This window comes from Tiliqua scincoides, chromosome 1, assembly GCF_035046505.1.
Source record: "Tiliqua scincoides isolate rTilSci1 chromosome 1, rTilSci1.hap2, whole genome shotgun sequence".
Classification (NCBI taxonomy): Eukaryota; Metazoa; Chordata; class Lepidosauria; order Squamata; family Scincidae; genus Tiliqua; species Tiliqua scincoides.
Window position 1 is genome coordinate 284,338,358 of NC_089821.1, and position 576,716 is coordinate 284,915,073.

Sequence of the window (576,716 nt, forward strand, 5' to 3'; positions counted from 1 at the left end):
CCCAGTGCTAAACAGTGTGAAAGCCACTTGCTCTGCAAGTTCCAGGCTACTAACTAGCCTCAAGCCCTGAAGCACCTTGAGGATTAGCTGCCAGCCCAATCCTATGCATGTCTACTCAGAAGTAAGTCCCATTAGAGTCAATGAGGCTTACTCACAGGAAAGTGTGGATAGGACTAGGCTGTGCATAGCCACAGATTGGGGGTGTGGGGAGGGAGGGGAGAAGAAGCCAGTCCAGGAGGAAGCAGATGCTGCACCTGTTCAAAGCAGGGCAGCAGATGGGGCAGGGCTGCCAGGCGAGCTGTTTAGGGGAAGAGGAAGGGGGGAGGCAGGTGACCCTGAGGGCTTTCAACCTGAAGGGGTTTCAACTCGTCCCCCAAAGGGCCTGCAGGAGGGTGGGAGGCCCCTTTAAGGACAGCTGTGGTTGCTATGGACGCTCGAGGGGGCGGGGCCTCTTCCCGGAACTAAGCTATCCTCCTCCGGCTTGGCGGCCTTTGCAGGATGGACGACGAGCTGGAGTTGGACGAGGAGGTTTGCAGGGCGGGAGGCGCGGTAAGAGCCTGAGTGGGCCGCGTTACCATGGCGACGGAAGGGGCCACCCTGTCTCTTGGGCCTGAAGGCCCGCAGCAGCCCTTCATCTCCAAGCAGGGGGTGGGTGGCTACTGGTGTCCCAGGCGAGGAGCTGCCCTTCTCCAGCCAGGGGCATGAGCACTACCTTTACTCCAGAGCCCAGGTCAGCCAGGTGGGTAGACCTGGGCTCCAGGTTGAACTTGGTGGGTGGGTAGACCTGGGCTCCCACCCAGACTTGGAGCCCAGGTCTGCCTGCTAGGTAGACCAGGGCTCCCATTCTGCCTCTTCCAGGAAGGTAGACCTGGGCTCCTGGCTATGCGTGGACTGCTACCCATCCCAGTGGGTGCCCTTCCCCACTGGCACCACAGGTTGGGGAAGGCCATACACCCACCCCTGACTCCAGCCTCCCTCAGCTGAGGGTGTTCAGGTTCTGCCTAGTGCTGCCATTGCCGTTATCCAGGCAGCAGAAAAGGTGGGCAGAAAGTGCCTCCGGTGGTCTGACAGGGAGCAGTGTAGGAGGCATGAACTAGGACCTTTCACCCGCCTTGCCCTGTCCCCTGTGGTGGTTGACAGCTCAAGAGGGTCTCAGCACTTTTTCTAGTTGCATTGAAGGGAAAGCATGCACCTGCAGCTTCTCCCATCACCACATGCAGGGATGTGCAGTGAGGTGGGGAGGCAGGTGAGGCAGAGCCTCCCCACAGAAGTCCTTTGAAAAGCGGTGCTGTGTGTGAGGTGTGCATGTACAGTGCGTGGGTTGTGTGTGCTTGCACACCCAACACACTGTGGCACTTTTTGAAGGACTTTGGTGGGGATGCTCTGCCTCAGCTGCCTCCCCATGCGCTGCATGTCCCTGCACTACAGCACTAGCCAGGGTGGATAGAGGTGTTTGGCAATGGTAGGCACCATAGTGTTTCCGGTTAGCATGGTCAGGTAACTGCTTTCTCTGCAGACCTCCTGCTGCATGTCATAGCTGATGAGTGAAATGAGTTGTTAACATAAGTACGTAAGAAGAGCCCTGCTGGATCAGGCCAAAGGCTCCTCTGGTCCACTATCTCACAGTGGCCCACCAGATGGCTCATATAGCACTCAAGACAACAAGATACCCATATCCTGTTGCTGTTCCCTTGCACCTGGCACTTCGAGGTAGCCTACTTCTAAAACCAGGAGGTTGCATGTACGCATCGTAGTTTGTAACCTGCAGTGGACTTTTCTTCTAGAAATCTGTCCAATTCCCTAGCGTCATTGTTAGCCTGGCATCACAGCTGCTCTGCCCTTGGCAGCTGTTGCCCTGTGCAAAGTTTAGCCTTGCTAAAACCAAGTGGAGTTTGGTGCATGCTGGAAAGAGAGAGGACCTTTGTGTCTGATGATGCCTATTTCTTTCTATGTTTGAGCTGTAGTCTGGATTGGATTAGATCAGTGTTTCTCAACCAGTGGTACTTGTACCACCGGTGGTGCTTGAAGTGGTGTCTGGTGATACACACAGGGCCCGCTGCCTGGCAGCAAGACCAACAATACAGTGTGACAGGCAGCAGTAGGAGGCTCAGCTTGGCAAGCATGTGCTTTGTGCACACAGGAAAGCTGTCCCATCTGTCCTGGGCCTCTTAGTGGTGTTTGTCGCATTGCGCCTGGCCTCCAAATCAGGAAGTGAATGGTAATGACATCATCAATTACTTCTGTTGGTACTTCTAATAGTTGAACCGACAAAGTGATACAGCAGGGGACAAACACTGAGAAATGCTGAATTAGATTAAGCGCTTTTCATCCGGACCCACTGAACTCCACCCCCAGGGGACTTTAAAATAGTGTTTGGGCAAGTACAAATCCACCTATTTGTGGAGGAACAGCACCTCACCCCTGGAATTCCAGAAAACACTGTCTAACTAAGTAACTGTAACTCTTGGTGTTAGTGGAACTCTTTCTGATTTTGTACTTTCAGGGTTCATCAAGTACCATTGCATTCTACCCTGCCTAAGGTGTCCCAGAGGGATGCATGGCCCACCTTGCTTAGAAGGCTGATATGGAGGAAAACTAGGGACTGATTTTATGAAAGACTGATACATGTACTTTCTTAAATTGTGGGAGCTGCAGTGCACATGCACTGGTCTCCACATCTGTTCGATTCACTGCATCTGGACAATGCCCCATGCAGTGCCTCAGTGCTGTAAGCCTTGCTTGCAAGGTTCTGCATCAGGAAGTTGGCTCAGCAGAGAGGTCTTCTAGGCTCCTTAGGGAAAGGGTGGGTACTGCTGTCTAGTTTTGTCTTAATGTTTATTACGCTATAACTCCCAGTGGATCCTAATAAAGGTGGGGCAAAGAATGAAAGGCCAGGCACACATTGTGTACTTCAGCAAAGCAAAGCTTCACATTGGCTGAAATGCAACTTTGTGCTGAAGGCCCTGATTTATTGTCTGTGGCAGCAGCACATCAGTACTGTATTCTGCCTGGTTTTTGTTTAGTGCAGGGGTGCTCACACTTTTTTTGGCTCGAGAGCTACTTTGAAACCCAGCAAGGCCCGGAGATCTACCAGATCTAAGGAGTATGATGGCAATGTTCGCGCCATCATAACATATAACATTTATGTGTACAATGTATGTTGGTGTACCTTGCGTAACCGCATGAGCCAATATTGCACAACACAACATAATTAACTATAAACATTTTTTGTAATTACTTGAGTTTACTTTGATGACTTGCACTGAAGTGAATCAGCCAAGGATGCATAGTCCGGACAGTAGCTGCTGACAGCCAGCCTCAAGTACACTTCCAAATGTTCATCAGTCATGGTGAAACAGTACTTGGACTTAATGATCTTCATGTAGGAAAAGGCTGACTCACATAAATAAGTGGAGCCCTTCCTGCCTCAGGTGCTCTTATATCCCTGAGGGCCCTATTGCCTTCAAGTGGCTGCAGCTGTGCAGCACACTGTGCTGGATGCCCAGGCCTTACCCTTAAAGGGGCCACTGCTGACACCACATCTACCTCCTCACCAGATCTTCCTCGATTCCAATACAAGTGGGGGGGGGGCAGATCTCTATACAGACCAGTGCAAAAACAGGGGAAAGGTGTGGGGGAGGGAAGATCTCTATATAGACATCACAGCAAGACCAGTGCAAAACCCCTTGCACACAGAACCAACAGATGGAAGTTGGGGGGGGAAATCTCCATACATACCAGTGCAAAACAGGGGAAAGGTAAGTCAGCCCCAGTAGAGTCAACAGGGCTCACTCCCAGGGATGCGTGGACAGGAGCTCGCTCCCAGGGATGCGTCACTCCCAGGGATGCGTGGATGGGAGAGAAGCCTGCCAGCGGCTCCTCTCCAGGTCTACTCACGAGTCAGCCCCAGTAGAGTCAACGGAGCTCACTCCCAGGGCGGGGCTTACTCCCAGGGATGCGTGGACAGGAGCTCACTCCCAGGGAGCTCACTCCCAGGACGGGGCTCACTCCCAGGGATGCGTGGACGGGAGAGAAGCCTGCGATCAACTCATTTTGCCTCGCAATTGACCGGTAGATCGCGAACCCCTGGTATTGAGCACCCCTGGTTTAGTGGGTCTAGCCTAGGCCTGCGCAACTTGTGACCCACCAAACCAAAAACAGCTCACTACCCATATATAGTGGCTTGCTAGAAGTTTAAAAAACTTCTTAGCTTGGCTGTTTACCTATGATTGCAAAAATGGGACTGTCACACACTTGGCACACATTTGGGATATGTGGCTGGTGGGCTACCTGCATCATAGTAGTTAACAATTAGAGCAGACATTGCACAGTGGATTGTCAGAGTCTTAATAATACTTTTCAAATACTTCCTGTGTAGTCTCCTGAGTTAATCCTTAACAATGACTATTTGAAGATAGAAAATTACAGGCATCCTTCCGTATTTGCGGATTCAGTTATCCGTGGATCTGCCCCCCATAAAACCATTAACACTGCTTGAGGCTTATTGGCGAAGTGCTTCATCCTTTTACAGGTTGCTATAAGCATGCAAGCTTATAGAGTCAGCAGGTGGCCTGCATACTTTGAAAGTACAAGATCAGCTGTTCTCAAAAACCTACTTGAACTTTGGAACTGCAGTAAGTTTTTGCAGTGGCAGGGGGATGGCGGTGACATGATTTCCAGGATTGTGCCACTGCCAAAGAAAGAAGGGGGGGTTGGTTGGTACTCACCAAAGTGAGTGTCAGGGAAGCTTACCTATAAGCTAATAGGTATGGGGAGCGCTGGGGAAGACTTCCAAGTCTGATTAACTAAAGATCAGAAATGGCTTCCGGTTTCACGATTGAAAACGAAGTGATTTCTGATTGCTGTTTTTAGTTAATAGGCTTGGGGAGTCCTGCAGAGGCTTCCTTGGGACTCCCAGCACGCCCCCAAGAGGCTGGCACTCACTTTGACGAGTATAAAAACCCCTTCTTTCCCTGGCAGTGGCACAACCCTGGGGATTGTGTCGCTGCCATCCCCTGCGCCTCCCCTTAAGGGGCCAGTGCAGTTTCCCTGGCTGGTTGATCATGGTGGAAGCAGGAACTTAATGTTCAAGCTAGTCTCTTCATGCACGTTTTCCAGGGGGTAAGCCCAATTGAACACAATGGGACTTAGCTATGAAAACCTTCTTGATGGGTATTTCCATTTTTGACTCTCCAGCAGTCATACCTGTTGTTTCTCTAACAAAGCCTTTTCACTTTTTCTTCCCTATCCCTCTCGACTACACCTTTCTGTCCCGCCCTTGTAGTCCCTTGTATTTTCCATCCATGCAGCTTCTGCTTGATCTCCACCATGCACCAAGTAACCCACTGCTGCCATAATCCCAGAGAAGAGAGTGAGGCCCTCTTGGGCTCCAGGGCACATGCTTAATATTGGGTTCATCATTCATTTTCTTCAGGAGCTGTCCATGAACTGTCTTGGGAACTGGTAGATCTTTTACCATAGTTAGACCATCTTGCCATACCTCTGCCTCCACAGCTGCCCTTCTGAATAGTTGTATTCTTTCTCCTATACGTAGGTGGCAAAGATGGGTCGACGAGCTCACCACGATTCTCACCCAGAAGAAAATCATCATAGCCCTTCAGCTGGAGAGGTGGGTACAACTAGCTTGCAACCTGGGATTTAATTTTCAACTGTGAGAGGGGATACACAGCATCTTCATGCAGGATGGAAATCTAAGCCTCCGGTGACAGTGAGAAACCTGTCTGTGAGTGAATTTGTTCCTTCAGCTGCTCCTGTCCCTCTGCAACATGTCTTCTAATACCTGGCTGTGGTTCTGACATTCCTCCTGTTAGATGTGCTAACTGGAGGTTAGAGAATCCTACCACCTACGCCCCTGGTGAACACATATGGTCGCATATGATTTACTGTTGGAGGGGTGCTACCACTTGATGTTCAGCTTAATGTCCTGCTAAGTTGATCCTAGATAGCTGATCTGGTGCTGAAGTGTCATAATATTCTCTTGGCAAGAGAATCACTTGGCCCAAGACAAAGCAGATGCCTGGTCTTGCCACATGGTTACATATACTTTGCAGTAAGTTGTTGTTGGCAACCTTCAGTCTCGAAAGACTATGGTATCGTGCTCTGAATGGTGGTTCTGGAACAGCGTCTAGTGTGGCTGAAAAGGCCAATTCGGGAGTGACAATCCCTTCCACACTGCGAGCAAGTGCAGTCTGTCCCTGGTCTGTCTCCCTGGCTATGGGCCTTCCTTCTTTGCCTCTTAGCCTCAGACTGTTGGCCAAGTGTCTCTTCAAACTGGGAAAGGCCATGCTGCACAGCCTGCCTCCAAGTGGGCTGCTCAGAGGCCAGGGTTTCCCACCTGTTGAGGTCAACTCCTAAGGCCTTCAGATCCCTCTTGCAGATGTCCTTGTATCGCAGCTGTGGTCTACCTGTAGGGCGCTTTCCTTGCACGAGTTCTCCATGGAGGAGATCCTTTGGAATCCGGCCATCATCCATTCTCACGACATGACCAAGCCAACGCAGGCATCTCTGTTTCAGCAGTGCATACATGCTAGGGATTCCAGCACATTCTAGGACTGTGTTGTTTGGAACTTTGTCCTGCCAGGAGATGCCAGCAATAAGTTACTGCTTGCTAAATTATCATGTGTGCATTAATAATTATCATATTAACTCGGCTCTTTTAGAACTCATCCTTAACTTCGATATTTCTCTTCAAAGACTCCTCCCAACTGTGAAAATGGCAGATTCCATGCTAGGGTTCATTAATAAAGGGATTGAAAATAAAAGTGCCTTGTGCTTGTATTGTAATGTATTATACAAATACTGTATTGTAATACCTTTGTATTGTACATTACAATTACTTTATTGTAATATAATGTATTGTAATGTCCATATCTGTGGTGTGGCCATATTAGAATTACTGTGTATCATTCTGGCAGCTGGCCTCTCCATTTCAAAAATATCACTGAAGTAGAAGAGGGACAACCAAAAGGAAAAGGTAAAAAGTTTTTTAATTTAGGGAAAAAAGTAGCAGAAGAAAATGGTAGAGACTTACAAAAACTGTATATGGTGTGGATAGAGAAGTTTGTCTGTCCCCCCTTTTCTTATTCTAAAACATGAGGTCATCTAGTTGAATTAATTGGTAGCATGTTCAGGGAAGGCAAAAGAAAGTACTTCTTTATGCAACACATATTATAGAGGTGTTTGAAAATTGTTAGTTATTTTACTCAAAAGTAAGCCCATTGTGTACAATAAGATTACAGTCTGAATTTTATCTTACCAGAAATGAATACATCTATATATTACGTTTATGGAATTCACCCCCAAAAGATGTGGTGATGACCAGTGTCTTAGATGGATTTGAAAGGAGATTAGACAAATTCATGGGGGGGCAAGTCTATCGATGGCTATTGCTCATGACTGCCACACAGAAGTTTCAAAGGCCCTGCATACCAACTGCTGGGGAGCAACAGCAGTTCACATCATGCTTGTGGGTTTCCTGTAGAGGCATCTAGTTGGATTCTTATATCCATGGAACTTTCTTGCTGTCTGATTTTTAATTTTTTCTACCTTTTGAATCAAAGTAGCTTTTTCTTGACCTTGTTTGGCTTGTTAGCTTGGCTTTGTGTTTGCAGACACAGGGCCTGACTTTGCTGTTGTCAGACATCCTACAGGTTTATCCCTCATTTGTACGGAATCTAAAATGCTATCAATGTCACTCAACCCAATAGGACATGTATTTAACTATAGCAGTTTCTCTCCTACCAACACAACTGTCCCTAGAGTTTGTGGTTTTCTTCTTACTCTGTGCACTAGAATTTGTGGGAAAGAGATTTGGGTGTCTGCTGTCTTACTAGAGTATCTTTTTTCTAGTGATAAATTGGGAATTCCCTCTATATTGTGAAACTGGACTGCCACTAGTGCATGATATAAGTATACACGAGTGCACAAGGAGGAGGGAAACACCTACAATCTTGACAAGCCAGATGGAAAACAGGCAGATGATGGTTCAAAGCAATGGAATGTGGTTCCGTTGGCCCCTAGATGTTTTTGTACTGCAGCTATGCATGGGATTAAATAAACTTTCTATTGGCATTGTCTGATGGTAAATAATTGTGTCGGCAAACTCTTAAGGTTGAAGTAGGAAAAGAAATGCTCTTGGATTGCACTTCTATATATGCTAATGCTTTCCTGGGAGTATCCCATTGAACTAACTAAGGCTTACCTTAAGACATGCTTAGGATTGCACAGTTAGTGTTTTTCTTACTTTCCTGCATGGGCTGCTAGTATGTCTGGTATAATAATAATAATAAACAACTTTATTTATACCCCGCCCTTCTCCCCAAAGGGACCCAGGCTTTTGGTATTGCACATTCATGGTGGTGTTTTTCTCTTTTCTATCCTTCCTGCTGACCTTGTTCTAGGATGAAGAGACAGAAGAAAAGGTAGAATTTACTTCAGTAGATGGTTAGAATGTTGACTTTTGGGCGCACATCTATCAGGGCTAACTTTTTAATGAAAGTTAGATTTGCCTTTAAAGGGGGCACTTTTTACACTGACAACCTTAAAATTTATAATAGGTGCACCCTGTGGCTCCTATCACAGACATTTGTGTGGACAGTTACCATCATTTCATGGCTTTCTGCAGTGTTATGTGGCTCTATGTGAGTCAGGAAGAAGAGGTGAAAAGATTTGGGGACACCGGACTTTCATAATGAAGCCTGGAGCAGCAGTTTGGCGCTGAAATGAGAAACCAAAATTTGGCTTCTGATTGGTTTGTTTCTTAGGCAGCATTCAGTATGAAAACTAGAGTCCTGGAGGACACTCTTATGAGGAACCAGCCCATTGTCTTGCTGAGCTGTAGTTTGTTGTTGGTGTTAAATATTAGTAGCTTAGGAGTAACACTTTCATCCATTGCTTTCTCTTGAGACCAGTACCCTAGGAAAGGTGGTTGAGCTGGTGAGTCAGCAAATTAGAATTTGTGCCTTTGACATCAGCAGCTATTGGGATGAGACAGTAGCTCAGTTGCAGAAGACCTGTTTTGCAAGCAGGAGGTTCTGCATCCATCACTGGCAGATCAGGCAGTTTAGCAAGATGGAACAATAGTCTGACTCTGTTGAAGATGGCTTCCTATGCAATGTTCATCTTCTCCTGTCACCTTATTTTTGTGATAAAACCCTCAGTCTGTAGTCAGGAGCCAGGGGAGGTGGAGCTGTAAGTCCTGCAGGGCTCCAAAAATTGCTGTGTAAGTTACTCCTCCCCCTCGCTCTTGGGGCCATTCCAGGGAGTGAAAGCAACATCCTCCGTGTTGCTTTCGCTCCTGGACAAGTTCCTAGAGTGAGGAGGGGGACAGCTTACGTGGTGCATTTTGGAGCCATGTAAGTCTTTGCCCCCCTGCTGGCTCCACTACTGCCCTCATGTTAACTGTCAAGCAGCTGATGTACATTGCATAGTGCTGAATCAAGAAGTTGCTTAGCAGCTCAGTAGACCTCACACCAGACAAAGCTACCTGCATGTCCTGTGACCCTCAGAGAAACATGTGGCCAACGGCACAGCGGAGAGGTCAGAAAACAGTATTAAAAATGGTAAGTGGTTGCTAACCCACATGCTGAGGAGGTCAGGGTGAAGGATAGAGAGGAAGGAATGTGTACAGTAGATAAGAGGGAATTAGACATGGAATAATGGTCAGGAATGAAAGTTGTGAGCAGCATGCAGAGGTGAACAGCCACCAGTGCAATTATTGCGTGGGCATCCACATGAGTGACCATACCTGACCTGGAGTAGCTGGGACATGTTTGCCAGTTGGGTTGTCAAAAAATGGAACCCTTCACTACCACCACCACCCATTCTGGAGCTGTGCTTACACTGCAAGAACTTGGTTGTCCCTGGGCCACATTTGTACACTGTCCTCATGACTGATGCTTGGCAGGCTCTAATATATAAAAACCACTGCCTTATTGTCAGCTCCAAGCCAATCCAAGTACGTCCTTCAGCAATGCTTCAGTGAGTTAAGTGGTTTATGAACAGGGCAGGACTTTTCACAATTCTGTAGTGTCTGTTTACTTTCATGAGAAGTTCATTTAACTGGTAGTTAACTGTAGGTTTTTGGACCTCTCCCAGTTTAAAAGAGCTGCAGTCCTTCCTGGTGAATCTGTCACAACCTTGGAATGTCCAGTTTTGTGACTGTGAGGCTGCAATCCTAAACACACTTCCTAGAAGTAAGTTTTATAGAACTTAAAGTGACTTACTTTTAAGTAGACATGCATAGGATTGTGCTGTGAGATAAATACAGTAAGTGGAGATGATACACCTCTGAACATATATTCAAAGTTGATGTAGCCCTTCCAAGTCTGGTTTGCGCAGCTGGTTCAAAGCAGACTTATTGATTAAGTGGCTTCATAGAACTGTTGTGTCTGCCCCCAGAGTGCTTGCTGAAGAGCTTCTCCTTCAACTGCACTGTCCTGTCTCAGGTCTAATGGGAGCGACACTATCCAGTTTCTCGCCTCTTGGTACCGTATTTTTCGCTCCATAAGACGCACTTTTCCCCCCCCCAAAAAAGTGTGCGTCTTATGGAGCGAATACTGCAAAAAAAAAACAAAAAAACTCCGCCCCAGCCCTGGCCCTGGCCCTGCCCCTGCCTGCTTGCTCTGCTCCGCTTCCCAGTCAGAGGCTACTCAGAAGTAAGTCTCAGAGTCAGTGGGGCTCACTCCCAGGAAAGTGTGGGTGGGATGGCAGTCTCACTGCCCAATCCTGTGCATGCCTACTCTGAAGTAAGTCCCATTAGAGTCAGGGGGGCTTACTCCCAGGAAAGCCTTCCCCCCCCCAAGCCTGGAGCATCACAGCCTCTCTTTCCCCCCACCCCAAGCCTGGAGCATCACAACGTCTCTGCAACACAAACACTTCCCTCCCCTCACACACAGGCTGCCCCCTTCTCTTACACACACAGATGCTCTGCCCCCCCCCACACTCACTCACACAGCAGGGGAGGGGCGCTTTCACTCACCTCATCCAGCATCTGAATGAAACACCCCCCCCCCATCACAAAGAAAAAACTGTCTCCTTGGTCAGAATGCCAGTGTTTGCTTATTGCACAAGCCCCAGGTAAGGCTCGGTTCTCACCATAAATCCAGAGGTTTGTTGTGTCTTGAGAATTCAAGTTGTGGTTGGACTTTCCACTTGTTCATTTGTATTGGAATCACGGAAGAACTGGCGAGGAGTTAGATGTGGTGTCAGCAGTGGCCCCTTTAAGGGTAAGGCCTGGGCATTCAGCAGACTGTGCTGCATAGCTGCAGCCACTGGAAGGCAATAGGGCCCTCAGGGATAGAAGGAGTACCTGAGGCAGAAAGGGTTTGTGGGTTTTGAAGGAGTGCAGGTTGGAGGTAGGAGAGGAGACTGGGTTTATTGAATTTGGAATCTGACTGTGGATTGTGACTGGACTTGGATACCCTGATGGATTTGACTGACCTTGGACTGTAATTTGGCTTATTGGTTCTGGACTCTGATTTGGCAACTCTGATTGATGGGACTGATTTACTTGGCATCTGTGGACTGGAACTGGACTCACTTTTGCTTGCTGCACTGGTGAGTTGCACAAGGAGGACTGATCAGCCTTAAGCGGGCACAAGGCCCAGTGGATTGGGATTTGGCAGAACATCATTGTAGCAGAAAGATAATGTGATCCCTTATTTGTGTGCACCTGCTTTTGTGAGCTTCATAAATTCTGACTCTAGCGATGATGAGTTCTTGGGGTTTCCAGAAAACTAGAGTACTCAAACCTTTAAGTCTCTACATTTGTTAATGACAGTGATAATGGTTCTTAATGCCACTGTTGACTGCTGTTCACTTTACATGGTTCAAATGTTATTCTGTTATAGTTTATTAAATATTTTATTATATTATTTGGTTCAGAATATTTTTTTTCCTGTTTTCCTCCTCTAAAAACTAGGTGCGTCTTATGGTCAGGTGCGTCTTATGGCGTGAAAAATACGGTATATAATTAAGGTTTGGGTATAATTTTCATCTCTAATTGTAGGAAACTTGCAGTATCCCTATCCTGTCTTGGAATGGTAATTATTCTTGTGGTTCAGACACTGTAAAAAGAACCCAAGGCTCCATTTTTTCTTCCTTCCCACTCTATAGTACAGGATAACAAAAGGAAGTACTTCTTCGCCAAAGGCATAATTACATTATGGAATTTATCACCATGGTTAGATGCCTCTTAAAAAGGATTAGACAAATTCATTGGTGATAGGTATATTGGTGTCTATAAAAATGAGTCATTAAAAATAAAATGGGGCAACTATGGTTAGAGATGGCATGTTCCTGACTGCAGGACCTTAGGGACAAACAATAGTACATCGCTATTACATAATGTGCTGCTTATGAGTTCTTCAGGGGCATCTGGCTGGCCTCTGTTGAAAGTCCAGATGGACCTTTGGTGGTTGATGTTCTTACATGCTGCTTGTGCTCACCATGAAGAGACAGAGTATTTGGTTCAGTTTTTCCCCTTTGTGAGTTGTGATAGGATTGTTGCTTCAGATACGTATATTCTACCACAGATGGTTTGTAGGCAGCTCCTCAAGTGATGTCTTTTTCCTTTGGGAGATGATCTTTATTCTTATTGACTAAAGCACCCAGCACATGCTTAATACTCTTAAATGCTAAGCCTCACTGCTTTCAGAGTTCTTAATTTTGATTGGTTTGTGCTCACAGCTGGGAATTTTTTGTTGTTGTATAAAATCCTGTCTTATTCTAGCTGCGTCCTTTTGTATCAAGCAAAACTAAGGCTCTCAAGCTGTGATCCCTTGAGTCTTTCTGAAAGTGCTGTCCAATTACGTGGTACTGACTCCTTGTGACTCCCAGCTGCAAATCTCATGAAAATAAATGAGAAAAATAAAAAAAAAAACTCTTTTTGGATGTGAGCATTTGTTGCAGTAGTTGCTAGAGGGATCTTCCATGATGACAACAGGGAGGAGAAACAACCATAAGACAAGGTTTCTGTTACAATGTGAACCTCTTCTATCAAGTGTTTTTGGGAACCTTCCTCCACCCTTGCCTAGATAATGCTTTGAAAGCTTGTACACTTGCTGTTTAGCCAAGCTGGAATATTTGTTATCTTTAGTCATTTTTCTTCCTTGGCCTTTCCCAAATCCCTGGTAAGTCTTGTGCTGTTTCTCTGAACTCCTGTGGGGCCACACACTTAATTCCAAATTCTTCTGCATTTGGTATACATTTCTCTTCTGTAGAGGCAAAAGTAGTTTCTGGTTGACTGAATCCTAGTGAGCAATTGATTAGATGATATAGGTGTGACATCCTGCTCTCCAGCCATTTGCCTGCTTCAGAACGTGACCGGTGGTCTCTGGTAGTAGACTGGCTGTCACGTGACTATCAGCCCAGTCCTATGCACACTTTCCTGGGAGTAAGCCCCATTGACTCTAATGGGACTTACTTCTGAGTAGACATGCATAAGATTGGGTTGTGAGTCTCCTAAGTAGCTCTAGTATCTGCGATGAACCTTGAATGCTTTCTGAAACAGAGAAGTTGAACTGAACAAAGGGATAAAGTGGGTGCTCCTCTTTTATTTAGCAGTGGGAGATTAACTGGCCCTCCTCACCCCAGCAGTGTCTTTTCTAGTGGCTGTCTGCTGGTGTTTTGTATCTTTGAGACTGTGAGCCCTTTTGGGACAGGGAGCCATTAGTTGTTTGATTTTCTCTGTAAACCGTGTTGTGAACTTCTGTTGAAAAGCGGTATATAAATACTGTTAATAATAATGAGGGGCTGATGGGGTGAACTGGGTTTTGTGGGTGAAGAATATGAAAATAACGGCCAGCTCTGCAGAATTTGGCTGCCCATATATGTCCCATTTGGTTATTGCCCCATAAGAAGAAATTGGCCTCCTTGTCTCTATTTGTACTGAAAAGCTATGAAACCACTCAAGCTATTTGCAAGCAAAAAGTATCTTTGAAAATCCATGTCATAGACCTTATTGATGTGGCATAAGTTGTCAGAAGTTACTTGTTTGCTGTAGCATTCAAATTCTCAAATCCCTTTTAGCATGCACCTGCCTTTCCCAAACCTTCTGATATCAGGGTAGCTAAACCAGTGGCAACTAGGACATTGCAATGACATTTGCGTATGCCAGGTCCCATTGTAACATTGGAGAGGATCAGCTACTTGCTGCCAGACTGCTCCTAGCCCTTGAACTGTGAGCTTGCTAGTTGTTTAGGCTTTGAGATTAGTAGATGTGTGTCAAGCTTCTTCCAAGCCAACTTTGGTTCTTGCTCTGAGCCATAGTTCTATTTTTCCCTTGGATGATGTGATAATTGGCTAGAGCTCCATACTTCTGGTGTTTTTGCATACATTTTGGAGAGGCAAATGCAGGCTTGCTATTTAGCAAGAAGCTGATGCCAGATACAAATATGATGTATGCATATGTCTTTATTGTATTTGCACTTCACATTTTGATGTAAAAAGTGATGTAAAACACTTAAAAGTATTTTGCGTGTGTGTGTGTGTGTGTGTGTGTGTGTGTGTGTGTGTGTGTGTGTGTGTGTGTGTGTGTGTGAGAGAGAGAGAATAATTAGAGACCCTCGGCTCAGTCCCGAGCCATGGCAACTTGATGGATGAACGCTCTATAAGAAGATGGATCACATGCAAGACTAGAGAAGTCCGCTAGGGTCTTTTTCATTATTGTGATTATGTTGAGCCATTGGGTTGCTGGTCTTCCTCTTGGTCTTGTTGCTTCTGTTCTTCCAACCATGATGTCCTTCTCTATTGTTCGTTCTTTCTGAATGATGTGTCCAAAGTAGGCAAGTCGAAGCTTGGTAATTCTTGATTTGAGTGACATTTCTGGCTTAATTTGTTCCAAAATCGATTTGTTTGTTCTGGCTATCCATGGTATCGATAACATTCTTCCCCTGCACCACATTTTGAATGCATCAATTCGTCTTTTGTCCTGCTTCTTGATTGTCCAGCTTTTGCATCCATATGTGACTACCTGAAAGACCAAGCTGTGTATGAATTGGGTACAGCTATGAAAAGTCATACATGAAGCAACCCCTACTGTGTATCATACTGCTAAATGGTTGTATTCTTTGGTGTATAATGGAATAAAACAACTTTCTTGATGCCTTGAGCCTGCCATGGTGGGAATTGTCTATCCTCTGCAGTGTCACAGTCACGCTGTTTTACCTGCTTTCAGCTTGGTGTAAAACCTGCTGTACATCAAGCCTGTGGACAGCATGCCACTGGGAGCATCTCATTATGCATTTGTGGTTCATAAGACCAAAATATGGAGGCACACTACACCAATATGGCAAGCTACGTTTGCCATTTGATATTGCAACTCTCCATGCATTTAGTTCAGCCATGCAGCTGGTTCTAAAGTTTAGTTCCTTGGAGCTGTTGTCAATGCCAAATTGCCCATTCTGTCCAATTAAACCAAGGACTGAAATGGCTTCCTGTGTTTTGTTTACATAACTGACTTTTACTAGTGGGAGAAAAACCACACCTTCCATCAGAGGTAGGTTAGGTCATGGGGAGGCACTGCCTGTTTCACGCAGATCTCTGGGGAATGAATTAGTGTGTCTCTCTCAAAGCCACCCAGTTGCCTGTAGAAGTGTTGGGACTTCCAGCTGTTGCTTGGAATATGGCCAGATTCTCCAATAGGAATCTGAAAAATGTAGCTGAACTCATGTTCCCTAATTAGGCTAACGTTCCTAGAATGAGCTCTAGCCTCATTCAGCCTGGAGCTCCCCAAGGCCTTTTCCTCAGCTACTGGCACCCTGAATAGCTGCCTAGTTATTTTCAGCCTGCTGGGGTTATCGCCTGATCTTCAATAACATTTTTCGTCTTTCTCACCAAAATAACTCTCTTAAGTATCTGTATTTCCCAGCCTGTTTCAAGTTAGTTTTTACTGCTCCTTTGCATTGATGATTGCTGAGTGTTAAGCACAGACCCATGGGAAAGAGTTGCATTTAAAATTCTGTTTTCACTCATTATTTCATTCTTTGAATACTGTCTGACCTGAGCCCACCAAAGGAAAGGGGAGGAGGGCCTGAATAGGAAGACTATATTGACAGCTTCAGGACCCTGTAGCGTGACCCTAAGATAGTTTGCTAAGGCAGACAACTGGGATGTTGCATGAATCTGGAATCTTGGGTGGGCATAGGCAAGAGAACATTCCACTTTGCAGGTGAGCGGTTAAACCACCAGCAAGAAGAATAGTGGAGGCATTTTCAACATAAGCCTATCTGAGAACGTTTCATGTTGGAAAAGACTATAGTGTTGTGATTGGTATAGAAATTGTGCGTAACATCCCAACTAGTGCTTTTGCTGTTGGGGATTTATTGTGTAAATGGAAGCTTTCCTCACGAATGCAAGGACTTCTGCCATCAACAGAATGTTCCTTCCCAACAGCAGAAGCACTGGTTGGGATATCACCCCATGGTTTTTGGCCTAACAGGTTAAGTGGTACTAAGATCAGTTAATGTACACATGCAGGGTGATTATACGAGTACATGGTGAATAGCATTTTTAATCCATTCAGATGAGTAGACAGAAATGGTTCCCTTTACTAATGTAAGATGTCAAAGGTGTGTAAGCTAGATATAGTTGAGCCCTGCCTAGTTTCACTGAGGCAATCTGCTAAATTTCCCTTCACTTCTAGTTTTGCCATCTTCTCCCTTGATTCTGTTTCCTCCTGACTTCTTGCCTTCCATTTTCCCCATCATTTGTTAAATTTCTCTCATCACTTCTGGTAGGTTCTTTCTTTTCAAGGGCTCAGCTTGGCCCTACTCTTTGATTCCACTTCTCCCTTGAGCTACTGCCTCTGACTCCATCCTACCTTTCATCTCCTGACTTTTCAAACATATTGTTTGTCTTTCACTGTTATCCTCCCAACTCTGCCTCATCCTCTGTGAAAAACTTGTTTGCTCATTCAGCTTTTCTGAACTCCTTATGCCAAAATTTATCAACTTGCAGTAAAATCCTAAGTAAATATATCTTTCATTTACCCTTCTATTGTCCTCACACTTGTTTTCTTCAAATTCCTCTCATCTTTCTGCTTCTTAAGATGGTTTCTGTCCACCAGCTTACCATATATCCCTCTTCCACTCCTCCTTCTTGTCCAGTGAGAACAAAACTTACCACCCAATCAAGTATGTTGACTTGGAAGTTAGTCCCAATCAGAAAAATGGGAGTTATTTTCTACATAAGTGTGCATAGGATTTTATCGTTTGTTTCCTACAGGTCTTGATTCTGAATATCCAATTTCTCATACAGGCATACACCCGCCTTCATTCTAATGGTTTCTGTTGTCACCTTTAAGATTCACCTTTCTATCCATGTTTTCTCATAGCCTCTATAGGCTTTTAAAAGGAAACCCATACACTGGAATTTCCCCCTCAGTGCAATGGTCATGTTAGTCCTAATTCAGCATGGCATCTTGTCCCCACATAATAGGTGGGCAAAGATATTAGTGCAGGGTGGATAGATTTGCTGCGGGAGCCAGCTATGCCTTGTCCACCTGCTTAACAAGCAAAACGGAGGGACGATTTTTACACTGAAAAATTAAACTGCTTTGTAAACTTTTGTTGAAAAGCAGTATATAAATACTGTTAATAATAATTAATAATAATAAAAATTGGGATGGAGGGACACAGTGTACAAACTTGAATGAATGAAATTTTCAAATTGAAATTCTACATAGCCCTGCATGAAAGTAAATCTTTACCCACACTTGGGAAGGATTGTCTTATTTCGTTAGACCAGCGGTCTCTAAACCTTTCTGCTGAAGGGTCACATCAAATATCCAGTATATTGTCGAGGGCTAGAAAAAAAAATTAAATAAAATTTAAATAAATACATTTGAGATGGAACTTAAGTGAATGGGCTCAAATGCGCAGGACTTCTCCAAGCACCAACACAACCCAAGAAATAAAGCACACACTTAAATGGACCCCCAGTCCCCACCCCACAAGCACAACTCTGGTTGTGTTTGGTCAACTGGGTCAGAGGCTCGCAGGGTATCAAAGGCTGTCCGCAGGCCAGAGAGAGGCTGGCCACATCTGGCCCCCGGACCGGGGTTTGGAGACCCCTGTGTTAGACTGTTAACTGCTTCTGACACCTGGGCCTTGAACAAACTGAATTGTTTATCTTGTGGAGAATTGCAGGAAACGAGCAATACAGTACCTAGTTATTGGACCCACCACCCTAGAGAATAAGGATCATATCATATTTAACTTTGTCCTTTGGCCGCATTGCATCCTTGTGTCCATGCACTGAAGTGATCCAACATATGAAAGATGATAAGCTGTTTGGTGAACTGTAGGGTGTGTGTGTGTGTGTGTGTGTGTGTGTGTGTGTGTGTGTGTGTGTGTGTGTGTGTGTAGCTATGAATACAAGTCTGACTGGGGTACCACCTTTAGTATAGGGCTTTGGAAAGAGATGTTCTCGTAGCTTGGATTTGTAATCATCTCTGTTTCCTTAATTGTTGGTCCCCTTTATCTGTGACGAAAAGGCAGTGGGGTCAGACTATTTTCTGGGGATGGCATGTTGTGGTTTATGTGTACATACATGCTTATGACAATAGGTAAATGTTATTGCTAGATACGTCAGATAAAAAAAAAAGGCTGCTGACACAAGCATAACACAAATGTATGAGGCCATATGAAGTGGCAGTGCATGTTTGGGTCCAGTATGGCGTGGCAAATATGTATAGGGTCTTGTCCATATGTGGTGTGTTTTCCTGAAACATCCCAGTTCGAACTGCTCCTTTTTTGGCACTGCAGCTTCTTGGGTTTGGCATCTGAAGAATCTGGAGGAATCGTTTAAAGATCAGAAAACTTCATTCACTACAGCCCCTGAAGGCTTCACATTTTGTGACACAGTCATTCCAGTCGGCTGAGCTCTGTCGCTTGCGGATGAGCCCATATAAGGCAGCTGTTTCCTGCACTTTGGGTTCTCTGTGAGTCCCTCTGCCCTTCTGCACCCCCTTTACTGCAGAAAGCTGGTATTTTGGAACTGCATCCTTTGGCTCATTCCTTCGCCCTGTTTATTTTTGGAGAGTGACTATTTTTGCTCCTCTTAAGGAGCTATGTTGGGTCGTGCCCCCTCTTTCCAGCAGGCAGCAGCCCCCAATGAGGAGTATTGTCCATTTCCCACACTCACAAGTATTACACCAAGAAACAAATTGCTCCTTTGTCTGTAGGAGATGCGGAGCCCTTTCTTGAGAGGGTCGTCCCCAAAGTCTCTCAAAGGGACTGAAGCCCTTAGGATACATTCAATTCTTTTACAATTTTCCATTGACATCTAGAATGTTGTTTTACAATGAAAGACCTGAGGCAGTATTAAGAAGACCTCGCGTCCGTGCGCGCGTGCGTCTTTAGAACTCTTGAGAGCCAATTCAAACATGTATTAACTATCATGGAGGTATCAGTGCTGGGTGATACCACTTTTGACTGAAGGTGGGAAATTGCAGGTTAGAAATACAGAAGTGTGCTGTTGGATCAGGCCAGTGGTCCATTGTGTCTGGTATACCATAGTCTTTCAAAACTGAAGGTTGCCAACCAACCGACAACCTGTTCCCATCAGTGGCTATTCAAATGCTTCTGGGAAGCAGGGAATGTTGACCCTCTCCCCTTGCGGCTAAAAGTCAAGTCCCCTTTTATAGCCATTTGAACCAGTGGCCATTAGATGTTTTGTTGGATGACTCTCTCCCCCAAGTCTTAGCATTTATATAATTGTATAAATCTTGATTGCTTCTCCCCTCCCCCTGTTACCTATTTTTCTAAACTAAAAAAACCATACATTTAAAAACTTTTCCTTACAGGAAAATTGTTCCAACTACTTGTGCACTTTGCCCTTTTCTTTGCCAGCCCTACGATGGGACCCTCTTTAAAACGGGGAGACCAGAACTGAATTCTCTTCCAAATGCTGCTGTACCAAAACTACATAGAAACCCATGCTATGAGAATTGCTGCTTTGTTTTCAATTCCTTTCTTAATAATCCCTAACATGAAATTTGCCCAAGGTGGCTATATGGACTAGATGAGTCTTTGGCCTGATCCAGTGGGGCTCCTCTTATGTTTTTATCCATCAGGGTATATATGAAGTTGGGCAGAGTTTGTAGGTTGTTCCAGAGTATGTAGGTTGTTCCAACAAACATGCTGGAATGTTTCCCCGTTGGAACAAACTTCCAGTGCGGTAAAGTTAGTGTGCTGGGGGAGAGCAGTAGTGACAATCACAATAATTTTTGAAAAGAATTTGAAATATTTAATAGGTAATGGGTTTTTCAGTGGTTGTCACCTAAGTGAAACCTCTATGTTCAGAGGCAATATGCCCCAGAACACCTGACAATAGAAACAAAGGGGGAAGACTTTTGCTTGCATATCCTGATTGTGAATGCCCACAGTTGGAAACAAATGCTGAAGTAGATAGTTTTATCTGACTCAACAAAGCATCCCTTACGTTCTTGTGACAGCGTACTAATTGTTAAACACAGAACAGGAAGACTGAGAGCCCAATCCTATGCATGTCTATTCAGAAGTAAGTTCTCAAACTGGTGACCCACCAGTTAGTGTAATGCTTCCCCTGCCCCTTTAAGGGGCGGGGGAAGGGGAGGAAGGCAGTGATGGGATCGCATTGCTAAGGAGTGGGGAGATCCACCCCCCAGGATCGCATTGCTAAGGGGGTGGGGGTGCTTTGCTCTTACTTCAAGAAGGCAGGGCTGCAGCAGGCGGCAGGAGGTGCGGGGAGCCCTGTGCAGCCCTGCACAGTGCTCCTCGACACTTGGAATGTTTGCTAAAAGCTGGCGCAAAGCACTTTCGTTTTGTAGGAGGTGCTTTGCACCCGCTTTTAGCGAACGTTCCAAGCCTTGGGGAGTGCTGTGCAGGGCTGCACAGGGCTCCCCGCACCTCCTGCAGCCTGCTGCAGCTCTGCCTTCTTAAGTAAGTGCAAAGCACCTCCCTTAGTGACATGATCCTAGGGATTGTGTCACTGCCCTAACCCCTCCCCTGCAAGAACTTACTGAAGGAGTAAAGCTCCCTCAAAGTTTGAGAACCTCTGATGTAGTGTGATGTCATTGCATTGGGTGTCTCTGCCTGTACCCCAGATTCTCCAGTGTGGAATGGGGAGATGCATAGTGCATTGGTGTCATGTTGTGCTGTGTTTGTGTTAGATGCTACCAGCCAAAAAAAGTAAATAATGATAGAGTAATGACAGCTCTGTTCTTGTACAATGTCTAGTTTATTCTAGGTACATTTTGAAGCAACCTTAACTGTTTCTGGGACTCTGTGTACGTATATTGAAGCTTCTGTCTATGCTGAGTTTGTAAATGGAACTATATAGTGACTTGAGTTTTTTCTTCTCTCTGTCTAATTGGTTCCTGCTGGCATTCAGTGTCCTCCATCTAAACCTCCTCCCCGGCAAGGCGGATGGGCAGACCATGGCGCTGCTGCTGTTTCCAAGTGAGTACATTTTTTGTTTCCATCAGCAACAGTTTAAAGTGTGTTGTTGTGGTCACCTAGGCAGTTTACTAGACTATCAAATATCACCCTGGCTATAGCCCTGTAAGGCCTTTTCACCTATTAGATACACAGAGAGTATGAGAAAGGGATTGGTGCAAGTATGAAATTTAGATCCTATTCTCTAACTTTCAGGTCAAAATCTTTTGCACAGACCAACCTGTGCTAAATACAGTAGCACTGAATTGGTCTGCTTCATTTAGTGTGATTTAACAAAGTGTGCACTGAGTGCACTAAGAAGAATAATCCAAGATACATTTGAGCAGCAGAGTGAACAACGAAACACAGTCTGCTTTGACCATTCTTATACTTTCATCTATCCATCTCTCACATTTTGCGGCATTTATAGCATAATGCATTTAGCTTAAAAACCAGAAAATGTGTCATTTCTGCTACAAAGGCAGCAGAGGGCGCTCAAGGACCATCCTGAAAGGTGCTCGGATGCCCTTCATGACATCATTACCTTTTGATAAACAGACTTATGGTAAATGGCCCGTTATGTTAGCTCATGCATTATATTTATAAGACTCAAGGGGAAAAGAGCATGTGCTTTCTGAAGAGATCACCAGGCATCTGGCAAAGAGTGGTTATTCTCATATGTTGAGGAATTTAAATGGAATGGGGAAGGGGGGGGGGAGTGAAATTTACCAAAATCCCTTTAAAAAAGGCACACCAGTAGTTCCCACCTTTATTGGAGAGAACTCCTTTCCAGGAGACAAGTCATTTTCTCATCCTAAAAAAAAAAAAAGAAGAAAAGTTCAGTGTTGCCTTTAAATGACTTTCTGATTTGTGTTCATTTCTCTCACCATTTCCTGTCAAACACATTATCTTGTGTGTGTGTGTGTGGGGTGGGGAAGGCTGATAGTGGGGGTTCTATCAGTACTACTACTAATCAAATTTAATTTTTATCTTTACAAGAATCTTCCTAATTGACCACTGTTTGCCAATTGCAGACAGGCCACACACTGAGCCTGTTGTGGTGGTGTGATTGTAGGTATGATGGTCATCTTCTTGTAGAGGGGTGATGCACAGCCACAGTGCCTAGTGAGGGTTTCTCCCCAGAAGAGGAGTTATTCCCAGAGGAGAGGCACTCACTGCATTGGCTTTGCATATATCCCCTGTTCCTTCTTCTGTGGAGGCTCTTCACAGGGTAACAGGGCGCAAAGCTGCCAGCGCCTCCTCCATAATTAGGGCAGAGCCTGGGCACAATCATGCACCCCTGGAGAGCATCCCTCCAGCTCTGCCCTAGTTATGGTTCTGTTTCCTGGAATCCACTTCATCTGCCAAGAGCTCCTATAACCAAGGACTCTGAAAAGATTAGTTAGCATTTAATGAAGGTGTTTGTCACATAACATGTTTCATTTTGTTATGGGATGCTGTTTGAATATTTGAAAAGTGTGTGTGTGTGTGTATTTTAAGCAATAGACTACTGTATCTAAATAGTGCTGTTATGGCAGAGCGGCAAAAAGACCGATCTGGAAGTTGGGAAGTCATGGTTCAGGTGTTGCCTCTGCCACATCTTACTGCCCAACTTACTTACTAACTGCCCAATCCTATTTACACTTTCCTGGGAGTAAGCCCCATTGACTTTAATGAGACTTACTTCTGAGTAGACATGCATAGGATTGGGCTGCCAGTGGCCTTTGCCAAGTCACTCCCCCCTCTCTATTTCCCAGATGCAGTGTGGAAATAATAATACTGACCTACCTCACAGGTTACAAGGATTGCAGCATGTTAATGTATGTGAAGCACTTTAGAGGGTTTAAATAGCTAACTAAATAGCATTTTGGGGTATATATTATACTGTTGCAACATAACTTTGATTAAGCCAGAGAGGCAACATTGGATAAAAAAAAAAAGAATTGTATAATGCAAAAAAATACAATTTTGCTGTGACCTCATTGACACAGAGAACATTGGAGACAGAAGTTAGGAAGGGGGGAAAAGAGGATTGAAACCAGTATGAATGGCTAGATCAAATTCCCTCATCAGGCCATAAACGTTTTCACAGGCCTGCCTGTTCTATATTGTGAGACTACAACAATAATTGTTGTACCACATAATAAATACTTGTACTGTATTTCCCCCACCAAAAGTTCAAAATGATTTATAATAAACAAGTGAAATAACTAATAATAAAATAGTTACAAGACATAACCAATCCAATTCAATAAATTCATTATGAAATTGATTAGAACAGGAAAACCACAGTAGAGTAACCAGAAACTATAAGCAGGACATCCTGATGCAATCTGCCTGCTTTTTAGTCAAATAATTCCTTCACTATAAGAGATGGTGAGGAGTAACCCGCCTGGTGAATGCAGCAGTATGTGAATGTACCCTGCAGGAACTGCTTCTGTTATTGCAGTGCTATTTTTTTCAGGTTGCTTGAATCCTAGAAATCTCTTCTTGCATACAATCCAGTTCATGCAGAGGTTTTGCTATGTAGTCTGGGACACGGGAAGGATTGTGTGGAGCAAAGAAAAGGTCAGTGAATCTACCTGTAGTCTGAGGAAGGGCTTCCTGGTGGCACTGCTGTCATATGGATATTCAGGTGAATCCTAATGATGGCTTGTTGAATGTGTTTTGTCTTGTGCAGACACCTGTTGCTGCCCTGACTAAGGTGCAGAGGGCGCACACAGGAAGCCGAGTGAGAGAGCAGAACTTGGACAGAGGGCAAGGAAGTCTGATTAAGTTTTGTCTTGAAGTGTCTGTTTTTGGGTTTGTCCCTGCATTGATCTGCAAGGGAATGAGGCAAGTAATGGCCCCTTGGGGACCTTCAGGACTTTCTTCTCAATGTCAGCCGTCATTTTCAATCACCCTCTCCCTCCCAGCCATTAATTTTGGCCCGGGATCATGGGGACTTGTCCATCTATCACACCTAATTGACACTAAATGATCTGTCAGTTTATTGATGAACGGCAGGAGTGGAATTGTCACAATATATTTTACTTTCTAACAACTCCTCCTGACAATTTTACCTTGTCCATCTCACTCTCCTCACATAAATCTCCATTGGCCTCTCATTCCTTCTCTTGGGCTGTTCTGGTGCCAGCCGCCTCCATGCCATCAGCACGCATCAAGGACATCAAGATGGCGGTAGAGCTGCAGTATACGTGGGTTAGGATTTTTTTCTTTTTATAGACTGGATGTTCCAGGAATGCTAACAGGCTCTTGTCCTCTTCTCCTTCAGTGTCATTGCTGGGGTGTGTTCTCCTTGGTTTCTCACAGCCAGTTCTTGCGCTCAGACCTAGCAAAGAATAATAAGGCAAAAGGGACAGATGGGGAGAATTGTCTTAAGGAGCTTCTACCAATCCAATAGTGCCTGTAGAGCAAAGAGTGGCAATTTGGGGATGAGGGGTGGGAAGCGCACTTTCAGCTAGAGCAGGGGTGCCCAAACCCCGGCCCGCGGGCCACTTGCGGCCTGCTGCGGGTCCCTATCTGGCCCCCAGGGGGTCCCCCACCTCCAATGGGCACCCGGCCCTCACCCCAGCTCATGCTGGCCCGCCAAGCGAGCTCTGCATCTTGCTTTCCCTCGCTGTCACAGAGCTCGGTGGCAGCGAAGGAAAGACGAGCCCAGCGGGCGTGCAGGGCCTTTTATAGTGGGAAGGTAATGTGAGACTTGCAGGTCTTGCGTTACTTCCCATTATAAATGACCCTGCGCGCTTGCCTGCTGGTCTCTTCTTTCTTGCCCATGGGCTGGGCTTGGCTGGTATCTGCTCCCTTTGGCTCGCCTCCCCTCCTGTCCTGCAACCTGAGCCAGGGGAGAGAGAGAGAGATCACGAGGGAGGGGAGCCCAGCCCAGCTCGCAGCACGTCTCCCTCCCGAGGGAGGGAGGGAGGACTGGAACCAGCCGGCCAGGCAGGCAGCAGCACATGGGCAAGCAGGCAGGCAGCCCAAGCAAACGAAGGAGGGAGGGCGAGGGGGCAGGTGAGCAAGTGGGTATGTGAAAGTATGGAAGATCCCTCCCCCTCCATTTGTGTGTGTGTGTGTGAATGGGATCATAAACTGGCATGAAGATCCCCCCCTTCTTAGGGTGAATGTGATCACAAACTGGCATGAAGATCCCCCCCCCTTCTTAGGGTGAATGTGATCATAAACTGGATTAAATTCATTCATCCATTTTCCGTCTCTAATATATTTATATAAATTTATTCAAATTTGAAATGTAAATTAATTTGGCCCCGACACAGTGTCAGAGAGATGTTGTGGCCCTCCTGCCAAAAACTTTGAGCACCCCTGGGCTAGAGTGAAAATCACAACTTTTCTTTTCCTTTTTTTATCCGCCTGTTTGTCAAGAAGACCTGAAAAGTTAGAATTTTACAAATATTCTTAATCCCAAATGAAAAAATACAGGTCCAGCCTTGTTGTACATGGATTTTTATACACGGATTTGACTCAACATGAATGGTCACTGCAAATGAGAAGGTATGTGCTGATCCCTGGAGAAGGAGAAAAATGCATCCCTTTTAAAATCAGTTTAAAAAACTGAACAGTCCTTTAACAATAGCCTCATTATTAAGAGAGAGAGAGGGCAGCTGGCTGACAATCCATAAATCCTTCTTTCTCCAGGCTACCCCTTCCTTCCTCTTGAGCACGTGAAAGAAAGGTGATCACTTTGCATTGGTGAAGGGAGGGACTGAGTGAAGCACCTTTGTAACCGCTTGGAGGAGGACTGATTGATGGATTGTCTTCTTAACGACTCTTATCTTATATCACAAAGGTCAACAAGGCTGTTTTTAAATCACCTGAGCAAAGAAACTTTGTTTTTTTAAATTGATTTGCTATAGTGCGTTTTCTGCCATCCACGTGAGTGCTTGGAACCCACGCGAATAATGAGATTTAACCTGTAAGTTATTCTATTTTTTCATAAAAGACTTTCTGGAAATCTTGTCAAATTAAGGAAGTGTTTTCCAAACTGCATTAAATCAAGACTCATTAGCAGTTGCTAAGTGGTTTCTGTGGCCCACCCATAAGGCTAAGAAATGCCTGTTGCTCCAGCAGCAGATTGTGAGGAGGGGGGAGGGCAAGAGTAGGGCTGTCAAACAAAAGGGTCGCAGGTGGAATGTAGTCGCTGGAAGCTCTTCATCCAGTCCTCGGGCTCTCTGAGCACCACCACTCTCAGCTGCTTTGTGCTGAGATGTCACTGCTGAAAGGGTGGCCTGCATGATAATTGAGTTCTCCCGTATCTTCAAAATACGATCAAGATTTGTGTAATGACTTCACTTCCTGCTTAATGACATCTGGCCTCAACAGGCATCATGAATGCTGTTTGGCCCTCTGTGTTAAACAAGTTTGACACTCCTCAGTAAGAGAGTGGTGTATTCAGGATGCCCTTCACCCTGAGTCGGCCACCACTGTTGCTTTGCTTCAACCTGCCACAGAGGTGCGCCACATTGATTTGCTTTCCACCTGTTAAAAACAAGAGGAAAGTGGGTCATCCACCTCCTTACCTTGCACCTCCTGGATCAATTTCTTCAAATGCGGATGTGCAGGACTTTCAGTTTGATATATAGACGCTCCTTCATTCCCACGTTTCCTTGAAATCAAACTGTAAGTGCTGTACTTCTGCATGTAAAGAAATGCCAGGACCACGGATTTTTTTATGGGGAAGATTTCAACTTCATCAAAATTTATACATTTGACCTCAAAATTCAAACTGGGAAAATGGAGTGCAAATCTAATAAAAAACCTATATTACAAAAGTCCTGTGCAATTTAGGCTACTGTAGCAGGTCTTCAATATTGCACTAAAATATCTAATTTATGTATCTAGAATAATGTGTATACGTTGGGGGAAAGCATTGGTCATAAATTCAAAGTTTTTGGAAGATATGAAATCTTGTAGCTGGAAAGGAAAATCCCTGTATAGAGAAAAACAGTGACTTTTCAGTAGGAGATCAGAATGTGCTTTAAGCACAGAATCACTGCTCCTGACTGCTGGAAATCCAGTCTTGACTCTTCATAGTTTGAATCTTATCTCACCATCAGCCATGAGGTGACAAGATTCAGCTTGCATCAGTGGCAGGTGGTGAGGAGTGGTGGATTTGGGATGCCACCCTGTCCTCCAAGTCTGCCACTGCCTTCTTTCAGCCTGATGTGGATACACAAGCTGCATTGATCTTCTTCCCACCCATCTGAATGGGAAACAGATCTGCTGACTCTGTTCCATGCTGCTTGCATAGTTTTTGCATACCTGGAACACACTTCCAGGTTTATGAAAACCATGCAAGGAGCATTGTAAGGGGCTTTTCCCCCCAGCACACCACTGCTGAGGAGGTGGCTGGGTTCAAATCATGCCACTCTTGCTTTAGCTGATAGTGTCTGTAAGATAAGACTGTACCACAAGGGCTGAAAGCTGTGGCCTTGCAGACTTCTGTCTTCCTGTTTGTGTCTTAGAGATAAAAGATTGTCCTTTTCTTGTCCCTGTTACCCTGCACATGCCCGATCTCATCTGAAGCTAAGCAGGGTCAGGCCTGGTTAGTACTTTGATGGGAAACTGCTTGGGAATACCGGGTGCTGTAGTCTTATACCGTAGTCTTTCGAGACTGAAGGTTGCCAACCATTCTTGTCCCTTGAGCTAGTGGCAATTTGTGAAAGCTTTTTGTAGGTTTGCTTGGAAGCAGAGAGATTTTGAATGCTCCAAACTGAGCAAATTGCTCTTTTTCCTTTGATAATTTTCGCCTTCAAAAGTAAAATGTCTGTGAACATCAGTCCTTTCCTTCCCCTGCTTTTCCTTCTGTTCTTCCAGCAAGCAGGGCGTCTTCAAGGGACTTTTGTTTTGCGGGTCATTCATAAAAGAGAGAATGCTGCAATAGGCCATGAGATGTGTTCATTGCTGTGCTGAAACATCCCCTTCAGCAGTGGTGCTGCTTCGGCATCTAGACCTGCAGGACCTTTGATGTTCTAGTCCTTGGCTCCCTGGAGTGCTCAGTCAACCCCCCCCATCCCTCACAACTTCCACCACTGGGCTACTTCTGTACTGGCATGTCGCTCCCCAGAAGTGTAAAATTGGGCAGCTGGCTTCCTTTGTGTCCGTATTTGCCTTCTGTTTTTGGAGATTTTCAAAGGAGCACAACTCCTTTATTTCCATGAAGTGTATAGTATGAACATAGTTGGTGTGGAGTAATAGAACTTGGAATTTGGATACCTAGGTTCAATTCCCCACCAAGCCATGAAGTTCACTGGGTGACCTTGGGCCAGTTATCAGCTCTGTATAACCTACTTCTCAGGCTTGTTGTGAAGGAAAAAAGGGGTGAATAACAGATAACTGTGTATCCTAGACTCCTTGGAGGACAAAAAAAAAAATCAGTTATTACTTACAGCACCATCTGATTGGTTCAGCACAACCTATGGGATGTCTGGTATCAAGAGTTACTGCTGAAAGTCGTTTTGGGGAGTGGAGGAAATGGTGGTTTTAGTGCCAATCATTTCTTCAGTGCAGAACCTTTGCAGTATATATTAGTAGTCTCCTTTCTCATAAACTAAAGAAAGTCAAACAAGACTATAGAGGATTCTATGAACTGAAAAGAGGAAATTCTGTGGGATTAATTCAGTGAAAATTTAGAAGATGCAAGACCTGTCTATATTTATTTGTCTGAAGGAGAACAAAAGGCATGTAACATGCAATAACTGTGACCTGTTACCTTTTTTTAAAGGTTAGAAAGAGCCAGAACCACTTCAAGAACTGGGAGTTTAGAGTGGGAAGTGGTAGGGGATAGAATGAAGTATTATTCCATGTTTAGTCAGAAGGGGGCAAACTTTGCATAGAAATATGTTCAAATTCCAATACTATTCTAGCTCTTCAATTTGAATTCTGCCCCATCAAAACTCATTGAACTTCCCTTGTCTTGCTAGCGATAAATTGTGCATGAGGGGTTAAGCAAAGTGTACCGGGCTTCTGTCAGATGTTGGTGTGGCTTCCCAGCTTAAGGTACGCTGCCCTAGTGGAGAAGTGGGAAGGCAGGACTAAGTGCTGTGCAAAAGTTCAACTCAAGTCTGGCTTCTTATTGTCATTTTTGCTTTCACCAAACCTCATAGTTGCTTGTTGTTGGTTGCTCACTTGAGTTGTAACCTCATAGGTCATTCATCTGGTCTGGTCTTCCTAAAGCAAACAATGCTGCTGGCCCCTAGCTCATTTCATACAGATTCTGGTTTGTGAACATGCTCAGTCAAGAGCCACACAGTTATCTTAGTGGTGCCAAGGCAAATAAAGTTTATTTATCTTAAAATGTTTATATCCCACCTTTTTTTGCCACAGAGGCTACCCAAGGCAGCTTAAGAGCAAAGAATAAAACAGCAAAAACAGAGAACAGAAAGTGCAAAGGCTGCTATTGTAGCAAAAAACTCAAAATGAAGGTCATCGTAGTAATCCCACCTCCACTATAACCGTCTCTCCCCTCTAAAGATCCTGGACAGTAATGGGCTGTAAAGAAGCAAGTTTCAGGGTGCAGTCCTAACCAACTTTCCAACACCAAGGTAAGGGCAATGCAACTCTAAGGTAAGGGAACAAACATTTCCTTACCTTGAGGAGGCCTCCATGACTGACCCCCAACTGCAGGATGCAGCACATGCCCACTGGCACAGCTATGCCAGTGCTGGAAAGTTGGTTAGGATTGTGCCCTCAGGTAGATAAAAGTAACACCTTGAGACTTTATTGGTGGGATGTTAGAATTGTTCTGTTTCTCACGAAGAGCTCCTTTGGTACATACCCTTCCTGTACCCTCCTAGCTTCTATTTTCCTGGTTCCCACTCTCCCCTTATATGTAACATGTTCACTCTATGTTGTGTGGTCATATGTTGGGCTGATTTCCAAATGCTCCACTGTGCGTACAGTCCTACAACAAAGAAGAATGATTGTGGTCTTACATGGGCTATAGACATTAAAATATTTCAAGGGCATTTGCCCCCATTTATCCCACTTATGTCCCCTGTTAAAACAGGTTAACGGTGTCTAATTAACCACTGAACATTGTCATCCCGCATGAATATAGGCTCCTTGCTCTTCTTGGAGCCTGACTATTTTATCTCCATTTAGATCTTCACAGTATTTCATTAAATGAGAGAGAAACATTTAAACAGAGATGATGTCTACATTAGTGCTGTCTTTCACCCTTCAGCACTTAACCTCTGAGGCTGTAGCACTTACAGCGAAATGTCTCCTTACCCCAAACCTGGCTGGGGGGGGGGGAGGTGGTGATAGAGGGAGAATGGGGATATCACCATTGGTGCATACACTATATAAATGGAAAGCAACTTCTGTTTCGAGAATATTTATTAGATAAAACAGTGAGTAAAGGCCCAATCCTGACCAACTTTCCAACACTGATGCAGTCACAATGCAGCCCCAAGGCAAGGGAACAAACTTTCCTTTACCTTGAGGAGGCCTCTGTGACTATCTTTCCCCCCCTTCCCATCTTGCCTCAGGGTTGGAAAACTGGATAGGATTGGGCCCTGAGAGTTATAACCATCAACAATTTCCTTCCTTTCCTGTTCTAAAGCCTCAGAACATGTCATAGTTTGGCTATCCTCATTGCTTCCCTTTCCCATGCCTTTTGTGGCAATATTGTGAGAAAGCAAACAACAGTGGAACAGATTTGTTTCATAGATGGAGCAAGATCCTCTGCATTCTTTTCAGGCAACTTCATGGGCCTCTCTGTCTCTGGGCCATTTATGTTCTCTCTTTGGGTGATCGGTTGGGTTTTGGGAGAGGGAAGGGGAATATGTTGTCCCATTTGTTCCTGTGTCCAGCCTAAATAGGAATAATTTAGGGTCTTTAGGTGGGAGAATTTTTTCCTACTAGAATACAATGGAAGAGCTCAGTCCAGGCAAGTAGAGTGATAAGGGCTGGCGCCATTTTAATGAATGCAGACACTGGCATGTCTCCCTGGGCTGCATTTGGCCCAAATTGTTCACTTCATATTATAGATATTCTGGTGCTTGCTAAGTTGACAGTCTGTGATTGGAGGATGACTAAGGACTAAGGTTCCTTTCCTGTGCTGGAACCGGCAAGCCAAGAGGATATCCAGCACAGGATAGGGGCCCCAAGTGGTTCAGCTAGAGGTAAGGTGAAACTTACCGCCCGCCCCAAAACACCTCTCTCCTGCCTCCTCCCCACCCACTCCAGAGTCTTGTGTTGACCGAGCTCAGCTAACACAGGACTCACTCCCTCTGTTAGTACAGAGGTTTATTCCAGCCTCCACAGGCCGGTGTGCAGAGGCACGATTCCCTAGCAGGCCGATTCCCTAGGAGGCACAAACTGCTTTATGGCACGTTTGCAACCCTCCTGGGCCAGTGCAAGGGACTTGTGCAAGCCCAAAGTGCAGCTAGGATTGCGTTGTAACTTGTATTTCTCTGATATCCCTCTCTGTGTTTCCTTGCCTTCATAACATTACGGTCCTCTCTCTACCCTAAGCAGATATAAAGAAGATGTGTAGACAATATTTGGGTATACTGAAAAGTGGTATAACATTCTTCTAAATAATTAAAAGATTAGAGGTAATCTGGTAATTTACCTGGTAAAAATCAGGTAAGAGGAAGCATCTGATTCTGTCACTTTACTTTAACAAGGAGAAATGGTGATCGAGGCTTTGTGGTGACTCTGCTGGGAACGTTTACCACTTGAGGGCAGAGCTCATTTCTTTAAATCTCTCTCTCTCTCTCTCTCTCTCTCTCTCTCTCCAAATGTAGTGTTCGCCTGTCTCATGAGCTCTGAATAGGTACCTTCTCTGGATTTCCAGGTTGCAGCTCTTGCTTGGGAGCAGAGCTAGTAGTAGGCAGAGGAAAACTGTGGTGTTTCATGCCATGCTGTGCGCCCACTCTGGAGAAAGAGTAAAGGATATTTCCCAGTACACAGAGTTTAAAAACTTCATCTTGTGAAATAGTCAGAGCAATCAGCAAGTGATGGAGTATCTGCTGAAAAGAAACCTGGCATTTAATTAACTTTTCAAAGTGCTGGTTCAGCAACCTCCATGTTTTACATTTTGAATATTGAACAAGCATCCCTAATCGGATCTGAATTAGTTCTGAGCTTGCTGGGGTGGAGAGCGAGCGAGCGAGAGAGCTGCCTGCCATCTCTTCTCACCTCCCTGCTCCCGCCCCGCCTCCTTCCTCCAACATCCCATTATTATCTTGAACTAGCAACTCAGCCAGATTTCCCCCTGATCTTCAGGTCATCTGACCCAGCCTCTTTCAGTCCCTTGTGAGACATAGAGGTTAAATAGTGCATTCTGTGTTTAAGACTAAGGACAGGAAAAGTTTACTGACCTCAAGTGGTTTGTACCTATTGCTAGTTTGGTGTAGGCATTCTCCTAACCCAGAAGATTCTGTACTCTTGGTTCTGGTTAATTTGCAGGGGCTGCTTTGCAGGCAACACTGTGCCAAAAACATATTTGATGGTACTATAATGAAAGCTAATTTGCTTTGACTCTGCTCAGTGTTCTCTGTGGCTTGATTTAATCCCATTGTGCTCCGTAGCCATCAAATATTTCATTGGATTTTGATCCCACTCTGGCTGCTTACAGCAGGTACCTATATATCAGGGGTGGCCAAACTTGCTTAATGTAAGAGGCACATACGATAAACTTCAGATGTTTGAGAACTGCAAGAGAGACATTTGAAAGAAGCAATATTTAAGACTCTTTTAAATTCTTCTATATATGCAGATTGACCACTCTTGCTACACATATTTATATTTAAATAAAATACAAAATATATTAAAACATGTCATTAAAAGCTCCCCCCCTGTGATGGCCATTAATCAGCTTGTCCCCATACAGTAGTCCTACACTGCTTTTGAAAGAGAGCAGCCCCCTAAGAAAACAGCAGCAGAAACAAAAGTGCTGTGTACATCTTCTCTCTGCTTTTCTAAAATCCAGGAATGTGTGCATCTTCCCCACAGTGAGATGCACACATCCTGAATGTGTGTGAGAAGCTCATGTATCTCATTGCAGGAAAAATTGCACAGACTCACATTCTGTATGTTATGAAGGAAGTGTGAAAACGTGGATGCACAAGTCATTTGGGGCTTCTGCTGTTGCCTCTTAACGTGCAAAGTTGTCCTTGGTCTGGAGTCTTGCAAGACCTCCAAGTTGCAGGGGGGGGGGCAGGGAACGATTCTGCACTTTTTTCTCACTTTTTAAAAATGAGTCACACAGAGGGGCACAAAATGTCACATCTCACCTGACACGTTTCCATGGAATGTAGGGCCAACTCCATGTAGGCCTTTATGGGTCAAAATGAGTACCTTGAACTGTGTCTGGATGCCTTTTTAAGTGCCTGTCAATGTTGTGTTGTATACCTTCTTCCAGAGGATTATGGTCATGTGCATTTCTCCAGATTCACCTTGATATAGATGTTAGAGGCTGACTCTCTACTTCTGTTTTCACTTTTCTCATTAACACTAGCCTTTTTATGTTTTTCAGGGGAACAAAGAAAGGTTCAGAACAAGTAGAAGAGTATGTTTTGCTACTTCCAGTCTTCTCCTGTTCACTGCGCATCTACATAAAATCTGTGAAATGTGGTGCCTTGTTCCTTTTTATTTCTTCTTTGTCTGTGTTGACTTGAATATGTTTTGCTAATGCACTGACAGGGGTCAGTGAAAGGCGTTCAGATTCTGCCCTTGGTGGCACGGGGGAACCAGTGAGTGTGACTTTTGCCTGTGCTTTAAAATTAGGTTTTGGAAAGCCTTGCTCATTTCAGATGCTCAGGTCTGGATTTCACATTGGGAAAGGCTGGAATCTAGTAACATCATTCTGCACTGGTGTATTTGAGAAGAGTTTTAGAGATGATGTGCTCTCTTCCTAAATATTTCATTGGAAGTGTTGCTGGGGGGTAGGCAGAGAAATAGAACTTTTTGTTCTATTCTACTTTTCTTTGGAGGAGGTTGCAACTAACAAATATTAGTGTAAGATTGGAGATGCTGTTTCATAATTTGTCATCTAAAGTTGTCTTCTCCTTATGGATCTTCTAGCCACCGCCTGAGGCAGAAGAGCTTGGAGGCATCTGATGATGGAGGAGGTAAGACTCTTCTCTTTTAATTGAAATGAATGCCTGTGCATCCTTGCCTGCTGAGTTAATGTAACCCTGGTTTGCATATTAAATGGATTGGGTTCAAGGCATAAATGTGGAAAGGCCCCTCCCAGTCTGAAATGTGCTAGGTTTTTATTCATCCTTTCTCCCCTTTCTCTCATTCAGTTTAGACAAAATACTGTTTATCTCCGTAGTTCAGAAGTGTAATGTATATATTATATCCACTGGGAAACTATTCGTTTTCACTGTAAATTCCTGAGCGGAAGGCTGTATTGAAACATGCCCTTTGCTGAAGCCATATCTGAAAGCCAGGACATATATAAACTTTTTCCACAGAGATGATCCTTCTAAAAGCTTGAAAGTAAAACCTGGTCCACTGTTCAGATGAACAAATTACAAGTCCCTATGTGTTTAGAGACCTTCTGTACTCTCTCAGCCTACTGGATCCTCTTCTCAGAATTCTTGTCACCCGTCCTGTTCTCTCTTCATTTGTTGATCCACGAATGATCTGTAATCCTGGCTCCCCCATCAGGTCAAATTTGGCCCAAAGGATTGCATGCAACTTTACCAAGGATGACATTCCTCCATCCTAACCAGTGTTGCATCATAATTAATTTGAAAAATTTATATCCCACTTTTCCCATGCTGAAGCAAATGCCCAAGGTGGCTTACAAAGCTCCGTAGTAAAATGTGCACTGTATCATAACAATAAGTAAACATTAAAACAAAGCAAGACACATGTTGTTGAGCCATCCGGGGAAACAAATTAGTCTAGGGAAGCAGTCAAGCCACAGCACTATTACAGAGGCGCAGAAGGCCAGCACCCACCCACTAACCTAATGCTAGACATGTTTTGAGCCCTCAGGAAAAGTCATGAACAGACATGCGTGCTCATGTCTTCCTCCTCCCTGGTCATTTTCTCTAATCATGGGGAGGGGACTGTTTCTCTAAACTGTCCTGCTATACAAACTACTACTGCTACAGTTGGGCCATGGCATCCACAGATTTGACTTGCCATGCATGCCAGCAGATGCCTGGACTGAATTTAAATGACTTTAAAAACAAAACAAAACAAAAAGTCTGTCAAAATCAGGATTCCTACAGACCCCGAAATGCATGCTGGAATGAGGCTTGGGAAGAAAAAGGAACTTCAGAGCAACCTGGAAGTTTGTCTTTCAGTCCTAAAAGAGCTATAGAGGCTTGGAAAAGCAAGGTTTGGCCGTGAAATGGTAGGAACCCTGATTTGGGCACACTTTTTTTGTTTTGTTTTTGAAGCCATTTAAATTTGGACCCCAGTATTCACTGATTCCACATCCATGGGGAGTTCCAGAATGGAACTTCTCACTGATACCAGGGCCTTACTGTAAAAGTAGGTTTGGCAGTGTGTCAAGAGGGGTGTTTTAGATGAAATTCCCTACACCCTTGCCACAATTAGGAGAAGGAATGAGAGAGGGTGGGGAGGAACCAGGATGATCATGATCAGATATTTCTTCTGGAGAGGCAACCCAGTGAATTCAAGACATTTCTGTGAGAGAAAATATCATGTGGAGAAACAGCAGCAATGGCAGAAATAGCCTCTGCTGGATTTGTGATAGAAACTATAAGCATCAGATTCTGAGGGCTGGAAGGAGGAAACTGGAAATTTGAAGACATATAAAGGTGGCTAAAAAGAACCACTTGAACCTTGATCAACTTGGATCTTCCTAGCTGATTCCTACCATTCTTGTGTGTCCTTTTGGGTTCCCTTGTCTGCTTCCTGCATCCTTTGGAAAAGCACCTCTGCCACATTTGTTAGTTTCCCCTGTCCCACAGTCTCATTGTTCACAAGTCCTTCACCCCTTCCAAGAACAATACTGAGATATCTTACAACATGAAGAGTGTAGACTTCCCAACTTGGCTTTTTGCCTGCATGGGCAACGAAGGAGCATGTGCAGCCTTGAATGGCCCCTCTGCTGGCAGCTGTGGCTTTCCACAGCTTCTTGGTTGGGCTTTTGCTATGCCTGGTTTCACAGTTGCTGTGCACTTCCAGCACCTGGTTCTATCAGCCAAGAGAAACGAATTAAAAAATTCAAGGCACTTGCCTAGAGAAACATTAACTAGGCCAGCAGGAAACCTGGCAGGCAAAGACATGCCTTCTGCCAGGAGGTGCTGCACCAAACTTGAAAGGAGTTTAGGGAAGGAAAGGCCTTGCCCTTTGTGCAGAACAAACAGCTTGATGGCAAAAATGTTACTATGTTGAAGTCAAAAGGTTTGGACAAACTTACCTGCAAGAAAACGTTCGTATTCTGCAGCCTGATAAAATGATTCAAGGTTGCAGCCTGAGTTTCCCTGGTGTACTCTGAACTCTGCAGATTTTAATGAGAAGCCAGCTAGTTGGGGAAGGATAGTTACAAGTAAGAAATAGTAAGAAGATATTGGTAAAAACATGATTGGAGGCCATAGAGGAGAGAGAGAGAGAGAGAGCTGTACAGGGTACAGAAGCTCCGGCCAATGGTTATTGGAGCCTGTTGCGTTTGAAACATCAGCGGGTACCTCCCTCCCCACTGCCCTGCCTGTCTTGTACCTGTTGCCAGAATCCAGGAGCTACAAGAACATAATCGGCAGACCAGCTGAGGAAGCCCCACCCTATGAGGGAGTCTTGCATACTGATTTTTCTGTTACTGTATTTTAAACAGTAAGCTTCTTCAAAAACTATGGCTAGCAGGTTATAACATTTTAAATAAATAATTGTGTAGGTGCTATATTTGCATTTTTAATGCACCCTAGTCACGAGGACTGGAAACATGCTGCTTTTTGTTTTTAAGGTGGAGATTCTCAAAAATCTATATTCCTGTTATTGGATTTACTAGGGAAGTCTTCCAGGAAACAATGAAGATAAACAGCCCTGTTAATGCATTGCTTCTTTGAATGTGGACCTAAGTAATATGTGTTGAGTCACCAGATGATTCATCTTTGCTACTTTTGCCCTGTTTCTTTTTATGCCCTCTTGGTCAGAGACTGAAAAAGAAGGCCTGTGACTTACTGCACCTTGGGAACCCTGCTTTAATAGGATTTAATATAGTGAGAACCTTAGGAATAATAAACTCTTGCAAGCAACAAAAATTGTTTAATTCCTAAAGGACAGGTCTAGTTGAACCATTTTTGGCCAGGGGCAATCGAGGGCTTAATATTGTATATGTAGCAATCTGGGTGATCTGAGAGAGAGGCATTTAAGGGTAATTGCTCAATTTTCTATCCATGTCAACAGGGAAAATGGACAGAAGTAGTTGAGCTCAGCACAGTAATGGAACTGGATGAGATGCCAGGCTGTCAGGGGAATTGGGAAAAGTGCTATCTGTTGAGTGTCTTCTTCACAAAGTTGGGTGCTTCTTCTAAGCTCAGGCTGCTCCCTAGACCAAGAGGAAATAACTATTTAAAAATTAGCATTTTGCAAGGGGTGGTCTGTGGTCCTTCTCTTTGGATCAAACACAGTATTTGATGCTTTTTTCCTTCTTGACTGTCTAACTGCATATGAGTAAGGTCTGGGATGGGTGGGCAGTACAAGATCATCTTTGGAGATTGTGCTTCTTTCCATCAGGATTTTCCCTCTGATTTTCAGCAATCTCTTGCTCTTCCCTGTTTAGAGGCACAATTAGATCACATTCTTCATGAAACATAAAGCAAGGTAAATATCTCAGAAAAGCAGGGTGGATATACTTTGAGGTTCCAGTGGCCCCAGTAGCACAAATGTGAGCAGGCAGTTGTGGTGCCTCTCCTGAAAGGTCTCCAGTACATCCACTTTGTTTTACAGAAGGCAGCAGCAAACATTTATCTGCAGAAGACTGGTAACTCTGTGCTGGGGGACATGGTTGGGATGGGGGGGGGGATGAGGGAGCACTTGATCTAAAGTCCTGACACTGTTGATTGGCATGTCAGAGGTGTGGGATGGCTGCAGGTTTTGTCTTCATTTCAACTGTGTGTCTGATTGGCTGGAAAAGGATCAAAGCAGTGCAACACCTAAAATTTGATAAAGGTGCTGGACAGTGGTGAGTACATGTGTTTGGGCATGAGGGGTCTGGGTGTTTAGTTCTTTCCTGCCAGGATTCTGTGAAACACTCAATACACAGTAATAGGGTGGCTGTGATTGTTGAGTCCATAAGTGTAGTTGACGGACTAGGTTTACCTAAAAGACCCTTTAAGAAAAAGCTCTTGAAATATGATTACAGAATTGAGACACCATCATTTGAAAGTGCCCAAGGCAAGCTCCTTTGAAAATTGCAGCTGGGGAGGGACAGCAAGAGAACTGCATAGCCCTTGATTGTAGCACTGTTCCCTCCGGACCTACGTCCTCTCTTCCCCCACCATCACTTTTCTCATCTGATAGGAGCGAGAAAGAAAGGAGCAGTTAGGCTCCTCGTCTGTCTTATGAAAATCCGATTCCAAGTGGCTGTGATCAAACCCAGTTGGCTGTCAGTGGAGGTGGCCTTGTGTGCAGGAAGGGAGGGGCTTCTGAGGCGTTTCTGGATGTGGAAGTGACATGAGTACTTTCAATCAAAGCAGTATTTTTAATAAATTTATATAAGTTTTTTTTTTAAGCTAAGGATTTTAGTATAAAAGAAATGTAGTTTGTCTTGTTTTTCCTCTGGAGCATGAAAAGGATTAAATAGAATAAGATATATACCTGCTCCCTAGCATAATTCAATGGGAAGCTTGTGAAAAGCTTCTTTCCTGCCATCTCCCTGGCAAATATCACTCATCTGAAACAGCACAGGACGAGATTGTGAGTTTCATTTCCCTGTCTGTGTGCTCTGTACTCTCTCTGGTTCATGTACTGAAGATTGTATAGTTCTGCCCTGCATTCAGTAATGCTTATTAACTGTCACCTCTTGATTTTGTATTTTTAATAACTACTAAAGATAAAAATTATAATGCCACATTTATACATTTGAAATGCTTAAAAAGCCACTCCCCCATTTTTGCATGCAAAACGCTGGTTCAGATAGGTTAATTCTGAACATTTACCTCTTGTCGCTATTGTTTGACATGAAATGACACCAAGCTGTTCTTAGAAAAGACTCAAGAACAGCCTTCCTAGATCAGATTAATGGTCCATCTAGCCAGGTATCCTGCTTCCAGTATCTGTTAGTGTCACATCTTATGGAGGAAGTCTACAACACAAAATTGCCAGGATCACATACTTGGCAACATATTTTGTCTGAATGGCCAGGGAGCTGCTTAGAATATCAAAAGATAATAGGGGGTACAGTTTACTTGGCGCATCACTGAATTGTATACAGGCAGCTTGGGTGGAATTTAGGTCAGATCCTAACCTACCTTCCTGATCAGCCCTGCAATTTTGCTGGCACAGATCCAAATAACCCCATGGGGTGGCTGCCATGCTACACACTGTAAGGGGAAATAAATCCCCTTACTCCTTTGCAGCAACCATCTTCTACCCTACACTGGATACAGTGCAGGCCAGTGCAGGCCAGTCAGCTTGCCTGTTCCATCACAGGATAGGATTGGGCTTTTAGTCTCTCTTTGGGCCAATTCACAGGCCCAATTAGCATGTTGAGTTTGCAGTTGTTGTTGGCAAGTAGCAAGTTGTTGGCAACTTCAACAGACAAGTTCCTTGTTGAAGTTGGCAAGTAGTTAACTACATGATTGCTTGGCTACAACATGCAACTTAATCCACATTGCACAACTATAAAGCTGCTTAAAATGAGATTAATTATGTATGGGGTGGTAAACATAGGCTAAGTTGCCTGCTTGGTGTGAAGTGATGCTTACATTGGATGGATGGATCCGCACTCTCAACATTCCAATTTTGTATAGTCAGTACGTTTTCTATATGGTAGCTATTTTCATTCTTGGAATAATTGTACAGTACTATATTTTGCAGTAGCATTATGAGAAGTGTTCATAAGACTCAAGAAGTGAACATATTTCTTTCGTATTTCTTCACTGATAATACTCTGCATTTCCATTGGCTACATTATATCGAGCTGATGTTTTCAGAACGAAATTCCTGATGACTCCAATATTTTTCCCTTGCATGGTAATGCATGTTTTAGATCCCAGTATCTCAAATGTATTTTGTTGGGATTATTTTTCCAATACTTTGCTTTTAATTAAGAATAAACTCCATTACTCGTTTACTCATTCACTCTTCCAGTTCTGCGAGTTCTTTCTGCTAACTCACAATCTGTTTCAAAATTTTGAACAATTTGTATCCACTGTAAAATTTCCACTGCTCCCTTTTCCCATCCCTGCCTTGTGGTTACCTTTCCACATTGTGACAATCAACCATTTATGCCCTGTGCCCATTTCCTGTCTCTTAAGCAGTTGCTGATATGTGCAAGGGCATTCCCTTGTATGCAATGGATAATTAACTTTTGTGAGGAGTTTTTGGTGAAATTCCAAGAAGCTTTTAATGCAGTTATTCACGTCTATTGTATCACAGTAATGTTTTCTTAATTTAAATTGAAATTATTTTACTGCCATTACTTTTCTGGATACCTAAAGTTTAGAAGCCATCATTAAATGCTAATATGTACTTATAATATGGCCTGGCAAAATAAAAGGTGTGGCCTTTTGAAAATGATTTTTTAGAAAGTGGTGTGCATCAAGGATTGGAAGACCAGAGCTTTTCAATGTGTTCATAAATGACCCGGAGTTAGGGAGAAGCAGCAAAGTGGCCAAGTTTGAAGGTGACACTAAATTTTTCCCAGTAGTGAAGTCCTGAATGAAGAGCCCCAGAAGGATCTATCCAAACTTGGGGCATATGGAGCAAAATGGCTGATGTGCTTCAGTGTCAATGTAAAATGATCCACATATATGCTGGTGATACGCTTCCTGTCTCCTTCACAACTAGTATGAATGAAATTAATTCATAGCCCTTAATAAGGGGGCTCAGAAAAATAGGCAACACTTTTTTTGCTCTCCTTTGATTTCTTGGTTTTCATTGAAAATATTTGAAACGCTGCCCCTACTCCTCCCCACATGGGACCACACACAAACAGATATTGGCCAAACACTGGGAAAGGAAATGGCAGCCCTCAATCCTGTGTCCTAGTAAGGAGTCACCAGTCATTGGGAGAGGCTCATCACTTGCCTATTGCCCTCAATCCTGTTTGTGTGTGCAGCAGAAACTGCCTTCATCCCTTGTGCCTTGCTTTTTATATATATAAAAAAAAGTCTGTAGCCTGTTGCTTTCTACTTCCCTATTTTTATTCCTCCTTTTTCTGTTTAGAGGGAAAAATTATTGGATTGAGATGCACTAATTAAAGCCATTTTCTGGTATTTGGTTACTGGAGTGTTTGATGTGTCTCTGACAAGACCATGAAATGCATGGGATGTCCACAGGGACAGAATTTGCTGAACACGGTGCTTTGTAAATGTGGGGACACAGTGTCGCAGCAGCTCATGAATATGAAACGCCCATGATGTTACCTCAGTGGACTCAAGAACACAGATGAATCCTGTCATGTGCTAAATGAGACCAATTTCTTTCACTTAACTTCATCTTCAATCAGACCTTCTTCCATTTGCCTATTTAAAATTCCCTAAACGTGATGCAGAAGGTAACAGCATTCAGTAAAACAAAGTTTTGCAGCAGCAGAGAAATTTAGAATTGTGTCTGACTCGAGTTTAATGCTTTGAAAATGCAAAACTTAGTAGGCTTTCTCTCCTTTTCAAGTCCACTCACCATTGTGCTGAAACTGGGAGTGACTCCACCTATTTTGGGGCCCTTCTAAATCCCAGGTTTAAATTTAAAGTGTTTTGCTCATGTGCAGTTTTGGATATACAGTATACAGCATTAGAGGTGTGCATTTTAGCACTTTGTAGATCTGGAAAATAACTAGGTTTATACTTGGGAAAATTTCCATTCTGAATGGGTTCCTGAAAATGGCAGGATAATAATGGGAACAAATCCTGGCACAGCAGGGCAAAGGGAATTACTTCAGACCTGGGAACTCTAGAGGGAGCTGAGTGGGTTAACGGTTTTTATGCTTTTGCGCTTTAACCCCTTCTACAGTAAACTTTGGGGGGCCCTGAAGCCCTCTTGGAGGTTGTAGGCAGAAAAATGAAATGTACCTGTCAGTAAATTCAATTTAGCTTCCTGCCAACCCCTAGCCACTACCAGCCCTGTATTTCAGATGAGAACACAGTTGCAGTCCAGCTGCTGCAAATGTGGACTGGGACATTAAGCTAACACCTAAGTTAAAGGAGGAATAGAAGAGGATATCTTGGACATTCTCCTTAAAATCACATGTAGGAAAACATTACAAAGAAATGGCTCTTCTTGGTCTCCTTTACTCTCAAAGTGTGGAATGGTGGGTCAATGTGTATATACGGTAGCTTTTCCCCAAGAAAGCAGTGTGAGTTGGTGAGGTTTCTCTGCTAGAGGTCCTCAGTATCCTCTTCTTTCCCTCTCTGGAATTTTGTTTCTTGCTTGTTTTCTTCAAGTAGGTGAGAGAAGGTTTAATTTTAATACTCAGAATTTCCATCCTGCCTTCCCTAGAACTTAGCATTCCTGTTCCATGTATCCACAAGGAAGCTCAGTGTTGCAGTTTCCCATCTATAGAGACCCATTTTCTAAATCTGACATGCAGGCATCACACTTCTGTTCCTCTGCAGTTCCTTGTGAATTTTCACTTGGCAAGAATTAAACTTTGAAAGGCAGTGTATGATGAAGCTGTGGTTGATGGTCAAAAGGCTGAGATGTCACAGGCAGTCTGGTTCAGAGGAAATCTGCAAGAATTGCTTTAAAGACTAGAGAAGTAAATGCTTATTGTAGCATTAAGAAAGGAATAAAAAATGGGGGGGGCAGTGTGCTCTTTTGGATGAACATTTATAGGTGATTGTACAAGGTTCCCTTCATGAAATGTCAGGTGAGACCTGGATCATCATTGGGTTCTACAGGGATCTCTAACGCTGTGCACCTGTAATCTTACTCTGTGGATTATTAGAATATAGGAGGGTAACATATGAAGGGTTCTTCGCTCTTGAGAAAAGTCTGCAATACAAAATGCACTTCTTAGGGAATAAGCCTCATTGATCACAGTTTGTTGAATGAACATGCTTAAAATGGCATTGCTATTTTATTTCAGTAGGAATAGGATGTGTATGTAGTAATACCTCTCATGACATGAGACATATGTTAGTGGAAAGTCGAGTACTGTGTGAAACAGTGCTGTAGGTGCTGCTGCCTGCCTTATCTTTAAGGCAGGAAACTTTGCATTGTGGGCCTGATCCAGCATTCCTGGAAATCCATTCAGTTTCTCAAATCTAAATTTCTTTTGTGTAAGAATTATGTTACTGGGCCTGCTGATCCCTCATCCACAGGTTATTTCCCACCACTTTTTATTTCTTTGTCATTCTTGTGTGGCCCACTCAGCCAGAGACAGAGAGCCTCTACTGGGAAATACACCCACACCAGTCTTCCATGACATGTGATGGGTCTTTCTGTGACAAGGCACTGATGATGTGGCCACACAGTATCGCATCACCTTAGGCGCTTCTCTGTGCAAAAGATGGAGCCAGCCTCTGGGTTTCAGTTCCTTGTTATCCACTTTGCAGTGGCTGGGAAGCTGCTCTGTAGCAGGCAGCCGTTCCTTGGGTGGTTGGGGAGCTGGAAGGCACAACTCTGCTGAGATTGTCCAAGCTGTCACTGCCTCTTGCTTTGGCTTGGCACTGGCTCCAGCCTCAGTTTCATTCAGCCCCTTCACCAGGCTGCCAATTAGAGAGAAATCCCACTGTGTGGGTTGCTCCAAACAGCCCTCTTGTCAGATTCTGGGCTAACCCTTGCCCTGCTGCAGATGGGCCAGCACTACCTCCACCAGGGTCCAGGGTGCCTATAGGGAAGCAGAGTGGATGTGAAGATGGGACCTTTGCACTTGCAAGGGGTGAGAGGGCTGTAGGGAACATTTTTGTTTTTTTCTTTCCTTAAAAAAAGACCCAGTTGCGAACACCCGACTCCACCGGCAAGACACCTTTCCAGCTCCTGAATATTCATTTCATCCTGGGCTGCAGACAGGGCAAAGCTAGAAACAGCCAAATGCCTAGTTAAAAAAAGCAGACTGCTGATAGAATAGGAAGCAGGGATTGCTGATGGGTCACCTCCTTGAAGTTTCAGGCAATGGGGTGAAAGATCTCTGCTGGAGTGAGCCAGGCAGTCCCTCAACTACTTGGGAAATGGGTGACTCCAGAACAACTTTCAGATTTGAAAGAGGACAGCTATTAATCAGGGGTGGCCAGTGCCTTTGTCCTGAGAAGTTGCTCACTTGGGCACCCAGCTGGTCAAGGGCTAAGTCACTGAAAATGCTAATGCAATGTTAGAAAATACTTTGCCATGCTCATGTAGTCTAAATAGGTGGGAATGTTTGAAGTATTAAAAATGAGGAAAATACTGATATAAAATGAATGGAACAGAAACATTTAAACATTGAACATGAGGGCTCAAATGGAAAATGGGGGAGTGGAGCAGGAGTGGTGGAGCAGAAGGTCAGTGACTGTCCAGAGCTGCAGATGGGCTTAGCAGGTTGCACAAAAGCCATTTTGCAGCATGGATGCTGCAAGCTAGTTCCCCAGTTGGTCCTCAGGACTTTAAAACAATATGTGATAATTTTTTAAGGAGGGGAAAGGGAGTGAGTTGGAATAAGCCTTTAATGTAAACACCTAATTAAAGGAAAGAGATCTCATTTCTTCAGTCTTGCTGTTCTGAGAGGCAGATCTATAAACAAAGCCTTTTTTCCCCTTCCTATTTACACACTTTGTTACTGGAAATTGTGATGCCAGTCCAGAGGACTTTGCCTTTCCACACGATCAGTGTTTTGTGCAATAAATGTGCAGCTGCTTTCTCATTTATCAAGCACAGTTTACACATCATCCCTTGCTTCTATTTGCAGCCATTTCATTTTTCTAGCATGTAGCCTGCAGTATTCTGGCACTTTACACGTGTGTTCCTTTTCTTCAACCAGCATGTTTAGTTGCACGTATGGAACTGACTTATAGAAGGTCAAACTATTTGCCCATCTAGCCTAGTATTGTCTGCTCAGCTGCCAAAAATCTGAGCCTTTTTCCCGCCCCTGTTGCCTGACCCCTTAGGAAAAAAAAATTGTCAAGGATGGACATCACCATCGTCCTAATCTCTTCTTTACTAACTAAGCTCTGATCCACTCTGCCATACCATGGCAGCAGTACACTTTTGGTAGTATTGAAACAAATTGCTGCATGCCAAGTAGCAAGGCTACTTCTCCACTTACATCGTACAGCATTTTTCCATCTTCTTCTAATTTATCGGGAACTGTGTGCTCCCCCACTCCATCATTTGAGCACCAATCTATCTATTTAATTAAGAGGAAGATGCCAGCAGTCAAACTGCTATTTATCCTGCTGCGAAGGTATCTAGTGTTTTGATCGGAAGGTGTTACTTCCCCATTGAGAAAATGGGAAAGATCATAATTGTTTCTGCTTTCTTATGCCTCTCTTACCCCTTGTAGACATTCCAGTGATCCCAGACTTGGAAGAGGTACAGGAGGAAGACTTTGCCATGCAGGTGGCAGCTCCACCCAGGTAACAGCAAGAGCACTATGGCCACAGAACTTCTAGTGCCAAACTAGTCTAACGTGGATCAATTTCTGACTTGTTCAACTGGATTTTGTGCTATGTCGTGTGGTTTGCTTGGGGCATTTCTAAATAATAAACAGTGATGATAGACTGGGTTGTTTCATCTGTGCAGAGGAAATCTAGAATCCTATGTGCATGTGCAATAAATGAAGAACTTAATATTAAGACCAGGTTTGTACTTAAGGCAGCTATGGATTCTGAGTTTGGTGAGGGATGCAAAGCACTCCAAATTGATTTCTTCCCATCTCCCAATTGCAGCATCCAGGTGAACAGAGTACTGACCTACCGTGACCTGGACAACGACCTCATGAAGTATGCTGCATTTCAGACCTTGGTGAGTACATCAAGAGGAAAACGTAGACTCTCCCAAGTTCTTCCCTGAAGATAATAACCATCATTCTTACCTGTTGCCACCAGAGCTTGATCCTGTCCTTCCATTTTCCTTCTGTTGTAGGACCACAAAAGGTGTAGTCTGTTGCTTGGTGTCCTTCTGGAACACTGAATAGATGTGTCTGTTGGATATCTCTTCTCATATGCTCAGTAACTTTGCTGAGTTGGGGCATCTTTGGGTGTTCCTCTCCGATGCCTACTTTGATGGTCTTCACTAATAGTGCCTGCCCTGCAATCATAATTTGTTTAGCAAATATTTCCCCTATGGGACTATGCATACTCAGTTGTATACTTCGGAGCCAAGGCTGAGCATGCACGACTGTTGAGGACAGAAGACTGTGCTGCACTTATAACCACAGAGTGTTACCCCCAAGTTATTTCAGCCATGAATGCCATGTCTTGTCCCTGATCTATCTCCTAATATTTTCTTTGGTGAATATTCTGGTCATGTGGGCAGTGGGAGGTGGTGGTTTAAGGGTAGTAAAAAAAAAAAAAAGATATTCTTCTGGGGAGTGTGCAAAAATACATCAACATTTTCAGAGGAGTTTGTGTGCTTACGAAATAAGTGTCTTGGTTCACAAAGTCATGTTTTGATGAGTGGCGGCAATGGCAGCATGTCAAGCCTTGCTGCTCTTCACAGGAGTTGGCCACCATTATATTTCCCTGAAAACATTCTAGGGAATGAAAATACAACGGTGGCTGGCAGAGACTGGCCTCGGTGAAAAGCAACAATGCCAGGTTTTGCTATTGCCAGTCACAGAGGCACAGCTTTGTGAAGCAAGACTTTTATTTGGTAGGCACAAGGCTAGCATACCCAGAAGGTCAACTGAGGCAGTTGCCTCAGGCAGCAGATTGCTGGGGAGCACCCAACTTCATCCACACACTCCACTGCTTCTTCTCTTCCCACTGCTCTCTGGTTTGGAAAAGAAAGAGGGGAAGAGTGGAAAAAGAAGTGTGGAGGAAAGGAGAACCCACTACTCTCCTCTCCCTCACTTCCTCCTCCCCACCACACCCCTCTTCCTTTTCCATTGCAAAGGGCAGGAAAGGGAGGATGACACATCACCAGGCAAGGTGGGAGCAGCATTTGGTATGCCATTTCAGGCTCCAGGTGGTCTTCAGCTGTCACCAGGTAAAATGCTTCATTTCACCCCCACATTCCTCAAAATGTTTGAGGTACTTTCATGAGCTCCCCACAAAAGTACCTCAACCCCAATCCACTCTTTCCATTTTCACTGGTCACAAAAAGATCGATGGACAGGGAGTTTCAGGCCAATGCTATATTTCTTATCCATACCCAGGACATCTGGTAACTTTGCTCCACCACTGGCTATGTATGCTTTCCAAAAGATGGGTAGTGCTATCTCCTGTTAGTGGGAGAAATTAGTACTTCCCTTCATACTGTTGACACCGGACAGTAATTTTCATCTGCTTTCACAGGATGGAGAGATTGACCTGAAGCTCCTTAGCAAAGTTCTGGCTCCAGAGCAGGAAGTGCGAGAGGTAAGTTTGTTCAGAATCAAGGAAAGGAGGGCTAAGTTCCATCTGGTGAGTCTCTGCCCCTCAGTTAGATGGTGATTTAGAGCATGTGAGGTCAGTGGCGTAGCTAGCAGGGGGCGGTCCGCCCCGGGTACTACCCGGGGGGCTGTAACACCACAAATGCCCCAACATCGCTAACATCATGAAGGTTAGGAGTAACCCCATCATGCCATATACTGTTGGATATGGAATTTCCAGCAGAATGCAATGCAAAAAAACCAGATTGAAATACTGTATCTCCTTTCCATCAAAAGTTATGGCCAAAAAACCCGGAAACCAAAAAATGCATTGAACCCTATGGAAAATGAAACTGAGCCATAGCGCGTGTTTACTCGCGAGTAGGCAAACTTGCCATAGTTCTCAGAAAGGGCGGGCTGAGAGGAATCCAATGACACCAGAATGGTTCCTATCCAGTGAAAACACCCAAGAAGGAAGTCCCTCCCTCCAAGCAGACGAATGTATTGAGCCCTATGGAAAGCGAAAGTAAGCCACACTTATTTGCTTATTCGTTTATTCGCAAGTAAGCAAATGTGCCTTGGCTCCTGGTCAAGTCAGGCAAAGAGGAATGCAAAGCTAGCTGCATGGTCCCCATCTAATGAAAGTGGAGGTCAACAAATGCTCCCGAAGGCAGCCCCCCCCCCCAAAGAATAAACCTGAGGCTTGAGCTGGTAAGGTGGGCACTGGGGTGGGCTGAAAATCTCACTGCTTTATTTGTGCGGGGGGGGGGGGTGTTATTGCAGGCAGCAACTCCCCCCCCAAAAAGAATAAAACAGGCTTGAGCTAGTAAGGTGGGCACTGGGGAGGGCTGAAAATCTCACTTCGTGAAACAGGGCTGGCTTCCCCTTATTTATCTGTTTTTCTTTAATTATTGATAATTATTTTATTTTGCTTGATGATGTCACTTCCAACCATCACTTCCAGCGGGTCCTGGACAGATTGTCATTCTAAAAAGTGGGTCCCAATGTTAAGAGTTTGAGAACCACTGCCTTAACTCAAAACAGGCCAATGAGACATCAGGGGGTGGGAGGGTGGCACCCTAGTGACCAAAATTCTGGAAATCGTGGCTTTTAGGAATATTACCATCATGTTATATACCATTTGATGCAGAATTTCATCCATTGCTTGTGGGGAAATATTCACTTCATTTATTTTTCTGGCCATTATTATTATTCATTCCATGTCATGACTCTTACTATCTCTGTCTCACCTACCTCACAGGCTTGTTGTGAGGACAAAATAAGGGGAGGAACCATGTACACCACCCTGAGCTGCTTAGATGAAGGGTGGTATAAAAAGTGAATTAACTAATTAAGCAATATAATTAATAATTAATTAAACAATATAAGTCATATGGGGTGACAAAAATTTATGGGCCTCGGGTGTCAAATGACCTAGCTACGCCTCTGTGTGAGGTAAAGTAGTATTGAGGTGCCATACATGGATACATCATTATATGTAATCCATTTTAATATATACTGCTCTGAGCCATTGTGCCATACAGAAGCTGTCAGGGCTTTGAAAACTATCAGTTTCGAAATCAATCTTTAGATACTGTAAAATATCATCTTAATGATCATCTCAATATGTAACTCACAAAATTGGCTGAAATAGAATTTCTGTGAATTGTGAAACTCCAAGTGGAACTGCAAGGATTTTCTAAAAGCTGCAGGGGCTGAAACTTATGTCTGGGCCTGTTAGCAGAGTTTGAGCCCCTGCCCTTGGATAAGATACAGCTGCTTTTCTGCCAATTGGATCACTTAGCAATGTTTAAGAATGCTTCTTCACTCTTGTCTTTTGGCAGGATGACGTCAGCTGGGACTGGGACCATCTCTACACAGAGGTGGCCTCTGAGCTTTTGAGTGAGTGGGACTTGGGGCAGCCTGAAAAGGAGGAGGGTCTCACGTTGACCAAGATCACCTGAAGTTTGGCTAGCTGCTTGCACAGCTGCCCCAACTACACTGGCAGATTTGTAGATTATTAGTACATTAATTATTTTAATATAGGCTTTGTATTTGAAAGTGTTTTTGGTTCACTTGCTAAAGCGAAGCAGTGGCTTTCTCAAAAGTCTGGCTTAATGGATCTCTGGGCATGCTGTGCTTAATATGTTTTAATTGATTGGGTGGAGCAAAAGATTTTTGGTCAATCTGTTAAAAAGGCACTCCTGCTCAGGCAGTACAGATAATGGGCAGCTTTTGAGAAAAGGCATTCCCCATCCACATTCATGCAAGATGGAATGCATGTAGACATGCTTCACACAAAACTGAAAGAAGTATTTTAAAACAATTATTTTGTTCATATTCAGATATAATCAGTGAACTAACTCAGGTTTCTGTAATGAATGGCAGCCTTATTGATTGTTCTAAAGCAGTCTTAAACTGCATGCAATCAGTTTTCTGATGAAATGAAGCACATGCCAGGAATTTTGAACCTTAAGGCAGGACCGCACAGATGTATCCTGCTTCTTCCTGGGCTTTGGGTGTGCACTACATGAGCACAAGGTGGTATATGCTGTGTGTGTGTGTGAAAGAACTTGCTGGGCATGCATAAAATGTTCCTTCATGGAATCCCCAAAACAAACAAAAAAACCCTCCCACTAAGGATGAAACATGAACAAAGGTATCCCATAGGAATATGACATGGAAGTAGTTAAAAACTCTAGGAGGAGAGTATGTCTGCAATAGAACCTTCTTGTCCAAAGGGCAGGAGGAAGAAGAGTCTGGTAAGAGCTGCCCACCATCCAGCTCCCAGTGGTTCTGGGTGAATGGTTCTCCCTTCCCGCAGCTGCCACTTCAGGGCTGTTGAGGAGCCATCATGCCTTGGGGGAAGGTGAGAGAAAAGAGAACAGCCTGTCAGAGAGCCTGGGTGAAATGAGCAGCATGAAAAGAGCACACACTTAAGCTGTCTGCTAGGCTCTGTGACCAGCATGAAGGGAAGTTACTGCAAATTAAGTCTTTAAAAACATTGGGATTCATTGTGTGTTACCTCAGAAACTCTTTACACTGGATTGGCAATTCATAAAAACAGTAAGGGGGTGGGAAATATAAAGGCGTCAAAATCTTCTCCTCTCTGTTCAACAAGGCAAAAAAACTTTCACTGTGGGGAGGGGAAGTGCTTAGTTTGGGGGCTAAGCTGCTCAACCTACTCCCCAAACACCCCTCTGAAGTACTACAACAAGACCCTGGTTCTGGATTGATGATACAATGTGGGGAGGCAAGGTTTAAAAAAAACAACTCTGAACAAGTTAGGCCCCCCTTCTCCCCCATCACCACCACTCCCCTCCCCCCAACGCTTGCTTCTGGAAGAAAGCTGTTCCCCTGACTTGTGGCTTTATTCTCTAAGGACCTGAAGTAGAACCAAGTGTGAACCCAGAACCCTTCATGGTTTGAAATAAAAAAGTCACTCCATAAAGCTGCTGTTTATTCTGCATTCTTGAAAGAGGCAGGCCTATTCACCTGATGTAGCAGGACTTCCTGCAAGGTGCATAGTTGGAGGGAAGCAGAGGCATGTATTGAGCACTGGCTGATATATTGTGTACACTGATTGATTTGGTCAGTCGGTTGCAGCAGTAGACCTCAACTTCACTCACTTCTTGGGAAACATCCTTGCAAGAAACCAGGGTTGGGAAATGCAACCTAACAAAAAAGTTCCCTGTCAGGAACCTGACTTCCTTGATTGAAAAACAGAGGTGCAGAACAACGGGAAAAACTCCCCTGTGAAAGCTGGAGTGGGGAATCATATGCTATGGACACACCAGTTAGTTTCCTGCCCTCATAGGGGCAAAGCATGAAAGGAAAGTTTGCTACAAGGGCTCCTGGAATTCCTACAGAGTCAGGAAGTCTGCCAGAGGTTGACTAGCATGGCTTCCACTATGATGAAAGCCTTGGATTGCAGAGAGTGTTCTTTTCAGGTTTGCTTCCTTGCCCTGTACACTGGGCACACAAAGATAATACAGGTGGGCTTCCTTATCCGCTGATCAGGTATCCATGGATATCTGTGCTTCTTGTTAACATTGAGTTGAAGCCCAGTCCTGAGCTGCCTGGTGCTCAGAGGAACAACAGTGCCAAAATGGCAACCACTGCATCCTATGGGCCTCGGGCAGCCACCGGTGGCTCAGGGGATGTTCTGGATTGATGCCCAAGCCCTGCAATGGGGCTACTCGAGTTTGTGCCTGCTATTTAGTAAGTGCAGAGTTGAATGGCCCCAGGTCGGGCCAGGAGGCCTGATGTTGGGTTCTGTATCAGGTGAAGCAGAGATCCCACACTCCTCTTGCTGTCTCCCCTGCCCTGCCTTCCCCCTGCCATACCTTACTTCACCACCTGGAGCTCGATCCATGCTGTAGGTGATGGGCCTCTGGCTGGTGCTGGCTCAGCCTAGATCGGTGCTGAATCTTACAGGTGTGCCTTATGGCACACTTGCAGCACTCTGTGTCGGGGGAGGGCTGGTGGTGACTGCTCAGGATCGGACCCTCAGTTTTCTTCAGAGGCATAATGCATTGCCCCAGCACCCAGGGCAGTAACGTTATGATGTCACTTTACACTGTGTCATGTGACATCACTTCTGGGTTCTCCCCCAAGGATGGGGTGCTCAATATGGTGGCCTTGCACTCCATGTTCCTTCTTCTGTGGAGGCTCCTCTTGAAGGGGAGCCTCCACAAGAGAAGGAATGGGCTTGTAACGCCACAAGTGCCACCTCCTCTGGGGAGAACCCAGAAGTGACAACCAAGGCAGTCAATTTTGAGTTCTTCCTGGAGCAGGGGCACTCGTTTTAGCTGCTTCTCACCCACATTCCTTCATCTGTGGAGTCTCCCCTTGAAGGGGGCACAAAACCGCCAGCACTTCTTCTGGAAAGAATCCAGGAGTGACTGCTTTGTGTCACTTGCACTTTGTGTCACTTGCACTTGCACTTTGTGTCACAATCACTTCTGGGTTCTTCCTGGAGGAGGGGCATTTGCTGTGGCAGCTTCTAAGGTAATGGAATGGGCGTGGGGGCTGCTTCAGTATTTGAACTGTATCCTCCATATCCATGATTTCTGTATCCACTGTGTATGTGTGTGTGGTGTGTGTGTGTGTGTAAGGAGTTAGCTTTGCTTAGGTTACAAAATAGCCTGGCACCAGCCTTGGGTGTACCTCAGTGATGCCTGGAAGCTGGACAAATGGCAGATCTGCTCTTCTCGGAGTCTGACTTGGGGGTTGGGCACCCCCACAAGCCTTTGAAATGTTTCTAATATTAAATTTGACAATGCGGTGGGTCAGGACTTCATGGCAAATATTCTTTAGCCCAGCTCCAGGGGGTCTGGGAAGGCACCTCAGATGTCCAGCTGCACCTTTTATAAGGCACCTCAGATGTCCAGCTGCACCTTTTATTGGGGCATCAGATGCTGGAGATGGTGGGCTTCCTGACTGGCTTGGGATTTCATTGCCTGCCAGAGACGAAGTGCTGCTCAAAGAGCAGAGTGAGTCCAAGGATGTTTTGACAAATGAGTTTGGCACCTAGTGGATGTGAAGATACACCAGGCATTAGAGCTTTAACTCGCTGATGAGCAGAAATAGAGCAGAGCATTTTTCAAGAAGTTAGAAATTACATTTGTATTAGTTGGAGAGGCACCAGTGGTGATATCCGTGCTTATGGTGTATTAATAACCCCTGTGCTATGAGCTGGGTCCCAGGGTCCTGGTTGTATTGTAATAGTGCTGCACACTTGGATAGGCTTCGTTCTTAATGCTGCCGAGGTATTTGTTGCTAAAAACTGCAAGGGAGATGGCAGCGAACTTTGAAGTGTCCACCTGCGCATACAGACAGTAAGATTAAGCATGTGATTGAAAAAGACCGCAATCTTTGGCTGGGCACAGAAAGCTGCCCCATATTTGGGCCACTCGTCTCCATCTGTCCATCCCCATTCAGCTGCCTTGTCTTTTCACCAAGGCCCACACAGGCTTACATCCACACTCCGCTTGATGAAAAGCCCTTCATTAAAATTCAGAAAAACAAAGTGGCTCAGTCCCTTAGATGCACACCTGGAAACCTCGGAGATCTACAGAGAGAAAAAGTGTGTTGCAATTCTTAATTATAAGCTGTGGGACTTACTGGGGTAGGGTTGCTTTTTGTCTTTTTTTTCTCAGGTCAGACTCAGGCATGCTCTGCTCTCCTGTTTAGTTGGCATCCTGCTGTGGCTGCGCTTGCTGTTGTTTGTCACTCCCAACTCTTAGCATTTGGAAACCTGAAGGGAATCTCTACCTTGAGAATAAGGGCAGAAGGCTCCTGAAGCCTCAGGAATGGGCCAGCACAGTGGACCCCACGCTCCTCTTTACATCATCTTCCATCTGTTCTGGCTGTACCTGCCCCCGCCCCCAATTGCACACTGTGTGTTCCATTCCAGCATGAGAACAAAGAAACTCAGACAGTGGGCCACTGAAATTTGAAAGAGAAGAAGAGGTGTTAACACAAGGCACTGCTACAATAAGCTACAAGGGAGCGTTCAGTCCATGTTTTGGGGGGAGACAGACCTGGTGAAAAGCAACAAAGAGTTTCCTTTTTCCAAACCAAGCAACACAAGAATAACCCTCAACTGACCCCCCCACTATGCTGTAGAAATGTGGTTTGCTGTACTCTGCATCTTCTTTTGAACTGTACTGTCCCCTTGATTTGAACAGGAACAGTTTGTCTTCTGCCAGTTCTTGCTGAAATATTGCAAAATTCTGCAAATGGTTTGCACCCAAATACTGGCAGCTCCTCTTTTCAAAGGTTCCAGTCCCGCAAACAAATGACATTGTTTTCTGCATCCAGTAGGAGCAGGATTTCTCCTTCTCTCTCTCACAGATTGTGCATCTTTTCAGGATCCTATTTTTGGCTTCATGGCAGTCTTTGGAATGTGACTGGGAGTTTCTGCTTCCCCTTTCACATGACCTGATGCTGTCCCAGGATGAGCCGTGCATCACTGCTGTATAAGCAAATGGAAACAATGAGGCCCAAGCAAGTTCTCAAGCTGTGTGCTGGAATGCACCCAGGTGTCCTGGCTGGGACACAGTTGCGTGGTGAGCCCTGATTTCTGAAGATCTCTGGAAAATATCTGCATGTGTTGAAAACACCAGAGCAAGATGTTCCTCAGTGCAAGAGTTCCAAGTTGCACTAAAGTTTAATCTTAAGTGATGCGTTGCCTACAGGCTGATTCCCACAGTTAGCGTCTCTCTTGTCTAGCCTAATCAGTTTTCTTGCTGTTACCCCTGCTTTTCTTTTTAAAATATGAAAGTGGTTGATAGACTTAAAGTCAATACAGTAAAATTACAATAAAATGCAAACAAAATTTTAGCAGTAAAATCACAGAACAAAATAATGATTGGTACCTTCACCAAAGGCAGGCACAACTGCAGGCCTGATGGAAGCTGGGTCAGAGTCCTGATCCTTGAATTATCCAGGGCCAGCTTCAGCACAAGGATACCTTGGGTAGCTGCTAGGGCAGTGGCGTACCTAAGGGGGTCCAGGAGAACACTTGTTTCCAGGTGGCAGAGAGGTAGGGGCAGCATTTGGGGCTTCCCCTGCGGTTGGCACCTGTTTCCAAGCTGGGAGGTGCTGACCCCTCATGCCCACTGCCTCCCCCCCCCGGAGGCATTCTGAGGGTCAGAAAGGCTGCACACTTCCTTCCTGCCCCTCAGAAGGCCTTCTAAGGCCTCTGGAGGGCCTTTAAATGTCAGTAGGTGAAAACTGGACATGACCGGAAGGCCTTAGAAGGTCTTTTGAGGGCAAGGGAGGCCACACATGGGCTCTCTGGCTCTCAGAACCCCTCCGGGAGAGGCAACGGAAATGGGGGGGCGGCACTTCTAGATGAGACTGGCACCCCTGGAGTTGTGCCTCCAGGTGCCACAGTGGCTTGGACCACCCCTGGCTGAGAACTAAGTTCCCAGGGAGATGGGTTTCATTGCTGATGTCTGATGGCTAGAGGTTGGTGAAAATGTGTTGTTGTATTGTTGTTTTTTGCGGATGTCGGTGTTTTCCAAAGTTAAAAGTGCAGAAAGTGGTGTTATGTGTTTTTATTCAAAATTTATATTATACTTGTAAATTATAATCATCTTAAAAGTGTACTAGGTGGGTGATATAGGTGGTATAGTGTCAGCAGATGCAGCCAAAGTCATTGCCCATTACCCCCCATTCAATAATACACAAAAACAAAATAAAATAGGTTTTATGGCAGTTTTTTTTAAACAAAAATGAGAAGTGCAGAAAGTGATAAGTGTTTTTATTTCATTATCACTGTTTTCTCTCCCCTCTACTGATGACTGCTGGGGAGGATTAGGTTCAACCAGAAGTCCAGTAGGGTTCGGCCTCTTATTGCGGCAGTCAATCTGAACTTCTTTCATTTTTGATTGGCTAGCAGCAGCCACACAACAAACTCAGTAGCTGCTGCTTGCCATGTTCCCTAACCCCATTTTCCACATAGTGTAGTGACTCTTCTTTTGCCTCTCTGTGTTGCTGCTGTTCTTCTGGCCTCTGTAAACTTTTTCTACAGCTCCTTGTTCCTGCCAGTTGTGCTACCTGCATCTCAGTGGCGTAGCTAATGATAGAGTAGCCTACTGCTGAGCTCAAAATGTTGCCCCAGAAGTGACATCATGCCTGGTTTTTTTTAAAAAAAGTGAAAATGGGGGAAAATTCACCTCCTCCCCCCAGCAGCTCAGCACCCACTTGCTTTGCCGCCTCTCCCAAGCCAGTGGCATAGCTAAGGCATCTGTTACCAGGGGTCAAAAAAATTCTGTAGCCCCCCTCCACGACAAAATCAAATTTAATTAAGGAAATAAATGTGCCCCGTATTGGTTAGAGACACTGTGCTGGGGTGAAGGGGAACAGTTATTCTCCCCTTGCTAAATATAAGAGGAGCACCATTTGAAAAAGTGCCTCTTTACTCAGTCAGCAGGGATAACTATTATGGTGCATGGAAATGAGAGCTGAAACATATTAACACCTTATTAGTTCCCTGCTGCATCATAATAACAACGAATTGCGTATCAGAACAGTCTCATTGGTCAGTTTTCCTAACCCTAGCCCTGTGAAAGGCTCCTTTACCTCTCTGCTTGAAAGAGTAAGGCAGCCCCCTGCCCCAAGAACGTGGGACGCCTTTATCACATGGCATCCTGTGATCTCTCTATCTCCATACTACATGTCCTGGTTTCCTTAGTGAACAGGATTGGTTTCCTTAGTGAACAGGATTGTGCCAAAGGTTGTGCTCCATTAAAGAGATACAAGTCATTGCATGATTGGTTTGTACAGAAACTTTGCAGTTTTCTAATTTTTGGACATAGTCTTAGCATTAATAACACAGGCCTACAAAATTGAGGGTCAGAAATGTTTTTCACAAACTTTATGGTGGTTTGATATGAATTTGGGGTGCCAATTCCAAAAATGGCATCTGTTCTACCCTATCATGTCTAGTTTTGGAGATATAGTATAGCCTCATTAGTGAATGGTTCAAGCAGCTTCCTCATGAGGAAGCCAAGGTGTACATGGAAGCCTACACCATGGCTTCCTCATGAGGAAGCTGCTTGAACCATTCACTAAAGAGGCTATGCTGTGTCTCCAAAACTAGACATGATAGGGCGAAACGGATGCCATTTTTGGAATCGGCACCCCAAATATACCCAGGAATTGGTGTAACGTTTAAGGAAGCAAAATGTGTGTTGGCCTGTTTAATTGGAATTGTTTCAAAGTATCAGTTTAAATGGTAGGTTCGTGCTATTGCTTTGTATATCCATTCAGTGACCCATCTGGTTAACTGCTGATTTGTTTTAGTATAAGCTTAAACCTAGCTGATTCGAAGTGTTGTTATATCAGTGGTGATCACTTAATTGTTGTGTTGTTCATTCATGAAAAGGATGAGTTCATACATGTTATGAACATGTTCATTCATGAAGAGGATGAGTTTACGTGTTATGACCATTCATATAAGCGGTCTTTGAATAATTTGAAACTGCTGATGTCAATCAGTCATGATATGTTATCTAGCTGAGGTAGAGGAGTTCCCTGTTATCAACTCAGGGAGCTTCTGATTCCAAATATATTTGCAGCTTGGGAAGCACTGTATAACAACCATCTATAGTAGCTCACCATGACTGAGGCTAGCAATCTGAACATATAAACTTGCCTCCATTGTCTACTGTTAAAGCAAATAGCCCCTTCAAATAAAACATAAGTGGAAACTGGTGGAAATTTTGCAGAACATTTGAGATGTGAATGGGAGCTGTAAGCAAGAAATCTAACAATTGGAACTAAATATTGGTGTGATTCCCCCAGCAACTTTCATTGTAAAGTCTCTCTTGCTCACTCAGAGCCTCATAAAGGGCTACATCATTAAGTGAGACAAAGTGATAGGAGGTTAGGGAGGTTGCTATGTTAATAAGTTGGAAAGACTCTGCCGATTTCTCATGCTGGAGCGTCTCAGGGAAAGCAGAATTAATTCATGGCATATGCTCCCAGCATCTGCTGTGGTGGCCTGGAGTGGCGGGATCACAGGGCAATAGAGTGAGAGCCAAAACTTTGCATTCGTCCCCAACCCTTTTTCATGCTGGCATGCAGCCTTTATTTACTGACTAGGTAGAGAAGCAGGAGGTAGAGAAGCATGTCAACTGAAGTTAAATACTCCTAGAGTACAATATGTGGGCTGGGGGAAGGGGCCGGCTAGTGAACTGGGAGACTTGATGAGGGTTCCCACTGCAATGGGTATATGAATGCACCTTTAATTACCAAATTTTCATTATACCTATAAGGGGTGTTATGAATATATCAGAATCTGCCACCAGTCACAACTTCTTTGGAACACACAATTGAAGTATATGTCATTATCACAAGTGATGATCTGTGTGGAACTCTGTGTAGGAAATGGCCAAGAAGGTCAATGTTCCACATGCAGATTAGGAGAGAGTGCCTGGGAGTAAGCAGGAGTGACTATAGACATGAGAATTGAGGAGAAAATGCAGTTAACCCATTTCTGCCCAGCCCACAGGTGTACACACAGGGAGGGGTGTGAGTGTACAAAGAGAATTGGGAGATACTATCAGTTGGTCCTGGACTTATTTTATTCCTGTAAGAGTTTCAAGAAAGAGAGTGCACATGGATCTCCCCACCACTCCCCTTTTTACAATCCTCCTGTTGAGTGGCCCAGTGTCATTTAATGAGGTTCAGGGCTGGACAGTCATTTGTACCCAGGTCTTCCCAGTCCTAGTCTGGCACCCTCCCCACTATATACCACAATGGCTCTTATATTTTGTGTTTGTGGTTTGAAAAGGTGCTGAGAATATGTTACAAAATCCAGAGCTTTGGTGTGTTCTTTGTGTAATTCTATCATCCCCATCAAGCAATAAGCTGTTGGTGTGGGAGTTCTGATTTGTGCTCTGTGCCTTCATTGAATATCACATTCATTGCAATGGATGAGGGATGCATGAAAGTGGAATATTCTGTACAAAGGAACTCTATTAAGCATGACGTTTTTGAGCAGGGAGCAATGGTCTAAAGCAGGGGTATCTAAACATTTTAGCTAGAGGGTCACATCAAATATCTGGTGCAGTATTGAGGGCCAGAAAAAATTTTTATATATATAAATATATAAATAAATTAGAGATGGAACTTAGATGAGTGAATAAATGAATGAATGGGTTCATTCATTCAAACTCTCTGGCCCTTAGAATGCAACCAGATGCAACCAGAGCACAGTTCCAGTCATGTTCGGCCAAGTGAACCAGAGGCTTTCAGAGGACAAGAGGCTTGTTGCAGGCTGCATCTGGCCCCCAGGCTGGGGTTTGGAGACCCATGGTCTAAAGCAGGGGTGGGCAAACATTTTGGCAGGACAGCCATCATCTCTCTGATACTGTGTTGGGGGCCAGGAAAAAAAGAAAGAATTAAAACTCCTTTGCCCCTTTCAGCCCCTTGCCTTCCTCTCTTCTGTCACCTGCCAGTGCTCCTGTACTGCAGGCCTCTCTGGTGCAGCTCTAAATCCAGGCTACCTGTTATCAAGGCCCATCTCCTGTCACTTTCAGGACCACTTCATTATCCCTTTATTATTCCTCTTCTTCTACTTATCATTATTAATAATCACTCTGGGTTGGTCAGAGTGCTGACAGCTGCCCCTTGTCTATTCTTTCTGTCTATTTTAATCCTGCATGCTTATCTGAAATAAACCTGATCCCTTTTCTTTTAATTAAAGAAATCTGGTCAGCCCGCTCTTCCCCATGCAGAACAAAAGCTGATTGCTTCTCTGATAGATCAGGAGTTCTGCAGGCTTAGTGGGCACCTTGATGGCCACCATTAAGACCAGGCCCAGATGTCTGTGGTCAGGCTGTGCCCATGTGACAGAAACCAGGTTTATACAGTTGTAGGTACCAGTGTCTGTGCTGCATGTTATCTACAGGGATGTAGCAAGGCCTTACTGTAGTTCCCAAAGGCTGGGATGTGAACCAGCGTAGACATCTAATTCAGCAATTTTCAACTTTTTCCATCTCACAGCCCACTGACAAGGCACTAAGATGGTCAAGGCACACCACCAGTTTTTTGAAAAGGCACACCATGCTGCTAGTGGGGGGGGGGGCTCACATCCACTCATGGCCCTACTAATAAATGACCCTCCCTCAAACTCTTGCAGCACACCTGTAGACCATTTGCAGCACACTAATGTACCACAGCACACTGGTTGAAAATCAGTGATCTAGTCCATTACTGACCTCAGGTATGCACTTCTACTATCTTATCTGAATCTGATGAGGAAGAGAGGTAGAATTGGGTGTTATAACAATTTGATGGCACCAAATTTCTGGATTAGTATGTATAGCTGAAGATCTGATCTCATTTGTGGTTGGAATTGAAGCACTGTGTCATGGGAACCACCTCTTATCTCTCTTAGATAGCTCACTTGACTATTTGAATCACAAACCAGACTCAACTGACTGAGCTTTCATATCCCCTTTCTTCAAAAGCAGTGATCAACCACAGGTGATCACATGCAATTCACATAGTGAGCTACCAGGAACTGTAATGTACATGTACACTTAGTACTGTAATATACATGTATATGTGGATTGGTACTGCATTTGGATCGTTGTTCAAGGCTTGCAAGGTCTCTGTATACTAGAATGCATGAAAGTGTATACACGGGATGTTACACATCTATGTTCAGCATTAAACATATGACATCTATCCACATTGTCTTTTATCTACATGGGTTTGTCATCTATAGGACACCTTTGTTCTGTTTATATCACATCAGACAACTGATCCTTTTTCGTCTTCTGCTGATCTCTGGGCCCATCCTTATTTTCCTTCATCTGCTTCTCTGCCTCAGTTATGTGCATATGCACCAGTGCATGATGGCTGTGGTTGGAAGTATTTATGGCAATTAAAATGTTTTGCCTGGGAGCTGTTTGGGGGCTTTTTTTGAAGTGAGGATTTTTCAGACTTCAAGGTGTTAACAGCCCCTCTAAATGGTTTTGTTTTTTAATTGCAGCAAATGACTGCAGAGCCATTAAACATTCACCTCTCTCCCTCTCTCTGCAGTTGTTTCTAAGCCCTTTCAGTCCTCCTCCTATTTATTCTGTTTAATTCAGTCAGGTAGCTTCAGGGCAGTGAAGATCAATACTTTACTTTGATAGAAAAGAGTTAGGTTTGAAACACAGAGATAAAACTGACACATTTTGTATAAATTTAATTAAAAATGCACCTTTAGTGGCTTGTTGCAAGCACAAAGCAAGCCCTCCATCTCACTCTCTTTCTTTCTCTCTCTTTCTCCCTGCCTTCCTCTTTCTTTCCTTTTTTATCCTAACCAGGAATCTCAGAATCGGCCTCCCAAACAAAATGCTCCCTTAGTTTGTTGTTCTTTTTCCCTCTTCCCCCCCCCCCTTGCCTTGAAAGTTTAGCATTCAGGGAGATGGAAGGCATGTGAAATTCTAACCAGACCTTCTGCTCTCCCTCTATTCCTCTCCTTTGGAAAGACTGGGAGGGACAATTGGGGAGGGAGAGCCTCTGAGGTGGGGAGGGAAGGGGGCAGAGGAGGGTTTTGTTTAAAACCCCAACAGACCAGTCGCTCTGGGGCACTTTCCATGTGGATCTGAGTCTCCCCAACCTCTCTTTCTTCTGGTTTTGTTAGAGTTCTTGCAAGCCTGGAAGCATCATGGTCCCCACTACCAAGCGACATCTCTGTTCTCTCGTGCTTACTTACCCACCTTCCCTCTCCCTAACCCCACTGCCAGGGAGGACATTTGTCTTGTGTTTTATAATCCAACCCTTTCAACCCCTTCCCCTACATGTCTCTCTTTCTCAATCCTGTGTGGCTTGGTTCATTTTTCACATGAGTGGCTTTCCTCCCAGACTCCCCTCGGCTCCAGCCTCCTTCTGCTCAACACCAATAAAATATGTACAACATAGGTAGGACAAGGTGCCAGGGCTCAGTGTGACAAACTGCTCACACACTACTCAATGACCAGAGCTGTAAATCTCCCCATGCTCACCTTCTTGGAGCTGGGAGTCGATGGTCCTGGCAGTGCAGGAGGGGGGCTTTGCTCTTCCCCTCGATCTCTAGAGTTGGCAGAAGGGCACAACTGGTCCAGAGCCCATCCCCTGCAATGTTACAGCACCCATCATCAAGCACTGCCTTGCCACTGATTACCATCTGTCTTTGTGAATAAATGCTACCCTGGCAGGACAGGGCAATAATGAAAAATAGTTCTATGATTAGAGGAATGGAATGGGCTGCTACTCTTAGAACTGGATGACTCGATCTTAATATGAAAGCTAATTAAGTTGGGATTTTCCTACTCACTTCAGTGGGGAGACTTGAACAAAGTGGCTTTTGCATTTCAGCCAAAATTTAATGATGACTTACTTCTACAGTAGTTCTTAAAATATGGGAATGGAAGCACTTCACGGCATTTTTATGGTTCAAATTGAAGCAAGTGGATTCTGCAGTAATGGACGCCACAGGAACTCTCTTAAATACCAGCCTGTAACTAGACTGAATGAATGGGGACATCAGTGGGAGAGAGGAAACAGGCTCTTTATTCAAGTATGGATAGGAGAGGTTCCTTCCTCTGTTAGCCTGCCTGAGGGCGCAATCCTAACCCCTTATGTCAGTGCTTTCCAGCACTGACATAAGAGCAATGCAGCTCTGAGGTAAGGAAACAAACATTCCCTTACTTTGAGGCGACCTCTGTGAGTGACACCCAACTGCAGGATGCAGCACATGTCCCATTGGCACTGCTATGCCAGTGCTGGAAAGCACTGACATAAGGGGTTAGGATTTTGCCCTGAATCAATCAAAACTTGTTACAACTATCCTGTCTTTCACTGACTTAATTACTAGATCTATACAAACTGTTCTTGAATCTTTTGGCCTGGAAGTTATCAGAAGTTTGCAAGAAGTTATCAGAAGTTTGTAAGTTTCTTACAGGGATGTTTTTATTCAAGAACATTGAATGGTCCAGAATTTATCTTATTTCAAGTTCCATGGTTCTGACATTACAGTACTTAATTTCAGTGGGGTGTCATAAATCCAGTCAATGCTTATGGCCCTTCGCATGTTCACGATAGTTGATTGCTGTGTCTTCACAGACCCTAGTAAAATATTTTTACTTTCTTTTAAGATCTTGTAGGTTTAGTGCCATGACGTCCTAAGCAGTGCCACTGTGCAGGGAAGTTCCCTTACGAATTATTGTCCTAAAGAGACAAAAGAACAAGGTCCTCATGATTGGTTCACACAAGTCAATCAACATACTGAGTGTGTCAGCAGGTAATGTGATCAATGCAATGACACCAACAAAAGTAAGCAAAAAAGAGCACAAGTCTGTGCTTTATGGAGCAGGAAATGCAAGTAGAACAGGCAGAGCATGTCACTCTTGCAATATGAAACCACAAAGGATAATATAAAGGTAGCAACAAGAACTTTTAGTGTTGTTACCCTGCAGGGTGACCTGATCCTTTCCTACTTTTTTGCTGGTTAAAAGCCCTGAAATGGTTGGCTAATGATAGCTAATTTTGAGGAGAGAGTTGGAAATCTTTCTTGGGTATTGGAGCTTGTAGAAGGTGACCTGCGTCCAGCTAATGGGAAGGAGGAGATGTATGTGGAAGAAACAGAATTTTTGCAGTTTGTGACAGAAGCAGAGAGCTGTGAGGTAAGGGCCAAACTAGGAAATATGCCAGGGATATCATTGTGGGGGCAGGGGCCCTGACCCACATCAGGACAATGGTGTGGTTATGGGGACAGCAATGCTTTGTCCCCATTCTGCTCTTAACGGGGATCAAGCCCTCCTGAGAGGGTATTTGGGGGGAAGGGAGGAAATGTCCAAAAATGGCACCTGCTCAATTACACATAAGATGCAGGCAGACTTGGCATAGTTGTGTTTCTCTCCCATTTCCCCATTTCCCTCTCCTTCCTCTGTAATCTCTTGTGTCTATTTTTTTGATGGCAAGTGCCTCAGGGCAGAGATCTGCCCTCTCATCTGTTGCAAAGCACCTTCAACATAAATGGCCCTATATAAACAATCCATAATATCTATTTCCCTCAGATTTGCCAGGCAGACCTGTGTCTTGACACTTCCGCGGTTAGAGATGAACCACTGCAGGCCAGAGGGTAAAGTCAGTAGGCTGAAAAAGACCCTGAGAGTTTTCCCTCTGACAGGAAACACCATGATGTGTGCGCTCAGAACAAGAGTCTGTGTGCAAAGGAGTGGCTGAGCCAGCAGTGGCAGTTCCTCTTCGACTCACCTTAGCAGAGCTCTGAGGGGTGCCATTGTAGTGTGGGGTGCTCAGTACTGAGAACTGGTTTCTAGCGGAGGTGCACATGCCCTTGGGAGATATGCACAGCAGGACCACATCCTGCAAACGCCTCTGCTGATGCTTTTAATCATAGCGAATGCAAGTTTCCAAACAGGCAGGCGATGCCAGCCCTTTTGAGTTCTGCCACCTGAGCCGTCTCTCCTCTGTGTTTCAGTACCAGTAATTGCAGACACAAGTTGCTTTGTGCTTAAAAAAAAAATGGCAGCTATAATTGAAACAGAATTCAGAATCAGGACCCTGCAGGCAGCACTTGTTGAAAAAAGAAATAAAGATCGTTTGGGTCACCTCTTTTTGTAATTTGTGTTTAATAATCGTTCCAGGAGGTACATACAAAGGGAGAGGAGACATGAGACGCAGCCACCCAGCCAGCTTCTCCCCGCTTCCCCCTACCTCACAGCCCCTTTCAGTGGAAATTAGGAAGGCCTGAAAGAGAAATCTCTTTTCATGTGGGGGGCGGGACCACACTTGGATCTGCCAGCTCCAAAGCACAGGGGGTGAGTTCCCCTGGTGAGGGGCAAGGTAGTGCTGAGAGCTGGTGGCTGCAGAGGGGAGGGGCTCCCTGCAGCAGCCTTTTGGTGGCAGTCTGAGTCATGTTTTAGAGATGTATTGATCCCACAGGCAAGTCTCTGGCCCTGTGGGCCTGGCTCAGTACTTAGGAGCAGAGGTCATACCAGCTGATACAGATTCTGGTTTTAATTGAAATTAGCCTTGAAATGAGCTTCCTCTTCTCAGGTTTTATAGCTTCTGTTCTCCTGGAGCAGTTGCTTGGAGTTTTTGCCCTCTATGGTTTCTCTGCATAGAGGGCTGAGCAGTCACTACAAGACATATGAACTCTTTTGAGTTGGAGTTTTTATTCCTCACCACCAGGGTGGTTAATACCCTCCTTGGACAGCTAAGAAAGGCAGGACTGAATTTTCATTAGGTTGACAGAGAAGTTGTGATTAGTGGCAGAGAAGGGATGGCTCTGCCTTCCTCTGCATAGATGAACAGAATAGCCCAGGGATCAAAGCCAGAGATTGTGCTGTGGAACTGTTAGAAGTGTTGTAGAGAATTAGTAAATTCACCCCAGAAAACAAGGTTCTCTGTATTCACAATATGCACAATCCAATGGAGATGGTATTTACATTTGCAGAGATGGCATTCACCGCAGACACCCGCCTATAAGTCAACCCCACAAATAAGTTGAGGGCAAGTTTTGAGCCAACAATCGTGGAATTTTCTATGACCCTTGGATAAGTCAGGGGTTAAACTTAGGGGGGTGTTTGACTAAAGTTTTGTCTGATTTCACCTGAGGCCAGATCCTGAAAAATAACCTACCACTAATTGTTACCTAAAAACTGTAGTCTCTAATTTATTAAAAACACACTAAAAGATCATAAGATACTTTTTTATTCTTTTTTAAATTCTGGTCTTCACCACCTTTTTGTAAACACTATCAGAGTAAGTGCACTGTAAACAACATACCAGTGGTTCCCAACCTGGTATTCATGTACTCCCAGGGACACTCAACAGGACCTTTAGGGGTACTTGAAAAAGAATGGAATAATGGCAGAAAAAGTCAGGCCGCGCTCCAGAATGCACGGCCTGGAAGGGAGGTAGCTAGTTGGCTGTGAAAGCCTCACCAATAGCTAGTTTTTGGTCATCAATTCATCTATGAACCAGTGATTGAAAACCAGCACAGTGAAAAAGCTGAAACATAATATGGAAAGTGATCAATCACCCAGAATTTCTCAGCACACTTATGGTGCAAAACAGTGCAAAGGCAGAGTCTTCTGTTCTTCAAACAGATAAAAAGAGAAAATATGTGATGAATACATGAAGTCTGGGCTTTCATATGGAGGAGATGAGGGCTTGTCTTACTAATTACAAACATTTTGCTAATAGGAAGGGTACAATTTATGGAAATGGGCTGCCAAGGGATATGCCAGTGAAAAAGGTTGAACCATGAATCAAAGACACCTTTAAGGTGTCTGGTGTATTAAGCCAGAAGCTCTTCGTACAACATACAACCCATAACACATAACTGGGAGTGTGCAATTCAATTCACAGCAGAGAGATGCAGCTGCATATATTTGCAGCCCTTTTTACTCAGAAGTAGACCCACTGCTTTCCATGGGTGTTATTCTTAAGTAATGGTGCACTGAATTGTAGCCTGGGAAGGAGAGTCCCATCCTGGTGTTTCAAAAAACAGACCTGCTTTGCAAGCATTTGCCGAGCAGAACCAGAAACAGGCTGCAGCAGAAGGAAGGAGATTAAAAGGTTAACTTTGGCTGGAATTTCCCAGTTGCCATAGAAAAGATCTCTGCCCTGCCTGCCTGCTGCTTGAGAAACTTGGCACCGGAAACTTTTCAGAGTTGAAAGGCTCTGCCCTCTGATTGACCCGGAGATCAGGCTAAGTGATAATTGGAGCTTGATTACTTGGCAAAAATTTCACTTACTATAAGTGAGTATCTACAGTACATTTGCTTCCATACATAACAAAACCCATTAGGCTAAGCACTGCAGTGTGGGTAAAGGACTAAAGCCCTCCTACCACCTGCTGTGGTTTGATGCCATTTTTCATGAATGTGCATGCATGTGCACACCCCCACATGCATATTAGTTGTAAAAGATAAAATTAAAGGGTCAAACACATGTACCCACGGGCATATGCTAGAAAGCATGTTTTCTCCCAAGTCCAGAGGTTGTCATACCATACCTGGCACTTTTCCTTTGAGAAATGAATCACTAATCAGACTTGAGGACATGAGAGTTGGTTAGCAACTCTTTCTCAAAGTGTTCTCTCATTCATAGTTTGATCAGGAGTTCTACTCACAAATCTCTTCCCCATTCACTCCATTCTATTATCTAGCCGTGATTGGTATGTGCAACCTCCTGGTTTGAGAAGTCGGCTACCTCAGAATGCCAGGTGCAAGGGAGGGCACCAGGATGTAGGTCTCTTGTTGTTTTGTCTGCTCCCTGAGGTATGGGGCGGGGGGCTGTTGTGCAATACTGGAAACTGAACTAGATGGGCATTTGACCTGATCCAAAAGGGCTCTTCGTGTTCTTATTTCCTCCTTCTCGTTATTCATTTCTCCCACCATCTTTCTTTCAAAAAGGCTTGTACTATACTGACAATTCAGGATTTTCCGTGTTTGGCTGAAACGATAAGAAAGAGCAATGTGCTGTTGTTTTCTTGTGTTTTTCTCTCATAACTGAAGTAAGCTTATTGTGTTAAAGTCTGAGAGTCCCTGAACTAAACAAGACTGTGAAGACCATCTGTTTCCAGATGGTTGAAATCAGTACATCTGTTAGCCTCCAGAAAAATAGTCATGGTTCAGAATATGATGGAGCCAATGGAACTGACCAGTGGTTAGAGAAGAAGGAATGTTATCTATACAAGCTTGCAATCAAACCCTCCATGATCAACAGTCTAGTTTTGTTCAATAGCCTAATCACAGGTAAGTGATAACTTCCTATCCCTCTGATTTGAGTTTCCTGTGTTACCCCAGTTAAACTTGCATTTTCACTTCCTTTCTTCCAAGCTTGGTTTCTTAATTTCATAATTCTTGCCTGCAGTCAGAAAGAAGAACAGCATATGTTGGCTGTATATGAGCATGTTTCCCAAATTTGAGCCCAAGGGGTTCTGTTTAGAGGACCAGACTGCTGTAGCAAATGTCAAGTTTGGGACGGAGTGGAAAGGCAAATTCAGCTTTGAGTTTTCAGCATTGGCTACAGGGTAAAATCTTATTGAGTTCAGAATTTCTACATCTTGTGATTTGACATGTGAAAAATGCAGAATGACCTATAATGTACAGGAAATGCTTGTGATTCAGTAATGTACTCATGTATTCATTTGTAATTATTTTAATAGCAAACCCAGCATAGGGTCAAATATTGTGCCTTCTAGACTCTTTTGAAGGTATACTGAAATAATTACCACCTATTCTTTAACTTTCCTTTTGAACTAAATCTGAAATTTTTAAACCAGATATGGAGAACTTTTTTAACTTTTTTAAAATTTATTTTATTACATGTTTATCCTATCCATTCTCAAAGGAGCTCAGGACACATATCCAGTTCCTTGCCCTACGTTTTATTTGCACAACAACCCTGTCAGGTAGGTTAGCTTAAGAGTTGGTGAGTGGCCAAGGTCACCCAGGGAGCTGTATGGGGTTTGAATGCCTATCTTTGCACTTCATCTCTAACCCTCATCACAAGCTTTCTGGGCTGCAACATCTCCAGCACTGACAAGCTGCAGTAATGCTGACTTGGATTGTTGATAAGAGTCTCGGTGATATAAATCTGACATCACACTGATTCAAAGGAATCCTTTATTAGTAAAGGAAGAATCTCATATGACTTCTTGTTGTCAGATCTTTGACTGAACAGTTTCTGTGGACACACAATGAGCCCAATCCTGAGCTTTGCACACTGGCTCACCGCTGTTGCGCACTGTCGCAAATGTGCTGTAATGCATGTTTGCGAGCCCTAGTGCTGGTGCTCCACCTGTAGTAGCCCAGCACTGGCCTACTGCCAGGCAAGCACCGGAGCTCTGCCGCTCGGCAGTTGCATGGACCACCAAGCAGTTGTGAGGCAGGAGGAGGCAGGGAGGAGGCATTCTGGGGCAGGGGGAGGTGGAGGAAGGATGGGGAGAAGGCGTTCTGGGGGGAGGGAGCAGGGTGGGAAGGAGGTGGAACCGATGGAACTTCGCTTCACTGGATCCAGAGCCTCTGTGTCAGGCTCACCACCTAACACGGAGGCTTTAGATTTTCCGCTGACCTTTGGGTTGGCGGAGAATCGAATAGCCCCATTGCAGGGCTACTTGCTTTACTTGGGAGAAGGGGACGAAAGTCCTCTTCTCCCAAGGAGGCGGCGGTGGCTGCCTGAAGTGTGCTGGATGCGCGGCTGCCGTTTTCGGCACTGCTGCAGCCCTGCGCTCCGGGCAGCTCAGGATTGGGCTGAATGTCAATGATCTGAAACACCGGTGACTTTCTTCTCCTGGAATGAAATATGTAGATTCCTTTTGTTATTTTTAACAAATAACAGAGTAGTTACTTAGCTACTCTGCAAGGACAGTTATCTAGTCTATAGCCAAATCACAAGTAATTCCACAAGCCAAATCACAATACAAGAAATGAGTCATGCTGTCTGGAAGGAATCTTACTCTTAAGACTTATTTTAGTTTGTCTCTGGTTTATTCAGAATTTGCAACACCAACAAACCTTTGACAGATCCCCAAGCCATGTCACACCATGTGAATCTAAGTTTATCCCTGAGACCAGAGATATATAAGCATTTCAGTAGAAGGGCCACATCATATATTCTACACATTTTTGCAGCCCCCAAAATATCAGTTTTATAAATGAATGAATGAAATGTGAATAAATATGTTTTACTTGGATCTTTTTCATAATCAGCATGATATGATTCCAAACCAAAGAGAAATGTGACAATTACAAAGAAACAATGCTAAGAAACTAAGAAATGAAACATAAGGAGTAAAAATTTGCTCATTAGCAAATGCTCTGACCAAAAAATAAAAAGTTACTGTGGGCTGAATAAAATCTTGAGGTAGGCTGGATGTGGCCACCAGGCTGGATGTGGCCACCACCTCCATAGTTTGGAGACCCCTTTCCAGTGAGGAGTTAGCAATAAATGAATATAAATGAGAGGTGTGCTATATGCAAAGGTTCTTAAATATGCAATACTCCCTCCCCTTCATCCAAGACTGGCATCATTAAATTTCCTAAACACCCTCACAGAGGCACACATGTCCCAATTCACGTACAGGTAGGAGAAGGCACAGCAAAGGTATAAAGGGAGTGTGTGTACCCATAGACACCACACGCGCGCACAGCCTGGCCTGCTTTTTTCCTTTGCTCTCTTCCAGCACTCCCATCTGTTTGCTCTATAATTCCTTGCTAAAGTCATTTCCTCTCTGCAGCCCCCAGGCCTGGGTGCAGGAAATTTGCTCCCTTCTTTCCTCAGCGGTCCGGTGGGCTTGTGAACATGTGTTTCTGGGAGGCAGACACCAGCTGGCTGGGGGGATATTTGCATATTCAGCTAAAAGTGCCAGAGCTGAGCTGGGAATGCCTGGAGGAGCCTGTGGCAGGATGGCAAGAACAGGGAAGCTTTGGTCAGCTAGAGGTCAAGTGGAACAGATTTCCCAGCGAATGGCCAGATGGCATTTGGAGATGGGTGGATGGAGGGACTCAAACTTTTGCACCAGATAAATAAATTGCTAAGTGAGCAGCAGATCAATAGGTTACTGGGGAGCAAATGAATATATGAAGCCCATTATTGATGAATTCATGCACTTGGGACAGCTGGAAGCAAAAGAGAGACTGTGGAACTTTTATAGCAGGAGTGTTGAGGTGTTTGGCTTACAGGTCAGCTAGCAAAGCGCTTGTCATCATGATGGGGGTAGCAGAAGCAAGGCCTATTGCATAGGTCTGCTGCGTAAGACCTGGAAATGGGTGAGCTCAATATGCTTTCTTTGCATATTGCACACAGACATATCTTCTGAGACCCCTATTGGGGAAGCTGGACCACCTTGAGAATCATAGAGGAAGGCACACTTTTGTCTGTCATCGCTACATTGCCTAGCACAATTATTTCCATGATGGCAGCTGTTCTAGGAAGCTACATGTAACGAAGTGAAAAGGATGCACTTGGGGATCTCATCATCTGGGACAGCTTTTGCCCCCTCCCCAACTATGTCTCAGATTATAGCCTGTTTACTTGGTTCCACAGATTGTAGCATGACATCAGTTGGGGTTGATCCTCCCCTATCTGCGTAGCTTCACAATGTCATCTTCAGAAGCCTACCTTGAGTCCTGTTTCCTCATGCGCTAGAGCAGCCATTTTCAACCTTTTTCAGCTCACAACACACTGACAAGGCACTAAATTGTTAAGGCACACTAGCAGTTTTTTACTTACATTAAATTACTACATTACAGTTAATCTTGAATTAATAAAATGAATACAATTAAATCATTACATGACAAAAAAATTTGACAAGAAGCATGGAGAGGGAAGTATATGTGGTTTCTGAAAAGGAGGAAAAATCCTCTCTTCAAATTCTTATTGAAAGTACCAGAAAGTGCTGGCAAAGACAGGGCAGGTTGATCACATAGTGGGTGAGGGGCAGTGAGGAGACATGATTGAAACAAGTGCAGGATTAAACGGGGTGGGGGGGGGAGAGAGAGAGAGAATGTGAGGCAGTGATTCTGTATCTTTGGAAGGTGTGGACAAGTGAGGGGAGGGACAATAAGAGTGTTGCCAACTGTGATTGTGAGATTGGGGGGGGGAATATGCCTGGGAAAGGGGGTGCGGGAGAAGAGGAGAGAGAAGTGCCAATTGCCTGCTTGTGCATTTGAGAAAAAAGAGTGCAACCAAAAGCCTAATCCTATGCATGCCTGCTCAGAAGTAAGCCCCATTATAGTCAGTGGGCTTACTTCCAGGTGAGTGTGGATGGGATAGCACCCTCAGAGCCCAATCCTATGCATGCCTGCTCAGAAGTAAGCCCCATTATAGTCAATGGGGCTTACTCCCAGGAAAGTGTGGATAGGATTGTGGCCCAGCGCCCTTCCTCTAAAAGCCCCAAAGTGCAGAGAGGGTCGCTTTGGGGAATTGCAGGCAAACTGGCAAGGAAAAGGGACTTTCAGGAACCTTTTTCACTGCCAGCCTAAGGCAGCCTGACTGTCAGCCAGTCCTTAGGGTGGGGGTCTCAGCAGACTCGCTCACTATGTACCTGCATGCAGCTTCTGACTCCCTCTTCTTACTCACTCCGCAGCTCCCACCTCCTGGCTCCTCCGGGCCTCTCTGGTTGGGCAATCAGCAGGCAGGCAACAACCGCCTTCGTGCCCAAACCTATGCCTGTCTACTCTGGAGTAAGCCCCATAGTAGCCAATGGGGCTTACTCCCAGGAAAGTGAGGAACAGGTTGCAGCCTGAGTCATGCTCAGTAGCAGGAGCAAGCTCCAAGCGGACTCTTCAGCTGCTGCGTGGGATGCAAAGCAACCACGACCAGCCCTTTCCCTGGCTGCTTCCTTGCTTGTTCTCCCTACCACCCACACGCAGGCGCGCAGCTGCTGCCTGCCTCCTCTGATCCCGCGGCACACCTGAGACAGCCTCGCGGCACAGTGGCGATAGAAAACCGCTGTGCTAGAGTGTGACTGAGATGGAACATAGCAACTGGTCTTCATACAACTGATGGAAAATGTACCCTGCAGAGAGGTGATGCTTGGTGATCCGTTGGGTTCCTTCCAGTTCTTCCCATTGAGGCCTAAAATCATACGTCAGATTTAGTAACAATGGCAGTCTAAAGTGTAATATATTTTTCATTTTTTGCTTGCCTTTCAGCTTCTAAGAAAACCCCAAATTGTCCATCATTTTTTATTTTTTCCTCCTCATTTGCCATGATGACTCGGGATTTTTTTTACAGTGGAAAAGTGAATTGAATCAAAGGAATTAAATTTCTGTACACCTTAACTAGCTTGAGAACTGTAGTCTTAGGCAATTAAACAATGGGCCAGTTTGGATGATATCCTGAACTGAGACTTATCAACACATGGGGGAGGAACATGGGTGCATACATCTCCCCTTTACCAAGGGTACTGATGTGCTTTTCCCTAATAAGGGGGGGGGGGAGAGGATGTTTCATCCTAACTGCAATTAGCAGCCCAATTCTAACCAGCTCTGCCAATGGGCATGTGCTGTATTGTTTGATGGGGGAGGCAATCATGGAGGCTTCCTCATTGGGACTTTATTGTGGCTGCATTGCAGCTGCACTGGTGCTGGCAAGCTGGGCTGTAGGTGATGGTGCACTAGCTCACCAAGTGGAGAAAGATATATGTTCCCATGCTTCTCCCTTATGCAATTAATGGAGTCTGCACTGTCTAAACAGGCCCAAGGACACATAAAAGACTGAAAGGCTATCTGCACACAATGCCAAATGTGTGAACAGGTTCCTGTACCCGTATATATGTTTTTGTGTGAATGACTGTACATTTGTTCAATTGAAAAGTGAATATAGGGTACAGACATGCGTACTGCTGGGTTGGCCCTGGGTTGGCTTGAATAAATGAATCTGCATACAAATCAACCATTTGTGTACAGTGTAATGTTTGAACAGGAACTGAAACAAAGGCAACCTGTGTATGTGTGTCATTGATACCTCTGCAAAGAAATCTGCAGATATGGGAAGAAACTCTTCTAATGCAACTGCCCATATGCTGTAATGACATCCTACTGAGGGGTCATTGTGGAGATGGAGGGCCCAATCCTATCCAACTTTCCAGCATCAATGCAGCTGCAATGTAGCCCCAAGGCAAGGGAACAAATGTTCCCTTACTTTGTGGAAGCCCCCATAACTGCCCTCCCACCACAGGGTGCAGCACACATCCCACTGGCAGGGCTATATACCAGGGCTGGAAAGTTAGATAGGATTTGACCCTAAGGCTGCAATCCTATGCATATTTTCCTGGGAGTAAGCCCCCTTGAACACAATGAATTTACTTCTGAGTAGACCAGCCTAGGCTTACACCCTCAGAAAGTAGGAGGAAGTCTTTAGGACTACTAAGTAGGGGGCAGAATTGGAGTTAGATTGGTCCTGTGTACTTTTCTGCAGGTGTGGACCACTAATTGACATCAATTCTTCGAAGTGAGTTGTTTATCCAGGGCTGCAGGAAGCTCCTTAGGTCTCTTACTGATCATTAGGGGTGTGATGGAGGAAAGAATGAGGCATAATGGTGATGAATGAAGGTAGAACCAAAAGCTAGGAGATGGGGCTTGGACTGACTCTGGTTTTCAGGTCCTTCATTGCTGCTGCTCGAGTGGCACTGAAAAAAAATGAGGCACACAGACAAAATAGCAGCCAGGTGCCAACCCTTTCTGCATTTATTCTCGAGCATACATGGTGCTGAAACCTCTCTGCAAAGAAAGCAGAGCAAGCCTAGGCTATCTCCCCTCCACCTCCTCAGAGTGGCAGAGGCTTATACCGGTTCTAATGCACCATTGCAACCATTTGTATCAGCACTCAGTGCCAGGCAAAATTGCTTTACATTCGCCAAGTAAAGAGAATCTGTGCAAAATGCTTTCCCTTCGCCACTGACTAACAGCAACTAGCCCAGACTTCTTGATCAGAGGGACTGACTTTGTCAGGTCCTGACCCTGCCCTCACAATTGGCCACAGAGGAGACAACAGAGCAAAAAGACGATGGAGGTAAAAAGATGATATTCCCTCTCATTTTGAAAACTAAACTTTTGACCTCCTATTAATGTTTTCCTTCCCCCCACATTTCCACTGAATGTTGTGAGGAGGACAAAGCAGAACAGTGCACTGAGGCATACCCTCCCATGCCAATAAATCCACTGGTTTCATCCCCCCCCCCCCCCGTGGCTGCACCTTTGGTGCTTGTGTGAAAGAGTCCATGAAAGCATGTTCATGAAAATATGAAGGGTTCTTCTATGCCAGGGGTCTCCAAACTTTTTGGCCAGAGGGCCACATTAAATATCTGGCGTGGTGTGGAGGGCTGGAAAAAAAATTTAGATATAAAATTTAAATAAATTAATTAGAGATGAAACATAGATGAGTGAATAAATGGGCTCATTTATTCAACCTCTCTGGCCCTCAGAAGACCCTCCAGACACAATCAGAGCACAGTTCTGGTCATAGTCAGTTGAGTGGGCCAGAGGCTTTCAGGGGGCAAGGGGTTGGCCATGGGCTGGAAAGAGGCTTGCTGTGGGCTGCATCTAGCCCGCAGGCTGGGGTTTGGAGACCCCTGCTCTATGCAGTTAGGGCTCTGAGTTTCCTGATAGCATGGAGAAAGCCCTCAGCACATTCAGCAGTACATGTGTCGGCTCCTTACATGTGCATGCTGAATGAACAGATTCTAGGGAGCGTGCCAACAATGGGCATGATCTCCCTCTCCCTCTGTTCATTTAGTTTACACTTGAGGAGGGAACATAAGAATGGTGCTACAAAGTTCTGCCCCTTGTGACACCAGTAATACATGCTGACTCTCAAAAGGACCAGCAAAATGAATAGAGACAGGAGTCTGCATTTTGCAAGTGAGTCCCTTTTATTCTCTATGGCTCACCATCAGTCCATCCAATCTGAGCCATTGGCACCCCGCATTATGGGCAGCTGCCACTTGGTGACTGGATCTTACTTGTTTTATGAATCCCTGCCTTCCATGAGGGATGTTTTCAATTGAGCTAGAATGGATCTGTAACCTTGTAGGACAAGGACAGCTGCCTGGCTGCTGGTATACCTGCTTAGTTCCTCTTTCTCTCCCCCAATTACTCTTCATTCCCCTAGAACAGGGGTGTCCAAAGTTTTTGGCAGGAGGGCCACATCAGCTCTCTGACACTGTGTTGGGGGCCGGGGAAAAAAAAGAATTAATTTACATTTCAAATTTGAATAAATTTACATAAATGAATATATTAAAGATGAACTTATATGAACGAATGAAGGTCTTGCAATAGCTCAAGGCCTATAAAAGGCCTTGCACAAAGCAAGGCTGGCCTTTCCTTTGCTGCCGCTGCTGCATCACAGATGTGAAAGAGCAAGCAGTGGAGGGAGCCCTCATCCCACAGCTCACATGAGAGGTCAAACAGTCGCCATCAATCTGAGAGAAGTTGCGTTGGGCCAGTGCGAGCTTCAACAAATCTCCGGAGGGCCAGAGGCTCATTGGAGACCGGGGGCTCCCTGAGGGCCGCATTAAGAGACCTTGAGGGCCGCAAGTGGCCCCTGGGCCGGGGTTTGGGCACCCCTGCCCTAGAAAAATAAAATATTCCAGCACAATAATGGGAGCCCAAGCAGAAAGCTGGCTGTCCCTCCCCCCCCCCCCCCCCAAGCTGGGCTTCAGTGAGTTTAGACTGGTTTAGCAAGAGATGGGAAGGAGGAGGCAGAAGGTCTCTTTCCATTTGATTTATTTGCAGGGGGGGATGCCAGAAAGCAGGTTCAAAAGATAGCAGGGGCTTAGGGAGCTGCTCACAGATCAAGCAGCAGAGGACTATTTCATGTCTAACAGATTTCCTGTACAAAAGTCAATTCTATTTAGGAGACTTTGCAAACCCCACCTGGAGCTTCTCACTTCTGGTCCAGGTAGCACAGGTATATTTCACACTCTGAACAAGTCGCATTAGCCATTCTTCCTTGGTGCTGAGTGAAAAAAACAAACGCGTTCATCACAATTCATGACAATCTAAATGTAGGTTTTTTAAAAAAAATTTAAAAGACTGATCTTGTGCATATTTATGTGGAAGTAATTTTGGGTTTAACGGGACTTACTCCCAAGGGAACACAAAACACTCCAGCCTAACAGGGAGAAGAAGGGAGTATCACTTGCAAAACACACAAAAAAATGTACTGAATTTCAAGATCGGGACACATGAGCAAGGTACTGAGATTTTGTTCCCAAGTACGTAAGACAATATTAGGTCAGCCAAGCTTGCAGAGGTAATCACCAGAATGAGGTACGGCTTCAATCAACACCAGCAATCCATAGACATAATGAAAATAAAATAGATCTTGTACATACTAAGCAGGCTGCACAATCGCTATCGTTGGAGGCAATGTTGTTTTGCTTCAGACTAGATGAACTTGGGATCTCTTAGCGGCTGTCCTACTTTTCTAATTGTTTGCATCATGTCTGTCTGTCGAAGGTGTGACTGTAGATGTAAAATGAGGTCAGTGACTGCATTTCTCCTTAGGCTCCTCGATCTGAGAATTTGATGAAAGGTTCTCTGTGCTCTGTATTTAAATACCTGTGCCACCATTGTAGTTGTGATTTTTTTACACAATAATTTACACAGCCACATTATTTATTCATTATATTGCTACCCCACAGATTAGAACCATTACATCAGTACAATGTAACTAAAAATATATATTAAAAAATATTTTTTAAAAATATAACACTTCCAAAAGAGTTCACAATCTATGTAGATATCTACAGGACCTTGGGAGCCTTTTTCTGATGATACAGCCATGTGATTTTTTTTCCTGCAGTGGCTGTCTCATGTGAGTTGAGCATTCTTGGTCCAGCCAGACAACAGAGAAGGGCATGATGAATCAAAGCTGGCACAAATGTGGGAGTAAAGAGATAGAACAGCAGTCTCTGTTATGGTACCAGTGATTGACAGACCACTGAAGGATTCATGCAGCAATAGGAAATTCCACTGCCTTCCTGGATTTAGCTGGATCCCAAACCAGGGCATGCATCTGAATTTCTTCTTTTGAGCAGGCTCAAAGAAGGGAGTCTTGGGTAGCCAAATCATCACTTCATCACATGTTCTAGGGTTAGGGTCCTGACCAATAGTTGTTACTGTTCTGGGGGGGGGATAAAGGGTGATCTAGAACTGAGGCAGGAGTCTAGGTGAGGGGGTGTGCTAGATCCCACAAGATCAGCTTCCCTGGATGAAATGTCCATGCGAGAGGTGAGCTGAGATTCCTGCCTGTCTGGCTGCTCCCCTGGAGAAAATCTCACTGAATATGGGTCCAGGTATGACTGGGTGCCGACAGCCACAGATTTAAACTGGTTCAACTGTCCTTCATTCTCCTTACAGAACTCTGGAAACGGTAGTTCTTCAGTGAGGTGAGCTAATGATCTCTAATCATTTGCCCCTGAACCAAACAACAATTGCCAACCCTTCAGGATTGACCTGGAGCCTTTAGGAATCCACATCAATCTCCAGGTGACCTCTGAAAGCAATCTTGTAGATTTTAACAGGGCCCCTCCCCTGTGATGTGACATTATATTGGGAATAAAACCTCCAAAAATAGCCTCAACCAGAATTAAGAACTTAATCTGAACAGTACAAATTGGTGAGTACCAAGAGAGGTGAGAGCGGTGGCCAGGAAGAGGGCCTTCTCGGTGGTGGCCCCCGAACTCTGGAATACCCTTCCCTTAGAATTGAGAACTGCTCCCTCTTTGTTAATATTTCGGCGTGGACTGAAGACGTCATGACCAGAAGTGACGTCATCAAGCAGGAAAATTTTTAACAAGCCTAGGCTGCAATTCTACCCATACTTACCCAGGAGTAAGTCCCGTTTACTATCACTGTTAGAAGCATATACAGAGCAGCCTCTTAAAAGTACAGATCTGTAACATTTCCCCAATGCAGTCATATGCCATGGTAGCATCAAGTCTAATATATTAAAAATAAAATACTGAAATGTATGGGGACCCACCTGAAATTGGCTCATGACCCACCTAGTGACTCACCAGAAACACTGGTTTAAGGCAAACACTGCTGACTTGTGCATTGCATATTTATCCCCTTCAGACACCAAATCAGTAATTTTTAAAAGTCATTCACAAATAAAATATTACAGCAAGGATTTCCAGGTATTCTGCAGATGATGCGTGGCACACATAGTTTCACAGTTATGGACACACAGCTGCAGCACAGTTGCTGTTTTCACAACAGCAAATCTTTTTAAAGGAACTCTTTGGAACGAGAGGCAGGCTCCCTCCAGCATCACTAGAGGTCTCTCTTTACCAGTGAGTTGACTAGAGGGCAAGTGGAGAAAAATACACTTGCTCTCAATAACTTCTTCATTGGGTACTTGACATCTCGAAGCTTTCTGGAGAGCAAATCCAGCTCACCGTGTATTTCAAATCCACAGGTGTATTTCTGTGGTTCAGTGCTTCTCCAGATGCAAACTGACAGGGGATGCCCCATATCATGGTTTGCATTTTCCATGCAATTGCTACATAGCTTCCCTAGAAGCACTCACCCACAGAGGCAAGGGACTGCTTTCCTACACTGTCAGTTTAAAGTAAAAGAAATGCATATTTTGTTTGCATTTGCTGTACTCACTCCCCACCTCTTTTCTCAAGGTTGTGGAGGAACACAGCATTTTCTCCAACCCTCAAAGCACAATATTTTGTATTCAGGGGAGATGCAAACACTCTTCATTTTTGGAATGATTGCCGTGTGGCAAACACATAATTTAATATTTGAGACTCCCCTAAAGTACAATCACACCATGAGAGCATTCAACTAGATAGATAGTTAAGATAAAGAAGCTGGATCTTCTGTTTATTTCCTTTCTTATATACCCCGCCTTTCTCCCCAAAGGGAACCAAGGCAGTTTACAACAATGATTAAAACACAATTAAAAACAAGATAAAAAACATATTTCCAACAGACATCTTAAAAAACAGCAATCAGATTAAAAGTGTAAAAAGAGCAAACAGCAACAGTTTACAAAAAGATCCAAGCCTGTAACCACTATTAAAAGGTATTAAAAGATGTTTAAAAATGATGTTAAAAAGGCCAGGAACTCAGAAGACTTGTCTAAAAAGATAAGACTTCAGGCCTTACTGGAAAGTTTCAAGAGAGGGAGCAGTTCATAAATCAAGGGGGAGGGAATTCCATAGTGTTGGAATTCCAATAACTGTTCCAGTTATTAATATGTTCTACCTTAGTGAAAAAGCTCATCTAGAAAATCCTAATGATATTTTTTCTCCCCCCAGCCAGGCACTATGTCCCAGCCCCACTAGCTTGCCCTCATGATGGACCACCACCTCTACTTGCCCCTGTTCACCTGAGTGTTGAGGGGGTAGATCCCTCACGACTGTTGAATCTGGAGCAGGGTTGTTGTGGACATCGGGATTGAGTCTCAGTCTGTCAGTGGACCAGGGAAGCCAGGATCACAGTTCTGACCAAGAGGTTATTTCCTTGTAACCTCCCTCCCTAGATAAAGCACCCACCTGCTGGGGCAGTTGGGGGCTGCTCTGCCAGGTCCTCACACAGGGCCAAGAAGTTAAAGCTCCTTTTCTCCACACTGTGGTCTCAGTCTAGAAGTAGATGGTAATGGCAAGCTTAGAATAATGTTTAGTTTGTCTCATAGACACAGAAAATGAAACAAAAAAGATAGATCAAAAGATATATCAGACGTATGAACGGACATCCAAACAGACAGCACTCTGAAAATAAAGAAAAATGGGTATGTATTAAAATACAGAAAAGATAATACATAAAACTATAAACCATAAAATACACATTAAAAGTATATAAAACCAGTTATCAAAACATTAAATCAGTTTCTAAAAAGCATAAGCCCGTGCAGCCATCATACAGCCCAATCCTATCTAATTTTCCAGTGCCGGTGCAGCTGGGCATCGGCTGTGCCGATGGGGCATGCGCTGCATCTTGTGGTGGGGCAGCAGTCACAGAGGCCTCCTTAAGGTATGGGCACATTTGTTCCTTTACCTTGGGGCTGCATTGAGACTGTACTGGTGCTGGAAAATTGGATAGGATTGGGCCCATACTAGCTTATAGCGTGCCAAAGGTTTTCCTAAATAAAAAAGTCTTCAGGCCTCGCTGAAAGGTTAGTAATAGGGGGCTGTTCTCATCTCGAAGGGGAGGGAATTCTATAATACAGGCACCACTATCAAGAAGCCCTATTTCTGGCTGCCATCCCCCTGACCTCTCTTAATGGCAGCACAGCCAAAAAGGCCCTCTCAAGAAGACCCTTTCTTCTTATTTCTTCTGTAAGAAATAAGGTTATTTTGGCTAATAACCATGTTTAACAATGGTGGGTGACATGAAGGCTGAGAATAGTTATAACATGAAAGGAAGATACTTGGTCATAATGATGACTGATGGTTGGCAACCTTCAGTCTCGAAAGACTATGGTATAAGCCTACAGCACCCAGTATTCCCATGCGGTCTCCCATCCAAGTACTAACCAGGTCTGACCCTGCTTAGCTTCCGAGATCAGACAAGATCGGGCATGTGCAGGGTAAGATGGGTAGGTACATATTAAAGGATTGCTTTGAAGTGGCCTCAGGCTATAGGAACAAGGCAGTCAACTTGTCTGTCAGGGTGACCAGATACAGTGGAGGACAGGGTGCCTGTACCTTTAACCACTGTATAGAAGAGGGGATTTTGGCAGGTGCAGCTCAAAATGGAAGAGTTTAAAAAGCTGCACCTGCCAAAATTCTCACTTCTATACAGTGGTTAAAGGTACAGGCACTCTGTCCTCTATTGTATCTGGTCACTCTGGTCAGGGTATCTGATAGGAAGGAGTTGTAGCTCAGTGGAAGAACATCTGCTTTGCATATCAAAGGTCCCAGTTTCAATTCTTGGCAATTCCAGTTAGGACAGATAAAAATTCCTATTTGAGAGAAACTGCAAGTCAGTGAGCTGACAATAAAGCAGTTTGGGGGGATTGGTTATTAATTTCAGTATCCAAGTCTTGCTTGGTTTGGGGTTGCAGAATACAAAATAAACCTGATCTAAGTAATTAGAGATACAAATACAGAATAATCAAACCATTAAAACCAGTACAAATCGTTCACCAGAAGTGTGCCAAAATAGCAGTTTTATGGGCTCCAACTTCAGTGTTGTAGCACTTAACCTGAAGCACAGAAAATGTTCCAGCAAAAGTCTTTTTCCCAATTGCACTGGGGCCAGTCATGCAGGTTGCCAGTCTGCACTGGTCCCTGTCAGCTGTTTGACCTATCAAAAACCAGTATGGGTTGGTCTTATGTGCCTGCTGTGACCTGTATAAGCCTTAGCATTCTATAGAAATCAAAAGTGCTAAATTCTGTAGAGATCAAGACAGCATTTCTAGTTCTTGTAATCAGCTACAAGACTACATTTACGTGCCCCTAAGAGTGTCAGGGCCCAATCCTATCCAACTTTCCAGTGCTGGTGCAGCCACAACGCAGCCTTGAGGAAAGGGAACAAACATTCCCTTACCTGGAGGAGGCCTCCATGATTGCCCCCTCACTGCAGGATGAAGCACATGCCCCATTGGCATGGCTTCACTGGTGCTAGAAAATTGGACAGGATTTGGCCCTGAGAGGTCTTCTAATTTAGAACTGCTCTAAAGTTCTCTCCTGCCTGAAAAGCTTTGTTATATTGTCATCTTTGTGAAACTTTGTTTCCACCATCTTTGTGCCACCTACTCAGCGATTTCTTCAGTCACCATTTGAATCCTTCACAATCATCATCAATCTATCCAGCCTGCCACAAGGCTGGAGAGGATCAATCTAACAGTGAGTTGTTTGCAGATCTTTGGGGACTCTCGAGGGATCCTCACAGAGTTTGATGAGAGCGAGCCTGGCAGGAAGCTGGGGTGATAGATTGAAGAAGATGAGGCCATTGCCTGCCTGAGAGGTGATCCGCAGCAGCTGTGACAGGTGCCTCTGTCCGTCCCCTGAACCTGCAATCTCTCCTAATGGGGAAGATTGAGGAGCCCCGAATGAAACATGTCATGGCCAAGAGGGATGGGAAGAGTGGTGGAGACCCTTGAGACACCTACAACAGAATGGAGATTAAGAGAGGGAAAGAGGTAGTTATGGCCATGCATACTCTCATGAAGATGTTTTCTGCACACTTTTAAAATGAGAATGTTCTGTTGCTTATTTTAATTTACATTTTGTTCAGATGAAGAACATTGAAAAGTTAAACTGAGTAATCAGAGAAAGAAGACTGCAGGGTTTACTTGGAAATAAGTGCCATGGCAAGCAATGGGACTGTCTTCTGAAGCAATGTGTTTAGGAGCAAGGTGCAAGTTACCTTCTTTTTGAATGTCAGTGGTCCTTTCAAAAACTACACATCCCAAGGGCCATTTGGGCCTGAGGTCCTGGTGCACGGCTACACTGCAGGCTTAATTGCAAAGGAGTGCAGCATCAGACTAGTAGGAGGAGCCAGAAGAAACCTACATAATCACCAAGTTTCTATCCTGGAGTCTCTGAATATTGGGGATCTAGCTGGTAAGATTGCCTGTGTGCGGCACATGCATTTCAAGAAATAGCACAAAGACTTACAATGCACATTTGTCCAGGCTTTTGTGTGTACAGTAACATGTAATTTTTAATATTATGTGGGGCGTGTGCAAGTTATTGTTTGCTATAGAACTTGATGGCACACACACAACAGAATACTAGTACAGGTGCAACCTATTTATCCACAGATTTTTTATCTGCAGATTTGTCTCAACTAGAATGGGGTGGGGGAACTGAAAGTCACACACACCTTTGCCCTGTGATGGCCTCTGCTCCATTTCCAGGCAGCCCAAAACTTTGCAAAAAGGCTCTGCCTCGCCCAGGCAAGGAAATAGCCATGGAAGAGATTCCCCTTGCCAAGGAACAGTAACACTCTTGGAGCCCCTGAGCCAGCAAAAAGACGGAAGGGGGGGGGGGCAGAAAACCTCTGTAGCCAGAGCATGTGCAGCTCCCTCCCTCACACACACACACACACACACACACACAGGGGCAGGTGTGGTAGCAACAGAAGGGATTGCTTTAAAAAAAACCAGGGAGTGTTTGCCCAATCCCCCCCCCTTTGCAGGCTCTCCAGCCTACAGAAACAAAACAGCCCAACAAGGCTACAGTCCTCTCCACACTTTCCTGGGAGTTAGCCCCATTGACTACAATGGGGCTTGCTTCTGAGTAGAAATGCATGGGACTGAGCTCTTAAAAGCTCAGCATTCCACCTGGGAAAGAAGCAGGGACAGCTAGCAATATGGGGGGCTGAGTACTGAGGGGGAGGAGAGGGGATTGCTTTAAAAAACCCAGGGAGTGTTTGCCCAATTCCCCCCCCCCCCATGGTGCAGGCTCTCCTGCTCCAGCCAGCCGACACAAACAAAATGATCCACACTTTCCTGGGGGTAAGCCCCATTGACTACAGTGGGGCTTACTTCTGAGTAGGCAGGCATAGGACTGGACTCTTAAAAGCTCAGCATCCCACCTGTGAAAGAAGCGGGACAGCTGGCAAGCCCTCAGCGGGAGGGCTGAGGAGGAGGCAAAGGAGCAGAGGGGAGGGGATTGATAACAGCTGCCTTAGTTTCCTTCCAGCTGGAAGTGTCAAGCTGCAACTCTTGCGCAACTCTATGGAATTTAGCACAATGAATTTTTTGTTAATCGTGCAGAGTCACGGAATGGAACTAATGCGGATAAATAGGCTCCACCTGTATTAGCTCTGATACATGGAAATGAGAGCTGATTTATATCAAAACCTCATTGGTTCCCTGCTGTGTCATAATACCACCTCATTGGCTCTCAGAACAATCAGTCTCTGTGGTCAGTTTGGAGTTGTGAAAATCTACTTTTTGTTACATAAGGCAGTTGTGTTTTCCTTTTTTTAGTTATTTGTCCATAACATTTGGTAGAATACGGATATTTAAACATGGATTGTTTCATTGTATTCTGCATGACATTCTGCATCAAATGATCTATGATGGTATTATTCAAAAGTACCAAGATTTAGTACCAGAAGTACCACTTTGGCTAGTAGCGATGTCACCACCCCCCTGAGTTTGTCACCTGGTGTGCGATCCCCACCTACTCCCACACCCTCCCTAGTTATGCCACTGTTGTATGGAGGGAGCTGAATCCTGGCAGATGACAATGCTAGCAACCTACAAGAATGAAATGTTGATGCGCTGTAAGGACACAATGGGGGAAGTGAGAGGGACCAGAAAATACAGATTGCAACTGGTAAATGTGGATAATTACAGATATGGAAGCGACCTTGTGTTGAGCTCCTGATTCATTTTACATTTCCCCCCCAAATAAATGCTTTTATGCTCGCAACACAAGGTGTATAAAATACTGTCATTTTATTGACTGAACTGTCTTGTGGCTCCAAGAGGAAGAGCTGCCTATTGGTGGGGCTTGTAGGCAGAGTTTTATTGGGTTACACAAGTCTCTTGTCACTTTTGGTTATTTAATGGCCTGCTCAGCAGTGTTGAGAAACAGTGCCTTTCACAGATGATATATGCTTGTGCATACATTGCTTACCTGCGTGTCTTTCCCTTGTGTTTGCCAATCCACCTCTCTACAAGCCTATGCAAGGCGACTTGTTTATTCTGCCACTGTGGTGCGGTGCCAGGGGAAAGAGTGGGGCCGAGCTGGGCTGCTGTGTTAGACCAGTAATTATAGCAGATCAACTGCTCTGCTTGAGGAGTGCAGTCCCCAACAGGCTGCAAGGCAGGCGGCCCGGCTTGCCACCGAAGTCTATTCATTTTAATAAGAGGGACACCCTGTGTTATTAAGAAGAGTGTTTATTACTGTCGCTGTGCGCTGACAGCAACTTCCATCATCGTTAAATGGCAGATGGGGGGAGGAGGCAGGGAGCCGCACACTCATCTACACCCTCCAAGGCTGGGGCCTGGCTGGTCAGGGGATGGGGGTTGTATGAGGCCCACCACTCCAAGGGACTCCTTTATCCCTAAAGCAAAATTGGGGCACTAAGAACAGAATGAGGCTTTTTTCCCCCTGAGAGTGGCAGCTTTGTTCAATATCAGGGCTCTTTAAAAGATGGATGGAGAGGCATCTAACATTATCCACCTGCCTGCTCAATATTTCCCAGAACTGGCTGTGCAGCTCCTACTTCTTCTTGGACAGCTTTGCTTCTTTTCTTTCTGCTGGTGATGGTGAGGACATGGGGGAGAGTCAGAAGAGCCTTAAGACCTGCTACTTAATTGCAGGCACTCATAATGTGTTTTAGAGAAGTGTACCCACTCTTCAAGCACCGCAATGCGTTCAGTTCGAGAGAACTTTTTCTCTCCAAGGTCATGAATGGGGAAAAATGGTTGCAGAAGCCAGCTGAGATGTCATTAAGAAACCTTCTACTCCTCCCTACCCTGCCCCACCATCCCTGGAGCACTTGCACCTTTTTTTTTTTTTTTTAAATTGACAAAGCACAAATAAACAGTGTTTTTTGTGCACACAGTGCTTTTTGACACTTGCAGAAAGTAGCCCAAAGCATAGAAGAAGATAGAAACAACAATTAAGAAACCAGCCAAAGTTAAAACATTCGGCAGTGCAGTGAAAGACCTTCCTAAACAGGAAATGAGGTAGTAGCAGAGGTGGGCCTGGAGGAGGAGCAGCAGGCCAAAGCCCCGAGGGCCGTGCCCATGCAACATCGCAAACCGCTTGGAAAGCTTTCTGAGGCTTCTGACGTGGTCTTAAGCAGTACTTCCGGTTAAAAAGGTTTCCTGGAACTACTGTTTAAGACCACACAGGAAGCCTCAGAAGGCTTTCTGAGTCATCCCTAAAGTCGGCTTTGAGGCTTTGTTGTGCTGGGTAGATATTTGGGTGGGGGGTGCCATGATTGGGGGGGGCAGCATCATGAACCTTTACCCCGGGGCACATTGAGGGACAGGCCTGTAACTAGGAAGTAGATGGTGGGGTGCATGGTAAAAGTGCTCCGAGGAGGTTTCTTAGTGACGTTACAGAGGCTAGCCAAACTAGTAGTTTTGGCTGCCATTAGCCAAAGCGAGGGAGTCCAGACCGATGGAGGCCACCTTGGGAAAATCTCCCACCCAAGTTAGTGAATGGGTTAGTGAAGAGCCTCAAGATCTGAAGGTATCCTCAAAATCAGTAGTGGAAGGCAGACAGCCTGGTCAGGCAGGGAAAACCAGTTGCCTTCTAAGTCAACTAGACCAGGCAAGGCAAGTTAAACAATAAAGGATATTTATTAAAAGGGGTTAAAAATACACAAAAGGAGAAGAACATCTCGCGTTCATCGAGTAAGCCACAGCATGCGCAACAAAGTGAAAGGGTTTGAGCCTTTTGGTATGAAGGGCAAGCTGAAAATAAAATACCTACAAGGTATGTTGGGTACTTTCTCGACCATAAGTTCTTGTGCTCTAGTCTTGATACCCAAACCTAGCTGGGTAGCCAGATGACCTTCACTGAAGCATCCGGTGCTTGGATGAGAGATAAGGCAAATGTGCATGACTCCACTTTCTATACCCTGTGGCCATTAACCAGGATTACTTATGGAATTTGGTTACTTGGAGTTACCTGCGCCCTGGACCTTCCTGCTCTTGGGGGTCAGATGGTTTTCACAGTCCAGTGAACTGGCTCAAAGCCAAGTCCATTGCTTTTGGACAGCTTGGGAAGAAAAAGAAGAAGAGCAAACAATAAACAATGAGGAGTGGATAAATAGAACCTGGTGGCCCCTATGGGGACAAATGGGTGGGGTATAATTTTCTTAAAGTAAAATAAATTGCTACTGCATCTGAATGACTCACAGCCTTTGCAAGATACTGAGGTGTCACAGGAGCTTTGGAGTTAATTGCAGGATCCAAAGTAGGTTTAAAAAAACAGGCAAAAAATGGGGGAAACCTGGTATGTTCACTGCCAGAAGGCTTTAACCTTTCATTTAAACACAGATAAAGAAGTCAGAGGTAGTCATACCTCTGACTACTTTGGCTGAGCACAGCCTGCATCTCCATGATAGGATCAAGCTAGTTCTACCTGTCAAAACCTGTTGTCTAATTTTCAGCTGTTCCTATTAAACATTGTAAAACTGGCAAAGCATAATGGTTAGAAGTTAAGATGGAAGTCTCTGTTCAAATCTCAGCTCAGATAGGCTGTAGGCAAAGCCTCCGCTACCCTCTCCATCTGCAGTGCTGCTGCCGTATGTCTTGTAGTCCTGTTGGAACAACTGCTGTGACAATGATTGTGAAGCACTTTGAGCAATCAGGAAAAAGCTATACTGTATATTCAGAGAAAACAGCTGCATGAATGATGAAGTTCCTTCATTCAAGTGGTCCCTTTAAGTCAAATCAGAAATCCTGCACTTCAGTCTGTACCAGGAGCAAGGTTTGGGGCTTTTAGTTTGTTTGCTTTTGTTTGTTCTGTTATTGAGCAGAGGCAGCAGCAGTGAACCCAAAGTGGCATCAAATGGTATTCCAGGTTGTGCCACCCTTGCCCTGGTGGGTTCTGAATATAGAGGTTCTGAAACTTAACTCCTGATTTTACACAGACTGGCAAAATACCATCTGTTTTACTCTGAAACAGATTTACTTTCATATTAAATTTTGAAATTCTGAATGTTTGTGTACTTTGGGAGTAGGATATTGACAAAATGTGCAATATGCTTTCTGAAAAAGTCTTCAGATACTTCGGAAGTCTTCAGCCACTCACTTTTTCAAAATATTTATCAGGGCCTGCCATTGAGAGTCAGTGCAATTGGCTGATGCCTTTGACTTGTTGGCAATCATGTGATCATACCACTTATTATAGATAGAATGAATACATTTTTCCCCATCAAGAGCTGAAGGCTACACTGAACTCCAAGTACAATCCCCCCTCCCCCAAGAAACCCAGCGTCTTTACTGGGTGAGTGGCAACCAACTCACTAAGGCAAGACAAAGGCAACAGTGACGAAGTCTTCAAACAACCAGGCTGTTGTGATAATCACAACCACTACACAAATGACCACCAGTATATGAGATCAGTTCTAGGAATTAACTTTTGCACCAGCAAGCGAAAATTGTTCCGGTGTGACAGGAAACTTCCTGGAATGCATGGGGCTTTTCTATGGCCACGAAGATGTTCCTTCACATCCTTCCCTGGTGAACGTTTCCATAAAATGGAACTAGTTTCCATAAAATAACTAGTTCCAAGCATTTACACAACCCAGCGATGAGGGAATAAGCATATAATCCCATGTCCCTTCAACCACCATGTTTGCTGGGAGGAAAAAAAAAACCCAAAATATTTTCTTCCAGTCATTCCTCTGTCCAGCTACTCCTTAGAACCTCCATCCCCACCCCCAGCCAATGTGTGTTGATCCGTTAAAGCCCCCAGCAGTATGTCATAGGAGTGATAATTACATTCCATACTCCCATCATGCTGTCTGCTGCTGACCTCTCACCCCTCCTCTCTTTTAATCATTCCTTGGCATCACTCACTCTGACAGAGCAGCAGCACAGCCCATGTGACCTGTCAGGCTGGGGACATGACTTATAGGACCCAGCCAGTGGACAAAGGAAAGGGAGATAGGCAGCATAAATCTCTGGGGCAAATAAAAGAGAGTGAAAGGGTGCTGTGCTAGGGCCTGCGCTAGCAGATTCTCAGCCTCTTGTTATTCACCCTAGAGTTATGGTGATGAGGAAGTGGTCTAGAGTGACATGTGCTGGTCCCAATCAACCTTGCACATCCTACAGAGACCTAAAAAAGCCTTAATGTCATGCATGGCTGGCAAGAGTCCCAGTGAGGAGGGTAAGAGCCAGTCAAATAACCAAAGCAGTTATCAGCAAAAAGGCCAGGGGCACATGACTGTGAGATGCTTCTATCAACAGGTCCAAGCAGAAGGCCATGTTGAACATAGTATGAAGGTCAGATGCCTTGTTGCCAATGTTCAACTTTCAGCAGGTAAAAGTTTCCCCTTCCCAAGAACCTAGCTGCTCCTTCATCTAAAACTGGACAGAGGCTGCCGAGATCCTAACTAGGATGAGTACTCTCTCCCCAGGACTGCACATCTGAACCGTCATGCCAAGGAGGATTTGTATTTGTTCGCCCTCTTCCCAAGGGAAATGAAGAGCAGTGCTTGGGGTCCTGGCTGCTGAACAGATGTTTAACTCACCTTGGCACTTTGGCCCAATGAGGCACTGAATCCCAGAAGGCCACTTGCAGGACAGGCCTGTTTATACACTCTTATCAAGCTCCACTTTCTGGCCTTTCTGGTTAATTGAAAGGTGCTGGCCGTTTAAATTGAAACAGGGTGGCCTGAAGGGGGCTGGCCTGTCAATTGAAAGGGAGTGGCCTGAAGGGGGCTGGCCTGTTAAAAGAAAGGGGGAGGTTCATTAGAAAGGGCTGGCTTATTTAATTCAGAGCAGACCTGTTTTAGGCTTCAGCTGTAATTGTCTTCAGAATTAGCTCCCTGTCCAATTTCTGCCTTTTTATTTTGTTCGTACTTATTTAGATATATATATGTATTTATTTTGCCACCTATCTCCTGTGCCCTAATTACTGGACCTTCACAGTCTCCTGCTTAAATAAGTGGATTTAAGATTAGACAAATGAAAAAGTACTTACCTTCTCCTGCCTCTTTCTACCTTCTTGTACAGATGCTTAACTCGCTTACCTTGGCACTTTGTCCCAGTGAGGCACTTAGTCGCAGGAGGCCACTTGCAGCAGTAGTCACTTAGAGATGGGTGCCCCTTCTAGGACTCTTGGAAGGTTGGCAATGGATAGAGAAGTTACAAGAGGGAAGGGAGAAAGGTAACAAGGAGGGGCAGTGAATTGCACAAAGAGAAGACTGAATCCAAAGGTGAATCTCTGAGAACTTTGTGATCCTTTGTGCCAGTCCATGCCTTTTTGCTGCCTGAAGTGGAGCAGCTCTTCCTTTCTCCCATCTTCCTCTCCTTTCTCTTTTTTTCCTGTTAAAACCACACCTCCAATTTCTTTCTTCTTCCTTCCCACTTTTCCCCCTTTTCTTTTTGGATAGGAAAAGGAAAAGCATCTTGCCCTTTGTCTGCAGGCCATCCTGGTGGGAGTGCTGAGTGGGCTGCCATACTGCCCTGGGCTCTGAGAATTTGTCCACATAGCCTTATGGCAGGGCTGGTCCTGTCATTTTTGGGGGGGTTAATCTGGATTTAAATACATTCAGTGAAGAGACTATGATTGACAAGAATATTAACTGAAATAATATAGATTTAAAAGTGCAGGACATCATTAAAATAGACCCATACACTAGTCCTGGATATCCAAAAGTACATATTCAAACACATGGTCACATGTGAATGCTGTGTGTGCGCATTTTAAACTTCAACTTCTCTCAGAAATACTCGAACCACAAATAGACCTCAACCTGCTCTTTGAAAGTTGAAGAATTCCAGATCAATGATTTCAGTACAAGGCAATCACTATTCCAGAACAAATAAAAGTGAAGTCTATCCAATAACATATTTACTAAGAATTTGTGGCTTAACTCTCGAAGAGAAAAGATGGAGATAAAAACCACTGATCCAAGTCTTCCATGAAGAAATGCACTTGCGTTTCTGGGTAAGAGGGACAAACAGAGACTGGAAGAGGAGTGAGTGGTAGAGAACAAGCCCTGGAAATGAGGATCAGGGATGGGGCAGGAAAATGAGACGTGGCAATAAAAAAAGGGATTGGATAAGAAGAGGCAGGGAGAATGAGAGCAATTGACAGAAGTGGGAGCTCTGGGCGGGGGAGGGGTAAGATTGCACAGAAGGGGGGGTTTGAGGGCACGGGTGAAGGGAAGACAGTGTGACTGTGTCTGATCTACACTGACGAGTACCAATGTTAACTGTCACCTCTCATCTCTAAACTAAATCACACCTGGAATTGGAGGCAGCGAGGAACTGATAGTCAGCCTCAGCAAGACGACAAGTCAATCAGAGCGGAGATGCGTGGAGAGGCACCAGCTTTATAGGGCTCAGCGCCTTCATTCATCCTGGGATTTACACCTGTCAGCTTCCTGGGGGGGGAGGGGAGTGATGGCACTCACTTCAACACAGCTTAACATGGGACAACAGCGACATGCCTTCTTCTCTCACAAGGCATACGTGTTTTTGCATCTGTTCTCTTCCTGTCAAGTTCATACTTTGCATCACCAAATACATAAGCTGCACATGTCAGATAGCACAGGCCTGAGCACCCTATCAATGAGTTAGGCTGCAATCCTATATACAAGCTTTCCTGGGTGTAAGGCCCATTCAACCCAGTGGAACATAATTCTGAGTATGCATAGGATTGCACTTTTAGTTTATGAGTATATATATTTTTTTTACCTCCCTGGTTCCACTGGAGGCAGGGGGGAATGCCATTTGTATTTTCTGCCCAGGCACCAGATTGCCTTGAACCATCTCTTGTTTTCAGAGATGTGAAGTCTGTATCTTAACGTCTGTATGCCATCTTTCTGCCAAAAAAAGACTCACGATCAATAAAATATAGACAATCTAAAGATGCAAGAACTTCAGTCAAAGTTTTACAAATGGAAAGAACAGCCAAACTTTTTTTTTTAAAACACCACACTCTAGATAGCAACAGCAGCATCATAGAATAGAGCCATCATTACCCACTGCCATTACCATCATTACCCATTGTCAAAAAGGTATGGCAGGTTTTTGAGCATGATGCAAACTTTCAAACTCTGAGCAGAGACCATAATGGAAGAAAAAAATGAATCTGTACACTGCGAGCAGTGCCTTAAAGTCTCTGTAAAGCTATCATCTGTATACTACCTTAGGTTCCTTAGAGATAAAACCCTGCAGTGGTCTCACCTGCAGAAACTGGGGAGTATGCTCCACAGGGGAAACTCTGGAGCCTTTCCTAGAAGTCCTCTTCTCAGTTCCAGCCTTGAAGATGAGAACTGGACCATTCCAGGCTGGTATTTGAATGCCAGCAATGTAAACTGCTAATGAAAGAAGGCTACTGAGTCTGTGGAGGCCTTTGCAACACCGTCATGCAACCTCACCACTGCCAGGACTGTTGATATTTACTAGAAAAGAGAAATCAATGCCAAGTTGAAATGGAACCACCACCTTCCCAAATTCCCACAGTTACAAATCCTCTCCCCTTTTCCTCCTGATCAGGATGCTCCCTGCTGGCTAAATCCTGGGTACCAAAGCTGGTGTTACAAGCTTTGAACAGACTGATCTCTTAATCCAGCTGCGCTCATTCATTTGAAACTGAAAGCAGCTCCTTTTTATGTTGTCCGCTTCTCAGCATTAACTTCTCTTTGATGTAATTCTCGCTTCCGATGCTCTTTCCCTTCATGGGGAAGATTACTGTGAAATTGGCTTGCTTCTCCAGAGACTGTAGTGTTAAGCCTCCAATACTTGATCCTTATTGGAAATCTTTAACCAAAGTGGGCAGTTGGTGGGGGAGCCTCTTGTTTGGACTTTGCACTGCTTGGTGCAGTGTGGCCAAGAAAGCAAGGAGGACTTTTGCTGCAAAACTGACACAAAACTGCCGAGAATATTTCACAGACCTCCAGAGCAACCCAGAAGATTCAAGCCTACTGTCCAGCTCACAAACAACTTAGGGTCCAATACTATATGGCCCTAGCACCAGCACAGGGTTCCAGCGCCAATCCTGGGTGTTGCAAATGTGCCATAAAGCATGTCCACGGCTCCTGGGGAGGCCACTGGTGCTGGGCCTCCGTGCTGCGTGGACAGCCAGCCGGTACTTCTATAGCACTGGCCGGTGGTAAGTCATCTTGGGGCGGTGGAGAGATGGGGAGTGGAAAGAAGAGGGGGAGGGGAGGATGAAGGGAGGAGAGGATTGGGCCCAGGAAGTGGTTGGAGACAGCAGTAGGTTCTGCCATTGTTTCCTGCGCTCCCTCACAGCTAAGCAGCCAGACATGGGCCTCCTTGGATCTATGCCCACTCAAAAGTGAGCACAGATCTGAGAAGTCCCATTGGCACTGTGGCTGTGTTACCCAGGGTAAGGGAACTAACACTCCATTACCCCAAGGAAACTCCTGGTGCTAGCCCAGCGACCAAGGGTTAGGATTAGCTGAATGCCCCAATGACAGTCATCATCATGTCCTGCAAACAGAGCTACTGTTTTTGGCGGTCGACTCTAAACTGTGGAATTTCTTCCCCTCAAGAGTTGCAGCCCAATCCTAACTAGGACTAGGCTGCCCCTTACAACAGCAAAACACAGTTCTACTGCTGTAAATGGCTGTACAGCAGCACTCTGCTGGTGGCCATTTTGGGTCCACTACTGCAAACAGTAGCCAGCTACCTCCAACAGTGAAGGTAAGCCATTAGCATGCGTGGGGAGTGGTGGAGGTGGGTGGAATGGAACGGAGGAGGATAACTGGTTGCTTCCTGGGTGAGGAGGGGGTTAAGGAGGAGGTGGGAGGGGATGGCTCTCAGCAACACTTGCATGTGCCAGATCCTAAGCCCAATTCTTGTCCCCTTCCCAATCCCTTACCTTGGTCTTCAGCCAGCAAAATGGCTGGCACAGATCCAAGGAGACCCATTGGGGTAGTGGAGGCTTGCTGCAGAGTAAAGGAACGAAAGTTCCCTGACCTCAAAGAGGCCTCTGAACAGCCCCCCCCCCCCCCCCGGACACAGCTCACACTTAATTAGTGTGACTGCATCAGCGGAGGGGGATTTAGTGAGGATTGGGCTGTTATTTTATTATTATTATATACTGCTTTTCATCAAAACGTCTGCAGTGGTTTACATAGCAAAGGAATAAGGCAATGTTCCCTGTTCTTAAATCTTAAAAAAAAAAACACCTTAAAATCTTAAACACACACACAGTTTCTCTGGAACTGTCACCTTGTGTTTATTCACTTTTAATGGAGCATTCAGATAATGTTGTTGCTAGATTGTTTCATTTCAATGTTCTCTGTCTTGTGTTTTTTTTTTCATACCTGATTTATGGCAGCAAAAATTGGTCACAGTGCCAAACTGGCCAATAAAGTAATGCCAGACTGAGGCAGGAAAGCCCTTCTGAGGCTTTTAAAGGCTGCTGTGTTTTTAACTAAACATTTCTTGTTTGCAGGTTCAAACTATTTTATTGCATTCAGTTCAGCGCAATTGGTGGATTCTCCTCCTCCTCCTCCTCCTCCTCCTCCTCTTCTTCTTCTTCTCTCTCCCTTCCCCACTCTCTCTCTTGCTTTTCATTTTCTAAGTATGAATAATATTTTGCTGTGCAAAATCAACAAGGAAAACATCATAAGAACATAAGAACAGCCCCACTGGATCAGGCATAGGCCCATCTAGTCCAGCTTCCTGTATCTCACAGTGGCCCACCAAATGCCCCAGGGAGCACACCAGATAACAAGAAACCTCATCCTGGTGGCCTCCCTTGCATCTGGCATTCTGACATAGCCCATTTCTAAAATCAGGAGGTTGCACATACGCATCATGGCTTGTAACCCGTAATGGATTTTTCCTCCAGAAACTTGTCCAATCCCCTTTTAAAGGCTTCCAGGCCAGACGCCATCACTACATCCTGTGGCAAGGGAATCAGTAATTAAAGCCACCCTGCTATGTGGAACAAAAGATGACTAATTAAGGGGCAATTCATCACTTATCCTCTCTAACTGTGTTGAACAAAAAAGTAATACAACAGAGTGAACCTGCAAGGACAAACATTTTAATTAATATTGCAAAGGAACTTGCTTGAATGGGACTTTATTTTTGAATGCATAATCAAAAAGTCTTGGCAGTGGAGAAGGACATTTCTAGATAATTATAATGCCATGTTAAGTGGTGTAGGAAACTATGGTTTAAATTTTGCTTTCACTTGTTTGTGGAAAATACCTGTAAATACTGCAATAGCACTGAGAGGCTCATACAGTGCAATCCTATACAAGTTTACTCCGAAATAAGTCTCACCACATTTGATGGGGGTTTACACCTTTATAACTGAGTTTAGGATTACAGTTTTACGGCCCAATCCTATTGAAGGATTACGCAGGCAGAACATGTGTCCTGCAGGCGAAACCTCCTTTACGTCCGTCACAAACATGATGAGGCCAGTGCTTGTGGACTGGCTGCAGCTGCAAGCAGCCAGCTCTGCATGTCAATGGACATCTGACGTCCACTGGTGGTCGTGAGCCAGTGCAGGGGGTTGGAGGGAGCAGGGAGGGGTTTGGTAGGGAGCGGAACGGGGAGGGATGGGTAGAACGGGGCAGTGATGGGGATGGGGAGGAGGGCAGATCAGGTCTGGAAGGTTGGCAGGGTTGAGCAAGTTGGCCCTCAGGAAAGCCTGGCCCCTCAGGCTCTGCCTCACCTGGCCAATCTCTGACACCAGCACTTCTCACATTGTCCTGAGGAATCTAGATGTCCTTTCTCTTGTGCCTACTTGCTGAACATCTGTCAGCAACTGGATACAGAGCACAGTATGAACTAACACCGCTTACAACAGGACCGAGTGCCATTAATATATGTGACTATGTAGTTTCATAACTTATCAGAAATTATTTAACATCATCATCAGTACACATACATACACAAGACCTTTACTGGCATAGAAGATAAAGGAAATACAGAACAACAAACATCCAGGACACACACACACACACACAAACAAACAAACAATAAAATAAAACAATCATAATCATCCAATACCCCCTCCTCCCATTCACCATAATACAGCAGAAGACCCATCATCAGTATTTATATCCTGCTTTTCAACAAAAAGGTTTACAAAGCTATTTACAGACAAAGGGCGCAATCCTACCCTGCTCTGGAACTGGCAAGCCAAGAGGCTTGCGCTGTATCCAGTTCAGGATAGGAGCCCAAAATGGCTCAGCCAGAAGCAAGGGGAAACTTTTCGCCTTACCCCTGGGAAAGGTGCCCTTGCCCCTATGGGTCTCCTTGGACTTGTGCCATCTCTTGAGGCCCAGCTGGGCCAATGCAAGACTCACAGAGAAAGCCAGCATGGTGGCTTGTGTCAGCCTCCACAGGCCAGTGCACCTCTGAGCGCCAGCCCAGCTTCCTCCCAAGGAGGCGCAAACGTGCCTCCTGGACTGGCTCAAGGGACTTGCGCTGGCCCGTGGGTGCCTCAGGATTGCACCCAAAATCAAATAACTAAATGGCTCTCTGTCCCCAGAGGGTCACAATCTTAAAAAGTGCAGAATACCACCAGCAAAAGTCACTAGAAAAGACACTGTGCTGGGGTGAAAGGGGTCAGTCACTCTCCCTCTGCTAAATATAAGACGAGCACCACTTGAAAAGGTGCCATTTGCCTAGTTAACAGGGGAAATTTGGTTTAAAAAAACTGGGGAGGGAAGCTGTTGGAGGATAGGGGAATGCAAACTATGCACGCACCTCTTACTAGAGATGGTCCATAGTTCCAGAATGCTCCTGAAGCAATGTGACCCAATATTGCCTCAAACCGAAGTGAGTTAATTAACAGTGAAGACAGTATAATTGCGGCGGGGTTTAGTTTCTCCTAGAATGAGTGGACAAACTTCCTTTCCATTTTAGCTTTCAGGAGTTCAACTTCAGTGTAATGTAAGCTTGAAACCAATACAAAGGCATGAACTTTTGTGGCACAGTTTTGTGTTTCGAAGAGCAGGCAGCCAAGTCCTTGGTAACAATACTTCTGAAGTACACCTCTCTTGTGCGGGGTGTGTTTGATATGAATTCACTTTTGTCTAGTGCAGCTGATGTATAGTAAACAAGAGAGACTTAAACATTTGTTATTTATATCGGGTTTTGTCCATTATAAAGTGCTGCCTGTCATCAGCACGTACGATTTTAAGTTCAATGTGTAGCACTTCTCATGATGACAAATGCCCTTGAAGAAGAAAGGTGTACAAAGAGGAAGAGAAAGCATATTTACTAGGACCAGGCAGCATCTGGTGTCTTTTTCCTCTTAACTCCCCTCCCCCTTTAGCATTATTTACAGCATCTGAAAATGCACTATTTGCATTCAAAGGTTTCTTTCCCCCTCTTTTAGCCCCTCTTACATTTTTTCAACGTTATAACTCTGAACATGAATTATCTCCTAGCATCACCTCTCAGGGTCTAACAACTCAATGGCAAAAAATGGAGGTTGGTTTGAAACTGAAGCTGTTGCTTTGGGATGGAATGATTTTGCGTGGAGACATCATGACACATACACTTAACCCTTTCCCCTCCTGCTGCTCCTTCTCTCCAAATGGCCACCCTCAAGCTGCTCCCCACCCCAAGTTCCAGATGGTTTGAGGAAGTGAATTGGAAAGGAGAAGTGACTGGGAAGAAAGGGTTAAGGTCCACTCTCCCCCTTCTCAGTTGCCCCTTCTTGAATTGACCTTTCTCTTTTAATGATGACGATTGAGATCATTTCATATTTTTGCATGTAGTCTTTAGTTAGGTTAGTTAGTTAGTTAGAGATCTACAAGATCAAGTAAGGCATACTAGATGACAGACATTCTGGTCCTGACTAGGAAGCCTGTGTATGCCCTGCACAATTTTGTGCTCTCAATTTTATTACTTTCAATGCTGAGTTCTTTTTTCTTAGCTCTTTTAGCTATCAACATTCTTGGTCTCTGGTCTTCCCTGGATATCATAATTCCTTCTCATTATGAACCCAAATGGTTGAATTCCTAGCAGTTTGAAAGTGAAACAAGGCTGCCATCCCCCAAAATATTGGTTCCTACAGGGAAATTGGTCATTTGCAGATGGATATACATTTATAAGTTAAAAGGAAGATAAATTTTTAAATTCATCAAATGGCCCTGTAGGTTTCCAGGACCTTCAGAATGAGATAAGAGAGATAAGAAAGTACAACAATAACTCAGGTCCATTGTCCTTCTATACAGGAGTGCCAGGGCTGAAGCCTTTCCAGAGGCCATGCCTTTTGAGAACTGTGGCTTGCAGACATCTTGGAAAGGGGGTCATCCTTCTGTGAGTGGCTGAGGCTCAAATGACAGCAACAAAGCAGGGGAGGGCTTCTCTTCAGTGTTGCAATTGGAACTCCTTCCCTTTTGAACTGAGAACTGCCTCCTTCCTGTCAGTGTTACTGAAGACCTTTGTTGTTGTTGCTGCTGCTGATTTGAGTTTGGGTGTCTTGCTACTATTATTAGTAGCCTTGCCCAGCTTGGCTGATAAGAGCTGCCCAGGCTGGACTGGCTGAGTGGACAGGGAGGGTGGTCAACTCTTCCTTGATGGAGGGGATGTTGCCATGTGCTTTGAAACAGGCGGTGGTTCGCCCCCTCCTGAAGAAGCCCTCCCTGGATTCCACTGTGTTGGACAACTACAGGCCAGTCTCCAACATCCCGTTTCTGGGCAAGGTATTTGAGCGGGTGGTGGTGTCTCAACTCCAGAGGGTCTTGGATGAAGCGGATTATCTGGTTCCTTTTCAATCTGGTTTCAGGCCGGGCTTTGGGACGGAAACTGCCTTGGTCGCCTTGGTGGATGACCTACGCCGGGGACTGGGCAGGGGGAGTGCGTCCCTGTTGGTCCTGCTGGACCTCTTGGCGGCTTTCAATACCATCGACCATGGTATCCTTCTGGGCCGATTGGCCGAGTTGGGAGTTGGAGGCACGGTTTTGTGGTGGTTCCGCTCCTACTTGGAGGATCGGTCCCAGATGGTGGTGCTGGGGGATGCCTGTTCGACACCCTGGCCCTTGAGGTGCGGGGTGTCACAGGGTTCAATTCTGTCCCCCATGCTATTTAACATCTACATGAAACCGCTGGGAGAGGTCATCCGGGGGTTTGGAGTGGGGTGCCATCAATATGCCAATGACACCCAGCTCTATCTCTCCTTTCCTCCAGACTTGAGGGCCTGGAGTGCTGTCTGGAGGCAGTGAGGATCTGGATGGGGGCTAACAAGCTGAAATTAAATCCAGATAAGACAGAGGCTCTCCTGGTTCGGAAATCCTTGATACAGGTGCTGGACTATTGACTTGTGCTGAATGGGGTTGCACTCCCCCTGAAGGAGCAGGTCCGCAGCTTGGGGGTCCACCTAGACTCGCAGCTGCTCCTGGATTCCCAGGTGGCGGCTGTGGCTGGGGGGCCTTTGTTCAGCTTTGGCTGGTGCGCCAGCTACGGCCATACTTGGATCATGCAGACGTGGCCACGGTGATCCATGCCACGGTGACATCGAGGTTAGATTATTGTAACGCGCTCTATGTGGGGCTGCCCTTGAAGACGGTTCAGAAACTGCAACTAGTGCAGAATGCGGTGGCCCGTGTAGTTACTGGAGGTAGGTGGTTTGACTCTCTCAGTCCGCTTCTCCAGTGGCTGCATTGGCTGCCCATTCATTTCCGGGCCCAATTCAAGATGCTGGTTTTGACCTTTAAAGCCCCATACTGCTCTGGGCCAGGGTATCTTAGAGATCGCCTACTCCCGTACAATCCGGCTCGTCCGCTTAGGTCAGGGGTCGGCAACCTTAAACACTCAAAGAGCCATTTGGACCCATTTTCCGAAGGAAAAAAAAACCTCAGGAGCCACAAAACCCTTTTGACATCTAAAATGAAGATAATACTGCATATACTGTATAGTTTTTTTTTACCTTTATGCTCTTATAGGTCCCGTTTTTATAATGTAGCCCCCTCTTGTAGCTTTTAGTTAGTTTTGTCATACATTCTTGTCCTGTGTTTTCAGACGCCTGGTCCTCTACGGTGTTTTGCCTGATTCCAAGGCCATTCTCTGCCTGGAGAATTATGCCCACTTTAAGCAAATTAGCTCCCCTTCTTTCCCCCAACAAATGACCCTGGTTCTGCCCTGCAGTCCTGCTGGACCCCACCTCCAGGGTAGCTCGCCTGTTCAACCTGCAGAGGTCCTCTCTCCTGCCAGCAGCCTCCCGCCACTACAGCAGACCCTGGGTCCTCAGCAGGTCTTGGGCACAGCAGCCACACTTCAAACTCCAGTGTCTCCAGCAGTCCGTTAGTCACAAAGTCAGTCAGAGTATCCAGGGCAGAGTCCAAAGTCAATAAGCCAAGTTACAGTCCAAGGTCAGATTCCAAAGTCAGTCAGTCAGTCAAATCAGTCAGAGTATCCAAATCAATAAGGCAAGTCAGTCTCCTCTCCTACCTCCAACCTGCACTCCTTCTCCAACCCACACCGCCCCCTTCCTGCCTCAGGTGCTCCTTATATCCCTGAGGGCCCTATTGCCTTCAAGTGGCTGCAGCTGTGCAGCACACTCTGCTGGATGCCCAGGCCTTACCCTTAAAGGGGCCACTGCTGACACCACATCTACCTCCTCACCAGATCTTCCAGGATTCCAATACATATGGCGGTTATGACATCTGCTTATTTTACATGGATACTAAAGAACTCCCCCCACCTTCCAGAGGCACCCTGCTGGAAGGAAGAAAGGACACAGATTCCAGAGGTGGGGAAGAGAAGAAGCCGGGGGGGGCAGCCACAGGCCAGCTTCTGCCCTGACGCCCTGCCTGCCCTCCCTCCCTCAGGCTGCAACCCTCTCCACACTATCCTGGGAGTAAGCCCCATTGACTACAATGGGACTTCTGAGCAGACAAGTTGGTTGGAGCTATCAGGTTGCAGTCCTCTCCACACTTTCCTGGGAGGAAGCCTCACTGACTACTTGTGAGTAGACCTGCATAGGAGGGGGTGAGGCTGCAGCCCTCCACACCTTCCTGGGAGGAAGCCCCACTGACTACAGCTTACTTGTGAGTAGACCTGCACAGGAGGGGGCTGAGGCTACAGCCCTCCACACCTTCCTGGGAGTAGCCCAGGGACTACATCGGGGCTTGCTCTCGAACAGACCTGCACGGGCTCCCACTCACCCGTCCTTGCGCTTGGCCTTGAGCAGGCTCCAAGGCTGCCATCCCAGGTGCCCTTTCCTGGGAGTAAGCTTCATCCGCTGTAATGGGGCTTACAACTGAGTAGACACACAGGATGTCTCCTCTGCTGTGGAGGAAAAGCCTCTCCTTGCACTGAGTGGGGACCTGCTTAGGGAAAGGCAGGCTGCAAGGGCTCTCAATGGCTGAGAAGGAGGGAGGCTCAGGATTGGCTGGTCTGTCTGCCAGTGAAGGGCCCTGAGCCATTCCAATTGAAAAAGCCAGGAGCCTGCTGGAGAGTTGGAGAAGGAAAAACAGGGAGCTTAAGCCTGCAGAGCGGGCTTGAAAAGGGAAACCAATGTGGGGCAGGTAGGGGTGAAGGGAGAGGAGGGCAGTGAGCTCAGGGGGCAGAGGGAAGCAGCCTGCCCTCCCAACACAGGTGCCTCCTGTTACCCCCTTTGCCACTTTCACCAGGAGCAGCCTCAGCAGACAGCTGAAAGAGCTGCATGTGGCTCTAGAGCGGCAGGTTGCCGACCCCTGGCTTAGGTCATCAGAGAAGGCCTTTTTACAAGTTCCGCCGCCTAGGGAGGTACGTGGGGCGGCCGCAAGAAATAGGGCCTTTTCAGTAGTGGCACCAACACTATGGAATTCCCTTCCCCTTGACTTAAGAATGGCTCTCTCTCTCTTGAGACTTTTCGGCGAGGCCTGAAGACCCTTCTGTTTAAACAAGCCTTCTGAGTTCTCGGCCTTTTTAACATCTTTTCAACATCTTTTAGTATTTTTTACAGGCCGGATTCTTTTATGATTTGCTGCTCTATGCTCTTTTTACCTGATTACTTTTTATCTAACTACTGTTTTTATGATATGTGTTATATGCTTTTATCTGTTTTTTAAATTATGTTTTAAATCTGTTTTAACCTGTTGTAAGCCGCCTTGAGTCCCTTCAAGTTGAAAAGCCGCCTTGAGTTGAAAAGTACAGGTCTTTGGACAGATCCTTGGGGCACTCCACTTCCCACCTCTCTCCATTGTGAAAATTGCCCATTGACACCAACTCTCTGCTTCTAGATCTCTTACATCTCTTTGGCTTGTGGATCTGCTTACCATGAAGGAATGTATAGGAGCTCAGGGACACAGCTGCAAGACAGCTGCAGAAGCATGTTTTGGTCCACACAGGACACTTTCCATTCTAGTGTGAGCCTAAATACAATGATGCTAATTTTCAGCATTCTTTTCTATATTTAAAATTTTTTAGAGAGACTTAGCAGTTTGTTTGGTTTTCCATATTACTGTTGCTGATGCCACATGAGTGGGGAGACCTGGGCTCCAAAGTATTTCCCAGCTGCCTCCACCCTGTTTCGCCCCTCCCTGTCCCCATTCTCTCACCCATCACCATGCTCCTCCACTCTGTTTCACCCATCCTCTTTGCAAAGGGGCCCAAAAGAAACTTTGTACCCCCTGATAAAATTTCTCCCAGAGGCCCTGCCAGCTCCTATGCAGCCTTTGTCAATTCCCAAGAAGGGGAGGAATCTGTTTATGCCTCCTACCATCCTGAAGGTAGATGTCCTGTTGGAGGCTCCCATTCAGTGAGTTTCTTTGGTCTCTGGCCGCCATCAAGATGATCAGCTGGCCTGCAGCATTCTTAGTGTAACCCAAATTGCTACAAAAAGAATTGACCAGCCAGAACTCTGCCAGGTAACAGCAGCTGATCCAATACTGAAATTACAACTCCCCATAATCACTTCCTAATCCTGTAACACTGTCTGTGTATCTTTGTGGCAATCTGCCCCAGATCTGTTTTGCTTCAGCAAAACGGCTGAGGCCGGGGCCTTCAGATCACACCCTGCCACCTCCACGTGCAGGAGGCGGAGTCAAATTGAGCCCTGCCAGGTCCCTGCTGCTCCTGTGCCCCTTCTCAGAACTCACCTCTTGCACACCTTCCATGCCATTGTTTCAGGAAGGGCCTTGAGCAGCCTCCCTGGGCTTCGCCTCCTGCTTCCTCTCCCTTGGACACCACCCCTCCCCCTCCCAGGTTCGCAAATCACTCCTTCCCATGTCAGCCAGCAAATTGGTTTATCCTCCCCCCATCTCGGCTTTCATTACCTTGCCGAAATGAAGCGATATCTCCTCGGTGGAGGCTTCCCGTCCCCGCAGCCGGTACCCAAATCATAAGAGCTGGCATAATAAATGAAGACAAAGTGCTGGCGGCCTGGGCCATCTCTCCCACCGCACCACCAGCCACTGCCAGCTTCATTATTCGCTTAAGTTGCCGGAGAAAATTACTTAACCCTGACCCGTGTATTAGGGGCCTGTATTAATGCCGCGACAGGCGCCTCTTACAGCAAAGAACAATTTATTAGAGGCGAAACAGGCTGCTTTTCTCTGTCATTTTTCCAATCTGAGCTTTGAACACACATCATTAAACTTGTCTGACTCTCTCCCCTTCTCCATCATTCCTTTTTTATTTTTTTTTAAACAGAAAGTGCTGTAGAGAATGGAGATTGTTCTGAACCCACAAAGCAACTACCTTGGACGTGGCCCTCTCCCATTTCCCATGCTTCCTCTCCCTCCCCATATCTCCATCTCTGTCTAATTTGCCCCTGTTCCTCACTCTCTTTCCTTTGTATTTCTGGATTCCAAGGTTCTCCCTCTCCCTCTCTCTCTCTCTCTCTCTCTCTGCCTTCTACATGCCTTCTTTCTAGGGAAGCTTTCAGTGAGAGCTGAAGAATGGATCTCCTTCTAGGTGAACACCTGAGCCTGTGAGTCTTGAACAGTTACAATCCAGACTGTATTATTTATTTCATTCTTACTTTGCATTTCTTCTTCTCCTTGTCCCGTGTGGTGGCGGGGTCTGTTACTTTGCATTTAAAATAACAGTTATACTCAAAGAAGCTTAGAAAACATATCAAGCAATTAATCCATTGAAACCATTTAAAACAAAGCAAAGACATAATTAGCAATCCTACTAGAAAAACTAATCATCAGCATCAGTAAATTAAACAACCTTATAAACTTTATAAACTTAACACAGCATTAAACATGAAAAGATAATTGGAATGAGTTTTCAAAACCTGTCTAAACATGAGAAAAGAGAGAACCCAACACATCTGGAAGGGCATTCCAACGTTTTGGCATCAACACCAACAAGGCCCTGTCTCTGGTACCCACCCATTACATCTCCAGTGGTGACAGAACAGACAGCAGGGCATCTGAAGGGTTTGTTCATATAGGAGAGGCTGATTCTTGAGCTATCTTGATCCTGGACCATTTATTTATTCAGAAGAAAGTCCCACTGAGTTCACTCACAGTCGAAGTGTACACAGAGTTGCACAAGCATGGAATCTGAAGGTGTTCAGTCACATAAGAACATAAGAACATAAGAACAGCCCCACTGGATCAGGCCATAGGCCCATCTAGTCCAGCTTCCTGTATCTCACAGCGGCCCACCAAATGCCCCAGGGAGCACACCAGATAACAAGAGACCTCGTCCTGGTGCTCTCCCCTACATCTGGCATTCTGACTTAACCCATTCCTAAAATCAGGAGGTTGCGCATACACATCATGGCTTGTACCCCATAATGGATTTTTCCTCCAGAAACTCGTCCAATCCCCTTTTAAAGGCGTCTAGGCTAGACGCCAGCACCACATCCTGTGGCAAGGAGTTCCACAGACCGACCACGCGCTGAGTAAAGAAATATTTTCTTTTGTCTGTCCTAACCCGCCCAACACTCAATTTTAGTGGATGTCCCCTGGTTCTGGTATTATGTGAGAGTGTAAAGAGCATCTCCCTATCCACTCTGTCCATCCCCTGCATAATTTTGTATGTCTCAATCATGTCCCCCCTCAAGCGTCTCTTTTCTAGGCTGAAGAGGCCCAAACGCCGTAGCCTTTCCTCATAAGGAAGGTGCCCCAGCCCCGTAATCATCTTAGTCACTCTCTTTTGCACCTTTTCCATTTCCACTATGTCTTTTTTGAGATGCGGAGACCAGAACTGGACACAATATTCCAGGTGTGGCCTTACCATCGATTTGTACAACGGCATTATAATATTAGCCGTTTTGTTCTCAATACCCTTCCTAATGATCCCAAGCATAGAATTGGCCTTCTTCACTGCCGCCGCACATTGGGTCGACACTTTCATCGACCTGTCCACCACCACCCCAAGATCTCTCTCCTGATCTGTCACAGACAGCTCAGAACCCATCAGCCTATATCTAAAGTTTTGATTTTTTGCCCCAATGTGCATGACTTTACACTTACTGACATTGAAGCGCATCTGCCATTTTGCTGCCCATTCTGCCAGTCTGGAGAGATCCTTCTGGAGCTCCTCACAATCACTTCTGGTCTTTACCACTCGGAAAAGTTTGGTGTCGTCTGCAAACTTAGCCACTTCACTGCTCAACCCTGTCTCCAGGTCATTTATGAAGAGGTTGAAAAGCACCGGTCCCAGGACAGATCCTTGGGGCACACCGCTTTTCACCTCTCTCCATTGTGAAAATTGCCCATTGACACCCACTCTCTGCTTCCTGGCCTCCAACCAGTTCTCAATCCACGAGAGGACCTGTCCTCTAATTCCCTGACTGTGGAGTTTTTTCAGTAGCCTTTGGTGAGGGACCGTGTCAAATGCCTTCTGAAAGTCCAGATATATAATGTCCACGGGTTCTCCCGCATCCACATGCCTGTTGACCTTTTCAAAGAATTCTATAAGGTTCGTGAGGCAAGACTTACCCTTACAGAAGCCATGCTGACTCTCCCTCAGCAAGGCCTGTTCGTCTATGTGTTTTGAGATCCTATCTTTGATGAGGCATTCCACCATCTTACCCGGTATGGATGTTAGGCTGACCGGCCTATAGTTTCCCGGGTCCCCCCTCTTTCCCTTTTTAAAAATAGGCGTGACATTTGCTATCCTCCAATCTTCTGGTACCGTGGCCGTTTTGAGGGACAAATTGCATACCTTAGTCAAGAGATCTGCAACTTCATTCTTCAATTCCTTAATAACCCTTGGGTGGATGCCATCAGGGCCCGGTGACTTATTGATCTTTAGTTTATCAATGAGGTCTGAAACATCTTCTCTTTTAACCTCTATCTGACTTAACTCCTCGGTTAGGAGGGGCCGTTCGGGCAGCGGTATCTGCCCGAGGTCTTCTGCCGTGAAGACAGATGCAAAGAACTCATTTAATTTCTCTGCCATCTCTAAGTCTCCTTTTATCTCCCCTTTCCCTCCCTCACCATCCAGAGGGCAAGCTTGTCACACCTTTAGGGACAAGCTAAAGCTGACAGGGCCATCCACATTTGTTGTTTGTCTGCCTGCCTCTCATAGAGGGGTGTGTGTGTGTGTGTGTGTGTGTGTGTAATTTTACATCAGAAAAGGCAAGTAGATGGAGGGAGCTGAACTCTTCCTGATCTTACTTCCCTGTAGTCCATCGTCCAAACCCTTGTCTTCTGCAGCCCAGCTCTGATCCTGGGACAGGCTTGGAGAATGATACATGGGCAACTGAGCATGCAGACGAAAGACAGGAGACTGGGCAGAGTGTGGCTTAGTTTATCTTGTGTTTCAGCGTGAATCCTGGTAGAATTTGTCACTCCTCTCAGTTTACATCAGACAATGACCATACTATTGTTCATATCATGGCTCTTCAACTACATTTTAATATTTTATTTTGCCCATTTTAGACAGCACCCACTTCAATCCATTTTTAGTCTGTAAGGCAAGGTATGCTGCTAATCTTCAAGCCATTTACTCCACATAAATCCTATTGAGATCAATTAAACAACAAGTCAAACTGGACTGAGTAAGAAAGCTGTAGACTGCCACCTTGACTGATATTCTCTTTTCCTTTGTAATATTTCATCACTCTTAAGCTCGAGCTTGAGATAATGGACATAATCAAGAAAATATGAATGACTTCCAGAAGGAGACCCATGTTAGGGCCCAGTCCTATCCAATTTTCCAGTTCTGGTGCAGCCATGCCAATGGGGCTTGCATTGCATCATGTGGTGGGGAGGCAGTCACAGAAGCCTTCTTAGGGTATGGGAACATTTGTCCCATTACCTTGGGGCTGCATCGCAGCTGTACTGGTGCTGGAAATTGGATAGGATTGGGCCCTTATTCTATTGCAGCAAAATACTCTTGTGGCACCCACAAAAACTTGATGTTGCATAAGCTTTGGAGGAGACCTCATTTCATCCACAGATGATTGAAATATCATCCTCAGTTGATCTCACTTGTCCTTGGGGCCAAACTACATGTGACAATAAACCTGTCCTTAGAAGTCAAGTTTAATGCAGAAGTGGACCAGAAGCTGTTCTTTATTGCTAAAACTTCTGCACTTTCCCCATGTCATTTTTGCATAGAAAAGCTCTCTGAAGCAAATTTACCACCAGAATGATTGTTTGCTGCAAACAAATGCTTTGGGGCAAACTGCTGCTTCAGAGGAGGTTATTCTAATGTGCACCACATTCTTGGGCTGGATCTGCCTCCTCCTTGGCTTTTTAGAGCTAAAAGTCTGCATCAAGAGCTTCTGCATCAACCTTATCTTCTAAAGACAAGTTTTATGTCGCCTGTAGTTTGGCTTTCATTATTTGCAGGTATGTTTTTTGTTTTGTTTGAATTTATTGGACTTTTACCCCACATTTCTCCTGGGATGGCTCTCAAGGTGAGCCTTCTCAATTCTCTCTTACAATCATTTTAAAGCAATAAGAACAATAATTTTCTTTTTTAAAAACCTCAATGGACCAGCACCAGTTAAAACCCCATCAGATCCATGTCCAAGTGTTTTGTCCAGGAGTCAGCATTCACCACCAAAGGCTATCCTAAATAAAAATGTGTTCAGGTCCCACTAAAAGGAATCCAAAGAGGAAACAGTTCTTAATTCTGGAGGGGGGTGGGGGAGTTCCATAGATGAAGTGCCACCATTGAGAAAACCCTTTTCCTCACAGCTATCTACCTCACTTCCATCAACTGCAGCACATCTAAAAGAGCCCCCTCTGATTATCTCAGAGAATGGGATAGATGATATGGAAGGTGGTCCCTCAAATACAGAAAAAGACAGTCCCTCTGGTCCTGAGCCATAGAGGGGGTGAGGAAATCATTGTCTTGATTTAAAATCTAAACAGACAGAATGAAACTACCTCTAAAGTGTAATTTACCCTAATCACTTAACTTCCATTGAATTAAGCGCAACTTAAGCACATACTTAAGAACTTCAAACTGAAAGTCCCACTAACCTCAGGGAGATCTGCTTCTAAATAAATATGTTAAGAATTGGATTGCTTGTCCCTTGAATGTCAATGAGGGAAACAACTAAGGGCCCGATCCAGAACAGTGTGTGCCAGCTCACCATCAGTGTGCACTGTTGCAATGTGCCATAAAGCACATTTGTGGGCATTATTGCTGGCCCAGCACTGGAGCTGGCCCAGCACAAGCCCACACTGGGACAGTGCTGGTCGGAGGCTGGCAAACAACCGCTGGGTGCTTCATATGAAGTGCCTGGCGGCAGAAAGGTAAGTTGGGGTGTGGGGGGAGGCAGGGAGGAGGAGTTCTGGTGCAGACGGAGGGCGGGGGGAGGCCGGTTCCAGAGCCCCGTGTAAGGCCTCGTGGCCTGACATAAGTCTTCTTGATTCTGTGCTGGCTATGTAGCCGCCACAGAGTTGAGTAGCCCCATTGCGGGGCTAATTCCATTACATGGCAGAAGAAGACAAATGTCCCCTTCGCCTGAGGAGCTGCCAGTAACTGACAGGTGTCCACAGAATACTGCGGCAGTCATTTTTGGCACCACAGCAGCCTGCATGCTGGGCAGCTCAGGATTGGGCTGTGAATTCCTTGGGACTTTACCCAGAATCTGTATGCCATTGATAACAATAGAATCCACATGTAATGTGCTCAACTAACATGAACCTGTTCCACACATATACAATAACAAAGTCCACATAGGGTTGTAATGGATGTGATGTAGATCTATTGAAAGTTGGAGCACATGGGATCAGATAGGTTCCACAGATGCATCTAGGACCTGCTCAACAGCTGGAGTTTAACAGCAGCCACCTGCCTTAGCTGTGTTAGGTATCTTTTTTTGTGCTCCACTGGTAAAAGTAAAGTCCGAACTACACATCACATTAAATTGGTAGATGGATCCTAAGTGTGTGTTCCTTGTAAGGTAGCAGCTATGGTGATCAGAGCCATAGGGAGGGGGTATTTAACCCTTCCCCACTATGCTGTAGTCCTGATTAAAATTGTGCTACTGAAGCTGTTGTTAGCCCCAGCAGGGAAGCGACTTATGGTGCTGGGGCTAACAACAGCTTCAGTAGCACAAACTGCAGGAACTGGTTAAATACCCCATCCCCTGTGCCATGATCCTTCCCCATGGCTACTTTTCAACATACCCCCAAAATGGTGTTGGTCCAAATTGTGCATTTACTGTAAGTTGCAATTTGGGCCTGAGGAAGAGACAAGGTGGAAAGAGGATCATGGACAGCCTCCAACATGCTAACTGGGCAAAGGCAGTTTTTGAAGTGGTCCTCCTCTTATACGAGCCAGGGGAGAACAACTGACCATATTCACCCCAGCACCGCCTACTGGCTGTTTCTAGTGCCTTTTTTTCTCCCCTCTTTTTTCAGTTGTGAACCCTTTGGGGACAGGGCATCATTTATTTATTCAGCTACCTATGCATCTATGTAAACTGCTTGGGGAACTTTTTCATTGAAAAGTGGTTTATAAATATTCTTAATAATGATCCTAGTGGTCAAGAGGCTGGGAGAGAGCTAGGAAAACTGGGGCAACTCTGTAAGAGCATTTTCATCACAGGGTGCAGAGCCAGGTTTAGGATACACCTTTGGCTTTGGCAGTTATAGCCTCCTGAGCAAGGAAACTGAGTGTTATCCCCTGTTTTTGCTGAATCCTATGAAGACATTGGGAAAATACCGCTGCCCGAACGGCCCGTCCTGACCAAGGAATTAAGTCAGATAGAGGTTGAAAGAGAAGATGTTTCAGACCTCATTGATAAATTAAAGATCAATAAGTCACCGGGCCCGGATGGCATCCACCCAAGAGTTATTAAGGAATTAAAGAATGAAGTTGCTGATGTCTTGACTAAAATATGCAACTTGTCCCTCAAAACGGCCATGGTGCCAGAGGATTGGAGGATAGCAAATGTCATACCAATCTTTAAAAAGGGAAAGAGGGGGGACCCGGGAAACTATAGGCCGGTCAGCCTAACATCTATACCGGGCAAGTTGGTGGAATGCCTCATCAAAGATAGAATCTCAAAACACATAGATGAACATGTGCCTCACAAACCTTTTAGAATTCTTTGAAAAAGTCAACAGGCATGTGGATGTGGGAGAACCCGTGGACATTATATATCTGGACTTTCAGAAGGCGTTCGACACGGTCCCTCACCAAAGGCTACTGAAAAAACTCCACAGTCAGGGAATTAGAGGACAGGTCCTCTCCTGGATTGAGACCTGGTTGAAGACCAGGAAACAGAGAGTGGGTTTCAATGGGCAATTTTCACAATGGAGAGAAGTGAAAAGCGGTGTGCCCCAAGGATCTGTCCTGGGACAGGTGCTTTTTAACCTCTTCATAAATGACCTGGAGACAGGGGTGAGCAGTGAGGTGGCTAAGTTTGCAGATGACACCAAACTTTTCTGAGTGGTGAAGACCAGAAGTGATTGTGAGGAGCTCCAGAAGGATCTCTCCAGACTGGCAGAATGGGCAGCAAAATGGCAGATGCATTTCAATGTAAGTAAGTGTAAAGTCATGCACATTGGGGCAAAAAATCAACACATATAGGCTAATGGGTTCTGAGCTGTCTGTGACAGATCAGGAGAGAGATCTTGGGGTGCTGGTGGACAGCTTGATGAAAGTGTTGACCCAATGTAAAGAAGGCCAATTCTATGCTTGGGATCATTAGAAAAGGTATTGAGAACAAAACGGCTAATATTGTAATGCCCTTGTACAAATCGATGGTAAGGCCACACCTGGAGTATTGTGTCCAGTTCTGGTCGCCACATCTCAAAAAGGACATTGTGGAAATGGAAAAGGTGCAAAAGAGAGCTGTTGCAAACTTAGGGGGATTTGGGGTGCTCAGAGTTCTTGGTTCTCGAACCCTAAAGCCCTCAAGGCCCCCTGCTCATTAGTACTGTGGAACTCCTTGCCACAGGATGTGGTGCTGGCGTCTAGCCTAGACGCCTTTAAAAGGGGATTGGACGAGTTTCTGGAGGAAAAATCCATTATGGGGTACAAGCCATGATGTGTATGCGCAACCTCCTGATTTTAGGAATGGGTTAAGTCAGAATGCCAGATGTAGGGGAGGGCACCAGGATGAGGTCTCTTGTTATCTGGTGTGCTCCCTGGGGCATTTGGTGGGCCGCTGTGAGATACAGGAAGCTGGACTAGATGGGCCTATGGCCTGATCCAGTGGGGCTGTTCTTATGTTCTTATGTTCTTATGTACTGCCACCACCCTGTATGTGCCAGTGCCTCAGTCCAGGGACACTGAGACCCTCTAGGCTTAACTCTATCCCTTGCAGGCACTGAGCGCTTTCTCCAGTTAAAGCTTCAGTCCTCAAGTTACTAGACCTCAATGAGCACTTGGTAGCTTGCTGAACGGCTAGGCAGGATTCTGAAACTTTGTCCCCACCAGACAATGAACAACTTAGTAAAAGAGATTTCAGTTTATTAAATACATAAGGTTACATAAGGTTATATAAGGCAGCAAATGCTAGAGGCATAAACATCTAGGAAACATATCAGCAATAAAATAATAAAGCTAGCTGGCTATTTCTACTAATCCCTATCTCTCACCTGGGTCAGCTTCTTATAGATCTTTTTGCTCCAGGCTAACTGTGAGGCCAGATGCCCAATGGAGCTCACAGCGTGCAGGATGTTGCACCCAAAACCTCTGTCCAAGAAGGGACCGGACCCACCCTTTGGGCCTCATTATTATACTTCTTATGCTAATAGTACTGAGGTGACTTCATACTTATTTAGACTGTCCAATCAGAAACTTTTGAGGAGAGAACCTTCTCGAAGTGGGTCTGGTTGCTAGTCCTCCTAGTTCTTACCCCTCCCAACTGGAGATCCACAGCCGCATTTCATCAGCTTGATAAGGCGCCTCTCTGTCTGCAAAGGTGCTACATTCCAATGGGTTGTAATTCTTGTTGTCTGTCCTTTCTGGCCAACAGAGGAGAGACAACAATCTTTGTGTTTGTTTACTCACATTCTTGCAGCTAGGAACTGCAAGCGACTTTTCCGTTACTGACTTAGTTTGGTTCAGGCTCCACATGCTAACCAAGGCCTAACATGTACATATTCATGACAAGAGCGACTAAGATGATTACTGGGCTGGGGCACCTTCCTTATGAGGAGAGGCTATGGCGTTTGGGCCTCTTCAACCTAGAAAAGAGGCACCTGAGGGGGGACATGATTGAGACATACAAAAATATGCAAGGGAAGGATAAAGTGGATAGAGAGATGCTCTTTACACTCTCACATAACACCAGAACCAGGGGACATCCACTAAAATTGAGTGTTGGGAGGGTTAGGACAGACAAAAGAAAATATTTCTTTACTCAGCGTGTGGTCAGTCTGTGGAACTCCTTGCCGCAGGATGTGGTGACGGCATCTGGCCTGGATGCCTTTAAAAGGGGATTGGACAAGTTTCTGGAGGAAAATCCATTATGGGTTACAAGCCATGATGTATATGTGCAACCTCCTGATTTTAGAAATGGGCTATGTCAGAATGCCAGTGCAAGGGAGGGCACCAGGATGAGGTCTCTTGTATCTGGTGTGCTCCCTGGGGCATTTGGTGGGCCACTGTGAGATACAGGAAGCTGGACTAGATGGGCCTATGGCCTGATCTAGCCATATGGCCTGATGGGCCTATGGCTAGATAGGCCTATGGCCTATGGCCAGTGGGGATGTTCTTATGTTTTTATGTAATCCAATGTCCAATCCTATGCATGTCTACCCAGAAGTAAATCCCATTATAGTCAATGGGGAAGTGTGGATAGGATTGTGGCTTAGTTAAAGTGGATTTATAGGGTTGGGTTGTCCAAGCTGAAAAGTGATGCCTCTTTCCTTGCTTGGTTCGCTTGTGATGCTTCTTCATTCCTTGTTCCTATTGAACCACTCTCTCAATTTTGGAGCAATTTTCTGTATATCTATCTGTCAGACTACTTTTAAGTTGAATCTATCTTTCCTCCTCTCTCTGTCTTGCCTTAAAAAAAAAAAAATATCAGGTTTGATCCATTGCCTCCTGAATACTGAATACCTGAATTTGAGGGGCTCACCACAAAAAAACCATGTCCACCCCTTTGCCAGCCAGGTTTGTTTTGTCCTGGAAACTCTGCAATGCAGCCAGTCATGACCATGAATTAAATTTAACCATTTAAGCTGTGTCTATACTGCCTTTCAGGCGCATATCCCAAAGCAGTTTATATAAAAACATGAAAAATACACAGTCATAAAAAATACAATTAAACATAAAATAGGTAACAGAGCAAATTAAAAGCCAGATAATCCATCCATCAGAACTGAAGCTACTCTTAAAAATGTGAGGAAACAAAAAGATCTTTGCCTGTGTGTCTCAGTGGGGAGAGAATTCCAAAGATGGAATTCTACACAAAGAGATGGAATACTACTCAAAGAGATACCTAGTAGTCTGATCTTCAGAGTTCTACAGCACAATCCTATGCACATCTACTGTGAATTTCACAAATGCCTTTTTGGATGTGTGCTAGCACCACATCATCTTTTGCTGCTGGTAAAACTGCTAGAGACCAGGGAGGTGGCAGCTGTCAAGGAAAGGGCCTACCATAAATGCCTGGACTTGTGGAAAAGGTGGAGTAAAAGAATAAGACTACCAAACTTGGTAATAGTGACCAAAGAGACGTACAGCTTTTCATATAGGGTGGGGAAAAAGCCATTCCCAAACTGGGGTATGTGTAGAGCAGGGGTGTCCAAAGTTTTTGGCAGGAGGGCCACATCTTCTCTCTGACACTGTGTCGGGGGCCGGGGGAAAAAAAAGAATTAATTTACATTTAAAATTTGAATAAATTTACATAAGTTTACATAAATGAATATATTAAAGATGAACTTATATGAATGAATGAAGGTCTTGCAATAGCTCAAGGCCTATAAAGGGCCTTGCACAAAGCAAGGCTGGCCTTTCCTTTGCTGCCGCTACTGCATCACAGACGTGAAACAACAAGCAGTGGGGGGGGAGCCCCCATTCCACAGCTCATGCGAGTGGTCAGTCTCGCATGCGAGTGGTCAGTCACCCTCACGCTGAGAGCAGCTGTGTCTGGCCAGTGTAGGCTCAAACAAACCTCTGGAGGGCCAGAGGCTCATTGGAGACTGGGGGCTCCCTGAGGGCCGCATTGAGAGGCCTTGAGGGCTGCAAGTGGCCCCAGGGCTGGGGTTTGGGCACCCCTGGTGTAAAGGATTAAAAATAACTTCAAAAATGCATTTCTGTCTTTCATACATGCATACCAGTAAGCAAGAGGGAGGCTCAAAATTGGCATCTGTGAAATCTATTGTTATGTATGTAAGTTATGTTATGTATGTAACTGATTGGCCCAGACTTATGGCTGGCCAATCGGGTGATGGATCAAAATCCTAAGGACTGATTGGCCCCCTAGTTAATGTTTCAACTGCACCAAACATGGGGAGTCTGGGCGGAGCTAAAGGGTATAAAAGCCAGGGTTGTTTGCCTTGTGATTCATTGCCAGGTTCTGTTCTGAAGAGGGAATAAACGTATTGAGCTGTTATCTCTATGCCTTCCTTTATTCGCACAGACCCACTTTATAACACTGGCGACGAGGATGGGATTTGATTCCTCCATGCTTAACAATGCTAGAACCAGGAGATGATTCACTTAGAACTGATTCACCACCAGGGAATTGTTGCCCCAGACGAAGAAAGAAGGACCAGCTTCCATAAGTCTGCTGAACTGCCACCATGACCACCCACGGTCACATTGAGGATTTCAATCCTGCATAACTTACATACATAACACTATTGTAAATGAAACCCAGGGGGGGCATCCAGTTATTGCACTGGGAAGAAAAGGAGATGGGGTGGGCTTGGATTCAGGCTGCATTTCTCCAAACACAAGGCATTACCAAAGCTGAACATTCTGGCCATTTGTTGTTAGGGGAGACAGACATAGGCATGCACAGTCTTTCGGTGCACATTTGTCCCTTTGCCTCTGGGTAAGCCCCAGCAGCCACAACAGGTCAACTTGGACCTTTTGTATTGGCAACCTTCAGTCTCGAAAGACTATGGTATCGCGCTCTGAAAGGTGGTTCTGGCACAGCGTCTAGTGTGGCTGAAAAGGCCAATCCGGGAGTGACAATCCCTTCCACACCGGGAGCAAGTGCAGTCTGTCCCTGGTCTGTCATAAGAACATAAGAACAGCCCCACTGGATCAGGCCATAGGCCCATCTAGTCCAGCTTCCTGTATCTCACAGCGGCCCACCAAATGCCCCAGGGAGCACACCAGATAACAAGAGACCTCATCCTGGTGCTCTCCCCTACATCTGGCATTCTGACTTAACCCATTCCTAAAATCAGGAGGTTGCGCATACACATCATGGCTTGTACCCCATAATGGATTTTTCCTCCAGAAACTCGTCCAATCCCCTTTTAAAGGCGTCTAGGCTAGACGCCAGCACGACATCCTGTGGCAAGGAGTTCCACAGACCGACCACGCGCTGAGTAAAGAACTATTTTCTTTTGTCTGTCCTAACCCGCCCAACACTCAATTTTAGTGGATGTCCCCTGGTTCTGGTATTATGTGAGAGTGTAAAGAGCATCTCCCTATCCACTCTGTCCATCCCCTGCATAATTTTGTATGTCTCAATCGTGTCCCCCCTCAAGCGTCTCTTTTCTAGGCTGAAGAGGCCCAAACGCCGTAGCCTTTCCTCATAAGGAAGGTGCCCCAGCCCCGTAATCATCTTAGTTGCTCTCTTTTGCACCTTTTCCATTTCTACTATGTCTTTTTTGAGATGCGGCGACCAGAACTGGACACAATACTCCAGGTGTGGCCTTACCATAGATTTGTACAACGGCATTATAATACTAACCGTTTTGTTCTCAATACCCTTCCTAATGATCCCAAGCATAGAATTGGCCTTCTTCACTGCCGCCGCACATTGGGTCGACACTTTCATCGACCTGTCCACCACCACCCCAAGATCTCTCTCCTGATCTGTCACAGACAGCTCAGAACCCATCAGCCTATATCTAAAGTTTTGATTTTTTGCCCCAATGTGCATGACTTTACACTTACTGACATTGAAGTGCATCTGCCATTTTGCTGCCCATTCTGCCAGTCTGGAGAGATCCTTCTGGAGCTCCTCACAATCACTTCTGGTCTTTACCACTCGGAAAAGTTTGGTGTCGTCTGCAAACTTAGCCACTTCACTGCTCAACCCTGTCTCCAGGTCATTTATGAAGAGGTTGAAAAGCACCGGTCCCAGGACAGATCCTTGGGGCACACCGCTTTTCACCTCTCTCCATTGTGAAAATTGCCCATTGATACCCACTCTCTGCCTCCTGGCCTCCAACCAGTTCTCAATCCACGAGAGGACCTGTCCTCTAATTCCCTGACTGTGGAGTTTTTTCAGTAGCCTTTGGTGAGGGACCGTGTCAAACGCCTTCTGAAAGTCCAGATATATAATGTCCACGGGTTCTCCCGCATCCACATGCCTGTTGACCTTTTCAAAGAATTCTATAAGGTTGGTGAGGCAAGACTTACCCTTACAGAAGCCATGCTGACTCTCCCTCAGCAAGGCCTGTTCGTCTATGTGTTTTGAGATCCTATCTTTGATGAGGCATTCCACCATCTTACCCGGTATGGATGTTAGGCTGACCGGCCTATAGTTTCCCGGGTCCCCCCTCTTTCCCTTTTTAAAAATAGGCGTGACATTTGCTATCCTCCAATCTTCTGTCTCCCTGGCTATGGGCCTTCCTTCTTTGCCTCTTTGCCTCAGACTGTTGGCAAAGTGTCTCTTCAAACTGGGAAAGGCCATGCTGCACAGCCTGCCTCCAAGCGGGCCGCTCAGAGGCCAGGGTTTCCCACTTGGACCTACACCAGTGCTATTGCTGTTGCAAGTCCACATTGATCTGTATAGGTGGATCAGGCCCAGGAAGGAGGTTTGGATAAGGTGTGTGCCAGTGCTGCCAATCCCACCCCCTCCCAGGCCCAGTCCACCCATTCCCTGCCCCATTGCTGCTTCATTCTGCTCTCCCCACTTTCCCCCCTGCTGCAGCACTGGACTTACTTGCTCCAGGAGGCCTCTCGACCTTCCTGCCAGCACACCTGGGCCTTGCTTTATGGTGCTTTTGTGACAATGGGCACCGGCGGAATGTGCGTTCTGCTGGTACAGACCCTCGTGAGAATTGGGCCACTAGAGTCTTCCATTCTCACTGATTTCCCAACTGCACTTCCCCAGTGCTTCTGTGCCAACACTTTGGATAGTAAGTACAGAGGGGTCAGCTGGGCTGTGGGTAGAAGAAAGTGGAATGGCCGGTGCTGGGAGTCCCTCCTAAATTCCTCCTCGCCACTCTGCTGCTCAGCCTGATAGCTCTTCCCAAGCTCTCTAATCACCTTCGTGCTGTAATGAGTCTCTCATCTCGCTGATGGAAATCAGGGAATTTGGTTATGAAAGGGACACTGTTAATAACACGATCTCCCTCCCTCTCCGGCCCCTCCCAGCTTTCCACACAATTCTCTCAATTAACGATAGGCAGAAATTAATTTTTCCCCGGGACTGAAACAATTGCCTAGTGGAGGATTGCCAGCTCAGATCCAGATAGGAACCTTTCCCAGCAGAACCCAGAGAAAAGAGGAGAGACCGAGGCGATAAGCGGGGCCCTATCAGCAACCACAGGACGCCGTAATACAAATGTTATCCTTAGAAATGTATTTAAAGAGGATATGTTTATAATTCGAAAGAGATTGTCAAACTGCTCTCTTCCCCTCCCACGGCAGCTCCATCCTGCCGCTGCTCAGCTACTGCCTGCTCCCTGCCATAGAGCTCTCTATTGCGTACACTGGACTTGGCAGCGATAGTGGCCAATGAACATGTCCCTCCCCTTTTGACTTGCCATCCATGGGATGGATGAGCACCACAGTCACAGGCCATGAAACTGGCAAAGAGGTCTCACTGCATGAAAGGTAGTGGGAGGCACTAGCAGGACCCGTTCAAGGAAGAGCCAGGGGCAAGTTCTACAAAGATGGACCATGAATGGTTTTAAATGGAAGTAGGATCCACACCCTAAAATAAATGCAGATCGAATTTTGTAGGGTAGGGTACTCAACTAGGTGGCAAGAGTAATCCAGGTGCAGAATTATGAACTGTCTGGTCCCGGGGAGCTTTTAAATATTGCAGAGGTACCTGCTACTTCTCGGTGAAACCAGCCAGTGTGACCCTGAATATGGGGTCATGCTTGTGGCTCTTTAGCAAGAAAGGAGCTGTGAAAAAGAGCAGTGGACCTATCACTTACGCTGCCGAGTTCCATATCTTTGAATCCTGGCAGTTGGCCAGGGCAACTGCTGCTCACAAATGAAGCCGGGCATTCTCTTGAGAGTCTCTTCCTTCCCCTGCTTCAAGGGCCACCCCTTAAGTGCCACCTCTGAATCTGGCACAGGCCATCTAATCCAGAACTCAACCAAGCAGTGTGCCCAAGAGTTTCCGCCAGGCCACTCACCATTCTGTATCCAAAGACTTTAGAAACTTCTGCAGGGTGGCGAGGAGGAAGCCAGAGGCGCAATTGTTGCTTTGTCCACTCCTCACTCCTTCCCTCTCTTTCAGCTCTGTCCTTCTCAATACCCAGGAAAGATTAACTCCTCTCCATACGCCAGAGAAAGTTATTATCATTAATGAAGAATTAAAAGGGAGCGATTAATAAAAGGGCCTTATCGGGTAGCGAGGAGGAGTCTGGACAATGGGAGGAAGATGGAGAAAATGAAAAACAATAAATATGAAGTGTAAAAGGAGGCGAGTGCGGCTCGCGCTCGTTAGATCACAGCTGCATCTCCTGAGGGGGGAAGGCTCCAAATTGCTAATTACTGCCTCTGAAAAGACCTCTCTCTGATATGTTTGCTGCTGAAAGGCTCCCATTAATGAAGCAGCAATGATGCCGTTTCCCTTTGACTTGCCTTCAATTCCCTCTCTGAGCTTCCTCCCAAGCCGGGAACAATTGGCCCTAGGAGCTGGCGGCTCCCACAGGCCTCGCAGAGACTAGGCCGGGGGCAGCAGAGTGAGGGGAGCTGAGCCGGCTGTGAAATATGGAGGGGGGAGATAAGGCAAAGACAGAGGAAAGAGGCTCACTCCCAGGAGCCCAGGGAAAATTTGCAGTTATTATGAAGGAGATGAGACAGATTAAAAGCCCTTGTGTTCCACACTGCCCTTTTATTTAGTGGCTTCATCTCGGAGATGAAAGAAGTTGGAAATGACTTTCTCTGCATTTTGCTGCAAGAAGCTTCACGGCACATTTTTTGACTTTATTCCTCCCTTTGTCTCTTGTCCCTTCCATCTTTCTCTTTAACCCCTGAAAGGGTTGGCTGGGAACCATCAGGGGTCCTTGCACAGCCAGACCAACCCAGTTCGCCTTCCACCACCTGGCCTGCCAAGGAAAGTTGGGCCCTTCACAGGAAAATGACAGGACTGTGAATTGGAGCAGATGGGCTCCCCTCTTATACCCAGGCCTCTTGCTCTAGAGGACTGGTTCCTTTAAAAGGTGATAGATGGACACAGCGTAAACATATGGTATATCTTTTTTTGAAGCGTACAAGGCACCCGAAATATGGTACAGTTGTTTACAGACTTCCAGTGCCAACACTGGAATCCTATGCATGTTTGCTCACAAGTAAGTCCTGGTCAGTTCAGATTTCTGCATAAAGAGGTGTGTGTAAGATTGTAGCCTGAGGCTTTTCCAGTCACACTGAACAATTCACAAACAGGAATACAGATCTGTCAGTATCTAGCAGGGAAGCAGACACATGAAAGGCTAATTTTTGGGGCAGAAGAAAGCAGGGACAAGTTGGAACTCTAGATGTCTTTGCCTCCAAGTTTGTGCTCAGATGTCATTATTTCTCTGGTTTACAAGAGAAGGGCTTTTCAACAGAAAAGGGTAAAAATGCCACTAAGCCCTTTTCATTTCATTATGCATTTGGCCTGAACTGTATGAGTGTTGGGAGAGTTAAGACAGACAAAAGAAAATATTTCCTTACCCAGCATGTAATTAATCAGTGGAACGCCTTGCCACAGGAAGTAGTGATGACATCTTGCCTAGTCGCCTTTAAGAGGGGATTGGACAAATTTCTGGAGGAAAAGTCCATCATGAGTTACAAGTCATGATAGGTATGTGGAAGCTTCTGATTTTAGAAGTAGGCTACCTCAGAATGCCAGATGCAGGGGAAGGAACGAAGACACAGGTTGTTATCTTGTGTGCAACCTGAAGCATTTGGTGGGCCACTGTGAGATACAGGAAGCTGGGCTAGATGGGCCTTTGGCCTGATCCAGCAGGGCTCTTCTTATGTTCTTATGAAGTGAATTATCATCATCTGGTTGGTTGGTTGGTTGGTGCTGCTGGGGCCTTGATCTTGCTGCTGCTTCTGCAGCATCTTTTCTGTTATTTTTAATAATTTGCATTTTGTTTTTACTAATATGATTGATTGTTTCTATTTATCTCAAAATTGTGAGCCACTTTGAATGCTTATATGAATGGAAAAGTGACCCATTAATAGGAATATAAAATACATCAAAGAATTATATGTATACCTGAATGAGGAACAATGTTTTTCTCCAAGAAAACCTGGGAATTATAGTCCTATGAAATCAGGGAGACAGACATCTGAACAGCCACAGGTGAGGGAGAAAGGAGGCCTGTGCACCGCTTTTGCGCAATACATCAGAGCCCTCTCCTCTTGGTCGGCCCCAATGGCAGCCTGGCACACTATGCTGAGGGGAGGAACCATGCAAGGTTGCCTCCCTGCGAATGCGCAGATGGAGGACTTTTATTACCTTATGTAGACATCTGAGCAACCACAAAAAAAACCCCACTACAGTTCTCAAGAGAAACAATGACAGTGAAACTCATTTAAGCTACATAGTCAAATGAGCCTTTTTGTTCAAGCATTCCAACACATGGATTATTACTTAAGGTCAGTGATATACACTGTAATTTGATCTTTTGTATTCCTTTCCTCTGATAAATTTTCAGTCTAATGCATACTGTGTAGCACCCTGTTTTGAGGCAATTAAGAAATAGAAAATATTGTATTATAATATTGTTCCAACTATTGTTTCTTCATCATCAGGATACAGATGGTAACCATCGCCAAGATAAAGTTCAGAATCTTTCTATGGTTATTTGGGGAAAGAAAAGCAGCACAAATGTTGATATAAAAGTCTCTAAAAAGGCATGGTGCAGCACTGAAACAGGACCTTGATGCAGTTGTGATGGTGCAAGCTTGGAAACAGCACATACCACCAGTGGCAGACCTCCCATTCATTCTATGGGGCAAATGCCCTGGGCACGGAGCCTTGCTCACCTTTAGGACCCTGTGTAAGCTTCTCTGAGACTTCCAACAGGATTGGAAACTGCTTCTGGTTTTTCGGATGCACAGTTTAAAGCGTCAGAGAATCTAAGAGAGGCTTCCCCAACATGTCCTGGAGTCACATGAGGCTCCATGAGCTCCAGGAAAGTGGGGGGGGGGGGGAGAGGGTTGATTTGCACATGGGGGGTGGTGGGATCCTGCGGGGGACCACTATCGCAGACCTTTGCCCAAGGGTGTGGAGCTGGGGAGGTCCAGCACTGCATACCACCCATTCCTGAAAATAAATTTAGCAGAAGAAAATAACAAAATATTGTGACTAGCTAAGTGCACAGAATCAGACTTTTCTTTTTTTAATGAAAGAGGAGTGGGAAGAGTTCTAATGGAGCAAAGGATTTAGATCCAGTAGTCACTGAGAACATTTTGGGGCAGGAAGAACCCAAAAGAAATGTGAATAGCTGACGCCAAATATTGTGGGATAGTTTGTAGTGTGCTAAAGAGGGGAAATTGGTGAAATGATTCATGACAGGAATTATGCCTAGCAGGGCATTTAGTGACACACTGCACAAATATGATGGTGATTTATTTAATCCAAGGCTTTTCAACCGGGGGTGGGGAGGGAGCACCATCTCATACAGACCCTACTTTTCCAAGGATCTCTACTAGAGATAGTGCTGTGTACAGAAGATAGTGCTGGGCACAGAAGTGCGTGGCTTGCCTCATAGTTGTTCTTGCAGTAAGGAGAGTTTTAGTGGCTGCAGGATTATATCAAGAACCTAGTTTTGATAAGGCAGTACTAAAACTGGATTGGATCCAAGCCCTCTTTTGCAGAGAATCTGAAAGGTCGCCGTGATTCCCCAAATGGGGTCCTGACCCATGTGTTGAAGCACACTGATTTACAGCTCAATCCTGAGGTCCCCGGTGGTGGCTGGAGCAGCAGGCACTGGGAAGCAGTTGGAGGCCTCCATGGGGGAAGCCCCAAGCCCAGCCATGGGACTTCTCAAGTCTGCGCTGGCTATTTTGCCAATAAAATATACTTATCAGTGGATATCAAGTGCACAGAAAACATAGTGCAGAGGTCATATAGAAGGTGTTATTGCATAGTACAGTATTTATTTATATTTACATATATTTGTAATTGTACAATTACAAATGTACAATTTGTAATTTGTACATATATGTACAAATACATATATTTACAATATGCAATATATGCAGCTCTATTTTTTCACTTATTTCTATTCTGCCATTCCATTTGAGATGCTCAGGGCAGCGCACATGTCCTGCAGGTGGAAGTGCCGCTGTGGTGACACACATGATGAGGCTGTCGGCGCACATGGCTGGCAGCTGCATGGGTGGATTGGTGGAGAGGCCTCCCACCAACTAGCACCAAGAAGCTGGCAGTGGGGGCAGGTGGCACGGGTGCACCAGTATCGTTAACACCGTTCCCCCATTCCATCTCCCTTATTCTCCTCAGTTCTGTGCAAGCAAATTAGGTGATGCACATCCAAGGCGACCCAAAAGAATGGAAGTTCCCTTACCTTGTGGAGACCTCCGGACTGTCCCCCTGCTGGATGCAACATGCACTCCCCTGGTGCAGCCGCAGTGGCGGAAAGGGGATTTAGCTAGGATTGGGCTGTAAAACAGAAATTAAAATAATAAAAACCTGCAACAGTCGTAAATTCCACTTAGAAAACTGAGGAAAATAGCATTTTTTTAAACTTTTCCTAACGATTCAGGGTGGGGCAAACTGTGAAAGGGCATTCCAGATACACATGGCACAATCAAAAAGGCTGCAGATGAGTGATTTGCATCCGTGTTCACTTCAGAAGATGTTGGAGGAATATACACATCAAAGGCTGCAATCCTTCATGCACTTACTTGGGAATGAGTCTCACCAAACTTCAGAGTAAAAATGCACAGAATTGCAGTGTACGTCATTTTTGAGAGTGGGTGGTCTGACAGTGCATTTGAAGAGTTATGTCATGGTAGTGACAAAAGATATCGTTCTAGAATTAAGTGACAAGGAAAATTACAGTCATCACATGTTGACATGTTTTCAGGTGCTGCTACTTCTATTCTATAGATTCTATTCCACCCAGATTTGTTTATATGACCAATCACTTTATAGTCAGAAAAACAGACCACTTTAATTTTATCACAGGCTTTCCAGTGATAGGCTGTGGCAGTGTTTTTCAAACTGTGGGTCCCACTAGGTGGGTCGTGAGCAAATTTCAGGTGGGTCTCCATTCATTTCAATATTTTATTTTTAATACTGATCAATATTGACTTGATGCTACCATAGCATGTGACTGCATTTGGGGAAATGTTACAGACCTGTACTTTTAACAGACTACTATGTATATGCTTTTAACAATGATAGTAAATAGGACTTACTCCTGGGTAAGTCTGGGTAGGATTTTAGGCTAGGATTGTTAAAAAATTTCCTGCTTGATGACGTCACTTCCGGTCATGACATCACTTCCGGTGGGTCCCAACAAAATTCTTTTTCTAAAAAGTGGGTCCCGATGCTAAATGTGTGAAAACAACTAGGCTGTAGGATTTGTTTCTGAAGTTGGTATTTGAACATGAGAGCATTTTCCTAAGTGATGCTGAGAATGTCTTTTAACATCCCCTATAACACAAACTAGGGTTGTACCCTGATGGTAGCTGGGAGAACAAGATGTAGACACACTGCAGTGCAAATGTTTAAAACATAGCTGTCTCAGACAGATTTCTGTGTCACCCATGAAAAGTCACTGGAGACACCTATGTCTCCCATACACATTAGCAAGAATTATTCTTATTTGCACATGCAAAGCAGAGCCTCCTGGCATGTGTGCAGAGTCTCCCCCCCCCCCCCCAATGTATCTGGGATCAGGACTTCTGCAGTAGGAGACATAGGGCTCAATCCTATCCAATTTTCCAGTGCTGGTGCAGCTGTGCCAATGGGGCGTGCACTGCATCTTGTGGTGGGGTAGCAGTCACAGAGGCCTCCTTAAGGTATGAAAACATTTGTTCCTTTACCTTGGGGCTGCAGTGCGGCTGCTGGAAAATTGGATAGGATTAGGCCCATAGGTGGCTCCCAAGGAATTTGTCCCTGGGCATCTCTTTTAGGCTGCAATCTTATGCACACCTTCCTGGGGGTAAGTCTTACTGAACACAATGGCATTTACTTCTGAGTAGACATGCACAGAATTGTGCTGTTTGTTAATTAAGCATATAATGTATAATTGTGAAATCCTAATAATAAACATTGGCTCCTAAGTGTCTTGTCTTCAATGTTGCACTAATATTCTTGCATTATGTTCTGCTGTTGGTGTAGTCATCAGTACATTCCAGTTTGTGCATTTATTTGTTGGCATAGCAAATTACAGGACTGGGTTGTGAACAACTTTAAGCATATATGTTTTGCATATGCTTGTTTTATTAGATTTATTTGTGATTGTTAGGCTTCATTCCTATATACACTTCCCTAGGAATAAGACCCACTGAACACAGTGGAACTTAATTCTGAGTTAGGCCCCAATCCTAACTAACTTGTGCACTGGGGGAGCACACACTCTGCAGGCACACCAGGCCTTTGCGCTGTCGCAAATGTGTGACCTTGCGATAGCATGTCAGCAGTTATATCACTGGTGCAGGTCTGAGTTCACCCATTTCGGCTGCTGGCATTTACCCCAGGACAAAGGGACAAACTAGAGTGATATTGGTTTGTCACTGTCACATGGATTAAAAGCCAAAAGAAAGATCATAAGCAAAAGAAAATGTAGTTACTAAACAGTAAAGTGTTGAATTGTGGGCCATAATGCAGAGGTGGGCACAAGGCTTAGTTTTATTGGATGTCTTTGCTGATAATCTGGAGAGAATGGATCAAAGACGTTTAGAAATTAGACTGGGCTGGCTGTAAATATCAGTGAACAGAAAGGGAAAAACATGAAAGCTTCTTGGCAGGAAATATGAGCCATTCATAACAGAAAGAAACAGAACTTTGAAAACAAGCCATGGCAGTGAAACTGTAGGTGCAGTATAACTTCCTCTCCCCAGAGCAGTTCTGCACTTTTAAAAGTGTCCTATTTGTTAAAAAATTAAAGAGGGCAATGATCAGATAAATGCAGAAATCCTTATGTAATTCTTTTAAATGTTAAAAAAGGCAGAGCGCCTCTGAGACTTGAGGCCAGGCAAGAGACACCATTGAGCCAGTATTTGGGGCCAGGCAAGAGACACCATTGAGTCAGTATTTGCTTTGCTGTTACTCATGCCTGTAATTTCCATTTACTTTGCAGGTATGTCAGTTACAGGAAGTTTTCCATCCTTTCTTTATACATAGGTCTTCAAACCTGATGAGGCCCTAATCATACTTCCCCGGAAGCAAGTTCCATTGACCTCGGAAATGACTTATTTCAAAATGTATGATTGGAGTGCAAGATCAAAAAACAAAGGAACGCACAAGATAAAACCTCCAGTGTGCATTGCTTAAGTTATGACTACAGAAGCTGTAGTTTTCATGAACTGGTAATCATCTGTCAAGAAGGGAGAAACTCCATCCAAAAGATCTACCAAAGCACAAGCCTTAAGTAAATCAAGAGTGGCAGAACTTCAGTTCTGAGAAATGCTGTTTGTACCAAGGCTGGAGATCAGAAAACATTTTATTGGTATTTTCATATTATTATTATTATTATTATTATTATTATTATATCTATATACTGCTTTTCAACAACAGTTCACAAAGTGGTTTACAGAGAAAAATCAAATGGCTCCCTGTTCCAAAAGGGCTCACAATCTAAAAGGATGCAAAAGAACACTAGCAGACAGCAACTAGAAAAGACAGTGCCTGGGTGAGGAGGGCCCGTTACTCTCCCCCCGCTAAATAAAAGAAGAACACCCACTTAAAAAGTGCCTCTTACCCAGTTAGCAGGAGTATTTTCATAAACATTCATTTTCATAAACAACCTGTTGCAGGACATTGTATACACTACTACATCAAATGAGAGAACTGAAGTTTCAGAGGTTTCACAGGACACAATTTCTAGGCACAAGGGGGCTTCCAAAAGTGATAAGAGATAACACATGATAATATGCTCTATGAAAAAAATCCTGTGGGTTGGCTTTAGTTAGAGTAGCATGAGCTGCTGTTTTATACACATAAAATGTGATAAAGCCAATAGGCCTCCTAAGCTTATAGGGGCCTCTCTGGCTCCTGTAATTCCAAAGGTCAGTAGATTGGGGAGTTGACACAGTGTATAATTAGGGTGTCAGGCTACAATCACCCACCCCCTAGGAGTCTCAGACCCCTCCTTGGTGGAAAAATATCCTTAGCGTGAATGAATATGGATCCATCTCTTGAAGAAAGAGTCCTCACTTGGGATTGGTTTCCCTCTTATCCAGAATAATGTCCTCCGTTCCAGAGACTTATTTCCACAGCAACGGAAGAGTTGTCATCGTGAGGGTGGGACAATGCCTTCATGCCCATGGAAATCTCAGCTGAGATCCTCTCTGCCTTTCTCTGTTTCTCTAGGTCAGCTAACAGGGCTACAAGAAAGCAAACCTGTTTCCTCAGAACTCAGAGCTCTTTGCATTGGGCACATACCCACAACTTATACCTATGAAGCATATGACACTGTGCAATACACTGGATAACCCCCTCCCTGTTGCTGGCTTTCTTTCCTCATTCTTACCTTTCAATACAATACCAGCAGTAAAAACCTTGTATGGAAAGATGGGTGTGTCCAAGTTCTAGGTAAATACTGACAATAAAATGGGTGAGCGCCCCAGGGTGTTTGAAATACCAACGAATAACAACGAATAAAATATTTATATACTGTAGTGCTTTTAAATAAAATTCATGTTGTGGTTGAGGTGGCAAAATGAATGAATTGTTACTTAACCATTTTATTTATCCACCCTGTTTAATTAACTATTAGCATATACAGTACATTAAATTACATATTCAGATGAACACATTGTTTACATACCTATTTGCTCACACACTCCAAGTGATTAGAATGTAATATAAAGAAAAAAATTTTCCCCAACTTTCTAAGGCAAGTTTATGGAATGTTCTAATGCTATTATACCAAAATTTCAGAATTAGTTGAGGGCCGAATCCTATCCAAAATGCAGCCCCAGCATGAGGGGAAAAGCATTCCTTTACCTTGAGAAGGCCTCCATGACTACCCCCCCCCCCAACAGGATGCAATGTATGTCTTGTTGGTGCAGCTGCATTAGCACTGGAAACTTTGATAGTACTGAGTCCTTGGTATTCTTAGCATATAGTATTAAAGTGGACTACAATCACTATTCCAAACTTCACACATTGTCCTGAAAGAGTGGGAATATTTACCTTTTGTCTCTTAGGAGGGAGCAGAGCAGCTTGAAACAGAATCGGAGCAGGCTGGAACTGATCATGAAGTAGGATGCACTGAAAACCTTATTTACACCCCCACCTTAACCCAAACCCAAGTTTTATTCACCAAAGTCTTTCTCCCAAATGTGTTTCATATTTTTTGATGGTGAAGGAAACGGTGCTTCAGACTGCAGGGGTGCCATGCAGGACTTGTATTGCTTTATTAATACCCTTCCCTGCTGAATCCCATCACTGTGCCATTGGCCACTATCCAAGGTCCCTGCACATGAGTAGATTTTCACCCATGTGCACATGTTACAAGTGTTTACAAAGCACTGTCAGTACCACTGGCCTCCTTAAGCAATGGCATCTGAAGCAAGGTCTCCCTGGTCAATCTTAATGGATGGGTAGTCTCACAGAAACAGTCTTTTAAGGGTCCAAAACATAAAAGGGCTTAAAATAATAATTAGATCTTGAACTGAACCCAGAAATTAATGGGAAGTTAGTGTAACTCATGCAGGATTGGAGTAATATGCTTTTTCTCCAAGTCTCCCACCCATAATTTGGATGCAGCATTTTGTACCAGCTGCAGCCCTAAAACTTGAAGGACAGAGTGTGATACAACAGTCTAAACATGAGGTGATAAAAACATGGATACTAACGAACAAATCTGCATTCTCCATGAATGGTCACAGCTGGTGCCCCAGACCAGCTATTATATTAATAGCTGCATATTGTATATTATGGTTATATTAATCAGTTGCATTTGGTGAAATGTTACAGATCTGTGCTTTTAACAGGCTACTATGTATATGCTTTTAATAATGATAGTAAATGGGACTTACTCTGGGTAAATGTGAATTACCTTGGAAAGTTGGGGGGAAAATTTTCTTTATATTACATTCTAATCACTTGGAGTGTGTGAGCAAACAGGTACTTAAACAATATGTTCATCTGAATATATAATTTAATATACTGTATATGCTAATAGTTAATTAAACAGGGTGGATAAATTTCAGATGAAATTTGGGATGTTTGGGGAATTTTTTTTAAACAGATCAGAGTTTGGGAGGGTTAGAAGGGTTCTTCTTTATTTTAAATAAATTTTTAATTTATTTATACTTATTGTAAGCTTAATTCACTCCATGACTTAATTGATTGATTAAAATTAAATTTTAAATTTGTTCAAGTTTTTCTTGTTTGATGATGCCACGTCTGGCCACAACATCAGTTCCAGAGGGTTTCAGCAGATTGTGGGTCCTGGTGCTAAAAAGTTTGAGAACCACTAGTTCACTCCTTTGTTGTATGAGGGGCAAGTGAACATTAGAACCTAAGAAGAGACCCACCTAGTCCAGCTTCCTGTATCTCAAGGGCCCCACCAGATGCCTCAGGGAGCACGCGGGACAACAAGAGACCTGCATCCTGGCGCCCTCCCTTGCAGCTGGCATTCAGAGGAAGCCCACTTCCAAAACCAGGAGGTGGCACATCCCCAGCACCACTTGTAACCTGAGATGGACTTTTCCTCCAGAAATCAGTCCAACCCCCCTTTTAAAGGCATCCAGACCAGACGCCGTGACCGCACCCTGTGGCAAGAAGTTCCACAGGCCACTCACACGCTTGGCAGAGGAATGTCTTCTTTTGTCAGTTCTGGCTCTCAACTTCAACCCTTTAAAATACTGACAGGCGGGGCCCGACTCTTCCTAGACTCGCTCCTTCACCTGGTTAGAGGGACATGAGCTGCCCGACCATCAGAACTGGGAGCACATTTGCCCTCAGCCCCAACAGAGAAGAAGCCCGGGCCTGCGTAGGTCTCCTCAGGAGTAAGTCCTGTTGTCGTCGCTGGGGTGACTCCCAGGTGAGTGTGGAGGGCTGCAGCCAGAGCCCCTCCGAGAACGGTCCGGGCTCCCGCCCGCGCTCGACTTTCCGGGGAGGAGCGGCCCCAACTCTGCGCAAGGGACCCGACAGCGAAGCGAGGAAGTGGGGCGGGACCCGCCGCGTCGGGGACACGCCACGCCCACTCGAGCCGAACCCCAAGACCTGTTCGCGGGGAGCGGGGCTGCGGGCGTCCGTTGGAGAGGAAGTCCCGCCCTCCCTCTCCGAGGACCGGAAGTGCTCTAGGAAGGGACACTGAGCCGAGCTGGGAGGCTTCGGGGGCGGCCGCGAGGGGTGGATGAGGCCTGGGAAGCCGCCGCGGGAGCCGGGTAAGGAGCGGAGCGCCGAGGAAAGGGAGGCGGGTGGGCGGCGTGGAGGGAGAGGCCGCCGAGGGACGGGTGCGGGTGGAGGAGTGTGGCTGGGTGGCGGCGGCGGGGGCCGAGGACCGGGCTGGTCCAGGGGAGGGCCCGCGGGAGGCTACAGGGCCCGCAGCCCCGCCGAGCCCAGCCTCCTGCGTCTCCCACAGGCCCCCACACGCCTCAGGGTGCCCCAGGCGGCAAGAGACCTGCGTCCCGCTGCCCTCCCCTGCGCTGGCTTCCGAGCTGGCCTCCTTCCAGGGCCGGGGCTGCGCTTGGAGCCCGCCAGGGGCTTTTCCTCCTGAAACCTGCCCAGTCCCCTTTGAAAGGCGTCTGGGCAGGCGCCACCACCATTCTTGTGGCAGAGAGTCCCACAGATGCCGCCAGCACATCCTGTGGCAAGGAGTTCCACAGGTCATTAGATGCTGGTTGAAGAAGTATCTTCTCTTGCTGTTCTAACTCTCCCAACACTCAGCCTGAGTGGCTTTCCCCAGGCTCTGGTGTTGTGTGAGAGGGAAAAGAACGCCCTCTCCATTCTATCTATCACCATATCCGGTGGCAGGGAGTTCCACAGACAATCGGTTTGAGTGGCTGTCCCCTGGTTGTGTTGTGATGTGAGAGGGAAAAGAACACCCCCTTCCACTCTACCACCACATCCTGTGGCAAGGTGTTCCACAGACGCTCCATTTGAGTGGCTGTCCCCTGGTTGTGGTGTGAGAGGGAAAAGAACACCCCCCCCCACTCTATCCTTCCCCTGCATAATTTTGTGCATCTCAGTCATGTCCCCCTCAGGTGCCTTTTTTCTAGACTGAAGAGGCCCAAACACTGTTGCCTTTCCTGCTAAGGGAGGTACCCTAGCCCAGTCATCATTTTGGTTGCTCTCTCTCTCTCTCTATTTGGTTGTAAATAGTTTGCCCTCCTCCAAATGGTTTTATTTATTTTTTGTGCCTTTATTTATTGCTTATATATATTGTATATTTAACTTGTACAGTGTAAGCTGCCTAGGGCATCTGCTCCAACAAAAGAAAGGCAGGGTAAAAAAAAAAAATCTTTAAAATTAATTAAATATTAAATATTGGCTTTTTAAAAATTTTCCTCCAAGACGCTCTGATGCACATGGTCTCCTCTTTTATTCTCACAGCAAGCTTGTGAAATAGCTTAGGCTTGGCTAAGAGACCACTGATGTCCAGAAACTGTTTGGCAGCGAAATGGTAGGTCTCTTGTTATCTTGTGTGCTCCCTGAGGCATCTGGTATGCCAGTGTGAGATACTGTACTACATGGCCCTTTGGTCTGATCAAGCAGTGCTCTTCTTATGTTAGGGGACTTGTTAAGGAAACTGTGCACAAAGCATGGAGGATTTAGCTGTACTGTAATAGGTTTGACAATACAGGTCCAGCCTTTTTATACATGGATTTGACTCAACACGAACGGCCCCTGCAAATGAGAAGGAATGTGCTGATCCCTGGAGAAGGGGAAAAAAGCACCCCTTTAAAATCAGTTTTAAAAAAACTGAACAGTCCTTTAACAATAACCTCCTTAATGAGAGAGAGAGAGAGAGAGAGAGAGAGAGAGAGAGAGAGAGAGAGAGAGGGCAGCTGGCTGACAATCCATCAATCCTTCTCTCTCCAGTTAACCCCTCCCTTCTCCCTGAGCGCAGAAAGGTGATCACTTTGCATTGGTGAAGGGAGGGGCTGAATGTATTTCCTTTCTAAGCTCTTGGAGGACAACCGATTGATGGATTGTCTTCTTAATGACTCTTATCTTACATCACAAAGGTCAACAAGGTTGTTTTTAAATCACCTGACCAAAGAAACTTCATTTTTTAAATTGATTTACTACAGTGCAGTTTTTTGCCATCCACCTGAGTGCGTGGAATGGAACCCATGCAAATAATGAAGCTCAACCTGTAGTCTTGAAGCTATACTCCCACTTCCTGCTTACCCGAATGAGAGACTTGCTCTTCTCTTTCCCGTGGTTTCCTTATGCTCATTTTTCTGTTCTCCTAAGTGAAGTGATGGCTGGGGGGGGGGCATGTCAGGGCAACTAGTATATCTTTTGCTGGACAAATGAAAATTTCTTTTTTCTTTTTGTTTGTAAATGGAAAGCACCATTTTTGCTTTTCCAAATGACAGCTTTCTGTAGATACCTTGGATAGGCTGTGCAGTCTGCAGGTGTGACAGCTGATCTTAATTGTTCTTTTTTCTGGCAGATATTGCTCATGGATGAACCGGTACATGATCCAGCCTCAGCTCAAGAGCAGACATCTGAACAGAACAAGCTGTATGAATTGTGGGAAGAAATGACCCTGAGCCCAAGGCAGCAGCAGCGGCGACAGCTCCGCAAACGACGTGGCCGCAAAAGGCGGTCAGACCTCACACATCAAGCAGAACATGCTTGCTGTTACAGTGGTGCCTCCGAATCCAGCCTCGATGAAGCTATGGAGGACTGTCGAGAAGTGCTGACCGCCAACTTAAGTGACTCGGATGACATGGCAGATGCCAAGCGACATCCAGCACTCAGTGCAACCCTCAGGAGCAAGCAACACTCATGGCACGAGTCAGACTCATTCACTGAGAATGTGCCCTGCCGACCACTGAGGCGTCGTCGAAAAGTGAAGCGTGTGACATCAGAGGTGGCTGCCAGTCTTCAGCAAAAACTCAGAGTGTCGGAATGGAGTTATGAGAAGGGTTGCAGGTTTAAGTCTGCTAAGAAGCAGCGCCTGTCCCGTTGGAAGGAAAATACTCCCTGGACATCATCCACCCGAGGACTGTGTGAGTCAGCAGAGACCAGAACCTATCTCAGCAAAGGAGGAAGGAATGACAGGATGGAATGTGAAGCGGATGAACAGAAACAAGGTTCTGATGAAAACATGTCAGAATGGTGAGATCTCCAGGTCTTTCTTTCCTTGTCTCAGGTTCTATTTTGTATTAGGTTTTACAGTTGCTTTCAAGTGGCTGGTCTCTCATTTTGGTAGATGCGGCATCTTTTTTTGTAGTCCAGTTTTCCAACTGGTGTATCTTGTCTGTGCTTCTTAGAACAGAACTTTTTATCCATTGTCCATTCTTTATTAAAAGCTTGTTTGTGGCTGAAGGAACACAATCTTCTGTGCACGTCCAACTTGTGCATCAAGATCGTCTGTCATGTTCTTCTCTGTAGGTCTGAAATGTGGCAGCTTTAAGGTCTGCAGTTGTCTTGCTAGTGGTACGTCAGTGATGCATCTTGCTGCTCAAGGAGTTCATATGGCCTTCTTGTTGGAGTTTAGGAAGTGGGTGAAGACTGTTATTTCAGATGGTGTTTTACTAAATTTTAGTTTACATTTTAAGTTGGAGAAACGGTATTCTTAATGTCTGGCTGTATATTAAATTTTAGATTAGATATACTTTATTTTTTGGAATTTACTGTAAACTGCTAAGACTATAATAAGTGGTCTATACATTTAATACCTAGATCAGTGGTTCCCAAAGTGGTGGGTTGCAACCCACCATTGGTATACAAAACTGGGCCATTTCCCCTTAAGAATATCCTGATGGTGCCGCCGTAATGGTTGTTCTGATGGTACCGCAGCTATCGAAGCGTTGTGGGGATCCAAGTTTCCCTCTTACCCGGTGGGGGGGCCCTGCTGGCCTTGGGGAGAATCCAGGAGGCCTGCAGCCCCCCCGCTCCACGGGCCTCGACTTTGATAAAAGTTGCTTCATTGGTAGATCAGAGTGCACTTCCAGTTTTCACATGAAAACTGGAAGTGCGCTCTGATCTATCAACAGAGCGATTTTTAGCATCAAGGAGGCCCGTGGAGGGGGCTGCAGGCCTCCTGGACTCTCTCCAAGGCCAGTGGGACCCCCTAGGTAGGGGCAAATGCTTCCCTAGCTGGGGCGTTGCAACCCACCAATTTGGGAACCACTGCATTAAATGGTACCCTTGTAAGAATAGTTGGTTACTTAAAGCATAATAGAAGTAAAAACCTAAGCATAAAAAAAGTAAAAAGAAAAGTGTTTTCTAATGACAGCTGAATCCACTCCATGGTGAAAATGAAGGGATGGTTGTACAGTTGTTCATACTTTTTGGTGTCTCAAATCTCACTGCTTGTGGTACACTTTGTACAGCTGACAAAGGTACATTTGGGATATTGGTGTAAAAAAATTCCAATTTGATTCTACACAGAAATAGCATAGTAAAACAGTATTATAAAATAAATCCCATTACTGCAAGTTCAGCTCTTTTGAACTTGAGGTGGTTGCTGATCATATGTAATCTTATTTTGGTACAACAAGATTTCTTTCATAGTGCTTGATCCCTGCTAAAATACCATGCGAGAATTAAACAGTCACTGTACTTGCTTGTTGAATACAAGGCAATTGGACCACTCACTTGTTTTCCTTATCGTGGCTCACTTCCTTCCTTTTTTGGTGGGGTGTATTTGGTGATTACCTAAAGTAGCACTTGGAATCTTGGCTATGTTGATATATTAGTGCTGGGGTGTCTGGCCCTTTGGAAGGAGGGCCACATAGTCTCTCTGACAGTGTGTCAGGGGCCGGGCAAAAAAAAAAAGAAGAATTAATTTACATTTAAAATTTGAATAAATTTACGTAAGTTTACATAAATGAATATATTAAAGATGAACTTATATGAATGAATGAAGGTCTTGCAATAACTCAAGGCCTATAAAAGGCCTTACACAAAGCAAGGCTGGCCTTTCCTTTGCTGCCACTGCTGCCTCACAGACGTGAAATAGCAAGCAGTGGAGGGAGCCCTCATCCCACAGCCCATATGAGAGGTCAAACAGTCACCCTCATGCTGAGAGCAGTTTCATCGGGCCAGCATGGGCTCCAACAAATCTCCGGAGGGCCAGAGGCTCATTGGAGGCTGGGGGCTCCCTGAGGGCTGCATTGAGAGGCCTCGAGGGTCGCAGGTGGCCCCAGGGTCGGGATTTGGGCACCCCTGTAGGGTGCCCCTGGGGTCTCCAAACCCCAGCCCTGGGGCCAAATGCAGCCCATGGCAAGCCTCTTTTTTGGCCCGCGGCAAGCCTCTTGTCCCCTGAAAGCCTCTGGTCCACTTGGCCAAACATGACTGGAACTATGCTCTGGTTGTGTCTGGAGGGTGTTCTAAGGGCCAGAGAGTTTGAAGGAATGAGCCCATTAATTCATTTATTCATTCATCTAAGTTCCATCTCTATTTATTATAAATTTTATATTTAAATCTTTTTCCGACCCTCAAAACCATGTCAGATATTTGATGCGGCCCTCTGGCCAAAATGTTTGGAGACCCCTGTATTAGAGGTTGCTTCCCAGGAAATTTAAAAAAAAAAATCTCACTCCTCGAATGCAAGTGACAGAGACAGAGTGGTTTGCCTCTCCTTCCTTCTTCATCCCAGCCTGACCTTCTGCACCCCCTCTGTGCCTCTTGTTTTCTTATTTTTATAGAAAATCGATATCCTTTCTGACACAAACAATAGCTCAGGAGCAGAACTAAATGGGGGAGAGCTGAGATCTGTCTATCACCTCTCACTTTAACTCTTCCAAACTATTTAATTATAGGCATGCTCTGCTCCAGGTGTTTGCAACAGTGCAATTGCTAAATGAGGGCCATTTTAACCAAAGATTGGGTGATCAATAACACTCTATAGCAGTAGCTTGTTGGATCAATAGCATTCATTATTTTGTGGTTAAGGTAAGTAGCCTCCATTGTAAGTGGAGGTCATTAATCAGTGCTTACTGGACTGTGAGGCCTGTGTTAAAGGACAGTGTGTTTTCTTGTATGCATGCAGAGTGCAGAAACTGGGGAGTCCTTTGCATGAACCTTTGGGCTGGTACTGTAGTAAGAAGGGTGGTTGTCGTTCTGGAGACCTGTAAGAACTGAAGGGCTGTTTTGTGATTTACTTCATTCCTTCATGCTGTCTTGGGGAATTAGAGTAGGTGGTAGTATTTTTCAAAGCAAAACCTGTATGATGGTAAAAGAGCCATCCATCCGAACATCTACTTGACTGCCAGTCAAGACAAAATGTTGGAAAAATTGTTAGCATTACTGAGGTTGAATATACTTGATTTACTTTTCTTTAAACACTTCCTCTATTTCACTGATTCTCAAACTATCTGGGAGTTTGAGAACCAGGGTAAGTCTTTGTGGGGGTAGGGTGGAAAGCAGTGATGTGATCCCCACGATCGTGCTGCTGCGGGGGAAGGGGGTCTGTTTTTAACTTAACTTGCATGCTGTCAGGGTCCAGGAGTGTAGGAAGCCCCATGGAGCCCTCTGTAGGACTCCCCATGGCTTGTAGAATGAAAAAAGGTTGTGACCCGCTTCTGGTTTCGAGATCGCAACCTGGAAGTGGGTTGCAATGGTTTTTTTATCCATGGGGAGCCCTGCAGAGAGCTTTGCAGGGCTCCCCAGACCCACCTGGGCCCTGGCAGCAGGTAAGTTAAAAACAGCCCCCCCTTCTCCCACAGCAGTGTGATCCTGGAGATTGCATTGCTGCTTTCCCTCTGCCCTCACCCCTTAAAGGGAAGGGCGCGGGGGTTCTCAGGTTGGGGGGTCACAACCCACCAGTTTGAGAACCACTGCTCTATTTACTGTACTGTATCTCGTTTGTACAGTGACAAATAGTTACAGAACTGCTGCTCTGTGACAAACAAATTACATGAGGTCAAGTAAAATGCTCTGTAAATGTTTGGTCTGTACAGTATAGTATTTCTGTTTTGTTCTTTTGTTTTTTGTCTTTGAGTTATTCTGTTTCCAGTATTAAACCTCCACATGACAAATGTAATCAATTCTAAATCAATTTGATTTGCACAAGTGTTGGGAAACTGATTCTCAGCCAGGTTTCATATTTCTGTATTGTTTGGATTTGAGTTGTCGTAGTGTTCATATATTAACATTTCTGCCCAACGTTGCATATACAAAATAGGACCAAATGCGTACACTTGAGGGCTGGGCAAAAATGGCGTAACGCAGCAATGTTGAAAGCCTGTTGTGATTAGCACATATGTGCTAAAGCACTGCATGTTAAAAGTCACCTGTTCTTATTCAACCAACATATTTCTGTGAATCTCGCATTATGTGTCAAAGAACCACACAAGGCTTGTGAGCTACGGTTTGGCTGCTCCTGTTGTATAGTGTCTTCTGGTGGGTTTTGCTGGTGTTTCCTTTGTTTATGTTTTAGATCGTCCTTTGCAATAGGGAACTGTTTTCCCCTCCTGTAAACTGTTTTGGAAACCTTTCCAATGGAAATACGTAGTAGAAGCAGACTTATTATGAGTGTTAATATTTATCTGACTTGGAAGGCCATCTCAGTACTGTTTATGTTTAGCAATATACCATGTCAGGGTCAGCATGACTGTATAGATCAGGGGTGTTCAAACATTTTGGCAGGAGGGCTACATTATCTCTCAGACACTGTGTTGGGGAAAAAAAGAATTAATTTACATTTCAAATTTGAATAGATTTATATAAATTTAAATAAATGAATATGTTAGCGATGGAACTTATGTGGATAAATGAAGGTCTTGCAATAGCTCAAGGTCTATGAAAGGCCTTGCACAAAGCAAGGCCAGCCTTTCCTTCACTGCTGCTGCAGCATCACAGAAGTGAAACAGCAAGCAGTGGAGGGAGCCCTTGGCCCACAGCTCACATGAGAGGTAGGACAGTTGTACTCACGCTGAGAGCATTTGCATCGGGCCAGTGTGGGTTCCAGCAAGACTCCGGAGGGCCAGAGGCTCACTGGAGGCCGGGGGCTCCCTGCAAGTGGCCCCCGGGCCAGGGTTTGGGCACCCCTGGTATATTATGGGCTATACTGAAAATGCTTGAGAACCTACTTTTTCAAAATAGATATTGCAAATGCATGTGTGCTTAATTATCTGAATTATCTTTCCAGTGAAACCAGCAGTGTGTGTAGCAGCAGTGACACTGGCCTTTTCACCAATGATGAAGGTCGCCAAGGTAATCATAGGCTTGTATTCTGAGTCTTTCCTGTTGTGTTCCTCTTTAACGTAATTTTATGCTTTAAAAAGATTAAAATAAAAGGCAAAGGCACATACATGGAATTGGACCAGTGTGATGTGATCTATAATAACAGATTTTATAAAAGGGAAAATGGTCCTTATAGTCTTTGTACTGAAGAACTAAAATGTGTTTAAGATATGGAACTCAAGGGTGCAGTTAATGAGGGTGATGCAAATATTGTTCAGATTCAAAGGATCAAATGTTGCTATTTTATAGTGAGGGTGTTGTAGTTCTTGATGCTTATATGTTTTGTATCGCTAATTTTCCTAATTATGTTTCCTAGACAAAAACCCCCACATTCTCTGATCAGCTTTTGCAATGAAGGTTAGGGAGAATTCACTAATTTGTTCACGTGTTTCATTCTGCAATATGTTGCGATCACATTTAACTTTATGAGATGTGTAACATAGGCAGACCAAAAAAATTTCTAACCTATAATAATATAACACATTTGTGCTTACACATACAAATGTGAAGGATGAATTGAAAAGAATTATGAACAATAATGTTTAGACCTGCTGTAATGTATATGGTAGAATGTTGTCTCTACCTCTTAGATACGTGGGCAGGATGCAGACAGCTAGGAATAATTTGTTCTTAAGAGGAATGCTGCTTATTGTGTTGTCAGGGCCAAACCGCATGTGATGCAGAAAGCATTATTGCGTAATTCAGTGCTTAAGTTTATTTACAATTCATATTAGGGCCACAGTACAGAGGTAGAGGATATTTTATACCTTTGCACTGTTTTTCTGATGAATTTTCTGATGAAAATTTTCCTCCCAGAATGACTTTTAACCCCATAGATGCCATTTGGAAGTAAATATATTCTCCTTTTGTTTTGTGGTCCTGAGACAAATTATGGCCCGCCATGGCTGCTACTCATGAATATAACCAAGCCTCTAACTACACTGATTCATTTAATGTGAAATGGAGTTTGTCCCATAAATAAGGTCAAATGATACTGACATTGGAGTGTGTATGAGGAATAGCAATGGGGTATCCTGAGGTATTTGAATGGCCTTTGCTTCTGTCTTAGGAGATGATGAGCAGAGTGATTGGTTCTATGAGGGTGAATGTGTCTCGGGGTTCACAGTCCTGCACAAGTGGGGAGCTGACCATCGCTCTGACATGGAACGCATGGACTCAAGCCTGGAAAAACTCTCTGACTCAACATTCCTTCTGCCCTCTCGGCCTGCTACAAGAGGTGAGTTTTTGTAGGTGTTTTGGGGATTGTTGCTGAAAAGTCAGATTCCTTCATCAACTTCTGTGAAATTTGTTCCCAACATATATTGAGTTTGTAATCATGGGCTTAGTGAAATTTTGGACTTAACTGGATTATGGAAGCAAGGTATGTCACTGCCACTTGTTACATCTCAGAAAGAAATTGATTTTGCTATTGATAAATGTGACCTGATTTACAGGGGAATGTTCTGGCATTACTTGTTTCTGGCCTGTGTTAGCTTATGTACTATGGGCAGATTAATACCCTAGTATATCAGTTGTCTCAGCATATTGATACTATTGCATAACACAGATTTTTAAAAAAATCGCTGAAGTCTTTAATAGCCGCAAGGAAGGCTCATAGAATGTTGGAAGAGTTGTTGGAGATCATCTTGTCTACCTTCCTACTCAACTAAGAAAACTGCTACAACATTCCTGACAAGTGGTTGTCCATCTTCTCTTTGAAAACCACTAATGAGGAAGAATTCGCAGCTCCACAAGGTGGATTGTTGCAGTGCTGGGCAGCTCTTAACCTTTCTCCCTCATGTTTAGTCTAAAACCCCTATAGTTTCAAACCATTCATTTTAGTCCTGCCCTCAGAAGCTGTGTAGAGCAGTGTTTCTTAACCTTTGTTCTCTGATGTATCGCTTCTTATGGTCTATCTTAAGTACCACCAGTAACTGGTGATGTCAACTCATGACACCTGTCTCTTCTGGTCTGCCCCTTCTGATCCCATTGCGTGGAAGCTCCCAGGGAAAGCGGGAAGCTTCTCACGCTCTTATTGGCCAGGAGCTCACCAGCAAATTGTTGGCAGCACTGCTTCCAATCAGCTGGTGAGCATGAGCCAGAGGCTAATCCTCCAGTCAAAATTAACTTGGGCAGCAGAGGCGGAACTTCGCAAGGATGATCAGCTTTGCGTATCACTGGACAGCAGCTCAGGCACCACTGGTGGTATGCATACCACTGTTTAAGAAACACTGGTGTAGAGTAAGCTGTGACAGTCCTTCAGGTATTCGGAGATGGCTTTTTTATGATTAAGGACCCAATCCTATGCTTCCCTGTGGTACAACGGTGCTAAAATAGCTGCTGCTGTATCTTGCGGAGTCAGGGAAGCAGCTGGAGGTCTCCTTGAGGTAAAGGTACTTAGGTTCCCTTACCCGGTATAGAGCCCTGGTGGTCCCAATGGGTCTAGTCAGATTTGCACCAGCTTGCACAGAACTTTTACTGGTGCAAAACTGAGGAGACCCAAGTCGGGCTCTGCATCTTGTGGGGAGGTAAATTTTTAAATTTTTTTTACTGTGATACACATAATACAATGAAAACATTGTAAATCAAAAAAGAGAGGAAGAGAAAAAAAGATCGTTAAAGATACATTATAAACATGCATTTAAGAAAGGTTTTCAAATATCCAAGAAATAGTCCATACGAAGTTGTCTTTTGTAAAGAACTGACTCAATAGTAGATAGATAAGAGATCCTCAGTCCATTGATTGATGATGGGTAGGCACTTCTTCCATGTTTTCAATTTAAGTCTTATAGTCAGGGCACAGAGAATCCAACTCTGCTGACCGTCAGAAACATACAGTAGGAATGTGCTGTAGATACTTGCCTATAAAGCAAGAAATTTCTGCCAATAAATGAAGTGTAAAGCACCTCCTCGACTTATCTGTGAGGTCACTCAGGGGTCAGGGCTGTTGTTTTGCAGAGCTGACAGGGCATTCAGTCTTCATGGTGATCAGGCTGCAAGGCAGCTGCAGCCAAAGTTATCCTTTTATTCTCCTCCTGAGAAAAAAAATAAGCTAGGGCTCAAGGCTTCCATTTAACATAAGAACAGCACTGCTGGATCAGGCCATAGGCCCATCTAGTCCAGCTTCCTGTACCTCATAGCGGCCCAGCAAATGCCCTGCAAATGCCTCATAGCGGCCCAGCAAATGCACACCAGATAACAGGAGACCTGCATCCTGGTGCCCTCCCTTACATCTGGCATTGTCATAGCCCATTTCTAAAATCAGCAGGTTGCACGTACACATCATGGCTTGTACCCCATAATGGATTTTTCCTCCAGAAATTTGTCCAATCCCCTTTTAAAGGCATCTAGGCCAGATGCCATCACCACATCCTGTGGCAATGAGTTCCACAGACCAACCACACGCTAAGTAAAGAAATATTTTCTTTTGTCTGTTAAATCAAGCAAGCCACCTTCTCTTTAGCAGTCCCTTCTGCACCCTCGTTCTGTTTTTCAGATGCTTGGCAGAGGTCTGGTTTTTAAAATACCAGGATGTAATCTTCATTTCCATCTAAAACAAAATGCCAGGCTACAATTCAGTGCACCAATACTTAAGAATAATATCCATGGAAAGCAGTGGGTTTTCTTCTGAGTCAATCAGGTTGTAACTCTGTGTAGCTGCACTTGCTCAGTCATTCCTTGTTATTTGTCACACATAACTGTGCACACTTCCAGTTTTGTGTTATATGTTTTATGTTATACAGTGGTGCCTCGCGCAGCGAAAAACTCGCATAACGAAAGAGTTTTTCGATTGAGTTTGGTAACTTGCATAATGAAAATTTCTGGCGGTGCTTCGCATAACGAAAAAGTTTTAGGTCCGTGCTTCGCATAACGAAAACTTTTTAGGTCCGTGCTTCGCATAACGAATTTTTTAAAAATTAAAAATTTCGTGTATGCTTCAAATTTTAGAAATCCTCTGTACAGTATGTATGCCTTTAAAGAGCACGTAATAAACACTTTGTAAACCAAATTTGACTTCGTTTTGACCTTTTTTGCCCATAGGAACGCATTAATTAGATTTCAATGCATTCCTATGGGAAAACGTGATTCGCGCAACGAAAATTTCGCATAATGAAAGGATTCGCGGAACGGATTAATTTCGTTATGCGAGGCACCACTGTATGTAGAGTCCCTGGCTTAACACACCAGGCACCTTAAAGAAGGATTTGATTAAAGGTTCTACTGGTATGTTTACAATGCACTTAACTCTGAAAGTGTTTACAAAGAAGTTGTGAAGACCAGAATCTTAAAAGCTAATGAATAAAAATGTATCTCATGATATTTTACTATATTTTTAGAAGCTTACTGTACACTTCTACAGTACAGAAGTGTACAGTAATCAGAAGTGTACAGTAATCACGCCTTGGGTAAAGTCAGGCACAACCCCTAAGTTTAACCCCTTATCCGAGGGTCATAGAAAATTTCCTGATTTTTGGCTCTAAACCTGCCCATATATAAGAATATACTTATATAAATTAAAAAAATAATTGTTCTAAAATCCAGTTGATCAAACTGAGAATTTACATCCAAAAAATGTAATAACCATGCAAGATCAAAAGCATATGTCTTCATGTTGCCTCAGATTCACCACAACACCAACAGTCATATTTTCTAGTAAGTCTCCTAGTAAAAAATTTTTTTGGGGCCCAGTGAGTCCTAAAAAGTATTTTCTGCTGAATCAAAAGCAAGTTGCGATCTGTGGAAATTTTAATTATATTTGCCAGTACGATGTTCCATTGCTGTGGCAGAACAGGACATTCCAAATCTTGCTTCCATACGCCTCAAAGAGAAGCATGGTTGTATTTTTCTAATGACATTAAGTACTTTTGCAAGAAAATTGTGGGCTTTTTTTTTTTTTGTGGATTCCACAATCCATCAATAAATACATCTAAAACTGGAGGAGTCTGAGAGGCAGCTATTGCAGCTGGAGCAAACTTGGTGACCAGTAGATGTTGTAGTTGCAAATACTGCCGCTTGACCGAAGTAGATAGATCATAATTACTACTCAATTTGATAGATAAGCTCTTGGTCATCATCAATAATCTGGTAGAACGTACAAAGACCCCAATCTGCCCATCTCTTCCCCCCAAAGAAAGGTTTTCCTCCAATTTTTAATTCTGGATTAGCCCCAAAACTAAATCTAATAAATAGGTTAGGAGGAGGTATAGGATTCGGCAGCAATCCTCCCCCTGCTCTGCCCTCTAGCCACCCTCCCTCTGCCTAGTTTTCCCCCCTTTTCACTCTCCCCCTGCCCTGAAATGCCGGTGTCATGCAAGTGTGAAGGCCCTGCACTGATGGGCGCCGGCCTCTCTGCCAGTGCTATGTGTTTACCACCAGCAGCAAGGTGCCATATGGCACCAGCACTGGGGCTGCACTGAGGGTGCTGAGGCCTGTCAGGATTGGTCTACCCACATATTTATATTCCACTTTGCAACAAAAGTTTCCATAGTTAAACAAATAATTACATGGTTCCCTGTCCCTAGAGGGCTCACAATCTAAAAAAGACACAAGAGATGCCATGCTGGAGTGGACAGTTGCTCTCCCCTTGCTAATATGACACCACGTTAATAGGTGCCTCTTTGCCCAGTTAGCAAGGGACCTTATATAAGGGATCTTACCTTCTCCTAGTCTCCTAGCTGAATACACCAACCCCTTAATTGTTCCTCATTGAATTTGGTTTTCAGATCCCTCACCAATGCTTTGTCTATCATTGGTCCATCTAGTTTAGTGTTTATTCTAGCTGGTAGCGCTTCTCTTGGATTTCCAACAGGGGACATTCTTTTCCATATCTGGAGATGTCCAGAACTGAACTTGAGATCTTCTCTTTGCAAAGCAGGAGTTCTGCTGCTCAACTACGGCCCTATTCCATGTAACCTACAGTGACTTCTTGGCTTGTGGATGCCCAAAGTCTTTAGTCATATTTTTTGTACAGCAAAAGGCGTTCTTATGCTGAGAACTGAAATGTTCGAGCTACGTAAGATAACAAAGTGAAACTGAAAACAGAAATTCTGATTAGGGTCTTGGTTCCATATTCGAGATTACAGTAATACGGGGTGCTAAAACCCTGGCCCAGGGGCCCTTTGTGGCCCTCGGTGACCCCCCGGCTGGGTCTCCAGTGAGCCTCTAGCCCACCAGAGACTTGCTAGGGCCCACGTTGGTCCAATGAGACTGCTCTCAGCATGAGGGGCCAACTGTTCGACCTCTCATGAGAACTATGGTCTCCTTCCGCTGCTTGCTGTTTCACATCTGTGAAGCAGCAGTGGCAGCAAAGAAAAGGCCAGCCTTGCTTTTGCAAGGCCTTTTATAAGTCTTGAGCTACCATGAGACCTTCATTCATTCATATAAGTTATATATATGAATATGAATATATATGAATATATATGAATATGAACTCTAATGTATTATGTAAATTTAGTCAAATTTTAAATGTAAATTCTTTTTTTCCTGGCCCCCCGATTCAGTATCAGAGATTATGTGGCCCTCCTGCCAAAATGTTTGGACACCTTTGCTGTAATACATAGCCTTTGTTCACTGTCTCATGTCTTCAGTGCTCTTGTTCTTTTTCTTTCAGGGTTTCAAGCTCGTTTGAACCGCCTTCCCAGTGTTGCTACCCGCTGCCTCAGGAAGGGCCGAAGGAGGCTGGTTGGCAAGGTATTCCCTTTCAGAAGGTGGCTGTTCGTGGTACCTGTTACTGAAAGTGTACCAGAACCTGTTACTGAAAGTGACAATGTGGCTAACTTGGTTTAATTGTGTGAAAACTCTTTTTAAGTCTTTGTAAATAATATGGGTAAAAGCTTTTTTAAGGGTTTCAGTAGAAAAGGCAGTAAAATGATACTTAGGAAAGAAGGCTGGTCATATACAAGGATGTACCACAGTTACTTTGTTACTTTATTAACATAATGGGGAGCCGTGGTCAAATGACCAAGGGATCTGCGGGTCAGAAACATTTGGGAACCACCTTGTTAGAAGGATCACTGGAAGTATCTCCCCCACTATTGGTGCAGCATGAACTAATATGCTTTGTGTGTATAGGAGAGCAGTTTTCTTTCTTCCTTTGGTACAGGGGTCTCCAAACCCTGGCCTGGGGGACAGATGCGGCCCGTGGCAAGCCTCTGTCTGGCCCGCGGCCAACCTCTTGTCCCCTGAAAGCCTCTGGCCCACTCAACTGAACATGAGCAGAATTGTGCTCTGATTTGTTTGGAGGATGTTCTGAGGGCCAGAGAGGTTGCATGAATGAGCCTGTTCATTCATTTATTCACTCATCTAAGTTCCATCTCTAATTTATTTATTTAAATTTTATATTTAAATTTTTTTCCTGTCCTCAAAACCATGCCAGATATTTGATGCAGCCCTCTGGCCAAAAAGTTTGGAGACCGCTGCTTTGGTAGATTCTTGATGCCTCTTCTCTCCACTTATCTTGCTAAGTTAGATTGTAGAAACAGAACCTCAGTTATGAATGGACTGCACTGGCAGTGACTATCAGGCCAGTGGTAGGGACCTAGGGCTGTAAGCTTTTTTTGAGGTACCTCTGATGAACCAAAATGAGAAGGAATAATATTTACTTGCTTAATTCATCTACATCACCTTAAAGGGATCTTTGTCATTTGCAGTGGAGGTCACTGCTCCCCCTCCCCCATTTGCCTCTAAATTATAATAATAAATAATGAGTTTCATTCAAAGCCCCTCCCCGCCAGCGAGCTGCTAATTACCCAAAGTACTGCTTGTAATATACACAGTAATAAACCGTAAATTTAAGCATTACAGCACTTTAGGTTAATAATTTATTTGCTGTAACAAATAGCCTATCTTTGACCCCAGCCACTACATTCCCACGAACGTTGGAATGGTGTTGTGTTGGTGCTTGGGTATCTTAGGTATAAGCCATAAGTGTCACTGAACAGATCCCAGTCTTTTAAAAAATTGCCCCATGATAGTAAGCAACCTAAGGAATGAAAACCAAAGTGTTCATAGTAACATGCTTAACAGCACACTGAGTTTGACTCTCTAAAAAAGCTGATTTATTTTCTGGGAATATTCTATAGCTCCTTCTGTTTTTGATGCCTTAATGCAGCCATTTTCAACCACTGTGCCGTGACGCACTGGTGTGCCGTGAATGGTCCCCAGGTGTGCCGCGGGAATTTGGGAGAGGGTCATTTATCAATAGGACCATTGGGGGATGTGAGCTCCCATTGACAGCACAGTGTGCCTTGTCAATTGTCCAAAAACTGATGGTGTGCCTTGACTATTTTAGTGCCTTGCCAGTGTGCCGTAAAATGAAAAAGATTGAAAATCACTGCCTTAATGTTTAAGGCATCAAATGATGTTGGTCATTAACTTTTGGGTAATTGTTGAGTTAACAAGCTGCTTAAGGCAGTGCTTCCCAAATGTTTTAGCATTGGGACCCACTTTTTAAAACAACGATCTATTGTGACCCAATAGACAAAAAAAAAATCTAGAAAAAAATTTGTATTTATAATAAATAAATTATTAATTAATAATAATTGGGATCTTGTGCCCCCAAGGCGGCTAGAGACCTTGCATATAGTATGTGTGTATAGATATTTCTAGACTCTCCCTGGAAATGGAGTTCAAGGACTGTTCCCCAAACCTTTGCAGTCATTCCACGGTACCCAGAAGGCTGAACTGGAGAGCAAGATGTGCAGTTAGGGACTGCCAGACCAGGCAAAAGGCTGACACTGGGTTCACACGTGATCTATGCCATGACAGTTACTAGAGAATTGGAAAATGTGATATTTTAATTTGGGGGTGTAAAGATTACCTCACGGTTATCAGTCTAGCCACAAGAACGGTCTCTCCATACAGATTTTCTGATGTTGCAATTTTGCAAGGTGGGCAAGGTTGCTTGCAAAGCTTTAAAAAAATATTTCAGAAACTTTTCATGACCCACCAAAAATCAGCTCATGGCCTACTGGTGGGTCTTGACCCACAGTTTGGGAAACACTGGCCTAAGATGATGTTGGCCAATGGCTGCAAGTTAGTTGGAATGATGCATCTAGGTATGAAGGGCTGTAAATTCTTTGAGGTTATATCACAGAATTGAATCAAGGGCCTAATCTGGGTAAATTACCACACTTGGACTCGGTTGGGGGTTAATACACACAGATAAAAATAGGCTTGTCAGGCTGTACATGGTAAATCTCTTTGAGAGTAGATATTGCAACCCTGCCTCATATTTTACTGCAGTAGTTGAGGGTTCCAGGTTAACAAAGGCAGGACATGAATGGACACAAACAGCTTTTTTAAAAATCCAGAGGAGCTTCAACACCCAGCTTTCTAATGAATATGTTCTGACAGTCCAAACATTAAGACATTTCTAGGCAGGTATTTGTGGATTTTTGGGTCAGAGAGCAAAACAAATGCTTATTATATCTCAATGGGTATACAAGACTGAGGCTTAGTGATAGTCAGAGGCATCTGCAGAACAGAAAAACTTCAGATTTAGGGTAAAATAGACATAACATGTGACTTGAAGTCAGCCAAGTGCATTTCAGTTGTACATCAGTTATCATAGGTAGTTTTGATCCCAGCTTGGAACAATTAGGGAGCAGGTTGAAACTGCCATTTCCCACAGAGGCCTTAGTGAATTGAGTGTACTTCTGATCAGCAGTCTAATTGTGAAACCATTGCACACACATACAGGGCAATGATTATCTGCTCTGACACAGGAAAATGTGCTGTTGGCTACAGAAAGAACATGAGAAGGGCCCTACTGGATTGGAGCAAAAAGTTGTCAGGTCTTGCATCCTGCTTTCCACAGTGGCCAACCAGATGCCTCTGGGAAGCCCGTGAGCGGGGCATGATGAAGGCAATAGCCCTCTTCTGCTGTTGTTTCTCAGCAACTGGTATTCACTGTTGTCTTGCATCTGAACCTAGATGTTCAGCACATATAGTCATCATAGATTGACAGCCCCCTCCTCCATGAAGTTGTCTGATCCTCTTCAAAGTTACCTAAGCTTGTCACCATTCATAAATTAATTACAAACTGCTGTTCAATTTCATTGGAAAGACCCTAAGTTCTAGTATTATGAGAGAGGGAAATTATCTCAATCTACTCTCTCCACATATGCATATTTTTTATCAACTCTATCATATTCTCTCCCCCACTAGCCTTTTTTTGTAAACTAAAAAGCAACAAAACTTTTTTCTATACTTTCCCCAACTTTACAGTACAGTACTCTTTTTTTTTTTTTGATGAATGGAACCAAATGCAATATTTTAAGTGTGAGTGTACTGTAGATTGTATAATGGCACGAAGATGCAGGCAGTTTTCTCCCCAAATAATCCCTAGAATGCAGTCGTCTTTGCACCATTTCACCTTCCTGAATAATTTGGTATAGTAGGCAAGCTTGGCCACTTATGCCAATGCCTAATGGTATACTAAAACACCTGCTGGGTCACCATTTTCCTTCCTTCCACCTATGAACTTTAATTTGCCTATGAAGCAAGAGGAATATAGTCCTCCTCACTTTATTGATGATATTCTGGGGGCAAGTAATGTGAACGTTCAGGTTTTAGTCTAGTAGTAAAATTGCCTACACTTGTCTTACCCCAAGCAATATTTCAGGTGAATCATCATGAGCCTGAGGTTCTTGTTGACAGTACAAGCTAAAGAAATGATAGCTAAATGATAGCTAAAATGTGAGTAGAGAGTTCACTAAAATTTTGACTGCTCTTTGTCAAAACATTAAAAGTGTAATAGTTTTGCTTAGTGGAAATGGCATGAATTTCCATTGTTTTTTGTTTTCCTTTTTAATCTCTATGCTGATAACTTCTTGCAGGACTGTTGAGTTGAATTTCTTGGTTAATTGCCCACAGATTAATGAAGTTACTTTGGCACCCTGTAGGCATGTATGCATTACCTTATGTGTCATTTTGTTCTGTGTTATCTGGATTTTGAAGGCGGTTAACTGAGGGTCAGACTACATGCATTGGTGGCAGACCTATTTGTTTAAACCAGGATTTGCCCAAATCTCATACAAGATGGGTGTGGGTGTATGAGCCAAAGGGGTATATATCTGAAGACAGCTGAACCTTTCCCCTAGTTGCAGCTCCTTCCCCCAAGTATTCTTCTCTTAACTGGGCTTGCTTTCAGTCTTGGACCCTGACTGGGTGAATAAAGATGTTCATGCAGCAGCCTTCAGGAGGTAAGCTATGGACATGGAAGGGTTCCACTAATCTCACTGCTGTGCCCTTTTTCTTGAAACCTACCCCTGCCCTCTCCCAGATTTAAACCAATGGGTCTGCCACTGTCATATAGTTTCAGCTGTTTAATCCCCCCCCCCCCGCCATTTGTGTTTCAGGAGACAACCATGGGTACCATGGGCACAGAGAGGATTAGCCATGTCATCGGTGATCCTTGCCAAAAAGAGTAAGCATTTGAATGCTGCTGACTTTAGGTCTAGGATTCTGGGGAAGGAGAAAGCCTCATAGCATATAGCTATATACATTCCTTCTTGTCTTGTGGGACAGTTCGAATGAGCTTATTGGAGAACCACTGCCTACAGAAAGGGAGAATGTTATTATTGCCTGTCTATAGTCTCATTGAATTTCCTGTTCTTTCCCCCTATTGTCCCAGAATAAATGGCAGCGGCCTGTCCTCCAAGTTACTTGAATCCTCTTTCTTTCTTCTTTAATATTCATGTGCAAAATGCACAAGGATTCAACTAAGCCAGGGATTCCCAACATTTTTTTCTCTTGCATACTCCTTGGCAGCCCATTTCCATAAATTGTATCCCTCATATTAGAAAATATGAAAATTTTTGAAAATATGAAAGTGTTTGAAAATAATATAGTTGGTGTTATTTCAAATGTATATGCTTCAACTACTGATCTGTATCTGATACACAAATTAATGACCAGAAATGAGCAGTTGCTGGAGCTTTTGAAGCTATCAGGTTGCCTTCCTTCTTGCCTTGCCACCTCGCAAGGCATCCTAATACAGACCTGCCTTTTCCTGCCATTAGTCAATTCTTTTTCAAGTACCCCTGAAGGTCCTTGCAAGTACCCCTGGGGGTACATGTACTGCAGGTTGGGAACCACTGAGTTAAGCTTATTGAACATAAAAATGAAGGTGCTTCAGTGCCTGGAGAGCTGCTGGGCAGTGGTGGTTGGACTATTCAGGCACAGCCAGTTTGCGTTGCTGAAGAATGCTCTGCATTTCTGGACTAGATTCCCTTGGATGTAAACCCCTTTGCCACAGATGGGGTGGGTAGATGTGCCTCAAATTGCCCCTTAATATGGTGATAGGGTTTCCCTATTCTGTCAGTTGTTAATGTTAGTGTGGCTTCCTTTGATTTATGCTACAAATTACATTTCTCAGACCTTGTGGAAGCTAGATTAATTCTTCTTGTCTGAAGTCTGTATTATAAGTGGAAGTTTAATCTTCTTCCTCTCTTCCTTGTGCATCTATTCTTTTTTTCTCCATTTCTCTGATTCATTCTGGTCATGCTTCTACCATCTCTCCAGTTTCTGGTTGCCATCAGTGGGAATGAGAGGTCGCAACCAGGTAAGTTGACTCTATTTTGATTTCTTGTATTTTCTCACCTGATTTCTTTCTCTTTAGAAAGAACAAAGTGCTGACTTCCAATTTCTACCACATTGCAGCCTGTGGTCAAGAGGTAAGGCAGGCCCTATCCTTTGGTCTGGCGCTATACAATAGGAGCCCTTAGATCAGAATTGCTCCTTCTACGGAACCCTAGAGGTTGTGCGGTCTTTTAAAGAGGGCAAAATGATTGTATGTTATAGCTGTTTTGGGTCTGGTTGTCATCCATGCTAGCACCTTTTTAATCTTGTTTGTAGGGCAGAGAGCTGCTATTCCTAGTTTCTTTAGATGTTGCTATTTTGTGTGTGGTGTTTCCAGTGCTTAAAGGGAGAGCCACTGAACATTAACACTTGAGTGTATCCCAGATTGACTTTGCAACCTGAGCTAAGTTACTCCAGTGTAATGTAGCTTAGGTTCCTACTAGATGTGGTTTTTCTGTTAAATATTAGTATCCTGGGAAAATACATTGACGAGTCCCATCTCTGTGTTTCATCCCAGGTGGGATTTTCAATTACCCATTCACTATAATCTGGAAACTTGATTATGGCAAAAGCTGTGCTTGTCCATCCTCCAAAGCTGCCAGTCATCCTCTGGCAGAATTTCTGTGTCTGCATGTGTCCCAAAAGCATTTGCCTGCTGAATGGGGTGGGACCTTGCCCTTCTGAGAACAGTAACGTTCCTAGTCCTGCCCTGCAAGTGACAGTAGGAATGTACTTTGCTTACTCTGTTCGTGTGTACGTGCGTTCTGCCAGCATGCATAACCTGCTCATGTGGAAGCAAGCTGCTGGCCAGTTCTTGGGGCTTGCTTTTGAGCGAGTGGGAATAAGATGATTCCTCAAAGGGGGCATACAGGAACAATCACCCAAGCAGTTGTCCTTCACACTTATCCTTTGGAAGGCAAAGATTTCAGCTCTAAACATAAATATGTCTGTATTGCATTCCTATATATACTTTCCTGGGCACAAGCAAGTCCCATTGTGTTCATATATCTATAAGTAGAAACATGTATGTCCTGCGTACATAACAATTTCTGTGTTACACAGTGTAATTCTTAGCTTTTTCTAAAAATGTCAGGTGCTGTTTTGCTGCATTGTACAAGGAAAGAAAATTTATCTAGCCATGTTGGTACTTTTCCTAGAGTAATAAAAGTAATATATTCTGACAACAAACTTTGGGAACTGATTTAATCTTCCTGTGAACCTGATGGCTACAACTACTAACATCTCTGTTTGGAATTGTGTTTGTCTTGGAACTTATGTAAAAAAGGTCTTGTATTTATGCAAGTAATAAGGGTGTTCGTGGAAATGTCTTCTGGCAAAGGTAGACTATAGTTAGGATATGCAGGGCTAGACAAATGAGAACAGACTCCCCTGTAATCATTAGAGCTATTTGCCTGAAGGAAGTTGAAAGATCTTCACTTCTCAGCTCAGAGCTTATAAATGTGTGAGTTGGTGATTTGGAAGTCCAGGCTTGTCTCCTCCAGAGGAGAATGATCTTTGGGTCAGAGATGGGTCTTCTGTTAGATATTATATATTAAGGTACTCCAGAATTTGTTGATTTAACCAACTACATTTAGTTGATTTCACTTTTCATGCTGTTAATCAGATCCTCTCTTGCCTCTCCAGTTCAATCCTCTGTCGCCTTTGTATTCCTTGGATGTTCTTGCTGATGCCTCTCATCGGAGGTGCTCACCAGCGCACTGCACAGCCAGGTAACCATCACGTTCTGCTGCCTTGGGGGAATTAAATTATTCATTTTACTTTTAGAGTATGCGTTCAGAAAGTAGGTTACACTGATTGTTTTCTTTTGTAACTGGGTGTGCTACATGTTACTATTTAAAAGCTCTTTAGTTCTAATGTGAGCCATTGGAGATAAAGGTTATGTTTTAGGCCAGTGGTTCTCAAAACATTTAGCACTGGGACCCACTTTTTAGAATGAGAATCTGTCAGGACCCACCGGAAGTGATGTCTTGACCAGAAGTGACATCAACAAGCAGGAAAATTTTTAACAATTCTAGGCTGCAATCCTAGAATTGCAATCCACACTTACTCAGGAGTAAATCCCATTTACTATCATTGTTAAAAGCATATACATAGTAGCCTGCTAAAAGTAAGGATCTGTGACATTTCCCCAATTGTAGTCACATACCATGGTGGCATTAAGTCTAATAGATTTAAAATAGCATTTTGAAATGAATGGGGACCCATCTGAAACTGGATCATTAGTGGCCCAGTGTGAATTCACATGAAGAGGTTTGGCTATGGAGATTCAACTATATAATAATAATAATTTATAACAGATGCTCTTCACTAGCCAGTAATCATGCAAAGTTGGGTATTTCTTGGTGTCCCCAAGAGGAAATTTTCTTAGTGTGCTTATACCATGTTGTCCTTGTTTTGGCATTAGCTTCTCATGTTGGAAGAATCATCTGCTGCTAAAATTAGTAAGCATAATACTCCGAAATAACCCCTTCAAAGAAATTGTTTTGAGAGAGAAACTAACTTGTCCTGAGAGCGTTTCTAGTGGGATTTTTCCTTTTAAATTCTTTGCCACTCTTCTGTAGGTATCTGCAGCATTTGAAGCACTGCTGAAGCTACTTTTGCTAGCAGAGGGGTGACAAAAAGAGGTCTTAAAAAAGAAGAAAGCATTTTCAATGCCAGTGTCAGTTGCCCAATTGACAAATTCCACTGTGATCAGTGGTCAAAATCAGCCCTGGCATAAGCACCATATTTGATTTTCTCTGTAAACTGCTTTGTGAACTTTCTGTTGAAAAGCGGTATATAAATACTGTTAATAATAACAATGTTTATGGTTGGGCTGGAACTTGTCCTCAGATCAGATTGGTTGCTGATGGTGAAACAGTTGTGTTAGCTGCTGCTGCGATTTGTGGTTTAGCTTATGCCTAAGTCATCTGAACTGGTTACTAAACTATTTTTTAAATTATGTCGTCATCTAATTATTTTATTTATTAAGAATATTTATATACTGCTTTCCACAAAATGTTCTCAAAGTTGTTTGAATGGCAAGAGAGAAAAGATGGTCTTCTTGCCCCAAAGGGAGTCACAGAAAGAAACACTATGGAGACAGTATTGTATTGGCAACCTTCAGTCTCGAAAGACTATGGTATCGCAATCTGAAAGGTGGTTCTGGAACAGCGTCTAGTGTGGCTGAAAAGCCGATTCGGGAGTGACAATCCCTTCCACACTGGGAACAAGTGCAGTCTGTCCCTGGTCTGTCTCCCTGGCTATGGGCCTTCCTTCTTTGCCTCTTAGCCTCAGACTGTTGGCCAAGTGTCTCCTCAAACTGGGAAAGGCCATGCTGCACAGCCTGCCTCCAAGTAGGCTGCTCAGAGGCCAGGGTTTCCCACTTGTTGAGGTCCACTCCTAAGGCCTTCAGATCCCTCTTGCAGATGTATCGCAGCTGTGGTCTACCTGTAGGACGCTTTCCTTGCACGAGTTCTCCATAGAGGAGATCCTTTGGGATCCGGCCATCATCCATTCTCACGACATGACCGAGCCAACGCAGGCGTCTCTGTTTCAGCAGTGCATACGTGGTAGGGATTCCAGCACGTTCCAGGACTGTGTTGTTTGGAACTTTGTCCTGCCAGGTGATGCCGAGGCATACTAGTATACAAGTAATTACTTGTACTAGTATATGTTGCATTATAGCAGGGGTCTGTATTGCCTTTTTAGCTTCTTTTCAGTTCTCACTCCGGGATTCAAGCACAATGATGATGGCAAGCTAGAGATGAAGAGCTAAAATAAGCCTTGAGCTCAGCTTGTAAATTGTTCTCCTCCTGCTTGCTAGTGATGACTTAAGTTGCTTCTAGGTGAAGAAACAAAGCTTTTTAAAAAGTTGAGTGTTTTATTTGCTGCTTGTTAAATCCACAGTTTGTAGGCTTGTTACTTTTTTGTTTGCAAAGATGTTTTGTACTGGTACTTAACTGATAAATGTTTCAAGTCTCTGATTAGAGCTTATATGCCATAAATGAAACACAGTCATAAGCCCAGTCTTATTGAGCCTGAGGTTTTCAAGATATATTTTTGAACCTACTAGAAAAGGAAAGATGAGAGCCTTCAGAAAGTTCGGTACTTTGTGCTATAGTTACTCACCCTAGTTTTATGCAAATTATTTTCCTATTGCTCAAATTGCCCATTCCTATATATGCTCTATCTGCCTTTCGCAAATGTATCTTGCAATTGTAAGTGCTGTTATCAGGCACATCCTGTTTTTTCACTTGTCTGCCTTAACCTATGTTTTCTTTACCTCCCTGGTGGCTTTTGGTGCAATTCATTTTGGCAGCGTAGTGATTTGCTTCTAACCCAGTACTTCATTTAAACAGAGCCGCCAGCCAGATTGCTGAGTGCAGAGCCGTGAGTGTGCAAGGAGGGCCTTTTGGTGTCAAGGAGAAGGCTCTATGTAGAGGGTTCCTTGGAAGACACAGTTGAAAGGCTGTATGAATTGTAATATACTGAGATTTCCTTTCCAGCTTTCTGACTGTGATGTGGTGAGACGTTTTTCAAAGCATCAGAGCCAGCACTGGGAATTTCACACCCATCATTAGAAGGGGGGTGGGTGTGTGTATTTGGTGACTCTGTTATCATTAGTGCTATAATTTTATTTTGCAAAGTGTTCTGCCTTTTTTTTTTTAGACCTCTCTGGGGATGCTTGGTGTATTAATTTGCTGTATTGCCTCCTGGCTGTTCCCAGGCTGTTTTGATTCTTCATCATGGAATTTTAATGGCCTGCTGCCTCTCGGGAGGCATGCAATGAAGAGCATCTCAGGGATTGCTTCCCTTCTTTTCACATGCCTGTAATTGCTGCTCTTTAAGAGCACAAAGCATTTACTAATCATGCCTTGTCTGTCATGGCTTCTTCTTGACAATCTCCCTTTAAAAATAAATAATAAATAAATAAATTGGCAGCAGGCATCAATCATTCTTCCCTGTAACATTTTTGTTCCCTCAAATCCAGAAATACTACTGCAGTGGCAGCTTGAGTACCATTTGATTCCTTTTCATAGAGTGCCTTTTATGTTGACTGGCAGTGAAAAGATTCCCATTTGTAAGGGCTCCATTTTCCTTGGTTGTATTTTGAGGCATGTCATGGTCGCACTACTAGGACAATGCTTAATGGTCACTAGTTAACCATTTGGGTTGGTAAGATGCTAATTTCTCAGAACAGTTTGGGAGTTCTCCAGCAAAACTAAGTCTCTCTGTTGAGATACTTACTGCAAAGTAAAACCCAGGGCATGGTAAGAATTGGAACTCAGCATGAGATCAGCATTCAGGTTGTTCTGAGTTGTTGCATTACTAAGCTTGCAGCTTATTCGTGAAGAATGAAGCTCTAAGAAGGTTCTACAGAGGCAGAGCATATATCACAGCAGCAGCAGATGTAGCTCTGACTAGCATAGTATAACATCTACCCATGTAATGATACCCACATTCGGTGGCAAATGCTATATGCGATGCTGAATTAAGTTACTGTGTATTTTTTCTGAATTGGTGACAGCTGTTTGTCTGGAGAAACATATCCCTGATGTATTATTGTGGAAGAAGTCTAAGGAGGAGTGCCAGTTTAACCAAACAAAGCATTCCTAATGGTGGAGTAACTATATAACCAGATAAGAACATAAGAACAGCCCCACTGGATCAGGCCATAGGCCCATCTATTCCAGCTTCCTGTATCTCACAGTGGCCCCACCAAATACCCCAGGGAGCACAACAGATAACAAGAGACCTCATCCTGGTGCCCTCCCTTACATCTGGCATTGTCATAGCCCATTTCTAAAATCAGGAGGTTGCACATACACATCATGGCTTGTAACCCGTAATGGATTTTTTCTCCAGAAATTTGTCCAATCCCCTTTTAAAGGCATCCAGACCAGATGCCGTCACCACATCCTGTGGTAAGGAGTTTCACAGACCAACCACATGCTAAGTAAAGAAATATTTTCTTTTGCCTGTTCTCACTCTCCCAACACTCAATTTTAGTGGATGTCCCCTGGTTCTGGTGTTATGTGAGAGTGTAAAGAGCATCCCTCTGTGCACTTTATCCTTCCCATGCATAATTTTGTATGTCTCAATCATGTCCCCCTCAGGCATCCCTTTTCTAGGCTGAAGAGGCCCAAACGCCGTAGCCTTTCCTCATAAGGAAGTTGCCCCAGCCCAGCAATCATCTTAGTTGCTCTCTTTTGCACCTTTTCCATTTCCACTATATCCTTTTTGAGATGCAGCGACCAGAACTGGACACAATACTCCAGGTGTGACCTTACCATTGATTTGTTCAATGGCATTATAATATTAGCTGTTTTGTTCTCAATACCTTTTCTAATGACCCCAAGCATAGAATTGGTCCTCTTTAGTGCTGCTGCACATTGGGTCGACACTTTCATTGACTTGTCCACCCCCCCCCCCCAAATCTCTCTCCTGATCTGTCACAGACAGCTCAGAACCCATTAGCCTATATGTGAAGTTTTGATTTTTTTGCCCCAATGTGCATGACTTTACACTTACTTACATTGAAACACATCTGCCATTTTGCTGCCCATTCTGCCAGTCTGGAGAGATCTTTCTGGAGCTCCTCACAATCACGTCTGGTCTTCACCACTCGGAAAAGTTTGGTGTTGTCTGCAGACCTTCCCACCTCACTGCTCACCCCTGTCTCCAGGTCATTTATGAAGAGGTTGAAAAGCACCGGTCCCAGGACAGATCCTTGGGGCACACTGCTTTTCACCTCTCTCCATTGTGAAAATTGCCCATTGACACCTACTCTGTTTCCTGGTCTTCAACCAGGTCTCAATCCAGGAGAGGACCTTCCCTCTAATTCCCTGACTCTGAAGTTATTTCAGTAGCCTTTGGTGAGGGACCATGTCAAACGCCTTCTGAAAGTCCAGATATATAATGTCCATGGATTCTCCCGCATCCACATGCCTGTTGACCTTTTCAAAGAATTCTAAAAATTTGGTGAGGCAAGACTTACCCTTACAGAAGCCATGCTGATTCTCCCTCAGCAAGGCCTGTTTCTCTGTGTGTTTTGAGATTCTATCTTTGATGAGGCATTCCACCATCTTACCCGGTATAGATGTTAGGCTGACTGGCCTATAGTTTCCCAGGTCCCCCCTCTTTCCCTTTTTAAAGATCGGTGTGACACTTGCTATCCTCCAATCCTCTGGCACCGTGGCCGTTTTGAGGGACAAGTTGCATATTTTAGTCAAGAGATCAACAACTTCATTCTTCAATTCCTTAATAACTCTTGGGTGGATGCCATCAGGGCCCGGTGACTTATTGATCTTTAATTTATCAATAAGGTCTGAAATATCTTCTCTTTTAACCTCTATCTGACTTAATTCCTTGGTCAGGAGGGGCTGTTTGGGTAGCGGTATCTGCCCGATGTCGTCTGCCGTGAAGACAGATGCAAAGAACTCATTTAATTTCTCTGCCATCTCTAAGTCTCCTTTTATTTCCCCTTTCCCTCCCTCACCATCCAGAGGGTCAACCGTTTCTCTGGTGTGTTTCCTGCTTCTAACATATTTGAAGAAGCTTTTATTATTCCCCTTAATGTTGCTGGCCATGTGTTCCTCATAGGCTCTCTTGGCCTCCTGTATGACCTTCTTACATTTCTTTTGCCACAGTTTATGTTCCTTTTTATTCTCCTCATTAGGACAAGACTTCCATTTATGGAAGGAAGCTTCCTTGCCCTTCACAGCCTCTCTAACTTGGCTGGTTCGCCATGCGGACACCCTCCTGGACTTAGTCAAGCCCTTCTTCCTTTGCGGTATACACTTCTGCTGGGCCTCTATTACTGTTGATTTGAGCAACCTCCATGCTCTCTGTAGAGACTGGACTCTTTTTACCTTCCCTTTTAACCTCCTTCTAACCAGCCTTCTAACCAGCCTAACTAACAAAGTGCATTTCTGCAGGCTTTCTAACAGATAGCGAACAGGGAGCGGTGTGAAGGAGGAGTGGACTCTGAACCAGCGATATCCATGTCAGCAAGGAATTTACGACAGGTGCAGCTTTTTGGCAAGCTTTCGACAGGTGCAGCATACATGGCAAGCTTTCTCCTGGGGTCTGGGGGATAAGAATAGGCCCTCAGTTTGGTTGTACTTGCCACAAGAGGCGACGAAACAGCCACCGGGTAGATGGGACTCGTTAGCCTGGGAAGGTAGCTCATCTGAGAGAAGGAAAACTCTGATCCCAAACCTCCACTGCCTTGTGGCTGCCTCCAGTTATGGAAAAGGCTTCAGGAGTCAACCTCGAGGCAAAATCCCTAAGGCAGTTCATGGCTGAACACAGTATCGTAATGGCAACTCCTGCGATGCCGCTGGAACCAACCGCATTGGCTTCTGCCTTTCCATTGGACCATTTCAGTGACATGGAGAGGGAGGATTTGCTGCATGGGTAACAGTCTATCCCCCACATCTACTTTACCCAGGCTTCGTGCACTAGAGAGGACACTCTGTTCCAGAACCACCATTCAGAGCCCGATACCATAATCTTCTGAGACTGAAGGATGCCAACTGACTGACTAACCAGCTTCCTAATTTGAGGGAAGTCCGCTCGTTGGAAGTCAAAGGTTTTTGTGAGAGATTTGTCTGGTATTCTTCCCCCGACGTGCATGTCGAAACGAATTGCAGCATAATCACTTTTCCCCAATGGCTCAGTAACATTGACATCTCTAACCAGGTCCTGAGTACTGCACAATATTAAATCCAGAGTCACCTGTCATCTGGTGGGCTCCATGACTAGCTGCTCTAAGGCACAGTCATTTAACATGTCAAGGAATCCGGTCTCCTTTTCGTGACCAGAACACAGATTGACCCAGTCAATATGATAGTTGAAGTCCCCCATGATTACAACCCTATCCCTCCTTTTAACCTCCCTGATCTGTTTCCTCATTTTAGGAACTCCTTCCGGTTTCTGGTCTGGAGGACGATAGTACGCCCCCAGTATTACATCACTCATCAGGCCTGGTAATTTAACCCATAGAGATTCTATGGATTTGGACCCACCTTCAATCTCTACTTTGCTGGATTGTATCCCTTCCTTAACATAAATGGCCACCCCACCTCCAACACGCCCCTCCCTGTCCCTCCTGTAGAGTTTATAGCCCGGGATTGCGGTATCCCACTGGTTTTCCGCATTCTACCAGGTTTCCGTTATGCCCACTATGTCAATGTTTTCCCTTGTCACCAGACATTCCAGTTCTCCCATCTTTGCTCGGAGACTTTGGGCATTTGCATAAAAGCATTTGTACATGGAATGCCCCAGGATGGGCTGCTTATTAGCTCCTTTATCCCTGAATCCTCTCATTATGCCAAACTGTCTATCACATCCCATCATGCTACCATTCCCAATTTCTTCTCCTACTCTGCCTTTACCTTTTTGTTCTCTAACCCTCCCCCCCATCCTCGTCCCATAGGGATGAGGAGTCCCGAACCGGATGCCCCTCGGGTCCTGTTGGCCTTCCCCCAGGGATCAGTTTAAAAGCTGCTCTGCCACCTTTTTAATGTTATGCGCCAGCAGTCTGGTTCCATTCTGGTTCAAGTGAAGCCCGTCCCTCTTGTACAGGCCCCGCTTGTCCCAAAACATTCCCCAGCGCATAACAAATCTAAACCCTTCCTCCCTACACCACCTTCTCATCCACGCATTGAGACCCCTGATCTCCACCTGCCTAGCTGGCCTGGTGTGTGGTGGTGCTCGGGGAATCATTATATAGATGTCTATTTGTTGCTTACCCCCGCACTGGTGGGTGCTGCACTTGGTGCTAGTGGCCAGCACGATGACCATTCAAAAAGCCAAGTTACAGTATTTGGTGAGAGTTGCCTGTGTGAAAATGTGTGTGGCAGTAGTTCCATGGGGTGTTTGGTTATGAAAGATCTGATCAGTGACTACAATCAAGGAAAGAGGCTGGAAGACCACTCTTCCTGAGCTCTGGACAGACCAGTCTCTAGTGCAGGAGCAGGGCAGCTTTTGATTTAACCAGCTATCTTTTTAATACCAAAATGTTCCTTTTGGCCATCCTATGCTAGATAATGGGTTAATTTTTGCAGGTGTTTGTATAAGCACCACCTTCAGTGGGCTGATTGGATGAGCAACTTGTAGCAATTTCTATCTATGATGTGCAGATCAGACTTGGGTGCCCAGCTGGCTGGTGTCTTTTCAAAGGGGAGGAGGATTATTAATTTTGACCTTTGAAGCCATCGAAAATTGCCCCAGGTGATACCTCCAGGCTTAGAAAAAGCAGCTTTTATGTGGCTTGTATTTGCAGTTGATGCTGTACTTGCAGCTGCAGCAGCTGGGCTGAGTATTGTCTTAGTGTGAATACCCTTGATAGGAAGTGTGTTCTGTTGACTGTTTCCTTCAGCATGAGGGTAGTTGTAAATAGATTAATGAATCCTCTCTCTTGTGACAACTGGCAGAGTCTGTACTCTTTGCTTTCCAGAGAAGAACCTTAACTGTATATCAGCAGAGCTTGGGTTTGCAGTGTGGAACTCCTACCTCAGATACCTCTAAAGTCCTGTGTTCATGACATTCCTAGGTCTGCTATTAAAATAACAAAAGACCTTATTTCTCAGCTAAGGCCTCTTTCTGTCCAGAAGGGAATGCTTTGTATGGCTCTCACTCTGAAGGTCAATTGTAATTAAACATTACTTAAATTCTAGAGTGTGTTTCATGTTGAGAGCTTCTTTAAATGTGTAGTTGCATCTTTCTTACATCATCTGCGTTTGAATGAGATGGGTTTTTATAGTCCATCCTTGATTTCTTTTCAGGTTTTATTACAGACTTAAATAGGAAGGTGTTGGCATTGCAGCCAGTCATTTAGGTAACAAAATAAACGTTTCAGTACAGTTGGTAGTATACACCTTCATATGAACCTGTAAGGAATGCATTGGGGGCAGGGTTCCATGGTTAGGTTTTGTAGTTTGCTCTGTTGTTGCACACTAGTTCTTATGGGGAAAGTTTTTCCTGCATTTGGCCCTCCCAGAATGGTAGTAATAGCTAGATTCTGTCTACTGGCTGCAAATTGGCCATCACTATGTTACACAATGTAGGATTTCTGGGAATCATCAATAGCTTGAAAACTTCTACACAATTTTGCAGTAGTTTTAGCAGTCTGTTGTGTTTTGGTAGAAAGTCAGTTGGGAAAGAGAAGCTTTTGCTGTTAATTCTTTTGTTCTCAGTAGAGCTTCAAGAAATACAGGCAGCAGGACCACTAAAATTGAGTGTTAGGACAGACAAAAGAAAATATTTCTTTACTCAGCGTATGGGTGGTCTGTGGAACTCTTTGCCAGAGGATGTAGTGATGGCATCTGGCCTAGGTGCTGTTAAAAGGGGATTGGACAAGTTTTTGGAGTTAAAATCCGTCACGGTTTACAAGCCATGATGTGTATGTGCAACCTCCTGATTTTAGAAATGGGCTGTGTCAGAATGCCAGATGCAAAGGAGGGTACCAGGATGCAGGTCTCTTGTTGTCTTGTGTGCTCTCTGGGTCATTTGGTGGGCCACTGTGAGATATAGGAAGCCGGACTAGATGGGCCTATGGCCTGATCCAGCGGGGCTGTTCTTTTGTTCTTAGGAGCAGTTTAATTTTTTTAGAAGTTAAGTTCCATTTTAGACAACCCAGATCTGTGGCCAGGCATTTTGCAACATTCTCTTGCAGAATTAAGCAGAAAGAATGCAACTTTGGTCTTGTCTTGTTTAGTTTCATCTGCTATTTTAGTTATTAGTGATATGATAACAGGGGGGTAATGTTGATCTACTGAATGTTGATCTACTCTTTATCTTAATTGACTATGCCAGTATCATACACTTAACAGGGTAGATCTATTTTCCGCCATGTATTCCATTGGATATTTGAATTCCCCTACATAGATTTATAGGACGGGAAAGGAGACTTAACAGACACTTTGACTACCAAGCTGGTCAAAGCCAGGGAGAGATCAATAGGCTGTTGATTTATTAACCAGAGGGAAGGTAATCAATAAAGGATAAACTTGACTGAAATGTATGTTATAGGGGTTGATACTTGCAGGATAGTCACCTTTTTATTTAACTTCAGGCAAATAATTCTGAACCCTCCTTGCAGTACCACATTTGCAAATTATTTGCAAGAAAAACTATAACACTGACAGTGGATGTCCCCGAGGCCTGCCATGTAGGGTCTCCTACATTTTATAGTTCTGCTGCCCTAACTTCACTTGTCAGTGAAGTTCCTAGGTTTGCCTTTCTTTCACTGAATAGATGTAGATGACATTTTATAGAAGTAAATGTAGTTAGAAGTAAAGAAGTAAAGTAAAGAAGTGAAGAAGAAGAAGAAGTAAAGAAGTAAAGTAATAGAAGTAAAGAATATGTTAGAAGCAGGAAACCCGCCAGAGAAGCGGTTGGCTCTCTGGATGTTGAGGGAGGGAAAGGGGAGATAAAAGGAGACTTAGAGATGGCAGAGAAATTAAATGAGTTCTTTGCATCTGTCTTCACGGCAGAAGACCTCGGGCAGATACCGCTGCCCGAACGGCCCCACCTGACCGAGGAGTTAAGTCAGATAGAGGTTAAAAGAGAAGATGTTTCAGACCTCATTGATAAATTAAAGATCAATAAGTCACCGGGCCCTGATGGCATCCACCCAAGAGTTATTAAGAAATTGAAGAATGAAGTTGCAGACCTCTTGACTAAGGTATGCAACTTGTCCCTCAAAACGGCCACGGTGCCAGAAGATTGGAGGATAGCAAATGTCACGCCTATTTTTAAAAAGGGAAAGAGGGGGGACCCGGGAAACTATAGGCCAGTCAGCCTAACATCCATACCGGGTAAGATGGTGGAATGCCTCATCAAAGATAGGATCTCAAAACACATAGACGAACAGGCCTTGCTGAGGGAGAGTCAGCATGGCTTCTGTAAGGGTAAGTCTTGCCTCACGAACCTTATAGAATTCTTTGAAAAGGTCAACAGGCATGCGGATGCGGGAGAACCCGTGGACATTATATATCTGGACTTTCAGAAGGCGTTTGACACGGTCCCTCACCAAAGGCTACTGAAAAAACTCCACAGTCGGGGAATTAGAGGACAGGTCCTCTCGTGGATTGAGAACTGGTTGGAGGCCAGGAAGCAGAGAGTGGGTGTCAATGGGCAATTTTCACAATGGAGAGAGGTGAAAAGCGGTGTGCCCCAAGGATCTGTCCTGGGACCGGTGCTTTTCAACCTCTTCATAAATGACCTGGAGACAGGGTTGAGCAGTGAAGTGGCTAAGTTTGCAGACGACACCAAACTTTTCTGAGTGGTGAACACCAGAAGTGATTGTGAGGAGCTCCAGAAGGATCTCTCCAGACTGGCAGAATGGGCAGCAAAATGGCAGATGCGCTTCAATGTCAGTAAGTGTAAAGTCATGCACATTGGGGCAAAAAATCAAAACTTTAGATATAGGCTGATGGGTTCTGAGCTGTCTGTGACAGATCAGGAGAGAGATCTTGGGGTGGTGGTGGACAGGTCGATGAAAGTGTCGACCCAATGTGCGGCGGCAGTGAAGAAGGCCAATTCTATGCTTTGGATCATAAGGAAGGGTATTGAGAACAAAACGGCTAGTATTATAATGCCGTTGTACAAATCGATGGTAAGGCCACACCTGGAGTATTGTGTCCAGTTCTGGTCGCCGCATCTCAAAAAAGACATAGTGGAAATGGAAAAGGTGCAAAAGAGAGCGACTAAGCTGATTACGGGGCTGGGGCACCTTCCTTATGAGGAAAGGCTAGGGCGTTTGGGCCTCTTCAGCCTAGAAAAGAGATGCCTGAGGGGGACATGATTGAGACTTACAAAATTATGCAGGGGATGGACAGAGTGGATAGGGAGATGCTCTTTACACTCTCACATAATACCAGAACCAGGGGACATCCACTAAAATTGAGTGTTGGGCGGGTTAGGACAGACAAAAGAAAATATTTCTTTACTCAGCGTGTGGTCGGTCTGTTGAACTCCTTGCCACAGGATGTGGTGATGGCGTCTAGCCTAGACGCCTTTAAAAGTGGATTGGACAAGTTTCTGGAGGAAAAATCCATTATGGGGTACAAGCCATGATGTGTATGCGCAACCTCCTGATTTTAGAAATGGGTTATGTCAGAATGTCAGATGCAAGGGAGGGCACCAGGATGAGGTCTCTTGTTATCTGGTGTGCTCCCTGGGGCATTTGGCATGTGAGATACAGGAAGCTGGACTAGATGGGCCTATGGCCTGATCCAGTGGGGCTGTTCTTATGTTCTTATGTTCTTAAGTACTCTGGGCAAGACTACAGTGGATCCTCACTTTGCAATGATAATCTGTTTGGGAGACACCATTGTATTGTGAAAATATTGTAATGTGAATCCATAATGCATTGTTCTCTGATAAATCATTCCAAGACTTCAGAAGCTGAAGCCAGAGAACTAAGTTATTTCTCTTTCTAAGACTGATTTAAAGTTGCCCACTGTGCTCTTAAGGGCCATGGTTATCAATTTATAAAATATTGTAATTTTAAAAAATAAATTACAAGGCTGTATCCTTTCCTCAGTACGCTTCCCCACCATGTTAAAAACACTGCTACTGACTGAGATGCTACCCAGAAGATCTGTGTTTGTATCTGCATACTTAAAAGTTTGCTTCTAGGGTACCACCATATTAAGTGGTTTGGATTTTTTCTAATGAATGAACCCAGCTACTTTTAGGTATTTAAGAGCAGAGAAGCATTTCAAGAAAAGTAGCTTTTAAAAGGGAGCAGTTCCTTGAGTCTGCCTGCCTTGGATGGCGTGGGTGGGTGAAATTGCAAATCTCATCACTGGATCCTCATCCCTTCACTCACCACTCTAGAAGTTCTTGGCAGGGCGCAATCACTTTTTCTTAGCCTACCACTTGAACGCTGGTAGCTACAAAGACTGGGTAATGGGCAGGCTGGCATAGTGGGGTGTGAGTGGATTGGTGAGGGGCAGGCAGCTGTCACTCTTGCTGCTGCCACTGCTGGTGACTATTCTTTCCCAACTCGGTCACCACTTTGCTGTTTAAGAAGCTCCTCTGTGCTCTTCCCCTCTTGTTTGCTTCTCTGACTAGAGCAAACCAAAGCAGCATACTGGCCATATTCTGCTCCAGTCTCAACCTGCCAAAACACAGCCCCAGCAACACTGTGTGTGTGCAATCCACATAGGCAGAAAGAGAGAACAAACCATCAATAGAGTACTGCACAGAATCTAGGCCAAGGCACCTCCAACTCTAGCCTGCGGGCCAGAACTGGCGCGCTGGAATAATCATTCTGGGTGCTAAAGTGGCATGGCCTTACCGTTCCGCCCCACAGCCACCTTTCCTTCTGCTGAATTGTTGCAGAGCTTTGCACTGAGGAGCTGCTTCCCTGGGAATTGGGAGTGCAGAGTCTTCTGAGGTGATATGCAGTGGAAGCAGCTCTCTAGCGAGAAGAAAGGTGGCTGCAGGGTGGAATGGTAGACTTTGCCACCACACCTCACCCGGAATGATTATTTCAGCAGAACTCAGGTCGCGGTTTGGAGCCCACTGATCTAAACCAAAGAATCTAGAATCCTACTAGGTCAGTGGGAACCCAAGCTTAAAATAACTGAAGCATAATAACCTAAAAGCCAGTTAATTTGATTGTGTAAAAATCCACTTTTGAGATTTTTGTGTGTTGTGTATTACTATATTGGTGTGGAATTTACCTTTGAAGTAACTCTGTGAAATTCCTGAATGCTAGCCAATTTGGCCATATGCCTTTTCTGCTGCTGCATGTGTGTGTTTTGTCTGAGGGCTGTTTAACATAATGCTGCCAATTATTTAACTGCAGTTAATTGGGAGTGCATTAAACATGGTTAAGTATTATTAACCCCATTTAAGGCTAACTGGGATTTCCATTTAGCCAGAATTTGAGCTTGTGTTTTGATTTTGGTAATTGCATGAAAGCTTGCATTTTTTAATGTTGTTGGCATCCTTCAGTCTCGGAAGACTATGGTATTAGACTCTGAATGGTGGTTCTGGAACAGAGTGTCCTCTTCAGTGCACGAAGCCTGGGTAAAGTAGATGTGGGGGATAGTCTGTTACCCATGCAGCAAATCCCCCCTCTCCACGTCGCTGAAATGGTCCAATGGAAAGGCAGAAGCCAATACGGTTGGTTCCAGGGGCGTCGCAGGAGTTGCCAGAACGTGACTGTGTTCAGCCATGAACTGCCTTAGGGACTCTGGCTCCAGATTTAGCCTCGAGGTTGACTCCTGAAGCCTTTTGCATAACTGGATGTAGCCACAAGGCAGTGGAGGTTTGGGATCAGAGTTTTCCTTCTCTCAGATGAGCTGCCTTCCCAGGCTAACAAGTCCCATCTACCCGGTGGCTGTTTCGTTGCCTCTTATGACAAGTACAGCCAAACTGAGGGCCTATTCTTACCCCCCAGCCCCCAGTTTGCGTGATTATCCATGAGTTTTTTTTAAAGCCCATGATGAAGAACATTACTTAAGCCCACTACTGGTGTTCTGTTTTGCCCATGCAGGTGGTAGGGGTTGGTTTGGTGAAGTATTTCAATTGCACAGCATTACCGCTCTTTGGAGGATTTCTCATTAAGGGAATCTCATGTACATGTATGTGACCTTGTTTTGCGATATTTTTTTTTTGAGGAAGCTATGAATGAATGTTAAATTGCAGTTAGCCTTGATATTTGCTAATATCTCTGTCCTCTTCATGGAAGTTAACAGTGGGACAGTGAAAATGAACTTCCAGTACCCTTACTGTAGCTGAGACTTAACATTAAAACATTGGAAGTATAAATGCCCTCCTTCTACTCAGTGAACTTTTGGCTTTATCAACATTCGAACAAATGGCTTATAGATGACAATTTCAAATGGACATGGTTTGCGATATTTAGAAGCCTTTCTTAGATTTGTATGCCTAGTGTATTCATTGTCTGTGGATGATGGTTCATAGTATGGATTGCTGAATATAATTTGTATTTTATGTATCTTATAACATCTTTTTTCTCACTGTATTTGTTTATGTTAATATATTCTATTTTTTTGTTCTCTAATAAAGGGATTAAAAATTAAGGGAAGTAAAATGTTAAACTGAATTCAGCTAAAGATAATTACAAATCTTTGCCTTCTTTGAAAAAGGCTCATGTGTTTTACCTTCATTTTTTAGTCAATAGAGTTTATTTTTCTCCTCTATAGACAGACTAATATACATCTGGGACCTCCCTGCTCAAGGGACATCAAGAGGAAACGAAAACCAGTTATGGCAACAGCCTCCTTTTCTAGCCCAGCTGCAGGTAAACCACAGCATGTACTCATGTATAAGTCGATCACACAGATAAATGGGAGAGGGGCCTAGTCTGGAGCAAAAAATCCAGACATTTCCCATGACCCTTGGATAAGTTTGGGGGAGGTTATTTCCCCTGGAGTCAATTCCAACCAGGCTACTTGATACTGCTGCAGTGGAATGGACCATTCCATACAGATTTTGCTTATTCCCTCCCTTCAGCCTACCCAGACTGGTGTTGCTGCAATAAAAAATGATGCTGCTACATCATTAATGATTTGGGGTGCTCCAGCTCTGAAGCAGTAACTATTTAAGATGCACATGAAGGTCTGGATTTTATAAAAGAGATCTGGATTTCAACTCTTCACTTTGAAGATGCCTAAAAGGAGTCACCTAAGGGTATGTTGTGTGTAGCAAATGTCAAACTTGGTATTGTGCACACAACTTGACATCCCGAGAATCTCATTTTTGTGGGTTATTTTTTAATGTCAAGTTTCTAGCTCTTATGATTGTTACACTAGGTTAGAAAGTGTGTTGGCGCCTGGAGGCCGCTACCAGGGCTTCTGATGGCCAGTGGCAGGGTTTTGATTCTCTTCCTAAGATCTTTCCCCTTCCATGGCTGGTAGGAGCAGAACTTATTATGCAAAATAAATATGTGCAAATGTGGGTTACTTTACATAATGTGTGCAGTTGTAAGATTTGGCCTTCTGGGTACAGAATTTGGTTCACCCTACTTAATACATCATTTTTGTTTGTGCATGCATGCATGAACCTGGTAAAGCACAGCATTTTTTCAGTTTCAGCAACCAGCTGTGAGCTCACCAGGCAGTTTTTTATAATGGGAGGGAGGAATTGGATGTTGGCTTCCTTCTTGTGTCCATTTCTGGATAATTTGCCTAAAGCCCACCTCTCTTACTGAGGGGAAATTATGTTGTCTCTTAAAGGCACAGCCTCTGTGCCAGTTTATCTGGAATATTTTTTAACTGAAAAAATGATCCTTTCTTAGATGGCAGAGGAGTGTGGCTTTATTCTGCTAACCCCTGCTAACTGGGTAAGAGGCACTTTTTAAGTGGGTGCTCTTTTATTTAGCGGGAGAGGGGGGAGAGTAACTGGCCCTTCTCACCCCAGCACTGTCTTTTCTAGTGGCTGTCTCCTGGTGTTCTTTTTCATCCTTTTAGATTGTGAGCCCTTTTGGGACAGGGAGCCATTAGTTGTTTGTTTGATTCTCTCTGTAAACTGCTTTGTGAACTTTCCGTTGAAAAGCAGTATATAAATACTGTTAATATTATCTAAGACCATCTGCTCTGTGGAGTTGGAAGATACTTGTTAAAAGAATACAGTGATCTAGTGGAAAAACATTTTCTTAACAAGTAAATATGAACTGCCACTAGTTAACCAATGTTGTGAACAAAGGCATCAGTTAATTGCTGTAAAGAACACAGCACCAAAATTAAAAAGTTCCATCCTCTTTTGAGTGTGCCTGAATCAATGCTTCTTCATTGCTAGTCTTAACGTTTCATTTATAGCTGTGCCATCCCTGCAAGCACCAAGAGCCTTGGTTGGATATGTGTTTAAAAAACCAATTATGTATGTGGTATTTTTCACCTAGCATAAGCAAGGTGTTCATGAAGCTTGATGCCTATGTGGATACACACACAAGTTTTCAAAGGTGGAGAAGGTAGCAGCTAAGCAGAATGAAATGAGAAGCATATTGCAAAACCTTTATCCAAACTGCCTTTTGAGAGGATATAGGAAGATGCTTTGGAGTACTGTCTTGCACAGAGAAGCCTGGAGTTAATTGGGACACGTGATTTGGTACAGATTGCCAAACTATTTGCAGTATGTCCTGGTACAAGTTGTGCAAAAATCAGCTGGTGAATAGAGGTGAACTCTGCTCTGTTTTACCTTTGTAAGTTTAGATGCTTTTCTTCCTACCCATAGTTTAAATTCCAGAAGTGAGTTGAATTGGGAAGGAATGTGCCTGAAATAAGGTGTGGGGAAGTAAGATAGGGAAGAAGCTCCCCTCACCCCTGTACCCTTTTGATGTCAAAATGGGGTCCCCACTCTCCTGCTATTTTATATGTGAATGGGACAGACATGTGAACAATGAGCATGGCTGCTCCATTGCATTTGACCCTAAAAGAACATGTCTTGAAGCAAAAGACTCAACCAAGCAACTCTGGCTCAATACTAGATCTCTGCCAAGAGTGTCAGTTATCAGGACATAAATTGTGAGGTCTGCAATTCAGGTCTACACAGAGCACAAACACTCTGCTTGCAGAAGAACCTGTAACTGTGTTATCCACAATCATGAAAGCTAAAAACAGACTTGAAAAGCAAAAATGAAGGAAAAGAGAGGGCTGGTATTCCAAAGCAGCAAAATTCCTTTTGATGAATTAGACACACACATTCCTGAATTAGAGTCTTTCCCTCTTTCCTCTACCCTGCATGCTTTCCATCACTAACTTAGGTATTTCCTCTCTAACTAGCTTGTGGGCCTCAGTTTTCTTTTACTGTAGATGGAGCCATGAGACCAGTTTTTGTATGTTCAGTGATGGATTGGAAATGAATCGACATTCCAGCCAAAGTGTGTGATTAGGGAGTTTGTATAAGAAAGGATGCCCCTTCTGGGCAAGGCAGTTTTCCCAGCATAGACCCTGTGCCTGAGCACAAACTGCTCTCATCTCACTTGTTGACCAGGTCCTGCTTCCATGAACTCTTTTTTGCAACCCAAGTGCCCCACAGAGGTGAAGGACACAGCCTGAGCTGACTCCATCAGTCAGCAGAACAAATGGGCTTGCTCTGCCTAACATCGGGCCATCTCGCATTCCACCTCTTTTATAGAGATGAGTGATGAAGAGAGGCTCGTTCCGCTTTGCCGCTGTATTAATACACATCAGGGGCCAGCTCCTAGCACTAAATCATGCTACTGCATACATCTGTTATCGGACTCTTCACCAACGTGATGAACAAGACTGCAGATAGAGGCTTCCTCGTGTCATTCTTTATAGGATTTTCCTAAAAGAATAAATAGCTCAAATCTCTGCCAACACTCTCCCCTGTCATTGTGATGAATTTAGCTTCTTTCTTAAACATGCAGCAACAAATCTTCCCCTGTCGTAGACCCCTCCCCATCCCCACCTACAGAAAGTTTTGTTGAATTTGACTGAATTCAGATGATGGTAGTCAGGCCATTGAAGATGCATATTAGGTGGCAGAAATTGAAGCACCAGTTGGGGGCGGGGTGGGTGCGTTGTTAACCACTCAGATACTTAATGGTGTGCCTACAAGTTCATGCCCCCTTTCTCTACATTCAGGTAGGAAAAATATTCCTTGTCTCCTTATCTGAAGTCTCTGAAATGTGAAATTCCCCCAAGATGGTGGCCTCCATGTTACCATCCAGAATAGTGTCCAGGATTATGACCAGGTCTACATGGAATCATTTTGTGAAATAGCACTTCTAGAGCAGGCAGCATAACAGAAATTGTGGTCACTAAATATAACCACTGCATTATAACCACTAAATATAATATTGCCACTGCAATGGCAGCACCATGAAATGAAATGAATGAAAGCCTTAGGAATGAACCTCAACAGATGGAAAACCTTGACCTCTGAGCGGCCCGCTTGGAGGCAGGCTGTGCAGCATGGCCTTTCCCAGTTTGAAGAGACACTTTGCCAACAGACTGAGGCAAAGAGGTAAAGAAGGAAGGCCCATAGCCAGGGAGTCAGACCAGGGACACACTACACTTTCTCCCAGTGTGGAAGGGATTGTCACTCCCGAATTGGCCTTTTCAGCCATACTAGACGCTGTTCCAGAACCACCATTCAGAGCATTATACCATAGTCTTTCGAGACTGAAGGTTGCCAACAGGGCTGCCACTGGGGCTCACCTGTAGGCCCCCATAGTTCTGAGGCAGTTGGATGAGAGCTTTGTCCCATAACAAGGCTTAGAATTTCATTCTTTAATCCTACATTGAACAAGTCCCATTTTGCTGAACAGTGGTCCAGAAGTGCGTCCTGGCCAAGAGACAAACCTTCATTTTTCGTTCTGAACTGGACTAGTAGGCACTAGCCAGTCTTCCTAAATACCAGTTACCATGTTTCCTTTGTTGGTTTTTGGACCCTGTTGGAGTTGAGATTACTTGTGCTTGTCATCCAGATGTAGGTGGAGTAGGGAAGAGGAGGAGCTGGTTTCACAAAGGGCAGCATATTCTGGGCCCTGCTCAGTGTCTGTTTCTTTTAGCCAATCCTTTAGTGAACCAAAGCTAACATGATCCTTGCTTTTCCCACATTAAGGGGTGTTTAGGCTGCCTCACTGACAACCTGGTTGATTTTTCTCACTCTTTTCATTATATACTAATTGTCCTTTTGGCAGAAATGCTACTTGGCCTTTTCTCCAAGAAAAACTTGGTGCTTAGACTGGATCTTGTATTTGTCCCTGAAGTGTATTCACGTTTTCGCATGGAATGTAAGCTATCCCTTCCCACAGAATTTTAGTTATGCTTGTTTAGAATTCAGATTCTCCAGAAAATGGTGACCAGGTACACAGGAAACAGAAAGTAGACTTGGCCTATGAAGGCTTCTGTCGTGGTTGCCATACTGTAGAGAGTCGCAGAGATCCTTTAGCTTTCTGGCTGTTAAAGGACTAGGTACGGTTTGGAGAACTTTGGGCAAAAAAACCCTTGAAAAATTCAAAACCAGTCTAAGGAGTCATGGGAGCTCCTCCCGCTCAGGAAGACTGTGCAGCTGATTTGCCTGCCTGAGAGGAGGAGCTTCCCATTTGTAAGACTGACCCTGGCATGGCACCACTGAGAAGGGTTGTCCACAGGTAGGCTCAAACCCACCCATTTTTATTGGGTGCAAGATAAACACAATCCTGCATGTATTGGCACTTAAAGCAGAAACTAGATCTTGATCTCCTAGTGTTAGATTTATGCGGCCACATCACTTTCACAATATAGACAGAATATTACCGTCCTCTATTGCTTAAGGTGCTGATGTCACAAATATTTTAGACTTAGGACTTTGAATCAGTGATATTCATTAAATGAGTATTGCTTTTTTTTCTCCCCTGCAGTCAAGGTAAAGGGGCTTCATTAATTATGTTCATGTGTGTTCCATTGTGACTGACTGGATAGAACCTCTTTCCTTCCCTTTAGGGCTCAAGGCTAGAAAGCAGGGCATTTATTAGCAGCGGGTATGATTTTCAGGATGGCAAACAAATGAAGCATTGGCATGCAAGAGTCTTACTATTCTAGCCTTTTCAAGCCCCGTTTGCCTGGTTGAAAGTACAGTGGGCCCTTGGTATCCGCAAAAGATCAGTATACTGGACCGCCCGCAGATAACCATGGGGCCCTCACGATGGCAACCCAAGTGCCTCTCTAAAGTGCCTGGGCGACCTCCTGAGGTGTGAGAAGGGAGCATGTGAACTCCCTGTGTCTTGTAACACCTGGATGCAACCAGAAGGCTCTTCATGCCCTCCAATCATGGGCTTGGCACCCGTCTTGTGAAATCTATAGGTGCCAAACCTGCGGATAAGGAGGGCCCACTGTAAAGGGATGGGACAGGCAGCAAATGCAACTGAGGTTTTGAGCTGGCTTGGCCAGTAAAATTAGGTATGTAGAATTGTAACTATGTTCCTTGCTTTGAAATGATTATTAATTGTTTTTTCTCTCCCTCTTCCTTATTGTGATGTTCCAGCAGCTTTGTCCATTCACATAGATACAGCAGACCCGGGCCCACCAGTGGCACACTCCCAGAGGCACCAGAACTGATTGGACAGACAGAATCTATTCATCAGACAGAAGCACCATCACTATCCCAGGCAGCTTTTTTAAAAAGAGAAGATGCTACAGGAGGTGGTCATTGACTGAACCTTGATGGGGCAGTTTTTCCTTTAAGAAGCAGATGGGCTTTCTTTATGTTGGACTTCAGCGTGATAGAGAATCCACATCAGATACCTTGATTGGCAGTAACCATCTCTTCAGTGTTAGCATGTGACATGCACCTTTTCCAGAATGATTTGTTTGCCCCATACATCCTGCAAATCATATTTGTGAATCTTTGTAAAATACATAATTGATGTTGGGGTTTTTACACTTCTAATGTCCCTGCTGTTGCTGGGCAAGTATTAATCTCATACTCATCTCTAACTGAAGCAACTGTCAGCAGCTGCTGTGGGCATGTACCAAATGCTTCTGGAGATTGTACAGCTTTGTTGCAAAGCTCTTCTTTCCTTGGATGTGGTTGTAGCAAACTCCTATGTTCAACAGGAGGAATTCTAATTGCATTGCTTTGCAGAGACAGAGCCTATATCTCTGGCAAGCATAAAAGTTGAAGACAAGCTAGCAGGGATCCTTGATCAGAGTGGAAGTTAAGAGGGGGAAAAACATTTTAATCTGGATTAGGTGACTTGAATTTTATATTGGGAACATTTCCAAAGACTACTTGTTGTTGATCAACAACATTTTAAGCAAACATGGGTTTGTCCCTTTCAGAAGAATCTATTAGCTTACTTTGTATAGTATTCTCCTTCCAGGTTTTTTCTTAGTGTATCATGGAGTGTCCTTGTATCGGTTTTAAATTTAACCCATACTTTCTCTGTTGGCTTCACTTTCCTGTGTCTTCAGATGTTGGCAGAAACATAAATGTACAGACTAGATACTCATGCAAGGAAATGTTGCAATGTATAACCCTTAAAGCGAATGACAATGAAAGGGACTATCAACTGTAGTTCCATTTTTTTAAGCTACTGCAAAAATCAGCTGAGACATTAATGTGAAGCCCATTTGTTGCTGTTCGAATAGCCTGTTGGATATCATGTGATTTCAAAGTAGCCTTTATCCAAGTATGACCACTTAACCCTGTCGCCTTCAAACTGGGATATTTCCTGCAGTATGAAAAGGAATCTTCCTTCTTGGCAGTATATACTAGGCAGGATATACTGCCTTTTATCCTACATCTCTGATTGCAATTTATTCATTATGGTGTGTCTGTGCGTTTGTGTATATATTGTATATCAATATATAGGGAGTGTGCCTTCTCCCTACAACTTCCTTCTCATTACTGTTCATTCTTCAGTATATGTAAGCAGGGTTGCAAAATAGTTGAAATTCCAAGGTACCTGCATCAAGTATTAGATGCCCTGGTGGTCATGTTCCTGAGATTTTTTTAATGCTTGTTTGCAGTAGGATGTGTCTCTATGCTTTTTATGTTTCTTTCTTGAATGACCAGCCTGAAACCTCCCACGAGGTTTCATTTCCACAAGGTATGCCTGGGTGTTGTGTGCAAAGCCAATAATATCTTTGCTTGGATCCCATTGGCTGTGTGGTATTTGAGGTACTAGGCAAACAGAGCCATAGCCCTTGCTTCTGTGCATACGGAAATCCCATCATGGGAAGCAAATTGGTGCTGCTTAGATGTGAAGGGTTAGCATTGTTTCATTTGCTCGTATAAGACTCTTGACCTGTAGTTCTCATAAAATGGAGCATGATACCTGGCTTAAGAACATGTAGTTATACACAAACAAGTTAAAATGGCAACCCTGGAGAGTTCACCATCAATTGTGATGATGGATTTTGTCACCTGTGGTATAGGTTTATCCAATAATGTAGAGTAGCTCACATATGCCTTACTAGTGTAGTTATGATAACAATGCCTTGCCTGTGCCTGATCCATGAACGGCGGTCATGCATCCCAGACAGATGTTCAAATCTTCAGTTGTAGTGCTCCTACCCCTTGAAACTGGTGCAACAAGAAAAATGGGTTTAATTCTATATGAAGGGTGCAGAAGCCAGCAATTTATCTGCATTCTCTAAAGTCCTGTGAGGGAACCTGAGGAGAGCCACCACCATCTTCATTGCTTTCAGAAGCATTAATGGGTTGTCTCCTGTACAAACTCCTCTGAGATGAAGGGAAGCTACCTTTTGGTATGTTATGCAACATCAAACACATCTCTACTGCATGATGGGCAATAGCTTGTGCTCTGATGATCCTGTAAAACCCACTCTTGATTTACTTCCTGTGTGCAGAATCAGTAATTATAGTAGGAGCGCCAACAAGTACAGTTGCAGCTTCACTAGTTTTCTTATTTTGTTGCTCTCTTATCTTTATTTTTCATCTTGTTTCCCCATATAACAGTGTCAAAATATAAAACAAAAATCTGTACCCAGTAGCTTTTAGGAATTTTGAATCAGACTCAGACTTGCTTGATTGTGACTTATTGCTGAGATTCAAAAAAAATCAAAGAAGTTTGAGTTTCTTTCTTTCTTTAAAACATATTTATGTGATAACATAAAAGACTGTATTGATCTGCATGGCCACTAGCGTCTTTAATGGGTCAGAATCCTAACGAAAATTGGGATAATAGCTTAGTATGTAAACCAAGAGGGTCCTGTGAATGCAGGTAATGGAAATGGTCTAAATTAACTTAATCCTGATTGGAATGTGGATTACATTTATTTTGTATGGTGGTAGAAACAAAATGGTGGCAGAGAGGAGGGCTCTCAATGGTAGGGCCCTGCCTTGCATTCTGAAGGTCCCAGGTTCATCCCTGGCATTTTCAGGTAGAACAGAGATATAATCACATTTGAAACCTTGCAGAATTGCTGCCAGTCAGTGTTGACAATACTAGATGGCCCAAAGGTCTGACTCTATATTAAAGGTGGCCTCCTGTGCTTCTGTGGAAGCAGTTACAGTGGCAGATATATGAACAGGACATGAATGGCAGCTGCAACCCATTTATATTTTAAAAATATTGCTGATCATATAATTGAGTCTGCAGGACTCGTAAGAAATGACAAACTTGGGCATAATTTAAGTTTTCTGTGTTGCTTCAAGTGTTTCTTTTTTATTTTAATGCTTGTACCAAGTTTTGTGCTGGAAAAAAAAAATCCTGTAATGAGCTGAGCATATTTACTTAAACAGCATTTGAAATGTTTTTCTCTGGTAGAGGAAGGGTGGCATTCTTGACTTTTTTCTCATGACCATCACATTGGCTATGCACTTGTTGAAATTGGGAGCCCTGTCGGCCAACCCCAAGTTGTGCCTTCTTCATAAGGATAAGGTGGTGTTGGGGCCTGATCCTATCTTCATGCTGAAGGTAAATTTAGTGTTCTGTCATGTGCAGGAGCTGGCTATGCCCTAGTTTTGTCCCATCCTCTGAATCCCAAAGCAAAAACCTTGCATACGCTACATGTACAGAGAATCTTGCTGTTTTATCCCAAAAGGACTCACAGCTCAGAAGAAGAGACATCATGTTTGTAGCCTTTCAAGGGTCTGCTGGGGACAAAAGTGTGACCGAGCACCCTGTCAGTGGCTATGAGCATGCGTTGAGTTAGCTTATCATGCAGTTGGGAAGGATTCACCTGGGATCATGCAGTTGGGAAGGATCATGACACATTATCTGGGGGAGGCATGCAACTTCAACTGCCTTTGACGGATATTCACTATTGGAGATCTGTAGGGCAGCTACCCACTCTCTGTCTATATCTTTTCAGAACATTATTAGGTTGATGTGGCAGCCTTGGTAGACAGCTTTTGGCAGGAAAGTTCTGCAGAAGGTGGTGAGGACCTGAGCAGTTCCCACTTCTCCTGACTGTCCTAGTATGTCAGCTGCTCAGGTAGATCCTGAAGAGTCAGAAATGCCCCTCTTTACCTGAGAAATTGAGAATTTCTTACCTGAGAAATCCTGTTCATGTCAGAGGGAGGGTGTTTGACCCACCTCTTCTACCAGGCTTTGCATCTCACTCTGTGAGGCAATGGGCAACATGTGTGGTAGTAACTAGGGCTCTTTGGGGACTACCGTGATCTGCCACAGCATCCTTAGCAGGGTGCTTCCCTGTACTTTTTATATAGTTATGTTTGTTGTTTCTATTTAACTGTTTTTCTGAGAAGTTCACTTTCAGCATTATGGGTTATCTTAGTGTGGGACAGAGGGATGTTTTGGTTTTCAAGGACCGTCTGGGGGTGGGATCACCTCAACAAGAGGAGGAGACATAAAGATTGACTTCTATGCCTCTTGGTCGTGGGAGGGCATTCCTTACCCTCTCCCCATAACAGGCATTCTCAGGCAAGAAATTCGCCCTTTAAAGCTTTATTTTGGAGACATTTCACTTGGGGCATATCAGTTGTTTTAATTTATACTCTAGGATTCCATTCCCGTTTTAACTGTGGAAAGCTAGTAGCATATAAGACCTTGAGGCTTCCATTCACATCAAAAGATGCATCCAGTCTATTCAATATTGCCTGGATAATGGGGAATGCATGTCTTCATTGGTTACAGATCTGGAAGGCTGTGGCTATGTGTGGATTTATTTCCCTAGACTGGACCACAGAATTTTTATATGAGATAACTATCTCTTTTGGTTTGCTGCTTCCCATCTGATGCAGTCCATCCAGTGACAGAGCTGACCTCTAATTTTATCCCTAGGCAGGACCCTGTAGCCTCAAACAACCCCTTTCTCTTCTTGCCAAATCACCAAGCGGAGAAATCTGAAGAGGCCTGAGGGCCACAAGTAATGTTTGCCAGTGGCGTGGAGGCAGAACCAGTATTCTGCTTGTCTGATGGCTCAATCACTATGTGGATATAGTTTGGAGTAGTTCACGCCTGGTAGTGAGTAGGAAACTGCCCTTAGCACCTGCCGCCAAAGAGTGTAGCCCGACATGCAGATATGGGAGTCAGTTACCCATGTGTTGCTTCCAGCTGCAGCTGTCAATACAGGCGTGCGTTGTTTAACAACCATACACTTAATGACGGAACACATATGCGACAGTGATCAAAGCATGATGAAGAGGCTCTTAATGAGGCAGTCAGTTCTCCGATAGCCTGCAGCAGTTTGTCTGTTTACACAACAACGAGGCTTTTAATGCAAAGAACAGGCAATCTATCTCCAGTAGCCTGTGCAGCCAGCAGTGTCCGGCAGGGAGTGTCTTTTTAAACAACAAAGACACTAGATTGGGTTGAATGTTCGCTTAATGACCTAATTGCATAATAACAAGGATAGGAAAACATATCCCCGCCATTAAGTGACACATACCTGTATAGCAGTGTTATATGGGAGATTTCTACACTTAAGGGTTAAACCGGAAATGCAGGAAATTGAATAAGCAGACATTTTTGTGTCATGTAGTAGTACTAGGAATCTTGCCATGCATACTGTCCTGCTGATAGTATGTTGATACTGCAGTTCCGCCTGTGTATTGTGAGTGAACAAGAAACCAGTCCACGTTTGTGCATGTAGAGCATGAGGATTGGATGCTCTCGATTCCTGTGTAAAGCTATTCAGCAAAAGGGCCCACGTCCTATCCTAGTCCCACCTCTCTGCATGTGTCGTGCGTTTCTCTTCTCCACTGTTGTCTGGAAGAGACAAATAACTGCATTTGATTTTCGAAAAGGATAACAAACTTTAGGCTCTCAAGCAGAAAAATCAGGAAATGCTGCATTTTGTTCCATCAGTAAATATGCTGCATTTTTATTTTTAAGAAATAAAAGCAGTGACCAGCTAAGCTTACTTACTACTCACCTGGCTTTTGTCATCTGATTCCTTCAGCGGTATTTGAATATTTTCACCTTCTTTGCTTAGACAACTAGATTCATGGTGCCAAAATACTCTTCTTCAGTATTCCATGGGAATTCTGTTTTGCAGATACAGCGGTGGAGCTTTGTGATGTTTGTGTCTGCAATATCTTTTTCACCAATGTTTACATTAATCTATATGTAGTATTGCAATAGTCATATCATGACCAGAGATCCAGGCTATGCATTGATTCAGAGAGCAGCTCTGTCCATGTTCTCCTTGAGGTGATAATCCTGTTTCTGCACGTACTCCGTTCCTTTCTGACGGGAATCTTTCTTTTACGGAGGAGCATTCAGTCATGAGCTCCCATGTACAGTCTGAAGTGGTGCAAGCTAGTCAAGGTTTACCACCTTAGGGAGAGCTAGGCTTCTGTGCGAGGGCTTATTTCAAGCTCATCCCCTCTGAAATCCACAGAGCTGCTCTCATGAGTAACTTATGTGAAACCTTACTGTGAGTGGCAGCTAATCTGAGTAGAGGCAATTTCTGAGCTTGGATGACTGGGCACCCTGTGCCATTTCAATAATCATAGTAGGCACTTCCCTTCTATGGGCGTTTTACTCACTGTAATTACCGCAGTTTCTCCTGTCGGTACACAGAAAGTCGTTTGCAGATGAATCAGACGTTGAGTTAGCCTTGGACTCTCAAGGGCTTTGCAAGCTCGATCAGGGCAAGTGATACAGTATATGCTATGTTGTGACTCTGGAATTTATTTTTAAAAAATATATCTTTTAGATAGCTTGCTTAAAATGTTAAATAAAGGTTTTCTGCGAACTGTGGCATGTATTTGTTTTGTTTCTTTCCTAGCCTCACATTCACATCGCAGCTTTCTCCATGACACTAGTGTTAACACCTGAGTTGGGGCAAAGTTGCCTTAGCCAAAGAGGCATCTGCTAGCATAAGTGCTGGGCAATACAGTAGCCAATTTGGGGGACAGTCCTAGTACTCACTTCCCTGGGAGTAGGCCCTGTTAAATGCAATGGGACTTCTACTCAGAAGTGAGTAGAACTATCTGTAGCATTGAACTATCTGTGATCAGCAAAGGAAACACCCTATAAATCCGGAATTTCCTGGCACATGATTTAATGGCATGCCTGACGTTCAAAACTCCATTTAGATAAGAAGTAGTCATTTGTAGGGTGTGTTTGTGTAAATTTGCATGATTTTGTTCCACGAAAATAGCATTCATTGAGAACATTTTGTGTGCTCCTAGCACTTTATGTGCATTGTCTCAGTCATCGTTATGACAAACTTGTAAGTTCAGGAGCATTGCCCACTGATACAGTGGGGAAGTTTGAGTGACAAATGATTTGCCCTACAGCCACAGCAAGCTCATGGCTGATAGAAATCAGAAATGAATTTTTGGTTCATGTTCTCACCCCACCTAGGTAGAGAACTATAATATTCAGTATCTATGCCAGTATGTATATTAATCTGTACATGTGTATACAGTTATGTATTAATAATATGTTGATGCTTGCAACACTTTTCATTGCTCGCTAACTCTGGGAGGCAGGATCATTCATTTTTACTTGTGAAACCGAGGTTGAGAGAGTGTGGATAGAGTCTTCCAGTGCTGCTAGAGTTTTTGTCAGGTTCTATACACTGCTGCAAGACAGAATTATGTGGTGCACAGGTTAAAAAGAAGTACAAATGGGATGCAGTATGACTGAAACACACTTTGCGTCATCTGACAAGCTTGGAATGCTGAACATTGGCATGTTTCCCAGAATGGTGTGCAGCAAGCAGCTGAGCGCCTTACGTGACCTGGCATAGACATAGGAGGTTTCTATAGGTTCTGCCTCTTGGCATAGTGATGTGCTGCAGATAATTGAAAACTGGATCATTGTGTTCTCCTTGGAATTTTTTTTTTTTTGTCAGGGGTGGTATGTCATCAAGCTAGAAAGGTGTATGTATAGTTCAGAGGGTGATATTGTAATATGTCATTGTTGACAGGCATCATAGACATAAAGTAGGCATTCACAACTTGACTCCAGGACAGGACTTTGTGCCACAATAGTTGCATATATGACAAGCATTACAAAACTGACTCATTTAAATAGTTTTTAATATTCAAGCTTCTGGGGGGGGGGGAAGCAAGGTCGAGAGAGCTCAGAAGTCAAAGGTAGCATGCCCTGGAATATTGGAATAAGAGCGGCTATTTTAATATGAATATACATAACAATTGGTGCAATCCTGACATTATTACCCTGTGACTGCCATTCTGTGGGTCAAGCCCCACCGAATTTGGTGGGGGCAATGCAACAGCAGTGTCTGGTGGTTTATGCACAAAATATACTTACAGGTGTCAGCTTAGTAGAAAAGTCTGCCAGTGACTTACCAGTAATGGTTATATTGGTGATGGCCTGTCTGTGGTTAACCAATCAGTGTTGATGGTTTCCAGGGGGAGAATACAGTGTTCAGGTATTGAATGTCTGCAGTTGACCACTGCCAAGAGGCAGAACTTATAGAAACCTTCCTATCTGTCAGGTCTTCTGTGAGTGTGCACACATGTGCTAGTGTTTTGACAGGTTTTAGCCCCCTCTGCTGGCTACCTAGATGTTAAATCTCTGGGGAACACATTCAGCTTTGACTGTACTGCCCAGGCAGACAGAAGCATGCACACAGTACCTGTTTGCTGCTTGCTTTTTTCTCCGTAGTGGGCTATTCAGTTAGTAAATGTTGCTGCAGGTCTTTGAGTTGTGTTGATTCTCTACTAAGTACAATTAGAACAGTTGTGAGATTAAATACTACATTAAAAATCTTTAAATCAAAACCACAAAGGAAACCATTTGGGGCAGTGCATTCACACACCACCTCCTGCACTGGGCAGTGTAATGCAAGCTCTTGCTGGCTATACATAAACAGTCCATAGACATTAGAAACAGTGACTCAGAGAGCCACCTTTGGTGTGGGTTGTGTGTTTGTTCAGCTGTAATGTTGGAAAGATGCAGTTTATCAGTGACAACCCGCTCATTTATAAAAAAAAAAACACAACAAGGCAGGACTAAGGTGATGTCATACTCATCAAGGTCTCCAACATTCTCAGAGACTGATCAGTTTCAGCATAGGAGACCCTAGGAGGGTGATAAAGCAATATAGTGGCTATGTGGGATTTGTCTCTTTGGCTGTGCAGCTCATTCAAAGTGAGCTGCAGTGTCCCATGTCTCATTTCAGCTTTGCCATAAGTGGGAAGGGAGAATGAGTACAGCCACTGCAGGGGATGTAGTTGATTAATATTGGGCACAGATGGGAGTGTCTGAATGTTATGCCTACCCCCTTATGGGCAGAAGGTCTGGTCTAGAGGGTAGAGCCTCTGTTTGCCTGAAGATAACATCCGAAGGTCGCCAGTTCGAGGCCACCGGCACCGTGAATGGTGAGACCTTGAAGCAGCTGACAAGCCAAGTCGAGTTATTCCACCTGCTCTTTGGCTGCCCTTCAAGTGAGATATGAAGGATTGTCAGCCTGTGTGGGAGGAAAATGGAGGCCAGAATGTGATACCAGATCATAAAAGATCCATCTGAAATGTTGTGGTTCTTGAAAGACAGAACCTTCTTCAACTGTAAAAGTCCCTATTGGGATTTAGTATTGCCTGCCTATGTAAACCGCCTTGAATTAAAGTCTGAGGAGAAATCTGACGACCAAAAAAGGCGGTATATAAATAATATAAATACCATTATTAGTATTAGTATTAGTATTATTAAGTCAGTCAATAGATTTAATAGAGGGGAATGCTTCATTGCGGTGGCTTTTGATAGTTGGGGATGTCCCACCTACATTTGGAATAAGTGTTGGCACAAGATGCTGTTTTGTGTAATGAACCAAATTACAGGGAAGCAAACTCTTGACAGGCCTGAAGAATCCAAGCATTTTTAGTGTTCCTGAAATTCAAGTTGGATGCAAAGGATACCAACAGTTACTATAGTCACAGTCCAGTCCTATCCATCCTCCCTGCCAATGCAGTAGCACAAAAATGGCTACTGCTGCATCCAGGTGGGGCAATTGCTGTGTAAGGGAACAATCTTCCCTTACCTCAGGGATAAGCCTCTGTGGCTTGCGGGGAGAGAGTCTACTCAGACCTGCGCTAACTAAATAGCTGGCACAGGTCCACATGGACCTGTGTCATGGGATCAGGTCTGAGAAGGGGGTTAGGATTTGGTGGCTGCCAAACCCAACCCTTTCCCAGAGCCATTTCGCCCCCACCGCATTCCACCCTCCTCCACCCCTTCCACTTATGCTGACTTACCTGCTCCTGGCAGTGCACTTCGTAGCATGATGTCAGAGCACTTTTTACGACTGGTGTTGACTGCTTTGTGGCAGCGCCAGCAGTCGACCACTCATATAGTATTTGCATGGTAAGTATAGAATTGGGCTCTTGATAGTTAATTGATAAAAATGCTCCAGGTCAGATTTTGACAGACGCCTGAAGGGAAGGAAGAAGAGCCACCTCTTGCAACATGGCTCCCAGGAATGCTGATGGTTGATGTATACCATTTATGGCACTTTCTGTCATCAGGTATGGAGGTGGCTGCTGGTTAAAAGGAGATTGGAGATATTCATGGAGGGCATGTCGGTCTACAGCAACTGACCTTGAAAGCTAAATAGACTCTTTGATTCAGAGGCAACTTACCTCTGGACATGTTGCTGGTGGAGGTGGGTGGTAAACAGCAGGGGAGGCTGTGGCCTGCTGGTGAGTTTCTCAGAGGCATCTGGCTTGGCACTATGGGCTAGATGGGCCTGTGATCTAATTCAGCAGGGTGGTTCTCATGTTCAAATACTGTTACAAAGGAGACAGCACTTCAGGAGACAGCACTGCAACTGCTGAGGTAGCCAGAACTTCCTCACTACAGAGTTCCTCTTCTTCCATCCAAATCTCCCTTGGACTTCATAACTTCTGTCCATGCTGGCTTTTGCCCTACGCTATTTCAATGACCGTCTGCAGTCTGAGAGAGGGGCAGACGCTCCACCTTGGGCACTTCACCATCACCTCCTTCCACTTGTGAGTGCTGGTGTACATGTGACACCTTCCATAGGAAGGCCACTGAAAAGTCTTCCCCAGTGACAAGTGCTGCATGTGGTGTCTGCAACAGCTAGCTACATAGATTGCTGGCATCACCTGGAGAGTCTCCAGTCCTCTCCACCTATTCCTGCCCATGTTTATAGCCATAGGGCAGATCACTGACTTTTTTGCAGCTTCCCTGTTGCAAGTAGGACATGCATGCCACCCCAAGTTGCTGCAATAAAGGGTGCTCAGGATCTGCTTCTCCTTCAGCAGTTTCTCCACCATCCAATCTGTGCAGACGATCCAGGTAATGACTGAAGTGCCTTGCAAATGGTGGTCTTTAATTTTGAGATGGCGGCTGCCTGCTTGGTTAGACCTCTGGCAGAAAACGAGCACAAACAAGCACAAATCTGTTTTGCTTGCACCCATGGGAAGGGCTTGCCCTGAGCAGAGAGGTAAAAATTAAACAAATGGATTGGCACCGGATACCACCTCTTTTTTTCCTTTCCTCCTTGCCCTGTTTATAGATGGGGAAAGCATTAACTTGGAATAATCAATGTAACTTCCTAGAGAGCCCTTTGAGTAAAAGGCTTGTCATGTTTCTTCATTTAGTGGAACAGATGGGGCCTTGGTGTCGAGAGGCCAGGGCTGTTCCCCCTACAGATGGATGCTCCAGCTTACAAAATGTGTTCCATAGGTTGGTTGGTGACAGACTCTGCACACAAATCTTTCTTTTTCATGGAAAGTTCTGGGACTCTGGGATCAAACCTCTGAGAGTAATTAGTGCTGCTGAGAATGCCCAAATCCTCAGGCAGAGTTTCTTGAATGTTCCCCAATCATGAGAAAATGTGCTAGTTTTCCCTAAATGTTTTGTTGGCATGTAACTTTACTAAGGTCCTTTAACCACCTCTTTAATATAACTATGTGTGCCAAATTGGTAACATATCTTGGAATCCGTATGTATCATCCCTATCAGTTTTGAGACCACTACTCACTGGCAGGTGTTTGGTCAGCACCACTGGTGTAGCTATCTCCTCTGGCACCTGGGACCATGACTGAAGATGTCACCCCCCCCCCCCCCCGGAAGTAACTGCAGTGACATGACATCAGTGCCAATTACTGGGCATGCTTAGAGCAGTTCACTCTGAGCAGCTGACCACTATTTTCCTGCTTGGGATGCACAACCACTTTGAGTGGCTGAGATGTGGGGTGTGTGGGAGAAAGTACTGTGGTGGTGAGGAGGTAGTTGCTCTGAGTGGACATCCATTTCTTTCTCTTTCCCCCCTGCATCACTAAGCAATGGTATCATAAGACCAATAGCAGGTGATGTGGATAACATGATGAGACTCTGCATCAGTGGGGCTAATATAGATAGGTATTACTGGAAATGGTCACCATGGCTTAGATGCGTAATGGAGGGGGGCATGGAGGAGAACTGCAGCTGAAGGGAGCTTTAGCACTTTTTACTCCTCTGCAGTTCTGCTTCTGATCAGGCCCTCCCCCTGCCGCATCCTATTTGAAAGAGGAAAAGAAGCCTCAAGTTTGACCATAAGAGCAACTAGTATGCAAGAGCGTTATGTGGAAAATACAATTTTATGAGCGGGAGGAAACCTGTAAAAGAAAGGGTGAACCCATCACAAAAAGAGATTTGTCTGTACTTTGAGTTTTATGTATATTTAAAAGATTTATATAACATAAGAACAGCCCCACTGGATCAGGCCATAGGCCCATCTAGTCCAGCTTCCTGTATCTCACAGCGGCCCACCAAATGCCCCAGGGAGCACAACAGATAACCTCATTCTGGTGCCCTGCCTTGCATCTGGCATTCTGACAAAGCCCATTTCTAATATCAGGAGGTTCCGCATGCACATCATGGCTTGTAACCCGTAATGGATTTTTCCTCCAGAAGCTTGTCCAATCCCCTTTTAAAGGCATCCAGGCCAGATGCTGTCACCACATCCTGTGGCAAGGAGTTCCACAGACCAACCACACGCTGAGTAAAGAAATATTTTCTTTTATCTGTTCTCACTCTCCCAACACTCAATTTTAGTGGATGTCCCCTGGTTCTGGTGTTATGTGAGAGTGTAAAGAGCATCTCTCTATCCACTCTGTCCATTCCCTGCATAATTTTGTATATCTCAACCATGTCCCCCCTGAGGCGCCTCTTTTCTAGGCTGAAGAGGCCCAAACGCCGTAGCCTTTCCTCATAAGGAAGGTGCCCCAGCCCAGTAATCATCCTAGTCGCTCTTTTTTGCACCTTTTCCATTTCCACTATGTCCTTTTTGAGATGTGGTGACCAGAACTGAACACAATACTCCAGGTGTGGCCTTTTCAGAGCGCGATACCATAGTCTTTCGAGACTGAAGGTTGCCAACATGAGGTGTGGCCTTACCATCGATTTGTACAATGGCATTATAATATTAGCCGTTTTGTTCTCAATACCTTTTCTAATGATCCCAAGCATAGAATTTGCCTTCTTCACTGCCGCTGCACACTGGGTCGACACTTTCATCGACCTGTCCACCACCACCCCAAGATTTCTCTCCTGATCTGTCACAGACAGCACAGAACCCATCAGCCTATATGTGAAGTTTTGATTTTTTGCCCCAATGTGCATGACTTTACACTTACTGACATTGAAGCGCATCTGCCATTTTGCTGCCCATTCTGCCAGTCTGGAGAGATCCTTCTGGAGCTCCTCACAATCACTTCTGGTCTTCACCACTCGGAAAAGTTTGGTGTCGTCTGCAAACTTTGCCACCTCACTGCTCACCCCTGTCATTTATGAAGAGGTTGAAAAGCACTGGTCCCAGGACAGATCCTTGGGACACACCGCTTTTCACTTCTCTCCATTGTGAAAATTGCCCTTTTCCTAAAGCTCAAAGATTTATAATTGAGCACTGTTAATTGGGTGAAGATGCACCTTTCAAAGTGGTGGCTCTCTTATATTTAATAGGGGAGAGCAACTGTCCTGATTCATCCCAGCAGAGCATCTTTGCCAGTGGCTTTTTGCTGGAGTTTCCCTTGTGTCTTTCTTGGGGGGGGGGGGGGAATTGGGACACAGTGCAATTTTTACATTTATTTTGATATTGTAACCACTTCGTAAAATTATAAGAAGCATTTTTCAACCAAGAAATGCCCCATGTGTGCATTTTGAATAAGAGACACTAACTTTCAAAATATTAAAAACCCCAAACATAATGTGTGGACAGGCCCTGTTAAACCAGAAGACTCTTATCAATTCCACTCAGAAGTATAGAGAGAAAGAAGAGGAGCTGGCATTCTGCCTGCAGACCAATAGAGCCACATAAAATGGCTGTCTGGTCTGGGACATAGCTCAGTCTGAATCCAAAACACATTATTCTCAGCTGACTAATCTCTCCAAGTTCCCCAGGATTGTGTGCAGCCAGTCTCTTGTGACTCTTCTTCCTTGCAAACTTCTTTAGAAACTGCTTGTGCTTAGATTTTACAGGTTGTGCTTACAGATTTCACATAAGGAACCAAGAAATAGACAAATTCCTAGGTCATAATTGTAACCGATAAGTACTTTTACTCCCTTATTGTCTCCTCTAGCGAATACTGGTGGTTGTTGTAGATATTTTGACCCATCAATGTGGATAGTTTTCTCTTCTTTCCTTGGCACCATCCTGTCATATCATGTGCCACTTGCATGTTTGCGCGACTGCTTGATTTTTAGGTTGAACTGAATGGGATGCCTCTCTTTCTTGAATAAATGGTGCCCCTACTTGCCTGAATCATTGGCTGTAGAGAGGAAGTGATCTTTCCCTGCATCTATTTAAATACCAGGATGGAGCAAGCAAACTTGCTCGAGTGCATCAGACTTTGAAAGGAAATCCACAACTGATTAGTGAGCTAAATCCTGCCTCCCTGACAAATGCCCTGTTCCCGCTTCTATTCGGAAAGCTCAGGAAGGATCGAGTGTCTTCTTTCACCAGTTTGGCTGTTCTTTTTGTCATCCTTCCTGTCTGTGTTTCCAGTCCTTTTCCCTTGCTCGGGCTCTTTAAAGGCAATCATTGTCAGCATTTGTCATTAACCTTTTTCATTTTTATTTATATTTTGAAAAAAGAGAATGGCAGAGAAAGCAGGAAGCAATGGTAACAGCAGGGCAATTGCAGATGAATAATGAAAGGATTCATCACAGCCATACCAGGATATATATATTTTTTGCAGCCAAGCGAGACGGATTCCCATCACAGCTCGGGGACTTGTTCCACACAGCCACTCATCTTTCATGCTGAAGGGGAAGGGAAAGGTGGAGACAGTATCATTATGGATATAACTGGGCTCGGAAGTGACTGGTCAAGGTTGCTGCTTCACTCAAGACAAAGCTGCTTATAGGACTGGAATTCTATATGTATACCATACTATTCTCTCATAGAGTGGCTGTCCTTTCTGCGTGAAATGCTTAGAGTTTGTTTGCAGACAATAGTCATTGAATCTGGAAACCTTTTCTCTGAAGTAGTATAGAAAATTTTGATCCAATCTCAAATGCCTGGCATGTTATGATACACTGACCGCTTTGGCTTGAGCTCCACAAATTCATGTTCCTTTCATGTCTTCTCCCACATTTATCCATCAAGCGTGCAGATGTATGTCTGCCATTTGCTCATTTTACAATACCTTTGCTGATCAATGATCTCTTGCAGGTTTTCAGTTTCTTTTTCTAGGTCTTTGGTTCTTCAGTTTCTCTTGGAAGCTATTTTAAAATATTTATACCTTGATCTCGGGTGGAGATCAGTGCTCAAGGTGACATACAATCACAGTTTTTAAAAAAAAAAGATAGAATAATAAAAATAATTAAACAAAACAATCACAACAGCAAAACTACAGACCACATTTTGTGAGCCCCCAAGCTTTCTTAAAAGCCATCTCGGCAACCCTGGGGAGGGGTGGCATTCTGCAACTAGGTGCTGCATGCAGTTGACAAGGGCCTCTTGTTATATCTCAGACAGTAGGGGTGCGATCAACAAAACCTCTTTTGAACAGAGGGCACAAACAACTCTCCGTACGTCTTTGAAACGGTGCAGATTTGAACTAGAAGAGAGTATGTTCTTCCCTGTTTTGGATAATCCATACAGGGGTCATTTTAGATTCCTTCTTATTTTCAATTCAGCCTTGGCTGAATTTAAGTTTTCTTTGTTAGGTTGAAGATATACTTGTCTATCTGTGTTAGACCTGTTTTATTTAAGCAACTTGATTGTATCTTTGTCCAATGTTTTCCACCCAAGATAATATATTTTTGTAACTCCTTCTGTTTCAGTTCTTGGGAGGCAGTATGATGTGTCACGTGGTGGTTTAGCTTTTTTCCACCCTTCCTGTCCTCCAAACTCTTCTCGATTTATTCTCTTTTACAATATGGTCTGGTCACAGAGAATTAGAAATAATTGTTAGTATACACAATTCAGTTCCATTATATAGAATTTCTGTCCGTAGCATTTCAGGAATTCCTTTCCTGAGTGAGTGTTGAGTGGTTGGATCCTGCATGCAACAAATCTTGTTAGAATCTTTTTTTTTTAATTGTCCTTGCTTTGCTTCAATCTCTGATAATTATTTATCTAAGCCGTATTTTGGTTTCTGAGAAAACTGAAACCAGTGAGTTAAATGGGCAGTGTAAAATTATCCATGTATCTAATTACATATAGGCCTACAGACACTGGAGGATGTAATGGCCAGGTGATTAAAGAGGTTTTCTGCAGTTGCGTGTGTTAGGTTTGAATCTTGGTCTTGTGCTGGCTGGCTGCCTTCAATTTGTTCAGTGAAAATGTGAACCTGTCATGGCACAATCCTATCCCCCTTCTGTGCTGGCAAAGGACTCATTCTACTGGGGCCGACTGTAGCAAACATGCCATAAAGCACATGGTGACAGCACAGGTTCCAGGCCCTCCAGCAGGAAGACCTGTGCCATCCTGCCCATACCAATGCAGGGAGCAGCATGTGCTGGAGTAGATAAATCCCTGCTGGGCAGTGCAGGACAGGGCCTCTGAGAGGAATTTTATCTGGGATACAAAGTTTCTTTTGAGCCTCTTTGCAAAGGGGGAGGGGTGAAACAGAGCTGGGGAGGGTGGTGATGGTTGCATAGAATAGGGGCAGGGAGGGGCAAAGCAGGGTGAGGGGAGGGTAGAGACAGCTGGAAAAGACTTTGGAGCCCAGCTCTACCCACTCATGTGGCATCAGTAGTGTCCTCAGCATCCCATGCGGGCAACAGGTCTGAGTAGATAGGAAAATGTCAGATCCCAGGACATTTCTGGGCCCCCTCCTTTGGCTCCTGGGCCCCCCTTTTCACCCTGGGCCCAGGTACTCCCTTTACCCCCCTCTCCTAGGCCCTGGTGCATGGGCATGGGAATAGCAGAGAGAGGGGAAGAATGGGGCTGGGAGAGTGGTGGCAAGGGTCAGATTGGACCCAGAAGGGGAGTGGGATCAGCAGTGCCGGTGCACGCCATATCCTATCCCACTTCCCAGGCCTGATCTGTTGAGATGGATCAACTTGGCCTTGCGCCAGCAATTTTTCTGGCACAGGTCCAGGTAGACTGGCTGGGGCAAGAGGATGATTGACCTCTTATGTTGAAGAGACCTCCAGCATATAAAGTTCCCCTGTGGGATGCAGCACAAACCACGCTGACCCCGTACATCGGCACAGGGGAATTTTCTCTGGATTGGGCTTTTTCTGGTTCAAACTATGTCCCTCTTTATAGAGCACAAGGCTTACAACTCAGGAGGGATGGGCAGTCACTTGGGGAGGCAAAACCTCCACCATGATGATTTCTCATGGGCCCTTATCTTCACTGAATCTTTATTCAATGCGATAAAGAATATAGTTAGTATCATCAGTGCCAGTTGCTTTCCCCTACAGTTCAGAAAAGGAAGAGCAGAGAAAAGCAGTTGCTGCAAGACAGAGCAAGAGAGGCAAACAGCCAGAAGTGACTTCATCATTTCCTCTGTTAAGAAAGAACGAGACTGCTGCAGCAATGATGACAGAGCAGCAAAACTATTGATTGCCCCTTCCTTACATGGGATGCAGGAATGATGTCTGGAAGGCAGGATTCCAGCAGCATCTGCCTGAAATGGCTGTCAAACGAGGCCCCTCTAGGCACTCTTTTGGTGCCTCTTTAAGAGGCTAACATGGGAACTGGCTCCAAGTTTCATGTCGGTGCTTAATCCAGCCATTTTCAACCACTGTGCCGTGGCACACTGGTATGCAGCGCATGGTCCCCAGGTGTGCCACGGGAATTTGGGAGAGGGTCATTTATCAATAGAACCATTTGGGGGATGTGAGCCACCCACTGACCACACAGTATGCCTTGTCAATTGCCAAAAAACCGATGGTGTGTCTTGCCAGTGTGCCATGAGACGAAAAAGGTTGAAAATCACTGGCTTAAACACCGTAAATACTGAACACCGTATTCGGTTCTGATTCTTTCATGAATATATTGCTGATCTCAGTGTTCCTAGAAGGGCCCTGAATGGAGAAAACTTTGCTGGTGCAGATTTGCAGAACCTGTTTTGAAAGACTTTAGTCCTTGGTGCACATATGCAAGCGGAATCAGTGAACGATCAATTTGCTAGAACATTTATCATTCTTCTTTCTGGTATCCAAGCATCATTAGTACCATAGACAAAGCAAACTGGTGTACAGAGAAGCTAGGAGAAACTGAGGAGCAGCGTGGCCCAGTAGGTAGAGGGTTGGTCTTGGACTAGGTTTCAAGGATAGCTTTGGTTTGAATGGGTGACGGATTCTATCAGATTCTTGTTATCTGCAGTGGGAATATTGATGACCAAGTTCATTGAATGAAGTAAGGGTTATAAAGCTCTTAGGTACGGTTAAAGATAGATATGTAATAGTGATAGAGAGGAAGATGCTTCTGTTTGAAAAAGGCAAGGGGCACTTGCAGACTGATCTCTGACACTCATCTTTTGGATATGGTTCTACTATTAAGTGCTGTACAAAGAGCTAGAAATGGGCAGGTCCCTGATGAAATAGTTTTATTCTACAATGAATGTTAGTTTTTAAGGCACCACAAGAATATTTGTTGTTGCAACAGGCTAATGTGGCTGCTCGCCTGGAAGTGATAGTCTGGTAGGGCTTGAAGATTCCCATAGTAAGCTGGTTCGGTGTGGTGGCTAAAAGTGGAAAGCTGGCAAGTGAAAGCCCTGATGTTGCCATTAAATTTCCAGATCAAATGTCAACTGTGAACACATAGTGGCTGTCTGCTGGCATCTTTTCCTTGGCATCTTTTTAGATTGTGAGCCCTTTTGGGACAGGGAGCCATTTAGTTATTTGATTTTTCTCTGTAAACCGCTTTGTGAACTTTTAGTTGAAAAGCGGTATATAAATACTGTTAATAATAATAATAATAATTAGGTGGACCTCTTGGTTTTGTCAAACAGCTCAGTCTCAGCTTTAGGCCCCCACCATAGCTCTGTTTTGCCAGATTCCCAGTCCAAACTTCACCTAGAGAATTATGCCCACTTTTTAGCTCCCCTTCTTTCCCCAACAATGACCCTAGTTCTCCACTGCAGCACTGCTTTACCCCACTATCAGGGTAGCTCGCCTGTTCAAACTGCAGAGGTCCTCCTTCCTCCCCTCTCCTGCCAGCAGCTTCTCCAGCCACTACAGCAGCACGTTGGTCCTCCGCAAGTCTTGGGCATAGCAGCCACACACCAATCTCAGTGTCTCCAGCAGTCCATTCATCCATCTGTCCATTAGTCAGCTAGTCCATTTGTCAGTCAACAGGTCCAGTAATCCATCAGCAAATCCATTAGTTCCACAGTCCATTATCCATCAGTTCCTTCCTCCAAGCTTTCCTCCTTCTACTACCCACCAAACTCTCCCTTCATCAGGTGCTGCTTTTATCCCTTAATAACCTGGTTGCCTCTAGTGGCTGCAGCTGTGCAGCAGACCCACTACTAGTTAGAGCCCTGGGATTAAGCCTGCCAGAGCAAGGGGCCATTGTTGACACCACACCCTATCTCCTCGAGGGATCTTGCGCATTTCCATTACAAGCTCCCTGTTTGAAATCGAGGGGATAAAAGTTGCTGGACAGAGTGGTTGAAAGGATTACTGAGGCAACGCATGTAAAATTTGAAGCATCCTTATAGTACAGCAATGCCTAAGCAATGTCAACATCTGTTTTTCATGTTTTAAGCATGATCAAGAAATAAAGTTCAACATGGAGTCAGCAACAGAGAAGAATGCTGGATTCTCAGTTGCTGGGGTCAACGGGGGTTGAGAACAAGTTTAGCTTCCCCCACCACCATCACCAAAACACTCCTTACTTATGGGGAAAAGTAAAGTGCTGCATTTGTGAACCACATTTTAAAAAAAATGTGTTAAGAAGCAAAAACTGCCCGTAAGTTGGTACTGGAAAGACCAGTCAGCAGTGTGTATTGCAGGAGTGGGTTTGAACAATGTCAAGCAGCTCCAAGATTGTGGTGTTGGGCAACATGGTTCAAAAACTGTCAACACCTCAAAAACCCTCTTGAACCTGATGTCAGGGACTTGGGGGGAAGCTTTTAGAAACATTTTACATCTCTCCAAAACCCTGCAGGGACAGAAGTAGCTTCTGGCTTGAGGAAGGAAGTGTTCTTTCCACTTCCTCAAGATCAGGAGGCCATTTTTTAAATGTTCAGGCTATCAGGAAGAAGGGCCTCAATGATGGGCAAGGGAGGTGTAAAAGACGTCTTTCAACTTCTCCTTGCCATGCCATCGTTGAGGTGGTGGCGGATGTTGCAATGGACAGCATTAGGCCATCTTCCCCAGTTGGTACATGAGAGAGGTGAGTGGCAGTGTGGGACGGTAGTGAGTTGTTTGGGGAAAGAACTGGAACTTTCTATTCCTTCCTGTCTTTTGAACTTCATATGTCTTTAGCTAGTTGTTTTTAAGAGGTTACAGTATAGAAATTGGTTGCAGGGAAGAACTTGCCTACTTAACCATGCTTCAGACTCCTTTTTGCAGGTATTGGGATGTACAAGGATGCAAAAATCAAGATACAAGTTGAAGGAGTCAGAGTGGGATGTGGAATGACAGAGGAAAAACCTGGATTGTTTGTGGATACAGTATTGTAAAGAACTTTATTAACTGGAGTAAATTTGTCTAATTGTAATGCCAACTTTAAAGGCTAGAGCAGGGGTCTCCAGATGCGGCCCGTGGCGAGCTTCTATTCGGCCTGCAGCCAGCCTCTTGTCCCCTGAAAGTCTCTGGCCCACTTGGCCAAACATGACTGGAACTATGCTCAGGTTGAGTCTGGAGGGTGTTCTAAGGGCCAGAGAGGTTGAATGAATGAGCCCATTCATTCATTTATTCACTCATCTAAGTTCCATCTCTAATTTATTTATATAAATTTTATATTTTTTCTGGCCCCCAACGCAATGCAAGATATATGATGCGGCCCTCTGGCCAAAAAGTCCCCTGGGCTAGAGGACTGGTGTTACCTTAGTACATGATCCAGGGACACCAAATTGTTGGGGACACCAGACTGTTGGAGAGGTCATGGTATGTGTTCCAGCAAAGTGGCTCCCTGGTGGGTAGGTGTTCATTGTGAGACATTTCTGACTGATGCTTAGTTTCAAACAAAACAGGGTGACCTGAAGTAGTGGAGGAGAAGGCCCTATAGGAGAGAAGAACCACAGTTTATAGCTGAGTGTAGAAGGGGGCATTTTGACTGCTACCTCAGTCAGTTGTGATATCCTGGTACTTCAAGGATGAGTCTGTGCCTGTCAGCCTTTCAGCTTCTACAGAGTTTGTGAAGGTACAAGAGCCTATCCTCTCTCTCACATTTGGTCATGATTATTGTCCTTGTTTGCTGTCACGTCCATAGCCACAGTTCCACCATTAGAAGCCCCATTTTATGTGCTTTTGGTGCCAGTCGTGAGCATGGGGGCTGGTGCTCCAGATTCCCACCTTTCCTCTGCAGGACTTGCATCCTTGCAGGAGGGAGAGCATCTCGGCAGCTGATTTGACCTTGTGCTTTGTTTTTGTTTGATTCTCTTTGCACATGTCTCTAATTGATCTTGAAAAGAAGGGACAGTTAAAGAAGACGTTAAGGTGAAATGAAGCCATAACTGTGACTGGAGACTTTTATTAAGTGTGGCAAAGTTCCCTGGGCTGCGTTGAAATTGTTTATTGATTTTGGTATGGCTGGATGCTTCGGAGTAATCGCCCACAGAACCACTGGAGGGGAGGAGGGGGGAGAGAGAGTGCAGAGGGAAAGCAGAGGTGCTCTGCTGTGATTGGTCTCGACTGCCTCTTGCACACAGCCACTCTCCTGCCTTCATAGTTTTCAGGTTTTCTCCCTAACCTGTAAATAGTCATCCAGGGCTGTTACTGGTTAACTCTTGCAGTGCCTGACTTCTAGGAGTCAGGAACCTGCTGCTACCTCACTGTTTTCCGTCAGGCAATTCTATGAGGTCAGGCCAGGGCTCGCTTGGAAGAATTTTCATCTGAAAAGATTGTTTCAGTGTCTCTGCTTACCACCCAGACTGGTGACCTGATGGCTGTATGAGGGTATTTTGGCAGGTAGTCTTGTCAGTGCCACAGAAAGGAGAGAGACTTCATTCCCCAGAATTGTTTCTGCATACCTATTCAAGACCTCTGTGCAAGTGTGTACTTATACGTACCTATTCGAGAGCTCTGACTTTTGAAAGCTGACAAAGCTAAGCAGGTCTGTGGCCTTGTGAACTGCTTGGGTGGAAGAGCCAGTATTTAATCTCCTGATGTGCTTCTCTTCTTCCAAAATAAGAAGGTTTTGTGGCACCTTAAATACTAATACTTAAATAATAAATACTATATTCAGAGTAAGCTTTTGTGGACCACAGGCCATCAGATCCATGAAGTGAAATTCTCAGTAGGCAGATACATATCAGTGAGTATAAAGGGGGGGGGGAGAATGAAAGCAACAGAGTGAGTTTGCAAGGAGAAATGTAATAAGCTTGAAACCAAGCATTTACTCACAATTAGAGTTACTAAGAGGTTATCACTAATTATGTCGTCACGTTGTCACCATTCAGATACCTTTCGGTGGCGATGTTAAGTTTTGTTATAAATTATATATAAGTTCTCATTTTTTTCTCAATCTTACCTCTCATAGATGTTTCTCTGTTGGAGGATTATCACCTTTAAGTTCTGCACCAGAATGGCCACAGAGACTGAAATGCTTACCCCATGGTTTCTAGATATTGCCATTCATAATGTCAAATTTCTGTCCGCTTTTGCATAGAAGTTGACCTTCTTGTCCTATGTAGACAGCAGAAGGGAACGGTTGGCAGATAATAGCACATATCACATTGGAGGGTGAGCAAGTGTATGAGGTTTTAAAAAAATGTTTTCCCTTGAGATGATTCCTCAGTGTATACTCTCTCTCTTAAGAACATAAGAACATAAGAACATAAGAACAGCCCCACTGGATCAGGCCATAGGCCCATCTAGTCCAGCTTCCTGTATCTCACAGCGGCCCACCAAATGCCCCAGGGAGCACACCAGATAACAAGAGACCTCATCCTGGTGCTCTCCCCTACATCTGGCATTCTGACTTAACCCATTCCTAAAATCAGGAGGTTGCGCATACACATCATGGCTTGTACCCCATAATGGATTTTTCCTCCAGAAACTCGTCCAGTCCCCTTTTAAAGGCGTCTAGGCTAGACGCCAGCACCACATCCTGTGGCAAGGAGTTCCACAGACCGACCACGCGCTGAGTAAAGAAATATTTTCTTTTGTCTGTCCTAACCCGCCCAACACTCAATTTTAGTGGATGTCCCCTGGTTCTGGTATTATGTGAGAGTGTAAAGAGCATCTCCCTATCCACTCTGTCCATCCCCTGCATAATTTTGTATGTCTCAATCATGTCCCCCCTCAGGCGTCTCTTTTCTAGGCTGAAGAGGCCCAAACGCCGTAGCCTTTCCTCATAAGGAAGGTGCCCCAGCCCCGTAATCATCTTAGTCGCTCTCTTTTGCACCTTTTCCATTTCCACTATGTCTTTTTTGAGATGCGGCGACCAGAACTGGACTCTCTCTCTCTCTCCAGTCTCCCTGCCCCTCCACCATCATGGATGAGGAAACTTACAAGTTTTTTGAAACCTACAGCTGTTTTGATAGTTTTGCTATGTGTTGTTCTGTGTCTTTTATCTTTATTGTTGGTGCTTTTGTGTGTTTATGGTTTTAAACTGATAGCTCCTTTATAATCCTTCAGTAAGGGGAGGATATAAATAGAAAAATAAATACAAGGTTACAATTATGTGGACAGGGAGCAACAGGGAGGTTGCAGAACGACTTCTGATTTTCCTAAAACCTCTACATCGAACTTCAATTTCTGTGAATTGCACTGTAGTAATGACAACATTATGAAAGAAGCTGGAGATTCCAGTCGGTGCACAACAATCTGTGCTTGTAATAATTCTCAACACGTGGCTTGTGTGTGGTGTTAATTTATACAAACCCTCGACACAGTGCAGTTCTGTAGCCTCCATTATTGAGAAGAGTAGGTCGTTTTAAAAATTCCTCTATCCCAACTCCTCAGATTGAGAGACTTATTTTTAACCCATCTTGACCCCTGCTTGAGCAAGAATAAAATAGGGATTGGGTGGAATATGACACAAATCAATAGGTTATCCCAACAGATGTGATCTTTGGGGCCTGCTTTTCCCTGGGACACTTGCTACAGTAACAAAGATAAATGGTGATTTGTTAACACTGCGATCCAGAGACTGGGTGGCTCAGTGGATCAGGTGGTGATCTTTAACCCCTAGTCTTGGTTGGGGGGGAGGAGAGAGAGCGAGAGCACAATGTCATTGTAATCAGATAGCAGAAACAGACAGCTTGAGGTGGTGTTCTTTGCCATACTGTGTTGGATAAAGCAAAAGTATCACCTGTAAATTGGTAGTAGTAGGGTAGTAGGAATAAAACACCTAGTAGGGTGTTTTATTCCCAAACTCTTTCAAAAAGAAGGAAGCCACATAAGATCTTGTCTTCATTTATAGCCCTTCCCTGCAGATGGTACTGCAGGAAAGGAAACAGAAACTGCAGTTATGTAGAGAGGAGATACAGTACAAATCCTCCAGTAGCAGTCTGATGTTTGCTACGAGTCATTAAGAAATGTTTTCATGACACAATTCCACCTGAGCTTGTTGGTTATCACGTTGTCTTAATTCATGTTGCCTTAACAGTTCATCCTCCAAATTTTTGCAAGCTGGAAGCTTCTTCTTCCCACGTCTTGGTCCCCCTTTCAAACATTTCATAACCTTGCTTTGTCCGTTCTGTCGCAAGGTAACTAAATTTTACAGCATTCATATATGAATTGCTTAGTTTTCTTTATGTCTGTAGAATCATAGCAAGTTAGCACTCAAAGGGGACCCTGGAGGTAATCTAGTCCAACCCCCTATTTGCACAAGCGAATTTACGAATAGTCTATATCTGCAGGCTAATGGGGAAGGGCGGAAATTCACATCTTGTTTGAAAAGTAATGTTGAGGGTGACTTTAATATTATTCAACATGCAGATAATATTAAGTTAGGAGACTTCTACTCCAGTCAGTGCTTCGTTCAAATCAGTTAGATAGAGCTGGGAATTAACACAGGCATCTAGTGAGGTTGGGTTCAGACTGGGTTCAATTTGAGAGTTATCCCCTATCTTTTCCCCCCCTATCTTTTCCCCTTCCCCCTACTCTATAAGTAGAGTTATATTGATGACTCTACTTCAACTGAGAATTCTTCTCACTATTATTATTATTTTTAAAATTCTGCTCATTTTCTGTTTATAAGAAAGAAACCCATAATACCAAATTGGTCAAATTCTTTGGATGGTCTAATTGCAATTTTTGTTACATATTTGCAGAGCTTGGTGACAAAAAAATCTGAGTAAGCTTTGCAAAGAACAACCTCATGCATGAAATGGAAGAATGCCTTGATTTTTGTGGCCCTGATTTTTGCTTAAGGGGTGTGTGCATGTGATTCCCCCCCCCCCTGTTTGCTTTAATGGTATGCAGTTTGGTCATTTATTGGCTTAAAACAATTTCATCCTTTATATACTGTGCCTTTGCACTGCAGGTTGTCCATTTGCTGTGAGGGATATGACCTTTCTCCTGGGCATCTGTCCCTTGTCTCATCTCCGTTTCCTCCTCTAGTAAGGAAGCTGAGCTTTCCTCCAACCTTTGGAATTTTGTGGCTTTCAAGTGCCTCCATTACCCATCTCCCAAAATGAGATAAACTTGAACTGAGACAATCAAATCTCTCTCTCTTTCTGTTGGCCCTAGTGGGGCCTTGGCTTAGAGAATCTTGGAGCATCTGCCCCATTCTTCTGGAGCTGTACCTGTCAGCACTGTGATTAATGACCAACAGGGTGCTTAAGCGGAACAATCGTAACCAAAGCTGCCGAGTTCCTCTGGACGTTGAGAGCTCTCTGCAGGCACTTCCTTCTTGTAAGAAGCTTGGAGAGATAATTCCATCGTCAGCCCTGATAAGGGTGAGACGGAGAGAAAAAAAGGGAGGACCGAGGTGGCCAATGGGGGAGCCTCATTTGTTCTGAGGCTGGCTCGAGGGCAAGTGAGGCAGGTTTCATGCGGGTGTCAGATGTTGCTTTGTTTTGTCAGTTTGCTTGTCAGCACCCAAGTGCTGCTGCTTTGCCTGAAAGTAACATTCTTGTGTGTTCTCTTTTTTCAGCCACAGATGAGGAAAGGGGGAGTCTCGCATTGCATGTGCCCCTGAGCTATAGTCAAGAGGAATTTCTGAATGGAAACATTCACTAGTTAGAGCAAATGTGTTCTGTGTGCATGCCGGTCAGTGGTGTCACTAGGATTCAGGTCACCCGGTGCGGGAGGCCTGTGCATCACCCCATGTAGTGGGTGGGGCAATGCCCCAGGTGGGCGTGGTGATGTACCATCGCCCTGCCTCCACTGGTTTTTTGGCTGTACCTTTTGTTAGAACACAGATATTTCAATGTGGTTTGTTTCATTGCATCCTGCATGAAATTACGCATTGATTGATATATAACATGATGGTCTTATTCCTCCAAATTCTGGTTTTAGTGATTTTGAAAACTTGTAGGGTCTCTCTCTCTCACACACACACCTGTGCCAACTTACTAACACCTTATTGCAGCAGTTCTCAAACTTTTAGCAATGGGACCGACTTTTTAGAATGACGATCTGTCCAGGACCCATTGGAAGTGATGTCATGGCCAGAAGTGACATCATCAAGCAAATTAAAATAAATAATTCTAAATAATTAAATTAAAATAAAAGAAATAATTAAATAAGGGGGAGCCAGTCCTGTTCCACCAAGTGAATCTACTCTGAAGTAAGTCCTATTGTGGTCAATGGGGCTTACTCTTAGGAAAGTGTGGGTAGGATTGCAGCCTGTGAGCCCAATCCTATGCATGTCTACTCTGAAGTAAGTCCCATAGCTGTCAATAGAGCTTACTCTGTAGTCTGCCTGCAATAACAACCCCCCCAAAAGGATCAGTGAGCTCTTCAGCCCTCCCAGCGCCCAGTTTAAAGTTCTTCTCTTTCAGGCACATCAGAATAAAGACCCACCTGGCTTCACAAATGCAAAATAGAAAACTTTCCCCTTACCATTCAAGCCTCTTTTTTGTTCTTTTTTTTTGGGGGGGGGGATGAGGCTGCCTTCTGGAGCAGCTCCATCGGATCAAGACCCTTCTGGTGTCCTCACATTCCCCTTTGCCTGGCCTGACCACCAGCCAAGGCACGCCTGCCTACTTCTGAGTAAACGCGACTGTGAGGCTGCTTTGCTTTCCATAGAGCTCCATAGACTGGGAGGGACGCAGCTGGGAGGGAGGAACCTCCTTCTGTGGTGTTTTTGGAGGCTGCACTCATTGGATGAGGACCATTCTGACATCCCTGGAGCCTCTTAGCCTGTCTCAACTAAGGCAAGTCTGCTTACTTGCAAGTAAATGCGGCCACGTGGCTTCGTTTTGGGCTCAGACTTGCAGCTGGGAGGGGGGAGCTTCTCGGGTGTTTTTTTTTTGGTTGCATTCATTGAATCAGGACCATTCTTGTGTCATTGGATTCCTCTCAGCCTGCCCTTTCCAATGGACTATGGCAAGTACGCCTACTCGCGAGTAAACGCGCGATACGGCTCACTTTCACTTTCCATAGGGCTCCATGCATTTTTTCCTTCCTTTTTTTGGCCATAACTTTTGAATGAAAGAAGCGATTTCAATTCTGTTTTTTGCACTGCGCTTTGCTGGCCATTATGCATTCAACGGTGTATGGCCCAACGGGGTAACTCCTAACCCCATGATGTTAGCGTGTCACCCCCCAGCGCGCGTCACCCTCCAGCACGTCACCTGGTGTGGCCTGCACCCCCCGCACCCCACTAGCGACGCCAGTGATGCCGGTGGTACACAAGAATGTCCATTGTCTCTGTGTTACTCATAGATACATCCTGGGATGTTGTGAACATTTGAGGAGTGGTACTCAGAAAAAGGAACATCCTTATTCAGGGCTGGCCCATCCATTAGGCCAACTGAAGTGGTTGCCTCAGGCAGCAGATTAATGGAGGGGCACTCATCTCTGTTCACCTTCTTGCCTCCACTGCTCCTTTTCATTCCACTCCCTGGATTGGAAAAGGAAAAGGGAGAAGAAATTTGGAGGGGAGGAGACTGCTGAGCTAAAACACTGGGGAATGGGAGGAGCAGTGGGCTGGCACATCATCCGGTAAGGGGGGCTTAATTTGGCATGCTGCCTCAGGCGTTGGGAAGTCTTTGGCTGGCCCTGCTCAAACCAAATGCATTTGGGATTGGGGCAAACACAGGTGCTTCAGGTCCTGGTAAGTGAGGTGTCATGCACAAAATCCAATAACTTGGAGTTGCCCCTGTCTATCAAAGGACCCTGTTGGCCACCATCAAGTTATACAAAATCCAGGAGAGCATTTTGAGTAAAATTCCATACCATTGCCTGTTAATTAATGCAAATATATTTGACAGTCATGATAGCATGCTCTTTGTTCCCTTTGATCTTGAACTGATGGGATTTGACATGATATTCACCCTTCCATGTGCCATATTTCATGAGCTGTGGATTTAGGAAATGGTGCCATATGATTTCGCAGTGAGGCTTTTTGGAGAAGTCTAATAAGTGAGGACAACTTACCTGCCCAAGATTATCAATTGATGGAAATTTTCACATGAAATCACTGTGGAATTCCCTATTAGTTGGATCAGGACTGTTCCCTTCTTGTTGGGGTTTAGGAAAGATATAAACACGTCTTTGTCTTCTCAAAGCCTTACATTGATTTTCGGTTGTTTCCGTTTGGGATGTTGGCTGTTGATTGTCATTTTTGCAGCACTGACTTTCTTGTTTTGTTTGTTTGGTAATTTGATTTAGATCTTATTCATGCTCAACTGGCAGTAAACCCCATGGACTATAATGGACTTCCTTCTGAGTAGACATGCATAGGATTAGGCTATTTTAATTTTATAGTGTTTCATTTTGTATTATTATGTTTTGAAAATTCGGCCTTTGTATATTTTCAGAAAAGGCAGGATAAAGTCTTTTGAAAGAAAAAAAAAAAATACTTGCCTGACTGGCCACTTATGAGAACCTAGATGGAAAGATGAGCTGGAAATGTATTGGACCAATGCCTGAATAAAACTGGTCAGTTCTCAATTAGATTGCTACACATGAACTTCTGTAACTGTTTTAGAGACATATAAGCTGGATATAAATTAAACATTCTAAAACTGGACATTCTTTTAAGCTCAGTAGCATTTTTACTTTTGGAAAATAAATGTAAACTGTAAGCTGTGTGAGTCTTTCTGTCCTAGTATAGTTGCTCCTCATCTAATGTGACGGTTATGTACCAGAGTTGGCACTTAAAGCTTAAATTGCATATATAGGCCGTCCATGGGGATTCTATTCTGGAACCCCCTGCAGATAGCTGAATCTGCAGATAGGAGGGAACACCCCCCCCCATACACCTTCCAGAGGGTCTTCTGAGCCTGACAGAGGCCGTGCATGTCCATGCCCATGGCCTTTGCCGGGTTCAGAAAGACTTTTAGAATTTAAAAAATGGTGACTTGATTTTTTTTGAAAAACCAAAAGTGACATTCTTAATGCCTTGTAAGGCATTAGGAAGCCCAAGGAGCCACAGAGGCATTAAAAAGTCACTTCTGGTTTTCTGAAAAAACAGAGAGTCACTTTTCAAACTTTAAACGTCATTCTGCGCCCAGCTGAGGCGGTAGGCAGATGTGTGTGGCATTCATTCACTGTTCCCCAACGGCTCGGTAACATTGACATCTGTAACCAGGTCCTGTGTACCGCACAATATTAAATCCAGAGTCACCTGTCCTCTGGTGGGCTCCATGACTAGCTGCTCTAAGGCGCAGTCATTTAGCATGTCAAGGAATCCGGTCTCCTGTTCATGACCAGAACACAAATTGACCCAGTCAATATGAGGATAATTGAAGTCCCCCATGATTACAACCCTGTGCCTCCTTGTCACCTCCCTGATCTGTTTCCTCATTTCAAGGTCCCCTTCTGGGTCTGGAGGACGATAGCATGCCCCAGTATTACATGACTGCACAAGCCTGGTAATTTAACCCACAGGGATTCTATGGTGGAGTCTGACCCGCCTTCAATCTCTACTTTGCTGGATTCTATCCCTTCCTTAACATAAACAGCCACCCCACCTCCAACACACCTCTCCCTGTCCCTCCTGTAGACTTTATAGCCTCTTTTTCCTAGATTAATTCTTAGATTCCTAGATTCCTTAGATTCCTAGATTAATTTCTTAGATTCCTAGATTCCAGCACAGTCCTGGATCGTGCTGGAATCCCTAGCATGTATGCACTGCTGAAACAGAGACGCCTGTGTTGGCTCGGTCATGTCGTGAGAATGGATGATGGCCGGATCCCAAAGGATCTCCTCTATGGAGAACTCGTGCAAGGAAAGCGCCCTACAGTTAGACCACAGCTGCGATACAAGGACATCTGCAAGAGGGATCTGAAGGCCTTAGGAATGGACCTCAACAAGTGGGAAACCCTGGCCTCTGAGCGGCCCGCTTGGAGGCAGGCTGTGCAGCATGGCCTTTCCCAGTTTGAAGAGACACTTGGCCAACAGTCTGAGGTAAAGAGGCAAAGAAGGAAGGCCCATAGCCAGGGAGACAGACCAGGGACAGACTGCACTTGCTCCTGGTGTGGAAGGGATTGTCACTCCCGGATTGGCCTTTTCAGCCACACTAGACGCTGTGCCAGAACCACCTTTCAGAGCGCGATACCATAGTCTTTCGAGACTGAAGGTTGCCAATATTTCCTAGATTAAATTAAGGAATAGATATTTTGTAGAACAATGTTCTAAGTTGATTTCAGTGTTTGACACAATATCCGCATTGGACATTTATGTACCCATCAAATTACAATTTCATAGAAGTCTAAAATGTAAATTTTAATGTATATCAATTGTTTAAAATTTGCTGTCATACCTGTTGGAAGTCATATCTGGTTTGCTCTCGTACCTGGTGAAAGATATCAGTGTACAAACTGGATTATAATTCTTGTCATTTATGTAGCACTTTAATGTTTTCATTTGCTTCATGTACAGTTTGTTAAGCTGAAGTTAAAAGTTGGGATGAGCAGAGCCATAGTACCTCCAGTGCTTATTGCTTATTGAGCATCATGTAACATTTCTACATTATGCAAATATGCATAGTTTCAAAAGTGTGTCTTCCCAGCAACCTGCATCTTCCTTCTACTGTGGTTTTGTATAAATGTATTTTGCTTTTGCAAAAATCTGGCTGCCTTATTCCCTTCGGTTGACTATAAGGCAAGATCCCATACACCAGTGTTTCTCAAACGGTGATGGCAAACAGGATGTGGTGATGGCATCTGGCCTAGATGCCTTTAAAAGGGGATTGTACAAATTTCTGGAGGAAAAATCCATGATGGGCTACAAGACATGATGTGTATGTGCAACCTCCTGATTTTAGAAATGGGCTATGTCAGATGCAAGGGAGGGCACCAGGATGAGGTCTCATGTTCTCAGGTGTGCTCCCTGGGGCATTTGGTGGGCCACTGTGAGATACAGGAAGCTGGACTAGATGGGCCTATGTCCTGATTCAGTGGGGCTGTTCTTATGGTGGGTCAGGGCCCACTAGGTGGGTTGCGAGCCAATTTCAGGCAGGTCCCCATTCATTTCAATATTTTATTTTTAATATTTTAGACTTGACGCTTCCATGGTATTTGACTGCATTTGGGGAAAAATTGCAGATCTGTACTTTTAACAAGCTACTATCTATATGCTTTGAACAATGATAGTAAATGGGGCTTTCTCCTGGGTAAGTGTGGGTAGGATTCCAGTCTAGGATTGTTAAAAATCTTCCTGCTTGATGATGTAACTTCTGGTGCGTCCTGACAGATTCTCATTCTAAAAAGTGGGTCCCAGTTCTAAAAGCTTGAGAACCTCTGCTATACACCTTTTCATTTCTTAAAACAGACGTCATCTAGCTGGCAGGATGGTTAGATTGCAATGTTGCATTTCAAAACAGGGAAGGAGTGTCTAAGCAAACTCAGTACTTTTGAAGAAGGACCTGGACTATGCAGTAACCTTGCTACAGTTTCATAAGGAGCAAACCAAGCTAGACTCTCTTTTTGGCATTAATTAGCAGGAGAGGAGAGCCTCCTATAACTGCATTTCTGTGATATATTTGATAGCGTCTCCTAAAGCCCCCCTTTTTATAATTCATTAAGATTAGGATGGATCTTGGACACAGTATGGTTATGAGGACAGAGAACCCGCCAAGGTAGCAATGATCCTAAAAGAATCATAGGAATGAGAAGTGGAAGGTCTTTGGGGGGTTATTCCTGCCATCTCCTGTGTTGTTAGACTGTAATAGGAATTTACCGAGATGCAGGGAGGATGGTCCAGTGAGGTAGGGAAGGCTTCCATGCTAGGTCTGGTGTGATTAATCCTCTTCATTAGTGCTCTGGAAGAGGAGGCAAACAGTTCATTAATTAAATCTGCAGACGATACTTAATTGGGAGTGTTCCAAACACAAGTGAGGAAACAGCAATAATGCAGAGGGCCTTGAACAGATTAAAAAATGAGCAAGAAAGAAAGCTGCTCTCCAGATCAGCCACCGGTTTTTAGAAGGAAAAAAAAATCATTGTGGAACCCAGACATTTTATAGAGGGAAGAAGTAGGAAGTGGAAGGGAACTAAGCCTTAAAAACAAAAGCAAATTTGTCGACAAGCTTTAGAAACAGGTATTCAGAACAGCCCCTCAGAAGAATAGGAATAAGTCCGCTGTAGACATACCCCTCCATCAGAGGAGTATGTGCTCTGTGCCCAAATACGCAACTTATATTGTCTGACAAAAGTGTGTGAGGGGTGAGCATGTGAAAAGCGCCGTCCCTTGAAGTAACTGTGGGGTCCACAAATGGGTGGGAGGGTTAGGGCTAACTATGGGGAACACTTGCCTCACTGATCTCTACTTGAAAACTATTAGAGAAATTAAGTAGTAGAGAAATTAATTAATTAACCACCAACCAGACAACAGTGGCTCAAAGAATCAAAAGTTTGCATATATGTTGGGTAGCAGCCACTTCCCCATTCAAGAATACTGTGTATAATGTGAAGGACCCCAAATTTTTGACTCAGGAAATCTTAATCAGGGCTGGCCCATCCATAAAGCCAACTGAAGTGGTTGCCTCAGGCAGCAGATTGGTGGGAAAATCTCTGTTCTACTTGCCTCTTCTTCCCACTCACTGGACTGGAACAGGAAGAGGGACAGAGCGAGGAAGAGGCTGTGGAGGGGAGGAGAGTGCTGAGCTTAAAAAACCTTGGAAAGTGGGAGGAGCGCCATGCTGTCTAAAACCACCTTTCCCCCCCCCCCCACGGTTCCAACTCCTGCAATTAGGATGCCAGGCAGTTTCTTTAGGAGTGTCCCGAAGTCTTATAAGGTGTCTAGAAATGTCAAAGCATCAGGGAAAATAGGCAAAATCCAGGGCGTTCTTCACAGGCTGGGCATGCTAATAAGCAACCTCTCTTTGGGTCTTGTGCCCTGCAGCGGTTTCCTACCCTGATCTCTATCGGCTGGGTCCACACGAGCAGCTTTACTAATGGCCCGGATAACAAGACGCACATAACTTGCTGTGTGTGTTCATCTCATCAGCCCACATGTTCCTCTTTATTCACGGGAACGGAGCTGGCGTTCAGAAGCAACACCCCTCAAGAGAGAGAGAGAGGGTCCGTCAAAAGGCTATCTGCTTCATATCCTGCAGCTGCAAACATGTGGAAAACAAAACCCAAGAGCTGACACCTGTTTAGGGGGAAAAGTCCGACCAATAGCACACAACTCGGAGAGAGACTTCCCAGGGAAGAGGGGGGGCTGTGATGAGCTATTATTTCAAAATCTGAAGGTTTTCAGACATCTATGCAGTTTTTATTATGTTGCGCTTGTCCGCTTTCATGAGGAGGTCTTCACACTTGCAGCAACCCCTCTCCTGCATTCTGGTTACAGATGTGGGATGCAGGGCCTAGGAGAGGGGGGTAAAGGGGATAATTTATACCCGCGCCCAGGGTCAGAAAGGGGGCCCAGGAACCAAAGGAGGGGGCCCAGAAAGTTCCTGGGATCTGACATTTTCCTATCTCACCTGAACTCGCTGTCTGAGCATGATGCCGGGGGCCCAACCACATGCATGTAGTGCTAACTGCTGCTGCAAACCATGTGCACCAGGCCCAAGAATGTATCCATGACCCTTCTTAACACAGTGTCAAAACTGGGAGGAAACTGGCCTGCCACTGTAGCTCTTTGGCTTGTGGATCCCATAACTATGAAGGAGTGTATAGCAGCTCAAGGACCTAGCTGTGTGGCTACAGATGCTGCAGAAGTTCATTTTGGTCCATTCTAGTGTGAGCCTTAAGTATGATGATGCTAATTTTCTGCAAAGGATTTTCTATATTTCAAAGATTTTAGAGAGACTTAGGAGTGTGTTTGGTTTTCAGTACTATTTTATCTAGCTGCTAATGCCACATGGTCAGGTAGACCTGGGCTCTGCATCAAGAAGCCTAGTAGACCTGAGCTCCAAAGACTATTGTGGCTGTCAGCACCCTCCCCCTGCCCTCATTGTCCCCCCCTCCCCCTTTGGGAAGGGGCCCAGAAGAGACTTTGTACCCCCTGATAAAATTCCTCTCATAGGCCCTGGTGGGATGGATAGCACCAGTAAAAAAGGTCATCTCTCTCCCCCCGCCCAGATATTTATATTTGCTGTCTGTATAGGAGCTTTCTACAAGTGCAGTTATAGTAGCGGCAAAGAGAGATGAAAGAGGAAGCCCTAGGTTTGGATCACAGCGTGGCTCTTGATAGGTGGCCTTAGACAAGTCAGCCTTGGTCCCAAACCCCACACCTGCAGCATGTGGATAATACTGGCCTATTTTACACAGCTGTTAGGACTACAAAGACAACCTATATCTGCAGTGTGCTGCACTTAATCCAGTACTGTAATTTGAACACTCTGAAGGTCATATAAATGCTAGGTATTACTTTTATTCTAAGGTAGTGGTTCCCAAACTTTGTAGCACTGGGACCCACTTTATAAAATAATACTCTACTGGGACCCACCTAGGTTTATCGGACTTTAAAAAAGGAGATATGGAGAGAAATATTTATTTATTTATAAGTAATAATAACAAAAAAAGACCCTCAAAGATTTATCCTCCTGTATTTACACATGCTTGCAAACTTCACAAGCTCAGCTCCTTGCAGGGCAATTAGCAACTATTTTGCAAACTGCAGGAGATGAGCTAGGGAAATTAGCAGCTACAGTATCTGATTTTTGAATAGCCTTGGGGCTTGTGGCAATTGGTTATCTGATCTTTCTGTCACACTTTGGCGACCCACAAAAATCAAGTTGCGACCCATCAATGGGTCCTGACCCACAGTTCGGAAACCACTGTTCTAAGGCCAAATGACTGCAGTCAATTTAAAATTTTCAGCACAATTTGCTCTTGCTCCTGTTCTGCAGCCTGCTATAATCTGGGTGATCATGTAGTTTATTTTTATATGGAACTAATGTTTAGAGACTTATCAGCATAAGTTTGATGTGGGTTTGGGAACATCTCTGGTTGAGTTCTTGCAGTCTTTGTTAAGCAGTTACCCAGGTATTTCTCCCCTCCTTCCTGCCCTGGTTTTTCTCTTTTTACTTCCTGGTACATGAAACTTGGCAGGATTCCAGGACTCTGTAATAAATATATATAGTGCTCTGCATTTATCAGCACTTGTTCTGGTGCACAGTTGGTCTGGGGAAAGAGTCTCGTGCAACATCTAGCTTTACAATACTACTGCTATTCTCTGCTGTTTGGCACATGCTCTCCAGGTGTTTATACCTACAGAGTTTAGCCTTGGAGGCCAACCCCTCAATGACAGCTCCCTGGCTTCCCATCAAAGGCTCCATTTAGAGCTGGCTGGAGAGCAGACAGAAAGCTGCAGTGTTAGACCCTGAAATCTGACACAGGGCAGCCTAGTAATTTTTCAGAGGGGTCCTTGACAGCCCTTCAGCTCATGTCTGTCAGCCTCCATGCCAGGCACACAAGTTCACTTCCATCTTGGTATAAAGGGAGAAAGAAATGACATTTCACCGGGTGGTGGGCATCCTGGGAGACTGGGTGAGATAACGTAGAGGTACAATGACAGCTGAAATCCCCCGGCGGATATTGCATTGCATACTGGATTGATAAGTTAGAAGTACACCTGGGACAGGTATTCTTCCTTCCCAAGGGTTTGCAGTTAGAATACTGCTAGATCTAAAATGCAAAAACTTGCTTTGGCTTCAGCTATGTTGGGAATAGCTTGGAGGTTGACTGTCCCTTGGCGTTCGCCAGTGAATCTGTCTGCCCCACACCAAAAAATCCTGGCAAGCAAATGCGCTGATGAATTAGAAGAAGCGAAACAGCTGGGAACAAACAATTACCATTTTTCAAATCTGTTTAGGAAGGAAAGCTATTGGGTACAGGTCTTTTGTACAATGTGATGTTCACTCCCAGCCAAAACCTGTCAAGGTGCTCTCAGAAGACTGTAACGCCTCTTAAGCGAATGGCTGACAAATAACGCCTTGCAGTACCTACTCCATTCCTCCCAAAGCATTTTAGATGCGGAAACAGATCTTTAAGCTATAGGGAATGCGTCGGCTTTTGTTGATATGCAGCCCCTCTGATGTGACAAACTGACAGATTTTTAGCACCCACAGAGAAGTTAATAGGACAGACTCTACAAAATGCCACACTGATCATGAGTTATTTGGAATCTGGGATCTGCATCTTACCCAAAATCTGATCACCTGCTCTCAAACGGGAGTAATCTGCTGTCCGTGTGGCAAAGCCCACTAGTTCTCAAGGGGAAGGCACCCTCCAAAGGATTGTTACTTTGAATAAGATTCTATGCCCATTCTCACCAGAAGCCTATCTTTCTCAACCTCTTTGAACCTGGGTTTGTGTTATGATACAAATACGTTTGCCGCACGCCTGGCCTTCAAAGCATGGTTCAGGTACTTATTTGCTAGTGCTACAGAATTCCTTGGCAAAGGTTGAAGGAATGATCTCAGGCATCTGAGAGATTGTAATGGTTACATCACTGTTAGTATTTATTGGATGCAGTTGTGCACTAGACAATGTGATGTAATGTATTATTTCAGGAGCTGAGCGATCAGACAAATAGCACAGACAGAAGCTTCGTCTTCAGGCTGGACTCTTGTGATATTGAGGGGATCTGCCAGAGGGGAGTCCTCAGTGCTCAGCTTCCTGTTTTTTCTCTTCTTCCAGCTACAAATCTTACAGCGCAATTCTGTGCACTTCTACTCAGAAGAAAGTCCTGTTTAGTTCAGTGGGACTTACTCCTAGCTAGTGTGTACAGGATTGCAACCTTATTTTTCTCTCACTTTTGCAGCGAGTTGTACAGTATGGTAAATATAAGTTAGTAGTTCCAGGTAGGAACGTGTTTGTGGCCAACTTGGCTTCCATATGGAAAACAGGCAGAGGTGGTCAAATTCAAGTTGCTTATACATTTACACTTTATATTGAAGACTGAGAGTCCAATCCTATCCTTCCTCCCTCCCCTCCCGAAAGATGCAACCATGCTAGAACAAGCATGCTGTATCAAATGGGGGAGAGGGATTAGCGACTTCTGAGGCCAAAAGGGATTAAAATCCTCTTACACTTCTGTAAGCCTTCCAACTTGTAATGGGTCTCCCTGGACCTGCCCCAGCAAAATCGCTGGTAAAAGTCCAAGGGAGAAGAAGGGGGCGGGGAGGTTGTTGTAAAGGGGGACAGGATCTGGCATGCGCCATCACCAGCAGAACCCTCCCACAGCCTCCCTACCCCTATCTCGCCCCTCCTGCCCCTGTTTTGTCCCTCCCCATCCCCACTGCTGCCTTACTTGCTCTGGTGGGCGGCTGATGCTCTGCTGGTGGGCTGGGAATGCTGCTGCCTTTTGTGGCAGCACTCTCCAAAAGGCCACCAATGGCATGCTCTGTGTGCTGTTGACAGGCACGTTACAATCACAGAAGTACCTTCCACTGTAGTAAAGGGCTCTGCGTGCCAGCCTGATCTTCTTGAGGAGGAAATAGATCCTATAGGGTGTTACCCTCTTTTGGTGTGCCTGCCTTCACTGTGCATGCCTTCTTCAGGGTCAGTCCTAAACAATTTTGTCTCTGTGGCACCCATGCCTGCTTTGCACTTTGAACTTTGCACTGTGTTGATAGGCAGGGGTCTCCAAATTTTTTGGCCAGAGGGCTGCATCAAATATCTGACGTGGTGTTGAGGGCCGGAAAAAAAAATGTAAATATAAAATTTATATAAATAAATCAGAGATAAAACTTAGATGAGTGAATAAGGGCGCAGTCCTAACCCCTTATGTCAGTACTTTCCAGCACTGGCATAGCAGTGCCAATGGGACATGTGCTGCATCCTGCAGTTGGGTGTCACTCACAGAGGCCTCCTCAAAGTAAGAGAATGTTTGTTCCCTTACCTCAAATCTTTATTGCTCTTATGTCAGTGCTGGAAAGCGCAGACATAAGGGGTTAGGATTGCACCCTAAATGAATGAATGGGCTCATTCATTCAACCACTCCGGCCCTTAGAACACCCTCCAGATGCAACCAGAGCACAGCTCCAGTCAAGTTCAGCCAAGAGGGACAGAGGCTTTCGGGGGCAAGCAGCTGGCCGTGGGCTTGATAGAGGCTCGCCTCAGGCTGCATCTGGCCCCCAGGCCGGAGTTTGGAGACCCCTGATATAGAGAACACAAGAAAAGGAGAAGTCCTGCTGATTCAGACCAAAAGTTAGACTAGCTCAGTACGTGGCTCCTGTCGCCAAGCAGAAAGCGACGGCGCCAAGCAGGGCAGTGCCATGTGGTTACTGTGGCAGTGGGACCAAGTACCACCTGCAACACAGTCTAGTATTGCTGGTTAAAAGGCACTGTGCATGCAGCCATCAGGTTACTAGAAGCTGAAGGCAGGAGAATGGCACCTCCTTCAGGAACCAACAGCCTGAAGCCATTATTTCATTTTTTTTCTCTCTTAGGCTAACTGTACCCTTCTTCTGTGTTTCGCTGCTGCCTGCCCAATTATTGCTCTCTTTTCCCCAAAGAACTCCTTGTCCGGATGCAGAGGCACCTGTACACAAATGAGCTTTTCATTGTATCTGCTTGTAATTGTTTCTTACCCTGCTCTTTTCCCGCTTGTGGCAGCTGTGGTACTGCCATGCACTAGCTTATTCCTCTGTTCTGGCGGTAGCACTGCCTGTTTCTATTCCAATAGGAAGGTTAATAAAGACCTACAGCCTTGGCTACCTCAGACTTTTCTAAAATAAAAAATACAAATAGCATGTAAGCAACATTCATTACTGAGCACTAGGCCCTCTTGCTGTTGGTTGGATATACATCCCCCTCCTCCTCCTGGCATCTCTCTCTTTTTAATATGTTTTTTTTAATTTGTTTTGATGAATGAGTGACAACTCTGACACCCGATTCGCTGAGATTAATAGAAACGACACAATATTTACGTCGCGCCGACGAGCAATTATCCTGCCATCTATCTTTGAGATTATCTTTCTGATTGAAAACTACTCATCCGTGTAATCGGAATTATTTGGAATTAGAAGAGAATTTATGGCCCCTCGCTCTCCCCTTCCTATACCTACTGCTCTGTCTCCATCTTTCTCTCTTACCTTCCTCTAAATTCTCCCTTAATTTCTTTCCTTGGCCTTTTCTCCATTCATCGTGGACAGAGCCTTATGTGGTGGATGAAAGACTTCATCATGTGATAAATACATTGTGTATTGAGATAAGGTACGGGGGTAAGGGAGGGGAAAAGACTGGGAGGCACAGTCAGTGGGGAAAGTGAGAGGACAAGAAGGTGGTAAGACTGAAGACTGAAGGCAGAGTAAGACTGAAGTTGAAGCCCTGGAAGAAAAGAGCCACGTTATATCTAGTCCCCTTCCATGCAGATGCCTGATCTTGTCTCATCTCAGAAGCTAAGCAGGGTCAGGCCTAGTTAATACTTGGATGGGAGACTGCCTGGGAATACCGGGTGCTGTAGGCTTGTACCATAGTCTTTCGAGACTGAAAGTTGCCAACCAATGGATGGGAGATACAACAGACAGGAGGCGGTGAAGGTGAGCAAACTATTTGATGACAAAATGATGTAAAACACACTAATTCAAAAATGTTTAAGGAAAACATTTACACTTGATGTTGGAAATTAGATTGCAAAATGCACAAATATACCACATCAGTCCGGCACCTTGTATTGTCGTCCCCCAACTATAACAGTAGTAAGAGGTTGGCCAGAAAGGACACTATTGGTTGATCGCGTCATTCAGGCAGCTTCTCCTCAGCACGGAGTGTCTTTGGTTGTCTAGTTCTGAGGTGTGTTGGGACAGCTGACTCTCTAAAAGTGCCCTTTTAAAATTCTCTCGTCATTAACACTATGTGCAAATTCCCCCATACGTACGTTCATGTATGTATCCACATCCAACACGCAGATGCATGCTTGCTTGCCAACAAATGGCTGACTGTAGTGTAATGTTTTGGTGTAATTGTCAGACAAATGGATGCTGTGTTTGCTGCCCTTTATAACACTGTCCCTTCTGTTGCGAGTGTTCCTGCTGGAGTCATTGACCTAGAATTGCTTAAACTGCAGACAGAGTGCCAGTTACTTCCGGTGGTACTTTGAATAGGTGAACCATGTGAGCTGGTACGGTGGAGGACAAACATTGACAAACATTGCTCTAGCCTCTTGTCCCCAGATCCTCAAACAGGTTTAAGCTGATATAAACTGATCCAAAATGGGATAGGGAGACATATTAGACCAACCTGTGTTGTCTCCCACAAACGGCAGAGGGAGTGAAATTTGAAAAGTGTGAGAAGTTCCAGATTTGGCAATGTGCAGATCTGGATTAGAAGTCTTTTATGGAACTGTGTGAAGAGACCAGTGCCAGATTTAGACTTGGTGAGGCCCTATGCTATGTAAAGTTTGGAGTCCCCTTGTTGAAAAATGATGCCAAAATTTGCTGCACAAGCTGTTTAAAAAAGTGTCATGATGAAACTATCTTGGAAACCATGTGTCAGGCTTGGCAGTCTAGAGGCAAAGCAAGCAGTACCTACATTGGCAGCAAAGCAGGATGTCAGTCAGGCTGGTAATCAGGGATGGGGCAACTTGAGATCAGCTCAGTTTTGACCCAAGGAACAAGTTGCTCAGATCTTGAGGGGTCAGACAAAAATCAGAGGTTTATGGAATTAGATGGAACTCTACTGATAACTTGTGTTACTTGAGACCTAATGTGTTGATAGCTGCGATACTGCTATCTGGTATCTATCACCATCTGCCCTGGTGGCCCTAAAGTGCAACTGACTAACAGCTCTTCCTAACAAGCCATCATAGTGGCTCTTATAACAAGGTACTGGTTCTGACTGACATAAGAGTCCTGCATTTGAGACACCCCTCATTTCCTAGGCTTTCCTACACTGTGTACTTTTCCAGTTCCTGTGTACATGTTTCTATGTGCATGCTTCCACAGCACTATTTCTAGAGCCAGATCCGGCCCATTCATGAGGCCAATTGAGGCAGCAGATTGGCAGGGGGTGCTCAGCTCTGTCCACCACTGCTGTCCCTCTTTCTCCCAGTCTATGGATTGGAAAAGGAAGAGGGAGGTAGAGCAGACAAGGAGGAGGTGGTGAGTTGGAGCACTGCTGTACTTTCTCCTCTGCCCCCACCTCCTTTCCAATCCAGAGAATGGATAGAACAGAGGCTGGCACATCACCAGGTAAGGGGTGGCAGCATTAGGGGTGATGCTTCAGGCACCTGGAGATCTTGGGCTGGCCCTGTCTAGAGCAAGGCTATGAAGTCTAGAGCATGGCTATATTGTACTGAGATGCCTTGAGATACACGGTCGTTCTTGCACATGAAGAACGCATCTTGTTATCTTGTTATTCAGGGCAAGAAATGCTCCCTGGATCAAGGCAGCTTTTGCAGCAAAATATCCTTTATTCAGCTTTTCTCTCTGAGTGCACACTCTATGGGATGCTTCTGTGGGCCAGCTGACCTGGTCACGGGAAGCTCCTGTAGGCCATTTAACCACCTGATGGACAGCTCAGTCATATCCCCCACCAGGCACCAATGGAGTGCGTGCTGCATGCTAAGGTGTGTGTGTGCGGGGGGTGTGTGTGACCAAATGGCCCAGGAGGGGTCAGTAAAAATCTTTTTTACTTAGCTCCCCATAGGCTGCTTGGCTCCAATGGGTCTTGTCGGACCTGTACAAGCAATTTAGTTGGCATAGGTTTGAGAAGCCTCAGGGGTGTGTTGCACTGGGAAAAGGAGGTAGGATCTTGGTGTGCACCCATGCTGCCAATCCTTCCACCATTGATTTGATCTGGTTCCCTTCCTAGTCCTCCCCCAAACTGCCTCCACTGCCACTTGCTCCGGCAAAGTGTCTGGAGGCCACTCCACTGGCATGTGAGCAGAGCCTCCAGCCATTTGCCAGTGGCTCTGAAGCACATGATGGCAGCATGGCTTTCACACTCTGAAACATGGGTTATGCTGACGTATCTCGTAATCTTTCAGCATAAACCCAGCATTGGATTAGGCTGTAAGTCACATAATGCCCTGATAGGTCAGCTGATCACCTGATTGCATCGCAATAGAAATAGTATAAATAATAAATAGGAATAGGAATTCTCCTTCTCCATGATAGCCCCCAATGGAGTGTGGAAGGACTCCTCTCTGCTTTTAAAAGGTGCTCAACATACCCCTGATCTACAAACCTCTTTGCCTTGAGAACTGTTTTTATATTTTCTTTTCATCTCTTTCTCTTACTGTTTTAAATAGTTGAAATGGATTAATTAAAAAATCGTTTTATATTCTTGTTAACTGCCTTGAAACTATTTAGCAAAAGGCAGGATAGAAATGGGAAAAAAAATTAAATTATATCTATATAGACGCAAACTGAGCCTGTACTTAGAAAGTGGTGTGGCTCTTCCTGATGGGCTAAATTAACATCCTGGCCCTCTATGCTTTGTGAAGATTTTGCTCTACATTTATGTATCATGATCTCTGGTAACAGTCTTGTTATTTCTTTCCAGGGAATTTGCTTTGAAAATGTTCAGGGGAACTATCCATGGCTGATCAGCTTTTCCCCTACTTGCACTAGCATCAAAGTTCATTTAACTTTTAAATCTCTTTATCTTTGTATTTTTCTCCTCCTATCAGAGTTTGCAGGTGCCTTATTTCAATACTGTATTTGCTTTAAAGGGGGGGGGGGAGGAAACTTCCCCAAGCCACATACTATTTCTCTTCCCCACATCTCCAAGGTTATTGGGAACATGAAACTAGATCCCTTTTCGGAGTTTGACCTTAAACATATCTCAGACATAGTTGTAGGAAATTAACTCCTCTACACCTGCCTCGGCCTGCATTGGTGTCCAGTCGTGATTTGATGTAAGTGAAATAGAAAGAAGGATGGTGAATATTCTTAAGCTGGGCACATTCAAATGCAACAGTGCTCAGCCATGCAAGAGGGAGGCAGTGAAGATACCTGTGGCTTCATAAGATGTTGCAGTTACTCATTTCAGGCAGTTGTCTGCCTGGGTAGGAGTGTGGGCAGTGGCAATTTTTTTCCTCCAAAACTACAGTGTTAATGTGTACATCTTGGAAAGTGATGGCAAAGCTGGAGAAGGTAGCATTAAAAATGAATCCCAGTGAGATATGGGCCAGAAGGAACCAGATCTTATATCTATATGGTCAAAGAGGTGGGGAGAGGGCCTCCCCACTAAATGGAGAGGTCTGCCTCATTGTAGGTTTCCTTTCTGTTCCTAGCCTGAAGTCTTATATCACGCCCCTTGTGCAGTTGGCCTTTTTATTTGGTCAGGAGCCAGGAAAAGTTTGCTGCCAGACAAGCCATCTGGTCTTATCCAGGCAGGAGACAGGAAAATTCCTGTGTTACTTAAAGTTCCTGTTAAAGATCCACCATGCCCCCTGGTTTGTCACTAACACCTCAGACCCCATTAGTGTAGATGTGAAGTTGGAACTTTTTTGCCCCACTGTGGACCATTTGACATTATTGACACTGAAGTGCATTAATCTGCTTCTGTTTTTACCACTTGGTGACCTCGGCAAGCTTGACCCTTGCCTCTAGCTTCAGATGAAAAACGTGGTCACTTCTTTGTGTCGGGTAGTATTCTGTGAATCAGCCTACTGAATTCAGCCCAATAAAAAGCAGGGATGTGCTGGAGCCACCCTTCCTGGACTCGAGGCAAGTCCCTGCCCCCCAACTTGAACTGCAAACAAGTCATAATGGGCAGCCTTCACGACATGTCCTGTGCCGTTTCTAGAGTCACTATGACTCGAGTGATAGTCTTTTTCAAATAGCGAGTGAAGCTGCGAGTCAGGTTTGGCTCCATGGGAAAAAATGAAGGTGTTGGTGGGGGTGATGTGCATGTTGGATTAGTTATTCACACTGACCATATGTTCCCATCCCATCTTCCATTAGTGATGTGCTGAAGTCCATCACTTCAACCAACCTTCTTTCATTTCATTTATGTAAACTAAAGTTTGATTGAGTGCAGCGCTGCTGAAAGCAACTTGTTTCATTATGAACCCCCGGTGATGACCTGCCCACATCTGATTCTGCCCTCAGAAGCGCCAAGCACTGATGAACCCACAGGAAGGCAACTGCGCTCAGCAAGGTAGGAGGTGACGGACAGCATGAGGGAACAGAAGTAGCAGACAGGAGGGAGGGAGGGTTGTCTTTAGCAGCCGGAAGGCTTACAACTCATTATGAGGGCCAGATAGGAATTTTTTTCTGTCATCCAAATTGGCCATGGATAGCAATTTTTTCACCTACCCCAGACTGGTGAGGAAGGGAAGGTGTGTTCAGTAGGCTTTGTGCATTAAAAATGGGTCATTGTGTTTAATAAATAGCACAAGTTAAACCCAATTGCAATCTGGTGTATTTGCTGGGGTGTGTGAGTGTAATAGAATGCTAGATGCAGGGAGGGGACAGTGAGATGCAAGTATCTTGTGGTCTTGTGTGTGCTCCCTGAAACATCTGGTGGGCCACTGTGAGATACAGGAAGCTGGACTAGATGGGCCCTGGGCCTGATCCACCAGGGCTTTTCCTATGTTCTATATGTTCTTAAGAAAAAAATCTGGCCATCCTATTCAGCCATCATTCGCTCAGTCCTTCTGAGATGGACAAGAGAGCCCACTCCCCCATGTCCTGGCTGTTCACGCCTTCCTCTGGTCATTCCCCCCAATCTTGTGCCAACTTCCTCCCTCCTCCCCACCTCACAGCCCCCCACCTCCTGGAGCCAACCCACCCTCCTTTCACCAAGCCTGTTGCTCGCACCACTTTGAATGTGGCTTCCGATTGTCCACAAGGTCTTTCTAGTGAAAAAAAGTAACCAAGCAGACAGGGCTGGTGGGCAATTAGATTTGAGTGAAGAAACTTGAGTGAACAAGTCTCGACTCATTCCTGAGAAAAGACACGAGTTGAGTCACTTCCAGTTTAAAAAATACGTGTAACTTGAGTGTGTACGAGTCGTGAAAAATGTGTGTTTTTCATGACTTGAGCCTGAGTCACTGGAGTCTCAGCCCATCCCTGAGAAAAAGGAGTGATTGGGTAAGAAGGTTGAGAAGCAACAGCTAAGGCTATTTATGGAGAAGGTCCAAAGAAAATCTGTGAGATTGGAGGTGAAGATCTCTCACAAAGAGATAGAAAGACACAAATTCCAAATTCTAGAGAGACTTGTAGCATCAGCCCATCTGATGTGCAGAGAAGGTTTTACTTTGAAATGTGACAATTTGAAGGGATCATCTTTGAGAATATAAGAGGCCCATCCAGTCCAATATCTTTTTTCCTACAGTGGACAACTAGACAGTTCTAGGAAGCCTGTGAGAAAGACAAGAAGAAGACGCTAGCATTTGCAGTCGTCTTCCAGCAGCTGGTATTCAGAGGCATTCTGTTGCTGAACCCAGAGGGTAGCGCATAGTCACTGATCAATCCGTACTCCATCTATTTGCCCAATTCCCTTTTAAAGCCATCTGAGATGGGGGCCATCACTACATCTTGTGGCAATAGATTCTGCAGGCTAAGTATGCACTGTTTGAAGAAGTAACTCCTTTAGTCCATCCTAAATCTCCTGTTGATCACATTGGATGACCCCTAGCTTTAGTGTTGTTAAAAAGAGAAAAACTCTCTTCTCCATGTCATGTATAATGTTATGAGTTTCAGTCATACCCTCCTTAATTGCCCTTTCTTCCGATCTAAAAAAATTCCCCAAATTGTAGCCTTTCCTTATAAGGTAAGTGCTCCAGCCCTTTCATCATTTTGACTTTTTATGTTCCTCATCAGTTCACTGCCTCTTCCAGCTCATTGCTTAAAGCCACTACCTTAGACTGCCTTTTGGCTGGGATGGCCTTGACTCTTCAAATACAGCTGTGCTATAGGGGCATTAGAATATTAGTCTTCTTCTCTAACAGTTTCCTAATGACCCCAGCATGGAATTTGCTTGCTTCACTGCTGCTGTCCTTTGGGTTGACATTTTCATTCCACAATCTACTGAGGGCTTGCAAGCTCTTTGCAGTATCTCAGTGTTTCTCAGAGTTTGTCCTCTGCCGTACCACTTCACATGGTCCACCTATTCAAAATACCACCGGAAGTAACTGGTGATGACATCATTGCCATTACTTTTGGTTTGGGAGACCAAATGTGATGTGACAAAAACCAGTAAGAGGCTCAAGGTGGATGGGAGGGCTTTTTCTGAGTGTGGAAAAACATGCTTTGAAGCTCTACCCACCGAGCGAGCCTCCTACATTTGTTGCATCACATTCCTAGTCTCACTTCCGGGCAGCAGGTGTCCAGGGGTCCCATGACTACCATCAGACACCAACTCAAATACTGCTGGTGGTACCAATACCACTGGTTGAGAGACACTGCAGTTTCTGATTTATTTACAAATGTACAGATTGAATGTTGAATGGAAGGAGATCATGGAGCACTCCTGCAAGCAAAATCACCTTACCTCCCTAGCTGACAGCTTTGGGACCATAGGCTTGCCTCTCCCCAGTGTCTTCATTTGAGTCTGTCCTGTCTCTCACAAAATGAAACGTGTATCTGTCTTGATCAAAACAAACTATCTTTGAGAAGCTGCCAGCTGTCCCTGCTTTTCTTTGGTCTCTTTTCTGCTCACCTAAGGGGAAAGGAATGAGTGACCTCATACACGCTCACTTTGTCCTTCCCTTTACAGTAGGTACCGATGAGACTTTTACAAGCTTTCCAGTAGAGGCCTCCTATTCATCTAGAGAAGCTTGTCATTCAGAAAGTATGCCAGATTATTAAGGGTCACTGACAACTCTTTAGGGAGCCCTTCGTGATTTTCTGACCTATCTGGCTCCATAACACTTCAAATTCCATTTTTGCAGGAATGCAGTGGTAAGAGATTTGGTAAGAGATTATTGTGCACCGTGTTGAGAATCATGCTGAAGCACTGTTAAATAGCAAGGAGGTTGAAAACCTGGAATTTCCTCCTGACTATAAAAGGACATCAGTGACATGTCTGTATGCAATAAGCAGTTTTACCATTTTGACCTGTGTATCTTTGTGGTGGAGACTTAGAATATTAAACCATCGAATGCTTCCAACTTGATTTCCCTTAGCTCAGTGTAAAGGAAAACTTCATCTTTTCCTTCTGGACATACTTTTAAGCTTCATCTCTGTGTTCTGTCTCTTTCTACTTGGGGCTACATGGGAAAATGTGGTGTTTTTCATTCTTCTCTATTATAGAAACTGTGGCAGACATTTTACTAAAAATTCATTGCTCATGTAGACACACATCTGCATTTACAAACTCCTTCCCCTTGCAAAAGAGTGAACTGTTCACCTGTGACCTGGATTAGGTGGTAGAAGTTTTAGCTCCTTGGTTGACAGTTTGGAGAAAGTAACAGCGAAAGAGGCTCACAATGAAAAATAACTCTGTTTATGGCTGCTGAGCATCCCCTCACAAATGGCAGATCTTTTTAAAAGTTAGAGAAAAAAACCAATAGCAGAGAAATTGGACTACTGCACACTACAACACTGGGTATTCAAAGGAAAATATATTAGAACTTTCAAATCTACAGGTGGCTTCTTTTGAGTTTTATTAATAACTCTGTTTTGTAGTGGTTTTTATCTTCGATCCTCTTTTCTGTGATTTATCAGTCTTGCAGCCTTTCCATCTATCTTTCTGTCCCTTTCATCCTGTTTCCCTGATGTCAGGTGATTTCCTCTTGGAATGAAAAGGCACTTCTTCATCATGAGGTATTAAAATGGGATCCTGAGTCTGTGAAGACAATGATCCGTCACAGGTTAAAGACAAACATCTTTTTTTCTCAGCATTCTTTCCAGGTTTCTTTCTTAGAGAATGTATGCAGAGTTTTTGTTTATATGGCCCCATCAATGTAGGCAATGCTGTATAGAGTACCATGAGCTAAAGGACAGATCCCTGTCCCAAGGAAATTACAATGTAAATTTTGACAACAAAGAGTCTTGTAGTATCTTGCAATCTAATGCAATTATTATAGCATAAGCTTTCATGTGCTAGGGCCCACTTCACTGGATGCATGAAGTGTTTTCATCAATTGGTAGGTGTCATGAATATGTACTGTTTAGGCCTAGTACCATGTAAAGCCTGAACCAAGCTAAAACAGTAACACAGAAGTGGCTTGCAGTCCTAGCTGCTAAGAATTTACAACTCAATGGAAGGTGATTATGTAGCACCTAGGCAGCCAGAAAGACGCCCATCAAGGATGGAATGCAGCTGCAGATCTCCAGGGGGGAGGGAAGAGCTGAGAGGGCGAGCTTCCAGCCCCACTTCCGGAGGACAGGGTCTTTTGGTCTTGGTCTCTTGGTGAGATAGATGGTGGGTGCACAGCCTGCCCCGCCAGGACCATGTGGCCTTAGGTAACTGACCTGAGGATCTACAAAAGAAGCTGATCCAGGTGAGATTTAGAGAATAATAGAGTTAGCCAGTTCTTTGTTTTTTTATGCTGATATGTTTCCTAGAAGTTTTTATGCCTCTAACATTTGCTGCCTTTTGTAACTTTTTGTAACCCTATGTACTTAATAAAGTAAAAACCCTTTTACCATGTTGGTTCATTGTCTGTTGGGGACAAAGGTTCAGAATCCTGCCTAGCCGTTCAGCAAGCTACCAAAAATCCTCATTGTGGACTAGTAACTTGAGGGCTGAGACTATAAGTAAAGCAAGTGCTCAGTGCCTACAAGGGATATAGTTAAGCCTAGAGGGTCTCGGTTTCCCTGGACTGAGACACTGGCTCTTACAGGGTGGGGGCAGTACTACCGAACAGGGATCTTTGAGGGCTCTAGGGTTCAGAACCAACAACTCTGAGCACCCCAAAACCCTGGGAGTGAGACCAAGTATACAACAGTAGATATATATGTGTAGGGATGGAAGAAGGAGAAAAAATATAAAAGGTGTTGTTAAGGGAGAATGACAGTTGGACCCCAAGCTACAGCCCACAGGCTGCATCAAGCCCACCAACACATTTTGACTACCCATTGAGCCCAGTGGCATTATAATGACATGCACTCTTCTCCCAGACCTTCCTCTTCTCCTCACACCCTGCCTGTTAGCTACCATACATCTTCTTTTGCTGGATGCAATGCAGCAACTGCTGGGCTATTCAGGGCCAATGGGATGGAAGCGGTACAGTCTGTGAGCATCAGACCAAGCATTTTTAACCACTGTGCCGTGGCACACTGGTGTGCCATGGATGGTCTGCAGGTGTGCCATGGGAGTTTGGGGGATGGTCATTTGTTAACAGGGCCACTGGGAGATGCAAGCCCCTGCTGTCAGTGTGGTGTGCCTTGTCAATTGTCCAAAAACTGATGGTGTGCCTTGACAATTTTAGTGCCTTGTCAGTGTGCCATGGGATGAAAAAGGTTGAAAATCACTGCATTAGACTGTTCGGTGATGATTCTAAATAGCAATAATAGCAATTCCTGTAACTGTTCTTGTCGCAGCACTGTACAAATATACTGTATGTACCTTTTATAAGAGCAAAAACAAAAAAGTGTTCGTCCTGAAAACCAGCATTCCAAAATTTTCTACAAAAGTTCTACAGTTCCTTAGCAAATGTATCTATTGATGTCCCTCCTTTCACTTTCCCTTACTAAGTGAATTTAATCAAGGGGCTGACCCAGTCAAATATCAACATCCTAAATATATGAATATATAAACAAATTTCTCATATTCTGATGTAATCTTTGGAGGACTCAGATGAACTGATCTGAAAACTAACTGTTCAGTTATATTTATCCATTGTGAAAATGCATCATTAATTCAATATTCTGTTATGTAACACAGAATGGAGTCTTTGTATTTCATTTGCAGCCTGCAACTTAAAAGGCTGTCTTTATAACAGTGTGTGTTTAACCATTTCAAGTAATAATACTTAATATCTGTATATTGACTTCTGAGTGTCCAAAGCACTTCGCATGAGTTATCTTTTAAACCTTACAATGTTCCTGGATAAGTATTATCCCCATGTTGCAAGTGGAGGACTGAGAGGAGGTAGCTTGCCTACGGCCACCTAGTGAATTTGTGGCAGAGGTACAAATTGAACTGGGCAAGTCCTGGCGCACAGCTCAGTCTCCAGCAGCACATCCCTTTACAGTACTTACAAGTGCCATTAAGTTCAGTGGGAATTACTCCCAGGAAACTGAGTACAGGTCCATCCTCCTTATCCACAGGTCCTGATCCACATCAGGAGGATTTACCTGTAGGTGCTCTGAAGCGTGGAGAGGCCATACTTGGTCTCTCTGAGCATTGGAAGGCCCTCAGAAGGCCTTAAAGATGCACTTCTGGTCTTTGCAAAAACTGGAAGTTCATTTCTGAGGCTTTCTAGGGGCCTGATGTCTTCTGAGAAGGACTCCTTGGGCCTCAGACTACCTCCCTGACAGCCTAAACTGTGGATTCCTTTATCCACAGATTTTAGCTTCTATGGGGGTTCTGAGAACATACTGGTACTTACTTCTGAGCAAACATGTATAGGATTGAGCTGCAAGTCACTACACTACACAAGCCATCCTCTTTTGGATAGTATTTCATGTGTTTAGCAAAAATGGATCTAGCTGTCACCAGAAATTCAGATCAAGTCTGTGATATTCTTCCTGTATTTAATATTTTATAAAATGTCAAAGAAATGCTCATGGATTTCAAAGATTTTACTGTATATTTAATATTTCATTCATGGTTACAGAAATCACACGCTAATATTTTTGAGCTCTTACATATCTCCATCACATATAAACAAAATCTCCTTTATCTGCATAATGAAACCAACGTATTCCAGCTACTGAAATAGGGTACTGTATATGGAAATATAGAGACTATTATTTTATTTTACCCATTTACATCCTGCCTTTAAAAATAGAATTTTCTCAAGACGCCTTTCAAGGTGAAAGTATGCTATATTCCACAATAAAATGATTCAAATAAGCAAAAATATTATCATATAAAGACATATAAACATACAAAGATAAAGACATATAAATGATTAATATATAAATAACATATGAATGACATTTAAAGGTCAACACAAATAACATTAAGCATAAAGGTTGCAAACCGATAAACATTTTCCTGGGAGTAAGCCCTATTGAATACAATGGAACTTGCTTCTGAGTAAACATGCATAGAAATGTCCTGAAATGTCTTGCAGAATTAAAAGGTTTCAAAGCCTATTTAAATATAGGAACATCCCCAGGGAGAAAGTTTATTAGGCAGAAAAAATGATGGCTGAAAATATATTTTATGAATTTGCCATGGAGCCAAATACTATTGCATGATTATTTAAAAACAATTATCTCCCCTATCTAAACAAATAGAAAATTGCAAACCTTTACTAAAAGCAAATTTGCAGATTTCATCCGTCAGTGAACATGGTTGTTTCTGTGTGTGTGTTTCTGTGTCTGTATTTTAAATATATATATAGCACCATTTAGGCACATGGTGCTTTACAAATGATGAGAGAACAGCTCTCTGCCCCAAGGGGCTTACAATCTAGTATACTGGATACTCAAGGGAGTCAACAGAGGAATGGGAGGGAAATGGAAGTGGAGTTAAAGAGGGAAGAATATGCAATTATTGTAAATCTCTTGAATAAGCTATTAAAATGGTCACCCGCTAATTAATCACCTAAAGCTTGCAGCCCTCATTTCCAGTCATTTTCAGGAGTAGTTAACACTCATTAGTTAGCTGAAGGAAACCCTGAAACGGGTTTTTAATTTTGTTTAATATTGTTAGTGCCGTGGGCAACTGGTAGAAGCAGAAATTTAGGATACAAATCATCTTAGAAACTGAATAAATAAATAAAATGTGCCATCATTCGAGACATGAAATTTTTAACATTTTGAAAGTCACAGGAACAACCCTACCTTTTCAAATTCAGTATCTTCAGTAAATTAATTAATCAAACCTTTCAAACCCACCCCACCCAATGGCTGCTACTCTAAACACAACTCCCCTTGATATAAATTATGTTTAAATAGCCTGTGTGATCAGGATCAAAATCTTTCTTAACTTCTTTAGGAATTTTAGGAATTTAGGAATTTTGCCCTTTGGGCAAAAAGGCGGGGTATAAATTAATAAAATAAATAATAAATACATAAATTTTAAATGTTTTTTTTATAACTTGGTTAGTGGGCGGTATCCAAAACAGTGTACCTGGGGGGCCCTGCCTTTCCAAAGGGATTCTAAGCACTTCTTTGCCATGGAAAGCTTCACCCCCCCCCAACCCCTGTTCCCCAGGGTGGTATGTATGTGTATGTCTTCCACAAGGCATAAGGGGCTGCCGCTGGAAGGATATTTTGCCCCTCATTCCTGGGTGTGCGTGAAAATGTTTTGTTCCATGTACAAAAGTTTGGATTGTGTTCTACTTCATATGCAGTATTAATACTGTTATTTTACATTAAAATGATGGTGCAAATACCAACTGCTCGTCTTTATTTAGAACTGTATGTCTTCTGAATGCAGTCCTTAACTACTCATAGTTTAAACCAGGGGTGTCAAACTCTGTTCATACAGCAAGCCAAATAGCATTCCCAGGACCTGCTGAGGGACAGAAGTGATGTCATTGAGTAGGAACTGATGTAATTAAGCAGGTGATAACCAGAAATAAGCACTTTTTTCTCACTTAAGAACTCATTAGGCACACAGCTGCAGAAGACAGAAGAAAAAGTGTGTAAACCTGGATAATGTTTTCAAGATTTGGGAGAGCCCAGTTATCATGTCCTTTCAGTAGTACTGCTTGTGCTGAGACATCAGTTCAAAGCTCAGTAGCCAAGAGGTGTTCTGTAAAGTGACACCTTGGCAGAAGTGGCACTGCTGAAAGGGTAGCCTGCATGATGATTGAGCTCCTCAGCACATCAATGGTTTCTCTGTCCTCTCTCATCCCTCTCGGTCTGCCTCTTCTCCCTTAATGTTCCTCATCTCCTGTGACTGCCTTCCATCCACCCCTCCCAGTGCCTCAGCAGAAGCAGCTCTGTGGGCAGCTCTTTGAGCAGTGACACATCAATAGAAGCAGTGCTGCTGAAAGGGCGAACACATAATGATTGGGCTAGTGCTGCCCTTTCAGTAGCACAGCTTTTGCTCTTGAGACACTTTGAAGCTCAGCAAATGAGCAGCTGATGGCGGTGTTAGGAGAGCCCAATTATCATGGGGACCGGAGAAAGAGCTTCTGCAGGCTGTATCTGGCCCACAGGCCTTATGTTTGACACCCTTGTTTTACGCAAACATAATGATGTCAGGTCTATGTTCTGGATAAGGCAGAAACACAGCCAACAAGGTGGTTCAGGAACAGGTGCAGATTGCTGGAGTCAGCAGGATCAGCAAACACCTGTGACTGCCTCACCCTGGGTGTGGCTTAGCCTACACTGATTGGCCACTCCAACTACTTAATGTTTGGTCTGTTGAGCTTCCAGTGCAGCAGTAGGAGTGTAGTAGGAGACTACTGAACTGCTGCCAGTAACTTGGGAGGCTGGATGTGAGTATATACATGTTGTTACTGACCATGGAATGAACTTTGACTGTGTATCTTGGAAAACTGATTTGGATTTGTTGTTTATGGACTGACTGCTCATTGTGCTGATGAGGACTGTTTACTGATTACTCTACCTGTGATAACCCTTGCTTTGAAATATAACCACTGCATTCAAAGAACTCTGCTGGTGTATGCTGTTTTGTGTGCCTGCTCATCCAAGGTTCCATACAACTCTTTACCAGATAAAGGGTTGCAACTCTGACAAAGGTTATGGGCCCAGCAACTGCTGAATTGGTGGGCTGGTGAACTACAAGAGCTGCTGTTGCTGTTGCTGTTGCTGTTAAAGCTACAGGAGGCTACAACTCAAGAGAGCATGGAGATGAGTGCAGTCACAGCCTCTGGGTTCCTGATAACCCGGTTAAATGGACATAACTATGCCACTTGGTCTTGCAAGGTTACATTGCTACTGAAGCGTGAGGCCCTGTGGAATGTTGTAGTTGCTCCACCAGATTTGGGAGCCCTTGATGAGGAAGATGATGCAGAACTTATAGAGGTCTACCACAGGGACAATGAAAAGGCTCTGTGTATTAGTGGCCTGACTTTGGAGGATCAGCAGCTGGTCCATATAGATGGACTAACCTCAGCAAAGGACTGCTGGGATGCCCTTCGAGCTATTTATGTAAGGGACAGTGTCGGTGCACAGATACACCTAATGCAAAAATTGCTCCAGGCTCGCCTCCAAACAGGAGGAAACATGCTTAATCACCTGGAGTTTATGAAACGAACTCTAAGGGAACTCCAAGAACACGAGCTAATATTTACTGACCTTCAGCAAGTGTACATCATTCTGTGCTCACTAGATGAAAGCTATGACCAATTTGTAGCAAACTTGGAAGTGATACCAGGAGCGGAATTGACAATACCCAGCCTCACCAGTCGACTCCTTGATGAGGAATGGAGGAGACAAGATGCTTCGCGATAACAAGCAGCATTCCTCAGCTCAGCACAAAGTGAAAGCAGCTGTGGAATGTGACCTTGACCCTGTTGAGTCTGCAAAGGCTTATGCTGTGAAAAGATGTTTTCGATGCCAAAGCACTTCTCGCCTAATTAAGGACTGTCTTTCTAAGAAAGGCAAGAAACCCCTGCGTTCTGGCAAAGGAGGAGGGGTGAATTTGACAGTCACCAAAGAAACAAAGGACTGTTGATTGCTTTGTAATTGATAGTGGGGCCATTTAAACAGCAAGGGACTGTTTAAGGCAGCAAGGGAACAGCAAGGGAACGTTTGAGGCAGTGAACAACCAGTGTGTCACGCTTGCTGATGGAGTCACTGCCAATGTATGTGGGAAAGGAAAGGTCTTTCTACCTATACTGAACAGAACCCTTGAAATGGTTTATGTGCCTAATCTCACTTATAAACTCCTGTCTGTTGCTGCATTGACAAGGCAATTGACTCTGACATTCACTGAGAAGGAGTGTGTGATAAAGAAGGATGCTAGGCATGTGGCCACTGCTGAACTGCGTGGTGAGTTGAATCTGTTACGCTCCACTTCAAAGGCAACTGTGTGGTCTGTGTTTACTCATGAGCCAGCGCATAAAGACTGTATTCACAAGTTACATCATCAACTTGGTCATGTGTGTTTCCCAGCCCTCAGAAAGACTGTTGAACATTCTGAAGGGATAAAATTAAAACCCTGTGGATTATACCTGGACTGTGAGGTGTGCAAGGCTGTTAAGTCCAAGGCTGCACCCACCAGGAAGCCTGGTAATTATGAAACTAAAGAGGTCCTGGACCTAATCTTCATGGACTTGAGTGGGCCATTCTCTCCTAGCATGGGGGGGAGCAAAATTTGTATTGTCCATTGAGGATCATTTTTCTCGTTATGCTTTCTGTTATCTGATGCAAACAAAGGCAGAGACAAGCCAGACTGTAGAGTACTGGCTTAAGTTTGTGAAAAGAAAGACAGGCAAGCTGCCAAAAACCATCATTACTGATCGGGGAGGAGAATTTGTTAATCTGAAGTTTGAAAGGTTACTAAAAGACAATTGAGTATCACATGTCAGCCCCATATCGGCCTCAGCACAATGCACACTGTGAGAGGCGGGGCCAGACATTACAAAATATGGCTTTCTGTATGATAAAGGACAGTGGGTTACCCTTTAAGTATTGGGGCAAAGCAATGATGTGCGCTTCGCATACTTTAAACACAATCTGGCATTCTGGTACTGGACAGATACCGTACAAGCTCTGGCACGGGAGGACACTCTCTCTGGACTATTTACATGTGTTTGGTGTCCCCGCATATGTCCATATCCCTAAGGCACTGAGACACAAAGGGCAACAAAAGAGCAGGAAAATGTATTTCCTTGGTTACGATGCAAACCATAAGGCTTAAAGGTTTGGGTATTTGCACTCTAAAGCCATTGTGATCAGTGCGAGTGCAAAGTTCTTGGAAGATACTGCGGGGTGGGAATGTTTAGGCCCCTGTGTCACCACCTCCTACCCGATAGGGGACCATAATGGAGCGCAACCACAGAAAACTGTCCCTGTTAAAGGGAAATCACCTAAAAGGCAACTTCCAACGCTGAAGGAGGAGCCTATGGAAAGCAAGACATCTTTTGATATGGATGTAAGTAGACCCCAACCTGAGCTTGAGCCTGAAACACCAGCTACACAACCTGAGGAGGAGGAAATCACTATACCTCCTAGATCAACTAGGGAAAGGAAAGAACCTGACCAGTTTAAACCAGGGACTGTTTGTCAGGCATTCATTGAACCTTCCTCCTACGACTCCATAAAGGACATGCCCATAGAGGAACAAGCAGCCTGGAAAGATGCCATGAACTCTGAATTAAAATCCATGTCTGAATTGGATGTATATAAAGAGACTGATCTCCCACTTGGGGAAAAGGCAATTGGGTGTAAATGGGTTTTCAAAGTAAAAAGGGATGCAAATGGTCATACCAAGTGCAAGGCTAGGTTAGTTGCGCAAGGGTTTGGGCAAGATGCAACTGACTATGACGAACTGTTTGCACCTACCCTTCGAAACAGTTCACTGTATAGTGCTCTGGTAATAGCGGCAAAAGAGGATTATGTGATCAGACATCTTGATATAAAAACTGCTTATTTGCATGCACCTCTAAGACATACCATTTACATGCGAAAACCTACAGGAACTCCTGAAAATGATGATAAATTCTGGTTACTTAAGAAGAGTCTATATGGGCTCAAGCAATCAGGGTTTGAATGGAACCAATGCCTTTCTAAGACACTGAAAGACAAAGGTTTCCACCAAGGTATAGCTGACCCGTGTGTGTTTACCAGGGGTAAAGGCTAGCGAAAATGCATAGTGCTATGTTTCGTGGATGATTTAGCTATACTGTGCAAAACAACAGAACAAGCAAATGAACTAGTTGAGGTATTGAAAAAAAGGTTTACGTTAAGAGACATGGGTAAGATACGCAAATATGTTGGGGTGGAAATTACGGAGGTGTCTAATGGCTATAAGATCTCTCAAAGAGAAAAAATAGCCCTATTGCTAAAGAAATTCAACATGGAGCAATGTAATGGGGTGAAGACTCCTATGGTGACTGATTTTGATAAAGATAATACACCCAGTCCCATGTTCGATACCACAATGTACAAGTCATTACTGGGGAGTCTGATGTACCTTAGCCAATGGACGAGGCCAGACACTGCTATGGCATGCAATTTGTTAGCCAGAGCATCGAACCAACCCATGCAGAGACATTGGCTAGCAGCAAAGCATATATTAAGGTACCTGAAACAGACAATAGACATGTCCTTGTACCTAGAACCTAAGGGTGATCTGAGACTCACCGCATATGTAGATGCAAGCTTTGCCACAGACACTGAAACTAGGAAATCTACCTCGGGAATGGCACTGTTTCTAGCTGGAGCCTTAATCGGGTGGAAAACTGTGAAACAAAGACATGTGTCTTTGGCAACATGTGAATCGGAACTTGCTGCACTGAGTCTAATGTGCACCGAGCTTATTTGGCACAACCAACTGCTAATGGATCTTGGCATACAAGTGCCAAAACCCATTAACGTGATGGAAGACAATCAGGCGGCCATACAGATGGCTACGACACCTGGCGTAAGGGGAGATCAAAACACACTGATGTGCGCTTCCATAATGTAAAGCAATGTGTTTCTGATGGTCTTATCTCCCTAACCTACTGCGAGTCTAGCCAAAATGTGGCGGACGCACTAACAAAAGTGCAATGCACAATTAAGCATCAAGAAAACTGTGTGATGCTGGGGCTAAGGGTCTGAGCAGGATAAACTGTCCTGAACCAAGGAGGAGGATGTCAGGTCTATGTTCTGGATAAGGCAGAAACACAGACAACAAGGTGGTTCAGGAACAGGTGCAGATTGCTGGAGTCAGCAGGATCAGCAAACACCTGTGACTGCCTCACCCTGGGTATGGCTTAGCTTACACTGATTGGCCACTCCAACTACTTAATGTTTGGTCTGTTGAGCTTCCAGTGCAGCAGTAGGAGTGTAGTAGGAGACTACTGAACTGCTGCCAGTAACTTGGGAGGCTGGATGTGAGTATATACATGTTACTGACCATGGAATGAACTTTGACTGTGTATCTTGGAAAACTGATTTGGATTTGTTGTTTATGGACTGACTGCTCATCGTGCTGACTAGGACTGTTTACTGATTATTCTACCTGTGATAACCCTTGCTCTGAAATATAACCACTGCATTCAAAGAACTCTGCTGGTGTATGCTGTTTTGTGTGCCTGCTCATCCAAGGTTCCATACAACTCTTTACCAGACAAAGGGTTGCAACTCTAACAATGCAAATGCCTACAGATGAATTACTGAAAATGCCAGCACCAGACTAGTTGCCGAGTTTCTTTCCCTCAGAGAAAACAAAGATGAGTTTTCTTTGACCACTGGAGACTTATCGTGCCTTTGAAATATAGGTTGAGTCTCATTTTTCACAAGGGTTCCCAGAACGCATGTGGATGGCAAAAATCGCATTAAAGCAAATCTATTTAAAAAACAATGTCCCTTTGCTAGGCCATTTAAAAACAGCCTTGCTGACTTTTGTGATGTAAGACAAAGTCATTAGGCAGACAATCCATCCATCAATCTCTCTCCAGGCACTGAGAAAGGCTTCACTCTAAGCCAGTGACCCCACCTTTCACCAATGCAAAGTGATTATCTTTCTTTCACCTGCCCAAGGGGAAGGGAGGGGTTGCTTGCCTTGGAGTGAAGCTGTTCTAAGTGCCTGGAGTGAAATTGATTGATGGATTGTCAGCTGGCTGCCCTCTTTCACATTAATGAGGCAATTGCTAAATGACTTTTTCCCTTTAAAGGGCCCTTCTCATCGCATTGAGAGAAAACGCATGGTGAAAAATCCATGGATAATTAGGTTATGCTTGTAATTTGTTAATTCACAAACTTACAGACTGAATAAATATTATGGTGGCACAGAAGCGAGCCCACAAGCGAGCCCCTTTTTTAGAAATCTTGCAGAGCTACTGCCAGTTGGTGTAGACTAATGACAGTGAACCTTTTGGGCTCAGTGTGCCAAAAAAAGACAATCCAATAATGTGTGGTGCTATGTATTATATAAAGAAACAATTACAAAAATGAAATATGAGTAAAACAAACTCAGTTGTTAGTGAAAGCTACTGTGTCACCTTTGACATATGTGTCATAGGTTCACCATCACTGGTGTATATTGGCTAGATCAGGGGTGCCCAAACCCCGGCCCTGGGGCCACTTGTGGCCCCCATGGCCTCCCAATGTGGCCCTCAGGGAGCCCCCAGTCTCCAATGAACCTCTGGCCCTCCAGAGATTTGTTGGAGCCCACATTGGCCCAACACAACTGCTCTCAGCTTGAGGGTGACTGTTTTGACCTCTCACGTGAGCTGTGGGATGAGGGTTCCCTCCACTGCTTGCTGTTTTACATCTGTGATGCAGTAGCAGCAGCAAAGGAAAGGCCAGCCTTGCTTTGTGCAAAGCCTTTTATAGGCCTTGAGCTATTGCAAGGCCTTCATTCATTCATATCTTTAATATATTCATTTATGTAAACTTATATAAATTTATTCAAATTTTAGATGTAAATTAATTCTTTTCCCCCCCCACCCCCCGACACAGTGTCAGAGAGACGATGTGGCCCTCCTGCCAAAAATTTTGGACACCCCTGGGCTAGATTGATGGAACCAGTGTTCTGAGTCAGTTTAAGGCAGCTCCATGTGTCCCTAACACAAAACACACACTTGCCCTCAAATTTTCTTGCCTAAACTAATTTTCTAGCCAAGTGCCAAATTGGTTTCTTTCAATACCCCTTGCCTACACATTCCCCAGCCCTGTCAGAAAAAAAGCAATAATAAAATTAGTTTAGGGCCCAATCCTATCCTATTTTCCAGTGCCAGTGCAGCTATGCCAGTGAGGTGTGCACTGCATCCTGTGGTGGGGAGGCAGTCACAGAGGCCTCCTCAAGGTAAGGGAACATTTGGTCCCTTACCTTGGGGCTGCATTGTGGCTGCACTGGTGCTAGAAAGTTGGATAGGATTGGCCCCTTAGTTTCCTCCCTCGCTGCTGGGGGGCATGATTCAATATGGCTTTGGTCAGAGAGCTTCCTAATGCTTCATTTAATTCTTGTACAGCATATGACTGCTGTTCACCATGGACATTGCATTGCCCAGCGAAATCTGGAATAACTGAAAACGATTGTCAGGTTTTTGGCATCCCAGGCTTGAGATTGTTATTAGCCAGGATGTGGCAGGAGGTCCTGATATCTGGGCCTGGTGTGAAGCAATCAGCAAGGCAGCACAGCTGATGCAATCAACTGTGCCTGCTGCAGGTGGGAGTCACGTGACTTGGGGAGAGATGAGTACTGAGTCATGCAGGCTATGGAGGAATGGTGCAGTCTGGACAGCCAATCGGAGTGGGTCACAAGACAGTCTTGTGACTATGAGGTCGCCCTACTCTGATTGGCTGGCCCCAGTATATATGGGGCAAGCACAGACTCCTGGGTGTGGGTTGTTGTGTTGGAGTTTCTGTGTGCTGTTGGTTTGTGTACTGATTTTGGACTGCCTTCTCGTGACTGTGACCTGCTGTATCCCTGACTTCTGGGCCATTTGACTGACTACTCTTCTGCCTGCTCCTTTTACAAATACCTGCTTCTGCAGCAAACAAGCCTGTGTTTGCTTCTTTGGCTCTGTTTGGGATTGTCTGCTTCTTTTGCTATCTCCCTACTCTCCCATGCCATTCTACTATTGGGAAAGCAAGGGCTATCCTCCCCTGCTGACCTGACAATATTGTCTTTTCTACTCTGATGTTCCCATTAGTAGAAATGTGCTTGTTTGCAAAATTGCCACAATATGTCTACCAATAACACCATCATAAGAAGAGACCTGCTGGATCAGGGCAAAAGCTCATCTAGTCCAGCTTCCTGTATCGCATAGTGACCTACCAGATGCCTCAGGGAGCACATGAGACAACAAGATACCTGCATCTTGTTGCCACTCCCTTGCATCTGACATTCAGAGATAGCCTATCTCTAAGACCAGGAGGTTGCATATGCCCATCATGGTTTGTAGCCTGTGATGGACTTTTCCTCCATAAGTCTGTCCAATTCCCTTCTAAAGGCATCTAGACCAGACACCATCACCACATCCTGTGGCAAGGAGTTCCACAGATACACTGGGTAAATAAATATTTTCTTTTGTTTGTTTTAACTCTCCTGATCTCTCCTGGATGTCCCCTGGGTCTGGTGTTATGTGAGAGGAAAAAGAAGATCCCACTATTCACTCTATCCATCCCATGCATAATTTTATGTGTCATAATTTTATACATCTTATACGATCACCCACAAGGAGTTCTTTCTCCTCATGCCCTCCCTGTACTACAGATATTGAGTTATCTCATTCTTTTGAGCAGGGCTGTGCTGAGAGTCTATGCCTACCTGAGGGCCTGCAGCTTGGAGGGTGAGAAGCTGCCATCGCCAGGGCCTTCACAGCAGCTTCAGTGTTGACTTCTTCCCCTCCCCTGGGAAGAAAGGAGCAGCCCACCACTATTGCCAATGGTTCCAGCAGCAATGTCTCTCTCTTATGGTGGCCAATGGTAAGTCTCTATGATGACGCGTAGAGGGTCAGCTCCTCCATCTCCTGTGCTCTCACTGACTAGTGTAGAGTCTCTGGAGGATGCATTTGTAGATGAGGGATGCCTGGTGGTGAAGACAATGGTGATGTGAGTCTGTTGCCTGACTTGTGCCAGCACAATGAGGATTGGCAAGTCCTGTGTGGGTGGATGTGACCATTGGGTTTATACCTGACCTGGCCTACCCACAACCCCAGCCCTGCTCTGTTCTTGAAACTGAGGAGAAACTGAAAATTGGCTGATTTTATGATAGCTTTACTCAGGGAATTAAGGTTTTGTAAATGAGCTAGAAGAGCTGTCTAACCAAACTATGCCCAGTGTTGCAAAACTTCAATTTCTTTGTTTCGTGAGGGAAACCATGGCAGCTAAAGAAATTGAAAACTAAGTTGGCCACATGTCCATGACATGGTTTCTAAGTTTCTGAAAGCCTGAACAGCTCTGAAAAATCAGAATTACTGCTTTCTTCAAGAAACAGTTTTTCAACCCCTAATCTTGTATGACCAATTTGAATACAATCACAGAAAAAATAGGGGTGGAAACAGTCAATACAGTCTACTCGTGTCTATCTTCAGAGTTATCAGGAGGCACCAGGATGGATTCATTTCTTTCTACAGCTCATCCTTGAGGGTTGTCAAGTCATTCAGTTGCATTGATTCCTTCGTTTGGTTCCTCCCATTGCAAAGCCTTCTTCATCTTGGGGTTACGAGGCTTTCCTGGCATTAAAGGGCATGTTTAAGTTTAAATATGAAACCTGTACAAGCTTCCCAAATGTGACAGATGTGGAACTGATGCTAGCTGTTGAAGAATGCCATGACAGGGGAAGTGCTTTATTAGGAAGAAATTTGAGCGATACCCTAATGGGCTGGCAAGGAGTCTTCAGATCAACTGTTGCTTTGAAAAGAGCAAGCTCTCTTCTTGGTCTCGCCCATTTCCAAAAAAGCCTGGCTTGTCCTGACAGGGCTAACCCAGTTGTCAGTCTCTAGTCAGCTGTGGGAAGAGGAACTTTTAAAAGCGAGGGCCCAGAATCCATATAGAGAACGGAAATGCCTTCTTTAACTATATCTGAGAGCTTGGCAGCATCATTTATTAAGGCACATTGAAGTCCTCTGCTAGCTGGCACTTTGAGCCTTTTGTGCAGTGGATTTTGTTCATTTGGCTTTCCTTGCCTCAAGTTGCTGTACATGCTGCTGGGGAAGTAATTGCTTCACACTTTTCCTTTGCTGTGCCCACGGGTGACTATGGGGGGCTCCTCCCTGGATGCAGCTTGGAGTCGAAAGCCCAGCTTTTGCTGCTTTGCCTAAGACCTGCTTATTTTTTTTTCTTTAGCTGCCTGTTATATCAATCACGGAGCTGGGATCTATTTATAGGTTGGGACTCAGAGTACTGTGTCCTTAGTCACAAAGAGAGACAGAGACGCAGAGGGGACTCTTGACTGGTGCAGGCGGAACAGAAAGATATTTAATCAGCAATTAGAAACACCTGACGGGCAACGGAAATTTTATCCTTGTCCCGAGGTGCATCTCTCAATCTGAATCATGTAAGTACCTAATTTCTCTCCTCTTATTTTGGGATCCAGCTTCTCCTACCCCTTGCATCAGTCCTTTTATCTGGGCTTGAAATTATGGGAGCACACACCTTAATGAGGCTAATGGGGGGGGGGAGTCTGTTTTCATCTTTTCTAAGGAAGGTCAAAGTGACTCACAGACAAGCAAGTTGATTTCAGAACATGACACAAATCGGCCAGTTTTTGTTTTTCAAACTGTAAGGTGTTTTTCATCTTGAAGTGAACAAATTAAAGTTTTTTTTTGCGCTGGATAGTTTGTTAGGGGAATGCAAATAGTTCAGATTGCTAGCATTCCAGAAGGTCAGCATACAATGTAACTTAGGTTAAGGGCTTGTCAAGGACAGGTAATATTTTTCTAGTGCTAAAATAAAATAAAACTGCTAAAATGTTGGTGACTCCTACATTCTTTTCAAAGAAACCGAAACCTCAGAGCTGGTCACATAAAACTTGCGCACGCATGTCCTCTAAAACACACATGTACAAAACAGAACGTTGGCAAATACATTTGACTTTGAGTCACTTAAAAAAACAAACAACTTAGTGTTGGAAGTCTCTACAATGACAAAAGGAAACATACACATGAGTTTGGGAAGACAGTGACATCTGAGTCACTGCAGTGAGTGTACTGTGTCTCTGATTAGGAGCTAGTTAAATGTATGCAGCATGCAAAAATGACCTTTTTAACGTGTCTTGTGCAAAAGCAAAAATGTAGAGAAAACCTCATAGTATAAAAATGTAAAGAAGAGCAATAACTAGCATTTATTCATTATAACGTTTGTGGTTTTATTTTGGCAAACCACTGAAAATGTATAGAAATTTGTATTCTTTCATAGTTCCAGCTCAGAATTGTGTCATTTTCTTACTGAACTTATTACTTAAACTACATTTTATTGAAAGGAAAGTTATTTTTTAAATAATGAATGTGCATATACTGTACTTTCCAGTTGTTCCTTTAACACCTTCTTCCTTCTCATACAGATTGCAATGTTTAGCCACCCCCCTTTGATTTGTTTGGCTTTAAAATAATTGCAAAAACATGTTTGATCCATCAGCTTTCTGGTGGAAGAACTGTTTTAAGGTGTTGAATTTGGTTAAACAAAATGAACCTCATTTTGATTTAAGTTGAATGTAAATTATTTTCATTGAATTAAGAGCAAAGCTGTTTTGGATGAAATAACTAGTACTAGGTATAATGGGAGTAATTGAGGAAATATGTTAATAAATCATCCTAATATTGTATGAATATGCATAAAAATTTGTATTTTTGATGAACTGGAACTTTACCAGTAGCAATGTTTGCAACTTATACAATTTCACAGTTTGTTATTAGTCTTTTTATTACACCAATCTTATTCTTACAAAATTTGTGACAACTGCCATAAAACCCTTTATGGGTTATTACAATACAAACAGGAAAACATAAGTTCGGACTTAACATATGTTCAGAAAGTTTCAGATGATTGTCAAAACTCAAGATATATTTGGGGGAAAAAAATGCCTAAATAATCCAGCAAAAAAACTAACAATCACAAATTTTACTTTCATTTGTTGCTTTTCAGCTGAAAAGCAAAATTATTTTTCTTTAGCTAACCCTAATTAATATTGACTTTCCACAATGCACATGTGCTCTTTTCCTGTTTGTTTCCTTTAATTCCCCATTTGCGTGAACAGAGTTACCGTGAAACCCAATGCATTTACAAATTAGTTAGCTGATTTTTACTAAAGATTCAGACCACAGTCCAGCACGCTATGCACATTTAGTTTTCATGACATTCAATATTCTTACTGTATACAGTACAGTATATTTGACAGGATTGCAAATATATTTGACAGTATATTTGACAGGATTAACCCCTGCTAATTGGGTAAGAGGCACTTTTTCAAGTGGGTGCTCCTCTTTTTAGCAGGGGGAGAGTAACTGGCCCACCTCACCCCAGCACTGTCTGTTCTAGTGGCTGTCTGCTGGTATTCATTTGCATCTTTTTAGATTGTGAACCCTTTTGGGACAGGGAGCCATTTAGTTATTTGATTTTTCTCTGTAAACCGCTTTGTGAACTTTTAGTTGAAAAGCGGTATATAAATACTGTTGTTGATTGTTGTTGTTGATTGCAACCCCTGTCTCTTTTCCACAATTCATTTGCAAACTTGTAAGGGGCCCCTATTTACATGCCTGTAAATATTCACGATCAATACACACATCTGCAGAACTCCAGTTAGTTGAAGAAATACTCTCCAAATTCCTTTGCTCATATCACTTTGGCAATTATTGGCATATTTGGTGGATGTCTTTGCAAAGCAACTGGATTTCATCTTTTTGCACTATGTGTTTTACTTTATGTGTCCCCCTTTAGCCAGCTATTTTGACTTTTCTTTGAAAACAGTTACCAATCATCATGCCTGGGACTTTCATAGATTTTGGGGTGCCCTTTTCAGTTTTTGTGTGGTTAGATAAACGACAGGTGAAGGTACGGTGCTATTGTGTGGAAGGCATGGTAGTGCTATTTAGAGCCCGATTCATTAGCAATTAATTTAATATGCAGTTAGGTATACATCAGTGCCATCACATAAGAACTGGCTTTTAAAATGGGGCTGTTTGCGATTTCAAGGAATGGAAAACCTTGCTCTTTCTCTCCTCATTTGTTAACGATTATAAAGTTACCTGTGTAGTTTTGCCACTTGACCCAGTTTCACTAACCCCTCTTGCATTTATCATGACAATTAAAAATACGTTTATCATAAAAATTCAGCAAGCCATACATGCCAGGCGGATTGCGCAGGTGTGTGAAATATACCTCCCAGGTTTATGCCTGTGGGCCTGAGATGATTACATAAACATCTGGAAGGTGGGAAAGATCAACTAGTATTAATTTAAACAAATTATGAACCATGAAGTTTTGACCTAATTTTTCAAAAAGCACTTACCAGCCACATTTTTTTTAAAGTTTATGCACCTGTCTATTGCGCCTTCTCCTGTTATCTCTTCACTAGTACATCAGTCTGTCTCTTTATCATCTCTCAATTTTTGCATTTCATTATGACCAGGCTTGCTGTCTTTCTCTACACCAAACTCTTCCCCTTCTCTCTCTCTCTCTCCCCCCCCCCCCAGAAAACACATTTCTTTCTGGTACAGAAAATAAACTCAGATTGCTGGTAGTTATGTTAATCTAATTCAATCCTCTGTGGGTTAGAAGTGAAATTCTAATAGTGGAGCTGTTGAGGGCTTTTTTGTTAATGGCTTGGGGATTACATTGAGTTAAAGGCTCATTTCCTAATCAAACAGAGAGGGAGAGAGTGACTCCGAATATTTATGAGTCTCCCAGCGCGAGTTAAACATTGAACTCCAAAAGCAGGATCTCAGCGCAGTGGAAAGAGTTAAACCCCCTCAGGGCTACTGTGGGAAAAAAAAATGAAACCAGTTAAGCCATCAGCATTTTCAACTGCTGTACAACTTCAGTTCTGTAAGGGGGGCTGGTGTGAGAGTGAGAGAATAATCATCTCACAATGTTAAAATGGATTCTGCAGTGAGATATTTAAAACAAAGTCAAATGATACTTCAGAACAGCTCTCCTGTAGGTAGGCACATATGCATGGCGTGCATGTATCGAGGCCTGATGGAAATGAATTCTCACTGAAATGGTTGGCTTTATGAATGCATGAGATGGGGAGCTGCTCTTCTGCTAGCTTTGAAAATATTTTTCATTTAGTTTTCAGTTGACTTGTTGTTTTTCTTTGACTCTTGGCCAACCCCTTTTCTTAAACAATTGAAAGAGCAGGAGCAAATTGTTCTATCATCACAAGATGGGTGGATGTGTTACTGGTGGCCATTCTCACATCTCAGCATGTGCTGGCTTCATAGGTTGAAGTGATCATGGGAATTATGCTTTTGGGCAGAGCAGTGTAGTCTTATGACTGGCCTTCTGCATGTGGTGACCATTGCTCACCCCCTTTTCATCTATGCCACCTATGTTTGTCTCTGGAACATGGATTCCCCTGTGCTATCCCCAAACATGGAACGTGGATTCCCCTGTGCTATCCCTGTGCGTTATTCTGGAAGTGCCAGTGTAGCCAGAATGCCAGCAGACACTAATATTTGAGAACATCTGAAATTTGAGTAGCTGTGTTTTTCAATAAGGAAGTCTGAAGTAAAATTCAAATTCACACATTAAATGTGAACATTTTAAACTTAAAATTCCGTTGCACGTACCTTGTTGGCGTCTCTTGATTGTGTCAATTTTGGCAGGCTTCAATATGAAATTTCATCAGTGGGCAACGTTATTGACATAGCATGCTATCTACAAAATGCATTGGATATTATCACCATTGCATGTCGGTTCTCAAATATGATCAGATGAAAAAATACCACTACGCATCAGCTAACAAATCATGTCAAATATGGTACACCTGTAATTTTCAAACTAGTTTCCAGAGAACCCTTGGTTATTTAGAAGCTTAGCAGGGATTCCTCAGTGAGGAATATTGACCCATGTGAACTTGGGTGTACATCAGAGAACATTTATTCATTTTGCAATTTCACCCTGCCCTGTAGGGAACGCTCAAGGCTTGCACTGACTTCCAGTTTGTTTCTATATGTAGTTCAAAATGCTGATCATAACCATGAGCTTGAAACATTAGGGTTTTAAAGGTATCTTAAAGGCAGCATACCCCCATATGAATCTCCCTGCTCATAACATTTTTGGGAGAGGTTTTTCTCTATGTGCCAATATCTGTAGAGGTCTGGCACTTGTGCATGTGGGACAGTACCCTCCTACTAGTGCTCAGGCTCAGGAAAGGAACACCTTTCCTCTGTAGGTCTGCAGTGCCCTATCCAAACTAATGTAATTGAAGGCCTGCCTTTTCCTTCAGGCTTTAGGGATTGAGAGTTCTTAGACTGCTTTCTTTGTGATTTTCTATACTGCTATTTAATTGTTTTTGATCTCTTTATATTGTAATCTCTTTTATTATATTTAAAATGTTTTCTATCTGTTGAATGTCACTTTAAGTAAGTTTAGTGAAAAGTGACTAGTTTACTTAACAAATACACAAAGGAATAAATGTACAAACCAGTTTGATCTGCCATTGATTAGTCAATCCACAATAGATCACAAAAAATAATTCTGCTTACATGTACATTAGTGCAGTCAACTAGCCACCGCTGTGTGCTCAGTGATTGCCATGATATGCTGTAAAGTTTGTGGAGTCCTGAGCTATTCTCTGTCTTTTATGGCAGTTGACATTTAGTAGCATATCACCTTGACTATCAGAATCTGGGCCTGACTTGTACTCAGTTGCCTAAGTACCAAGATTTGATTCCTTTTGAAGACACAGTGAATGAATTCTGATTGATATCCATGGAAGCATATTTGTGCAGAGGAATACAACTGCATTAGAGGTGCCATTGCTCAGTGGTAGAGCACAAGCTTTGCATATAAAAGGTCCCAGGTTCAATTCCTGATGTAGGTATGGCTGTGAAAAATCCCTGTCAGAAACCCTGGAGAACTGCTGTCAGTCAGTGTAGACAGTTCTGACCTAGATGGATCAAGGGTCTGACTCAGGATATAAGGAAATTGCATTTGAGCTATACTTAGCCAGGATCAGCCAATAGAAAAGGTGTTTCTGTTTAAGGAATCACATCTCCTGAAACAAGGAAGGAGAGTGTGGTCCATTATATCACAGTTCTTCTTCCTGACATCAAATCCTTTTAAGTATGTGATCTGTGGCAGTGGGATAGCAAGAAGGGGTGCAAGCACTAAGTTTTGCATGGTGCCTCACCGCTGTGGGAGCAAAACGGAGATGTTCATCTCTGTCTTACTCCAACCACCTTGAATGGCTCCAAAGGGAGGGGGTGGGGCCACTTGCTTGCTGCGGTGAGGCACCCTACAAACCTTAGTGCTTTGCACCCCTCCTAGCTATGCCACTGCTCTGTAGTAGCCTGTAAATATGAACTGGTATCCTCTTCCTTTCCTCTTCTCTTGCCATCTGCAGGGGCAGAAGCTCACATCGAACTTTTTGGGGCCTCCTAATAACAGAGCTCATGGAGAAAACTGAACCACACCCCCTCTACCACTTATGCTGCTACTTCTTCCTGGCTTTTCTTAAATGCAGGGAATTATTTTGGGGGTTCACTGTAAAATTGTTCCACTTTTTCTGCTACAGTTGATGCTGTTTTCCACCCTGTGGCATTGCACATGCCCGTATTGAGAGATATATTTTGAAAAAGAAGATTCAGATAAGGGTGGCGCAAAGTTGGGGAAAGGATGGCATTTGTCTTGAGAAACACTTAGCTTAGAAAACCTGAAAATTCTCTGCTGTGTTAAAAGTCAGATATTACCTTTGAGAGGAGAAGAAAATATTTCCCATTTAGAAATCTCCCTGTTCAAAAAGCATCATGCTGTTGTTTACTGAAAGATCGTCCCAGAAAGCAGGGGGGGGGGAGGGGAGAAGGTTGGGATGGGGAAAGATGTGAATAACCAGCTCAGGAGCTCTGCAGGTGGCTTTTATCCATTTTGTATCTATCCCACCACATGGGCCCCTAGTCGCAAATCTAACACTAGTGTGAATTTCTATCACTGACAGCCCAATCCTGTTCATGTCTATTCAGAGGTAAGTTCCTTTAAGTTCAATGGAAAGGGCAGCCCAGTCCTATCCCTGGTGGCATCACCAGGCACAGTGGTGCCAAAATGGCTACCAGTGTAACCAGCGGCACCAATGAGGCTGCCAGAGGTCTCCTCTGGGGAAGTGGACTTTTGTCCCTTTCCTCTAAGCCAGGGGTGCCCAAACCCCGGCCCTGGGGCCACATGCAGCCCTCAAGGCCTCTCAATGCAGCCCTCAGGGATACCCCAGTCTCCAATGAGCCTCTGGCCCTCCGGAGATTTGTTGGGAGCCCACACTGGCCCGACGCAACTGCTGTCAGCGTGAGGGCGACTGTTTGACCTCTCACGTAAGCTGTGGGATGAGGGCTTCCTCCACTGCTTGCTGTTTCACGTCTGTGATGCAGTAGCAGCAGCAAAGAAAAGGCCAGCCGTGCTTTGTGCAAGGCCTTTTATGGGCCTTGAGCTATTGCAAGACCTTCATTCTTTCATATAAGTTCATCTTTAATATATTCAATTATGTAAACTTATGTAAATGTATTCAAATTTTAAATGTAAATTAATTCTTCCCCCCCCCGCCCCGACACAGTGTCAGAGAGATGATGTGGCCCTCCTGCCAAAAACTTTGGACACCCCTGCTCTAAGCCCAGGCCCTGCAATGGGCCTTCTTATGTCTGTGCTGGTTATTTTGCTGGAGCTTTGCAGCTCAACCAGGAGGAAAGGATACGGTGCAGCAGGGCCTTTGGCTGTCAGCAAAAGAAATGGAATGAGGCAAGGGAAACTTCTTGTGGGCTAACATCACATCCCATGATTTACCTCACTAAATGTTAGCTCTGGTTGCTGCTTCTGACCTTAATTTTGAAGTTATATCAGTTTTCTTTCTCTATGCCTCCAACTCATCTGCTATCACTTCTATGTGTCTCCTCCAACTTCTGTCTGCTGGCTGTTCTGTATGTCTCTGTCAGAGCTCATTTAGATTAACACTCTTTTTCATATGGTGATGTTTTGCAGCTATCATGTTTAGAAATGAGACCTCCTTCACAAAAGGAGCAAAACGCAAGATGAGTTTTACAGTCAGTGCTCTGCAGACAAGCTTGTCCAGTGATCATTGATTGCATAGTCCATCGAGTCTAATTCCTGACACTTCCAATTAAAAGAATCAGGTAGCAGGTAATGGGGAGGACTCTGCCCGAGACCCTGAAGAGTCATACAGTATTGAGCCATATGGATCAATGAAGCAGCTTCATATGTCCCGAAACATTCACTAGTTTGTTGTGGCATCTGATTGTAGGAGGAGCAGAAAATTCCCTGACCCACATTTCTGTGAGTGGTAAGATCTCCCATGAACAAACTAGTGTGCAGACTGCAGCCAGCAACCCCTATCTTGTTCAGTTCATAACCCACATTTTGATGGGCAGTGTCTGAGCACTCACAGAATCACTTCTGGTTGTGCCAAGGGATTGTCATCATTTGATGTCCTTGATATTCTGATGTGGTTATAGATACAAAAGTGCTTTCCATGGTAATTGGAGTTGGGAAGAGAAAGTGAAATATGGGCCAAGCCATTTAGTGCTTTATAGAGGAAATTTAGCCTCCAACTGTAGCTAGAAAGTCAGAGAGCCAGTAGAACCCTTAGATCAGTCAGTGACACACACATGTCGAGAGCTAGGCACCTTTGTGTGCCAACTGGAGCTTCCAAATGGTCTTCAGTTCTTTGTCAAATGCAACACAATTGTTTAGCTTTGTTGCTAGGAAGAAACAAACCAGTTACTAGATCTGGATTCTTTAAAATTGGGTATGTACTCAGTGAAAAGTTATTATGACTTCCACTCTCAGAACTTAGATTTTCAGGTGTCTCCTGGGAGTCCAAACACAACCGATGGTGGGTGTATCTGTTTCCCACTGTTGACAAGGCCTTCTTGAAATAATTTCAATCCTGTTTTAGATTTTGCTTCAACGTACAACATTAAAAAACTGTTTTCCCCCATTATATGCAGTACATGAAGGGACCACTGTGCATTCTTAATTTGTGGTGTAATATAGTCTTCTTTCAAAGCTGGTCTGCAATTCTAAAAGCAACCCTCTGCTCAAATTCTACACTTTTGCATATACCTGCAACAATATAGCCCTGATGGCTGTGTTCAGGGCCAGCCTATACATTAGGACAACTGGTTGCCTAAGGCAGCAGACTGGTGATGGCTACCCATCTCTGCCCGCCTACTTACCTCCACTGCTCCTCCCTCTTTTTCCAATGCCTGATTTGGAAAAGGGGAACAGAGAGGAAGAGAAAATGTAGAGGTGAGAAGAGTGCCAAGCTAGAAAACTGGAGAGTTGAGGAACAGAGGCTGGCATAGGATTGGGTAAGGGGGGCAGCATCTGGCATGCAGCCCCAGGCATCAGAAAATCTTGGGCCGGCCCTGCTGATGTTACTGACATTTATAGTAACAATCTGGAGATTAGAAATTGTCCTCACACAGTATGTGCTTTTGGGCTTTTCTGTGGGTTGCTAATTTCTTGCTTTCCGCTGTCCAACTGTGTAGGTTTCTCATTAAAGTCAATTGGGCTTTAAGAAGAAACTAAGCCTGAGAGATTCATAAGAACATAAGAAGTGCCCTGCTGGATCAGGCCCAGGGCCCATCTAGTCCAGCTTCCTGTATCTCGCAACGGCCCACCAAATGCCTCAGGGAGCACACAAGACAACAAGATACTTGCATCTCGCTGCCACTCTCTTGCATCTGGTATTCTATTTACCTTCACGCCCACCAAAGAAGATAAAAGCCTGCGCTTGGGTTCAACTTGGGCTACTTTATTAAACACAAGTGACCAATTTTTAAAGCGTGAAACCTACTGAACATGCTTTCCCTTCCTCACCAGTATGTGGTAGGTGGAAAAAACAACAACTGCCAGCCACAACCAATTTGGATGACAGAAAAAAAAAAATTTCTACCTCATTCTCATGAGCAACCAGCTAATCTCAGCCTGTACATACCCAGACTGACTGACTGCTCATTGATTCAGTTCAGTGATCCTATTCAATGAGCAGTAAGGTATGCTAAACCATTATTATTGTGAAAGTAAGTGCTCAAAACAATTCAGACATACAATGAAACCATGGTTGGTTTAGTTTAACCACAGTTTTGCATTACATCTGAAACCATGCCTGCCTGCCAACTTGGGCAGAATCTGAAACCACAATACATCTGAATTCACATACCATTGATAAACTGCAGTTAGGGCCACTGGTCTGCCTCAAAAGGCTGCTGAGTTATTGTGATGGGAGGGTACTTTTTCAGAGTCATAGCTCAATGGAAGAACATAGTATATAGATGGTCCTGAGTTCAATTTTTGGCTTCTCCAGATGGGGATGAGAAAGAATCCTGTCTGAGACCCTGGAGAGCCATTACAAGACAGTCAGTACTGGGTTAGAGAGATGAATGGGCTTCCTCAGAATAAAGCAGCTTCATATGTTAAATTTATGAAGCTGAATCCTGAGAGATGCAAAACACAAGTTGAAAAGCAACTCTAAACCATGATTTTGCCTATTTTATATCTGGAAGCTGAAGTCATGGTGTGGGTTCTTAATTATGGTTAGCACAAACCATAATTTTGTCTGAACCCAGTCAGTTCTCAATAATCTTTATACCATCCCTGTGAGTAAAAATATTTGATTTAAACATCAAGACTTGTAGTTGCAACAAAACAAGTCTCCACAGGAGGGGGGGGGGGACTGGTTGCAACAAAACCAGTCCCTACCAGGAGTTGCCCAGGAGGGTCAGATAAAGCCAGGATGGAATGTGGTGGCTCAGGGACATAACTTGTGGTGTAGTTTAGCTCTATAGAACGGGGAGCCTGTTAAACTGGTCATGAAACCTCCTTTACACTGGAAAGGAGATCTGGACTGCTCAGTTCTGAATGTGCTAATGGCCTGAACCTTACTTTAAAGCTAAAGAACTGTAGTGTTTTCAGAACTCAAATTGTGGAGATGAGGTTTAAGATAAATTATAAGAGGGGTCCTCCTGGTATTGTCCAGTTTTGCTCCCTGCCCAGGGACAAACCTATAAAATGAAGGGTCAACCTTCTACTGTGTTTCCCCGATAATAAGACACTGTCTTATTATTTTTTTTGGACAGAAAAACACCAGAAGGCTTATTTTCAGGGGAGGGCTTATTTTAATGAACATTGACAGCAATTTTAATAAACAGGTAAATGTGAACAAATCATGCCCCCTGAGTTCTTCTTTTATCCTCCATCATGCCCCCTGAGTTCTTCTTTTATCCTCCATCATGCCCCCTGAGTGCTTATTTTATCCTCCATCATGCCTCCTGAGTTCTTCTTTTATCCTCCATCATGCCCCCTCACTCCCGCTTACATACCGGGTTTTTATGTTGTCCTGCCTCAGCTCTCCTCCGCGGCACTGCTCTCAATGGCACCAGCAAGCAAATCACTGGGGAAGAACAGGATGACGCGCTCACTGCTGCAGCTCTGATTGGATGCAGCTCAGAGCGCGGCGTGCGTTTCACCCGGGGGAGGGACGGTGCATACAGAGGGTACCGTAATGTAGCGTGTAGCGCAGGGGATCACCTTCACTACAGTAGCAATCTCAATAGGGCTTATTTTCGGGGGAGGGCTTATTTTAGAGGAATCTTACACAGTAAGGGGAGGGCTTATTTTCGGGATAGGTCTTATTATCGGGGAAACACGGTATGAGCTGTTCTTACACAACCATCTTTTGCATCAGACACACACCCACTGGTTTCACTCTTCCATCATGCAGTTTTCCTGCCTTCCTCCAGGTTACTTTGGTTTGGTTTTATTAAAAATATTTAGTATCCTACCTTGTAGGGAATATAATTTCCAGGGGGCTAACAGTAGAAGAATTTTTAAAAAATTAAAGCAATTGTAACATGACCAAAAAGGGCTGTGTAAGGAGACCAGCACCCATTCTTAGATCTAAAAACAGCAGATTAAAAAAAATCTGTGTGAATAAAAGGATTTCTGCCTGGTACAGGAGACCTGACTCCAGGCCAGCCTTTCTGAGAAGAGAGTTTCACATCAAGGAGGTTCCACTGAAAAGGCTGTTTCTCTGGTCACTGCCCACATTCACTTTTGAAGGTGGGAAAAGGGCCTCAGCAGATGACATTAACATCCAGGCAGGTTCATATGGAAGAAGTTTTGCATCCCTTGCAGGGATATCACATTTTATTGGCACTCAAATGGCCGCATTTTGTCACTGAGAAAACATTCCCCCCCCAATAGTAGCCCTTGCTTATTCATGCGGCTGTGAGAAAAGTAGGAGCACAAGTGTCTGGGCCAGCCTAGCCATGAGGCCAACGCTTTAGGCAGAGGATTGGTGGAGAGTGGCCACCTTCATCAATCCTCTTCCTCTTAATATGCCCACTCCCTGGATTGTAAAAGGAAGAGGAGGTCAGAGTGAAAGAGGAAGTGTGGAGGGGAAGGCATTGATGGGCTAGAGCACCTGGCCTACCACTCTCTTCTCTATACTTCCTCTTTTGCTCAGTTCCCTCTCCTTTTTCAAGCCAGGGAGTGGGAGGCTGACTTGCCCATCAGGTAAGGGGGAGCAGCATTTCATATGCTGCCTCAGGCACAAAGAGGTCTTGGGCAGGTCTTGGCATGTGTCACAGGCAGTTATTGAATAGCGCTTATGGTAGCAGCAGAGTGAAACAATTCCCTTCCCCCCCATATCAGCACCATTTTGTGTCCTTCATTGTGTGAATTTGCATTATTTGCTGATATTCTAGCCTTATTTAAAGCAACAAACAAAAATAGCAAACAGCAATAGTTTGGTTTGCTCCAAATTACAAGTTATGTTAAATGTGTCTAGTTAGGGAGCTTCTTTTATTGTAAAGTAGCCACTGCCGCTCTGGTGGGGGAAGGACCAATTTGGAGGCAGGGGGCAACTTTCCTTCCACCGTTTTCCTGCTGAAAATCTGCTCCCCAAACTGCTATGGGTCTCTGATAAGAGGGTGTTTTTGTGTTGTTTTTTTTGCAATGGAAGCTAGGATCCATACAAGAAAAAACAGACATCTCAACTTGTATCTTTTTGCCCCATGTCCCTCTATCCCTTTGGTTCAGCTCTGTAACACTGGAGTGCATAGCTAGAATCCCCCCCCCCCTTTTAAAGAAGAGAGACTCATGGCAGCCACATGGCAGCATGATCCTCTCCTCTGCAGCAAGGCACTTTTCCTGTTTGATGTCCCAGTGCGGACCAGATTAAGCGCTACTGTCATTTTTGAGAGACATGAGGTGAGTTTGTGCAAAAGGAAAAGCAGTGGGACATGTTGTGTGGGTCCCTGTACATCAAGGGCCCTAGGAGTCCTTCGTTTTAAAAACAAAATTGAAAATGCTATCTGGGAGAAGGATGGGCAGATAGGGACTGTGTGGGCATACATTTTAAGGGAACGTTTCTCAAGTTGACTGTGTGTGCCTGCGTACATGCGTGTGCATTATGCACAGCCGCACTAGGCACTGACCTATGCAAACACATAGCAAATGATAGCTTCCCCATAAACAAATTAGCCTGCTTTAAAAGGTGAAAAGCTCTATAAAATTGTCTTCCCTATTGTTTATGGTGTGTGTGTGGGGACGCACTACATTACAGGAGGCATGCAAATTCCTTGAGCCCCCCTCTTCTGAAATGGACGTGTGCTCTGTCCATTTTGCCATTGTTCCTGCCAGCCTGGTCCCAGCAGGGGTTCCCTAATTAGCAATCTCTTCATTTCCAATCAAAGCACAAAGCAGCCCCAAAAGCCTCTCTTTATGAGGGAGCTGAGCAGTGGCTGGGGACACAGAGTGGGATAATTGCCTTCGCCACTGGCAGCGGTAAGCAGCCTGGCTAATTCATTATTGTAATAACTTTGCTTGTCCTTGGGGGGGGGGGGAGGACCAGACTGGAAGAACTGAGCCAACCAGTGCTAGCTGAGGACACAGAGAAGTGGGAGCCAGCCAGGGTTCAAGTAGGATGGGAATAATTAGCTAGGAACGAGAGGCCATTCCACGTGAGTTTTTCTCCTTCTGTTGCAAAAATCCAGTAGCACCGACAATGACCAACACCACCTAGAGATTTAACATTAATAGGTTCCCATCCGGACTCATTATTGAGTCTCATCCCGACTTGTCAATAAAACAGTTCTCTCAGCAGGAGCAGGATGATAGAGTTGAGATTTTGGTGAGAGAACAGGAAAATATACTTGGGCTGTGATCAAATGCTCAGATATTTAATCATCTTCAGAACAGTGGCTCTGCTGCCCTACCTGTTTCTATCAGGCATTAGCCCAACATCAAGGAGAAGTTTCATTTCACCTCAGGAAATGGTATGCCTTGTTTCTTAGTACTGGTGGGATCTGTAAGGGTCAGATATGAAGGTGGCGTTTTGCTACGTTCAAACATGGAACTGTCTTATGACTCAGTCCTATCCAACTTGCCGCACAGAGATGCAGCAGCATCACTGCCACAGCTTCCTCTGCATTTCACGGGACAGTTTTGGCTGCTGGAGATCTCCTCGGAGCAACGTTTGTCCCCTTGCCACAGTGTAAGCCCCAGCAGCCGCTTTGAGTCAACTCAGATCTGCGCCAACTCAGTCACTGGTGCAAGTCCATGGTGACCTAGAAAAGAAAATCAAGCCTGGGAAGGGGGTTCGGATTCAGTGGGCTCTGCCGCCGCTAATCCTAGACTTCTCCTGGACCTGATCTGCCCACTTCCCTTCCCCATACCAGCCCGTTCTGCCCACCTCACTCAGTTCAACCCATCTTTGCCTCCATCCAACCCCCTGTGTGGGCTTACTTGCTCTGGTGGGTCTCTGTAGATCTGCCAACATGTACGGGAAGGCTCTGGCCGCCTTGGTGGTGCTCATGGCAATTTAGCAGTGTAACAGGCAAATACAATTAGGCTGTTCAGTAGGAATACAGAGGATGGGGTGCTGTGTTAACGACGTGAGGGATGCTGAATCCTCCCCCCACCCATGGCTTGCCTTCCCTCAGCATCTCTCTCCAAGGGGTTTTTCACCAGCCAAGGTTGGTGCCAATATTGGGGCTCACCCCTCTGCCTCTTTTGCTGTTAAAATCAGACCCCAACCTTTGGTGCTTTATTCATGACTATTAAAATACATGGAAAGGCCATCATTGTATCTGCTTTGGCCCTGAGTCACTCATTGGTGTAGCTTTACTAATTTTACACTGGCCAAGTCTTCTAAACTGGATCTAAATTGACATAGCTCTTTAGATGCTGATTTAATAATTTGAAGTTTTATTGGAATTGGACTCAGTGTGCAGAAAAGATATGGAGAAGACATAAGGTGGGATGTTGACATGAAGTACAGAACTGAGTGATTCAGAGAATGCATGGCTGCACTTAAAACAGTAGCCCCAAACATCTTCCTTCCCTTTCTCCTGGTAAAATCCAGTAAATCGCAATGCACTGACATCTTGTTCCCCACCCAACAGGTTGCAGCAAATGACATGAAGTATTGTATATTGGCAACCTTCAGTCTTGGAAGACTATGGTATCGCGCTCTGAAAGGTGGTTCTGGCACAGCGTCTAGTGTGGCTGAAAAGGCCAATCCGGGAGTGACAATCCCTTCCACACCGGGAGCAAGTGCAGTCTGTCCCTGGTCTGTCTCCCTGGCTATGGGCCTTCCTTCTTTGCCTCTTTGCCTCAGACTGCTGGCAAAGTGTCTCTTCAAACTGGGAAAGGCCGTGCTGCACAGCCTGCCTCCAAGCGAATCGCTCAGAGGCCAGGGTTTCCCACTTGTTGAGGTCCATCCCTAAGGCCTTCAGATCCCTCTTGCAGATGTCCTTGTATCACAGCTGTGGTCTACCTGTAGGGCGCTTTCCTTGCACGAGTTCTCCATAGAGGAGATCCTTTGGGATCCAGCCATCATCCATTCTCATGACATGACCGAGCCAACGCAGGAGTCTCTATTTCAGCAGTGCATACATGCTAGGGATTCCAGCATGTTCCAGGACTGTGTTGTTTGGAACTTTGTCCTGCCAGGTGATGCCGAGAATGCGTCGGAGGCAGCACGTGTGGAAAGCGTTCAGTTTCCTCTCCTGTTGTGAGCGGAGAGTCCATGACTCGCTGCAGTACAGAAGTGTACTCAGGACGCAAGCTCTGTAGACCTGGATCTTGGTATGTTCCGTCAGCTTCTTGTTGGACCAGACTCTCTTTGTGAGTCTGGAAAACGTGGTAGCTGCTTTACCGATGCGTTTGTTTAGCTCAGTATCGAGAGAAAGAGTGTCGGAGATCGTTGAGCCAAGGTACACAAAGTCATGGACAACCTCCAGTTCATGCGCAGAGATTGTAATGCAGAGATGACATGAAGTAGGGACAGGGAAACTCAATGCAATGATGACATGCCACACACTGAAATGTGAAACTAGACTCTATTGGAAGAGGGGAGGTGGAGGAGATGCAGAACTTCTGCTTTCAGCAACTTCCATTCATTCCCATGTTGTCTAGTTCTGCCCTAATCTCATTGTAGTTGTGAACAGTGATGAAAAAAGATGGTGGTCTAATAATGGAACTGTCTGCTGTTTGAAATTAGCTCTCCCTTATACAAAGTTAGTAATCTACAGAAATGAGTCTCTCAATGTTTGTGGTCCACCCCGTCCCAAGACATGTAATAGTGGCAGGTGCTAGAAAATGATTTGGGAATGTTTTAAGGATTCTGTAGGTTAAAACATCATAGAGTAGAAATGAAGGTCTTCCTTATTGGTTTAGGAACCAAAGCTTTGGTTTACTGTCTTTTCTAGCAAAAGCTTGAATCTTAAACACAGAAGCATGGGCAATAGTGTTGAGCAGCCTGTCTAAAGAGATTGAGGCCTGTGGCTCCTTTGTGTGTTTTTCAATATACAAGATGAAAAAAAAAAATGCCAGGACAGGGATTGGTGTTTTTGCCTGGCAAATATGTCAGATGCTGGCAGACCTGACTGGTAACTGATGAAAGGGATTATGGGTGGACAGCTAGGATTGGAAGCCTCCTTTCCTTCCTTCCATCTCAGAGCATAAACTGTTGCACCACTAGCAATTGCTTGTGAAAAGGAAAAAAATCGCAGCAATGGACAGGAGAGGGAATATTAATGATTCAATTTCCAGCCGGGTTCCACTCCAAGGCCTCGCTGGAAGACGAGCATTTTTAATCATAACAAACCAGAATGAGGAGTCATTTACGAGGAAGCAGTCCTGTGTGTAGAGCCGTTGAGTGTGACGCATCTCGCACCTCTGTTTGCTACTGAGGGGAAACTGTGTTCTCAGGTGCTTACTGCATAGAATCTAGAATTCACCATGTTCTAAGAAAGTTCTAGCAACCAGTTGGAACTGCAGCTGAACAGCAAGTACAAATCAACCTGGTGTATAATCACAACCAAGGATATATATAGGCATGATAACTCTCCTCCCACCATGTGTTGGTCTCATGTCATGAGGAATCCTGCTTGAATTGGGCTTTGTGAGGGGTCCTAGTTCATGTTCAGATTGACATAAAAACATTATTGGATTAAAATGGTGGTGGGAATCCATCCTGTGACTGGGAATGGAATTGAAATAGATTCTGAGAAGCAATTCTTTAGGGTTCTAAAGAAAACTGGGGGCAGAAGTGGGGAAAGGAGCACTGAATTGGATATCTTTTTCAGTTGTGCTGCACCATGAATTGGGTTATACTTCTTTTCCTTGCCCCTCCAACATGCGCATGTGTGTGTCGGTACCCTTACATAAAAGTGCAGGCACACGAATGCGAAGGATCTATGTACTGTGCACAGCCTGCCATTTTACATGGTTCAGTTGGTGCAGTTATTTTCAGACTGTTGATAACATAGAAGACGATCGTTTTTTCTAGTATATCTTTAACCAAAATGGCAAACACCCTTTTTGCTTTAGAACCAGTGCAGGACCTCTGCAAGGTCAATGAATATACCACATGGCAGATGGAGAAGAGCCTCCAGCTATGTATAATAGTAGAGCTGACGGAGAGTCTGAACTGAGAATCAGGACTTCCGTGGTCCAAATCTCATCTCTGCCATGAACTCATTTGGGAGCTTTAGGCTGGCCCTTCCCCCTCAGCTCTGCAGCTGCAATATGGGGATAATAATACTTAACATAATAATAAACATTTATACAGAGCTTACCTTACTTACAGGGTTGTTGTAAGGATAGCAACAAGATGATTCATGTGAAGGGCTTTGGACATGCCAATGTGCTGGACAAATGCAAAGTATTACTGGTGGAGTGTGTGTTCTAGCAATGATCCTTGGTGTCAGTATAGAGCTGTTACAACTGCACACAAGTTTTCACTTACTGTTGGTAGGTATGGGAAAGCTCTACCTTTTGTCACAAACAAGACATACACAAAAGCTGTGGTGTTGTGTGTGCCAGTGTGGAGCACCTGTGTGTAATGTGAGACCAACTCGCAATTTCCTTAGCAAACATTCTCTAGGAGGACCCTTCTCAGACTTGCAGAACTTGGATCAGGTATAAACAAACCTTAGAATGACTCCCTGCCATCAGTGCCTTCCACGTTGGAACACACAGTTGTGCAGGCCCAGAATGACTCCTCAAACAGGAGGCTTGCCAAAGACATACTGTCTGCTTTGACTGCACTAGGCACATGGCCATAAATCTCAGTGGGAGCTACTTAGCATTTTTCCTAAGCAGCTGCCCAGGACAAGAGAGGTGGCTTTCCAGTCACCTGATAGCCAATTCTTTTATAGTTGGCTGAACAGTCAGGTCTGTGGCCCTGTGGTTACTGAAGGGTGTACTGACAGCATGGCCTTCTGTTCTGTCATGTTGAAAGAAGGAAGGATCATAAATCTGCTGTCTAATGGCTTTCTGCTTTCCCTCTGTGAGTAAAGGCTCATCCATCCCCCTGGTGCTTCAGGTTTAGTAGCCTTACTGTTCCTCAAAGCTAAGGAGCACCTGTTTGTTCTCCTCTTGTTAGCTAACCACATTAACAACACTTTTTAGTGCCAAAATTGGGGGGGGGGGGTGTTACTGAGCTCTCCCTGGGTAAGGGAATAATTGTTTTGTTACCCAGGAGTAAGCACACGGGGGGGGGGGGATACTTGCAATTGTGCCAGCTCAAAAACTGGCACAGGTCCACGTGGGCCCACACCATGGGATCAGTTCTGAGATGGGGACAAGGATTTGGCAGCTGCTGCTGCCGCCAAACCCCGTTCCTCAACGCATACTGCAAGCTTTGTAATGCATTAATTGAACCCAAATTTTCTTCAAAGAGCCATCTTTTAGGATAAGTACAACTGGGCACAGATCGAAGGCTTGCTCTGAAAAGAAAAAAATGAGATGTAGGTCTGAAACCTGATTCATACTATATGAATTGGGTTAGAATCGCCTTCATATGAAGAGAACATGGCATGGCTTTGAACATGTACTGCAAGTTAAGAACATAACAGCAAAACCCTAGGCGTGTCTACTCAGAAGTAAGTCCCATAGGGTTCAGAGGGACTACCTCCCAGGTAAGACTGCATAGGATTGCAGCTGTATAGGACAACCCTGCTGGATCAGGCTAAATCCAGCATTCTGTTTCCCACAGTGACAGCCAGCTGTCTCTGGGAAGCCTGCACCCAGGAGAGGAAGGTATAGTTCCCTCCCACCATTGTGCCGCTACAGCTGGTTTACAGAGGCACACTTCTGCTGAACCTAGAGGTAGTGTGTGGGCATCATGACTAGTAGCCATTGACAGACCAGTCCTGTGTGTCCTCCATGAATCCAAGTTACTGGCCATCACTACAACTGTTGGCAATGAATTCCACCTGGTGATGATGTGCTGTTTGAAGAAGTTCGCCCTAAATCCCCCTCTGGTCAGTTTCATTGGACAACCCCTGGTTCTAGTATGATGTGAGAAAGAATCTGTCTGTCTATGCCAGGGGTGCCCAAACTCCGGCCCTGGGGCTACTTGCGGCCCCCGAGGCCTCTCAATGTGGCCCTCAGGGAGCCTCCAGTCTCCAATGAGAGATTTGTTGGAGCCCACACTGGCCCAACATAACTGCTCTCAGCTTGAGGGTGACCGTTTGACCTCTCACGTGAGCTGTGGGATGAGGGCTCCCTCCACTGCTTACTGTTTTACATCTGTAAAACAGATGCAGTAGCGGCAGCAAAGGGAAGGCCAGCCTTGCTTTGTGCAAGGCCTTTTATAGGCCTTGAGCTATTGCAAGACCTTTATTCATTCATATAAGTTCATCTTTAATATATTCATTTATGTAAACTTATGTAAATTTATTCAACTTTTAGATGTAAATTAATTCTTTTTTTCCCCTGGCCCCCGACACAGTGTCAGAGAGACGATGTGGCCCTCCTGCCAAAAACTTTGGACACCCCTGGTCTATACTCTTGCACGGTGCATAATTTTACATGTTTCAGTTCTGTTGTCTCCCTACCCTGAAACTACAACTACTGGTAGAAGAAGAAGTCCAGATGTTCTGCCTAATTATGAAGGCCTGGAAACAAAACAAAATGGAGGGGGGAGGGAGGAGGATACATAAGAACATAAGAACAGCCCCACTGGATCAGGCCATAGGCCCATCTAGTCCAGTTTCCTGTATCTCACAGCAGCCCACCAAATGCCCCAATATTTTTGCCAAGCCATTTTTTTCCCAACTTTTTCAGTGAAAAATTGGGACATTTGGGAAAAATGAAAAACAACAAAAATATAACCCTTATATGAATGATTTTCTCTTCTAGAATAAGGAATGAATGCTTTTTTGTGGCAGGCTCTCACAGTCACTGTATAATGTAAACCTATCATACTCAAATTCAATGCACATTTTTTTTTTGCTCCCAGAAGAGGAGTATACATGTTGGCTCCTTTTCTCTGCTGATTTTTCATCCTGCAATTTGGGGGAGAAGTTACTAGATGTAATTGCCCTGAATTGGATATCTGTCCTCCTGATTTCATCCTGGAAATCTCCTCTCCCTCAAAGGCCTGAGTCAATATTGCCCTGCCTACTTTTGTGGAATGTACAACCAAAAAAATTCAAAAGTCACAGAAACGTCAGAAGGCCTGCTGTGGGTAGGAAAGCCCCACAAGAGAACCCTGGCACTAGAGACAAACCCCATTCATTCCTCTTTTTGTCTTTTTTTTTTTTGAAAGAGAGTGAGCTAAGAAGTTTGAAAGATGGATTGTTGTTTATGGAATGTATTGGCATCCCACCATCACTTGAAGGTATTGCAGATTCATTTTTTGTTGCTTGTTTTGTTTTGGAATAATGCTGCCTAGAGAAGAGGCTGTTTCTGAGCCCAAATACAAATTTCTTTTGCAGATACAGCACAGTGTTGGTGGTTTCTGTTTTAAACATGGTTTTTTTCTCCTGTTTTTCTTATCTGGAAAAAAGCAAAGTATGCTTAGGGGACAGCAGTTTGTAACTCCATCTGGAACCCTTGGTTTATTGTTTGAATGATATTAAGAATACTTACCTACCGCTTTTCAACAAAAAAGTTGACAACGTTGTTAATGAGAAAATCAAATAACCAAAGTACAAAATTGCTCCCTGCCCCAAAAGGGCTCACAATCTTAAAAAAAATGCAGAACACCAACAAACAACCACGAGCAAAGACCACTGTGCTGGGGTGAAGAGGGACAGTTCCTCTCCCCCTGCTAAATATAAGAGGAGTACCAATTGAAAAAGTGCCTCTTTGCCTAGTTAGCAGGAATATTTTACTGGTAATTGTTCATTAATATTAAGGTCATTAATAAAGGCCTTTTATACTTTTACATTTCATGCGTATAGAAAACAATGCAATTTTAAACTCCACTGGCGGAATGAGTGGTTGGCCAGCGCCAACTGTCTGATGGTAGCTATACAGCATTCTTCCAGTGCGCAGAAGAGCACAATGGCAGTGGGAAGGCCAGGGCCTTCCTGCATGCACTGACAGATCCTGATAGGCCTGCCGAGACAGGCAAGGTGCTGAGGGAAGCAGGACAGGATGGAGGGAGGGCAGAGTGCGGGTGGGTGGACCAGGGATGGATGGAGGATGGGTGGATTGTGTCTGGGAAGTTGGCAGCAACAGTGGCCACCAAGTCCTAGCCCCCTTCCTGGACTCTAACCCCCAGCACAGGTCCACGCAGACCTGCACCAGGAAATTTGCTAGCACAGGTTCAAGTAGACCCCTCCAGGCTGCAAGAGGCTTATCCTCAGGAAAGGGAACAAATGTTCCCTTACCCAGAGGAGACCTTGACTGGTCTCCTATTGACTCGTATTGACTGGGTCAATTTGTGTTCTGGTCACGATAAGGAAACCGGATTTCTTGACGTGCTAAATGACTGTGGCTTAGATCAGCTAGTCACGGAGCCCACCAGAGGACAGGTGACTCTGGATTTAATTTTGTGCGGTACGCAGGACCTGGTTAGAGATGTAAACGTTACTGAGCCATTGGGGAACAGTGATCATGCTGCGATCCGTTTTGACGTGCACGTTGGGGGAAGAATACCAGGCAAATCTCTAACAAAAACCCTTGACTTCCGACGGGCGGACTTCCCTCAAATGAGGAGGCTGGTTAGGAGGAGGTTGAAAGGGAGGGTAAAAAGAGTCCAGTCTCTCCAAAGTGCATGGAGGCTGCTTAAAACAACAGTAATAGAGGCCCAGCAGAGGTGTATACCGCAAAGAAAGAAGGGTTCCACTAAATCCAGGAGAGTGCCCGCATGGCTAACCAGCCAAGTTAGAGAGGCTGTGAAGGGTAAGGAAGCTTCCTTCCGTAAATGGAAGTCTTGCCCTAATGAAGAGAATAAAAAGGAACATAAACTGTGGCAAAAGAAATGTAAGAAGGTGATAGGGGAGGCCAAGCGAGACTATGAGGAACGCATGGCCAGCAACATTAAGGGGAATAATAAAAGCTTCTTCAAATATGTTAGAAGCAGGAAACCCGCCAGAGAAGCGGTTGGCCCTCTGGATGGTGAGGGAGGGAAAGGGGAGATAAAAGGAGACTTAGAGATGGCAGAGAAATTAAATGAGTTCTTTGCATCTGTCTTCACGGCAGAAGACCTCGGGCAGATACCGCTGCCCGAACGGCCCCTCCTAACCGAGGAGTTAAGTCAGATAGAGGTTAAAAGAGAAGATGTTTCAGACCTCATTGATAAATTAAAGATCAATAAGTCACCGGGCCCTGATGGCATCCACCCAAGGGTTATTAAGGAATTGAAGAATGAAGTTGCAGATCTCTTGACTAAGGTATGCAACTTGTCCCTCAAAACGGCCACGGTACCAGAAGATTGGCGGATAGCAAATGTCACGCCTATTTTTAAAAAGGGAAAGAGGGGGGACCCGGGAAACTATAGGCCGGTCAGCCTAACATCTATACCGGGTAAGATGGTGGAATGCCTCATCAAAGATAGGATCTCAAAACACATAGACGAACAGGCCTTGCTGAGGGAGAGTCAGCATGGCTTCTGTAAGGGTAAGTCTTGCCTCACGAACCTTATAGAATTCTTTGAAAAGGTCAACAGGCATGTGGATGCGGGAGAACCCGTGGACATTATATATCTGGACTTTCAGAAGGCGTTTGACACGGTCCCTCACCAAAGGCTACTGAAAAAACTCCACAGTCAGGGAATTAGAGGACAGGTCCTCTCCTGGATTGAGAACTGGTTGGAGGCCAGGAAGCAGAGAGTGGGTGTCAATGGGCAATTTTCACAATGGAGAGAGGTGAAAAGCGGTGTGCCCCAAGGATCTGTCCTGGGACCGGTGCTTTTCAACCTCTTCATAAATGACCTGGAGACAGGGTTGAGCAGTGAAGTGGCTAAGTTTGCAGATGACACCAAACTTTTCCGAGTGGTAAAGACCAGAAGTGATTGTGAGGAGCTCCAGAAGGATCTCTCCAGACTGGCAGAATGGGCAGCAAAATGGCAGATGCGCTTCAATGTCAGTAAGTGTAAAGTCATGCACATTGGGGCAAAAAATCAAAACTTTAGATATAGGCTGATGGGTTCTGAGCTGTCTGTGACAGATCAGGAGAGAGATCTTGGGGTGGTGGTGGACAGGTCGATGAAAGTGTCGACCCAATGTGCGGCGGCAGTGAAGAAGGCCAATTCTATGCTTGGGATCATTAGGAAGGGTATTGAGAACAAAACGGTTAGTATTATAATGCCGTTGTACAAATCGATGGTAAGGCCACACCTGGAGTATTGTGTCCAGTTCTGGTCGCCGCATCTCAAAAAAGACATAGTGGAAATGGAAAAGGTGCAAAAGAGAGCGACTAAGATGATTAGGGGGCTGGGGCACCTTCCTTATGAGGAAAGGCTACGGCGTTTGGGCCTCTTCAGCCTAGAAAAGAGACGCTTGAGGGGGGACATGATTGAGACATAGAAAATTATGCAGGGGATGGACAGAGTGGATAGGGAGATGCTCTTTACACTCTCACATAATACCAGAACCAGGGGACATCCACTAAAATTGAGTGTTGGGCGGGTTAGGACAGACAAAAGAAAATATTTCTTTACTCAGCGCGTGGTCGGTCTGTGGAACTCCTTGCCACAGGATGTGGTGCTGGCGTCTAGCCTAGACGCCTTTAAAAGGGGATTGGACGAGTTTCTGGAGGAAAAATCCATTATGGGGTACAAGCCATGATGTGTATGCGCAACCTCCTGATTTTAGGAATGGGTTAAGTCAGAATGCCAGATGTAGGGGAGAGCACCAGGATGAGGTCTCTTGTTATCTGGTGTGCTCCCTGGGGCATTTGGTGGGCCGCTGTGAGATACAGGAAGCTGGACTAGATGGGCCTATGGCCTGATCCAGTGGGGCTGTTCTTATGTTCTTGTGTTCTTATGTTCTCTGCAAGTGCCAATCCTGCAGGATGCTGAGGTAGCCTTTTTGACATTGCTGCACTGGTCAGGCAGGAGAATAGAATTGGGCTGTAATTTGTGCTTAGTACATTTGATGTTCTAAAAGTAGTAAAGGAATTTTGTAATTGATAAGGAAATAAGTATTGTATATGTTTTAAATTTCCTTTTGTTTTTCTTACAAACCCTAAAAAACACTCTGAAAAACCCAGACTTTTTCTTAGTATCTACATTTCCAGAAATTTCCCATCTCTAGTTACACTCAAATGTGGAATAGCAGACCTCCATATTAGATCAGAACAGCATTTCTCAAAAGTATGCTCCTAGTAGCCCAGGGGCTCCATGAGCACACCACAGTGGCTGTCATCTGCTTCTGCCCAGTCTGCTTATCTGTCCCTCCTGCCTCACCTGTTTGTGGCTGTCCTTCCTCCTTCTCCTTCTGTTCTGGCTCTTCATCAGTATTCGGTGTTGGGCTGTTGTGCCACTTAGCGAATGTGCCTCTTCTTGGGGCTCCCTGAGACTTTACACATGCACCAGCAGGGCTCCCTGATACTCCTTTAGGAGTGTAAAGGGCTTCGGAGACCAAAAGGTTTGAGAACCACTGGATTAGAGCACCCAAAACTCTATGATTTTGGCTCTCATTGGGTATCACATTGAGATCCAAAACTATCTATTTCTGCAATCCAAGCTTCCAGACAAGACTGAAAATGGATTGCAGCCTTCTTAAATTTGGATCCATAGACCCACAGTTGTTAAGATTGCCCATTATCTGTCATTATATGATCTGTGTGTTTATTTTTGGCTGAACAATAGGGAGGACTTTGGTTTCATGTCACAAGATGCCAAATAGTCATCTTGGTTTTTTTTAGGTTGTTTGTTGTCTAGTAACTCTTTTGAACATTGATATGGGAATGAAATTGGGTGTATACATTCAGGACAACAATCTGTGTTTTAACTGTGGACCCCAGCTCCATCCTTCTGCTTTTCCAGGAGGCCAAAACTACTTGCAACATAATATAATGTGATCTCTTTTCTTAAGTATCACTAGAGGTGTTCTTATACATTTTTATTTTTCATAGATTTTGTTTTTTTTCCCCAAGGAGGAAAAGTTTAGAAGGTGGTGTTATGTGTTTTTATTCCAAGGGTGCATTTTTAAAATTATAATTATAAATTATAATCGCTTTAAAAGTGTGCTAGGTTGGTGATATAGGTGGTATAGTGTCAGCAGAAGCAGCCGCAGTCATTACCCATGCATCCCTCTAGTCCATTTATTTATTTATTTATACAGATTTCTCAGTTTATTTTTTCACAGATTTTGTTTTTTACAAAAATGAGAAGTGCAGAAAGCAGTGTTAAGAGTTTTTATTTTGTTATCACTGAAAAAACACACCTCTAGACATCACTATTAGTGTGGGCATGCCTATTCTGGACAACATATTATGTTTCAAGTTTGAAGACTGGCTCAACCCCTACACCCATTTTCAAGGAGTGGCAAATGCAAAACAGATTATAATGGTCTGGAATAAACCTTCTTGAAAACTATGCTTTACTAATCTGTTGAGTGGATATTTTTTAGGATCATTATTCCTTGAATCAAATCAGGTCTGCTTCTCCGTATGTATTTTGATTTGGAATTTCAAGGTTTGTGTGTAAGGAAAAGGGCCTGAGAAATAAGGTTTCTGGAATGTCTCTCTCAGCTGTGAATTGCCTCACAGTTGTAGGATGGACACAAGGGCACGCCAAGTGCAGAATGTTGAACTGCATACTGTGACAAAGCTATTTTAAAATTTCGTTCAAAAGGCGCTCGCATTATTTTGGCAACTGATGCCCTGTCATAGGGATTCATTGTTCTCCAAACTCATAGAGGGTGGCAAAAATTATGGTTGTCTGCAGAAAAAGCTTGCAACATTGCAATCTGAGTATGCATACCTGGATTTCAGATTGAGGGACCAGGAGAGGGGCTGGAGCTCAGTGGCATCATGCAGTATGTCCCAGGACAGGGAAAGACCACCATTTGAAACTTGACTGCCACTGATGTAGGCAACACTGAGCTAGACAGACCAACTCAGTGTAAAGCAGCCTTTTTTGTCACTTTGTATTAATCCTCCAAGTGGAAGCTGGGATCTGAGGTTGCTGGCTCTAGGTCGATTCAGCCTTCTATCCTCCTGAGGTCGTTAAAATGAGTACCCAGCTTGCTGGGGAAAAGGTAACATGACTGGGCTCACTTATAGAGTGGCGTCACCCCAAGGGTCAGTAATGACTTGGTGCTTGCACAGGACACCTTTCTTTTCACTAATCCCCTTAATTCACCTCAGTCTAACTGCTGTGTTGGAGCAAATCTGTTTTAACCTTATCTATGTTCAACTGCAATCCTAAACACACTTTCCTGAGAGTAAGCCCCACTGAAGACAATGGGACTTACTTTTGAGTAGACAAGCCTAGGATTGTGCTTTTACAGTATTTTATTTCTTGGACTGTCTTTTCCTCATTCGGCCAGCTAAACTTCTTGTTACTTAAATCATTTGCAAGAAAGTGCTGATTTAATGCTCAAATTAACACCCCCCAAGTCCTTCCCTGAAACTCAACAAAGACCATGATTTGGAAGGATCCCTGTATTTAAAAGCAGAGGGAGTCCGTTTGTATTTGTGTGGAAAAGTGGCTGAAGGAAGAGATGATGCATATGGAAGAATGATGCAATTAGGACATGGGAGGGAGTTACCAGGCTGCTATAGTCTGGTAGTCCATTTTGGTCCAGATGCACTAGAGTTGGGAAGGGCCCTCGTTGGAAGCTTTGGGACAATTGCTGCCAGTCATTGTAATCAGCGCTGAGCTACTGGACCAATGGTCTGACATAAGGTCTTTTCTCCTGAGTGTTGATGCTGCTGTTTCTCAGCGGTTCAGATGTGCGGTAGAATGAGTAAGGTAGAGGGGCTGGTGGAGAGCCAGCCAGCAGAAGCTGCAAGACCTCATGAAAAGCTTCATGTGGTATTTTCCAAGGTGCTAATGTGCCCAACAGGGAGTGCAAAGAGCAGCTGGCTGGACAGGCCCCTTAGTGGTGAAACTTTCAGCAGTGAGAGCTGACATCAGACTCTTAAGGAGGTTTTTGCATGCCATTGATGGACTGAGTCAACTTGTAAAAGGGGACTTGCTCTCCCCCCCTCTAGGATGAGTCAAAGGCATCATGTGCCAAATAGTTTATCTTGGGGTGTCTGACATTTTAATCAATGTGCTGTGCGTGTGTTTCTGTTTCTTTGTATAATTTAGGGAAGTGCTATGAAATGAAAAGCTAAAAGGAGACTAAAAGGGTGTTCAGTGAGCCAGAAGTGTCCCTTCAGCCGTGCGAGCCCACTGGATGCCTTTATGCAAACCTTTCAGTCTCAGCCTCCTCCCCCCACAGCCTTTATTTGGGTCTATAATACCGATTTACAATAAAGGTTTTGTTTTTTTTAGGAATAAATATTTCACTATTAGATGTGAGCACTTTGAACTGTTTAAGTGTGCTGTATAAATGCTAAGTGTTTTATTACTGTTATTTATTAATAGTAGCGTCAAAGAATGTGGGAGTTTGGAACTGAACTTTTGCAGCCATGAAATGTTTCCAGTTAAATGTTAATGTTGTTGCCACTTTTCAATTGACATCAGTACAGATTGAAGAGCAAATTGCTGTTAACTGGGTGAGTACTAAGTGCCTCTTGTTTCACTGTCACCTCTTTTGTCCAGAGTCACGTGGGGTCTCTATGGGTGCATGTATGTGAGGCTTGCATTTGCCTTGATATGTTGTGGAGAGCTTTGCTTCTGTTTCTGTGCTCTGGCAGCCTGCCTCTGATTTAAGGGCAGGTTTTATTCCCCAGCCGCCTCAGGGCTCCTCTTTTCTGATTGCATTAAAGTCTCTGTAATTCTCCCCTCATTAATGATTGGCATATTTTTACCTCTCACTAAAGGAGCTTGGAGGCAACTCCCCGGGGGGGGAAGGGGGGGCTGCTTTCCAAATGAAACAATTTCATCTTGCTCCAGAAATGCATTAAAATGGGTTTGTCAGGATCTTATCGCTAGTTAGGGGAAGCTAATCAAATTACTTCTATTTATTAGCTGCCACAGCCATGTGTCATTCCATCAAATACAAGTACCAGGGTAGGGCTGACAGCTCTGCTCAGTCAACATTCCAGTTTTGTCTCTTCAGTGCCTCCTGCTGGGGTAGGGGAAACGGTAGCCTGGAAGCTGAGAGCTGACCACAATCTCCTCTCTCTTTTCCCCTCTCACCCCCACTCTCCTTTCCCTGCAGCAAAGTTGTCTTGCTCAGCCTGCCTTGTTCTGGTTAAGCTCAGCTGGAACTTGTATTTGACTGTTGAATTCACATCATAGCAGACACTTGCTGATTGTAACTACCATGTAAGAAACAGGATGTTTTTCCTGCCCTGTTAAACTCCTGTGTTCAAGCCACAATTTCTAAGATGTACCCACAGAGGGAAAAATCTAGATTCTTGAACATCGTTACATTTATTAACTGAAATTTTTAATTACATATATGGTAATTGTTCCCAAATGTTTTTGATTGGCAGCTCCCTTGATTTACTGGGTGGCTAACATTGGCTGTGGCTCCCCATTAGGGCTACAATTCTATACATTGTGTAGGGCAGCGAGTTTTTTTGGCTCCCCTAGTTTGTTTCTGCAGCTTTCTGGGAAGCCACGGCTCACAGTTTGGGAACCACTTGTGTATGGGATTGCAGCTTCAGGGGAGAACAAATCTATTGCGAATCGAGGCCATGGGCAATGCTGCAGGTCAGGCCTGCAGTGCTGGCTGTTGAACCCAGTGGGAAGAAGTCAGGCTGTAACCAGAGGCAGGGGGATGAAACAGCCTGTCTATCTTATATTTGGATCTTGAACTTGGATCTTCCTCCTAGGAACTCAAGAGTGGCATATTTAGAACTGCCATATTGTGTCTTCACAACAGTCCAGCGAGGCAACAAAATTATGACTTGCTCAGCTTGGCAGAGCGCATACTTGGCAGAGCGACACCAAACTTTTCCGAGTGGTAAAGACCAGAAGTGATTGTGAGGAGCTCCAGAAGGATCTCTCCAGACTGGCAGAATGGGCAGCAAAATGGCAGATGCGCTTCAATGTCAGTAAGTGTAAAGTCATGCACATTGGGGCAAAAAATCAAAACTTCACATATAGGCTGATGGGTTCTGAGCTGTCTGTGACAGATCAGGAGAGAGATCTTGGGGTGGTGGTGGACAGGTCGATGAAAGTGTCGACCCAATGTGCGGCGGCAGTGAAGAAGGCCAATTCTATGCTTGGGATCATTAGGAAGGGTATTGAGAACAAAACGGCTAATATTATAATGCCGTTGTACAAATCGATGGTAAGGCCACACCTGGAGTATTGTGTCCAGTTCTGGTCGCCGCATCTCAAAAAAGACATAGTGGAAATGGAAAAGGTGCAAAAGAGAGTGACTAAGCTGATTACGGGGCTGGGGCACCTTCCTTATGAGGAAAGGCTACGGCGTTTGGGCCTCTTCAGCCTAGAAAAGAGACGCTTGAGGGGGGACATGATTGAGACATACAAAATTATGCAGGGGATGGACAGAGTGGATAGGGAGATGCTCTTTACACTCTCACATAATACCAGAACCAGGGGACATCCACTAAAATTGAGTGTTGGGCGGGTTAGGACAGACAAAAGAAAATATTTCTTTACTCAGCGCGTGGTCGGTCTGTGGAACTCCTTGCCACAGGATGTGGTGCTGGCGTCTAGCCTAGACGCCTTTAAAAGGGGATTGGACAAGTTTCTGGAGGAAAAATCCATTATGGGGTACAAGCCATGATGTGTATGCGCAACCTCCTGATTTTAGGAATGGGTTAAGTCAGAATGCCAGATGCAAGGGAGCGCACCAGGATGAGGTCTCTTGTTATCAGGTGTGCTCCCTGGGCATTTGGTGGGCCGCTGTGAGATACAGGAAGCTGGACTAGATGGGCCTATGGCCTGATCCAGTGGGGCTGTTCTTATGTTCTTATGTTCATAGAGGCAGAACAGAGGCTGAAGAATTAAGAACGATGTGTTTCAGAAATTCATATGATACTTTTCAGTAATGCCACTCCCTCATATTTATACAAAATCGTGTATGTATATTTGTTCACTAGAGATCCATTGTACTTTTCTGACAGTGGAGAGCATCGAATCAACCATGATTAGATGTCACAGTGGTTGAACAATGGCAAGTCAAGCCATGAGGGATATGGCTTGAGCACACACAGAGCAAAAAAATGAGCATCCACAAGTGAGCAGCTACGTGTACGTTGATAGGTATAGCAAAATTGGTAGCAAGGGGTCATAGTTAACAGCAGTATGGGTTCAGGGACAGATGATGCAGGGCAGTTAACTAGAGTCACTAAGTCCAGTGAGAAATGTGGAAGCCATTTATACAGACTAAAGAACAGCTAGGATGATATTTACATTGGGAACCAGATTTGCTCTCTGTCATGTCACCCAGGATTGGTTTGACTCAACAGTCGAGTATAAATTCCATTTGTTACTTCTTTGGGAGTCTTTTCTGTCCCATTTCCACCTCTGGTTTAATTGTGGGCCACTGGTGAAATTCCCTGGGTTGGATCTGAAAGGCCAGGCACTGAGGGCTATATTTGCTATGGGTCTTCTCTCCACCATTTGACAGCAACTTTTCTTGGAAGCTGGTGAAGTTTTGGATCATATTACAATTTACATGAAGAGCTGCTGTCAAAGTAAAAAATGAAATGGAAAAAATAGTAAAAGTAAAAAATAAAAAAAGGAAAGAAAGAAAAGCAAGAGACTGAAGTGCCTAAAGGGGTCCTTTTGACCTTATGAGCCATAGTTCAACCTAGCGCAGCCCAACATCCTAATTCTGAGACTTCTCTGTCTTTTGTAATACATATTCATGCCTCTAAACCACTTGAAGAGTTTGGTGGTTGTTGAAAAGCAGTATAAAAACATTTTAAATAATTATAATAATAATATAATTTGGCAGGTGCATAGGAGCTGTTTGAATAACTCAGAAAGGGGTGACTTGGGCTGAAGAACCCACAGCGCATCAGGATCCTGGGCACAGCTGCATATCTTGGCCTGGACAGACATGGAAATTACTGGGGGGGGGGGGGATAGCTGGCATGCATCAGGATGTATTTACTCAATCTGCAGCAGTTGGAGCTGACTCTAAAGTGCCACTCTGATGTTCTGTCCAGAGCTGGAGTTCCTTTGACTCAGCAATAGTTTGACATGATTGCTGGGACTCCTGGCCCATCAGCCCCTTGCTGGGGGACCCTTGTTATCCCAGGAGGTTAAAAGGCAGCCCAGAATGGTCTGTCACATTCCACAAAAGGCCATATCGATTGGTCTGTCAAAGTGTTTCCTGGGGTCCTTTATATCTCTCTGCCTTGTCATTGGTAATGAAGAGGCCGAGTGTGGGGAAAGTCGGCAGATGCCCGGCTGCTGGGATTTCTTCATCTTCTCATCAGGATTTTAATTAGACACGTCCGAGAGGGCACACTGTGTGAGGGCGGGCGGGAGCTTTATCAAACAGGACACATCTTTAATTACTGTTTACTGACAGATAACAAGTAGTGGGGTTGGGGGGGGGAGATCTGAGAGAAAGGACAGCAGCACCCAGAATATCCTGGCACTGCAAGAACGAGCGCCAGTCCCCAAGCTCCACAGAAAATTCAGCTGACTTTGCCAATGTTGTATCCTTACCAGCTGGAAGGACGAAAGAAGGAACCAATTGCCTCTGTTTTAATGGCAATTAATTGAAGGGCAGGAATGGAGGGAGAATTACCCAGCAGGTGTTTGATGTGCAGGATTTATTTAAGAAAAGAGAATTGGCAAACAGGACACCTGGTATAAAGTGTCCTATGATCTATTTACAAGCCCCCCTCTCCGTTTTTGTCTTTTTTGCTGTTGGAAAAACCCATCTGTCCTGGTCAATAAGTCTGGGTGGTGGTTTTTCTTGGAGCAGTCTGGCCAGAATTGTCTTGGATTTGATTGTCTTGGATTTCTCCAAACTGAGAAACCTCAAGCAGAGAAGGATTGTATACCTGTTTGCCAGAGCTGGATCAGGTCTTTTCCCTGCCTGATGTGGAAATGCCAGCTATTGGCTTACTTGCTGTTACCTCCTCAGGGTGAACAAGGAGTTAGGACAGACAAAAGAAAATATTTCTTTACTCAACGTGTAGTTGGTCTGTGGAACTCCTTGCCACAGCATGTGATGGTGGTATCTGGCCTAGATGCCTTTAAAAGGGGATTGGACAAGTTTCTGGAGGAAAAATCCATTATGGGTTACAAGTCATAATGTGTATGTGCAACCTGCTGATTTTAGAAATGGGCTATGACAATGCCAGATGTAAGGGAGGGCACCAGGATGCAGGTCTCCTGTTATCTGGTGTGCTCCCTTGGGCATTTGCTGGGCCGCTATGAGGTACAGGAAGCTGGACTAGATGGGCCTATGGCCTGATCCAGTGGGGCTGTTCTTATGTTCTTAATAAATGAAAGCAATTCTCTCCCTTTGAACAGTGCACCTGGGAAGGGAAAAGTGGAGTTTCCAAGCAGACTGTCATCCAAGCATTGACCTCCAGACCCAGTTAGACTTCGCTTTAGCATCATGTACCACTATTTCCCCTTCTATGTACTGTACTCTTAGATAGAAAAGTATGTGAACCTGGCCTACAGACACAGCTGGCCCAAGACCTCCTGGTGCCTCAGGTGGTGTGCCAAATGTTGCCCCCTTACTTGGTGATATGCCAGCCTCTCTCTCTCTCTCTCTCTGGATTGGAAAATGGAGAGAGTACGGAGTGGAAGAGGAGGTGTGGAGAAGAGTGGTGAGCTAGAGCATTTCTAACCCACCATTCTCCTTTCCTCCGCACCTTCTCTTCTGCTTCTTTCCCCTCTCATCCAAACTCGGAAGTGTTACAAAAGAGGGAGCAGCATGGAGGCAAACGCATAGACAGAGGTGGACACCCCCAGCCACTTGCTGCTTGAGCTGGTCACTTCAGTTGACTTGATGGACAGACTGGCCCTGCCTATAGGTTTCTGGTATTCTGCCTATAGGTTTCTGGTATTCAAAACTAATTCTCTGACCAAGGACCAAGGGTCACTGCTCACCCTTGGCCCTCTTTAAGGTTTTTCCCCCACCATATTTTTTTTTCCTGTGTCCTTCCTTTCTTCAGCTTCTTGCTAGAGTGGTCCTCAGACCACTCTACAACTCTACCACTTTACCATTGGTAAAGCAGCTACCACGTTTTCCAGACTCACAAAGAGAGTCTGGTCCAACAAGAAGCTGACAGAACATACCAAGATCCAGGTCTACAGAGCTTGTGTCCTGAGTACACTTCTGTACTGCAGTGAGTCATGGACTCTCCGCTCACAACAGGAGAGGAAACTGAACGCTTTCCACATGCGCTGCCTCCGACGCATTCTCGGCATTACCTGGCAGGACAAAGTTCCAAACAACACAGTCCTGGAACGTGCTGGAATCCCTACCACGTATGCACTGCTGAAACAGAGACACTTGCGTTGGCTCGGTCATGTCGTGAGAATGGATGATGGCCGGATCCCAAAGGATCTCCTCTATGGAGAACTCGTGCAAGGAAAGCGCCCTACAGGTGGACCACAGCTGCGATACAAGGACATCTGCAAGAGGGATCTGAAGGCCTTAGGAGTGGACCTCAACAAGTGGGAAACCCTGGCCTCTGAGCGGCCCACTTGGAGGCAGGCTGTGCAGCATGGCCTTTCCCAGTTTGAAGAGACACTTTGCCAGCAGTCTGAGGCAAAGAGGCAAAGAAGGAAGGCCCATAGCCAGGAAGACAGACCAGGGACAGACTGCACTTGCTCCCGGTGTGGAAGGGACTGTCACTCTCGAATTGGCCTTTTCAGCCACACTAGACGCTGTGCCAGAACCACCATTCAGAGCGCAATACCACAGTCTTTCGAGACTGAAGGTTGCCAACAACAAAGGTCCTCAGACACAGAAGAAGACAAGGCCCCTGCATCTTTAACTGGTGTGTAGAAGAGAGAACTCTGGAAGGCTTAAGTTGTCATGCAGGGCTTAGAAAGTTTGAAAACACCTGAAATGACTCTCTGTACAACTATTAAAGCTACACAAGCTGGGTCTTCCCTTCATCTGGCCACCTGATCTTTTGCCCACCCTCCAATGCCACTTTGAGACACTGATTTCCAGCATAGAGCATATTCTGCTGTGCGTCCTGACTGTCAAGGCTTTCTCCAACACAGTGGCGTCACTAGGGGGGTGCAGAGGTGTGTGTGTGTGGGTTGCACTGTGTGATGGGGGGGTGACACGCTAACATCGCAGCTTTAGGAGCTACCGTGTCATGCCATACACCGTTGGATGTGGAATTCCCAGCGGAATGCAATGCAACAAACAGAATTAAAATCGCTCCTTTCCTTCAAAAGTTATGGCCAAAAAAGCAGAAAGAAAAAATGCATGGAGCCCTATGGAATGTGAGCCGTATCACGCGTGTATTTGCGAGTAGGCGTACTTGCCATAGTCCATCCGAAAGGGCAGCCTGAGAGGAATCCAAGGACACCAGAATGGTCCAGATCCAATGAATGCACCCCCCAAAAACACCGGAGAAGTTCCCTCCCTCCTTCCCAGCTGCAAGTCTGAGCCCAAAACGAAGCCACCTGGCTGCATTTACTCGCAAGTAGGCGAACTTACATCAGTCCATGGGAAAGGGCAGGCAGAGAGAACTCCAAGGACGTCAGAATGGTCCTCATCCAATGAATGCAGCCCCCAAAACACCTGAGAAGGAGGTCCCTCCCTCTCCTGCAGTCTATTGAGCTCTATGGAAAGCAAACTCAGCCACATGGTTGCGTTTGCTCACAAGTAGGCAGACGCGCCTTGCCTTTTGGTCAGCCCAGGCAAAGGGGAATGTGAGGCCACCAGAAGGGTCCCGATCCGATGGAACTGGAGCACAACAAATGCTCCAGAAGGCAGTCTCCCCCCCCCCCCCCCATTAAGAAGGACAAAGAAAAGAGGCTTGAACTGGGAAGGGGAATGTTTTCTATTTTGCACTTGCAAAGCCAGGTGGGTCCTTATCTTGATATGCCTGAAATAGAAGAACTTTAAACTGGGCACTGGGAGGGCTGGAAATCTCACTGATTCTTTTTGGGGGGTTGTTATTGCAGGCAGACTACAGAGTAAGCTCCATTGACCACTATGGGACTTACTTCTGAGTAGTCATGCACAGGCTTGAGCTCACAGGCTGCAATCCTACCCACACTTTCCTGAGAGTAAGCCCCATTGACCACTATGGAATTTACTTCAGAGTAGACATGCATAGGCTTGAGCTCACAGGCTGCAATTCTACCCACACTTTCCTGAGAGTAAGCTGCATTGACCACACTAGGACTTACTTCAGAGTAGATTCACTTGGTGGAACAGGACTGGCTCTCCCTTATTTAATTATTTCTTTTATTTTAATTTAATTATTTATAATTATTTATTTTAATTTGCTTGATGATGTCACTTCTGGCCATGACATCACTTCCAATGGGTCCTGAACAGACTGTCATTCTAAAAAGTGGGTCCCAGTGCTAAGAACATAAGAACAGCCCCACTGGATCAGGCCATAGGCCCATCTAGTCCAGCTTCCTGTATCTCACAGCGGCCCACCAAATGCCCCAGGGAGCACACCAGATAACAAGAGACCTCCCTTGCATCTGGCATTCTGACATAAACCATTTCTAAAATCAGGAGGTTGCGCATACACATCATGGTTTGTACCCCATAATGGATTTTTCCTCCAGAAACTTGTCCAATCCCCTTTTAAAGGCATCTAGGCTAGACGCCAGCACCACATCCTGCGGCAAGGAGTTCCACAGACCGACCACATGCCGAGTAAAGAAATATTTTCTTTTGTCTGTTCTCACTCTCCCAACATTCAATTTTAGTGGATGTCCCCTGGTTCTGGTATTATGTGAGAGTGTAAAGAGCATCTCCCTATCCACTCTGTCCATCCCCTGCATAATTTTCTATGTCTCAATCATGTTCCCCCTCAGGCGTCTCTTTTCTAGGCTGAAGAGGCCCAAACGCCGTAGCCTTTCCTCATAAGGAAGGTGCCCCAGCCCCGTAATCATCTTAGTCGCTCTCTTTTGCACCTTTTCCATTTCCACTATGTCTTTTTTGAGATGCGGCGACCAGAACTGGACACAATACTCCAGGTTTGGCCTTACAATCGATTTGTACAATGGCATTATAATATTAGCTGTTTTGTTCTCAATACCTTTCCTAATGATCCCAAGCATAGAATTGGCCTTCTTCACTGCCACCGCACATTGGGTCGACACTTTCATCGACCTGTCCACCACCACCCCAAGATCTCTCTCCTGATCTGTCACAGACAGCTCAGAACCCATTAGCCTATATGTGAAGTTTTGATTTTTTGCCCCAATGTGCATGACTTTACACTTACTGACATTGAAGTGCATCTGCCATTTTGCTGCCCATTCTGCCAGTCTGGAGAGATCCTTCTGGAGCTCCTCACAATCACTTCTGGTCTTCACCACTTGGAAAAGTTTGGTGTCGTCTGCAAACTTAGCCACTTCACTGCTCACCCCTGTCTCCAGGTCATTTATGAAGAGGTTGAAAAGCACCGGTCCCAGGACAGATCCTTGGGGCACACCGCTTTTCACCTCTCTCTATTGTGAAAATTGCCCACTGACACCCACTCTCTGTTTCCTGGCCTGCTGCAATAAGGTGTTAGTAAGTTGACCTGGGTGTGTGTGTGTGTGTGTGTGTGTGTGTGTGACTCTACAAGTTTTCAAAATCACTAAAATCAGAGTTTGGAGGAATAATACCATCATGTTATACATCAATCAATGTGCAATTTCATGCAGAATGCAATGAAGCAAACCACATTGAAATATCTGTGTTCTAACAAAAGGTACAGCCAAAAAACCAGTGGGGGCAGGGCGATGGTACATCACCATGCCCACCACCTGGGGCGTTGTCCCGCCCACTGCATGGGGTGACACGCAGGCCTCCTGCACCGGGTGACACGAATCCTAGTGACACCACTGCTCCAATAGTATGTTATGTACATGTGTTTGGAAAAGTCCAGTGTGAGATATATACATATTAATAATATACTGTATGTACACAATCATCACTTTAAAAAAAAATTCTCAAGTGGGGTCTGATTTTTGGCTTCCTTAGATATATTTTAAAGGGGAACATGGCTACTTAAACATATTTCCTTTATTTCTGATAGGTATCCAGTTTCTGCTCTGATACTGGCATCAAAGGAGAACCATTCAGAAAGGATGTTATACTTTTGGATTGTGTACAGATTTGCATAATTGAGGTGGTGAACCTGTTCTGGAAGAGACTTGCTATACAGGCACACCATTTTCTCTCCTGGATTCAATGCCAAGGAAACAGACTATTTCTGTAGCAGAAATCTGGTGGATTGGTTAGAACTGGTGACATCACAGAGCCTCCCTCCACAGAGAAGTTTCGCAATTATTTTAAATTGTTTGTGCCTTTTTCAAAATAACACCAGACAATGCACAATCTGCCTCTGAAATGAAGCTAATCTTTAATAATTTCGATGTGCTGAATGCAAAAATGATAAAGCAATCTGTTGATGGGCTCCAGTTTAGGAGAAACAAAATGCATTGCATGTATAAGTAGTGGGAAAGAAGTGGACATTTACTAGTACATGTCTATGGGACTGTCTTTGGTGGATCTCTCACAAACAGTAGCCAGTTTTGCATTTTTGTTGTCAATTTCATGTTCAATACCTCCAAATCTATGACTGATTTAATCTTGGGGGCACATGACCTTTGTAAAAATTTGTTGTCCAGTGTAACTGAATGAATAAGTGGGTTAAACATAACATGTAAAGCTTTTTTTTTTTTTAAGGTAGGCAACCCACCTGAACTGTGGCAGCAGGGGCAAAGCAATTGAATGAATCAGTGTTTGATGTGCTGATTAGTTAAACCTCTCATTTGCATTCTGCGCACAGGAGGATCCTGGGCTCACTTGCTGGGGAAGACTGTGCTGCATCTCTTGGTTTTTTTGTGCACCTTACAAGCTTTCTTAACCTGCCCCCTTTTGCTTGTTGTGCTTTGTCCTGTTTTAACAAATACTACGTTCTCCCTTTGTTATAACTTTGCTGTTCTTTGTTGGGAACATTTGGAACAGTCAGGGTTTGCTTGTTTTTCTCCCCAACCGCCCATGATTTGTACACTCAGCTAGTTCTCACTTACTGTGATTTTTTAAAATCACTTACTGTGATTTTTTAAAATCACAGTTAATGCTTAATGCTTGCCACCACCTCAAATAGGTTTTCTTTTAATCGTGTGAGGACACCCTAATTCAGGGGTGTCACACTTGTTTCATATAGTGGGCCAAATAGCATTCATGACGTCTGCTGAGGGCCAGAAGAGACATCATTAAGCAGGAAGTGACATCGTTTAAGTGGATGACGGCCAGAAATAAGCACTGTTCTCTCATGTAAACTTATTAGCTGCAAATGACAGAAGAGAAAATTGTAAATCATAATTTCAAGATATGAGAGAACCCACTTATCATTCTGAGGGCGCCCAATTGAAACGGGGCCAGAGAAATTGCTTCTGGGGGTGCAGCCAGCCCAAAGGCCTTATGTTTGGTAATGATAATGAAATAAAAACACATAGCATCACTTTCTGCACTTCTCATTTTTGTACACACACACACACACACACACACACACACACACACACACACACACACTATACATATTGGTCACTGTAGCTGGTTGGGCTGGACTGGTGCATGGCTTCATTGCTGTTGGTTCCAGCTTAGAACTGTGATTTGAGCATGTGGGCAGACTCTTCCTTTGCTGTTTGAGTCCAGCTGATCTGTGTAGAAGAGAAGCTGAAGGATGTGTCCAAGAATGGCAAGGATTCAGTAACCGGATTGTTCTTCCATTTCACTACACAGTAGCAAGCAGATTATAGAGCACACCTGCTATAGATTTTCTGTCAACCATCATGAATCAAATTCTGCTCTCTTATTTACTGTTGGCCACTGCCTGTGAATAACGTCACCTGGGGGATACCCTCTCACATACTTGTGCACACACAGGACAAAGTGGGCCCATGCTGGTCCTTTCCTCTCTACCTTCTTCCTCTTTACTTCATCCTTTTAGCAAGGCTTCCTGAAAAGAAAAGCCCTTGTTGATCACCTGGGCATTTCACAGCAGCCTGTGAGCAGTGCAGGTGCACAATTGGCACATTTTGACTGCCTTTTAGAAGAGAGACGTTGCCCAAAGCCCCAAGTACAGCTGTTGAGGTAGGGAGTTTTCCCATCCCTGTTTCTAACCTAGGTCTGAGCCAGCTATTATTTCATAAACAGGAGGCTCAGAGGCCTCTGAAGATTGTATCATTATGCAGTTTAAAAAAGGCATTATTGTCCAGCTATTACTTTTGCCCCTGTTGCAGATGTTTCCCCTTTAGTTAGCACATCTGTTGTGGTGGAACTGCACTGTCCAAATGCTCAAACAGCAATCACATGTCATTGGGAAAATGCCTCTTGTGAGTGTGGGCATGGTGCAAAACATGAGCGCATCCCTGGGCTATGAACCACTTGCTTCTCCCTTCCATGTTGAAGAAATTTTTTTTAAATGATACTCTAGTTCTAATTTATTTTTCTGCCTGTTTTGGAGGCAGGGCACTTCCCTCTGAACCTCTCCAGTGGGAACACTCATGTCGCCTTTTAAAACAAGAACAAAAGGGCCTATGAATACTAGCAAGGCTTCCCTGCAGCAATTTCCACCATTTCATGGACTGTTTTATTTTCTTGCTCTCTCTTTTTCCTTTTAATTCTAGCTTGTGCACTCACCCTGACCGGTGCTGGTATGCATATCTACCCTGTTTAAATTAATGGGGGAAAAGAAGAAAGGAAAATGCAAACAGGCCATCCTTTTTGCAGCACAGCTGTCCCTTCAGTAACAAGGCTGCATCCCATCTGCTGAAGAGGAACAGGGAACTGCAGCACTAGTGTTGGATACAGTGGAGGGTTGGTTTTTTTTTTTACAAAATCACATTTCTTTACCAATGAATTTCATTCATTGGCGCCACCAGCCCAGTACTGTCTACAGTGGCATCACTAGGGGGATACAGGGGGGTGCAACCCGCACCAGGAGATATGCACAGGGGGATGATGCACACTGGGGAGTCATGTGCCAAAATCGCAGTTTGTAGGAATAATACCATCGTTGGCTCGGTCATGTCATGAGAATGGATGATGGCCGGATCCCAAAGGATCTCCTCTATGGAGAACTCGTGCAAGGAAAGCGCCCTACTGGTAGACCACAGCTGCGATACAAGGACATCTGCAAGAGGGATCTGAAGGTCTTAGGAGTGGACCTCAACAAGTGGGAAACCCTGGCCTCTGAGCGGCCCGCTTGGAGGCAGGCTGTGCAGCATGGCCTTTCCCAGTTTGAAGAGACACTTGGCCAACAGTCTGAGGCAAAGAGGCAAAGAAGGAAGGCCCATAGCCAGGGAGACAGACCAGGGACAGACTGCACTTGCTCCCGGTGTGGAAGGGATTGTCACTCCCGAATTGGCCTTTTCAGTCACACTAGACGCTGTTCCAGAGCCACCTTTCAGAGCGCGATACCATAGTCTTTCGAGACTGAAGGTTGCCAACTCATATACCATTCAATGCGTAATTTACAGCAGAATGCAATGAAAAAACTGCTTTGAAATATCTCTATTAATAATAATAATAATATACAGTATTTATATACCGCCTTTCTTGGTCTTTATTCAAGACTTTATTCAAGGCGGTTTACACAGGCAGGCTTATTAAATCCACGCAGGGATTTTTACAAATTGAAAGAAGGTTCTCTCTTTCAAGAACCACCACATTCAAGATGTTACACTCCGATCTGGTTTAACATTCTGGCCTCCATCCTCCCATGCTCCGAGCAGATGGAACAGCTCAGCTGCAGCTTGCCAGCTGCTTCAAGGTCGCACGGTGCCGGTGGCCTCGAACTGGCGACCTTGTGGATGTTAATCTTCAGGCAAAAGGTATCTTTCAAAGTATCAAGGTATTCTATCAAAAGGTATGGCCAAAAAACCCAGTATGGGCAGGACGTCACCACGCCCACCATCCGGGATTTTGCCCTGCCCACTGCATGGGAGGAGCAGAGGGTGACATGGGGGTCATGGGGGTGATGTGGTAGCCTCCCTCACTGGGTGATGCAAACTGTAGTGGCACCACTAACTGTCTATTCTGAATGACAGAGGCTCTACAGGGTCTGAGGGAGAGGTTTTTCCCAACCCTCCTACCTTACACCCATTCGATAGAGATGCCAAGAATTGAATCTGGAACCATATACATGCAAAGCCTGTTCTGTACTGCTAAACTGTGGCCTTGCCTCACTGTGTGGAATGGCTCATGGAATCATCAAACTGGAAGGGTTCCAGGAGAGGAGCATTATCAGCTCTGGGTCCCCAGTCTCATACTTTATTTTATTTCTTTATTGGGATCATGACATGAAAAAGGTTGAAGACCACTGAATTAACCTAAAACTACCTGTGGCAGCATCATACCTGTTTAAACCTGGGTCTGCCCCAAACACTTAACAGTGAGTGAGGGAAGGAGAAAGAGAAAGAGAGAGGGGGTCTAGTTTTTAGACTAAACGGGATGTAAAGTGTGTATGTTAAACCCTCCCTCTGCCCACACCAGTTTATCTCCCCACTGCCTGTCTGTAATGGTCACTTGTGATTCTGAAAGAAAAGTGCCTGGAGGGAGAAGTATTGAGTAAAGAACATAAGAGTTGCCCAAGTTCACATTGTGAGTGACATTGCTGTATATTTGTTTAGCCCATAGGGCAATGTTTCTCAACCAGTGGTACTCGTACCACTGTTGGTACTTGAGGTGGTGTCCAGTGGTACACACGGGGCCCTCAGACCTCCACCACCTGGCAGCGAGACCAGCAATGCAAGGTGACAAGCAGCAGTAGGAGGCTCGGCTCAGCAGGCAGAGCTCCAGTGTGCACTTTTCACGTGCTCAGAAAATCCCTCCCATCTTCTCTGAGCCTCTTACTGGTGTTGTTGTGTTGTGTCTGGCCTCCCAATCCAGAAGTAACTGGTGGTGACAACATCGCCAGTTACTTCTGGTACTTCCAATAGATGTACCATGCAATGTGGTACAGTGAGGGACAAACAGTGAGAAACACTGCTGTAGGGTATAACCAAAAGACACAAAAACAAAACATCCGTATTACTTGAGCATAATGCCATATACTATAAAAGAACATACTTCTTTTATACTATACTATAAAAGAACATACTCATGGAAGTATGTTCCATGAGCAGGCTGTTCCATATCTTGCTAAAAAGGTTGGTGTTCAAGTTGCTAATCCACATGTCTAGCTGTAATCATGGTGGATTCAGAATCTCCCACTACCTGAGGTGGCATGCCAAATGTTCCCATACCTGACGATTTGCCAGCCTCAGCTTCTTCTACTCCCTGGATTGGAAAAGTAGAAGAGAGGGAGCAAAAGAAGAAGTATGGAGAGGGGAGTGGTGGGCTAGAGCATACCCCCCCCCACTATGCTCTTTTTCTTCCACTCGGTCCCTCTCTATCCTTTTCAGCCCAGAGAGTGGCAGGAGGAGCAGTGCGCAGATGAACATCCTCTGCCAGTCTGCTGCTTGGCAACTACCTCAGTTGGTATAATGGTTGCACCAGCCCTGACTGTAATCTCATTGTTTATATAACTATCCCTGTAGTCCAGTTTATCCCCCACTGTCTCTTTCCTACATATAAGGTCTCATACTATTGGGGCTTTTCCTGTATTGACCATCAGTTGCCACAAGTGAAAACGAAGAAGAGTCCATGCTCTCCTAAGAGAGTATTTGGTAAGAACTGACAAATTGTTTCTATACTCGTGAAAAATCTTACATGTATAATATCATGGAACTCTCTCAGATCAGTTAGTGCCAAAAAAAACCCCCTCCTTGTTGTATTTACTGTCACATGAGATCGCTTACACAACCCCATTTGCCCAAATACTGTACATAATTCACTCAGCAGGTTCCCAGTCAGCTAACATTTGACCTGGGTACTTACTTCCTCATAGCTCACTCTCTTTGTCACTGCACTACTACAGCTGATTATGCTGTACTAGATACCAGCAATTTTCAACCTTTTTCATCTCACACTACACTGACAAGGCACTAACATTGTCAAGGCACACAATCGGTTTTTTGACAATTGACAAGGCACACTGCACTGCTGGTGGGCGGAGGCTCACATCCTCAAATGGCGCTACTGAATGACTCACCCCAAATTCCTGTGGCACACCTGCAGACTGTTTGTGGCACACCAATGTGCCGTGGCACAGTGGTTGAAAATCACTGCTGTATACTGTACATTTTACTTCTTTGGTAGCAGAGATTTTCACAATAAAATATGCACTGTCTGGGGAGGCCATTCTTTTTAAGGTCTCTTGTTCCAGACTAGAGCCTGGAGGGGCATTCTGTTCAAACATGGCAAGACTACAGATCAGCACCACAGAGATAACCAGACACCAATAAGTTGGATACTTAGTTTACCAACAAGTTGGGTACTAGGAGTGTGCTACCAGTTGATAGTCTAAGTAGTCACGCAGAGAGAGGTGTCTGTGAAGCAGTTCACAAAGGGAGTTTGCTTAGGAGTGAAAGGGGCCATGCTCTAGCCTAGTCTATCCAAATGACCAAGATGCCTTCTGCAGCTCTCAGTTTGCTGGAGTGGTTAATCCTCCTGAGTTTCAGGTTGATCTGGGGGTAAAGATCAGGGTTACCTTCTCAGGAATAAGGGAATGGAAGTCTGTTTGTTCCCTGGGGCAACTCTTTCTCTTCCACAAGAGTCACTAACAGGGATTCAGGGGTCCGGTTATTTTTGTTCTCTGAATCTTTGGAATCCTACTGACGGGGGTGGTGGTGTTGGTTGAGTCTATATGGCTTCTGTCTTGTAGTCTAATTATGTAAGTGGTTTCTAGAATTTAGGTTATGTGGAAGGTCAGCAGCTGTTTTTCCTATGGTTTTTTCTCCTTTTTCCTAGCCAGTACATAACGTTATATGATTCAACTACATCCCCTCTCACTCAGTGGTATTTATTTTTTTGAAGAGTTGTACCACAGATAATACTTGTTGCTCTGGTTCTTCAACATTATTTTTGTGATTGTGGTCTTGAGAATATACAGTTCCATTGGTTATAACCTGCATCTGGGTTGTCACAAGCTGTGACTTTCTAACAGCACAATCCTATACAGATTTAGTCAGAAGTAATTTCCAGTGCATTCAGTGGGAATTAATCTCAGGTGTGTGCAGGATTACAGCCTAAGTGGCAGATTTACTTAGAGATCACCATTTGGCTTGGTGAATCATAACTGGCAAGGGTCTGTAAATCTAAACTGAGGCTGCAATCCTATCCACGCTTTCTTAAGAGTAAGCCCCATTGAACACAATAGGACTTACTTCTGAGTAGACGTGCATAGGCTTGTGCTCTCTGTACATGTCAAGAGTGTAAAATACTGCATGGAAAATGCATGTACGGCATCATGTTCTCTTGGAGAGCTCTTGACCTAACAGTGAACATAATTCCTATAATGGGATCACAACATAACAAAAGTAACACAACTCTGCTAATATTCTGAACTGCACCTTCCACTGCACTGTCTATCATTTTATATCTCCAAAGATGCACTTAACGAAATATACTTGCTTCTGATACATCCTGTCTTCCACACAGGCGCATATCAATTAATTGCTTAATCTGCTCATGTGTCTAACAACCACTGGGTCCCCAGCCCAGTCCCACAGAGATGCATATCAACTAATTGCATAGGGCTACATCCTGGTACCTTTAACTTGCTTTGTATTGGCAACCTTCAGTCTCGAAAGACTATGGTATCGCGCTCTGAAAGGTGGTTCTGGCACAGCGTCTAGTGTGGCTGAAAAGGCCAATCCGGGAGTGACAATCCCTTCCACACCGGGAGCAAGTGCAGTCTGTCCCTGGTCTGTCTCCCTGGCTATGGGCCTTCCTTCTTTGCCTCTTAGCCTCAGACTGTTGGCAAAGTGTCTCTTCAAACTGGGAGAGGCCATGCTGCACAGCCTGCCTCCAAGCGGGCCGCTCAGAGGCCAGGGTTTCCCACTTGTTGAGGTCCATCCCTAAGGCCTTCAGATCCCTCTTGCAGATGTCCTTGTATCGCAGCTGTGGTCTACCTGTAGGGCGCTTTCCTTGCACGAGTTCTCCATAGAGGAGATCCTTTGGGATCCGGCCATCATCCATTCTCACGACATGACCAAGCCAACGCAGGCGTCTCTGTTTCAGCAGTGAATACATGCTAGGGATTCCAGCACGTTCCAGGACTGTGTTGTTTGGAACTTTGTCCTGCCAGGTGATGCCGAGGATGCGTCGGAGGCAGCGCATGTGGAAAGCACTCAGTTTCCTCTCCTGTTGTGGGCGAAGAGTCCATGACTCGCTGCAGTACAGAAGTGTACTCAGGACGCAAGCTCTGTAGACCTGGATCTTGGTATGTTCCGTCAGCTTCTTGTTGGACCAGACTCTCTTTGTGAGTCTGGAAAACGTGGTAGCTGCTTTACCGATGCGCCTGTTTAGCTCGGCATCGAGAGAATGAGTGTCGGAGATCGTTGAGCCAAGGTACACAAAGTCATGGACAACCTCCAGTTCATGCGAAGAGATTGTAATGCAGGGAGGTGAGTCCACATCCTGAACCATGACCTGTGTTTTCTTCAGGCTGATTGTCAGTCCAAAATCTTGGCAGGCCTTGCTAAAACGATCCATGAGCTGCTGGAGATCTTTGGCAGAGTGGGTAGTGACAGCTGCATCGTCGGCAAAGAGGAAGTCACGCAGACATTTCAGCTGGACTTTGGATTTTGCTCTCAGTCTGGAGAGGTTGAAGAGCTTTCCGTCTGATCTGGTCCGGAGATAGATGCCTTCTGTTGCAGTTCCAAAGGCCTGCTTCAGCAGGACAGCGAAGAAAATCCCAAACAGGGTTGGTGCAAGAACACAGCCCTGCTTCACTCCGCTTCGGATGTCAAAAGGGTCTGATGTGGAGCCATCGAAGACAACAGTGCCCTTCATGTCCTTGTGGAAGGATCTGATGATGCTGAGGAGCCTGGGTGGACATCCAATCTTGGGGAGAATCTTGAAGAGACCGTCTCTGCTGACCAGGTCGAAAGCCTTTGTGAGATCTATGAAGGCTATAAAGAGTGGCTGTCGTTGTTCCCTGCATTTCTCCTGCAGTTGTCTAAGGGAGAATACCATATCAGTGGTGGACCTGTTGGCTCGGAATCCACACTGCGATTCTGGATAGACGCTCTCTGCAAGTACCTGGAGCCTCTTTAGTACAACTCGGGCAAACAGCTTTCCTACAACGCTAAGGAGAGAGATGCCGCGGTAGTTGTTGCAGTCACCCCTGTCACCTTTGTTCTTGTACAGCGTGATGATGTTTGCATCCCTCATGTCTTGAGGTACTCCACCTTCTCTCCAGCAGAGACAGAAGATTTCATGCAGCTCAGTGACGATGATCTCTTTGCAGCATTTTAGGACTTCAGCAGGGATGCTGTCTTTTCCAGGTGCCTTGCCAAAGGCAAGGGAGTCCAGGGCCACGTGAAGTTCTTCTAGGGTTGGTTCACTGTCAAGCTCTTCCAGCACAGGCAGGCACTCAATGTTGTTCAGTGCTTCTTCAGTGACTACATTTTCTCTGGAATATAGCTCAGAGTAGTGCTGCACCCAGCGTTCCATCTGCTGCGCCCGATCCTGGATGACCTCGCCTGTGGCAGACTTCAGAGGGGCAATTTTCTTCTGTGTTGGACCTAGGGCCTGCTTGATACCATCATACATCCCCTTGATGTTGCCCGTGTCAGCTGCTATCTGTATCTCGGAACAGAGCTGGAGCCAGTAGTCGTTAGCACATCTCCTGGCAGTCTGTTGGACTTTGCTGCGAGCAATTCGGAGGACCTGCAGGTTGCGCTCACTGGGACAGACCTTGTATGCTGCTTGAGCTCTCCTCTTTTCCTCAATGACTGGTGTCAACTCCTCAGAGTGGGCTTCAAACCAGTCTGCCGCCTTGTTGGTCTTCTTGCCGAATATGGACAAGGCGGTGTTGTAAACGGTATTCTTTGTATAGAACTTGCTTTGTATAGAACCTTAATTAGTCAGCCAATATATGCAAGCTAAAGTGGGAACTAAAGACAACAGATCTTTGCCTTAGTAATTGGTTTGGACAATGAACTTCTGGATAATTCACAGTTTATTCAGTAACATATTTTTTTTGTAAAGAAGTGAGTCCTTCTCATGTTGGCAAAGTGCAAGAATCAGGGCCAAACTAGTTGTGACATAAATTAGGTTGTTTGGCCTGTGCATTTGTTTTTTAAAATGTAAATAGCCAGATAAGATGCTGACCTGGGTCAGAATCAGAGCTTGGGGAGAGAAGCTTTGCCTCCACCATGGTCCCAATCCAAATAACTCCCTTGCAGCTTTTTGCCCCAGGAGGGAAGCTACCATTGGTGCCCATGTCATGTCTAGTTCTGCACTCAAGAATGCAATGTGCATGGAACACATGGAGGTTAAACTATCAACAGAATTAACTGTGTTAAAGGGGGAAAGTCAGTACAATGAAATATAAGTTTCTTAGAGATAATGCAGCTGTCTAGCTTTCCAGACTTGTATCTGAGTATTTTTGTATATCTGCTTATGGGATGTTTAAAGGGCTGTCATGTCATGTTCACAAGATGTGTTTTCTACCTTTTTGAGTGAATGTTTGCCAGTGTTGCGAATTTGTAAATAAAAAGATATTATAAACAGTACTACAAGTCTACACTACTTCCTTCTCATAAGGAACTGGCTCTTTAAAATGTTTCTCCTCCAAAATATCTTACTGCTTGATCCTGTCTCTTGGCTGAGGTTGGTGAGAAAAGCCCTTCTGTGTGTCTCACTGCTGTCAGAATGATGACAAGGGAAGTGGTCTTCTCTGATGGGTGTGGAACTCCCTGCCCTGGAAAAGTCATTGCACCCCCTTGCTAATTCAGTTTGTGGCTGGTTCTTTTGCTGTGTTTTGACAAGGTTCTGTTGTTGTAATGGTCTTCAAATTTGTGCAGTTAGCTGCCTTGAGTGCTTTGCTTTGGAGTGGAAAAGTGGGACAAATGAATCTCAAAGCAAACCTCCGAAGGGGTGTCTCGGTTTGACAGTGGGAATTCCCAGTTCAATGGGAGTCTCTTTCTGAGGTTTGTCAAGCAGAAAATGTTTGGTCACTACTTTGGATTCTAGATCAAGGTGGAAAGAATACAAGTGATTTGGAAATCACCTGACAGGGCAGCCAGGCAGGCAGGCAGCAGAGGACAAATGGGACACAAAGAAGTGTGTGGGGTGCAGCTGGGGATGGGGAAACATAGATGACTGGATTTATTTATTATTCATATTCTAATTTTTCTCTGCTCGTATTTCTCCAACTGCTGGAAATAAGGATTTTCTTAACTGTCTCAGTTATTTCGTGACTTGGGAGCTCTCTCTGTGACATTGACTCTGTCTTTGAGATGGGGAGCACCCTCTAGTGGCCAAGGACATAACCACACCTCTCCACAGCTGGCAGGCGCATCTCCAGCACTGCAGGGTTTTCAACCAGCTTTTAATGTGCAAATACCACAGTACCTAGGAGGGCTCCAGGTGGAGAGGATGCAGTGGGATCTGGAGGGTGAGAACCTGCAAAACAAAGTTTGTAGTGTATCTGTTCCTAATCTTCTTTTGAAAAAATAGTACATACTGGACCTTGATGTTTAAGGCACCCCCTTACCAAACTTCGTATTTGCTTTCAGAAATGTACATTAGGTGTGCGATATTGTCAGTACTATGCAGTTTGAGGGCAGCTCATCTCCAGCCAGGGCCTCTAAGAGGAATTTTATCGGGGCATACAAAGTTTCTTTTGGGCCCCTTTGCAAAGGGGAAGGGGTGAAACAGAGCGGGGGAGAGTGGTGATGGGCAAGCAGAGTAGGGGCAGGGAGGGGCAAAACAGGGAGGGAGGAGGGTAGAGAAGTCTTTGGAGCCCAGGTCTACCAACCCATGTGGCATCAGTAGTGTCCTCAGCATCCCTAGTTGTGGTAGTGTTGCCAGCATCCCGTGCGGGCAGCAAGTCTGAGTAGATAGGAAATTGTAAGATCCCAGGAAATTTCTGGGCCTCCTTCTTTGTCTCCTGGGCCCCCCTTTTGACCATGAGCCCAGGTACAAATTATCCCCTTTACCCCCCCCCCAGGCCCTGTCTCCAGCAGTCATTTCAGGGATCACACAAATTCTTGGGTTGTCCTTCATCTGAGGGCCACTTCACACAGAATGTAATTTGCATAAGGAAATTGGCATGAGTCCTGAGTGTAAGTCATCACTTGAGATAATCATCTACACGTGCAATCCAGTATACACGTGCAATCCCCCCCATGATGATCTAAATGTAGAATTCACACATTCTCACAAAAATCCAATTTGTGTTTTCTAAGACTTTCCACTTTTTAGAAAACACAGGAAGTTCCACTGGTCTCATTTGTTTTCCATATGCACTTCGACAAATTCTATCTCCTCACACACATGTGATTTTAATTCTTTTCACACATGTAGAATACGGCTTAGTCCACTACTGAATGTGTAGGAACTCAGCTCAGGTTTCTTTTCTGCTTCCCTTAAGTGGATTAAACAAACTAAGGCGATAGTCTTTGCCTGCCTGTCACAATCTACATCAGTTAACATGTTTCTCCCGCTACAGTCACATCCTGGACTGGGGGAACAACGACTACTCCATTTTATTGGAACAGATTGTATCATCCAATTCATGTACTGGCAAAAAGCATAGGTAGTCTTATGATTCCATTTGAGTAGTCACGGCACTTTTGGATGATAGCCGGATCCCAAAGGATCTCCTCTATGGAGAACTCGTGCAAGGAAAGCGCCCTACAGGTAAACCACAGCTGCGATACAAGGACATCTGCAAGAGGGATCTGAAGGCCTTAGGAATGGACCTCAACAAGTGGGAAACCCTGGCCTCTGAGCGGCCCGCTTGGAGGCAGGCTGTGCAGTATGGCCTTTCCCAGTTTGAGGAGACACTTGGCCAACAGTCTGAGGCTAAGAGGTAAAGAAGGAAGGCCCATAGCCAGGGAGACAGACCAGGGACAGACTGCACTTGCTCCCAGTGTGGAAGGGATTGTCACTCCCGAATCGGCTTTTCAGCCACACTAGATGCTGTTCCAGAGCCACCTTTCAGAGCGCGATACCACAGTCTTTCGAGACTGAAGGTTGCCAATGAAAGTCACGGCACTTTTACAGTGCTCTGTAACTGATGATGATGACTGGTCAACTGGAGTTGAATTCAGATAAGATGTAAGCATTGATTGATAATGCCTCCATCAGATGGGAGAAGATGGAAGCACTTGCCACTGAAGGCTTAACCATTAAGCCACTAAGCCTTCTTGAGTTGTTGCTATGCACAGTGGCATAGCTACACCATCTGGTACCTGGGGAAAAAGTTTTTTGACACACCCCCTCAGAAGCACTTCTGGATTTAGTGAAAACCAGAAGTGCATTTCTACAGCCTCTGGCAGGCCTTGTAAGGCCTTCTGATGCTTGAGGAGGGCATGCATGGCGTCCCTGTGCCTCAGAAATGCCTGTCCCAGGTATGGTGCCCAGGGCAATTGCCCTCCAGTCCCCTCTTAGCTACGCCACTGGCTGTGCCTGAATAATCAAGACAGGGTTGCAGTGAAAGATTATTTTCTGCCATTCCAGCTGGGGAGAGTTGTTTCTTCTGAACTTGGCACTAGCAAATGCCACTTCTGTTTCTTGTAGCCTAAAGTCTTGATAGTTGTAATGTGCTCTGTTCAAAGCTGCCCTTGACAGTCATCCAGAGGCTGCAGCTGCTGAATTGTGCCAAAACACCAACAAGCACAGGCACCTTTTCCCCACATCACAGTCACAATGGAAGTGGGAAGCCAAACGTGCAAACTGAGCAGATCACATTGCTCCTAAGATGGTCCCTGAGAGCTCTATAAGTGAGGGCATGCAGCCAGGATAAACAGAAGATCAGATGCATGAAAACAGCGTATCCAGCCATAGCCCATTTCTCTAAGCCCAGCACCAACTTGTAACATGGGCCCTCTCTGGGCTTGTCTGTTTTTAGGATTGGTGTCTTAACTTCTCCAGGTTCCTTTGCCTACATTCCTTTGTTTCTGACTGCCTGGATTGTATTTATAGCCAGGTATGACAGTACAACATCTGTGTTTATTAATTACATGCAAGTGACAAATGCCCTTCAGGCACAGCTCCCTTTCTTTCACCTCTAGTGTCAGTTCTTGTATGTGTACCAGAGTGGAGACCTAAGGGCCCAATCCTACTCAGTGCCCGCTGGCTCACCACTGGGGCGCACTGTTGCAAATGTGCCATAAGGCACATTTGTGGGCCCTAGTGCTGGTGCTCCGCTGGTGCTAGCCCAGTCCTTGCTGGTGCTGGCCTAATGCCGGTGGAGCACTGGAGCTTCACCACTCAGTGGTCACGTGGACACTGAGCAGCAGAGAGGTAGGTGCGGGCATATGGGGGGAGGCAAGGGGAGAGGCATTCTAGGGCTGGGGGAGGCAGAGGGAAGGCGAGGGGTGGGTGGGGCAGAGGCGTGCCAGGGGAGGGAGCGGGGTGGGAGGGAAGCGGGCTGGTGGAGCTTTGCTCCACTGGATCCAGAGCCTCCGTGTTGGGCTGACCACTTGACACATTGGCTCTTCATTCTACGCTGACCTTTGGGTCTTCATAGAATCGGGTAGCCCCATTGTGGGGCTACTCAGTTTAATAATAATAAATAATAATCAACTTTATTTGTATCCCGCCCTTCTCCCTGAAAGGGACCCAGGGCAGCTTACAACATGTAAAAACAATTTTTAAAAGCATGATTTAAGACAGATAAAAACATAATAAAAAACACATTAACAGAGGCCATAAAAACAGTAGTCAGAATAAAATCAGAATAAAAAGAGCATAAAACAGCAAATCATAGAGGAATCCAGCCTGTCAAAAAGAAACTAAAAGATGTATAAAAGTGTTTAAAAAGGCCATGGAATCAGAAGGCTTGTTTAAAGAGCAGGGTCTTCAGGCCTTGCCAAAAAAACTCAAGAGAGGGAGCCATTCTCAAGGGAAGGGAGTTCCACAACGTTGGTGCCACTACTGAGAAGGCCCTATTTCTTGCCGCCGCCCCACGAACCTCCTTGGGCGGTGGCACTTGTAAAAAGGCCTTCTCTGATGACCTGAGAGGACGAGCCGGATTGTACGGGAGTAGGCGGTCTCTAAGATAGCCTGGCCCAGAACAGTATAGGGCTTTAAAGGGCAAAACCAGCACCTTGAATTGGCCCTGGAAACGAATGGGCAGCCAATGTAGTCCCCGGAGAAGCGGACTGACCGAGTCAAACCGCCTAGCTCCAGTGACCACACGGGCCGCCGCATTCTGCACTAATTGCAGTTTCCGAACTGTCTTCAGGGGCAGTCCCACATAAAGCGCGTTACAATAATCTAACCTCGATGTCACCGTAGCATGGATCACCGTGGCCAGGTCTGCACGATCCAAGTACGGCCGCAGCTGGCGCACCAGCCGAAGCTGAGCGAAGGCCCCCCTAGCCACAGCTGCCACCTGGGAATCCAGGAGCAGCTGCGAGTCCAAGTTGACCCCCAAGCTGCAGACCTGCTCCTTCAGAGGGAGTGCAACCCCATTCAGAGCAAGCTGATAATCCAGCACCTGTATCGAGGATTTCCGAACCAGGAGAGCCTCTGTCTTATCCGGATTTAATTTCAGCTTGTTAGCCCCCATCCAGATCCAGTTTACCCAGGGCAAGGGGACAAAAGTCCCCTTCTCCCAAGGAGGAGGAGGCGGCGGCTGCCTGGGGTGCACAGGATGCACTCCATTTTTGGCATTGCTGCAGCCCCGCACACCAGGCAGCTCAGGATTGTGCTGTAAGTCATTTGTTCATGCATATTCTAAAGTTTTCAAATCCTATTGACTGCACAGGTTCCCACTATACCTGGAATGTCAATGTCCCTGTTTATTACGGTGCTTGTCTCTCCTGCTGGTACACCATATGGGTTTCTCCTGGAATGGCCAGTGGGAATTAAGGAACTCTGGAACTTGTAGTTCTTGAAAGTTGCATAGGATGGCACATTCCTCAGTCTCTCAAGCTTGTGTGAGTTCCCAATCCAGGCTCTCTCTCTCTCTCTCTCTCTCTCTCTCTACCCTTCCTGCAAGAAGCTCAGTGGCATACAAGGTTCTCTCCATGCCGTACTATCTTCATATCAACACTGTGAAGTATATTGGGCAGAGAGAGAGAGAGAGAGAGAGAGAGAGAGAGAGAGAGAGAGAGAGAGAGAGAGTTAAGTGGCCTAAGGTTATCTAGAGAGCTTCATGGCTGGGTGAGAAATTTGGACTAGGAGGGGGAAGACCCAGGCTGCACTCTAACCATTACACCACACTGGATCTCTAGTAGATCACTTGATCTGGCAGCTCACTCACACTGTTCTATATTCTGTTCTCACACTGCTTCTGACTGATTCCAGTAAATCTTGCAAGATCTTACAAGAACTGGACAGTTCATATAGATATGAGTAGACAAGCTTGCATTAACAAACTCAAGCATGATTTATAAATTAGGTTCACCCTTTCCCCCTCATGATAATAGACTTGAAGCCCAGGCCAAGCCCCCCCCCCCTTCTAGGTCTGGCTTAAAGGGTGGGGGTGCCATAGCTATGGAACTCCTTCCCTTATGGGTTAAGAACAGCTCCCTCATTAGAAGTATTGTGGCAAGGACCAAAGACATTTTCATTTCAGCTAGCATTTTAGGATGGTTGGGGGTGAACTACTTTTATTCTCAATGCTGGAGGCTTTATGATTTTAATGTTGCTTTGGCTGTCTTGTTTTGGAGACTTGCTTTTAGTGGTTTATATTAATTTACATTCTGTTCTAAGCTGCTGTGGTGATTTATGGAATATGCACTGATGCTTTGGAATTCTATTGATTATTTGTTGTGTTTTATTATAAATTTGATGGTGTTTTATGATTGTTTTAATGAATGTGAATGTGTTAGCTGCCTTGAGCTCTGGGAAAGCGGAATATAAATCTTGAAATAAGTAAATAAAAGTATGCTCAAGTCCTGCTTACAGTCCTTAACCTTTCACATTGCATAAGATGATGACAATACAGTCCTTATTACAGGCTCACCAATAAGCTGCCAAATATTGTCTACAAGCTGTTAAACAGCATTGTTGTGTCATTAGAGGCTTTCTGGCAGGGCTTAAAGACATTTCTTTTTACACACGACTTCTGAGTTTCGGCTTCTTCATATGGATATTTAAAGTTTCTATGCATTTGTTTTATGGGTTTGCATTCTTTTTAGTCTTTGCTGCTGGTTTTCTGTTGTTTTGCTCCTGACTTTGAATGAGATTTTTTAGATTTTGTACTGTTTTTAGGGAATCTTAATGTTTGCATTTTTTAAATTATATTTTATAATGTTTATATTGACTTTTTGTAAACCACTTGGAATGCCCACTAGGGAGATAAAGCGGAATATAAGTTTGCAAAATAAAATAAAATAAAATAAAATAAAATAAAAGGCTGCTGCTGCAAGACTCGTAATTCTTATGAGTTAAGCAACACGGTTTGAATTCAAAGATTAGGTTAAAAGTTATGTTGCTACCAGCAAAGTATTTGGCTACAACCAGCTCCAGAAACCTGGAGGATTTGTGGTGAGTAGGGCTTACCTTTGAGCGATGGACCACCCATTTACCAGTTCTATTTCTGTTCATAGCTCTTTATCTGTCTTTGGTATTAGGCCCTTTAAAAACATTTTAATCCGATTGAGAGAGAGCCAAGGGATTCTCTTAAGAGAGGCAGTGTGGTGTAGTGGATAGAGTTTTGTTATCAAATCATGAAGACTTGCATTCAAATTCCCATTTTACCATGGGAAACCATGGGGCAGTCACTGTCTCTTACCATAATTTACCTTGCAGAGTTGCTGTGATGCTAATGGGTGGGTAGGAATGTATGCTGTCCTGTGCGCCTTGGAGGAAGGACTGGAGAGACATGCAACAAATAAATGCATTAAATAGATGGCTCAAGATGTCCTGCAGGGTTCTGTGTTTCAGGGCAAGACACATTAAACTTAACATAACAGTTGAACCCTTAACATAGCCACCTTAAATGCCCATACCAGGAGAAAGGAGGGCATAAATTCATTCAATAAATACATTTATTGCTTGTTTTCTTATAAAGCTACAGCTCAGAAAATAAAACACAAACATTAGTAATAGCTACACATTTTTAGCACTGCATCTGCCCTGATGTTTGGCAGACCTGGGCGTCTTTATTTGCACTGTAAGTCCCCAAATCTTCTCAAAGATCCATTTACAGAACACTGTCCTTTTCTAGCTCTACAGGAGACAAGCAGGCAAGACACAATTGAAGCCGGGACTGTGAGCTTTAAGGGACGCAAGGAGGCTCATCTATTATTAATCACAGACATTATTAATCACATTTGTGTCCCTCCCCTCCTCCGATGAGTGCAGGCTGATATTCAGGGCTGGAGGCAATCACAATGAGCAGTCCAGTCCTAAGCCGCGCTTGCACAGCAGGCCACATGGCCTGCACTGCATCCAGTGCAGCTTAGGAGCAAGCTGGAGGTCTCCTGGGGGATATATTTCCCCTTACCCCAAGTAAAGCCCCGGCCATCCCTATGAGGCTTCTTGGATCCATGCTAGTTATAAAGCTGGCATAAATCAGAGAAGCACTGTGTAGGGCTGTCCAGTCAAAGAAGGGAGTTTGCATATGGTGTGTGCCCCTGCCATCAATCCCACTCTCTCTGGGGTCTGATCCTCACCATGTTCCGCCCTCCTCCTACCCAAAAACGCCCCCTCCCTGCCCCCAGAATGCCTTCCTGGCTCCCTCTCCCACCCATCTCCCACTGTCCAGCACAAACTTACCAATGCTGGCTGGCACAGGGTCTGGGTATGGCTCTGCCAAGCCAGCATAAGCCATTGCACTGACCCAGCCAACTTTTGAGTAGTCACAAATGTGTCTTATGGGCACATGGACGACCACATGGACTCAGCTCAGGGTTTGGATTGTGCTGTTAGCCTCACAACTACCCATGAGATGGATTAGACAGAAAGAGAATGACTGTCCCTTTCCTTCACAGTATGCGTGTGTGTGTGTGTAATTTTGTCTCTGCCATGAATTCACTTGGCGGTCTTGCACAAATCTTTGTCTCGGCTCCACAGCTGTAATGTGGGGATCATAATACTTTCAGGGTTGTTGTAAGGATAACAAAAAGACAACATATGTGAAGTGATTTGGACACTCCAAAGCAGGATACAAATGATAACTATCATTATACCTGAACATCGTAAGTTGGATGTATTCATATTTCAAATGGAAGGATTAAAAAAATGTCAAAATCACTAAGGGCACAATCTCAAAGGCGTCCTCGGCTGGCGCACGTCCCTTGTGCCAGCCGACGAGTGTGGCAAAAGGCACTTCTACATCAACCCAGGAGGATGGAGGCTGGCTCAAGCCCCGTGGGCCAGTGCAAAAAGTGAGCTCACGCCAGTCAAGCCAGGATTTTTTTAAAGCTAAATCACACAAGCGGAAAAGCCCTTCTCCCTGAGGAGAACTCAGTGAAACGTATTCAGCTACTTCCCAGTGTAATTGGTATGTTGTGGTTCCCCAGGAGGCCAGCTTGATGCTCTCAATAGCCTTTTCTGCTCCTGAGACCCCATACATTCTGTATATGGCATTATGAACATTGTGAGCATGAGCTGCCCTCACCTCCAGGAGACCCTGGCTGAGGAAATGGAGAGGGTTTCAAGTACCACCTGCCACCTACTCCCCCACCCCTCCAAAACCTTTCCAAGCAGAATGGGCTTCCCCTGGAGGGGAAAAAGTACTCCATAAATAAAATAAATAATCTCTTCTGTCTCTCTCAATCAGCCCAAGGAGTAGTGAGTGGTCCTGAGTGACCAACTTACCTTAAAAATGGCTTTTAAACTGAGGTTGCCTGTATCATGATCACCCAACTCTCCCTCAGTGAGCAATCTTTGGGGGGGGGGGGGAGAGAGAGAGAGACAGAGTTTGAAAACATGCATATCTTGCACATGTTTGAATGTGCATATCTTGCACATCTCTATGAATGTTTGTTTCTCTACCTTTAAAAAATATTGTGTTACTTGTTTTGGCCAGGCTGGAGATTTCTTGGGGCAAAGAGGAAACTTGCTCCAGTGGGGCAAATGGGTTATAGTATTCCACTGGGACCAGAGAGTAGGGTTGCAAAGCCTCCAGGACTGTCCTAGGGTCTCCAGGAATCAAGTTCTCCAAGTGATTGTTGAAAGCAATCCTGGTGATATTAACAGGTTCTCCTTTGCTTAATAACATTAAGTCATGTTTGAGGGTGGGGGCGGGGAAGTCTTAATGAATAGCGTCAGTCAGAGTTGGCAACCCTACCTGGGAGACTTGGGTTCAAATTCCCACTCAGCCTGAGGCCAACATTGGGATGGGCAGTCTCTTTCTCAGCCTAAGCTGCTTTACGGGTGAAAATAAAATGGACGGAGGAAGAATCTTTTATGCTGTTGCCCTGACCTGATACAGTAGCAATATGTAATATATAAATAAAATAATCATGTCAGATCAGTGGGATTTGGCTAGTCAAAGATCCCTTGCTGTCCAGTGCAGCTGTGCTGGGCATTCCAAGACAGGCACTCCCAGAATCCTTTGCAAAATAGATGGCAAGTCTCAGATTGTGTGTGTCTGTGCATGATCCGAGAATTGCACCTCTCTATCTTTTGAAAGACGGCAAAGAATCCTGGCCATACATCTTGGTTGCACTCTGCTTTACAGGCTCTCTTAAAATTTTTTACCTGACAAGAGATTATTTAAGTTGTTTATGTACAGGGTGGCTACAAAGTCCCTATGCATTTGGGATTGAAGCCATTTAAAGCTGCATAGGAATTTTGTGGTCCCCCTGAACTCAGAGAAACTCTACTGTTAGATCTTGGCCTTAAATGTCCAATCCTATCCACCTTTCCAGCACTGATCAAGCTGTGCCAATGGGGCATGTTCTGTATGGGGGGGGGGGGAGGACAGTCAAGGAGCCCTTTTCAAGGTAAGGGGCGGATTCAGTGTTTGTTCTGGGGGTGGGTGGGTGGACTACCTTAATGTTGTAGCCCAGGTCAACCAGACCTGGACTTCTGCCTGAAGCCCAGATTTACCTGCTGGGTAGACCTGGTTTCCTGGTCCCTGCAGGTGCCCTTTCTGCTGGTGCGACAGTTTTGGGGGGGGCATGCACCCACGACCCATCTGCTCCTGCCTTGAGGCTGCATTGTGGGTGCATTGACACTGGAAAGTTAGATAGGATTGGGCCCATTAGTCACTTTGCACACTTAGTCAAAGTGTGGACTAAGAAGGGGAGCTGGGCCTGTAAGTATTCATACTGCTTGGTCTTGATGTGGTGTGCATTGTGGAAGGGTTTTCACACTCCTTTCACCCTGTTCTCTCTCTGTGTGTGTGTGTGTGTGTGTGTGTGTCTCTCTCTCTCTCTGCCTGCCAGCCCTTAAACATTGCTGCTGCTGTTCTTTGTTCTCTGGCTCCCTCTTCCCTTCCAGTGCTCTCCTGGTGGTCTTGTTCTTTTGGTGACCCTGTGGGGCTTTATTGAGGCGGGTATCTCCGCAGCCTGCGGAGCCACTACAGAAAGAAGCTGTTCAGTTCAGCTGTTCAGAGGCTCTGGCTTAACCCAACGGCATCCAGGGAATGTAGAACAGCACGCTTACACCGTGCGTATTTCTCTCCCCTGGGTATTGCAGCATGTAACATACATCATCACCCGTCATTCAGAGACAGCTTTACTCACTGTACAAGTATTAATTAATTAACCCTCACCATGTGCTGTGAGGGCAGCATTAAAACGCTCATTTCCCTATGAAGGCACTGAGAGGTTAAGTGACTTGTCCTAAACTGCTTATTCAGTAAATGATAGAAGATCTCAGAATAGAGTGAAGTGTTCGGAGCCTCTTCGTGCTCCTTCTGGTGTTCTTATTTAGCTGTGTAGCCCGCCTTACCCCTAAGCCTTATGGCAAGTAACATTTATTTATTTATACTGCATACACTATATCACTTATATATTTTAAACCAAAACTTCCTAAAGCAGTTATGCAGCCAAGGGATAATAAGATGGTTCTCTGTCCCAAAGGGCTAACAAATCTAAAAAGAGACAAAAGGGAAGCAACAGAAGAAGGAGTGGGGGAAAGTGGAGGCAGGGGAAGAATAGGAGATGATTTGATGAACACTTAGGCTTTGTAACAGTATCGTATGCAGTAGTGTAGCTACAGGGGATGGCACAGTATTGTGTTGCCATCACTGCTCAGAATGGCTCGGACAGCAAGTGGGGCACTTGCACAGGGCACTGCGCACCTGCAATACTTACTGTGCCGCCCCCAGTAGCTAAGGCCCAAATCCTAACCAACTTTCCAGCACTGTGCCAATGGGCATGTGCTGCATCCTGCAGTTGGGTAGCAGTCATGGAGGCCTCCACAAGGTAAGGGAATGTTTGTTCCCTTACCTCGGAGCTGCATTGCCCTTACCTCGCTGCTGGAAAGTTGGTTAGGCTTGTGCCCTGAGCTACTGATCATACTGCCCTTGCCACACCAGTGGAGGGGAAGGGGTCTTGCAGTCCTGCCTCTGTCTGCAACAGCCTGGCAGAAGTGGCTGCAAGATAGCTTCTTGGATGGAAGGAGCCAAATGGCACTTGGTTCTTGCCAGGCCAACGAAGAGAGTCATGCCACCCTGCCTCTCCTCCTGCATCCAGATATTACCCTTATCCCATTCATGCACATAGCAGCCACCCTGCAGCCTGCCTGCTATTTTGCTGATGCAAAACTTTGCTGATGCACAACTGAAGTGGTCAAGAGAGTCCACACTTGTGCTGTGATTTGAATCCATGTGTCACAGTTTCAGCACTGCACAGGAGAGACCTCATTGACTTGAAGCAGTCCACTTGAAAGCCCTTGAGATCTGATCTGAAGGTTTCTCAACTTATTGCATAGTGAGAACAACAGAAGCCATCTGAGACACCTCAGTGTTTAAATAGGAGCTACTTCTTTGTTTCAAAACTGCCAGGAGATTCAAGGGCAAAAACTTAAACTGGCATCATCATAAATAACCAAAGTCTTAGCTTTGCCTTTCAGCCTTGCTCACTCTTTGTGTCCTTGAGATGGTGACTGTGACAGCTCTTTTTACTGAATCAACGTGCTGCCAGACTGCTTGAACTCAGTACTCAGTAGTGCCTGCTTGAAGTGATTTTCCACTATTCCAATAGTGGAAATAGAAGCACTATTAGAATAGAATAGAATAGAATAGAATAGAATAGAAGCACTATTGCTGCTGACAAACGCAGTATTAGAATAGAACTATTCTATTCTATTCTAGAACTATTCTAGAACTATAATATAAACTATAATATAGAACTATAATATAAAACTATTCTAGAACTATAATAGAACTATTAGAATAGAATAGCAATAGAAGCACTATTGCTGCTGACAAATGCAGTAAGTTGCATTGCACTGAAACCCCACAAAACCAGCAAAGGGGCAAAAGAGGCACCCAGCAACAATAACAGTAGGCTGATCCTGTATGAACAGGGACTATTGATTAGTCAAGCTTTTAATTTATTTCTGTTAAATGATGAGATGTGATAACATTTTATCTTATAGAATATCTAGCAATAGTCTACATAGTTCATCCAGAGGCAAGCCCCATTGAAATGAATGGCTGTTGCTGTTCTCTCACACAGCACCCATTCATTTCAAGGAAGTGGCACAGGAGAAGGTCCCTGTAGATTATGCTCAAGGTTATTTAAACTCTGGAAGCAATTCAAGATGACTTAAGCACACTGGTTAAACCTTCATTCTGCAGACCCAGTCTGGAGCTGCAGCTGTTCTCTTAAGGAAAAAATGGAAAACACAAGGACAGGCCACGCACTTCATATAACATGTAATTTGACTGAGTTAGCCCTTAATTGGCATTTGTGGTTGCTAACCTTTATATAATATTAGCCTGACCTTCTGCCATCTCTTGCCATTCTCACGCCTGTCTCTGTCCATTTTACCTGGCGCAAAATAAAGGTGATCAGATATTTTCCAATTAGTTTACTGCCTGTGTTTTTGGTTCATTAAGGGCACAATCCTAACCAACTTTCCAGCACTGACATAGCTGTGCCAATGTGGCGTGCACTGCATTCTGCAGTGGGGAGGTAGTCAAGGGGGCCTCCTAAAGGTAAGGGCATGTTTTTTATCTTACCTTGGGGCTGCATTGCGGCTAGGTCAGTGCTGGAAAGTTGGTTAGGATTGCGCCCTAAGTTGTTTTGCAGGATTGTGTTATGAGAACATTTTAAAATCTATTTATCTTGGAATTTACATTCCACTTTTCAGTTACCCCAATGTGTCCTGAAGTTGGCTGTTTGTAGGATAATAATGTATTTGGTAGGGTTTTGCAGGATCTTAATGGGGGACTCTAAACCAAAATCAAGACATTTTCAGTCCACTGTTGTTCCCTTTGTTCTTGTGCAGGATTGTGTTATCAAACAGTGCAATCAGGCCTGCCTGGCAGGTATTCCAAGTTCTCATGTATATTATACCAAATGAAATTTCTGCCAGTCATTCTGTCAACTCACTGGGAAGTTGGCCATTATTTGATGATAAAAGTTAAAAAGTAAAACATTAATCAATCACAAAATTGCTTAGTCATTATAGGGGGGGAAAGTGTAAAGTCAATTTCTCAGTCCATCATCTCTGAAAATAGCACAAAAAGGAGTTGGAGAGAAAGGTGCAGTGGTAAAAATGAACTATTTTATTCTGGAGGGGACAAAACCTGACAAATTTTGGTCCTGTTCACTTGGATCCTGCAATGAGGAACTTCTTGCTAATATGCTTATGATTGGGTGAATGGGGTCCCAATGTCAGTGCAGTGCTGCAGCTTTTTGTATTATACTGGGATCCTAATTTTCCCATAGCAGTAGCATGGTTATTGATGGAGTATGGATAGTTGCTTCCCACCAATACCGGTGCAAATGGGAGCTTTTTTAGCTCCAGAGCAAATACAAATAGCCACCAATGGGGACGGGGCAGGGGGAGACCTTCCATGCAGTGACCCCAATCCAAGAGGGTCAACCTGGCTGATAATTACTGGGTGTGACAATGGCAGAAGTGCCACTGTGCAAAAAACACAGCAGTAAAAACCAAACTTCATGCAGTTGAACATGACTTCGGAGAGGAATTGTAAAGTTTTGGATCCTACCAACAAAGTTCCATATAGTTGCATTTAAATTGGATGCTGTTGCTCAGATCCCTATTTCCCCAGAGCAAGGCACTATAAACAATTAAAAATCAGCTAAAATGGTGACCATCCCACATAAAAATAAATTGCTTATTCAGGACCGAGTATATCATTTAAGGAGAAATGCATCACTTGCATTTGGTAGAAATAAGCAAGCTGGTTGAAGTTTGCCTCTGAATGAGTCAAAAACAATCTGATTCTCTCTCCAAAAAGTTTAAAATGGTGCAGCACAGGACTTTCCTTTTTTTTCTCCAGACAGTAAAAGAAAAAAAAGTCTCTGCAAAAGAAAAAGACTCCCTGCGAAAGAGAGTCATGGGGTTGTAGGCTTTGTGAGGGCTGGTGTCATGGAAGTAGCCCATGCAATGATTACAATTCTCATAAGACTCTTTCTCTTTTTTCTTCCTTTCTCTTTGGAGAAAAAAAGAAAGAAAAAGCCCCATACAGCAATTTAAACTTGTTGCTGCCTCTGGCGATGTAGGGGGGCGAAAGGGGCCCCCACTGTTGATGGAGGAGGGGTTGAAGACTGTTGTGGGGACTGATGGGGCATTACCAATATTCTTCAGAATTTGCTTTTGATACTGAGCTTTAGGAGTTCACTGTTTTATGTACTGTTGGGGGAGGGGGGATTTTGAGCTCCCAAAATTTTCAAACCCAGATCCAAAGAACATCACTAACACCTCTAGCATTAGGTATGGAAACTAGGCATCAGTTATGTGCCAGAGTGCTTGTGAAAAAGTATTACGAGCCGAATTATGGTCTTTCGACAGAAGACCATGAACTTGAGTTTCAGTGTATTGTAGTGGTTAGAGTAACAGGCGAGGATTGTGGAGACCCAAGTTGAATTCCCCACTCAACCATGAAGCCTGCTGGGTGACCTTGGGTCAGTCTCTATCTCAATTGTTGAGTGGGGGAAAAAAGAGGGGAAGAACCATGTATGTCACTTGTTGCTCCTTGGAAGATGTGCAGGTTAAAATAAAATTTGAAAAATTGCTGAGGAGTGATCTCAGGAACTCACTGTGCAGTGTTGGGATGTATGCAATCATCTGGGCTACTTGCTAGGTGAACACAGAATCCTGATAAATTAGCTGATCTTTCCCATTTTTATTGCTGGAGAAAAGCACTATTTGTCCTGACAAACTTAATGTAGAGGTATTAGGGATGTGAGCTATTCCAGCCATATGAAGAACTGGAGAGCCAAAGGAGAGTGTGAACTCTCTAATCATTGTGGAGATACATTATGTATATATTTGCATCCAAAAGACCACAACAGGGCTATCAAAAGAGAACATTTCAAACTGCCAACCGGAGAAGCAAAAAGTCATGGACCAATTGGCCAATATTTCAGCAAGTTGGATGCTTCCCCAGGGTTTTGGCAGCTAAATCTAACAGAAGAAAGCTCTAAATTATGTATATTTAACACGGTGTTTGGAAGGTGCTGATTTCCGCAGCTGCCTTTTGGCATAGCTTCAGCTTCTGAACTGTATCACAAATCTGAATGCATGATCTATGAGTATATTTGATGGTGTGGACACATGTATGGATAATATTATCTGAAGGTCCATCAAAGAAGAGCATGATTGTAGACCTCAGAACATATTGAAGTCAATCACAGCTGTAAGCTGCCCTGCCAACTGAACATACACTGAAGGCTGACCTGCAAGCAGAGCCTGAGAGGAGTTTCTCAGTATCTGGGCAGGCTTAAATGGGCATTGTATAAAAGTATTATTGATCTGGTGAAGTCTATTCTTGTAGTGTGCTTTTTCCCCCCACTACAGGTGTGACTGGGACAAAAGAGATGCACATTTGTACCAACTTGGTATATGACACTGGACCAATCTAAGAGTGCAATCCTGACCAACTTTCTGGCACTGACCTAGGCTGCAATCCTAACCACACTTTCCTAAGAGTAAGCCCTATTGAACAAAATAGAACTTACTTCTGAGCAGACGTGGTTAGGATTGTGCTCCTAGCTGCAATGCAGCCCCATGGTAAGGTAACAAACATGCACTTACCTTCAGGTCACCTTGACTGCCGCCCCACCGAAGGATGCAGTGCATGCCACACTGGCACAGCTATATCAGTGCTGGAAAGTTGGTTAGGATTGTGCCCTAAGTCACAGTTTTGGATTCAGGCCGCATGTTGCCTTAGCATTCATGCACATGTGATCGCATGCATATGCACTAGAGGCAAGATGTGTGCCTTTCCCACTCTGAGATTTAATTTCTAGAGATTCTGGGGAAGAAGCTATCCTTGAACAACGACAGCTATAGCAACTCATGCCATAATATTGAACAAGGTATTCAAAGGAACAGAGCATAAAATAGGGATTATCACTAGTAAATCGGAATGGCTGGAGCATATATTGTTGGTTCTTCTTTAAATTCATAATCATGACAAATATTATGCTTGTGTTGACTTATATCCATTTTCAAAACATTTCAGACCATGTCTCAGGCAACTTAAGCATCAGCCAGCAGAGTGCTGAGGCCTTAAAAAAAAGAATTATTTTCTCTTTCTTTGTGTCTTCATAGGGAATCACACACATGATATTTGTGTGTGTGAGTAAGAACATAAGAACAGCCCCACTGGATCAGGCCATTTGCCCATCTAGTCCAACTTCCTGTATCTCACAGCAGCCCACCAAAAGCCCCAGGGAGCACATAAGACAACAAGGGACCTGCATCCTGGTGCCCTCCCTTGCATCTGACATAGCCCATTTCTGAAATCAGGAGGTTGCACATACACATCATGGCTTGTAACCCGTAATGGATTTTTCCTCCAGAAACTTGTCTAATTCCCTTTTAAAGGCATCTAGGCCAGATGCCGCCACCATATTCTGCGGCAAGGAGTTCCACAGACCAACCACACACTGAGTAAAGAAATATTTTCTTTTGTCTGTCCTAACTCTCCAACACTCAGTTTTAATTTAGTCCACTTTTGTTCTCTGAGTAGTCCACTTGCTCCTCATTGGTTGCAATGGGAGAACCATCTCTGCTTCTCCTACTTACAACATCACAGTTTTCCAGCCAGCAGGCACTTTCTGAACTAATAATTGGTTTGGGAGTGATTTTCAGGGGGAAAAAATGTTAAGTGGTCTTTGCAGCCGGTGGGGTACTCTTGGCTCTACTCTTTGTTCCCAGAAAGCTGTGGGAAAGAACCACAAGTAATTCCCCACCATCATCTGTTATCACACATGTAGGGAGGAGGGGGCTGCAGTTGACTCACAGGGCTTCTGTTGTTTAGGCCTCTCCTAAGCAATAGTTGACATCCCTGGTGATGAGAAGCATCTTTACTGACTCCATCGGTCCCCAAGGTTTACATGAGCTGTTGCAAGACTAATGTGCACGTGGCTGCCCATTTTGATGGATGGAGCTTCTTCAAAAAAGTCCAGTGCTGCTTGGCCGCTCTTCCTAAGAGGATTCAGGCAGTTGTGGGGAGAGGAAGAAGCTCTTGGCTTCCCAGTTTTATATACGTTTTTTTATTGGGGCAGGCAGAGTAGATAGCATGCTCTTCTATTTGTTGGTTGTTATGTTTGATTGAAATGCAAGCTGATGGGACACCTGCCCATTTCAAGATGCCTCTGTGTCTGGGGGTCATTCTCTTATGGATCTTGCAATATGAGGTGGTTTCCCTCTCTGTTCTGTGTAGTCTCCGTCCGTTTGTCACCAGACACAGGATGAGAGTGAGTGCTATTGACTGAGCTGTCCAACTCTGCTGGGCTTTTGCACAGCTCAGTTAGTTTTCTGTGTTGACATATGAATGTTTTGCTCGGGTGAAATCCAAAAACCTAAAGCTTTTGTCTTCTAATATGTCTACATTAGGGCTGAAAGCATTTGTTGATTAAATTGTATGATCAGTTAATTGAAATAGTGAATTAATTTGCCCAGTTAACTTTCTGGAGTTCCTCAGTGCCAGCAATAGTACTTGACTTGACTCTGTGCTTGCTGCTTCTTCTTGTGGTCCTTCCATTTTCAGAATTTGTTCAAAAAGTGAGTGACATGGGCTGGCAGTTCAGGCTGAGGGCAGGCCAGTAAATGGCGAATATTTTACTTTCTGCTGGGTCTTTTTGAATGGTGGGGAAGATAGGAGTGATGAAGTTGTTGCTGGGTGGGACATGTGTCTTGGTGAATGGAAGGAGAGAGGGACTCATTGGTGCTTACCCTGGGCAGATTAGAATTTGATTTCCACATGCATCTCCATGACTTGATATCTATAATTTGGTAACTTGCAGCTGAATGTGTGAGCTTCCAGCCTCTTTTTAACAAGTACAGTATTTTTTAGATGATGCAGTAGGAAAGCTCTGAGGTGTTTAATCTGCATTAACTGTTTCACTTGTGCAAGTCATCACTTGATGTTGCAGCCACTGAATGATGAATATGTGATGTTTTTCACAAATTAATTCCTTCAATCCAGGCCAGAATTTCAGAAGGCCCTGGATTAATCAGAGAATTGTCTGCACCAGAACTTATACTGGGTTGAAAGTCCAAGGAGTATTCTAGAAGAAAGGTCTCTTCTGCATCCTGATTCTCATTCCTAAGAGTCCCTGACTATCTGAACACATGAGTGCCTGGGCTCAGCCCCAGGTAGACTTATCCTATTCTGACTAGTGCCAGCAGAACAGGCCTGTGTGCTTTCGCAAAAAAATGCTGTAAAACACATTTTAGCAGCATGGAAGCCATTGGCAGCAAGGCCAATGTTGACCTGCTGCCACCATTCAGAAGTTTGCACCAGCCAGAGCAGGTAGACTCTCTGCTGGGCAGTGGGGGCAGGGGGAGAGGAGAATGAGGCGGGCGTTACATGGCAGGTAGGGGGCAGTTCAGGTCCGGGAGGCGGGTGAGGATGGTGGCCACAGCTTCTGCCACATCCTATTCCCCCTCCTGAGCCTGAAAACTCATTATGAGGTGGCCTGGATTTCCACCAGCAATATCACTGTTGCAGATCCACGTAGCCCCTTAGAAGCTACGGAAAGTGGGTTTTCCCTCATTTTAAAAACATGTCATTTGTTTCCACAGACCTGGTCTATCTGATGCTGTTTTGAAAGTCAAATGATGAATTTAAGGGGGGATGGGTATGTGTGTTTTGTTTTTTCTTTTTTCCTTTTTCCTTGCAGGGGTCAGATGTACATACTCAGATCTTCCCATTGCCGAAAACCCCTAAGGCCCTGAGGTGAGCCCAGTCTGGTCCCCCACCTGCCTGCATGGCAGAAGCAGATGTAAAACATTTTGAAGGATATTCTCACAAACTTTTGGCACTTAAGTACCAAACCAGGAAGATGTAAACTTCTCATGGCCCCCAGCTCCAAAGTGCGCTGCTTGGACCCCTGCTTCTGACTCCCCAGGTATTCAGGATGATAAATGTAGGAGAGCCCATATTAGTGGCCTTTTCACTTTCTGAAAGATGGAAATGGCTACTCTAGAAAAATGAAAAGTTCCATTTGTCCTTTTACACTGACTATAAAGTAATATTAATTTTTCTATCAATAATGGTTCTGTCGAGTCTCTTCAGAAATCCTCCTCTCTTTTTGCATGGGCATTTCTCTGTCAGCAGGAGTCCATTATCTGAGCACAAACCTTCATTGTATTACCGTTATCAGTTAATTAGACCACATGAAGTCTGTGCCAGCCAATCAGGTGGCTCCCTGGCTCACTCTACTTAGCCTTGATAAAAGTTAAAACCCTCCAAATTAAAAAACTTCTGCTATTGGAAACCGGCACCTGCCTGAAAATTCAGTATCTCTTTTTGGAGGTTCACCAAAGTGGCCCAAGAGTCATGTGAACAGCAGGGTATCATCGCACATCTGGGTTCCCCTCCCCTCCCTTTTTGCAGCCAGGTGAGTCCTGTTACAGATTGCCATGCAGATATATTGTGGGATGGTATTTTCCAAGGGAACCGAAATCCAAAAATTATGGAATGGAACATGGCAGAAAGCATTTCACTACCAGAAGAAAATGTCAGTCCTTACAGGTGTGACATGACTGAGATGAGACTTTCCAGCCTGCAAGGGAAGCAATGTGTACCTTACTCATATGCCCTTAGATTCACCCTACATGTTACATTAAGCCTGTCATTAAGAGATGAGCTTAATTCAGGTGTGGCTTGGTCAGGTCCCCTTCTTTTATCAAAAAGCAGTCATCAAATTGTTGTGGGTCAGCAATGCCCAAGGAGAGGGGTCACATTTGTCCACTGTACTGTTTTCTGCTTAAAAAGGCAGTCTAGGGGTCACTTTACAGTAGGATGCTGGTGTCGGGGAAGTGTTACTCCTCCCTCCTTGCACTTCAATCCTCAACTGTATCACCCCCCCCCCACTATTTTCTGTTTTAAATGAATCATTTTCTAAGTGACGGGTTAACATAAAAAAGTAGTTTGGTCCTGAAAGGTTGTGTATCATGGCGCATCATGCTCTTCTCTGGCTCTGTTCAGATAGTTTCAGATTACTTTTCATAGTGTGATGTGCAATTGCCACAGCCAGCTACTTGTTCTGCTCTTTAGCACCCACACTTGGTTCAGTTTTTTCTGAATCCATACAAGGTGGAATACATGAATCCATTCCTAGAGGGTCCTCCAGCCCTCAGGTCAGTGATTTGAGCCTGAAACTGGAGAAGTTGGAACCTGAAGTGCAGCACACAAGAGGTCCTCCTCTGCTGCCTGAGCAAAAGCAGAAGGGCAGGCTCCTGGCGTTTGTGTCATGCCAGGGACATGATATTGCCTGTCAGTCACAAGGACTGATGTTGCAAGCCTGATGGCCTCCTGTACCTGAAGAGGGTTCTTCTCTGAGCACATGCAGTCTGTGATGACTCACTCAGTTATGGCTCAGACCTAGATTCTTCACCTCCTTGGAGTTTGGCTAGACTTGCTCATCCATCCCTCAAAATGAAGTCTGATTAATTCTTCCAAGCCATGGCTTAAAATACATATATGGCAGAGTGAGCAGAAGTGTTATGAAATATCATAGTGGGTAAGAAGATATTGTGCTCTTTTCTTTCGGAGAGGCCTATCAGCATGAAAAATGTGAAGGGTGGTATGAGAGGATTGCAAAGAGGCTGAGAGTGGAGTATTGCCAATGACAAAATGACAAAGATACCCAGGCTGAGTCTTCAAGTCTGTAGCAATCCTGTTAGCTTTAGTATTGTGTACAATTGCTGTCAAATTACTGCTAGGTCTGCATCTGAAAACTAGTTTGTCCCATCAGTCATTTGGGCTAATATATTGGTCCCCAATTGTGTTTAGTTTCAGACTGGGTATATAGATAATTTCTGTGTTAAGGGGTTGTTTTCAAGTATCTGCACATTCTTCAGTATAGTAGCATACATAGCCCAATAGAATCACTAGCACGCACTCATGTATAAATCCTTGCAGCTTGCAGTGAGAAGCTGATTCAGAATACATAAGAACCGTGGTGTTCTCTTCCGGTCAATCCCAATTGGCTAACCATTGCTCTCAAAAATCCTGAGGACCCAAGGGATATCACTTTGACCCTGCTGTGTGGGACAGGCTTTGTCACTGACTGATTCTGTTCTTCAAAGGGGCAAGCTATATATATATATATATATATATATATATATATATATATATATATATATATATATATATATATATATATATATGTAAAAAAAATCCTTCATCGTTAAAATATGAAAATCAGCCTCAGCATTCTTACAATTTTGAGCAGGTGACCAGTGGGACTGCACGCTTAACCCTGTCTTTGATGCCTTTCCTCTGCTCCATATCAGCACTGGTTACTTTTGCCTCTGCAGAGGGTTCTATATGTCTGTTTACACTCAGAAGCAGTGATGTAGCTAGAAGGGGTGCAAAGTGCTAAGTTTTGCAGGGAGCCTCACTGCAGCATGCAAGCAGCCTCTCCTTCTGCCCTTCAGAGTCATTCTGGGCACTGGGAGCAAAACAGGGAGGTATTTGCCCAAAATGGCTCCGGAGGGGCTGCTTGCACGCAATGGTGAGGCTCCCTGCAAAACTTAGTGTTTTGCACCTCCTCTAGCTATGCCACTGCTCAGAAGCCTGGAATCCTAGAAAAGCAGCAGGAGTGGGTGATTTAGAGGAAACATAGGGGAAAAGTGTTAACTACTTCTCCCTGGCTGCTCTTCAGGATTGCAGGCTCAAAAGGCAACTTTTTTTTTTTTTTTTTTAAATGAAGGTTGGAGCTTTGTTATGTGAATCTGCTTGTCATGTGTAGTCTACCGTCAGCAGTGAGAGGCAAACTCAGCTGCTGGAGAGACTAGAGCATCACACCCAGCAGCAATAAAAGTCTGAGCCGAAACTTTGGCTCTAGTGGATTGGTGTTTGAAAAATGTCAGGCTAATAGGCCTACGTTTGTAGAATAAAATCTTTCTTGCACTAGCCAGGCCCTTGAGGTTGGCCATGATATATATTAAGCTTTACCTATTCATTTATGGAACACTAATCCTCAGCTTGTACATACTCTTATTTTTTTCCCCAGAGCCATGTCGTGAACATCAAAGACATAACAAAACGACCTATTTAATTAAGTTTCTGGTATTTGGCAGTGTTGATCCAGTGTAATGCCAAAAAGAGGTGTAAAGTCTTCCATGATACTCTTGCTAATCCTGCAGAATATATGGGGAAGCAGGACAGTCAGGCATCCAAATCAGACTATCCTTTGGTTTGCCTGGGCTCTGGGGTAGCAAATGCTCATGGACCATTTTGTTTAATTATGGGTATAAAAATCTCAACTGTCTTTTGCTGGGTGGGTGCTTAAAGTATTCATCTGATGCAGCTATCTTGACCTGCTTAATGTATCAGTGAATAACTTCAGAACTGTCCGTGATTTAAAAGAATATTATTATATTTCTATGTGTATATAACTAAGGGCGCAATCCTTGGGCTGGTGCAAGTCGCTTGTGCCCTTGTCGCAGGGAGGCTGAATCCAGCTTCTGCACCAACTCTGCTGGGGAGTCTTGCATTGGCTGAGCTTGGCTGATGCAAGGCTCTGGGGTGGGTGGGAAGGAGGCGTTCTGGGGCGGGGGGAGGGTGGTCTCAGGGGCAGGTGGGGAGCAGGAGGAGGAGCTGGGACCCGGTTCTAATGCCAGATCCCAACCTCCATTCCTGAGCAGTGCAGAGTGGCTTCAAGCCACTTCACTCTTCTTGGACTTATGCCAGGAGGTGGCGCTAATCCGAGGAGACCCATTGGGGCTGCAGTGGCTTACCCAGGGGTAAGGGGAAGAGTTTCCTCTTACCTCTGGCTGAGCCATTTCAGGGCCCTGTCTTGTGTATTTTCTCTTCTGTCATCTGCAGCTAATGTCATTTGTTCTCCTACATGAGAACAGAGTGCTTATTTCTGGTTTTGTTTAATGACATTGCTTCCTGCCTAATGACATCATTTCCGGCCCTCAGCAGGCATCATGAATGCTATCTGGCCCGCTGTATGAAATGAGTCTGACACCCCTGCTTTAAAATAAAATAAACTCCTATGGCAGCAAGTTCCACCATTCAGCAGTGCATTGTAGTATGCGCAGTATGTTCTTATATATTTGGATGTACATAGTTTCTAGTTTTCCATCATGCAAAGTCAGCAAAGGAGAAAATTATTGAGTTATATAGAATAGTGATTGATAGTTTTGCTTCTTTAATAGTCCATATTATGTATCAGGCCCTCCCCCCTGCCCTGGTATCATTTACAAATAAATTTACTGATTTCTTTGAGAGCAGCAGCTTTTTACATAAAGTCAGTCTTTATGAAGTGAAATTGATTTTTTTTCCTCTTCAGTCTGGATATTGTCAATGAGTTTTTCACCAGCATTTGATACATTTGCATAGTCAGGACACTGCCATGCTCTTAAATTTCATGTTTGCAGTCTCATATCATACAGCTAAGAACATAAGAAGAGCCCCACTGGATCAGGCCAAAGACCCATTTAGCCCAGCTTCCTGTATCTCACAGTGGCCCACCAAATGCTTCAGGAAGCACACAAGACAACAGACACAACCTGCGTCTTAGTGCCCTCCCCTGCATCTGGCATTCTGAGGTAACCCACTTCTAAAATCAGGCGGTTGCACATACACATCATGGCTTGTAACCCGTGATGGACTTTTCCTCCAGAAATTTGTCTAATCCCCTCTTAAAGGCATCTAGGCAAGATGCCATCCAGTGGTGTAGCTAATGATCATGTAGCCTGGTACCAAGCTCAAAATGATGCCCCGGAAGTAATGTCGCAACCAGAAGTGATGTCCCACCTGACTATTTAAAAAGTGAAAATGGGGGGGGGGGGAACTTGCCATCTTCCCTCCAGCAGATTGCCACCCACTTGCTCTGCCACTTCCCTCCAGCCAGTGGCATCTATCTGCTACTTAGGGTCAAAGAAGATTTTTAGCCCCCCTCTAAGACAAAATCAAATTTAATTAAGTAAATTAAGTAAATCAAAAGCGTGTCCCTGATTGGTGTAGGACACAAGAACAGCCCCACAGGATCAGGCCATAGGCCCATCTAGTCCAGCTTCCTGTATCTCACAGCGGCCCAGCAAATGCCCCAGGGAGCACATCAGATAACAAGAGACCTCATCCTGGTGCCCTCCCTTGCATCTGGCATTCTGACATAACCCATTTCTAAAATCAGGAGGTTGCGCATACACATCATGGCTTGTAACACGTAATGAATTTTTCCTCCAGAAACATGTCCAATCCCCTTTTAAAGGCATCCAGGCCAGATGCCGTCACCACATCCTGCGGCAAGGAGTTCCACAGACTGACCACATGCTGAGTAAAGAAATATTTTCTTTTGTCTGTCCTAACCCTCCCAACACTTAATTTTAGTGGATATCCCCTGGTTCTGGTATTATGTGAGAGTGTAAAGAGCATCTCTCTATCCACTTTATCCTTCCCATGCATAATTTTGTATGTCTCAATCATGTCCCCCCCTCAGGCGCCTCTTTTCTAGGCTGAAGAGGCCCAAACGCCGTAGCCTTTCCTCATAAGGAAGGTGCCCCAGCCCCGTAATCATCTTAGTCGCTCTCTTTTGCACCTTTTCCATTTCCACTATGTCCTTTTTGAGATGCGGCGACCAGAACTGGACACAATACTCCAGTTGTGGCCTTACCATCGATTTGTACAGCGGCATTATAATATTAGCCGTTTTGTTCTCAATACCTTTTCTAATGAACCCAAACATAGAATTGGCCTTCTTCACTGCCGCCGCACATTGGATCGACACTTTCATTGACCTGTCCACCACCACCCCAAGATCTCTCTCCTGATCTGTCACAGACAGCTCAGAACCCATCAGCCTATATCTAAAGTTTTGATTTTTTGCCCCAATGTGCATGACTTTACACTTACTGACATTGAAGCGCATCTGCCATTTTGCTGCCCATTCTGCCAGTTTGGAGAGATCCTTCTGGAGCTCCTCACAGTCACGTTTGGTCTTCACCACTCGGAAAAGTTTGGTGTTGTCTGCAAACTTAGCCACTTCACTGCTCACCCCTGTCTCCAGGTCATTTATGAAGAGGTTGAAAAGCACCGGTCCCAGGACAGATCCTTGGGGCACACCACTTTTCACCTCTCTCCATTGTGAAAATTGCCCATTGACACCCACTCTTTGTTTCCTGTTCTTCAACCAGGTCTCAGTCCAGGAGAGGACTTGCCCTCTAATTCCCTGACTGTGAAGTTTTTCAGTAGCCTTTGGTGAGGGACCGTGTCGAACGCCTTCTGAAAGTCCAGATATATAATGTCCACGGGTTCTCCCGCATCCACATGCCTGTTGACCTTTTCAAAGAATTCTAAAAAGTTTGTGAGGCAAGACTTACCCTTACATAAGCCATGCTGATTCTCCCTCAGCAAGGCTTGTTTGTCTATGTGTTTTGAGATTCTATCTTTCATGAGGCATTCCACCATCTTACCTGGTATAGATGTTAGGCTGAATGGCCTATAGTTCCCCGGGTCCCCCCTCTTTCCCTTTGTAAAGATCGGCATGACATTTGCTATCCTCCAATTCTCTGGCACCATGGCAGTTTTGAGGGACAAGTTGCATATTTTAGTCAAAGAGATCAGCAACTTCATTCTTTAATTCCTTAACTCTTGGGTGGATGCCATCAGGGCCCGGTGACTTATTGATCTTTAATTTATCAATGAGGTCTGAAACATCTTATCTTTCAACCTCTATCTGACTTGGTCAGGAGGGGCCATTCGGGCAGTATTTGCCCAAGGTCTTCTGCCATGAAGAAGATGCAAAGAACTCATTTAGTTTTTCTGCCATCTCTAAGTCTCCTTTTATTTCCCCTTTCCCTCCCTCACCATCCAGAGGGCCAACTACTTCTCTGGTGGGTTTCCTACTTCTAACATATTTGAAGAAGCTTTTATTATTCCCCTTATTGTTGCCGGCCATGCGTTCCTCATAGTCTCGCTTGGCCTCCCGTATCACCATCTTACATTTCTCTTGCCAAAGTTTATGTTCCTTTTTATTCTCCTCATTAGGACAAGACTTCCATTTACAGAAGGAAGCTTCCTTGCCCTTTACGGCCTCTCTAACTTGGCTAGTTAGCCATGCGGGCACCCTCCTGGACTTAGTGGAACCCTTCTTCCTTTGCAGTATACACTTCCGCTGGGCCTCTGTTACTGTTGTTTTAAGAAGCCTCCATGCACTCTGTAGAGATTGGACTCTTTTTACCTTCCCTTTCAACCTCCTTCTAACCAGCCTCCTCATTTGATGGAAGTCCACTCGTCGGAAGTCAAGGGTTTTTGTTAGAGATTTGCCTGGTATTCTTCCCCCAACGTGCATGTCAAAACGGATCACAGCATGATCACTGTTCCCCAACAGTTCCATAACACTGACATCTCTAACCAGTTCCTGAGTACCACACAATATTAAATCCAGAGTCACCTGTCCTCTGGTGGGTTCCATGACTAGCTGGTCTAAGGCACAGTCATTAGCGTGTCAAGGAATCCGGTCTCCTTTTCGTGACAGAACACAAATTGACCCAGTCTATATGAGGATAATTGAAGTCCCCCATGATTAGAACCCTGTCCCTCTTTGTCACCTCCCTGATCTGTTTCCTCATTTCAAGGTCCCCTCCCGGTTTCTTGTCTGGAGGACGATAGTACGCCCCCAGTATTACATCGCTCCTGAGGCCTGGTAATTTAACCCACAGAGATTCTATGGTGGAGTCGGACCCGCCTTCAATCTCTACTTTGCTGGATTCTATTCCTTCCTTAACGTAAACAGCCACCCCACCTCCAACACGCCCCTCCCTGTCCCTCCTGTAGAGTTTATAGCCTGGGATTGCGGTATCCCACTGATTTTCCGCATTCCACCAGGTTTCCGTTATGCCCACTATGTCAATGTTTTCCCTAGTCACCAGACATTCCAGTTCTCCCATCTTTGCTCGGAGACTTCAGGCATTTGCACAAAAGCATTTGTACATGGAATACCCCGGATGGGCTGCTTATTAGCTCCTTTGTCCCTGCATCCTCTCACTGTGCCAAACCATCTATCACATCCCATCATGCTACCATTCTCAATTTCTTCTCCTACTCTGCCTTCACCTTGTTGTTCTCTAACCTCCCCATCCCTGTCCCATAAGGATGAGGCGTTCTGAACCGGATGCCCCGGGCTCCTGTCGGCTTTCCCCCAGCTTTCCTGTCAGCTTTCCTGTCCAGTACAGGACACTGTACTGGGGTGAAGAGGGGCGGTTATTCTCCCCCTGCTAAATATAAGGGGAGCACCACTTGAAAATGTGCCTTTTTACCCAGTTATTATTTTATTAATTAACAGTATTTATATACCGCTTTTCAACAAAAAATTCACAAAGTGGTTTACAGAAAAAAAAATCAAATATCTAATGGCTCCCTGCCCCAAAAGGGCTCACAATCTAAAAAGATGCAACACCAGCAGACAGCAACTAGAAAAGGCACTGCTGGGGTGAGGTGGGCCAGTTACTCTCCCCCTGCTAAATAAAAGAGGAGCACCCACTTGAAAAAGTGCCTCTTAACCAGTTAGCAGGGGTAACTGTATTATGACATATGGAAATGAGAGATGACTTATATTACCACCTTATTGGTTTCATGCTATATCATAATAACATCTCATTGGCTCTCAGAACAATCAGTCTCACCGGTCAGATTTGAGTTAAAAATCCACTTTTTGTTCCATAAGGCAGTTGTATTTTCATTTTCTGGTTAATTGGCCATAAAGTTTGATAGAATAAAGATATTTCAATGCAGTTTGTTTCATTGCATTCTACATTAAATTACCTTTCTAATGATATATAACAAGATGGTATTATTCATACATACCAAGATTTTCACAATTTTGGTCACTAGTGTCAAGCTCAGCTTCTTGCCCCTGTAAAGCCTGATGCTTGGTGCAACTGCTACCTCCTGCACCCCCTTAGCTACACCACTGATGCCATCACAATGTCCTGTGGCAAGGAGTTCCACAGACCAATTACACTCTGGGTAAAAAAATTACTTTCTTTGGTCTGTCCTAACTCTTCAAACACTCAATTTTAGTGGATGTCCCCTGGTTCTGGTGTTATGTTCGAGGGAAAACAGCATCTCTCTATCCACTCTGTCCATCCCCTGCATAATTTTGTATGTCCCAATCATGTCCCCTTTCAGGTGCCTCTTTTCTAGACTGAAGAGCTCCAAACTCTGTAGCCTTTCCTCGTAAGGTAATCCTGGTAATCCAGCCTGGTAATCATTTTAGTCGCTCTCTTTTGCACCTTTTCCATTTCCACTATGTCCTCTTTGAGATGTGTCAATCAGAACTGGATGCAATACTCCAGTTGTAGCCTTACCATCGATTTGTACAATGGCACTATAATATTAGCCATTTTATTCTCAATACCTTTTCATAGCATGAAATTAGCCTTCTTCACTGCTGCTGAACATTGGGTTGATACTTTCATTGAGCTGTACACCAGTACCCCAAGTTCTCTCTCCTGATCTGTAAGACAGCTCAGAACCTGATTAGCCTATATGTGAAGTTTTGATTCTTTGCCTCAATGTGCATGACTTTACATTTACTTACATGGAAATGCACCTGCCCATTCTCCCAGTGATTCTTCTGGAGCTCCTCACAATCTTTTCTGGTCTTCACCACTCAGAAAAGTTTGGTGTCATCTGCAAGCTTGGCCACCTCACTTCTCAACCCTGTCCCTAGGTCATTTATGAACAGGTTGAAAAGCACTGGTCCCAGGATAGATCCTTGGGGCACACCACTTTTCACCTCTCTCCATTTTGAAAATTGCCCATTGACACCCACTCTGTGCTTAGTGTGCTATACTCTCTACTATAGTGTGCTGTATTCTTCTTGTCTTCTGCTGGTGACAGGCAGTGGACTTCAACTTTTTGGACCGAGGATCTATCACACCAGTCTTCAACATGGGACATGCTTTCAATCTTCAGCCATTTCCCCCCCCTGCTTACTCTCCCTCTCCCTTTGACTCCATGTTGCATCCCTCCTTGTGCAGCCTAGTTTGAACTTTCAAGCCAGCAATTTTTTTTCAGAAACCTAGAAATCTTACCTTTAAAATAAGCTCCTCCAATTCTGCATGGCTTTTTCCTTTGCATTCCTGCTTCTTTCTTGACAGTCAGCAGCCAAGGGAGGGAAAAGTGAGAAAATGGTGGTACTGTAATACCACTGGTGCATCTTGCTTTAGATCAAGTCATGAACCATGCGAGTCAGCAGCCAAAGTTTGATAGTCTTCAAATGAGGCCCTTTGTATTGGATTTGTTCCATAGCATGCTAGATCCTTAGTCCGTATAAAACAAAATAAAGCCATTGACTTTCAATGGAGCTGAAATTATTCACATCAGCCGATCTGCTGGTCCATTGTTTTGCCTTATTTTTAGCCTTAATGAATGAAATGAAACAAGTAGTGTTATAGGAATTTGCCTCCAGTTTTCTTGGCCTAACACAGAAGGATGAGGTTTGAACTATACAGTTAGGAGCAGAAATAAATCATGTTAACTGTGACTGGACTAAAGGATTGTCAGTGCTCCTCTGTAGCATAAAGCATTACTTTGACAACTCAAATTAACCATTTCCCAAGTAACCATTTTAAACTCACTTGTCTAAAATTGTGTTTGGGAAGTGGTGAGTATGGGGAACCAGAGGACGACTTCTGACATCATGTTTTTCAGCTATGACATGGTTTTTGGAAAATTTCCAAATGCATGTAAACACTGGGTCACTGCAGTAGGACATCTGCACAACTTCCTCAGGCTTGCAACAAACACACAAAACACTCTTCATTCATGGGATTGTCACTGAGTGGTTATGAAGCTCACCTGTTCTGATGAAACTTTTTCATATGTGTATTGCTGCCAAATCCATAGATGTCAGTGTGTATGTTTTACCCACTCTTAGCACAGGTGTATCGCTATACGTGCACTGGGTATACCATATCCGATGTAATAACTTTGCAACAGTAGGTGTGATCCTGACAAAGTTAAGCACGTTTTTATGTCTTAACTGATTTCTGCATCTGTGTGAGAGAGTTAATTGTGTGCTTCACTTTCCTATTGAAATAAACAGGAGTTAGACATGCTTAACTGACTGGAGTGTGTGCTTTATGCTCACAGAGGCATGTTCACATACTGAACGTTTGTATAGTTGTGTGTGTGCATGATGCATGTATCCATTACCACTGCAGGTCAGGGCAGGTGCGCAGCAGATGTTTCTGTCTTTCCTTGAGGTTGCACATTTATGTTGACACTGAAGTACACTTTCAGTGTATATGTGGCAAGATACAATCTCCACCAGTGACAGTGTTCCCTTTAGGATCAGTGTTCCAAGAATGTCAACTTTGTCACTGCTCTTTGCAGAAGGCAGCAGGGATATGCAGAGAGAAGGGAGGCAGGGCCTCCCTGCTGGTGAGTGGGGAGGCAGGTGAGGCAGAGCCTCCCCACCAGAGTCCTTCAAAAAGTGCGGTGGGTTGTGAGTGCTTGTGCGCCTCACATGGTGGCTTCAGAGCTTTTTGAATGACTGGTGAGGAGGCTCTGCTTCACCTGCCTCCTCACCCACCAGTGGGGAGGCTCTGCCTCACCTGCCTCTGTACCCCCCCCCCCCGCTTTCCTGGAAGGCAGTGTATTGCACGCAATGGGAAGAACTGAGTCTTTTCATGAGTGCTTATTTATTAGTGGAGTACTTTTCTAGACTGGCAGCCCAATCCTATGCATGTCTACTCAGAGGTAAGTGCCATGACAGTCAATGGGGCTTACCCCTAGATAAGTGTGGATAGGATTGCAGCCTGAGAGCCCGATCCCAGGCATGTCTACTCAGAAGTAAGTGCCGTTCGAGTCCATGGCGCTTACTCCCTGGATCGCAGCCTGAATCGGGTGCTTAACGCTGCCTGTTGCGGCGGTCAGGCACCAGGCTGGACCGAGGCAGTTCCCAAGGGGGAGAGCTGAGCAAGCCTTTCCGCCACGGGCGCGGGGAGCGGGGCGCAGCAGGCGAGCGGGGCAGAAGAGAGGAGCGCGGGAGGGGGGGCAGAGAGCCGGAGCGCTTCAGCTCCTCGTCAGCGGTGGGAAAGTGGCTTCGCACACAGCGCGCTCCTGGAGCGGCGACTTGCTCTTGGCGCTCCCGGAGCAGCAGCAGCAGCGGGGATGCCCCAGGCTGTGGCTGGCTTGGAGGGCCGGCTCGGCCCCTCGGCGGAGAGCGCCCACACGCAGGCGCGCGCCCGAACACCCCCCGCCCAGGGGACGCGCCTGGCTCCCTCGCCAGCAGGAGGCACTTTCTTTGGCGCGCGCCGCTGCCAGGCACCCCGCGCCCGGCTCCCCTTCAGGCGCCTCCTGCGAAGCTCCCTCTCCCGGCGCGCCCCTGCTGGGCTGTTCGGGCCACGTGTGGGGACGCGCGCCTCGCCCTCGCGCTGCCCGGGCGCCCTCCCCCTCTGCTCTGTCACTTCAAGTCCAGCCCCTGAGAGGCAGCCAATCGCGGCGGTGCCATGTTCAGGCGCCTGGCAGCCTTAAAGCGGCAGCGGGGCTTCCACCTCTCTCTCCTCCGCCTCAGTGTGATTGGACGAGTGGCGGCGTGTGGATGTGCCGGGGTCCCTCTCCTCTCCTCTCCGTCCCTGTCCTGCGCTCTCTCCCTCTCCCCTCTGCCTCCCCTCCCCGGTGCCTGGGCCGCCGCGCTCCCTCAGGGCGATCTAGTCTCTTTTCTCGGCCAACTGGGGATGCTAAAACCGAACTGATGGACATTTCCGAACTTTGCATCTCAGACCCTCTCAGCTACCACAACCAGTAGGTGCCCTCGTTGCTCGCTCGCTTGTGCCTGGGACAGGCTTAGCATGGCTTGGGAGACCCCGATCGCGCGGGCTGGGACTTCCCGGGTGAACTTCGCCGCTCCCCCTTTAGGCGAAGACCCGGTCCAGCCGCAGCTGCCCCGCCGTGACACATGCAGCACAGTGAAAAGCTGCGGGGGGGGGGGAGAGGGGGAGTGCCCTGTGCATCGAGGTCTTGCTTCTTGAAAGCAAGCAGGGTGCAGATCTCCACTTAGAACAGCCTGGAGAGCTGTGCGGGGGGGGGGGCAAACTCAGGGCACACTCCTAACCAGGTCTACTCAGAAGTAAGTCCTATTTTGTCAGTGGGGCTTACTCTCAGGAAAGCGTGGTTAGGATTGCGGCCGAAAACTCCTAGTTTGGGCTGCCTTCAGAGTGCATCACTTAGTTCCTGCTCTCATGTGCAGGTGGATTCAGCTGGGAAGCCCACCCATCCTGCTTTCCAAAGCGTGGCTTTTTGTTTTAAGATCAGAAATGTCTTCTTGGATGTCCTACTGCAGAGACAGAAGTATACCAAGGTGTGCAGCGCTCACTCACAATCATATTCGTTTTTTTTAAAAAAAAAGTATTTTATATTATTGGGCTGGTTTTAAGAGGAAGATATGCCCTCTTTGACGTCTTCTGGAGAAGCCAGTGCTTGGGGCAGCCAGTGTAGGGATGCTGAGAGAAACAGTGGAGCAAGTATCCCAAGCTGGGACTGATGACAGAATGGCATCTGCTTGCGTTCTGTTTCTTTTCAGGTGTTCTCGGGAGCGCCCGAGGATGATGGTTTGTGTGAAATTGTTCTAGTAGGGAAAGGTTGAGCCTCGGATGGAATTTTGGAAAGTGGATGGAATTCTCCTGTCATTTGTGTCTGCTCCACTCCTTCATTCGTTCTTAAGTCTGCTGCTCTTTTGAGAAGCCACTCTCTTAGCCAAGTCCCCTATTCTTGTTTTGTCCCGATGAAGCTTCCAAAGGCTCTAGAGGGTGTCAACAGATTCCAGTGCTAGCTGTGTTGTCACTCTGGATGGACAGGGCATTGTTTCAATAGCTACACCTGAGTAAGAGTTAAATAATAAATACATTTTCAGTGGAGACAATGACAGTTTCCCCCTCATTTCCTTTTGACATCTCACTTTCCACTCTCATTCATTTTCTGAGTAGCTGTCATTTTTCCCTGTCGTTCCTCGTCCCATCTTATTTTAGCCTCGGATCTCTTTAATGCCAATAAAAGACATTAAGAATCTAATCTTTGTTGGCTTTTGTTTTCATGGGCACTCTGGCAATCTCCCCTTTTTGGATTAAAAGTATCATTTTCAGTGTCTTTCTTTTTTCTGTTTTCGTCTAACAATGAATTAAAAATGATATACCATTTGATCTTTTGTGAGAAACTTGGACTTTACAAGTGAAGCACTTGCTCAATTGAAAAGAAAATATTTATTCCTTTGCAGCCATTGGCACTGTATTTTTCCAGTTAACCCCCCCTCCCATTCACACAACTTACTTGTAGCATGATGATGGAGATGAATGCCAAGCCACAAAATAACCAAAATGGAGCACTTATCTGATTCTTTTTAATGGCTTGTATAATTTGATAGTGTTAATAGACAGTTGCCAACAGCACTGTGCCCAAAGCAATTTTCCTGCTTCCCTGTTAACTTGCTTTCCAATTAAAGAAGCAAAAATGGATCAGGAGGCTACGCCATTGTACCCCCTGGCACAGAATGGGTGGGTGAAGGTACAGAATTATTTCGGTTACTAAATTTGCTTCTACCAAAATATGCTTTGGGTAAAGGGTGTATTTTATTTGAGTTGGCATGAGTTTACTACTAGGTTCAAAAGCTTTTAGAAGACAATCTTCAAAATAGTTTTGAATGGTCATAAGCTAGTTGATGGAGAAAGCATGAAGCAAAAGGGGTATTGAATTCTGAAAAAAAAAATTATCAAATTGTTTTCCGTTTCTGTTTTCATTTATACTCTTGTTGCATAGTAGAACAAAGGTATAAGTCAAGGCCAACCATACCTATGCGGTAACTCATCTGGTGCATGTAGATTTCTGTATATACCTACTGTATAGGAGTATTTTTGTTATCTGTCTGCTCCTGTGTATAATCTGGGTTCACAGTTGGAATCCAGAGGCCAGTCAGACATTGTTCACAATAATTTAAATGCTTCTCTTTTAATTGTCTGCAACAATTATTTTGATAAGCAAAAAGTTTTAGGAGAATTTGTAACTTTTAAAAGAATCCCCTTTTTATTCCTTTGCAGAACTTTCATTGTTAAAAGTGTGTGGCTCCTGTGAATGATTGGTGCTTATTAGGCTTTCCAAGCACTTTCCTGGAGCTTGTAATAGCTTAATATTGAGAGTGAATGGCAGTAAGAAGAAATCCATGTAGGTTTTCCAACTGGAAGGGAAACTGTGCACCTTGCTGATTTCAAATCCCTTAAAATGAATCCAACCAGGGCCTGGTGAGCTGAGGAATGTGCTTCTTCTCAAATTTTGGATATGGCATTCTGAGTTTTACCTTTCTGGACTAGGAAAAGTTGTCCATCCCCACTAGGTTGGTTGGGATGTGCCTTGATATAAGCACTTTATTAAGGATTGCACAGGGATCTACTGATCATTGCCTTGTGTTGCTTCCTAAAGCATGGGATCTTGCTTGTAAGTGATTTGACCCTGAATATTTATATATTCTTTTATTAATGTGACCTTTGTAGATGCATTTTGGAGTCATTCCTCATAACTGCTAAATGCACTGGGGAAAGTTTATCTGTCTGCAGCCTAAAGAATGGAATCAGGCAGAAACCATTTGAAAGAGTAGGTTTAGCAAGGAAATATATAAAAGGAATGAAACGGCAATTTAACTTGCAGGTCAAAACAGATGAAGGCTGAAATTCTATATGCACTTGCATGGGAGTAATGTGAGTCCCATTGAACTCAGTGGGGCTTACTGCTGAGTAGACATGCATAGCTTTGCATTGTGTATACGTTGAAATTAGTCAAACTGTACAATGGCTGTCTACACTACAATGACTGTGGAATATGGATCTCTATGTGTACGTAAATATGTATGCTGTCCAGATGTATCTATGCATATATCTGTGCATGCTTATCATACCCTTATTTGAATTTGTAAATGCAGCACAATAGTATATTCCTCAAAGTGAAATTCAGCACTTTCTCCTCTGTGTCATTAGTGTCACAATCCCAGATGATAAGTACTTTTCCCCCCTTGTTTCCTTTTTAACTTCAGTTTCAGATGTTGCTGGGTCTGTAGGAAGATGCTTTTTGACATTCCTAACCAATAGCTTTGATATTCCTAACCAATAACTTGTGGTTTTTACCTGATGAAGAAAAAATAATGCCACATTGGCATAACAAAGACATTCAATGGATTATGTCTATTAAAAATGCTTTCTGTTTGGTGGGAAAAAGAAGATGCACGCAGTGTTTTGCACTATAAGTATGAAAATCACGTGCAAAAAAGTGAAAAACAGTAACTACAATTGTAAACACAGAAACCCAGATTCAGAGAGGTCCAGCGTGTTCCCACTTGTTATTCAATTCAGGAGTAAACTCAGGAGATGGAAAATTAATTTCTTTTGACATTGTTTTTGTTGATCCTTTCTTTCAGACCAAAGCAAAAAACTTGCAGACCAATGTAGGAATGTGACTTGCTTTCTGAAGGATAACTGGAGCACTTTGCTTCTATGAATGAGGAGGAATCATTGTCAGAAAGGTTGAAAGAACAAAGCTACTTGAGTTCTAAGCACTCCTGGAAATCTAGAATGAGAAGTGGTTGCTCTTTTTCTTCAGTTCTGTGACTGGGAAGAAATTCTAAACAGACTGGATGAAGCTGTAGGTGCTCTGAGCACTCTTGGAAATTTACAAAAGGGGCTTGTAGGTGTGCGTGTGTGTTTTTGTCTTGGCAAAATAATTCAAGATGAGGCTATAATGGAAAGGAAAGTACTTAGCTGACTTTCTTGAACAGCTAAGTATTTTCCTTTCCATTGAATAGTTTGACTTTCGTGAACAGGTTTCCTGTTGTGTGGCTGTTAGGGTTCCTTACCAAGAGCCTGGCTAACCTTGAATGTCAAAGGGAAAATTTAACCTTTCTTCTGCTTGTCATTCAGATTCTGGTTTTTTAATATCAATTATTGAAAGTTACAGAAAGATCAATTTATTATTATTATTTTAGGGGGAAAAAACAACTGGACAGGGATCTTTTCATTGTATTGATTGGAGGTAATCAATAGATATTGCATTTAGCCCGAGAGGGAAAAGACTTTGGAGGGATTGCATCAGAGAAAGTTGCTGTGACACAGAAATTTCACTGCATAGTCTTGTTGCTTGTTGTCTAGGAGAAAATATTGCTTGTAATACTCTGACCCCAATTTTCTGACCTCATCCCACCTTCTTCCCTATTCTGTCATGGGTCATAATTTCAGTAACATGGCGTTATACAAATCAGCGCTCGTATACTCCCTCGAATAAGACATTTCATGTGTGGCACATCCCCAAAGAACTGAAGCATTTCTGTTCTAGGTGCAATTACTTCTAGTAAATGAGAGGGGAAAAGAGATTTGATCTGGTGTGGAACTAAGGCTCAGTGATGATCTCTTTCTTGTAAATGCTTTTAAGTGTTTAGGAAAAATAACTAACAGAAGCAGGACAAGCCATACCTGCTCATGGATTTCCTCTGTTCTGTATCAGTCCCTTTAGGGGTAGAGAAGTGCTGATAGCTACTGTATTGAGGGGAAAACTTTAAGAAAAATAACCAGTTGACACTTTGATATTCTTACAGTTTAACCAAGTTTTTTGAATTTGTTTGACAACTGCAAAATGAAGAGAGAGTTGACTACAGCTTTCTTATACACATGTGCGTAGCATCGATAAGGTGTCAAACACGCAGTTCAGGATCCCATCCTACCTCCTTAACAAGCAGGAGGATAACAATTCTGCCACTGTATATTGATAGATTTGATAAGTTTGCTAGGTGTAACTAACTCTAGCAACTAGCCAGAAAAAAAAACCAACAACTTATTCCACTTTCTAAAGTGAGTAGGTATGGTTGGAATCGCTTTGTAAGATAGGAAAGCACTTTACATGGTCAAGGTGATTTATTGTAATTTCTAAGTGTTAATGGAAGCTTGGAGAAAACCTCTTCATTTATGGAGAATTATTTTTCAGGAGCCCTTGCATGTTATTGTTTGTGCCTTCTCTGTACCAGTGTGGCCTCTTGTCTTTAAAGCTCTTTGCTGCCTCTTTTCAGCACTAGGGCTGTCCATGAAGTGGCCCTTGTGGCTGAAGGACAGTTATTTTGTCTGTCAAGAAGCACTTGTGAGCTGAACTGCTGAAGGCGACTGCCTGTTAGGAAAAGTATGTCTGCTTGAAGTGGAATCTGCTGCAGAATGATGTGTCTTTGCTGTGTTTGTAATTGCAAATGTAATTAGCAAACAAGCTCTGGGGGATTAAGAACCTGAAACTTTCACTGCACATGATTTGACCCTATGTTAGCCAAACGGGACTAGTACAGGGCCGTATTATTCACAAGGCTGACTAGACTTAAGCTTAGGGGCCTCGCAGGGACTAGGGGCCTATCATTTTTTATTTTTATTTTTGCTGAGGCTCAGTTTTTAGTAAATATATATTTAAAATTGCGAATAGATTAATCAGGAGACCTTGAAAATGGATAAAGGGCTGTGTGCTGTGATTTAGCACCTACCGTACCAGGATCAGGCAGTAAGCTGTAGTGGGGTGAAAGATTGATGTGCCAGAGGGGCCCAAAATATCTGAAAGCCTAGGGGCCCGGCCAAGGGTTAATTATGGCTCTGGACCAGTAGGCTCTTTTTATTCCATGCTGTTCCTGCATTTTTGTCTGGGATGAAAGCTGCTTCTAAATTTCTGCTGTGTAGTGGACCTCATTTTTTCCTTTAGACTATTCCTTGGGCTTTGGATTCTCTTCAGAAAGAATTCCATGTTGCCCTTTGTGAGAAAAGAATGCGCTAATAGATATTAGCTTTCTGAGCAATTTCAGCGCTGATGGGTGTCTTGGACGGTACTGCCATCAATTTGTCCTGTTGTGTTTTACACAGCCAAATTGCAAAAAGCAGGTGGCAGGTTGCTGTTTTCATATAACTTGTGCTGCTTTGTGATCCTGCTGAGCGGATCGCTTCCCCCTTCCGCTCTTTACTTCACTGCTTTTACTGTGCTCCAATCAAGTTTTCTTTTTTCCAAAGGGAGAAATATCCACATTTAGCTTCCCCTCTCCTAAATTTCCAAACTTCATGGTAATTTAGTCATCCTGTTAAGAACATTCTTGACCCATGAGTATCTGCCAACAACAGACACAGCATCTCTTCATAAGAAAGTCACAGACTGGGAATGTGTGATGTACAGGAGGTGTTTGCTTTCTCATGCAAATTCCGTCATGCTAGAGGTTCTTTTCTGCCCCTTTTGTGCGTGCTGTATTTAAGTTGCAGTAACATGCAATGACAAAGCTGTTTTTGTTTTGTTTTTTAGTGTGAAAGGGAATGGATTGAGAATAGAGAGAGGCGGCCTGTCTTGTCCAATTCTGCACTGCCGGTGAGGCGTTGATTTCTAGGGTATCTCCATAATTATTACATCCTGTTTGTGGGGTGGTGGGGAGGAATGGGAAGCCCCTTTTTTTGTTAGAAACATAGGCAAGCTACCAATATTTGGATGGAACCTTGTCCTCTCATGTTCTTTTTTTATACAGCAAATATTATTCTTTTATGCATTCATATACATTTTAAATATATCAAACAACAACTGGACAGTGTTCAGGACCTCCAGCTGCAGCATCTTCTATGATGCCAAAAGAGACACCCTTACCTGTCTTCTGAATTGGCTGTATATACTTTAACTGAAGATTTTATGTTTGTTTTTCATTTTTCTACTGTACCAAGACTTTTACTCCTGTGAATATTTTTTTGTTTTCTATTCAATTTTTAGTCCCCCCTTACACTTTAAAGTGAACTTCTATAAAACTGGAACTATCTTTTGAACAGATCTGAAGAACATATTGTCCAGCTGACCCCTAAGGCCACAAGAATGGCTTCACAAATGTTTTGTTCCCAGTCTTATTTTGCACAGGGTAGCTCTTGTTGGAAAATGATTGTTTCTTCCCTGTAAAAATACATAGAGCAGTTTAGGAGAGAAATATAATTTTCCATCAGCTTCTTAAAATGTCTTCAAAAAATTTTAATCCCACTTTTCATAGCAGTTGCAAAGCAGCTGACAAGATACGATAAAACAACATTAAAACATAAAAAGTACAACCAAAAAAGCAAGGATAATACTACCCTCCCCCAGTTCTCAACACATAGACCTAAAACAAATGTAGTAATAGTTTTGATGACAGCAGTTTTAACAATAACAGCAGGAAATGACTCTTCCAGAGGGCCTTTGGACTTGTCTACATCTAATTCTACCTCTGCTACCTGAAGGAGAACAGGATGTATTGGTAAAATAGATGAGATAACATATTTTAAGTGTGTTCCAAAGACCAAGTATATAGTGTTTTTCTCTCTCCAGTACACATATAATTGAATAAGTTTGGAAAAGAATTGTGTTTTCTAGAGATACATTCAGCAAATAGTTAAAATGGACTTTGCGCAAATAGAGTTTTCTTTATTAAATGCAACCAAACATTCAACAATAATGCCTAGGGCTCTTAAGAACCTAGATACTCCTGAAACAGATGGCTCATTTAAAGAAGATTCTTCTCCTTGGTAGATGATGGCAATTCGATTAATATTGGAACTTTTCCTTGGGTAAAGTTTCAGATTTTTTCTTTTAAACATGAAAACACATACTCAGACATGAATTACAGTATCTTTGATTTCTGTGTCTGCAATGTGCACTTAATTCCTTTAATGTGAGCTAATAATAATGGCAATGACAAACAGTTTAGCAGAATAGTCATTCAAAATCTTGCATGTAATCTGTCCTCACCCATATTTTACAGTTTGGGCCATTTCTGCCTTATCTCCTTCCCTCTTCTCTTACCATTTCATTCAACATCTCAAATGCTTCTATTTTTATGTTGTTTGCTTTTTTGGTAGCTCAGGGAAGTGTTGTTTGGGGAAGCAGAGGTATTTGTGCTTCAGGAAAGATGCTGAGCATCAGTTCCTGTGAAACTTAAAACCTTAATGCCCATTGCCTGCCATGCTTTACTAGTCAATTTGGCATAGAGGTCTTTTCCATGAAGGAAAGGGAGCCCATAGTACAACTAGCTGGCCTATTATGCAGTGATTTGCAGGCAATTAAGTGCAGTCTGCAATGCAGTCAAACTTTGGACCAAAGAAAGGGAGTGAAAACACCACTTGCTTTCAAAAACCGACTTTCAGGCATAAAAGTAATCCCTGGATGAGCTCTCTGCCTGAGCCGATGTCCTAGAGCACAATCCTATGCATCTTTGCTCAGAAGCGAGTCCCATTTTGTTAAATGGGGCTTACTCCTAGGAGAGTTGTATATAGGATTGCAGCCTTAATAGCTGTTAGAAAAGAGTTTACCTGGACACTTTATGAATGCATTTTGCATTAAAAGGTTGTAGAAATAAATCCATTTACACATGACAGAAATTGGTCACATGTATCACACACAAATTTTGATTAAGCATAGTCGATTCAGCTTTAGAATAAATTTATATATGGTTGTAACTTCCTTCTCATATGGGCAGTGCATAAATGATGTGAGTGATAGAAAAGAATTAGTTTTAAGCACACTCATGACTGTAGTGTGTGTTCACATATACATGCAAATACTCTGCATGTGTGTATGCATGTGTATGTATGCATGTATGCAAATATTTGTGTAGCCTGTGAGGTTTATCTTGTTTCTGTACACCCACATATACTGTATGTGAGAATCAATATAAATACGAATTGGTATAGTGTAGTCTGTACACAGCATATGTTTTTATTATATACACAAGTATGCCTACGCAAGGTATATGTTTGTTCATCTAGTATGAATATATCTCAATCTAGCATAGCATCTTTTCCAATGAGTGTTTGCTACTGTCTCCCTTGTGTCTTTTTTAGACTGTGAACCCCGTGTGACAAGGAACCAGTTATTTTTTTCTTCATTTCTTTTTCTTTGTAAACCACTTTGTCAACTTTTTTGTTGTCAGACAGTAGAATATAAATATTCTAAGTAATTATAATAACTAATAAATCTGTATCAGTACAGTCTACAGGTCTCTGTATCACCAAGTATATCAGTCTGTTCAAATAAAATAAACACTCTTATCTTCTGTAAAAGGAAGCTCTGAATCAATGCTTGTGGAACATAAAAGATCTTTGCGTGAAAGATTTAAAAAATGTAAAGTAGTCTTCTCTGTAAATATAGTACATATATTGCATGTTTATCTTTCTGATTGGTGCAGTTTGATATGGAGAAAAATATGACAGAAAAGCTTTATTGTTTTGTCTGTTAAAATACAAGAAGAAAATAAGCCTGATGCATATAGAACATGAGCAAATTGCTGTTTTATTTTGCTGAGACTCAAGCATGTGGACTGAGATTTATAAATCCAGTAATTCTGCTGCTTTGCTATTTCATTGGGAATAAAACTGAACCTAGGAACTTGTGGGTAAGGAACTGAATTGGATATTCAGTGTTTATTCCAATGTGCAAAATAGAAAATGCGTCTCACCTGGAGTCTGTCACATTGGAAAAAAAAAAACATTTTCAAAGACTGCTTTTGAACACACTTTATCTCATCAAACAATATTTCTGTTTTAATGCATAAAAAGTCACCTTTAGTTAAAAGCAACGAATAATTCACTTTGGTGTTTGTAATCCTGGTTCTGAGATAATATTGCAGAAAGAACTATATATACCTGTACCCACAAAACAACATTTGTGCCATTTGTGCCAATGTCATTATAGTCTTCCTGATCACTTCTCAGAGCTCCCATCCCTTCAGAATACTTTCTTTATTGACAGACATTGGGTTCCTGAGCCATACATTGCACAGTTTTATATATATAAAACATATATATATATATATATATGCATGAACAATGCTATACTAAATGTGCACTTAATTTTTCTTTTCTTTTCAATGTTCACTATGGAATTTAGGGGGAAAAAAATACACCAAATGCTCTTTCATCATTGACTGAAGAATAAAAGAATCAGATTTGGGCTGTTTTTTCTCTGTCAGCATGAGGGTTCTTTCCCTCAATCTGTGCAAAATGCTATAGATTCAATTCCCCTGTTGGCTCAAGAGTTAAAAATTAATTCATGAATAATAAAAACCAATCAGTCTTGTTGAGTTTACGAGGGATTAGAAGAGGGTTTTTTTTTTTTGTGCAGAAGCAGTTATATATCTTGGTGCTGATGTTGTTGGACTATTAGAGCTTGCATTGGGTCTCCCTGGTTGATCTGATAACACTACCTGATTTGCAAATACAGTTGTTATCCTGATGACTAACGAGCCTAATATTGGATGGATTAGCAGGGGTCACACAGCTAGTACCTGTTACAAGTTCTCAGCCCTTTCAGAGATAATTCACCTTATCTGAAAGCATTTCTGAAGGTAAAACTGTTGCAGTGAAAAGTATTTGTGTATGAATCATTCTTGCCTCTGTTGCGTATTAGACAGCTAGTGTTTTCAAAGGGATTTTGATTTTTAATTCCTGGTGAAATCCATTTGGGGTCTTGGATGATCATGCATCCCTACTGCTTTCAGAGCCATACATTGCACAGTTTTATTCACAGTTGCTCATGCCCTGGAGAGGTTATGATAGTGCATCAGTATTAAAAAGCAGAATACTGAAAAGTCTTCAATGACTGTGTTTTTAAGTTGCTGTCCCAGCCTTTAGAATATGTCTCATTTTCTCCTGTAGAAGGAATGTTTTTTATAGCAAAGGAGCCCTGATCTTTATATTATTTCTGAACCTCACCTGCACCAATTCAGGCCTTAGGCAAGAATTTCTCCTCTTTGTGACACCTCGAACTGGCCACAGCACCATGTGACGTCTTCTACCTGCCTACTTGATCTGTTTCCCTGTTTTTCAGTGGTTAATATGCTTTCCCTTTTTGTTTGCTCATAATTAGACTTGTGTTGTCACAACGTGGTTAAGCATGGAAATTCTTCATAACCCTCATCATTGTTCACTCACCTTTATTCAGGGAGAACATGTGTGCAAGGTGCTGTAGAACTATCCTTGGGTTTTGTACCTTGCTTAACTAGAGCATTAGTCAGCTTTGCTAAATTGTGCTAGGAGTACCCTGCATGTGAAGTTGTCCCCCTCTCTTCCCAGTCCCAATCAAGTTTGATGAAACTGCTTTTTTAAGTGTTTCAGACTTCGACCAGATTTGAATCAAAGTATGAATCAGCTGAACTTTTGTGGTACTTTTTCTCACATACTCATATTAATCACAGTTTTCATAATAAACAAAGAAAAGCAACATACTGGGTATAGAAGGCCAGTGAAATACAGTATTCACATTGTATATTTTAGCATAACTAATATACACTGGAGCGAAAAATCAAAGTGTAATATTTTCTACGACTGATAGTTTCTGATTTGGGCTTTATTTTTCTTTTTGTGTTTGCTGTTCTTTATACTTAGGGCTGTCATCTGATTAAAGGGATCTAATTAGCTTTAATCAATTGATTAGATCTGCATAAATTTGCATATGAATAAAACAAATAATTGAAAAAAAATTCTTTTTCAAAATGTGAACATGCAAACCATATCAGGCATCATTTTAGAAGAAATACTCTATCATGCTGTACTTGGAAAAATTATGAACATTAAAGCAATATTTGTAATTACAGTATTAAAAATGAAAATCTTCCTCAATAGAAAATTAAATTCTATGAAGTTGTAATTCATTAATTTTTCTAATTATTTAAGTAAACAATTGCAGCCAATTGCAATATTATATAGTCACTCAGCAGTGTGCATCCTACAGCTTCTCACTGACAAAAGTTGCAAATTACAAGAGGGCTACAAAAGGTTGAGAGCCCAATTCTATGCCTGTCTACTCAGAAGTAAATCCCATTATAGTCAATGGACTTACTCCTAGGAAAGTGCGTATAGGATTGTAGCCTGAGTCTGCAACAGCAATGGCAATCAGGCAGTGGAGATGACTGATAGCCCAGTCCTATCTTCCCTGGCACCAACCGGTACAGTGGCTCCAAAATGGCTATCTTTGTGTCCAGCAGAGTCAGGGAGGCCACTGGAGGTGACTGGAGGCCACTTTTGTCCCCTTCCCCTGGTGAAAGCCCCAGGCTCTGCAATGGGCCTACTCGAGTCTGTGCCAGTTATTTTTGCTGGCACAGACTTGAGAGGCCCTGTTTCTGGCTTTGAAGCACAATGCGGGGCATAGGATCCAGCAGAGGAACCTCTGCAAGTCCCATCCCCTTTGGGACCAGTCCCTCCCCCTGTTCCACTCTCTACTACTAGGAATGATTAGTACAACAACAGGCACCATCTCAACCATTAGGAGATGTCCCAAGGACCCCCCCCCCACTCCACAAGGATACCACAGCATCCCTAGCATGTACAAGAGCTGCAATGGCTTCAGCAGCAAAGGGACAAAAGCAAATAACCACTAGGACCCCTGTACCAGGATTCAAGCCCACCCATATAAACATATACATCTTAGGCAGTGATTCCCAAACTTTTTCAACTGGTGGCTCCCTTGACCTACTGTGTAATTGGCCATGATTCCCCATTAGGGCTACAATCCTATACACTGTATAGAGTGGCAGATTTTTCACAAGGATTCTGTGACTCCCCTGGCTGGTTTCCACGGCTCCTCAGGGAGCCATGGCTCACGGTTGGGAACTACTGATATAAGGAATACTTTCATTCAATTTTTATTTAATTGTATCATTGGGAGAGCAGCATCTGAAAGAGAAGCACACAGGTGGGATTGTGAATCATCTCCTAGCAGGGCTGTTGTTCCATTGCTATAAAAAAGGCAGCCAGGTAGCAGAGGTTTGGCTGCACAAGTTAATTCGTTGCCTACTATTAAGCTTGCAAATGGTAGGGGTCTAACTGGAACAGGTAGGTGTCAGCAATCTCACTGAGCAGCAGCTGAGCTCATACCAATCATTTCAGGCAAGCTATAGTCTTCCCTTGGAGCTTCCCTTGGGATCTATGTAGTCACCCAGGGCCTAGGAGAGGGGGTAAAGGGGCTAATTTGTAGCCAGGCCAGGGTCTAAAAGGAGACTCAGGAGCCAAAGGATGGGACCCAGAAACTTCCTGGGATCTTACATTTTCCTATCTACTCAGACTTGTCGCCTGCACAGGATGCTGAGGACACTACCACAAGTGTGCGGCTGCAGCTGCTGCAGCTACTGACAAGCCATATATCCTGGGCCAAGGAATGCAGACATGACACTCCTTAACACAGTATCAAATCTGGGAGGGAACTGGTGTGCTACAGTAGCTCTTTGGCTTGTGGATCTGCATACCATGAAGAAGTGTATAGGAGCTCAGGAACACAGTTGCAAGGCTACAGCTGCTGCAGAAGCAAGTTTTGGTACACAGGAAACTTTCCACTCTAGTGTGAGGCTAAATATGATGATGCTCATTTTCTGCATAATTTTCTATATTTAAAAGATTTTAGAGAGACTTAGGAGTGTGTTTGGTTTTCTGAATTACTGTATCTCTAGCTGCCAATGCCACATGGTTGGGTAGACCTGGACTCCAAAGACTTTGCCAACTGTCTCCACCTTCCCCCCACCCTGTTTCATCCCTCCCTGTCCCCATTCTGCTTGCCCGTCACCACCCTCCCCTGCTGTTTGACCCCTCCCCCTTTGCAAAGGGGTCCAAAAGAAACTTTGTACTCCCTGATAAAATTCCTCTCAGAGGCCCTGACTTCACCTGTGGTACAGTTGCCTGTATGGAGCAAGGTGAAGCAGAGAGAGAGAGAGAGAGAGTAACAGGGACTTGGCCACAGGATCTGTCACACTTGTTCTCTGGCTTGAGATGCATACAGTGTTTGTGAAAGAGAGTGGTACCACCTGAATGCGCATGGAGTGGTGCCCTTTAAGGGGCAATACTATAATGGCTTGAGCTGTAGAGCCTTTTTCTCTTTGGGGTGGTGTGTGTGCGGGCAGTGAAACTTTGCAGAGGACCAATGTTCTGTAATGCGTGCCAGTGGGGCAGTCCTGAAAACCAAAGGGATTCTGATGAGTGTTTGGCCAGCAATAGCAAACACTCCCAGCTCTTAGCTGTTGCAAAATGAAGGGATGTTTAGGTAACACAGTTGATAGCAGAGACACATGTGATATTCCTGAGGGGTCAGGAGGTGGGGGGGCAGAGACATGAGACAGAGATGCAGCATGAATACATTGAAGGATGGAATTCCCTCCTGCCTTTACTTACCTGTGTAGGTTGCACTGTGCTTGCTTCACATGTTGGGGTGGTGGGGGAGAAGTTCCACTTGGGCGCCTGTTAGTGGAGTCCTCCTGGGGCAGAGTACCTATAGTGAGAATTATCTTGCCTTACATGTTGTGAGGGACAAGAGGTTGTTTGTGCAAAGTGTCCCCTTTTTTGTGCCAAGTGCCTTTTCACCATGGTTCCCTTCATCAAAGTTTCCCTTTGAAGGACCAGAGAAGTATATCCTCATACTGGACATATTATCACCTGTCCTTAGTTTTAGGGTGGCTGTGATGGGATTGGCTCAATCCTATGCTCTGTGATAGGAAAGTGGGTGGTGCAGGGGGTGTGGCAAGAATTTTCTGCTGTTTTTCTCTTCCCCATTTTTTCTGATGAGATTACTCCTACCTACTCCAGCTCTGTGTAGCTCTACTTAGCTTTTCCCCCAGCACTGGGAACATGCCTGTTGTCCGAAGGGGCTTGGGATACAATGTATGTCAACTCCTTTGTCCCTCCTGTGCCTCTCCCACATCACACCCCCAGTCTCTCTGCCAGTAGAGTTGTGCGGGCGTCTGAATATCATCTGAGATACAATGGTGCAGCATTTTTCCAGTTGCACAAGTGTCTGTGGTGTGTCCATCGGTGGGTGGGTTTCTGTACTGGCAGGGCTGTCATTGCACCTGTGTACGTGGAGATACACTGGTGTATCCTGAGGACAAGATGTCAAGTAAATATGACCTAACTAGTGAACGCTTTTGGAGTGAGTCATAATCACTGCCCCTTTAGGAAAAATGCAAACCTACAGAACTACCCTTGTCATTGCAAAGAATCATGCAAATGTGGGCTCCAAGATGCTATAAAGGAAGACATACCAATGCATAGTATACGAGATGAATGGGAGTGCCTGTTCTGTGTGAATGTTTTATACAGGAGATGGGACACAGTCCTTTGCTGGAACAGATGCCAACCAGTCCTTGCTTCACATCTTTACAAACCACCTCCGAATAACTTGGGCTGTCATGCCTTTTCTGGTCCATGTGCTGTAATAGCCTCAGAATGTGACTGTAGAAGGGCTCTGCAGCCCCCTACAGGACTCGGCTGACATTCAGCAACACATAGTTTTCTGCCAAGCCAAGGAAACATTGGTTGCTGCTGCTGAAATGAAGTGGAGGGTCAGGCATAGGATTCTTTTTGCAGATGTAATCCAGGGAGGTAATGAAATTACACTGTGGTTTGAACAGTAAAATACAAACTTCCTCTGCCATACTTTGATGATTGTTTAATCCCTATCTCAGGCACAGAATCATAATGCTTGAGATGGGGTTTACCGATTAGATTGTCTTCACTGACTTCCCTTGGCCGTTTTAGGATTCCGCCTTGCAGCGCATGTCCTTTTAATTGGTACAATCTCATTTTGTCTGGTATGGACACTGGGCAGTTATAAGCTGTTGCCTTGGTTATTAGCATTTTTACCAGTTTTTGTCTTGTGTGAACAGCTGTCCTGAGTAAACGTTTGTATACAGAGTAAACAGAGTATGTTGTAGTATTTTAACATTATTGATTGGGCATGCTCCCCCCTTTCCCCCAGATTAAGTATTTCTGAGCTCAAGTGATCCCATTTTCCAGAGGCTTTTTTTCTCCTATTATTTGGTCTGCATAATTTCTGTCACACTTGTTATTTTCACTTGTTTATATTCATGCTAAAGAACTTCTTCTGCCTTTGTTCCTTATATTCTTCATTTAATTCCTATATTATAACCGAGTTCAGCTTTAATCTTGCTTTATGGGCTAGGGTAAACTGCCTGAAGTTCCAGTTTATAACAGCACGGTGTTCTAGCTCCTTACGGAGAACTCTTCTGTTTTCACTGAATGACAAGATTGCTCTCATGGTGACTTATAGACAGTAGACCTATACACACTTACTGGGGAGTGAGTCCCATTGAACTTGTAGGATTGTGCTAAAGGAAGTTTATTCAGAGATAAGTACCACAGTCCTCAGTGGGACTCAGTCCCTAGTAAGTGTGCTTAGGACTACATCTCCAGGTGTAATTTTTAATTTTTTAGCAGTGAGATCCATGTTAAAAGGGCATTAGCTTGTGCTCTTACATGAATGTTCTGTTTCTGGCAATTATAATTCATTCAATTATTTCCATTTTTGCTCTCCTTGTATATTCCTTGAACCAGGAACATATTTTGCATTTCGTTTACTAATCTTTCGTATCATCTCATAGAGCTAAATACCACTTAATTTAATTAATTTTTAACCATGCCCAGGCCCTTTTGTCTAGATTTCAGTCTCTTTTTCAATGGCTGTATATTTTTAAGAACATGTGACTTGCTATCCAGTGATGTTCTGAATTTTGGCTGTTTTATATAGACAGTCATTTTCTAAATTTGAAAGACTGTGGTCTCAGGATAAACATTTAGGGCATGATCCTGCCAAAGTTAATAACTTCTGAAATCCCACTGATCGCAATAACAGACTTGGCACATGTTTAAATCTCTTCCACTGAAAGCACTGTGACTTTAAAAGTACTTAATTTTTTCTTGGATCAAGCCCTTGTTATTTTCCTGCATTAATTACTGTGCAGAGCTTTAATTTTAAAACACATAGGGCCCTGATCCTATGATTTTCACAAAAAAGTGATTACTGTGGACAGAATAAAAGCAGGAAATGCTGACATAATATCAGAAACGTGAGGTTACCCTAGTATTTCAGGCAGTTGTTTGAGTTTGGTAGAAAAATCATGAACTATCGAGGCTGTACTCTTGCACTTTTAGAAATCTGTCAATGGTATAGCAAGAATAATTTTAGTAATATCATGGAATCTATGGTTGATACTAATTCTTAACCATATATTTGAATTTTATTCCACTGCTGTCTAGTTCTGAAAGGTTATTTACATGCAGGTTTTTATCTTCCCTGTTAAAAGAAATAGTTTAGGAAGCTATTGAATGACTCCCATAATTTCTATAATGTTGGTCATATAATCAGAATTGATAGAGGAATTTTCATTACAAATCTCTTCTCATCAGGGACGTGCGGTGCAGGGGTGGCAGGTGAGGTGGAAGTGCCCCATCGTAGTCCATGGCAAAGCACCGCGGCTACCCTGCCTACTTACACCCAAGGAGGCTTTCTTTACACCTGAGAAAGCGGGTGTAAGGAAAGCTCCTCAAGTGTAAGCAGGTGGGGCAGGTGCAGTACTTTTCCATGGACTACAATGGGGCAGTTCTGCCTCACCTTCCACCCCTGCACCACACATCCCTGCTTCTCATGAAATGTTCTCTAAAAACATGAAGAAAATAGAAAAAAACTTTTTCCTTATCAGAGTGAAACATTTTATTATACAATTTGAACATGGTTTGAAATGGTAGTTTTTTTTTTTAATTATTGCTTTCGAGGATATTACAAGATACTTCTAGGATCTGCCCGAAGCTAAGTGCACCGAAGTCCGATTGATAGGCACTTTAAAGCCACATTGATTTCAAGTGGAAAGAATTAAGTATCTACAAACATACTAAGGCTTTTGTGGCTAAATGAGTTAAAAATTTAACATGTTGCTCAAGCCTTTAAGGGCACAATCCTAACCATGTCTACTCAGAAGTAAGTCCTATTTTGTTCGCGCTTACTCTCAGGAAAGTGTGGTTAGGATTGCAGCCTATGCCACATTATAAGAGCCATGGATTAAAACACATTATAGAATCTAGTTCCAACGTTTCACTTCCAGCTGTGGAAAGCATCTTCAGGGGTTGTAAAGACTTTGTATCCTCTCATCATACTGGCAGTAACCAACTGAACTAGAATTATAGGAACTAAATCCTATAATAAATAATAATAATAATAAAACTTTATTTTTATCCCGCCCTTCTCCCAAAAAGGGACCCAGGGCGGCTAACAACATATAAAACAAATCAAAACATAATTTCACAGATAAAAACATATTAAAAAACACATTAGCAGAACCCATAAAAACAGTAGTCAGAAGAGTCAGAATAAAAGAGCATAAAACAGCAGTTCTTAGAGGAATCGGGCCTGTAAAAAAGCAACTAAAAGATATATAAAAGATGTTAAAAAGGCCAGAACGTCAGAAGGCTTGGTTAAACAACAAGTTTATGTGTTTTAATCTGTGGTTTAAAGACTCGAGCAACATGTTAAATGATATTTTTCATTAAGTATGTTAACTCTAAAATGTGTTCTTTTCTTTTATAATTGCTTTTTTTTAATAGTGTAAAGCAGGGGTGCTCACACTTTTTTGGCTCGAGAGCTACTTTGAAACCCAGCAAGGCCCGGAGATCTACCAGGGGGGAAGGAAGCGTCTGACAGACACCCCCTTTAATGTATGGAGCCCCTGCTGGAGTCTAGTCAGTTTCGTCAGTTTTGTTGCTGCATGCCTGAAGAGCAGCTAAAGTGTCAGTTTCAGTTTAGTGTCAGCTATATATGTCAGTTTCGTCTAGTCACTAGACGAAACTGACATATTAACAGTTTGGAGAGACAGGGCTCCGCGATCTACTCATTTTGCCTCGTGATCTACCGGTAGATCGCAATCCACCTATTGAGCACCCCTGGTGTAAAGTGTAAATTGGAATTGGAATTTTGTATGTTTTTGTCAGAAGAAATGAAACTGGGATGGAATCAGTGGGATTTTAGAGGACAAGAAATGTTTAGAATCAGAATAAAGAAAAAAACAGACAGGTGGTCTGTGCTGTGTTGCATGAAGATGCTTCAGTCTTTGGTACATGGACACAGACTCCCTGATTCCTGAACCTCAACAAAAATAGCTCACTTATTTTCAAGGGAGAGCAGGTATTGGTCACAGCCAGAGGGACTAGTAACTTGCTGTTTTTGAAGCGCCAACTGGCATTCACAGGGCTCCCTTGAGAATCTGTTGTAGGAAGCAAGTTATGCTATTCAATCTTCATCATGTAGATTTCCTCACCTGGCCATGCATCTCATTCAACATTATAGAGCATTAGAGCTTAGAGCATTATAAGAGCTTAGAGCATTATAAGAGCTCTAAGCACAGTGTTGAATCTGAACACTTTTCACAATGAGAAATCTACAATGGTTATTTTAAGAAAACTTCAAAATAGACCCTCTCATGCTTTCTGATACTGAAGTTGGCTGACTGAAATACTTTTCAAAGATTCATTAAATGCTCTTTACCCATCTAGGAAAAGGTCTGTTCCATCTTGTGCAATTTGGTGAAGGACTCCAGTTAATGCAAATGAAATTTGCTTTGCAACTTGTTATCACTGCATCTGAAAATACGTAAGATCCATAAGATTCTTTCTGGGTGAATGGGGCAAAGTGGACAACAATTTGAATAGAATGCTACATAGCTAATAATCTTCAGATGAGTACTCTCACCCCCCCCCCCCCCAGTCCTTTGACTCCTGCTCTGCAAATCTGTTCAAAGTTTCTTTGGTTTTAAGCACAATCCGGACTTCTTCCAAGGTTATCATTCTTTACACTCGGTTGGCAACCTTCAGTCTAGAAAGACTATGGTATAAACCTACAGCACCCGGTATTCCCAGGCGGACTCCCATCCAAGTACTAACCAGGCCTGACCCTGCTTAGCTTCCGAGATCAGACGAGATTGGGCATGTGCAGGGTGACAGTTGCTGCCATTTTGAAGGCATAAGGACAGGAGCGACCAAAGAAAGCCTGTTCACACAATCTTTGTGGTATCCGGAGGGTCAGATGAAATAATGCTTAAGTGTCACACTCGCTGATATTGTGAAGATGCCATTGCGGCTTACTTTTGATAGAGTCTACTAAGAATTCTAGCTTTTTAGCTCTCATTATCAAAAATGTGTGGACAAGTGATGATAGGATTGGGATCAAGGAAGCAATTAAAAGGAAAATCATTGTTTTCTACCTTTGTTTCAGTCTATATTGCAAATTTATTTTAGGGCACAACTTAAGGGCTCAAATTATTTAAATTATTTTAAATTAAGCGCACCCAATTTTCAGGGAAAAAGGGGGTGGACAAGGCTTCAGATTCCTGCCCACAGAGTTTGCTGGCAAGTTGCTACTTGCTATCTCTCTCACCTCTGGTTGGCAATGGTGGGAAGGAGGGCAGGTGGCATCTCCCAGTGGCCAAATTTGGCCCAGGAGCCACAATTTGGTGACCCTTTACATCAGTGGAGGGAAACCCAAGAGAATCGCAGCACAGAGCTCAACCAGATGCATTTATAGGCTCAGATCACCAGCTGCTTCTTTCCGAGTTCAGGTTTCATGCTTTCAGTGCATGAAACGATTCATTTAGTCCTTTGGGAGTAATTTGGAGTGTGTTGAAGGAAGCTCCAGAGTAGTAACTGGGGAGTAGTTCGCAGTGCTAAGATGCTCAGAGGACAAAAATGCCAAATGAGGTGTGAGAAGAGATGGAGTGTGAAGTCGCTGAAGTTGCAAAGAATATTATTGGGATTTTTAAAAACAAAAACAGCACAATTCAGATAAGTAAAGGAGGACTGGGGTATGGAATCACATATTAGGCAAAGAAACAGGACAGAAAGGAAACCTAAAGCAGAGGGCAAGTTCCTGCGAGTGCTCAGGAGATGAAATTATGTTATCCCTGTATATGAAACTTAGGGCACAATCATGACCAGATCTACTCAAAAGTAAGTCCTATTTTGTTCAATGGGGCTTACTCTCAGGAAAGTGTGGTTAGGATTGCAGTCTTAGGCTGTGCGACCTACATGAGCAACCTTCACTTTAGCTGCGACCAAACAGTCGCCGCTAAAGTGAGTAGCCCCATTGCGGGACTGCTTCCCTTACCTGGGGGAAGGGGATGAACGTCCCCTTCTTCCGAGGAGCCACCCGCATGAGGCTCTGGATCTGGAGGGAGCCCTTTGTGGAGCCGCTGGGTCCCGCAGCTCCTGGCAGCTCAGGATTGGGCTGCCTGTAAGTGAAATATATAATGGGGATTTAAAGAAAACTTCAAATTTAGGCTTCAAATGCATAACACTGTATGTAGTGTCAGCCTCATGTGAAATGGATAGAAGTCGTAAAGGTGCTGAAGAAACAGATTACTTGCCACTTTAATTTTGAATTAATACCTCCGCAACAGAAACCCTAGGCTGGCTCTTCAGCAATTAATATAGACAATATATGAGCAAGATTCATGAAGTAACATTTGGAAGAAGTGAAGGCTGTAGAATACCTTGTGCAAGATTTCTGAGGCTACAAGAGGAGACAGGCATTGGTAAAATGATTGATGGAAGCTGATAATTGCTCCTGCCATGAATCTGAAGGCAAATGGGAATTAAAAGGTGGTTGGCATTATGCATTCCTCATTGAAGCAATATACCTTTAATTGCTTAATTGAGCACTCCTCATTTAAGCAATAGACCATGTTCACAACTGAAGTGTTTGAAGGAAGGTATTCAACTGAAGGCCAAATCAAGATCTGATACAGAGAGAATTGTTGAAAATCTAATGCTTGCTGTTTTATATGTTATATTATAAGATACATTCCAAAACCATGTACAGCTATATAGTTCGTCCTAATCCTCAGCCAGATTTGGCTGCCATTTTCACCAGTTGCAAAGAAAACACATTGTGTTCCCCAAGACCTGATGGAAACCCCTTTGTCAGTTTTAAACAACACCTGCCCCATTCATTGACGCACATCACTAACAGCCCAGTCCTGAGCTGCCTGAGGCACAGGGCTGCAGCAACGTCAAAAATGGCTGCTGCCGCATCCTGCACGCTCCGGGAAGCCGCTGCCGGCTGCTTGGGAGAAGGGAATTTTTGTCCCCTTCGCCCGAGTAAAGCGAGTAGCCCCACAATGGGGCTACTCAATTCACCCCCAACCCAAAGGTTGGTGCTGAATCAAGAGCCTCCGTGTAGGGCAGCAAGCCCAACATGGAGGCCTTGGATCCAGTGGACCTATACTGACACTGTTTGCCACCTCTACTGTTCTTTCAGAGGGAAATATGAATGCTCTTCCACTGATGTCTTATCATTGGTGAAAGAAGCTTCTTCAGCCAAAACAGTGTGCTGTATCTAGCAAAGGGGGGGGGGTGCTTTGGAAAGGAAAGGGGATTTCAATCCCCATATACCTACATAAGACTCCCACACTGCAATGGGTCTCCTCAGACCTGCACCAGCTATTTGAAGAGAGAAAGTGTTGGGGAGACTGATACTGAAAGGGATAGGATTCGGCCTGTGTCATCCCCTGCCCCCATTCTGTCCCCTTTCTGCCCAGTTTTGCCCCCTCCCTGCCCGTGAACTGCCCTCCCCTCTCCCACCTCAAGGGATCTTACCTGCTCTGGTGGGTGGCCAGCAGTCCTCCAACATATACGGGAAGGCTCTGACCTTCCTGCTGGCTCTCAGGCAGTGCACTACTCTGTATGCTATTGGAGCGCCCTTTACAGCTGTCTTGCAGCAGTCACCGCTGGCAGTCACTGCTAGTGTTCGGCTGGTGGCTGGGCCCAACTGAGTTGTAAGAAATCCATTTCTTGAACTGGTGCTCCAGAGATGGAGAAAGATGATCAAAACAGTGATATTTAAATATGGTCTGGAAGTATAGATAATAGCTGGCACTTATGCACAGTAATAATTGGCAACTCAGTGCACTCATGCAGATTTATGGAGGCTACCATGTTTGTGAGCTAGGCAGCCTCAAGCCATGGTGGTCTTAGGGCTTTTTCATATGATCAGTTTTCTAGTTATAGCAACCCCCAAATTCACATGAAACTTGGACGGGTCTCTTGTCAGTGGGAGAATCTGAGGCTGAAGCAAGTTGAAAGAGTTGTCAATCCTTGATAAGATCAAGGGATCTTAATTTGACTGTCTTTCATCACAGGGTCAGTGATAACACAAACAATAGTAGGATTGTTATCTCTGGTAGGTGGAGTTCTGGAGGTGCCCCTACAGAAACACAGTGACATCTGAATGAACTAAGCAAGGGTATGTTGCTGATCCTATAAGGAATTCTTTGTTCATGTGGACCAGGTGCATTATTTTGGAATAACAACCCACATGTAAACATCTTTGTATCTTGATTTTGCCAAGAAGCAAACTTCTTGGCAAAAGTATTTGTCATAATTCCCAAAGGGTGCTACAGGCAATGGCTAGGGAAGGATCAACCTTTGATATCTCTCAGTAGAGTTCCAGTTCAATCTTTGGTGTTTATCCATGGAATAAAGAAGTGGACGACAACTGTATGATTACTCCCTAGCATCTTAGAGCTTATTCCTTGGTAGCAAAACCAAATTCACGAAAAGCACGCAGTAGAATCTAGAACTGAGCTGAAACTGTGTTTGTGTTCTTTGCATAAACATCACACTGTGCAGAACTTTCCTCCTTTCATAAATTTTTTGGGTGCCCTTGGTTAGCTCGACAGTAGGGCAATACATATCACTGAATGAACAGTGGCAGGAGGGGGACTTGCACCAATGTGCTCTGACATTGGTGCAAGTGCAACTACTGACACTGCCCCTAACATCCAATGGCCTACATGTGCACAACTTCATATGATTAGGACCCTGGTAGATGGTGAGATTTCTCACTCGTGGAAGTTGCTCAAACACTGAATGATAAGTCACTGGGGTGGGACCAGCAGGTGTAAGCCTATCCTCCCACTGCACATCTACTATCATTTAAGAATACAGGTGGGAGATCCCATATTGAATACTACCCCCTTTCAAAAGTTTGCAACATGTAGAAAGCAGCGACAAGTGCAGGAAAGTGTCTAGCCTAGCTTTTGCTTGCTCCAGTGTGCTAGCTTTTCACATGCACTGTGTTTTTGACATGGGTGAAGATCCAAATATGGAATCCTTGTATCTGCATCATGAAGTGGTACCACGCTCCTTTTTCTGAATGTTTGAATCAGCTTTCAGTCAATGGGATGGGACATCTCAGGGCCCAATCCTATCCAATTTTCCAGCACTGGTGCAGCTGCAATGCAGCCCCAAGTTAAGGGAACAAATGTTCCCATACCTTAAGGTGGCCTCTGTGACTGCTGCCCTACCACAAGATGCACTGCATGCCCCATTGGCACAGCTGCACCGGCACTCAGTAAGGTATTTTGGCAAGGTATTTTTGATGGCAGTGTCCATTAGAAGATTGGAGGCATGTGTATAGGAAAGCAAGGGGCTTGCTTGCTATGAATCATCGCTGTTTCCTATTGTATGTTGTTCATTTCAGGGCTAAAAGACAGTGAAGGGACTTACCTTTGCAAAAATAAATGGACATGGGAGTTAAATAGATTGTGAAAGGGTGAAATCTGATTGTGAAGACTGGCAGGAGTTGGAGGGTTAACTCTGAACAAGCGTCCCAAGATATGCTTTTTCAGTTTTGTTCAAACTTATGCTTGTGTATTTATTCAGCAAGGAAGGATAGGATATTTGTTTCCAGCAACACAGCCCCAGAATGAACTTAATATCATTGAGTTACCAAAAGGGTTTGTTGGTTTCCAGGAGGCAGCAAACAGCAGCACTCAGTAAAATTAATAACAATGAAAGTACATCTTATAATTCATCAATCTTTTGTTTCCGGCATTGGAGCAGTGTGGTGTGGGCTACTCAGGTTACATAAGGACCAGCACTTTCATTATAGCCTTCCCTTCCCCCAGCTCTCATTTCTCAGGAATGGTATGGAGCATAGCCTTCTTATGGTAGAGGCAAAAGGGATTTTGGAAAACCTGCATATTCCAGATGAGAAATGGGCAAGGTGTAACAACCTCCCTTCCCTGCCCTAACAAATGGACAAAGCTTTTCAAAGCTTCGGTGGCATCAATACAAGCCAGGTCTGGCTTTAAGAATGAAACATGGAAACAGATTAATCTACATCATTGTTTAATGGCCTGTAGTGGGTTAAAATTGTGTGTGTGTGTGTGTGTGTGTGAGAGAGAGAGAGAGAGAGAGAGAGAGAGAGAGAGAATGCAGTGCTCTCATGATTGTGGGTCTCTGACATCGCTAGCTAATAGCAGGTGTGTGGTGACAGAGCTGTTTCCTCTTGAAGTTGGTTGGTATTCTTATTCTCGGTGTACAACAGCTTCTGCTGTGAATGAACCCCCATTATCTAAATGCTGAGTATCAAATCTCATGGCTCTTGGACTCTTTCTGCATGTTTTTTTTTTTTTTTCCCGGTAGGTAACTAGTGCACAGTGTCTCAGTAAGTGAATAACTTCTGATTATCTGAACATCTCCTTATTGACTGTTGAGGGGAAAAAAATGAGACTGTTTTCTATACTTATGTCTAAGCCATTGACCACACTTCTATCAGTGTGTCAGTATCCTAATTCTACACATGCACATCACTTACAGAAGAGTCTTTAATTCTGCCTCAAGGCTGTTAATGATTCTTTATTTGCTGGTTTGGTTGGTTTTGCTTAGTCTTTAGACCTGTTCTGCTCTAAGGCATAATAAAATATCTGATTAAAAATCAATTTGAGTAAAAGAAACTAAAAATATCATTTGCTAGAAAAACCATCCTAAAAATAGTCAGGTCTTATAAGAAGACCACCTGGAAGTGATGCTGAACAATAGGGGCAGATACCGTGTTTCCCCGAAAATAAGACCTAGGGTGTTTTTTGGAAATTACTGAAATATAAGACCTACCCCACAAGACCTAGTTGTGATCAGGGCCGGGGGGGGCGGGAGGGGTCCTTGGGCAGGGTGGGTGGACAACATGACCGGGAACGCTGCACTCCCGTGCACCACCTAGAAAGCGCCTGCTGTGCTGCCTTGGGCAGAGGACTCTGAGGAGGAGCTGAGGCGGGAAGCAGCAAGCGAGGCAACCCTGGGCTCTGAGGCTCTCTACACCTTCCAGGGAGTAAGTCCCATTAACTATAAAGGGACTGACTTCTGAGTAGACAGGCAGGCAAGCATCCTCCTGGGTGCTGAGGGGATATTTTTGTAAGGTATATTTTTGTACATGAATGACTGTGGATTGTTGTACATTTAAAAAAAAAAAAGACCTACTCCGAAAATAAGACCTAGTGTGTTTTTTTGAGCCAAAAAAATATATAAGACAGTGTCTTATTTTCGGGGAAATACAGTCTGTTCAACGTACTATTGCAATTATAATGGGTTTGTATTAATAAGAACATCAGAACAGCCCCACTGGATCAGGCCATAGGCCCATCTAGTCCAGCTTCCTGTATCTCACAGCGGCCCACCAAATGCCCCAGGGAGCACACCAGATAACAAGAGACCTGCATCCTGGTACCCTCTTAAATTAGCTACCCCACCCACCCTTGGGAAACCCCGAGAAGGTCAATGAACCTACCTGTACTTTATATTGTTAGAAATTGAAAGAAATATCCTCTGCTCCAAAGATGAAATAGTCTGAAAAGAAAAGAAGAAGAAGCCAAATGAACACGAAGCAGAAATATGGGGAAGGAACTTGACTTTGTGGCTCAGGCTGTGGATTGCATTTGAAAATGTCATCCCTTGTGTTTTACTTTGATCACCCAAAAGAACAAATATTATTTAGACATCATTGTAGTAAAACTAAAGTACCTTTCTTGCCACTTCCTTTTTGATGGAGTAAAACAAGGTGCTTATTTTCTTTAAGGGCTCAGACAGGTGTGTGCAACACCTTAGGGGTGAAATTTTCCTTTCAGTTCCTTGTTCTGGTCCCATAGCAGTGGATTTCTGCAGCTAATCCATCTGCCTCTTTGAGTTTGGGCCAGTTCTGTTTGGGCTGCTATTCCTTCAGTGCCATCAATTGTTCACTTCAGTTAAAAGTTCTGAATATTTTTCCATATGCATATTTTGCTTGCAGTTGCATTCATCACAGGTAGCCTTTAGGGTGTATAAACAGCATGCACTTGCCAGAGTAAAGTTGACTGGGCATGAAAGAGTAAAAACGTATTGCAAAAAGTTGAGATGTTGTACATGTTGAGATAATATGGAACTAGATAATGCTTGCTCATATAAGTGTGACTATAAGCAGGTTTGTGAAAAGCATGGCATATTTGGAATGGGCAGAAGAATTTGCAGAACCACTTTGAGACATGATGGAAATGCAGTATTGGAACGGAATCCCTTTAAAAAACATTCAGCGACAAGTCTAGTTTCACACTTTAATAGTCCCCAGACTGGCAGCTACTCAGAGCAAAAGGGGTTTCCTTTGCATATTGTATGTTACCAATGATGTCTTACATTTTGTGCAAATCTGTTCTGCGTCTACTGACAGAGTGGCCACCTCAATCTAATATGCAGGCCTGAGATAAAATATGCTACACTGAATATTTAATGCTGGCAGATAGAATTTACTGGGCAACTATTTCAGTTGTGATTCATTGTGTAGGGGTTTGAGGCGGGCGTGCCCCAGCGAGAGGCATTTGAAAAGTTATAACATTATTTAAAAGTAATAACATTTGAAAAGGCATTTGAAAAGTTGCCTCTACTCATTGTTTTTTATGGTGTTGGTTATTTAGTTATACATATACAGACCACATCAAAAGCACCATAAGGGAGAAACAAACTTCAGTTCAACAAGAGCAGGAGACGAATTAATTCAAATAGTATAAATACTTTAGTACTAACTAATCCAGGTAGTGTAAATTCAGATGAGTTGTATTTTAGGATTGTGTGGAGAGAGTGTAGGGGTACCACGTGTCTTCCATTTGCGAAAAAGCTAGCAGTGCTGAAGCAATGCTTTGAGTGATCTTAGGATACAATCCAATGAGTTCCGAGCAGTTAGCTTGTCATCGTAGGACTGTTTAAAAAAAATGGAAAAGGAATAATTTGCATTGCATTCAGTTTCTTACAGCACAATCTTATGCATTTCTACTCAGAAGCAAAGCACATTCAGTGGGACGGGCCCAGTCCTATTCAGGCCTTGTGCTGCAGGAACTCCTATCCCTGAAGCTAAAGGTCCTTTACAGTGATGCAGAAACTAGTTTCATGAACTGTTTCATGCTTCCTGTCTGCTTCCGCATTAAACAGGTCATAACCGAAAATAAGCACTTTTTCTCATTTAGGAGCTCATTCACTACAAATGACAGAAGAGAAAATACACAAATCTTGATCATATTTCAAGATATGAGAGAGCCCAATTTTCATGTGGGCTGCCCTTTTAGCAGTAGCTCCTCAGCATTGCTCAGCAGCTGAGAGCCTGAGGGCCGGATAAAAAGCTTCCGTGGGCCGCATCCGGCCCCTGGGCCTTATGTTTGACATCCCTGATCTAATAAGAGAATGGGAAAAAACTAGACTATGGAATAAAGGTTCAGGTTGCACACTGGCCCTGGATACAGTGCTGGAAATCCTTGGGGATCCTATGAAAGCTAGGGAGACAGAGAATTCCCAGGCAGAAAAAGGATTCGTTTTTCTTCTCAGATTTTTCTTTGTAAGAAAATCCTCTCCAGTCTTTCTGTATTGTCTCTGTTGCTGAGGCCGCCTCAAATGTTACATTTCTTATCTGCACAAGCTGTCCTGGCCATTGCCAGGTATGCAGATGAACTGGCCACAGTCCAAGACAATGGGCTAAGTGCACTTAACTCTAGATTGGATTGTGGCCACTGAGTGTATCATAATGATTGACCAGCAACAGCCTTCACAACTGAAGGACAGTTTTTCTAGCTACGACAACATTGTTTGTCCAATTGCCTATTTCATGAACTACATTTGTATATATGAACATGATTCCAGGGTTACCTGGAATGGCTGTGTATACAAGATAATGTCCGGACTGATCTTATGAGCAGATGAAACTGGCTTTTACTAAATTCAGATCATTGATCCATCTAGGCCTGAGTATTGTCTAGTCTAGGGTTTCTCAAACTCTCCCCCCTCCGCAACCCACCTGTTCTGTGGCAGAGGACGCCGTGACCCACCTTCTTCCTTGGCGCCTGGCCTCAGCAGGCCTCTGGAAGCAACTGGAAGCCACTCTCACGAACCTGGTTCTGTAGGTCTGTGGTGGCCCACTGCAGCCTCCAATTGCATCCAGAGGGCTCCAGTTTGGAACCAACTAGATGCAAGGGTGTATGGGAGGACCCAGTGATGAACCCACCAGACAATGGGTCATGGCTCACCAAGTGGGTTGTGCCCCACAGTTTGAGAAACCCTGATCTGGTCCAACTGGCAGTAGCTCTCCAAAGGTTCAGACAGAGCTCTATCCCATTCCTGCTATCAGATATCCTTTATCCCTGGGGATATAAGGGATTGAACCAAGAACCTTCTGTGATCTGGACTACCGCTCTCTCCTGGTGCCTAGAAATCAGACACAACATTAAATAAGTTTAACATGTTGGTCTCAAATTAATAACATTCTACTCATGAGTTTCTTGGGTTCTCTCTGATGGAAGGTTCTTTTTCATTTGATATGTAATTCTATTTGGAAAATGTCCAGTGTATTATTTTGGGATTTCTCTATAGGGAAAGTCAGTAACAAGTAATGCTCACATTTGGTTTCTGATGAACTCGGCCAAAATGACTGTCAATGTTTTGGATTTGTATAGGGTGAACATACCCAGTTTTCAATCGCCTTTACCAACTCCCTCTTCAAAAACATCTGTTAATTTCAAGAGTTCTGAATGGTCCCCAAGCAGAAAGGAATGACCTAAAGAAGCATTGCAGCCTCAGCAGAAAGAATGGTGTGGTTTCTATCCCATTCCTAACGGTATATGACTGGAAGAGAGCGGTGCAGCCTTTAAGTGAACTGCAAAATGGGACACTCCTTACTGAGAAAGTGGTGCAGTTTATCGACAAGGGCTAAGGCAGCTCCAGGAAGCTCCCCAGCCCAGCTGGCTCACTTGGTCTCTCCATATCAACCAGGGATTTTCAGACTGGGGGGTCGCGACCACCCTCATGGCTGAGGGTGAGGCCAGGGTAGAGGAGAGAATTGACTCTTGCCAGTCAGAGATTGCTTATACAGGATATCTATACAAGGTAACAGTGGATGTCATTCCTGGAAACCTTTGCCTGTGTCACAAAAGATCAGTGGGCTTTGACTCAAGCCACCTCTCCCCACTTGGATCAATGCAAACCTTGGAGTAAGAAGCAGGGGTTGGCAGTGCCTGCTCCTTTCAGGTCTGGCATTGATTAGGAGGAGGCTGCAAATAAAATGAGACTGTATGGCCCTGATAACCCATTCTCAGGAACCTGTTAGACTAGGGCCAAAAGGCTCCTCATCTCCATCGCGGCCAATGAAGCCGTTTCATTATACTGAAAAGGTTAATTGCACTGCAAGCTGGCATCAACTTCAGTACTTGCTGAAACTACTCAGCAGCAGGAGGGCCAAAAATTGCCTGGAGAGGAAGGAACTTGACTATTCAGACCAGAAGCAAAGGTCACTCCCTTCAACTTGGCTTTTGCAAAAGAATAGATAGACCACCAGTAGTTAGTGGGACCAGAAAGAAAGCCATACCAAATCACCCCTTTCTCTTGAACAGTTCTCAAAGAAAGGGCAACTAACTAACTAACTAACTAACTAACTAACTAACTAACTAACTAACTAACTAACTAACTAACTAACTAACTAACTAACTAACTAACTAACTAACTAACTAACTAACGGCGCAATCCTAACCCCTTATGTCAGTGCTTTCCAGCACTGACATACGGGCAATGCAGCTCTGAGGTAAGGGAGCAAACATTCCCTTACTTTGAGGAGGCCTCTGTGAGTGACACCCAACTGCAGGATGCAACACGCATCCCATTGGCACCGCTATGCCAGTGCTGGAAAGTACTGACATAAGGGGTTAGGATTGTGCCCTAACTAACTAAGGGCCCAATCCTATCCAATTTTTCAGCGCAGATGCAGCCACAATGCAGCCCTCCATGAAGTCTCCATGCAGAGGCCTCCATGACTGCACCCCCACCACAGGGTGCAGTACACATCCTGTTGACATGGCTACATTTTTTAGATTTTGATGCATCTTTTTAGATTGTGAGCCCTTTTGGGACAGGGAGCCATTTAGTTATTTGATTTTTCTCTGTAAACCACTTTGTGAACTTTTAGTTGGAAAGCGGTATATAAATACTGTTAATAATAATAATAACACATTGGTGCCAGAAAGTTGGATAGGATTGGGCCCTAACTAACTAACTAAAAAAGAGTGCAAACAGTCTGTCTGTTTCAGACCCTTTTCCTCAGCCCAGTGGAATGGAAGGCTATAAGAGAAGTAAAGTAGACTGGCGGGGGGGGGAGGGGGAGTTGCTTTTCATTTCTGAATCTGGGTATTCCTCTGTGAAGGAGAAGAAGTGGACACTGTTTATTTATTTATTTATTTACTTATAGCTGTTTAACAAAAAGTAGTTCACAAAGTGGTTTGCAGAACTAACTAAATGGAACAGTGGGGCCCCAGTATCTGCGGGGGTTCTGTTCTTGAAGCCCCCCTCTTGTGGATACCAGAAACCACAAATATACAGGACACTTACCCCCCCCCCCCAATTCCTCCATTACTTCAGAGGTTCTCAAACTGTGCATCGTGACACCTTTGGGCGTTGCGAGACCCAGTTTGGGATGGTGCAGGTTCCCCAAACCCATGGGGCCAGCTAACCTGGATCCTCTGGAGGTGAGGGGGACTGTGCTCCCCCCCACCTCTGGAGGCTCTTTTGGGCCCCCCAGAATGCCATGTGCATCTGCTCATGGCCTTTGCAGAGCTCAGAATGACTGTTAGAAGCAAAAAAACCATAACTTCTGGTTTTTCGGAAGAACCAGACCTGACATTTTAATGCCTTTAAAAGGCAGAATGAAGGCCAATCAGCCCTCTCACCATTGGATGCGTCACTATGGCTGCATCAGTGCCAATAGTGGGGGATAGCCTTGGTTAGACTACCCTTTCTTCCACTGTTGAAACCAACTTGATTTTAAGGACTCTGAATCTCTTCTTTGGACTATATAGTGGGAAAATAGAGACCTAGAGATCTGTTTGAAGGACAAAAGAGTGTGTGTTTGTGTGTGTGTGTGCTTGCATATGTGGGAGGGGAAAGAGGCTGGTCAGACTGGTGTCAAGGAGGGCAGGTTGGTGTTTTGAAACATTTTTCCCATGTGTATTAGGATCCTGGCAGGAAGGGCGCAGCAAAGAGCTCTTTCTTTATTACAATGTATGTTTTATCTCTGCAGTCTTCGTGCAGACTTAGTTTAAAGATCTCAGCTCAATACCATTAGTGTATCTCTGCTGATGGCCCTTTATAAAATTGATTAGAAACTGGGCTTTTGCATGTGTGTGTGTGGGCTCTAATCTGATTTGAGTCCGAGATGGTATCTTTAATTCAGTGCATTGTGGCAACTAACTCACAAACTTCAGCGAGAGTCAGGGCCCCTAATTTGGTTTGAGAATACATTAGCAAAACAAGCTCAGAAGGCCCCTTTTGGGAGGGGGGCCTGGTTGGGGGGGGGAGGTTGACTGGGGAAAGACTGCTTGATAGAGAATGGCAGATTTAAACCAAGATTCTGGGTATGAAATTCCTGCAATGGTTGGGGACGATGACACACGAAATAAAAGCAGAAGCTTGATTAATTGCCGACCAGTCTTGCACAAATAGTGGCCAGCAAAGTGAACCTCAAAGTTGGATTAACTCTTAGCATCCCAGGCAAAGGCGGGTGGTCAGTCAGCTATGTGTTGAACATTTTCATATCTGTTTCTTGTCCATTCTCTTTACACACACGCATGCTTGTGTCTATACAGCATTCTTTAAGTGAAATGTTAATTTTAAATGCTATTACCACTGCACCACCACCACAAACTTTTGGGGAACTGCTTTGGTTTTTAAAATATCTTCTTAAGTCACTGATGCCTATTGTTATTATTAATGGATTAATTTGATCATGTACTATGATTATATTTACATACCGCTTTTCAGCAAAAACAGTTCAGAAAGCCGCTTACATAGTAAAATAAGCAGTTATGTGTCCCAAAAGGGCACACAATCAGAAAAGATGTAGAAGAAATACAGTACAGGTTGAGCCTACTTATTTGCGGGTTTTCTATCTGGATCTGGCTCAACCTGAACACTTCAAAGGGCTTCCCTGGCCTTCCTAATGCCTTTTAAAGGCATAAAAATGTAATTTCCAGTTTTCCTCTGAAAATCAGAAATAGCTTTTTTTTTTTTTTTTGCCTCTAGGAGGCATTCTGAAGCCCGCAGAAGCTTCAGGCAGACACACAGGGCCTCTGCAGGCTTCACAAAGCCCTTTGGAAGCAATCAGAGCACAGCTCCAGTTGCTTTTGCAGGGCTTAAGGGGCCAAAAACAGCGGATTTGTTCATCCTTGGTTTTTGGTATCCGCAGGGATCTGAGAATGGATCCCCTGCAGATACTGAGGCCCCACCTGTACCAGCCTCTAGAAAAGACACTCTGTTGGAATGAAGAGGGATAGTTGCGTTCCCCCTACCTCGTAAATATAAGAGGAGCACTGGTTAAAAAAAAGTGCCTCTTAGTCACTGATGCTGATGCTGAACCTGAAGTTATCCCATACCCAATGTTGACCACTGGCAAGCAGCTTCTTCCACCTACCCTTTTACAGGTTAATTGCTCAATCCAGTTGATTGTTCTCGTTGTTAAGCAAACTCGGGACACCCTTTGCATAATAATATCCAGATCAAATTTTAAAAATACTGTTTGCTTTTAAAACTGTCATAGTACTCTGATGGCAAAGTCTAATCCCTGAAGAAAAGCCAGTGGCCCTTCTAGATGGGGTATTTAGTATGGAAGAACAAGCAGCATTTGCTCACACTGTTTTTTGCAGGTTGTTCAGGACATTGACATCCATCCATCATCTTCCTGCTGTTCAGCTGTACTTTTACCATTCCTCAGTCATCACATTTGCTAATAGGGAAAATACATTACAGTACTAAATTTTGGAGTGGTCTAGCTTCACACTAACCACAGAATGCAGATGCTTAAAAGTGCTTGTGAAGTAGTTTTTCCCTCCAGAGTTTGTAGTAGGGAGAGCTGTGATGTACTCATTGACATTGTGGTTCTGAATCCCACTGGCTGTACTTCCAAACTTCCGCAAAGCATATCAACACTTTTACCTGTCTATTGCTCTTTCAATTCAATTCCAGTTTGTTACCTGCCATTTGCGGCAGTGGGTGGGTGGGCAGTTTTCTGTTTTCTAAGTGACATGATGTTATATTGATTTGGCACCTTTATTTTATTAGTGCAAATGAAGTATTAGTGCTGCAAATTGCATTATCCCTTTCATCTCTGAAAATGACTGGAAAGAACAACTGTAGGGGGATAAATGGGTAAAGGAGGAGGCTCTGCCTAGTGATGCAGGGAAGGGAGCTCATTTCACCGAGCTGTCCAGCAACAGAGCCAGGCACTAGCAGCTCACGCTGTTGTGGATGGATGGAAAGTAGAATTAGAAAGCAGACAAACAGTGGCAAATGCAGAAGTAGTGCTGCATGTAACTTATTGCACACATGGCCATGGCTACATGTGCTGCAGTGAAGTTAATGGCAGTCAGGCTAAAGGTGTCAGTGGGGTTTATGAACTGTTCCTGTTGAAATGTTCCTGGTGGAAGAGTGGCAGTAGACTTTGGGCCCAATCCTGTCCAACTTTCCTGTGCCAAAGCAGCTGCTACGTAGCCCTGAGGTAAGGAAGTAAACCTTGAGGAAGCCTCTGTGACTGTCCGACACCACCACAGGATGCAGCGCATGCCCTGTTGGCACTGCTGCATCAGTGCTGGAAGGCTGGGTAGGAGTGGACCCTTCTTGTCATACTTCTTAGTCTCTGCACTTATCCAGATGATTAAATAACAAATTGCAAACTTTCTTGCTCCCTTTTGTCAGCCTCTGATGGGCAGCCATGGCATGATGTCTGTGTATCTGCAGAATATGCACTGCACTACTTCAGAGAACAGAACTTGTGCACAGAATGGAACTTAGGAGCTCCCCTGGGATAGAGAATTTAGATAGAGATAGAGATAGACATCAATTTAAAAATACAAAAGGAAAAAAGTTTATGAAAATGATAGGGCATTAGAGAAGGGGTAGCTTTCATTTGCTCTTCATTCCTTTTTAAATGGGCTAAGTGATCACTTTGGGGTTTTGAGACCAACAGTGGAAGAATGGGTAGTCTAACAGTGCAATCCTATGCATATTTACCCAGAAGTAAATTCCACTGTATTCTGTGAAGATTACTCTCTGGTAAGTGTACTTACATGGATATGATTGCACTGTAAGAGCGTCTCCAGACCAGAGGTCCTCTACAACAAGAGTACGTCGTGTAGGTAGAAATGGTAGCCCTCTCCAGTGACTTCCCAGGTGAGAAAATCTACTTTTTAAAAAACTATGAGGCTGCTATAAAGATAATCTGAAGATCTCAAATAAGTTCACTCTCCTAAATACCCCTTGTTTTTTTAATCCTTTTCTCCTCATGTTTTTAAAAAGAATTATTTCATAACATATCTGAAGTAAAATAAACCTCCTTTTTTGTATAAAGATTTAATTAAGCACAATTAGCATTATTCTAGTTTAAGTTAATTCTAAAAATAAAACCTCTTAAGCAATAACTGAGAGCCAATGCAGAAATGTAGAATAAATCCCATATGCATCTTTTATCTTTTTAAAAGTTAATTCAGACATCTTTAATTACAAAGCTGACAGTATATGAATTCAGTTTAGGGCTGAAGTTTTAGATATCTTGGATACCTGAAAGCTGCATTTCACTTCTTTTGATAACTAAACTTGCCCCATAGCTTGTGATTTGATTTACTGTATCTAAACTAGCAAACATGAACTAGATGCAGCACAAACGTAAGTCATTAACTGGATTCAAAAAGTTTACGTATATTGTTTTCAGATGCATGGGAGGGTTGGATGCATGGGATGCAGGTCTCTTGTTGTATTGTGTGCTCCTTGAGGCATCTGGTGGGCCACCCTGAGATATAGGAAGCTGGACTAGATGGACTCTTGGCCTGATCCAGCAGGGCTTTTCTTATGTTCTTACGTCCTTGGAACTATTTTGGACTTTTAAAATATAGTCATCATTTATACATGACAATCTCATAATACGTAGTTCATTGCCTTTCCAGTGAGCAAGCTTAGGAGCTCATCTATAGATGCACAGATATTGTACCTGCAAAGTATTTAGTGAGAAACACACATAACTCCATGTCTGGTATAGCACTTTACACTGTGCTTAGTGGATTTCCTTCTTTCCACCTTCCTCAACAAACTGCAGCAGTCAGCTCTTTTACTTCTGTGAATTGCTCCATGAACTTTAGTTCTGTACCTACGTCCCTATGCAGTCAGCACCGCACTGCAGAGAAATAATCCAATTTTCCTTGATTATTAATAATTACTCCTTGCTGCTATTTTTTGAGTCGATTGATTAAAATAAACTGTGATCTGACAGAATACTCTACACCTCATAACCTCACACCTTCCTTCCTTCTCCATTACTTCTATCTGCTTTGATTTTCAAGGGGAGGGGAGACCCCACAATCCAGAGGGAGGGAAAATGGATAGTTGAAAAGATAAGTCATTATTTTGAAGGACATGTACTATATATAGAGTCCAAACTGGTGCAGAATTTCCTTGACCACTGAGTAACTACAGTCTATGCTGCTGATCAAGGATGTGGGAATCAGGTGATGATCCAAGTTCCTAATAGAATCCTGACATCTTCTATATGAGAACATAGGAAGAGGCTTGCTGGATCAGGCCAAGAGCCCATGTAGTCAGGTTTCCTGTGTCTCACAGTGGCCTCTGGGAGCACAAAAGGTACCTGTATCCAGTTGCCACTCCTGCCATTCAGAGATAGACTACTTGTAAATCCCAGAGGCTGCACATAGTCTTTAGACATGAATCTTCAAATGAGACTACTGTGATGGACTGCCTCTGATCTAAAGTTGAGCAAATGTGGCAATTTTGAATGTTACCTTCTTATTTATAAAAGCATTTTATGTCCTCCTAGTAACAACTCTCCCAAGGTCACGACATCCATAGTTTAAAACACAGTTATGAAAGTTGAAACAAAACCAACTGAAAAGCAGAACAGAACCAGATTAAAAGCAAATAGGGTCAGTGAATTGAAATTTCCAAAAGCAAGGGAGAAATCTCATTTATTTCAGTGGCATTTGCATCTGTGGAATACTTTGTTGGAGTTTCTTCCACAATCATACTACTTGTACTTGTACCATCCTGGAATAGCCTTCGTTCTGTGAGCTATCCAGAAAAAAAATCCTTTTCTTGCAAAATAACTGGAGAGTTTGCTGTAGCACTTAAGTTCCCAGTTTGCTTTTAATATTTACACAGGGAGATGGCCTGCTTAGATTGCAGGCATTGCCCTGAAATCCAGTCCCCTCTTCTGTGGCTCTAAGGGGGCAGGGAACTTTAATGTGTTTGCAGATTTTACAGAAACATAAACAACAATGCAAAATTATGAACGCACGTAAAAGAAAATTAGCATTAGCAGAATGCTAATGCTTTTATGGGATTAATGCTGGTTTAGAAGCATCAGCTGCTGTCAAACCTGCCTCGTAATAATTCCTTTTATTGTTGACCTATTTTGGCCCTCTTCAGTCATTGCAAGTGTCAGTCAGAGATTTGTTTTGCATAACCTTGAGGCTAATAGCCCAATCCTATCCCCCCCCCTTTGTCAAACCAAAAATGTATCCAGAAGGGGAGAGGGCAGCTGGGAAAGGGAATTTAAATTCTCTTACCCCTGTTTAAGTCTCCTGCTCTGCAATGAGTCTCCTTGGATGATTTCACTAGCAGAAGTTCGAGTAGAGAAAGGGGACAGGAAGACTACTGCCGGAGGGGATAGGATCCAGTGTGTGCCATTGCCACTGGATCCACCCCTATCCGCAGCTTCCCCACCCCATTACACCCCCTAGCCACCTGGTTTTGCTCCTTCTCTGCCCTTGTTCCACCTGCCCCCACCTCTGCTGCCATCTTACCTGCCTCAGTGGGTCCTTTTAGATCTGTGGCCATAGGTAGGAAGGTAGGAAGGCTTGAACTCTGGGAGCAGAGCTTGAACTCTGGGAGAGTCTCTCTTGAACTCTGGGCAAACTGGAAGGCTACACATGCCTTACTGCTGTTTAGTGGCAACTGCCATCTGTGGGCCTTTAGTTATTGTGATGTACAACTTTTCAGGTGGGCTTCTGAAAGGTTCAGCGGGAGCAAAAAACAGTGGCCCAACATGTGAAGTTCCAGTGTCGTCACTGGCTCCCTGTTGAATTAGATATGCTAGGTTTTATTTATGTCCCAAAATGGCATGAGCCTTTATGTTGAGAGATCACCTTTTCTCACTGTGTTCCACTGCAGTCTTTAAGAGTACTCTCTTGACTATAATGTCTGTCCGGTGTCTTGATTATCTGTGTCAGCTGTGAAACTCCCTTCCTCGCTAGAGACTCATCAAAGCCTGAGTCGGGACGCTTTCTTGAAGTGCTGTTAGATGTTCTAACTTGGAATGTCTAACCCAGCGATTTTCAACCACTGTGCCAAACACACTGGTGTGCTGCAGATGGTCCACAGGTGTTCCGCGGGATTTTAGGAAGGGTCATTTGTTAGTAGGGCAACTGGAGGATTTGAGCCCCCTACCAGCAGCATGGTACGCCTTGTCAATGGTAAAAAAACTGATGGTGTACCTTGACAATTTTAGCACCTTTTCAATGTGCTGTGATGGTTGAAAATCACTGGTCTAACAAATAGGGTTATGATTAATTCTGAGATCATACTTTACTGAGCTTGTAGGTATTTTTTTGTGAGAAGTTGTGTTTTATCAAATGTTTAGCTTAGTGTTGGCAAATACATACACCCCACGTCAGTCTAGAAATCTATTTAATTAATTGCTTTTCATCTTCTCAGGGACAATCAATGCAAGTATTTATATTAATGAATGCAAATGCTCTCACCCTCTTTTCTCACCTCCTCTGCCATTAACTTTCTGATGGATTTTTAGTGAAGAAAGATACTAAATCAACACACTAAAAGTGCTATATCAAGTATGATGATATCAATAGTAAAATTTTTAGGCTTCCAAATACACGGAGTGTAAAATTCACTGTTCTATGATTTGTGTTGGAGATAATATAGATAGTGCTGTCCCTTCACAGTGTTCACAATCTTGCATTAGTGAGGATAAAATATCCAGGCCGCTGTTTGAGTCAATATGAAGCCAGTAGAAAACTAGCTTAAAACTTCCAGTGGCCCTACATGGAAAATTCAACAATTTATCCAATTGTAGTCTGCTTTCAAAATAGCATTTTAGAGTTGTTGTAGTTTTACTTTAGACTCCCTTCAGCAAAATGCCCATCATTGTTGTGAACAATGGGTTTGTGTGCACATGTGTGTATAGGAATGGTTTGTGTTGTGCAAGAAACCTGAAGGAGATGTAGCATCTCAGAATTCGCATAGTGGTGGTAGGAGATCTGTGATCGGATTCTCTTGTCCAAAGGCTTTTAAAAGGCTGAATGCTGCCTCTGGAACCTTTATTCATACCAGAGCTGTGGCATGGGGTGAGAGGTGGAGTTTAACCTCTCCTGCCCCATGCTGTTTTCTGAATCATGTCCTTTTCCAATTCTTTGCCCCACACTAACTCATCTGTATGTGATCCAGATTGAGAGAAGGGCCAATGGAAAAGGATTAACTCCTTCTTACCTGCCCCATGACCCAATCTGAGATGGGACCACTGGTTGTATTTTGCTTTTTAAGCACCTGATTGAAGCAATCTCATCATCTTGTCTAGTTTGACTCTCTGTGTTGGGTGGAAGCAGAGATGGTTTCAGAGGTCAGCCAGGTTGGGCACTTACCCATACCCATCAGAGGGCCTACCTAGCCAGGCCAGTTTCTGAATCCTCAGTAGTAGTGCCAAGCACATCAGGGGAATCCCATGAGGGGACCTAGTACAGAATTTTGCCCCATGACCCCCAGCACCCTGGAACCTGCACAGGGAGGAAGGCAAGTTTTGCCCTTACCGCAACTATGTCCGCAAATGGAACACTTCGCTTTGCATTTGTATAGCATTTCTGAGTGTTTGGAGCACTTCACATGAATTGGTTGGCAACCTTCAGTCTCGAAAGACTATGGTATAAGCCTACAGCACCCAGAATTCCCAGGTGGTCTCCCATCCAGGTACTAACCAGGCCTGACCCTGCTTAGCTTCCAAAATCAGATAAGATCAGGCATGTGCAGGGTAACAGTTGCTGTCCACTAAGATAATTCACATGAATTATCTTGTTTTGATCCTTGCAACAACCCAGTGGCAACTCTGGCTTTTTGGGGAGCCACAGACAAAATCCCTGCAGGGGCTACCAATGGCATACTCGTCCCATGCTTTGGAAAGTACATGTGTCAGCTGACCCTGCCATGCCCAGGAATCAGACAGCAGACAACTACATGTCCCCCCTTTATGCCACCACCTGCAGCTACGGCAGCTGTGATGAAAGAGGACTCTTGCCTGTTCCATTCTTGGCTTCTGGTTAGCTTTCCCAGCTGGGCACCAGTTACGCTCACATTATGTAGTATACCCTTGAATTCTTAAGATTGGTACAATTGGCACATATAATACAGTGTCTAGTTTTAAGGTAATTTAGGCCCAAATCCTAACCAACTTTCCAGCACTAGCATAGCTGTACGAATGGGACATGTGCCGCATCCTACAGTCAGCTGGCACTTATAGAGGCCTCTTCAAAGTAAGGGAATGTTTGGTCCCTTACCTCGGAGCTGCATTGCCCTTATGTTGGTGCTGGAAAGTGGGTTAGAATTGCGCCCTTGGATGCAGTTTGAATTATGTGTGTCTGCTTCTGTCTTTCTTACCCATCTGAAACTGGGACTAGAAGAAGTTTCCAAATTATTTGTATGTAATACAAATATAGAGGTGGAAACCCCAAGTCCTGAAACAATCACACAGCAGATGAGATCAGAACAGCACTGAGCTCAAATGCAAAACTCAGCTAAAGAAGATGAGGCTGGAGCGTAATAGCAGAAGGCATAGGAAGCTGGGGTCAGAACAGTCTTGTGAGATGTGTAATGGACACATGGAAATAGGAATAAGGTAAAGATAATAGAAGAAAAATAAGATTGATCTGTAAGGTCCTTTCCATTTGTGTGATTCCACGATACCTGTATATGCGCTACTATATCAAACTCCTATCCAAATTATTGGCATGATTTAAATTCCAACCTTTTGCCCCAAACTCAATGTCCATTCGTTTCCAGGGAAATGGGCTTAGGTGGATACTTAGCTAAGTACCGTAGATACTCGCCTATAAGTCGATCCCACAGTTAAGCCTTAAGCCAACAGTCATGGAATTTTCTATGACCCTCGGATAAGTCGGGGGTTAAACTTAGGGGGGTGTCTGACGATAGTTTTGTCTGATTTTGCTCAAGGCCAGATCCTGAAAAATAGCCCACCACTAATTGTTACCTAAGAACTGTAGTCTCTAATTTATTAAAAACATAGTAAAAGATCTTAAGATACATTTTTATTCTTTTTAAATTCTAGTCTTCATCACCTTTTTGTAAGCACTATCAGAGTAAGTGCACTGTAAACAACATACCACTAAAACAGTGGTTCCCAATCTGGTATTCATGTCGCCGCATCTCAAAAAAGACATAGTGGAAATGGAAAAGGTGCAAAAGAGAGCGACTAAGATGATTACGGGGTTGGGGCACCTTCCTTATGAGGAAAGGCTACGGCGTTTGGGCCTCTTCAGCCTAGAAAAGAGACGCTTGAGGGGGGACATGATTGAGACATACAAAATTATGCAGGGGATGGACAGAGTGGATAGGGAGATGCTCTTTACACTCTCACATAATACCAGAACAAGGGGACATCCACTCAAATTGAGTGTTGGGCGGGTTAGGACAGACAAAAGAAAATATTTCTTTACTCAGCACGTGGTCGGTCTGTGGAACTCCTTGCCACAGGATGTGGTGCTGGCGTCTAGCCTAGACGCCTTTAAAAGGGGATTGGACGAGTTTCTGGAGGAAAAATCCATTATGGGGTACAAGCCATGATGTGTATGCGCAACCTCCTGATTTTAGGAATGGGTTAAGTCAGAATGCCAGATGTAGGGGAGAGCACCAGGATGAGGTCTCTTGTTATCTGGTGTGCTCCCTGGGGCATTTGGTGGGCCGCTGTGAGATACAGGAAGCTGGACTAGATGGGCCTATGGCCTGATCCAGTGGGGCTGTTCTTATGTTCTTATGTACTCCCAGGGACATGCAACAGGACCTTTAGGGGTACTTGAAAAAGAATGGAATGATGGCAGAAAAAGGCAGGTCATGCTCCAGAATGCCTTGCAAGGCAGGAATGCCTTGCAGGGAGCTGCAAGGCAGAAAGGGAGGTAGCTAGTTGGCTGTGAAAGCCCCACCAATAGCTAGTTTTTGGTCATCAATTCATCTATGAAACAGTGACTGAAAACCAGCACAGTAAAAAAGCTGAAACATAATATGGAAAGTGATCAATCACCCAGAATTTCTTAGCACACTTCTGGTGCAAAACAGTGCAAAGGCAGAGTCTTCTGTCTTCTGTTCTTCAAACAGATAAAAAGAGAAAACACTGTGATAAATACATGAAGTCTGGGATTTCATATAGATGAGATGAGGGCTTGTATTATAATTACAAACATTTTGCTAATATGAAGGGTACAATTTATGGAAATGGGCTGCCAAGGGATATGCAAGTGAAAAAGATTGGGAACCACTGCAGGAGAACCAGGAATCAAATCCACCTTTAAGGTGTCTGGTGTGTTAAGCCAGAAGCTCTACGTACAACATAGAACCCATAACACATAACTGGGAGTGTGCAATTTAATTCACAGCAGAGAGATGCAGCTGCATATATTTGCAACCCTTACACATAAGACCTTTATTGGCATAGATAATGGAAATACGAAACAAGAACCAAACATTAAACATTCAGAACACACAATAAAATAAAGCACTCGTAATCATCCAATACCCCCTCCCCCCATTCACCATAATATAGCGGAAGACCCAGAATTCCGTCCTGCCAGAATCCCAGAAACAAAGTTGGCAACTTTGTCAAGAGAGTCAGTTTCCTCTGTGGAAAGAAGAGTTTGTAATTTAAATGAATCCTCCCAGCCCTGCATTTTGTTCAGCAGTGGAGCCAGATAGATCTTACGAAGGGTATCATGGAGTGGGCAGTAAAAAAATATATGATGTAATGTCTCCACCCAATTTCTGTCACAGGTGCAACCCTTTTTACTCAGAATTAGACCCATTGCTTTCCATGGGTGTTATTCTTAAGTAATGGTGCACCGAATTGTAGCCTGGGAAGGAGGATTCCCATCCTGGTGTTTCAAAAAACAGACCTGTTTTGCAAGCATTTGCAAAGCAGAACCAGGCTATAGCAGAAGGAAGGAGAATAAAAGGTTAACCAATTGCTTCTAAGGAGCTGTGCCTGGCTGCTGCTTGAGAAACTTGGCGCCTGCCTGTGGAAAGGAAACTTTTCAGAGTGGAAAGGCTCTGCCCTCTGACTGACCCGGAGATCAGGGGAAGTGATAATTGGAACTTGATTACTTGGCAAAAATTTCAGGTACTATAGGCGAGTATCTACAGTAATTGTTTTATTGCCCAGGTTACACGCGCTTGTTAGCGCAGTAAGATCTAGCTTTCCCTGCTTTTAAACCACAACTCTTTATTGCTGGAAAACTGTGTCTCCCCACTGCCCTATACGCCCCAGCTAGTGTTTCTGTTGGTGTACCATGTGGAATGTTGAGGCACATGTGTCTTTTCAGATGACTGTTAACTGGAGACCAGCACGCTCTTCCATCCTATCCCATGCCTGATCTATTTTGAGATCCCTTTTTACATTCCCCTCCCCGCACATTTCACCACTCCAAAATGCTCTGCTGTAAATAGTGTCATTTCTAAACCAGTGTTGGAACTTCACTAATGTTCTGGGAATTAACATCTGCTTGCTTCCTGAGCAGAGGACATGGACTCCATATCACCTAAGGCTGAATACCGCCCCCACCCAGGCCATCACACTTTGCAACAAAGTGGCCATCTGCCATAGTGCTGCTGCTAGCAGAGAAGGAATAGTTTTCATTTAGGTGCCTCCTGGACAGAAATACATTAGAAGATACATTATCATCTCTATGATTTGGTCTGAGTTCTTTTGAGTGCCTTGAGCACAAGATAATGTGAAAGAATTGCAGCTGTGAGCCTATAGAGCAGCCATTTTCAGGCTTTTTCAGCTCACGGCACACTGACAACTTAGGGCACAATCCTAACCAGGTCTACTCAGAAGTAAGTCCTATTTTGTTCAATGGGGCTTACTCTCAGGAAAGTGTGGTTAGGATTGCAGCCTTAGATCATTACATGACTTTGACAGAAATTCCCAAGAGGCTTGGATAGGGAGGTGTATGTGGTTTCTGGGAAGGCTTTGAAGCAGGTCTGTTCAAACTGTTACCAGTTGATATGCTCTGATATGCCAGGAGGTGTTGGCAAAGAGAGATGGACTGAGCATACTGGAGGGACAGTGAGGAGATGTGGCTGAAACAAGTGCAGGATTCACAGGGGTGGGGGAGGGGGAGGGAGAGGGGGAGAGAGAGAGAATGAATGGAAAGCAAGTGGTTTTGAACTTTGGAAGATGGGGAAGAGGGAGGGGTGGGGAGGGGCAATCAGAGGGGTTAACTGCAATTGCTCCTGGTGTGGAAGGGATTGTCACTCCCGGATTGGCCTTTTCAGCCACACTAGACGCTGTGCCAGAACCACCTTTCAGAGCGCGATACCAGAGTCTTTCGAGACTGAAGGTTGCCAATACAACTGCAATTATGATGGGGGATGTGTGTGCAGGAGGGGAGGAGGTGGGGGGGAAGAAAAGCATCACTTGCCTGCTCATGTATTCAAGAAAGAGTGCAACCAACCAAGCCTCTGTACGTCTACTCAGAAGTAAACCCCATAATAGTCAATGGGGCTTACTCCTAAGTAAGTGTGGATAGGATTGTGGCCCAGCGCCCTTCCTGCCAAAGCCTTGCCAGGGGAGGCAACACAGGGAGAGTCACTTTGGGGCATTGCAGGCAAGGAAAAGGGTCTCTCTAGGATCCTTGCCAGCCAGCTGCTTCTGGCTCCTACCTGCTTCCACCATCAGGCTCACTCTCACTCCCTCCTCGCTCTCGACACTCGCCCTCACTCCCTCCATGTTCCCACCCGCCGGGAGCTTTTCCAGGCTTCTCTAGCTGCCTAGCTGGCTGCCCAATCAGCGCACGGGGCAGGCACCAGCAACCGCAGGAGTGTCCAAGCCCCTGCGCGGCTGCCCCTGTTTCTCCTGCTGCTGCACAAAGCTTCCAGCAGTTGCTTCTCCTGCGCGAGCAGCAGCTACTGCTGCTGCTGCTGCCTGACTCCTTGGCCCCGCACATCTGAGGCAGCCTCGCTGCACACTAGTGTGCCGCGGCACAGCGGTTGAAAACCGCTGCTATAGAGAGATATAAATCAAATTCATAAAGTGGTGTTATGATCAGATGAATATTACATTTTTATAACGCTTTCCTCCTGAGGTGCACTTGGGCAGCCCAATTCTAACTGAATTCCCATGCAGCAATGCAGTGGCCTGGGCTGAGGCTACACTGCATCAGCAAGGAAATTTGGGCTGCTAAAGGTTTCCAGCTTGTCCCCTACCATTACTACAAATGGTTTGTCCCCTACCATGGTTTGTAGATTGATCTGTTGAAATATGCTTTAAGATTCCATTTGTGGGATTGAGGAAAACAGATTCTTAATGTGCTGATGCCTTTGGGTTTTCTTGATATAGATACATTTAATGATTACAGTTTTAGGTTCAAGAAGGTGTGCTGAAGGTACAGATCACATTGGAAGCAGTTACAAGTGGGATCTATGCGGTAGCTGAGGTCGATGGGTGTGGGTTTATAGATTCTCTGTCTTCACACATCATATTGATCTTGCTCAGTTCAGTATATTACACTGAGCATTTCATTTTTATAATGTGACAATTTCCTGTGGCTTTGTTTATTTTTAACCCTTAGGTTGTCAGCAGTTTCCCATCTTTTGTCGCTCAGGAAGAGACTTACAGTACAGTCTTATGCATGTCTACTCAGAACCAAGTCCCCTTAAGTTCAGTGGGACTAAATGTGCATAGTCTTAAGTTGCAGTGGAGAAAAGAAGCAGTTATAAGATCTTTTTGAATAATCAGAAAAAGAAAAAAAGGGTCTTTTCAGATGGTCTCAGACGCAATTCTTCTCGGCTTCTTCTGTGGCATTAGTGGCAAAGCTAGAGGGGCTGCAAAGCACTAAGTTTTGCAGGGAGCCTCACTGCAGTGTGCAAGCAGCTCCTCCCCCTCCCCTTCAGAGCCATTCCAGGTGGTGGGAGCAAAAGGGAGGCTAATGCCTGTCTCCAAAGGGGAGGAGGAGGGGCCCCTTGCACTCTATGGTGAGGCTCCCTGCAAAACTTAGTGCTTTGCACCCTCTCTAGCTATGCCACTGTGTGGCATCATGCCACACAAGCAGAGTGCTCCAAGTTCGTATAAAGTGAGAGTCAATAATAGCAATCCTCATGCGTTCCCCAGAAAAAATGCTTGGAGATTTTAGGACAGTTAGCAAAATCAGTTCATTGTAATGTTAAGGTTACATAACAAAGTAAAGATGTCTACCTGGAGAGAAAGGACTATTTTATAGCGCAGTCACACTCTTTGACTTTTGTGCATGCTTCCGAGCTTAAGGTTAGACGTTAAAATGGTCCTTTTCAAGGTCCTCTGCTTTTAGGTAGACTGTTAGACTAATAACACTGCAAGGGGACTTTCTTGCAACAGATGGAGATTTAGTAGGGTCAGGAGCCAATTCTGTTGCTCAAGTAATTTTGAATTTTGTAATCCATTATAAATGGAAATAGGCTTGCCAGTCACATTTTTACTGCATGGCTGCTTGGTCACAGTAAAGGTGTACCTCTTGCAACCTCAAGGAGCTATTGGAGTCCTGGAATGAGGATTCCTGGTCTGGATCCTGGACAGTCAGCCACACAAAATTAAAGTGACATGACCTGAACCTCTATTTGCCGTCCCTTCAACTACTGCAATGCACGGGCATCCCCATGGATTTTAGGTGACAATAGCCTAAATGGTCCTTGCTTCTGTCCAGGGGATTATCTACCTGGCCTTCCTTCAAGGCAGATGCTCACAGATAGCTTCATTCGTATGTTTTATGAGTCAGTTATTGTGTGCAACTGATGCTATATTTATAGAAATTGGAATTAGGGAAAAAAAGGGATGTAAACCTCAGTGGCTTCTGATATCAGGCCATGTTTCAGGAGTTTGAAACTTCTATATTCCTGTCTCTACATTATTCGCCTGAGACCATAGTCTAAAGATAGCAATCAAATAGCACTCCCCTTTGATGCACCCTAATTACACTATCCCCCAGTCTGTCCTTGGGTAAGCATAGGAATCTCCCCCGTGACTTCAAGGTTGCAGTTATTTAACAAGCTTCTCCACCCACAAATTCAAGTGACATTTATTTTTCCTAGTTTCTGAAAGAGAGAGGGGCCTGATCCCATAAGCGGACACAGGAAATTTGGAAAGGAGGGCAGCATTTATAGGATGAGGACAATAGAAATGTGAGATGTCAGCTTCCAAGCCCTCTGGCAAGACCACAGTCCTTGATGAAGGGTTCTAGATGGGACAGGTAATATATACTTCCCAGCACTGTCCCCTCGGATGTTTTGCCCTGCTCACTTGCAGGCTTTTTCTTTTTGTTTGTTTGCTTTGCAGGGTTTTTTAAGCACTGCGACTGGCATTGTGTTGGTTGTCTACATTTATATCTTTTTTGTGGCAATGGCATGATTTTTAATTGTTGTAAGACACATGTGGTGTGATAAAATAACAGATTTTTAAAAAAAATAATAGATGAGACTAAAGTTGAGACTAAAGTAGACCCTAGCTGATCAGAGTGCAGTAAGTGAAGAGTTCATGAGTATCCTTCCTGGGGGTAGATCTCCTCAGCTGTTAAAGACAAAATGATCATAAAGTCAGTGGAGTGCAACAATGAAGAGAGATTTCAGAGGAATGACTCTAATGTTTGGCAGTGGCTTTTTCAAGGAATTTTGATGTGGGGGCAACATTCTAGGGTTTGTTTGACACAGGGGTTTAAGGTGCATAATTTTGTACGTTTCAATCATGCCCCCCTCAGGCACCTCTTTTCTAGACTAAAGAGCCCCAAATGTTGTAGGCTTTCCTCGTAAGGGGGGTCTGCCAGCCCACTATGTCTTTTTTGAGATGTGGCGACCAGAGCTATATGCATTTATTTGTTTGTTTGTAGAATTTTATCCCACCTTTCTATCCCAATAAAGGGTACACAAGGCAGCTCACAGATAACACCATACTAAAAACATTGAAATTATATATATTATTATATTGAAATTATAATATATATAATATATATATATAAATTATAATATAATATAATATAATATAATATAATATAATATAATATAATATAATATAATATAATATAATACATATGACATTTAAAAACAATAAAACAATAAAACTTGGACCCTGAATTACCACATCCCCTTGTGTCAGCATAAAAGGGCTTCACTGAATAAAAAGGTTTTAAGACCCTGCTGAAAGGACTCTAAAGAGGGAGCTGTTCTCAGTTCCAGGGGAGGGAGTTCCACAGATGGGGAGCCTCCACTGAGAAGGTCGTCTTTCTAGCCACCATCCCCCTCAACTCCACTGGTGGTGGCATAGTTAGAAGGACTCCCTCTGATGACCTGAGAGGATGGGTTGGATTGTATGGAAGAAGGTGGTCCCTCAAATACCCTGGACCTGAGTCATGTAGGGCTTAATCAATAAGCCCTCAGTCAATAAGTCAATACTAGCACTTTGAATTCAGCCTGGAAACAAACTGGCAGCCAGTGTAACCACTGAAGCAGTGGCCTGATTGAGTCAAACCAATGAGCCCCAGCAACCACACAGGCAGCCACGTTCTGCAGTAATTGCAGTTTCCGGACCGTCTTCAGAGGCAGCCCCATGTAGAGCACCTTGCAGTAATCTAGTCTGGATGTCACCACGGCCAGGTCATTGCCTCATCTTATGCATTTCCCTCAGGTCCCACTGAGTTCAATGGGCTTACTCTGAAGCAAGTACACCTAAGATGGTAACCAAGTTTTTGTTTTTTGTTCAAATGCGTCAGGAAGGAGAGAGGAATGGCTACTGGGCTGTGGCATGGAACAGGCAAGGGGAGGAGAGACTGGCATGAAAAGTCCCAAGTGACTCAGGATAGGCTAGCACAGAAGTGGGCACTGAAGGTTACAGCAACTGCCTCCTTTGACTGACACACACACACACACACTTACTTTCTCACAGGTTTCCCCATAATCCCAACCTGACACAGTCTCTTGCTGTCCTCCTCTTATTGCCTTGCAGCTGCTGGGCTGCTCATTGGCTGCATACTCCCAGTTTTAAGCTGGAAAGGGGCAAGGTGAGCAGTTTAGTGAAAGAAAAGCAGAATCCCTGGAGAAGCAAGTGAGCTTGTTTTTCCCATCACATGTGGGCCCTCTTTAGTTGCAGCTCAGCTCCCTCAGAGCTACTCTAGAGCCCACCAGCTTCATTCAGGCAGAAGGGAAGCTGCTATCTATGCACACAGCTCAGACATCTGGTGTACATGAATAAACATAGTACAGTAGATTGAAATAGAACATTGTTTACTTCATTTTTAATGTTTTTTAAGTTGTTGGGGAGTCACTAAAGCTTTCTCAGGGGAAGCTGTAGGTTGCGACTAGGGCCAATGGTCCCCTATTAATTGTTTAAAACAGGGGTGCCCAAACCCCAGCTCTGGGGCCACATGCAGCCCTTAAGGCTTCTCAGTGTGGCCCTCAGGGAGCCCCAAGTTTCCAATGAGCCTTTGGCCTTCTGGAGATTTCTTGGAGCCCACACTGGCCCAACGCAACTGCACTCAGCGTGAGGGCGACTGTTTGACCTCTCGCGTGAGCTGTGGGATGAGGGCTCCCTCCACTGGTTGCTGTTTCATTTCTGTGATGCAGCAGAGGCAGCAAAGGAAAGGCCAGCCTTGCTTTGTGCAAGGCCTTTTATAGGTCTTGAGTTATTGCAAGGCCTTCATTCATTCATATAAGTTCATCTTTAATATATTAATTTATGTAAACTTATGCAAATTTATTCAAATTTTAAATGTAAATTCATTCTCCCCCCCCCCCCCGGCCCTTGACACAGTGTCAGAGAGATGATGTGGCCCTCCAGCCAAAAATTTTGGACACCCTTGGTTTAAAAGGCACTGATGTTTGGTGCAATGTGACCTAATTGCAGCCAATGTGTCTTAAAACCAGATATGGAGACTATGGAGATTTTCAGGGGCCTGGATTTTTTTATGGGAGAGTTATCACTAAGAACCTGTTCTGTGGTTTCTAACTAGTCACCTTGTCTTCCCAGATTTACTTAACTTATGTCTCTTTTGTAGTATGATTCTTCAAGGTCACTCACACAGAGTCAATAACCAGGAGCTTGCGACATAGCACAACAAACCTCTCCATGCTGCAGTCACCCTAAAGAAGCTGTGGCATTTAACCAAGCAATAGCAGGATCTGTTTCCTTCTTCAGACACTGCCAGTGGTAGGAGAGGCAAATAAGGAAACTTTTTTTTTTTTTAAAAGCGCAAACTTGAGTGTGCTTCTGTATCCAAAATAGCAAGGAAAAATGAAGCGGAAGACACAGAAACTATCACCTCTGCCATAGTATTTACATTGCTGGTCCATAACAACAAATTGATTTCCAGTCCTTATATCATTGAATTATTGGATGTCGTAACCAGCTGGGCTCAATCCAACTTCAGGACTGCCCATCAGAGATCTGAAGATAAACTCTCTAGTTAGCTAAGTGCCAGGCAAAACCTTGCCAGGGGTGTATGTGTCCTCTTACAGAAAGCTCAGACACGGTTTCCTTTCTGTCCACATCTGTCCATCGCAGGATTTCTGTACATCAAATGGAGGGGGGTAATCCTGTTAGGTGCTTGCAGCAGGAACTGCCGTTGAGTTTGCTCACAATGCCTGTGCCAGGTCGAGTGTCATTGCCAGCAGCGCTCTTGGCGGGATGAAGGTTGCATTAGTGAATAGTAATTGAAATGCAAAATAACATTTTGATCGAGCGAGCAGGCTGTTTATTTATCAGATCAATAGCCAAAATGCCCCATCTGGAGAAGTCAGTGTGATAATAAGTGATAGCATTCCAAGGGCAAGCGGAACACGCACAGAGGAGAGGACATGCGATGTGAGGTGGGGATGTGCTGTGTGGTGTGGGTGTCTCCAAAACATGCTCCCCCTTCTCCTTTCCTTGCAGGAGGCAGTCGCCTTCCTAATAGCTCTCACCAAGGGCAGCCTGTTCGTTTCCACATTTAGCAACAGGAAAGCAAACATCCCTTAAATAGCCTGTCCAATCCAATTCTAGATGTGTGTGTAAAATCATATGAAGGAATTGTTACCCCTTATGCGTCCCCAGGAGAGGCAGAGCTCAAGTTTGGGGTGCCATTTGACAAGGATATCTGTCAAGGATTTTCTTTGCTTGTTATAAAACGGTTTCTGCCGGTGGAATGCTTTGTAAAGAATTTGATCGTGAAGGTTGATAACAGACAATAACACACGCTCATTATAGAGCAGGCATTTTGTGAAAATGGATTCTTCTTTGTGTTAACTTTGGTTTTCTCATAGAGTTTAAGGGCCCAATCCTATACATTTTCCAGCATCAGTACAGCCTTGCACTACGGGGTGTGTGCCGCACCCTCCAGTGGCAGGGCAGTCATGGAGGTCTCCTCAAGGTAACGGAAAGCTTATTTCCTTACCTTGGGGCTGCATTGTGGCTGCATCGGCACTGGAAAGTTGAATAGGATTGAGTCCTCAGTGTCTGGATTATTCGAATTTTTGATTTTGAATTTGTACAATCAGACTTGCCAGAAATGGAAAATCTATGCAGTACATTTTGACTGCAGTCCTGTACACACTTTCGTGGGAGTAAGTCCCATTGAACTTCCCAGAGCTTACTTCTGAGTGGACATGTCTAGAATTGCACTGTAAATCATCCCAATCTAAGGTTTGGTCTCTGGTACACTTTCTTTCCCCCCTCACTATACAAATATATCATGCCGTTTACCTTTAATTACCCTGTTATGCTGGTGATATCCGGGCTCATTTTGGTCATATCTGCTCTTAACCTGGTTGTCCAATTCTATACCACTAATTCACTTTATGAAATCTCAGTTCAGCAGTTATATCATCAGCTGAAAACTGAACACATCAATCACAATTTTTATTATTTTTCTCCTTAAGTCTTCTTCCATCTTCATTAACAACTCATCCAGTGGCCTTGGCATGTTTAGGGCTTCAGCTGTCTCATTCATATCTTAAATTCTGTCTGCAATGTGTTGCCAAAAGGGAAAAAAAAATCAGTTCATTGCAAAACTTGGATAATGTATTGTTTTTAATGTTTAATTTTTTCATAATGTATATTCTACCTGTATTTTTTGATTCTTTATTAAAATAATGCAAAAGAAATATCTCGTTGCCTTATTTTTTTCACTCTTTGTGCCTTGGGCCACAATCCAGGAAGTCACTTTAGCCATAGGCAGCAACTTTTGTGACCCATTGAGACCTTTGTCTCCTCTATATGCCACAACATATGACAGAGAGCTGTTATGCCAGATCCCAACCTCTGCTCCTGAGCAGTGCAGAGTAGCTTCAAGCCCCTCTGCTCTCCTTCGACTTGTGCCACTTCAGGAGATGGTGCAACTCCGAGGAAACCCATAGGGTACCCATAGTACTTGCAGTGGCTTACCCAGGGGAGAAGAGTTTCCCCTTAGCTTTGACTGAGCCACTGTGGAGCCCTGTCTCGCACTGGATACGGTGCAAGCCTCCTGGCTTGCCTGTTCCAGCGCAAGATAGGATTGCGCCCTGAGTTGGTGAACAGTGAAAATCTTGCTGGACTCCTGAGCGATCCACATACTGCTCTGAATCAACCTCTTCCTGATCTTTTCTTCTCTTGAGTATTCTAATCTTCTTTTCACTGACCTTCCTCATTCCTACCTTGACCCTCTTATCTCTGTTTAGAAAGCCGTTGCCAGAATAATTTACTTTTCTAGTCATTTTAACCACATCCATTTTACATCACCCTGCACATGCCTGATCTCATCTGATCTTGGAAGCTAAGCAGGGTTAGGCCTGGTTAGTATTTGTATGGGAGACCACATGGGAATACCAGGTGCTGTAGGCTTATACCATAGTCTTTCGAGACTGAAGGTTGCCAACCATTTTACATCTGGCATGAACTCCTTGCCCTTTGCTTAAGGTTCTTCTCTGCTTTGCTCTTCCTTTCTTCTCTTCCATTCTTTTCTGCAACCAATCATCCTTTCCCATAATTTTTCCTGTGCCTCTCATCTCAGGCTGAAAATTGATCTGGCGGTGAGACAGAGCAATCAGAAAGCTGCTAGTTTTTAGCTGTATTGGTTGGTCCTAATTTATTATTTACAGAGAATGGTGCAAGGAGAAACTTTGTGCCTCAAAGGGAGAAAACTTAAAATTCCCCTCCTGATTTATATAGTTTCTTCATTCTCTGCCTGTTTTTTTATTTTCCTGTTGTGTTTTTTTTTTCTTGGTATACAGTCATTTGCTGGCTTTGTTTTACTGTTTTGTGTCGCTGACTGTTTCTTTTAATGCCAATAAAGGTTTCAGACTTGAATTGGACTAAATAAAAAACAGACCTAGGGCCAATTGAGCTGTTTCAGTAACAGGGTTACACGTTCCTGGTACTAGCACTGGTCAGCAGTTCAGTCATAGCTGTCCAGGTCTGCTGAAGTTTCCAAGTTACAGTAAAGGACATACTGCAACAAAATGAAATCCCCTTCACCATGTTTGTTTCAGGTGACTTTATGACTTGATGTTTAACTTAGAAACAGCGGAAAGATAATCTGCTACAACATTAGTGATAGCCACAGAACTATCACTTAATAGGACAAATAGAGGATCAGCAGAAGGACCAGAAAAAGAAGATAAAATAGGGATCAGGAGTGTGTCTTGAAGGGAATAGTGAGCTGGACAGTGAAACAGTATGTGGTCCACTGTGTCCGGTTCTAGAGAGCAAAAAGGGCATAGTCTGCAATCATATGGGATCTTGGAGAATCTGCCAGAGTGAACGGCTAATTTAATCCAATTCACAATGTTAGTTTTGACATTTAAAGCCTTAAACGGCTTGGGAACAGATACCTGAAAGACAGCCTTCTCTCTTCTCTATATGTTAACATCTGCTGGGGCGGCCATTCTCGGCATCTCACCTATATCTGAGGCACATTGGTTGGAATATAGGAAAGGGCCTTTGCTGTGATCTGGAATTCCCACCTTAGGGAAGCACATTTTGCCTCTTGATTATCTATGGCTGTGTCAAGATATTCCTGTTTTGACATAATTTTAACCTACCTAGTACTTGAGTTTTTGAATCTTCGCTGTTTTAAGCTTTTAAACACACATAGTATTAGCTGCTGTTTTTATTGCATTATAATTTTATTATGTTTGTAGGTTATCTTGAGCATTATTTTTATAACAGAAAGATGGTGTATACTTATACCTGATTGATGATATGATTTGACCCTGAGTTGTCTGTGCTGGGGTATAATCAAGAGAGAGTGGTAGCAGAGCTCTGGGTTTTTTCCTACCGCATGGTGTATGATGTCATCAGCAGGAATGTTTAGGTACTGACTTTGCAAATTGTTCCAAAAAGACCTTAGCCAAAAATGCCATGCCTAAGGGGGATTCATAACAAGCTCATGTCCTTTAAAATGTGCACAAAGTCTGCAACCTCCTTGCTGGTTCCACTCTGGAGGTCTGTCCAGCAATTGGAACATATGCATCTCAAAACAGCTGGCTCTTGGCAGCCCAGTGCTGTGGTGCCTGCATAGAAGCACCACAAAATATGTACTATGTGCCGGAACTGCAAGGAGGATGAATATAATTCTTGGACCCAGAATGTAAGCTGTTGCTAGCAATATAAGGTCTACATTGGTACTAGAGGTGTGCCAGAAAACTCTCATAAGAGATGTCACTCGTTTTTCTTAAAATTCTCCTCAGTTCCAATCAGTGGTATACCAAGGGGCTATGACATCTGGGGCAGCAATGTTGTGATATCATGCAACATCATGTGATATCACTTCTGGGTTCTCCCAGAGGAGGTGGCCACTTCCTTTTCATGTTCAGTCATGAAGTGGCTGGAGTTCGTGGGCACTCATGGCAGTGGCTGGGGCTATTTTGCTGGTGTCCCACTGTGTACAGCTGGTTTATAAAGCCTTGAAACGGTGCAATGATTGCATAGCATCTGGGCCATTTAAGGCCACTGTCTCAAGGGGGTCGCTCATGTGTCTGTTTTTCACCACATAAAATCCAGGCTGAGCAAAAAAAGAAGAAAAAATAGAAAAATGAATCTACGCCCTTCAAATTTTTGTGTGAATCAGCCCATACTGATAAGGTAGTTTTCAACAGATGATTGAAAACTAAGTTACAAAATATAAGTATTGTATTTCCCTGTACTGTAAATGAAAGTAAGCCATTATGTTGAAGGAAAATAGCTCTGCAAACACCTGCTTAAGATGGAAACTTAAAGCAGTGCTTCAGGACAGTTTCTGGTGCACACAATTAATTGTTTTATGAGTGTTTGTATGGTAGATGAGTTGCTGCATATCAGTCTTAAGCCCCAACTTTCAGTGGGCTCTGACAAACCTCTGACCTTTGATTTTATTTTCCAACTGTTGTGATCTACTATTCCATTCTTTCATTTGCATCCAACTGTGATGATGTCCTGGAATTTGTTTTGAGTCTGGCTCAGATACATTCAGCCCTTCTGTGTACGCTGTCAAGCCCTCAGCCTAAATCTGCACACTACTCAATATTAATGCCTCAAAAAAAATAAATCATGAATTACAAGGTCTAATTGAAAAGATTGAATTGCCTACTGTTATTTTCCATGCTGCAATATGCATGGAATGAATTTAAAATTTGACATCCAGGGCCTCACTACTTTTCATTGCTATCTTGCAGATACTGAAATTGTTCAGTTTAGGGGCTGTATGAAATGTTCACCTGTTTTGATTTGGGGGACTAAAAGTACCCCTTATAGGGTGGAAGGAATAATTCCTGAAAAAAAAACCCTGTTGTTTCCCCTTACTGGTGCTACTGCTGTTTTTTGTTTGTTTCTGATTAATACATTTTCTACCCTGGTTAATCACATGGGCAGTTCCAAGCTAATGGGTCACGTAGTGAATGAGATGGTATCATAAACAGTCAGATTTAGCAGCAAAATGTTTCTGGCTGACATTGAATTAGGAAATGAAGCTAATTGAGAATGAGAAAAATGTTTACAAATCAGCATTGCTCTTGCTGTCAATGGGCAAACACTTTTGATGCCTTTCAGAGAAATCCCAAAAATCCTTGAAAGAAAAGCTGTTCTGTTGTATTCTAGTTTTCTCAGAATTCCTGAATGTAATCAAGGTTGCCAGTGCTAATGGGTTCATTTCCTCTCTTGGGAAATGTTGCAATGGCATGTTGACTAATTGTTGTGATCCAGGTGGAGGTGATCAGGGTGATTTCAAAGACCATAATCAAACCAAATGTGAGTGCTTGGCAAATGGCAGGAAACACCAGCTAAGTGTCTAAGAGGCAAAGGTTAGTGGGAAACCAAACTGTTACAGCTTATACTGGTGCCTCTCTATTGCATAAGTGAATTATCTGTTCATTATATGTTTACAAGTGAGTGCATCTTCTTAAAAATAAAGAAAAACTTTGATTTGATGAAGTGGGACGATAAGAAAGCAGAAAATCCAGATTTACTCAAGAGGGCTTCCTGATTTATTTTTTTTAAGTGACATTCAGAAAGCTTTTCAGTGCTGTCTGACCTGATCTACAGATCTGTAGCTGTGATCTGTTTACAGCAGGATAGATCAAAGGAACAAAGTGTCTTTCAGTTTTAATCTACTGAATATAGTTTTGCTCAGAAGCCAGGACCTAAGTCCCTGCTACCCCTCCGCTGCCTCAAAGGAGAGCCTGGAATTGAGCCTGCCCACCTCCTCCATGGGGAAAAAAAATCAATGTCTTCGATCCATTTGGAAGAACTGGGTCTCAGCCAACTTCCACATCAATAGACCTAATATAACCCAGTGCTCCTCAGGCTGCCAGCAAGACTGCCCCCTGGAGCCCTGTGTCGAGACATCCTTCTCAGGCCAGAAAACAATTGGGTTGACGGGGCACTTCAGTTGTTTACAGTTCAAATCCACCTCCTTCTTTTTCTTAAATCATAAACTTTCTATTCCCCATAGTAACTCAAAATGTTAAATGCCCACAGTGCAGGGGGGAAAAGACAGAGATATGTAATGGATGGGACAGGAGGTAGATTCAGGGAAACATGAAAGAAGATGTATGACTTCAAATAAATATCAGTAGCAACAATGGCTTAAAATACCAGTATCATTAGTGTTTTTTAACAATCCAAACCTCAGTCTACTTGCTTATGAATTAGAATGGCAGAAGGATATCTCAGCAGCTTTTATGACCCGGAGACATCACAGAAGCCTCTGGGGAGTTAAAGTGTGTAAAATTAGTGAAAAATAGGCAAAAATATGAGGGAAATTTGGGGTTTTTTTTAACCACAGACATGTTGACAGAGATGAACAATGGAGTCATCCTGGTCCAGCTAACCCTGGACTGTTTATTTCAGCCAGCACCCACCCTGGTGGCTGAGATCCTTTTGAGACAGAGATGCCAGATACTGCCACTGGGAATTGCTACATCTAAAGCATGTGTTCTCCCAATGAACTATGGCCTGCCCCTAATATCATTGTCAGTTTAAATAAATCATATGAACCCACATCTAAAACTGTTCTCATCTTTGAACTGGAGTGGCTTCCTTATTTGCCTGTGAGAAGAGGTGTAAAAGGTAGAGGAGATAAGGAAATAACTCATGAAACATGGAGGCTAAAAGTATGGATTGTACACTTGGGCAGACTGCTCTTGCAGATTCAGTACCACCCATCTGCAATAGGGAATGATCCAGCTAGGCTACCTTAGAGGGCTGTTTTAAAGATTATCAGGATAATGCATGTGATATGTTTTGTACACAGGCAGCCCAATCCTACACTGCCCTAGCGCCAGTACTGCAGCTGCAGTGTTGGGTGCTGCAAACATGCTGTAAGGCTTGTTTGTACCACCCAGGGAGCAAACAGCACCAGTGGGGAGGCCTGTGCAACTCTGTTGACACTGCAGTTGGAGCCCCGGCTGCTGGCAGCCCAGGTAAGCACTGAGCAGTGTGGAGGCATGAGGAGGGAGGCAGGAGGGCTGGGAGGGAGATTCTTCTGAGTGGGGGAGAGCAGAACAAGGGTGGGACAGGCCTTGGAGACAGGGCAGGACTGGTATAGGCCTCCTCTGCCAAATTTGATCTCCCTTTCAGGGCTTGGAAGTCCGACATGGTGCTTCTAGAGTCTGTGCCTGCTAAATAGGTCCAAGAGCCCCATTGAGTAAGCTGGGGCTTTACTTGGGGTAAGGGGACAAATGTCCCCTTTCTCCAGGAAGACCTCCAGCCTGCTCAATTCCAGCATAGGATGCAGTGATTGGCATTTGGTGCCATTGTTCCTGTGCTGGATAGGTTTGGACCTTAAAAATACTATATAATGTTGCAGCTGCTGCTGTGGATGATTACAAAAAAAGATCTAAGTTGTCCAAGGGGATTAGTATTATATAGACTAGGCCCAACAAACAAGCAAAAGCTTGCATGATATTGTCTTGCACAAATAAAAGTTCTAATATTCCCCCCTATTTGATGAGCTAGAAATGTGAGAGTTTAATGTGGTGGTCCTCATGTCATTTAGCACATAATGAAATATTCCTGTGAAATAGCACCCATTCATAAAGTGACTCCATAAAAGAAAATGATATCCAGGGCATAGATCAAATTTGTGATTGTGTTCTTCAAAAAACAGCTTGCCACCTTCCCCAGATTTACTACAGTAAGGATAGGTAGTGTGTTGTCCGTTGGAATTTTGACCCCTGGACTTGGGTTTGTGGCTCTTTTTGGATGGATAAACAGGGTTCCTAAATATGTACCAAAGGTGGGCTGTCGACTTCCTGTCCTACTGAGAATCTCTAAGCTTCTGAAAGGCATTTGCTGCCCATTGTTGGAAATAGGCTGCTGGAACCGATGGATCAATGCAGCCAGGCTTTGTTCTTTTGTGAAATGAGCAATTCAGTAAGGCAAATAATAAAATCATCCAAAGAATCAGGCACTTGTTTTTCTCCAACTGCAGGTCCTGTGCCATTAGTAGAATGATTTTGATAAAAAGTGGTCTCAGAAGCAGTACATGAGTTGACATGTGGATTGGTGAGTGGATGAAGACAGTTTCTTTTAAAAAAGGTCAAAATTTCACTAGGCTTGCACAGGACCTTGAGTTAACCTAAAGTAATTCTTTAATCAGTAAATTAATCTGTTTAAAATATCCCTTAAACAGCATAAATATTCTGCCTCATCCCTAATTATATCATTTTGCATCTGAAAAGATTTTAACTCAGGATCAATTTTTTTTATGGCCAATCACATGCTGGTGGTATAGGAGATATAAACATTCTTCTTGAAACATTATCCTTTGGTTCTTCTTTTTTTTCTTATAAATTCTGCCAGTAGGGCACATTTTCAAAAAATATTCATTTTAACAATCCTGACTTTTAACAAGTCTTGCTAATTGATCTGCAGCAGGACAAGGTTGCTACAAAGCAATTAAGCAATTGCCCATATCACTAATAATGCATAATCAATTGAATTAATTGATTCTGAGGCAAACAGAAGTGTCCACAAAAAGTGCTGCAAAGATTGGTTGACGCTTCGAGTTCCCATTATACCATTTAATGGATTGCAGTGAAGAGTGTGAACTCTTGGAGCTGTCCAAGGTGCTGTTCTACCAAGTAGGATGTACCTGTATATACATTTTCCAGTTTCCTTCATATCTCTAGGTCAGCCATTTTCAACCACTGGGCCATGGCACACTGGTGTGCCACGAATGGTCTGCAGGTGTGCCGCATGAATTTGGGGGAGGGTCATTTGTTAATAGGGCCAATGGGGATGTGAGCTCCCCACCAACAGTACGGTGTGCCTTGTCAATTGTCCAAAAACTGATGGTGTGCCTTGACAATTTTAATACCTTGTCAGTGTGCCTTGAGACGAAAAAGGTTGAAAATCACTGCTCTAGGTGCTACAGACATATAAGTCGCGACCACTAAATATTACTTACCTTCCTTGTAATTAACATGCATTGCAACCCCAGTTTCTGTTTTGCTGACCACTCTCCTTTATTGCTCTTTCCCCCAAATTTTACTATGCTTAACCACAGTTTATGGGTTGAACTTTCTCAACTTCACTTTTGTTTATCATTCAAGGTTCTTTTGGACTATTTCTCTAGCCTTATAGCAACTATGGTTTCTTCCAGACTACATAATCTATATCTTTCTTAAGTGTTTAAAATGTCAGTTTTCCCCCCGACATGTCTTTATCCTGAACTGAAATCCTGATGTTAAACAAATATTTATTTCAATCTTCTGGAGCTCAAAGAGGTTGAGAAGGATTTTACTTGCCATTTCAGTGCAAATCTGTTTTCAGATGACATTTTTGTGACTGGTGTGTCAATCTGCATGGTCGTCAAAACCAAAGACGTTATCACCTTGGCCAGCAGCAGAGCCTCTCAGCACCATAAACCTGCCAAAAGAGAACTTCATGCATGACAGTTTTCCTGTGCAGAGACAGTATTTGCAAATGGTGTGGGTGTTTGTTTTGCCATGAGAGGGTACATCTCTCCCCCCTCCCCTGAAATTATCTCCATGTTTGGAAAATGCCACATGTGAAATGCCCCTTAAGGGAGATAGCCAATGAAATTAATTCCACCCATACACACTGCAGTGTACTCTGCACATGCACTTCAGGTATTTCTGTCTTCTTTTCTGTCTAGTTAGCTGGTATTTAATGCTCTGTTACATGTCTTAATGTATACTTCATTGGGTTTCGTGGATTTTATGGTGTATGTTTGAAGACAGAAGCTGCCCTAAGTTCCAGGAAAATAGGTGGGATGTAAACCCATTAAATAATGATTCCAAAGAAATATTTCAAATTCAGTAGATTTCCTTACATGTTCATCTGGGGACATGGTCTCTGATTTTAAATCTCAAGTGACCTCTGGTTTCAGCACTGCCTTTTGAACCACTATATTTTCTTTTTATTGTGTGAGTTGTTATCAGTTCTCCAACAATAAAGTCTAATAGCTTTCCATACCTTCTTGATTGTTTATGTTCAAGACAAAAATGCTGCTATATATTTTGTTTAAATATCATTTGTACTTACAGAGTATCTGATCAAGTTCTTACTTTCAGTTTTAGTGACCTTCATTCTATTTTTCCAGTTCATTTCATCACAAGTTACATACTGTTTTGAGATAAGAACACAGTTAGCACTCTAGAGGAAATTCCTTTGTTTATTCCATTTAACAATGGTTGGATTCCTTCAGTTTCATTTTATATAATCTATGCAGGGCAACATATATTCTGTATAAAAGCACTGAGGATTAACAAATTGCTGTGTGTGTGTGTGTGTGTGTGTGTGTGTGTGTGTGAGAGAGAGAGAGAGAGAGAGAGAGATTCCACAACAAATGTCTGTAGAAAAGAAACCCAGTCTGCATAAAATAAACTTTCTGAATAAAATATGCCTTGTGATGGAACTTAACTTTAAGGAGACAATATACTAAGGTTTTGTACTAAAGTTTTAAGTCAAAGTGGATAGGAGGGTAGTGGATTCCTAGATCAGAATTGACTGGTGACTTTTTAAAAGCAAGAATGGGCAATTATCTGGCTCAGTGTTAGCATGACATTGCTGAGGTGCTTCTGTACAGCTTGTGAGATCCTGGTAACATTTTGAGAATTCTAGAAAAAGATAGTAAAAATGGGTTTCTAGCCCCCATGGTTGATGAGATGCATAAGAAAATCTTCCAAAGGGGTAGGTATGTTACAGCCCAATCCTGAGCTTCCCAGTGCCTGCAGGAGCAGCAGTGCCAAACAGCTACAGCTGTATCCACTCGCAATGGGGCTTTTTGAGTCTGCGCTGGCTATTTTGCTGGCGCAGACTTGAGAGACTCTGTCTCAGGTCATCCAGTCTGACACAGAGTTCAGGATCCAGTGGAGCTGAGCTCTGCTGGTCTCACCACCCTCCTGCCCTAGTTCCCCCTGTCCTCGTTCTGCCTTCCCCCACCCCCAGAGGCCACACTGCCACCTGGCTGTCTCACTTACCCCCAGCGATGGCACATCCTCCTCTTGCCAATGCTGGGCCAGGTGCCTAACAGGCACTGGGCCCAGTGCCAAGCTCCCTACTCACTGGGTGCCATAAATATGCTTTATGGCATGCAGTACCGGTGCTAGGGTTCAACACCGGTGCTGAGTTTAGGATTGGGCCCTTAATCTGTTGCAACAGAAACAACAATCTGAATGTACTGTGTGACAAATGAATGGGTAAATATAACACTCTTAGAAAGTTGTTTGATCAAGGCACAATTTCTGCACTACAGAGCCCACACAGGCTGCAAACAGAATAATGAAACAGAAAAAAGAACATCAATAAAGGAAATTTAAATTTGCTTTCTGATGTCTTGATTTCTGAGTTATATCAACAGAAGAACTGGACCCAATTTTTCATACAGAAACAATTTCTAAATAAGAATATCAAACTTACCTACCAGGTGCATTTTGACATTTGCTATGTTCATCAGAATGAGATGCAAATTAAGTTCAGTTACGTGTACTGTAAGTACATTTGCAGATAAGATGCAATTCCCTTTGCCTAACAAATTACTCAGCTGTTTTAAGGGATCAGAACCTAAGGTCCTCAGTTCAGATTGTTCTAAGGCAAGATCAGTGGGAGTTTTTGAGGGCACATCCTGGATTGGACACACTGACACTTAGAACATCATGAAGAATTAAAATCAATGAGTTCACAAAAAAAGAGCGCATAGCAGACAATAGCTTTTCATGATGCAATTAGATAATTAGTGGTCAAAGGGAACACAGTGAATAGACTGAATCTCAGACCTTACTCACACATTCAACACAGAGCTATGCAAATCTTGTTAGGAAAATGAGATTGGCTGGATTTTGAGGCAAATTCTTTGACATGGTTCATCAGTGGTTGGCTCACAGAGAAGAGAAAGAGGTGACTGGTGGATCTGTAGCAATGCAGTGTAACCTGGACCTCTAGGAACTGGTGTTCAAGCCTTTTAACTTTGCAAACAGTTTGCAAAGCCTTTTAACTGGCAGACAGAATGCAAAATGTGTTTTTAAATGTCCTCCTAGATCTCTGCCTGCATTGTCTTTTTTGGTACTAAAGACTGACCTGATCAGATATTAGAGTGGGTCAGGTCAAGTAGAGATGTGTGAGGTCAACTGACTGTCATTTGTTCCTATACCCTGCTGTAGCTAAGACTAAGTACATGCATATGAAGTGATTTCATAGTGTCTCCCTGTTTATGCTGCCTCTTTTCCACTTCCTTCCTCTCTCCTTTGTGTTTATTTCTAGACTGTGAGTCCCTTGGGGCAGGGATCTATCCCCTCATCGGTAGTGAAGTGTCACATGCATAAATGGCACTATATACATCATAATAAATAATAATTGTCTGAGCTGCTCTCTATCATATCAGAGTAAAGCAGCCAATGACATTGAGAGACTGGATCTGTGAACAACTGTTACAAAATTAAACCCTATATTTATTGCCATCACTTTATATTTTAAAGTCACATCTTGTTAGTAGTACAAATTGGTTGAGGAGTTCTAGGCTCTTTTAATAAACAGTCAGTCAGACAGACAGCATTTACTGCTTATTAGGTAGGTCCTCCAGGGAAAGAGGAAAACATTAGACAGAGACAATGCATAATGCAGGAGAGACAACACAAAGAGGAATTTTAAAATGTGGGCTGAGTTCTTTAGACTGCAATCCTATACACACTTAGGCAGTGCCACTGTAAATCAATGAGGCTTACTGCTGAATTGACATGCATAGGATTGCATGGTAAGAGTCCGATATCTTTGCAGTTTGCACTGGGATTTGCCTGATGTTCTGTTCTGATGGTGGTTTCCCGTACTCCATTGGGAGTCTTTCTGGAAGGTTCTCTAAGCTGGGAACCAGCTTATGTTGGTTGCATTGTAGAATGGCAGGTTCAGAAGCATTGCACATCAGCTGCTGTGGATACCCAGATGCTCTGATGCTGTCCTGCAGACTATACATACCCAAGAATCTGAAAGTAGCAGTGCAAAACCAAGTATGCAGTATAGCTGTAAAGTGGCTAATATTGTATGCTGAGAAGTATCTGAGGGGAAGAACAGCTAGCCGGTGGTGCTAATCTGCAACATAACACCTGGCTTATAGAGGAAATGGCATGTTTGGCAGTACAGCTAACCATTCAGGCTTCATGTTCAGGAAGTTGTCTCTTACTGCTCTGGCTCAACTGTTAGTTTCTGATTTCTGAGTACCTCGCTACAGGAAACACACAGACAATTTGGAGATAATCCAGAGAAGGGCAGTGAGGATGCTAAATCAGGAATGACCTATGATGGAAAAAGATGAAAGGAAAGCAATATTTAGAACCTCTAAGCCTATTATGTGGGGCCAAAAATAGCAACAGTGCTTCTCTTGCCAGTTCACAGGAGAATTGGATCAGCCCTTTCTCCATTCATATCTGAATGAAGTAACCGGAGCCAAGCAAAACGTCTTCACTTTGTGGATGTATCGTAGGCAGACAGAAGCACATTGCCCTTATTGCACATAGCATAGGATTTTGCTGTATTGTGTTGAATTTCATGCAATGTACGTTTTATAAATTTGTACTCATTTTGGATTGGGCTATCCAAACAATGAATGTGTTTTTGGGCTATCCAAGCAATGAATGTGCCATTTTTTTCAAGGTGGCGCTTTGATTGGAATGAGGATAGTGGCCTCAACATGGCAGTGAATTCTTTAATATTTGCATGTGTTTGGTGAAGTCCTTTCTCTTTTTCTATCCTGAATCTATTGCCCATCAATTTCATTGGTTCAACCAGTTCCATTGGTTCTCGTGTAGTGAGAAAAGGTGACAAATTTCTGTTCACTTTTAGTACATCATACATAATTGCATAACCCTCAGGATGTTTTCCATTAGTCATTTTTTCTTTAATAAAAGCCCCAAATCCTGTTTCTTTTCCTGACCCATTATTGTTCTAATGCTCCCTATGCTCAAAAAATAATAAGTCCTTAAAAAGATTAAAAGGTTACACCAAAGGCTGCTGCTGCCCAGAATTCTTTCATTTCATTTCTCTCTAATCCACATCCAAGAAATGCTGTTTGCCCAATCTTCCATCCTGGTTTTAACCTAATGGTAGCCAACAATTTTGCAGATCTAAACTACAGTGGGCCCTCAGTATTACTTGGTATGAATCCATTCCAAGACCCACTACAGACCCACAGCAGATAGTGAAATCTATGGGGAGGCGTGGCCTGTGCAGTGGTGCAATTACTTATGTGAGGGCCATGCATGGCCTCCTGACCTCCTCAGAAGCCTCCTGGACATGACTGGACATGACTGGAAGGCACTTCAGGTTCATGTTGGCAAACCGGAAGCGCCTTCCAGTCACATTTGGGAGGCCTTCTGAGGAGTGTGAAGGCTGCGGAGATCCATTATCTCATGTAAAACTAGTATGGTTCTTTCTCATCTCACTCAAGAGGCTTAACACTCCCACAAAATGGGGTTTTCCCACCCCTTCTTCCATGCTGCTGATTCCAGAACGCCAATCCTGAGAACTAGGGGATTCTCAGGAATAGTGTGTGATGTGATGTGGGTGTGTTACTGACAGAGGTAAGGGAGCCAGTGGACATCACTCCCTCTTGTGTGAGCAGAAGAGCCATTCTACTTGTGCAAACCCTTCTCTGGATTCATCCCCAAAACTCTAGGGTTTGAATTTGAGATACATTGTAGTGGTGAAGGATGTACATGAATGAATGAATGGATGATGATTATTATTTAGCCCTCAGTTCATGATTTGGTCTAATAGGTCTAATTCCAGTGATGTATGGTCCTTCTGTCTCCTCATGTGATTTCCTGTGATTTTTTGCCCACAGGCTGTTAGGAAGGATGTCCACAGATGAGCGGCACCTCACCTCTAGTTGTGGATCCTTCATCAAGACTGAGCCATCCAGCCCATCCTCTGGCATTGACGCCATCAGCCACCACAGTCCAAGTGGTTCTTCTGATGCTAGCGGTGGTTATGGCATAACCATAGGAGGCCACCCCAATGGCCTGGACTCACCACCCATGTTCAGCAGTGGAGGGATTGGTGGCGGGCCTTGTCGCAAGCGGTACGACGACTGTGCCAGTGCCATCATGGAAGACTCGCCTACCAAATGCGAGTATATGCTCAACGCCATCCCCAAGAGGCTATGTCTAGTGTGTGGGGACATTGCATCTGGATACCACTATGGAGTGGCCTCCTGTGAAGCATGCAAAGCCTTCTTCAAAAGAACAATTCAAGGTATGACGTGAGGGTGGGAGTGATGTAGGTGAGGTGGCAGTCATGGCAGACTGCTGGTCTCCTTGATCTTCGGGCAGAGGCTACTGTGTGCTTATGTAAGCAGGGTTCTGAATCACTAACCCCAGAGTTGACATTTTTGAGAATTCAAGACTTTTGGAATTTGTCTGGGGCAATTAGGGTGTGTGTGTGTGTGCTGACACAAATTTTGGTGATAAGAACTGAATCTTATCACAGAGACTTGATTATTGCCAGGTACAGAATCCTTACACTGCCCGTGTAAGGATTCTGTACACTAAACCTCAGCTGCCCGTGAAAGATTAAACCTTCAGATTCAACTGTTCTCATTAGACACAGGCATTTAAGGCTGTAGTTCCCATTTTAAAATTTTTCATTGAAATCTTATCATTCTCATTCATTCTGCCAATTTTTACCAGTCAGTAACTTCCAAAGCATGTGCACAACACATGCACAGACATAACCGCCTAGATCTTAGTTTCATGTGCATATCGGTAGGTGAACACACAACACTCCTCTACGCACCATTCCACAAATGGGAAAGACCAGGAATATTAACCAGAAAGGTCAAGTGTACTGCATTTACTTCAAAAGCCCCCTTGATTCTTATGAAGTGAATGAAGTAGACATGTGGGATGGAGGCTCATTTTATGTTATCTCAGACTGGTTCACTTAGTCCTGATTATTCCTTGCAGTTGTGGATGTTAAAATCTGAACAAGCATTGCAGAGGGAAATCCTACATGAGCCTCTGTAGGGTAGATTATTATGCTATTTAATTCCATTGATTGTATTCATCCTTCTTTATGGTATGCAAATTAGCATCCTCCATACTCCAGCCCTCCTCATGCCCCAGTTAAATGAAGCTCTAAAGCTCTTCCTTTCTCATTATATTCAATTGGAAACACAGAACACAGTATTTCCAAGGCTTATCAGAGGGCAGAACGACACTTTATTCCATGATTCTGCTTTCTCTTTCTCAGAAAAAGTTCCTGTAGGTGGCTTTGATGATACAGAGGATTGGGGTATACTGTGGATAGAAGAGCTATTTAACTCTTTTGTCCTCTCAAAATCATCCCTGAACTGCTTTACTCCTCCTGAGATAAAAGATACTAGACTATAGTATAAACCTGTGCACATCTACTCAGAAGTGTGTCCCACAGAATCCAATGGGACTTGGGTAATTGTGTGTAGGATTGCATCCTTAGTCTTACCTTATGCTAAAAATAAGACATGTGGCTAGCATTTGAAAATTCTGTGCTAATTTTGCTTGATAAGCACTTGATGATTTGCTGACTTCACCATAAATCTGTTTTTGACAAGTGAAGCTTGTGCCATGATTTCTGCATTGGTGAGAGAAGCTGCACTTGCCAAATTTTTCCCTTCTTCACAACTATAAATGGTACAGCTGCCTTGTTCTATACACAATCAATAGCCCTTGATGTGGCCTCCAGATAGCTCTTGTTACATGTGCGTGTCCTGACCTGCTCAACCCTGGCTCTTGATCCGAAGTGCTGACTCAGAGACTGGAGGGAGCAACACCTTCAAGTGGGCTTCTTCTAGAATTCTCTCCATCTCCATTAGCCTGCTGTTCAAAATACCTGTGCTTGTGTGATGCTTTAAACATTTTCCTGCATTTTTAGAAATGCTCCCTTCTCCATCTGGATGCTTCAAAGTCGCCTCCTCCCTATGGCAGCAGCAGTGATTGCAGTGGATTAGTGCGCATCTTAAACACTGCACCTGTTCACAGAGAAGGCAAATGTGCAACCACCATATCATTTGAATTAAACAGCCACATTTGCAGGGACTATTATTCAAGTTAAAACAGCTGTTGCCCCCATTACATGGTGCATTAAGTACAAGTTCAAAAAGCCTGCCTTGGAGACACAAAGATGTTCTTAAGCTCTGTCTGTACCAGCAGGTTTTCATGCCTCACCCTACTGGATTTGCACAAGGAGGGGCACAGTCCACACCATGTTTCATACACTTGTAAGAGCTGCACTTCCTGGTCTTCACATGCAGAAAAATGCAGCTTGTCAAAGAGGAAAAAATATTTCATATGATTGGTGCAGCACTGTGCCTTTTAGTGGCCCTTCTCCTGTCCTTTCTCTTCAGCACTGAAGGCTGGTCTCTTTTAAACAATTTCTGCCCAACGTTGCATATATGCAACAGGGATCAAATGTTTACACCTGTGGGCTGGTCGGAAATGGGTTAAAGTGGTCCTGACTTTGCACACTTACAACCTGCACTTGTGAATCTAGTCCCATTGCCAAGTTTACCTGCTTGTAAAAGCTAGCACCCATGCAGACTGCAATAACATAGTTGAACCATGGCAAAAGCCCATTGGTCCATCTAGTTCAGTTCTGTCTGCACTGGTTGACAACCTCTCTCCAGGGTTTCAGGCAAGGGTCTCTCCCAGCCCTACCTGGAGATGCCAGACATTGAATCGGGGACCCTCTGCATGCCAGACATGTACTCTACCACTAAACTACAACCCTACCTCTAGGATCAATGGTCAGTGGACACTCTGAAAGTTTCCGTTTAAACTCTGGCCTTACTACATCATATGCTTCTTAGCAATGATTTCCATTTCAAAACTAGAAACTGGGTGATTGAAGATATAGAAAGCAGAGTTTTAATAGTGCTCCTCAAGCTATGATACAGAGCTAGGACTTTCCTCTCAACTAGGGCCAGTAAATTCATAAGGCTGACTGAAGCAATAGCTTAGTGGCAATAGCATCACTGTCTGTCTACTTGCCTCCACTGCTTCCCCTTATTCTTCCTCTCCCTGGAATGAAAAAGAAAGAGGGGGGCAGAGAGGAAGAGGAAATGTGGAGGGAAGGAGTGTGCTAAGGTAGGACGTTGGAGGGTAGGAGGAGCAGAGGCTGGCAAATCACTAGAAAAATGAGGGCAGCATTTGGTATGCTGCCTCAGGTATCAGGAAGTAGCCACCCTGCACCCCACAGTAGCCAACATCCATCATTTCACTGTCGTAGGTGTTGTCTGCAGTCAAATGCTGCTGAGTCCTGCCAAAGAGGGAGTGTTTGAACAAAAATGGATCAAAGTGCTATTTTGGGGGTCCCTTTCAGAATGAAGCTGGGAATGTGGGTGGCCATACCTGGGCTCAGGCCTGGTGTACGTGTTCTCTGTCACAGGGCACCTGCAGTCTCGTGCTGGAGATGGAATAGGATATTCCTGTTGGAATGGAATAGAATAGGAGATTCTGCTCTGCTGATCAGGCAAAGGCAGAAAGGGAGGCTCTTAGTATCTATCTCTATCAATGCAGATTCATGACCTAGGTAGCTTTCTAGATTAGACTCCAGCCTTATATCAAGAAGCTCTAAATCAGGGGTGCCCAAACCCCGGCCCTGGGGCCACTTGCGGCCCTCAAGGCCTCTCAATGCGTCCCGCAGGGAGCCCCCAGTCTCCAATGAGCCACTGGCCCTCCAGAGAGTTGTTTGAGCCCGCACTAGCTCAGTGCAACTGCTGTCAGCGTGAGGGCGACTGTTTGACCTCTCGTGTGAGCTGTGGGATGAGGGCTCCCTCCACTGCTTGTTGTTTCACATCTGTGATGCAGCAGTGGCAGCAAAGGAAAGGCTGGCCTTGCTTTGTGCAAGGCCTTTTATAGGCCTTGAGCTGTTGCAAGACTTTCATTCATTTATATAAGTTCATCTTTAATATATTCATTTATGTAAACTTATGTAAATTTATTCAAATTTTAAATGTAAATTAATTATTTTTTTCCCTGGCCCCCAACACAGTGTCAGAGAGCTGATGTGGCCCTCCTGCCAAAAACTTTGGACATCCCCGCTCTAAATCATTGAGCTGGTTCTTGGAAAAGTTTTGTTTCTTAGTTATATGTAGTGGGATACAGTGATTTCACCTGCTCAGACACAGGTTTGAATATGCCCACATGCATACAACCTAAGCTGCTCATTGGCATGCACAGCTTCCTCCTCTGGCTGTTGAAGACACCCTTGAGCTCTTTCAGTTGTTGCTCCCTGCCTGCTTGCCTGATTGCCCCTGGTCCGTGGTGACTGAAGTGGCAGCCTGACTGCCAGCCGGTGGAAGGCTGCTGGAATCCAGATGAGTTAATCTCATCACTTTATCACAGGGCACTTACAGAAATTGCAAGGCAGTGTGAGTGACTCTGTTCTGCTGGCAGCCAGCCTCAGGACCCATAAAAGAAATTGAGAGATCCGGCAGGCGGAAAAAACAAAACTAGCAGGGCAGAGAACTTTGCTAACATTTTGAAGGCAGTATCTTATCTTGCATGGGTGTTGCTTCAAGTAAGGTTGATTGTGTCATTATCTCCCTAGGAGGTCCTTGCAGCTGAAGGCTATCAGCCCTTGTGGCAGCATGTTGCCCTTTCTGAATTCAAGCCCAATTTAAGGTGCCATGTAGTCCGATGGCCTTCGGATTTTTGAGGGTCCGTTTGTACCTTCCTTCCAGACAACAAGGTCTCTGAAACCGGTGGCATTATAATGCCACTGCAGTGGTTTTTGCTTTAATCAGCACATGATGATCTTGAATTAGAGTCTGATGAGCAAATGTGTCTTTGATGCAGAGTTTGATGCATGGATGTGCAGGTCACACTGCAGCATTGCTGGTTGATCTTTTATGCTAGAGGTGGGCAAACTTTCAACCTTAGGGATGCGAGACCTTTAACAATTGTAAAGAAGTGGGTGTTTCGACAGGTGCAGCTTGTCATCTTCCAGTTTGACAATTGTTAAACGTCAAGGACCCCTAAAGTTGAAAGTTTGCCCGCCCCATTTTATGCTTTTAAAAAAAATAAAATTCTTATCTGAAGTGGTGTAAGTCTAAACTTTGCAGGAATGGTGGCTTTGCACTTGAGAATTAGACTGGAAGATAAAAAGGCAAGAATACAGGAAGGAGAGCCCAATCCTGAGCTTGACGCACTGGCTTATTGCCAGCACACACTGTCGCTAACGTGCCATAAGGTACGTTTGCAAGTCCTAATGCCGGGTGAGTGCCCATGCTAGCTCGGTGCTGGATGGCGCTGGAATAGCGCCCGGCCTCTACTGCTTGGCAGTGGGGGAGGAGGTGGAGAAGAGGAGTTCTGGGAAGGGGGGAGGTGGGCAGAGGGCGGGGACAGGGCAAGGGGAGGCGTGATGGGGAGGCGGAGACAGGGCAGGGGGAGGTGTGCCAGAGGAGGGAGTGGAGAGGTGGGGAGGCGGGACCAGTGGAGCAGTGCTGCATGGATCCAGAGCCTTCATGTCAGGCTCAGCACCTGACAGGAAGGCTCTTACCTCACCGCCAACCTTTTGGTCAGTGGTGAATCAAGTAGCCCCATTGTGGGGCTACTCCCTTTACCCAGGGGAAGGGGATGAAAGTCGAGGTGCCACCCGCGGCTGCCGTGGGTGCACAGGATGTGGCAGCAGCCGTTTTCGGTGCCACCGCAGCCGTGCGCCACAGGAGCTCAGGATTGGTCTCTGAGTCATCTACTCTCTTTTTAAAATAGGTTTTTCTGTTCCCTTATGTGTGGGACGCTGCAGGCGGACAGGGAATTTTGTTTTTGTAAATCTGTGACTGGATGGAAGTACATGCCTTGCAAGTGCAGTTTGTTTATTAACTAGAGATCAAGCTTGAATTTCAATTTCCAGCTTTTAGAGATACTTGATACTTCTCTGCCATTGAAATTCAGGTGCTGTGCAGTGCCTGTGCCAACACTGAATAGAAGCAGCTGGTTCGAACCTACACAATGTCTGTGTCTTGAATCTAACCATGCGATTGCAGGGCTGGGTGCCTGTGGAAAGGCAGTGGAGAAAGGTGACCATCATGTCAGTGATGACTGTCAGGATATGGGACTTAAGAGATAAGAATCTGAAGGAGAAACCATTTCCCAGAGGGCATGCAGACTCCGAGTCAGAATGTCTTGGATTTACAGGGTTCCTAAATATACTTCTATGTTTTACTCATTCTTCTGGCCACTTTGGCATTGTGATCATTGTGTTTTTGGTCTTTTAAAGAATTCCAGGAGCTGTTTCAGTTGCTTTATAATCCTTCTCTCATACCGGAATTAGAAGCAAAGCCTATTGTGGCACTGCTGCTACAAATGGCAGCTGGTGGTGGGTTTTCAACTTTCTTCCTTGTGTGTAAAAGAATGTGTGGCATGACGTTATCATGCTATGTATTGCTTCTTTTCTCTGGAAGCATCCAGAACGTGGTGTGGAAGCAGGGAAGTAAAGCTAGGTAATGACTTCACCTTGCATGTTACAAGTTTCAGGGAATGGAGAGGGAACAGAAAAGGGTTGCCGTTTTTGATAGTTACGCTTGTGATCAGTGTCGCATCCTGTTTCAGCATCATGCATCCACCCAAAGATCATGCAAAGTAGATTGCCAGTGACTGAAGAGGTGTTCTGCTGAGGTTGAGAGACAGTTTTGTACAAATTATACTAACTAGTTGACTGTGTATAAATAAACTAGGTTCAAGACCATATACACTAGACTGCACTGAATAAGTTCTTCATATACAGGTTGAGCTTCCCTTATCCGGAATTCCGATATCCAAAGTATTTCAAAAACCATAATTTTTTTTTTTAGTGCTGGCATGACACCACAAATTCCCCACCTGACTTCATGTGATTGGTCACACAAAAATATTAAAAATATTGTGTAAAATTACCTTCAGGCTATGTGCATAAAGTGTACATGAAGCATAAATGAATTTTGTGTTTAGACTTGGGTCCCATTCTCAAAGTATCTCATTAGGTATATGCAAGTATTCCAAAATACTGAAAAATCCACTATCCAAAACATATCTGGTTCTAAGCTGTTCAGATAAGGAATGTCCAACCTGTAATACTTTTGAAAGACATGACTATCTTTTTGAGACTGGAAGCAGGGCTAGCCCATCCACATGGCCAACTGGTGGTTGTTTCAAGCAGCAGATTGGATGGGGGATGTGCCCTTCTCTGCCTGCTTACCTCTGCTGTTCCTCTTTCTTCTCTCATTCCCTGGATTGGAAAAGAGAGAGAGAGAGAGAGAGAGAGAGAGAGAGAGAGAGAGAGAGAATGTGAAGGGGGGAGCTCTGAGAGTGAAAGCACTTTGGAGAGTGAAAGGATCAGGAGGCTGGGACATCATCGAGTACAGCAAGACAGCAGTTGGCATGTCTCCTCAGGTGCAAGGAGGTCTTCTGTAACAAATCCTAGCCTTCACTGTCAATGCTCCTCTTCTCCCACCTTGCTCCCATCAACTTAGCCCTGCTGTTCATCGATTCCTGACCACTCCATCTCCCCCACCTTGTTCGTCTAATGTAGTTTGTAACCTCAGGGCAGGCACCTTGCCATTTTTATGGTATCTCAGAAGATGGTACCGTCAACATGCCTCAGGGCATCTTACACACAAAGCTTGAACTGCCCGTGAGCCTCTTGCACTAGTTATGTGAGTGTGATCACTGTTAATTTGTCAGGAATGCATTTTTACCTGTGAGTTCCTGTACTTTTTCCTCCATTGGTGGGAAGCAGCTGATGGCAAAAGCAACCTAGAGTGAATTACTTCCTACTCTAGTAGTGCACTTTGGCCCATTCATATATGATGCTGCCACGCTTGTAGTGCACCTGCTTCAGCCAATATCGGCTGGCATGTTGTGATAAATACATGAAAGGGCCATTGCATGCTGTAAGTGACTCAAAGATGGTTCCAGCAGATAGACCCTGGTTCCATTTTGTTCACAGGGCACAGCTTCTTCAGGCATCCTTGCACAGCAGCTGTTCTCATTTGTCTTTGAAGCAGACCTTAGTGATCACCTCTCTTGTGTTTGCAGGGAACATTGAATACAGCTGTCCTGCTACCAATGAGTGTGAAATCACAAAACGGAGGCGCAAGTCCTGCCAGGCATGTCGCTTTATGAAGTGCCTCAAAGTGGGGATGCTGAAGGAAGGTAAGGAGAAGTAGTCATTGCCTTCGGACAACTGCCAGCTCCTGAAAAATACCTCTCAACAAGGCCAGATGTTGTGTTGAGATAGAGAAAGGGGCTCAGAGGGATTAGGATTTGGGGTTACCTCGGGTGGCATGTTGACCAACCACTTTGTTCTAGTGGAATCAGTGATGTTGTCAGTCAGACCAGGGCCCAGGGTGGAGTGACATGATGATGCCGTCACATCACCTCCCCCCCCCCCCCGGTTTCCTCACATCACCTTCCTATCTCTGAAATGGCTTTGATTTGGAGCCAGGTGGAGGCGTGGGCATATAGGAGGGCTCCACAACACTCTGCTCACCGCTCTGAACACTTGAGCGGCAATCACTGAGCTGCTTCCCCCTCCCCCAGTGGAGAGCCCAGGTAACTTCCAGATTGCTGGGGGGGGGGGGATGCCCCAGCCACGCTATACCACTGAGTGGAATTCAGCTTCAAACCTGAATGAAAATGTTAAGTAAGACTAAACTAACCCTGATCATCCTTGCTTTTCCCACCTTTCCTCTCTAGAACTGTGCTGTCCTTAATAGACATGTTCAAATTGAACCCTGGGATACCTTGGTCAGGTATACCAGTAGCCAGTTATGCAACACTCCTGACTTCTGGTATAGGGATGGTCTGTATTGCAGAGGCAGAGCACCTGCTTTGCATGCAGAAGGTCTCAGGTTCAATCCCTGGCATATCTCCAGGTAAGCTGAAAAGACCCTGTCTGAAACTTTGAAGAGTGTAGAAAATACTGAACTAGATGGACAAATGTTCTGGTTCAGTACAAGGCAGCTTGATATGTTCATCTTCCATGAATCTGATACCAATACCAGGTTGCTGGGGGGCTTGGCACAAAGTGCTGCACTGGGGCCTCCCTGGTGCCCTCCACCTGCCTCCTGATAGTGCATTGGGTGCTTGCACAAGCACCATATTGAGGGTACAGGAGTCTGCCTTACTCAGTGGGCTGTTTGATGGATATGGGCCACCAGCTAATGTCTGCCCTTGGCTTATCAGGCCACCCCTCAAACTACTAACATGTGAATAGATGAAAAAAGCATGAAAATCATTCCTGTTTGTTGCAAGTCAGTGTAGACAATAATGAGCTTGATGGACCAAGAATCTGACTCAACAGAAGGCATAATTGGTGAGGGAATCGCTTTGAATGTATTGGCCATCAGTCAAATCTTGCTTTATTGTGGCTCTGGCTATAACCTGGAACATGGCCGTCACTGAATCCACTAGGGAGGACACATTTGCAATCCAAACAGCATTGTCTCTTTGCTAAATGGAGGGATTTGTTCCCTCAATCATATCTGCACATCTGACCAATTTTCTAGGCAGGTCACCATTCACTTTGCCTGCTTCTGAACCCTTTTGTGTTCAGTACATGATAAACGATTGCAGAAGGATATGATGCTGATGCTCAGTAATTTTTGTCAAACCAGGGATCAACACGGAAGGCAAACAGTAACAATTGTGTGCATGACCATAAAGTGATGGCTGTCTATGGCTGCTAGCTATGAGCCCATTGGCTAGAACCAGACTGCTGGCGCATAACATTAAAAAGGTGGCAGAGCAGCTTTTAAACTGATCCCTGGGGGAAGGCCGACAGGAGCCGAGGGGCATCCGGTTCGGGACTCCTCATCCCTATGGGATGAGGATGGGGAGGTTAGAGAACAACAAGACAAAGGCAGGGTAGGAGAAGAAATTGGGAAAGGTAGGGTGATGGGATGTGATAGACGGTTTGGCACAATGAGAGGATGCGGGGACAAAGGAGCGAATAAGCAGCCCATCCTGGGGCATTCCGTGTATAAATGCTTTTATGCAAATGCCCGAAGTCTACGAGCAAAGGTGGGAGAACTGGAATGTCTGGTGACAAGGGAAAATATTGACATAGTGGGCATAACGGAAACCTGGTGGAATGCGGAGAATCAGTGGGATACCGCAATCCCGGGCTATAAACTCTACAGGAGGGACAGGCAGGGGCGTGTTGGAGGTGGGGTGGCCCTTTATGTTAAGGAAGGGATAGAATCCAGCAAAGTAGAGATTGAAGGTGGGTCCGACTCCACCGTAGAACCTCTGTGGGTTAAATTACCAGGCTTGTGCAGCAATGTAATACTGGGGGCGTGCTATCGTCCTCCAGACCAGAAATCTGATGGGGACCTTGAAATGAGGAAACAGATCAGGGAGGTGACAAGGAAGGGCAGGGTTGTAATCATGGGGGACTTCAATTATCCTCATATTGACTGGGTCAATTTGTGTTCTGGTCACGATAAGGAAACCAGATTTCTTGACGTGCTAAATGACTGTGGCTTAGATCAGCTAGTCAAGGAGCCCACCAGAGGACAGGTGACTCTGGATTTAATTTTGTGCGGTACGCAGGACCTGGTTAGAGATGTAAACGTTACTGAGCCATTGGGGAACAGTGATCATGCTGCGATCCGTTTTGACGTGCACGTTGGGGGAAGAATACCAGGCAAATCTCTAACAAAAACCCTTGACTTCCGACGGGCGGACTTCCCTCAAATGAGGAGGCTGGTTAGGAGGAGGTTGAAAGGGAGGGTAAAAAGAGTCCAGTCTCTCCAGAGTGCATGGAGTCTGCTTAAAACAACAGTAATAGAGGCCCAGCAGAGGTGTATACCACAAAGAAAGAAGGGTTCCACTAAATCCAGGAGAGTGCCCGCATGGCTAACCAGCCAAGTTAGAGAGGCTGTGAAGGGCAAGGAAGCTTCCTTCCGTAAATGGAAGTCTTGCCCTGATGAAGAGAATAAAAAGGAACATAAACTGTGGCAAAAGAAATGTAAGAAGGTGATAGGGGAGGCCAAGCGAGACTATGAGGAACGCATGGCCAGCAACATTAAGGGGAATAATAAAAGCTTCTTCAAATATGTTAGAAGCAGGAAACCCGCCAGAGAAGCGGTTGGCCCTCTGGATGGTGAGGGAGGGAAAGGGGAGATAAAAGGAGACTTAGAGATGGCAGAGAAATTAAATGAGTTCTTTGCATCTGTCTTCACGGCAGAAGACCTCGGGCAGATACCGCTGCCCGAACGGCCCCTCCTAACCGAGGAGTTAAGTCAGATAGAGGTTAAAAGAGAAGATGTTTCAGACCTCATTGATAAATTAAAGATCAATAAGTCACCGGGCCCTGATGGCATACACCCAAGGGTTATTAAGGAATTGAAGAATGAAGTTGCAGATCTCTTGACTAAGGTATGCAACTTGTCCCTCAAAACAGCCACGGTACCAGAAGATTGGAGGATAGCAAATGTCACGCCTATTTTTAAAAAGGGAAAGAGGGGGGACCCGGGAAACTATAGGCCGGTCAGCCTAACATCCATACCGGGTAAGATGGTGGAATGCCTCATCAAAGATAGGATCTCAAAACACATAGACGAACAGGCCTTGCTGAGGGAGAGTCAGCATGGCTTCTGTAAGGGTAAGTCTTGCCTCACGAACCTTATAGAATTCTTTGAAAAGGTCAACAGGCATGTGGATGCGGGAGAACCCGTGGACATTATATATCTGGACTTTCAGAAGGCATTTGACACGGTCCCTCACCAAAGGCTACTGAAAAAACTCCACAGTCAGGGAATTAGAGGACAGGTCCTCTCGTGGATTGATAACTGGTTGGAGGCCAGGAAGCAGAGAGTGGGTGTCAATGGGCAATTTTCACAATGGAGAGAGGTGAAAAGCGGTGTGCCCCAAGGATCTGTCCTGGGACCGGTGCTTTTCAACCTCTTCATAAATGACCTGGAGACAGGGTTGAGCAGTGAAGTGGCTAAGTTTGCAGACGACACCAAACTTTTCCGAGTGGTAAAGACCAGAAGTGATTGTGAGGAGCTCCAGAAGGATCTCTCCAGACTGGCAGAATGGGCAGCAAAATGGCAGATGCGCTTCAATGTCAGTAAGTGTAAAGTCATGCACATTGGGGCAAAAAATCAAAACTTTAGATATAGGCTGATGGGTTCTGAGCTGTCTGTGACAGATCAGGAGAGAGATCTTGGGGTGGTGGTGGACAGGTCGATGAAAGTGTCGACCCAATGTGCGGCGGCAGTGAAGAAGGCCAATTCTATGCTTGGGATCATTAGGAAGGGTATTGAGAACAAAACGGCTAATATTATAATGCCGTTGTACAAATTGATGGTAAGGCCACACCTGGAGTATTGTGTCCAGTTCTGGTCGCCGCATCTCAAAAAAGACATAGTGGAAATGGAAAAGGTGCAAAAGAGAGCGACTAAGCTGATTACGGGGCTGGGGCACCTTCCTTATGAGGAAAGGCTACGGCGTTTGGGCCTCTTCAGCCTAGAAAAGAGACGCTTGAGGGGGGACATGATTGAGACATACAAAATTATGCAGGGGATGGACAGAGTGGATAGGGAGATGCTCTTTACACTCTCACATAATACCAGAACCAGGGGACATCCACTAAAATTGAGTGTTGGGCGGGTTAGGACAGACAAAAGAAAATATTTCTTTACTCAGCGCGTGGTCAGTCTGTGGAACTCCTTGCCACAGGATGTGGTGCTGGCGTCTAGCCTAGACGCCTTTAAAAGGGGATTGGACGAGTTTCTGGAGGAAAAATCCATTATGGGGTACAAGCCATGATGTGTATGCGCAACCTCCTGATTTTAGGAATGGGTTAAGTCAGAATGCCAGATGTAGGGGAGAGCACCAGGACGAGGTCTCTTGTTATCTGGTGTGCTCCCTGGGGCATTTGGTGGGCCGCTGTGAGATACAGGAAGCTGGACTAGATGGGCCTATGGCCTGATCCAGTGGGGCTGTTCTTATGTTCTTATGTTCTTAACAAGGAAGGAGAAAAGGCTCAATCCAGTTCCTTGCTTAGGACTTAGTGCCCTGCTCTTAGAACTGTCTCAGGACACTTTATGAACATAGGAAGCTGCCTTCTACAGAGTCAGACATTGGTCCACCAAGTATTGTGCTGCTGGGGTTTCAGACTGGGGGTCTTTCTCCAGGCCACCTCGATTGAACACATGCCATTCCTACACGTAGATCCACTCTACACAGGAAACAATGCCATGTGTGAAGTCAGGGCCTTTGAGATGAATTTTATCAGTGAGAATGATGTTTCATTTGGGCCCTTTCGGGAGGTACAAAGTTTCTTTTGGGCCCCTTCCGTTCTCCATTGGATCATAATTTCACACGATCATTGGATCATAATTTCTGTTAATTATTTATAAAACTATGTGGGCTTACACAAAATGTGAATGCTAGTCTTCACACAATATAAGCAAACATTTTCTGAGTTCCCAGGTACGATGTACCCCCTGTACCCCCCTTCTTGGGTCATGGTAAGATAGGAAAATGTAAGATCCAAGGAAATTTTTGTGTCCCACCTGGGCCCCCTTTTTGACCCTGGGGCCCAGGTGCAGTTTTCCCCTGCACCTCCCTCATGGGCCCTGTGTGAGGTGGCCTTCCCTTCCTGTTCTTTACAGATGATTGATAACAAAAAAGATAGAATGAGGAAGCTCACATTCTTCTTTCAGCATTTATTTTATAAAACCTCACAGAAAGGGTTCTGTGTTGCACGTTCCTTTATGTATCAAGCAGAACTGTTTATTGAATGCTTGAAGTGTTTACAGTAAACACCCTCCAGTAATGGGATCCCCTCAGTCCTCTCACAAGTACAAAGAAAGTTTGATCATAGTCCATTTGTTCTGAGAGGAGATCAGCATCTCTGGGTGTCGAGAGACCTTTGTCCCTGAGCAGGTGGTCTCCTTTGCCCTGTATGCTCAGCCTACTGTCTCACTCAGCCTATTGATCTGCTGGATGTTGTCTGAACAGTGCTTGGCTCATCCCCCTCTGCTCCTTCTCCCCCCTTCCCCTCATCCATTCAAGGTGTGCCATGGGGAATTCAGTGGCAATTAAACACATTCTTATGGATTGGCTTCAAAGCTTTGTTTCCTCAGGTTCCCCTTGGAATGGAAGGATGGGGTCAGGGAGGAAAGGTAGCATTTGTAACTCTCTGCATCAGTGTACTTGGGAAAGCGCAGCTGCTTGAGACTAACCCACTGAAACACTATCAGCTGTAGAGTGCTTCGGGCCAGCACATTTCAGCCAAAGCAGGCAGACTGCCATTGTCAGAGCCAGAAATGAATTGGAAGCTGCAGTGTTTTCCTCTGAGATGTTGCAAGAGTGATAAAAGCTAGTGCTGGTAGTAATGTAGATTTTAAACCGTTTTGCCCTTTGATTGCCAGATTCTATCTGTGGTTAAATCTTTCTCTCTCAACCACAGCTCTCCTGACATTGGTGAGGTCAGACCCATGACCCTCCATGACCTTGCTTTAGATTAGGAAGATGATGGATTCAGGGAGAGAGATTAGCCTGCTTTGAAGGTGGATGAATTGCTTACTGATGTGTTGTCCTCTGGAAATACCAATGGCAGAAAGGATGCATCTGTCCTGGTCCCTTGGATATTTTTGTAGTTCTTTCCCTCTGTTGCTCTTTTCCTTTTAACACTAGATAACATTTATTCTGGTATGTTTTCATTAAGTCTAGTTAGGACACAGGTTTTTTTTTCCTCCCATATGTAATTGGTTGTTTTGCTGTTGAACTTCAAAATAGTCAACCCTAGAGTTGTGCTTTTTCAAATGTGGATTGTGTAAATTGCACATATAGTAGCATTATTTGTCTAACTGTAAAAGATGTGTTTGAGGATAATTGCATGGTCTGATGCAATTGGCCAGGACTCCAGATTGCTGCTTCCAGTTTAGAGAAGAGTGACATCTAGTCAGCCCCCTACACCATCTCTCTGTGTCCACACCTGTAGCATTGATATCATACTGATTATGGTAGACCACAGCTGCGATACAAGGACATCTGCAAGAGGGATCTGAAGGCCTTAGGAGTGGACCTCAACAGGTGGGAAACCCTGGCCTCTGAGCAGCCTGCTTGGAGGCAGGCTGTGCAGCATGGTCTTTCCCAGTTTGAAGAGACACTTGGCCAACAGTCTGAGGCAAAGAGGCAAAGAAGGAAGGCCCACAGCCAGGGAGACAGACCAGGGACAGACTGCACTTGCTCCAGGTGTGGAAGGGATTGTCACTCCCGAATCGGCCTTTTCAGCCACACTAGATGCTGTTCCAGAACCACCATTCAAAGCGCGATACCATAGTCTTTCGAGACTGAAGGTTGCCAACATACTGATTAGTCAGACAATTACTGGGCATTGTGGCAAATGCCTGCCTGCCCTGTGTCTCTTCCTGCAGTGCTCCCCCAGTAACATCTAGTCATGCAGTTTATGATGTGAGTTTCTCCACCCCAAAAGTAGCAGCCAGTGAAGTGGAGCAGGAAAATTATCTGGGCAATGATATCACATTTCATGTAACATATTACCAGACTGAAAAGAGAGAGATGGAGGAGGAGACTTGGGACTGCTGCTTTTAGGGGCACTGATGAGTGTGTCATTAACATCTACTTCCAGTCAATAATAACCTACATAGGTATCTGCAAAGCTGTGAACTATAGTTACTGTTTTAACACTAATGAGATATTCAGTGATCATGAGAGTACTGACAGTAATATTTTGAAAATAATAATAAATGTTAGGTTGTAAGCACTTTGGGGACAGAGAACCTTTTTCATTTTTTTCCTATGTACTTCGTGAACTTTGTTGAAAAGCGTTATTTAATTATTCCTAATAATAAATACTGTGAATTCAGTCAATGCAATTGTATAAACATTGAAATCAATTCAGCAATGGGAAGAAAAACGGTTTTTTAGTATTTGGTCTCCAAGGAATCAGTAGTTTTCTGGGTAGAGCAAATCCATAATTGTTTGACTTTCTGCACAGATTTGCAGAATTGGCCGGGGATTTTAGCTTATAAAGAGTTTGCTGGGTTTTTTTCCCCCTTCCTCTGGTTCCTATGATTCCATTAGATCATCCACTCCATCTCCCGGTCAATGCAGGATTGTTCCCATTTGCACATTTGATGGTCTTGTTTTCAGGTCAGCTTTAGAACTTCCCAGTAAAGGGACTTCCCTTGTGAGGTATCTCTTGTGTTTTCACTGCTCAGAAGTGATAGTCAAGCAAATATTCAGATTTTGTTTTCATTCCAGAATCTCTTCCACCATATTCCACCCCTATAGCCATCTTCTCTGATTGTACAAAATTATCCTGCTTATATTCAAAAATGTTGGAAGTACCCACGCCATTTACAAAATCTAAGGAGTTTGGCAGTCAAATCCTACGCTTGCTCAGGGCTATAGCAGTGCTGAAATGGTGACAGTTAGATCCTACGGGTGCCAGGCTAGTGCCAGAAGTATACCTGGGATTTTCTCCCTTACCCCGGGTAACAACACCGCGGTGCCAGTGGGTCTCCTCAGATCTATGCCTGCTTGTTAGGCTGCCTGGACCGGGAGGGAGCATAGATATGGTGGCACAGCCTGCTGCTGTCTCCACCTGGCTCCCAGACCCAATCCTCCCCTCCCCATGCCCAGTTCTGCCCTCCCCCTGCCTTCTCCTGAAAAGCCACACCAGCGGCTGGCTTACAGCCAGTGACTACATGGAATCCTCTTCCTGCAGCTGAGACCTAGAGCTGGCACTCCTCTCTCTCCAGGTGCCACAAATGTGCTTTACGGCACATTTGTGACACCCAGTGCCAGCAGTACTCTCATACTGCCAGTGCTGTGGAGCTCAGGATCGGGCTCTGAGTGACAGTAGAATCATTAGAGTTATCTTTGTCATTTTTAATAGTACTTTGGATTCTGTTTTTTTAGTTTTTATCCTGATTCTGTCTTGTAACGAACTAAAATCAATCATATAAAATAATGTTTTGTCAAAACAATTTTGTTGAAAATACTAAGGAAACTACTGATCTTATCAAAACATTGTGAAGATCCAGTGCTTAACGCAATTTAAAATTCAACTAAATTATCTGAGATCTTTGACCAATAACTGCATATGGATCTCATTTAATTAAGAACATGAGAAGAGCCCTGCTGGACAGTGGCGTCACTAGGGTTCACGTCACCTGGTGTGGGAGACCAGCACGTCACCCCCATGCAGTGGGCGGGGCAACACTCCAGGTGGTGGGCGTGGTGATCTACCATCGCCACACCCCACCCCCACTGGTTTTTTGGCTGTACCTTTTGACAGAATAAAGATATTTCAACGCAGTTTTTTTCATTGCATTCTGCATGAAATTACACATTGATTGACATATAACATGATGGTATTATTTTTACAAACTGTGATTTTAGTGATTTTGGTCACTAGTGGTGTCACCTCCCCCCAGAGTGTCAACTTACGAACACCTTATTGGAGCAGTTCTCAAACTTTTAGCTCTGGGACCCTCTTTTTAGAATGACAGGACCCATCATATAGCAAATTAAAATAAATAATTATAAATAATTAAAGTAAAACAAATAATTAAATAAGGGGAAGCCAGCTCTGTTCCATCAAGTGAATTTTCTCTGTAGCCTGCCTGCAGTAACACTCCCCCCCCCCCAAAAAAAAAGAATCAGTAAGATTTTCATCCCTACCCAGTACCCAGTTCAATTTAAGTTCTTATATTTCAAGCATATCACTATCAGGACCCACCTAGCTTTACAAGTCTGAGAGCCCAATCCTATGCCTGTCTACTCAGAGTAAGTAAGTCCCATTATAGTCAGTGGGGCTTACTCTGAGGAATGTGTTGATAGGATTGCAACTTAAAACAGAAAAAAAATTCACCTTACCCTGTTTCATTCTTTTTACCGGGGGGTCTGCCTTCTGGAGCATTTGTTGAGCTCTAGTTGCATCAAATCATCAAACCATTCTGGTGGCCTAACATTTCCCTTTGCCTGACCTGCCCAGGAGCCAAGGCATGTTTGCTTACTCGGGAGTAAATGCGACCATGTAGCTTAGTTTCGCTTTCCATAGGGCTCAATACATTCGCCAGCTTGGAGGGAGGGAGCTCCTTCTCAGGTGTTTTTGGGGGGCTGCATTCATTGGATCAGGACCATTCTGGTGTCATTGGATTCCTCTCAGCCTGCCCTTTCAGATGAACGTACTAAGGCAAGTTCACCTACTCATGAGTAAATGTGCGATATGGTTCGGTTTCACTTTCCATTGGGCTCTATGCATTTTTTGTTTTCCGGTTTTTTTCCAGTAACGTTTGATAGAAAGGAGATATTTCACTCTGGTTTTTTGCATTGCATTCTGCTGGAAATTCCACATCCAACGGTATATAACATGATGTGGTTACTCCTAACCAGTGCAATTTTAGCGCGTCACCCCCCTAGTGCGTGTCACCCCCCTCTTGCATGTCACCCGGTGCGGCCCGCACCCCCTGCACCTTCCTAGCGACGCCACTGCCGCTGGATCAGGCCAAAGGCCCATCTAGTCCAGCTTCCTGTATCTCACAATGGCCCACCAAATCCTTCAGGGAACACAGAAGACAACAGACACAACCTGCATCCTGGTGCACTCCCCTGCATCTGGCAATCTGAGGCAGCCTACCTCTAAAACCAGGAGCTTGCACAAACCTATCATGGCTTGTAACCCATGATGAACTTTTCCTCCAGAAATCTGTCCAATCCCCTCTTAAAGGTATCTAGGCAAGATGCCATCACTACGTCCTGTGGCATGGAGTTCCACAGACTAATTACATGCTGGGTAAAGAAATATTTTCTTTTGTCTGTCCTAACTCTCCCAACACTCAACTTCAGTGGATGTCCTCTGGTTCTGGTGTTATGTGAGAGGGAAAAGAGCGTCTCTCTGTCCACTCTATACATCCCCTGCACAATTTACACAATTATACAATAACACAATAATAACACAGTTATTGGATTGTGATCATAACTTGGGACGTGTATATAGTCTAACAGCCCAATCCTATCCTTCCCCCCCCCCCCCACTGGTGGAGCTATGCAAAAAATGGATGCACTGTCTCCAGTGGAGGAGGGTGGTTTAGGAAGTTTTGGAGGGGAAAGGGGATTTAAATCCCCAACACCTCCATAAGCTTCCTGCTCCGGAATGGGTCTCCTCAAACCTGTGCCAACGATTTCACTGGAGCAAGTTCAAGGGGAGAAAAGGGGTTAGGAGGTTGCTCACAGAGGAGATGGGACCTGGCACACACCATCACTGCCAGATCCACTCCCTCCCCACCTATTTTCGCCCCTCCCCACCCCATTCCACCCTCCCCCTTCTGTCTCCCCTGCTGGCTTACCAGCTGTGGCAGGTGGCCAGTGATTCCCTAAAGCATGTTGAAAGGCTCCAGTCTTCCCGCCAGCACTCAGGCAGCACACTAGTGTGTGCACTGCCAGAGCGTGCTTTACGTGTGCTTTGCAGCAGTCACTGCCAGTGGAATAGTCGTTCCATTGATGCCCGGGGAACCAACAAGATTGGGCTGTACGTCAGCTTGGAGTAAGGTCAGAAGTGTCATCCTGAGCATCATTGCATGCCAGATGGGTCCAATAAAGGTCTTTTAAGCTGCTTTAAGGTTAATATTTCTTTGTACCTTGCAATTTATGTAGAGTTCACTGGTATTGGAATCATGGCTCAATATGAATCCAGTAAGCCCCAAAACCAGGTTGCTTAATTGCAGCATTGGATACTGCAAATTCAGGGAATAACTGTGTCCACCTCAAAATGACTCACTGAGTGCTGCCGGTTATAAGTTTAGGGGCCATTACTAGCTCTGGAACAGAGGCGACACCTGTACCCAAACTAGGTTGAGGGGTTTGAAGGGAGAGCGAGCAGCAGGATACCCAAACAACCTCAGGCCTCTCAACCTCCTCCATTCCCAGCAGATTGTGGCTAGTGCTCACACACTAATAAAATGTTCTTGGTATCCCAAAAGGGAAAGAAGAAAAATAATATACATTTTTCACATTTATATGCTGTATATTGTTATTCAGTGATTTTCAACTTTTTTCATCTCAGGGCACACTGGCAAGGCACTAAAATGGTCAAGGCATACCATCAGTTTTTGACAATTGACAAGGTCAATGGGGGTTCACATCCCCCAATGGCCCTACTAATAAATGACCCTCTCCCAAATTCCCACGGAATACCTTGGGACCATTCATGGCACACCAATGTGCCATGGCACAGAGATTGAAAGTGGCTGTTTTTATCCCTTCATTGAGATATACATAGCTACTCTCTGGCCTTTTATCTTTATAACAACCCTGTGAGGTAGGTTGGACTGAGAGATGGTGATGGGCCCAAGGTAACCCAGTAAGCTTCATAGCTGAGTGAGAATTTGAATGCAGGTCTTCCTGGTTCAAGTCCCATATTTTAACCACAGCACCATACTGGCTCTCATGAGATAAGCACCGGCAAATAGGGGCTGTCCTTGGTAAACAGGGACAACTGGAGCTTGCGCTTCTGGTGAACTGAAGGGAAAAAAAGTTAGGCTCTAAAGGGACACTTTAAGCCTATGAAAGCTTATCCCTGTGATGCACACAGCACTGGGGGTTTGTTATGGCAATGCAGAAAGTGAATGAGAAACAGAGGCAGGAAGGGAGCAGAGCGAGCGATCAATATGTTTCTCAGATATCCTGGCCACTTTGCTTAAGAGAGCCCTAATCGATGTAGTGCAGCCAAGGGAATGAATGTGCACTGGGCCATCTCAGTTTCTTCCATCATGACACTGCAAAGTGGAAACTCACTGAGATAACTACAACATGTGGATAAAACACTATGGAAAACTACCCATGTAAAACCTGATATACGAGGTTATCGTATAAGCCAAGAGCGCATGTATTCAACGCGTTAGCCTTTTAACTTGTAGTTTTCATCCTTTTCCCAACACATCACAGTTATATCAATTTGGCATCCTTGTTCATTGTCCCAGGAGGAAAGCTGTAGAGGGAGAGGATTCAGATCTTGCAAGTTCTACTCACTCCTGTCGCACTGAGCATCTTAAGTTGCACCATACATATACTGGGTGCCACCTTCATCATATAGCAATAACTCTGTGGACCAAAACACATGGCACCCAGATTAGCCTTTATGACATGAATATATGTTTGTTTAGAAAGGATATGGTACCCAATAGTGTTAATATTTGGAAGAAGAAATTCTACAGGAGTTGTTGCAGAAGTGCTTTCCAATGTATAATGTGAGGGCTACCTGGAATGATTTTGAACTAAGAACTGATGTATACATCCATTGAAACCATGGGATAGAATATGTTTCAGATTGCAGGAGAGGGATTCTGTTTTTGAATGTGTTAAAACCTCTGTGCCCATAAAAAGCTAGTGCATCCAGGAGAGGACGGACAGCCCAATCCTATGCTTTCCCAGCACCTAGGGCTGCAGCAGCACCAAAATGGTGACGGCTGCATCCAGTGGTTCAGCGAAGCAGCGCCATGTCTATTCAGGGTAAGGGAGCAAACATTCTCTTACTCTGTGTAGTGGCCAGGCAGCCTCAATGAGTCTTCTTGGATCTGTGCCCACGATTGAGCGGGTGTAGACTCGAGACCTGTGTTGGGTTTCCCAGCCCAGGAGGGAGGTCAGGATATGGTGGCAGAGCCTGCTGCTGTCTCCACCCCCTCCTGGACCCACTGCTCCCCTCTCCCACCCAATTCTGCTCCCTTCCCTGCCCTCCCCTCACCCAAAAAAGGCCTGCCACTGGCAGGCAATAGAACTAACTGCCAGGAGCCCTCGCTGTCTTCTGGCACCACAGCCCCACACCAACTGCTGCTGGGCCCGATGCCAGTGGTGTTCCAGTACCTCTGGCACAAAAGCGCCTTACAGCACTTTTGCAACACTTGGGCCAGCTGCACTGGCACCACAGTCCATAGGATTGGGCCCTAAGTGGGAACCTGTATTTTTAATTGCTGTATTTCTAGTTCCTTGCAAACAGCAGGATTTTTGGTGGGGAAATTGACATGGAAATAAATGGTTATACCTCCATGCCAGAGTCATGATCTGGATGGGGGTTGCAAGCTGCTGCTGCTTTAAAATGAAAGTAAGTCTCGAGACTATAATGCATTTGATTTTACATCTGGTTTGGCCTTAAAAATTCTGAACCAGAATGCTAAATTCACCCTGAAGGAAAGAATTGGTTCCATATTTTGGCCAGGAGACCCTGACCTTCAAGAAGGTTGTAATTGGTATATTTGCATTTTGGAAGACAGTTGTTCACATCCTTCATAGCCTACTAGTACTTTATCTGTCAGGGAATTTCAGAAGAGAGGCTAACTGGGAACTGCAGTAAATGAGATCACACCTCAGGTGTCTTTGGATATGGTCTCTTTAAAGCCCATTTTCTGCATATTTCTTACAGTGCATCGAGGTCATAACTCTTATTATTATTACCTCAAAGGGCATTGATGCAGAAAAATGCTGTTTTCTCCATTTCTGTGCATTAGCCAACATTACTGAAAGCTGCTACTGAAGGCTTTTGTAATATTTTTACAAAATATTTTTCCCCTTTCCCCATATTTCTTCTTTTTTTCTCTTTTCTCTCCTCCAACATTTTTTAGGGTTTAAACTGAAATGCCAGTGCTGCTGCTGTCCCACCCCTGCAAGAAATAAGCTATTCTACCCCCCCCCCCAATTTTTCCTTTATCTTTTCCCCTTCTCCCTTCCACCTCAAGCTGTGCTGAGTGAGGTAAGATGGAAGAGATAGGGAAAAGGAGAGGACTGGGCTGCTCTCCCTTTCAGTGTCCTAACCGGTCCCTTGGAGATTTCTTCGAAATTAAACTGCCCCTTTCCCTTCTCCCTCCCTTTTCATTAACTGAATATTTTTAATGATTTCGTGTCTTGAATAGAGGCTGTGATTCTGTATGTAACTTCCTGAGAGTAAATCCCACTGAACTCAATGAGACTTCCTTCTGAGTAGATCATCTATTGTGTTTTTAGCACCCATCTCTTTTGACTGATGGACTCTCTTTGAATCAGGGGAGACTGCAATTCTGTACAGCAGTGTTTCCCAAACTGTGGGTAAGGGACCTGATTGTCGGTGGGTTGTGAAACTGGCAAGATGATAACTGACAAGGAAAATCTATTGAGCCCTATGGAAAGTGAGACTGAGGCACGTGTGCTTGAGTAGGTGACTGTGCCTTGGTCCACTTCAAAGGGCAGGGCAAGAGGAGCACGTGGCCCCAGAATGGTCTGACAAGGAAAATGTATTGAGCTCTGTGAAAAGTGAAATTGAACCGCACGTGCATGTTTACTTATGAGTAGGAAACCATGGTTGGCAAACTTCAGTCTCGAAAGACTATGGTATAAGCCTACAGCACCTGGTATTCCCAGGCGGTCTCCCATCCAAGTACTAACCAGGCCTGACCCTGCTTAGCTTCCAAGATCAGATGAGATTGGGCATGTGTAGGAAACCATGCCTCTGCTCTTATTGAAGGTAATTTGAAGGAAAACAAGTCCACCAGAATGATCCCAATCCGATGAACATGGAACACAAGAAACACTCCAGAAGGTGCCCCCCCCCCCCATAGTAGGATAAAAACAGAGGCCTGAGTGCCTGGTAAAGTGAAACTTCTTATTTTAGTCACGTCGAGCTAAGTGGGTCCCAATAGGTGGGTACTGATTTTCAATCTTTTTCATCTCACAGCACACTGAGAAGGCATTAAAATGGTCAAGGCACACCATCAGTTTTCGGTCAACTGACAAGGGACATTGCACTGCTGGTGGAGTGTTAATATCCCCCTATGACCCTACTAATAAACGATCCTCCCCCAAACTCCTAAACCACACCTGCGGGTCATTTGTAGCACACCAATGTACTGTGGCATACCGGTTGAAAATCTCTGCAATAAGAGTATCGTTTTAAAAAACAGGTTCCTGTGCTAAACACTATAAACCAGTGTTTATCAAACTGTGGGTTGGGACTCACTAGGTGGGTCACAAGCCAATTTCAGGAGGGTCCCCATTTATTTCAATATTTTATTTTTAATATATTAGATTTGATGCTACCATAGTATGTGACTGCATTTGGGGAAATGTTACACATGAATCTGTACTTTTGACAGACTACTACTTAGTTGTAGTTGGCAACTTTCAGTCTCGAAAGACTATGGTATTGCGTCCTGGGTAAGAGTGGGTAGGATTGCAGTCTAGGATTGTTAAAAAATTTTCCTGCTTGATGATGTCACTTCCAGTGGGTCCTGACAGACTCCCATTCTAAAAAGTTGGTCTCAATGCTAAAAGTTTGAGAACCACTGCTGTAAACAGTTTCAGAACGACTGCTATACAGTACAGGTGGGACCTTGGTATCCACTGATTTGGTATCCACTGATTTGACTCACCACTGATACCGAGGTCTACCTTTAAATGCCTTGTAACAAGGAAAAAAAGCACCAAAATCCAACTTGCTACTTTTGTGCAGTTAAAATAATTATAACTTCATTCCATTAGATTCTATTATTCACCCCATCTAGTGGCTAAATGCGGTATAGTGTCTATACCAATGCATTCTGAAGCAACAAAAGAGGAGCAAGAAACCTGGAAGTGGGTCCTTAAAGCTATTTTTTCACTAATTTGGTATCCACTGATTTTTTTTTTTTAAATCCACTGGAGGTTCCAGAAATGTATACAGTTTCCTGCAGGTAAGCTCCATTGAATTCAATGGACCCAAACAGCTGTCTTGTACTGAATCAGACCCATCCAGCTCAGCATTGCCTACACTGACTGGCAGTGGCTCTCCAGGGTTTGGGGCAGGGGTCCAACTGCCTAGACCTGTAGGCAGTTGCTGCTAGGACTGGACTTGAGATACCTTCTGCAAGCAGAGCAAAGGACACAGGAAAGGAAAATGGAACAAAGGAACTGAGCCAGGCATCACACGCAGTTTTGTCTCCACTGACTGGCAGTGTCTACCCTCAGTTAGGCAAAACTCAGTGTCCAGGTCTGTCCCACAACACCACATGTAACCTTGGTATGATCTGGTGTGCAGGAGATAATTCTATCAAGTTGGGTCTTTCAGATTTTCCTACCAAATACGGGAAAGTACGTATGTATTTAGAGTCCATTTTTCAAATACCCAGACGGACGGGGGAAAAAGTGGAAAGGTAGTCACCGCACTTCCTAGTCCTGCTGCGCTTTTGTTCATGGAGTGTGGGAAAACCTCAAAGTATCTCTGTGTAGCTTTGTAATGGCCCCAAAGCCTGATCATAGGGGAGGGGCTTCTAAAGGAAGCCTTGCCATGGAGGTTGCCTTCTCAGAAAGGCTCATGATGCATCCTGGGCAGAAGAGCACAAACCTCTGCTCTCCTCCTTTCCATCACTTCTCTTGTCTTGTTCAGCTGCACTGAAGGAATCTTTTCTCCTTTCTCATTATTGAAAGGTGCTCAGAAGGAAAACCAGTAGTTTTTGCTTGCAGAATAAGGCATCAACTGCCCTAATCCAGCAGGCAGGAATCAGATATGCTCCCGTCCTTGACAGTTCACATAGATGATCCTGCCTTCTGTCTACAAGACTTGGGAAGGCCAAGGAGAAGCAGTTGAAATACAAGCGTGCTGCACTTGTTTGTATATTAATAATAAAATAGGAATGTTTTATATTGTTTTCTTTAAATTTTTTTTTGCAGTTCTTGCTTTGTGAATCGCCTTGTGGTTAAATACATACCGATAGGGCAAGACCCACATCATTATTAATGCATTTCAGGACTGGGGAAGCTGTCCACTCTCCTGGAAACAGAAGAATTGCTGGTGGGTGGGGAGTGACTCATGGCTGCCAAGAGACGGAAGGTGGTACCTTGCTTAAGAAGAAAGCTTTGGCAAGATCCAAGTCTTTAAATAGTTGACTTCAGAGCAATTTCATGGAAAAGAAAATCTTCAAGAGGTATAAAGCATACACTTCAGAAACAGAGGAGGAATTTTAATAAAAAAGACTCACCCTGGTGACATCCATGGCTTTCTAAGAACAGACCAAGAGATTTCATAACCTACCCAAGTTCCTTTCTACAGTTATGTTGGAGGTGCCAACATTGTTGGAGGTGCCAACATCTTCAAATATGTTAGAAGCAGGAAACCCGCCAGAGAAGCGGTTGGCCCTCTGGATGGTGAGGGAGGGAAAGGGGAGATAAAAGGAGACTTAGAGATGGCAGAGAAATTAAATGAGTTCTTTGCATCTGTCTTCACGGCAGAAGACCTCGGGCAGATACAGCTGCCCGAACGGCCCCTCCTAACCAAGGAGTTAAGTCAGATAGAGGTTAAAAGAGAAGATGTTTCAGACCTCATTGATAAATTAAAGATCAATAAGTCACCGGGCCCTGATGGCATCCACCCAAGGGTTATTAAGGAATTGAAGAATGAAGTTGCAGATCTCTTGACTAAGGTATGCAACTTGTCCCTCAAAACGGCCACGGTGCCAGTAGATTGGAGGATAGCAAATGTCACGCCTATTTTTAAAAAGGGAAAGAGGGGGGACCCGGGAAACTATAGGCCGGTCAGCCTAACATCCATACCGGGTAAGATGGTGGAATGCCTCATCAAAGATAGGATCTCAAAACACATAGACGAACAGGCCTTGCTGAGGGAGAGTCAGCATGGCTTCTGTAAGGGTAAGTCTTGCCTCACGAACCTTATAGAATTCTTTGAAAAGGTCAACAGGCATGTGGATGCGGGAGAACCCGTGGACATTATATATCTGGACTTTCAGAAGGCGTTTGACACGGTCCCTCACCAAAGGCTACTGAAAAAACTCCACAGTCAGGGAATTAGAGGACAGGTCCTCTCGTGGATTGAGAACTGGTTGGAGGCCAGGAAGCAGAGAGTGGGTGTCAATGGGCAATTTTCACAATGGAGAGAGGTGAAAAGCGGTGTGCCCCAAGGATCTGTCCTGGGACCAGTGCTTTTCAACCTCTTCATAAATGACCTGGAGACAGGGTTGAGCAGTGAAGTGGCTAAGTTTGCAAACGACACCAAACTTTTCCGAGTGGTAAAGACCAGAAGTGATTGTGAGGAGCTCCAGAAGGATCTCTCCAGACTGGCAGAATGGGCAGCAAAATGGCAGATGCGCTTCAATGTCAGTAAGTGTAAAGTCATGCACATTGGGGCAAAAAATCAAAACTTTAGATATAGGCTGATGGGTTCTGAGCTGTCTGTGACAGATCAGGAGAGAGATCTTGGGGTGGTGGTGGACAGGTCGATGAAAGTGTCGACCCAATGTGCGGTGGCAGTGAAGAAGGCCAATTCTATGCTTGGGATCATTAGGAAGGGTATTGAGAACAAAACGGCTAGTATTATAATGCCGTTGTACAAATCTATGGTAAGGCCACACCTGGAGTATTGTGTCCAGTTCTGGTCGCCGCATCTCAAAAAAGACATAGTGGAAATGGAAAAGGTGCAAAAGAGAGCGACTAAGATGATTACGGGGCTGGGGCACCTTCCTTATGAGGAAAGGCTATGTCGTTTGGGCCTCTTCAGCCTAGAAAAGAGACGCCTGAGGGGGGACATGATTGAGACATACAAAATTATGCAGGGGATGGACAGAATGGATAGGGAGATGCTCTTTACACTCTCACATAATACCAGAACCAGGGGACATCCACTAAAATTGAGTGTTGGGCGGGTTAGGACAGACAAAAGAAAATATTTCTTTACTCAGCGCATGGTCGGTCTGTGGAACTCCTTGCCACAGGATGTGGTGCTGGCGTCTAGCCTAGACGCCTTTAAAAGGGGATTGGACGAGTTTCTGGAGGAAAAATCCATTATGGGGTACAAGCCATGATGTGTATGCGCAACCTCCTGATTTTAGGAATGGGTTAAGTCAGAATGCCAGATGTAGGGGAGAGCACCAGGATGAGGTCTCTTGTTATCTGGTGTGCTCCCTGGGGCATTTGGTGGGCCGCTGTGAGATACAGGAAGCTGGACTAGATGGGCCTATGGCCTGATCCAGTGGGGCTGTTCTTATGTTCTTATGTTCTTATGTGCCATGCATTAGGAATACAAGTACATATTTATCACAAAGCTTAATTTCCCTGTATTCTTGGATTCCTCCCTGTCTAATGTGATCCATTTTAGTGATATTCATTAGCAGAATATCAGAATGCTATCCATTAAGGTCAGGGAGGGGCATGAGAGAAACTAGGGAGAAGAAGTAAATAATGTCTCAAATTCCTTTGACTGCTTTTTTTTTTTTTCCTTATGGGCTTTCCCTTGTTGTCACTGCTACTAACTATGACTGTGTTTTCTTAATTCCAGTGAACATCACACCTTTGGGCTAGCTAGATCTATGTTTTGTACAGAGTGAACTAAATAAAAAGAAATTTACAAAGTGTGTAACAAACTGGACATTAGAAGACATGAATGAATGAATTGCAAGGGAGATTAATCATCTCTCAATTACTGCATGCAGTTTGAATTTTCTAAGTGATGAACTTCCTGTCAGTGCTTATCAGTGACAATTTAGTTATAGCTTACCATCTTCATGCCCATGGCTGGCCAAGACCTCCTGATGCCCAAGATGGAATGCCAAATGCTGCCCCCATTAACCTGATATTATGCCATCTTCTACTTCTCCCACTCTCCACTGTTCTTGCTCAGTACTCCCCCTCCCCATTTCACATTTCTTTTTTCTCTTTGTCCCCCCTTCTTCCTTTTCCAATCCAGGGAACAGAAGGAGAGGGAGGAGCAGTGCAAGCAAGTAGGTAGGCAGATATGGGTGCCCCCACCAATTTGCTGTCTGAAGCAACGGCTTCAGTCGGCCTTATGGATGGACTGGCCCTGCTCATATAGCTCTGACTCACTCACCATGTCGGCAGCAGTGATAACACATCAACCCAAAGTTCTTAAAGTTAAGCTTTTGTGGAGACAAGTGCAGTCTCATTCTTTTTTTAAAACTCGCAATCAGCAAATGCTTTATAATGGGAAGGGGATGTTCCTGTTAAGATTGCCACCATCTTTTCCCCCCAGACTTCTTGCTTTATACACATAATTTCAGCAGGTGAGATGTTTTCCTTGACTACTTCTCTCCATGTCAGAAAAAAGTTTCAGCTGTTGAATCTCTTGTGTTTCTGACATGCAGTGTTTAAAAGCAGAGGAGCACTGTCAGAAAAAAAGGTGGCAGTCTGCTCTAGTTCTTATCCTGCTCCTGCAAACATCAGTGGTCTAGATCCAGCTCTCTTTGACAGTAATTCCAATTTAGCCATCACTGTAATGCAAGCCACTATGCTAAAACAGCAAAGGATTCATTTGAATAGCAAAAATTGCCCTTTTCATTTTCTCTTGACGTATCTTTCATTGGCGCACAACCGTTCTAGTACTCCCCTTGCCTCCCAAGTGTTCCCCCTTCCCCCCCCACCCCCAGCATCCATTCCATGTGTTTTTCTGAAGGATATTTGATTTCAGTGAAAGCTCTGCTGACATCCATGCAATATGCTTGCACTTTCTCTTTGTGCTTCCTGGGAAGGATGAGGACTCCTCCGGGGATTCTGGGTAATTGGGTTAGTGGCCGGCTCATGTCAGGAAATTAAAAGGCAGCCCTGATCAGGTTGCTGCTGCCTGGGGTATAATGGCTTTGTATTTATAGTTTTCTGCCTCTAGCCTGTGCCAGAAATATCATTTTTCCAAGCATTCAAATGAACAAATGGGGGAAAGTTCCATCATGAAAAAGCATGTGTGTTTTGAAGCCCAAATGCAGCGCAAAATATTATATGTTCCAAGCACAAATTTTACCACCAGAAACCCACTGCCAGTGTCCCCGGTGCTTAGCATGGGTGGTGTACTGCACAGTGTCTTCCTCCTTATATCTCTATCTCGATCGTAGAGCCTTTCCAGATAGTAGATTTTTCAAATCCTGGAAATGGTATGATCCTTTGAATGGAATAGATATCCCATATCTACATTCTCTCTTTGCACTGTTATGATGAAAAGCCATCAATGCATAAGAGGTGTGCCATAACACTGATATGGTGGGTATAGCAGGGCTGGCCCTCCTACTGGACATGTGTGGTTCATAATCTTCTGCGTTGCACTGTCTCCCATGAGACAGTGCAACGCAGAAGATTATGGACCACACATGTTCAGTTATAATTTTTAACCTTGTCTACATGTCCATACATAGGCACAAGGACATGCATTCGGAAGAAGAACCAAAGATGACAATAAAGCAGGAATTTTTTCTAGTCACTTGCCTTAGTAAGCAACCACACTTTATACCTGCAAGGCTACCAGACATATCCTTCTAGTAAAAGGAAAAATGACCCACCAGAACCTTATCACAAGGGTGTAGATGAGGCAATGTAGTAGACAACAGCTTGTGAACTGTAGCACTGCTCTAGCAGGTTGGGAAAAAGCAGGAAGGGGATTTCTTAAACCGATGATGCAGAAAAACTCTTCAACGCATATGGACACACAATGTGCACGTTCACAAATGCATACATGCAAGCCATACAGTGCCCCAGGGATCATAAATAGAATAGATTGGTCAGGTTCCTACCCTGTCATTGGAACTTACCAGAGAGGAATGCACGTCTAGCAAATTCAATATGACAGCTAATATTGGGCCTAGGATGTGCTTCCCACTGTCCAGGGCTTTGCTCTATGGAGCTTTTAAAGGTATTTTTAGTCTCCAGAAAAGAAAAGAAAAAGAAACTAAACTTGATTGCTTGAGCTGCCTCCTTTGCACAATTGGCTATTTTTACTTCTGACAGACTGGGACAGCATCCAGCATTTTTTAAAAAAATGCTCGAATTATTTGATTTCCATTAAGAAAAAACCTCCCCAAGCCTGATGTTATCAAGTCAGTGAGGGGACATCTGATCTCAGACTTGTTGGACAGATGTCTCTTGGCAGGGCCACACTGGAGAAATGCAGAGAGCTTGAATAGATCAGCAGAACAGACGCTCTAATACTGCAGAGGGCTGGTCCTGGCACAGACCAGTTTGAAGGACTTCTGGAACATGAGTGGCACCAACAGGATGGTTAGAATACTGACAGCCTTATTCGAGGCATGAGGTAATGGCAAGTTGGGGATGATCCTAACTTTTCCTTTCCATCTGGAGCTGTGCATCATGGTGATTTTACCAGAGTAGAAAATAAGCAGAAAGGAATCAGAAGGTGAATGCATTATGAAAAAACGGGAATCCCTTGTCTATTTCCAATAGGGGCAGCAAGCAGGGTGGGAAGTTGCACATTCTACAATGTTTTGCAGATGAAATTAGGGATACATTTGTGACACCCCAATTCTCAAGCCAAAGATCACCATCAAGCTCTTCTTCCCCTCTCATTGCACATTGTGAAAGACTCTGCTCCACCCTTCCGCCATCATTTACACAGTAATTGAGTAAATGTGAATATTTCAATCTGCTGTAACATTATAAAAACGGTATTGGCAAACTGCAAGAACCGTATGCTGTGTTGAAAAGAGTATTTGTGGGAATGCTCAGTAGGGTTCTGCACATAATCTATTTGAAACAATATATATTTTAATTAGATACAGGAGAGTGGCATGCACTAAGACATGGCATTTAAAAGGGATCGCTGTAAATAATTTGTGATTTGACGGATCTGTTGCAATATGGTTTATTTGAGTTGGCATCCTTCAGTCTCAGAAGACTATGGTGTCACGCTCTGAATGGTGGTTCTGGAACAGAATGTCCTCTCCAGTGCGCGAAGCCTGGGTAAAGTAGGTATGGAGGATAGGCTGTTACCCATGCAGCAAATCCCCCCTCTCCACGTCGCTGAAATGGTCCAATGGAAAGGCAGAGGCCAATACGGTTGGTTCCAGCGGCGTCGCAGGAGTTGCCAGAATGTGACTGTGTTCAGCCATGAACTGCCTCAGGGACTCCGGCTCCAGATTTTGCCTCGAGGTTGACTCCTGAAGCCTTTTCCATAACTGGATGTAGCCACAAGGCAGTGGAGGTTTGGGATTAGAGTTTTCCTTCTCTCAGATGAGCTGCCTTATCAGGCTGACGAGCCCCACATACAGTTTTAGCATAAACAGTGACTGTCACAGGATATAGTGCAGGTGGTGCCCTCATTGCATGATTTTCTCTTGTTGATCATGCATCCCATTCATTCTGGGCACTTGCTATTGCTCTGCGAAACACACACTGTTACTATTATTCTCAAAGCCATTCATTACTTGCACACGTTAATTCATCTAAAATCATGCAGATTGAATGTTTCACATAAACTACCATTTAGCATGAGTTTTGTTTTGCTTTTTTAATCAGGCAAATAAACTAATTAGGCCAGTTGAAAAGAGCTTGGTGTTAGATTACCCCGCCCTACATGCAAGGGTCCTAAATCAAAATCAGAAACTGCTTCAGGATAGGAATTTGTTCTGTTGTCTCTCAGTTTTGGGAAGCAATAAACTGGGGGGGGGGTTATTACAGGATGACAGATTGCGCTACAGACCCTTTCATTTCTGTTAGCAACACCCACTGTTTTCATAGAGCGAGTACCATTCTGCAGTTGCAAAGGCATCGAGTCATACCATGTTATGGAACTTGAATTAGACTGAATTGGACAGTGTGACTCTCCTGTATGTGTTTGCCTAGTTGCCTTTGTCTGTTTCCCACAGGGCATTTTCATTTACTGGTGTCTGTACACTGCTACTAAATTTCAGACTCAAAGCAACCAGCATGAAATGTAGAATAATTACTACAATGTGATTTTGAATTGACATCCTTATGTATGTAATAAAGCCCAGCACATCCATCCTACTTCTGCACTGGTTTCTGTTCAAGCTTCACAAATGATTTCTGTTTCTGTCATCTGCCCTCTTTTCCCCCCCTCCCTCTGTGGCCACTCCTCTCCCTGATTTGGAATCTCTTAATCTACCTTACATGCTTCTTCCTACTGCATTTTCACAGGAACTAAGCTTTGTGTAAGTGTTGTATGGATCTGCCTTGCTGCTTTGGGTAGGGGAGCATTGCTTACTCTGCTCTAATTGTACAACTTGGAGTGAGTCATTCTGGCAAGTTTCAGGTGTAACACATTCAGTGAGCCTGTGGCCCACATGTGGCACAGAACCCAGACACACCTACTCTGTTCACCAGCTTTTCCAGTAGCAGCCACAGAAAAAAGGCAATGCCAGTGCTACTAACCCTGTGGCACATTTTATTCACATCAAACACCAAAATCCATTTGTCCATGTAGTGGCATAATATCATGTACACTACGTGATCACTGGTTGGCTGGGCTCACAAAGCAGAAAGAAACCAGCAGGCTGTTGAGACTGTGAACACAGAAGGAGAGGGAGGCTTTTTGCATCCCTTGAAAGCCCATTTTCCCCCTCAAAAATATTCAAGTGTGAACATTTAGTCCATTTCCAGTTCAGAGGTGCAGCAGACATCCACTGCTGAACCAGCCCTGTGGAGTGCCTTCCTGACTGAGGTTTGGTTGGCGCCTTCATACACTTCTTCAGGAGATTGATTAAAACATGGCTTTTTCATTCAGGTTTTGGTGAGTGATGAGGTTGTAATGTTGATGGGACTACAAAAATTTTTTTTATTCTAATACTTCATTCTTTAAAAATACTTCATCCTTTAAAAAGAAATACAATTAGTTGCTGTTTTATTCTGTTTTGTATGCAGCTATGGGTTGCCTTGTGGTAAGAAAGGTGGGATAGAAATGTTTTACAATAAAGAAATAATAAAATAAAATCCCCACATGAGGTCAAATGTACCACATGTGTTTTTCCTCTTCCCTTCTACCAGCCCAATTGTATTGAAGGCCTACAGCAGCAGATTTCATGATTTGCTATTGTAAGTCCTGGGCTGATGTTGTAAAAGCCGTGCTGATGTCATGCATTGCAGGACCGTCAGAGCAAATGGCTGGAGGCCCCATGTGTCTGCCAGTGACTCGTTCAGCCAGCACTGAAACAGGTAAAGTGGTGGTGAGGGCAGTTTGGGGGAGGATTGTGGTGGGAAATGGGCCGAACTGGGGGCAGAAGTGAGTCTTAATAGTAGTAGCACATGCCAAGATCCTGTCCCCCTTTCCTGGCCCAACACATTCCCTGAGGCAGACTTATGCCAGCTAAAGAGCTGGTCTAGGTGCGAGAAGACCCACTGGTGGCCAGGAGGCTTATGGGAAGGTAAGTAGAAAAGATTTTTACTTACCTCTCCTAGGCCGTCAAGTTGCTCATGATACGGTGCACCATATCATCTAGCACATGGTCATTCAGCACCACTGCATTTTCTGGGCTGGTGGGGTTTAAGATTGGACTGAAAGATGTATTAACAAAACAGGTTTCTGCTGTTCGGTATTCTGGCACCTTGAGAATCTGTACAAATTTCAGTTGGGTGCCACTGTTCGGCCACTTGGTGGTAAAGAAAAGGAGACAACATGGAACCTCTTTCCATTTGTGCTTTCACTGTAAACTTTGGGAGGGGGCAGGGATCATGCCTTCGTGTGCTTCTTGAGCCACTTGGTTCAATGTGTAACTAATAAATGATCAGATGCACTACAGTGGCAATTCTTCAGCATAGTGACTGGGTGAGATGTTGGTCGCACAGCTTAGTGCGCACGCGGTCTCTTTAACGCTGGCAGTGATGATGACTGTAGGGATGAAACAACAACTGTGACCTTATTTAAAGTGCTCACCTCAAGGAGTGTCAAACAGGATGCAGGGACGGGAGGATAACAGAGTCTCATTTGAAATTAACGAGCTAAAGTCCTTGGATGAGCAGACACGTCCACTCGGTGAAGAAAAGAGAGGTGGATGGTAAATCTCCTTGCATCTCTCTCTCTCTCTCTCTCTTCTCATCTCTTTTAATGCACTTAAGTCCTTTGTGCCTCTCTAATCTGATTGAGGATGCCTAATACCCCTGCAACCTGTGCAGCCATCTTCCCAGCCAAGCACGGAGGACAACTTGCTTATATGTGCCTGAATCTCCTTGGGAAGAATAAGTTTTCCCTTACTGGATTTTTTTGTTTTTGTTTTCCCTTTTGCTACATTAAAATGTAATCTTAGAATTTTGAGCAGGAGTTAACTTCATTGTCTTTGTAAGTGGTCATGGCACTTGACTCTGACCTTGACCACTGTGGATAGGAGAGCTTTACATGGCCTGCTACCAATTAGTTCATGCTGGATGCAAATGAGTACCTAATTCATAGGATGGGAAAATCACAGATATTTGGTATCAACATAAAGTTAGCCTAAAAAAAGAAGGAAGAAGGAAAAGAACTGATTCTTTGTATCCATATTAGCGCAATTGGTCATAGTTGAGATCTTATGCAAACTGTTTGAAAGGCAATTCTGTTCAGATCAATGGCATTTATTTCCAAGAATCTGGAAACCTGGTGGTTCAATATTAGGCATTTTGATATTTTCTCCCAGTCAGGACTGGTTCAGATTTATGTTATGCATAGTTACACAAAATATTATTATTATTAATTATTAACAGTATTTTTTTTTTGTTGTTGTTGGCAACCTTCAGTCTCAAGAGACTATGGTATCGCGCTCTGAAAGGTGGTTTTGGAACATCGTCTAGTGTGGCTGAAAAGGCCAATTCGGGAGTGACAATCCCTTCCACACCGGGAGCAAGTGCAGTCTGTCCCTGGTCTGTCTCCCTGGCTATGGGCCTTCCTTCTTTGCCTCTTAGCCTCAGACTGTTGGCCAAGTGTCTCTTCAAACTGGGAAAGGCCATGCTGCACAGGCTGCCTCCAAGCGGGTCACTCAGAGGCCAGGGTTTCCCACCTGTTGAGGTCCACTCCTAAGGCCTTCAGATCCCTCTTGCAGATGTCCTTGTATCGCAGCTGTGGTCTACCTGTAGGGCGCTTTCCTTGCACGAGTTCTCCATAGAGGAGATCCTTTGGGATCCGGCCATCATCCATTCTCACAACATGACCGAGCCAACGCAGGCGTCTCTGTTTCAGCAGTGCATACATGCTAGGGATTCCAGCACGTTCCAGGACTGTGTTGTTTGGAACTTTGTCCTGCCAGGTGATGCCGAGAATGTGTCGGAGTATTTATATACTGCTTTTCAACTAGAAGTTCACAAAGCGGTTTACAGAGAAAAATAAAATAACTAAATAAATAACTAAATAACAAATAACAAAATATTGGCTGGATGCATGGGTGTGACTTCTCCACTTATTCTTGGAGCTGGTTTTGGCTGTGCGCTGTGTACACTTTAATACACAGTCCTATCCTCATGGTATGCCATCACAGCAGCCTCTCCACCAGTCTGCGGAGTGCTGCTGCAAGTGCAAAAGCCACACGTTGCCATTTGTCTCCCCGAAGGTTTGTCAACAATGTAATTTTGCTGGTGGGGGTGGGGGTGTAGATCAAGTCAGGGTAGGCCCAGATCATGGGTGGGATGGAACAGATCTTGGCAGCACTGGCAGCCCCTGAATCCTATACTCCTGTCCTGAGCCTGACACACCCCCTGTGTCAGTACAGATTTATGCCAGTAAAAGAACTACGTATTGTTACAACACTTTGTACTTGTATTTGCATAGCTATACTACCAAGAATAGGAATGCTTACATTTCCTTTTCTTCTCATGCAATACCAATGTTTCAATCTACCCCTTTAAGCAGTGCTATCAGATCTTTTGAAACCATGCTTTTGTATATGACAACCGCTGCAAGAATATTGTATGCTAACTACTGGAAGGTTCCTGAGATACCTTTAGTGACAGAATGGTGGTTAAAGATATTGGACCTTGCAGAAATGGACAAACCTACAATTCTTCTTAAAGACAAGTCAGTAAAAACTTTTGTGGACAATTGGAAACCATTCATGGACTTCCTGCAGGCAAAGAGGAAAATGGGTCAAAAGAACTATGGATTTGATGAGTAGACAGTGGATACATAATTTTCATTCTTTTTTCATTATTGAAAATGTACTTTAGAATAAATATCAGACCATTTAAGATGTTATACAATTTGGAAGAAGAACAAAAAAAAAAAACGTAGTTTGAGAACTCTGCACCTGCCACACAACTTTCAATATCTTTTTTTTAATTTTAATTTTCATTTATTTCTATTTTGTATTTCTGTATTACTGAGTTGCATGTTTTAATCTCTGATTTTTTAAAATAAAACTATAATTTTAAAAGGGAGAAAAAGAAGTGTTATCAGATTCTTATGGTTTCTTGCCTTTTTTGCCTACAGGGGTGCGTTTGGATCGAGTTCGAGGAGGCCGCCAGAAATACAAAAGAAGACTGGACTCAGAGAGCAGTGCCTATCTGAGCTTACAAATCCCTCCTCCAGCCAAAAAACCATGTAGGTTCCACAACTGTTTGAGTCAAGCTCTCTGTTCCCTGTTCAGCATATAGCAGTGGTTCCCAAACTGTGCCCTGTGGTGCCTCAGACCCCATAGCTAACTCACAGGGGTACTGTTGGATGTCCCTAATACCCTCCTCTTAGCAGCTCTCCCAGGCACTGCTATCTTGGCCAGGACATGTTGTCGCATGATTCTTACAAGATCTTGCATGATTCTGATGTGACAGTGCCACAACAGGACACTGTGGAGCTAGGGCTCAATGATTACAGTAAATTTGGGAACCACTGCCATATAGCATTATGGGATTATAGTCTCCCTTAGTATTCCTGGCAGGAAGTACTATCAACAGTTTTTCTATATTATATGAGTTATGTCCTACCCTCTGAGACTATAACTTTTGTCTCTGTGTCATCAAAAGCTACCATTTTCCAGAAGCGAGGGATAGCTTCAAATTATACAGGTCAAGCCTCTTTATTCGCGGGGGTTTCATTCCCAAAACTCCCAGTGATAAAAAAATTCATGTGAAGACAAACCGGAAATGATATTTTTTTCATTAGTGACAGAAATCTGATGTAAAAATGTCCATATAACTTTTTAAAACAAGAAATACGTGTGTGTGTGTGTGTGTGTGTGTGTGTGTGTGTGTGTGTGTGTGTGTGAGGGGGAGCTTCCCTTACCTCACGCGGCAACCTGGCGGGCATTCTCCAGCTCAAGAAAGCTGTTTCCAAATAGTTTAAACCCCCGCCCCATTGTGGAAACTACCCCATGGAAGGGGCAGCCAGGCACCTCACAGCACGGCCACCCTGGTTCCTGCTGGTCTCTCTCTCTCTCTCTCTCTCTCTCACACACACACACACACACACACACACACACACACACGGCTGTGCTTTCCTAAGACCTCCAGTCTCCTCAGCTCGATCCTGTCCCTTAAGAACACTGAAGTGAGGGGGAAAAGTTTGAGCTTCTGCCTCCTCACGTGTTGGGGGTCAAGCGAAGCTTTGAGGCTGGCTGGCTGGTCCTTTGTCTTGTGGGTGAAGAGGAACCAGAGCTGGGCGAAGCCTCCTCGCTTCAGTGTTCTTAAGGGACAGGAACAAGCCCCAAAGCAGGCAGGCGGCCAAGGAGACTGGAGGGCACAGAGCGTTAGGGTTAGGGTTAGCAGGAGCAGCATCAGGAGTGAGAGGGAAAGGGACCACGGGGCTTTAGGAATGCACAGCCTTGTGTGTGTGTGTGTGTGAAAGAGAGAGAGACAGAGCAAGAGGCCAGCAAGAACCACAAGGTATGGCAGCTCCTTCCGTGGGGTAGCTTCCACAATGGAGGGGGACATGATCTGGAAATGGCTTCCCCAAGTGCCTGGAGACTGCCCACCAGCTTACCACATGGGTAACAGAAGCCACACACACTCTTATTTCTTGTTGAAAAACAGTTAAAAGGACTTTTTTAAAGCAGCTCCACATGTTGAGTCAAATCTGCAAAATGCAAAATCCGCTGATAGTAATTAGGCTCAACCTGTATATGGTTTTAAGGATCATTTAGTCCTTCCCAGTTATTTCTCAAACTTTTCACAACCCTGCTGTGAAAAGGGTTGATGTGATTACATGTCATCTTCATCTTATATAATAGTAATAATATACCTCTTTTCAATTAAAAAAAATCATAAACTTCCCCACCCCCTGTATTTTCCCAACATCCCTGTGTGTGAGACTAGGCTGAAAGAGAGAGAGAGAGGGAGAGAGAGAGAGAGACTGTCCCAAAATCACCCAGGGAGCTTTGGAAGGATCTGAACCCAGGTTTTGAGACCAGTACCTGAGCCACAATACCACATTGGCTGTCAGTACCTGAGAAATTGGTATAATAATATGTTGCATCCAGAGTCTGCTGTAGAGCCAATTTACACAGTGAAAGGGCGCAATCCTAAAAAGGAGATGGGCCGATGCAAGTCCCTTGCGCAGGCCCACTGGTGTCGTGAAAGTGCCATAAAGCACTTTCACGCCACACGGAGAGGAGGGAGGCTGGCACAAGAACATGCACCCGCCTTCCCACGCCAACGTGGGCCTTGGTTTGCGTCGGCTGAGCTCGGCTGGCACAGGGGCCTGGGTGTGTGTGAAGAGGGCAGAGAGGAGGCAGGAGGGAGGCCTTTCGGGGCAAGGGGAGGGCAGGTGGTGGGTGTTCCTGGGGTTTGGCAGGTAGGCAGGAAGTGGGAGGCGGGGCCAGGACCTGGCAGTTATGCTGGATTCTGACCCATTCTCAGGCGGCCCAGGGCAGTCCCAGGCTGCATGGATTTGTACCACCTCTGGAGGTGGCGCAGATCTGAGTAGCCCCATTGGAACTGCAGTGGCTCTCCCTGGGGTAAGGGGAAATGTTTTGGCTGGGTAAGGGAAAAAATTGGCTGCCTGAAACTTGTGCTGGATACAGTGCAGGCACACTGGACTGCCTACTCAGTGCAAGTTAGGACTGGGCTGTAAATTGACCAGCTGTATCCTCAGTAGGGACCTGCAGCCAATTATGGCTCCCTGTACGGGTATGACACACATTCTTGTTTCACTGACACTTAAACTATCTTCGCTATCCTCCTAAAAATGTAATGCATGAAATGGCCTTTACTCAGTTCTCTGTAAGAACTTCCTGCAGTACTTGTGAATCCTAATTCTAGTATTCCCTTGGTAGCTTTTTGGACTCTAGTTTGGCAACCATGGGCACAGAAGATATCATGGAAGAGATAAGCATCTTTTCCACCAAGCTGTTCTTTTTTTTTTTTTTTAGAAGGAAACCGGACAGCATAATCAATGCTGAGCTCGCAGTCAGCTGTATGGGGTCAGCTGTATGAACAGGCAGAGAAGACTCAGAACAAACTGAGGCACCTTCCATGTATCTTAACATGTCTCACCCAAGACCTGCTGGCACCACACAAAAGCCACCACTGCTCTTCCTCTTCTTCCTTCTCCCTCAGTTCAAAAAGGAAGAGGGGAAGGATGACAGTCTCCTCCACACACTCCCTTCATTTTCCACAGGGCCCACCCTTTTCCACAGGGCCTGGTTGGCAACTTTCAGTCTCAAAAGACTATGGTATAAGCCTACAGCACCCAGTATTCCCAGGCGGTCTCCCATCCAAGTACTAACCAGACCTGACCCTGCTTAGCTTCCAAGATTGGGCACGTGCAGGGTAACCCTCCACAGGGCCTATCTCCTGGCAATCTCTTTCCAATCTGGGGAGCAAGAGGAAAAGGAAGAACTGCAGAGAAAGGGAGAGTAGGCATTGGGCCTATCCTCAGCCTGAGGTGACTGTCTTTGATAAAGAAATGAGACCCATCACTGTTAATCTTCATGTCTACATAGGCGGAGGCTTAAATTTTTTGCCAGATGCCCCATCTGCCCAGTTCCCCTTATCCAATGCCAAGAGAGTTCTCATTTATTTTATCCAGATATGATCTCCCTATCAACAAGTAGTAATTAACATGTTTAAACAATTTTCAATTACAATATGCAGAATTTTCAGTTAAGGAATTTATAACTTCACACAGTATACTTGGGTACATCCGTAATGAACAGACATAAATATTATGATAGGACTCACCAGCAAAGTGAAGAAGAAAAATAGTCTGAAAATTGACATCACAGCAAAGTTTTAACTAACTTTTAATACAAACATAAAGTGCATGGATTCATCAAGGGGACATACCATACTAATTTCTGCTTTGGAATTTGCAGTGACTAAGATTGTCTCCCACTTGCTGGTGGCAGAGCCAGAGAAGATTTATGCAATGCCTGATCCCACCATGCCAGAGAGTGACATAAAAGCCCTGACCACACTGTGTGATTTGGCAGATCGAGAGCTGGTTGTGATCATTGGCTGGGCAAAGCACATCCCAGGTAAGAAGGGAAGCTAAGGAATGGCAAATGGTGAATGTAGTTGCTGCCAAAGGCCATTGGTTTCTTTTTGGCAGACGCTGCCTGCTAAAAAGCTTGGAATCTCCATGCTAAGGAATCCCAGATTTTACTGCTCAAATCCCCACACTTTGCAACTGCAATAAAATGAGGGATTGTTTGCCCAGAGATCAACCTGAGAGGGATAGTGTGGGACACTCCTTGCGCTAAACATTATAAGGAACAATGAAAAGAGAAAAGGCAAGAGCACTGTCATTGCCACTTGTTGTTGCAAGAGCATGTAATGAGGACGTGTGCATTACCCCCAAGGAAAGGTTATTAGCAACATACTTGGCCACCCTTTTCTTCAGGAAGCTCCTAACAATACATTTTCTTTCTCTGTGCAACAACCCTATGAAGATGGTTAAACTCAGAGACAGTACATAATTGGCACTAGATCACCCACAAACAGCCCAAGCCTAACCTGCGCTGGAACAGGCAGGCTGACTAGCATGCACTGTATCCCGTGCATGTTGGGAGGTGGCTGGAGGCCGCCTTGGGGTAAGGAGATATTTTTCCCCCCTTATCCTGTGTCGAACCCCAGCCACCCCATGGGGCTATCTGGATCTGCGCCAGTGAATTCAGCAGTGCAAATTCGAGCAGGATGTAAGGCTGCCATGCCTGGGAGTGGGGGGGTTAGAATTTGGTGTGGGCTGCTATGGCTGGTCCCGCCCCCCTCCTGGGCCCAATCTGCCTCCTGGTCCACCTCCCCCCCACCCAAGACGCCCCTCCCCACTTCTGTTCTGCCCTCCCACCATCCTCTCCCACCCCTTGCACTGGCCTGTCTTGTCCAGGGCTGGATCCAGCCTCCTTGAGTTGGTGAGGGCCTCTGTGCCAGCCCAGCCAATTCCTGAGTTGGTGCCAGACATGCTATATGGCACATTTGTGACACTCAGGAGCTGGTGAAGGGGGCCTACACCAGCTCAACTCTCAGTTTGAATTGCTCTCCAAGTGTCATGGCTGAGGGAAGACTTGAACCCAGGTCTCCCGTCCCTAGACCACAAGTTCCCAAACTGGGGCGTCATGATGCCCCAGCCAGGGAGGCTCTGCAGTTGCCTCCTTAAAGTGTGGGGCCTCAGCAATGGCAGCAACTCTCAGGGAGAGTTCAAGAGCCTGTCTTTGCATGGGCAAGGGGAAGGCAGCAATGCAATCAGAACGGTCACGCTGCTGCTGGGGAGAGAAAGGGTTTTTCCAGCTTACCTAGGGTCACTATCTCTCTTTTATGGGTCTGGGGAGCTTGTGATCTTCTCTGCAGCCCTCCCAGCAGCTCCAAACTGCTGGGAAAAAGGAAAAAAAAACTTCCTGTTTTTATCATGAAACCGGAAGTGGGTTTTTCCCCCTTATTACAGGATTTTGAAGCTGCCAGGAGGGCTGCAGAAGGGGTCATAGGCTCCTTAGACCCCCCAGGAGAACCATAGTGACCCCCCAGGTAAAGTAAACAAAACCCATCCCCAGCAGAAGCATGATTGTCCTGATCCCATCACTGCCTTCACCTTGCCCATGCAAAGACAGATGCTTGAACTCTCTCTGAGAGTTTGGGAAACTCTGCAAGACTTACAAGGTAATCATTATACAGTACTACACTGGCCGCTTGTGTAGAATCCTTTTTCCAGCAGCAGGAAAGAGAAGTTGCTTGCACATTTGCCTTTTTGCCACACCTTTAAACCTGCAAAGTGGCCCCAAGGAGAACCAGATTTCAAGAGAAAACAAAGGTTACAAGCAGACTGCCACTAGTTTCCAACAGACTCCTTGCTTTTGTTCTGAATGCCAATGGAGCTATTGATTTATTTGTGTAAATGAATATACCCTTAGATGGCTGTGATTATGTTGTAGCTTTAGCTTTGACCTGAAAATACCAAGCAAATAGCCACTTGGAAGGAGGTCAGACTCTGGATAGTGCTTCTCAGCAAATCTTAATCCTGGTGGTGCCCTTCTTGAAGGAGGCCTGTCATATCAGGGATTACCCCACTCACTAGCGGTACAATCCACCTGGGCCTGATTCAGCACAAACAGTGTTATGCTGCTGATTAAGGGAACTCAGTCTGGACTGTTCCACTAGCCCAGCAGCTGAGGAGAATTAACAGGAAGGATAATAACAAACAACAGTAGACAATGGCTTTTTAATGCTCTGATCACCATGTCCATATTGATGAGATCCTTTCTGCATTATCTGATTTATCGACTGATACTTTGGTCCCACCACTTAGCCCAAGTCTGGCGTGGTGGCTAATGGCATTTTCAGACAATAAACAAACTAAAATCATAAAAATTAAAACAAAAGATTGCAATAACTTCCTAACAGAGGCACATTTTTCCAATTAAAATTTTTACAAACAGCCATCAATAAAACAGCAGCAAATCAAATGTGATTAAAAACCAGAGAGAATAAAGATATCTGTACCAGTTGAATGGTCAGATGGCATCCAATTTCTGATGTCTCTAGACGTTCAACTCTTGCAAAACGGGGGGAAAAAAATCTAGTACTATATTTGAACCCAGTGGGAAAGGAGATAAGCCCAGCAGCAGCCCCCAAATGACCTCATGACCACTGGAGTCACCAGGGTAAATTTTGGCAAATTGGCAACATTCTGTACAATGGGATGCCCCACTGCCAGGGGTGAGAAGCTCCAGAGGCCATGACAGAAAAACCCCTGTGATCAGGACCCCTCTGATTACCTCTCTGTGGTGCCACCCACCCACCATACCTTGAGCAGGGCCTTACAACAAAATCCTATTCGAATTTCCAATGCTGATGCAGCTATGCCAGCAGGGTGTGTGGGAGGACAGTCATTGAGACCTCCTCAAGGCAAGGGGACATTTGTTCCTTTGCCTCAGGGCTGCATTATGGAAATTGCATCAGCACCTTGGGTAGGTTTGGCTGTTAGATCTTAATGTTGGAGCAGGTTTTTATGGGAGCAGGCAGTCCTCCAAGTACCCTGGGCCCAGGTTCACAGGCTAAGACCTGCACATAATTCTGCCCAGAAACAAATGTTGTGAGGTCAGTGTGTGTATTTGATTCCCACACCCCGGGAATCAGATAAAATGATCAGATAAAATGGAGGACAGAGTGCCTTCACCTTTAACCATTGTACAGAAGAGGGAATTTTGGCAGGTGCAGCTCAACATGGAAGGGTTCCTGATTTCGTTATGCTGAATGAAATTTGGACCACCTCTTTATATAGAACAGTATCTTCAATAGTGACTTTCAAGTGCTCCCTTTTTCATATAAAGCAAATAGCTAGAATGAGCTGACAGCATGATGGAAAGGAAACACTCAGCTAAGATTATTACCATATTTAGACCAGCAATTTTCAACCTTTTTCATCATGTGGCACACTAAATAAGCGCTGAAATTGTCAAGGCACACTTCCTTTTTTGACAAGTGACAAGGCCACCGCACTGCCAGCAGAGGGCTCACATCCTCAAAGACCCTACTAATAAGTGAACCTCCCTGAAACTCCTGTGGCACACCTTCGGACCATTCATGGCATGCCAATGTGCTGTGGCACACTGGTTGAGAATTGCTGATTTAGACCCTCAGTCTCCTTTCTGAAGATTGTGAATACACTGAGATACACCGAGTTGATATTGGTGAAATTACTGAATACCCAGATATTGTTTTTGGTCTCAGTACATTTATATTTTAAGCATGGAAAAATTTGTACACACACATACAAAAACCGCAGCTTTCAGGTTTGCATTAATCTTGAAATTGACAAGTCAATGCTTCTGTAAGCCCTTTGTTCAAGTACAAATTCCATATTAGCAAATGAAGCTGATCATTAAGCTTCAAGCCACTCTCCTGCAATTGGGCATAGAAAAACATGTTTGAATAGTGTTCTGCAAATATTATTACCCCAGTATCCTCCTCTGCAAGACTGCAGTCCTTTGCTGCTAGAAAGGACTCGCTTTCCTTTATGCTTTGCACCCACCCCCTACATTAATCACAAGTTCATGGTGCCCACCTTCACAGTACTTCTCTACAGGAAGAGGAGATTTCTGTTGCGGGGTGATGACAGGGTAGAGTTTTGCTGCTCTTCTTGCTGAGAGGACGAAAGCCCAGCACTTTCGAAAGGGATGAAATATGGCCAGCGGAGTGACAGCAGCTGTGTCTAGAGTGGCCTCAGATCCTATAATTACATCTCTCTTTATTACAGCCGCTAATGGCGCTCCAGGATGACAGAAATGATAATAAATTAACAGATTATGAACTCCACTTGCCACAAGTTATGTGTTTTCTTACTCTCACTCTCTCTCTTTTTAATCTGGAAACTACTGCAGAAAAATAATAAGGTGTAACTGCATCCTTGGGTTCAAACACCACAGATTTCAGAGGAGCTCAGCTAGGATACTGCCAGAGAGACTCCCAGATGCTTCTGGGAGGGTCACACTGCATTTGGAACACCCTTGCTTCACATTCTGGCAAAAGTACATTAACAGAAAGCAGGACTGTTAGATGTTCTGTTCGTCTCCCTCTAGCCTGCAGGCTGGTTGCCTGCATGTCGCGTTCTTTAGTTGCTTGTTTAAGCAGTTCTTCTATTGCTTGGTTCTTGCTTGGTTAAGAAACACCAGTGCTTCAAGCACTACTAAACAAAACAAAGGTACTGTAATGGGCACCAGGAGAGCGTGGGGGCCTCCGGATCCGTGGATACTGGATCGCTGGGGATGTCTGTAATTTTTTTAAGCCACCGAATTGTCATTTCTCCCCCCCCACACACACACACACTAAGGCTGCAATCCTAACCACACTTTCCTGCGAAAAAGCCCCATTGAGCAAAATTGGACTTACTTCTGAGTAGACCTGGTTAGGATCGTGCCCTAATTCCTACTAATCCTGAAGACTGAATTTGCTGAGTGATTGTTCTACTGTGAACCAAAGTTCTTTCCCTGGGTGGTTTTTCATCCACTTCTAGAGATCTTTTTGCTCTTCATAGTCTGCTTGGAATTTAACCATCCTGAATAATTTGATGAGAGCCACAAACTCGGTGCACCTCGTTGTTGGTAAGGGTGTCAACTCTGACTGAAGCTATTCCTGGAGGTATTCCTCCCCCCCCCCCCAGCATTATGTGATACTGGAAATTCTTGGAGGTTCTGTTAAAATCTCCAGGATTGCTTTCAGTAGTCATCTGGAGATTCATCATAATTCCTGGAGGCTCCAGGTCAATCTAGCAGGGTTGGCCAGATTTCTGTGTGACTTCAGTAATTTATTACTAAGTTAAATAGCTCTCATTTCAATTAGTGCTGTGAGAAATTGTCACCCCATTACTGTGTAGCCCTTTCTTTGGACTGCACACAGCCCTCCCCTTCAGTGGTGCTTTAGGATAGGGCCTGCGCATAGGGGTAAAATTTCCCCACAATTAGAGGAAAAGAAGCTTGGTGCCTCTCCTGTTTAGGCAATTAGGCAACACTCTGCTCAAGCTACAGTGCAAGGGCAAGCAATGGAGCCATCACACTGGACTTGCTGGGCAGTAGTGGCTTCTTGAGAGTTCTAATTGTGGCCAATGAAAGCTACTTCCTTTGCAAGAGTAGAGCAAACAAACCCACCTTGAGTGGCTGAAATGGTTGAACTACACATTTTCTGGTAGAACTGAACCTTTGGGAGTATAATTTTGTAACTAAATAAATGTGCAGCAGCAACAGAGGGGTACCATTGTCTTTTTAAAAAACCACAGGTCATTCTTCTTTACCCATATACAAGGTAAAATGGTGGGTTGTATAATAGCACACTAGAACCTAGTCTAGTCCCTCTTCATCTGCAGACTTGACCGACAAGGGTCAGATTTGTAGCTCATCTCTCTGGTGGCCTAGACTCCTCTTCAGCTGTCCTCTTATTTCTTCTGGCACTCCTCCCCAGTGCTTTATCGATCCCTCCCTCTACCCATCAGACCTCACACACGCACACACAACACGTGACAGCTGATTGGTATCTGTTAATTAATGTGGCCTGCGGCCTCTTTTCTATTCAGTGGCCTGATAAGGGAAATTGGATGTCCAAGGACTGCTGTGCCATTATCACCCTTTACCTCCTCTGGCAACACAAACACAAAACATGGTGTAGTGATAAATAAATACCACTAACCCATCCCTCTGCCCTCACTTCCTTGGACTGAGATAGCTGAGATAGAAAAATAGAACTCCGGACCAGTCAATACAGCAATCACCAGTTCTTTTGTTAATTGCCAAGTTGATAACAAGAGAAATCAAATGATCCTCGAAGTGACTCGCTCCCTTGGCCCAGATGTAGGCACAAGTACACAACCAGAGAGGACTCTGGGAATAAAGGCAGCCTGCTGAGCATAAATCACAGCTAGTGGGACTGGAGCATCTACAAGTCAAAGGTTAATGAGCTTAGAGAGAGAGCTGTGGGGCAGCAATGAAGTCGTTGCACAAAAAGAAAAAACAGAGAGAGATGGGAATGATCTTTCTGACATGTTGCAAGATATTTTAGGTCACCCTGTTTGCATTTACAAGTGTACCTCCTTGCAACTGTGGTGTGACAATGAACCAGCCCCTCTAGAAGGCCTAGGCATACTTTGGCTAATCTAATAGCTCAATCCATGTTGCTTGTCCCTTAGTTCTTCAATGGGAAAGCCAGAGTGTTTGCAGACTCTTCTAGTACTTCTCAGTCTAGCTTAGGTTCTGGTTCTGATTTATGCAGTTTCTTTTTGTGAAGCCCTTTCAGAACTTCAGTGTTTGGTCTGGCTCCCAAACTGGTGTTCATGCTGAAGTGAGAACCATTTGTTCTGCTGCTCCTTAGGCTGTACTGATGGTGTTCTAGTTGCTGAGATTAATATATAAAATTTGATTGTCTTTCATTGTGATTTAATTTTTGATTTCCTGAAGTGAAATATTGCAGGTTTGATTGAGGTGACTTTTTAAACATGATTTAGAGGAACAAGGCTTTGTTAATGCTGAGATAAAGTAAATGGACTGTTCTGATTAAATGCTACGCAGCTAGATGGTGTGAAATATATGTGAGCTTCGCATTAATGGCCAGGCACAGGACTTTAATCCTTTCCTATGGCAGCAGGTGTGAAAACTCATTCACAACTCCACAAAAGGATAACAATGACTTGTTTTGGGTGTGCATGGCTTATTGGACACTTGTTCTACCTAAATGTTGTAGATCAGCCATTTAAGTAAGACACCTGAGGCCCTGTTGTTGCCTTTAATCAGCCATGTCTGTGGCTCTGAAACACAAGTGCATGGCAGCAGCGATTTGCGGTGTGTCATTTGTGCAAGTGTTTCCACATGGGGCTGGGTGATTTTTAAATACCCCATTCACAGGGCTTTTTCTCTTTCCCTTTTGCAGTTTGTTGGTACAGTTTAATTCACCCAACTTCATGGAAAGCTGCTCACACAACACAAGTGTCTTAGCATATGGAGCTGCTTTTCAAATGGCCAGCCTTGTGACTACTTGGATAGCATACATCCAAGGGCTAAAGAGGACAAAGTTATACAAATGTGGCTGGCTCTTCAGGTTTGTTCATGCCTGGGACAGTTGCACGTTGCATTTCCGTGTTTTTATCCATTTGTCTGAGGGGGACTTTCACTTTGAGTCTGAGGCTAAAGTGTTATACCAAAGTGTTCCTAAATTACTGGTGGTTGCTTCCATAACTGGGCAGTCTCCATTTTTTAGGTACTTCTGCACAGACCTTGATCTGTTCCTCTCTTATCCCGACAGGTTTTTCTAATCTTTCCCTGGGGGACCAAATGAGCCTTTTGCAGAGTGCCTGGATGGAGATCCTCATCCTGGGTATTGTATATCGCTCTTTACCCTATGAAGATAAATTGGTCTATGCTGAAGATTACATCATGGATGAGGAACACTCTCGCTTGACAGGGCTTCTGGAGCTTTACCTGGCCATCCTGCAGCTGGTGCGCAGGTATAAGAAGATGAAGGTGGAGAAGGAAGAGTTTGTCACGCTCAAGGCCCTGGCCCTCGCTAATTCAGGTAACCTGGTGGTCTAGAATGGTCATGGAAGCCAGGTCACTCAGAACCACAAACATCATTCATAGAAAGGGCTAGTTGAGAGATAAGGGGTTTGGCATCAAATTAAGAAATGTTACATGCCCAAATTAGAACTTTCTGGGCCTTGAAGTTCATGATGGTAGGAAGATGACAAACCCATTCCTCAGACTTCACTGTGGGCTGAGAAGCATCAAGGCAAAAAAGGGTGTCCTCAGCAGTATTCTTAGTTTTAATATTAAATATTTCCTAGAGATGGTTGTGTGAATCAAATGAAGAAGGCAAAGTTGAAATCAGTGTCACTCCTGCCACTGATTTTGTTGGCTCTGACACTTTGCTTTCTAGCAAGACTATTCTTTTATAGATGAAAAACTGAAGCTAAGAGGATATGATTTGACAATTCTTATTTACTTAACTCTTATTATTTATTTATTTATTATTAACAGTATTTATATACCGCTTTTCAACTAAAAGTTCACAAAGCGGTTTACAGAGAAAAATCAAATAACTAAATGGCTCCCTGTCCCAAAAGGGCTCACAATCTAAAAAGATGCAAATGAATACCAGCAGACAGCCACTAAAACAGACAGTGCTGGGGTGAGGTGGGCCAATTACTCTCCCCCTGCTAAAAAAAGGAGCACCCACTTGAAAAAGTGCCTCTTACACAATTAGCAGGGGTTTATTTATGTACTCAATATCCAGAGCTTCATCTCATGGTTGTTTTCCTGAGATAATTTCCTGCTCCCCTCCACACAAAGAAGGAACCCTTTTATTAAGTACCTAAGATCAGCGGCAGGCCTGAATTTTAAGAGAAGTGGAGACATGGAATATTAGAATGTTTGCTGAAAAGAAACAGAAAAATGGAGGGTGGGGAGAGAGTAAATTGACCTGGTTGTTCTTCTAACTCTTGATAGTAATCAACCTAGCAGAGGTCAGATAAAGGCTGTGGGATGTGCTGTGAGGTTAAAGAACTTCTGTCATTACACTACCCAGGGACATTTTTGGAGGAAGGAAAGGATAAAAGGGCACTTTTGTCCTTTCTCTGTTCCTGCTCCCCACCCAGACAAATTATCCCTCATTATATAGCTATAAAATGCCAGCCCCAGATCTGACACTCCTGCATTATACGGCAGAGGAAGAGAAGGGAAAGAAAAAAGGTGTCTGTGGGTATCCTGTGCCCTCTGCCTCCCCCCAAGAGGGAAGGTTCACATTGCATAGCCTTGGGAATGACAATTCAGGGAAGGGGCTCTACTCACAACTCCACACTGGGCTGCTCTGCTCATTTGTTGTTTGTTTGAGAGGATGAGGGTACATCAAAGGAGGATGGTGACCAGATACAAAGGAGGACAGAGTGCCTATACCTTTAGCCATTGTATAGAAGAGGGAACTTTGGCAGGTGCAGCATTTTAAACCCTTCCATGTTGAGCTGCACCTGCCAAAATTCCCTCTTCTATGCAATGATTAAAGGTATAGGCACTCTGTCCCCCTTTGTATCTGGTAACCCTAGGAATGCATGTGTCTGGCTCCTGCTCCAGGCTGCATACTGTGGGTCAGAGAGAAGCTCACTTCCCCCATTTACCCCCAAAGAATACACTGCACCTTTTTGTTACACATCCCATTTGTATCAATGCTATATGCATATCCTGCCATGAATGAAAAATGGGTCAGGGGTTAATGACTCTGTCTAAGCTAACTTCCGCCTCTGCTTCACTCCTTGGATGCTTAAACAAATCAGTGATAAAGCAAGTTCAGGACATTGTTATCCCAGGATAATGTAAATACGCTATAAGATGATTCTATAACTTCATAGCTGAGTGAGGATTAAAATTAGTCCTTTGCTATTCAATGCATTGGATTACATTGCTATGTAATCATCATCGAGTTTAAGGAATATTTTGTATTTAATGTATTTGTTTTGCATTTTGCATTTCGTGTATTTGCATCCTGTGGGTTCAGTGACAGGAAAGTTATTACAGTGGTGTTATATTTGATTTGTCAGGCTTTGCAGGGGCCACATTTCTAAAGGTATAGTAGTTAACTAGACACAAACCACCAACCTGTGTGATTCTGAAGCACATTAAGAACATAAGAACAGCCCCACTGAATCAGGCCATAGGCTCATCTAGTCCAGCTTCCTGTATCTCGCAGCTGCCCACCAAATGCTCCAGGGACCACACCAGATAACAAGAGACCTGCATCCTGGTGCCCTCCCTTGCATCTGGCATTTTGACATAGCCCATTTCTAAAATAAGGAGGTTGCACATACACATCATGGCTTGTAACCCATAATGGATTTTTCCTCCAGAAACTTGTCCAATCCCCTTTTAAAGGCATCCAGGCCAGATGCCATCACCATATCCTGTGGCAAGGAGTTCCACAGACCAACCACACGATGAGTAAAGAAATATTTTCTTTTGTCTGTTCTGACTCTCCCAACACTCAATTTTAGTGGCTGTCCCCTGAATCTGGTTATGTGAGAGTGTAAAAAGCATCTCTCTATCCACTTTGTCCATCCCCTGCATAATTTTGTATGTCTCAATCATGTCCCCCCTCAAGCGTCTCTTTTCTAGGCTGAAGAGGCCCAAACGCCGTAGCCTTTCCTCATAAGGAAGGTGCCTCAGCCCAGTAATCATCTTAGTCTCTCTCTTTTGCACCTTTTCCATTTCCACTATGTCTTTTTTGAGATGTGGCGACCAGAACTGGACACAATACTCTAGGTGTGGCCTTACCATCGATTTGTACAATGGCATTATAATATTAGCCGTTTTGTTCTCAATACCTTTTCTAATGATCCCAAACATAGAATTGGCCTTCTTTACTGCCGCAGCACACTGGGTCGACACTTTCATTGACCTGTCCACCCCCCCTCCCCAAAGATCTCTCTCCTGATCTGTCACAGACAGCTCAGAACCCATCAGAACTCATTGTTGACCACCACTTTGTTCTGATTACTATTTAATTTGCTCTGGCAACTGAGGGCCCAATCCTATCCAACTTTTCAGCACCAGTGCAGACACAATGCAGCCCCAAGGTAAAGAAACTTACATTCCCTTATCTTGAGGAGGCCACTGTGACTGCCTCCCCACCAGAGGATGCAGCACACGTTCCATTGGCTCTGCTGCACTGGCACTGGAAAATTGGATAGGATTGGGCCCTAAGGCAGTAACCTGCTTTTCATATCTACATAGAGTTGGAAGACACCCAGAGACCATGGAATCCAACATACTGCTTTGTGGCAGAAAAACTTATTCACCACCTTCCCACCCCCTCCTATACCTCTTCTGATCCAGACAACCGAGCCCTACTTTTCTTATGCTCTTATGTTCACAAATTCTTTTCGGTACACAAGGCAGAAGCCTTGGTTGTAGGTGCATTATTGAAAAAGAGAGTGACTTGAAATCCTTAACTAGAGATTTATTGGCACTCTGACCCTGTAGCTCTTGGGCAGGGCAGTTTAGAAGCAAATCCTTCCATTTCTTTTCACTCACTGCTTCCAGAACTCACCTAAACCAAGCTTTGATGCCTTCCCACACTTCAGTGCATCCTGGCAGCTGTAAACATTCATAGACATTGATTTTGTAATTAACGGTTTATCAGTGCCATTGACACCAGCTCAGTGATGGATTACAGGAAAATTAATCCCCACAATGTTGGTTTATTTTGTATAGTCAGCTGCCAGATTTAGGTCCCTCTGCGCACTTGAGAGAATAAGGGGCTGAGACCTTGATGAGAGAATAAGGGAAAGGAAGCTGCCTCTGTGAATCCCTTTTATTTATTTATTTATTTATTTACTTTACTTTACTTTACTTTACTTTACTTACTTACTTGCAGACCAATCCTATACTTATCTACTCAGAAGTAAATCCCATTACAGTCAATGGGACTTACTCCCAAGAAAGTGTGGATAGCATTGGGCTGTTACTTATTTTTTGATTTGATTTGATTTGTAACCCACCTTTCTCCCCGGAGGGCATCCAAAGCAGCTAACAACAATTAAGATACAGTGGTGCCTTGCATAACGAAATTAATTCGTTCCGCGAGTCCTTTCGTTATGCGAGTTTTTCGTTTTGCGAAGCGCGTTTTCCCATAGGAATGCATTGAAATTTAATTAATGTGTTCCTATGGGCAAAAAAAGTCAGAACAAAGTCAAATTTGGTTTACAAAGTGTTTATTAAGTGCTCTTTAAAGACATACCGTATTTTTCGCTCCATGTAAAGTGAACAGCAGTCAACAGCGGCGTTAAGAACCATTATCACTGTCATTAACAAATGGAGAGACTTAAAGGTTTGAGTACTCTAGTTTTCTGGAAACCCCAAGAACTCATCATCGCTAGAGTCAGAATTTATGAAGCTCATTTGCTCACAATCACTGACATCACTTTCTTCGCTGTCTTCCTCCCCCTTCCTTAGGGTGAATGTGAGCATAAACTGGCATGAAGATCCACCCCTTACTAGTGTGAATGCGATCATAAACTGGCATGAAAATCCCCCGCTCCCTAGGGTGAATGGGATCATAAACTGGCATGAATATCCCCCGCTCCCTAGGGTGGACAGGATCATAAACTGACATGAAGATCCTCCCCTTACTAGGGTGAATGTGAGCATAAACCGGCATGAAGATCCCCCCCTTAAAACAAACCAAAACAAACCAAAACAAACAAACAAAAAATTCGTCTTGCGAAGCACGGGTCATAAAAATTCGTTGTGCGAGTTACCAAACTTCGCAAAACGCTTTCGTTATGCAAGTTTTTCACTGTGTGGGGCATTCGTTATGCGAGGTACCACTGTACATAAAATATAGGCATTAAAAACTATGAAATACAGATAAAAACTATAAAATAGAGAATAAAAGTGAAACAGCAGCAGTGATAAAAAACCATCAGTTAAAAAATAATTAATTACTAAAAAGCAGCCATCATACCCTCTATGTGGCATCAAAGGCTTCCCAAAATAAAAAAAGTCTTCAGGCCTCACCTGAAGATTAAGAGTGAAGGAACTGTTCTCAACTCAAACAGGAGGGAATTCCACAGTACAAGCCCCACCACAGAGAAGGCCCTGTTTCTGGCTTCCATCCACCTAAGCTCTCTTGATGGGGGTACAACCAGCAGGGCCTTCTCCAATGACTGAAGAGAACGGACCATACGGTATGGAAGAAGGCAGTCTCTCAAGGACGCTGGTCCCAAGCCATAGTGGTCTTTAAAGGTCAAAACCAGCACCTTAAATTGGGCCTGGAAAAGAACTGGCAGCCAGTGCAGTTGCTGAAGCAGCAGTCCGACAGAGTCAAACTGCCAAGCTCTAGCAACCACATGAGCCTCTGCATTCTGCACTAGCTGCAACTTCTGGACTGTCTTCAAGGGCAGGACAGTTATTGCAATGGTGTCATGTTTGACTTGGCAGGCGTTGCACAGGCCACATTTCTAGAGGAATGATATTTAACAGACAACCTGTGTGATTCTGAAGCAGACTGTGGACCAGCACATTGTTCTGATTGTGATTCTGATTTGCTCTGGCAGCTGACACAGTAACCTGCTTATCATACCACCATAGAGATGAAGACACCCAGAAGCCATGGCATCCTTTTGGTCGAAGCACTTGATTGTGTATTTCCACTGTGAAGGAATAACACAATTATGCAGGAAATGTGATATAGAATGTTCTTTATGAATCCTGTTCCAGTGCCTCCCTTGGCATTCATGCACATATACTGTATGTGCAAAGACACTCAAAGCGTATCATGCAAAATGGCCAATCCCCTGAGCACAAATGCAGAAATATAGTCTAAAATGATTTGAGATAATTGTTTTTTCCCCCCATCTCTCAATACAGGTGATACAGACACAGTAACTATTTGGTGGGCCACTGTGAGATACAGGAAGCTGGACTAGATGGGCCTATGGCCTGATCCAGTAGGGCTGTTCTTGTGTAACAATTTCAGATTATGCAGTAGGAGTATGGCATGTTCACTGGGTCAATGAGCTAGACACCTCTGGTTCACAACATATGCCTGATATATCCCTTTAATCCAGCAGCAGAATAACGTGTGAATGAGGCATCTCAGAAGTTGTACTTTAGTGATACTGGCCACATACCACAACACACAAACATATTTGCTTTGTGGATATGTATATTTTGCTGACAGGCTTGTGTTCATCAGGCTGAGTGCAAAGCTGCTGCTAGTGCTGGAATGGCCCTTCTCCACAGTTCAGGGAACTTAGCATGCAGCATTGTCATTGCTGCCGTTTCTCTCTTTGCAGATTCAATGCACATAGAAGACATGGAGGCTGTGCAGAAACTGCAGGACCTTCTCCATGAAGCTCTTCAGGACTACGAGCTCAGCCAACGTCACGAGGAGCCGCGGCGTGCAGGCAAGCTGCTGCTGACCCTGCCGCTCCTTCGGCAAACAGCCGCCAAGGCTGTGCAGCACTTCTACAGCATCAAACTGCAGGGCAAGGTCCCCATGCACAAACTCTTCCTAGAAATGCTGGAGGCCAAGGTCTGACAGGCCCAGCCCCACCCACAGTGCCCAGGAAGCAAACTGGAAACAGAGACACAGCTGTGGAGCAAACCAAACAGAGGTGGCAGCTGGCTTTTATCTCCAATCATTTATCATGGAAAAAATATTTAATGCCCATCTGGCGGCCCCGCCAGCCTGTACACCCATCCGAAGATTACCGTGTACAGATGAAGGAACTCTTTTAAACGACATCATTCTTTATTTCTTTGTGGAAAATTCTGGAGCAAGCTCTTGCACTTGCAGAGGGTGTCAGAGGAAGTGTGGAGCCCCTGAGCAGCACTGCTCTTTGCACTATCAGGGCAGCCAATTCCTGTTTCCATCTTCTAGAGAAGGGATGCTGAGACTGAAGCAAGGTGTGATGAACAAAAAAAATGAGAGTTTGTAATATTCATAGCATGATGGTGTGAGAGGAGATAAAATATGTGGGCATCAGTGGATCAGCAGCTTGATACCTTTCTTCAAAGCACAGGCCCATGAGACAGTTGCTTGTTTGGAGAGGAGCACCATGGAACCTCTCGAGTCCAAAATGGCTGCCTCTTATGCTCAAGCTACTTATAAAATATGTACATAGAGACCCTACTTCTTGTTGGGAAAGACAGGCCTGACCATATAAGATATTCTGTGATCTTGTACAGCATTTTTGCATCTGGCTTCCCCCACCCCACCCATGTGCAATCACAACATTCCCAATGGCTACTAGAAAAGCTGGAGATGCATCCTTGAGAGGAGTGTCTGATTCTCTGAGAGCATGCAAAAGGAAGGAACCTGACATGGTTGTTCCAGGGTTGTATTCACTTGATAATCTTTTGTCCTCCTGTACGTGGTGCTATTTAAAAACCCTCTACCTCCATTCTTCCTTTCCCACTTGGCATAGTTCCAAGGCTACAGGAATCTGTCTGCTGTGATTGGGGCCCAAATACAAAATGATCCCAAACTAAGGCATTTCCTCTGGATGTTGAGCTATAGATCCAGATGTTGGATATATTCAGTGAAGCAGGGGAGAAAACAATCACCTCAGAAAGCTTTTGGGCTCAGGCCATTTCAAAAGAACAAAGCCAAACTCCTCCAGGGGGGATGCTCAATTCTTGCTTTTTAAATACCTCCTCTTTCCTCCCCTGATTTGGCAACTCTTGTCTAGGCCATTTGCTTGAATCCAACCCATGCCAGTGGTTTATGGGTGGGGCAGCAGGGCTAAATCTGAGAGGGGGTTGTGTCTGTTTTGTATGCCAGACTTCAGTCCCAAAGCACATGAAGCAATAAGTAGGACAGGGTCTCATTTCTCTAACCACAGTCAGACACCTGGGATCAGCGGGTTGGACCTCCCAAGAACAACATAAAGTGGCTTCCAGGTTGGCTGGGCCCTGACAATCCTCTTTTGAGAAATCAACTGCTGAGGAGCAGGCTGGCTTCTCTCCTCAAGTCAATCCCTAGGAACCATAAGCATATTTGACACTGGCTGTTCTCATATGTGGCATTGCACCCAGAAGGGAGACTTGCAACAGCCCTTTTGGGATTCACTTGCAAGTTAAAGAGCAATTGAGTAGTAGTGCAGGCTCTGAAAAAAAAACTGAACTATGAATCAGGATTTCCCTGGTTTAAATTGTACCTCTGCCCTGAACTATCATTAGGTGGTCTTAGGCAAGCCACCCCCTCACCACCTCAGCTCCCCACCTGCAATGGGGGATAATAATAGTAATTTGCTTTGCAAGGCTTCTGATCTAAGGACTACACCAAGACAATATATTTGAAGTGATTTGCACACACGAAAAGCTCCAGCTACACAAATACTACATATTATTATTTCCACTCAAGTAGAGGCAACCTTAGCCAACGTGACCAAACAAATGAATATCACTTGTCAACTTATAACTTCCTGTGCTACTTCTCACAGGTTCCAGTCCAAACATCTCTTCAAAGTGAGAGAAAGAGAAAAATGGATTGCTACCTGACTATATAAAATGGTCTTTCGTTGCTATGAAGGAGGGACGAAAGTACGCAATGTCACTGTATAGCCATCTTTGGATGTGTGCTGTACCATTGGCAGCTGTTTTGGGGTGGCAAGCAACATTTACATGACAGAGGCACGGTGTTAACAACCTCCTGAAGTTTTTTTCGTTTTGGATGACAAGCCGTTGTGAGAGGCTGCAAGTTTGTCTGGATAAAGCATTGGGGAAGGGGCTGCTGACCTTTTCCTCACCACCCATTTTTCTGCTTGAAATTATCCCCCAGTTGCTTTCCTACCAAGAATGGAAAAGATTTGGGTTCCCTGCCCCATCCCTGTGGTGGACTTGCTTTTTTTGTCAGAGTATCCCTTAGGTGACTCTTCTTCTCCATGCTACAAACAGGCATTTTCTTCTGAGACAGAATTCAGACCTCTCCACTCTGAGAGCAGTTGTGGCATTTCACTGCCCAGTGACCTGAGAAACAGCTTCTGCTTTCTGACACTTGGCTGCAATCCTATACCTGGGAGGAAGTCCCATTGAATTTACTTCTGAGTAGACATGCATAGGATTGTGCTGTAAAGGCCTGTTGGGAGGACATGTACAGAAAGGAATATTTCTCTTTTGCAGGGCTGGCTGATCCATGCAGCCAACTCAGATTGGTGTGGTGGGTGCCCACTCCTATTTCCACTGCACAATCTCCTCTCACCACTCTCCTCTCCACACCCCCTCCCAGTCTGTCCCTCTCTTCCTTTTCCAATCCAGGGTGAGGGAGGTGCAGAGGTCAGCACATTACCACTTAAGGGGGAGGGGATGTCAGCATTTGGCATGCTGTCTCAGGTACTGAGAAGTCTTGGATCAGCCCTACTTCCTTGTGATCTTGGGGCAGTAAGTAAGGGGGAGTCATGCCAAACAGGAGGGAAGGAGATCAGCACAGGAACAAATATGTTTCATTCCCAGCCTAGCAAGGCTACTAGTTTGTTCCTCTTTGCAAATCACCAGTCGTGATTTTTATGCTAGCAGCTTCTAAGAACAGAAATTTACCTTGCTGGATTAGACCAATTGCCTATTAAGTTAAGCTATCTGCTTCCAGTATTGGCCAGTTCAAGTGCCTCTGGAACCTCACAAGCAAGACCCAATGACACTAGCCTTCTCCGGGTAATTGCCCTCATCATTGGTAATGAAGGGCATATGGTACAGGCACTGATGCTTTCTGAAGTGATCAACTTTTCTTGCCCACTTGTATCGTTATTCAATCATGGGGGCATGCCAGGCCTGTTTCTCCATTGTGCCCTTTCAGGATCACTCAGTCCTACAGCTGCATCACTTGAAACTAAATGAATGGGCAATAGGCTGCTTAACCCTCAATGAATCTGAATATGACCGGAGAAATGCACTGTATTACTGAATTGTTCTTTTTTCATATATAACAGATATGTAACAGGCTTTGGCAGCATGTTCAGAAGTAACTTAATAAAATGTGCACCTAAGAAAGGATATAATATTCTGTCACAGTAGCAACTTGACAGTAACTCAGGCGCCTATAGGGAGAGGAGATGCCACTGATCAGGAAAAGATTTTAGTCAGGTGTGGGCGGCTCTAGTTCTGTACATTCAGAACTAAAAAGCATGCTGATGCAGATACATACTTTCTTCTTCACACTAGTAATACAGTCTTGGGCTTATGAGGACCAAAGTCTTTGGAAGGCACAAACTCCTGGAACAAGAATGATTTTGGCAACCACAAACCTTTGTACAAGTTTAGCTTCCATCGCATAGGCAATATTGAAAGCAAGTCTCTAAGTGCTAATTCCAGGATTAGATTAGAACAAGGCATGCAAGTAAGCGCCTTTGTTAGCATATAAGCATGAAATGTCAACTTACCCCTTTCAAAGGAGCCGTGGCATCCTTGGTCCATACTACCTATAACCTACAATGTACTCCCTCCCTTCCAAGGCTTTGCATATACTGAGAACCTACACAGGTAACTGACTGCTGCTTGCCAACACACCCATGTGATTCAGAGGCAGTTCAGACGTGGTTCATATTTACATTCCTCTTTAGGAACAGAGAACAGAGGTCTCTGGCCTTTAGGGCACCCCCCACCCCATGCTGAAAGGAATATTTTCAGATCTATGGCAGAATATCCCACTCCACTTGTATCTGAGTAAACTCGGGCATTACTTGGACATGAAATTGTGACAAAACTGTGAAACCACCACCAAACAGTATTGTTCATGCCAAACAGGAGGGCTTTATTTTCTCTTTATAAACAGACTGACTTGTGCGTTTGGAACTGTTAGAACACATTTTTTTTTTATTTTGTTATAAATCATGCTAACTAAAGCAACTGTCAAAAGGTTAAGCTGTGGAGAAGGACCGAAGAATGTAAGTGGTGGAGCTTTCTGCCAGCTACAGTCGAGAGTAAGAGATTGAGAAGTTCCACCTTGTAGCAGCAGGCTACAAAGAAATAATGGGGGGGCGGAGGCATACCACCCCCAGACCTGCTCCTGTGGCTTGATGGTTATGAGATGCCAAAAAGAGATGGAAACACCTGTGTGAACTATGCAGGTTGTCATAGTCCAAGAGTGAAATAAACAGTATCTACTGAACTATTATCTGCTCCTGAAAAAACAAAAAACTGTTAAATAACTAAATAAATAAATAAATAAATTGTATTCTTGTGGTACAGGTCATTTCGAACAAACTGAGAAATAAAACAAATGTACAAACAAATCTCACTGAGCAGACATTTATTGGGTATTCTGAGACACCTCATCACACATTGCATTGACAAGTTGGACACATACGGTTTTCCCGTCCATTGTATTATACCCTATTAATAGCAACGCTGATGGGTTAGCCTGATTAATGTGCCTCGTGGAAGTAGAAGCGAGGCAGAAGCAGATGGATACCTTACCCAGCTGTATATCCTGGCCAAGCCTGAGCTTTCCTAAAACACGGCAATGTTGGGGTCCTCTCCTGGAAACAAAGAGCTTTGACTTTATTACTGAAACCCAAGTTCAACTTTTGTAGGGTGCAACAGACGGGACAGCAAGCAGTTGGAAAGAAAATGCTCAGACAGTTGCCTGATTAAAGTAATCTTAGTTAATTAATCATATGACTTTTAGTTAGTGGTTGACCACACTTGGATGTGGGTCAAAACAGTAGGTAAGAAGCTTAGGCTGCAATCCTGTCAACACTTTCCTGGGACTAAGCCCTATTGAACACAATAGGACTTACTTTTGAGTAGACTTGGATAGGATTGTGCCCTTAGGCTGCAATCCTATTCATACCTCAGAGGAAGTCGCATTGAACTCAGTGGAACTTATTTCTGAGTAGACCTGCCTAGGATTGTGCTGACACATTATTTGTTGTTTTGAGTACGCATGTCTGTATTCACTCTCAAGAGACTTGAAATAGACTTGAAGGCAAATCAAGGGGGAGAAAAAACATCCATTTAAACAAGTGTACTGTGATAGATAGATTAGATCAAGTCATGACACTGAACACATTGAACCCTCTCAAAGACAGTTTCCCCTGAGTTCCACAAAGGTGACATGTTTCTTACGTGGCTGATGTATTCTAGAGACTCAAACGTCTTTTCCATACAGGCCTATTTCAGTCCGTTAGCCTACGCAAGACGAAGACACTGTCGACATGGTCCCTTGTGTTCCTTGAGGGAATGACACTGTGACACATGGCACACAGGGAAGCCACAACAAGCCATGGTTGGATAGTGCTTCTGCATATTTGAGTTCTTTGCATCTGTCTTCACGGCAGAAGACCTTGGGCAGATACCGCTGCCCAAATGGCCCCTCCTGATCAAGGAATTAACTCAGATAGAGGTTAAAAAAGATGTTTCAGACCTCATTGATAAATTAAAGATCAATAAGTCACCGGCCCTGATGGCATCCACCCAAGAGTTATTAAGGAATTGAAGAATGAAGTTGCAGATCTCTTGACTAAGATATGCAACTTGTCCCTCAAAACGGCCATGGTGCCAGAGGATTGGAGGATAGCAAGTGTCACGCCTATCTTTAAAAAGGGAAAGAGGGGGGACCCGGGAAACTATAGGCCGGTCAGCCTAACATCTATACTGGGTAAGATGGTGGAATGCCTCATCAAAGATAGAATCTCAAAACACATAGACGAACAGGCCTTGCTGAGGGAGAGTCAGCATGGCTTCTGTAAGGGTAAGTCTTGCCTCACAAACCTTATAGAATTCTTTGAAAAGGTCAACAGGCATGTGGATGCAGAAGAACCCGTGGACATTATATATCTGAACTTTCAGAAGGCATTCGACATGGTCCCTCACCAAAGGCTCAGTAGCTCAAAACTCCACAGTCAGGGAATCAGAGGACGGGTCCTCTCATGGATTGAGAACTGGTTGAAGACCAGGAAACAGAGAGTGGGTGTCAATGGACAATTTTCACAATGGAGAGAAGTGAAAAGCGGTGTGCCCCAAGGATCTGTCCTGGGACCGGTGCTTTTCAACCTCTTCATAAATGACCTGGAGACAGGGGTGAGCAGTGAGGTGGCAAAGTTTGTAGACTACACGAAACTTTTCCAAGTAGTGAAGACCAGAAGTGATTGTGAGGAGCTCCAGAAGGATCAATCCAGACTGGCAGAATGGGCAGCAAAATGGCAGATGTGCTTCAATGTCAGTAAGTGTAAGGTCATGCACATTGGGGGAAAAAAGTCAAAACTTTACATATAGGCTGATGGGTTCTGAGCTGTCTATGACAGATCAGGAGAGAGATCTGGGGGGGGGTGGACAGGTCGATGAAAGTGTGGACTCAATGTGCGGCGGCAGTAAAGAAGGCCAATTGTATGCTTGGGATCATTAGAAATGGTATTGAGAACAAAATGGCTAATATTATAATGCTGTTGTACAAGTCAATTGTAAGGGCACACCTGGAGTATTGTTTCTAGTTCTGGTCGCCGCCTCTCAAAAGAGAGCGACTAAGATGATTACTGGGCTGGGGCGCCTTCCTTATGAGGAAAGGCTATGGCCTCTTGGGCCTCTTCAGCCTAGAAAAGAGACGCCTGAGGGGGGACATGATTGAGACATACAAAATTATGCAGGGGGTGGACAGAGTGGATAGGGAGATGCTCTTTACACTCTCACACAACACCAGAACCGGGACATCCACTAAAATTGAGTGTTGGGAGAGTTAGAACAGACAAAAAAAATTTCTTTACTCTGCGTGTGGTTGGTCTGTGGAACTCCTTGCCACAGGATGTGGTGATGGCATCTGGCCTGGACACCTTTAAAAGGGGATTGGACAAGTTTCTGGAGGAAAAATCCATTACGGGTTGCAAGCCATGTGGAACCTCCTGATTTTAGAAATGGTTTATGTCAGAATGCCAGATGCAAGGGAGGGCACCAGGATGAGGTATCTTGCTATCTGGTGTGCTCCCTGGGGCATTTGGTGGGCCGCTGTGAGATACAGGAAGCTGGACTAGATGGGCCTGTGGCCTGATCCAGTGGGGCTGTTCTTATGTTCTTATTCCCTGTTTCACAAGATGTATAAATATATTGTAGATGTTTCATGAAATACCTCTTTAATGTTCTGGAAATATCACGTGTAAATCTAAAATATTCTGGTGGCGTCTGTTTCTTTAATCAAGCTTACTTTTTGGAAACATCCATCCATCTACTGATTCTAGAAGTAATACATTTTTAAAACCTTTTCCTTTTTAAAGTGAATTACAGCACAATCCTAACTTGTGCTGGAACAGGCAGGCTGGCAGGCCTGCATTTGGGGCTGTCTGAGGCTCAGCCCAAGGTAAAGGGAAACTTTTCCCCTTACCCCGGGGAGAGCCGCAGCAGCCCCAATGGGTCTACTCGAGTTCTGTACCATCTAAAGAGGCGGCACAAATCCGAGCATCCTAGGACTGCTCTGAGCCAATTGGAAACAGAGCTAGGATCCAGCATGACTGCGGATCCTGGTCCAACCTCCCGCTCCCTGCCTGCCCTCCCGCTCCCTGCCTGCCCTCCCGCTCCCTCCTGTCTCTTCCCTTCCCTCCCCATACCCCAGACCTCTGCACTGGCTGAGCTCAGCTGGCATCAACTCACTTCTTCCCAGGGCCCACTTTGGAGTGGGGAGGCCAGCGCATGTCTGTGCACCAGCCTATCTTCCTTCAGAGTGGTGCAAAAGTGCTTTACATAACTTTTACGGCACTCTTTGACCGGTGCAAGGGACTTGTGCTGGCTAACTGGGGGCTGGATTGCGCTCTTACTTACTTCTGCACAAAATTCCTCTGTGGCAAACACAGGGATTTATTTGCAGCACTGATTTCCGCAAGCAGCAATTGCATTTTCAACAGCTTTATCATAACACCCAAATGTGTCTCCAATACAGGGCAATAAAGACTGAACAATGATCAGATAAGGTGGAGTAAAGGTTGCCAAAAACCACTTTCGCTAAACTGGCAGAGACTGATATCAAATAAAGGCAGTATTTAACAGCTGAATTAAAAACCAAATCACATAAATGCTTTTTTCATGTGGAGATGAGGGGGGGTAATTTACACAGGCTGTCAATTAAATCGAGTGCAATACACAGGTTATGAATAATCCTATTGAGGTGAAGAATGTTATTTTTGGACAGAAAATGATCTAAAGCCAGATTATATCACCTCCAACAATTCCATTTTCAGAGCTGTAAATTCACTTCAATTTTAATATTGAAGTCCGTCAATCTTGCAAATAATGTTTATTACCATTTACATTATTAAAAAAAACAACCCACATACATTAACTCAAATATAATAACATGCAGGAAAACCACTTACATGCAAGGTATTCTATGGAGGGGCTACCCATTTTAACCCAACAGCAGCAAAAGTCCATTGTGAACTGATTCCCAGGAAATGAACATGAAATTACAAGTTCAGCTGCATGTTTCCTGTTTTGGAAGGGTGGGATGGGGGCGGGAAGCAGAGCACTTCCTGCACACTATATAGTGAACAAGTTGGCTGGGAACAAGTAACCATGGCTAAACACTGACAAACGGGAAAACCACACAAGTTATTTCCTTGACTTCTTCAAAACTCCTCAGTCCTATATCAAAGAGTTTTTGGAAATAACCAAACCACCCACACCATTGATATAAAAATTTCTTTGGAAGGATTCTTCATGCAGACATTATTTGCAAATGCACCCCACTTCTCTATCTCATAGCACCCTTGCCTATTTCAACCTAGATTCAACAGAGTCAACAAACTCTATTTCCACCTAGATTCAACAACAGCAAAGGAAAGGCACTGAGAAGAAGACAGCTAATATTGTAATGCTGTTGTACAAATCTATGGTAAGGCCACACCCGGAGTATTGTGTACAGTTCTGGTCGCCGCATCTCAAAAAAGACATAGTGGAAATGGAAAAGGTGCAAAAGAGAGCAACCAAAATGATTACTGGGCTGGGGCACCTTCCCTATGAGGAAAGGCTACAGTGTTCGGGCCTCTTCAGTCTAGAAAAGATGCACCTGAGGGGGGACATGATTGAGACATACAAATCATGCAGGGGATGGATAGAGGGATGCTCTTTTCCTTCTCACATAACACCAGAACCAGGGGACATCCGTGAAAGTTGACTGTTGGGAGAGTTAGGACAGACAGAAGAAAATATTTCTTTACCCAGTGTGTCATTAGTTTGTGGAAGTAGTGATGGAATCTTGCCTGGATGCCTTTAAGAGGGGATTGGAAAAATTTCTGGAGGAAAAGTTCATTAAGGGTTACAAGTCATAGTAGGTATGTGCAAGTTCTTGGTTTTAGAGGCAGGCTGCCTCTGATTGCCAGATGCAGGGGAGGGCATCAGGACGCAGGTTGTGTCTGCTGTCTTGTGTGCTCCCTGGGGCATTTGGTGGGCCAGTGTGAGACACAGGAAGCTGGACTAGATGGGCCTTTGGCCTGATCCAGTGGGGCTGTTCTTATGTTCTTATCCCAGATGCTTCCCCAGAAGCATTGAGAGCTGACTGCCTGCTATGGTGGCAGGAGATGGAATTGCTGTGTGTAATGTATGCTGTCAGAACTGTCTCATAGTGGCAGGGAAAATGTATGAGCACAATGAAAAATATGCTAGGTTTTATATATGGCTGATCACATTTTCATCATTTTCTTCTTAGCTTCAGAAAAGCACTGGACCACCCACTGTGGAATGTGGCACACAAGAAAAGGTACTTCGGAAGATATCTAACACACACACACTCTCTCTCTCTCTCTCTCTTACAGATGGGGAGAGAGAGAGCGCTGCTACTTCTGAAAGTATATAAACCAGCTATGACCCTTGAGTTCTAGACAGAAAATCACCTAGTAATTGAAGACTGTTTCAAGGGCTTATCCTCTGCTTGATGACACATAAGCAAATGATTTGGAACAAGCTATAACCATCTACATGAACATGATAAAAGCATCCCCAGGAATATGGGACAAGATAGAAAAAGAAACACTCGTCTGCATTAATTCACATGATAAGTAATGGATTGAGAAATCAATAGTTTCCGCCTGCATATTCCCAGTATAAGCATCCCCATTTGGTTATTTTGCGAGTGATCATGCAAGACAAAAAAAAGCAGCATTTCTCACTGTGATGAGCAGAACATTGGAATGAAGGGCACCTTGGCAAGGCCAAGGGAAAAAAAGACTGGGAGCCCAATCCTATCCTTCCCCCCTGTTGCTGCAGCCACGCCAAAAAGGCATATCCATGGGTGTGTGTGTGTGTGTGTGTGTGTGTGGATCAGGAGGCTTGGGAGGGGGAAAGGAAATTTTTTCCCCACTGTAAGCCTCCCACTCACCAATGGGCCTCTTTGGACCTGTGCCAGCTCTTTAGCTGTTGTATACTACTCTTTAGCTGGAGCACATCTGAGGAGATGAAAGAAGCAGGGAACCTGGAGGTAATAGGATCTGGCATGTACCATTGCCACCAGATCCACCCCTCTGGCTGTATCCCTGCCCCGTTCCTTCCCCCTGCTACTTTTGTTGCCTCTCTGCCCACCCCTGCTCCCACTGCTTTCTTACCTGTTCTGGTGGGTACAGCAGCACCACCTCTAACAGCAGTGCTAATAAAAAAAACTTTTATGCTGCTTTAACATTATTTTACATGCTGATCTACCCGGTGAGATCAGGGTAGATCATTGAGTGCCTGCCTGTGCTGGAAGAGCTTGACAGTGAACCAACCCTAGAAGAACTTCACGTGGCCCTGGACTCCCTTGCCTTTGGCAAGGCACCTGGAAAAGACAGCATCCCTGCTGAAGTCCTAAAATGCTGCAAAGAGATCATCGTCACTGAGCTGCATGAAATCCTCTGTCTCTGCTGGAGAGAAGGTGGAGTACCTCAAGACATGAGGGATGCAAACATCATCACGCTGTACAAGAACAAAGGTGACAGGGGTGACTGCAACAACTACCGTGGCATCTCTCTCCTTAGCGTTGTAGGAAAGCTGTTTGCCCGAGTTGTACTAAAGAGGCTCCAGGTACTTGCAGAGAGCGTCTATCCAGAATCGCAGTGTGGATTCCGAGCCAACAGGTCCACCACTGATATGGTATTCTCCCTTAGACAACTGCAGGAGAAATGCAGGGAACAACAACAGCCACTCTTTATAGCCTTCATAGATCTCACAAAGGCTTTCGACCTGGTCAGCAGAGACGGCCTCTTCAAGATTCTCCCCAAGATTGGATGTCCACCCAGGCTCCTCAGCATCATCAGATCTTTCCACAAGGACATGAAGGGCACTGTTGTCTTCGATGGCTCCACATCAGACCCTTTTGACATCCGAAGCGGAGTGAAGCAGGGCTGTGTTCTTGCACCAACCTTGTTTGGGATTTTCTTCGCTGTCCTGCTGAAGCAGGCCTTTGGAACTGCAACAGAAGGCATCTATCTCCGGACCAGATCAGACAGAAAGCTCTTCAACCTCTCCAGACTGAGAGCAAAATCCAAAGTCCAGCTGAAATGTCTGCGTGACTTCCTCTTTGCCGACGATGCAGCTGTCACTACCCACTCTGCCAAAGATCTCCAGCAGCTCATGGATCATTTTAGCAAGGCCTGCCATGATTTTGGACTGACAATCAGCCTGAAGAAAACACAGGTCATGGTTCAGGATGTGGACTCACCTCCCTGCATTACAATCTCTGAGCATGAACTGGAGGTTGTCCATGACTTTGTGTACCTTGGCTCAACGATCTCCGACACTCTTTCTCTCGATACCGAGCTAAACAAGCGCATCGGTAAAGCAGCTACCACGTTTTCCAGACTCACAAAGAGAGTCTGGTCCAACAAGAAGCTGACGGAACATACCAAGATCCAGGTCTACAGAGCTTGCGTCCTGAGTACACTTCTGTACTGCAGCGAGTCATGGACTCTTTGCTCACAACAGGAGAGGAAACTGAGCGCTTTCCACATGCGCTGCCTCCGACGCATCCTTGGCATCACCTGGCAGGACAAAGTTCCAAACAACACAGTCCTGGAACATGCTGGAATCCCTAGCATGTATTCACTGCTGAAACAGAGACGCCTGCGTTGGCTTGGTCATGTCGTGAGAATGGATGATGGCCGGATCCCAAAGGATCTCCTCTATGGAGAACTCGTGCAAGGAAAGCGCCCTACAGGTAGACCACAGCTGCGATACAAGGACATCTGCAAGAGGGATCTGAAGGCCTTAGGGATGGACCTCAACAAGTGGGAAACCCTGGCCTCTGAGCGGCCTGCTTGGAGGCAGACTGTGCAGCATGGCCTTTCCCAGTTTGAAGAGACACTTGGCCAACAGTCTGAGGCTAAGAGGCAAAGAAGGAAGGCCCATAGCCAGGGAGACAGACCAGGGACAGACTGCACTTGCTCCCGGTGTGGAAGGGATTGTCACTCCCGGATTGGCCTTTTCAGCCACACTAGACGCTGTGCCAGAACCACCTTTCAGAGTGCGATACCATAGTCTTTCGAGACTGAAGGTTGCCAATATAACATGCTGATCTACTCTTTTATTGCTGTTGTAAAAATTGTTTTAACTGTTTTTATTTTAATGTTTTATTCTCATGCTTTTTTTTGTTATGCGCTTATGTTCTGTTGTGTGCCGCTTTGGGTTTTTGGTAGGTCTTTTTTATAAATAAACAAAATGGCCACCAACAGAGTGCTGTGCGCTCCAGTGGCAGCCATTTTACAAGAGCCGAACTCTGTTCCACTGTTAATCCTTTTGCATTACAGCCTATATCCTGAGTAGGATTGGGCTGTGAGAGGCACACTTCTTAGCACTGATGCTGATTAAACAGCAAAGTGGCATGGATCCTGCGAGAAGCAAGGTGGTGCACAGGGCTGCTCCTATCATGATCCGGAATGGAGCGCTTCTCTCTTTCTGGGCACGTCCAACCACATATGGAGACGACTGATAGCAAACCTTTGGGGCAAAGCACATTTTAAAGAGGGCACAACCAAATGGAAAATGCATATTGCAAGGCATGATAATCACAAAAATTTTTCCCCCAGGTATCCAAGTGGAGATTGGACACATCTTCAGGTACACAGTGTTGCAAGGCTGAAGAAAGCAACTCAGAACGACTCGGTACACAGGGATGAAGGCTCACAGACTTTTATTTGAATTGTATACAATTGGCCCATGGGACTCATGTCATAAAGCATGGAGCCCCGTCTGAATGCTGGTCCTTAACCTTTATACCTCTCACAGCCCTTTGTCCTCAATTCTAGACTTCTCATTCGCTGAAGATTTGACATCATAGATGGGGCTAACTCTTATGAGGTGTCTCTAAGGTTATCTCTAACCTATTAGGTGAGTTTCAAGTTACAGGTTTCCAAAAAAGGTGAAATTAAACAATTAAACATATTGAATTACAAAGTTTTCAAGAACCAACAGGGGATGCTACAATATCATTTTATCCAGTACTGACCCTTACTCACATCCATCAATCCAATTAGGGACCTCCTTGACAGGTCTCCGTACCATCCTCATTAAGAGATGACACAATGTATTCTGACTGGTACCTTTATCTTTCCTCTGCATGCCTTTCTCCTATGCTAATGTCAACATAGAAACACCTGTGAAGCCTTCCTGCAGTGTTAAAGCTTTTGTCTATTCTTAAGACTTTTCTAAAGTCAAGCAGCAAAGGTTGCTTAAAACTTACTTCTAATGACTACTATGTCCCCATATATGATGGTTACACTTTAGAGCAAAGACTATTTTACCTATGTGTGTCTTTTCCTTTGAAAACATGGAAGAATAACAATTTAAAACTATAAACGAACACAGGCAGACTGTCCTTGCTAAGACTGCCAAGTTGGGGCCTATCTGCTCCTTACCTAGCAATTTTATCTATTTGCATTCCAAGATGTTTACGCCTAAGCAGCTCTGTGAGAATACAATTTTGTCTTTAAATGAAGTCAAACAGCCTCTTCTATTCTGTGTTTTTCTATACTTTTGCAGTGTGGCTTTTGCTTTTACTCAAATGCTATGTCACACTGGTCATCCTGCCTGCCACCTTTCATCACACAGTAGTATGTATACCTGTTGCATGCAATCAGGGCTTCTGAGAAGAATTTTATCAGGGGGTACAAAGTTTATTTTGGGCCCCTTTGTAAAGGGGGAGGGGTGAAACAGAGTAGGGGAGGGTGGTGACGGGCAAGCAGAATAGGACCGGGGAGGGACGAACCTGGGTGAGGGGAGGGTAGAGACAGCTGGAAAAGTCTTAGGAGCCCAGGTCTACCCATGCATGTGGCATCAGTAGTGTCCTCAGCATCCTTTACGGGCAACAAGTCTGAGTAGATAGGAAAATGTCAGATCCCAGGAAATTTCTGGGCCCCCTCCTTTGGCTTCTGGGCACCCCTTTAGACCTTGAGCCAGGGTACAAATTACCCCCTTTACCCCTTCCCGCCCAGGCCCTGCATGCAATGATATGTCATTCAGGGAAAGAATCTTCAGCAGAAAACTCTCATTTTCAATGTCGTATTTCTAAACATGCTTTGCTACTTTACAGAAGATCCCAAAGATTTTTGTTACTTTCAAGCACACTGAATGCAGAATATAGAATAAAAGTTAAGTGCGTGTGTGTTGATCATCTTGTTGAGAATTTGGAAAAACTTTTCATGGCAGATGGATTGCCTCCAAACTTTTGAATTTCACATTACAAACGTTTTCCTAAAGCCTCAGGCTGGTGTGCTGCATCAGGTACACGTGTCTTGTCTTCCTGGCCACTCTCCTGGGCCATTCATCAGGGGGGCTTTTTCCCTCACAGCAGCCATGGTGTCCTTGGTGGCAAAAGATTATCAGGCAGATTTTGAATATTCTTTCCAAAAGCAAAAAGTAAATGGAAGAGCAACAGTCTCACATATTTGTATGGATCAGAGAGATGCTGACAAGATACGGTCTGGGCTGGGCAAGACAGGCCCACTTTTGGAAGCAGCGACACAGGATGAACAGACCTGTCTGGGTGCCCTTCAGGAAGGAGTTCTGCTTACCTCCCAGAGGCGATTGAGAAATGAGATACTTCCTTGTCACCACCAGCTGATTACAGGTAACAGCGTCTTAAAGAAAAGCAAGAGAAAAAAAATAGCACCTAGTGATACTAAGGGGTGGCAGAAAGGAGCAGAGAAGGAGACTTCAGCACTTTCTCAGATTTTCAGGATCAAACACCTGCTGCAAAGTAGCAAAGTAACAGCCGCAGGAAGGTGTCTGCAAAACCACTCATGTCAGTGTTTAACTATCCCCATTCATAGATCAGACATCAGACAGCAAGGGTTACATAGGTAAACAGTGTCTTTCCAATATCCAGCCCTTAGTCTTTGCATCATTTTCCATTTTGCATCTTGTTGCAAGAGATTAAAGAGTATTGACTTGTTCTCTGGCATCTCCCCTTGTTTCATTGGTACTTATGGAAGGGAGTCAAGGGGAAGCAAGAGGGAGCAGAGCTCTGGATCTTATTCTTAACCTTATCTGAGAAGAGGCATCAGGCTCAGCAGGATGCAAACTGAGAAATTTGCCTAAGGGCATAAGACAGTATCTAAGCCTCCTGTATCAGACCTGTTTTGAAGAACTGCTGAGTGGCTGAGGAAGTAAGGAGGCACCAATCATAATGGCTCTCCTTTCAAGAGAGCCATTATGATCAGGCTCAGCATGACCTCCTTCTGCCCTGCCACTCTGATTTTTCAGCAGTGGTGCTGGATAAGGTGGTAAGCCACTGCCCCCAAGCTTTTCTCATTCACTTTCCAAGTGCAGCAAGTGAGAAGAGGAAGGGACAGTGGTCAAGAGTAGTGGTCAGACAGGTAGTGGGCCAAGGCAAGTGGCCGACAGGTGCAGGACACCCCTGCCAGCTTTCCACCTCCCCCAGACAGCTGTCTTAGCCCACTTCATAGGTGGACCAGCCCTTGACAGCAGGACACTGAATACTCCATTGGTAGCACTGAAACTGAAAAGAGAGATAGGCAGTAGAAGATAGGAGGAAGGGTGGGAAGAGAGAAGGAGAGAACCTTCTCAGAGCCTTCCCCAGTTGAAGCTCCAGTGAATTTCATTTGGGGAAATTAAAACTCCAGCTTCATGGCAAAGAATCATATGTGAGGAGAATGCCCGTCAGGGACAAATGATGGATGCCACATGCAGTGACACATTCTTTATTGGAGCTTTGTCACTGTGCTGCTTTGTGGATAATGCCATACAAATTACTATTACCATTATTTAGCCCTGTCAGGACTCACCATTCTTTAAAGCCAGAGGCCTCCCTACACACCTCATCTGTGTCCCACAGAATTTGACCAACAGCTCCAAACAAACTCCCTCCCTGCCTGGCTTTTGGCCAAAAACAGTCTCTTTGCACCTGGGACAGAATTTTCTTTGGATTAAGCTTCTGAAATCTTTAGAAAGAATAAGGGGGTTGGAAAAAATTTTTCATAGACACCCTTCAACTGTACTTCCAGTCATATGAGGGCTACCCTTCCATGACTGAGGGCCAAACTGTATCCAATTTCCCCTTGCTGGTGCAGTTGTGCCAATGGGGCGTGCACTGCATCCTGTGGTGGTGGGGCAGTCACAGAGGCCTCCTCAAGGTATGGGAACATTTGTTCCCGTATCTCAGGACTGTATTGCAGCTGCACCAGTGCTGGAAAGATGGATAGGATTGGGCCCTCAGGCTGCAATCCTATACACACTTTCCTGGGGGGTACGCTCCAATGAGCACAATGGGAATTACTTTTGAGTAGACATGCATAGGACTGGGCTGTCAGTGGCTGGGGACTGCATCTGGATGCCTCAGTCATGTACATGAGACCAATCATATGGGCCTTTCTCAAGACTAATTAGGTTTGACCCACACAATCCATCCCATTATGTGGTTGTATCATGAAGGTACAACACAGATTTACCTGGGATTGACTATGGAAGAGTAGCTCTCACATGGCTGGAGACACATCTAAGGACCCCTCTTGAGCATTCTCTTCTCAGCTGTATTTTTCTTCCAATTATTATTAACAGTATTTAATCATTTTAAATAAACAGTATTCCAATCATTTCACATGTTGATAAATATCTCAAGGTGGAATTTTTGCTGGGAGGTCCTGAATTACTGAATTCAAGGGTTTTGCAAACCTGCCCCTTCCAGACATTTCACCTCACTTACAGAAATCTGTTGGGTTTTCATTGAACATCCTCATGTTTTACCTTGGGATGAACCCAGAAATTCACTTTGGATTTCACTTGCCTAAAACTTTGATGCAACCCCTAGAACCACCAGTCCTTCACCTCCACAAAATCAAAATGTCTCTGCCATCTGGAAAGGAACATCCAAAGGAACCTCAGACAACTGAGAAATATATTTTGTACAAACAAGCAGGCAAACTTTCCTAAGTTGCTGTCTGGTTGTAATAGGCTTTGGTGGCTGTAACAGAACCTTTCACTTAACATCTTGGTTAGGCTATGTGCCTTGTTTCCTGCCTGCTCTTGTTTCCAGTTTTGCTGATAAACTCAAGGCACACACGATCCGCATATGGTTTTGAGAAACATTTTTCCAAAAAGGAAGATTATTAAACCTAGTGATGAAAATGCCCAATTAATTGCAATCGTGCTATTACAACACATATATCTCCAACCCTCCCCATGCTTTGGAGAACCAGCTCTACGGCAAACTTGCTAGAACAATGGACAAAGCTGATTTGACACGTCATTATTATAGCTGTTGCCATACTATCAATCCAGTTCCCCTTTGGATAGGAGGGAAGATTCCTTTGGAAAGGAAGGCAGGTGTGAACCAAAGTCTGTTCCCCTGATTGACAGGGAGCAGTTCTGCTGCAAAAGCTTTGTTTAAAAGGCAAAATGCAGACATGTTTAGAGGACATGTCAGAATCAATCATTATATGCAAATGCCTATGGTAGGGAAGAGCATTTCTTGTAAGTCACTTCTTGCTGTCCTAATCAAGTTAATTCCAGCAACTGAGGACAACCTTAACACTGATAAGCTGGTGATTGCCCCAGGGAAAGATTCACAAAAGGTAGTAGGAAGCAAGCAGATCTAGGTGGCTCTCTATCTGGGTGTGTGCTGGGTGCACATTGTCTGGGTGTGTGCTGGGTGCACACATTGTCTGCTCAGTAGCAATCATGTCTCTCAATTCCAGCAGCCAGTTCTGCAGATGGAAAGGAACTGTAGCAAGTCTTTAGTCACAGACTCCACGTCGGAAGAATAATGGAAATGGTCTGAGAAGTGATGGAATGAAGTGAATGCAGAGAAGGGTTTTCAAAAAGCCAAATGGCACTGCACTCCCGCTGTTTTGCAAGAGAAGTGATGCCCTAATTACCCCTTTTGCTTTGGAAAAATCTATTTTAAATGTTGCCAGATTCCCCTTCATCTAAGGAAATTTCCTTAGTGGAAGGGGCTGTCTTATTTCAAGACAACTCAGCCCTACAAAGTACATTGGCAGCCCTCTTTCAAATGCACCTGTCCCTTATTACCCAACATTTGATCTAACAACCCTAACTTTCAATCCCGCTCTCGCTATGCATGTTTCTGAACACCAATTCAGTTCAATTCAGCCAACTTAGAGATACGCTGCATTTTTATTTATTGCTTTAAAAGCAGTTTAGCACCACTATTATTAACAGAAGTGAGATCTATCTGAATGACCAACAAATGTGCACTAATCATATGTGATAGTTATTGTAGTACTACAAGACCCACTCCTGCAGCAGTAACAGCACAGAGTCTCATTCCCAGGTTAACAAGAGGGATAGGGCAGAGAAAATGGATGGAGAAGTCTCTCTCTGTCTCTCTTGTAATACATTCATCCCTCATTATTCATACCTAATTCACTCCTGAAAACTTCCCTTATAGCAAAAATTCAGATAACAAGTATAATTAGTACATTAATTTCAAGTGGAAAAATTCTAGCTTGTTCCAAAACCAGTCCAAGTTCACTCAAAAATCACCCTTAATACCATAAGGGAAAAGTTGTTTGGTACAATAGAAGAGGACAAACAACAACATCGCTATACAGAAGTGGTTCCCAAACTGTGTGCCGTGGACCCTCAGGACAGGGCCTAGGAGAGGGGGGCAAGGGGGGTAATTTGTACCCGGGCCCAGGGTCAGAAAGGGAACCTAGGAACCAAAGGAGGGGACCCAGAAATTTCCTGGGATCTTACATTTTCCAATCCCACTCAGACTCACTGCCCACAAAGGATGCACATGGCACCAACTACTAGCAGAAGCCACATGCACCAGGCCCAGGAATGCATACATTCCTTGTCATATCTGGGAGGAAGCTGGCTTGCTCCAGGAGCTCTTTGGCTTGTGGATCTGCTTACAATGAAGGAATGGATGGGAGCTCAAGGAGCTGCAGGGCTACATCTGCTGCAGAAGTGGTGCCCACCTCCATTGCCCCCCGCCCGGTTCCCTCTTTGGGAAAGGGACCTTAAGAAACTTTGTACCCCCTGATAGAATTCCTCTTGGAGGCCCTGCCTCAGGAGGCCACGGTGAATTCACCGTGCTATGAGATGTCCTCAGTAGCCTTTTCTTACCAGTTCTTCCAGGTGCTACCATATTGGCTAGGCTGCAATCTTATATGCCGCAACAGGACACTGTGGAGGAATGGTACCCTGACTGTGGTGAGTTTGGGAATCACTACTATATGTCCCATCCAAATATTCCAACTCCCTTCTAATGCCCGCTTTTTTGGATAATTAACACTGTCCTTTTCTCTAGAAACAACAGCTATGGTGTGCAAAGAAACCAACACAACTCATCTACAGCAATTAACCAAATGTCTTGCTACAAACACTGACACTCCCTGCAAGTCCTCTTGTCCAGAGGCTTTCCCTCCCCAAAACTCCACTTAACTCAGTGGGTAAAGGTCTGAAGCCTCCAGTCCAAGTCCACAGTCTAACCTCCCAAGCACAGTCCAGTCCAGTCTTCCCAGTTCAGTCTTCTCCAGCAGAGTGTCTCCTCCAGCGGGGTCCCGGCAGTCCTCTCTTCTGTGTCCTCCAGCATAGTCCTGGCAGTCCCCTTCTCCCGTGTGTCTGTCCTGTAGGTCTGGGGTCAGGTAGCCTCTTGGTCAAGTTCCCTCTGGGTCAGGTAGCTTTGTTCTTTCTGAAGCTGCCTTTTATCATTGTATGTCCCATTAAGTCCAAATTAGGCTCAGGCGAGCCATCTCTTCAGTCCATGTCCATTCAAAGTCCCATCAAGGTCAAATGAAGCTCAGGTGTCCATCCAGGTCTCCATTGGCCTTGACTGATTACAGCTGTGGAGCCAGCCCTGCCCTTCCCAGAGCTGTCAAACAGCTGTCAGAACATGGGATCGCTGTCAACACCACATCATACACCTGGTGATTTTCTGATCTTCCATTACACTGTACAGCATCAATAAAGGGTTAGTCCATGATGAAAATATTTCAGAAGTTCTAGCAACAAATAATGAGGTAGCATCTCAAACTTTAGTTGCAAACTGTAAACAAACCTCTTATGTGTCAGCTGTTTTTCTACCTTTCCTATGAGGGTTTTTATAATCTTCTTCTGTTCTTTAGGACCCTGTAATGTTCATGGCGGGAGGAAGCCCCTTCCCTGGGGTTGTTACCAAGCACAAGGGGCTTACCCAGTCAATGAGCAGTGGTCGGCAGTGAATTAAAGGACGGGAAGCAGGTATGGTAGCTCTACACAGGCAATTTAATTGCATCAACCATTTTACATTCATGTGGACCGTTACTGCACAGCCCACCACACTCTATGCTGACTTGTGCCATCATCGTCGTCTGATCGCTCAGGACCCGGCCCTTCCGGCTCCTTGGCGTTTCCAGCCCAAGCTTCCTGGCTGGATCTCTTGGACCAGAGCCCAGGTTCTGGAGGGCCACAACCCTGCTGGCCGGGGTCAGGCTGGCTGGCCTTGGGAGGGCCCACGGTACCTCTGTGCTGGATCCTCGGTCAGTTAGCCACCACAGGGTATAGTAGGCGGCAAGCGCCCGGCTCAAAAACCCAGTCTCTTCAGGGTACGCCCTCTGGGTCCGGGCAGGTCCTGGGTTAGGGAGGTCCCTGCCCCAGCCTCCTCTCTCCAGAGCAGACTGCAGCCCCTTCCCTCTGGAGGCCTCTCTTTCCCCTCAGGCAGGGAAGACCTTTCCCCTCTGGCTTCACTCTGGCCTCCCACCCCTCTGGAGAGGAGCAACCTCCCTCTTTCCTCTCCAGGCTCCTTATGAGGCCAACCTCAGGTCGGTCCAGCCCCACCCCTCCTGACCACTGTCTGCCTGTTCCCAGCTGTTCCTTGTCCCTACTCCCAGGCAGGTGTTCTGCAAGGGCCCCCAGTCCTGATGACACTTGGGGCTTACTCCCAAGTAGGCCTCGACTCTAGAGGAGATCCCTGCTCCCAGGGAAGTCCTGGCCGCCCGGGCTGGGCCCAGGTGACAGACCCATATTCACAGTAATTTGCAGAAACACAGCAGAAAAGCAACTACCCTGTAAAAGGTAATGTGTTACACACATGCCTTGGAGGTGTTGGGTTCCCCATCCATAACGCAATGTGTCTTACACAAAGGAGGGCAGGTCTCCCCAAGCTGCACTGTATCTTCTAAGAGCACAATCCTATGCTTATCTACTAAGAAGTAAGCTCCACTGTCTTCAGTTGGTTTTACTCTCAATAAAGTGGGTGTAGGATTGCATCTCAAGGGTCCTGAAGAGTGCTTCCTCTAAAGTCCACTTTAGCACACCCAAGAAAGGGGGCAGTTCTGGGCCTCTGTCCTACCAGGGGGAGAAATCAAAAATTTGGTCTGACTTCCTGAACACTTTCCTGGGCATGCAAGGCAAATTTGCCCCCTTCTGTCACCAGAGTTCAAAGCAGAGGGAAGGTCTACCCATTGGGTAAAATGTTAGTTAGACCTTGCCTCATGAAGGATTTGGTCCTTCCCCCCTCCCCCAAACAATCATTCCTTATACATAAAATTTTCGTATAGATAACAAGGGATGGTCTTAATATGTGTAGTATGGATAAGTGAAAATATGATAGAGAACGTAGTGATAAACAGGGAAAGGTGCACTAGAACTTGGGGTCACCCAATGAAACTGATGGCAGTAGATTGAAAACAGATAATTGTAGACACTTTCTCCCACAGTGCATCACTAAGTTATAGAATTCACAGCCACAAGACATGGTCATCATCACTGGCTTAGATAGCTTTGAGAGGATTAGGCAAGTTCATGGAGGAGAGGTCTATTAGCCATGATGGCTCTATGCAACTGAATGCAATTATAGGAGGACAGCAAGAGGAAAAGGCTATCATCCTCATCTACTGCTTGTAGGCTTCTGACAAGCAGCTGGTTGGCCAATGGGAAACTGGACATTGGGTGAGATGGACTTGTCTGAACTGGCCGGTCAGGGCTCTTCCTGCAGTCACAAGGGGGAAACAGCACTCATGCAGCTGTTTGTAACTTTGAAAAAATTAAAATTGAATAAGCAGGCATTGAATAGTAAAAGTAACACTTAGGGCACAATCCTGAATGGCAGATGGGCTGGCGCAAGTCTTTTGCACTGGCTCATCATGGTTGCAAAAGTGCTGTAAAGTGCTTGGACATGCACTGGCCTCCCCATGCCAACATGTTCCCCTGGCAGGGTGAGTTTGTGTGGGCCAAGCTCGGCCGGCGCAGAGGTCTGGGGGACATGGGAAGGGTGAGAATGGGGTGGGAGGAGTGCGAGCAGGACTTTGGGTGGGCAGGTGGGGAGCTGGGGGTGGGGCCAGGATCCGGAGTAGTCCTGGGCTGCTTGGATTTGCGCCACCTCAACAGGTGGCGCAGATCCGAGTAGCCCCATTGGGGCTGCTGTGGCTCTCCTTGGAATAAGGGGAAAAATTTCCCCTTACCTCAGGCCAACCCACAAACTGCCCAAAACATGCGCTAGATACAGCACAGGCCTGCTAGCCTGCCTGTTCCAGTGTAAGATAGAATTGGGTTGCTGAGGTGGAAGTGGAGGCAAAGTTGATCCTGTTTCTGATCACTTTGCAGCTAATAGGAAGAGAACTGCTGCCTCGCTCCCCCTCCCTCCCCTGTGCCTTCACTGATTGGGCAGGGAGGGTTTGGAAGTGGAACTCCTAAGGTCCGCCCTGTCCAGACCGTTTTATAGATGTGACAGGCAGTGGAGAAGGAGGCACAGTTGGCTTTGTGTGAATCAGGAAAGCAAAAAGTACATGGGGTGGAATTTGGGCTCTGATTTGGGTACCACTTTGGTTTGGGCCAGGTCTGGCAAAGCATGTACTGTACCACTGAGCTGCAGCCCCCCCCCCATGTAATATGTGACGGTTCACCCAGTCATGTAGAAAGGTTTCCAGGATCATACACTTTAAAATGTGGTTTGACCCTGAGTATGATATGTCAGCCATCTGGATCGTGGCACCATTCATCATCACCATTTGGTATCTGCTCTGGTTCCAGTCCGGATTAAGGGTCCCACCTGTGCTGTTTACTTTGGGGGGAAAGGCTGATGCTAATGGAAGATTTTTCTCCTGAAGTCATCCTGGGAGGGGAAACATACAGGTGAGGACCATGATGGGGGCAAAGTGTTACTTGACTATTTGTATCAGGTAACTGGCAGTAGATCCTGTTTCTAAAACATGGGCATGACATTTATTCTGGCTGAGAGTCCAACTACACGTTTCTTAGGGAATGGTTTGACCCCACATGTGTCAGGTGTCTTGAGTAAATAGCTGGTATGTAATGGGAATAATCTGGACTGTGATCACAGCAAGGGGCTTTACACTTTGCCTCCTTAATGAAGGGGACTCCAGCACTAGTGTAGATAATGAAAGTATAGTCTGGTGCTGAGTGCAAAAAGATGCCCTGAAAGTGACATCACTTCTGGAAGTGACATCATGCCCAAACGTTTAAAAAAGTGAATAATGGGGCAGTGGCATACTGCTTAGTGGCATACTAAGGCAACTGCTAGCTGGCGTCAAAGAAGATATTGTAGCCCCCTCTCAATGATGAAATTAAATTAAATTAATTAAGTAGGTAAATAAAGTTTTCTGGTTAATTGCCATAACTTTTGATAGAATACAGATATTTCAGTGCAGTTTGTTTCATTGCGTTCAGCATTAAATTACCTTTCCAAAGATATATAATACGATGGTATTATTTGTAGATACCAAAGTTTTCACAATGAAAATGTTTTCTGGTTAATTGGGCATAGCTTTTGATAGAATATAGATATTCCAACGTGGTTTGTTTCATTGCATTCAGCCTTAAATTACATTTTCAATGATATATAACATGATGCTGTTAGTCATACGTAACAAGGTTTTCACAATTTTGGCCATTAGTGTCAAGTTCAGCTTGTTGCCCCCCTAAAGTATGTTGCCCGGTGCAATTGCCACCCTCTGCACTCCCTTAGCCATGCCACTGGACTCCAGGCATCAATTTACCTTGGGAAATCTTCCTCTGGGGTGGAAATGAAACAGCCCACATTCAATACAGACCAAACAAGTCTTCCTTATTGCTCCTTCATCACCTCTTTACACTTCATACATTTTTGGCTTGCATCACCCCTTTATTGGGATTAACCCCAATTTTCATTAGTCCAGTGGATTTTCTTCTTCCCCATTTCTGTTTTGGTACAAAACACTTGGGTGCAAAAGGTTTTGTTCAATGTATTCCTCATCAACTCTGTCAGTTTGAATTATTGTCCTGCATCATTCTTGTCTATGCAAGTTACACTGTCTTTTCCTCTGGGAGCAGGAATTTTGTCTTTCATGTCTCTGTAAAATGCTTGGAATGTTTACAGCATCCTATAAAGAAGAATAATAAGAAGCTATTACCAGCAGCCCTAGAAGCAAAGCTGGTGTCTGGTTCAGAAGACAAAAGATGCATTCAGAAGTCACTTTTTCAAGTGCAATGGACACTTGCAATGGATATAGGCTAATTCTGGCCAGCAGCATGCCTTCAACATCCCTCTCTTCTTGTTACCAGGAAAATGTACTCTGTGACAGTGTTTCTCAAACTGTGGGTCAAGACCCAAAGGGTGAGATGGAAGCCAATTTCAGGTGGGTCCCCAATCATTTCAATATTTTATTTTTACTGTATTAGGCTTGGTATGTGACTGCATTTGGGGAAATGTTACACATCTGTACTTTGAGCAGGCTACTATGTGTATGTTTTTAACAATGATAGTCAATGGGGCTTACTCCTGGGTAAGTGTGGGTAGGATTGCAGCCTAGGATTGTTAAAAATTTTCCTGCTTGATTATGTCACTTCTGGCCATGCCATCACTTCCAGTGGGTCCTGACAGATTGTCATTCTAAAAAGTGGGCCCCACTGCCACAAAGTCTGAGAACCATTGCTCTATTAAAACCAACCACAGATATTCCTTGAGTTCCTTGGGACTTGCTGCCTTGAGCTGATGGAGAAGTAGGATAAAACTGTCAGAAAATTTTCAAGCAGCCAACTGTGGTAGCAAATTCATTTTATAACATTGCTGAACCACGAGAACTGGGGGTGATTTACGGACGCAGGAATAACATACCTTTGAGTCCCAGCTTGGTTGGTGCTATTCCATGTAAAGTCCTCTAGACCTTACGAGCTCAGCACATGGTTGTGCCCAACCATAAGATGCTGCTAACTTAAATATTAAAATTAAAATATTAAAACTTAAAATAGAAACAGGGTTTTATGGTTTCTTTTGGAAGGCATTTTAGAGAAGTGGTAATCAACTAGTATCAGCAGGAAACAGCAGCATGTGAAGGTTATTTATGCAGATATGTCATTCCAAGAAAATACATGTGAAGCTGATGAGTATTGTCCAGTGTGGGGCAGTATTTTTTGTATTGGCAACCTTCAGTCTCGAAAGACTGTGGTATCGCGCTCTGAAAGGTGGTTCTGGCACAGCGTCTAGTGTGGCTGAAAAGGCCAATCCGGGAGTGACAATCCCTTCCACACCGGGAGCAAGTGCAGTCTGTCCCTGGTCTGTCTCCCTGGCTATGGGCCTTCCTTCTTTGCCTCTTAGCCTCAGACTGTTGGCCAAGTGTCTCTTCAAACTGGGAAAGGCCATGCTGCACAGCCTGCCTCCAAGCGGGCCGCTCAGAGGCCAGGGTTTCCCACTTGTTGAGGTCCATCCCTAAGGCCTTCAGATCCCTCTTGCAGATGTCCTTGTATTGCAGCTGTGGTCTACCTGTAGGGCGCTTTCCTTGCACGAGTTCTCCATAGAGGAGATCCTTTGGGATCCGGCCATCATCCATTCTCACGACATGACCAAGCCAACGCAGGCGTCTCTGTTTCAGCAGTGAATACATGCTAGGGATTCCAGCACGTTCCAGGACTGTGTTGTTTGGAACTTTGTCCTGCCAGGTGATGCCGAGGATGCGTCGGAGGCAGCGCATGTGGAAAGCGCTCAGTTTCCTCTCCTGTTGTGAGCGAAGAGTCCATGACTCGCTGCAGTACAGAAGTGTACTCAGGACGCAAGCTCTGTAGACCTGGATCTTGGTATGTTCCGTCAGCTTCTTGTTGGACCAGACTCTCTTTGTGAGTCTGGAAAACGTGGTAGCTGCTTTACCGATGCGCTTGTTTAGCTCGGTATCGAGAGAATGAGTGTCGGAGATCGTTGAGCCAAGGTACACAAAGTCATGGACAACCTCCAGTTCATGCTCAGAGATTGTAATGCAGGGAGGTGAGTCCACATCCTGAACCATGACCTGTGTTTTCTTCAGGCTGATTGTCAGTCCAAAATCTTGGCAGGCCTTGCTAAAACGATCCATGAGCTGCTGGAGATCTTTGGCAGAGTGGGTAGTGACAGCTGCATCGTCGGCAAAGAGGAAGTCACGCAGACATTTCAGCTGGACTTTGGATTTTGCTCTCAGTCTGGAGAGGTTGAAGAGCTTTCCGTCTGATCTGGTCCGGAGATAGATGCCTTCTGTTGCAGTTCCAAAGGCCTGCTTCAGCAGGACAGCGAAGAAAATCCCAAACAAGGTTGGTGCAAGAACACAGCCCTGCTTCACTCCGCTTCGGATGTCAAAAGGGTCTGATGTGAAGCCATCGAAGACAACAGTGCCCTTCATGTCCTTGTGGAAAGATCTGATGATGCTGAGGAGCCTGGGTGGACATCCAATCTTGGGGAGAATCTTGAAGAGGCCGTCTCTGCTGACCAGGTCGAAAGCCTTTGTGAGATCTATGAAGGCTATAAAGAGTGGCTGTCGTTGTTCCCTGCATTTCTCCTGCAGTTGTCTAAGGGAGAATACCATATCAGTGGTGGACCTGTTGGCTCGGAATCCACACTGCAATTCTGGATAGACGCTCTCTGCAAGTACCTGGAGCCTCTTTAGTACAACTCGGGCAAACAGCTTTCCTACAACGCTAAGGAGAGAGATGCCGCGGTAGTTGTTGCAGTCACCCCTGTCACCTTTGTTCTTGTACAGCGTGATGATGTTTGCATCCCTCATGTCTTGAGGTACTCCACCTTCTCTCCAGCAGAGACAGAGGATTTCATGCAGCTCAGTGACGATGATCTCTTTGCAGCATTTTAGGACTTCAGCAGAGATGCTGTCTTTTCCAGGTGCCTTGCCAAAGGCAAGGGAGTCCAGGGCCACGTGAAGTTCTTCTAGGGTTGGTTCACTGTCAAGCTCTCCCAGCACAGGCAGGCACTCAATGTTGTTCAGTGCTTCTTCGGTGACTACATTTTCTCTGGAATATAGCTCAGAGTAGTGCTGCACCCAGCGTTCCATCTGCTGCGCCCGATCCTGGATGACCTCGCCTGTGGCAGACTTCAGAGGGGCAATTTTCTTCTGTGTTGGACCTAGGGCCTGCTTGATACCATCATACATCCCCTTGATGTTGCCCGTGTCAGCTGCTATCTGTATCTCGGAACAGAGCTGGAGCCAGTAGTCGTTAGCACATCTCCTGGCAGTCTGTTGGACTTTGCTGCGAGCAGTTCGGAGGACCTGCAGGTTGCGCTCACTGGGACAGGTCTTGTATGCTGCTTGAGCTCTCCTCTTTTCCTCAATGACTGGTGTCAACTCCTCAGAGTGGGCTTCAAACCAGTCTGCCGCCTTGTTGGTCTTCTTGCCGAATATGGACAAGGCGGTGTTGTAAACGGTATTCTTGAAATGTTCCCATCTGTTGGATGCGTTTGCGTCGGCCGGGCCTGGAAGAGATTCCTCAAGCGCTTGTGCAAATTCCTCCACTTTTCTCTGATCCCGGGTCTTGCTGGTATCAATGCGAGGTCTTCCTTCCTTTTTCGTGTGATACAGTCGCTTTGTTTGCAGTTTCACTCTGCTGCACACCAGGGAGTGGTCAGTGTCGCAGGCAGCACCATGATAACTGCGTGTGATCTTGATGCTGGGAAGGCTGGAGCGTCTGGTGAGGATCAGGTCGAGCTGGTGCCAGTGCTTTGATCTTGGATGTCTCCAAGAGACTTTATGTTGGGGCTTTGTGTTGAAGAACGTGTTGCTGACACAGAGACCGTGATGACAGCAAAACTCTAGCAGGCATTGGCCATTTTCGTTCATCCTCCCAGTGCCAAACTGACCTAAGCAAGTGGGCCATGAACTGTTATCAGCACCAACTCTAGCATTGAAATCGCCGAGGATGAACAATAGCTCTTTTACAGGGATTTTCTTGACAGTGGTGGCCAGGTCATCATAGAATTTGTCTTTGGCTTCTGCTGGAGACGACAGAGTCGGTGCATAAGCACTGATGAGAGTGATAGGTCCTGCTGATGACTGGAGCTGCAGGGACAAAATTCTTTCACTTCCCACAGTAGGTGGGATGATGGATTTCAGCAGGGTATTTCTGACCGCAAAGCCAACGCCATGTTCCCTGGTTTCGTTTGGTGGTTTTCCCTGCCAGAAAAATGAGAAATTTCTCTCCTTGACAGATCCGGAATCTGGCAGCCTAGTCTCTTGAAGGGCGACGATGTCCATCTGCAGTCTGCTCAGCTCCATGTCGATGACAGCTGTTTTGCGTGCGTCGTCTATTTCTTGCAGGTCATCAGAGAAGCCAGGTGTCATTGTCCTAACGTTCCAGGTGCCCAGCTTTAGGGCAGTAGTTTTCTGTTTTCTGTTGCATGGTGCAGAGTTGTCGATCCGCTTGTCGGTTTTCACCCTAAACCCCACGCACCCCATGAGGTTAACGGACCGTGGCGAGGCAACACCTTACTGGCTGGGGACTGCCCAGCTTAAGGCGGGCGGTAGCTGCCCAATGAGATGCAATGATCTCTCCCACCGTCGGAAGCAGCCCCTGGCGTCATGCTCTACGCCAATCGAGCAAAGACTTATAACCGGTAAACTGCTGCTTCCCGTGTTGTGCCGACGCCGTATGGCGAAGTTGGAGTGTCCTCTCCAGTGCGCGAAGCCTGGGTAAAGAAGGTATGGAGGATAGGCTGTTACCCATGCAGCAAATCCCCCCTCTCCACATCGCTGGAATGGTCCAATGGAAAGGCAGAAGCCAATACGGTTGGTTCCAGCGGCATCGCAGGAGTTGCCAGAACGTGACTGTGTTCAGCCATGAACTGCCTAAGGGACTCCGGCTCCTGATTTTGCCTCGAGGTTGACTCCTGAAGCCTTTTCCAGAACTGGATGTAGCCACAAGGCAGTGGAGGTTTGAGGTCAGAGTTTCCTTCTCTTAGATGAGCTGCCTTCCTAGGCTGACGAGTCCCATCTACCCGGTGGCTGTTTAGTCGCCTCTTACGACAAGTACAGCCAAACTGAGGGCCTATTCTTAGCCCCCAGCCCCCAGGGGTAAACTGCCCCAGGGGCAGTATAGCATCCCTCTTTCAAACAAGAACATACTATATGAGCATCCTTAAATGAAAATATGATCCTGATCAGATTTATCTGGAGGTGTTCCATTAAAACCAATGGATCTCATGTCCAAGTAAATCTCCTTAGGATTGGTTCCTTTTTGGCTGGTGGTGCTTGCTTTTTTCCCCTGGATGTTGAGACTATTCCAGCTTGGAGAAGAGACCTATTGCATAAGATTCTACAAGGAAGCGTACCAAGGAGGACAAAGAGTGGTGGCAGATAGATGAAAGGGGAGGCTCTTTCCCACACTGAATTATAATGAATGGAACAGGAAGCAGCTGAGCAAGTGATGAGGGTGTTCTTGTTGAAGGAAGACAGATATTCCAACTACTCTCTCCCATAGCATGGTACTTCCAGGCTTGTATAGTGGGCATCTCTACATGACAGCACTTTTCAGCCTGATTGCTGAAGATGATTTCTTAATGAAAACATGCTGACAGAGGGAAAGCATCAGAGAGAATGAGTGTAGGGGGAACATGGGCAGCCATTAGTGAAGGTAGGCTTGTTTTATCGTGGTCGGTCAAAAGTTTACTGGTCAGGGCATCTTCCCGATTCAGAATTCTTGTTTTGCTGCTAATGGGAAATACACAGCAAAATGGACATTGCTACAGTTCAAAATAGCTTTGTTCATATTGGTTGGCAAGGTGTGTTTGCTTTCTGGATATAAAACACCTCAGTGGCAACGTGAGAGGTGGGGAGCATTAAACCGGTGGGGAGCAGGCAGAAGGGTTTAGCTTTACAAGAGGATGATGAATGGCAACAGCAGTAGGAACAAAACCAAGCATCCTTCATGCTGTCAGAGCAATGAAGCTGGCATATAACAAGATGTAGGTCTAGGACAGGGCTGTGTGTTCAGAAGAGTACAAATATCAAGTCACTTTTGCTCAGAGTCTACAGTCCTTATTCATCTCTCTTGGTTTTCCCCAAAGCAGGGCCTGGTGTGGATATGAGGACCACATACTAGGGCAAAGCCACTTGTGAACTCACCGCAGGACACAGACAACCATATGGCATGTAGCCACTTGGGGCAATGTGCTTCCCACATCTGATAAATCAGCCTGAAGTCAAGTGGATATGGTAAATATTTGCGACAAAATCTGTCTGAGTATAACACATGCCTGGCTCCACAAGAGGTTGCATGTGCTCCATAGTGAGTTTACCAGCAGCCACCACATGACCAACAATTGACTTTATCCACTTCAAAAAGGTGGTGCCCAGGGAATTAACTGAGGGCATTGGCAGTATGTTGCATGTTGTGACTTCTTAATATGGCAGGGTGACCAGATACAATGGAGGACAGCATGCCTTTAACCAGTGTATAGAAGAGGGGATTTTGGCAGGTGTAGCTTTTTAAACCCTTCCATGCTGAGCTGCACCTGCCCAAATCCCCTCATCTAAACAGTGGTTAAAGGTATAGACACACTGTCCTTGACTGTGTCTCTGTCACCCTGTAATAGGGTCAGGTTGAGTTCTGGGACTGCAGGAGAGGTGTACAACATAAAGCCCAAGCCTATGCATGTCTACTCAGAAGTAAGTCTCACTGTGATCAGTGGACTTACTCTCAGGAAAATGTGTTTAGGATTGCCTTAGGCTGCACTTTCCTAGGAGTAAGCCCCATTGAACACAATGGTACTAAGACATGCATTGGCATGTGCTGTTTTTCATCCATAGAACCTTGGTTTAATGCATCTATCTCCATTTTCCCCTGAAATCACATCACAACAAATGTTTTTAGAATTTCTGTAAACAAACAATGGCAATCATCCAAAGCAAGTCAGAGAGTGGCAGAGAAAGAATTAGAAACAAAAAAAAGTATTTTTTGTTTTCACTGTTGTATCATTTCTTGTGCTGACAAGCTAGCCTAGAGGAGCGGGTCTGAAACTTTTATACCCTTAACGGAGTCTCAGGGAGCCCTGCTAGTGAATGTGCAGAGTCTTAGGGAGCCCTTGAGTGCCAGTTCACGCGCAGAGTGGCGTAGCACCAAACAGATGGCGGTCACTTATGTGTGCTCATGGAAACCCTGAAGGGCTCCTAGGACCACACTTTGAGAAATGCTGACCTAGAGCAAGAAAACTTAATTGACAATGTGACTGACTTAAGAATCAAGGGAAAGGATCTAGATTAGGCAAGACTCGTAAGTCCTTGTTAGGCTGCTCTGAATAGCTACCCAGTCAGGAGATGAAGAGATGAACCAGCCAGCAGAGGGCAGCACCAGAGTCAGCTAGCTAGACTGTTGGTGCAGGGTGATGTGTATCCTTAACTACCGTAACTCTTTTTAAAGTACTGTCATTGCAAAATGTATTTTGCGAGTGGGTGTATATACCACCATTCCCCCAAGGAGCTTAGGTGCCCATGGCTCCTCCCCTTCCTTTTATCCTCACAGCAACCCTATGAAGTAGGTTAGGCTGTGAGGTAATTATTGGCCCAAAGTCATGCAGTAAATTTCGTGGTAGGGGGTGGATTTGAACCCAGATCATCTTGGGTTAAGAAGAAGTCCAACACTCCAACCACTATTTCTCAACACACTTATGCTGACAATACACAACTTGTGGAATTCCCATGTACAGAATTGACGAGCAGAGAAAGTTCAAGAAGTCTGAAACTGAAATCTTATAGCTAAAAGGGTGGAATGATTCTAGCTGTGGGGATCTCCTGTACTAAAGCTATCAAGCAAATTGTCTGCCTTCTTCCCTAGTGCTGTAAGGGGTTTGTAGGCACATGGTGAGACAAAAAGAAGATAGAATATCAAGGCTAAAAGCTTGCCCTGCTCACATGAAATGGGAGAGCTCATTAATATTAAATGAAAATAGGCTTGAGACGCTGCAAAAATCCGTATTGTTAAATGACAAAAGAAAAAAAAAACACAAAGGGCCATTAAAGTGAAAAGGAACCTTCTTCTAGACAAGTGAAAGCCAAAGGTATATAGATCATGGCAAAACCTATGACTGACACTATGACTACAGAAGACAAATTAGTCAAAGTTATAAATAAATATGCATGTCTAGTGACACAGAAAGCCTACAAGATCTCGGTTAGACTCTTGATCTTATTTATGAGTCCCATATGGCTTGGTGTTTGCACATTCAGTGTAAGTACTCACAGGATTTGAACCCTGAATCTTTAGGATTCAGGATTTGAGCCCAGGAGGAAACTCAGTCATTGGTGGAAGGATAGCACTACCCAATGCCATCTCTGCTATGTGCCCCCTGTGCCTTCTGTGTGGAAGGCAGTGAGCCTGCCTCTTATCATTCTCCTTCTTTGTGTTGTCCCTGTAAACAAAATAGGAAGTGAGAATGCACTGGGAACATGTTCCTGCACTTTACAGGGACACCTGAAGGGTAAGGGGGTAGAAGGAAGGCTTGCTGCCTCCCAATTTGCTTCTTATTCACTTTAGCGAGAGGAAGTGTATTGGAACAGCTGTCTCTGCAGTACCCCCTGTCTTCTTGCCACTCATTGCCACTCTGCACAGCTGGTTTTGGGCTGCTCTGATTGGTGGGGATTGTGCTTGAGCACAGTAGCCCAAGACCTCCCAGGGCCTGAGACAGCATAACCAGCAAGTTCTTCCTTGTGCTGCAGGACTTCTCCATCTGGCCTCTCAGAAGAGTGAGGAGCACACAGTTACTTACTGTGGTGAAATTGTGAAGCGCTTTGCAATAAAATCTGCAGAACAGCCATGAAGGCAAGTGGGTGGATGAAATTGGGTGCCTTCTGCCAATTTGCTGCCTGAGGCACCTACCTCAGTTGGTCTCATGGATGGGCCAGACCTGCTTATGTGTGTGCCGGATGCAGGGGAGGGCACCAGGACACAGGCTGTGTCCTGTTGTCTTGTGTGCTCCCTGAAACATTTGGTGGGCCACTGTGAGATACAGGAAGCTGGACTAGATGGGCCTTTGGCCTGATCCTGCAGGGCTCTTCTTATGTTAAAGCAAATGTATGTGGAAGGGCAGAGCCTGCTACACAGTGCTGCCAGCCTGCCTATGCACATTTGTTCTATGCATGTTTAGGTTTGAAAAGGGCTCAAGGAGAAGACTAAATAAAGAGAAAACAACATTTCCAAGAAACAGAATCCAAAAACAATAATCAGTTTTATATCTTTTCCTAAACAATTTTGTGCTTATTTCTCCAACTGCAGTGTCTTATGATTGTATTTTGTATTTCATTTGCATTGTGTGTTAATGGCAAACATCAGATCAAGAGTATTCTAATTTGCAGGCCAAATTTTAAATTTCATTTACAAGAAAATGGGGTGCAATCTGAGAATATCCAAAGATGATATTTTCAGACTAAATTAACTCAGACACAGGGAATGAAGCGGCTGCTGTGGTGTGCCTTATTATTTCCACTGCCACAAATGGAAGGCATGTGCCCTTGGAAATCCCTTTTCATGCAGCTCCATCAACATCAGAACACCATCAGAAGAGCTCTGCTGGATCAGGACAAAGACCCATCTAGTCCAGCTTCCTGTATCTCACAGTGGCCCACTAGATATCTCAGGGAGCACACAAGACAACAAGATACATTCATCCTGGTGCCACTCCCATGCATTTGGCATTCTGAGGTAGTCCACTTCTAGGGACTGGAGTTTGCATGTATCCATTATGACTTGAAACCTGCAATAGATTTTTCTTCCAGAAATCTGTTCAATCCTCTTTTCAAGGCATCTAGGCCAGACAGCATCACCACATCCTGTAAACAGGTTGAAAATTGGGAGTGTGCAGAGGAGCCTCCCTGTGGACTTCCAACATACATTCTCTACTGTAGTAATGAATGCAATGCAGTCTTTCTTGCATTCTGGGAGACCACTTTTTATGCAAATTAAATAGCTGTGCATTTTGTCTTAATCGGACATATAGAAGTGAGCAACACTTAACATTATTCTTCATTAAGCGTAATTAGAACTCTGAAAAAGCTTGTATTATTCCTATATTTCCAATAATGATTCAGAGGAATGGGTATCCTTACTGGCTTTGGCTTTTTGCTCTTTCCACTTCCACTGTTGCAGCAGCTGAACTTCCCTGATGCAGAGTGATCTCAAGCCAGACCTACTACACCTGATGGCTCACAGATTTCTTCAAAGAAAGCCCAACAGCTTGCAATGCTCTGTTTCCGGCATCTCATTACTGGGCTTAGAGCTGTAAGGGGACACATTTACAGTCCAGGTTTCGCCAGTGCCACATCATATTTACAGATGCACAAACATCTCTTGGTTCAGCCTGAAGGGGATCAAGACTTTGGTGGCGTTCCCAGTGAACATGTGCCAAGTGCCTCCATTGCCACCTCCCTTCCCAAGGATGGGCAATAACAGGAGGCAGGGTGGGAGACGGCAGTAGAAGCAGCAAGGCTTGGACACTCCAAGCCACCTCTATCACCGCCACCTCGTCTTCTCAGAGCTCCAAGGACCCTGTTAATGTTTTCCCTCATAGAAGAAGGCAAGCGGCATGGATCACTCCAAGCCCTGACAGACTCGCTTTTCGTCAAGGGGGCTGCATTTGGGCACGTCTTCAGCCCCTAAAGGGAAACAATGCTTTGTATGCCTTTCCTGGCTGGAAAAGGACCCCCATTTCTTTAACAGCTGTGTAGCTACCTGACAGGCTGCAACTCCAAAATACCCTTATCTACACACCGCTTCAGGGCACTAGAGCTCTGCATTCTTCTGCATTTGGTTGCTCTTGTGTATTAATCTTCAGAGCCTCTTGTGTTCTTTCCTTGACTCCTACAGTATCTCCAACTTCCTATCCTGTTTCAGGCTGGAGTTGATGAGGGGGCAGGATTTGGAAAAACTTTGCAGGCTCCAGGCAGAGGAACAGGACCACCCAAAGCTCACTGTGGAACTGAGTGGCTTCAGCTGGATACAAGACACCTCAGAGCAGAAAGCTAGGGTGTGGCTCCAGCAAGGATCTGAACCCAGTTGAAGGTTTAAATGGTAACACTATCAGATTGATGTTTCTCACCTCACTCCCCCTGAAGGACCTGTTGGTGTTTTAAAGGGCTGACCAGGTCTTGCAGGGTTTCCTGAATTCCCACTAGTTGTGAGGAGAAGTCAGGGTGGGACTGCTTCCTCAGGCCATGCAGGTGAAAGCATCATCAGAGGCTCCCTTTCTGCAATGGTGTCTTTTAAGGCCAATTCCTGAACACAGACCCCTCCATCTAATAGTAGGGCAGTCCAAAGTCTCAGCCATGACCTCAGCAATTGTGTGACTCCCTACCCTGGTACAATATCTTCACTCATTCAAGAAGCACAAGGAGAAATTAAGCCTCCACAGATACATGGGATTTCTGCATCCCACAACACTGGAACTAATGTCTGCTGAAGTAATACCCAGTACACCTGCATGTCTTTTTTATGCCAAGGAACCAATATGGAAACTGCAACTGAAGCCAACTGATAGGACAAGGAACAACACTGGGCTGCTGTGCTCGTAGGCATAGCCCCACACTTGCCCAAATCTGCTGAAAAGCCATTGACACTGATTGAGCCCACAGAAGGTGCACACTTTCCTTCCTCACAAACACACACAGGGTTAACTTCTTTGAATTCCTGCCTTGAGACAAATGGATTGTGTTTAGGTACTGCTGCTAGAAGGGAAAGGGGGGGGAGTTCCCCTTTTTATTATTCCGAGGTGCATTTTAATTTGCACATGCGACACTGTGTCTGTGATGGATTGTGTGGAGGGAAACATTACAGCCCAGCAAGCCTGGCAAGGGGGAAAAATAAGGGAGATATGGGGAGGATTAAAAACAGCCTCTTGCAATGCGGAATTCTGATAAGAGAGGTGTTTTCAGAATGGGAGCAGGTACAATTCCAAGTGGAAGAAATGGGGGAGATGGTCAGGGCTCAGGAACAACGGAACACAATCCCCAGTTTCCTCTCCTCGCAAAGCCTTCTGTTGCTTTCGCTTCTGTTGCCTGGGCTAAACCTTTGTTTCCCGCAGCATTGAATAATCTTTCATGAAAGATCTTGGAGGGTAGGCAGTATGAACTAGCTATCCCAACCAAACTGAAATAGCTTGATCAGTAACTGGTGGAACATTTATGGCTCAATCCTATGGGCTGCTTACCACAGCGGACCCCTAGATCCGCTGCTGTAAGCCACCTTGTGACCATGCAAACATCGTGCCACAGTTGCACATGGCTGGACTCTGTGCACAATTGTGTGTCCAGGGTGGGCCCAAGACTATGCAAGAAGAAGTGGGCAGAAATGATGGGAAAAGCAGAAGTCCTCTCACTTTTACAATCATTCCACCCAACCATCCCTCCCCCAAGTCAATCATCTTGGTTGGTTCCTCACAGAGGTTCTCTAAGAGATACCCAACAGGAAAACATGAACTATTGGCCTTTTTAATGACATCTCACTTTTTCAGGTTTGGTCCTTCTTTTATAAGGTGGTGGCTGCTGCTCTTATGTTTTATTGTAAGAATGTTTTATTGTTTTTAAGATTGTCTTAATTACTTGATGGGTAATTTATTAATTTATTTTACTGCATAATTTGCTTGTAATTTAATGTGGGATTTATTAGTTAAGTTCACTGTGTAATTTGCTTTTTTAAATTGTGACTTTATGTTTGCATCTTTTTAAAAAAAAATTTTTTAAGTCACTTTGGGTCCCTTCAGGGAGAAAGGCAGGATAAAAATACTGAAATAAATAAATAAACAAACAAACAAACAGGGACAGCTTTCATCTGCAGATGCCTGATCTAGTCTGATCTTGGAAGCTAAGTAGGGTCAGGCCTGGTTAGTACTTGGATGGGAGGCCGCCTGGGAATACTGGGTACTGTAGGCTTATACCATAATCTTTCGAGATTGAAGTTTGTCAACCATGATGCAACCATGGGCAGGAGGTCTGGTCTAGAGGGTAGAGCCTCCGTCTGCCTGAAGATAACATCCACAAGGTCGCCAGTTCGAGGCCACCGGCACCGTGCGACCTTGAAGCAGCTGACAAGCTGAAGCCGAGCCATTCCATCTGCTCTGATCGTGGGAGGATGGAGGCCAGAATGTGAAGCCAGATCGGAATGAAACACCTGAATGTAGTGGTTCTTGAAAGAAAGAACCTTCTTTCAAATTGTAAAAATCCCTATTTAATAAGGGATTTAAATAAAAGCCTGCCTATGTAAACCACCTTGAATAAAGTCTTGAATAAAGACCAAGAAAGGCGGTATATAAATACCTATTATTATTATTATTATTATTATTATTATTATTATTATTATTATTATTATGCTGGGATGCTACACCTATTAATTTTTGCCTATCACCCATTTGCTAAAGGAACATATTATGTGAAAGAAAGATATATAGGCCTAAGGGCACACTTGCATCTAGAGGCAAGTTGCTCAGTTTTCCACAGGGGAGTGGTTCCCAAACTGGTGAGTTAGGACCCACCAGCCAGAAAAAGCCCTGTTGCTGACCCCTTAAGGGGTGGGAAGGGGGAAAGGCAGCAACATGATCACCAGGATTGCTCCACTGCCGGGGGCGAAAGGGGTTTTTGAAACTTATTTTATGCAGTGCCAGCCTCGCAATCTGGTTTCACGATCACAAACCAGAAGTGGGTCACAATCTCTATTTTTAGGCATTCAGAGGTTCGGGGAGTCATGCACAGGAATCTGCGGGTTCCTCCCATCCCCTGGGAGGCTGGTGCTGCATAAAGTAAGTTTCATTTTAAAAAAAACAAAAAACCCTTTCGCTCCCAGCAGCAGTGCAATCCTGGTGATTGTGTCACAGTCTTTGCCCCTCCCCCACAACACCTTACATGGTTCTCTGTTTCCCCGTTGAAGTTTGGGAACTACTGAACTAGGGGGAACATTCACCATGGTACTAATTCCCAGCCCTGCTATAAGTATATGCTTTCCGTTTGAGCTATGGCTGAATCTATAAAAGGAAGTCTCATAATCCCAAAAAAGCATGTGTAAAATCACAAAGGAAAGGCATTTTTCTGATACACAGGTAGTGCTTCAATTCAGAACTAACCTGAACTAAGTTTTGAGAGTTTAAGTTTACAGCACAAATTGGTTTGCGCTTGAACATTTACAGCAGCTTAAAAAAACTGATTACTATGTATTCTCCAAGCTGGTGGGAAAAAGAAAAAACCAGATATAAATATAGGACATAAATTTAATTTGTTTTATTTGTGGGTGAGCTAGCCCAACAAATAATTTGTCCTGTGAAAAGTACAGCATGTCAGAAATAAAGATTTATGTTTTAATTTACACAATGCATCTCATTATAAAAACTTACAGCATGTGTACATATTTCCAGTTTTAAAAAACTCTTGAAATGTCTACTGTTAATAACCGAAGGCGTGAATAAAAAGGACAGCCTCCCTCTTCCATAAAGACACACAGTATGTGTCTGATCCCAGCAAGTGCTCCTGGCCTTCCCAGATACAGTATACACTCACATGGGCAAACATAATGCACCATCTTGGGTGATCACAGATATGACCTGTAACAGATTCAGTTATTGCTGGGTCATTTTTTTCCCCTTTTGCCAAAAGTATGGAGGTTCTGCCTACCAAATCTATGGCTGCCCAAATCGCATATTACATGTCTCCATTCAGGCAGGTAACCAAAATAGGCGCAAATTGTTCACTTGAATAGGAAATGTATTATATGAACTGGTCTTAAGTGTGCACCCTGAACAGGACTAATCGCTTTCTCTTTTGTATAGTAACTGTGGGATAAACCAGCTGGAAGTGGTTGATCATTCCAGAGCCCGGTGCTCCCCTCTCTCCCTGCAGGAAGAAGGCACAACCAGGTCCTATGGAGGGATTCGAACTTTTAAACGGAAGGAGGTTTTAGGGCAGGAGGTCTGGTCTAGAGGGTTGAGCCTCCATTTGCCTGAAGATAACATCCGAAGGTCGCCAGTTCGAGGCCACTGGCACCATGAATGGCGAGACCTTGAAGCAGCTGACAAGCTGAGCTGAGCTATTCCATCTGCTCTGAGTGTGGGAGGATGGAGGCCAGAATGTGCGACCAGATCAAGAAAGAAACATCTGAATGTTGTGGTTTCTTTCAAATTGTAAAAATCCCTATGGGGATTTAAATTTGCCTGCCTATGTAAACCGCCTTGAATAAAGTCTAAGGAGAAATCTGAGGACCAAGAAAGGCGGTATAGAAATACCTGTATTATTATTATTATTATTATTATTATAAGGAGAAAGAAGGGAGGAGATAAAGGTGGGACAAATCTGCAGGCTTTGCAACTAAACCAAGATATATGCAGTGTGCCAAGTGCTGGTTTCTCATAGAATCCACAACAATAATGCAAACAGCACAACAGATGTGTGGCATTATTGACATGACTGCCATCTCGATGTTTCAGGAGTGGTGTCAGTGACACTGCCACATCCCATACATTCCTGTTTAAACCAGTACACTCATCCTCTTGCATCCACACATCCACAACACTCTGTTTAAATATTGGGTGGAAAATACACAGAAGAAATAGGTTCTTTCCAAAGCCTTTAAGATTTTTTTTTTTTGTGTGAAAACTGGACTCTCTTGCCCCAGTCAAAGATAAGCATGTTTTACCCCCAAAACTTTACCCACTGACTTGAGACATTCAAGGACAGTATATAATGATCTTTCTCCTCAAAAGCAATGGGACATTTAAAAAAAAAAGTGCCACACTTTGGCTGGAAAAGCTAGTGCAGTCACTGACAAATTCCTACTAGTTTGACCATCTTCTACTTTGTATTGGGCTTGCACCAAATTTCACCTGTGTGCAGGCAAGAGACGCATTCCTTCCCCTTTCAAATGAACTCTGTATTAGACCCCATGTAGCTGACTCTTCTCCCCTTCTTCCCTTTCCAAACAAGGCTCAGGCAGCCTAATTGGTTTCTTGCTGTGATGGACACGCAAGGGGATTGGTTAAAGAGCCTCCGAGATAACCTTCCCTACAGAGATTTGTTTTCAAGACACAGAATGAATGTGGCAGGAAACAAAACAGCAGCCTGGAGATCTCATGATATGAAAAGGGCTCTTCTCAAACAGTGATGATATTGCCAACACTGGGTCACCTCAACAGGGCCTAACCAATTCCTCTTCTTTGCTCACTTACATCTTTTAATTTGGTTTATTCCAGTGATTAGTGCGAAATAAAGCTGGGAGAACCAGAGAATTACCTTTGTGAGCAGGAAACTGAAAGGGAGAAGTGACGGGGGGGGGGGGGGAGAATCAAGTTTGGGACAAACGCCCAACAATGACTGGGACATTTTATGAAGAGTGTTACACATGAAACATCAAATTAGTGAGTGGAGTGATACCACTGATCATTATATCACTCAGCGCACAATCAGCTGAAGTGGAAATTATAGGTAATGCATTGGTTGCAATCCAGAATTGTACATCCACCAGAATTGCACATCCATTGCAAATATTTTTTGCCATCTTTCTTCATTGTTGAGTAATTCACTCTTCTTTTCATCCTCCAAACCTCTGTGTTTAGAAAGCATTCCAGGTTCAATATAGGAACTACTGAAAAATGTTAAAAAAAATTTCAGAGGAGTGTCTGTGTGCATTTTTACTAGCTGAATGCACTGTAAAATGCAAGGAGAAATTATACACAACTGTCTCACGTGCCTCTCTTATCCATGCTTGCTTGTATCATCCAACTTTTCTCCTCCAGGAATAGAGGTGCCTGCTGTCCCTACATAATGTGCTTGCATATCTCGAGAGACCAAAATGATTACTGGGTTGGGGTACCTCCCTTATGAGGAAAGGCTGCAGCATGTGGGGCTCTTCAGTCTAGAAAAAAGGCACCAGAGGGGAAACATGATTCAGACATACAAAATTATGCAGGAGATGGATAAAGTGGATAGGGGAATGTTCTTTTCCCTCTCACACAACACCAGAACCAGGGGACAGTCACTAAAATTGAGTGTTGGGAGAGTTAGAACAGACAAAAGGAATTATTTCCTTGCCCAACGTGTAATTAGTCTGTGGAACTCCTTGCCACAGGATGTGGTGATGGCATCAGGCCTGGATGCCTTTAAAAGGGAGATTGGACAAATTTCTGGAGGAAAGTTCCATCACAGGTTACAAGCCGTGATGGGGATGTGCAACCTCCTGATTTTAGAGGTAGGCTACCTCAGAATGCAAATGCAAGAGGGCACCAGGATGCAGGTCTCTTGTGATCTTGTGCCCTCCCTGAGGCATCTGGTGCGCCACCGTGAGCTACAAGAAGCTTAACTAGGTGGGCTTTTGGCCTGATCCAGTGGGGTTCTTCTTATGTTCTTATGGGTTGCAAAAATTCTGCTTTGGACAATACAGAGAAAAAGAAATCTAAGAGATTAGGAATGGACCATTGAGCTGTCAACACATAACTTGCTCATTCAGTCCATTACAAAAACTCAGCCCCCTTGAACTTGCAATATCAGACCTCAGTAAAATCCTAAGGACACTGCTTGGTCCATCATAGACCACAGCTTTGGGGGACTGTATAGCTGGCTGATTGGTCCAATGTTGCATTTAGACAGGAAGGACAAAAGGAGGGAAGGAACTATGTACACCACCCTGAGTATAGAAATGTGAAAAATAAATAAATAAGGCTGCAGTCCTAAACACACTTTCCTGGGAGTAAGTCCCATTGATTATAATGGGACTTACTTCTGAGTAGACATGCATAGGATTGGGCTTTAAGGCTGTTAGAGAGCTAGTGCATGCATTTTGCTCAGCTCTGCTGTGCTCAGTAGGAGTTACTCTAAGCAGTCTTACCTTAGAATGCCAGATGCAAGGGAGAGCAAGAGGATGCAGGTCTCTTGTTGTCTTGTGTGCTCCCTGGGGCATCTGGTGGGCCACTGTGAGATGCAGGAAGCTGGACTAGATGGGTCTATAGCCTGATCCATTGGGGCTCTTCTTAAGTCTTCCCTCACAGCTACCTCAGCCACTGTGTGAATGTCTTCCATGGCTGCGTGACTCCAAATGTAATTGGTGAACATCTAGGAAAGACTGGCTCCAAGCTTTAAGGAGCTCAGTTTCAAGCTGTGTGGTTATGTGGCTGCACAGCTCAGAGAACACACAGACTCCAGGGTAAGTTTAAGATTGGAGCATTAATGTAACATGAATGTTATGCTGCTCTCAGATGGTCTTTGGGAAATACAGTGGCCTAGAGATTTTTAACAAATATCCCTAGGCTAATTTTTCAGTTTGCCTCCTGCTGTGCCAGATGCTTCTCAGCTGAGGTCCTTGGAAAAAAGTTTCATGGGAAACATCTCAGTACTCCTGCTGATGACCTCACAGTCATCTTACATCCTACTGTAAGAGAAATCCTGGAGCTCCACTTCCCCTTATATCTCTACTCTTGCACTCATGTCTTGACAGAGAAGAGAGGGCATTGGGTTATTTGAGGGCTTTGGATCTGAAGGACCCATTTCTCCCATGCAATTTTCCTCATCTCCTGAGTCAACTGAAGGGGAGGCTTTGCTTTGAGTTTGTCCTTTTCCAGGTTGAACCAGAGGGGTTTTAATGGGCCTAAACCTCATGGAACTGCCTAGCAAGGCCTACCCAGGTACAGATTTGTATTTTTTCTCCTGCCAAAGAAAAATGTGACTGCCTGTGAGGGGCTTTTCCTGGGATGTCTGAGGCTGGTTAGCTAGAGTGGGAGTAGTGGTGTCATTCAAGATCACCCTGTTTGTAACAATATGACGTGTGCTTCCTTCCAACTTCCTCTCACAACCCTTACCAAACAAAAAAACCGAGCAGATCTTGATATACTATAGCTGGGAGCCCCTACTGAGAAAAATAACTGATCTTCAGTTTATGGGGGGTATATGTGGAAATTGCCCTTTACTTCTCCCCCCTCCCCCCAAAAAAGACAAGAGAAGGAGGGGGCTGAGACTGGAAGGCAAGGAGGAAACTGGGGGAGGGGGAGAAGAAAGCATTTGTAAAATTAAAAAGCAGGGCCCCATCAGATTGTGTTGGGCAGGGGAAAGCGTGTCGTAGGCAGGAGTAATTGGTAATCGGAGCAGAAGTGAAGAAGGCGATGATTTATGGGCACATGGAGACAGGGGTGGAATAATTTTTGGAGCAGAACGGGGAACTTACTGAACGCCTGAAACTCAGCTACTTATCCACTCGTTCTTGTGATAAATTAGCTCTTGTTTAAAGTAACCGGAGCTCCATTTTTCATTCTGATTACTACACTTGATATCTCTCTCTCTCCCTCTGTTTCTCTCTGACCACTGCCCCTTAGCAGGCTCCCTGAGCTGAGGCAATGGCTTTATGGAAACTCCTCAACTTCCATCGCAGAGCCTTCCCTGTTTCTCCCAATCCCCCCTTACAATTACAGTGAGGTTAACTCTTTTGGAATCTCAGCAAGATGCCACAGAAATTCAAGGAAGTCTTCACAGCTCTCCCTTTCTTTCGGCATTTGTGCTGCAACAAATGTATTCCATGTATTCATCTTAATATCCAGAATGCGTGTTGACTCATGTTGACATGAATCATATTGTTGTCACGCTAAGATGAAGCCACACAAACTGGGGTATATCAGTTCATAAGTAAGAAGTCAGAACATGTTAGGAGTTTGGAAGGGAACCTACTGGAGTCTACTCACTTAACTTTGTACCCCATCTATACTCACAGGCAACCCTCCCTACTTTATTCCTGTCTGGAGTTCCTATATGGAGTATGTCTGCATGGAGTAAGTCTGCATACATAACTTTGTATACTCTTTCCTGTAAATCCTACAAAGGGTTCTGCCACCTAAGTTCTGCTGTTCTTTGTTTCCGAATGATCCCATTCCCTCTTTGTGCCCAAGATGCATCTAAACATTTTCTTGCCAAGAACACCTGAGTCAAAACATCATGACAAACTGAATTGGCTAACTAAATTCAAACATGTAATTTCCCTGGGACCCAGGAAGGTCCTAAGGGGCACATGATAATGAAATACATGCAGGATTCATGCAATTTGATTGCCTACACTGAACTGATTTCCATGTAGGACAATTTGTCTTGCCTGAATCATCCCCTCCTGTATTAGCTCCATGTAAATTACCCATTGCCTGACAATAGATGGGGACATCAGGAATCAAGGTATCACTCCACCTGAAAAGGAATTTCTCCCTTGAGAAGGAGTCATGTGTGACTAGACAAAAATTGTAGGGGGAGGAACCCCCTAAAAGGAACAGTAGCATAAAATACTGGTTTTGTTAGGACAAACTGAAAAGTCACAAAACATCCTGTGAGTAGAATTCATCCTGACCAACTGGAAACATTGGATCTATTACAAGGTAGTGAATGAAAGGCTGGACAATCACAGTGAGCCACCTGAAGACACACCTGCCTTTCCTGTATCTGCGATACACTATTGTGACTGTGACTTGGAGAAGAACCAACCCCCACCCCACACCAATCCAAGGTGACCATTTCTGCTGGACATGTTAGCAAGTTGCTCCTGGCTGAGTGAGGATACCAAGGAATGGGGAGAAAAGAAGACAAGGGTCCAAAAAAAATGAAGGTGGGGCAAAGTCATCTAGGAGGGGAAACTGAAGCTGCTCATTCTGCTGCAGCCAACCTTGATTATCTTATTATCTCATATGAGAGAGAGAGAGAGAGAGAGAGAGAGAGAGATTTAAGTATATCAGGTTTACATAGGATACAGCCTTATTTATTTTTCTTATACCCCCCTTCCTTTCTTCCACTATTTGCAGATGAGACAAAGCTGAGGGAGGATTATAGCTATTACCCATCACACCGAATTAGGATTTCATAATGTGCTGGACAGACTCCATCAGTGGGTAAGCCCATAGATGCTTCCCTGTGCTAAGCATGAGATTGGACTAGAAGACTCTCAAGGCAGTATACCTGGGCTGCTTAGGCAGTCTCCCATATAGCTACAGCAAGGTTGCTACGTCATGTACTTTCAAATCATGCTCTGGGATGTGGGCTATATAAGCTCAGTATGACTGCACTTGAGCTGTGTAGCTTGGACCTGACACTATTCTTCAGCAGCAGCCAATACGGAGATGGGCTTTTCCTCTCTGCTCAGCAAGTGAAGGGGCAGCTATTAGGATGACAGCAAGAGAAGAGGCAAGCTACAAAAGCCACTGCTGACTGCAGCACAGACTGTATTCAGAGTAGTGTACTTGTGGACAGATAAGCCCAGTAATGTTGTGACAGTGTGGAAAAAACTAGTGCTTTGAGGATTCAGTACTTCTAAAGGAAGTGTTTGCACCCATTCTTAGCTACGTACTATGGGTGCCCAATCTTTCACTTGGAAGTATGGGCAATTGGAAGTACTATGGGTGCCCAAATCTTTCACCCAAGAGTTATTAAGGAATTGAAGAATGAAGTTGCAGATCTCTTGACTAAGGTATGCAACTTGTCCCTCAAAATGGCCACAGTACCAGAAGATTGGAGGATAGCAAATGTCACGTCTATTTTTAAAAAGGGAAAGAGGGGGGACCCGGGAAACTATAGGCCGATCAGCCTAACATCTATACCGGGTAAGATGGTGGAATGCCTCATCAAAGATAGGATCTCAAAACACATAGATGAACAGGCCTTGCTGAGGGAGAGTCAGCATGGCTTCTGTAAGGGTAAGTCTTGCCTCACGAACCTTATAGAATTCTTTAAAAAGGTCAACAGGCATGTGGATGTGGGAGAACCCGTGGACATTATATATCTGGACTTTCAGAAGGCGTTTGACACGGTCCCTCACCAAAGGCTACTGAAAAAACTCCACAGTCAGGGAATCAGAGGACGGGTCCTCTCATGGATTGAGAACTGGTTGGAGGCCAGGAAGCAGAGAGTGGGTGTCAATGGGCAATTTTCACAATGGAAAGAGGTGAAAAGCGGTGTGCCCCAAGGATCTGTCCTGGGACTGGTGCTTTTCAACCTCTTCATAAATGACCTGGAGACAGGGTTGAGCAGTGAAGTGGCTAAGTTTGCAGACGACACCAAACTTTTCCGAGTGGTGAAGACCAGAAGTGATTGTGAGGAGCTCCAGAAGGATCTCTCCAGACTGGCAGATTGGGCAGCAAAATGGCAGATGCGCTTCAATGTCAGTAAGTGTAAAGTCATGCACATTGGGGCAAAAAATCAAAACTTTAGATATAGGCTGATGGGTTCTGAGCTGTCTGTGACAGATCAGGAGAGAGATCTTGGAGTGGTGGTGGACAGGTCGTTGAAAGTGTCGACCCAATGTGCGGCGGCAGTGAAGAAGGCCAATTGTATGCTTGGGATCATTAGGAAGGGTATTGAGAACAAAACGGCTAGTATTATAATGCCGTTGTACAAATCTATGGTAAGGCCACACCTAGAGTATTGTGTCCAGTTCTGGTCGCCGCATCTCAAAAAAGACATAGTGGAAATGGAAAAGGTGCAAAAGAGAGCGACTAAGATGATTACGGGGCTGGGGCACCTTCCTTATGAGGAAAGGCTACAGCGTTTGGGCCTCTTCAGCCTAGAAAAGAGTCGCCTGAGGGGGGACATGATTGAGACATACAAAATTATGCAGGGGATGGACAGAGTGGATACGGAGATGCTCTTTACACTCTCACATAATACCAGAACCAGGGGACATCCACTAAAATTGAGTGTTGGGCGGGTTAGGACAGACAAAAGAAAATATTTCTTTACTCAGCGTGTGGTTGGTCTGTGGAACTCCTTGCCACAGGATGTGGTGACGGCATCTGCCCTGGATGCCTTTAAAAGGGGATTGGACAAGTTTCTGGAGGAAAAATCCATTATGGGTTACAAGCCATGATGTGCATGTACAACCTCCTGATTTTAGAAATGGGCTATGTCAGAATGCCAGATGCAAGGGAGGGCACCAGGATGAGGTCTCTTGTTATCTGGTGTGCTCCCTGGGGCATTTGGTGGGCCGCTGTGAGATACAGGAAGCTGGACTAGATGGTCCTATGGCCTGATCCAGTGGGGCTGTTCTTATGCTCTTATGTTCTTAAGTAGATTTCTTCACATAGGGCGCAATCCAAAAGCACCCTTGGGCTGATGCAAGTCCCTTGCGCAGGCCCAGAAGGGTTGCAAATGCACCTCCTTGAGAAGAAACCAGGCCGGCGCTCTGAGAAGTGCCAGCCTGCGGAGGCTGACGGAAGCCTCTGTGCCAGCTTCCTCCTTGAGTCTTGCGTTGGCCAGGCTGGGCCAAAGCAAGGAGAAAAGTTAGGCGGGGGGAGGCGTTCCTGGGTGGCGCGAGGGTGGGTGGTGGGCGGCCCCAGGGGCAGGCGGGGGGAGCAGGAGGCAGGGCTGTGATCTGGCAATTATGTTGGATCCTAACCCCCGTTCCCAGGGAGAATGGAGTGGCTTCAAGCCACTCCGCTCTCCTCAGACTTGTGCCACCTCAAGAGGTGGCGCAAGTCCAAGGAGACCCATAGGGGCCAAAGTTTCCTGTTGCCTGTGGCTGAGCTGCTTATGGCCACTATCCGGTGCTGGATACAGCGCAAGCCTCCTGGCTTGCCTGTTGCAGTGCAATATAGGATTCCACCAATAATCAGCAATGTGTTCCCTAACCAATAATGTGGATGGAATGAGGGGAGAGACATTTTGAATGGCATGTACCTATTGCATTAACTGTTACCCTACCCATCAACTGGGCCAGGGCACATAAACCATATACAAAGTAGCTGTAATCTACTTTGCTTTGAGGGCCCAGATCCAAGGAATCATGTATAATGCTGGGCAGGATTAGAGGAAGGAAATGATGTGTGTACACACACAATTGATTTGAAAGCACCCTCAATGCTCTTCTCTATGCCCCCCTCCCTTGACAAAGGTGAACTGCATATCTTTAGTTAATAATTAAGTTGTCATGAACTCCATCAATATCCCATCATCTGCCTGACAGAGAGAAGGGAGGTGATGGGGGAGGGGCCCGGCCCGTTGTGCCAGCTCTGCCCACAGCCGTGATCTCCTCTCGGCCATAATAAATAGCATGAAATGCGCTCCTGATAAATGCCCATGTCATGGAGAGATTTTACCTTCACTCAGAAACAATGTAATATCTCAGCTATTACCCAAAATAATTTATCAATGTGTAATAGCTTTGTGCAGAGCTCAGATAGGAGGGGAGCCGCGGTGCTCGAGATGGATGGATCCTACCTTCTGCTTTTAATTTTTAATGTTCGTAGGCAGCTTCACATTAAAGGCCAGGTGTCATACATAGACTTAATGTAGGAACGGAGTTCATGAATTCTAATCAGGGGAGAATCTCTCTGCTTTAACCACTTTTTTTATTTATCCATTTTCTTCTCTCCTGCACACCCCTTTTTGGGAGGCTGCTTTTCTCTTTCTTTTACTTTTTCTGCGGTTTGTAGTTCTCACTCCCAGAAGACTATTAAAATTAGTTCTATGATGTTGAAGAGCTAAGATAAATATTATAATACTAATTTAAATGGCAGGGAAGGTACAATGCACCTGACCTCTTCCCCCCTTCTACCTTGCCACATTATTTACACCTGAGAAAAGAGAGCACAGAGTGGAACCCAAATAAAGGGTGCATCACACACAGTTTCCTGCATTTCACATCATCTCAGGTAAACCAAGTGCAGAAGCATCTCATGAGTTCAGCGTACACATGTCTCTCTTGCTGCACCCACGCCCCACCCCTGAAGACATCCCTGTACCCATCACACCTGTAGCTCATAGAATTGATAAATGTAGCAACTTTTTCCATGTCACGCAGATGAAACAGTGGCAGTATATGTACACATCTTAGGGTTACTCCAGACAGCACAAATCACTTGTATGGGTAGTAATTTCTTCATGGAAGACCTCACGTAGTGCTGAGAAGGCATGTCATATTTACGAGTGTTTCAGATATGGAGAAAATAGGTCAATGGGGGATGAATTGGCCAGGTAAGGTTAGATAACTTTCAGCTATCCTTCCTTCCTTCCTGCCAAGGCTTTACCTTGTCACCAGTTCCTCCATTTAATGCGTTGCTGCTGAATGCCAGATTAGTCAATGGGAAACACTGGGGGGTGCTGTACATGTTTTGCAGGTCGTACCCATAATTTTGTCTTTCTTGTTCTGGGCAGGAAAAACATGATCTGTAGGGAGGGGGTTATGGTAAAATCCCTAAACCTACATCATGAGGTTTAGACTTATGATGATGGCCTCAGAACTCCATACAGGTGGGAGACCTATTAGAATGACCTTCGCTATGAGTTTCATGGATCCAGATGGTTTTCTCACTTTTCTGGGGAAGTTTCCTGCAGATATGCCAGGTTCATTGATGCCCTGGCTGGAATTAGGAAATGACCTATGTGGTAGACAGCACTGTAGCTTGTTTCAAGCAAGTTGTGGGTATTCAACCAAGCACCAAGGCAGCGGCACTAGCCTAGATAGGTTGTCTAGATCTGGGACAACTCTGAGGAATTTGGGCAGGCACAGGTCCAGAGAGGTGGTCAGCTCATCAGAGAATTCCAAGGGGACACAAAGAAGGCTAGGCTTAGCAAGCTCAGATGTTTCAGCAAAGTTCTGAAACACACCATGAATGTCTGCAGTACTTACTGTAGTTAGTTTAGGACAGCTGGCACTGCCCCTTCCCTTGGGAAGCCTTCTGTGATTTAAAAGGTCCTTGCCTGATACTGCATGTACTGGCTCTGATGAAGTGGGGGGGGGGGGTCAATTCAGCTCCCTTGCTAAGGCCTCAAGGAAGTCTTTGGAGAGAGGGGATTGGCTGTGGCTTGGGGGGGGGGTAATGGGGCCAGGGGAATTCCTCTCCCTCAATCTGTTTCATCCTCAGAATTGTCTGCCTCATTAGCACATTGAGCCGGATCTGTTCCCATGGACTTGACCCATTGCTTCTATGCACACTCTCAAAAGCACATAGTAAATGCCCTGCTGGACCAGACCAATCTCTCTCTCTCTCTCTCTCTCTCTCTCTCAATAGAGCTCAGCCCACTCAGTTACATAGTTTACTTTTACCCCAGAGCTAGAAGTGATGAAACAACTAGGATAATGACTAGTGTTACTGTAGAGAAAAACCTCATGTTGAACTTAACATGGGTTTGTGCCAGGTTTAGAATCAGTTCCATGGCAGAAATGGCAGCAATACCACCATTGCCTTTGCACAGTACAATACTGTCTAGCAGAGCATTTTGGGGTGGTGAGAGGGATCTTTTATAGTTTGACCCCAAGGGGAGTTGGAGGAACCCTAGCTGTTTCACTTGTGATGGAAGTGAAGAAATTGAGGGTTCTCAGCTTCCCTGTTCCTCTTCTTCCTGGCTGGCTCACACAGCTGAAGCTTTGTCAGGCTCCGAACCCCCCACCGCTTGCTCTCCTCCTTGGCCTTCTGCACCCAACCCATTAAATAAAGCATGGCAAACCATGCATATGTATAAGACAGTCTTCCATTTCTAGAAGTACTCCACCACTTGCATTGGACAAAAGGGCATCATCAAAGGGGCAGGACAGCCCCTCCATTGCTCCAGTAAGTGGTGGCTGCTCTGTTGTGCTCCCCAACCAAGCGCAGTTGCCTCTGGGTATTCCACATCATCTCACTTGCTTGCTGGTCATGGCCCTGCTACAGAAGACACTGTTGTGAGACTCCAGCAAGGGAGCTGTATGACACTGTATACAGTGTATCTTGTATCTTTATGATTTGAATTCTACTTGTACAGAGCTAGTTCTGCATGTATCTTCTTAACACAGATGCTTTTTATTTGGTGCATGTGAACAGGATTCTTGGGAAAGTGGGATCTATAGACTCAACCCATATCTTTCTGGCAAATTAGAATAGCCAGAGAGAGGTTTACCCACTGAGTGGCAGCAGTTAACATATTGAAATAGGGCATGGTTCCAAGACTACTAAAGGAGATCACAATTGCTTGGCTTTGTGTCTCTAAACACACATGAACTCTGACCCTGGGAAATTGCTCAGAATGACACCAAGTTCAGCAATTGTGAGTAAGTTGGATCATTGGTCAGGCACAGAGGATGAGATACTGTAAGGTGTCCCCCAAAGACCTCACATAGACAAGTACTTTTCCGAAGACAGTTTGTTTATAAGGAGAGCACATAAGCTTTGCATTGTTTCAGTTACATCCAAATCTTAACAGGAAGGCCCAATATATGTGTGTGTGTGTGTGTGTGTGTGTGTGTGTGTGTGTGTGTGTGTGTGTGTGTGTGTGTGAGAGAGAGAGAGAGAGAGACATGGATAAGGGGAGCCAAGTGGCTTACGGCTATATGTTCTTGGTGTGGGATTACTGACTCCACAGGGGAAAGTCAGCATGACCTAATCCTTAATGGTCTAGGCAGGGGAAGAGTAGGGAAAAGTAGGTCTGGGACCCTGGTAGCAGGATCTGAAGAAAGGTGTCTGAGACTCAGCCACTGTGGATTCAGCTCTTAGAGGGGGGATGATCTCTTCAAGAACCAATGATTTCAGCTCAAGGTTTTAGTTTTTTCAGCTCAAAGTTGGTTCCATGGTTTCATCTCTGAAATAGCTCACAGGGGTTCAGTTCAGGGTTCAAAGTGCAGTCATGCCAGTGGCGTCACTAGGATTCACGTCACCCAGTGCGGGAGGCCTGCGCGTCACCCCATGCAGTGGGCAGGGCAACGCCCCAGGTGGTGGTCGTGGTGCTGAACCATTGTCCCGCCCCCACTGGTTTTATGGCTGTACCTTTTGTTAGAACACAGATATTTCAACGTGGTTTGTTTAATTGCATTCTGCATGAAATTGCGCATTGATTGATATATAACATGATGGTATTATTCCTCCAAACTCTGATTTTAGTGATTTTGAAAACTTGTAGAGTCACACACACACCTGGGTCAACTTACTAACACCTTATTGCAAGTAAATCTACTCTGAAGTAAGTCCTATTGTGGTCAATGGGGCTTACTCTCAGGGAAGTGTGGGTAGGATTGCAGCCTGTGAGCCCAATCCTATGTATGTCTACTCTGAAGTAATTCCCATAGTGGTCAATGGGACTTACTCTCAGGAATGTGTGGGTAGAATTGCAGCCTGTGAGCTCAAGTCTATGCATGTCTACTCAAAAGTATGTCCCACAGTGGTCAATGGAGCTTACTCTGTAGTCTGCCTGCAATAACAACCCCCCAAAAAGAATCAGTGAGATTTCCAGCCCTCTCCAGTGCCCAGTTTAAAGTTCTTCTATTTCAGGCATATCAATACAAAGACCCACCTGGCTTTGCAAGTGCAAAATAGAAAACGTTCCCCTTACCAGTTAAAGCCTCTTTTTTTGTCTTTTTTAGTGGGAGGGGGGAGGCTGCCTTCTGAAGCATTTGTTGCGCTCCAGCTCCATCAGATCAGGACCATTCTGTTGTCCTCACATTCCCCTTTGCCTGGCCTGACCACCAGCCAAGGCATGTCTGCATACTCACGAGTAAATGCAACCGTGAGGCTGCTTCGCTTTCCATAGAGCTCAATAGACTTGCAGCTGGGAGGGAGGGACCTCCTTCTCGGGTGTTTTTGGGGGCTGTATTCTTTGGATCAGGACCATTCTGACGTCCTTGGAGTCCTCTCAGCCTGCCCTTTCTGACGTACTAAGGCACGTTCGCCTACTCGAGAGTAAACGCAGCCATGTGGCTTCGTTTCGGGTTCAATACACTTGCAGCTGGGAGGGAAGTACCTCCTTCTCAGGTGTTTTTTGGGGAGCTGCATTCATTGGATCAGGACCATTCTGGTGTCGTTGGATTCCTCTCAGCCTGCCCTTTCTGGCAGACTATGGCAAGTATGCATACATGCTAGTAAATGTGCGATACGGCTCACTTTCACTTTCTATAGGGATCCATTCATTTTTTCTTTCTGGTTTTTTGGCCATAACCTTTGAAGGAAAGGAGCTATTTCAATTCGGTTTTTTGCATTGCATTCCACTGGGAATTCCACATCCAACAGTGTATGGCATGACAGGGTAGCTCCTCATTTTAGCGTGTCACCCCAGGGAGCGTCACCCCCCTGGTGCGTCACCCGGTGCGACCTGCACCCCCGCACCCCCTAGCGATGCCATTGAGTCATGCTGTACAAACAGATGACACAGGCATAGGATCAGCAGTGTACCACACCACCCAGGCAAAGTGCTGGGCTGGATTCAAAAGCCACAATCAGGCCCATGATGAGAGAGGATGGGTGGAGGGCTAGAAGAGGACCTGAGTCTTGGCAGAGGCAGGGAATCCCAACACCTGGGGAAGGGTATTCCAAAAGGTGGTGAAGAAAGCAGAGTAATGCAACTCTTTCCCAACCTTGAACTCTGAGGCCAAAGGGGCTTGTCTGGAGCAAGACAGCGAGGAGACAAAGATAACCAATGGTGGGCGCAGTCCTAACCCCTTATGTCAGTACTTTCCAGCACTGACATAAGGGCAATGAAGTTCTGAGGTAAGGAAAAAAAAACATTCCCTTACTTTGAGGAGGCCTCCGTGAGTAACACCCAACTGCAGGATGCAGCACACGTCCCATTGGCACCGCTATGCCAGTGCTGGAAAGTACTGACATAAGGGGGTAGGATTGTGCCTGGTGGGACTTAAGGACTAGCCTAACCCCAATGGGCTCTCCTCAAGGAGGCCAGTGGGGCCCCTGAGAAGGAGGTGGCTTACAGAGATGGTTGAAAATTGCTGCTTCCAAGTAGTGTTAAAGACAGGGCAGATGGGTCTAGTTATTAGCTCCATAAAGTTAGATATCCTAAGGTGTGTTTAACCCTATCTATCCAGTGAGTGTTTTCCAAAATGTTATGCATATCATGATCTTGCCACTGCATCCCTCGTCTGCAGAAACAACAGAGCTGCTCTCAGCACTGCACTCACAATAAGGAGAAGAGCTTTTGTTTGAAGACCAAGAAGAGAAAGACAGCACTACCAGCCCTGGTGACTTTGGCCTGATTCCAGGTCAGCTCAAGTACAGATTGCTCTTGTCTGAGTCAGATGAAAGTCTGCTGGATAGCCTTAGGCAGGCTGAAATTCCAAGAACAACTCTAAAAGCCCCAAGCAGCTCCTTTCTACTGTGAGACCAGTCCTAGTGGGATGAGGAGAGCGGGGGTGGGGGGAAGGCCATCCCCCCCAGGTAACAGTCCCTTGCATCACACAAGCTGAGCCTAATCAAGGTCTACTGCTGTCTCATTCTGTCGCTAGCACTGTGGCTCTAACTGCCTTGTACTACAAATTAATTCATTCCTTCAGGCCTTGCTGTTTAGTAACTGGCTGTCACAGCCATCTCCCGAGGAGCTAATTGAGAGTTGTGATCCATGCAGTATTTCCATTAGCATTATAATGACAGGCAGTCTCTCTCTCTCACACACACACAGTCACACACACATGGCACAGGTTCCTCCATCCTGACAAAGAGAAGCGGATGACGGCCAAACAGTGTCAACAGTATTCTATGCCCATCAGGAAATAGGGAAAGCTGTGGAGGCAGGTTCAGTATCTTCACAGTTCAGGGTTCTGTAAACTTTGTTCAACTGAGGACTAAATTAGCATCTTGCTGGGCCACTGATGGTAGGGCTCAAAATCATTTCCTTGCGTAACAGCCCAGTCCTACTGAAATCCCTACGCGGTAATGCAGTGACACTGATGTGGCTTCTGCAGAATCCCATGGGTGATTTTTGGCTGCTGGAGGTCTCCTCCGGGTAAGGGGACATTTATCTCCTTGCCCAAGGATAAGCCCCAACAACTCGGACCTGAGCAAGCTCAATCACTGTGCAAGTTTGTATTGCTTGCAGACAGATCAGGCCTAGGAAGGGGCTTGGGATTCAGTATGCACTGTGACACCAACTCCACCCCCCTCCAGGACCTTATCCGCCCTCTTCCCCGCCCTATACTGCCCACGTCTCTCCTTCTGCCCACCCTGACACCGTCAACCAATTCCCTGCCTGCCTCCAACCCTCTGGCAGGTTGGGGGCAGCGGTGGGGGGCGAGGAAGGTGATGCCGACCCTGGAGGCGTTATGCCCTGGGGCATTTGCCCCCCTTGCTCCCCTGGAACGCCACTGTGATGAGAACATCATAAGTGACCACCATATGCCCCATACCTGATTTGCTTGTCCATTCATCCTGCCACCCCTCTTTGTGGCTGTGCATTCCCTTCCTGATCCAACTTTTTGCTGGTATTTAGCACTGGGCATGTGCTGGAGCTCTGGGGCTCCCTGAGACGCTGCGCATGTGCCAATGGGGTTCTGCAAGCTCCTTTTAGGAGTGTAAAGGGTAGGTGGGGGGAACGGGGCAGTAGGTGGCGGAGATGGCAACCTGCCCTGCACAGTTCTCGCTCCTGGTAAAATGCAGTTTAGACAATTGGTGCAGACAGATGCAGCACATGCATATGTAAAACAGAACTGGTAAAGGGGCATCACTGCGGGTTTTTCTAATTTTCTGGCATAAGCATTCAGTTAATACCTGCCCCTCTTTTTAATTGCACAACATACATGAGTAAAAACATAGATTAGAGACCCAGACAGAAATAATATTTGCATATACACACATGCACCATGTTCAGAACTAGAAATTACAGCCTATATCCAGGATTCAACATGCTCAATGGAAACAAATTGATCCGGCCCATTAAGCTGGAGATATTAATATTCATAATAAACGCAATATTATTTTGCACTTCCATAACATGCAGCGTTTTCAAAGCTTTGCGTAATCGTTTGCTGGTCCGAGAGTGACACAATTAGTTGTATTAACTAATTAATCAATTTATCAAAAGCTGATGGAGAAGATATTGATTGCTACTGGAAATAACACTAATTATAATGTTTAGGCACCAAGCTACGGTAAGAATTCTAGAACTGAGAGTTCAGGGGCATAAGTGTCAATGGAGTAAGGTTTTGCCAAAGTGTTAATGTAATAATAAATATTAGCAGTATTTGCATTGGAAGTCTTTCTAATCTTCAAAGTTTTTTTTTTTTTCCTGGTATCATAATAACTATGTTGTAAAGCCCCCATTTTCAACCACTGGTGTGCCGTGAATGGTCCCCAGGCGTGCCGTGGGAATTTGGGAGAGGGTCATTTATTAATAGGGCCATTGGGGATGTGAGCCCCCCCATTGACAGCACAGTGTGCCTTGTCAATGTTAAAAAAAACTGATGGTGTGCCTTGACCATTTCATTGCCTTGCCAGTGTGCCGTGAGATGAAAAAGGTTGAAAATCGCTGTTGTAAAGGAACACATTCATTCCTTTCACTTGGTATTTGTGTTGTATTGTAAAATGGTTATTACCTGCCCCTGGGGGGGGGGGGGATGCTCTGTCAGTTTCAGTTTAGTGTTTGGCAAAGAGGCTGAAAAGTTGGCCCAGGAAATGGAAATGAAGACCAAGCGGCAATTTTACCAACAAGTATAGTGTTAATTCTGTATGTTTTGAAATTTAAGCTTCACTCAGAATATTTTGCTTTCTTTAAAAGGGTGGCATTTGCTGCATTCAAGTGCCTGTACCAAGCCCCAGAATGCTATCAGTGTAAGTGTTCCAGCTGGAGACGTTTCCAAAATTCTCATCACCTGAATTTCTCCCCCAAATGCTGGAGCTCTGATTTCTCATCCTCATTTTGGAACCACCACATTAGGAGTTTTTCTATTCTCCTGTTATTGTTTTATATCTGAATTTTGTGCAAAGCAGTGTATAAAAAGTACAATACTTGGTTGCAGTGTTCAATTCCTTCTATTTATTTGTGTCTTCTCTTCATATTATGAATGCACACATATGCACTGACCTGGTTTTTGGTTGGTCACAAGCTTATCATGACCAGGAAGCTGCAGGGCTGCCAGGAGCACAGCGCAGCCAGTGAAGCAGGTCATGCGCTGTTGGTTGGCAACCTTCAGTCTCAAAAGACTATGGTATAAGCCTACAGCACCTGGTATTCCCAGGCAGTCTCCCATCCAAGTACTAACCAGGCCTGACCCTGCTTAGCTTCCGAGATCAGATGAGATCAGGCATGTGCAGGGTAACAGTTACTGCTGTGTGACCTTAGAATTCCTGTTCTGGGGAGAGAAAGGGGGGGCATTCACACCACCTCTTATACCAAGCTCAAGGTCTCACTCTTCTGGGCAATGGGCTACATGTGGGGTGGTTGCTTGGGTTCCCAGGGGATTTTAGCCTATGATGGTGGTGGCACCCCTACTTGGGTGCCTTCCCTCTTTTTCTTTATATATTGTTCCTCTCAATATGCACATGGTTGTTACCCTTGTATGTCCTATTTTCTGTCTTCCGAGCATTTTTGATTCTGGTATCCTAGTTGTTGCTGGGGGTTAGAGGGATGTTACAGTTCTTCAGGACAGCCTGGAAGCAGGGTGCTCTCTACAGCCGGAGGAGACAATGCTTCAGATTGGCCCTGCCTCCTCGTGATGGGAGGGGGCAATGGTGTAGCTAGAGGGGGGTCAAAGCACTAAGTTTTCCAGGGAGCCTCTGTTTTGTTGCCTGGAATGGCTCTGAAGGGCAGGGGCCACTTGCATGCCATGGTGAGGCTCCCTGCAAAACTTAGTGCTTGGCACCCCCTCTAGCTATGCCACTGGGAGGGGCATTTCCTGATGCCCCCTTTCCTCTACCAGAGAATCTTGAATTACTGTGTGCACGAATATATGAATAAAGGGCCCAGGTGATTATGAAATACACAGGTCGCAAATGCCTTGACCTGAAGCAAGCGATGTAGCTCCTGTTCTAGAGAGATGATAAAGAAGTTGACTCAAAGATGTATCCCATTCCCAGCTGTTTTTGCTGTGTGAGCCCCATCGAGTCCACTGTGGATCAGAGACGGAAAGTAAAGCAGATCTTTTATGCATTTAGGTTTCCCTGAGAGGTTAATTAATAGACTACTGAGTATATACTACTTATTCTGTGACTAAGCTACAACCCCTGAAGGGCATTTTAAGTGCCTGGCCTCTATCCCAGCCTTCAAAGGAGGAAAGACCAAAGGCTGCTCCCGGTTGGCAAGTAATAGAGCAAATTACGGGCGACCTCATCTTTTCACACAGCAGTGTAGACGAGGGAGTTGACAGGTCACAGTGTGCTATATTCCATCTTAATCTAAAGCAAGTGCACCAGCTCTCTGTCTAGGCATTGAGATGCCACTCTCTCCACCCACAGTCTAAGGTCCACTTTACACATTGCTTTGTAGAGCAGGCATGCCCCATCTCTGCTGCTGCTGCTCCCCCAACACTGCTTCAGTAGCATGTGTATCTGTCCACCCATTGTGGGGTGTTTGTCTTAAACATGCAGAAGTAACGTATAAAGCAGGCCCGTCATCGTATCAAATGGGGAGAATTACAGCATGCCACAAACTTCTCCAACATGCAATCCCTTCTTTGATCAACAAAGGAATATGACACTGTCTCAATTTTGAACTCCAGCTGGGATTGTATGGGTTATCTTTTAATTGGATTCCATTTTTACTTGTTCACTTTATAATGGCAGATCCCCCCTCTTATATTTTATTAATTTTCAATCTCCCTTCCATAGCTGTGAACAAACAGAACATAGAGTCAAATAGGGGACTGAAAGGGAAGAGCACAGGCAGTATTATTTTCCATCTCTCCCCTACTGAAGCACCAGGGTGGATCCAAATGATGACATTATTCACATGATGATCATAATGACCCCAGTGATGTCCTAGTCCCTTTGAAGCTTTTACCACATTTGCTAGCAATGAGAGAAAAGCTTGCATGTGATGAGATCGTCACTGCCACACATCTGTCTACAGAATTAGTTAGTAAAAGAAATTAGAATTTGAGGTTACTAGAGGCAGAGCCAGAAAGTAATGGTGCTACTTAAAAGCCACAGAGGTTCCGCGTCAGATTTGAATGCCTGGTTGAGTGGACCCCTTTTTATAAGTGTGTGTGTTGAGTATTTTTCCAATTCCCTAAAAAGCCTCTTCCAAGTGTGGATTGATCCATCTTATATTGCATGAGGTCACATGTCAGACTTCCCAGACTCTCTGTGCCCTGTCCAATTAGCATCATTAGCAGGACAGAGAAGCCTCAGTGTCTGTTTCAGCTGCCAGGAAATACTGGTTGCTTGCCATGGCCCCAACTAGCCCCACAACTGTGACGTGCAGTGAGGTCCAGGCCCAGGCCCAGGGAGGCAATGCACACTCACTCTCCCTCCCCAGGCTCAGTCTCTGAAACACACACTCTCTCTCTCTCTCTCTCTCTCCACCTCTCCAGAAATAAATATATATCAGTCTCTGGAACAACCCCCCCCCCCGAAATAAATTTTAAAAAATATTTAATGTAAGCCCTACTCAGAGCTAGGGAGAACTCAACACAGGCTCCCTGAAGCAACCAAAAACCTGTCTCTCCTGGTGCTTAAGAAAGCGGTTGTTTGCACAGGCTCCCTGTTTTTTTCATTAAAAAAAGAAGAGAAGCAGCTCTTCCCGCTGCCTCCCCAGAGCTTGCTGATGCAGGAGTCCTGCTATGTTTTGATTGGAAACCAATTGCCTTGCTTTTTTTTTTTTTTTAATTAGAAGACACCCATTACTACAGCTTAACCTGAAGGAGGCAACTGTTCCTGATGCCTCCCCAGAGACTGATGACACAGCACTGTCTTTTTTTTTTTTTTTTAGTATTGGGTGAATGGAGGTAGCTCTCTCTGGTGGCTTTTGTCCCTGCCTGTTTTGCCCCTTTGTCTCTATGGCAAGCCACCATAGCGACAGAGCTGATTGGCAGCTCTCTTTATTCCCTCCATATTTGTTTGTGTGTTGCTCTAAATTAAAACAAACTAACCTGGAACTGGAGCAGAAAGGAGCAGCTTGGGAAAAGCTAAAGGTATTTTTAAAAAAACGAAACTTGTTGGGTCCTTTACTTTTTTTTTTTACTTGCTGGGTTAGGTGAGGCTCCGCCAACACCAGGTGATGTTTTGCTTTGGGTAGGGTAATCTTATCTTGAAGCTGAGAGTTGGACCAGATGATCCTTTCCACCCCCACAGTCATATGGAAAAAGAAAGCCCCCTCTCTGCAAATATAAGGAGGATATATATCAGGTGTCGGCAACCTATGGCCCATGGATCAGATCCAGCCCAATTTGCTGCACACTGGACAGGGCATGGCAGAGCTACCTGCCCAAGTTTGTGGAGTCCCTATGCCACTTTGCCTCCCAAGCTGAGTGCTGTGCAACCGCTTCCGGAAGCTCAGCAACCAGGAAGTTTGGTGAAAGGTTGCTGACCTCTGATATGTAATCCCTGAAAGACTGATGGCTGATACATATGATTTTAAAAAGAAAAGACTTGATGAATACAGTATGTGGAATCTCCTATGTGAAAGATCAGCCTTCTATCTCCAAACTGGAAGTTATCTTTCTTCCATAGTATACTCCTGGCATTGACTTTGCACTTGGGAAAGTCCATAAGGCACATAATGCTGACCCTAAATTCTGCATTTTTATGGGCTGGCCATTAACCACAATGCTTAGAATGATCTGCAGGCTCTTTTATTTTAGCTGGATGATGTTGTGATCTGATGATTGATTGGAGCTGGTGTGCAATCATGAGCCTTGGCCTATTGCTGCTAGCTTGATAGAGTGTGTATCTCTATTTCATATTAAATAATGATGAATGGTCATGACTTGCATTTATATAGCGCCTTTCATCCAGAAAGATCCCAAAGCGCTTTACAAATTGATTTACTGTGGAAACTGTGGAGTTTATTCTCCGCTCCATAAGCTTATATAAATCCCATTGAGTTACTTGCACTTCATCACCTCACTTGGTATAGCCCAAACAAAGCACAGGAGCTCTTTATAATAATACACTTAGAAGGCAGCCAGGGGAGCCATTATAAAATTGAGCCAGTGTCCATGGCCTCTGTTTTATGGTGCATCCACAAAGCTGAGCATCTCTAGTCGCTCTGTATTCCCAATGATTACTGAGGAAATGACCCTAATGAACTACCAGTAGCCGTCATTCTGACAGCAGCCAATGACTGGAGTTCCCAAATCAAAGGGCACTTTCACTTGTCTGTCATTAAAATGTTGTAACCAGGCTCAGTAAAATGCGCATTACAAGCTGACGCCTTGGCCAGTGTCAGCCATTGGGAGCCATTTACACAGGGCAGGGGTGAACCACTGTTGGTCCCTGGGCCAGATCTAGTCCCAAAGCAAATTTACTTGGCCCCCAGTTTATTTTCTTTTTGTATTTTTATACTGCCCTTCACTGCCAATTATCAGAGCAGTTAAAAACAAACCAACAAGAGAAATAATAAAATATATAAAACCATCAATACAAATGCACATTAAATCAGAAAAAGAAAAGCAACAAAAAAGATATTGAACATCATCAGGTGTTTAAAATGCCACGTATAGTAAAAACCTGGGAAACATGACAAGATATCTGTCAGAAACTTAGAAACCATGAGCATGGCACCAGGCAAGTCTCTGAAGAGTGACTGTTCAATAGATGAGGCACTATAATGAAGAACTGCCTGTTTGGAGCTCGCCAAATCTTTTTCTTTTTCAAGAAAACTCTGGGTGTGTGATTCGGATCGGGGTGAACCACAGGGGAAGAGAGGGTTTGCCTCCATTCTGATTTTCCACTGCAAATCATTACACACACACCCCAAAAAGCTGCTATAGGCACCCATTAATTAGGCCTGCAAGTTTCTTATAATAACTTTTAGGGGACAATTTGCACTGGGAAAGTGGTGCACGGTCAAACAGTTAACTCCCCACCACTTATGCTTGTACCATAGCTCAATGTTTCCTCCAAATGTATCCTCACTCGGAGGTGACCTCCAGGACTGCCCCCACCACCACAAGATGCAGCACGTGCTCCGGGGGCATGACTACATCAGTGGGATGGTGGTGATATGATTGGGTTGTTAAAGTACTGTAAAATGTATGGAGAACCTGGGCTGAAGAGTCACAGGTACAAAAGCCCTGTCTTCTATGCCTCTGATTTTCCATAGCCAGCAATTTAACATGTGGTGTGTTCCTTAGCATGATAAAGATGCAGGTAAATCTTTACCTGTTAAATTTCTGTCTGCCACAGAAGAGAAAGCCTCTAACAGGAACCAACGGCAACCCTTTACTTTCCCCATCTTGGTGGGGATGGGCAGGGGGATGTGTAATGAAGCCTTGCCAGGAATCATTTCTAAAACTGTAAAACCTTTTAAAACCACTATGGTAACTGACCCTAAATATCCAGACTCCATTGGGCTTCTTCCTTCCTCTCTTTGCTGCAATCATTTTCCTGTAACCAAGACTGTAGGCATGGGCCCATGAAGGAAGGCGAAAGGCCCCACTCTTGCCACTGTCATCATTACTACCCAATCCTATCTCCTGCCACATTATAACATGCAGTCCTATCCCCCAGCATGCACCATTACTCTCCCCCTGCTCATGGCCTACACTTGCTGCCAACTTACCAGTGCCTGTGGAACTTCCTGGAGCCGCTGCCGCACACACTGCACTCTCACCCTTTATGAAAAGGTTTTGAGCCACTTTTTGCAGCCTGGCTCTTGCACTGCTGTAGAGAATCTTGAGCTGGAATGCTAGTTCCGGAGCACAAGGCCCCAGTAGGATTGGGGATTCCTGCTTGCTCCACTTTCTAAAAGGAGAGCAAGCAAAAACAGGATCATAATAGTAGTTGTGTTGTGGGATCAAGACAGCATACCCTGATTTCACATGAGATATTCTGCCAGCTGGCCTGGCCAGCCAGGATGGGTTGCCAGCCGAGAGGCAGGTCAGCAGAAGTGACAAGCAGGCTTGGAGAGCACAAGGGGAATCTTCTCCCCAAAGCAGTCACATTACCCAGCCTCATGAATGGGCCAGACCTGTATTTAATTCAATAGAGAAATGGATGGATCTATCTATTTCTGTTCTACCTAAACTTCATGCAGATTCTTTTGATTCTGCTATCTTCTGCTAAATATTCCCAGATTTTGAAATATGTATTTTTCCAAGTATTTTCCTGTATTCCAAACAGCTGGTGCAATATGTAAAATATGCGTTTAATAGAGTTTTCGGCAAATATGCAGAATGCATTGAATCTGTAGAGCATTTGACTTTTATAAAATCCAGTATAACGGGGAGCAGAAAGAATCTGGAACCCATTGTGACACAAATGTTGGCAAAAGAGGCATTCAGTAAAATCCCCATCCTCTACTGTGGCTGATGATGACTACACCATCTCAGGCAAGGTCACAGCACTGCCACCTGCAGACTGAATTTGGGACCTTCAGCATTCAGACTACGGTACCCCACCACTGTCCCATGACCCTTCAACATGTCATATAAAGCATTGTTTCTCAAACTGTGGGTCGGGACCCACTAAGTGGGTCGCGAGCCAATTTCAGGTATTTCAGTATTCATTTCAGTATTTTATTTTTAATATATTAGACTTGAAGCTGTCATGGTATGTGAGTGCATTTGGGGAAGCGTTACAGACCTTTGCTTTTAACAAGCTACTATGTATATTCATTTAATGATAGTAAATGGGACTTACTCCTGGGTAAGTGTGGGTAAAATTTCAGCCTAGGATTGTTAAAAATTTTCCTGCTTGATGATGTCACTTCTGGTCATGAGATCACTTCCGGTGAATCCTGACAGATTCTCATTCTAGAAAGTGGGTCCTAGTGCTAAATATGTGAGAACCACTGATCTAAAGAATGCTCTTCAAGAATAAGCAAGATGAGAAAAGAATAAACACAAGCATCCACTCTAATCATGATTCCCACAGATGTGGGGTGATCCTAGCTCCCAGTTCTTGGGAGGTTTCATAGGTCAAATACGAGGAGAGAGGGGTCCATGGTGTTTTTCAACATTCTACTGGAGCTGTTGCAAGGAACCAGAGACCAAATTCACCAACAAAAATCCAAGAAATCACTTTAGGGACAGGCCATGAAATTAGTTAATTAAGCTCAGGGGTCTCAGTCTAGTGCCTTGCAGGACAGCTGTGCATTTGAAATAAAACCAACCAGCATTAATTGTTCCTCTTGATGACATTCTCACTTGAGGAGCTGCGGGCTGGGGACCAAACTAGATGTGATGGCGGCAGCCACATTTGTTGTTCACATATCTGCCTTATTCACATAGCAAGGGGGGGGTGGCTATTTCTTACATCAGAAGGAGGAATGTAGGGAAGAGAAGCTGAGCTTCCCCCTTCCTTCCCTGTGTCCAGGAGTAGACAGGCCCAGTGAGGAGGGGCCACCAGATCCTGAAGCGAGGTTGTGAGGAGAGGCTGTGCAGGTAGCTGTCTTTCAGGCAGAACCTCAAAGAGCTTAACCTCAAAGAGAAGAACCTCAAAGAGCTGTCTTTCAGGCAGAACCTCAAAGGCCGTAAAGGGCAAGGAAGCTTCCTTCCATAAATGGAAGTCTTGCCCTAATGAGGAGAATAAAAAGGAACATAAACTGTGGCATAAGAAATGTAAAAAGGTGATGCAGGAGGCCAAGAGAGACTATGAGGAACACATGGCCAGCAGCATTAAGGGGAATAATAAAAGCTTCTTCAAATATGTTAGAAGCAGGAAAACCGACAGAGAAGCAGTTGGCCCTCTGGATGGTGAGGGAGGGAAAGAGGAAATAAAAGGAGACTTCGAAATGGCAGAGAAATTAAATGAGTTCTTTGCATCTGTCTTCATGGCAGAAGACCTCGGGCAGATACCGCTGCCCGAACGGCCCCTCCTGACCGAAGAGTTAAGTCAGGTAGAGGTTAAAAGAGAAGATGTTTCAGACCTAATTGACAAATTAAAGATTAATAAGTCACCGGCCCTGATGGCATCCACCCAAGAGTTATTAAGGAATTGAAGAATGAAGTTGCTGATCTCTTGACTAAAATATGCAACTTGTCTCTCAAAACGGCCACAGTGCCCGAGGATTGGAGGATAGCAAATGTCACGCCGATCTTTAAAAAGGGAAAGAGAGGGGACCCGGGAAACTATAGGCCAGTCAGCCTAACATCTATATCAGGTAAGATGGTGGAATGCCTCATCAAAGATAGAATCTCAAAACACATAGACGAACAAGCCTTGCTGAGGGAGAATCAGCATGGCTTCTGTAAGGGTTTGCCCCACAAACCTTTTAGAATTCTTTGAAAAGGTCAACAGGCATGTGGATGCGGGAGAACCCGTAGACATTATATATCTGGACTTTCAGAAGGCATTTGACACGGTCCCTCACCAAAGGCTACTGAAGAAACTCCACAGTCAGGGAATTAAAGGGCAGGTCCTCTCCTGGATTGAAACCTGGTTGAAGACCAGGAAACAGAGAGTGGGTGTCAATGGGCAATTTTCACATTGGAGAGAAGTGAAAAGCGGTGTGCCCCAAGGATCTGTCTTGGGACCAGTGCTCTTCAACCTCTTCATAAATGACCTGGAGCAGTGAGGTGGCTAAGTTTGCAGACGACACCAAACTTTTCCGAGTGGTGAAGACCAGAAGTGATTGTGAGGAGCTCCAGAAGGATTACTCCAAACTGGCAGAATGGGCAGCAAAATGGCAGATGTGTTTGAATGTAAGTAAGTGTAAAGTCATGCACATTGGGGCAAAAAATCAACACTTCACGTATAGGCTAATGGGTTCTGAGCTGTCTGTGACAGATCAGGAGAGAGATCCTGGGGTGGTGGTGGACAAGTCAATAAAAGTGTCGACCCAATGTGCGGCGGCAGTAAAGAAGGCCACTTCTATGCTTGGGATCATTAGAAAAGGTATTGCGAATGAAACAGCTAATATTATAATGCTGTACAAATCGATGGTAAGGCCACAGCTGGAATATTGTGTCCAGTTCTGGTCGCCGCATCTCAGAAAAGACATACTGGAAATGGAAAAGGTGCAAAAGAGAGCGACTAAGATGACTACTGGACTGGGGCACCTTCCTCTTCCGCCTAGAAAAGAGACGCCTGAGAAGGGACATGAGTGAGACATACAAAATTATGTATGGGAAGGATAAAGTGGATAGAGAGATGTTCTTTACACTCTCACATAACACCAGAACCAGGGGACATCCACTAAAATTGAGTGTTGGGAGGGTTAGGACAGACAAAAGAAAATATTTCTTTACTCAGCATGTGGTCGGTCTGTGGAACTCACTGCCACAGGATGTGGTGACGGCATCTGGCCTAGATGCCTTTAAAAGGGGATTGGACAAGTTTTTGGAGGAAAAATCCATTACGGGGTACAAACCATGATGTGTATGCGCAACCTCCTGATTTTAGAAATGGTCTATGTCAGATGCAAGGGAGGGCACCAGGATGAGGTCTCTTGTTATCTGGTGTGCTCCCTAGGGCATTAGGTGGGCCGCTGTGAGATACAGGAAGCTGGACTAGATGGACCTATGGCCTGATCCAGTGAGGCTGTTCTTATGTTCTTATGTTTATAAAGTATAGCGCAATGCCTTCCAGATGCCTGGTGTGAAGAAGCATGTTCAAACTGCCCCCTCCCGCCTTTCTCTCCTGCTTGCCTGCTGTAGATATACAAGGCTAAGTTGATGAGCTGTTCAGCTTAGTGTGAAATGTGTTACATTTTCCCCCCAGCTGCTTCCTGATTGCAGTATTTACTTTTAATCTCCTCTGCCTCAATGCCCGATAAAAACTTTGTCACATTAGATGGTGACAGATGGGAAAGAGAAGGGGGGGATCACTGCAAGGGAACGTCCTGGCTTCCCAATAATTTTTCACAACGCCAATTATGTCCTTCAGTGCTTCCCGGCATGTGCACCCATGTCAGCAGAGAAGGAAATAGAAAGGCATAAATAAAGACAAAACCAGGCACTGCGTGGCTTTAATCTGCAGAATAACATTTCTCATTTGGGTGAAATATCGTTGGATTCTCTCCCTGGACTCGAGAGGCACATGCACAGTCCAACCTGCTTGCCCTCGGCCTGGAAAACACTCAGTTGGGTGAACAGCTTTTGGCAGTGTGAGTTGTTGAATATCCATGCAACTTATATTGGAGTTCTGATTTCCCTGTACGAATTGTCAGCCACCACTCCTCCCAGAGCAGAAAACCACCCACTGGCCAAGTCATGTGCCTTTAGGCAAATTGAATATTGGCCCATTGGCTACTGTTTCCATTTGAATGAAGACAATTAAACAAACAGAAAAAGCCACACAAGTGACAAAGTCAGGGTGAGCAGACATCCTCTTTTTCCAGGACGTGTCCTCTTTTTTAGCCTCCTGTCCTGGAAAAGAACTTAAACGTCCTCCTTTCCCCTGTGAGCAGGCCCCTGCAGGCAGCACATAAATATAGTTATAGATATTAGCACTATCTAATATAGTTTTATATTTAATAATAAGTAATATAGTGTTTAAACTAACCACATGAAATCAAAAGAGTTTTAGCTTTTATTTTGTCATGACCTTCATTTTTCTTGGATGTCCTACATTTTGGGGGGCCTTGTTCTCTTTTGTAGTTATGACATCTTGTCACCCTGGCCAAAATAACAATCCTATTTTCATGGGAAGCAGATACTTTTTATTTATTTAAAGAATTTTTAGCACACCTTTCTCCTCCAATCAGGTGGTGTCCAAGCAAAGTGCATGACATTCTGTCACCTTGGTCTTAACAGGTTTACTCAGATAGGAGGCACACTGTTTTCAATGGGACACTTCACAGTAAGGATGCTGAGACTGCAGTTTTTAATCTTTTCTAGACATGGCAGAAAAAGAGTTGGGGTTGGTATGGGGTGGGGAAGCCAGGCTAGGGATGTCAGTTGTGATATAGAACAATTAAGAACATAAGAACAGCCCCACTGGATCAGGCCATAGGCCCATCTAGTCCAGCTTCCTGTATCTCATAGCGGCCCACCAAATGCCCCAGGGAGCACACCAGGTAACAAGAGACCTCATCCTGGTGCCCTCCCTTGCATCTGGCATTCAGACATAACCCATTTCTAAAATCAGGAGGTTGCGCAAACACATCATGGCTTGTACCCCGTAATGGATTTTTCCTCCAGAAACTTGTCCAATCCCCTTTTAAAGGTGTCGAGGCCAGACGCCAGCACCACATCCTGTGGCAAGGAGTTCCACAGACCAACCACACGCTGAGTAAAGAAATATTTTCTTTTGTCTGTCCTAACCCGCCCAACACTCAATTTTAGTGGATGTCCCCTGGTTCTGGTATTATGTGAGAGTGTAAAGAGCATCTCCCTATCCATTCTGTCCATCCCCTGCATAATTTTGTATGTCTCAATCATGTCCCCCCTCAGGCGTCTCTTTTCTAGGCTGAAGAGGCCCAAACGCCGTAGCCTTTCCTCATAAGGAAGGTGCCCCAGCCCCATAATCATCTTAGTCGCTCTCTTTTGCACCTTTTCCATTCCCACTATGTCTTTTTTGAGATGTGGCGACCAGAACTGGACACAATACTCCAGGTGTGGCCTTACCATCGATTTGTACAACGGCATTATAATATTAGCCGTTTTGTTCTCAATACCCTTCCTAATGATCCCAAGAATAGAATTGGCCTTCTTCACTGCCGCCGCACATTGGGTCGACACTTTCATCGACCTGTCCACCACCACCCCAAGATCTCTCTCCTGATCTGTCACAGACAGATCAGAATCCATCAGCCTATATCTAAAGTTTTGATTTTTTGCCCCAATGTGCATGACTTTACACTTACTGACATTGAAGCGCATCTGCCATTTTGCTGCCCATTCTGCCAGTCTGGAGAGATCCTTCTGGAGCTCCTCACAATCACTTCTGGTCTTTACCACTCGGAAAAGTTTGGTGTCGTCTGCAAACTTAGCCACTTCACTGCTCAACCCTGTCTCCAGGTCATTTATGAAGAGGTTGAAAAGCACCGGTCCCAGGACAGATCCTTGGGGCACACCGCTTTTCACCTCTCTCCATTGTGAAAATTGCCCATTGACACCCACTCTCTGCTTCCTGGCCTCCAACCAGTTCTCAATCCACGAGAGGACCTGTCCTCTAATTCCCTGACTGTGGAGTTTTTCAGTAGCCTTTGGTGAGGGACCGTGTCAAACGCCTTCTGAAACTCCAGATATATAATGTCCACGGGTTCTCCCGCATCCACATGCCTGTTGACCTTTTCAAAGAATTCTATAAGATTCGTGAGGCAAGACTTACCCTTACAGAAGCCATGCTGACTCTCCCTCAGCAAGGCCTGTTCATCTATGTGTTTTGAGATCCTATCTTTGATGAGGCATTCCACCATCTTACCCGGTATGGATGTTAGGCTGACCGGCCTATAGTTTCCCGGGTCCCCCCTCTTTCCCTTTTTAAAAATAGGCGTGACATTTGCTATCCTCCAATCTTCTGGCACCTTGGCCATTTTGAGGGACAAGTTGCATACCTTAGTCAAGAGATCTGCAACTTCATTCTTCAATTCCTTAATAACTCTTGGGTGGATGCCATCAGGGCCCGGTGACTTATTGATCTTTAATTTATCAATGAGGTCTGAAACATCTCTTTTAACCTCTACCTGACTTAACTCTTCGGTCAGGAGGGGCCGTTCGGGCAGCGGTATCTGCCCGAGGTCTTCTGCCGTGAAGACAGATACAAAGAACTCATTTAATTTCTCTGCCATCTCTAAGTCTCCTTTTATCTCCCCTTTCCCTCCCTCACCATCCAGAGGGCCAACCGCTTCTCTGGCGGGTTTCCTGCTTCTAATATATTTGAAGAAGCTTTTATTATTCCCCTTAATGTTGCTGGCCATGCGTTCCTCATAGTCTCGCTTGGCCTCCCGTATCACCTTCTTACATTTCTTTTGCCAAAGTTTATGTTCCTTTTTATTCTCCTCATTAGGGCAAGACTTCCATTTACGGAAGGAAGCTTCCTTGCCCTTCACAGCCTCTCTAACTTGGCTGGTTAGCCATGCGGGCACCCTCCTGGATTTAGTGGAACCCTTCTTTCTTTGCGGTATACACCTCTGCTGGGCCTCTATTACTGTTGTTTTAAGCAGCCTCCATGCACTCTGGAGAGATTGGACTCTTTTTACCCTCCCTTTCAACCTCCTTCTAACCAGCCTCCTCATTTGAGGGAAGTCCGCCCGTCGGAAGTCAAGGGTTTTTGTTAGAGATTTGCCTGGTATTCTTCCCCCAACGTGCACGTCAAAACGGATCGCAGCATGATCACTGTTCCCCAATGGCTCAGTAACGTTTACATCTCTAACCAGGTCCTGCGTACCGCACAAAATTAAATCCAGAGTCACCTGTGCTCTGGTGGGCTCCGTGACTAGCTGATCTAAGCCACAGTCATTTAGCACGTCAAGAAATCCGGTTTCCTTATCGTGACCAGAACACAAATTGACCCAGTCAATATGAGGATAATTGAAGTCCCCCATGATTAGAACCCTGTCCCTCCTTGTCACCTCCCTGATCTGTTTCCTCATTTCAAGGTCCCCATCCAATTTCTGGTCTGGAGGACGATAGCACGCCCCCAGTATTACATCGCTGCACAAGCCTGGTAATTTAACCCACAGAGATTCTACGGTGGAGTCGGACCCACCTTCAATCTCTACTTTGCTGGATTCTATCCCTTCCTTAACATAAACGGCCACCCCACCTCCAGCACGCCCCTGCCTGTCCCTCCTGTAGAGTTTATAGCCCGGGATTGCGGTATCCCACTGATTCTCCGCATTCCACCAGGTTTCCGTTATGCCCACTATGTCAATGTTTTCCCTTGTCACCAGACATTGCAGTTCTCCTACCTTTGCTCGTAGACTTCGGGCATTCGCATAAAAGCATTTGTACACGGAATGCCCTAGGATGGGCTGCTTATTCGCTCCTTTGTCCCCGCATCCTCTCATTGTGCCAAACCGTCTATCACATCCCATCACGCTACCTTTCCCAATTTCTTCTCCTACTCTGCCTTTGTCTTGTTGTTCTCTAACCTCCCCATCCCGAACTGGATGCCCCTCGGCTCCTGTCGGCCTTCCCCCAGGGATCAGTTTAAAAGCTGCTCTGCCACCTTTTTAATGTTATGCGCCAGCAGTCTGGTTCCATTCTGGTTCAAGTGGAGCCCGTCCCTCTTGTACAGGCCCCGCTTGTCCCAAAACGTTCCCCAGTGCCTAACGAATCTAAACCCCTCCTCCCTACACCACCATCTCATCCATGCATTGAGACCCCTGATCTCCGCCTGCCTAACTGGCCCTGCGCGTGGAGGGTTTTTACGTACATATAGTAATTACTAGAGGGTAATTACGTGGAGGGTAATTACGTACATATAGACTAGGGCAGTCCAACAATGGGCAATGGGGGGGGCACATGACGTTTGTGTGACCCCAACCTGGAAGTAATTGGTGATAACATGATGATAATAATAATAACAGTATTTATATACTGCTTTTCAACTAAAAGTTCACAAAGCGTGATGACCAGCCAGGCTTACAGGGGCCACCAAGAAGAGCCTCAAGGGTTGCATGCAACCCGCAGGCCGCATGTTGGACTACCATAGTATATAGACAAATAATCAGGCCTGAGAGACAGGCTTAGTAGCTCTAGGTAAGCAGTCAATGGTGGGAGCCCGATGGTTTATCTCCTCCCCTGGTCACCTCTGAGGCTGCTTGTGCTCCTCTTTGTATTCCTGAGCATGGCCCTCAGTCTTCATCCTGGATGCCTCTCCCTCGCTGACAGCCGTGCCCTTGACTGAGCAGCTAGCAATGACAGCCCTGGCTGCTCAGACCGTACAAGTTTAAATCCGTGTTTCTCAACCAGCGGTACTTGTAGCACTGGTAATACTTGAAGTGGTGTCTTGTGATATGCATGGGGCTCCAGACCCCCACTGCCTTGCAGCAAGACCAGCAATGCAACATGACAAACAGCAATAGGAGGCTCAGCTTGGTGGACAGACCTCTAGCATACCCCTTTTGCACATTTGAAAAAGGCCTCCAAGAGCCCTGAGCATCTTACTAGTGTTTGTACATTGCGTCTGGCCTCCCAACATCATTGAAACATCATTGCCAGTTTCTTCTAGCGGTACATCCAATAAGTGGACCTTTTGAAGTGGTACAGCGGGGACAAATGTTGAGTAACGCTGGTTTAAATCAACACAGTACATTCCATTCCAGTTCATTTTTTCTGAATTATCCATTCCTTCTCATCCAATTTCCTTGTTTCATATGCATGTGATTCTGTTTTTCTTAGAACCCAATTATGTGCATATCTGCTCAGAAGTAAGTACCATTGTAGTCAATGGTGTCTACTCCTGGGTAACTTAATCACCTCAGACCATTCCTCATCTTGGTGTCTGTGATAGTTTTGCTTTGACTCACTACTTAAAACTCCAGTACAAAGAGGTATTCCTTGGTACCATTCAATATGGATTTCTTTGGGGACTCCTATGCTTCTTTTTCTAAAGTTTTGCAGGGAACTTTCCATCATCATTTCTGCTGACTTGGGTGCAAACTGAGTAGAAAACAAAATAATAGCCTCGACCCTGTAATACTATTTTTATGGATAACTCCTGAACCGCTGCACCTATTTTTCTAAAACTTTTCAATGATACAGTGTGGGGGCACCTCTACATTTCTTATGAATTTCACACAAATTGGCCACAAAAATACATGGCAGAGCCACGAGCAAGATTTTAAAATTTTTACACTATAATGCTATCCCTCCCCAAAGCAAAAACCCCAGCACCTATTTGGATTACATCAATGGGATAAAATAAGTGGGAAACCATTCAAAAATGAACCAAAATTGAAATGAAGCAACTTCTGGAATTGGGAACAAAACAAAGAAAATTCTTGAAATGAGTCAACACAATGACCACCAAAATGAAGCAAAGGAAAAAAATCTATTTCTGGACATGTCCCTACTTATAGTTCTCTGTCTAGAAATGGGAGGGAAGAAGGGCACCCTCAAGTGGTTAAAATACTTTCAATTCATCCATAAGATTGTCATTTGGTACACTTGAAACTTTGGAATACTGTTAAGTCTGAACACTGGACAGTCATAATTTTGGATATGAAATTTACCTCAGAGGTTCCAGCACAGAACAAACCAATCGGTACATGGGGAGAAGATGTTGGGTGATAGCCCTTCCACTGACCCTTTATGCCTGGATTTTGGAGTGGAAACACTTTTAGCTAAAACAAGACATAAAGATCCATTCTTGAAAAACAATTTTTTTTCCCTGTTAAGTTTGTCGGTTCCTTGACAATTTTAAATTAAAAACAGCCATTCTCTTGATGCTTTAAAAAGAAAACCACTGTAAATACTGGAAGAGATTTACTTGCTTCCTGTCTTCCCCCACTTTGTTAATATATCTGTACCTTTAAATTAGGTATATTGTGCCACCTTGTTACTTAAGGGACTTTCCTACAGTTCCAGAAAATAGGAGAGAAGGGAGTGTGTTATTCATTCCAGTCACAGCTTCTCCTTTGACATTGATCTACCTAAGTATAACTCACCTAAAATGAACAGAAGGTCAACCCACATATAAAAGGAATATATGCCTTGTGAATGCCCCATGTTCACACATCCATGAATGAGAGCATATGTTCTTATATTTGTCTATGTATGTGAGGAGGCTTTGTGAAACAGTATACATAATGTGTGTCCCAGTAATCCATAAAACCCTCATGTCTCCCAGATTTTTTTAAAACTCTGCTAAAAAATTTCATAGTGCAAAATGTCTTCCTAAGTCACCACAGAGATGATAAAGGTAGTTACTATAAAGCCATGTGGAGCAAGAAAAATAGATAGTAACACCCAGGTGTAACTGATTTCCTAGGAATAGAAATGTGTGATATAGTGTCGGGTTCAGACACTACTGTTCAAACAGCCTTCTCCTGTGCAATTAAGGATGTGCTATTTTACTTTCTGCCTGTGCTTACTAATGCTCTTTATTAATGCTGCTGACTGATCTGCACTGATATTACAGTGATCCTGTATTAGCAAAAGCTTATAGCTCTCATCTCCATTGGTTTAGCTGCTTTGATATCACCGAGTTGCTGGTCATTGTTGACCCAAGCAACCAAGTATTTGGGAAGTCAATGGAGACTTTAACATCATATTCCCAAGAACTACGAACAGCTTATGTGGAAAGTGACCTCTCATCTTTGGCAGTACATCATGGACTTTAAATGACTCCTTGTTTCATGCAGGCTAATTAGAGGTCTTGGAGTATTCTACCATTAGGCAATGAACAGCATAATTCTTTTATTTGTTATATATGTCATAAGGAGATATTATCTACATGACACCCCAATATTTATCCTTTTTTCCAGAGTGCCTTAATGAAGTTCCCAACTAAGCAGGCAAAAGAACTGACCGGGTCATTGCTCTTGTACTTTTAACAGCAGTATTGCCAGCAGAAATTAGCAGGTGAAGCTCCTTATACCATAAATGTTATCACCTACTAATGTTTGTACCTCAAGCTGCAGTTAAAGGAACAGCTGAATGGGCTGGTTCAGGAGTTGGCAGTGCTAAAGCTTTAATATAAATGGATAACGGATGTACAATTTAGGGGAAAATAACACCACCCAGGGACTGACACGAGGTGAGAGCTGTTTAGAAGGCAATGATCCAAAGAAGGGCCTTTGGGTCAAAGCAGATGCTAAATTAAACAGGAGTGTGTGGCATGCTATCATTAAAATAAAATGCTGACTTACATCTTTTTGTATTTGATGTTTCCTTGGAGAAATCATGTGTGAGAGGTAGTTTGGTTTTGTGGCTAGAGTGGTGGATGATGGAGATCTTGATTAAAATGACTACACAGCCACGTTGCTCATAGGAAGACTGGTTCAATCATATAATCAACCTCATAGGGTTGTTGTGAAGACAGAAGGCAACCATGGTACTCCATACTCACGAGCTCCTTAGAAGTGAGTGATTAAAATACCATGAATTAGGATTACAGTGTTACCCTGCACATGCCTGATCTTGTCTGATTTTGGAAGCTAACCAGGGTCAGGCCTGGTTAGTACTTGGATGGGAGACCTCTTGGGAATACCAGGTGCTGTAGGCTTACACAATAGGCTTGTGTAGGCTTACACAATAGTCTAATAGTCAGTCTAAAAAGAGACTGAAGGTTGCCAACCAATATTAACAAATCAAAGAGAGGTCATTACGAAGCTTTAGGGAAAGTAATGTATAAAAGGGAGTATATTGGTTCTGGTCCTCTTAACTATAGTGAGTATGTATGAAAAAAAAAAACCTGGCATACATATCCAAAGACAAATACTGAAAACATTGGCAAGGAGCTAAATGCTTTGCTTCCATCTTATTCAAAATGGAGCAAACCCCCCATCTCTGTCCCCAGAAACAGAGCCCAGGAGTATCTGTGAGCATGGCCTACTCAGTAATATTTGGGTCCCTTCCCTGAACAGTTCATTTTTGTTTTTAAAGATGTCACTTCCACCTTTTTCATACAAAGCAGGAAAACTGGACAGTTAATATTGTACCCAATGGCTCTGATATATTAAACACCTTTAATTCACATTGTAGAGGGGTAGCCATACCATTATGTTGCAGCAAAAACAATGAATCACAGTCTCTTTCAATTCTGATTTCTAGGATTCTAACTGCCCAATCCTAACCTGCCGTGGCGCAGGCAGGCCAGGAGGCCTGCCCCACATCCAGAGCAGGGTTGGGGCCAGTTGTGGCTCAGCCTAGGGCAAACAGAATTCCTTCCCCTTATCCCAGATAATACTGCAGCTGACCCAATGGGGCTACTTGGATCTGCGCCATCTCAAGGGGTGACACAAATCCTAGCAGCCTGGAATTGCTCCAGGCTGCCTGGAACCAGTGATAAGATCTGGCATAAGTGCCGGATCCTGGCCCCACCCCCTGCTCACCAGCCACCCACTCTCGCCTGCCCCGAAAAGCTCCTTCCCACCCTCTGCCCGCCTCCCCCTAACCCCTGCCCCAGCCTGACTTGGCCAGCACGGCTTACTAAATGGAGCTTGCGTCAGAGCCTCTGGAGGATGGCACATGTCTGTGCACCAGACTCCCTCCTCCAGCGTCAGTGTGAAAGTGCTTTATGGCACTTTGCGGCACTCTTCAGCTGGCACAAGGAATTTGCACCAGCCGAAGTCGTCCTCAGGATTGCGCCCTAAGTTGGCTAAGGATGCATTCCTAACCCACTTTCCAGCACTGACATAGGGGCAATGCAGCTCCGAGGTACATTCCCTCGGAATAAACATTCCCTTACTTTGAGGAGGCCTCTGTGAGTAACACCCAACTGCAGGATGCAGCACATGCCCCATTGGCACCACTATGCCAGTGCTGGAAAGCACTGACATAAGGGGTTAGGATTGCGCCCAAAGTTGTTTAACATTGTTTTTTATTGGTTACATTGATCAGTTGTGAGCTGCCTCAAGTGTCTCACGCAGGGCCAGCTCCAGGTTTCAAGGCTCTCAGCAAACTGTCCTGCATGAGAACCTTCTTAACAGGGTGGGCTCTCAGAATCACTCTGTCACCACTGCACAAAGACTGTGGGCACAGAGGTAGTCTTGGGAACCAGTCTTTCTGAGGGCATGAGGTCTTCAGCAGCTGCTGACCCCTGCTAGTGGCCATGACAGAAGAGTGGGATATAAAGGCATTTCATTCAAATAAAATAAAATAATTTTATTTGGGCACAAAGGTAGAGAATAATCATAGAAACAAGGAGTGCATATGGGATGCAGACATTTACCCACTGAATGCTAGAAAAACTGATCAGGTGTAACTCTATGGTGTGTAGTCGTTCAAAAGTTGAACTTAGACCTGGAAGATCCAGGCTTAAATCCCTACTCAGTCATGCAGCTTCCTGGGTGACCTTCAGCCAGTCACTATCTCTTGGCCTCAGCTACTTCATAGAATTGATGTGAGGACAAAAGGAAGGGAGGAACTATGTATGCCATAAGAGGAGTCCTGCTGGATGAGGCATAAGAACATAAGAACAGCCCCACTGGATCAGGCCATAGGCCCATCTAGTCCAGCTTCCTGTATCTCACAGCGGCCCACCAACTGCCCCAGGGAGCACACCAGATAACAAGAGACCTCATCCTGGTGCTCTCCCCTACATCTGGCATTCTGACTTAACCCATTCCTAAAATCCATTTAGAATTCATTTAGAGGCCATTTAGTTCAGCTTCCCGTATCTCACAGTGGCCCACCAGATACCTCAGGGAGCACACAAGACAACAAAATACCTGCATCCTGTTGCCACTCCCTTGCATCAGGGATTTGGATGTAGCCTACTTTTAAAATCAGGAGCTTGCACATACCTATCATGGCTTGTAACCTGTGATGGACTTTTCCTCCATACATCTTTCCAATCCTGTTTCAAAGGCATCTAGGCCAGATGCCATCACTATGTCATGTGGCAAGGAGTTACACAGATTAATTACACGCTAGGTATATAAATATTTCCTTTTGTTTATTCTAACTCTTCCAACACTCCATTTTAGTGGAAAATTGAAAATTTTCAATTTTTTTATTTTAAAAAAGAAAGAGAAAGAAAAGTTTAAGTCAAATTTTCCCTGTCAGAAGTTAGACACTGTGTTTTTATGCTATGTACATGTGCAGACATGCTGAAAACTTAGAATAGCAGTTTTAGATTATGCATCTGTCTTGATTACCGTATATGCACTATGGGCTTAAAGAGGTGTTGCATAAAGTCTGGAGCCTCTTCCTTCTAAATGCCCGGTAAAGATCATAAAAATCTCACAAGTCTACTACTAATCAGCTTTTTGAGTGTTGAACACATATGGACATATGCCATCTCAGTAACCTTTACAAGACCATGTGATGTAGGTCAGTATGATTATCCCCATATTACAGATAGAAAGGCTTGAGGCTGAGTGAAAGAGGTTTGCTTTACCTGCAGCTACTCATCTTGATGATGGGAGTTTCCCGCCTGCAGAGACTGCACATAGGAAAGGCCCAAGTCCAAAACGTAAAGCTTCCATTTAGATGGAACCGTGACCAGGACAAGTCTGTTGCAACGTGGCTGCTTGTAAAGAAAGTGTTATTCCTGCACTGATTTGTTTGAAACTGCACGAGTGAGGCCTGAGTATATGATGACGGTGGTGGGGGAAGGCGCAGTGCAAAAAGGGCTTTGGTTTACAAAGGGGGAGAAAGGGGTTCCAGCAAGATTATCTCACAGTTAGAACTCGTTAATGAAAGAAATAAATTAGCCAAGCTCATTTTTCAGGGAATTCTTGTGTAAACTGGAAATTTTCCAGTCTATGAGCCCAGAGCTGGGCTGCCCCATAAATCACAGCAAGCAGGTTGTCCGGATAGCGAGAGCAGCCTCGATTGGAGATGGGGAGGGAAAGAACCCAGCATATGTTCACGGAGAAAAGAATTACAGAAGCAAAATGGAGAACCATTCACCCACTGCTAGAAAAGGGAACGGATTGGCCCCGGGCATTACAACATACGCTGTTTCCAAAGAGTCCCTCCCCCCAAACGTGGGGAAACCACCTGAAATGGGTCAGCTTTTAATTGAATACAATATTAATTACAGCATGCACTATTAACGGTTTGTGGGATTTGACTAATTAATGTAATAGTTTCTGAGTCACGCTCATTAAATATGAAAATTACGCTGGCGAAAGGTATCGGTTTCATTATCAATCTTGCATGGACAGGGAGGGGGAGGGGAGGAAGGGTTGAAGGGAGAGGTACCCACCTTGACTCATTGCACTGTTAGCTGCCTTCTCTGAGAGTGCAACTGCATAGAAAGGGAGCAAAGCTAAACTCAAGAGGAAAGTCTTGATGAAGGAACTGGCCAGGCCAATGGGGAGGAGAGAATGGTGGACTGCATAGTATGGCCTAAGAGGCAGAGCTGTGGATTCTCTGAGCTTTGTGAGGAAGACAGGAAAGCAGCTTCACGTTGTGGCTTTGGGAGTAAACATGACTAAGTTCTGCTCCCATCTCTGGGACAGGTAATACAAATATGCATTAACTGCACATCACTCAGGGCCCCAGCACCTGATGACATTGGTGGCACTCATTGGCTTGTAGCTCAATGAGCGACTTGCTGCCATGGAAGAGCTTTGCCACTTTAATGCTCTTTGGTTCAGTACAATAGACCCCTCTGGCTAGGTGTCTGGATAGCCTGGCACTATGTGGTGGACAAAGTGGGAGTGACTCATGGTCTTTGATTGCTAGTGGGTACTGAAAAGGTTTGCATCTACCTGACTGGCCAGCTTGGAAGCTGGGAAAAAAAATTGTGTCATCAGGTGATGGGGCACTGAGTGATGTACAGTTAATGCATATTTGTATTACCTGTCCCAGAGATGGGAGCAGAACTTAGTCATGTTTACTCCCAAAGCCACAACGTGAAGCTGCTTTCCTGTCTTCCTCAGAAAGACACCTCGGAATTGCTTGACTAAGCAAAATGGCTCCTGGAATGAAGAGATGCTGTCCTGACGTTGTTTGGGATCTAGTGCTGCTTCCATGCATCCTTGGTTCCATCTGCTCAGTCTGGACATTCATAGACAAGCAGATGATTACAGACTTAAATATTGAGCACAATCTAAGACAACTGACTGAAAATGGTGCCCTGGAATTTGCTATCACCTGGGGAAAGGGGAAACATGGAACAATCTTATGTTTGAGGCAAAGTGAGATGAAAAGAAATCACTGTCCAAGTTGTGTGGTGACCATTTCACACATTCAAGTAAACATTCAGGAAAGTCGCTGAATGGGAAGTTTTTTGTGTAGAAGTCAGATTGATTATTCAAGGTGTCTTTCCAAAGTCTGCCTGTCTCAGTTTTTGCAATCTTAAAAGAGAACTCGTAGCTCCAGTGGCATAGCTAAGGGGGTAGCAAATATACCAGGCAACACGCTTTAGGGGGGCAACAACCAGAGCCTGACACTAGTGCAAAAACTGTGAAAACCTTGGTATTATCGAATAATGCCGTTATGTTATACACCATTTGATGTGGAATTTAATGCAAAATGCAATGAAATAAATGACATCAAAATATTTCTATTCTATCAAAAGTTATAGCCAAGTAACCAGAAAATAAAAACACAACTGCATTATGTGACAAAAACGGGATTTTCTTAACTCAAAACTGAGCAATGAGACTGATTGTTCTGAGAGCCAATTAGGTATTGTTATGATACAGCAAGGAACCAATAAGGCAGTGGTTTTCAAACTCTCATGGAAACTTTGAGCCACTGTAAGTGCTTTTGGGAGCGGGTGGAAGGCAGCAGTGCGATCCCCTGGATCGGACCACTCAGGGGGCTGCAGGGGCTTGGTGCACTTGCCTAAGCATCCTTCAGCCTCCCCAGGGTGCGGGGAGCCCAGTGAGAAGCTTTGGCAGGGCTCCCCACAGCAGTGAAAGTAAAGTGGAAGTAAAGCGGAAGTGGAGCGTGATTGCTCCGCTTTCACTTTCACCGCTGTGGGGAGCCCTGCCAAATGTTCACACCGGGCTCCCCGCAAACCAGGGATGCTGCAGGAGGCTTGGGTAAGTGCACCAAAGCCCCTGCAGCCCCCTGAGCGTCGCGATCCCGGGAATTGCGCTGCTGCCTCCTCCCTGCCTCCAGGCTGCCCTGCCCCTTAAGGGGGAAGAGGCCAGGGCCCACAGGCCGGGGCGTCGCAATGCCCCAGTTTGAAAAGCCCTGCAATAAGGTGTTAATATGGAGGAAGCCTGGGGGGAGGGGGCAGAGCAAGTGGGCGGCAAGCTGCTGGGTGGTGGATTTCCCCCCATTTTCACTTTTTTGAAAGTCCAGGCGTGACATAATTTCTGGGGCATCATTTTGAGTTTGACAATGGGCTACACTATCATTTGTTATGCTACTGCATAGTTGTTTGCAGGCATTCGGTGTGTTCAATGAATGGCAGGGGGTAGGCTCCACTCAACACTCCTGCACAGCTGTATGAGCATTCCTTATAATCACAGAATCATAGAGTTGGAAGGGGGTCTTCAAGGACATCTAGTCCAACCCCTCTGCTTCAAGCAGGAATAGAATATAATTATATTAGAACAGAATAATATTAGAAGTTAGATGTTCTATGAACACATGTAAGTTGGAAGTGTAGCCTGCCACCACAGTGCTACTTCCTTATGTGCATTGATTGTACACCCTTTGAAGAAATAAAGTGCATCTGTGTTACTGATTTATTACAAAACTCACTGTATTCTTATCCAAGCAGAGCAGGGCTGAATAGAAGATATTTCCTCATCATTCTTCAGTGACTTCCTTCAGCCAGTCAAAACAGAGCCTTGGTGTTCCTCAGAGAGACACATGCCCAGTCCTGTATTGCAAGAACTGCTGACTTAGGTGATAGGCACTGGGCAAGAATCTGTGAAACTCCAGGATCCCCCTTTCCTCCAGAAGGCAAAATAAAAGGCAAGCTTTTAGGCTGCTCACAGAGATTAACAATGAAACTCATGACAGAAGGAGCTGATGGCTCACGAGTGAGATAAAAGCCTAACATCATAGAGAGGGAACATTTTCCAAGCACTGCAGTGGGACCAGGAGGCCCCATCCCTGTTAACAACAATGAATAAATGGTGATCAGGGAGCCCTGGCAAAGCCGGAGGAGGAGGAGACGGTGCCAGCTCTATTATTTTTATTGCTGTCCTTTTGGCTGATTCCCGATGCACTTGGTGTGTTCTGCAGGGAGGGGGTGGCCTTGTGCCAGAGCTGCAGGCCCGGGGACTTTCACTGTAGGTGCTCTGCAGTGAGAACGTAATGATGAATGCACAAAAAAGGGCAAAAGAGGCCAAAGAAAAGTGAAGGAGGGGGCTAAGAATGATATGATCAGCTTTTAAAGAGACAAAGAGAGATGATTCACAAAGAACTTAATACCCCAAAGCCTTGGAGGAATACCAGCAATAGGGCTGTCTAGTAAAGGACAGGAAGAAAATACAAAGAGATTGTGGTGGGCTGAAGTTGGGGACAATAGGTATCTGCTTGCAGTCACATTTTAGGGGCTTATCCAGATCAGTAGTATAGCTAGAGGGGGTTCCCTTCCATTTTGCTCTCATTGCTGAGAGTGGCTCCAACAGGGAGGGGGAGGACCCCCTTGCACAGGAAATTCAGGAACCTGCAAAACTCAGTGCTTTGCACCCCCTCTAGCTATGCCACTAGTCCAGATGACTGTATTCAAAGAATACTGACGTTCGGAAAGGGTACAAAGGGCTATCAATGGGTCCTTCATTTACCCGCAGCTCCTGACACCTATTGAGCATAATGGTGATAATGCAGGAAATGAGGTAAAATAGGAAAGTTTTGCCAGTCTGCCCTCTTTGCATACGTTACAGAAATCAGCTGTTTTTGGTGTGCAACGGATTGCCTGGGTGCAGAATTATATTATTACTTAAGCAGAAAGGACTAGGTGCAACTGCAACATAGACTTCTGTAGGGAAATAGTTTTGCATCAGTTAGTTGAGGGAAGCAACTCAGAACTGTATACCTTTCCCTATGATTGTAAAAATGACATTTTTTGTATCGAACTAGGAAGAGAGGGAGCCAAACACATGCACTGGTCAAAATGTACCATAAGCTGGTCAGTACATACTATGGAAAGAGAGATTTCAAACCCAAGCCTATGCATGTCTACTCAGAAGTTCCATTATAGTCAATAGGGCTTACTCCCAGGTAAGTATGAGTAGGAGTGCAGCTTTCATCTGTACAGGTGAACTGATGTAAAAAACCATTAGGAAACCTAATGCTGACATCATCTACCTCTCATACCGGTGAAAATGAGATTGTACTAATGGGCTGCTCAGAAGACTAATGCATGGAAATAAGGCCAACCAAGGCAAGTGTGCCTAATAAACAAACAATAATACAGGCAATATGTTTACTACAGTTCTTCCCTGTGCATTTGGCAGCTTTCCTGCTCATTCAGCAGCTCCACTCTCGCAGGAGAGCATTAAGCAGATTGGTATCATTTTCAATGGCTTTCCCAGTCATTGATGTGAAAGTGTCAGGTGCTGAGTTCATTGAGGAAACCTTTGCTATTCTATCTGTGCCTGAAGGAAAGCCAAAATGGGACAGAAACAGGTTATAAAGCTGGTGATAGCACATTAAATGGAATGACAACTCCAGATTTCTTTCGCATTTCTTTTCAACACCCTGAAAGAAATGTTCATTGCATCTCTATTGCCTGAATATTCCGAAGGCCCCAATCACACTCCTTGAATTCTGTCCTTGAGGTATACCTAGGTTTACTATATTTAAAACCATTACTGTTGCTCACTTTGTGTTCTTTGTCTTTTTAAAAAATAATAATCCGAAAGCTACAATCTAATAAAGCAATTAGGGCCAAACAAAAAGACAAAATCTTAAGCAAGATGTTTTTGTTCCTGCCCTTCCTCTGAATGTTTGTTAATCATTAAGCAAAACAAAAAAAAAATGGGGAGTGGGTGAGGGGAAGGAGATGGCTGGGCATGGGGTAGTCACCCTTAAACTAGATTGTGGTTTAGATTTTTTTTTACCTATTGGACCAACAAAGCTACCCACAATTTTGGGCACTCTTGAAATAATATAATATAAATGCTATGTAAGTGATACTCTTATGTTCAATCAGCCTCACTTGTTTCACTTAAGCAGGGAATCCCAAGATGTTTTTCATCTTGGTTGATTGAGGGCTGAGGGGAAGGGATTGAGAACAGCTGCCTTAGTTTCATTCCATCCGGAAGTGTCACGCTGCAGCCTAATTGTGTAACTCTATGGCATTTAGCACAACACATTTTTTGTTAATCGCGTCGAGTCACGAAACGGAACTAACGCAGATAAATAGGCTCCACCTGTATTCTTTGCTGCTTTTTAGATATTCCAAGTCTGAGCAGCCAACACTATTCACCACAACATTTCTAAGTATTTTCTGATGTTCCAGAATATGGCCCAGGTCAGTCTACACTATATTACACTAGCAATATACAAATGTATGTGTATGACTGAATGAGAGGAAGCAAAATTTAAAGAATACCTGCCAAGTTTCCTGCTGCCTTGCCAATGATAAACTGTACTCAGACAAGTCATTGAAACTTCTGTTTCAGCGCCCATTCAGAACAGACCTTGAAAATCCCTCTGGCTCTCAAAATATGCCAACAATACAGACCCCCCCCCCCATTAAGTACTTTACAGCTTTTATACAGCAGTTTAGCTTCTCTCTTACTCTCATTGGCCTCAGGGAGTTATAAACCTGTAATTTTATGGACAAAGCAAAGTTTCGTACATGAAGGTTGCTTGTAGACTGACTGACACAGCCCTTTCCGAAGGAGACCCTGGGGAACTGACGTTTCTATGCCAACACAGGATTGGCTCAGCATGGACTGTGGTGGCTTATTGGAGAAGATACACACAATTATAGAAAATGTTGTCAACATTTTGAAGGACGAATCCAGCAAATTCCTTTGCCACACTCATGCTTAAAAAAAAATCTTGCATTCATAAGAGGAACACTGCAGCCCAAATTCCTGCTCTAACATTCCCCTACAGCTGCCTTGACAGGAGCATCTTCTGGGGTAGAAAAGTTTGCAGCCAGCCTAGCCATAGCTGAATCCTGGCATCTTCACTGAATATCCCCCCATTTGTCAATTTTAAGTGATAATTTCTATTCAATCAGATACATACTATAAGAATATAAACAAATGCCTCTCGCTGTATCAGCACCGGGATCACTTTTCTTTATAGCCATCATTTGTTACACATGGACAGAAGACCGTTCTGTGGAATTCCAAGGAGGCTATCACCTGCATGATCACCAGGAAGCGGGCATACATTTGCTGGCTAACTGCAGAGGCAGGAGAATGAAACCTCAGATTTATTCCAAAAATTCAGCATGCTCCAAATTTTTCTGAATGATCCATTCGTCCATTCATGCAAATGCTAGACACCGAATTAGAGAAATTTCACAATGATTTGGATTGTTAAAGGCAATGGGGAAAAAGAAAGTTGTCCATTTTCTCTCTTTTTTCTTATTTGTCCTATTTTGTAGGGAACTTCTTTGATGACAATTGCATGTGCATTGCTGAGCATAAAGGCAAATCTAAAGGCAAATGGTACAATAACAAACCATGGTGAAGCTAGGCAGTGGCATCACAAGGGTTTGTCTCACCCTGTTCAGGAGACCAGCACATCACCCCATGATGGACCTCCTCCCATGCAGTTGGCATGGTGATGTATCATCACCCTGTGCCTGTTGGTGTTTTGCTTATAACTTTTGATAGAATAGAGATATTTTGATGTGGTTTCTTTCATTGCATTCTGCATGAAGTTACACATTGATATGGTGGGCCTCTGTGAGATACAGGAAACCGAACTAGATTTGGCCTAATCCAGCAGGGCTCTTCTTATTTCTTATTGTTCTCACTCCATACAGAGGGACACCTTGTATCCTAGGTTGAATACCATACTTTGAGGCTTTGGCCAATATTTAAATGATGAAAGGGTCTATAATGCACTGGTTGTGACCTCCTTTCTAGTACAGGATTGCAGCAGAGATGAGGCCATCTCTCTTGCCTCCATCCCAGCCTGCCTTCAGATACTGCAACAAAACAGCAGTGGGCAACCTCTTGTCTTTGGGGAATGGGGTGACCACAGGGAATATCCAGGTGTAATTAACCTAACTACTGGGAGGAACCTGACTGTAATTAGCCTAATTAGTCCTGCTAATTGACTAACAGTAGCAGCATTACTGGGTGGTGATGCAGAGAATCCACACACACTCTGTTCATATCCTTGAGTGGTGGAGGTTTTGCTCTTTTGATTTACTCTTTGTGTATATGTTTTCTCTGATGCTGAAAAACACAAGTGTGATGTTAAAATCACAAAGTGTCCTCTTCATGCATTTGCTTCTCTGCATTATAGTCGAAACTGAGGAAAAAATAGGGAACATTTACCTGGAAGAAGCTGTCCCTTCTCTGGTTACCCTAAGATTCTCTCCTCTCAATCTGGACCATGAATCAGGGCTTTAGATAATTAAGGGCCTTATGGTGGTCTACTCAGAAGTAAGTCCCATTGTAGCTTTGTCAATGTAGCTTACTCCCAGGTAAGTGTGGATAGGATTAATAAATAATATTAGCCTAGGTACTTGAAATGTACCTGGGTATCAACTTCCATTACAGACTCACTTGGGCTTTTCATCGCAAGGCAGTGCAGAACGCATCCAAACTAGCTTCCTCAGCCATTTCCCGTTTCTTTTTCACCTGCGGAAATGGTTATGTTCCGGCTGCTCTGGAGGCGTTTAAGGGAAAGGTTCTTTCCCAGGTTCTTTATGGTTCTCCTGTCTGGTATAAGGTTATTAACCAACCACTAGAACTCGTCCAAGCCTCCTTTTTACGGAAGATTTTGGGCTTACCCAGGTGCGTTCCCTACTCGGTCCTGTGTCTCGAGGTGGGGTTAATTCGACTAAGGACTACTGTATGGTTAAGACTTCTGAAATTTTGGTTTAGGATTTTATTTAACCCCACCTCTTCTGATCTGATGCAACAATTATTATCGGATCCAGTCCTGCCTATTGAGATCACTGATCTTCTAACTAAAATTAAGTCAATAGGTCTGGACACTGAAGAGTTAGGTATGATTGATTGTGATGCAGCTTACAGAATTGTCAAAGGAAGAATTCTAGATATTGAACAACAAGAGCTGTTTAGTGCCACCAGAACCACATGTTCTCCACTCCATCTTCATATTCCAGTCAGTTTTGGGAAACCGGCCTCCTTCTTTTACCACCTGGTGTGCCCACAGGCCCGGAGAGCTTTCACACTGGCAAGGTGTAACGCTCTTCCATCAGCCTTGTTAACGGGCAGGTTCAGCGGTATCCCCTACTTAGAGAGGAAATGCAAGTGTGGTAGGGATTGCGTTGAGACTTTAATGCATACCTTTTTTTACTGCCCGCTACATGTTGTGTCACGCAAGAAATTTCTAGGTCCATTGCTAGCTAGGATGCAGGGCTGGGAGGATTCAACCATGCTTCAGTCTCTCCTTTCCACTCCTGATCCTGAGACTCTGGATAATGTTGCTTCCTTTTTATCTGGGGTAATAGCCAGGCAGAGCCCTGGGACTCTGGGCAGTGACTGATGTTTATGCTTATGTTGTGTTGTCTTTGGACATTCCTGTCTTGTTCTGTTCTTTCTCTGTATTTTATGCCAATAAAGGTCTTACTGAACTGAATATTAGCCTAATAAATATGTCCCCAACTACATTTTAACCTTTGTCCAGCAGTCCATTGGAAGCCTCACTTCAAGGACGATAGTCCATAAGTACTGAAGAAGGGAACAGCAGTACTGAAGGGATATCCTTATTGTTGTCCATAAGGGATATCCTTATTGTCCCCCATCTTCCTCTGGTGGCTGGGGATAAGAATAGGCCCTCAGTTTGGCTATACTTGTCGTAAGAGGCGACTAAACAGCCACCGGGTAGATGGGACTCGTCAGCCTGGAAAGGCAGCTCATCTAAGAGAAGGAAAACTCTGATCCCAAACCTCCACTGCCTTGTGGCTACATCCAGTTATGGAAAAGGCTTCAGGAGTCAACCTCGAGGCAAAATCTGGAGCTGGAGTCCCTGAGGCAGTTCATGGCTGAACACAGTCATATTCTGGCAACTCCTGTGACGCCGCTGGAACCAACCGTATTGGCCTCTGCCTTTCCATTGGACCATTTCAGCGACGTGGAGAGGGGGGATTTGCTGCATGGGTAACAGCCTATCCTCCATACCTACTTTACCCAGGCTTCGCGCATTGGAGAGGACACTTTGTTCCAGAACCACCATTCAGAGTGTGACACCATAGTCTTCCGAGACTGAAGGATGCCAACAACTGTCCATCTTGGAAAAAAATTGGAAAGATTGTGCTCTGGTGCTGCAGGAAAGGAACATACAGCCAACAGAGAATTAGATTAACATTCCCATGTTGGAGCAGTTTTGTGGCAGATTAATTGTAGCATTTTGGTGCTACTTGAGGAGCAGCCTGAGATGCTGCGTTGGTGTGGCAGAAAAGCCATGGCAAGAATTAGACAACAGACACAGGTTTCAGAGAGGTTGAAAGTGCTGGAAGCAGGAGCAAGAAAGAAATCAAGGGAGAAGTGAAGTGAAGTCTCCCGGCTCCTGACCCAGCCTTTTATTAAGTCTCGAAACACATGATATAAGGTTACGTAGTTGGGGAATTTCCACAAGGATGCTACTTTTCATACCGGCTAGTTCTAGCTTAACCACAAACACATTCCTAGATAAGATTCTCCTTAACATCCTGTGTTTACAGGCTCTGGGCGAAGACCCTCAGCGTATCATCAAGCCCAAGAGTGTGCTCTTGTTCAGACGCTGGTGTGCCTGCGTCATTATTGCCAAATACTGCTAAGACATCTTAAAGCCCAGCGCCTGTATATTCTATATCTACTACAATTAATGGTGCCTCTAAAGTGTTAAAGAGCAACAAAATGACATAGACATGTATACGAGAGTGTATTCACATCACAAACATAGCCAATATGTCTGTGGTACTCAAACTTTTCCAGCCAGTGGCTCCCTTGATACCTGTGGCTGTTGGCCATGACTCCCCATAGTGTTCCTGAGGGGTGGAAGTGACATCATTAAACAGGAAGTGGCCAGAAATATTAACTATATTAATATTAATTATATTAATTATATCATTAATTAAATGCAGATCTTAAAAATATATTATTAATGCACAGCAATATACATGCTTTATAAATGATCAGCTGCTGATCACTGTTGGAGACAGGATACTGGAGTAGGTAGATTTTGTCTGGTCCAGGAAGACTCATTTTCTTTAACTTTGTAAGCATACCAATAGAATTGTTTTATCAAATGAACTTTGTGAACAACCAGTCTGACCAACATTACACACATACCCGCTGTGGACCCCAATCCAACTAGTCATTTCTCCCATTCTCCTTAATAATAATAATAATAATAATAATAATAATAATAATAATAATAATAATAATAATAATAATACAGGTATTTATATACCGCCTTTCTTGGTCTTTATTCAAGACTTTATTCTCCTTAGATAGGATTGAACCCTTTATTAATTTAATTTAATTTAATTTTTCCAGCAGCTGGTGGGGAAAATAAAAATAGACCATGAAAATATATCAGAGCTAATAAGGGTTTGGTTAGGAGGCTGATTTGTCTCTTATACTAGGAGATGTACAGCTCAAGCCTATGCATGTCCATTCAGAAGTAAGTCCCATTAGAGTCAATGGGGCTTACTCTCAGGAAAGTGTGGACAGGATTGGGCTGGCAATCACTTCATCAAGGGCTGATAAGTATTCCCTTCAAATAGCAAGATTCATCACTTTAAAAATACAGCCTTTCCTCTTCAGTCAAACAACAAGATTAATAAATCACTTTAAAAACAGTACCCTTTTTCTGCTCCTGGCCAAGTAAAGTGTGTGCTTGTCTCTCCCCTCCCCCTTTGCCAACTGCATGGAAGCAACTTTAAGGGGAGGGGGAAGAAGATTTGGAGATCAAAAGGGGGGATTGGAAGAGGGAGGGGGTTGAAAGAGATTTCACTTTGATGAGAAGCAATCCCAGGCTGGGAACTAGGAACCAACCAGACAAGGATCAAGGAGGATTTCTTTCTGGAAACAAGGACAAGGACTGCAAAATGAGCATGCTTGGTACTTGCCAGATGGGGGCTGGAGTGGAAGAGCTTTGCAAACAACATGCAGCAAACACAGAAGGCGGCAGCCTCGGAGTGGAGGGAGGGTGGGGTGGCAGCAGACACTCTCGCTGCTAAGCAGCTGAGCAACTCCTGTTTCTTCTGCTTTAAAAAAAAGCGCAGAGATGGGCAGAAGACTGCTCGGGGTGTGACTGTATCACTGCAAGAGGTCATCCCGCGCCTCCCCTTTCAGTTCCTGGCGCCTCCCTAATGAGCCTCACAGTTTGAATCACTCTGCAATAGGTGCTTAGTGTAGACGCGTGGTGCAAGTGCAATGGTATAGGTGTGCAATAGGTACTAAGCTGGAATATAATCCCCAGAATTCTTCAGTTCTAATGTTTTCAATGCCAGCACTACGAAACCTGCATACAAAGAATCTACATCATACCTTTCAAGCATTTCTCTGCGCAGCCAGACCATGATCTTTTTGGCCTTGCTACTGCATAATGCAACACTTCACAAGTCAAGAGCCTGTGTGAATTCTCTCCATGTTAACCTGTTTTGAGTTTATTCAACTTCCTTTACCCTGCTTGTTGCCGGATAAGCATGAAGGAAAGGGTTAACGGGGAGGTTCAGGAGCTTTCCCCTGAAAATGTAGTTGTGTGACTCAAAGCAGACATGAGATGTGCACGTGGAATACAACTGCAAAGCAAAAAACTCCCATTAGTGTATTCTGAAAAGTAAAAGAAATTATCAGATGCCATAGATCAGGGGTGGCCGCAATGTGGCGCATGTGGCTCTTTGACAGATAATGTGTGCAGCTTATGAAATACGTTGACTGAGCTCCTTTTTGCAAGGCAATTAATATAAAAGGTAAATAAAAAATGTTCAAGCTTTATAATTATTTGCAGTTATTTAAATATTTATATTATTTAAATGCTTCTTGAATATTGCAGCTCTCAAGCATCTCTCCTGCGGTTCTCAAACATTTGAAGTTTATGTGGCTGTTAGATTAAACAAGACTGGCCATGCTGGCATAGATGTTGTGGACAGGAAGCACCGTTTCCATGCCTCTGATCTCCACAGTTCAAGTCTGTGGAATGCCTGTGGCATGTAAGCTTGTGGGGGAAAGGGACTGGATTTCCTGTGCTCAGTTTGTGTCTACCAGTACCCAAAACTAGGAATGGGGAAAATTGCCATTTGAATATATCAGAAGGACCAAAAGAGCTATTGCTGTGAAAGTAAAGCAGAAGCCACGTGCCAATGTAAATGCAAGATCATAATGATCATAATCTAGGCATAAGCTGCCTCTCTTCTTTTTCTCCTCCAAAATCCATTTTGGAGGAAAATATGCATGAGGGAGATGGGGGAAGGATGGAGCCTGTGCATCACATATGCCTATGTGTAATTTTAAATGGACGGAGACGTAAATGCAACATGATTCACTTTGAACAGGGCACCTCGAAGAGAAGGAAGTTAATTAAAACAATCCCTCATTTCTCACAGAGCTTAAAACTTCTGAAGACTGGCTGGAGGAGGGGTAAGAGAGGGTTTTTTTTTTTTTTATTACTTCCTAGATGGTATTCAGAAGGCCCATAAATACATCTCGTATACCTGTGATCCCATTCATCTTGCTGCCTCTCCTACTCCTCTTTGCCAACAATCAGATCCCAGTAAACAACCTCAAGTGAAATTTGCAACTGTCAGATAAACATTAAAAATGCTTCCCTTGTCCTTTGCCACTGATAGTTCCATTAATATTGTAATGGAAGAAAAAGTTATGAAAATGAATGCATACTGGTTTTCGAAGTGAATGATGTGGACTGCTGCTGTGAAATGTGTACGTATTTCTCAGCAGCAGTCCACATATTCATACATACATATACATATGTACATGCACACATACGTACTCACATATAAATATATATTACACATGATATATGTAAGAATGTAAGAAGATCCCAGCTGTTGTATCAGACACAGACCAGCATCCTCTTTCCATCAGTGGCCAACCAGTCTCAAGCATCTGGTGTCCAGAGGTATAGTGCCCTGAACATGGAGGTTCTATTTAACCGCCATGCCTAACAGTTGCTGATTAACCTGTCCAAGAGACTTTAGAAACGCTTTCTAAAGTCTCTAGAGCTTGTGGTTGGCAATCATCACACCCCACAGCAGTGGATTTCATAGGTGGAATGTGGTTCCTTTCACACTAACACCTTGTAGTGCTGCTGATGGTGGAGCCCACCAGAGGGCAGGTGACTCTGGATTTAATATTGTGCGGTATGCAGGACCTGGTTAGAGATGTAAATGTTACTGAGCCATTGGGGAACAGTGATCATGCTGCGATCCGTTTTGACGTGCACGTTGGGGGAAGAATACCAGGCAAATCTCTAACAAAAACCCTTGACTTCCGACGGGCGGACTTCCCCCAAATGAGGAGGCTGGTTAGAAGGAGGTTGAAAGGGAGGGTAAAAAGAGTTCAATCTCTCCAGAGTGCATGGAGGCTGCTTAAAACAACAGTAATAGAGGCCCAGCAGAGGTGTATACCGCAAAGAAAGAAGGGTTCCACTAAATCCAGGAGGGTGCCCGCATGGCTAACCAGCCTAGTTAGAGAGGCTGTGAAGAGCAAGGAAGCTTCCTTCCGTAAATGGAAGTCTTGCCCTAATGAGGAGAATAAAAAGGAACATAAACTTTGGCAAAAGAAATGTAAGAAGGTGATACGGGAGGCCAAGCGAGACTATGAGGAACGCATGGCCAGCAACATTAAGGGGAATAATAAAAGCTTCTTCAAATATGTTAGAAGCAGGAAACCCGCCAGAGAAGCGGTTGGCCCTCTGGATGGTAAGGGAGGGATAGGGGAGATAAAAGGAGACTTAGAGATGGCAGAGAAATTAAATGAGTTCTTTGCATCTGTCTTCACGGCAGAAGACCTCGGGCAGATACCGCTGCCCGAACGGCCCCTCCTGACCGAGGAGTTAAGTCAGATAGAGATTAAAAGAGAAGATGTTTCAGACCTCATTGATAAATTAAAGATCAATAAGTCACCGGCCCTGATGGCATCCACCCAAGAGTTATTAAGGAATTGAAGAATGAAGTTGCAGATCTCTTGACTAAGGTATGCAACTTGTCCCTCAAAACGGCCACGGTGCCAGAAGATTGGAGGATAGCAAATGTCACGCCTATTTTTAAAAAGGGAAAGAGGGGGGACCCGGGAAACTATAGGCCGGTCAGCCTAACATCCATACTGGGTAAGATGGTGGAATGCCTCATCAAAGATAGGATCTCAAAACACATAGATGAACAGGCCTTGCTGAGGGAGAGTCAGCATGGCTTCTGTAAGTCTTGCCTCACAAACCTTTTAGAATTCTTTGAAAAGGTCAACAGGCATGTGGATGTGGGAGAACCCGTGGACATTATATATCTGGACTTTCAGAAGGCGTTTGACACGGTCCCTCACCAAAGGCTACTGAAAAAACTCCACAGTCAGGGAATTAGAGGAGAGGTCCTCTCCTGGATTGAGAACTGGTTGGAGGCCAGGAAGCAGAGAGTGGGTGTCAATGGGCAATTTTCACAATGGAAAGAGGTGAAAAGCGGTGTGCCCCAAGGATCTGTCCTGGGACCGGTGCTTTTCAACCTCTTCATAAATGACCTGGAGACAGGGTTGAGCAGTGAGGTGGCTAAGTTTGCAGACGACACCAAACTTTTCTGAGTGGTGAAGACCAGAAGTGATTGTGAGGAGCTCCAGAAAGATCTCTCCAGACTGGCAGAATGGGCAGCAAAATGGCAGATGCGCTTCAATGTCAGTAAGTGTAAAGTCATGCACATTGGGGCAAAAAATCAAAACTTTAGATATAGGCTGATGGGTTCTGAGCTGTCTGTGACAGATCAGGAGAGAGATCTTGGGGTGGTGGTGGACAGGTCGATGAAAGTGTCGACCCAATGTGCGGCGGCAGTGAAGAAGGCCAATTCTATGCTTGGGATCATTAGGAAGGGTATTGAGAACAAAACGGCTAATATTATAATGCCATTGTACAAATCTATGGTAAGGCCACACCTGGAGTATTGTGTCCAGTTCTGGTCGCCACATCTCAAAAAAGACATAGTGGAAATGGAAAAGGTGCAAAAGAGAGCGAATAAGATGATTACGGGGCTGGGGCACCTTCCTTATGAGGAAAGGCTACGGCGTTTGGCCTCTTCAGCCTAGAAAAGAGACGCCTGAGGCGGGACATGATTGAGACATACAAAATTATGCAGGGGATGGACAGAGTGGATAGGGAGATGCTCTTTACAATCTCACATAACACCAGAACCAGGGGACATCCACTAAAATTGAGTGTTGGGCGGGTTAGGACAGATAGAAGAAAATATTTCTTTACTCAGCATGTGGTTGGTCTGTGGAACTCCTTGCCACAGGATGTGGTGCTGGCATCTAGCCTAGACGCCTTTAAAAGGGGATTGGACAAGTTTCTGGAGGAAAAATCCATTATGGGGTACTAGCCATGATGTGTATGTGCAACCTCCTGATTTTAGAAATGGGTTATGTCAGAATGCCAGATGCAAGGGAGGGCACCAGGATGAGGTCTCTTGTTATCTGGTGTGCTCCCTGGGGCATTTGGTGGGCCGCTATGAGATACAGGAAGCTGGACTAGATGGGCCTATGGCCTGATCCAGTGGGGCTGTTCTTATGTTCTTATGATATCTCTTTCTCACTCACCTGAAAGTGGAATTAAAATGTAGTATATAATTGAAGCTCATAACTTCCTAGCAGCATCCATTCCTACAGTCAATGTTTACCCAGAAACCCAGTTCAGCAAAGAGCTCATTTTTTCTACTTACTGGAGTTTAGTCTACTTACTTGAATCCTGCCTTTCTGTATATGGTACACTGAAGGCAGTATATGGTACTCATGTCTTCATTTGTGGTTTTAAAACATCTTCCTCTTCTCCTTCTTCCTGGCCCTCTAACTCATCATTTTCTGGTACTTTCCAACTACAATCAACTCTAGTTGTTTGTTTCCTGTTTGCAGCTCAAGAAATCCCACTATCCACATTATTATTATTATTATTATTATTATTATTATTATTATTATTATTATTACAGTATTTTATTATCGCAATTGTTTGTGTGTTCTCTTACAGCGCATGCACCTTTGGAAAATATGTATGAGTTTTTAGAGTTACTATTTGTCATGATACTACTTGTACTGCTGGCTTTAAGGCTTTAAGCAATGTTCTAGATTTTATCTGTTTTATCATTTTATGCTGTATTTTATATATTATGTTTTGTAAGCCGCCTTGAGCTTTGGAGCTGGACTCATAATTGCAGTAAATGCCCTTAGGCCCAGATCCTAACTAACTTTCCAGCACTGACATAGGTGTAAGAACGGGACGTGTGCTGCATACTGCAGTTGGGTGGTAGTCACAGAGGCCTCCTCAAGGGAAGGGAATGAAAATGCATTATATATATTGTTGCCCCAATTACCTGCCTCTTACCATGTGGTGCCATTGCTGTTTTATCCTTAGGGCAGGTTATCCCAGGGGAAAATTTTATACATATATATATATATATATATATATATATATATATATATATATATATATATATATATATATATAGGCAACAGCAACTCTGCTATGCAGGGAATCATCACTTTTCTGCAGATCTTCCAACAATGATTCAGTCAAAATCCCTGGAGATAAATCAGGAATAAACAAACCTTTGGGCTGGTGGATCCTTGCTTAACTCTCTTTAGTCTGAGGTCCTGTATCACCAACCAGGAGGATGTTATACTCCTGTGATCAGTGTCTGTTCATTTGGCAGCAGAAAGGAGAGCAAGCAGAAGCCTTAACAGGGTGAAATGTCAACTAACATTTTTTTTTTTTTTTAAAAAGGAAGAAAAAGAAAAGAAAATGGATATTTTAACTTCTATCTCCGAGTTAGTTAATTTTCACACTTAACTGCTGAACTGGCTAAATTCTTTTCTTTTCTTAAAGACCTTTATAAATTTCATCATTAATAAAATCAGACATTCAATTAGCAGAGAATTTCTGATTGCTTACCATGATTTTCACCCACACTTTTTCATTTTTCCCCCCATTCTTTCTTTTTATTTCTCTCCCCCTACACTTGTCTCTATTCTTGCACCCCATGCCCGAAAAATCAGGGGAAAGTGAAAATTGATCCCATTAACCTCTGTCATTTCCTAAATCCATCTCTTAATTAGCATGAGTTAATATGATTAATCAAAATAATGAGACAAACCTATTAAATTAGGGTGTTTAAATTACAAATGGAAGTGGTTAAGGCAAAGGGGCTGATAACGAATAGCTGCCATTGGAGATGGGGGTAGTTTTTCAAATGCCATGTGACAATCCATCCAATGGAAGCCATGCTGGCCTGCTGGAAGGAAACATCCGACACAGAGAGATTGAAGGCGTAATCGTAACCCATTTTCCAGCACAAAGGTAAGGGCAAGGAAGCTCCAAGGTAAAGGAACAAACATTCCCTTACCTTGAGGAGGCCTCTGTGACTGCCCCCACCACAGGATTCAGCACATGCCCCATTGGGACAGCTATGTCAGTGCAGGAAAGTTGGTTAGGATTTGGGCCTGAGTTGATTAGTCTTCGCCTGCTAAATAAGTTAGCGTTGCACATGCATACGCAGGAATTGTAATTCTTCTTGTCTCTGTACTGCCCGTCAAGTGTTCCAAGCATTCATTCTGTTACTTTTAATTATTTATTCAATGTCTAACCTGGCTTTCTCTGATAATTTTGCCTACCTGGGGAGGCTTCATATCCTACCACTAGCCTGGGAGGATAATTTTGCCTGGTGGGAGGCTTTATATCCTACTACAACTTCTTACAACAGCTCTGCAAGGTAGACCATCTTGCCGATGGAGCAGGAGGACTGAGGCAATAGTGGCATTCTTTAGCCCACAGGCAGCCCAATCCTATACCCGGCGGCTGAACCAAGTGCGACAGCGTCAAAATGGCTATCACTGCATCCAACGGCACCCCTGGGTCTTCTAGAGGTCTCTTCGGGGAAAGAGGGCTTTTGTCCTCTTTGTTCCCTTCCATCAGGGAAAGCCCCAGGCCCCACAATGGGGCTTCTCAAGTCTGCGCCAACTACTTTGCCAGCGCAGCCTTGAGAGCCTCTGTGTCAGACTTAGCAGACCAATATGGACGATAGGATATCATGTAGCAGAACTCCGCCAGTCCCACCCCTCTCCCGGGCCGGTTCCTCCCCTGCCCCACCCTCCCCCACCCTGTTCTGCCCACTCCCCACCTGTTGTAGGAGGGCTGGATGGGCCTTCACGTGGCGATGAGGCTCAGCGCTGACTGGCAGTGGCCCAGTGCAGCAGCTCCCATTGATGCAGACATACCTTATGGCACGTTTGTGACACCCAGCCCCAGTGTTGAGGGTCAATAGGATTGGGCCATTAGTGAGGCTAGGACCAGCTCAGATTCTTAGGCATGGACCACACCTGCAATGGAATGAAGTGGTGGAATGCAGAGGTGGGAGCATGGGCTGGCTCCACTGCAAGACGGTGATCACATTGCTCATGCCTCTTCTATGTTAATCACTCCTTGCAGGGAGAAACCAGTATAGCAGGCAAAAGTCTGATGTAGAAGAATTCTTTTCTGTTATGTGGAAGAATTTTACCTGCTAGGAGCATTCAGCAATGGTATCCCCCACTTATAGTCAATTCACTGGTAGACAAGGCCACATTCAACCCCCTCCCCCCAAAAAACACCCACATTCTCAATGCACTTCACATAGCAAAAGAAAGAAATGCAATGAGAAAAGGGTTTGGTATCCCAAAGGCACTCACATTTGAAAAATAAACACAAGGGAGGCACCAGCCACAGCTACTTGGATGGACACAATGCTGAGATGAATAGCCATTGTTCTCCTCCCCCTGCTAAATATGGGATAGCCACCAGCATAAAATGTGCGCCTTTACCTTATTAGCAGCAGCACAGGAATGGTGGGTTCAGTGTCGGCCAGTAGGTAGTATCACGAACCCCAAATAGCATTTATAAGATGCTGATCAAACACTGGCTGGAATCCTATACATACTTTCCTGGGAGTAACCCCATTGAACACAATGAGATTTACTGAGTAGACATGCATAAGCGTGTGCTGATTGTCTCTCTTCTGCATATCCCTGCATGTACCTCCAGATGTCACCTTCTAGGCTTTCACCCCCACTTTCAGATTTCTGGCTTTCCCTTCTTGCTGTCCTTCCACATGAGTCCTTTGCTCTTGTCACTTTACCCATCACAAGGTCACCAAATGCCCTCACGCAAATACACAGCACCGCACCACAGGGAAGTCGCTCCTACAATGCTTTGCACTATCTCCTTCTTTAGTTTAAAACCTTCACTTTGGCTCCTTCTCATCCATGTGTTCAGAATGTGAATTTTATTCCACCAAACCTATCGCTCAGTTTTCTCACTGGGCTGGATCCATGGAAACCCTGGAACAAGCACATTACTTTTCTGATTGTATAAGATGGGAAGTGCTTGAATTATGGAAGAAAACGTAGAGGGGCCTTGAGGCAAAATCCACACATCCCACCCAGAGACTCCATCTAGCCAAAACGCCTCTCCCTTGTAGCTGGGGAGACTAGCTACAGATAGGTAAGGAGCCTGGTGGCCACGTAATTCAAGCATTCATTGATGAGATCTCTGCAGACTCTTCCCCCCCAAACTCAGTTGCAGCCCTCTATCCCACATATATGCCATTTCATAAAGTCCCCCCCCCCCCAATCAGGAACAGTTTGAAGGGTTTAAGTAGCTGCAGTGGGAAGGAGGAGAGAGGCAGGCACCCTTACGTGAGTGGCCCTCCACTTATGGCTTTGTAACCCTCCTATGGTTGTAACCTGCTCTTTCTCCTTGTTCTTCCTCCTTCATTTTCATTCAGTGTGTAAGTTTCTCACAGAAGGAAATTGTTATTGTTATTGATAAGAACACTTATATACCTTTTCAACAAAAAAGTAGTTCACAAAGTGGTTTCCACAGCAAAATAGATCAATAAATTTTTCCTTTAACTAAACCATAATTTTCCACTTCCCAAATTCACCCCCATTTCCAATGGTATTCTTCAAATCTGAAGGACAAAATTTCAAATCTGAAATATGAAGCGTAACGTTTTGCCTCACCTGCCCTTGTTGGTTGTTGTGAGGGTAAAATGGGGTTATCACTTATACAATGACCTGAGCTTCTTGGAGGTAGGCTGGGATCCTAATGTGGAAAATTCAAAACATGTTCAAGAAAAGCGATTAACTCTGATAAAACTTCTCCCAAGTTCTGCTCTTCATCTCTGACACTGCAAGTATTTGTGGACTTGGGCAAGTCTCTCATCCTCCTTCTCCCTCACATTCATAAATTGAAACCCAAATAGCTCATGCAACACAACAAAATTTAATTCTCCCTGACCAACAATCTCAAAATGTGATATCCTCATTCATTATAAGAGGGCAGGGGGTAATATTCCAAAGCTGACCCTTGCACTTTTCATCAGAGGTCAGCTAAAGGTTAGACTTACTTATTGGATTTCAATCATTCAAATGGCCTTTTGAGCTACAGTCATGAAATTTGGTTCATTCATTTGTTATGGGCCACTGATTAAAAGGAAAAGTGGAAAACAAATTTGACATTTCTGGCATAGGTCACCAAAGGGCCATTAGTTTAACAATTAACAAAAGCTACATTAATTTGTTTCAGGGGATGACTATGGTGGAAGTGAGGTATACAGTATGGTCACAAAATGTTCACTTGAGGTTATTTTCTCTGTTTCAGTGCAAAATGAAGCCATGCTGAATTTGAGAAACACAAAACTGACCCAACATACGCACATATACTGTACATCAGGGATAGGCACACGAGTCGGATTAACTCGACTCAAGTTGTGCTAAGCGACTGTTTTTGATGACTCGGGTTGACTCGAGTCGTAGATGTCCCTGACCCTGACTCAACTCATGACTCGTGGCCAGTGACTTGAAAAAAGTCTGGACTCGAAATGACTTGATTCCCTATAACTTTAGTGTATGTATTCTTGCTTACTTACATACCCCAACACCACCTTCCCTTTTGTGTGTGCATTTTTTTCTGTGCATTTCATGACTCAAAATGACTCACACTCACTACTCAATGGACTTGAAATTTTTTTGTTATGGGCATGTGCGATGGGTGCGTGCTATGACTTGCAAGTCGAGTCGCAGAGTCAATGACTCACAACTAGACTTGCAACTTGATCTTAATGACTTGGGGACATCCCTGCTGTACATACATCATAACTTTTCAGTGATTGCTAGGGACTCTAGAAGATGAACAGAAACTATTTGTTTCTCTAAGAATACAGAATAATTTTTAGCAGACTCTGCTGATACGAAAAACCTTACGTTCTCTTTTAGTTTCAAATTCCTTCTTGCATTGGCCATATAAGTATTCTGATTCCTCCTTCCTGAGCTCAATTCTGACTCACATTTCACTAGGACAGGTCCAAGTAGACCCCCTTGCATGTGAAAGCCTAAACATTAAGTAAGAAGGCTACACAATACTGTTGAGTCATCAGTACACCAGAAGAAAGTAGCAATGCTAAAAGATAGTTGAAGACTTTCACAGAGCAATTTCTGAGTATATTACACAAAGAATAAGAATTCACAAAGCAATGTATTCCATTCATTCTTCATGTCCTTCCTAAGCTTCTTGTACTGGACAAAAACTTGGCAACTTTTGCTTGTAGAAGGAAATTACCACAGATGCTTCCCCTGTCCATCACTTACATCTTATAAAACAAATCTTCACCCAAATCTTCCACACAAGAAGAGTTCATTGTAAAGCTCCAGTCTGATTTCTTCTCCTCAAGGGAGCATCATTAAAATATGACTTCATTACGAGCTGCATTTGTGCACAACACTTTTGCAAGCCGTATCAAAAGAAGAGCTTCAGGGTGCGATATTATTACCTTGTGCATAAAAATTCGATTCAGCAGCTGAAAATATACCATTTGACCAGTTGCAGAGAGAGGAGCAGGATGGTGATCATAAATAATCTAAGCTATTCAGATAATAATGAATCCTTATTACTGTTCCCAGGTCAGGAATGATATCTTTTTTCATGAACTCTCTGCCACCATCACTGCACTGATCTCCAATTCTCAAATGTGTGTCTTTAATGCTCTCCATCTCACATAGTAATCGGAGAACAAAAACAAGAGAAAAACATTCAAAGGTGTAGTCAAAGACGGCATCCTCAAAAGTGGTCCACATATTCCAAGTTTGACAGCTTATTTTTCAAAGGAATTTTTTGTTTTTCAACACACTTTCTGTCTCTCTGCTCGTAGAGGGACAGAAAATGAGTGGGGAAAATAAGAAAAGAAAAACTACTCCTTCAAACATTTGAAAAAGGAAATCAATTCAAAAAATTCACAAAAATACGTATATCAAGATGCTTGGGGGAAAGTATGTGCGCTGTACACACAGAGACACACACCATCAAAGTGCCCCTCTGTGATATACTTCCAAACTGCTTTGCATGTGTGTATATTATATTTTATTGGCAATCCTAAATATTTCTTCTTTAAATGGAAGAGACTTCTGTTCATACAAAGGGGACACATTTTTCCCCATTCTTTTTACTTAGCTCTGCACATCCCACAAATCTGCCCTGGTGGACACTCCAGAGCAGGATGGTATGTGACCTGGGCTGCTGCAAAAGGAAGAGGAATTGGCAAAAAGCACCACCACCCCTTGTCCAACAGAAGTGCTTTCTGATTGTGAAAGACATACAACAGTTCTCTTTATATGTGAATTCGCTATGTGAGAATTTGCTTATCTGAGAATTCACATAGAAATATATTGCTACCTTCTCTCGTTAGCCACATCTCTGTTCTCATTATCCACCATACAGAGATCTTCTGGAGGCTGCAGGTTCCTTCAGAATGGCACCCTAGACCAGTGCAGACCCCTTTAAAATGACCAGTAGAATCTACCACCAGTCATTTTGAAGGGGTATGTGCTGGTTGCAGGTGCCATTCTGAAGGTCCATTCAGCCACTAGAAGTTCTTTGCAGCATTTAGAGATATTTTGGCACTTCCTACTGCACTCTGCTGGTGTCCTGAGGGTCTCTGCTGGAGTCTTCTGATGGTATCCCCCCCCCAGGGTACCCCTTGTCCCTAACCCAAAGGACTGATGTTCATTATCTGCAAATTTGCTATCCACTAGGTTTTCCAGGAACCTAACCCTAGCAGATAACCAAAAGTGACTGTACTTACGTTCCAGCCCTGTGTGTTCACATAGAACATTCTTCTTCTTCTTCTTCTTCTTCTTCTTCTTCTTCTTCTATACTATATAAACAGTATTTATATACCGCTTTTCAACAGAAAGTTCACAAAGTGGTTTACAGAGAAAATCAAATAACTAAATGGTTCCCTGTCCCAAAAGGGCTCAAAATCTAAAAGGATGCAAAAGAACACCAGCAGGCAGCCACTAGAAAAGACACTGCTGGGGTGAGGAGGGCCAGTTACTCTCCCCCCGCTAAATAAAAGAAGAGCACCCACTTAAAAAGTGCCTCTTACCCACTTAGCAGGGGTTTATAAAAATGTAATGCACAAAACAGCCTTGGATAAGGAACATGGTTGGAACCGACTGATTACATGCAAAGGCAATTTTTATCAAGCATTTAATTCTCTCCCTCTGAAACATTCCCTTGATTTTTCTTAAAAAACATTTTAAAGCCTTACTGGATTATAGCAGGGTAGATGAAGCAGGACGTGTGAGTTTAGCATAGTGATGGCTTGGGATATGCAGGATGGGCTGCCTTTAGATGTGCATAGACCACACATAGCACAAGTTCTTTCGGGGTGAGACTTGGAGCATTGGTAATACTTTTCTTGGACTGTGCTAGCTCAGGTTACATGTGAGGTTTGGGGATGGGTTGGGGGAGCATTCAAAGATGCAACCCCTTTCTGCAACCTGAAGTGGTACAGTCCAGGAAGAGCTTGGCCATGGGAATCTACTGAACGTTTAATTACTCTGCCTTTGATGCATAAGAGAGATACGGCCTTTGTTGTGCTTACTCATTTCTTTGAGGGTCTGGCTGAAGTCATGCATCAGTGGTGAAATGTGTCAGATTGTTCTGTCTCTTGCGATTATGGGGATGGCAAAAGATAAGGTTGTTGCCTGTTGGGGTTGGCCTTGCCCAGCAGAGGGCCCACCTGGCCAAGCCTGAAACCTCAGCACTGATGAGGTTGCACTGATGCCCTACATTACAGGTGAGAGAGGATGCATATGACAGAAACATGGATGCAGTGAGCAACTGCTTTAGCAACACTTTTAAAGGGCAATATCCGGAGTGTAGCTTGCAAAGTGGCAACCCTTCCATTAGATTTACTAGTCATCAACGATGAGCCGATTAGGAGATTTGTGGATAAAGGAGACCTAGAGATATCTAGATTTCAAGATATTCATAATACAACAATGCTCTCTCTCTCTCTCTCTCTCTCTCTCTCTCTCTCTCTCTCTCTCTCTCTCTCTCTCTCTCTCTTCATGTGAGAAAGAATGGAGTTATACTTTTAGATCCAAAATTACTCTGTGATTCGTGCATGCAGGGTGCACTTTATAACCACTCCTCCTGCTCATTCTATGCATATCCTGATCACGTACTGGGGAGACACTCCCTACCTCCAGTTGCAAAGATTTAGAAGGCTGGGATGGATTAAAATAAGCTTAGAAACAGAAGTCATTCAATCAGGTCTAGTCTGATTAAAGAAGGAAGGCCAAAGGGCATGGCTGAAGTCACAAGGTCAGTGACCCAAGCCAATGGCTGGTCACTTTGTTATAGGAAGAAAAGGCGGCTGCTGAGAAGGCATTGCTGGAAGCCTAATAAGAGAGAACTGTGGTCTAGCCTGACCTATTGTAGCACCATGAGCAAAATGCCCTGTCTACGTCACCCCACCTGAACAATCACAAATCACATGCTCTCCTCCTGTTGTTGCTCTTTGGGTATATTTATCTGCACCTTGTCTGCCTGGCATACAGAGAGAGGGACAGAAAATTTGAAGTGAGAGAGCTTCAGAACATCCTATCTCAAACAGGCATGAGACTGCTTGGTAGATCCTGGTCAGAGAGAACTACCTTACTTGGGGTCTTTCGAAGTCAGGGGAGCAACCCTATCCCACCTCTCTTTGACCTGTCCTTACTTTCTGTTGTTTGTTTGTTTGTTTATAACTCTTCTATGCTACCTTTCCCTCACTGATATGGGTGCCAAGGTAAAATTCATGTAGTAAGACAATAAAATAGAACAATAATACTACATGCAGAATAATCAATCAGGAGCAGCAGACTATATTAAAGCAATAACTAGATACAAAAACAAAAAAAGAAAATGGTATCAATAAAAAAAGAACAGCAATTAAGACCTCCCATACACATATGACTTTGCCATTAAAACGTATCCAGAATCTGACAAGAAATATCACTAGGAGGGCAGAAAGAACCCTGGGAGAAGTATCCACAGGAAGGCTCAGATAGTCAACAATAAAGAGCTACTGTTGCAGCACAAGAATCTGGTATGAGTGATTACTCCTACAGCTTTGGGTAATCTCAACCTAGCCCATGAGCACCTCACATCCTTCTGATGTAGAGCTCTCCCCATGGGACAACCCCTGGGGACCCCAAGACTATGGACCTACACTATAATTCCAAGGGCCATTTGGAAAAAGTGCTCTGTTACTATACTGTTCCAGGGTGTCCATCACTATCATGCCCTGCTTTTGAACTTCCAGGGGCTTTTGGCTGCTTACCAGTAGAAACAGGCTGCTGGGGTAGATGGGCCTGTTACAGGTAGATTAATCCTTGGCCAGACATGTGAAATCAGACTATTCCAAGATCCAGACATTCTTGTCCAAGACTTTTTTCAAAACTTTCTGTAGTGCAAACACTAGAAGGTCTTGTGCTCATTCCCATGTACCGTGCAGGTACAGGCTATAAGTTCTGTTCTCTCTTCTGTGGTGTATCCCTGCACAGTTGTTGTTGAAAAATGTCAAAGAGGCCAGCAGACACCTGTATGGGTAACAGTGAAAAGAGCAAGAGGAGGCATTTCTCATTATATTTATGCAATTATTCTGAAATCCAGGCAAATCCAAAATCCAGATACCTTCCTGTCCCAAGCAGTTCAGAAAAGGGATACTCAACCTGTATCTTGTCCAGCAAAGCAATTCTCATGCTGTAAGGTTTTGTCTGTTTGCGGACATCTTCCCTTCCACGAACTGAAAAAAAATGAGCCTGCTAATGGATTGTAAGAATAAATACGGAAGAGTTTACTTCTCTAAAGAGGTTTGCCTCCATTTTTGCCTAGCTTCCATCTCCATTGTGCCAACTGATTAGAACTAGCTAATTACCAGTGTCTTCTCTGTTAATGACAGAGAGAAGAGAAACATAGCTACATACATCCTAAGAAACTAAGAAGAAACTTATTCTTCTATGTAGAATAAGAAATGTGATGACTCCTGATGAATATGGGGATTGTGTATTCCCAGGGATCAATGGTTTGCCCCTCATTTATCTCTAGATTCAGGATCTCCTAACAAAGATTTGTTACCTGTTACAACTGTTAATCGCAGATTGTACACACACACTCAGGATGAGCAAAGAGAAGATGCTTCTATCATTTAAATACAGGCTTATGGGGAGTCCAACCCACGTTAACAATTGTGAGCATGGACTAAAGTGATAGCTGTAATTCAGGATTAAGTACTGTGGACTAATTGGGGCAAAGATTTGCAGAAAAATCTGTTTTTAAAAAGTCTGAAGTAACTGAAAAAGTAAGTATTTGGTGCCCCCATGTGGCCAAGGGGTGCTAGAGCAGCAAATGTTGTTATCTCAGGTCTCACAGTTATCCCACAAAGCTGTAGTAGACTTTGGACTGGTATGCTGAGCAAATTGATGGATTGCTTATTGGTCTACTACCTAATTCAGAACTGTCTGCTCCGGCTGGTAGCATCTCTCCAACGTCTTCAGAGACAACTCTTTCTCAACCTTGATGCCTGAGATCCGTTTAAGAGCTGCCTGTAAGGCAATAGCTAGGAGATGAGAAAATCAGGTCTTACTGGTTGAAATATCACCTCTACCACAAACTCCGTAAGTGGCCAGTGGCAAGCTACACCCTCTCAGCTTCAGCTTCTCAGCTGAAATATGGGGATACTCACACTTATCTAACCGGATTGGTATAAGCATTGCATCACAATGATTCAAGTGAAATGCTTTACACACTCAGAAAGTGGCATACGTGTGTGCAGAGTGTAATTGGAGATGCTGGGGCTTGAGCATATAACCTTCTACATCCAAGGCATGTGCTTTGCCACTGACCTGTAGACCCTCTCCAAATGATCAACACAGGCTCTGTTTCATTTTTGAAACCATAGCCCAAGCTGTAGCTTAGGAGTTAGATGACAAACAACCCAATCCTGAGCTGGCCGGCACATGGGGCTGCAGTGGCGCCAAAAATGGCTGCTGCTGCATCCACCATGCCCCAGGCAGCTGCCGCTGCCTCCTCAGGAGAAGGGGACTTTCATCCCCTTCCTTCAGATAAAGTGAGTAGCCCCACACTGGAGCTACTCAATTCTATGACAATCCAATGGCCAGCATAGAATTCAGAGCCTCCGTGTCAGGTGGACAGCCCAACAAAAAAAAATGGTTGGCAACCTTCAGTCTCGAAAGACTATGGTATAAGCCTACAGCACCCGGTATTCCCAGGTGGTCTCCCATCCAAGTACTAACCAGGCCTGACTCTGCTTAGCTTCCGAGATCAGACAAGATTGGGAGATAGTGTTCAGTGTAGGGAGATGGTTGGCAAACTTCAGTCTCGAAAGACTATGGTATAAGCCTACAGCACCCGGTATTCCCAGGCGGTCTCCCATCCAAGTACTAACCAGGCCTGACCCTGCTTAGCTTCCGAGATCAGACAAGATTGGGAGATAGTGTTCAGTGTAGGGAGATGTTTGGCAACCTTCAGTCTCGAAAGACTATGGTATAAGCCTACAGCACCCAGTATTCCCAGGTGGTCTCCCATCCAAGTACTAACCAGGCCTGACTCTGCTTAGCTTCCGAGATCAGACAAGATTGGGAGATAGTGTTCAGTGTAGGGAGATGGTTGGCAACCTTCAGTCTCGAAAGACTATGGTATAAGCCTACAGCACCTGGTATTCCCAGGCGGTCTCCCATCCAAGTACTAACCAGGCCTGACCCTGCTTAGCTTCTGAGATCAGACAAGATCGGGCATGTGCAGGGCAACAGTTGAAATGCCCAACAAGGAGGCTCAGGATCCAGTGGAGCAAAACTCCACCAGTCCCACCTCCCTCCCGCGCCGCTCCTTCTCCCTTGCACGCCTCCTCCCCGCCCTCTCCCTGTCTTCCCTCCACCTCCCCCCACCCTGGAATGCTTCCTCCCTGCCTCCCCCCCCCATGCCCCCACCTACATCTCCACTCCCCGGCGGTTCACATGACTGCCAAGAAGCAGAGGTCCGGTGCTCCCCCAGCGCTAGGGCCCACAAATGTGCCTTATGGCACGTTTGTGACAGTACGCGCCAGCAATGAGCCGGTGTGCACTGAATAGGATTGGGCCCAAAGCCACTTACAGACACTTGAGATGATTGGCGATTCAGTTCTCTAAGTCAATCCATGACAGAGACCTGTGTTCAGAATACGGAGTGAGGCTTCACGCTCCTAACAGGTAAGTTCAGGATTCTGCAGCAAGACCAAGCAAGGGACTAAAAAGACACACAGAATGGATAGGAATATATGAGAGGCCTCTCAGGATCACCAGTGCTCATGGTAATGCACTTAAAGTATCATGCCCTCAACATGTAGGTGTACACGGCATGGTACCATTTGCATGTGTGCTTCTGAGTGCAGTCCCGTGAGTGCCAAAGCTGGTGGGCTTCTGGGGTGGGGATTTGCAAATCCAAAGCTGATACTCTACTTACAAGAAGGTAAGGGAATGTCTGGGTTTGAACACAACTTCTGGGTTGGGGTGAGGGGGAATACATTCTTTACTACCTTCTTGGGGAGAGAGATGAGCAACATCAGGTGTGAAAGAGAGGCCTAACCCTATTACTCCTTGCACCTTCTGTGATGGTCTCCATAGTCAAACCAGCTCCAGAGCATCTCAAGTTACAATGTTATAATGATAGTCTTAGTTTGGCCCAGGGGTTGGGTTCATTTATTTGTTCATTCATTCTTTCTTTGGGCACAAAACTAACCAACTTTCCAGTAACAAGGTAAGAGCAATGCAGCTCCAAAGCAAGGGAACAAATGTTCCCTTATCTTGAGGAGGTCTCCTTCACTGCCCCCAACTGCAGGATGCAGCACATGCCCCATTGGCACAGCTGTGTCAGAGCTAGAAAGTTGGTTAGGATTTGGGCCTTTCTTTCTTTTCTTTCTTTCTTTCTTTTCTTTCTTTTCTTTCTTTCTTTCTTTCTTTCTTTCTTTCTTTCTTTCTTTCTTTCTGCAGTTCTAATCCCAATCATGCCCCCACCACCCCGTGCTATTTTAATTGCCACAAACAGCTTCCATTTGCTTTTGCTAAAGCCTTTTTTAAGAATGAAAGTGGCAGGTTGGAAGAGGGTGTACATGATTGGAATTGAAATCATGGGGAGGGATAAAGTGCTAAAGATCAGCTACCTCCACCATAATTTTGCCTTGTTGCTGGTGCCCCCATCCAGTGCTACTTTTAAAATGAATAAATCCGGGCCAAAGTCACATGATCATTGCAATATGTACTTTGGCCCTCAACACCAGAATCAGCACAGCTTCCAGAACCTGCTATTATCAGACCTAATTTAGTTTTTTTGCCTGATCTGGGCACAAGGGTGACACGGTTTACAATAGTCTCTGCAGTCAGGACCCAACTGTATTGTGAAGAGTGGTTGGGATGTTGGGTTTCTCAGGTCATTTTGTTTTGGAGTTTCTTTCAATCCCTTGATCTAACACACAACCCAGATCATTTTGTTTGTTTTATTTTTCCAGAAATGTATAGCCCATAACTTTCCCTTGGTGATTTCATGATGGATACATCTCCATCAGTGTGCAGGTTGGTGCTCAGTTGAACTGGAAGTCGGAGATGATGTAATGACATCATTGCCAAATGCTGGAAAGATGCCACCATGCCACTGTGCAGCCATGGGGAGGGGGGGGGGGCTTTGTGCTGTGGCACAGATTCTTAGGGGAAACATTGCTCTTCCTGTGTTTGTTCCCTTCATATTCACTGAATGCAAGAAAATGGGAACATGCCAGCTAACCATGCCCCATTCCCCCCATTCTCTCTGTGCGCAGTCCTTGTCTGCAGGGGGCAAGCACTGTGGGGGTGAGTTTCCTGCCTGACAACACTAGAACTTGAACCTGGGACCTTCAGTATGCAACGCAGGTAATCTGCCACTGAGCTACAGCCTCTCCTCAAGGGATCGGCTTCCCTTGTGATCATAGCTCAATCCCATGCTTCTGGACACTTAACTGGCTGCATGGATGACTACATTACAAATCCATTTAAAATGATGTATTTGCCACTGGGTTTTAGCCTCTGATCTCTCTGGCAGCTGGATTAATCCATTATGCCATCTGAAAAGCTAGGATCCTAGTCTTTCAGGTGGTATAAAAATAATTTCTCTCACTTTGATTACTGATCACTTGGCATCATGTCGTAAATCACAGAGGGAACAGATGACAGCAGTCCAAAGGCATTTAAATTTGTTCAGATAAGATACAGTATTTTGCAAACCACCACATGAAGGCAAAAATTGTGAGGTGATATAGTAATATATAACACATTCACAGTAGGGGCTCTTTAAGGGAACTTCAAGTGGACTTTAGGGACAGGAGTCCCTTTGGGAGATACACACGAAAGGGGTCATGTGGCCTCAGGTTTGCATTTACGATGGATCTGCACAGCCATGCCAAGTGGGTTCAGCTCAAAGCACGATGGGAATTCTTGTTTCTCTTGGAACATTTTACAGCAGTTCAAAATCCTCCCATCTCTTTGAGGTTTCCCCTTTCCCTCCCATGGTCCTCTCTCCATGCTCCCCCTCCCCACCCTGTTCCTCTCTCTTCCTGCCCTCCCCACACCGGCTTACCTGCACTCCTGTTGGTAGCTGGCTGTGGCTGCTGACACCATCATCTGCAGCGGTGGTTCCAAAATGGCTACTGACGGCCCACTGCATGTGCTACCATATAATCCTTTATGACAGCGGAACCTCTGCTCCACTGTCATGAAACCTAGTTAGGATTGAGCCATAGAGTGGTAACCTAGGCATGTTTACTCAGAAAATAGTCCCACTGTGTTCAATAGGACTTACTCCCAAATAAATCAGCCTTAATGTAACGTGAAGTACCTTCTGTCTCTCAGGTAGTCTAAGAAAGACAATGGCCAAGATGTTACCATATGCTTGTAATTTCTCTATGCCGCCTGATGATTTCAGCTTAGGGCTTTTGAAAACTGTTTCAAAGCTAGCATCTGAGAGCTCCTGGAGACATTCTGTCTGCCCCTGAAGCCCCCCAATTATAGCCCTGCCAGCATTTCCAGCTAAGGCTGGAAAAGACCCCTCCCTGAAAACTTTGGAGAGCCACAGACAGTCAGCGAGGTGACCAATGGTTTGACTCTAAGGAAAGTAGCTTCGTATATCTGCATGTTCTGAAATATTTTAAATAAATACAGACATAAGAAAAGTAAACTATTGCACTTGAGGACCCCACTGTGATGGGGCAAAGCCTCCCTCAAGCCTCTCCACTGGCCTCCAAGGATACTGTTGTGTGTGTGTGTGGGGGGGGGTCCTCCAAGATAATTTCAAGATTTGGGCCACCCCTTTGCAACCATGGTATGCATCATAATGATTGGTGTTAAATACAGACCACCACATTTTCCCCCTCGTGATTGATGAGAATTTCCTGTTCCCACTCAGTGCTGGCATTTTTTAGACCCTCTTGGATGTGTCCTATTTTGTACTCCTTTCAGCCACCACACTGAAGATTCTCCCTGGGGCACCTGCATTACTTGTGCAGACCAAGCAGGCAAGGCATTTTCCTTATCCCTTATTACAATGCGTGGAGAAGGGAAAGCAAAATTAATCACTCTAAAAATTCTACCTGGAACACAGACTCCATCTAGATGTTGATAGTGATGGCATCCCCCATTGGGAGGGCTGGGAAGGTGTATCCAGCCACACTACCTTGCTGGTCATTCTTTACATGTTCCTGAAAACACAATCAATTATTTCAGATTAATCAATTGCATTTGCAAGCTCCCTTGTCTTGAATTTGGCATGGGATCTGCCGGTTGGTACTCCTACCAAATAGCATCCCATGGAGAAAAGAAAAAAAAAAGTGGCAGCAACTTTCGTGACCTTTGGCTGAAGGTATTGCTTATTTGCATGTTGTGCTCTTAAGTTTCATTGGTAGCCAAATTAATTTTTTAATGATCTTTTGTAAGAGGTGTTATGGGCTGAAAGTTGGCTTCTGATAGTCACCCCTGGGGGCATTGAACCGCCATATTATTAATTTGTCAGTGATCACTTTCAGACTTAATATTTATTAACCAGAACTTTGAATAACTGCAACCTGTATTTTTCATTGCAGTCCTCTTCCTTTACAGATGAATCCATACAGTACATGTAGCAGAATGGGGTGGTTGAAAGCCCTGAAGTGGTAGAGTGGACTGCTTGACTTCAGGCTGAAGGTGGAGGATCATATATTTGAATGATTCCTGCAAGCAGAAGCATATCTTGGAAGCATATATTGGATGGGACCTAAGTGCCCTCGGTGCTAGTTGTGGCGGGGCATGGACTTACAGGTGAAGAGCTGCAACTTGAATGATAGCAAGAGCAAGTTCAGCCCTCCCAAACTCCCTTGTGTCCAAATGGAGCTATTCCGGTTGCTGGGGGGGGGGGTGGAATGCAAGGGGCAGTGTAGTGACACAGGGGGCAACGTCATTGTGTAGCCCCACCCAGGGAGCCATTAGACCCCATTATGCCACTGCCTGCAAGCAAAAGCTAGAACTTCAGGAGAAAGATTCTAGCTCAGCCTGTTCCCTGGTGTGCTGCTTTTCTATAGGCAGGGAGTTGTTTATTTTGGGAACCATCACGGGCTCTACAGTCTGAAGTGGTACGCTCCATCTTACTGCCTCAAAACTCGTTATGCCGCATGGTTGCAAAAATATCATTATCTCTTAAATATGAAAGCATTTTTAAATAGAGTTGAACCTTAACCAGAGAGAGAGAGAGAGAGAGAGAGAGAGAGAGAGAGAGAGAGAGAGAGAGAGCTTGCCACAGATGGGGCATCAAGGTCAGACTGAGAACAGGTTATCATCTCAGGTCTTTGCTGTTCCTCCTGTTGCCAACAGAGTCAGGAGCAGAGGTTGTGTGAGCCCAGTGATGGAGTGAAAAGAAGCCCTGCTCCCTGCCCTGCTGCTTGGGAACTACAGCAACTGGTTTCCAGAGGCTGCTATTCTCATTGGGCTCAACCCCACCACCGATAAGTCACCACCGAAGGGAACAATCGTTTTGGATTGCCACATCAGGGACCCCAACACAGACAAAGACAATATGCTTTGTGGAGGTTTTGTTCCCCATTATCGTACCCCGCCATGACATGGATTGCAGGTTCTTTCCTTCATTAGTCAGAGCTCATGCTCTGCCACAGAGCCACAGCCCTTCTCAAAGTCACTCACCATTAAAACTGCCAGTCATACAGTATAACTGGCAGGAGGTCTGGTCTAGAGGGTAGAGCCTCCATTAGCCCGAAGATAACATCAGAACGTCGCCAGTTCAAGGACACCAGCAGCTCCCTGAACGGCTGAGAATGGTGAGACCTTGAAGCAGCTGACAAGCCCAGCTGAGTGATTCCACCTGCTCTTGGTGTGAGCAAGAAGCGTCTTGGCTGCCCTCCATGTGAGAGATGGAGCTGCTTGTCAGCCTGCCTGGGAGAACTGGAGGCCAGAAGTCAGACCAAACCAGGAAGACCCATTCTGAAATGTTGTTGGTTCTTGAAAGAGAGAACCTCTATGATTGTAAAAATCCTCTTGAGGGATTTAGAAATGCCTGCCTATGTAAACCGCCTTGAATAAAGTCAGAGGAGTAATCCGATGACCAGAAAGGCGGTATATAAATAGTTGTTGTTGTTGTTGTTGAATTATTGAGTTGAATAGTTGAGGAGTTGTTGTTGTTGAATTATTATTATTATTATTATTATTATTATTATTATTATTATTATTATTATTATTATTATTATTATTATTATTATTATAGGCAAAGATCTTGCCCCCAAGAGGACAGAATCCATAACCAATATCTCAGCACTGGAAAAGACACTTTCTGACTATTGTCACCCTGAAGGAATCACTTTAGTGACAGATTTCTCCAATGCCTGCAGCAGGGTGTTCTGAGGTGGCCATCAAGGAGCCAGCTGGCTCTGTCAATTTATCTGAGAAATGATCAGTGCCAAGCTGTGGCCAGCCGTGTGCTTACCTGCAGCCATAGCTTAAGACCAGGCTGAGCACTATGCATTAGAGCACTATGTATGTATTATGTATTTGTCATGTGCCAAATGTTTATGGATAGAAATGGGGCACTGCAGGTAGCTTCCTTTGCTACAGTTCCATATCTTGTTTTCCTTGATACTTGAGGAGTTTATTAGTACCTCTGTTCTAATCCAACTAATAGTATCCACCTATTCATGCTGGAACATTGCTCTTCCATTAGATTTACTCAAAATGTGTGCAGAAAGAGCAACAGGTTCAGGTCATCGTGGTGGGATACTGGAGCATGTCACCAGGAATTAAATATATAGAATACCAGAGCTGTCACAAGTTTTACCATTCCTATGCACGGCATAGTGTCATTGCCTTCGCACTATCTGTGGCAGCCAGTCACCTTCCTGTTATCAGTTCCTACTAATTAAAAGATCAGGAGATCTGGAAGGTCACCCTGATGGACAGGATGTTACCAGCAAGTACAATGCTTGGCAAAAGTGCTAAATATTCCGGACCCTCCTCTTTGGTCACGCAAACCTCAGAACTTCATCTGGAATTCAAAGATATTGTATGTGAGATATCACAAGGGTGGCATTGACCTGTGCAAAGGCAGAGTGCCAGGGTCTCCTCGGAAGGAAGCAGGTGTATGTGTCTTAAATCTGTAACTATGACCTTCTTTGTGTTCAGACCTACACTCCCCACATAGGCAGTCATGGTGTAGGGGCATTTTGTGACATATGGCATACTTAGGCAGTACATGCATAGGAACAAATACTTTAACTCTGCTCCCATCAGCCAAGTGGCAATGCTCCATGCTCTGAAAAGATTGCATTCACTCACATTGCATGTATATACACACACAATGCAGCCTTCCTGAGTAACCTTATTCACAGCTCCAGGTACTATAATTGTGCTACCTGGATCTTTATAATTCATGTCCCAATCCTGTCGTCCTGTCCCTGCCCCCCACTGCAGCGATGCAGCTGTGCCAAAAAGGCACGGCCCAAGGGCAAACATGAGCTAAGTGTAAAACATATATGCTTACCTCCAAGTAAACCCTGGGACTGCCTGTGAGTCTCCTCAGACATATGCCACCACTTCTGGCGGTGTATGTCTGAGGAGAGAAAAGGGTTGGGGAAGCAATGAAACCAGGGATAGATAGGATCTGGTGTGCACCATTGCCACTGGATCCACCCCCTCCATATACCTGGTTCCTCCCCCTCCCTGCCCAGTTACTTCCCAGTCCTCCCACCCCACCTTCAACTTACCAAATGGCCACCGACAGAGCAATGAGCATGCCACTGATGGCCATTTTATGACCATAGCAGTCATTTCCACTGTCATAACCTGCTCTGTGCAGCAGAGGCATCACCAGGGTCTGTGTCACCTGGTATGAGAGCTCAATGTGTAACCCCCATGATGGACCTCCTTCCATACCAGACCATACAGAATAAATTGCAGCATCATACGCTTAATGCACTGGCATCAGTAGGGTTGGTGTAACCCTCCTTACTTATTTTAATATATAACAGTATGGGTCTCCCAACAACGAACAAAAAACCAGTGGCCAACTTGACGACACTCACACAACTGAAGAAGAGTTCTAGTACAGAGGAGCACCCCCGTGTCTGTGGATCCCGTATCCATGGTTTCAATTATCCACGGATGTGCCTCCCTGCCCCAGTCCCCACCATAAAAATGTCACTTCTGGTTTTGGTAAAAAAAACAGAAGTAATATTTTTCTGCCTAAATGGCCGTTCAGAGCCCTGCAAAAGCTGTGGGCAGATGTGCATGGCCTCTGTGGGGCTCAGAAGAGCCTCCAGAGGTGAAGGAAGCACAGTTCCTCTCACCTCTAGAGGGTCCAGGTAGGCTAAAGTGCCATTTCCTGACTATCACTATTAGTGTACAGAAGCTCCTTCTGTCCAGTGGAACTGTACCGAGCCTATATCCACAGATTCACCTCTGCACAAGGCTTCTGTACAGGGCAGCCTAAAAGGAAAGCCAGGCTGCCTTCAAGGATAGGCTTCCAAACACAACATGAACAAATGACATCCTTGGGGGGCTCTTGTTCTCCCCACTCCCTTCCCAGCTTGTGCAAAACAAGAGCTTGTTATCTAACAGGGAGAGGGGATGAATTAACATAACCACTTCTCCACACAGCAATTAGCAAATGAAATCAAAACAAGGGAAATGTCCTCCATTTATCTCTTCCTGCCAACCAGCACCTGACTGCCATATAATCCACAGCAATTAGCCAAATAATAGGACAGTGGGAGATTTATCATGATGCAGGAATTAGGGAGGGCACGATTAATGTACGGTACATGAGCCTACATTGCAGAGCGGGGGGGGGAGGGGGGTTAGGAAAACTTAAGACTGTGGTATTGAATGCCTTTGTCTAACTAAGCAGTCCTTTGAATGGAGGAGAGTTTGCCTGGAGGATCAGGCTCATGTATCCATCCTAACATGAGTGTGAGGATTGTGAAGGGAGAGTCTGCATGAGAGAACAGCTGATCAGGAAGCAGTGCTTAAACCTTCCCTCTCCTGCTTTATTTATCATAGATATAGGCAGGCTGACCATATTCCCCAATTTTTCAAATGGGTTTTCTTTACAAGTATTAGTCTATGAAATAATTCGTAGAATCCTCCAGGTGTTTCCTTTCATAGTGCAATCATTGTCCTGGCTCTCTACAGGCAGGGCCAGCCTTAGGACAATTTGATCAATTAGGCCAAATTGGGCCCCTTGCCTGAAGGGACCCCACACTGGGGTAGCAAGCAGAGTTCCTGCAGCCAGAACCTCACTCTGCAACAGACACTTTGACATGGAATCTCCCGTGATGAGGCGTCGCAAGGAGAGCACGGTGAGCGGAGCATTGCTGCTGGACAGCCTTCCTGCTTGTCCGCCTCTGGGTCCAACTGGCTTTGAATTAGCCCCCCAGGAAGTAGTTGGCAGTGATGCCCCTGCCAGGTGCCTCACCACTGCTGCATCTGGTGAGCAGGAGACCACGGGGTGGGACTCCGCAAAAATGTTTGCATTGGGCCCCGCAGCTCCCAAGGCAAGCCCTGTGTGCAGGCAACTACAAATCATGTCCCAGTCTGGTTCTCAAGATGTTATCCATTCTTACCAGCTGACTCTTCCACATTTCACAATCCTTCACATTCCTCTGCACTTCTGGTCACTCATCCAAGGCAAGACCCAAGCTGATCCTGTAGAAGGTGACAGCTCAACCTCCAGACCACACCTCCTGCCCACGCAGACCACCATCTGGAAATGCCCACCTGTTTGTTTAAAAAACTTTCTCTCTTCTCACTGTGCTTTAAAATTAGCTGGGGGGGGCAGGGGGAGAGGAGTATTTTTAGAGGAACCTCAGTGGAACTGATGTGCTTTCTTATAGCTTAAATGACTTGCAAATAACTGAGTAAATAAATGGAACTTTCCTTCTGGGACAAACAGAAGGCACAGGAAGGAATCTGGATCTGGTTTGAGAGAGGGGTAATGGGTTCAAGCCCTCTCCTTCATGCTATGGCATCCCTAGGTAGAGATGTCTGGTCCTCATGCTGCCCCCTTCAGCAGGGCAATGGAAAAAACCCTCTGTTTAGGGAAGCTTTCTAGTCTTAAAAGTGACATCTCTAGAATTTGTGTTTAGTCTGCTATATGTGTGTATGTAAGAACATAAGAATAGCCCTGCTGGATCAGGCCAAAGGCCCATCTAGTCCAGCTTCCTGAATCTCACAGTGGCCCACCAAATGCCCAGGGAGCACACAAGACAACAGACACAATCTGCATCCTGGTGCCCTCCCCTGCATCTGGCAACCAGAGGCAGCCTGCCTCTAAAACCAAGAGCTTGCACATACCTACTATGCCTTGTAACCCATAATGTGTGTTTATGCAGTAAGGCACAACTGAGCAAAACCAATTCATTTTTTCAAATAGTGACATTTGATGTTTTAAAGGAATTTTTTTTAATTTTAGATATATGTCCTCTAGGCTCAACACACAAAATGAGAGGCTGCCCCTGAATATTCCAGTATTGAATGCCTGGCACTTGCAAAAGCCACTTCTCATTCAGCTAGTAGCCTAGCAAGTACTTCTGAATGGTGAATTGTAAGTGCTTTGGGGTCCAATCCTATTGGGGCACTGCGCCACCAGAACTCATGTTCCAGTGGTGCAACATGCTTTATGACTGTTGCAAAAGATGACATGCCATAGAGTATGGCAGGGCTGCCGCCACAAGCAACAAACAGCTATGGCCATGCACCAGTATCCTGCCAAGGAGTCCTGGAGCCTATAAGTCAACATGGGGGGGGGGGCAGATGGGAGTAGGCAGAACAGGGCAGAGGGGGCAGAATGTGGGCAGGAAGGGGGCAATGTTGCTGGCACAAGTCTAAGAAGACCCATTTGGGCATTAGAGGTTCACCCCTGAACAAATATTCACTTGCGTGGTGGAGACCCTCCAGGACCACTCCTCCCCTGCATTAGCGGAGGAATTTAGTTAGGATTGGGCTGCCCATTAATTTTCCGTGATTTTAGATGTATAATAAAGGAAGATTAAATCATTGTTATTATAACTCTATCATATCACTCTTACCACCTTGTTTCCACAAACTGAAATGCTCTTTTTTCCTTTATTAACTAGTCAACACAGCACCTAAATAAAGAAGCATCCCTTGTGCAGACGGTCACAAGTTCAATCCCAGGCATCTCCTGTAGGACTGGAAAAGACTCCTGTCTAAAACCCTGCAGAGGCTCTGCCCGCCAATGCAGACACTTCTGAACTTGACAGACTAATTGTCAGATTGGTAGGAAGCAGATTTCCATGGTCACGTGAATCTTCGACATATAGACTGGAAAAAGAATGAGATTTAGCAGAGAAGAAATGTCTTATGTCTTGGAAAATTTACAAAATTAGTCCTAGGGCTGTGAATGAATGATAAATACACAATGGAAGACAAGACAAAAGTGCTCGTGCCTAGAATGGATTGTTGAATCCACTTGAAATTTCTCAGCCATTCTGAAGCTTGCAATAACAGAATGGTAGCAATGGCCCTGCCAAGCAGATCCATTTGATTCCAGTGATCGCCATTTATATGGTCAGGCCACACTGGAGTATTTGAAGGATTGTGAATGGCTGATTTCCCCCTTTTTAATCTCAAAGGTAGTCATGGCAACTACTGTGAGATACAGGAAGCTGGACTAGATGGGCCTTTGGCCTGATCCAGTGGAGATCTTCTTATGTTCTTAGGTTAAGATCTACTGGGAATAATGTAATTCATTGTAATGTCATTTGATACCACTGCTCTATTTTCTAGGAGTGAGGGGATTATTGTTTTGTATCAGCATAACTGAAAGTTTCCAAAATATGTTTGGCAACCTGCTATGCTTCAGTATTTGCTAACTGCCAAATAAAGGCAGCAAATTCTCAAGAGAACTGCGGAGGGCTGACGTTTTGCCTCCTAGAATGTTATGTTGAGTCTAAGAAAGTCTAAGGGACTGGGGGGGTGAGGGAGATGTTTCAAGAGTCATCCCAGAGATGGATGAATTTCTCAAGCAACCTAGACAAGAACAGGTGATCTCCATGCAGACACCAAGAAATAGACAGTGGTGTGGAAAAAGCTAACCAAGAGCAGCCCTGCTGGGCACGGGGTGGAAAGCTGAACTTAACAGCTATGAGGAGACTGACTTTAAGGCGACCTTCAGTGGAACTCCTTAGCAGTGTATGCCAGGCAATCGCTGGTAAATCTTTATTAATTTTAATTGGCGGCACCCATTTATAAGAACCATTAAAAAGGATAAATTGAGCCCATCCGGCGTAATGTCTTTTGTTAATTAGTTTGTCAGCACTGTTTTAATATCCCCTAATGACTTCATATTTCAGGCCTGACATTAAAGGAGACGGTGTGAGAAAGGAAATGGTCTTATCACTGTGTACCTTTTCTCTTTTTTTGAACAAAAAGTGTCCTTCCTGGACTGACCAAGGTTAGGTGTCATTAATGCAGAAGCAGGTACTATGGGAATTGAAGGGACACTCCTCGGGGAGCCAGATTTCTCCTGCCATTCAAGGGCTGGGATGTTAGATATATCTCCCTGTGAAGCTCTATCTCAGACTGCCTGGAGATTAGAGGTGCTAGCCTAGAGAGGATCCCTTTGCCCCACTGGAAGCCTTTCTTTGTCATAGGTGGAGGTGGGAGAAAATGGTTCTATTTTTTCACAGATTTTGGTGTTTTAGAAGTGCAGAAAGCAATGTTACTTTTTTTTTTATTCAAAACTGACATTATAATTATAATCACTTTTAAAGTGTACTAGGTACATGATATAGGTGGTATAGTGTCAGCAGATGCAGCCACACTTATTACCCATGCGATGCCCATTAAAAAAATAAATAAATAACCAAATAAAATGGTTTTATTTTTTCACAGATTTTTTTTTTTACAAGCATGAGAAGTGCAGAAAACAGTGTTATGTGTTTTTATTTCATTATCACAGTTTTCTCCCACCTCAAGTCATAGCATCCTGACCTTCCATCAGTACTGTGCTCTATACCCACCCCTTTGGATTTAACTTTCCTTCAGAAAAGCCTCCACATGACATATTTGTCTTCAGGGAAAATACTGTAGAATATGATTCTGATCCACAGTATAGCCAACGGAAACTATTGCAAACTTATTCCTTTTGAAAACCAAGAACAGAACACTACACCCTACTCTTAAAGAAAGTAGCAGAACACATTTTCTACCTTGGCAGAGAGAAAAGGTACCATAGTTCTCATCTCCAGTGGTGTAGCTAGAGGGGCTGCAAAGCACTAAGGCTGCAATCCTAATCACACTTTCCCGAGAGTAAGTCCCATTGAACAAAATAGGACTTACTTCTCAGTAGACCTGGTTTGCATTGTGCCCTAAGTTTTGCAGAGAGTTTCAGTGTGGTGTGCAAGTGGTCCCTCCCCCTCCCCTTTAGAGCCATTCCAGTCGTGGGAGCAAAATGGAGGTGAATACATGGAATGGCTCTGAAGGGGAGGGGATGCTTGCATGCCACAGAGAGGCTCCCTGCAAAACTTAGTGCTTTGCTCATCTCTTCAGATATTCACTGTGATTTTTGCTGCAGATCAGATGATAGCGAATTAACGAACGTATGACAAATGCATAAAAGGAAAGCATGAGAAACATAATCTTCTTGCAATGGAATATATGCTGTTCATCACTAAACATGCCATATACACTCCATAATGGCTGTAGAAGAGGGAGAGTCACAGCCCCTTTTCATCTGCCTGGAGGGACCAACTGCTATTTGGCTCCTCCCCTCCCAGAACTCTCCTGCAATGACCACAGGTTGACAGCCAGTTGAGACAATAAAGAGATCGCAGAAGCCCAAACAATATATATTAGCAACCTTCAGTCTCAAAAGACTATGGTATCGCGCTCTGAAAGGTGGTTCTGGCACAGCGTCTAGTGTGGCTGAAAAGGCCAATCCGGGAGTGAAACAATAGACCTGCTAATATGTCATCAGAAAGTTTCATCACCGATCAGGTGTTAAGCAGTGACTTGGACATCTGAGGCCCAATCCTCTTCCCCACAAGTGTATGCGATGCAGTGGTGCCAATGGAGCATGCACTACATCCTATAGTGGAGGGGCCTTGGATTGCCCCATTGGCACTAGATGGCCTGGGAGAGGTAAGTATAAATATTTTTTATTTACCTTCCAATAGGTTGCCTGGTCATTAATGGGTCTCCTTCTACTTATGCCAGCTACTTAGCTGGCATAAGTCCGAGGAGCCTCAGGGAGCAGGTCTGGTCCAAGAAGGAAGATAGGATTCCAGCATGTGTTGACAATGCCAAGATCCACCCCAAGCTGCCCTTGAACCACTCCCTGCCCAGCCTCCTCCCTGCCCCAGACTTCCCCTGAACTGCCCACAACCCACCTCCACTGCTACCTTACCTGTTCAAGCACAGCCTAGGTGGGCCATTGGCATGCATGCAAGGCCTCCAGCAATTTGCACCAGCAATCTGGTAGTGCACAACAGCAGTGTGCCATCTACAGCCCTGCATAAGCACTTACAGTAGTGGAAGACACAATACTGGGGGTGCTAGATAATTATGCTGGTAGCTAAGCAGAGGGAGTGCATCTCCACTGGTTCTGCTGGACCTCTCAGTGGCTTTCAATACCATCAGCCATGGAACTCTTCTGGACCTCCTGGCCATGATGGGGCTGTGAGGCACTATGTTATAGTGGTGATTGTATTTCATGAAGGGTGGCTTCCAGAACATGGTACTAGGGCACTCCTGAGCTCTGCCATGCCATTGGCTTCTGATGCTCACCTGTTGCTCACCTACAGGTTTTATCCTCTTCCCCCTATTCCGGGGGGGGGGGGGAATCCACAGGTAAGGCATTAGGTGTCAACCGTATGTGGATGACACTCAAAGCTCAATCCTATGCATGTCTACTCAGAAGTAAGTCTCATTAAAGTCAATGGTGCTTACTCCCAGGAAAATGTGGATAGGATTGGGCTGTCAGTTGTGTATATCTTTGTCTTGCCCTGCTGAAGAGGTTGAGGAGGTTTTGAACCAGTAGCTAGAGTCAGTGAAGGCCTGTATTTGGGTAGAAAAACGTGAAATGTTCTCTCACTGTATGTTGTCCTGGGTGATCTTATCAAACCCTTTGGTGGCCACAGTGAGATCCAGTGACAGAAGAGGAAGTGTTGCCGCCTCTTGCAGCATCACTCCCAAATGGCCATCCATGGAGACTCTGTGCTCCTTTCTCTGTTGGCAGCCATTTTACAACAGAAGCCTGCCTTCATAAATCTCTCCCCTTGATAGCTGGAATAGGATTGGGCTGTTTATCAAAAGAGCTCTGCAAAAAGTTTTGACTGGCTCTAAAGGTTTCATGCCTGGGGGGGGGGGGGTGCAATAGGCAATTTTCTTTTAGATCAGGAGATTCCCTCTTCCTGTTTCGCTCCTCTTGCTTCAGCCTAAAGGATTGTTCTGCTAGCACCATTCTCTGATTCAGAAACAGCAGGTGGGGAGGGAAATTCCTAGATTAAACAGTATACGACATCACACATACTAAATGCAGTCTATAATCACTGATTCAATACAATCTGGGGAAAAAAATACCGATGCTATTTACACAGTTCTAGTTGCCAATGCAATCTGCCTTTTTCCTGATTGCATTCTGTTTGCATGCATTGATGGCACTCTATAACCATGACCAGGAACACTGAAGGTGCAATCATCATCGTCTATGTTTATAGATTGCAAATGGTATTTGTTGCCAGATTTATTAGAACAAACATTCTATGCATGTTGTCACTTTGAGTGATCCCTGTGGTTACTTGTACTGTTCTCAGAGGCATCTGCTGTCTGACTGAGGCAGGCTGTTGTTTTGAACAGTGCAGAAGGCAGCCAGGTTGGTGGCCACCTTTTCCTGTCTGCTTTCACTACAAGCTTCTTTCCATGATGATCTTGCTCTTCCTGTCTCTCTTTGTTTCCTCTTCATGTGTCTTCACAGACTTTATATTCTCTTCATTGCTTAATCTAATCTAATTTAGGCCTCCTGTTTCTCCTTTGCAGTGGCCCAGGAGGGTCACAAATGTGCCATAAGGCACGTTTGCACCTCCTCATGAGTTGGCTAGGCCAGCCTGCAGAGGCTGATATGCCTCCGCGCCGACTGAGTCACTGAGCCTTGAGATGGCCATGCTGGGCCGATGCAAAGCTCTGGAGTGGGCAGGGAGGAGGCAGGAGGGAGGTGTTCCAGGGAGCGGGGGCGGGGGGCAGCCCAGGGGCAAGCGGGTAGGGAGCAGGAGGCAGGACTGGGACCCAGCCATTATGCCGGATCCCAACCCCCGTTCCTGAGGAGCGTGGCATGGCTTCAAGCTGCTCTGCTCTCCTCAGACTTGTGCCACCTCAGGAGACCCACTGGGCCCAGGGTGGCTTATCCAGAGGTAAGAGAAAGAGTTTCCCCTTACCCCTGGCTGAGTCGCTTTGTGCACCTATCCTGTATTGAATACAGTACAGGCCTCTTGGCTTGCCTGTTCCAGTTCAAGATCGGATTGAGCCCTTCAGCTCTGATCATTCTTGGTTTAGTACCCATTGTTCTGTATTTCCTCTTCCTACTCACCATGACCCATTCAATTACTTATCTTCCTATTGTGCCTATTTCGTTTAAATTGTGAGTTCAGAGTCATCTCTAATTTGCTGTACTGTGCCAAGTAATTTTTAGGGACTCCACAAATTAAACTACAGTTATGTGCATAGGGGGGGAGCGGGAGGCAGGAGAGAGTCGTTCTGGGGAGGATGGGTGGGGGGGCAGCCCAGGGGTAAGCTAATAGGCGATTCCCTCTTACTTCGTGCAAAATAGCACCAGGAAATAGGGACCCCATAGGAGGAGCTACCATTTCCCCATAAAGCTCAGGAAGGATACAGAAAAATGTAGACCTCTTTCCATCAGGAATGGAAGGAGATTGATCTCCAGTGTACATTAGATAAAATGCTTGACAATGGAAAATCACTTCCAATAGCAACCACAATATAATTTCCACACCTAGTGCTAGCTGAACACTATTGAAATCATTTCCATCGGTCAACATAGATAAAGGTGCTATTTTTCTTTCCCATAATTGCTGCAGGCAATGCTTGGCAAAAGTGCTAAGTGCTTTCTTTAGATCAGTGGTTACATAAGAACATAAGAACAGCCCCACTGGATCAGGCCATAGGCCCATCTAGTCCAGCTTCCTGTATCTCACAGCGGCCACCAAATGCCCCAGGGAGCACACCATCACATATTCAGCACCAGGACCCACTTTTTAGAATGTGAATCTGTCAGGACCCACCAGAAGTGATGTCATGACCAGAAGTGACATCATCAAAGCAGGAAAATTTTTAACAATTCTAGGCTGCAATCCTACCCACACTTACTTAGGAGTAAGTCCCATTTACTATCAATGTTAAAAGCATATACATAGTAGCCTGTTAAAAGTACAGGTCTGTCACATTTCTCCAGATGCAGTCTCATACCATGGTAGCATCAAGTCTAAAATGTTAAAAATAAGATATTGAAATGAATGGGGACCCACCTGAAATGGGCTCACGACCCACCTAGTAGGTTTCGACCCACACACTGTTCTAGAAGGTAATTTGAAAATGTAACAAAGGATCCTGGAAAAAGGATCCTGTTGTACTGTAAATACTGATTAAAAGCCAAAAAGCTCTTTTCAAGCAACAAATAGAACAAATACTGATTCTGAAGGTGTGTTAAATACTTCTGTAAAATCAACGAATTTCAGTGGGTTGTTTTTCCTTCATCTATTTTTGTTACAAACAAAAACAAAGCCTACCACTAATCGATTGTTCACAGGGGGTGTGTATAATTAGGCTACGGAGTTCATTGCTGCAGTGTGCTATTGCAATTAATCTAGAAGCAAAGTGTTTTGGGGGTGTTTTTAAAGGCTGGATAAATGGAAGGATAAAAGCATTGGAGCTAGGATGGTGCAATTGCTAAGTCTGTAGACAAAAGCTCTGCAGAGGGACCACTAGTTCAGTGGCACACAGTGCACATTTTGCACGCAGGCATTCCAGGTTCAATTCCTGGCATTTAAAAGAATCTCCAGTTGCAGGGCTGACAGACTTATATCTGAGACCCCGCAGAGCCATTTCCAGTAAATCCCACATCAGCCACAGGGTCTTGAGCAAGTCACTCTTCTCCCAGGTGTAGGCAGCCCTTCACTTACATGGGATAAAACAGGCCTCCTTCACACTGCAATAGTAAAGGTTACTGACGTGATTGATGCAGAGCACTTTGAACATTCAAATTGCACTACAACGTGCCACGGTAGGAAGAAGCCTTGCTGAAGAGACCCAAATCACATGTGCGTTTTGGAGTGCTTTAATAATCACTTAGGCACCTTTCTTCAAGACAATGAAGATTACTGCAATTCAATATCCAAAGTAGAGCAATACCAGCTCGTGTCACATTCCCCACCTGCATGCTTTGATGCTGGTCTGATGCTAATCTGTTACTAGGCCCAGAAGGTGCCCCACAGGAATCCTTCTGGTCTGCTCCACTGCCTTTTCTTTCATCAACCCCTCCACTCATCTCCCATGAAAGAGACAAAGTCAAGGGGATGCCTTGTCAATTTCTCTTTCCTTTAGAGCAGGGGTGCCCAAACCCCGGCCCTGGGGCCACATGCGGCCCTCGAGGCCTCTGAATGTGGCCCTCAGGGAGCCCCCAGTCTCCAATGAGCCTCTGGACCTCCAGATATTTGTTGGAGCCCGCACTGGCCTGACGCAACTGCTCTCAGCATGAGGGCAACTGTTTGACCTCTAGCCAGTGACATCACTAGGGTTCGGGATGCCAGCGTGTCAACCCCCCCCCATGCAGTGAGCAGGGCAATACCCCAGGAGGTGGGTGTGGTGATGTACCATCACTCTGCCCCCACTGGTTTCTTGGCTGTACCTTTTGATAGAACAAAGATAAAACACATTCTGCATGAAATTACACACTGATATATATAACATGATGGTAGTATTCTTCCAAATTATTATTTTGGTCACTAGTGGTGTAACACACACCCCTCCAAGGGTGTCAACTTACTAACACCTTATTGCAGCAGTTCTCAAACTTTTAGCACTTGGACCCACTTTTTAGAATGACAATCTGTCCAAGACCCACCAGAAGTGATGAAATGGTGGAAGTGACATCATCAGGCAAATTAAAATAAATAAGTATAAATAATTAAAGTAAAACAAATAAATAAGCAGAAGCCAGCCCTGGTCCACCAAGTGAATTTCCTCCATAGCCCGCCTGCAATAACACCCCCCTCCTCCAAAACCAGTAAGGTTTTCAGCCCTATCCAGTGCCCAGTTCAATTTAAGAACTTCTGTTTAAACCACATCACTGTCATTGGCTTTGCAGGTCTCAGAAAAGTTTACCTTATCAGCTGAAGCCTCTGCTTTGATCCTTTTTAATTGGGGGGTAGGCTGCCCTCTGGAGCACTTGTTTAGCTCCAGGTGCATAGGATCAGGACCATTCTGGTAGCCTTGTACTCTCCTTCACCTGATCTTCCACACCAGCCAAGGCACATTTGCTTACTCACAAGTAAACATGACCGTGAGGCTTAGTTTCGCTTTCCATAGGGCTCAATACATTCATCTGCTTGGAGGGAGGGACTTCCTTCTTAGGTGTTTTTGGGGGCTGCATTCATTGGATCAGGACCATTCTGGTGTTGTTGGATTCCTCTCAGCCAGCCCTTTCCGTTGGACTAAGGCAAGTTCACTTACTCACAAGTAAACATGCAATACGGCTCACTTTCACTTTCCATAGGGATCTATGCATTTTTTGTTCTCCAGTTTTTTGGCCATAACTTTTGATAGAAAGGAGATATTTCATTCAGGGTTTTTGCATTGCATTCTGCTCAAAGTTCCACATCCAACGGTATATAATATGATGGGGTTACTCCTAACCACCGTGATTTTAGTGTGCCCCCTGTGCGCGTCACCCCCCCGTGCGCATCACCCGGTGTGGACCGCACCCCCCGCACCTCCTAGCGACACCACCGCCTCTAGCGTGAGCTGTGGGATGAGGGCTCCCTCCACTGCTTGCTGTTTCATGCCTGTGATGCAGTAGCGGCAGCAAAGGAAAGGCCGGCCTTGCTTTGTGCAAGGCCTTTTATAGGACTTGAGCTATTGCAAGACCTTCATTCATTCATATAAGTTCATCTTTAATATATTCATTTATGTAAACATATAAATTTATTCAAATTTTAAATGTGAACTTAAAATTTTTTTAATTTTTTTTTAAATGTAAATTTAGAACTTTAAATTTAAAACCTGACAGTATCAGAGAGATGATGTGGCCCTCCTGCCAAAAACTTTGGACACCCCTGCTTCAGAGCAGTGATTCTCAGATGTTTAGCACTGGAACCCACTTTTTTAGAATGAGAATGTCAGGACCCACTGGAAGTGTTCTCATGACCAGAAGTGACATCATCCAGCAGGAAAATTTTTAACAATTCTAGGCTGCAATCCTACCCACACTTACTTAGGAGTGTATTTACTAGTCCCATTTACTATCAATGTTAAAAGCATATACATAGTAGCCTGTTAAAAGGACAGGTCTGTAACATTTCCCCAGATGCAGTCTCATACCATGGTAGCATCAAGTCTAATACATTAAAGATAAAATATTGACATGAATGGGGACCCACCTGAATTTGGCTCACAACCCATCTGGTTGGTCCCGACCCACTGTTTGAGAAACACTGCTTTAGAGTATTACTGTGTGTACTCCAGTTGATGCACACACTTGTGCACTGAAAACTCCACATCTCTCGTTCACACAGGGACATTAATAGCAGGGGAGAGGCTGAGGATGAGATCTGTCAGAGAATCCAAAACATCCAGTCTAGGCAAAGAGATATGTATGACTTGCCACAAGGTGGCAGAGGAAAACCCGATTGCTCTTGCAGAAATAGGATGCGATGCCATATCCTCAATGGAAACTGAAGATTTTCAGTTGAAAATGAAGATGTCCTTCAGATTCTTATTTATAAGTAAGCAGGAAAATGAGGGTGTACTGTGTCCAAGCTTTTATTGATATTTTTGGAATAAAGGAGTTTGGGCAGGGCTATGTTCTTTTTCAAATGTTGTTTTGCACTTAGCATATTTCAGCCTCTGCGTAAATAATAAATAGCATTTTGTTTTTGCTCCTTATTCATTCGCCATTAATCATTTGGAGTTTGTCAGTCACATGGGCTTCCTACTCCTGGAATTGCAAGCTTGGGTTTTGAACCACCTCCACTTTGCTGCCCTAGCTGGCTGGAAAATATATCTGACCATCATTGGCATCCTTCAGTCTTGAGAGACTATGGTATTGTGCCCTGAAAAGTGGTTCTGGAACAGCGTCTAGTGTGGCTGAAGAGGCCGATTCGGGAGTGACAATCTCTTCCACACTGGGAGCAAGTGCAGTCTGTCCCTGGTCTGTCTCCCTGGCTGTGGGCCTTCCTCCTTTGCCTCTTTGCCTCAGTCTGTTGGCCAAGTGTCTCTTCAAACTGGGAAAGGCCATGCTGCACAGCCTGCCTCCAAGCAGGCCGCTCAGAGGCCAGGGTTTCCCACCTGTTGAGGTCCACTCCTAAGGCCTTCAGATCCCTCTTGCGGATGTCCTTGTATCGCAACTGTGGTCTACCTGTAGGGCGCTTTCCTTGCACGAGTTCTCCATAGAGGAGATCCTTTGGGATCCGGCCATCATCCATTCTCACGACATGACTGAGCCAACGAAGGCGTCTCTGTATCAGCAGTGCATACATGCTAGGGATTCCAGCTCGTTCCAGGACTGTGTTGTTTGGAACTTTGTCCTGCCAGGTGATGCCGAGGATGCGTCGGAGACAGCGCATGTGGAAAGCATTCAGTTTCCTCTCCTGTTGTGAGCAAAGAGTCCATGACTCGCTGCAGTACAGAAGTGTACTCAGGACGCAAGCTCTGTAGACCTGGATCTTGGTATGTTCCGTCAGCTTCTTGTTGGACCAGACTCTCTTTGTGAGTCTGGAAAACGTGGTAGCTACTTTACCAATGCGTTTGTGTAGCTCGGTATTGAGAGAATGAGTGTCGGAGATCGTTGAGCCAAGGTACACAAAGTCATGGACAACCTCCAGTTCATGCACAGAGATTGTATTGCAGGGAGGTGAGTCCTCATCCTGAACCATGACCTGTGTTTTCTTCAGGCTGATTGTCAGTCCAAAATCTTGGCAGGCCTTGCTAAAACGATCCATGAGCTGCTGGAGATCTTTGGCAGAGTGGGTGGTGACAGCTGCATTGTTGGCAAAGAGGAAGTCACGAAGACATTTCAACTGGACTTTGGACTTTGCTCTCAGTCTGGAGAGGTTGAAGAGCTTTCCGTCTGATCTGGTCTGGAGATAGATGCCTTCTGTTGCAGTTCCAAAGGCATGCTTCAGCAGAACAGCGAAGAGAATCCCAAACAAGGTTGGTGCAAGTACACAGCCCTGCTTCACGCCGCTTCGGATGTCAAAGGGGTCTGATGTGGAGTCATCAGTGCCCTTCATGTCCTCGTGGAAAGACCTGATTATGCTGAGGAGCCTGGGTGGACAACCAATCTTGGGGAGAATCTTGAAGAGGCCGTCGACCTGGTATCTGACCAGAGAGAGAGAAGTGCTGCTAAAACATCTAGCAGCCCAATTCTAACTAACTGGCAATCTGGCAATGCAGCAGCACTGATATGGTGTCCACTTCATTGGGGGGGGGGGGTGTTTCAGCCTTGGAGGCCTCCTCAGGGTAAGAGAACATGCCCTGGGATAAGCCTATACCTGGCTGCTGGGTCTACTTGGAGCTGCACCAGCGATAATGCTGTCACAGTCTATGCGGACCAGTGAAGGTGGATTGAGCCAAGGAGGGGTTTAGGATTCGACAGGCAATGCTGCCACAGAATCTGCTCCCTTCCTGGGCCTGATCCAGCTTTCTCCTCATACTGGTTGCCTCCCCATCCATCTTCCCCGATCTCATTCAGCTCCCTGCCCACCTCCCTCCCACCCTCTGCACAGACTTACCTCAGGCATTGGGCACCCCCAGTCTGTCACCATGCATACCCAGCTGCTTGTCACTTTTGAGACCACACTCTCCAGCATTTCCACATTTGTGGCAGCCGGAAAATGCATTACACCACTGGAACACATGTTCCGGCAGTGTAATGGCCCAATAGGATTGGGCCATGAGGCTTTGATACATTTACGTAGTGCTTGATGAGTGTGCAAAGCGCATTGCCTTGTTATCTTGATGTCATCTTTTGTCAGCAAAATAACAGTTGGGGATCTGGAGCGGGAGCCAGCCTAAGACCGCCTCACTGAATGAATTTAGGGCAGATGTGAGGTTCAGACCAAGGGAAGCCCAAATCCGAGCTTAGCCTCTTAGCTGTTGGCTGCGGTGAACATATTTGCACCTGAAGCCAAAGAAGACATTGACTAATACGATTCCAGTCGGCTACTAGAACTGTCCAAACACAGTGAAATAAGATTTATTAAATAATTTATGGGAACCACATCCACTCACATTCATTAAAAGGAATGCTTGGCGAATATTATTCAATCTGTTCTAATCAAGGACAAAAACACACTCTGCAAAAGTGAGCTGTAGCACTGCTACCCACAGCTACACAGACCCAGCAAAGCAAAAAACAGTAAACTGTTTGGTAAATTGAAACCCCATCTAATTAAATGGAAGCACATTATTTATCGATCTGCTTGAAAGCAAAAGCGATCAAGTCTCATGCTTACCTTTTGATAGTAAATGGTGTTCTAGATGACTGAACTGCCCTCAATTTTACTGTTTTCACAGCACGGGGACAGACAGGAGGGGGATCAGAAACTGAGGACATATTCAGCATATGCTATTTTACCCACAGTTAAACTAATTAAAATTCTAGAAAGACATCTTTGTCATAAATATCAGGACACTAAAAAAAACCCCACACATTTTATGCCTTAAAGCAGTGTTCCTCAAACTGTGGGTCGGAACCCACTAGGTGGGTCGTGAGCCAATTTCAGGTGGGTCCCCATTCATTTCAGTGTGTACTTTATTTTTAATAGACTTGATGCTTCCATGGTATGTGACTGCATTTGGGGAAGTATTATTGATCTGTACTTTTAGCAGGCTATAATGTATATTTTTTAACAATGATAGTTAATGGGGCTTATTTCAGGTAAGTGTAGTTTCAGTCTTTGAGATGTTTGGGAAATATTTTTAAACAGCTCAGCAACTGCTTGGGATGGTTAGAAGGGTTCTTTATTTTAAATAAATGTTTAAACTTATACTTCGTGTAAATGTTTAATTTACATACTTAATTGATTTGATTTTATCATATGGGGAGTATTAAAAATTTTCCTACTTGATGATGTCACTTTCAGCCATGACATCATTTGCAGGTTAACGACATCACTTCCGGTGGGTCCCAACAGATTGTCATTCTAAAAAAGTAGGTCCCAGAGTAAAACGTTGGAGAACCACTGCCTTAAAAACATAATTTCTATAAGTATCCAGCTTTATTCTCAAGGATTCGCCTGCTCCAGAAGAGAATCCTGCAGGTAAGAAGATCAGGTAGGCATAAGAGTTATGGCATCATTAAGAAGCTGGTGGAATAAAAGCCCCAAAGAGCAGAGAGGCTAATGGGGAGATCTGGTGGGGCAATGAGCTCCTCAGCTGGATCTGGAATGGAAAGAGTTGTGTTACTTGAGAAGAGGGTGTACAGACCAAGTCTGGCATCCATGCCAGGGCCTCTGAGAGGAATTTTATCAGGGGGTACAAAGTTTCTTTGGGCCCCTTTGTGAAAGGGGAGGGGTGAAAGAGCAGGGGATGGTGGTGATGGGTGAGCAGAATAGGGGTAGGGAGGGATGAAACAGTGGGGGGGGGGAGAGTAGAGACAGGTGGAAAAGTCTTTGGAGCCCAGGTCTACCAACTCATGTGGCATCAGTAGTGTCCCCAGCATCCCCAGTCATGATAGTGTCCCTAGCATCCCATGTGGGCCACAAGTCTGAGTAGATAGGAAAATGTAAGATCTCTGGAAATTTCTGGGCCCCCTCCTTTGGTTCCTGGGCCCCCCTTTTGGCCCTGGGCCCAGGTACAAATTACCCCCTTTACCCCCCCTCCTAGGCCCTGATCCATGCAGATTCCAACAGAAACTCTCATTCTGAAGCAAAAAGGGCCAGGTGACCATAATGAAGCCAGGGTGACCCATCCATAAGGCTGAACAGAATGGTTGCTCTGAATGGCAGGTTTGGGGAGGTGGCAGAGTGTGCCCCACAAACCTATATCTGCCCTCCTGCACCTCCCTGCATCCAGTGTCTGCCCAGCAGCTGTATCAGCCACTGCATCATCCTTTTCATGGGCTGTCCAGGTGCAACAGAAAGGAAGGTTTCTTACCTCCTCTTCCATCTCTGCCACTGCTGTGATTCTTTTCCTGGGTGTGAAAAAGGGGGTCCAGAAATGAGCTGCACTTCAGGATCTGGCATGCCCTGGTACTATCTCTGCAGGGACGGACCCCTCTGGAGAACTCCTGCCAGTCAGCAGAGGCAAACCTGACCTAGGTGAACAAAGGTTCTGACTCAGGTGGGGGGGCGGGGCCAGAGGCAACTGAATGGTTGTGCTTTTCTGAGCTCTTGTAAGCTTTTGGAAAGCATGCTATTTCCTCCCAAAAAACCGTGGGTCTGAGGAGATCCTAGAATCTGTGATCAGGAGAGATTTGACCCTAAAGATGATGTACGGTTTCGGAGAGGAAGGGTCCAGTCAGGGGCTGTTTTTTCTCCAAAGGAACCCAGCCACCAATGTCGGTGTTGGTGAGGATTCATGTTGAAACTAAGCTGAAGGCCCCAAGCAGGGAAGTACGCTGGAAGAACTAAGTGAGTATTGTTCTGCTGTGTTTGCCTGGCATTGATTGATTAATTGACTGCCTGATTGAGCTTTTGCAGGAGGGAAGAAAAAAGAGGGGCAGGTTTTCCCCCTCTGGGAAGAGGGGGAAGACTTTCTCCGCTCATTTGTTTACTTGTGTGAGAAGAAGCTTTGGAGGAGACCTGCCGAGCTTGTTATGGAAATATGAGAGCATAACTCTAACTTTACAAATCTAAACTGGTTGGATTACAAATTAATCATTTTGGAATGTAAACTTTGCTTTGAAACGCTCAGTTTCGTTTTCCTGTGGAGATCTTGGAGTGCCTGTGGAGAGGGCTGGAGATCTGCTTTTTTTTGTTTTGCAAAAGTGGTTTTATTGTTTTGAATTCCTCCACTATCTCCTGGAATGGAATGCGGTTGATATAGTGACAAACAACCAATAGAATAAGCAATAGAATCAAGATAACAGAATAAGAAGAATAGAACATTGGGGACATCTAGTGGACTTAAAAAGACATTGCAAGGATAAGAACAGAACTTGACAAGTGAAGTAAGGAGGACAGTATGCTGAGGACATCTAGTGGCATAAAAAATATTGCAAGGCAAAGGTTTATTTGACTTAAATTTCCCTATGTTGGTTTTTATTTATTTATTTATTTATTTATTTACACACACAAACATACAAACATATAACATACATTTAGGAGTGCATTACTAATTAATCATACTATATCTCCTAATCTACTTACTCATCTATTTGTACCTCTTATTGATTTATCCATTTATTCATGTAATATACAATAAATTTTCCCTAATGCCCTATGCTATATTTTCTAAATATTCACTTTCTACCAAGCGTAAACTAACTTCAATTGGTCATTAATATTAAAACAAAATAATCTAATTACCAACATTATCACCTCAGCTATTTCAACTCCAATCTAATTCTCCAATCTAATTACACTTGTTTCTTTGACATAATAACCACATATAAAACAATTCTTCCACACATTTACATTTCCAGCTATATTTTTTAATACATTCTAATTCTTATTTATCAATTTCATACATATTCTTTTTTTTTTCCTTCAAATAAATTTGGACCATTGTTATTAGCTGAATAAATCCTCCAATTTTCTTTAACCCTCAGATTACCCCTCAGGGTTCTTTTTCTTTCTTACTTTCCATTTTTTCTCCTGTAATATCTTTAATAATTTATCTCTATAACAGAATCTGATAAATCCACACTTTCTTATATAGGGTTTGTTCATTCTTCCAGTTAACTGGGATATATTTTCTCCTTCTTGTTCCAACAAATTTTGTGATTTGTGCACTCCTGTTACTCTGTCCATCTTATCTTTCTTAATCTCCATCAGTGCCTCTTCTTCATCCTGTTGATTTTCCTCCTTGTCCGCTTTTTCACTCCCTTCTGCTTGTTTCTTCACATCTTCCAATTGTTCCTTACAGACATCTATCTGTTGGGAAAGAGTCTTCAGACTGGCTTG

General features: G+C 44.5%; 4 protein-coding genes and 4 pseudogenes across 9 annotated transcripts; 4 read left to right on the forward strand and 4 right to left on the reverse strand.

Moving 5' to 3' along the window:
* The first annotated feature begins 466 nt into the window (after positions 1 to 466).
* On the forward strand, positions 467 to 51,851 carry IFT43 (intraflagellar transport 43). The gene is made up of 9 exons (XM_066612092.1): positions 467 to 549; positions 5,555 to 5,629; positions 21,394 to 21,461; positions 33,940 to 33,972; positions 34,488 to 34,534; positions 46,030 to 46,102; positions 46,415 to 46,490; positions 47,984 to 48,046; positions 49,884 to 51,851. Exons 1-9 carry the CDS (start codon positions 499 to 501, stop codon positions 50,001 to 50,003), a joined length of 606 nt encoding a protein of 201 aa, XP_066468189.1. The 5' UTR covers positions 467 to 498; the 3' UTR covers positions 50,004 to 51,851.
* A 29,668-nt stretch (positions 51,852 to 81,519) lies between these two features.
* On the reverse strand, positions 81,520 to 81,636 carry LOC136637212 (5S ribosomal RNA; annotated as a pseudogene).
* A 32,454-nt stretch (positions 81,637 to 114,090) lies between these two features.
* On the forward strand, positions 114,091 to 446,529 carry ESRRB (estrogen related receptor beta). Of its 3 annotated transcripts, XM_066627522.1 has the most exons (8): positions 238,448 to 238,561; positions 326,137 to 326,199; positions 386,027 to 386,436; positions 394,236 to 394,352; positions 423,340 to 423,450; positions 427,157 to 427,318; positions 435,057 to 435,326; positions 441,595 to 446,529. In XM_066627522.1, exons 3-8 carry the CDS (start codon positions 386,040 to 386,042, stop codon positions 441,837 to 441,839), a joined length of 1,302 nt encoding a protein of 433 aa, XP_066483619.1. In that variant the 5' UTR covers positions 238,448 to 238,561; positions 326,137 to 326,199; positions 386,027 to 386,039; the 3' UTR covers positions 441,840 to 446,529. The 3 variants fall into 3 exon arrangements, with proteins under 3 accessions (XP_066483625.1, XP_066483619.1, XP_066483609.1); XM_066627512.1 differs by lacking the exon at positions 326,137 to 326,199; XM_066627528.1 differs by lacking the exons at positions 238,448 to 238,561; positions 326,137 to 326,199; positions 386,027 to 386,436; positions 394,236 to 394,352; positions 423,340 to 423,450 and adding an exon at positions 114,091 to 114,096.
* On the forward strand, positions 130,816 to 181,087 carry GPATCH2L (G-patch domain containing 2 like). Of its 4 annotated transcripts, none has more exons than XM_066627493.1 (10): positions 130,816 to 130,905; positions 133,143 to 133,813; positions 138,795 to 138,859; positions 139,959 to 140,126; positions 145,500 to 145,579; positions 150,250 to 150,317; positions 151,415 to 151,454; positions 153,116 to 153,201; positions 168,667 to 168,764; positions 174,458 to 181,087. In XM_066627493.1, exons 2-10 carry the CDS (start codon positions 133,152 to 133,154, stop codon positions 174,529 to 174,531), a joined length of 1,341 nt encoding a protein of 446 aa, XP_066483590.1. In that variant the 5' UTR covers positions 130,816 to 130,905; positions 133,143 to 133,151; the 3' UTR covers positions 174,532 to 181,087. The 4 variants fall into 4 exon arrangements, with proteins under 4 accessions (XP_066483590.1, XP_066483574.1, XP_066483583.1 ...); XM_066627477.1 differs by lacking the exon at positions 151,415 to 151,454 and adding an exon at positions 151,512 to 151,566; XM_066627486.1 differs by lacking the exon at positions 151,415 to 151,454 and adding an exon at positions 151,512 to 151,566 and having other exon boundaries at positions 174,461 to 181,087.
* Positions 232,322 to 233,038, forward strand: LOC136648021 (uncharacterized). Its single transcript, XM_066623971.1, has one exon. The coding sequence runs from the start codon at positions 232,322 to 232,324 to the stop codon at positions 233,036 to 233,038; it is 717 nt and encodes a 238-aa protein (XP_066480068.1).
* LOC136637572 (5S ribosomal RNA) lies at positions 339,500 to 339,619 on the reverse strand (annotated as a pseudogene).
* Positions 409,550 to 409,668, reverse strand: LOC136637317 (5S ribosomal RNA; annotated as a pseudogene).
* A 53,232-nt stretch (positions 446,530 to 499,761) lies between the features above and the next one.
* LOC136638431 (5S ribosomal RNA) lies at positions 499,762 to 499,881 on the reverse strand (annotated as a pseudogene).
* Positions 499,882 to 576,716: the final 76,835 nt, after the last annotated feature.

Excerpts from the sequence above, each read along its gene's own strand:
- GPATCH2L (XM_066627477.1), top strand. The coding sequence starts at position 133,152 with ATGGATGAACCGGTACATGATCCAGCCTCAGCTCAAGAGCAGACATCT. Across the intron at positions 138,860-139,958 it reads CAATGATGAAGGTCGCCAAG|GAGATGATGAGCAGAGTGAT; the intron begins GTAATCATAGGC and ends CTTCTGTCTTAG. Across the intron at positions 151,567-153,115 it reads TTGCAGCCTGTGGTCAAGAG|TTCAATCCTCTGTCGCCTTT; the intron begins GTAAGGCAGGCC and ends TTGCCTCTCCAG.
- IFT43 (XM_066612092.1), top strand. The coding sequence starts at position 499 with ATGGACGACGAGCTGGAGTTGGACGAGGAGGTTTGCAGGGCGGGAGGC. Across the intron at positions 33,973-34,487 it reads GGTTCAGAACAAGTAGAAGA|CCACCGCCTGAGGCAGAAGA; the intron begins GTATGTTTTGCT and ends TGGATCTTCTAG. Across the intron at positions 46,103-46,414 it reads CAGGTGGCAGCTCCACCCAG|CATCCAGGTGAACAGAGTAC; the intron begins GTAACAGCAAGA and ends TCCCAATTGCAG.
- LOC136648021 (XM_066623971.1), top strand. The coding sequence starts at position 232,322 with ATGGGTAAGATACGCAAATATGTTGGGGTGGAAATTACGGAGGTGTCT.
- ESRRB (XM_066627512.1), top strand. Across the intron at positions 386,437-394,235 it reads CTTCAAAAGAACAATTCAAG|GGAACATTGAATACAGCTGT; the intron begins GTATGACGTGAG and ends TTGTGTTTGCAG. Across the intron at positions 427,319-435,056 it reads CTGGGCAAAGCACATCCCAG|GTTTTTCTAATCTTTCCCTG; the intron begins GTAAGAAGGGAA and ends TTATCCCGACAG.